Source organism: Carcharhinus amblyrhynchos, chromosome 10 (assembly GCF_965287045.1).
Source record: "Carcharhinus amblyrhynchos chromosome 10, sCarAmb.v2.hapA, whole genome shotgun sequence".
Taxonomy (NCBI): Eukaryota; Metazoa; Chordata; class Chondrichthyes; order Carcharhiniformes; family Carcharhinidae; genus Carcharhinus; species Carcharhinus amblyrhynchos.
This window is the reverse complement of record NC_137333.1, coordinates 87,204,559-87,781,274: the sequence shown is the minus strand read 5'-3', so window position 1 is coordinate 87,781,274 and position 576,716 is coordinate 87,204,559. Positions and strand designations below refer to the sequence as shown.

General features: G+C 43.5%; 4 protein-coding genes and 2 non-coding genes across 7 annotated transcripts in view; all 6 read right to left on the bottom strand.

The window, feature by feature from the left end:
- Window positions 1-224,349, bottom strand: part of arhgef17 (Rho guanine nucleotide exchange factor (GEF) 17) — a 458,392-nt gene extending 234,043 nt beyond the window's left edge. The window contains 1 exon segment of the mRNA XM_080197536.1: window positions 218,948-224,349. Within this exon segment, the coding sequence (XP_080053662.1) occupies window positions 218,948-223,174 (4,227 nt within the window). The 5' untranslated portion in view covers window positions 223,175-224,349.
- A 16,924-nt stretch (window positions 224,350-241,273) lies between these two features.
- Window positions 241,274-247,977, bottom strand: rps3 (ribosomal protein S3). Its single transcript, XM_080197535.1, has 7 exons — window positions 247,892-247,977; window positions 247,548-247,678; window positions 245,046-245,139; window positions 244,317-244,411; window positions 243,066-243,253; window positions 242,173-242,375; window positions 241,274-241,335 (listed from the first exon to the last, which is right to left on the bottom strand). Exons 1-6 carry the CDS (start codon window positions 247,919-247,921, stop codon window positions 242,176-242,178), a joined length of 738 nt encoding a protein of 245 aa, XP_080053661.1. The 5' UTR covers window positions 247,922-247,977; the 3' UTR covers window positions 241,274-241,335; window positions 242,173-242,175.
- Window positions 241,408-241,556, bottom strand: LOC145349576 (small nucleolar RNA SNORD15). The gene has a single exon (XR_013888099.1). It is a non-coding gene; the product is annotated as a small nucleolar RNA SNORD15 (small nucleolar RNA).
- LOC145349575 (small nucleolar RNA SNORD15) lies at window positions 244,791-244,939 on the bottom strand. Its single transcript, XR_013888098.1, has one exon. It is a non-coding gene; the product is annotated as a small nucleolar RNA SNORD15 (small nucleolar RNA).
- Window positions 247,978-254,506: 6,529 nt separating the features above from the next.
- Window positions 254,507-293,244, bottom strand: LOC145349312 (NACHT and WD repeat domain-containing protein 2). The gene is made up of 7 exons (XM_080197812.1): window positions 293,115-293,244; window positions 288,047-288,135; window positions 281,728-281,844; window positions 277,305-277,508; window positions 269,683-269,827; window positions 264,203-264,783; window positions 254,507-258,906 (listed from the first exon to the last, which is right to left on the bottom strand). Exons 1-7 carry the CDS (start codon window positions 293,242-293,244, stop codon window positions 255,142-255,144), a joined length of 5,031 nt encoding a protein of 1,676 aa, XP_080053938.1. The 3' UTR covers window positions 254,507-255,141.
- Window positions 293,245-309,111: 15,867 nt separating this feature from the next.
- On the bottom strand, window positions 309,112-553,473 carry fchsd2 (FCH and double SH3 domains 2). Of its 2 annotated transcripts, XM_080197533.1 has the most exons (21): window positions 553,006-553,473; window positions 552,014-552,111; window positions 526,877-526,922; window positions 465,222-465,301; window positions 445,206-445,350; window positions 438,669-438,802; window positions 430,909-430,963; window positions 426,573-426,701; window positions 384,314-384,436; window positions 376,695-376,790; window positions 372,334-372,405; window positions 367,750-367,866; window positions 367,217-367,321; window positions 356,000-356,161; window positions 335,188-335,322; window positions 332,313-332,396; window positions 331,146-331,323; window positions 329,050-329,270; window positions 317,758-317,887; window positions 316,584-316,669; window positions 309,112-313,932 (listed from the first exon to the last, which is right to left on the bottom strand). In XM_080197533.1, the coding sequence occupies exons 1-21, from the start codon at window positions 553,024-553,026 to the stop codon at window positions 313,849-313,851; spliced, it is 2,301 nt and encodes a 766-aa protein (XP_080053659.1). In that variant the 5' UTR covers window positions 553,027-553,473; the 3' UTR covers window positions 309,112-313,848. The 2 variants fall into 2 exon arrangements, with proteins under 2 accessions (XP_080053659.1, XP_080053660.1); XM_080197534.1 differs by lacking the exon at window positions 372,334-372,405.
- Window positions 553,474-576,716: the final 23,243 nt, after the last annotated feature.

Below are 576,716 nucleotides of genomic sequence, written 5' to 3'. Positions count from 1 at the left end.
TATTCGGATTGGCGGATGGTGACTAGTGGAGTGCCCCAGGGGTCGGTGCTGGGGCCTCAGCTATTTACCATTTATATAGATGATCTGGAGGAGGGAACCGAGTGTAGGGTGTCGAAATTTGCTGATGACACCAAAATTGGTGGAAAGGCAAATTGTGCGGAGGGTGGGGAGAGTCTGCAGAAGGATCTAGATAGGCTGGGCGAATGGGCCAGGAAATGGCAAATGGAATTTAATGTTGGCAAGTGTGAGGTGGTCCACTTTGGTAGGAATAATGGTAGGAAGGATTATTACTTACGTGGAGAAAAACTGCAGCAGGCGACGGTGCAGAGGGACCTCGGGGTCCTTGTGCATGAGTCACAAAAACCCAGCTTGCAGGTGCAGCAGGTGGTCAGGAAGGCGAATGGGATGCTGGCCTTCATCGCGAGGGGGATTGAATATAAAAGTAGGGAGGTCTTGCTGCGGCTGTATAGGGCATTGGTGAGGCCGCAGCTGGAGTACTGTGTGCAGTTTTGGGCGCCGTACTTACGCAAGGATATTTTGGCCTTGGAGGGAGTGCAGAGGAGGTTTACTAGGCTGATGCCGGAGTTGAGGGGGTTGAGCTATGAGGAGAGGCTGAATAAACTGGGCTTGTACTTGTTAGAGTTTAGAAGAATGAGGGGAGATCTCATTGAGACGTATAAGATGATGAATGGGATGGATAGGATAGAGGTGGAGAGACTCTTCCTGCTCAGAAAGGATAGTAGGACTAGGGGGCATAGCCTCAAGATAAAGGGGGGGGCGGTTTAGAACGGAGTTGAGGAGGAACTTCTTCACTCAAAGGGTGGTGAATCTCTGGAATTCTCTGCCCGTTGAAGTGGCGGAGGCTACCTCGCTAAATATTTTTAAGACGCGGGTTGATGGGTTTTTGATAAGAGAGGGGATTAAGGGTTATGGGGAGAGGGCGGGAATGTGGAACTGAGCCACGACAGATCAGCCATGATCTTATTGAATGGCAGGGCAGGCTCGAAGGGCTAGTTGGCCTACTCCTGCTCCTATTTCTTATGTTCTTATGTTCTTATGACCACAATCCCACTCAGGCCCTACCCATATAATCCCATGCGTTTACCCTAGCTAGTCCCCCTGACATTAAGGGGCAATTTAACATGGACAATCCACCTAATCCACACATCTTCCGACTGTGGAAGGAAACCGGAGCACCCAAAGGAAACCCACGCAGACACGGGGAGAATGTGCAAACTCCACACAGTCAGTGACCCAAGCAGGAATCGAACCCAGGTCCCTGGCGCTGCGAGGCAGCAGTGCTAACCACTGTGCCATCCGTGCCACCCTGTCATTTCTTCTGAGGGTCCTGGAATCCCATTTGTGGACACAGGAATGTGAGGAGAGAGAGGGCACACTGTGACAATCTGCATGGATTGCAATGGGAATCTTGAATTGATCTGTCTGTGGGGCTCCCTTGGTAATAGGTAATGGCCTCGCAGGTGAAACTGGTCACCTGAGCCCTTTATAAGGCAGACACCAGGAAGGGTCAGTGGAACTCGCTGTAACTACCAGAAGGATGTGCAGGCTTTGAAGAGGGTACAGAAAAGATTTACCAGGATGTTGCCTGGTATGAAAGGCATTAGCTACGAGGAGACGTTGGAGAAACTTGGTTTGTTCTCATCGGAGGTTGAGGGGCGACCTGATAGAAGTCTACAAGATTATGAGGGACATGGGCAGAGTGGATAGTCAGAAGCTTTTTCCCAGGTTGGAAGAGTCAATTACTAGGGGCATGGGTTTAAGGTGCAAGGGGAAATGTTTAAAAGAGACGTACGAGGCAAGTTTTTTACACAGAGGGTGTTGGGTGCCTGGAACTCGCTGCTGGGCGAGGTAGTGAAAGCAGATACAATAGTGACTTTTAAGGGGCGTCTGCATAAATACATGAATAAGATGGGAATAGAGGGATATGGTCCCCGGAAGGTTTCAGTTAAGTCAGGCAGCATCATTGGTGCAGGCTTGGAGGGCCGAAGGACCTGTTCCTGTGCTATAATTTTCTTTGTTCTTTGAACTGTTGTCCCAGATTGGGACTTGTATGAGAATCACTGTTTCAGTTGGCTAGAAGTTGAAACCTTAGAAGGTGACACCGTGGGCAGCAAAACCCCCCGGGATGTGATGGAGAACTTAACTTACAATGGACTCCATATTGATTGGAAGGGAGGTTGTTTTCTTGCTGTATTATGGCTGGTTTAATTGCTCCTGACATTTTATCAATGTGCTTTATAATAAGTTATCATTCTGAAATTATAATGTATTTGGATTGTAACGTATTTGGATGAATTGTTTGAATAAAAGGAAAGCTGAGACTTGTGTACTTACATCATGAAGTGGCGGATTAATTTTGTGTTTAGCCATAAATGCCGTTCCTTTACCAGCCTCATTAGCAGAGCGGGTGCAATGGAAGGAGGGAGAGAGACACAGAGGGAGAGACAGAGAGGGAGCAAACTGTCCAAACCTCCTTTCACAATATCTCAAAGCACCCCAAATTAATGAAGTACTTTTGAAATCAAGGCTGGAATTCTCCAGCTGTTCACGCCCTGCCGCCAATGCCAAAAAGGCCGGAGAATTTGACACTCAGCCAAATCTCTGTTGACTGCAGCAGGACAGGAGAATCCTATTGGCGTGAATGGTGGGAGAATCCCGCCCATCATCATGCAGTGAAACTCAGAAGCCAATTTGTGCACATCAACAGAAATTAGATCGGCAAACGGGTCTGTTCATTGAAGCAAAAACAGAAAATGTTGGATAAATTCAGCAGGTCTCCCAGCCTCTGTGGAGAGAGAAACAGAATTAACATTGAGTCTAACATGAGCCTTCTACCAAACTGTTTAAGGTCATATGGATTTAGAAAGTTCATTCTTGTTTCTTTCTCCACTGATGCCTCCAGACCTGCTGAATTTATCCAGCCTTTTCTGTTTTTGATTCAGATTTCCACCATCTGCAGTTTTTTGCTTTGAATCTGTTTTTTGATATTGAGTGAGGAATGAACATTCGCCAAGGCTATGAGGAAAACTTCCCTGCTCTTTTTCCAAAAGTATAATGGGATATTTTACATTCACCTGGGTGAGCTGATGAGGCCTTAGTTTAGTGCCTCTCCCCAGAGATGGCTCCAGCGATGGCGCAGCAGTCCCTCCATACAGCACTGAAGCATCAGCCTAGGTTATACGCTCAAATTCCAACCTTCTGATTTAGAGACAAGAGTGCTGCCACATGCTGAGGCCGACATCTAAACTAACTACTTACTGTAACGATGCATACTCATGGAAGGCAATCTTACCATTCCGCTCCCCCCAGCACCAGCTATCTGGATAGATCAACCTCACACTTGGCAGGGGGGAGAGGGGGAGTTCAGTCATGAGCCCCGCAGTGGTGGGGTAGTTCCGGTGATGGGCCATGAAAGCCAGCTGGCTAGAACTGAAGGAGGCAGTGACAGATTTCTATGCTGTCAGAGCACAGAAATCCACACATGTGCAATTGCGCCCTCTACTGCTATCAACCTGCTTTTAGGCACTTTAGGCCTCAACCAGGTCCCCTGTTGTTGACAGATTTCAAGTTTAGCAAGATTTTTTTGACTAAGTCAGGTCAGATTTGATTTTTAAGCGGCCCAAAAAAAGCACGAATTTCTCTTGTTTTCATGTTTGTTTAGGACTAAGAATTCTTTCAGTAAGATCACCCCCACAGACTTAATCAGGAACATAAAAGGTATTTATTAACAAGGAAAAAACTGTAGACACCAGCAGCCCAATGGCTGCCCCAGTCCCTACATGTCTTCTAAATGCCTTCTGCCTAATATAGGTCTCCACCCCCTGGGATGATTACCCACTCAGTTTCAATTGGTCTCTCTCAAGCCAGTGACCTTCACCTGCCTTTAAAGGGACAGTCACCACATCTCTCCCCCTCTAATTCGTTTATACAATCTTCAATAACCAAGTTACTCAGTCCTAAATCTACTTAAACAAGTTGGACAATTAGGAATGAGGGTTTTTCCTGTTTGTCGTAGAACGGTCTAATTCTGTAGTCGGAGATGTTTCCACAGGATTGACATTAACAGGTACCTCCTCTGGCACGGCCAGTTCATTACTACTTGCTTCCACCGAGACATCAGTTATGGCCATAACAGGTCAACCAGGATACTCACACATGTCGAGCCACAAGCAGTGTTCTTGTAATCCATCCTGCTGTTGTCACCAATGTGATGATGCACACTCACAGACATCATCAGGAACACAAAGAACATAGAACATAGAACACTACAGCGCAGTACAGGCCCTTCGGCCCTTGATGTTGCGCCGACCAGTAGAACCAATCTAATGACCCTCTAACCTAAACTATTCCAATGTTATTCATATGCCTATCCACAGACCATTTGAACGCCCTTAAAGTTGGCGAGTCCACAACTGCTGCAGGCAGGGCATTCCACGTCCTTACTACCCTCTGAGTAAAGAACCTACCTCTGACATCCGTCCTATAATTACCACCATAAAGCTATGTCCCCTTGTGTTAGCCATCACCATCCGAGGTAAAAGGCTCTCACTGTCCACCCTATCCAATCCTTTGACCATCTTGTATGCCTCAATCAGGTCACCTTGTAACCTTCTTCTCTCCAATGAAAATAACCTCAAGTCCCTCAGCCTTTCCTCATAAGACCTTCCTACCATACCAGGCAACATCCTGGTAAACCTCCTCTGCACCCTTTCCAATGTCTCCACATCTTTCTTATAATGCGGCGACCAGAACTGTACACAATACTCCAAGTGCGGCCGCACCAGAGTTTTGTACAGTTGTAACATGACCTCACGGCTCTGAAATTTAATCCCTCTACCAATAAAAGCTAACACACCATACGCCTTCTTAACAACCTTATCAACCTGGGTGCCAACTTTCAGGGAGCTATGCACATGTACCCCGAGATCTCTCTGCTTGTCAACACTACTAAGAGTCCTTCCATTAGCCCTATATTCTGTACTCCTGTTATTCTTACCAAAGTGAATCACCTCACACTTTTCCGTATTAAACTCCATCTGCCACCTCTCGGCCCAGCTCAGCAGCTTATCTATGTCCCTCTGCAAACTGTAACACCCATCCTCACTGTCTACAACTCCTCCGACTTTGGTGTCATCAGCAAATTTACTAATCCATCCTTCTTCACCCTCATCTAGGTTATTTATAAAAATGACAAACAGCAGTGGCCCCAAAGCAGATCCTTGAGGTACACCACTTGTAACTGCACTCCAGGTTGAATAGTTCCCATCAACTACCATGTTATTCTTACCATTCTTACCATGTCATGTTATTCTTGACATACCTGTAGAAAGCTTTAGGATTTTCCTTGATCCTATCCGCCAAAGTCTTCTCATGTCCTCTTCTAGCTCTCCTTAACTCTCTCTTTAGCTCCTTCCTGGCTAATTTATAACACTCCAGTGCCCTAACTGAGTCTTCATGTCTCATCTTTACATAAGCCTCCTTCTTCCTCTTCACCAGAGATTCAACTTCCTTAGTATACTACGGCTCCCTCGCTCGACCACTTCCTCCCTGCCTAACAGGTACATATTTATCAAGGACTCGCAGTAGCTGCTCCTTGAATAAGCTCCACATTTCAGATGTTCCCAGCCTCTGCAATTTCCTACTCCACCCTATGTATCCTAAATCTCGCCTAATAGCCTCATAATTACCTTTCCCCCAGCTATAACTTCTGCCCTTCGGTATATGCCTATCCCTTTCCATCACTAAGGTAAACGTAACCGAACTGTGGTCACTATCACCAAAGTGCACACCTACCTTCAAGTCTAACACCTGGTCTGGTTCATTACCCAGTACCAAATGCAATGTAGCCTCACCTCTAGTTGGCCTATCTACATACTGTGTCATGAAACCTTCCTGCACACATTGGACAAAAACTGACCCCTCTAACGTGCTTGAACTATAGCTTTTCCAATCGATATTTGTAAAGTTAAAGTCCCCCATAACAACTACCCTGTTACTTTCGCACCTATCCAGGATCATCTTTGCAATCCCTTCCTCTACATCTCTGGAACCTTTTGGAGGCCTATAAAAAACTCCCAAAAGTGTGATCTCTCCTTTCCTGTTTCTAATCTCAGCCCACACTACCTCAATAGACAGGTCCATATCAAGCGTCCTTTCTGCCACCGTAATACTGTCCTTGACTAACAATGCCACGCCTCCCCCTCTTCTACCACCTTCTCTGCTCTGACTGAAACATCTGAACCCCGGAACCTGCAACAACCATTCCTGTCCCTGCTCTATCCATGTCTCTGAAATGGCCACAATGTCAAAGTCCCAGGCACCAATCCAGGCTGCAAGTTTGTCCACCTTATTGCGTATGCTCCTCGCATTAAAGTATACGCACTTCAAACCACCCTCCTGCCTGCCAATACACTGCTGTAACCTAGAAACGTTATCTATGACCTCCCTATTCTCATCCTCCTGTACATTGGAGCTACAGTTCAGGTTCCCATCCCCCCTCAGAATCAGTTTAAACCCCCCTGAATAGCATTGGCAAATTCTCCCCCCAAGATATTACTTCCCCTCTGGTTCAGGTGCAGACCATCCCTCTTGTAGAGGTCCCACCTACCCCAGAATGAGCCCCAATTGTCCAAGTATCTGAACCCTTCCCTCCTGTACCATCCCTTTAGCCACGAGTTCAAATGTTCTCTCTCTCTATTCTTCTCCATGCTATCCCACGGCACAGGTAACAAACCAAAGATAACCATTCTGTTTGTTTTAGCCCTAAGCTTCCACCCTAACTCTCTGAATTTCTGTTTTATATCCCCGTCCCTTTTCCTACCTATGTCATGGGTGCCTACATGAACCACAAAGGGTATTTATTAACAAGGAAAAACCATACAGAAGCAAGTTGCCCCCTGACTGCCCTGGACTAGCCCACTGACAACCCCATTCCTTACATGTCTTCTACTTGTCTTCAGATTGACTTCTGCCCAAGATAGGAACACACCTCCTGGGGTGATTACCCATTCTCAGTCTCAATTGGTCCCTCAAGCCAGGTGACCCTCTTCTTCTATGTTGCCCTTAATGCAACAATCACCGCACTTACGATGGGCTTGTGCCTACTGCTGATCCAGACCTAGTAAATCAGTTAAGGAATCCCTCAGATTGGTGAGGCAACAGTTTGGGTGCAGACATTTGACGCGACTAATTCCACCCTTCTCCATTTTACTTTCACTGAGCTTAAGAACTTGAGCATCTCCCAGACAGGATAAGAAATCTGTTCATAACTTCATCTAGAAGACCCTGGGATGAACCAGAGGCCGTTAGTACGGTGCTGGGCAGCACGGTGGTACAGTGGTTGGCACTGATGCTTCACAGCACCAGGAACCTGACTTGGGTCACTATCTGTGTGGAGTTTATACATTCTCCCCGTGTCTGTGTGGGTTTCCCCCGGGTGCTCCAGTTTCCCCCCACATTCTGAAAGATGTGCTGGTTAGTTAGGTGACCCGAATCAGGCGCCGGAGTGTGGCAACGAGAGGAATTTCACAGTAACTTCACTGCAGTGTTAACGCAAGCCTTACTTGTGACTAATAAATAGACTTTACTTTAGTAGAAATGGCGCTCATTGCATTACACATTTACCAACTCTACCAACCCCACAATAACCTCTAAACCATGAAGAAAATAAAGTGCTACACAATGCAACAACAAATGGATGGAGTGGATTTCTTGAAATGTTGCAGGACAGCTTTTTAGGCCAATATGTAAAGTACGGCAAAGGATGCATGACCTAATTCTGGGGAATGAAGCTGGACAGGTGGTTGAGGTGGTGGTGGGGGAGCATTTCAGCGATAGCGATCACAACATGGTAAAATTTAAGCTTGTTATGGACATGGAAATAGATTAGCTGCAAAAAAAAATTGGATTGGAGGGGAGCAAATTTTAGCAAAATAAACTGGGAACAGCTACTTGTAGGCAAAGTGGCAGGAGAGCAGTGGTGGGGGGGGGGGAGGTGTGTGGAGGGGGTGCATTCAAATAGAAAATGGGTAAGGTACAGATCCAACATCTTCCCTCTAGGAAGGATTAACAGACCCAGAGAACATGGATGACCAGATATATTCTATGACAAGGAGAAGAAAGGTTTTTAGCAGGTACAAGCGGAGTCATCAGTGGAGTACAGAAAGTGCAGGGTGGAGGTTAAGAAAGTAATTAGGAGAGCAGAGGGAATATGAGAAAACACTGGCTGGTAAAAGTAGGGAAAATCCCAAGATATTCTATCAATATATTGATTGGAAGAGGATAACCAGGGAAAATGTAAGGCCCATTCAGGTCCAAGTGGGCAATCTGTGGGTGCAGCCAGAGGACCCCAATTGAGTGTTGAATAAATACTTCACATCCACCTTCACCCAAGAGAATGAAGATGAAGATACAAAAATCAGGGAGAGTGAGACTACAAGTTCTTGACATAGAGAGTGACAAGGTATGGGAGGCATTGGCAGCCTTAAAAGTGGATGAATCTCCAGGTCCAGATGAGCTATGCCCTAGGCTGCTTTAGGAGGCAAGGGAGGAGTTTGCAGGGGCTCTGACCCAATTTTTTTATTGCTTTCTGGCCATGGGGGAGGGGCCAGAAAACTGGAGAACAGCTAATGAGGGTCTGCTTTTTAAGAAAGGTGGTAAAGCTAAGCCAGGGAACTACAGACCAATGAGTGGTAGGGAAATTATTGAATACAATTCTGAAGGACAGCATCTATCACTACTTGGACAGGCAAAGCTTGATCAGGGATAGTCAGCATGGCTTTGTCAGAGGGAGGTCATGCCTAACAAATCTGATTAAATTTTTTGAGGAGTTGACCAGGTTTGTAGATGAGGGCAGTACAGTTGTTGTAGCTTATATGGATTTCTGCAAAGCCTTTGACAAGGTCCCACATGGTAGACTTATAAAGAAGGCAAATGCATACGGGATAAAAGATAATTTGATAAGATGGATTCAAATTTAGCTTAGTTGACAGAGGGTGATGACAGAACACTGTTATAGTAACCTTAAGCCGCCGTTCAATGGCGTACCACAGATCTGTGCTGGGTCCACTATTATTCATTATTTCTATAAATGACAGAGATGACTATGGGTAAGTTTGTGGATGACATGAAGATTGGCAAGGTGGTTTACAGAGAGGTTGTGTGTCTTGGGCTACAAGTTAGAGACGGGATGATCAAATGGACAGATAAGTGGCAGATGGAGTTTAACCCTGAAAAACACTTTGCAAGGAGTAATTTGACAAGGAAGCATTTAACAAACAGCATAACATGAGGAAGTTCTGAGGAACAAAGGAATCTTGTTTCTCTACAGATCTCTCAAGGCAGAAGGGCATGTTAGTAGGGTAGTGAAAAAGGACACTTGCCTTTATCAATTGAGGTACAGATTACAAAAGCAGAGAGATTGTGAATGGAGTTGTATAGAACTTTGGTGAGACCACAGCTGGAGTACTGTGGGCAGTTCTAGTTGATACATTATAGGAAGAATGTGAATGCACTGGAGGGGGTGCAGAGGAGATTCACCAGGATGCTGCCTGGGATGGAACATTTAAGCTATAAAGAGAGATTAGATAGGCCTGGGTTGTTTTTGTAGGAGCAGAGAAAACTGAGGAGCGACCAGATCGAGGTGTTCATGATTATGAGAGACATTGATAGAGTGGATAAGGAGGAACTTCTTAATTGAAGGGTCAGTCATGAGGGGACACAGGTTCAAGGTGAGGGCAGGAGGCTTGGAGGTGGTGAGGATCTGGAATGTGCTGCCTAGGAGGGTGGTGGAGGCGAATTGCCTCATATCCTTTTAAAAGTGTCTGGATGAGCACTTGGCACTCATAACATTCAGGGCTTTGGGCCAAATGCTGGTAAATAGGATTAGATAGGTCAGATATTTCTCACGTATCAGTGCAGACTCGATGGGCTGAAGGGCCTTGGCTGCACTCTGTGATTCTGTGAAATGCCTGTGCACTTTCTCTAGCTGGGAACATTGATCTTTGTAGCTAAATGAAGCCTGTCAGCTCATAATGAATGGAGGCAGCAGAGGGATCTGCTGAATCACAAATGTGTCACAGGGAACAGGATAGATACTTCTCCACTGACACACAAATCTGACCATGTTTTTAAATAAGGGAAAGCACCCAATAAAGGGAGACATAAGGTGAGCAAAATAATATTATAAAGTGGAGACAAGACCAAGAAACCTACAGGACACCAGTCACGCATATTAAGTGAAAGTAAAACTGTCTGAAATTTGGAAAAGACTTGCGATAAATGGCCTTGTAAACATTTACAGCAATGGCTCCGTACCAAAGTAATAGAATCACAGACTCCCTACAGTGCAGAAAGAGGCCACTGAGCCCATCGAGTCTGCACTGAACACAATCCCACCCAGGCCTTATCCATACATCCTCACACATTTACCCTGCTAATCCCCCTAACACCGAGAGAACCTTTAGCATGGCCAATCAGCCTAACCCACACATCTTTGGACTGTGGGAAGAAACGGGATTACCCAAAGGAATGAAGACAGTACCATAAAATGGTGAGAGAAATGTCGTTCATTAGTTTTACTGAGTAGCTGAGAATGGGCCTGTTTTCTCTGAGACCTATACTAATATGCTGTAATGCTGCACTGTTCTGTGCTGGCTTTGGCTTCTGTCTCATGTCAAGGAGCCTCAAGGTGAAAGGTATTAACCGTACTCATGCCATGATTACACTCAGTTCTATATGACCTAGAAACAATTGGCACCACTTACGTTCCAAATGAGGATTTAGTGTGTGGACGCCCACATTGCAGATACAACTTCTCCTCCAGTCTTTCTGGTAATTTTACCACTTTCACGAGTATTGCTCCTTGGCCGACTTTCATATTTGTGTGTGATTACAGTGTAAAATTTACTATAAGTGATCTGTTTGATTGTTTAGTTTTTTTTTAGGGACTGTTGCCTTGGTAATGGTCTTCATGCTTGCTATTTACACAGCAGGGACTTTATTTAATTTTGCTGTTAAGTAGTCTGTGATTGAAATATCTTCTTCCTAACCAGACACTGAATCTCAACAAGCTAATAACCTGCAAATTCATGAGTAAATTGGACCAGAAAATATCACTGGTGCCCAGTTATCAATAACTATATATTCTCCCACTTTTGGATCTGGAATACAATTTGCACTTATCACAAAATTCAAGGATAAGGGGGTGCCATGGTGGCACAATGGTTAGCACTGCTGCTTCAAGGTGCCAGGGACCCAGATTCAATTCCTGGCTTGGGTCACTATCTGGGTGAAGTTTGCACATTCTCCCTGTGTCTGCGTGGGTGTGCTCTGGATTCCTCCCACAGTCCAAAGATGTGCAGGTTAGGTGCATTGGACATGCTAAATTGCCCCTTAGTGTCCCAGAATGTGTGGGTTAGAAGAGTAAATAATCGGGGTTACAGAGATAGGGCCTGGGTGGGATTGTTGTTGGTACAGATTCGATGGACTAAATGGCCTCCTTCTTCACTTAGGGATTCTATGAAGTAAGTTGTATGTTAATGAATAAAAGTTAGTATGAAGATTATTTTAAGTTTATTTATTAGTGTCACAAGTAGGCTTACATTAACACTGCAATGATGTTACTGTGAAAATCCCCTAGTTGCCACAGTCTGACGCCTGTTTGGTACACTGAGAGACATTCCTCCCACATTCTGCTGGTTATGTGCATTGACCTGAACAGGCGCCGGAGTGTGGCGACTAAGGGAATTTCACAGTAATGTCATTGCAGTGTTAATGTAAGCTTTACTTGTGACAGATCAATAACGTTTCGAGTCTGGATGACCCTTTGTCAGAACTGAAGGGAAGTTAGACAAAATTTATCCTACGAGGGTGAGCAGGGGGTAGGTGGGTTAGAGCTGCTGTAGACTGATCTCAGTCAGGGTGACAATAGGGAAGCTACAGACTGCCAGTAAACCCTTCGGCCAGAGATATTAAAAAAAATCAGCAAATATCTGTTAACATCTTATGGTTTTATTGTTCTGGAATGAAAACTAGTTACAGAATCACAGAATTATTATAGAACGGAAGGAGGCCATTTGGCCCATATTGCCTACACCAGCTTGCTGAGCAATAAAGTTGATTTATTGTCACAAGTAAGGCTTACATTAACACTGCAACAAAGTTACTGTGAAATTCCCCGACTCGCCGCACACCGGCACCTAAACAGCACGTCTTTCAGAATGTGGGAGGAAACCGGAGCACTTGGAGGAAACCCATGCAGACACGGGGAGAACGTGCAAACTCCTCACATAGATGGTGACCCAAGCCAGGAATCGAACCAGGGTCCCCAGCGCTGTGAAACAGCAGTGTTAACCACTGTGCCACCCATTCAGGAAGTGCCATTACCCTGCCCCCCGCCCCACCAAACCCCACAACCTTGCACGTTTCCTTTTCATGTAACAGTCGAACTCCCTTCAGAAAGCCTCTAATCCTCCACTAAAATATGTGTGTGCGTGTGACAGCATGTGAAAAGAAGGTAGTGTATATCCAACTGAGACTTTTCGGCTAGGCTTTGGAGCAAGGTGGTGAAAAGTAAAGGAGGCAAAATAGAATTAGTCTTGTAAAGAAAGACTAAAATTACTGTTCATATTGCAGTTGCTTTGCAAAGTAATGCTGTGGCTATTCAGGGGGCTTTAAGAGTAGATTCTGAGAGGATGCTTCCCCTCGTAAGATAGTCGAGCACCAGGGGACATAATCTCAGAGTGAGGAGGTCACTAATTTAAGACAGGGATGAGGAGGAATTTCTTCTCTCAAAGGGTAGTGAACCTGTGCAACTCTTTACCACAAAGGGCTGCCATTAATAATGCTCAAGGCTGAGATAAACAGATTCTAAATCAATAAGGGAATCAAGGATTTTGGGGATAAGGCGGGAAAGTGGAGTTGAGGATTATATCAAATCAGTCATGATCTCACTGAATGGCAGAGCAGATTCGATGGGCTGAATGGCCTACTTCTGCTCTTTTATCTTATGGTTTTATTGTTCTGGAATGAAAATATGTACCTCTAATAACCAATAAGGAATTACTTTATTATGCCTCAGGACAGAAGTCCAGAGAAAGAAAAGGCTAACTGACTCATCAAGCCCGCTTGAGAACTGAGGATAATTTTCACTTCCATCCCTCGGAACAGTAGATTATTGTAGCAGACCTGCTACCTGTTAGACAACCTGTTAGGCTGCCCTCACCTGTTAGGGCAGCTTCTACAATGAGAAACATCCCTGTTTGATGCCGGGGGCGGTAAGTTAAAAGAGCCACCATCATGTGTGTCTATCCCACCATGGACTCTGATTCCTTCCCTCCCCTACTACTCTTGAAAACAAATATCCCCAAGCTCTCAATAACATTGGGCTGATAATAAGGGTAAGATTGAGGGTCAGTTCAGAGTAGGTATCTCCATTGCTTCAGTATTAGAGTTCTCAACTTGGAGTCAAAAGGCTACCAGTTTACAACCCCACCCCGAAGACCTAAGCGCATAATCTAGGCTGATGCTTCAGCTCAGTACTAAGGAAATGTGCATGGATGAGGCATTAAAATGAGAACCTCCTGGACTCCCTCAGGTGGATGTAAAAGGCACTATTCTAAAGAACAATCTAGACAGAATTTAATGCCCTTTTGGAGGAAGGTGTGAGCCATGTAATCGGGCGGGAGGGTGATGGAGATTCCACTGCCCTCCTGCCTCCCACCAATTAAATCCAGGATTAGAAAGCTTTGGGGTGGCCTTCTCACCAGGAAGCCAATTGAGACATTTTACTTGCCACCTGAGGGCCTGATCTTGCTGCCACTGATATTCAACCAGCCACTGGCAGGGCCTTGCTCTCTTGCAAAGTGACAATCATGTTTCCTTATCTTATAGCAAAGGCAATTTGTGAAAGAAAGCTCATTAGTCGCAAATAAAGGCTTGTTTCCGTGTCATATATCCATGATAATGTGTGTAAAACACATTGAGACAATCTGAGAGGCTCCACATAAATACAGGTCCACTCTTTCTTTTAATACTTAATAAACTGCTCTGACCAAGACCGCAAGAAGCTACAAAGAGTTGTGAACGTAACCCAATCCATCACGCAAACCAGCCTCCCATCCATTGGCCGGTATCTTATAATCTTGCTCGGGCAAGGCTCGTCAAATCCTGCCCGAAGCCAATGGAGAATTCTGTTCTGCGACCAGCGCCAGTCCTGGTTCTGGGGCTGGTGTGGCGATAAAATTCTGGCCATTGCCTCCGTCTATACCTCCCGCTGTCTCAGAAAAGCAGCCAGCATAACCAGTGATCCCATATGCCCCGGACAAACTCTCTACCAACTTCTTCCAATGGGAAAAAGATATAAAAGATCACATACCAATCGACTGAAGAACAGCTTCTTCCCTGATGCCGTCAGACTTTTGAATGACCCTATCTTATATTAAGCTGATCTTTCGCTACACCCTAGCTATGACTATAACAATATACTCTCTACCTTCTCCTTTCCTCCCCCATGTACTCTATGAACAGTATGTTTTGTCTTTGTGGCATGGAAGAAACAATACTTTTCACTGTACCCCAATACATATAACAATAATAAATCAAATCTTTATTTATTAGTGTCACAAATAGGCTTACATTAACACTGCAATGAACTTACTGTGAAAATCTGGTTGCCACCTGTTCAGGTACACTGAGGGAGAATTTAGTGTGGCCAATGAACCTAACCAGCACATCTTTTGGACTGTGGGAGGAAACCGATGCAGACATAGGGAGAAAGTGCAGATTCTGCACAGTCACCCGAGCCAGGAATTGAACCTGGGTCCCTGGAGCTGTGAGGCAGCCACCATGCTGCCCCCAACCAAATCAAACTAGAAAATGCGTAATGAAAATATAACCTAACCCATATGCGCAAAAGAGGGGAGCTGAGTGAGCTTTAAAAATAATGAATTAATTCAAATGAGCTTACTGAAAGTTCAGAAATACAATTCTTACTTGATTCTTTATTTTTCAATAACTTATGAATGGGCAACTTATGCTTCTTAAAAATATAAATAAGTCCATTAATTCTCACAGTGTTTATGCTTCCCCATTAACACAAACTGTGAAATGTTCTCCTTTGCTGGAGCAGATGGAAATCCAAATTCACAAACACTTTTCCCATTCAGTGTTGACTGATGGTAATTTTTAAGCTTAACTTTTCTGTGTGTCAAAATAACTAGCAATTTAACACACAGGAAGACACTTGGCTGAAATAAGTCACAATTAGCTGTGTGTATTTCCAATTGAACGCTCATCAGACTATAGTCTTCCTCCTGTTTTTGTTTTCTCGGTTCTCCTCAAACTTTACAGCTTGTCCTGCCCTTTCTCACAAACACTCCCCCATTATGGTTCTGGGCAAAGAAGGCAAGGTAAGGTCAGTTCTTAAGGGTTCATAAACCCGCACAGTAAAATGACAATCTGGCAAATATGAACTTCTAATCTCACTTGGACAGGACAGAAAGAGATACAAAAGATCACGTACCAACCAACTCAAGAACAGCTTCTTCCCATCAGACTTTTGAATGGACCCATCATATATTAAGCTAATCTTTCTCTACACCCTAGCTATGACTGTAACACTACATTCTGTGCCCTCTCCTTTCCTTCTCTATGTACCCAGTGAACAGTATGTTTTGTCTGTATAGCAAGTGGAAAGGTTCACACTAGCACAGCAGGACATGCTCTTCTTCAGCTGCATTGTTACATAAGAACATAAGAAATAGGAGCAGGAGTAGGCCATCTAGCCCTTTCAGCCTGTCCCGCCATTCAATAAGATCATGGCTGATCTGAAGTGGATCAGTTCCACTTTCCTGCTTTCTCCCCATAACCCTTAATTCCCCTGTCTGTCAAAAACCTATCTACCCGTGACTTAAATATATTTAGCGAGGTAGTCTCCACCACTTCAACGGGCACAGAATTCCAGAGATTCACCACCTTTGAGTGAAGAAGTTCCTCCTCAACTCCGATTTAAACTGCTCCCCCCTCCCCCTTATCTTGAGGCTGTGCCCTCTAGTCCTGCTATCCTTTCTAAGCGGGAAGAATCTCTCTACCTCTACCCTATCCATCCCTTTCATTATCTTATACGTCTCTATAAGATTCCCCCTCATCCTTCTAAACTCCAGCAAGTACAGACCCAGTCTATTTAGTCTCTCTTCATAGTCCAACCCCCTCATCTCCAGTATCAGCCTAGTGAACCTCCTCTGCATTCCCTCCAAGGCCAAAATGTCCTTGCGCAAGTGCGGCAACCAAAACTGCACACAGTACTCCAGCTGCAGCCTCACCAGTACCCTGTACAGTTGCAGCAAGACCTCCCTGCTTTTATATTCTATCCCCCTCGCTATAATGGCCAGCATCCCATTCGCCTTCTTGATCACCTGCTGCACCTGCAGACTGGGTTTTTGCGACTCATGCACAAGGACCCCCAGGTCCCTCTGCACCGTAGCATGCTGCAGCTTTTCGCCCTTTAAATAGTAATCCGTCCTACTATTATTTCTGCCGAAGTGGATGACCTCACACTTGCTAACATTATACCCCATCTGCCAGGTCCTCGCCCACTCGCTCAGCCTATCCAGATCCCTCTGCTGACTTTCCACACCCTCCGCACAATTTGCTTTTCCACTCATCTTTGAGTCATCAGCAAATTTCGTCACCCTACACTAAGCCCCCTCCTCCAGATCATCTACATAAATGGTAAATAACTGAGGCCCCAGCACCGATCCCTGCAGCACTCCACTAGTCACCAATCGCCAATCAAAATAGCACCCATTGATACCAACTCTCTGCCTCTTATTAGACAACCAATCCTCTATCCACACTAACACTTTACCCCCAACTCTGTGCACCCTAACCTTCTGTAGCAACCTTTTATGAGGCACCTTATCAAAGGCCTTTTGAAAATCTAGAAACACCACATCCACCAGTTCCCCTCTGTCTACCATACTAGTCACATCTTCATAGAACTCCAATAAATTCGTCAAACACGACTTCCCCTTAACGAATCCATGCTGCGTCTGCTCTATCAAACCATTCCTTTCTAGGTGCCTCGCTATTTCTTCTTTGAAGACAGATTCAAGCATTTTTCCAACTACAGACGTTAAACTAACCAGCCTATAATTCCCTGCCTTTTGTCTGCTACCTTTTTTAAACAGCAGCGTAACATTAGCCGTTTTCCAATCTTCCGGCACTTCCCCAGAATCCAGTGAATTTTGGTAAATAATCACTAAGGCATCCACTATCACCTCTGCCATTTCCTTCAGAACCCTGGGATGCATTCCATCCGGTCCTGGGGACCTGTCCACCTTCAGTCCCATTAGTCTATCAAGCACTACCTCTCTAGTGACAGTAATCGCATTCAGGCCCTCAACTCCTACCATCCTTCTATCTTTAATATCTGGCAAACTATTTGCGTCCTCCTCCGTGAAGACCGAGGCAAAAAACTTATTTAAGGCCTCAGCCATTTCTTCATCTCCCACCACTAAATCCCCCCTTTCATCCTCTAAGGGTCCAACATTCACTGTAGCCAGCCTCCTTTTCTTTATATATTTGTAAAAACTCTTACTGTCCTTTTTTATATTTAGTGCCAGTTTAGCTTCAAAGTCTATCCTTCCTTTCTTTATCAACTTTAGTCATTCTTTGTTGATTTTTAAACCTCTCCCAATCTTCTAATCACCCACTGCTTTTAGCCACTCTGAATGCATCAGCTTTTAATTTAATATTCTCCTTCATTTATTCAGCAGATAAGAGGGAGCAGCAGATTAGGGGGAGATTTGGCCTGGATTTTCATGGAATCAGGGAGGCTTTAAGGGGGTGCGAAAATAACAGCCAGGGGCTAATTCCAGGTTTCCCGACCCCAGTCCCAGGCTTCCCGATTTTCATCTGTGTGGGATAAGAGAGAGGGGCTGCTGCAGATTGTGAGCCCGCACCCTGCACTCCCAACCTGGCCAGTTCGTTTGCAGGAATGGGAATTTCCATGTCCTCTGGAATTTTCATGGAGTTGCGCCAGCCTTTCAAAGGTGCCACAAACAAGAATCTGAATGAGGGAACCTTTTGAAAGGTAAGTTCAAAAGGTCTTATTCACACTCCTCCAAGCCCCCCTCCCCACCCCACAATTCCTTTCAGTACAGCTCAACAAAATTGAGCACCCAGACATTACTCTCAAGTGTTGAAACAGCTTTGCCCCACGGTCAACAGTGCTTAATTAAGAACATAAGAAATAGGAGCAGGGGTAGGCTATCTAACCCTTCGAGCCTGCCCCGCCATTCAATAAGATCACGGCTGATCTGAAGTGGATCAGTTCCACTTTCCCGCTTTCTCCCCATAACCCTTAATTTCCCTGTCTATCAGAAATCTATCTACCCGTGACTTAAATATATTTAGCAAGGTAGCTCCACCACTTCAACGGGCAGAGAATTCCAGAGATTCACCACCTTTTGAGTGAAGAAGTTCCTCCTCAACTCTGATCTAAACTGCTCCCCCCCCCCCCTTATCTTGAGGCAGTGCCCTCTAGACCTGCTACCCTTTCTAAGCGGGAAGAATCTCTCTATGTGTTCCCTATCTATCCCCTTCATTATCTTATACGTCTCTATAAGATCCCCCCTCAGCCTTCTAAACTCCAACGAGTATAGACCCAGTCTATTTAGTCTCTCTTCATAGGCTAACCCCCTCATCTCTGGTATCAGCCTAGTGAACCTTAATTTATAGCTCTAAGACCTATTCTGTCAATTGCACAATGTGTATTTATAGAAGATGAAGAAGTTTCAAGTGCTTGCAGTTTCTGCTGTTGATATTTTAAATGATCTGGATGGTTGACAGTTTTATTGGGCTAAAGAGAAAGGAGATTTGTTTTTAAGTAATTGGGAAGTTATGAACGAATTACGTTTTTCCCTAAAGGTTTTTTTTAACATATCCTATTGTCAGCATAGAGTTCATTGGTTTTAAACACAGTACGTAGTGGGTGCCACAGAATGGGTATGCAGGAAATGAGGGGCCATGGGAGAGTTAGGTGATGGGGACACAGCCTGAAATGGTAGGTATGAGGGAGTATGGGAGATGAGCAGGAGGCATGAGTCCATGAGCTGAGTCCAGGTAAAGATCAGCCATGATGTTACTGAACGGCAGAGCACGCTCAAGGGGCCAGATGGCCTACTCCTGTTCCGAGTTCTTAAGATCTTATGTTCATAAGGCGGCCTGGCTGAGGCATTGACAGGTGAGGGAGCATGAGGGTAGGCCTGATTCTAGTTAGCACCCACTATCTCCAGCTCCCAGAACGAGGATCCCTTCTTTACTTCCATTTCTCCTGAGGCCAGTACGCCGCGTCAGGAAGTTTCCCAAATTACACCACCTGTCTTGAAAATCTAGCCTGTTAAACCTAACGTGAGTATGACAAAAAAAATTCTGCACTTATCCACGCTGGTTGTTAAATTATCGAGCACAATTTAATAAAAAAAAATCTTCTTTTACTTATTTTGATATCTCCCTTCCTTTGGCCTCATCAGCTCCTGAGATAATGCAGCATAAATGATGACTTCTTCCTTGGAAAGCGTCAATTATAAGAGATTGGAGAAACAAGCTCTTACCGAGACATTCAAATGAGCTGATGGAGCTGTTTAAAATTTTGAAGGGTTTTGACAAGGTAAATGGGGAAAAACTGTTTCCACCAGGCAGTGAGTCAGTAACTAGGGGACATAAATTTAAGATAATTGCTGAAAGAATGAAAGAAGAAGTTGGAAATAACATTTTTATGCAGAGGCTTGTTACCAGCCTCTTACCAGAAGCAATGATTGCGGGTACCCGTAATAATTCTTAACAAGCGCAGAAATAATTGATAAAGAATACACGAAGAAAACAATTGGGCAGCACGGTGGCACAGTGGTTAGCACTCCTACCTCACAGCGCCCAGAGACCCAGGTTCAATTCTGGCCTTGGGTCACTGCCTGCGTGGAGTTTGCACATTCTCCTGGAGTGGGTTTCCTCCGGGTGCTCCGGTTTCCTCCCACACTCCAAAATGTACGGATTAGGTTGACTGACCACGCTAAATTGCCCCTTAGTGTTAGGCGGATTAGCAGGGTAGATAGGTGGGGTTGTGGGGATAAGGCCTGGATGGGATTGCTAATTGATAATAAGGAAATTGAATGGAATGTTGGCATTTATAGCTGAAAGAATAGAATATAAAGGTGAGGGAGTATTGTCGCAACTATACAAGGCATTGGTGAGACCACACCTGGAGTATCGTGCGCAATTTTGGTCCCCTTATTTGAAGAAAGATGCAGTGGCATTGGAGGAAGTTCAGAGAAGATTCACCAGATTGATTCCAGAGATGAGGGGTTTGTCGTATGAAGAGAGATTGAACAGTTTAGGCCGATACTCTCTGGAATTTAGAAGAATGAGGGGAGATCAAACAGATATTTGAGATGATAAAAGCAATGGATAAAGTAGACGTGGAGTTCTAGGACGAGAGGTCATAGTTTTAGGATGAGGGGTAGCAAATTTAAAACACAGTTGAGGAGAAACTTTAAAACAGAGATGAGGTTGTGAATCTGTGGTATTCGCTACCCCAAAGTGGGGTGGATGTTGGGACTACCTTCCGCTACCTCCCCCAGCAACAAGTTCCAGGCACCCACTACTCTCTGTGTATAAAATCTGCCTTGTACATCTGCTTTAAACCTTGCCCCTCACACCTTAAACAGATGCCCCCTAGTAATTGACTCTTCCATCCTGGGAAAAAGGGTGACTTTTGACTATCCACTTTGTCCATGCTTCTCATAATCTTATAGACCACCTGACTCTTTAAACAGAGCAATAAAGCTGGCAGGCAGAACATGGTACACACAGTGCAGTCACCCTAACATAGCACTTGCCTTATCAAAAAGGTGAAGCGATGTTTTTGTTGACTAGCTTCTGCTAACACCAAATCTGACCTGTTTTTAGCCCACCCGGAACCACTTCCTATAGACGGGTGGAAGCGACAGATGAAATCAGAGTTTAGAAGTGTGATCTCATAGAAACTTACAAAATTCTAACAGGGTTAGACGGGAGGGATTCAGAAAGAATGTTCCCAATGGTGGAGAGCCCAGAGCGAGGGGACATAAATTGAAGATAAGGGGTAAACCTTTTAGAATTGAGGTGAGGAGGCATTTCTTCACCCAGAGAGTGGTGAATGTGTGGAATTCACTCCCACAGAAAGTAGCTGAGACCAAAATGTTGTCTGATTTCAAGAATAAATTAGATTTAGCTCTGGGGACTAAAGGAATCTAGGGGTATAGAGGGAAGGGAGGAATCAGGATATTGAATTCGATGATCAGCCATGATCAAGATGAATGTGGAGCAGGCTCAATGAGCTGATTGGCCCACTCCTGCTTCTAGATTGTATGTTTCAATGTTAAATCAGTGTGTTACCAGTCCATGGGTGCCTTGTTAACCAGTGCAGGGTGTTGGGAGATGGGGATGTTTCGCTGCTTACTCTGCCCATACTGGAACCTTGGCTTGAAATTTTATTTCAAACTTGCAGCAATTTTATTGATGTATTTGGCCAATCGTTCCTTCAAATTCTAGCAATGGAAATGGAGAAGTGTGCTCTGTTAGTAAGTAAAGGGCGGTGGAATTAATTTATAAGTACATGTGTAATATGACAGAATTTCTCATCAGTGTGGAAGTTAGCATCAGGCTACAATGGCTCATTCCATCCAGCCTTGTGAGGAGGATTGAGTGATCTGTCCTAATTGTTAGTGAGGATCACTTAAAGAGCTCGGCCTTTTGGCTAAGATCAAGTGCTGTGCTTGGTTGAAGTCATTGGGTTACATTTAGCTTCATTTGAAGCAATTTTTAAAAGCCGCATCTCGGCATTTTGGCTAAGATGCAAATGAGATCAACCCTTGGAGGAGGAGCTATGCCTACTCCAATCAGTTTGGATCATATAGATCAAGCCCAGGACAGGAAGTGAGAGCCCTGTCTTGTCAGCTTGGATCAGGAATGTCTCAACTTGTTGGGACTCTGAAGTGGACTTGATTGGATTGAATTGGAATAAAAACAAAAAATCACTTAAACAGCTTCCTTAATGAAATGAAAAATGATGTTAAGAAACGTGTTGTATAGAGTTAAGAGCATGGGGTGCCCTTCCGAAAACTGGTGGAATCAGCTTCCTTACTAGCTCTAAAAAGGCAAGTTGTGAAGAATTCTGGATAAAAGCAAACTACTTCAGATGCTGAAATCTGAAAGCAAGAGAGAAAATGCTGGAAAATCTGAGCTATGACAAAGGGTCATCTGGACTCGAAATGTCAGCTCGTTTCTCTCCTTACAGTTGTTGCCACCTGCTGAGATTTTCCAGCATTTTCTCTTTTGGTGAAGTATTCCGTATAGGTTAAGATTTGATTTGATTTATTATTGTCACGTGTTGCGATACAGTGAAAAGTATTGATTCTCACACTCTATACTGACAATATTGTTCATACAGTGTATAGGGGAGAAGGAAAGGAGAGTGCAGAATGTAGTGTTACAGTCACAGCTAGGGTGTAGAGAAAGATCAACTCAATATAAGTCCATTCAAAAGTCTAATGGCAGCAGGGAAGAAACTGTTCTGGCGTCAGTTGGAATGTGACCTCAGGTTTTTGTATCTTTTTTCCAACAGAAGACGGTGGAAGAGAGTATGTCTGGGGTGTGTGGGGTCCTTGATTATGCTGGCTGCTTTATCGAGGCAGCGGGAAGTGTAGATGGAGTCAATGGATGGAAAATAAAATGGACAGGGGATGAGAGCAAACGGATAGCTCTTAAAAAGAGCTGGCACGGGCTTAATGTGTCCAGTGGCACCTTGATGACCCATGAAACCTCATGTTTCACTAACCTTTTATCATGATCTCTGTTCACTAGATTATTCACTTTGCTGCTCCACGATATAAATGACTTTCTCGCATCCTGATGACCAGAGCTGGATACAACATTCGCAGTGCAGTCTGATCATGGTGCTGTAAAACATGATATTGTCTGGCTTGTTCTTTACTGCTTTGGCAATGTAGTTCAGCTTGCTTCTGGCTTGGTTGTTCGCTGCTCAGCAGTCACTGCACTTGCTGAAGGCCAAATTTGCCAGAAGCCTTAGATCTCTTTCAACTTAATAAAAACATAAGAACTAGGAGCAGGAGTAGACCATCTGGCCCCTTGAACCTGCTCCGCCATTCAATAAAATCATGGCTGATTGTTTCGTGGACTCAGCTCCACTTACCCTCCTGCTCACCATAGCCCTTAATTCCTTTACTGGTCAAAAATGTATCTATCTTTGCCTTAAAAACATTCAATGAGGTAGCCTCAACTGCTTCACTGGGCAGGGAATTCCACAGATTCACAATCCTTGGGTGAAGAAGTTCCTCCTCAACTCAGTCCTAAATCTGCTCTGGACTTGTTAATGGATACGGGCACAGTGATTTTGTCTACCGCAGCCATTTCCTGTGGTTGTTCATTTGCTAAGTCATTACTGCACAAAAATAGACTCGGCCACCAGCAAAAGAAAGTTTACTGTGGCCTGGAGGAATGTTCCTTGCCTAAATATAAATTCTGTGCACGGTGATTAAATTGGAATTTTTATGATCACGTGGTATGGTCCGCAATTACTTCTAAGCCTACAGAATGTACAGCGGACAATTTTGCGGGAGATAATATGTAATTAGCACATTGAATTATAATAGCAGTGGCCTGAAGTGCTGCTCATGTTGAAGGCCAACAGGAATGATCCGCCCTTCTCACCACTGAGAGCAATAGCCCATTCTGTTCCCATTCCCTGCCTGCCACTCCTTCAGGGCTGAATGGCCTCCTCCTGCTACTCCATAATGGAGAATAACAAAGCTCGCTTCTCACATTCCATAGTTCATATCCTTTACAGGATTTAACATTTGCCCAGTCCTCAGTCACCAGTATATCATTTTATATTCCTTTCTGATGGCCCCCACAATCTCTTGCAGGTCACAGAATCCAGCTACAATTCTCACTACGTTAAAGAGCTGTTGAAGGCTGCAAGTTATCCAATTCTTTTGAACCAGTTCAGTTTTTCAGTTGGTCATTCAGGAGATTCTGAAGTTAAGCTGGGTAACACAAGTTGTATTTCCCACTACATTGGTCTTCTCTTGTTTAATGTGGAGATGCCGGCATTAGACTGGGGTGGGCACAGTGAGAAATCTCACAACAGCAGGTTAAAGTCCAACAGGTTTTTCTGGAATCACGAGCTTTTGGAGCACTGCTACTTCACCAGGTGAGTGTGCACTCACTTGATGAAGGAGCAGTGCTCCGAAAGCTCGTGATTCCAAATAAACCTGATGGGACTTTAAACCTGGTGTTGTGAGATTTCTTATGTTCTCACTTTAAGATGAGGACTGCCTTAGTGGGGTGTGGTTCGCCTCCTCAAATGTGAATAAACTCCCTTTGGCCTCCAAGTTGTCTTGTTTAATTGTTCCTTCCCCTCTGTGGTCAACGTCCTTGTTCCCAGGAGGTCAACCTCTGTCTCCCACTCCTGTTGATCCCCAGTATAGCCACTATCTCTCAAATCAGAGGAGTACAGAGTGAAGCATAATTAATACACAACTATTACTCTTGCACTCTTTGATGTTTCTGGAACATTTTAAAAGCTCAATCGCACTATCCCCTTTCACTGCCCCGTCTCCGTTGTCCAACTCTATTGGACTGGTCTTGCACAGTTCTACTCATACCTTCCCAAATGCAGTCACTTCTCTTCCATTCCCTGCACATTCCACCAAGGATATATCTTTGGCTCCATCCTCTTATCTATATGTGCCCCTTGGTAACAATACCCACAGGTGTTCCATCTTCTGCATTTACGCTGATCGTAGAATCCTACAGTGCAGAAGGAGGCCATTCAGCCCATCAAGTCTGCAGTGCCCACAACCCCACCTAGGCCCTATCCCCATAACCCTATGCATTTACCCTAGCTAGTCTCCTGATAATTTAGAAAGACTAATCCATCTAATCTGCAAATTTTTGGAGTGTGGGAAGAAACTGGAGCAACCAGAGGAAACCCATGCAGACATGGGGAGAACGTGTAAACTCCACACAGACACTGACCCAAGACAGAAATCGAACCTAGGCCCCTGGTAGTGTGAGGCTACAGTGCGAACCACTGTGCCGTCCTGAAGTGATAGCACTGACTCTACCTCTCCAACACTTCTTCTAATCTCTGATCCGCCTCTGTATATCAGACAGCTTCACAATCTTGGATGACTCACAATTTCTAATAGTCCTCCTCTTCCCACCCATCACAAACCTCAATCTCTTAACCTTTACTCAGTATTCTTCTCCAGGTCCCAATGCAGATCCATCATAAACCTAGGGCCATAATCAATCCTCAACTGAGTTTTTGAACAGTCTACATTCTACTGTTCTCTCTGAGAACTAACACCAAAACACCCAAAGAGGAATACCTCACTTTATAATCTGTAAAAAGTGTGTGTGAATGAGTGACCTGCATTTCAGCAACTTCTAGTGGTTAAGTACAAAATAAATCCCTGACACTCATTCTAAAATCAACGTGTAACAATTTATTTATCCAAACAATTGTGAACAAATTAGTTAAGCTATTAACAAACTGAATAAATCCCTTCTAAATATTAACTATTCTCAAATAAAACAAGAATCGAATGAATGCTTTCAGGTAAATACAATTCCCACTCATTAACAAAATAGAATTTAGTCACTCTCTAAATCACAACCAGGTTTTGTGTCTTCTGGAATATTCTGGCCTCCTGTGTAGATTCTTTTGTCTGGGACTTCTTTCTTCTATGGTACTTTTGTTATCTAGATGGTGCTTTCTCTAACATATAGATGAAGCTATGAGAGCCAGCGATTCTCTCTCTCTCAGAGCTGTGAGCAGTTATCTTTGACAGGTGGCAGCTGCACTCTCTTTTTGTCCCACTGGCCCCCTTCCTTTATACCCATGATGACATATCAATATTTCCCACAATAGGATTGGTCCTAGGTTGCCAAAGCCGTCAGATTTAAATTTAATAGGTTTTTGGTATCTAAGTGCCTGTCTCAAATTGATTGGTTAAATTCAAAAGTCTTGGTAAAAATTGTTGCTTGGCTTTTTGATACAAATGTTTCAGTTTGGGCTCTCTATGTACTTGCATTTTTTTAACTAACACAGAAAAAGCACCACTTTTAAAGGGACTATGCAATGCTTCCTCCCTAGCATTTACAATTTTACAAACACCAATCTACAATTACTCTACTGAACTCTGCAACACCATTAACTGTCATGTGAGAGTACCTTTAAGAATTTTTTAAAAAATCATGCAGTTTACAGGTTCAGCAATGTCATTGGGAGTGGAGCTAACTGTGGCAGTCAACTGATAGAGGCTTTTTCCTTTGGGTTTTCAGTTTTATTTTGGGGCGTTTTGTTGGAAGCAGTTTAGCAGCAAGCTCAGAAGCAGTCTCTCTCTCTCTCCCTGTTCTCTGTCTTTGATTCTGAAGCTACTATCAGTAAGCTGAAGGGGAGGCCTATTGCCTTCCTGCCTGAAAGAAGCTGTGTTTTGGGAAACAGCTTCGACTGCAACCTCTTCTGAGTTTCTTCACAAGAGATTTTCAGCATTCAACCCAGCAGGCCGGATACCTGTAACAAGTGGGCATTAACCAATGCTGTATTGTGTTTATTTGGAGGGTTTTATGTTTTGGATGTTGGCTTTGGTTGGAACACATTAGAAATATTTCCTTAAGAGTTATATATTATCGTGATTCTTGTGTTTCTTGTTTGTAATTGTTAAAAGTTCTTACCAATTTATCTTGCTACACACGGCAACAATATACTTAATCAAACTTTATTTTTGATAAACGCTCCTCATGGGTCAGTCCAATCACACGTGGAGTGAAACCTCTCAGCCAAATTCAACGTAAAATATTATAGATCAGGCGAACTTCATAGAACTCCTTGGAGTATCCAACCTGACTTGTAACACCACAGACAAAGACCACTTAGTTCCATCTCTTCAACATCATGTACCTGTGCTCACACTTTCGCCACTGTGCTGCTATAACCGTTGCCCTGCCTTTATCATCAACACACCTCACTACTCCAACATTCACCTTACCAGCTCCATGGTATTTTTGCTGACAAAGGTAAAGTTAACCATTGAACTTACGCACCTCAGGGCAGGTATGTTTTCACCCATCACCCCAATCCTGGCGTGAAACTGAACAAAAGTCGTATGCATGGCACAACCTCCAGCAGAAAGTGTTTGATTTGTGGAAGACAGCGCCTCTTTAGTATTATCAGGTATCCCTGAGGTGCTATGATAACCAGATATTCAACATAAACCTCCTAGATCTCACACAGATGTGCTGTTTCCCTGCAGTGCAAGGCACAAATTCAAATTTGCATAAATTACCACTGAACACAGATGAGAGATTTTTAACGTCATTGTCTGAAATAATAAGTGCCTATTTTGAGGGATAATTGGGGATCAACTTGAGAGGTGCCATTCCCAAGTAATGACATTCCTTCCCACTCACCAGCACTGAGTAGCAGCAGCTTAGATATCAGCATGGATTGGAATCAGAGGAAGTTTTCATTTCACTGTTCCATTAAACCTTTCCGACTTAAGTTTAAAACTAGCAACATGCAAATTATAGCTGCCTCTTCTTAACTCCTGCAATGTTTAAATTTCTCCCAGCCATTGGGAAACAGCAAAATGTCCTCTGTTTGTGAGTCATTATTGATTACCAAGGAACTACAGCAGGTTTCAGCTTTATGACACCAAATTTCCCAACTAGAAACAGGCGTCTGGGCCTCCCTGGGTGTCTCCTCTACATTAGCCTCTTCCTGCCGCTGGGAGTTGGGAGGGGATTTTAAAGAGTATACAGGAACAGGAAGTATGGCGTATCAAAGAATCCCTATAGCACAGAATGAGGCCATTCGGCTCATCAGGTCTGCACCGACCGCAGTCCTATCCAGTAACTGCACATATTTACCCTGCTAATCCCCTGACACTAGGGTCAATTTAGCATGGCCAATCAACCCAACCAGTACATCTTTATACTGTGGGAGGAAACAGGAGTACCCAGAGGAAACCCATGAAGACATGAGGAGAACGTGCAAACTCCACACAGTCACCTGAGGCTGGAATTGACCCCAGGTCCTTGGTGCTTTGAGCCAGTAGTGCTAACCACTGTGCCACCGTGCTGCTCAAGTATGGAATGACTAAATTGGCGGGATGGAAATTTTCCATTTCTGCACAGTGAGGTGAAGTGCAGAGGTGAGGTCAGCGACATGTTGGTGGCATCAGGCCTAATGCCAGCCTGTGGCAGTTTTGTACCTGCAAAACATTTGTATATCAGGAATATCCATTACTATAAAACTTTTATTTTTAATAATCCTCACCTTTAAGATGAAGCACGGGAATCTCGAGGCACCAGGTACACGTTTACATAGGAACATAGAACTAGGAAGATTGGAATATTTGGCTCGTCAAGCCTGCTCCACCATTCAGTGCAGTAAGGCTGATCATCCATTTCAATGCCTTTCTCCCCACACTATCGCCATCCCTCTTTATGTCATTGGCATTTAGAACTCTATCAATCTCTGCTTTCAACACACTCAATAACTGAGCCCTTTGGGCTCGAGAGTTCCTGAGATTCACAATGCCCAAAGTAAAAGTACCTCTCCTCATCTTGGTCCTAAGTAGGTTGCCCCCTTATTCTGAAATTGTGCCCCCTGGTTCTAGACTCCCCAGCCAGGGGCGATATCTCACCTGTGTCTACCCTGTCTATTCTTTTTAAGTATTCTGTCGCTTCCATTGAGGTCACCTCTCATTCTTCAAAACTCGAGAGAATACAGGGCCAGTTTCCCCAGTCTCTCTTCACAGAACAATCGCACATCCAAATGGCATTCTCCGGTCAGCTAGTGGAGTTGTGTCTGAGCTCAACGGTTTATTCAACTCTGCGGCATGAGGAAGAAGAGCAGATGAATGGACACTGTATGGAGGCTGTCAAGATGAAGGGGAGGGATGGGAGAGGGGGCGGGAGAGGGAATGCGTAGTGAGAACAGGACCATAGCAGAGTGGAAGCAGGATGCAAGGGAGAACAGAGGGTGGGGTTGGGAGTATCGAGGAGTGAATTCCACATTCCAGCATCCGCAGTATTTTGCTTTTATCTTAGTGGGGCTCTACTCATTGGTATTTAGAAGTATGAGAGATGAACTCATTGAAACATAAAGGATTCTTAAGGAGCTTGACAGGGTAAATGCTGAGAGAATGTTTCCCCTCATGGGAGAGTCTAGGACCAGGGGGCATGGACACAGAATAAAGAGATGCCAACTTAAGACTGAGATGAGGGAGAATTTCTTCTCCCAGAGGGTTGCGAGTCTTTGGAACTCTGCCACAGAGAGCTGTGGGGAAAATCCTTGTGTATATTTAAGGCTGAGATAGATTTTTGATCAGTGAGGGAATCAAGGGTTATGGGAAAAAAACAAGAAAGTGGACTTTGTTGATTCAGAAGGAACTCTTCCAGTGTGGACAATAAATACATAACAAAACTTACTCCAACTCATACATCAAATAAAGGGTTTAATAAAGAAACTTCATTACTCCAAACTTGAGGCCGCACCCTGGGCCATTCCAAGTCCCTACAATTCCCAACACGTTCTAATTTATACCGAGTCAGCTGGTCATCACATCATTTTGTCATTGGTTACATGGTTTACTGGGTCAGCTGACCCTTACAGCTTAATGCCATTGGTCACATTACAACAGATCCAATGTTATCACTGGTTACATTCAAACGGACTTGAGAAATGTCCAATCAGCCATGATCACGTTGAATGGTGGAATTGGCTCAAGGGGCGAAACGGGGGTGGGCGTGGGGGTGACCTGAGCATTTAGTGGTGCAGGGGAGGTTGCCCCTTCAGTGGTTGGAGGGTGGCTTCCCTTGCCTGCGGGATGTCTGGGGGGAGGAGGGAGCGCTGTCACTTAAAGGGCACGCTGATCTCTGTGAAGTTGGTCTTCCCAGGTCTGAGATTCCACCCCCTCACCCCCACCCACACCCCCACCCCCATCCCCATCAGAACACACCCTCCTGCTTTTTCTTTGACAAAGTATCAGAAGATCTGGGGTGAAAACCTGACTGTTTTCCTGAGGAAAAGGATGCCAGTTTTCAGCCAGAAACTGATGCTTTGCCATCTTTTCTTTGGAAAATTCTGCCAGTGAGGTACGAGGAGGTGCTGGAGAGTTTAAGTTTATTTATTAGTGTCACAAGTAGGCTTACATTAACACTGCAGCAAAGTTATTATAAAAAATCCCCCAGTCACCACATTCCAGTGCCTGTTCGGGTACACTGAGGGAGAATTTAGCGTGGTCAATGCACCTAACCCGCACATCTCTCGGACTGTGGGAGGAAACCGGAGCACCCAGAGGAAACCCATGCAGACACAGGGAGAACGTGCAGTCTCCACACAGGCAGCAATCCAAGCCGGGAATCGAACCCAGGCCCCTGGCGCTGTGGGGCAGCAATCCTAACCACTGTGCCAGCGTGCTGACACTGCTGGAGTTAGCACATTCAACCGAGGAGGTGAATTTTACCTTGAGTTTTCATTATGGGCTGAGCGTGAACAAGCCTGTGTCAGAGAAACACGGTGGTGGGAAAGAAAAATTCACTTGGAATGACAAGTGCATTTTTGTCCTAAGTCCTTGAATTTCGAAGCCACTAAAAACCCCCGAGGAGCACACGCAGAACTGGCACGCCAAGTCATTCATAAAGTTTGAGACACCATTTCTTTTACAAGCTGAAGATTTATAGAAAGCCAATTTGAAAATATTTGTATCACGTCCAATTTGATCATCTGTACAGTAATGCAATCTGAACCAAATAAATGTAACACTTATAAAACCTAACTAGTTACAGGACCCCCCAAAAAAAATTGTCAGCCTTCCAGCACGTGCCATCGATTGTGCAGCTGTCTGCTACATGTTCTCTCCACTGGATGAGACTTTCCAGATTGTCAGCAGGGTTTGAGTGAATCTCGTGGGCAGTGTGCGCCTGTCACAATGGGAAGACCCAAATATGGGTCTGCATGGGCAATCCTGGATCTTTTTAACCTACCTCCTAGTGCCCCACAAACAGCAAAACAATTTCCCCCCTCTTCCCCGCCGATAGTTTTACAACTCATCAACGTAAGTGCTCCAAGGAATCTCCGAACAATGGCCAGATTCCTATCACCGTTCGCGCCAGGGGGATTTTCCCATCCTGCCGCAGTAAACGGAGATTCAGCTGGCCGCCAAATTCTCCGACCTCACCTCAGCGGGAGTGTGGGGTGAACAGCTGGTAAGATTGAGCCCTACTGTTGAGGGGGAGGTGGTTTCAAGACAAGCAGTGTTGAGCGAGGTCAGGCCAAGACCCATGAGGCGGCTCACCAATTTGGCATTAATTTGACCGTTCTGCACAAAAAGGCCACTAATGTGACCGTTGGCGTAAAACAGAACAAATTCACACTAACACAGCGTAGGCACTGCATTGGGTCACGGCAGCAGGAGTCTCCTCCCAGCTCCCCCAAATTTGCCCCAATCTTTATTGGTTTTCTTCAGTCCAAATGGATAAAACCTTCCTGCTGCCAAGAGAGAGCCCACCAGGATGGGGACAATGCTTTCGGCAGTGAAGTATTTCCAGCTATTGGTGAAGAAGAGGCCACAAATGGCCTCTCACTTCACACAGAGGACTTTACAACCCTTCCTTCTGTTTCTTTGGCATCACCCCAATATCCCAATGTCAGGCCCAGAAAGCAGAGGTTTAACTGGACAGACTGGAATAACTTTCACATTCAATGTCATTACCGTCACTGTATCCCCCCACTATCATTATCCTGGAGATTACCATTGACCAGAAACTAAATTGGAACAGCCATATAAATACTGTGGCTACCAGAACAGGTCAAAAGCTAGGACTACTGCAGTGAGTAACTCATCTCCTGACTCCCCAAAGCCTGCCTATCATCTACAAGGCACAAGTCAGGAGTGTGATGTAACACTCACCACTTGTCTGCAGCTCCAACATTACTCAAGAAGCTCGACACCATCCAGGACAAAGCAACCCATTTCCCTACCTACCACCTTCAACATTCACTGCCTCCAACATCAATGCACAGTGGCAGCAGTGTGTACCAGCTACAAAATGCACAGCAGCAACTCACCAATGCTCCTTAGGCAGCACCTCCCAATCCACGACCTCTACCATCCACAAGAACGAGGGCAGCAGATGCATGGGAACACCACCGTCTGTAAGTTTCTCTCCAAATCACTCACCATTCTTACTTGGAAATATATCGCCATTCCTTCACTGTCGCTGGGTCAAAATCCTGGACTTTCCTCTCTGACTGTGGGTTTAGCCTCACCATATGGGCTGTAACGATTCAAGAAGGCAGCTTGTCACCAACTTCTCCAGGTTACTAAGGGATGGGCAATAAATACTGGCCTAGCTAGTGATCTCATGAATGAGTAAATTCAGAGAACGACAGGAATAAAACTCTTCATACCCAGACACCGTCTGGGTATTTCCCTTAACCATTTCCAAGTAAGGATGTTGAGTGGCTTAGAGGGGAACTTAAAAATGGTGGTGTTCCCATGCATCTGCTGCCCTTGTCCTTGTGGGTGGTAGAGGTCATGGGATCATAAGATGAGGAAGAAAAGGTTAATGGTTGTCCTGACAGGTCAAGGAAGAATGGACATCGGTGCCTGTATTTTCTTTCCATTTTCCACTGTGACACTGCCTGATTTTGGAAGGAATAACAGATTAGAACTCCAGTCATTGCTGACCCATCTTTATTGTAAGATTTCGGGATGCTAGCGTTGAGTATCAAAGTCACTCAGTGCCCAATCATGGCCTTTGTCACTTCAGCAAGCACAAATTAAGTCAGGTAAAAATGAGTAAGAAAATGTTACTGTTAATTAAGATCTATCACCGCCCCCCACAATGCAGAACCTAAATATTGATTTGCAAATACTGCAGTCCAAAGCCAATTCTCAGCAGAACTTGAGTGATACAATTCTAAAGAACCTTGATTAAGTCAAACAGTGACCATTTTTTAAAAAGCAGGTGGCAATTCCTCAGTCCTGAACTCTGTTACTAGAAAATAGCAAATATTAAAGAAGACTTTCACAACTTAGCATTTGCACTGCATCAGAGAGTATGTGCTCCCTCTAAAGGTGCATCCACTGCTGTCAATTTTTCTCAAGACTGCAACAACAACAGTATTTACAAGTTACTCATGCTCCCCATATAATACAAAATGCTTCAGTGCAATTTTTTTTATTTGTTCATGGAAAGTGGGTGTTGCTGGTTGGGCCAGCATTTATTGCACATTCCCAAGGGCAACTAAGAGTCAACAACACTGCTGTGGGTCTGGGGTCACATGTGGGCCAGATCAGGTAAGGGCATCAGATTTCCTTCCCTAAAGGGCATTACTGAATCTGCTGAAATTTTACAACAATGGCTTCATGATCATCATTAGATTTTTAGTTGAATTCAAATTTTGCCATCCACCGAGGTGGGATTCGAACCCAGGTCCCCAAAATATTACTCTGGAGGCTTTGGATTACTACTCCAGTGACAATACCACTATGCCACCACCTCTCCTCACAAGGCCGGAAGTGAGAGGGAAATAGAATGATGGCCCAATCAATGAAATTCTCGCTGTTACTCCAAAAGGCAGCCAGTGTGAAACAGAAGGGAAAGTTAGGCACTGCGGGGGCATGAGGCTGAAAATAAAAATGCTATCAATTGTAACCGCACTGCAAATTCAAGCACCTGAGAGCAGACCACACAGCACCTCAGCTCCTGAACGTCTTTCATTTAAAATCACCCCGGATATTTTATCCTGTCCAGGGACGTGCTTGTTGCAAAAATGTGAATGCTGAGTGAGGCCTGTCCGCCAGTTGTAAAAGCAGATGGGACACTTTGCAGACGCACTCAAGAAAGAATCCCTTGCGGATGTATCACAGCTTGGTATGGCTCCTGCTCTGACCAAGACCCCAATAAACTACAAAGGGGCCATGAACGAAGCCCAGTCCATCACTCAAACCACCTTCCACTGACTCTGTCTACACTTCCCGCTGCCTCGGCAAAGCAGCCAGCATGACCAAGGACCGCACGCACCCCCGACATTCTCTCTTCCACCTTCTTGTTAGCGTGGATAGAGGATTGGTTGTCAAATAGGAGGCAGAGAGTGGGGGTCAACGGGTGCTATTCGGATTGGCGGTTGGTGACTAGTGGGGTGCCCCAGGGGTCGGTGCTGGGGCCTCAGCTATTTACCATTTATATAAATGATCTGGAGGAGGGAACCGAGTGTAGGGTGTCAAAATTTGCTGATGACACCAAGATTGGGGGAAAGGCAAATTGTGCGGAGGGTGTGGAGAGTCTGCAGAAGGATCTAGATAGGCTGGGCGAATGGGCCAGGAAATGGCAAATGGAATTTAATGTTGGCAAGTGTGAGGTGGTCCACTTTGGTAGGAAGAATGGTAGGAAGGACTATTACTTACGTGGCGAAAAACTGCAGCAGGCGACGGTGCAGAGGGACCTCGGGGTCCTTGTGCATGAGTCGCAAAAACCCAGCTTGCAGGTGCAGCAGGTGGTCAGGAAGGCGAATGGGATGCTGGCCTTCATAGCGAGGGGGATTGAATATAAAAGTAGGGAGGTCTTGCTGCAGCTGTATAGGGCATTGGTGAGGCCGCAGCTGGAGTACTGTGTGCAGTTTTGGGCGCCGCACCTGCGCAAGGATATTTTGGCCTTGGAGGGAGTGCAGAGGAGGTTTACTAGGCTGATACCGGAGTTGAGGGGGTTGAGCTATGAGGAGAGGCTGAATAGACTGGGCTTGTACTCGTTGGAGTTTAGAAGAATGAGGGGAGATCTCATTGAGACGTATAAGATGATGAATGGGATGGATAGGATAGAGGTGGAGAGACTCTTCCCGCTCAAAAAAGACAGTAGGACTAGGGGGCACAGCCTCAAGATAAAGGGGGAGCGGTTTAGAACGGAGTTGAGGAGGAACTTCTTCACTCAAAGGGTGGTGAATATCTGGAATTCTCTGCCCGTTGAAGTGGTGGAGGCTGCCTCGCTAAATATTTTTAAGAAGCGGGTTGATGGGTTTTTGATAAGCGAGGGGATTAAGGGTTATGGGGAGAGGGCGGGAAAGTGGAACTGAGCCACGACAGATCAGCCATGATCTTATTGAATGGCGGGGCAGGCTCGAAGGGCCAGATGGCCTACTCCTGCTCCTATTTCTTATGTTCTTATGTTCTTCTGTCAGGAAAAAGATACAAAAGTCTGAGGTCACATACCAACTGACTCAAGAACAGCTTTTTCCCTGCTGCTGTCAGGCTTTTGAATGGACCTACCTTGCATTAAGTTGCTCTTTCTCTACACCCAAGCTATATCACTACACTCTGCACTCTCTCCTTTCCTTCTCTATGAACGGTATGCTTTGTTTGTAGAGCACACAAGAAACAATACTTTTCACTGTATATTAATACATGTGACAATAATAAATCAAGTTAAATCAAAAAGTAACACTGCCTCCTTTACGGGCTTAATTGTCTGTGGGCTTGTTGTAGGCTTCCAAACACGCCTGTCAACTGTGATATGACCTTGTATGAGTTCATGTGCTTCTGGGTCAGGAAACTGTCCGTTTGATCGACGTAAAATTCTGCCCTCAGTGACTGTTACAAAAGGAAAGGCAATACAGATGGCCAAATATGAATGATAATAACTGTGTCAGGTTTGACTAACTAAAATCTAACAGTAAATGAGGAGCTACAGCACTGAGCGCTGTGGTAATTATCATTAAACATGAAAGACACACAGCGAAGAGGAGAGTCTTTCTGCCACAAGGGACGGATATTCCATCAGAATTCTGATGTTGAGTTTATTCCAATCAACTGGCTTCTAGACAGATTCTGTCACATTTCCCGGAGATACAGCAGGGCCTACACAACCCTAATTAAACTGGAGCCAGACATCTCAGTCTCGTTTTGCCGCTTACTTTAATTAACCTAACCCTAGGCTAGGGATTGACTCATTGCAATAAAAGATGGGTTGCCAGCAGTGGCATGGTAATAATGACACTGACTGAGTAATATTTCTGGGGACATGGTTTCGAATCCCACTGTGGCAGCCAGTGGAATTTGAATTCAACTGATTAATATTTTATAAAATCTGGAATATAGAGCTAGTCACGGCTATGGTAACCATGAACCTATCATCAATTGATGTAAAAGTCCATCTGATTCACTAATGTGCTTTAGGGAAGTGAAATCTGTTGTTCCATGCAATGTGCTTAACTTTCAACTGCCCTCTGAAATGGTCGAGCAAGCCCATCAGTTCAGGGGCAATTAGGGACAGGCAACAAATGCTAGCCTTGCCAGCAATGTGCCATAAAGGATTTTAAAAAATAACACGGGTAAGTGCGCTGACACTTGACCTCTTACTTTGTGCCTGGGGCTGCAGCTCCCCAAACTTCAGATATGGGGGAGCCCTGAACCTAAACATGTACTGGAGAGCCCCCCCTCAGATCTTCCCAGGCAAGCATCTGCACCGCAATTGCTCCAGAAGCACTAACTCCTCCTGGGCAATTGCGTTGGGCTGTGAACCGTCTGAAATAGCAATTGAAAGCCAACTTCAGACAGTTCTGCCAGGGTTACACTAACAGTTGCCCTGAAAAAGTCAGGACTACTCCCAGCCATGGTATTCCCAACCATCCATGGGGCTCCCCGACCCCATCCTCATGGGATTTCCTCTCCTGGTCTGACCGTCCGGCTGGACCTCCATCAACTCCTGTCCCGCCTGGGCCATAACCCTTCCCTCCCTCCAGCCCACCTGAGGGCATTACGGCCCCACGATGAACATTAGTTTGCAGGATGTACGGTGGGGAAGGGTGGTTCACTTCCTTTGTTTAAGTGCAACACGTGACATCTTCTTTCTTTGATATTCTTTCCAAAGGCAATAGTTATCACCAATACTTTCCCAATCTCCACACCAGAGAATGACTGTAAAAGCGATGCAAAATATGGGGAAATGCAGCTGCTCACCATGCCTAAGCCCTCTCTTCCTATCCCTGTCCAAGTGCCAACCCTTCCCTTCCTTCTGGGATTATCAAAAACACAGAACCACATGCAGATTCTGTCTATTGGAAACAGGTGCTGCGTTCAAATATTTTATCTCCTTTCCTTCCAAAGGTGGGTCCATCATCTGTTCTGGCCTTCCTCCTTCATTCCCATCTATTCCCAACAATTGGAATCCCTACAGTGCCATTTGGTCCATCAAGCCTGCACCAACAATGACCCACCCATGCCATATCCTGGTAACGTTACATATTTACCCAACCAATCCCCCCACATCCCCCTAACACTAAGGAGCAATGTAGCATGGCCAGTCAACCTAACCCGTACATTTTTGGACTGTGGGAGGAAATTGGAGCACCCGGAGGAACCCCACGCAGATACAGGGGAGAATGTACTGACTCTGCATAGACAGTGACTCAAGCCGGGAATCGAACCCAGGTTCCTGACGCTGTGAGACAGCAGTGCTAACCACTGTGCTACTGTTCTCCCCTTCATTCCCATCCCTTCTCCCTGAGGAATCCTCTCTTTACACTGCCTTCTCCCTCACCCCGCCTCCCTCAGCCTCTTACTGAGCGTGCCGTTTAATGGGGGAAATCTCTGTGCCCCCGCTCTCGCTCAGAGGCGTTGAAAATTTGGGATGTTCATAATGCAAATAGGGAGAAACTTCTTCCACGCAACTGGCAGGAGGGGCGACAGCCAGAGATCACAGATTTAAGGTAACTAGGATAAGCACCAGTGGGGAGATGAAGAGAATTGGTATATTCTTCTAAAAAAGTGAGGGAAGCAAGTTCAACAGTAATTTTCAAGAGGAAATTTGAAGGTGGGGGGAGGTTGGAGGAAAGAATTGCAGGGGTATAAGTAATGGACAAGAGAGCGGAGACTTATTGGGTAGTTTTTTCAATGAGCCGGTACAGGCACAGTGAGCCAAATGGCCTCCCTCTACGCTGCATGATTCAGTGCATGGAGAAGGGTTTGGTCACATGCCATGCTGTTCCAGTTAATAAAGAGTGCCACTCATGGCCACACAGCACTGCTGTGAGTATGCAGCACTGACGCCTGTTAGATGTAATAAATTGTCATTGAATCACAGCAACGGTAGCCTGCAGCGAGGCCATACAGCTCACTGTGTCCCCATTATTGTCTGTGGGGACACAAAACATTTCATAACTCAATGTGAATGTACACAGCTTACTGCAGAGATGCTTTATTCCACCTACCGAGTTCCCCATGTTCAATGATTCGGTTTTGTGGGTAGTTTTCCCTTCTTTCTGACACGGGGAAGTAAAGAGGGAAGAGCAAGAAAAGTGTGCCTGCTGTGGAGGAATTGTGGCAGCAGTTTGTGACAGTGGTGCCGGGCAATTTGTACGATAATACGGTGGCACAGTGGTTAGCATTGCTGCCTCACGGCGCCAGGGACCCGGGTTCGATTCCCGCCTTGGGTCACTGTCTGTGCGGAGCCTGCATGGGTTTCCTCCCGGTGCTCCGGTTTCCTCCCACAGTCCAGCTAGGTGCACTGGCCATGCTAAATTCTCCCTCAGTGTACCCGAACAGGCGCCAAAGGGTGACCACTAGGGGATTTTCACAGTAACTTCACTGCGGTGTTAACGTAAGCCTACTTGTGACTAGTAAATAAGTAGTATAAATGGGACCACAAAGGAAGTGAGTGAGGCTGCTTGCAGCTAATGGTTCATCACACATGTGGCCTGTGGCACAGATCCAACGCAGACCCCACTGCCAACCTACACGGAGCGAACAAAGACACTCAACAAAGTGCCTGGGTCAACGGGTTCCGCGGATAATCCTATGTAAAGCTGATGCAGGGACAATAGGTAGACAAATGGTTCATTATGGCACTTGGCCCTGACTCTGCAACAGACTTTGGGGACAGTGCTTCCAGCTCCTCTCGAGAGTTTCGGCGCAAAACGCAATGTGGACACTAATTCCCCAGCAAGAATCTCAATCGGGAAAGTAACAGATGATCTTTTCCATTGCCAATTTTTGCTGATCACTCTCTCCCCACCCACCCAGACCACCCCCCCCACTCACTCTCTCCCCGCCTTCGCCAACTCCAACCAACAACCTGAAAACAAATCGTAAGTGGCAGGCAGTCGACAACATCACATCTCCTGCCAAACCTTCCAGGGCAGTGCCCTGGTCCTCTGTTTTCCCATTGTGACAGGCATTCGCAGCATGTTAACACATAAGGGGCTGTTGACAGCCACTGCAGAGACAGATAGCAGCAGTGTAGTCAAAGGCTAGTTTTTAAAGCCGGAGGGACCTTTTTGTCCTGATTCCCCACGAAATTCTAGCTGATCTCCTGGGGCTCGGACCACGGTGCTGGGCCAGAAATACATACAATCACTGGCCGGAATTCCCGGCGAGAACAGGAGATCTCGATGACGACAGGAGAATCCCAACCAAGGGCGAGGTCGGAGAATTCCAGCCCATAGAATGGTGGCAGCACGGGGGTAGAGGGAGGGGAGGGTGCCATTTGACTGGCATACCCTCACTGGATCTTTTTGGAACAGCAAGCCACCTAGTCACACTCTGCTGCCTTTTCCCTGTGACCCTGGAGTTTATTTTCTCCTCAGGTAATGACCCAATTCTCATGTTGAAAACTATGATTGAATCTGCCTCCGTCACCCCCCCACCAGGCAGTGCATTCTGGATCCTCACTCACTGCGTTCAAACGTTTTTCCCCATGTTGCCTTCAAAGCCTTGTGCCAGTCACATTAAATCCCACCTTTCCACCCAGTGGGAATAATTTCTTTCGATCTACACCGTCCAGACCCCTCACTACATTGGGTTTTTATTGGTGGGGAGTTGGGTGGTTTGACGGAGGTGTTCAAATTTGTTTGTTTGTTTGGGGGTGCCTCATTGGGAACAAGGTGGACAGCCAGCAGGTAAAATGTGCCTAATCTCCCTGATTATAGTGTGGACACAATGTGACCCCCGCACTTTGCACCTGTCTCCATTGCACTGTGTGCACCCACTGCACACAACAGGGGGCCCAGCCCCGATGCTCCAGGCAGCCTTCCCTTTTAAAAGGAGCAGTCCCTTTAAAAGGAAAGGTGCGGCAGAGCACTTCAAGCTACTGGATAATCACGCTGGGACACTGAGAGAGATGCAGAATGGCACACCACGTACTGGAACTTGTACGATGCCAGCCTGGAGGGAGGTGATGGCCTAGTGGTATTATCACAAGACTATTAATCCAGAAGCTCAGCTAATGTTGTGGGGATCCGGGTTCGAATCCTGCCAAGACGGATGGTGGAATTTGAATTCAATCAAAAATATCTGGAATTAAGAATCTACTGATGACCATGAAACCATTGTTGGAAAAACCCATTTGGTTCACGAATGTCCTTTAGGGAAGGAAATCTGCTGTCCTTATCTGGTCTGGCCAACATGTGACTCCAGAGCCACAGTGACGTGGTTAACTCTAAACGCCCTCCAATGGCAACCAGCAATGCCCATGTCTCATGAATTAATAAAAAATAACTCTCCTTTTCCTCCCTCCTGGCAGGCACCCGAAATTAGTCTCCCCTCAATCTGGTTTCCAATGTGGAGTGCCGTAAGCATAGACAAGGGTGATGGGTGGAGAGGAGACTCACAATGTTGAAATGGCGGCGTGGGCTTGTTGGGCCGAAGGGCCTGTTTCCCGTGCTGTGTCGTTCTTTGTTCATTCCCGCCTCTGTACGTCCCACCCCTGGCATGTAGAGGAGGCTGCAACTATTGCCCACACCCCACCATACCGATGAAGGGCAATATTAATTTCTGTCTTCCAATGATCAGCAAACTGCTTCGATAAGCTTTGCCTCAGCACAAGTCAAAAGCACTTCAGCTGTACCTTGTTTGGTGGTTGGTCCTTTAAACAGTCCCGTAACCAGGGCTCAATGTGCTTCAGAATGTTTCAGGGCTGAACAAGGAAATTGTTGCCAGGACATTGATTGGTCAAGTTTGGTGCCTGAGCTTTCCATCAGTCCCCGTTCCCCGTCAATGAGGTCACGCTTTTGCTCTGACAATATTTTCAGCTGCCCCGGGGGAAGCAGCAAGCCTAAGCGACCCTGTGGTCTCAAAACGCTTTGCGGACTAGGCCGAGAAGCAGCCAAGGAACAGTTCACACATAGGAGAACATCAGATAAGCCTACATGGTTTACTTAAAGTTATTTTATTAGTGTCACCATGGGCTTACATTAACACTGCAATGAAGTTACTGTGAAAGTTCCCTAGTCGCCACACTCTGTTTGGGTACATTGACACTGGTGCAAAGGAACTTCAGGCCCCCAGCCTATCAGCAGAAGACATACAGACATATGTGATAGGGGCAAAAGCAGGCCATTTGGCCCATCGTGCGAAGCAGGCCTGCTTTCTAACAGGCCATCTCCTTCACACTCTGCTCCCTATAACTTTAGCCTGGTATCCAGTCCAAAGTCTTCCTCTCTGCATCCCGACTCGCTACTGTCGTACGGTTACTCGTTCCACGTCGAGGGGAAAAGACACCCAAGAAGTAGACACCAAGACAATTTATTCAAGTCTAACACATTATTTTAACATGTGACGGCTCAGTGGTGAGCACTGCTGCCTCAAAGCGCTGGATCTGGGTTTGATTCCCGGCTTGGGTCACTCTCTGTGCAGAGTCTGCACATTGTCTGCATGGGTTTCCTCCGGGTGCTCCGGTTTCCTCTCTCAGACATGCTGGTTAGGTGGATTGGCCATGTTAAATTCTCCCTCAGCGTACCCGAACAGGGGCCGGAGTGCAGGGATTTTCACAGTAACTTCATTGCAGCATTAATGTAAGCCTCCCTGTGACTAATAAATTTTAACAGCCCATCTTAAAAACACTTGTATTTTCTAAAACAAAGACAAAAGCTATCTCAATTTTTTAAATTAAGACATACATTCCCCTCCACAACCATCTCAATGCCAACTTTCTCTGGCACTCCCCTTCTGTGTTCAGTCCCTTTTAGATGTCGACGTCAGGAGAGGTGCCACAGTTTAATAGATGTGGGGGCATCACATCATGAGCTTCATCTGTTCTCACTTCACACATGCACAGGCACATTTTTTCAGCAGGAGTTACTGGGTGATGATCGGGATAGGAACTCTGCAATCGTTACTTTGTTCCCCTCATCGCCCAGTGGCACTTTGACCAACATAGATTGCTCCAGCTCAGGTCAACCCACTCAGCACAGTTCAGAACAAAACCGTGAATCCCCACAAGTGTCGGGCTTGACAAGACACTCAACTTGCTTGGCCCTTGGTGGAGTTAACTGTGTGGGTTGGCTCTTTTAGTGTCTTCTGAAATGGCCCAGCAAACCACTCAAGGGCCATTAGGAGCGGGCGACAAATGCTGTCCTTGCCAGTGGCGCCCACATCTCATGAATGAATTTAAAAATTGTGACGACTTTAATCGGACAATCGAGGTGGGCCTGTTAGAATATGAACTCCCTGACTAAGGGTCAAATTGCTGGGCCTATCAGGGAGCCTCTTGCTTTCTACTTGACCAGGCGTGTCAGTTCCTCTGGGACTCCTAGTGTGGATTGCTAACTAAAAGCACTCTGTATGCTGTTGTCAGACTTGTAAATGAAGGGATTTTGGTGAAGGGACTTCTGCCTCTGAGATCTTATTACAAAAATATAGGACTCATAGTGAATCATTCCATAAATCACCAGTGAAACTCGTCTCCAAGTCAGGCAGGCCCGAGGCCTGAATAAAGGAGGCGAGGGGAGCTTTTACGGATCAAATGGCCTGTTTCCATAGCTGACATTTCCTCTGTTTTTAAAGTCTTGCAACCTGTAACATACCCTAGCTGGCAACCAAGCACACTGTGAATGCACGAAGAATATTTACTATACAATCCACACCGAGATTTGAACATGAATTAAAATATTTACTTGAGAGGAAAATGAATGGGACACAGTAATTAAACTTTATAACGGAGTGCCCCGAATCTCTCCATTCAAGGACAGCAATCTATTTATACAGCACTGCACAACTACATTCAAATTAAAATCTCTCCACCCAGGCTCAAATCAGACAAAAAGTAGGCCTCAAAGTAAAATGGCCGAAGTTTCCCTATTCCCAAAATATCCCTGTTCCACCACATTTCCTGAAACTAATATAAACAGCCCAGCATGAACAGAATGTCCCTGGAAGGCAAAGAGCATTTCCCAATTTGGAAGTCAGTCTGGGGGAGAGCACTCACTGTGAGCCACATCTGCCTCGAAGCAGCAAGGAGCTTTAACAATTGATCTGTTGCCAGCTTTATTTTTAAAACTTGAGTTTGCTCCCTTCTCCACGTTCAAGTTACCCAGCGTACTAATGATCTGGGCCTGGGTTTAAAGGGTTTAAAATCTGGCAGAGGGTGTGAAATTTAGCAGCGCCCGTGACAGAATCCTGGAGGAGCTGGACGGGTGAAATGGGCAGAGACCCGGAGGATGGAGTTTAATTCAGAGAGGCGCGGAGTCACACATTTCGGTGTAGCATTTTGGGGTGGCACAGTGGTCAGCACTGCTGCCTCACAGTGCCAGGGACCCAGGTTCGATTCTGGCCTCGGGTCACTGTCTGCGTGGAGTTTGCACATTCTCCCCATGTCTGTGTGAGTTCCCTCTGGGTGCCCCGGTTTCCTCCCACACTCCAAAGGTGTGCAGGTTAGTGGATTGGCCGTGCTAAATCACCTCTTAGTGTCAGGGTGATCAGTGGGGTGAGTGCGCGGGGTGACGCGGATAGGATCAGGATGGGATCGCTGTCAGTGCAGGCTCAATTGGGCAGAATGGCCTCCTTCTACACTGTAGGAATTCTGTGACTCTCTGAAGATTGGAATGGGACAGGATGGATAACGTGATGCAATATTAAAGGAGTTGTAGGAGCTGAGGGAGCTCAGGGTTGTGAATATAGACACACAGATGTTTGAAGTTGGGAGAACAAAGTTGCTAAAAGCTGCATGGGAACCGCAGGTTCGTTATGGAGAATGTTTCCAGTCAAGTGGAAACATGTTTGTGTGCGGGCGGCAAGTTAAATCCTGAGATTGATGTCGGGTCAGAATTCCGATGGCATCCTGCCCCCTTCCGGCTTTTCCCTGGGCAAGTCTGAAGGCAAGTGGGGAACTCCCTTGAGTCTGTCTAGTAATTGGAGTTAAGAAGCCAATCAAACACTGTTTTAACTCTCCTTGCATTTCCCAGGCAGGAGACCTGTTTTCCTGACCCGTCAGCAGCTCACCAGGCTCGCTGAGGTGAGTGTTCGGTGGGAAAAGCTTCTTCGATGAAACTGACAAGCTGAGAAGGCTTTGATGGGTTACGCTGAAGAGCTCCAGCCATGGTCACTGAGTGACCATTGTTCAAAGCCTTTATTCTCTCAGAGAATGCAACCATTGAGTGTGAGAACGCGCTCAGGTGAGATGGGAGGTGAGCAGAGAGAGGAACGAGTTGAGTTCACTGCCTTGTGGAGGACTACGCAGAGAATGCAGTGAAAGTCAGAGTGTGGGGCTTGGTACCTGACTACGTTCTATTCTTTGGAAGCCTTGGCACTGTGGCTAGATTTGAGGGATCGCACTTCATTCCTCACTCCATGAGAAATTTCCATCCATGCCTGCTTGGCAGTAGAAGATGTTCTCTTCCTCTTATCCTTGGAAGATCTCACCTGCCTCAGACCTGCAGATCCTGCAGTACAGCCTTCAGATAAGAGTAAGTGACGAAGAGAAGGGGAAAAGCCTGCTCCTTCCTATGCTGCTACAGCCTCAAAAATCCAAGTGCTGATGAACACTTCGTAACCCACGTGGTCATGCCTTTAGTTACAGATTTAAGGAGGGCTTGTGGCACAGTGGTAGTGCCCCTAACCCAAGCTCTGGACCAGAAGCTCCGGGTTCAAGTCCAATGCCAGCAGTGGAATTTCCCCGTCCTGCCCGCCACAGCAATGGTAGCGAGTGGGGGCGGACCACGCAGAGGGCCGTTGACCTTGAACGAGACTTTCCAGCCTTGGGGTGAGCGCCGGCGGCAAATCCCGCCCCAAGACCTGATAGCCATGGAAGGAGTATTTATAACATGGCTCAACAGACTAATAATCAGCTCAGGAATCCTTCCTCCGTGACCCCCGCTGTTCCCCAAAAGGAAAAAAGTGTGAGCATAAAGATACGCTAAAAAGCAAGAGAGCTTCACTTTGACAGAATGAACTTTCTATACCATTCATCCTGCTTCCCTGAACAGGAAGTTCATTTCATTGCTCTGGGAAAGAATGAGAAATGGCCCCATCAATCCGCAGAAACACAGTGGGTTAGCGTTAGGGTTAATGTTAGGGTGAGGGTGAGGGTTAGGGTTAGGTTTAGGGATTAAGGTTAGGGTTAGAGTTAGGGTTGAGATTAGGGTTAGAAATTATGGTTAGGGTTAGGGATTAGGGTTAGGGTTAGGGTTAGGGTTAGGGCCAGGATCAGGATCAGGATCAGGGTCAGGGTTAGTGTTAAGGTCAGGGTCAGGGTCAGGGTCATGGGTTAGGGTTAGTGGGTTTCACCCATAGAGTAAGGCAGGAAGCACAGACATTATACTAAAACCTTTATAAAACACTAGTTGTGTCTCAGAACATAAGAACATAAGAAATAGGAGCAGGAGTAGGCCATCTAGCCCTTCGAGCCTGCCCCGCCATTCAATAAGATCATGGCTGATCTGTTGTGGCTCAGTTCCACTTTCCCGCCCTCTCCCCATAACCCTTAATCCCCTCTCTTATCAAGAACCCATCTCAGCCAAGGGGAGCTGCCTTCATTTCTGGGCACCACACTTTGGGAAGGATGCCAAGGCTTCAGAGAGGGTTCGGAAGTGATTTACGAGAGTAGCAACAGGAATTGGCTCTCTGGGCGCAATCTTCCCCCCTGTTCACACCACACTCCCACTGCAGCAAAGATGGAAAATTTGGAGGCCAGCTCAATCTCCAATCACTGTGACGGGATGGGAAAATCCCGCCAACTTGAATGGTGTTAAGATTCCGGTTCCTGTGGAGAGACTGGAGAAGTTCTCCTTAAGAGCAAAGAAAGTTCAGAGAAGATTTCCAGATGTTCGAGATCAGGAATGATTCTGGTAAATTAAATAAGTGGCTGCATTTTCTGTGCCGCCCAGTGGAAAGCCCAATGTTTTAACTACATTCATCAAAGGGTGGGGAGGGAGGGAGAACTTCGCAAGCTTAAACCCTTCCCCACCCCAAACCCTCCCTGACCTGCCAAAACCAACCCCCACCCTGCTTCAGAGTTCCATTGGGCCTCTTTCCACATCTTGTTGCAGTTGAGACAGCAGCCATTAACATGATCTTGGCACTGCCAGGATTAACAGCGCTGCAAAGGGTGGGACCTACCCCCTAGTGAGGGTTGGAAGTCTCACTTGGCCCTTGCTGTACATTCTGGCTTTGAGGTGGGCCGGCTTAGAGCAGGTCAGCTGAACCTCCATAGAGGTTACGGATTAAAGGAGATTGGCAACAGGTACAAAAGTGACATGAGGAACCATTTCCAGTTGTTGCAATCTGGAATGCGTAGCTACTGCCCGCTGCCTCGGAAAAGTAACCAGCATAATTAAGGACCCTACGCACCCCAGACATACTCTCTTCCACCTTCCGCCGTCTGGACAACGGTACAAAATTCTGAGGTCACGTGCCAACTGACTTCAGAACAACATCTTCCCTGCTGCCATCAGACTTTTGAATGGAACTTGTCTTGCATTAAGCTGATCTTTCTCTACACCCTAGCTATGACTGTAACACTACATTCTGCACTCTTTCATTTCCTTTTCTATGAATGGTATGTTTTGCCTGTATAGCGCGCAAGAAACAATACTTTTCACTGTGTGACAATACTTCTACATGTGACAATAATAAATCAAATCAAATCAAATCAAACCAAAGGAAGCAGATTCAACAGTAACACGTAAAAGAGAATTGGATCAGTACTTGCTGGGCTATGGGGAGAGAGGAGGACAAAGGGATTAATTGGAAAGCTCTATGTAAGTACCAGCATGGCTCTGATGGGCTGAACAGCCTCCTTTTCTGTTGTACCACTGTAGGATTCCATGAATATACTTTCATTTAAATACTTTGATCAAGAAACGTTCTTCCTCCTTTGCAAGTATTCACAAGTATAATGATTATTGTTAAAATTACCTTGCCAGCAAATATAGCTAGTTGCTATGTACTCACTCTCACAATAAAAAAGGTCATTAAACAAAATAAAGGTTCTGTTTGTTAGCAGAAACACTTGGCTTGTACACCAGATTTTGCTTTAATTGATTTGATTCGATTTATTATTGTCACATACATTAGAGTACAATGAAAAGTATTGTTTCTTGCACGCTATACAGACAAAGCATACCGTTCATAGAGCTGGAAAGAAGACAGTCCAGAATGTAGTGTTACAGTCGTAGCCAGGGTATAAAGGAAAATCAACTTAATGCAAGGCAAGTCCATTCAGAAGTCTGACAGCAGCAGGAAAGAAGCTGCTCTTGAGTTGGTCAGTACGCAACCAGACTTTTGTTTCTTTTTGCCGACAGAAGACAATGGAAGAGAGAATGTCTGGGGTACGTGAGGTTCCTAATGATGCCGGCTGCTTTGCAGAGGCAGCAGGAAGTGTAGACAGAGCCAATGGATGGGAGGCTGGTTTGTCTGATGGATTGGGCTACATTCGTGGCCTTTTCTAGTTTCTTACGGTTTTAGGCAGAGCAGGAGCCATATCATGCTCAAGAAGGTGAGGAAAGTTAGTGTTGGGAATGATTCTGTTGCAATGGGATGCTGTCTAACTTGTAGGCCCCAAGTGTCCACTTTCTGTGTGCACCAGTGAGTCTAGATTTGAGAATGCCAGATGGAAGTACTTTACTGAACTAGCAGCCAGCCAGTTCCTATCAGATACACGGCTGCCTGAGGAGTCTGGAAAATGCCATCTATGCTAAAGCCATGGAATGATAACCGTCTGATATGGGTTCACTGTTTCTCGGCCTTGGACCTTGAGGCTGGAATTGTCTGGCCCCATTGAGGTAGGTACACCCATGGTGAAATCGGCAAGCTATTAGGGCAGCACAGTGGTACAGTGGTCAGCACTGCTGCCTCACAGTGCCAGGAGTGCTCCTTTGGAGAGTCAGTGCAGACCGGGTGGGCTATCACTATAGAAAGGATGTGATAGCACTAGGAGGGATGCAGAAGAGGTTCAGCAGGATGCTGCCTGGGATGGAGCACTTTAGCTATAAGGAGAGACTGGGTAGACTTGGATTGTTTTCTCTAGAGCAGGGAAGACTGAGGGGGGGACATGATTGAGGTGTGTAAGATTACAAGGGGCATAGTCAGGGTGAATAGGAAGCAGCTGTTCCCCTTGGTTGAGGGGTCAATCACGAGGCAGCATAGTCTTAGCGTAAGGGGCAGTAGATTCAGAGGGGATTTGAGAAGAAACCTTTTCACTCAGAAGGAGGTGGAAATCTGGAATGCGCTGCCTGGGAAGGTAGTGGAGGCTGGAAACCTCACAAGCTTTAAAAAATACTTGGATGAGTACTTGAACTATCATAACATTCAAGGATATGGAACAAGTGCAGGGATTAGCGCATGTTTAGTGGTAGATATTGTTTGTGCAGACACTCGTGGGTCAAAGAGCCTTTTCTGCCCTGTATGACTGTTACTCTAAATGGCCTCCTTCTGCACATTTGGGATTCCATGCTGTGGTTCTAAATGTCCACTTATTTCAGCGGAGCGAGAGGGTTCCGCCAGTGGGAGGAAGCAGAAAGTTGCGACATTATTTCGGTGGCATGATAAGCAATGTGGATGGGAGCAATGTGGTCGGGAGCAATAGAGGGACATTGAAGGGTTAAGTGAGAGGGCATCACAGTGGTACATGGGAGTCAATATGGGTAAGTGTGAGGTCATCCATTTTGGAATGAAGCAAGACAGGTCAGAGTCCAGGGAACGACGTTCCATGGCTGACTGTCCAAAAACAAAGAGAATTGTTCTAAAACCAGACACCTTCCTCTTGGGAGATCTTAATGCCATCCTCGGAATAGAGCAGGCGCGGGAATGATGAGGCTATTCTCACTTGGACTGGTCCCAGAGGAAGGAATCAGCAAGAGTTGTGCACAGGCAGGACAGTGTGGTTCAAACGGCTATGCAGAGCTCGTACTGTGTAGGGTGCGGCTTATACAAAGCAGCCAGTATAAGAAAGAGAAACGGCAGAATCATGATCGACACAAGAACCAAAAGAGTGTTGTTTTCTCTGTTGGTGCTGTAAGATGTTTTGGCACACTGTTGGCAAAGGCTGGGCCTTCAGTGACACTAACATCACACCATTGGGAAAGAGCAGGAATGATCTGCAGAGGGCAAATTGTGCTTTTACATTTGGGTGGTGGCACTGTTTCACTGCCATGAGCTGTGAAGTCAATGTCCATTTCTCTGTTTTAAGAAGAGGGGCTTTACCCACAGCGCAGGAGCTGAATTCACTGTAGCCACTCTGCCCTGGCCCTCACTAATCCAGGGAAGTCCATAGCCTGGATTTGGACATTGTACCTGTATTTTCTAATCCATGAGGAATTACAAACTGTGAAGATCAAAGGGATTTCAGGTATCCACATACAGAAACTAGGCACAAAAATTCACTGAAAGGACAAATGGAGTGTTAGCCGTCACTTTCAAGGCACTGGAATACAAAGGTTTGAGGTCGTGCTGCAGTTGTACAAAGCTCCAGCTAGACGGTATTTGGGCTAACTGTTCTGGGAATCACACTTCAGGAAGCATTCACTGACCTTGGAGGGAGTGCGGGATGTATTCATCGGAATGGTATCCAGGGCTAAAATGCTTGAATCACGAGGGACACACTGCGTAGAGGACTTTTATTTCCCTGAGCACGGATGATCGGTGGATGATCTAAATGAGGTTTTGAATATAACTGAAGGGGTTTACTGGCTAGATAGAGAGAAACTATTTCCTATGGTGGTGGGTTGCGGGGGGGAGGGGGGGTGGCGTTGGGAGGTCCACCCTTGCCCCAATTAAGACACTTAAATGGGCACTTAATGCCCTTTCCCTACCCAGACTCAATTTTTAGGCCTGCGGATAGATGATAGTTTGTGGGGGATATGCACAAATAATCATAACAATCTCGGAGGGGAAGGGGGGTGTTGAGGGGGGGGCCACCTGTATCAGAAGTCCCCTGCTTACTAAGGCCACCCTCTTCTTAAGGCCCAGTGACCTCCGCACCTCTCTCCCCACTTTGCCTATTTCCCGAGACTCAAATTGCTCCCTTACAGCCTTGCCAGGCATTCCTTACCCTCCATGCCTGCTGGCTCCTGCTACTTACCTGTCCTCTCGTTCCCAGGGCGTTAGTGCCAGGTAGATCCCTGCAGTGCCTCTTCCGGCCACTGCAGCGCTGTGCCCGGAGGGACCATGGGGAGCTGCCAGCTAATCTGATTGGCCAGCAGCTCTCCAAGGCGGGACTAACTCCCACACAATGGGCGGCACTCGCACCTTATGCCAAACAAAGGACATTAAAGCATCAGGTGGCATTGGGGATATTGGGAGGCTGCGGGAGTGTGTTTCCCGCCTACCCTTCCGAAAATTCAGGCTTCCGTCACCCAAATGTTGCTGACGCTGGTGAATTTAAAATGTCATGGCTGAGTGATAGGTTTTTATTTGGTAAGGATACTAAGACTTAAGGGACCACAGCTGATAGATGGGATTAGAAATACAGATCAGCCATGGTCTCACTGAATAGCAGAATAGGCTGAATGGCCTACTCCTGTTCCTGTGTTACTGGGACAACTGCTGTCCCATTCCTTTTCTTTCAATATTTCTCTCCTCAGCTAAGCAGGTCTGAGGCAACATTTTTATGCGGTATGGTTTGGCAGGTGAAGAGGACAGGATCAAAAACATTTCTTGCTTGTCCCTCATCTGCTTCCTAAACCGGCATCACAAGGGTAACCTTCACCAGCTCAACAGCAACCACTGGAGGGGACAGCTCTGTGCACCCTCTGCTTTACATGTCTGACATGAGGCTATGCTCCAGAGATTAGATCAGCATCTTGCACTCCACTTAAGACACGGTGGCACAGTGGTTAGCACTGCTGCTTCACAGCGCCAGGAACCCAGATTCCATTCCCAGCCTGGGTCACTGTCTGTGTGGAGTTTGCACATTCTCCTTGTGTCTGTGTAGGTTTCCTCCGGGTACTCTGGTTTCCTCCTACAGTCTGAAAACATTGCTGATTAGGTGCACTGGCCATGCTAAATTCTCCCTCGGTGTACCTAAACAGGCACCGAAGTGTGGCGACGAGAGCATTTTCACACTAACTTCATTGGAGTGTTAATGTCAGCCCACTTGTGACGGTAATAAATGAACAAATCTGTCTAGGAAAAATTCTGAAGCTGGGTTTTTGGACTGTGATTTCATTTATATCTGCCCATTTTTTTCTAAAGAAACATGCAATTTTGGGGCAGTTACCTCAAGAAGCACGGCGGCAGTGTTAGCACAGCACCAGGGACCCAGGTTCAATTCCAGCCTCTGCGTGGGTATCCTCTGGGTGCTCCAGCTTCCTCCCACAGTCCACAGATGTATGGGTTAGATTGATTGGCCATGTTAAATTGATCCTTAGTGACAGGGGGATTAGTAGGGCAAATATCTGGGTTACGGGGATAGGACAGGACGTGGGTGGGGTTGTGGTTGGTGCAGGTTTGATGAACCAAATGGTTTCCTTCTGCACTGTAGAATCCTGACAGTACAGAAGGAGGCCATTCAGCCCATCAAGTTGGCACCGACCACATCCCACCCAGGCCCTATACCCATAACCCCACGTATTTACCCTATTATTCCCCCAACACGAAGCGGCAATGTATCACGGCCAATCAACCTAACCTGCACATCTTTGGACTGTGGGAGAAAACCGGAGGACCTGAAGGAAACCCACGCAGACACAGGGAGAATGTGCAAACTCCACACAGACGGTGACCCGAGACCGGAATTGAACCCAGGTCCCTGGGGCTGTGAGGCAACAGTGCTGACCACTGTGCCACCGCGCCGCCCTGTAGATTCTATGATTCTGAGCAACACCCCACCCCCCACCCCCAACACCCAAAACTAGGGGCTGATGTCACAACCAGGATTGGTCGAATAGTCCAAAATGTAGCTGCAAAATGAGGCAGTGGCAAAGTCTAACTTTGAATTCCATACTGCTTATTAAAGTCTTATTCTGAGCAGTGTCAGGGGCTGTCTGCAGAATCAGCTGGAGACAAGCAGACAAGTTCTCCAGCTGAAAAGTTCGCAGTCCTTGGTGATTCATCCGGAGGCCTAAAGTTCAGTAATTACCAGCTAACGCACACCTTGTCACTCAAGAGCACTCTCATGCAATGCTGAGAAATCCTCCGACATCCATTTATGGGCACATTCCTGCTGCCAGGGTTGTGGAATGCAATCGAACACAACTCTCCCTTTTTCCAAGCTGATCATGCGATTAAGGAAATCATTCGGAGCCTTTTAAGAGGGATCACACAGTCACGGAAGAAAGGCTGTAACCAACGGGGGTGGGGGGGTGGGGTGGGGGGGGGGGGGGGCTGAACAGACGGGGCTCTTGTCCCGCGGAAAGCCAGCAGATGGCACCAGTGGGAGAACGGAACAAAGGCCTGCCAGGAAATTTCAATTCACTTCCTTGGCTGTGGAGAGCGTTGTGTTTTCACAGTCTGCTGGTCTGTTATCATCAGGCAACTACCTGTAAACGTGATCTCCTTGACTCACCCAGCCAGCAATCACAGCACAGCATTGTTCAAAGGCCCTTACTGTGCACGGGGCGGGGGTTAGAAAATTACATTATTAAAGAGGCTACAGCGAATGGCATGAGGAGTTCATGTCAGGATGCGCTCGCTGCCTGAGAATCTGACGGAGACCAGCTTCATGGTGACTTTCTGAAGGGAATTGGTTCATTACCTGAAGGGGGATCTTTTGAAAAGCCCCAGGGAAAGGCTGGGGCAGAGGGATCACATCACTGGTTCGTGCAAAGGAGACAAATGGCCTCCCGCGCTATAAATATAGTCAGTCTATCAGCAGGCAGGGCACTGAGGAGCCAGCTTCTGACTGGACAAGCTGGAAACAGTGGGAAAGGAGCAAGGGAGAGAGGTTAAAATAGAGAGAGGGAGAGAGGTTAAAGGAGAGAGGGGGAGAGGTTAAAGGAGAGAGGGGGAGAGGTTAAAGGAGAGAGGGGGAGAGGTTAAAGGAGAGAGGGGGAGAGGTTAAAGGAAAGAGGGAGAGAGGTTAAAGGAGAGAGGTTAAAGGAGAGAAGGAGAGAGGTTAAAGGAGAGAAGGAGAGAGGTTAAAGGAGAGAGGGGGAGAGGTTAAAGGAGAGAGGGAGAGAGGTTAAAGGAGGAGAGGGAGAGAGGTTAAAGGAGAGAGGGGGAGAGGTTAAAGGAGAGAGGGGGAGAGGTTAAAGGAAGAGGGAGAGAGGTAAAGGAGAGAGGTTAAAGGAGAGAAGGAGAGAGGTTAAAGGAGAGAAGGAGAGAGTTAAAGGAGAGAGGGGGAGAGGTTAAAGGAGAGAGAGGGAGAGAGGTTAAAGGAGAGGGAGAAAGGTTAAAGGAGAGAGGGAGAGAGGTTAAAGGAGAGAGGGGGAGAGGTTAAAGGAGAGAGGGAGAGAGGTTAAAGGAGAGAGGGAGAGAGGTTAAAAGAGAGAGGGAGAGAGGTTAAAGGAGAGAGGTTAAAGGAGAGAGGTTAAAGAGAGAAGGGGGAGAGAGGTTAAAGGAGAGAGGGAGAGGTTAAAGGAGGGAGAGAGGGTTAAAGGAGAGAGGGAGAGAGGTTAAAGGAGAGAGGTTAAAGGAGAGAGGGGGAAGAGGTTAAAGGAGAGAGGGAGAGAGGTTAAAGGAGAGAGGGGGAGGTTAAAGGAGAGAGGGAGAGAGGTTAAAGGAGAGAGGGAGAGAGGTTAAAGGAGAGAGGGGAGAGGTTAAAGGAGAGAGGGGGAGAGGTTAAAGGAGAGAGGGAGAGAGGTTAAAGGAGAGAGGGGGAGGTTAAAGGAGGGAGGGAGAGAGGTTAAAGGAGAGAGGGAGAGAGGTTAAAGGAGAGAGGGGAGAGGTTAAAGGAGAGAGGGGGAGAGGTTAAAGGAGAGAGGGAGAGAGGTTAAAGGAGAGAGGGAGAGAGGTTAAAGGAGAGAGGGGAGAGGTTAAAGGAGAGAGGGGGAGGAGGTTAAAGGAGAGAGGGAGAGAGGTTAAAGGAGAGAGGGGGAGGTTAAAGGAGGGAGAGGTTAAAGGAGAGAAGGAGAGAGGTTAAAGGAGAGAGGGAGAGAGGTTAAAGGAGAGAGGGGGAGAGGTTAAAGGAGAGAGGGAGAGAGGTTAAAGGAGAGAGGGGGAGAGGTTAAAGGAGAGAGGGAGAGAGGTTAAAAGGAGAGAGGGGGAGAGGTTAAAGGAGAGAGGGGGAGAGGTTAAAGGAGAGAGGGGAGAGGTTAAAGGAGAGAGGGAGAGAGGTTAAAGGAGAGAGGGGGAGAGGTTAAAGGAGAGAGGGGGAGAGGGTTAAAGGAGAGAGGGAGAGAGGTTAAAGGAGAGAGGGGGAGAGGTTAAAGGAGAGAGGGAGAGAGGTTAAAGGAGAGAGGGGGAGAGGTTAAAGGTGAGAGGGAGAGAGGTTAAAGGTGAGAGGGAGAGAGGTTAAAGGAGAGAGGGGGAGGAGGTTAAAGGAGAGAGGGAGAGAGGTTAAAGGGAGAGAGGGGGAGAGGTTAAAGGAGAGAGGGGAGAGGTTAAAGGAGAGAGGGAGAGAGGTTAAAGGAGAGAGGGGGAGAGGTTAAAGGTGAGAGGGAGAGAGGTTAAAGGAGAGAGGGAGAGAGGTTAAAGGAGAGAGGGAGAGTCAGACAGATCAGATAGAAATTACAATTGAGAACCAATGAGGCTGTGTATAGAAGGTTCAGAGAGGAAGTGAAAAGACTGTTAAGAGAATCAGAAAGGGAATATGAAAAGACAGAAAAGACAATCTCAAAGCCTTCTACAGGCAGATAAATAGCAGAGGCTGCGAGAAGGAGGGTCAAATAGGGATCAAAAAGGGGCATTTACACATGGAGACAGAGGGCATGGCTGAGGTGTGAAACAAATACTGTATGTCCATCTTTACCAAGAAAGAAGGTGCTATCCAGACCTTGGTGAAAGAGTAGGGAATTTAAACACTAAAAGGGTTTAAAATTAATAAGCAGGAGTTATTGGAGAGGCTGTCTGTATGTATATGATAAAGGACTAGGACTGGATGAGACACATCCAAAGATAGTGAGGCAAGTGAGAGTGGAAATCGCAGAGATAATTTTTTTTATCTTCCTTAAACTCAGGAGTCACAGAACTGGAGAATTCTAAACATAGAACATTACAGCGCGGAACAGGCCCTTCGGCCCACAATGTTGCGCCGACCAGTCTTATTTTTAAAAAAAAACATTGACCCACTAATCTAAACCAATCCCTTTTCGTCCATAAACCTATCCACCAATCTCTTAAACGCCCCCAAACTAGGCGCATTTACAACTGCAGCAGGCAGGGCATTCCAGTCCCTCACCACCCTCTGGGTAAAGAACCTGCCCCTGACATCCGTCCTATAACTACCCCCCCTTAATTTAAAGCCATGCCCCCTCGTGCTAGATTTCTCCATCCGAGGAAACAGGCTATCACCATCCACCCTATCTAAACCCCTAATCATCTTATATGTTTCTATAAGATCCCCTCTTAGCCGCCTTCTTTCCAGTGAAAACAACCCCAAATCCCTCAGTCTCTCCTCATAGGACCTCCCCTGCATACCAGGCAACATCCTGGTAAACCTCCTCTGCACCCTCTCCAAAGCCTCCACATCCTTCCTGTAATGTGGGGACCAGAACTGCACACAGTACTCCAAGTGCGGCCGCACCAGAGTTGTGTACAGTTGCAACATGACGCTGCGACTCCTAAATTCAATCCCCCTACCAATAAACGCCAAGACACCGTACGCCTTCTTAACAACCTTATCTACTTGATTCCCAACTTTCAAACGGTACATCATGGTTTAAAAACAGTGTAAAGCTCAGCAACTACTGGCTAGTCCATTTGACTTAGATTGTGGGAAACTTCTAGAAACAATAATCCGGGACAAAATTGTCCTATTGGCAGAATGTTGTCGGTGCCCACGGCCTTCACAGTATCCAGTGCCTTCAGCCATTTCTCGATATCACGTGGAGTGAATCACATTGGCTAGAGACTGAATCTGTGATGCTGGGGGCCTCCAGAGGAGGTCAATATGGATCAGTCACTCCACACTTCTGGCTGAAGATAGCTGCAAATGCTTCAGCCTTATCTTTTGCTCTGGTGTGCAACACAGGGTGGCACGGTGGTTAGCACTGCTGCCTTACAGCACTAGGAATCCTGGTTCAATTCCCCCCTCTGGTCATTGTCTGTGTGGAGTTTGCATTTTCTCCCTGTGTCTGCATGGGTTTCCTCTGGCTGCTCCGGTTTCCTCCCACAGTCTGAAAGATGTGGGGGTTAGGTGGATTGGCCATGATAAATTGACCTTAGTGTCAGGGGGATTAGCAGGTTAAATGTGGGTTACAGGAAAAGGGCCTGGGTGGAATTATGACCAGTACAGACACAGTGGGCCGAATGGCCTTTTTCTGTACTGTAGGGGTTCTATTTGATGGGGTCCCACTTAATGAGTTGTTTAATTGTCCACTACCATTCACACACGTAGCAGAATTTAGATCTGATCTATTGGCTATGGAATTGCTTAGTTCTGTCTGTCACTTGCTGCTTGACGTGTAAGCAGTCCTGTGTTATAGCTTCACCAGGTTGAAACCTCACTTTTAGGTATGACCGGGAGTGCTCCTGGCATACCCTCCTGCATTCTTCACTCTGAGATGTAACAATTCTGTGATTCCCTGTGACCAGATCCACTATGTACCTCCGAAGAGGAACAGACTTGTATTGCTCAGTAACAAAGACTGGAGCACACCCAGCTGGCACCCAAAAAAGCAGGCAAGCCTAAAGATCCGAAGAGACAGGACAGGTCACCAGCACTCTGCCTGGCCACACTGATTCCTCCCTCCATCTTAATGCCGTACCTCCCTATTATGTAAGAAAGAACTTTGATATAAGATTCATTGAACAAATGTGTGTTCCTGTAAAGATATGGAAGCAGGTGGCATTTAGGTGGTCCTGAACTGATCCTATTTACTGCTAACACATGCATGTGTGTGCGTGTGCATGTGTCGCAACCCAACTCTTCCCCGACTGGAACCTTCCCTGGAGCCAGTTGTCCTTGATGCAAGCATTCCCCAATGCGAGATCCATCCAGCAGCCCAAGCCTGCTATGGGAGAAGTCTTAGGGTTCAGTGAAGCAGGCCTTGTGAAGGCCTGAACAATGAGGTGCTTCTTAGCACGACAGAGAGAAGATCCTGGGTGACACCACAGTTCATTGGCGACTCCTTGTATGTTGTCCTCTGGGCTACATGGGCAAGACCGGAGATCCTGTTCCCTAGGTACATAAGGAGGAGACCTCCCCGCCTACCATCCCCAGGCCCGAGGTGGTGGAGGAGCTGAGAGGGGCCCTTTGGAGAACCTGCAGTGCTCAAAGCGCAGGAATGATCTTCCCTGTTCCGCTAAGGTGAGAGGATGCTACACCTGGGTCCCGTCAGGGGTTATCAAATGGATAAGTGCCAGAGGAAGAGAGCGTGCTGGTGGCATTGGGGTCAGGCTTGAGTAGTTCCTGTGAAAGGAAGGGATACAGCTGGCTAAACTGGTACTTGCCTGTGGATGGTGACCCTTACAAGGTCACTCAGAGAGGCAGAGTGCCCCGAAAAGGAACGTTCATTTCACAGTTGCATTGATGTTGTGTCTGCTATCATAGACCAACTCACATCCCATTACTAGCCATTCCCACTCAGTACAAAGCAAAAACGTCACAGTTGAGTACAATCAACATTCCTGCAAATTTCCTGCAGCCAGTTGGAAACAGCCCAGGATGCAGGGTGGATGGGGGGAATTATTCTGGCTGCCTCTCCTCCACAATCTTTGATTTTGATTTGATTTGATTTATTACTGTCACATCTATATGTTAGTATACAGTGAAAGGTGTTGTTTCTTGCATGCTAGAGTCAAAGCATACAGTTCATAGAGAAGGAAACGATAGAATGCAGTGTTACAGTCATAGCTAGGGCGTAAAGAAAGATCAACTTAGTGTGAGGTAGGTCCATTCTAAAGTCTGATGACAGCAGGGAAGAAGCTGTTCTTGAGTCGGTTGGTACGTGACCTCAGACTTTTGTATCTTTGTCCCGGCGGGAGACGATGGAAGAGGGAATGTCTGAGGTGCGTGGGGTCTTTAATTATGCTGTCTGCTTTGCTGAGGTAGCGGGAAGTTTAGGTAGTCAATGGCTGGTCTTGACCATACTCGGGTGGTCCTGGAGAAGAACACTCCTTCAGGCTTTGTTCGGCTGGTGAGCACTATATGGGCTGGAGCCTTTTGTAGACCCAGGAAGGGTAATACAAATCAGTTTATGTTCCCTTATGTTTCGTTCAAATATATGAAAGTCAAGAAGGGAGAAAGTCTGCTAAAGATCAAAATTTTGATGCCCAACATTTTGTCCCATTTAAGATTAAATTCCCACATTTTTGTCATCATTCCCATAACCACAGCTTGTTCATCTTATCAACAAGTAACTGAGGACATTGTGGCATCAAATGCAAACTTGGAATACTTGTTAATTGTTCACATTCGCGCAGTGAGGAATCACAGCTTATAGATCTGCCAGTGCTAATCAATGCTTTCACAATGCAAATCTCTGATTTTCAAATATGAGTATCGCATCCAAGATCCTCACAGCCCCAATCCCCCACCAGATCAGGCAGTACAGCAGGGAGAGCCAAGCACACTTCCTCACAGAGAGCAAAACCACAATCAGAGATTGTGACGGAGAGCAAGATCGAGACAGAGGGAGAGAAACGGAAGGGAAGGGTGCAGAAACATCAGAGAATCTTTGCAGCATTGTAGCGTAGTGGTATTGTCACTATTTAATTATTTATTATTGCCACACGTAGGCTTGCATTAACATTGCAATGAAGTAACTGTGAAAATCCCCCTAGTCGCCGCACTCCAGCGCCTGTTCGGGGTCACTGAGGGAGAATTTAACATGGCCAATGCATCTAACCAGCACATCTTTCAGAGGGAGGAAACCGGAGCCCGTGGAGGAAATCCAAGCAGACACGGGGAGAATGTGCAGACTCTGCACAGACAGTGGTCCAAGCTGAAATCGAATACGTGTTCCTGGTACTGTGAGGTGCCACTGAGTAATCAAGGGCAATGCTCTGGACAGCCGGGTTCGAATCCCACAGCAACAAAAATCTGGAGTTAAAAGTGAACCGTGAAATCATTGTCAATTGTCATAAAAACCCATCTGGTTCACTTGCCTTTAGGGAAGGAAATCTAGCGTCCTTACCTGGCCTGAGTTATATGTGGCTCCAGATCCACAGCAATGTGGTTGTCTTCTTAACTGTTTTCTGAAATGACCAGGCAAGCCACTCAACTGGAGGGCAATTAGGGATGGGCAATAAATGCTGGCCTTGCCAGCGATGCCCAGATCCCACTAAATAAACTAAAAAGCAAGATCAGGACAACATTGGCAAAGACTTGGCTGTGGGTCATTTACCAAGTGGGTACAAAGAGACAATGGAGAAAAATGATTGAAAATTAAACAGCGTTGACCTACTGAAAAAAACTGATGTCAAGAGCAGCAGTTGCTATTAGATTGCTTTAGCACACTTTCAAAACATTGCACATTTTAATATTTGGGGAAAATCAAAAGGAAAGGTATGGAAGGATAACAAGAAACAGTGATGCTAGGGTGAAAATACATCACAAGGTAGAGAAGGCAATATAAAAGGCTGATAGTATCATAAGAAGTAAGTGCAGGAGTAGGCCGGAGGAGCCTGCTACACTATTCAGTAAGATCATGGATGATCTGATTATGGCCTTAGCCCCACTTACCAAATTGTCCCCCATAATCTTTGACTCCCTTGTTGATCCAAAATCTAGCTCAGCTTTGAATATATCAATGACCCAGCCCTCACTGCTCTCGGTGGAAAAGAATTCCAAAGTCTAACAACCCACTTTGGGAGAATAAATTCTTCAACTCAGTCTTAAATGGCAGCCTCCTTATTTTTAAACTGTACGTTCCCATTCTAACTTCCCCCATCAGGGAAAGCTTCCTCTCAGCATGTGCCCTGTCACCAACCCCCTCAGAATCTCATGCTCCAATAAGATCACCTTTACTTCTTCTAAATTCGAGAAGATATAAGCCCAACTTGCTCCACCTCTCCTTCAACCTTTCCATTCCAGGAATCATCTGAGTGCACATTCTCTGAACTGCTTCCAAAGTAAGACACCAAAACTGTACACAGTACCCTAGCGCTGCGGTGGTACAGTGCCAGTTTGCACATTCTCCCGTGTCTGCATGGGTTTCCTCTGGGTGCTCCGGTTTCCTCCCACAGTCCAAAGATGTGCAGGTAAGATGCATTGGCCATGCTAAATTCTGCCTCAGTGTACCCGAACAGGAGCCGGAGTGTGGCGACTAGGGGATTCTCACAATAGCTTCATTACAGTGTGAATGTAACCCTACTTGTAACTAATAAATAAACTTTAACAGTTAACATTGCTGTCCCACAGCACCAGGGACCCAGGTTCAATTCCCAATTTGGGCCACTATCTGTACGGAGTTAACATGCTCTCCCTGTGTCTGCATGGGTTTCCTTTGGGTGCTCCAGTTTCCTCCCATAGTCCAAAGATGTGCAGGTTAAGTGGATTGGCCATGCTAATTTCTCCCTCAGCATACCCGAACAGGTGCCAGGATTTGGCGACTAGGGGATTTTCACAGTAACTTCATTGCAATGTTAATGTAAGTCTGCTTGTGACACTAATAAATAAACTTAAACTTAGCTGGGGCCCCACTAATGTCCTTTACTGTTGCAGCAGGGCTGCTTTTATTCTCCAGCACCCTTGCAATCGAGGTCGAAATTCTATTTGCCTTCCTAATTTGCTTGCTACACCTGCATGCTGACATCTTGTGACTTACATGCAAAAATTGCCAGATTCTCTCTTGTAGAGCAGTGGTCTCTCACCATTTAAATTATATCTGGCTTTTCTATTCTTCCTGCCAAAAAAGACAAACTCACATTTTCCTGCATTATACTCCATCTACCAATCTTTGGGCCACTCATTTAACCTGCTTTTATCCTACTGCAGCTGCTTTGGATCCTCCTCACAGTAGCATTTTGGTTTCATTATGTTGGGGAGGTGGTAGCATAGTGGAATTATCACTGGACTTGCAATCCAGCAAACCCCAAGGACCTGGGTTCAAATCCATAGCAGGTGGTGGAATTTCAATTCCCAAACAATTTTTTCTTAATATGGAATTAAAAGTCTAATGGTGACCATGAAACCATTGTTGATTGTTGTAAAAACCCATCTGGTTCACCAGAATCATAGAATCCTTATAGTACAGAAGAGGCCATTCGATCCATCAAGTCTGTACCGACCACAATCCCATCCAGAGCCGATTCCCATAACCCCACACATTTGCCCTGCTAATCCCCCTGACAGTGGGGTCAATTTAGCATGGCCAATCAACCTAACCCACATATCTTTGGTCTGTGGGAGGAAACTGGACCCTCGCAGACATGAGGAGAAAGTGCAAACTCCACACAGACAGTGACCCAAGGCTTGAACTGAACGGGTGTACAATCCAACATTATCAGATTTATTTGTTTTCAAGGCCCAGGTTGTAACAATGCATCTGACCCAACCTGTCACGACCGCACTGCTGTTTGCAAAACTGAATCGAGAGCAAATGCCATTTTAAGCATCTTCAAAAGACTTGCCCTCCAGGCATTGGAGGAAGGGGATTATCCAATTACACCACATAGCTTCCCCATTATGTAAAAGATTGGTTGAAGTGGGCACGACGCAATGAGTGACTTCTTTTCACACTATAACCTTTAATTTAATTTTGATTTGATTTGTTATTGTCACATGTATCGGGATACAGCGAAAAGTATTATTTCTTACACACTATATAGATAAAGCATACCGTTTATATAGTACACGGGGAGAAGGAGAGGGTGCAGAATGTAGTGTCACAGTACAGATAGGGTGTAGAGAAAGGTCAACTTCTAACCTCGATATTGCGACAATGGCATTTGCACCAACCCTTCCCTTTGCCTTTTCCAATTCACATAACAAATAGCTACAAATCTCTGTTCATTTCCCAACTGCTAAACAATCAATTGTGAAATCAGGATAACCAAAGCAACACAATCAGCTTTAAAGTGAGAGTTCCAAACAAAGAACTGCCTTACTGTAGTATCTTTCACGGCCTTGGGACAGACCAAATGCTCCTTATAGCCAACATAGTCCTTTTCGAGGTGAAGTCTCTGCTGGAATGCGGGAAACATTGCAGCCAATTTTCACACAGCAAGATCCCACAGACAGCAAGAAGATCAATGACCAGATAAGCTATTTATGGTGATGTGGCCGAGATGGATGTAGCCCGGGACCACAGAGTACCCTGCCACCCTTCTCCATAATGGCATCATGGCGTTAAGAAGTCTCACAAACACCAGATTAAAGTCCAACAGGTTTATTTGGTAGCAAAAGCCACTAGCTTTCGGGGTGCTGCTCCTTCATCAGGTTAAGTGGGAGTCTTGTATAAAGACACAAACTTAATTTACAAAATAATGTTTAGAATGCGAGTCTTTACAGGTAATCAAGTCTTAAAGGTACAGACAATGTGAGAGAAGAGAGGGTTAAGTACAGGTTAAAGAGATGTGTATTGTCTCCAGACAGGACAGTTAGTGAGATTTTGCAAACCCAGGCAAGTCGTGGGGGTTACAGATAGTGTGACATGAACCCAAGATCCCGATAGGGCACAAGGCCTAAAGAGTCAACACTATCAGATTTATTTGTTTTAAAGGTCCAGGTAGTAACAATGCTCCTGACCCAACATGTCAACTACCGCACTACAGTTTGCAAAGATGTCACTTGCAGCAGCTTCAGAAGACTTACCCTCCAGGCAATGGAGGGAGAGATTATTCTGTTCACTTCCCCATGGTGTTCCACGGTGGGCTGGCCTGACAAACAAGGAAATTAGTTCAATTTCCAATTTGTTGTGAACTTGGTGCATCATCAAAGTAGATCTATTGTTTGTAAACATTTTGACAAGGTCAGTGATTTCCTGTGAATGTCCAGAGTGAGGAATACGGCTGCATTACTGCACTTTCCTTTCTGGCTTGCTACACTTGCTCTGACTCCTGAGGCCAGCAGCATTTTAAATGTCACCAGCGCTGCGCGAGATCTGTCCTGTACATTAAACTGCACCAACATCCAAATCTGCTCTTTCCAAATTGGTCACAGCCCGTACCTTATGCACCTTAAGCTTCACCATCAATGTCTAAACCTATTCACAAACTGGGTCGTATTAAACTGGAGTTACCTTTATCTAAGCGGTTAACATATGAGCAAGATTAAATCACACAATTAAATTTGCCTACAGACTGATACTAAACCAGCCCAGAACTGCCCAAATCTGTCCATGTGCTGGACGATACAAAGATTCACCACCACTGCTCAAAGCTGTCCATATACAGGGCACACTCACTATCAATAACAACATTGTCCCATACACTAACTGGCGCTGAACCATATTAACCATCGTCCCACACAACTTATATCCTGGACAATACTATAGTCACAGGGAGGGATTTTCCAGCTGCGCTCGCCCCCAAGGACAAAAATTACCCCCCACCCCTGTTGTCGAGGTCAATGGACCTTTGCACGGTCCTGTCCCGCCTGCTATAATTCCCATGGCGGGTGGGACAGGAAAATTCTGCCCATAGTGTTTTACAGCTCATGAAGAGGCCCTTCGGCCCATTGTATCCATGCTAGCCATCAAGCACCTGTCGATTTGAATCCCATTTTCCAGCACTTGGTACGTAGCCTTGCATGCTATGATGCTTCAATTCTGTATTAAAGTAAATTATTACGCAGCTATCCATGTCAAATCCATCCCTACACCAGATGATACTGAACTGCAGAGCACCGGTACAACGTGAGGGACACAGGTTCCAAAACTAACGGCCAGAGTATGGACAACTGCTGAGTAGATGGTAGATCTCAGAGAGAAAACGGGAGACAGCATTATCCCCTGGTGGGCGGGCATTAGAGGATTGTTTTGGGGCAAGACACCATCCATCTTGGCAGGAGAGAAAATCCTGTAAAATTTACAGCAACTTTACCTCAGTATCAGCCACCACAGGAAAGTCCACAACTGTGTTGCTGCCAGCTATGTAAAGTGCGCAGAGTTTAGGGCGCATTAGTCTAGCACCAGGCACAGCACAAGAGCAGCAAAAGCTAAACCATAAAGTCATTTCCAAACCAACAACAATTGAGCTGTGAAGAAGGGTCACCCAGACTCGAAACACTAACTCTTGTTTCTCTCTCCACAGATGCTGCCAGATTGGCTGAGTTTTTCCAGCATTTTCTGTTTTTATTTCAGCAATTCAACATTACTGCGATTTACTACCCACCTTAACTTAGAATCATTAAACATGGATAGAAGTAGCATGGTTCGCCCTGCTGCTTCACTGCGTCAGGGACAAGGGTTCAATTCTGGCCTCAGGTGATTGTTTGCACATTCTCCCTGTGTCTGCATGGGTTTCCTGCAGGTGTTCTGGTTTCCTCCCACAGTCCAAAGATGAAAAGGTTAGGTTGATTGGTCAGGATAAATTGCCCCTTAGTGTCCAAAGATGCGTAGATTAGGGGGATTAGTGGGCTTATTGGGATAGTGCCTGGGTAAGATGCTCTGTCAGAGAGTCAGTGCAAACCCGATGGGCTGAATGGCCTCCTTCTGCACAGTAAGGATTCTGTGATCTGTGAGGTAAGCCATTCAGCCCATCACGCTTATGTCAACTCTTTGAATGAGCTTCCAATTCGTCCCACTTTTTCTCCACAGTTCAGCAAATGTTCGGGCAACACAGCAGCGCAGTGCTTAGCTCTGCTGTCTCACAGCGCCAGGGACCCAGGTTCGATTCCTGGCGTAGGTCTCTGTCTATGTGGAGTCTGCGCATTCTCCTCACGTCTACATGGGTTTCCTCCGGTTTCCTCCCACAGTTTGAAAGATGCGCTGGATAGGTGGATTGGCTATGCTAAATTCTCCCTCAGTGTACCTGAACAGGCGCTGGAGTGTGGCAACTAGGGTGATTTTCATAGTAACTTAATTGCAGTGTTACTATTAGCCTACTTGTGACACTAATAAATAAACTTAAAAGTTGATTTTTCCAATATTTATTCAATCCTTGCAGGTCACTATCGCATCCAACTATCTTTCAGGCAATGTATTCCAGATCACGATAAGCTGCAGCAAATTTGAAGATGATTTGCGTCACATCCTCACTGGGAAGTGTAAGTGTTGTGCCACTGACAAGTTTGTACTTTAACTGAGATGAACATGCTGATGGATTTTGGTGTTGTGCTGTCACATTGCAACATCAGCTTCATATCTTGGCTCGTACACAGGAATGACATTTAACACACAAATAAAATACTGCAGATGCCGGCAATCTGAAATGGGAACAGAAAACGATGGAAGTAGCCAGCAGGTCAGGCAGCATCTGTGGATAGGGAAGCAGAGTCAAAGAGCAAAGTTTTCCAGCCTCCCCCCATCACATGTTTTCCAGCGGCTTACCCTTGGCCATCAGCTGGATCTTCCAGTCCCGCCGATCATTAAGGCTTTTTACATGGTTTGTCTGTCCCACCACCAGGGAACCCGCCACACAGGGGGTCACCTTTGGCAGGACTGGAAGATCCCACTGGCTGGAAGGGCTGGAAAATTCTGTCCAACGTTTCAGTTTCTCTCATCAGAGTTAGGAAAAGGCAGAAGTGGTTCAAAGCAAGTGGAAGGGGGCAGAGTGGAATAAGAATGAAAAAGGAAGCTCTATGACAGAGTGGAGGACGGGAGAGATTAAGTGATGGACAAGAGGTGCAAGGACAAAGAGAGTGGTAATGGCACAAGTAAAGAACCAAAAGATGTGACGAGAGGAGGTGTGAATGGCAGAATGATCGACAGCTGTCATAAGCAAAACAAGAGAAAATTGCAAATAAAAATAAAAGCTGCAAAGGAAAAGGAAACAAAGTGGGGGCAGAAATTGCAAGCTGGAATGATTAAACTCAACATTGGGTGAGATTTTCCAGCCATGCTTCCCCAAGGCAAGGACCATTACATGGTCTGTGTCCCGCCTGCTCCAATTCCCATCGCGGGCAGTATGGGAAAAGGCTGCCTGTTGAGTTTGGAAAGCTGTAAAGCGTAAACTGTTTTGGGGCATGAACCAGCAATCTTTCTTAGAAAAAGTTACTGTTGAGGATGCCTGGCGGAAGATCAAAAGTGCGCTAGTATACTTCCATTTTCCACCACTCCTCATGTGGAAAGCACCTCGTTTCCACTTCATACCTTAACCCCTCACCCCCGAACACACACTGAGACAGCCCATCCCACTGACCGGGAGAGTCAGGTGAGGAATTGGGAATATTTGCTTGTTGATACAGAACTTGAATATTGCCGAGGAGACCTGCTGCCGAAGCTTTTCATCTTGCACTCACCAGGACAAAAGCAAGAATGCCAAATTTCAACCACAGGAGAAAAGGATGGAGAATGGTTGGAAAGTTGGTTCTGAAATTTGGTGTTCTTCCACTTTTCTGATGAGTGTCAGACAAAAAGCTTCAGCAAAATGTCCCTCTTTTCAGCAAAATAGTGAATATGAACTTGCAGCATAATTCAAACAGGGTATTACGTAACCTTTAGTCAACACTCTATATAAAAATATATGATGCCTGACACAACAGATACCAGTCCAATGCTGATTGCTGGTCTGAATCCCCCTAAACAATGTCATGGCCAATATAAATGAAGCATGTATTGCTTCCTCAGTGCACAACGGTGGAAGCTGGCAACTGACAGTGGTCACATACATTTCCAAATTGTTAAATCAGCTTGACACTATAAGAAAAGCTGAACTGGATGGCACTGGTCTTGGTGCCCTTTCACATCAATCTCCATAGTAACGTCTCTGCCCCTACACAATGGGGTATTACTCAGCAAAACCACTGGGTAACAAGATTAATGAAGTCTTTAATAAGGTGGCTACTGTTACCGAGGCCATTTTTACGAGACACTGTCCATCTTTGTTAAACTGCTTGGAATGTTCTTAAAAGTTATCTCACGCTGCCCAGAGATTTCCTTTTTCCAGAGCAAAGTGTTTCAGCTCCATTGCCCAGTTATTACACCCATGTTCCTTACGTCGTGTTTTGTCCCTCGTGTTTTGTTTACTTCAGTTGTCCCGCTCGGGTCAGTACACTAGGAGCCCCATTACCTTTTTTGGGGCTCCTGGCATTGGAAGCTGGATCCTAAGGAAAGATAATGGTGCTGTTATGTTATTGTGCCAGCATTCCCACAGTGTAATTATATCCACTGCTTTCCTTTACATCGGCAAGAGCTGAGTCAGCACTTTGGCCCATTCCCAGTGTCAACGTGGATTAGCCCGAGAATGGTCAAGCGAAAATACAGCCCAACTTTAACAGCATGAGGCAGTGTATCTCAGGGTGTGTAGACACCCTGTTCTGCTACTACACTCCTTCCATTCATCAACATATAGGAATAGTGGGGGGGGGGAACGGCCTAGTGATATTATCACCAGAATATTAGTGCAGAAACTCATGATGTGGAGACACCAGCATTGGACTGCAGCAGGCAAAGTAAGAAGTCTCACAACACCAGGTTAATGACTCAACTGATGAAGGGGTAGAGCTCCGAAAGCTCATGCTACCAAGTAAACCTGTTGGATTTTAACCTCATCCAGAAACTCAGCTAATGTTCTGGAGACCTGGGTTCAAATCCTGCCTAGGCACATAGTGGAATTTGAATTCAATAAAAAATATCTGGAATTAGGAATCCACTGATGAGCATGAAATCATTGTCAATTATCGGAAAACCTCATCTGGTTCGTCAAGGTCCTTTAGGGAAGGAAATCTGCCATTCTTACTTGGTCTGGTCTATATGTGACTCCAGAGCCACAGCAATGTGGTTGACTCTCAATTGCCTTCATCTAGGGATTGGCAATAAATGCTGGCCAGCCAACGATGCCCATGTCCCACAAATGGTTAATTAAAAAAAATTCCGGATCTGTGGGATACTTCCTTACAAATGTGAGTGATCCATCAACGTTTACCATTTAATGATCACCAAGACAACATTTGGTCAATTCTGGTTGGTGAAGGATTATACCAGAGCGAACTTTACTCAGCTTTACATTTATTTACGGAATTAAACATTGCAAGCGTACGCCTCCTGACTCAACCTCACCAGTTTCATTGGAAACAAAATACTGCGAGATGCTGGAAATCTGAAACAAAAACAGAAAATGCTGGAAAAACCCAGCAGGTCTGGCAGCACCTGAGGAAGCACAGATCCTTTTTAAAATTCCTTTGTGGGTCATGGGCGTTGATGGTTGGCCAGCATTTATTGCCCATCCCTAACTACCCTTGAACTGAGTGGTTTGCTAGGCTATTTTAGAGGGCAGTTGAGGGTCAACCACATTGCTGTGGCTCTGGAGACACATGTAGACCAGACTGGGTAAGGATGGCAGATTTCCTTCCCTCAGGACATTATTGAACCAGATGGGTTTTTCCGACAATGGTTTTGTGGACATCAGTAGATTCCTAATTTCAGATTTTTTTATTGAATTCAAATTCCACCATCTGCTGTGGCGGGATTTGAACCTGGGTCCCCAGAACAGTACTGAGTTTCTGGATTAATAGTTTAGTGATAATACCACTAGGCCATCACCTCTATTTTGCTGTCCAGGCCTGCTGAGTTTTTCCAGCGTGTTCAGTTTTAGTTTTGTTAAGTATCTCTCTACATGTACTCAAGTGAAATTGTAATTCCTGCCCTCAAGCTGCATAGCATTAAACACAAACCATATACAATTAGCATTTGTCACTGGCAGGAAAGATGTATTTTCATTTTTTCATTCACCAGTTCCCCCTCCAAATTCCTTTGATGATCTAAGACTTTTTTTTGCAAGATCTGTCTGCGACAAGCCACGGGGAAGTATTTCTCAAATTTTAACCTGCCGGCTTCTAGGGGCATAGAGAAATTTACACTTCTTCAGAAACCATTTCACCAGGGAGACAGGTACCTGGACACTTTGTTCTACAGGCAGTCACGTCCCCAGGGTGGGTAGAATTTTCAGAGCTGGTCAATGGCCAGGGACAAGGGGTTGCGATTGTAAGTCAGGCTGGTATGGGGATCCAGCTAATAGCGAAGGAGGCGTCTTGGCCCTTGACTTTGACCAATGGGTGCAAGATGCTATCTACCTCTGAGGATGAGGTGGATGGGCAAACTGCACAGTGGATGAGCAGATTGGCCATGGCACCATTAAAGTGAGGAGGGTGAAAAAGAATGTGATGGTGATAGTGGCTGGCTATTGCTCTCTGTACAGTTGCAACCAGGAGCCCCAAAGGTTGTGCTGCCTGCCCAGTGTTAGGGTTCAGGACATCTCCTCACAGCTTCACAGAAACCTGGAGTGGGGAGAGAAGGATTCAGTTGTTGTGGTCCATATAGGAACCAACGATAAAGATGGAAGTAGGCCACACTTGCTGAAAAATTCTGAGTGTGCTAACAGCTACATTAACAATCAATTTAAAGTAATCAATCAAGCTTGTAAAGTAGCTCAATCATGCTTGACAGAAGCAACATATATTCATATGCAGGGACTCAGTCTCTGCAAAGATCCTTAGACAGCATCTTCCAAACCCATGACCATTCCGATCTAGAAGGACAAGGGCAGCAGATACATGGGAATGCCAACATCTGCAAGTTCCCCACTAAGCAACCCACCAGCCTAACTTGGAAAAATAATCGTCATTCCTTCGCAATTGCTGGGTCAAAATCCTGGAATTCCCTCCTTAACTGCATTGTGGGTCAGCCCACAGAACATGGACTGCAGCGATTCAAGAAGGCAGCTCACCACCACCTTCTCAAGGACAACTAGGGATGGGCAATAAATGCTGGCCAGCCAGCAATGCCCATGTCCCACGAATGAATAAAAAAAGGAAGGAATTTAAGCCGTGCGTCTTTTTTAAATTAACCGTTAGCTTATAGGCTCCTGTTGCTTCCTCCATGGCAATGCCTTAGCCAATAAGAGTTGACTTGCAATCCAATCAACATCTCTTTCTCCTGCAGTATAAATTGTGATTGTTTGAAATTGGGCATTCTTGCATTTGTCCTGATGATGCAAAATGTCAAGCTTCAACAATATATCTCTCTTTTCAACAACATTTCAGATGATTAAACAAATTGAAAGATTGGATAGAGAGAACCTATTTGTTCTACTGGGGGTGTTCCAGAATAATCTTGGCGATTCAGATGTCAAGCATCCAATAAGACCATGGGTTGTAGAAATATAGCTCAGTGTACACAAAAAAGCCACTGAGATTAAGCCAAGTAAGAATTTCAGAACTCAGATTAACAGATTTCTAATACGCAAAGGTTATGAAACCAGGGCAGTTAGATGGAGTTAGGGTATAATTAGCCATGATCCAGCTGAACAGAAGAACAGGGTTGGGGAGAAAATGTTCCACTTATTTTTTAACGTTCCAGAGAAAATTCATGAGAAAACATAATCAGGCTTTTTTTTAAATATAGTGCACAATAAATAATGTCTCAGATCCATGCATCATGCAACTGAAATAACTCCATGTAGGCCAGTGTCCCTTCACTAGATTCCCTTTATTTGCAAACTTCTATTCCACTCCTTGAGTGATTCAGGTGTACAGTCAGGATCAGGAGTGCCAGTGGACCTGACACTCACATATTTATATACAGGTGAGGCTCCCTAATTGGACAGGCAATTATGGCCTCAATCAAGGAGCTCGTACTCCACCTCAATGGCCTTGTTGAAGTCATTACGGCAAGTACTAAGATGATAGAGGGCCAACCAGATGAACTCTTAGGGCCCGATTCACACAGTCAGCAAAACGCTTCCCCAAGGGCTATACTCATGTTGTTTTGAAATCTTGGTTGAGTTTTGAACATAAGAAATAGGAACAGGAGTAGGCCATCTAGCCCCTCGAGCCTGCCCCGCTATTCAATAAGATCATGGCTGATCTGATAGTGGTTTAGTTCCACTTACCCGCCTGCTCCCCATTACCCTTAATTCCCTTATTGATCAGAAATCTATCTACCTGTGACTTAAACATATTTAACTGCTTCAATGGGCAGAGAAAGCTACAATTATTGCTGCAGGAGGTCTGACTTCAGTTTGACTGGTAGTTCAAAGAGGCTATTAATGTATTGGCTACCTGAATAGAAGTTTACTGGTTTTTACAAGAGATGACCACTTGAGATTTAAAAGCTTTAAGTGGAGTGCATGAAACAGTTCTTTCATTATCAAGTATGTATAAATGCGAGCCATATGAAATTGTTACAAGTTTATTTTTTTCATCTCCATAAGGCTGCCGAGGTCTTCCCATGATGGATACTGGGCAATTCATGGCCCTGCCTTCTCAACATTGCCCCTTGCCTGAGGTTAAATCACCACCAATCATAGTCTACAGTCATCTGAGACAATGAGAGAGATTTTCTGCCCCAAGACCAGAGAATCCCGCCCAAGGTCAACGAACCTTTGATAGTCCGTGTCCCACGTGCTACAATTCCCATGGCGGGCATGACGGTAAAATTCCGCCCAATGGCGGAATTATCTTTGCTGGGTGAGTGACTATTGAGGAGGCATGGGGTGCGATGAGGGGACATAGGGGTTGGGTAGAGGCATCAATTGGCATTAAGTTGGCATGGGAGTGATGAAGGGGCATGGTGGATGGTTAGGGTGGCACTGTGAGGACAAGGGCTGGGGGGGGATCTAATTACTTGCAAAAACAACTGTGGTTAAGTCCCTGTGAACTCTGCTTCTGGTGGCCACATTCTACCGGCCCCTGTTCCCCACAGCGAAAAGTGCACATGCTGGGGTGCACGTACCTAGGGTGTGAACTGGTCCAGGTTACCCAAATTACCCAATGCCAGTTACCCTCCTTATACAGTAAAAATCCAGCCTTTGGTCTTTGTTCAGCTCACATAAGTTCTCACAGCGTCTAAGTTAGCAGTACGGGCGGCACGGTGGCTAGCACTGCTGACTCTCAGCGCCAAGGGTCTGCGTTCAATTCCGTATCTGTGCGGAGTCCGCACGTTCTCCCTGTGTCTGCGTGGGTTTCTTCTGCGTGCTCCGGTTTCCTCCTCCAGGGAGGAAGGCGCATGGGCCAGGTTGATTGGCTATGCTGAATTGACCCTACTGTTAGGAGATTAGCAGGGCAAATATGTGAGGTTACGGGGATGGGGCCTGGGTGGGATTGCTATTGGTGCAGACTCAATAGGCCAAATGGTCTCCTTTTGCACAAACACAGGGATTCTATGTTTCTATGACTCACAAGTTATAAATGGCCTTGCAATGTCATGGGACATCCAATGATGAATGTGTGGTCTTTAGAATCAGAACATTTTCACTTCTAACTTTAAGCTGTCGCCGTACCTTCTCCCAGTGCATACCATTTCCATCCATTCCATTAGTAAAGGCATCACATCTTGGCAACGGTCTCGAATTTCCTTTTGCTTTTTTTCCAAACTCCTGGTAGCAATGTATTATTAGAAGGCAAAGGCACCAAAATAGCTGCTGTTATTTAAAACAGTTGTCAAGCTCCCAGACCAGCAGAGACAGGTTATCATTCATAAGACCAAAAATGGAGGCAACTGCTGCAATTCTAAAACTTTCAGAATTTTCACAGGTCTGGGGCCATGGCCGGCTCCTTTCTGGAAAATTCCATCATCTATTCCTCAGTGAAATCATAACAGGCTTACCCTGTTTGCTATCATAGTGTGCAATGGGCAGCCTTAAACGCATAGAAACCTCAGGCCTGTGGAGAGGTTGTCAAGGCTCGGACTTTGAACCATCCTTTCTATCTGCTCCCTTCCCACCCCAGTACAGCTATGTTTGTGCTCTGAGACCTAATGGCCACGCAACAAGATGTGAGAAAGCAGTGTGTTTATGCCATGGGTCACTTCTGAAGCCAATTTCCAAATAGTTTTGCTTCCCTTTGTAAATTCGACCTAACTGGAAGTGGCCGAAACCACGCCCAATCACATCATACAGTGCAACTTCTGTGGCACTTACACATTCCTTGAAGAATAAATCAGAAATTTAGAAATACTCAAATTGGGAATTAGTGCTGAATATTTTTACACTGACCTAATGACTGCGCAATCAATCATTGGAGCCCGATTGCGGAGCAGTTAACGTACGTTCTCGGCCTACATTATACATAATGGGTTTTTTCTCTCAAAAATTAACCAGCAATTGCAGTATAATTGGGCTACATCTCAACAACAGGCTGGAAAATAAACAAACTGCTCCAACAGAAACATCAGCGACTATAAATACCTCCAAGTTACAGCATGTAAGCTGACAGGCCTGCTGACCCCACTCGCGAGGGGAACAATGTTTCCCGATCAGTTTGCAGGTAGGCTGAGGAAGGGCACAAGGAGGATTCATTTTGGAAACTACAGGGGAAATCGAGATAGCTCAGCAGCTCGGAGACCTACTCAAGAGTGATCGATCCACAAACTGAGCATACATTTTATGGGCAGCACGGTGGCATAGTGGTTAGCACTGCTGCCTCACAGCATCTGGGACCCGGGTTCGATTCCGGCCTCGGATCGGTGTGGAGTCTGCACATTCTCCTCGTGTCTGCGCGGGTTCCCTTCCGGGGCTCCGGTTTCTTTCCACACTCCAAAGATGTGCGGGTTAGTTTGATTGGCCAGGCTCAATTGGCCCTTAAGTGTCAGGGGGATTAGCAGGGTAAATGTGTGGGGTTACAGGGATAGGGCCTGGGTGGGATTGTGGTCGGTGCAGACTCAATGGGCCGAACGGCCTCCTTCTGCACCGTAGGGATTGTCTGATTGTATGTATAATTTCTGGCTGCTCTCCTGTCTTTTTACAAAGGGACAGACGCAGACACTGACTGGGACAGATGCAGCCAGACGGAGAATCGGAGAGCTAAGGAGATTTTATTCAGGTTGACGGATTTGTCTTTCGGAGATGATCACCATCTTGTTCTTCCTAAGGACCTTGGTTTCGCTAGGAAACCATAGCTGTTTTCTGTTCTGAGGTCCAGGTTGTTCCTGCGGATCTTACCAATTTTCCATCATGAACTGAAAGGAAAGCTTGCTGAATGTTCTTTTGGCAGCGTGTTCCGCTAAGCTCCTGGCAATGCCTGAACTGCGATGATAACTTGTCTACAAAATGCATTGTCCTGACACATTTATGATTTTTCTTTTATTGCATTATTTTATTACATTTATTCATTTATTGCATAAATGTAGAGGTTGCCACGCACTGTTCTATTATCTTCCGGGCTGTGTGCACTCCCATCCTCACTGAAGTCAAATCAGAATGATCCATTTTGTAGGAGTCTCACCTTGCTGCAGCACTGAGACATTATCTTCACAATGTGGTACAACCTTGTAGGAAGGCTTTCCGAAAGGATACATCAAGGATGCTTAACTGCACAGAGCACATATACCAAAACTGGATTCCCTATAGACCGAGAGCATGTGTGGCTTCATGAATGTAGCAAGAAGTCGCACAACACCAAGTTAAAGTCCAACACGTTTATTTGGTAGCAAAAGCCACTCGCTTTCGGAGCAGCGAGAGCTCCGAAAGGTAGTGGCTTTTGCTACCAAATAGATCTGTTGGACTTTAAGCTGGTGTCGTGAGACTTCTTACTGTGTTTACCCCAGTCCAACACCGGCATCTCCACTTCATGAATGTAACCAGTAGCAAGCAATGCCAAGAACAGGTAGGAGCCACTAGCTTCTCGAAAGGCATTTCACAGAATGTGACTCTCCCTATAACAAGATTAACAGGCTTTAGACACACCTGAGGAATACATTGTCATGCTAATAGGAAACACGTTAGTTCAGTTCTTGAACTATTAAGGGGAGGCATATATATGTTCATTTCTAGAGCCACAGAGGCGAAGGGGACAGACAGCAAATAAGGGGACAGACAGAGAACAATCAAAGGGAAAAAAATAGTATAATTGCCAACACTCAGGAAAGTAGGCAGGCAGATTCCACAATTCACTCGCCAGTTCTAGCGAGCTGGCAAGAAGCAAGCGCGCAGAAACCTTCGTGGAGACAGTTTAAACTATATCGTTGCTGAACCGAAAAGAGACATTTCACAGAATAACTCCTCAATTGTATTCAGTGGGGTAACTATAAGTTGATCTTTTCTCAAGTTGGGCCGAAGCACCTGTTTCCATGCTGTAAACTTGTATGACGATAGATCTATGAAAGTGGACATAGTTTGGGAAGAGGAAAGTCCTGAAAGAGTTCAGATCGATTGAATATACTTTGGATCTAAAAGGGTAATTTCTACATAAGCTGTGTGGGTGTGTTTAGTACTTCCTAGGCTGTAACTGTCTTGGATCATTATTGTCCTGTTTATGTATGTGCACATTTTCTTTCTTGCAATAAATAGTCTTTAGTAAGTGTTATATTACGACTGGGCTGGTTACTTTCTCTCTGGGTCTTCCATGTGACTTTGCATACCATTCCCGTAAACAAAATGAGACACTACTACGTTCCAAGTTGGGACAAATTCGCAGATAACATCAGTCGGGGTTCATGACAGTGACAAATAAAACCATGTATTTCTTTCATCTATAACCTGCACCTTCCACTGGAATTAGAGGAGGGCCTGTAACAGTGAAAGAATTCCTGGCATAGGCTACTATTTTGACCGTAAAGAAATTTGCTTATTGAAGCTTTCCCAATTGCCTAATTCCTGTTTTGTACTGCAATATTCACAACCAATGTTTCGTCAGTGCAATTGATCACAATATCTCATGTTTTGTGAAACAACTACATAATATTATGAAAATTAACGCCTTGCCAAAGTAATATGGAGGCGAAAGAAGCATGTGAACATAACAGCAGGATACGAAGCCATTCAGCCCATTAAGCCTGCTCCGCCATTCAAACAGATCATGGTGGAGCAGTTACCTCTGCCATTTTCCGCACCATCCCCATATCCCTTGATGCTGTTGGTATCCTGAAATCTGTCAATTTCTACCATGAACATGCTCAGGGATTGAGTTTCCATAGCCCTCTGGGGCAGAGAATCCCAAAACTCCGACTTTATTAACTCTACACAACATTTTGAGGTGAAAGTTGATTTTTATTAGCGTCACAAGTGGGCTTACATTAACATGGCAATGAAAATCCCCTAGTCGCCCTATTCCTGTTCGGGTACACTGAGGGAGAATTTAGCACAGCCAATGCACCTAACCTCCCTAACTCCATAACCCCACGTATTTACCCTACTAATCCCTACGCATCCTGGGATACTAAGGGGTAATTTAGCATGACCATTTACCTAACCTGCACATCCTTGGACTGTGGGAGGAACCTGGAGCACTCAGAGGAAATCTACACAGACATGGGGAGAATGTGCAAACATTGTTTGCGCATTCTGTGGTGAGACAGTCACCCAAACCAGGAATCGAACCTGGGTCCCTCGTGCTGTGAGGCAGCAGGGGAGTTATGGTCCGTGGGAGGAAACTGGAGCACAGAGGAAACCCACGCAGACACAGGGGAGAATGTGCAGACTCCACAAAGACAGTGACCCAAGCTCGGAATTAAACCTGGGTCCCTGGCGCTGTGAGGTGGCAGTGCTAACCATTACACCACCAAGTCGCAAGGTTTTGGACACTTTACAGGTGACTAGAACAAACATAAATAAATTAATTTCTAAATGATCGATCTGTGTTAAAAATGAGTGCATCCATTTTTGTACCATGTTATTTGTTCTTGTACCTCTGTTTCTCATTCCGTGCACTGCACGCAACCCCCAAGCAGAGGATGTTGTGGCCCTGTTGTACAAGTAGCAGCTGGGAAAAGAGACAGATTAGCAGAGGATCATTCGCATATAGACACAGTAGCATTCATACTCGTTACTGTCTGCATTGGGACAAGGATGTCTTGTAACCGGGGCAATTAGCTCAAATGGTAGAGCAGTCGCTTTGCATGTGGGAGGTAGTGCCCACTTTGGTTTTAGGGTAAAGGGCAGCAGAGTAGTTAGCACTGCTGCTTCACAGCTCCAGGGACCCGGGTTCGATTCCTGGCTTGGGTCACTGTCTGTGAGGAGTTTGCACATTCTCCCTGTGTCTGCGTGGGTTTCCTCCGGGTGCTCCGGTTTCCTCCCACGATCCAAAGATGTGCAGGTTAGGTAAATGGCTATGGTTATGGATTAGTAGGGTAAATACGTGGGGTTACGAGGCTAGGGCGGGGGGAGAGGAGTGGTGGGCCTGGGTAAAATGCTCTGTCGAAGAGTCAGTGCAGACTCGATGAGCTAAATGGCCTTCTTCTGCACTGTAGGGATTCTATGATTCTAACCAGCTATTCGCATTTGGAGCGATTTTCTAACTATAGGGATCACAGCCCCAACCCCATCCCCAGCATTGTTCTGCAAAAAGGTTAAATTGTTAAAGGCAAACAAGGAACCAGCTGAAGTTAGTCTGCACTGATTCACAACCATCACTCACTTTACTTAGTGAGATACATTCAGCCCCTCTCTGAAATTTGCAATTTGTTTCCACTGAGGGCTGCATTAAGCAGCTCACCTTACAGACAAGCATGGGCAGTAAAACATGGATCTTCCAGCTGACTTTATAGTTTAATGATGATCAGGGAATCTGGGCCTTTCGAGGGAGGAGCTGCTTTTCAACTCTAGAACCAATCACAGCATCCAACTGGAATTAAACAACATCCAGTACATTCCTTACTCGACAATGAAACACATTCCCAGCAGAGATCACTCGCTAATTTTGTTTTATTTCTTCACAGGGTGTGAACATCAGCGGCAATTACAGCAGTTAATTATCCAGCCCCAATTGCCCTTGAGCAGGTGAAGGAGATCCGCCTTCTTAAACCACTGGAGTCCGTGTGCTGTGGGTACGCCCGCAGTGCACTAAGGAGGAGTTCCAGGATTTTGACCCAGTGACAGGGAAGGAGCAGCAACAGTCCATTCCAGGTGGCATGATGGCACAGTGGTTAGCACTGCTGCCTCACAGCGCCAGGAACCGGGGTTCGATTCCCGGCCTCGGGTCACTGTCTGGGTGAAGTTTACACATTCTCCCCGTGCCTGCGTGGGTTTCCTCCGATTTCCTCCCGCTGTCCAAAGATGTGCGAGTTAGGTTGATTGACAATGCTAAATTGCCCCATTCTGTCAGGGGGATTAGCAGGGTAAGTATGTGGGGTTAGGGTTAAGGTTAGAGACCCAGGTTCAATTCCCAGCTTACCTGTGCAGCATCTTTCCGTTCAGCATGGGTTTCCTCTGGGCGCCCCGGTTCTCTCCCACAGTCTGAAAGTCGTGCTGGTTAGGTGCACTGGCGGTGCTAAATTCTCTCTCAGTGTACCCGAACAGGCGCTGGAGTGTGGCAACTAGGGGATTTTCACGGTAACTTCATTGCAGTGTTAATGTAAGCCTACTTGTGACACTAATAAATAAACTTTAAACTTAACCTATGACGGTAGCACCAATGCATTGAGGGAGGGGGAAGCAAGAAAGTGCTCTTAAGATCCTCAGGGTGGTATAAATGTAGCATTTAGCAAACATATCATTGCTGACAGTGAATCAGGGATAACCTAAGCTGGTCTGTCACCTTGGGAGGTACTAACCCTTTGACACCGCTGTGTCAATGCATTGCAAGGTCTGGATTTCTGGCACCGATGTTCACTGAGGTTAATCAGGCAATGATAAAGTACTTATGGTACTGCACCAAAGTCCCTCAGGCTAGACAACTGTATATGGAGGAGCAAGGTTTAACGTTTATTTATTAGCATCACAAGTAGGCTTATATTAACACTGCAATGAAGTTACTGGCCACACTCCGGCACCTGTTCGGGTACACTGAGGGAGAATTCGGCACAACCAAAGCACCTAACCAGCACGCCTTTCAGACTGTGGAAGGAAACCGGAGCACCCGGAGGAAACCCACACAAACACGGGGAGAACATGCAGACCACTTTGGAGGAATTAAATAGAGCAACCCACTCCCTAAGACTCCCCAGAGATGAGCTACTTCACAGCTGAAGCCTCTCTTCCCAACTGAATTCATGAGCTTTCAGGAAAAAGCTGCCTACAACTGTGAACCGTAAGTAAAATGGAGCCATAAAAAGAGATTTTGCCTGCTGCATGTGTCAAACTATGACAAATGTACTGACAATCTCACATTCCTAAATTCCTTTAGGTAGAAAGCTTGAATCATGTGTCTACATTTCTGGCATAAATCACTGTTAGGACAGAACAGTCAGAAGTGAATCACTTTGTTTTTTATATAAATGTGAAAATACTGGAAATTCCAAACATTCCTGTGTCCTATTTATAGAAATACCAGGATATGAAAAATATGTCAGTCTCAATCACATCTTAACTTATTATGTTTTTTCACTCACAAGCAAGTTGCATTATTATTGCGCTCAAAGGAAGGTCTAGGACTATAAATCCAATCACCTCCGGATGTTACTATTTGTTCAGGCAGCATTTAAACAGCCCTCAGCATTCCAAAATGGATCCCACAAGAAGCACTGATCAATAGTATAAATAAAACATTCTTCTTTTTAAAATAATTCAGATTCTCACTCCTAACCCACAGTCCATCCACCTCCTGCAACATGGTGGGGAGCTGAAAATGTACTTCCTGTCAGCCATATTGGGAACTCAGCCATCCAGTTGGCCATCGATAAAGAGGTGATGGCTGGTTGAATTTCTGGGACAGGTCTTTCACACCCACAGTAATTCCATTTCCAGCTGTGCGCAATGGTCAGCTTTCAGGTATTGTTTAAATGTCAGGTGAGGAGTGTGAAAGCCGGCTCTAAACCTCATCATTAGGCAAAAGTGGCGCATTAAAGGAAAATAAGCAAATCTGATACTCCAGCGTCCGAGAGTAAAGCAGCCAGGATAGAGTTCACAAGGACCCAGTTCAAAAGTGTGTTACAAACCCCTGAGAGGGTGGAGAAAGCTTTAGCAACCTTTATTTCCATAGCCAAGAAATTGCCTTGCTCTGAATTGTATGATGTTGTGGATGGATACATAAAGATTTCTGTACATGCAGCTGAAATTTTTAAGCTTCTTGATGGAGAGAAACAGACAGAAAATCAGATGATTCTGATTTTCCAAGCCTTGGAGGCCATTTTGCTGAGGACTGCCAGTGACCTTACACATTTCAGGCATTTAGGCCAGAAAAGCTTAAATTTTAGTGTCACAAGTAGGCTTACATTGCAATGAAGTTACTGTGAAAATCCCCTAGTTGCCACATTCCAGCACCTGTCTGGGTACACTGAGTGAGAATTTAGCATGGCCAGTGCATCTAACCAGTGCATCTTTTGGACTGTGGAAGGAAACCAGAGCACCTGGAGGAAACCCACGCAGACACAAGGGGAATGTGCAAACTCCACACAAACAATGACCCAAGCCAAGAATCGAATCCAGGTCCCTGGCACTGCCAGGCAGCAATGCTAACCACTGTGCACTGTGCCACCCCTGAATAGCAAGAATCCTGAATGTTAGTGTTTGGATTTACAGCTAATGCAACCACACAATTCAGTTTTTTTTTAAATCCCAGAAGCATTCTGGAAATTCTGCCAACTTCACATGCTCAGATACATGGTTAAAAGTTCTGATCGTTGAGGTGAAAATCTCCAATAAAGTTCAGGATGTTGAACTACAATAAGGCGTGGAAGTAAAAACCTCAATGAAGAAATTAGAAAGCACCAAAGACATTGCAATAGGTAAGTTCGATTATACATTTCATTGTAGGGTGATGGACAGCATTTGGTAGCCTGAAGAAGTCTCTGTAGTCACTCAGATTAACTGTAAGACTTTATTGACTTTTCAAACTATTTACAAGTACACATTATAAAATCTAGGGGCCGTCTCCATGCTTGCTGCTACACATGGCTCTGTCCAGCACACAACTGACCCCTGGATGCAGGTCATGTGCTGTCTTACATCACTATATGGGCATTACTTTACTCAGTCACACATTAACCCTACAAGTGTCAGGTCCTTATACTACACTTCTATGGAATATGACTTTTTTTTAACATTTTGTGTTTAAAGCTTGATTTTCGACATTAGAAATATCAACCATTGAAAGGGGAAAAAATGGTTTGATTAATTATCAACAAGTTATGATGGTGAAATGTTTACATGGTTCATCCACTTTGAATTGTTGACATGTTTTGCTAAGAGTTTTCTCCCTCCCTCTCCTGAATGCCTCGACTCTTTGTTGGGGTAAACTATTATGTGGCTACAGTTAGCTACTTTTCAGTACCTTGCTTGTCAATGATCCACCTCACTGGCCATCATAAAGTCTTCAACTGGAAGAGATTTCGAGCTGAACCAAATCCTGTATTAACCTGACATTCACATGTTGGCTATGTGCTTAATACTGTGGAAATCACAGTAAGTAGTCTCACAACACCAGGTTAAAGTCCAACAGGTTTATTTGGTAGCATGAGCTTTCGGAGCGCTGCCCCTTCATCAGACTCACCACATCCAGGTAGTCACACTGCCTGTGAGGGACTTTCATGAGCTTCACCATTGATATTGGGTGTGGACACTTTTGGGATTGATAAAAAAAGCTGAGGTGCAAGTGGACCAGCTCTCAAGGACAAACAGTCCAGATACATCCCACTGCTACTGTAGAGGATTAACTCTAGACAAGAGTTTAAAGTTTATTTATCAGTGTCACAAGTAGGCTTACATTAACACTGCAATGTGCTGTGAAAATCCCTTAGTTGCCACACTCCTGTTCGGGTACACTGAGGGAATACTTAGCATGGCCAATGCACCTAACCAGCACGTCATTTGGACCGTGAGAGGAAACCAGAGCACCTGGAGGAAACCCACGCAGACATTGGGAGAATGTACAGACTCTGCATAGACAGTGATCCAAGCCAGGAACCGAACCAGATCTCTGGCGCTGTGAGGCCGCAGTGGAAACCACTGTGCCAAGACATAGGAGCAGGATGAGGCCATTCAGCCCTCAAGCAATACGAAAATGGGAGATGAAACACTGCAACGCCTTTTACCCACACTATCCCTCGCTTTCAGGTCCAATCCATTAACCTGCACAGAATTGGACTATACTGAGTTCAGCTCCAAGAACAGAGTTTCCTCTGTGACCCGCCAAACACCCAAACTGCAACACCCAAAACTCCCACATTGTTATAGCTGCTTATTTTCAATCATCAAACAGTCGTGTGTTTGAAAAGAAATTCGAGAATACAGCGATAAAGGCAAAATACTGTGGATGCTGGAATCTGTAACAAAATGCTGGAAATCCTCAGCAGGTCTGACAGCATCTGTGGACAGAGAATAGAGTTTTGAGTCTGGATGACCCAGGAAACGTTGACTCTATTCTCTCTCCACAGATGCTGTCAAACCTGCTGAGATTTTCCAGCATTTTCTGTTGTTACAGAATATAGTGCATCAGCCACATTGTTAACTACACCCACATCAAGGATGGAATTTAATCCAGCTGAGGCATAGAATGTAGGGGGTCCTTGCTCTTCCAGCTTCCAGCGTGGCAACTCTCCCATCCACCACAGGTTCAATATCAGTGGAGATGGGAAAAGGCCCATGAGTGGGCATTAATGACCCTGTCAATGGCCTCAATTGGAGTTGGGGGCGGTAAGGTCGCCCACAAGTCTTCCCGCTCTGGACTTAATTGGGCAGCAATGGGCAAGCGGCAGAAAGCCCACCCAGCATCCTCCCACCCAATTAACTACTCCTCAACCCCAAACGTGCCGAGGACATTAAATTCTTCCCCAAGCTTTCGCCAAGTAGTTATGCCAAGTTCAAACAACTTTTCCTCTAAAAAAGCCATCAACTGCAGTTAGGGGATTACGACAGCCACCCTTTGCTGTTGCCCTCCTTCCCCCTCACACACAAGGTGACGTCTCTGCTCTTAGTCATATTCTCCTCATCCTGACAATTCAGATGTCGCAGAGAGATTAATCGTGATGGATGAGGAGTTCAGCAGCGAGGATGCGTCCCGCAACCTCTGCTGTTCAGGGTCTTTCAATCAGGTAGGAGATTGAGAGTGAAAGATTGGTGTATGCACAAATAATTAAACGCACCATAAAACTGCAAGGAAAAGTGAGCAGCCAAATGTTGCTACTGAGCGAGAAACTTTGCGGAGATTTCCATGGGTAGCACGATGGCACAGTGGTTAGCACTGCAGCCTCACAACACAGGAACCTGGGTTCGATTCCCAGCTTGGACCACTGTCTGTGGCTGCACATTCTCCCTGTATCTGTGTGAGTTTCCTCCGGGTGCTCCGGTTTCCTCCCACAGTGCAAAGATGTATGGGTTAGGTGGATTGGCCGTGCTAAATTCTCCCTCAGTCTACCCAAACAGAATGTGGCGACTAGGGGATTTTCACAGTAACTTCATTGCAGCATTAATATATGCCTACTTGTGACACTAATAAGTAAAGTTTAAACAGAAAACTTTAAACTCAGCAAGTTTCAGATTGGGGTGGATGATAATCACGGCAGTGGAATGATTGGGATTGATGGCCAAATGACCTGCTTCCTTTCCTAATACAAACCAATTCTGTTGGTTGCTTTGCATCTCAAAATATTGGGACAGTCCATCATGAATCCAAACGCAAAAATATCTTTCCTTTATTAAAAGCAGAAGGGTTCATTTTCACCATCGCTGCTTGGATTGTTATTTAACTAGGTGGATTGTGTGCCAGCGTAGAACCCAACTTATTCCAGGTGGGTTCTAGAACAGCCGGCTGATGGCACCACCAGCTTGCTGCCCAGGAGGTAGAGACATAAAATCAACTGGGACAAATATTCTAGAGAAGGACAGACATCTGAAGCACGACCTCACCTTTTTGCATTCAAAAACTGACAACTACTTTTGACATTTTGTTATAGAAACCCTACAGTACAGAAGGGGGCCATTCAGCCCATCAAGTCTACACTAACTCTCCAATAGAACATCTTATCCAGATCCTATCCCTGCAACCCCACACATTCATCATGGCTAATCCATCTAACCTACATCTCTTGGGGCACGAAGGGGCAGGCTGGCATGGCCAATCCACCTAACCCGCACATCTTTGGGAGGAAAACAGCAGCACTCAGAGGAAGCCCGCGCAGACACGGGGGAATGTGCAGACCCCACACAGGCAGTGACCCAAGGCTGGAATTGAACGCGGGTCCCTGGCACTGTGAGCCAGCAGTGCTAACCACTGTGCCACCGTGCTTTTCTTCCAATTTGTTAACTCGGACAAATGAGATACACATTACCGAGGAGACAACATTTGGAAAACAGGCTGCGGTTAAGCCAGGTGACTGTAATAGTTTACTGTGTTACTCACTGAACAGACATATAATGATAGACTGTGTCACTTTTATGAGGCTTTATTCAGTATGCCCAAATATTTAACTGCCTGAGCTAACAACTGATAAAATACCTAAATTAAGCAAATGAATCATTTAGTATTCCAGACTATTTTGACTTTTAAAAGGTATTATTTTTACACCAATGGCCTATGAAAGAGGCTATTTTTCTTTGTGTGGATGATAATCTTTCCTTTTATTGGACCATAACTAATAATAATCAAGAGTACAGATAACAGGGTACCCTAGCTCACCAGTGACTCAGCTGCCAAAGGCGGCAACTGTGGAACTCAGCCGTAACCTAAGGACACTTTTCCTTTCACGACATCAGACAATGCTGGAAAATCTCAGCAGGTTTGATAGATCTGTAGAGAGAGAATAGAGCCAATTCCAATCCTGAAACCTTGGCTCAATTCTGTCTCCACAGATGCTGCCAGACCTGCTGAGATTTTCCAGCATTTTCCGATTTTGTTTCAGATTCCAGCATCCGCAGTATTCTGCTTTTATCTACTTTTTCCTTGTGGGTGGGGGATATCATTGAATCACAGAACCCGACAGTGCAGAAAGAGGCTCTTCGGCCCATTGAGTCTGCACCAAACACAATCCCACCCAGGCCCTACCCCCATATCCCCAAATATTTTACCCACTAATCCCTCTAACCTAAGCATCCTACTACACTAAGGGACAATTTCTTAGCATGGCCAATCAACGTAATCCGCACATCTTTGGACTGTGTGAGGAAACCGGAGTACCCGGAGGAAACCCACACAGACACGAGAACATGCAAACTCCACACAGACAGTGACCCGAGCAGGAATCGAACCCAGGTCCCTGGAGCTGTGAAGCAGCAGTGCTAACCACTGTGCTACCGTGCCGCCCTACAATTGCCCCCAGCACTCAAAACAGGGAGAAGCAAAGGAACTTGTTTGGCTCACACATTCATCGTAGCTAATCCATCTAACCCAAAACTTTAGTATCTTGGGACACTAAGGGATAAACTGGCATGGCTAATCCACCTAATCTGTGCATCTTTGCAGTGTGGGAGGAAACCGGAGCACTCGGAAGAATCCCATGCAGACACGGGGAGAATGTGCAGACTCTGCACAGATAGTGCCCCATCCAGCAATCCCTGCTGGAAAGTGTACAGTTGTAGACATTGGCTGGGGACATCCCATGCCTCCCCGCACCTCCATTCAAGGATCACTACACAATAACGACACCTGCCCGCCATACTAGATCATTGTGTCTGCTTGTGAGACTATACCCACGGACGAAGCAGCAACTTCAGAAAAGCAAAAGTGAGAAAATCAGAAAACGAGAAAGAAAAATCAATGACCAATTCAGGAAAAAGTTAGAGGATGCAACGTTACCGCCCGCTCACGCCACGCTCCTGCTGCAGCAGGATTGGTGACAAGCCAAATCTCCGTTCCCTGCAGCAGGATGGGAAAAGCATGCTGGTGTCAACGGTCAGGAAACCCTGAGCAAAAAGTTCCCCAAATCTCTGGTTTAGTTCACTTGAAGCTGGCTTCTGTTTTGCCAGAGTTAAAATGATGTGGAGTTGCCAGCGTTGGACTGGGGTAGGCACAGTAAGTAGTCTCATGCTACCAAATAAACCTATCGGACTTTAACCTGCTGTTGCGAGCCTATTTACTAGAGTTAAAATGATATTCTAGAGCAATAGCGTTAAAAGACATATAGCTCACTCAGATAACACTCTCCCAACCCCCACGTCCGAGCTCTGTAGTTGTAACCACAAGAAGTTAATGTGTATGGTGTATGGAGTTAAATCTTTTTTAGGCTGATGGATCAAGATGAATTATACACCATATAATCCCCATTTGATGCAGCAAGAGATGGGACATGTAATCCATCAGGCAGTTTGTATTGCAGCTCCAAAATACAGCATAGGCAGAGCTATTAACAGCTGCTTCCACGTGTCGGACTCCGCTGCTTAATCAGAGCTGGGATTGAGTCAAGGATCTGGGAATTCTCTGACAAACAACCTACCTCCTGACTCCCCAAAGCCTGTCCCCCATCTACAAAGCACAAGTCAGGAGTGTGATGGAATATTCTCCACTTGCCTGTATGAGTGCAGCTCCATCCACACTCAAGGAACTCAACACCACCCAGGATAAAGCAACATGTTTAATTCACACCCCATTCACCACCCTAAATATTCAGTTTATTTAGATATTCAAATTGGTATCCTGGAACGTCAGTTGGATCCGGGTGCTAATCCCGTCCCCACAATCATTTCTCCAGCAGTTCAAGGAACCAAATGTAAGTGTTCCTTTGTTTTTGTGAATCGCTCATCCAAAGCTCCACAGACCAGCCTGACGTATGGGTTCCCCTACTGCACAGAGATTGGGTAATTGCACCCACCCCAATGGAGCCACCATTTTCTGACCTCAGAGTTTGGATAGGAGAACTGATAATGCGGGTTAAATTCCGGCCTTGGGTCACTGTCTGTGTGGTGTTTGCAAGTTCTCCCCTGGTGAGTTTCCTCCGGGTGATCCGGTTTCCTCCCACAGTCCAAGTATATGAAGGTTAGGTGGAGTGGCCATGCTAAATTGCCCCTTCGTGTCCCGAGATGTGTAGATTTGGTGTATTGACCGTGGAAAATGTATGGAGTTACTGGGATAGGTCGGGGAGGGGGCCTGGATAAGACATTCTGTCAGAGAGTCAGTGCAGACTCGATGGGCCGAATGGCCTCTTTTGCACTGTAGGGATTCTATGATTCTGGGAAGCAATGTGCTGCTCGAAGGTGGATAATCTCAGGTAGGCGCCTCGTCAGTGGGAAACCTGGCCCTCAATATGTATTGAGTCTTCCACCAGAGCCATTGGGCAACTAATCCGCATGTTCGTCCGCGCAGCCAGCCACGTGGAATAGGAGTAGGAATGTGGCACGAATAGAACCCAGCTGAGTATCTCTTCATCTTTGAAGTAAGTACGTTTTTCTTTCTTTAAATTCATTACTGGGATGTGAGTATTGCTGGCAAGGGCAGCTTTTTATTTGTCCCACCCACCTCGCTAATTACCCTAAGGAAGATGACAGTGAGCCACTTTCTTGAACCACTGCAGTCCACCCAGTGCAAGTTCATGACAGGACTGTTAGGAAGGAAGGACACTCAATGAAAGAATGGCAATATAGTTCCAAGTCAAGATTATTTGGAACTTGGAGGGAAACTTGCAAGTGTTGGCGTTCCCATGAATCCACAATCCTTATTCTTCTCACTGGTAAAGTTCTCGGGTTTAGGAGGTGCTGTTAAAGGAGGCTTGACGATTTACTGAAGGTGCAACTTCCATATGGTACATACTGCTGCTACTGTGCACCGGTGGTGGAGGGAGTGCATGTTGAAGGTGGTGAATGGGGTGTTAATCAAGCAGCTCCTTTGTCCTGGATATTTTTGAGCTTCTTTAATGTTGTCGAAGCTACACTAATCCAGACCAGTAGAGAGTAATCCATCACACTCCCAACTGTGCCTTGTTGATGGCAGACAGGCTTCGGGGAGTCAGGAGGTGAATTACTCTCTATTCCCAGCCTCTTATCAGCTCTTGTAGCCACAGTATTTAAATAGCTAGTCCAGTTCAGTTTCTAGTCAATGGTAACCCCAGGATTTTGAGAGTGGAGGATTCAGTGTTGGAAAGGCCATTGAATGTCGAAGGGAGATGGTTAGATTCTCTCTTGTTGGAGATGGTCAATGCCTAGCACTAGTGTGGTGCGAATGTTACCTGCCACGTATTAACCAAAGCCTGAATATAGTCCAGATCTTGCTGCATATGGACATAAACTGCTGCGGCTGCTGGATGCTGCTGAACATTGTGCAATCATCAGCAAACATCCATACCTTATTTTGGAGAAAATAACATGAATGAAGATGGCTGGGAGTAGGCCACTCCCTAGAGAAACTCTTGCAGTGATATCCTGGGAATGAGATGCTTGATCTCCAACAATCACAACCAAGTTCTTTTATGTGAGATGTAACTCCAAGCACTGGAGTCTTTTCCCCAGTTCCTGCTGACTTCCATTTTGCCAAGAAGCCTTTGTGCTGATTGGTCAAATGTGGCCTTGATGTCAAGGACAGTGACTTAACTGGGCATTCTAAAAAGTAGAATTGGTGAGGAAGGTCAGGGAAAAAGCATTAACCCACTGCCGCATTTCAAAGACAGATTTATGAAAGATGAAGATATGGGAAGTCACCTTTAGCCATCTGCGGTAATGCAGCACTCAGGCCCATCACTAAACCAACATGAAGAAAAGATTGCTGAGCCTAGCCTACTGTTAATGGTTTAATGTGCTACAGAGGGTCTGCGTTCGTTATACACGCTGGCTGTTATGCATTGAGGGAATTTTCTTTTGTTGTGTGGTTAAATTATCTTCTGAAAAAGGAGGGCAGTAAAGTTTGTGTTGCGATCCCTGGCTATCAAAACTAAGTCATAGAATCATCGAGCCCATTCGGCCCATTGAGTCTGCACCGGTCACGGTCCTATCCCCATAACCCCATGCGTTTACTCTAGCTAGTCCGCCTGACACTAAGAGGCAATTTAGCATGGCCAATGAACTTAATCCACACATCTTTGGACTGTGGGAGGAAACTGGAGCAAACCCACACAGACATGGGGAGAATGTGCAAACTCCACACAGACAGTGATCCAAGCCGGGAATTGAACCCGGGTCCCTAGCGTTGTGAGGCAGCAGTACTAACCACCGTGCCACCAAGTATTGGACAATATGCAGTTTCATTCAAATTGTGTTCGGCTCTGTCTTTTTCATTGGATCTATACGTTCAACATTGAAAGGAAATGGGACCCAAATCACTTAATATGTGTTTTGCCCCCTCATTGGTGGTTCAGTGGCTAAAAATACCATGTAGTGTGGTGAACCTGTACATGACAGGAGGGGGCCATTTTTGACCAGACTGCAATTTGTCTCACCGTTTCATGAAAGGGGGAAATGTGGTCAGTTCCAATTTCCAATGCCTTCTGGGAATGCAGGCTGCAAATGTTTGTGGGCAGCATAGGAGCGATCAGCAACACCCCTCCATCAGCCCCAGGTCAAATACCCTCCTCACGCTCACTGTCTGGACATATCGGTGAATGTACTACCAGCTACTGCAGAATTATACCACAGCGTTATTCATGATCTTCAGAGAGAAGGAAAAATTCAAAGGAAAAATGTATCGGATGGAAGTTTGGATAAAGCAAACTAATTGCTCGTTATTGCAACACTTTGGCATTCACTTTGGGATGTTTTCACAGATGCACCATTTAAAGCATTCTTCCTGATCGTATCACAGCTTGGTATGGCTCCTGCTCTGACCAAGAACACAAGAAACTACAAAGAATTATGAACGTAGCCCAGTCCATCACACGAACCAGCCTCCCATCTATTGAAACTGTCTACAGTTCCCACTGCCTCAGAAAAGCAGCCAGTATAATCAAGCACCCCACGCACCCCGGACATTCTCTCTTCCACCTTCTTCCGTCAGGGAAATGATACAAAATTCTGAGAACGCGTACCAACCGACTCAAGAACAGCTTCTTCCCTGCTGCCATCAGACTTTTGAATAGACTGATCTTGCATTAAGTTGATCTTTCGCTACACCCTAGCTATGACTGTAACACTACATTCTACACTTTTCTTCTCCCCTATATACTCTATGAACGGTATGCTTTGTTTGTACAGCATGCAAGAAACAATACTTTTCACTGTATCCCAATGCATGTCACGATAAATCAAATCATATCATCACTTGCATTTCGTGCCACTAGACAGTCCTGCCCCAGTTTACGACCAAGCAAGATATAGATATTGCAGGGAGCACTGAGACAGACAAAAGCTTCACAAACAAACCAGGAATCTGATGCAAGAAGCCACGTGGAAAAATCGGCAACTCCTAATCAGTTTTCTCTCCCCCTCCTACATTTAAGTAATGGCGTTACAAGCCTTCGAAATTGAATGGTTACACTTGCATGTTGGCTTTCGAGAACATGGTAAGCTAATATAGACAGTAATCTGACACCAAAAGAACTCCTCCAACTTCTGTAACAGCAATCGGCCTTTTCAGCCAGACAGGGAGGGGGCGAACCCAGCTCCAGCAGGTTTTGTTTGGATGTTGTGAATACATCTCAATCTGTCCTCTATGTCCCACCCCCCTCACCCCACTCCAGATTACTCCTCATCTCACAGCCTCCCTCTTCCCCCACTGGAGGTCCCCTTCCTTTTGGGGAGCTGCCCCTTTAACTTTGTCCTAATGTAATTTGAGTTTGTCTACTTGGTTTGACCCGAAAGATCCCCCCCCCCCCCCCACCCCCAGCACTGGAGGTCAGTCTTTCAGCTGGCACCTGCCTCCCCACCCTCTTACACCCCCTTCCAAAGATCACACCGCCCCAGTATCTGTCTCCCTACTCCCTGTCTCCTTAAGAAAGAAATGGAGAGTCTGACAATGTCATCAGTTCATCCACTGAATCCCACTTCTTCCTGCTTTGCATCCATCACATTCCACCCTCCCCTCTCCCCTGCCCACCCTCCCCTCTCCCCTGCCCACCCTCACTCCCCTTTGTACAGCTTTGAGATATTCTCCAGCCTAAGAATCACGAGTTGAGTGAAGATTCCACCCCATCCCACGAAACAAAGGAGCAAAATAAAAAGAAGGAAGGTTTAATTCAGAACGAGTGTTGCTTTGGAACACTGAGAAAGGGAGATTAGTCGGCAAAGACTGAACAAAAGCATCACATGCTGAAAGGTACTGGCTCATGGAGCTGTCCGTCATTCTCACAGCCACCAAGATCCTGCTCCAGTCATCCCCCAGATGGAAATGCCACACATGCCGTTAACATGATTTTCCGTCTTGTCATGTTAGTGCTGCTTACTTTGTGTGCAGACCACATCAAAGACATCTGCTTTTTCATAGATTCACACAGCAAGCAAAAATGCTGTACGCCACCAGGATTTCTTACAGCCTGTTGCAAGGACTGCAGAATCAGTATCTATCCTCTTTTGAACTTCCTTTGAACCAGTACTATTGAATTACTTTTAGCACTTTAACTAGTAACTGAAAATCTCACTTGGCATGACGCCCAGGGCCAGAGTTTGTTACGGCTGGGTATAACCGGTGGTGTCGAGATTTGACAGGGCCCACTTAAACTTTTATATGTTCACTGCATCTCTGGTAGTGGTATAACCATTCTGACGGTCTGTGAGAAGCTATTGCTATGCACGGTTCGCAAGATCAGGCCAGTGGCTGGTCCCTATTCTCTCAGCACATTTGGCCTTTGGCCTACGGTGGCACAGTGATACTGCCTCACAGCACCAGGGACCCAGGTTCAATTCCAACCTTGTCTGTGCGGAGTTTGCACATTCTGTGTCTGCGTGGGTTTCCTCCGGGTGCTCCAGTTTCCTCCCACGGTCCTAAGATGTGCGGGCTAGGTGGCTTGGTCATGCTAAATTGCTGTTTAGTGTCCCAAGATGTGTAGGTTAGGTGGATTAGCCATGGTAACGCACAGGGTTACGGGTTAGGGCTGGGGCGGTCGTGGGGTGGAACTGGATAAGATGCTCTTTTGGCGTGTCAGTGCAGACTCGAAGGGCTGAATGGCCTCCTTCTGCGCTGTGTGGATTTTATTGTTCATCAATATCTTGAGGGAAGGAAATCTACCATCTTTACCTGGTCTGGCCTACATGTGGCTCATAGCGCCATGGTTGATTCTTAACCATCTGAAATGGGCCATTCAACTCAAAGGCGATTAGGGATGGGCAACTAATGCTGCCCTTGCCAACGGTGCCCATCTCCACTGAAAGTATACAGTTTGTAACAATGTATTGCATGTGAATGCAGAGGCATCCAGCAAGCTGGTGTTTTCCCAAAGATCAGAGCAGAGTGGTGCAATCCAAACAGGAACTCATGGATTCCCACATTTAAGCACATATCTGGACTTGCTGTGCCAATCAAACAAATAGCGGGGAATGGCAGTCGCCTTTTACAACTGCAAGTCACATACCAGCTGGGAGTTTTATTTATCCTCTCTTCTTCATCCCTCCTCTCCTGCAGGGAGCGACTCATTGTCATTGCTGACTTCCCAATCACTTAAACAACGCCAGTGGGCAATTCACCTGGCAAGGTAGCCCAGTCCTCGCTCAATGTCCGTACACACAGATGCTTCAGCAGACGTCTTGGCAGTAGAAGGGCAGCACAGTGTTATAGTGGTAAGCAGTGCTGTTTCACAGCACCAGGGACCTGGGTTCAATTCCCAGCTTGGGAGTGTGTGGAGCCTGCACGTTCTCCCCATGTCTGCGTGGGTTTCCTCCGGGTGTTCCGGTTTCCCCCCACAGTCTGAAAGACGTGCTGGTTAGGTGCATTGGCCATGCTAAATTCTCCCTCAGTGTACCCGAACAGGCGCCGGAGTGTGGCTACTAGGGGATTTTCACAGTAACTTCACTGCGGTGTTCATGTAAGTGGACTTGTGACAAATAAATAAATAAACTTTTACCTTGAATTGGCCTGCTAAATTCTCTTTCAGTGTACCCAAACTGGCACCGGAGCATTGCGACTAGGGGATTTTCATAGTCATTTTGTTGCAGTGTTAATGTAAGCCTACTTGTGACAAATAAGTAAACTTTTAATTTACTTTAGTAGTTCGGAGGGCCTATGGGACTTTGGTCTTCCTAAATAGAAGAATGGAGTACAAAAGCAAGGAGGTTACACTGAGAACTGGCCGCTGCACTGTAAGAATGATTTCAGGGTTGTTGAGAGGGTGCAAGAGGAGATTTACCAAATGGTTGCAGGGTGAGGGATTTTAGCGACAAGGTTAGGTTGGAGAAGCTATGGTTGTTCTTCTTGGAGCAGAGGAAATTGAGGGGAGTTTTCAATGCCTTTCTGGTGGCACGGTGGTTAGCATTATAACTGGATGGATCCAGCATTGAAATCCAAAGCATCATGAACACAATCACTGTGTCGCAGCGGTAACATTGACAGATTTACATAAAATGCATAAATAACTAAATAAGCAACACTCCTTTTGTCACTCCAAAACTACCAGGAATGGTTGTGACAACCTGGTGCATTCCTGCACCCAAATTAGACCACCATCCCCGGCCCCCACTGATACCTGTGACTCCAGCCAGAAAATGTGAGAAGGGTCATCAGTAGGGGTGGCGCGGTGGCACAGTAGTTGGCACTGCTGCCTCACAGCTTCAGGGGCAATTCTGGCCTTGTGTGGAGTTTGCACGTTCTCCCCCGTGACTGCGTGGGTTTCCTCCAGCTGCCCCAGTTTCCTCCCACAATCCCAAGATGTATAGGTTGGGTGGATTGGCCAGACTACATTTCCCCTTAGTGTCCCAAGATATGTAGGTTAGGTGGATTAGCCAAGCTAAATTGCCCCGCACGTGTCCAAAGATGTGGAGGTTCGATGGAATTAGCTGTGGTAACTCTGTGGGGTTGCAGGAATAAGGTGGGGGAGAGGGCCTAGGTTCGATATTCTGTCAGCGAGTCAGTGCAGACTTGATGGGCCGAATGGCCTCTTTCTGCACTGAAGGGATTCCATAATTCAAATCACCCTGATGTAGCACAGAAAGGCCAAGACCCTCAAGAATGACTGCATCCACTTTACATCATGATTCCTCAGAGCTGTAAGTCAGGTTCATACACTTGAGTTTCAATGATCTCCAGACCAGGCAGCTCAGGCAGTGTTAACTTGCTCTTGACACCAATCTACTGATTTTCTGTAGCACTCAGGTAGGTAAGCGCTCAGGAAGAAGAGTGCAGGTTGATATTAACTGCTCAAATCATCAATGTCAAGAAAGGGCCTTGGTAAATCCCTTTACTCATATTTGTCAACCCAGTGACCAATTATGTAAAGCAATGCCCTCATTTAAAACAGACAGCATCACCTCTGAATTGGCAGAGTTTCCCTCTGCGGGTTGCAGACCCAGGAAGCAAAAGGGAGTCATTTGGAGTATAGTTGGGTAGAGTGGCTAGAGGAAGTTGGGAAAGCACTGAAGTACAAGATCCATTCTCCTGGGATATCCAGAACATTGCAAACACGTTCAAACTAACGCCAAGGCGCATCTCAACCTAGTGGAGACACAGCCATGTAAACTGTCATCGACTTCAGCCAGACCAAGAGATCCCGCTGGCGGCCAATGGCAAGCCATCTCTGCTGCAGGAAATCCCACCCAACAGAAACCACGTTTTGAGACTCCTGCAAGGATTTCCTGCTCCCATCCCCCACCCCCACCACTGTCTTTACGAAGTGAGGAGCAGAAAATCTATCGTTAGAAAGTCATTGCTAACAGCCAGCCATTATCCTACACAGAGGAAACCAGTCAGCACCCACAATGATGTGCGGGTCAGATGCATTAGCCACGCTCAATTGCCCTTAGTGTCCCCAGATACATAGATTAGAGGGATTAGTGGGGTAAATATGTGTCGTTATGGGGATAGCGCCTGGGTGGGATTGTTGTCAGTGCAGACTCAATGGGCCGAATGGCCTCCTTCTCCACTGTAGTGTTTCTATGACAATGTCCTCACATACAGGGGCCGATAGCCAAGGCCATCAGCACGTCCTCAGAACATCAACTCTTAGACACCAAACACAGGATTGTGTAAAAACACTCTCCTACAGTCATCCAATTAATTACTGCGTATCCCAGAATGCCATCCCTGACACCGCTCAACCTGACATTTTCCAAGTTCACACTGGAGCATTTTGCCAGGCCTGATCCAAAATGACCTGAGACCCCCAGCAAGTTAAATATTTGCTGGGGAATTATCTGCGCTACCCAACCCCGGGAATCACAACAGGCTGAGAAAGAGCCAGTGTACCAGGTTCCTCCAGCAGCACCCTTTCTGAAAAGAAGGGGGAGCAAGGAGAAAATTAAAGCACGATCCATGTCATACTTTGCCTCAAAAGCAGCACTCAGGGCCAGACTCTTAAAGGAACTTCGTTACTGCAAAATCGAAACACTCGCCAAGGTCAAGGTTCATAGTACTTCATTTCACCAACTCCTGCATTCCAGAGAGCTTCTGCCCAGCAGGTTCCCTTCCCCTCACTCTCTACAAGACAAATTGAAGTTATTGGTAGACACGTTGCTAGGCGATCCCAGCTGCTATGGTAACAGTCTTCGTGGAATTCGATCCTCGCACAGCCAAGCAAAAATGGGCTGGACTTGAACTTTTTCTCAAAAAAAAGTACACTGAACGAGTGATCTGGAGCCAACTTAAATGAAATGATCTCTTAAAGGGACCTTTTCCATTTTTTGCTAAAACATTTGCAGTCTGGTACGCCCAAAGAAAATCAAACACATCGGACTGAATTCTCCCATTTTCTGACAATCTCTACAATACAGAAGGAAGCCATTCAGCCCATTGAGTCTGTACCAACCACAATCCCACTCAAGTCCTATCCCCGTAACCCCACACATCTACCCTGCTAATCCCCCTGACACTAAGGGACAATTTAGCATGGCCATTCAACCTAATCTTTGGAGTGTGGGAGGAAACCGGAGCACCCGGAGGAAACCCACGCAGATACAGGGAGAAAGTGCAAACTCCACACAGACAGTGACCTGAGGTCGGAATTGAACCTGAGTCCGTGATGCTGTGGGATAGCAATGCTAATCATTAAGGGGAAGATCTTACTGGCTCGTCATGCCAGTTGATCAGAGTGGCAAGCTAATAAGACTGGACGAGAGGCGAAAAATCAGGCTCGCACTCAGTTTCTCGCCTCTCGCGATGTTACTGGCCCCTGTTCTGCCTGCAATCAGAAGGGCACAAGACTAAATTAAATATCCATAAAGTATTTTAAATCTAATTAGTACATCCCGGACGCAATCGCCTGAGGCTCACTTTTCCTCATCTGCTCACCAGCAGATGTCCTCACAAGTAAGGATCACTATGGTCCAGCGATGAGGTGAGGCCCTCCAAATGGTCGGCAGCAAGGATGGGCAGTCTCCCTTAGACAGTGGGAGCCTGGCACTGCCAGCCTGGCACTGCCCACTGGGCACCTTGGCACTGCCCACCAGTAACGGGGCTGTACCAAGGGGTAGGGCCTTAGAGGATGGGCAGGGCCTTAAGGGAATGGAAGCCTGAAGGGAATGTGGGCCCATGACAGGGGGCCAGAACCATGACAGGATGTTGGGGAGGCAGGGGGTGGCTCCATGGGGGGATTGGTACTCTGCACTGGGGGTGGAGATCAGGATGTGGGTATGCCGGCGTTGGACTGGCGTAAACACAGTAAAAAGTCTGACAACACCAGGTTTTAGTCCAACCTATTTATTTGATAATATTCTCACAAGCTTTCGAGGGGTTACCCTCTTCGTCAGGTGAATGGAGAGTTCTGGCCTCAGACAGAGCATATAAAGCACAGACAGTTTAGAGATTACTGATTAAAATGTGAATCCTTACACCTAACCTGCTGTTCAAGACCTGAAGTGGCTGACAATGTGAGTGGTAGTGATCAGTGATCTGTGATCAGTGCTCCTACCACTCACATTGTCAGCCACTTCAGGTCTTGAACAGCAGGTTAGGTGTAAGGATTCACATTTTAATCAGTAATCTCTAAACTGTCTGTGCTTTATATGCTCTGTCTGAGGCCAGAACTCTCCATTCACCTGACGAAGAGGGTAACCCCTCGAAAGCTTGTGAGAATATTATCAAATAAATAGGTTGGACTAAAACCTGGTGTTGTCAGACTTTTTACGGTGGAGATCAGGGCAGCAATCAGCCAGGGAGGGGGAGGCCAGTGTGGTATCCAAGGTGGGTGGGGGGATTACACAATTGCAATGTGCCAGGGAGCTAACCTGGTACAACCTTTAAAATTTCCCCATGGACCCACTTCCCAAGCTGCCTCTGTGGGGCTGGTGATATTCTTCCCCTGGAGTGCAACCCCTCACACGTAAGCTGGGAGTTATGAATAAAAATGAAATCATGTACAGAAAGCAAAATAAAGATTGGGAAAACAGATGGAATTGATCAGGATAAAAGGAATGGAATAAACGTAAACTTTACTGGACTAATACCTGGAATTGGTGGGTTTGTTTTATGAGGAAAAGTTGTGCAGATTAGGCCTGTGGCTGCCGGAGTTTGGAAGACTAAGAGTCAACTTGAAAGAAACATACAAGATCCTGAGGGGTCGTGAGGGGATGTGAAGTGAATGTTTCCTCTTGTGGGAGAGTTTAGAACCAAGGGTCACTATTGAAAAATAAGGGGTCGCCCATTTAAAACAGAGGTGAGAATTTCTCAGCGAGTCTCTGGTAGTCTCTTCCTCAAAAGGCTGTGACTCTGAAGCAGTGACTCTGAGTATTTTTAAGGCAGAGCTAGATAGATTTTTGATTAACAAGGGGGTAGGCAGGAATGTGGAATTGAGATGATGATAAGATCAACTATGAATTTACTGAATGGGAGAGCAGGTTCAAGGGGCCAAGTGCCCGAATGCTCCTAATTCATACACTCGCACGTCAAAAAAAAGTGAAATCTCTAACATTAACTAAATTCTAAAGGAAATAGCATCCACACTTGAAAAGTTTAGGGCCAGGCCAGTTGTTTGGTAGTAATTATATATGATCACACTGTTAAAAAATTCACTCACATTTGAATACACCAACTTCACCTTTTTTGAGATGGTTACTGAGTAACCGGTGGGTACGGTTCACAACTGCATGTTCTAACATTGATTTCAATGCTCAGTCTATTGGTAAGTTATTGCCAAAGAACAGCCTGCAGGTAAGCAAGGTAGCTGGGATCACAGCTTCTAGATCTCAATGTTTAACTAGGCATGTGTGACGATACTGTGCCCTTGAAAAATGTATTTTAGTCACGTTTCTCTGCAAGATGTTTTAGCAGTCCTGGGATTTTGGTCGGCACCGTGTTGTCTGTAGCTGGTGTCCTTTATTGTTAGTGTAATGGTTGTTTAGTCTGAACTAATGCAGCGTTCCCTTGGGATTGCAAGGTAGGGCTTGATTAGGGGTGATCGACAAGTCAGGTCGTGTGGCTAGGGACAACTGTCTTTCACAGCATTCCAATTTTAGTTTTGGTTTTCAGAAGCTGCTTGAAGCTGAGAGAAACAGCGGTGTCTTTCCTCCTCTTTGGAGTTGGCGTTTTATGCTGTGTAAGCGTTAGTGTGTTGGAAGCTACCAGGGACTGGGTTTACTTCTCTGAGGTTTTGTTGTTTGGAGCATATACACTTCCGAAAACTGCTGGCTTGGATTTCTATCCAGAAAGTGTTAAATAGCTGGAGATCCAGCATCACGTTTTTGCACTAAGTCTAAAGATGGGTGTATATCTGTGGGATATTGCTTTACATTGGAACAACAGAGATAGCTAGCTGTTAAAAATTATACTTTCAAGTCTTGTAATTGATAAAAGTTATGCCAATTCTCTTTTGTTATCATAGAATCTTAGAATCCCTAGTGCAGAAGGAGGCCATTCCGCCCATTGAGCTTGCACCAACAACTATCCCAGCAGGGATCTATTCCCGCAACCCCACATATTTACCCTTCCAATCCCCCTGCCACTAAGGGGCAATATTTAGCGTGGCCAATCCATCTAACCTGCATATCTCTGGACTGTAGAAGGAACACAGCTGACGAAGGGTCAAACCTCAAAAGCTAGTGGTGTTTACTAACAAGTAAAGCTGTTGGACTTTAACCTGGTGTTGCAAGACTTCTCACTGTGTTTACCCCAGTCCAACGCCGGCATCTCCACTGTAGGAGGAAACCAGAGCACCCAGAGGAAAGCCATGCAGACACGGAGAGAATTTGCAAATTCTGCACAGACAGTGACCCAAGCCGGGAATCAAACCCGAAAACCTGGTGCAGTGAGGCAGCAGTGCTAACCACTATGTCAATGTGCTGCCCGTATTATATACAATACAGCACAGTAATTACATTATGTGGTCTTAAATAAACTTTGTTTAATAAAAGCTCTCTAGTGGGTCATTTGAGTTAGGATCTCGCCTAACTTCATAAAGCGCCTTGGGGTTTTTGGCCTGGGCCTTCATACATGTTGAGGTCCCATTTACTCCAGAAGAACCTGATCAACTGTTAGCCTCAGCACTCTGCTCAAAGCAAAATCCAGGCCATTGAAATGCCAAGAAAAATCATTCAATTCTCTTTTCCATAGTTAATAAATTACTAACAGAATTAATAGCAAAAAAACCCACTAAACGTAGTCTTTACCTGCTCCCTGGGACACGTGACAGAACTCAGCTTTTAATATAAGCCCAATGGGATTCTGTTTGTTTTTGCAAGCACAGGTAGAAGTTTAGATTCTGCAAATGTGTTCCAAGGAATCCCAAATGGTACAAAATTCTTGATTAAGTGTTTGCCACATGCAATGGCATTACATCACAATGACCAACAGTAAGGAAGCAGTGATGAGGTTTCAAGTAGGGGACGGAAGCATACTGGCATCTAGCATTGCCAACGTAACCCATCCAAACCATGAGATAGGAATTTAAAACATTCCAGGTTCATGCAATGCCAACACTGCTGAGTAACAAGAACTCAGATGTAATAAGTTACTGGCATCTTTTCATTTATTTGTCTGCAGGTACAAGGTCAATTAGGGAAGAGGGTCATTATGAAATTGCAGTCAGCTCATAAGTAGCAGTTGTCCACAGAATTGTGGGATTTGGATTAACCACTCACAATTCTCATCATGGCAAGCTCCCAATCGTGGCCACAGTAATAGGATAAGTACAAGCTGGAGACATCACCAGTGTACAGCAACCATCAGAGGGAAAGTTGTTTCAGGTGCTCTTGTGCTCCCCTATTGGGTAGCTGCAGAACTACATCAGGAGACAACAAGCACACTCTCATAGTTAAGATGTGACATAGGCCTTGGACACATGGCTATGTACTCTGTGAATGGTATGTTTTGCCTGTATAATATGCAAGAAACAATACTTTTCACTGTACGCAATACGTGACAATAAAATCAAATAAGAGTTAATTACTGAATATCAATCAAAAAGAAAAGCTTAATCAAAGAACAGGCAGGTAAGTGTCACAGCGGTTAGCATTGCTGCTTCACAGCGCCAGGGAATCGGGTTCGATTCCTGGCTTGGGTCACTGTCTGTGCATTGTCTGCACGTTCTCCCCGTGTCTGCGTGGGTTTCCTCCAGGTGTTCCAATTTCCTCCTACAGTCCGAAAGATGTGCTGGTTAGGTACACTGGCCATGCTAAATTCTCCCTCAGTGTACCCAAGCAGGTGCTAAAGTGTGGCGACTAGGGGATTTTCACAGTAACTTCATTGCGGTGTTAATGTAAGCCTACTTGTGATACTAATAAACAGACTTTAAGCTTTCAAGTCGCACTGCTGCTTGCATACTGTACTGTGAAAAATGGTGGCATTTGCTTTTGAAGAATTTTGCAATATGTTTATCCCCAACCAAAAGCTTCAATAATTTTCTCCTCCAGTTAGGCTACAGGCAAAGGCTAACAGTTTGGCTGTTTGATTATCCAGTTGTCTTTGGTAAAGGGATAATGAGTAAAAGGGAAATGCCAGGACTTTTATCGAGGTCTCTTATCTGACAGATCAACATTCATTTACCAGCACAATATTTTCCATTAAGACAAAAGAGATTTACTGTTTACTTCTTGAGGAAATAGATTCTTTTTTGGAATAAGTAATGCCCTCTTAGCAGGTCTGACAGGACAAACACAGATGATAAAGACTGTTCAGCTCACCTTCTGTCATTCAGCTGGGAATCACTGTCGCTGCTCAGTGTCACTCAACTGGCTGTTGAACAGGCAGAATTTTCACTCACATAAGGGGCAGCACAGTGATCCAGCAGCAGGCAAGAAGCTGTTCTTGGTACATAACCTCAGACTTCTGTATTTTTTTCCCGACGGAAGATGAAAGGTAGAATGTCCGGTGCATGGGCTGGCTGCTTTGCCAAGGCAGCAGGAAGTATAGACAGTCAATGGATGGGAGGCTGGTTTGTGTAATGGATTGGGCTACATTCATGACCTTTTGTAGTTCCTTGCGGTCTTCGGTAGAGCAGGAACCGTACCAAACTGTGATCCAGCCAGAAAGAATGCTCTCTATGGTGTATCTGTAAAGTTGATGAGAGTCATAGCTGACATGCCAAACTTCCTTCACCTTCTGAGGAAGTAGAGGCGTTGGTGAGCTTTCATAACTATAGTGTTGGCCTGGGAGGACCAGGACAGGTTGTTGGTGATCTGGACACCTAAAAACTTTGAAGCTCTCGACCCTTTCTACTTCATCCCTGTTGATGTGGACAGGGGTATGTTCTCCTTTACGTTTCCTGAAGTCGATGACAATCTCTTTCGTTTTGTTGACATTGAGGGAGAGATTATTGTTGCCGCACCAGCTCACCAGATTCTCTATCTCATTCCTGTACTCTGTCTTGTCGTTGTTTGAGATCCGACCCACTATGGTGGTGTCATCAGCAAACTTGAAAATCTAACTGGAGGGGAATTTGGCCACACAATCATAGGTAAATAAGGAGTATAGTAGGGGCTGAGAACTCAGTCTTGTGGGGCACCGGTGTTTAGGAAGATCGTGGAGGGGGTGTTGTTGCCTCTCCTTACTGATTGTGCTCTGTGAGTGAGGAAGTTCAGGATCCAGTCGCAGAGGGAGGTGCCGAGGCCCAGGCCACGGAGTTTGGAGATGAGTTTTGTGGGAATAATGGTGTTGAAGACTGAGGTGTAGTCAATAAACAGGAGTCTGATATAGGTGTCCTTGTTATCTAGGTGTTTCAGAGTGCAGGGCCAGGGAGATGGCATCTGCTGTGGACCTGTTGCTGTGATAGGCAAACTGTAGTGGAAGTCCGGGAGGCTGAAATTGATTCATGCCATGACTAACCTTTCAAAGCACTTCATAATGATGAATGTCAGAGCCACTGGCTGATAGTCATTAAGGCATGCTGATTTTTCTTAGGTACTGGGATGATGGTCGTCTTCTTGAAGCCAATAGAGACCTCAGATTGTTGCAAAGAGAGGTTGAAGATGTCTGCAAATACCCCCACCAGCTGATCTGCGCAGGATCTGAGTGCCCATCCGGGTACCTTACCCGGGCCAGTTGCTTTCCGTGGGTTGACCTTCAAGAAAGCTGCTCTGACATCTGCAATGGTGACCCCAGATACAGTTTCATCCAGGGCTTTCAGAGTGGAGGACATGCTCTCACTGATCTCTTGCTCAAAATAGGCATTGAGTACAGAGAATACATGGAGCTCATCAGGGAGGGGTGCATTGGAGCCGGCGATTTTACATGACTTCATCTTGTAGCCTGTTATGTCTTGCAGACCTTGCCACAGCCTGGGACTCTAGCTTGATCTGGTACTGTCTTTTGGCATCTTTGATGGATCTCCTTAGATTGTAGGCTTTTTCGACAGGCATTGTGATGGGCTCAGGCTTGGAGGGCCGAAGGGCCTGTTCCTCTGCTGTACTTTGATCTTTATACTCTCCACTTGCCTGGATGATTGCAGCTCCAACAACACTGAAGAGTCTCGACACCATCCAGGACAAAGCGGCCCGTTCGACTGGCACCCTATCCACCACTTTCAACATCCACTCCCTCCATCACTGATAGTGTGGAAGCAGCCTCACATCCTTTAATAAGTCCTTGGATTAGCACTTAGCATGATAACATTCGAGGGTATAGGCCAAATGCTGGTAAATGGGGTTAGGCGGGTAGGTTAGGTGGTTCTCGCGCGTTGGTGCAGACACAATGGGCCAAAGGATTCTTCTGCACTGTATGACTCTGTTAACAGCAGTGACCTCCATTTTACACTCTAGAACAATGCATTGTAAATAAGAATTATTTAGGTATCCTGCCCCACTGCACTGATCCTTTCCTAAATAATTTCTCCATGACCATGTGGGAAAAGATATCTCCTTGACTTGAATTCAATAGCTTAGGTCACGTTTGTCATCTTATGATGGCCACTGCATCATACCCAGCTCGTTTTAAAGTGGATTCTGTAAAAAAAAAAGCCCACAGCCATGCTTCCTAAAACGAAAACACATGATCTGGCATTCCTAAGTCGCATTGCTATTTATCTCCGAGGCAACAGATTCTTTTAGCGTATTTTATGTAACTTTCTATTCATGTAACAAGAAACACTCAATGTGGCCTGAAGCCATGTGGATCATTTATGAACTTTACAAAGAAGTTTTTACTGAACCCGTTTCCCTGGTTACAATACGTTAAACATCAGTCTTTGTAATTGTGCGTGAATGTCTTTTTTTGAACACAGGGATAAAAGCGTTTCTCCTGTAGACACTCCTGCTACTGTCTGTGGGACAAAATCAGTCACTCTGAAGCTCGGATCTTCTTTCCTGTCTGTCCCTTAATGTGCCATTGTAATATGCCCATTATCTCAGTATAGCAACCTGACAGGATGCAACTACAAGGCAGGGAGTGTGTGCTAACCCTTCTGCGCCCAGAAGCAGCACACTAAATCCCAATCTATTCACTGTGCTGAAGAGGACATTTGTGAGCATTTGGAAAAGTAGCAAAGCAAAGGGAGCAGGGAGGTCCTGAGTAAGAATGGGTGGCACGATGGCACAGTGGTTAGCACTGCCGCCTCGCAGCACCAGGGACCCGGGTTCAATTCTAGCCTTGTGTGTGGAGTTTGCACGTTCTCCCCGTCTCTGCGTGGGTTTCTTCCGGATGCTCCAGTTTCCTCCCACAATCCAAAGATGTGCAGGCTGGGTTGACTGGCCATGCTAAATTGGGTAAACACAGTTTACCCCAGTCCAACGCTGGCACATTCACATCATGCTAAATTGCCCCTAGTGTCAGGGGGATTAGCAGGGTAAATGTGTGGAGTTACAGGAATAGGGCTTGGGTGGGATTGTGATCGGTACAGACCCCATTGGCTGAACAGCCTCCTTCTATACTGTAGGGATTCTAAACCTGTTTGAAGTCCAATAGGTTTATTTGGAAGTTTTCAGAGCGCCGCTCCTTCATCAGGTGACTCAGGTGTTGTGAGACTTCTTATTGTGCCCTCCCCAGTCTAACACCAGCATCTCCACTTCATGGCTACCAGTGGTGGGGTTAAGGGTTAGATAGCATTGGCGTATTCACAAAAGGTCTGGTTCAAGTCAAAGGAAAAGGGTTTGTTGGAAGAGGTGAATGGGCTGGAGGAAACTGCAGTGAAAGGCTGGAGCAAGTCAACAGTCAAGGCCAAACAAAGATAGAGGGTGATTTTACTCAGCTGTTCATGATACATTACTCTTGATTTTCAAATCCATTAAATGGAAGCCAGCGATTGTGAAGCTGTGATTTCATCAATACTGCATCACTATCTGGGAGTTTTCTGCCTTGTAACCATTGTAGGGACTCCGTCACCACAAGAAGCACAGGTCATAGAATCATAGAGTCCCTCCAGCGCAAACGGAGGTCATTCAGCCCATCGAGCCTACACCAACAACAATCCCGCCTGGGCCCTATCCTCGTAATCCCATGTGTTTACCCTGCTAATCTCCTGCTGCTAAGGGGCAATCTAGCATGGCCAATCCACCTAATCTGCACATCTTTGGAGTGTGGGAGGAAACCGGAGCACCCGGAGGAAACCCACACAGACACGGGGACAATGTACAGACTCCGCAAAGGCAGTCATCCAAGGTCAGAATTGAACCCGGGTCCCTGTGAGGCGGCAGTGCCAATGACCGTGCACCGTGCCTCCGCGCTGCCATTTGAAAAGGCAGCTCACCACCATCGTCTCAGGGGCAAGTTTTGCACTGCAGTTCCACCAACTATAGGAGACCGATCTCAGGGAATCAACACAGCCACAATAACAGAGGAATATCACCCAAACACTTTCAAAATTAAAGCAATTAGCACTGACTATCTGCAACTTTACTTTCTTCGAGAAAAATGAACCAAGTCTGCCCAACCTGGAGTGGGGGTTTTGGCCATGGCTTTACAAAACCACACAAAAAAAGCAATTGGTTTAAGCTGACTGCCGTGCCTGAGACTGTGTGCGAGAGGAACAGCGAGTGTGAGAGAATGTCTCACTCTCACTTAAAGGGCCGCAGAAACAAAGTGCAAGACAGTGGCCTTGCGTCCACTGCGCAATGTGAAAATGGAAGTAGTGTTCCCCCTGCCTCACCCATCTCCCCAGGATAGTGGCATGGAAGGAGTTAACCCTTTCAAAAAGCAAAATGAGAGCAAAGTGTAAACACAGCTTCAAGCAGCCCTTTAAAATGAATGCTTTGTGCATTTAGCTTTGATTTTTTTTTGTTTTAAACAAATACAGCCCCTGGATATGCTTTCTTCCCTTGCTGATTAACAGTACTGCTGTGTGTGAACTCACATTTCACTTACATTTCCTCTCTCAGTAATGGGCTTGTTTCTAAAAGAAAGCCAATTGTTAGCCTAAACACTGATCATATACAAAGATGGTGCAGGTCAGACAAGTTGCATAATCGTACAGGGTCAACAGAGTTCAAATACTCAACTTTCACCCACATTCAGCGATCCACTCTGTACGCGCAGTGATGACTGCACCTCTAACAGTGGACTACGCACATGCCTATATAGGTCTGGTAAATGAGAGTTTACCTTTAACGTGCCAGCTAGTGTTCCAACTGTTCCAGTTCATTCAACAGAACAAAGAGTCATCTGTAAGCTTGGAGCCATCTCAACAATGACTGAGAACAGAGCAGGTTTCTGGGGTCGGACAGAGAAAGGACGTGTCACCTTTTTCCTCAGGCTCTGCCACTTTTCATTCGGCTCACATCCCACCCTTGTGATGGGACGGAGGGCACTATTCAAAGTTTTACTACACCACTGAAGCGCTGCATGTGGTTCTTATTCTCAGCTCTCCTACAGTGAGGGGTCGCAATGGCTTCGAATACTGACAGTCGCTAAATAGCCAGTCTTCAGTACGCAGGGCAAATCAGAAAGGTGAAATAATCTCTCGCCAGTTAACAATCTCTTCACTAATGAAAGAGTTAAACAATTATCGCAAAGAAAATGAGATTTGACAGCTCCATTAAAAGATGGATTGAATATACTGCCTTGTATTGTTTTACTGGCCTGTTGATCAAATGAGGTGGAGATGCCGGCATTGGACAGGGGTAATCACAGTAAGATGTCTCACAACACCAGGTTAAAGTCCAACAAGTTTATTTGATAGCAAATGCCACTAGCTTTCAGAGCGCTTTTCCTTCGTTAGGTGAGTCTCGCCTGATGAAGGAGCAGTGCTCCGAAAGCTAGTGGCATTTGCTACCAAATAAACCTGTTGGACTTTAACCTGGTGTTGTGAGACTTCTTACTGTTGACCGAATGCCAGCTCTCCCAGAATGCATCTCGCAGATCCATTGACTAAAAATATACTTAAAAATATAAAAATAGTGGGGTGCCCCAGGGGTCGGTGCTGGGGCCTCAGCTATTTACCATTTATATAGATGATCTGGAGGAGGGAACCGAGTGTAGGGTGTCGAAATTTGCTGATGACACCAAGATTGGGGGAAAGGCAAATTGTGCGGAGGGTGTGGAGAGTCTGCAGAAGGATCTAGATAGGCTGGGCGAATGGGCCAGGAACTGGCAAATGGAATTTAATGTTGGCAAGTGTGAGGTGGTCCACTTTGGTAGGAAGGACTATTACTTATGTGGCGAAAAACTGCAGCAGGCGACGGTGCAGAGGGACCTCGGGGTCCTTGTGCATGAGTCGCAAAAACCCAGCTTGCAGGTGCAGCAGGTGGTCAGGAAGGCGAATGGGATGCTGGCCTTCATAGCGAGGGGGATTGAATATAAAAGTAGGGAGGTCTTGCTGCAGCTGTATAGGGCATTGGTGAGGCTGCAGCTGGAGTACTGTGTGCAGTTTTGGGCGCCGCACCTGCGCAAGGATATTTTGGCCTTGGAGGGAGTGCAGAGGAGGTTTACTAGACTGATACCGGAGTTGAGGGGGTTGAGCTATGAGGAGAGGCTGAATAAACTATGCTTGTACTCGTTAGAGTTTAGAAGAATGAGGGGAGATCTCATTGAGACGTATAAGATGATGAATGGGATGGATAGGATAGAGGTGGAGAGACTCTTCCCGCTCAAAAAAGACAGTAGGACTAGGGGGCACAGCCTCAAGATAAAGGGGAGGCGGTTTAGAACGGAGTTGAGGAGGAACTTCTTCACTCAAAGGGTGGTGAATCTCTGGAATTCTCTGCCCGTTGAAGTGGTGGAGGCTGCCTCGCTAAATATTTTTAAGAAGCGGGTTGATGGGTTCTTGATAAGAGAGGGGATTAAGGGTTATGGGGAGAGGGCGGGAATGTGGAACTGAGCCACGACAGATCAGCCATGATCTTATTGAATGGCGGGGCAGGCTTGAAGGGCTAGATGGCCTACTCCTGCTCCTATTTCTTATGTTCTTATGTACTTGTGCACCTTCCTGACCACAACGCCTTCTGTGCAACAGGGGTTCCACAGCCAACGTGTGTCCCTGCTGTCTGTCCATTTTCAGAATTTTGGCAGTTAACTGGGCGTGTGATCTAGTCTGTCGCACCAAGGCGTTACTGAAGAACTGCTGCATTTTGAAGAGGTTCCACTCTTTGCAAAAAAATGTCAAAGCATGGTCCCATCTGATTCAATGTTAAAGATCCCCATCACAAGCTTTCAAACCAATGCTCTCTCCTGCTACCCTGGATCAGGATACAAATAGATTAACTGGTCATAGTCGCATTGTTGCTTGTGGGATCTTGCTGTGTACAAAATGACTGCCTTAGAATCGTAGAATCTCTACAGTGAAGAAGGAGACCATTCAACCCATTGGGTCTGCACTGACTCTCTGACAGACTCTCTCACAGGCTGGATAGGGAGCAGCCATTTCTCATAGTTGGAGGGTCAGTTACGAGGGGACACAAGTTAAAAAAGTGAGGGGTGGGAGGTTTAGGGGGCAGTTTGAGGAAAACCTTTTTTTTAAACCCAGAGGGTGGTGACGGTCTGGAATGCACTGCCTGGGAGGGTGGTGGAGGTGGGTTGCCTCACATCCTTTAAAAAGAATCTGGATGAATGTTTGGAATGTCGTAACATTCAAGGCTATGGGCCAAGTGCTGGCAAGTGGGACTCGGTGGCCAGGTTAAGACCTTTCATGCGTCGGTGCAGACTCGATGGGCTGAAGGGCCTCTTCTATACTGTGACTTCAAAATCCCACCTAGGGCTACCCTTGTCCCATTCCTTTAACCGCACACATTTTCACCCTGCTAATCCACCTAACCCACACATCTTGGGACACTAAGGGGCAATTTAGCATGGCCAATCCACCTAACCTGCACATGTGTGGACTGTTTGCCTTCATGGCGACAGTCACTGCACATCAATGTAATTAATTGAATGGAAAGCACTTTGCAATACTTCTGGGCTTTCAGTTCTTTTCCTGGTCGGTGCTATGGTTCATCGGGGCAGTGATTTAAGCCAACGCTGACTGCAAACTAACCAAAACAGGTGCAATGAATTCCGATGGGTCAATTATATTTCCCCTTCCAGAACGTACACAGAAAGCTGAATGGAATCAGCAATGTTTAGATAATCCAGAGAACAAAAGCACTTAGGAGGCTGGGCAAGATCACATCGAAGCTCTGTTCAGAAATAATTAAAACATTTATTTTCTTCCCCTTTTTCACTGGTGTCACTCTGTCAAGAAGGTTTTGATTAATGCCAACCCGTCATTGGCTGGAAAGTGCTCCTGGTCTTTGATGAAAGGGGCCTATTGGTGGGGTTTTGGCAACATCACAACAAAATGGCCGTCAGTCTCGTGGAGCAGCTTAAAGTGGCCCCTTTCCAATACATCAATGTCTTCGAAAACAAACAGCGAACACTGGCCCAGCATCCACCACAGCTCGCTATTAAGCACATTGGCGCTTACTTAAAAACAGTTCAAACTGAGATACAATTGCCACAGTGCATTCGCGGTTGATGCTAAGTTAAAAACACTTCACTGCCCAATGTCATTTACACTTGCAAATGCCCTTTGGGAAGCAGTTCATCCAATTTGATGAGAAGAGTTTTTACCCCCTGAATCGCTTTCATATGAGCGGGGAGGCACGATGGCCAGCACTGCTGCATCAGAGCTCCAGGGACCCAGGTTCGATTTCTGGCCTCAGGTGACTGCATAGAGTATGCACATTCTGCCCGTGTCTGTGTGGGTTTCCTTTGGGTGCTCCGGTTTCCTCCCACACTCCAAAGATGTGGATTTGAGGGGTAAATATATGGGGTTATGGGATCTGTGGAATTCTCTGCCCAGTGAAGCAGTTGAGGCTACTTCACTGAATGTTTCTAAGGCAAGGATAGATAAATTTTTGAACAGTAATGGAATTAAGGGTTATGGTGAGCGGGCGAGTAAATGGAGCTGAGTCCATGAAAAGATCAGCCATGATTTTATTGAATGGCCAAGCAGGCTCAATGGACCAGATGGCCTACTCCTGCTCCTAGTTCTTATGAATAGTACCTGGGTAAAGTACTCTGTCAGAGAGTCAGTGCAGACCCAATGGGCTGAATGGCCTCTTTCAGCAGTGTAGAGATTCTAGGACCCCATTATTTCTAGCCCAGCTTCCGCATTAGCTGCACTCCCACCACCTGGAGACTAAATGTTGCATTCAACCAGACAAAAGAAAGCATAAAAACTGAAATCAAAAATGGAGATTGCTGAAAGCAAAACAGCGATCAGACCCAACTCAACTCACTGGTAACAGTGCTGTTCCAGTTCACGCTCGAATCAGCTTAAAACAGAAATGAGACCCTCTCGTCTTAGCTAAAAAAAAAACAGGCTTAGCTGCTGGATAGAAACTGTTCCCAGGCAGAAACTTCAATCAAGCCAACATGAATTCAACACAAGCGGGCCTTGGACCATGTCTCTCTCTCTCTCTTCCTAACAAGCGCCATGCAACACTGACAAGCTGGATTTACGTATTTAATGGACTATTCATCTGGAACATAGTTTGTACCAATTTTTCATTAATGGCCCGATTGCAGCTCATTATGTTGTCATCTTTTTGATGTTAATCTTCCAGCCCCAGGCAGTTACCCAAAAGAAAAACACCACTGCCACACAGCATTGTGGAATCTCTGCCTCTGCGCTGGAATGATAAAAGCCTTATTGTCCAAATACGAGCTGAATGACAGGCGTTAAACAAACTCCCGAGACCGAGGGGTCAGGTTTCAGATCGGCTGTCTTGACAGAGAGGGCAGTATATGCTTGGAATTGTGCTTCACTGCGACTCTGGGTGTGAGGCTGAAACTGGGTCCCTGGGGTCCAGCATTTCCACATCACCCTCGACAACAGCAACACTCTGAACAAGAGCAGCATCACTCCAAATACACGTGCGAGTTTGCTGAGCGGGTGCCAAATTCAGTGAAGTATAATCAACGCAACAAATGCATCCGATTTCGTTCCTGTCATGAAATTCATAATTAAATTCTTGGGAGTGCACTTCTGCACTGATTCCGTGATAGGCTGTTAGTCAGTGGTTGGCACTGCTGCCTCTCAGCGCCAGGGACCCAGGTTCGATTCCAGCCTCGGGTCAGTGCCTGTGTGGAGGTTGTACCTTCTCCCTGTGTCTGCTCCAGTTTCCTCCCAAAGATGTGCGAGTTGGGTTGGATTGGCCATGCTAAATTGCCCCTTAGTGTCAGGGGGTCGGGCTAGGGTAAATACATTGGATTATGTGGACAGGGCCTGGGTGGGACTGTGGTCGGTGCTGACTCAATGGGCTGAATGGCCCCCTTCTGCACTATAGGGTTTTATGATTCTGTGTGTCGGAGGGTTTAGAAGGGTAAATACATAGGGTTACAGGGATGGGGCCTGGGTGGAATTGTTGTCAGTACAGGCTAGATGGGCCAACTGGCCTCTTTCTGCACTGTAGAGATTCTATGATCATGGTGGTTGATAATGCAGTGGGTGACTGGAGTGTCAGTAAGCCATGCAGACACGGAAAACGCCAGCTTTAATCCCTGGTCAAGAGTCAAATTTAATTTGGCACATTCAGAGTGAGCCAGCAGAATCCCGTGTCTAATTTCCCTGAGGCAGATAAAAGCAAAATGTTTTAACGCGTCTCAGACACACAAACTGACGCTAATGACTAGTTCAGGCACATCAGCAAATTTTTGGAGACTATTCAGAGGAGGATTCAATTAATTATTTGCGTTACCACAAAAAGGGCCCACAAAGATACTGCCTGAGATGTAGGATATATAAATGATCTTGTCACCTCTACAGTGGGAGGAACTGTGAAAGTATGTGCTGTACGTTAAACCTCAGACCATCGCGCAAATTCTCTGATCTCGCACACTGGGATTATCCAGTCCCGCTGCTGTGAATGGAGATTTGGCCAGGTTCTCCCTTCTCGCTGGCACCGGGGTGAACAAGACTGGAAAATTCCATATTACCAATTCTATACGATATATCTTCGCTTTCCACATTTTGCACACCTCCTGTAAACAGTCGCTGACTTCCTTCGGCACTGCTGGTCATTTTCTAGATAAGTTTATTTATTAGTGTCACAAGTAGGCTTACATTAACAGTGCAATGAAGTTATTGTGAAAATCCCCTCGTCACCACACCCCGGCGCCTGTTCGGGTACACTAAGGGAGAATTTAGCATGGCCAATGCACCTATCTAGCACGTCTTTTGGACTGTGGGAGAAAACCGGAGCATGCAGAAGAAACCCACGCAGACACGGGGAGAACATGCAGACTCTGCACAGACGGTGACCCAAGTCAGGAATTGTAACTCGGTCCCTGGCGCTGTGAGGCAGCAATGCTAACCACTGAGCCACCATGATCTTACTGAAACATGTACTGTTCTGAACAGGCTTGACAGTATAGATGCTGGTGAAAGAATCTAGAACTGGGGGGGGCAGGGGGGGTGGGGGGGACACAGTTTCAGAATAAGAGTTTTCCTATTCAGGATGGATTTGAGGAGGAATTTCTCCCCTCAGAGGGTCATTAGTGTCTGGAGTTCTCTCCCTTGGCTAGCAGTGGAGGCTGGGTCATTGAGTATATTCAAGGCTGACTTAGGCAGATTTTGACTGATAAGGAAGTCAAGAGTTAATGGAGAAGGGTAGACAAAAATGTGGAGTTCAGGCCTGATCAAGTCAGCCAAGATCTTACTGAATAGCAGATAGGCTTGAGGGGCTGAATGGCCTACTCCTGGTCCCACTTCATAGAACCCCTACAGTGCAGGAGGAGGCAATATGGCCCATCGCATCTACACCAACCACAATCCCACCCAGGCCTGATTCCCGTAACCCCACACAATCCCCCGGACACTAGGGTCAGTTTAGCATGGCCAATCAACCGAACTCACACATCTCTGGATTGTGGGGGAAAGCCGGAGCAGTCGGAGGAAACCCACCCAGACACAGGGAGCAAGTGCAGACTCCACACAGACAGTGACCCTAGGCCGGAATCGAACCTGGGTCCCCAGCGCTGAGGCAGCAGTGCTAACCACTGTGCCACCGTGCTGCCCATTCTCATGGTTTTTGTGTCAGCAACTGTAAAATGCTTGTTTCTGCATGTTTACAAAATAATCAAGAGTCATTGTCAGGAAATCAAATCCAGAAAAATAAATGGTGATGAACATCACCACATATATTTGGAAACATCTGTCAACATACCAGTGGTAGCTGCTTCAAAAGGAACTGCTCCACTTGCTGCTCTGGGCAAACACTGACAAACTGAACTACAAAATGATCCCAAGATGATTTCAGCATCGATAAATGGTGGTCCCTCCACATGGAAGATCACTTTGACTGGAAACTTATCTGATTATACAGGGAGTTCCGAATGCCAGCAAGTGACTTCATCGTGAAATAGAATGGTATCTGCACCAGATTTTCCAAAGCAAAGCCATTTTATAACAGCCTCTCCATTTCCACGTCCAGGCCATGGGCACAATACTCACCTGGTGGTGAAGTTACCTGCAGGCTCAGGCCCATCGCTGTGTGTTAATGTGAAAGGCTTTGGGATGACTATATGGTTGGCAAGTCGTGAACCCGTTGGCTAGGAGGGAACCCAGTTCGCTGTTGCTATTTAGAGTGTGAACCAGGTGCTCAAGGAGGGAGGGTAAGAAAGGAAGGGGGGAATGAGCAAGGGAATGGCGGGGGAGAATGCGGAGGTTGTCCAAAGTCCAACAGCAGGCAAAATTACTTTCATGGAGACACAGGAGTCTCCTGCTAATCCTCAGGGAATCCAGAAAAAAAAAGTTTCTTATGGCAGTTTAGATCAAGCCATCATTTTAAAGACCGTTAAGCTTGGACATTTTAGTTATTGCTCCACATTGCACTGAAATTTACCAGCCCGCTAGGGATGGGCTGGGAACCATGGGGGTTGCTGTAAAATGGCGGGGGACGGCAGGGCGTGGAGTGCCACTTGAGCATGCTCCAACACTTGAGTGCCAAGTGTTGCCTTCTCAATATCATGCCATTTTACCAGTGGTAGGGGAGATGGAGGACTGCCCTCCTGCGCAGAGGCTTGCTGAGCCACCCAGATAATTAAGGGCCTCTTCCCACCACCACTGGCATTTTATCAGTGGATCCTCTGCTGCCTGCTGAACCCTAGTGTCATCCTGAGGGACTGGGGGGGGAGGGGTGGCACAGGTTCCTCCCTGTAATTATTCATTCATGAGAAATGGGTATCTTTGGCTGGCCAGCACTTATTGCCCATCACTGGCTGCCCTCAATCAGAAGGCCATCAAGAGTCAACAACATTGCTGTGGCTCTGGAGTCACATGTAGGCCAGACCAGGTAAGGACAGCAGATTTCCTTCCCTAAAGGAACTCAGTGAACCAGACGGCTTTTTCCGACGATCGGCAATGGTTTCATAGTCATCAGTAGGTTATTAATTCCAGATTTTTTTTATTGCATTCAAATCCCATCATCTGCTGTGGCAGGATTCGAACCTGGGTCCCCAGAACATTAGCTGAGTTTCTGGATTAATAGTAGGATTAACAGTAGGCCACTGCCTCCCCCTGATCACTGGAGCGAAACCCCTTCAGCAAGGGCAGGCCCTGAGGAAACCACAACCCTGCTCCTTCCAACCCACCTCTCCACCCCACCATTCGCTGTGCCTACCTGATTGGGGTCAGTAGTCACTGAGCCACTTACCTTGTGGATGACTCAGCGCCCCATGATTCTCAGTACATTTTCCCCCGCTGCAGTTCCAACAGCGGCCATCACTGTTGATGGTGCTGCTGAGACCTAAAAGTGACCAGCCCTTCAAGTGTCCAGAGTCCCTTGTAGAGGAGAGCCCCGGCATTAGTTGCCTCAGCACCGAAAAAATTCAGCTGGGGTCCCCCGGACAGCCAAGACGGGGTTGCCTCCAGCTTTCCGGCCCTGCTTTGGGACACCTGCCCAGCAAATAGGAGCTTTCAACCATCTTAAACCCAAAGTCATTCCCTGGTCATACATGAATAGTGTCAGTCAGAGACTCCTCCCTGTGGGAGTCCAATTATTGGTGGGCATAGGGAGCTCCTTGAAGATAGGTTGAGTTGCCCCCTGGAGGATTCCTTTGAGCAGATGGTTGGATGAGAAGAAAACGTTTCTGACCCTTGCTTCCTTCAACTTGTTGTTCACAGAACACAAACACAAATAAATCATCATCAATCCGCAGTTACTTAAACCAACCCTCATACACTGTGTCCCACTGACACATTCATTGGAGAAAGGGAAGAGAAAGGAGGTGAAGGAAACAAAAGTTTTGATTAAATTACCAGTACGGATTTGGCCAAGAATCCATTGATCTCAATTAGTTCCAGCTGTGAAGCATACGGTACCATTTACACACAGGAGTCAACTAGAGTGGGAACAGCATCAACAATTCAAACAGCAGAGCTGGCCCATGCGCACACTGCAAACATTGTGTCATCCACATGCATCCTGAACTTAAGAAAATCATTATAAAATTCCAAAAATCAAGGCATTCTTTGCCTTCCTAAATTTCGTCAATGGAGGATGCTGATTCACGATTGGGGTTGAGCCATGAGGCAATGACCCTTGACCTGAACCAAGAACAAACAGGTCAATCGTAGGTCAGCCTGATAAGGAATATTGACAATCTCTAAGCATTTCGCAGCACAGCGGCAATCTTCTTACCATCAGTAAGGGTGGCACAGTGGTTAGCACTGTTGCCTCACAGCGCCAGGGACCCAGGTTCAGTTCCAGGTTTGAGTCATTTTCTGTGCGGAGTCTGCACTTTCTTCCCCTGTCTGTGCAGGTTTCCTCCGGGTGCTCCGGTTTCCTCCCACGTTCCAAAGATGTGCAGGTTAATTGGATCGGCCATGCTAAATTGCCACTTGTGGGTAGGGGGACTGGCAGGGTAAATACATAGGATTACAGGGATAAGGCCTGGTGGGATACTCTGTTGGACAGTCAGTGCACGCTCGATGGGCCGAATGGCATCCTGTTGCACCGGAGGGATCTTAAGATCACTGGCTCAGCCAATTGCAACTTCCCTCTAACACATTTAAGATGGAAAATCAAATCTCATGAATTTGAGTTTATTGAAAGGGTAACCAAGAAGGTAGATGAGGGCAACGCAGTTGATGTTGTCTACATGGACTTTAGCAAGGCCTTTGACAAGGTACCGCATGGTAGGTTGTTGCACCAGGTTAAATCTCATGGCATCCAGGATGAGGTAGCCAATTGGATACAAAATTGCCTGGATGACAATTAACGAAGGGTGGTTACAGAGGGTAACTGGAGGCCTGTGATCAGCGGTGTGCCTCAGGGATCGGTGCTGGGTCCACTGTTATTTGTTATTTATATTAATAATTTGATGAGAATTTAGGAGGCATGGTCAATAAGTTTGCAGATGACACCAAGATTGGTGGCACAGTGGCCAGTGAAGAAGGTTATTTAGGATGGCAATCAATTGGGCCCATGCGCGGATAAATGGCAGATGGAGTTTAATTTAGGTAAATGCAAGGTGATGCATTTGGGTAAATTGAACCAGGGCAGGACTTACTCAGTTAATGGTAAGACGTTGGGGAGAGTTACAGAACAAAGAAATCTAGAGGTACAGGTGCATAACTCTTTGGAAGTGGAATCACAGGTGACAGGGTGGTGAAGAAGGCATTCAGCATGCTTGGTTTCATTGGGATGTCTTGTTGAAGTTGTACAAAGAAGAAAGGACAGTACAGGAACACATCCTTGAGCCTCCAATCTAATATTTTCTTGCCTCTATGTGGTCCATATACCTCTATTCCCCGCCTATTCATATATCTATCCAGATGTCTCTTGCTATAGAATACGCTTCCACTACCTCCTCCAGCAGCGCGTTCCAAGCATTCACCATCATCTGTGAAAAACTTTCCCCTGACACCTCTTTTAAACTTTTCCACTCTCACTTTCAACCTATGTCTCCGAGTAATTGACCATTTGACCCTGGGAAAAGGACTCTGACTATCCACTCTATCCAAGCTTGTCATGATCTTGTAAACCTCTATCAGGTCCCCCTTCATCCTCCAACACTCCAATGAAAACAATCCAAGATTGATCAACCTTTCTTCATGGTCCATATCCTCCAAACCAGGCAACATCCTGGTAAATCTCTTCTGCTTTCCAATGCATCAATATCCTTCCTATAATGTGGTGACCAGAATTGTACACAATATTCCAAATGCGGCCAAACATAAGAAATAGGAGCAGGAGTAGGCCATCTAGCCCTTCGAGCCTGACCCGCCATTCAATAAGATCATGGCTGACCTGAAGTGGATCAGTTCCACTTTCCCGCTTTCTCCCCATAACCCTTAATTCCCCTGCCTATCAGAAACCTATCTACCCGTGACTTAAATATATTTAGCGAGGCAGCCTCCACCACTTCAATGGGCAGAGAATTCCAGAGATTCACCACCCTTTCAGTGAAGAAGTTCCTCCTCAACTCTGATCTAAACTGCCCCCCCCCCCCCCCACCCTTATCTTGAGGCTGTGCCCTCTAGTCCTGCTATCCTTTCTAACCAAAGTCTAAAGTCTTATGCAGCTGCTACAAGACATCAATGAGGCCACATTTGGAATACGATGTACTTTATAGGACCCTTGTCAGGCCCCACTTGGAGTAGTGCACAGTTCTGGTCGCCTCACTACAAGAAAGATGTGGAAGCTATTGGTACAGAGGAGATTTACAAGGATGTTGCCTGGATTGGGAGGCATGCCTTATGAAGATAGGTTGAGGGAGCTAGGTCTCTTCTCCCTGGAGAGACGAAGGTTGAGAGGCGACCTGACAGAGGTTTATAAAACGTTGAGAGGAATAGATAGGGTGGATTCTTGGAGGCCATTTCCCAGGGCTGAAATAGTCACTACAAGAGGACACAGATTTAAGGTGCTGGGAAACAAGTAGAGGAGATGTTAGGGGTAAGTTTTTCACTCAGAGGGTGGTGAGTGAGTGGAATCGGCTGCCGTCAGTGGTGGTAGAGGCAAACTCGCTGGGGTCTTTTAAAAGACTTCTGGATGAGTACATGGGATCTAATGGCATTGGAAGTTACAGATAGTTCTATGGCTTGGTAGAATAGATGTAATCGGCACAACTTGTGGGCCAAAGGGCCTGTTTGTGCTGTAATGTTCTATGTTCAGTTCTGGTCACCTTATTATAGAAAGGATATTATTCAATTACAAAGAGTGCAGAAAAGCATTACTCGAATGCTACCGGAACTTGATGGTTTGAGTTATAAGGAGAGGCAGGATAGTCTGGGACATTTTTCCCCTGGAGCATAGGAGACTTACAGGTGATCTTACAAAGCTCTATAAAATAATGAGGGACATAGATCAGCTAGACTGTCAACATCTTTTCCCAAAGGTAGGGTAGTCTAAAACTAGAGGGCATAGGTTTAGGGTGAGAGGGGAGAGATACAAAAGTGTCCAGAGGGGCATTCTTTTCACACAGAGAGTGGTGAGTGTCAGGAACAAGTTGCCAGAAGTAGTAGTAGTGGCGGGTACAATTTTGTCTTTTAAGAAGCATTTACACAGTTACATGAAATACACGAAGCCGGTGTATTTCAACATCTGTAATATCTGCCCATTTTATCCCTGCCCCAACACATCTGCTCCTGAAACCCTCATACCTCTGTTACCTTGAGATCCGGCTAGTCCAACGCACTCCTGGCTGGTCTCCCACATTCTACTGTCCATAAACTGGAGATTATCCAAAACCTCTGCTGCACACGTCCTATCTCATTTCAGGTCCTGTTCATCTATTACCCCTGTGCTTCACAATTTACATTGGCTCCCAGTTAAGTAACTTCTCGATTTTAAATTCCTCGCTCTTCCTCTCAAATCCTTCCATGATCTGACCCCTCCTTTATTCTGTAATCTCCACTGGCCTATGACCCTCAGGAGTCTGCGGTTCTCTAAGTCTGGCCTTGGCTATCCCCAATTTGAGCTGTTCTGCCATTGGTGGCTGTGTCTTCACTGCCAAGGCCCAGAGCTCTGGAATTCCCTCCCAACCTGTCCTTCCTCCTTTAAACCTACCTCTTTGACCAAGCTTTTGGCATCTGATCTAATATCTTCCCATGTGGATGGTGTCAAATTTTGTTTTATAACATTCCTGTGAAGTGCCATGGGACTTCATTTTACATTAACATTTAGTATTATTACTGTACAAGTAGGGTCACATTAACACTGCAATTAAGTTACTGTGAAAATCCCCTAGTCGCCACACTCCGACACCTGTTTGGATACAATGAGGGAGAATTTAGCATGGCCAATGCACCTAACCAGCACGTCTTTTGGAAACCAGAGCACCCGGGGGAAACCCACGCAGACATGGGGGAGAACATGCCAACTCTGCATAGAAGAGACTCAAACCGGGAAATCGGACCCAGGTCCCTGGTGCTGTGAGGCAGCAGTGCTAACCACTGTGCCACCGTGCGGGCACCAGAAGTTGCAATTCTAATGGTGTAAATTTGAAGAAAAAAAACCAGAAAAGAGAGGGACTGAGTGAGTAGTGTTAAGTGAATTGTGAAGTAGCCGCCTTCTCTTTTAAATGGCCATCCACTGGAACCCACCAGTACAGTCTTTACTCATTCAACTGTGGCAATGTCAGACACATTCACTCCTCCCAGTGATAAAATCAGTACTCCTACCAACCTAAAAGTTAAAGTTAATTTATTAGTCACAAGTAAGGTTTACATTAACACTGCAGTGAAGTTACTGTGAAATTCCCTAGTTGCTGCACTTCGGGGCCTGTTCAGGTCAATGCACCTAACCATCACATCTTTCAGAGTGTAGGAGGAAACCGGAGCACTCCGAGGAAACCTACGGAGACACAGGGAGAGCGTGCAAACTCCACACAGACAGTGATCCAAGTCAGGAACCAAACCCGGGTCCCTGGCACTGTGAGACAGCAGTGCTAATCACTGCACCACCATGCTGTAACTTGTAACTGGTATAATGTGCATGTGTGTGTGATTTTCCAAATGAATCAGTCCTGCACTATGTAGAAACAAATCATTTCACACGCACAAAAACATTTAGAAACAAGATTATTTCAATCTGTCCTCTGCACTCACCAAAGGCGCAGTGCAGTCTTGAACAAAATTTCAGTGTGGGCTGTCCTTAGATATGTATAAAATTCAAAGTGGCCAAAGTGCCATCATGGAACATTTGCAGATCCTTTAAAGTTTATTCATTAGTATCACTAGTAGCTTACATTAACAGTGCAATGAAATTACTGTGACAATCCGCTAGTCACTACACTCCAGCCAGCGCCTGTTTGGGTTAATGCACCTAACCAGCACATCTTTCAAGCTGTGGGAGGAAACCCAGGTAGACACAGGGAGAACGTGCAAACTTCACACAGACAGTAACCCAAGCGCAGGAATCGAACCCGAGTCCCTGGTGCAGTGAGGCAGCAGTGCTAACCATGCTGCAGCAGCTAAGAGTCAGTCACATTGCTGTGCCTCTGGAGTCACATGTCGGCCAGACCAGGTAAAGATGGCAGATTTCCTTCCCTAAAGGGCATAAGTGAACTAGATGGGTTTTTCTCACAATCAACAATGGTTTCATCAGTGGATTCTTAATTCCAGATTTTTTTTATTGAATTCAAGTTGCACCAATTGTCATGGTGGGATTCGAACCCAGGTCCCAAGAACATTAGCTGAGTTTCTGGATTAATAGTCTACCTATCAGGCCAATTAAGACCATTAGGCCATCTCCTCCCATAACTTGACTCAATCTTACGACTTATCTATCTGGCAAACAACACTCAATGGTCATTCGATATACGAAGTGATCTGAGACACATCAACCAGAAAAATCTACTCTTAATTCAGAATCACAGATTATCTAATCATTGAAAAGATATTTGAACTGAATTCACAATTTGCCATTATTTTGTTATTTAACTATTGGGCAATTCAGTTGATTTTACTTCAATAAACATCTCTTGTTCAGGCGGCACGGTGGCACAGTGGATATCATTGCTGCCTCACAGCGCCAGGGACCCGGGTTTGATTCCTGGCTTGGGTCTTTGCATGTTCTCCCCGTATCTGCGTGGGTTTTCTTCGGGTGCTCCAGTTTCCTCCCACATTCCAAAGATGTGCAGGTTAGGTGGATTGGCCACTCAGTGTCAGGAGCTCTAGCAGGGTAAAAACGTGGGGTAACGGGGATAGGGGTGTGATCCCTGTGGGTGGGATTGTGGTTGGTGCAGACTTGATGGACAGATGGGTTCTTTATGCACTGTAGGGATTGTATGATTCAGTGAACTTTGAATGATTGGGATGTGTTGCAACTATGATGCTCTGCAGAGCTGGTTAAACGGTTAATCTGAGGCGTTACTGCTCCAGCTATTCTGGGGCTGTTCATTAAATATTGCTCATGTGGAAGCTGCCACTTAGTGAGGGAAAAAAACCCCGACAGAAAGCATCAATTATAGGTCAGAAACAGTGTATGAATCACACCCCCCCCAAATGCTAACAACTGCTTAACTTACAGTTTTATTTATGGCCCACTTAACAGCAAAGAAGCTTTCCAATCCACACAGTGCACACCCTCCCCCAACACTTGTTACCTGCCTGGGAAAGTCCCACAGCAACTTTTCAAGCCCAGGGCACTTTAGCCACAGGGAGATGGAGGTTCACTGAACACTGAGATTACTTCACAATTGACAAAACACTGGGTGGTCCAAGCAACTTGAATACGATATCATAAATGCTGTTTTGAAGATCTAACCGGAGCCCCAAGCAAAGCAACACAAGATTGATCTAACAAAGCATTTGAACTCCAACAATGCTGAAAGTTGGATGCTGGAAGTTCCTGCAGGTCAGCTTTTATAGTCCAGCACAGAAAAGGCACTCCATTGCAAATAATAAACCAGTTAAAAACACCTGAGAGTGTGAAACAGAGTCATATAGACCAGTCCAAACCCAATCCCATCCTAACACTTTCCAACGGGGCCCCTGCTGGCAAGTGATTAGAGATACTAAGTTCCTGATCTCAGGACAACACCTTCTCAAGGGCAATTAGGGATGGGCAATAAATAGTGGCCTGACAACGATGCCCCCATCCAGTACATCAATATAAAAAATGACAAGTTGTCTCAGACAAAGTGAGAGGAAACCTGTGAAGGCTCACTCCTGATCACCACCCAGTGATCCCTGGTGATCGGTTCAACAAAGTACAGCACAGGAACAGGATCTTTGGCCCTCCAAGCCCGTACCGATTATGATGCCCTAACTAAACTAAACAAAAACCTTCTGCCCTTACTCGGACAGTATCCGTCTATTCCCTCCCTATTCATGTACCCATCCAGATGCCTCTTAAATGTTGTTAATGTGCCTGCTTCCACCACCTCCTCAGGCAGCGTTTCCAGGCACCCACCAGTCTTTGCATGAGAAACTTCCCTTGCACATCTCCCTTAAACTTTCCCCCTCTCATCTTGAACCTCTGCCCTCTTGCAATTGACATTTCCACCCTGGGAAAAAGCCTCTGGCTATCCACCCTTTCTATGTCTCTCATAATTTTGTAGACCTCTGTCAGTCTCCCCTCAGCCTCCGTCTTTCCAGTGAAAATAATCCTAGTTTATTCAACCTCTCCTCATTGTCAACATCCTCAAGACCAGGCAACATCCTGGTAAACCTTCTTTACACTCTCTCCAAGCTTCCATGTCCTTCTGGTGGTGACTAGAACTGCACGCAACACTCAAAATGCAGCCTAACAAAGGTTTTATATAGCTGCAACATGACTTGCCAACTCTTTTTTTAAGTTTATTAGTGTCACAAGTATGCTTACATTAACACTGCAATGAAATTACTGTGAAAATCCCCGAGTCGCCAGCGCCTGTTCATGTACACTGAGGGGGAATTTAACATGGCCCATGCACCTAACCAGCACATCTCTGGACCGTGGGAGAAAACCAGAGCACCCAGAGAAAACCCACGCAGACATGGGGAGAATATGCAGACTCTGCACAGACAGTTACCCAAGCTGGGAATTGAAGCAGGGTCACTAGAGCTGTGAGGCAGCAGTGCTAATCACTGTGCCACCGTGCTGCCCTTGGTCTCTTGTGGAGTAATCTCTTAAGTGGCACCTTATTAAATGCCTTTGAAAATACAAATACACTACAAATTCTCTAACCTCGCAGCCACTATCTCTTCAAGCAACTGACAACACAGCCCATTAGGTCCAGGAGATTTGTCAGCCTTATTAGTTTTTTTCAATACTTTTTCTCTGGTGATTATGATTTTTTTAAGTTCCTCCCTTTTGCCTCTTGATTTCCTATTCTTCTCAGGATGCCTTTCATGTCTCTCACTGTACAGTGGAAAAACGTGTTCAAAGTCTCTGTCATTTCCTTGTTTCCCATTATTAATTCCACAATCTCACCATCTAAGGCTCATTACTCTTTACCTGTTTATGTACTTGAAGCTTTTTATATTTCTTGCTAGTTTTTTCTCATACTCTCCCTCTTCGTTATCTTTTTAGTCATCCTTTGTTGGATTTTTAAATTTTCCCAATTTTCTGGGCTTTCACTAACATTTACAGCATCGCAAATTTATTTTTATAATTGGGTGTCATCCTTAAAGTCCTTAGTTAGCCACTCGTGGTGTATCCTTTTTGTCGAGTCTTGTTAGTGTTTACCACTGCACAGGAGCTCTTGCACTCTCACCTACTCCTCAGCAGACAGACACTCCTGATCTGAACTAGCGTGGTACTATGCGCCTCTAATTTCTATCTGGGAGGGGGGTTGGTTTAGCTCAGTTGGCTGGACAGGTGGTTTGTGATGCAGAGCAATGCTAACAGCGTGGGTTCAATTCCCATGTTATCCATGAAGGCTCAGCCTTCTCAACCTTGCCCGAGATGTGATGATCCTCAGGTTAAAATTACCACCAGTCAGTTCTCTCCTTCAAAGGAGAAAGCCGCCTATGATCATCTGGGACTATGACAACTTTACCTTTATCTGAGGCCATCTCACCTTTCTCAAGATAGTCCCAAGTAAAGAAGTCCATTGTACAGCATATTGGTTTTTCCCGTTAGCAAATATTGACATTAGATAACGTGACCAAAAGATCTCAAATACATTGTTACCTCAGATGGGAAGGTAACTGGGAATGAAAGATCTGAGATTTATTTTCTCTGCGTTCGGTAACAAATGGGTTTACAATCGAAAAACTCATTCCATTCTTATTCCAGCTCTAGTTACTAGTATAGTTGCAACTTTTCAGTAAAAGCTCGACAAAAAAAATGCTCTGGTTCTATCGTTTTTATAAAGGCTTGCCATTATGTAGCTTACTTCACGACCTCAGTGCATCGAACACTGCTTATAGTTAATGAAGTGCTTCTGAAGTGAAGTCACCTTTTGTAACATAGGAACCTTCGAAAGCTGTCATGCAGCATGAACTGCAATGTATTGCAAAGCACCGAATGTTAGTGAGGAGGGCCCCACAAATCCAGAACTGTTTAATAATTTCTTGGTAATGAAACTCAAGTTTCAATGTGCTTAACTTTGGATGAGATCATTTGAAAACAATGCTGCTTTAATCAGACTGTGTGCTGTAATCATTAAAGAATGCCTTAAGCAAGAATCACCTAGATCAAAGGTTCTCTATGGGGAAAAAGTTCAAATTTTTCACAATATTCCTTTTGACAACCTATACAAGCTCAAGTATCCTGTTCCACACTCTGTCCCACCAGCCTATCCTCACTCCCCTGCCCCTCACTGATTGACAATGGCTCAGTGAAATCAAATAAAATTTGGGGCGCGGAATTCTCCCATTTTGAGGTTGAATGCGGTGGCAGGAGATTCTGGTGGCGCCATTCCCACTGAGCGGAATGGCAGGATCCCATTCCAGATTCTGCGCTTGGAACTTCACTAATGATGCCTAGGCAAGTTCCCTTCCGAGTCACCTAGTGGGCCAGCGGCTGATTCATCCGCCCACCGTCAGCTGACCAGTTCAAAGGTCCCGGTCCATCAGTGCTAGTCCAGCACTGTCATATCACTCTCGCCAGGCCAACCGTCTTCACCAGAGAGTGCAGGATGTCAGCAACCCGGAGGCAAACTGCCTCAAGAAGAGGGCTGTTCCTCGATTCAACCACTCCCTCCCTCCCGCTTTCCCACCCAAACCCATCACCTGTGAGGTGCCCATGCTCCATTTGGACCTGTACCCATCACATCTGGAGTCTCTGTGCATCCCCTGCCAGTAAATGATGTGGTATCCCTTTAACCTGCTCCCCCCCAACCTTGTTTGTGAGATTTTCATGTAGGCTAGTCAGGGTGCAGTTTCCCTCCCCTCAGCACAGTGGCACAGTTGGGTGGCACGGTGGCACAGTGGTTAGCACTGCTACTACACAGGGACCCAGGTTCAATTCTGGCCTTGGGTCATTGTCTGTGTGGAGTTTACACATTCTACCTGTGTCTGAATGGGTTTCCTCCGGGTGCTCCGGTTTCCTCCCATAGACCAAAGATGTGCGGGTTAGGTTGATTGGCCATGCTAAATTAATCCTCTTGTCAGGGGATTAGCAGGTTACAGGAATAGGGCCTGGGTGGGATTGTGGTCAGTGCAGACTCAATGGACCAAATGACCTCCTTCTGCACTGTAGGGATTCTATGGCTTCTCTCTGCCTTCCATGGTTCATGGTTCAATTTCCTTGCCCCTCTGCCTGCCATCATGAGCCCTCACCCTCCCCCAACCCCTCCTTCCACATTGTCCTCTTTGTCTTCATCAATCCACCTCCCTTCATGAACTCCAGATCTTTGTTACAGTGGTTGCAGGAGTCTCGCAACACAATGATGTCCAAATAGGCACTGGTACATTGCACCAGGGGCAAGGAGACTCCTGAACCCCAGGTACAGCCTTGATCTGAGCTGGTGACACAGGCAGGTCCGTGGGTTCAGCAGCAAGGTGCTGTTCATGAAGACCAGATTGGCATGGAGATGGAGGGCAGGAATTGGCCTGCCCAGGCAGAGTGGTGTACACCTTATCAGGAGCAGCACAGCACCGTGGCAGTGTTGCACTCACCTCAAAGTCTCTAGCAGACGGAGGATCACCTTGTGCACCCCACACTTTAACAATCAGGTTTAGACCGATGTAATTACCCGCTGGTGTAACACAAGATGGAAAGGCCAAACAAAATGTTGGCAAGCAACTGTTCTCATGAGTATTCATGAGATGCAAATTCATGCAAATAGAATTTGCACCATCAACCAATGAAAAGAGTAACCCACCACTGGGAGGATTACCATGTAATTTTACACTGGTGGGTTTCAAAATTTTGGCTCCTGCCAAATTCTCTGTTCAAACCCACCACCAAACCAGCCGCAGGTGGAATGGGAAAATTTCCACCCGTAATCTTTGCCCTCAACCTCATATCCCCCTCATCCCACCTTATTTCATTAAGATGCCCCAGCACCACATTCCCTCCCACACTTCACTGCCACCTTCTCAAGAGCAGTTAGGGATGGGCAATATAGCCAGTGACTCCCACATCTCTTTCAGTGCTCCAGTTATGACCATTGTATATCCCATCTTCACTTCAGGGTAAGCAATGGCCAAGTGGTATTATCGCTGCATGATTAATCCAGAAACACAGCTAATGTTCTGGGGACCAGGGTTCGAATCCCGCCATGGCAGATGGTAGAATCTGAATTCAATAGCTGGAATTAAGAATGTACTGATGACCGTGAAACCATTGTCGATTGTCGGAAAAACCTATCTGGTTCACTAATGTACCTTAGGGAAGGAAATCTGCCAGCTTTACCTGGTCTGGGCTACATGTGGCTCCAGTGATATAACAACATGGTTGACTCTCACCTGCCCTTGGGCAACTAGGAATGGGCAACAAATGCTGGCCAGCCAGCGATGCCCATGTCCCACGAATGAATAAAAGAAAACTTCAACGCATTGTTTACAGCAGTCGTTAATCTTGATTTTACTTCTGGATCACCCTCCCTAAATCCCTTCTTTCTCCAGCTACACAAACCTCCAGATTCATCAGTTTGACCAGGTTTTCAGATACCTTTCCCCGCCTACAGCTCAAAGTCAGATAATTAATCAATTGTGCCAGCAATTCAGGTGGCACCCAAATTCAAAGTTGAACGTTATAATCCATGGAATGTGAGTGCCGCAACTTATTCTCACTGGCTGCTGCTGTCTGGACCATCAGTGGTCCTCAGGGAGATGTGGAGACCTGACCTCACGATTACACATCGATGGAGGGCACAGAGTCTCACTTCGCAGGATGGCCAGGAAAGAAAAACCCTTATTTTGTGCAGAATCCTCCCCGCTCAGGGATGCTGCATGTGCCCATACCAAACAGCGACTATACTTCAAAGTAGGTCATTGACTGTAAAATGCTTTGAGATGGCCTCAGTTTCCAAAGGGCACTATACAAATTAAACTGTTTGTTCTCAAAGTCAGGGTGAGCCCTATTTAATAGGTCTGCAAGTTTGGAAAGGCCTGTTCTTGGCACAGTTGTTTAACTTGATTGAAGTCTATAAAATTATCAGGCTATGGACAGGGTAATCATAGAAGCATAGAAACCCTATAGTGCAGAAAGAGGCTATCTGACCCATCCAGTCTGCACCGACCACAATCCCACCCAGGCCCTACCCCCATATCCCTACACAATTACCCGCGAATTCGTCTAACCTACGCATTGCAGGACACTAACGGGCAATTTTAGAACGAGCAATCAACTCAACCCACACGTCTTTGGACTGTGGGTGGAAACCGGAGGAAACCCACGCAGACATGAGGAGAATGTGCAAACTCCACCCAGACAGTGACCCAAGCGGGGAATCGAGCCCAGGTCCCTGGAGCGGTGAAGCAGCAGTGCTAAGCACTGTGCCACCCAAAGCAGGTCAGCAGGGAGCAACTGTTCCCTTTGGTTGAGGAGTCAGAGATGAGGGGGCGTAGTTTTAGGGTTAAGGGGCAGAAGATTCAGAGGGGATTTGAGAATCGCCTTATTCACTCAGAGGATGGTGGGAATCTGGATTAGCGCCTGCCCTTCCCCAGGTCATTCCCTCTCCTGGGGGCACACGGATAAATCACTCAAGAAGCTCTGCCCGTTGTACACTTACTGCAGTGACTGTGGCGAGATGCGGACACAGCTTGGAAGTGGTACACTTATGGGGAAGAAGGGGCTGATGGTTAAAGAGGCTCTCATTTGTCTTTTTAATCTTCTCGATTGCTTTCCCATCAGCCCTGAGAGGCCAGGAAGAGATGGAAGTGGATGGGATGACAGCGGGATCCCAACCTAATGTCAAATTCCGTACTTTTCCACCCGGCATGCACCAGAATCCACCTGTCTGGGAAAACTCCACTTCTAGACTGTCAAACCTGCACGACTTGTCTCTGGGAGTTGAGGGGTGGGGAGGAGGGAGGTGGGTGGATGTGGAGAAAATACATGGCATAAATCAAAATAACTGGTTAATAAAGGGAGGCAGCAGTGGCCAAGTGGTATTATTACCAGACTATTAATCCAGAAACTCAGCTCATATTCTGAGGGCCTGGGTTTGAATCCCACAGATGATGGAATTTGAATTCAATAAAAAATGTCTAGAATTAAAAATTTTTGGAATTAATGACCATGTCGCTTGTTGGAAAACCCCATCTGGGGTTCACCAATGTCCTTTAGGGAAGGAAATCTGCCACCCTTACCCGGTCTGGCCTGCATGTGACTCCAGAGCCACAGCCACATGGCTGACTCAACTGCCCCCTGAAATGGCCAAGAGAGCCACTCAGTTCGAGGGCAATTAGGGATGGGCAATAAATGCCAGCCAGCCAGCAACACCCACATGTCACGAATGAATAAAGAAAAAGCTCAGTTAAAGTAACTGGCAAAATAAGAGAGGTGATGAGGAGAAATTTCTTAACACCCACAAGTTGTTTAAATCTGGAGTTCACTGCCTGAAAGGGAACAGATTTACCAGTAAAGCTTCAGAGACGGAATTGGATACTTGAAAGGAAGGAACTTTCTGGGATGTACAGGAAACTGCAGCGCCGTGGGATAGCTCTCTCAAACGGCCACCCAGGAACAATGGGCTGAGTGGCCTCCTCCTGTATTCTTTGATGATTCTGAACTCGGTGCTGGGAAATCAAAGCATCCCTGATCCTGCTCAAGATGGCCGCTTGTCCCCTGATGTAAACAAGGAGCTCTTGGAAACAGTCAGTGCTCACCAAAAACATCAAAACAGCTCAAATCTGTTTGGATTTCTGGAATTCTCCTTCTCCTGCAGTATAGAAAATCTGGTGTCCCAAAAGAATAAAGCTTCCATTCCTAGCCTGGCAGTTGGCAGTACTGTAGCATGCACTGACCGCTACATCTGTCATGTCTTATTAACTTTGCCAGGCTGATCTAAGTTGGGGATGGATCTGTGTTTTGTCATATTAACATGCACTTTTTTTAAAGACCATAAAATCGTGACAGGGCCGAAGGAGGCGGCCATTCAGTCCATCGAGTCTGCACCAACTCTCCGAAAGAGCATCTTTACCCAGGCTCTCCCCTCCGCCCTATCCCCGTACATGGCTGATCCACCTAATCCACACACCTTTGGCCACTCGGGGACAATCTAGCATGGCCAGTCCCCCGCTGACTTGGAGTATGGGAGGAAACTGGAACACCTGGAGGAAACCCACGCAGACACGGGAAGAACATGTAAACTCCGCACAGTGACCCGAGGCTGGAATTGAACCTGGGTCCCTGGTGTTGTGAGGCAGCAGTGCTAACCACTATGCCCAATGAGATTTTACTCAGAGCTGCGTGCTACCGCTCTGCTAACATAACCTCTCTGGAGACGCAGTGGGGAATTCCCTTTTCTGTGGAGAAAATAGGATTTTTGATGCATTTTTGGGAAAGTTCCAGTGGTAGGAGGTGGTAATAGCTCTAACGAAAGTCCTGACTGATAATTATTATTGCCTCTGTATTGCACTGTAATCTCTCAATATGCCCTACTCTCCCTTAGGAAAAGAGCCACTGACAATAAACATGTAACTTGTGGGAAACATTGATTAAAAGGGTTGTCATTTTTTCCTGCAAAGGTGCCATCTTCAAAGTTACCTTTAAGCATTTCAAAAATGTAATTCTTTCATCCAACTGCAAGAATAAAGAGCAAAGAAAATTACAGCACAGGAACAGGCCCTTCGGCCCTCCAAGCCTGCACCGACCATGCTGCCCGATTGAACTAAAACCCCCTACCCTTCCGGAGACCAAAGGGTTCGAGCTTTAATGTCACTATGGACAATGTGGACACTCCAGGCAGATGATGTAGGTGTACGTATGTTGATGGTAGATGTGTCTCAGCTGCCCAATTAGATTTACACCATGCATGAGACATTTCCATGCAATCAACGGAGGTGAAAATCATACAGCTTTTATAATGGAAGGCTGGTTTTCTCTGTGTTATAGCGTTCAATCCGGAGACCATATCCCTTTATTCCCATCCTATTCATGTATTTGTCTAGATGCCCCTTAAAACTCACCATTGTATCTGCTTCCACCACATCCCCCGGCAGCGAGCTCCAGGCACCCGCCTCCCTCTGTGTTAAAAACTTGCCTTGTACGTCGCATTTAAACCTCGTCCATCGCACCTTAAACCTATGCCCCCTAGTAACTGACTCTTCCACCCAGGGAAAAAGCTTCTAACTATCCACTCTGTCCATGCCCCTCAATCTTATAGACTTCAATCAGGTCGCCCCTCAACCTCTGTCATTTCAGTGAGAACAAACCAAGTTGGATCCACTACAGTTCTCCTACCACTGTGACAGGTCCACAGCAGGCAACATCCTGATAAATCTTTTCTGAACTCTCTCCACAGCCTTCTGGTAGTGTGGCGATCAGAATTGAACACTATATTCCAAGTGCGACCTAACTAGGGTTCTATAAAGCTTCACATAATTAAGTTGCAACAGTGATAAAAGGTCAGTTGCTACAAGGCCACTGAACTAATTAACCTGGGGTGGGGGTTGGAGGTGGGGTGGGGCTTGGAGGTAGGGTGGAGGGTTGGAGGTAGGGTGGAGGGTTGGAGGTAGGGTGGAGGGTTTGTTCGTGGGTGGTTAGACTTTAACTTACCGGCCAGGGAAAATCAGCCTTCCATTATAAAAGCTGCATGATTTTCACCTCCATTGATTGCATAGAAATGTCTCATGCATGGTGTAAATCTAATTGGGCTGAGGCACATCTACCATCAACGTATGTATAGCTACAACATCTGCCTGAAGTGTCCACATTGTCCACAGTGACATTAAAGCTCGAACCCTTTGGCATGCTTTATCAGAGTGTGCTGGAGAAGGAAGATGGCTGGGGGCCTGGGAGTTTGCTTTTATTCATTTGTGGGACATAAACATGGCTGGCTGGCCAGCATTTATTGCCCATCCCTAGTTGCCCTTGGAAGGCAGTTGAGAGTCAATCACATTGCTGTGGCTCTGGAGTCACATGTAGGCCAGACCAGGTAAGGATGGCAGATTTCCATTCCTGAAGAACATTAGTGAACCAGATGGGTTTTTCCTCACAATTGACAATGGTTTCACGGTCAGCAGTAGATTCTTAGTTTCAGATTTTTTTATTGAATTCAAGTTCCAAAATCTGCCATGGCAGGATTCGAACCCAGGTCCACAGAATATTAGCTGAATTTTTGGATTAACAATCTAGTGATGATACCACTGGGCTATCTTGTTGAGCACGTTAAGTTTTGCCCTGGATATATTTTGACATGACTAAGAAATCCCCAAAATGCTGTGCCTTTAAAGACAACACAGCAGAGTAAGAGTCCCTTAAAGGGACATTCATCGTATCTAAGGAAGGTCGTGCTGGCCTTGCTTGTCATATGAGGAACAGCTGAGGACTCTGGGTCTGCACTCGTTGGAATTTAGAAGGATGAAGGGGGATCTTATTGAAACTTCCAGGATGCTGTGAGGCTTTGATAGAGTGGACATGGAGACGATGTTTCCACGAGTAGGAAAAGTTAGAACCAGAGGGGCACAACCTCAGGCCAAAGGGAAGATCCTTTAAAACAGAGATGAGGAGGAATTTCTTCAGCCAGAGAGTGGGGAATCTACATAAGAACATAAGAAATAGGAGCAGGAGTAGGCCATCCAGCCCCTCGAGCCTGCCCCGCCATTCAATAAGATCATGGCTGATCTGTTGTGGCTCAGTTCCACTTTCCCGCCCTCTCCCCATAACCCTTAATCCCCTCTCTTATCAAGAACCCATCAACCCGCTTCTTAAAAATATTTAGCGAGGCAGCCTCCACCACTTCAACGGGCAGAGAATTCCAGAGATTCACCACCCTTTGAGTGAAGAAGTTCCTCCTCAACTCCGTTCTAAACCGCCTCCCCTTTATCTTGAGGCTGTGCCCCCTAGTCCTACTGTCTTTTTTGAGCGGGAAGAGTCTCTCCACCTCTATCCTATCCATCCCATTCATCATCTTATACGTCTCAATGAGATCTCCCCTCATTCTTCTAAACTCTAACGAGTACAAGCCTAGTTTATTCAGCCTCTCCTCATAGCTCAATCCCCTCAACTCCGGTATCAGCCTAGTAAACCTCCTCTGCACTCCCTCCAGGGCCAAAATATCCTTGCGCAGGTGCGGCGCCCAAAACTGCACACAGTACTCCAGCTGCGGCCTCACCAATGCCCTATACAGCTGCAGCAAGACCTCCCTACTTTTATATTCAATCCCCCTCGCTATGAAGGCCAGCATCCCATTCGCCTTCCTGACCACCTGCTGCACCTGCAAGCTGGGTTTTTGCGACTCATGCACAAGGACCCCGAGGTCCCTCCGCACCGTCGCCTGCTGCAGTTTTTCGCCACGTAAGTAATAGTCCTTCCTACCATTCTTCCTACCAAAGTGGACCACCTCACACTTGCCAACATTAAATTCCATTTGCCATTTCCTGGCCCATTCGCCCAGCCTATCTAGATCCTTCTGCAGACTCTCCACACCCTCCGCACAATTTGCCTTTCCCCCAATCTTGGTGTCATCAGCAAATTTCGACACCCTGCACTCGGTTCCCTCCTCCAGATCATCTATATAAATGGTAAATAACTGAGGCCCCAGCACCGACCCCTGGGGCACCCCACTAGTCACCAACCGCCAATCCGAATAGCACCCATTGACCCCCACTCTCTGCCTCCTATTTGACAACCAATCCTCTATCCACGCTAACACCCTACCCCCAACTCCATGTCCCCTGACCTTCTGCAATAACCTCTTGTGAGGTACCTTGTCAAACGCCTTCTGAAAATCCAGAAAGACCACATCCACCGGCTCTCCTCTATCCACCGCCCTAGACACATCCTCATCTGTGGAACTCTTTGCTGCAGGAGGCTGTGGAGACCAGGTCATTGAGTGTCTTTAAGACAGAGATAGATAGATTCTTGATTAGGGGATCAGGGGTTATGGGGAAAAAGGCAGGAGAATGGGGATGAGAAAAATATCAGCCATGACTGAATGGCAGAGCGGACTTGATGGGCCAAGTGGCCTAATTCTGCTCCTATGTCTTATGTTGTTACTGTAAAGGTGAGGATATCTGAGAATGAAGAAGATGTATGGTTCCTTGCTCTGCATTAAGTAACTATCTAAAATAAAATTACAAACCATTATTTTATCTATAAAAGCTCGGCAAATAACACCATTCCTTTAACTTGGAGTTCTGTCACTTTGGTGCAACCTGCTAAAACAGGTCCTTAAAGCCACTAAGTGTTGGTAAGTAGGAGCCCATGAATCTAAAAATATTTAATCATTTCTGCATTAAGCAAAACATGTAAATTTGAGGACAGCAGTGCCAGCTCCTTAAGTCATTGCTTCACAGCATGGAACGCTTGCTCCAACTGGAAAACAAATAATTTCCTCCTCAGGTACGGGTGACTTGACTCCCGGCGATGACGTCGGACCAAGAAAATGCATTACAGGAAAAAGTCATTTACTAGTCAAAGTTCCAACGTGATGACTCTCACCAAACTTTGCTTGCAAGATTAATCTCACACATTATCAGATAGCAGACAATTAAAGAGGCACCATCTCTTACTGCCAGACTGAGTTGGCAGAATTTCAAAACTTCCGCACATAACAAAAACACTCATGCACTTCCAAAACTTTTCAAACAATTTTGATTTTGTTCTTTCCCGATGCGCACTAGTGCATAGTGAGCAGTTTGTTAAAAAGGGCTAAATGACCTTTTCCTCATTCCATATTTACTTTCCTAATAATATATTTTGGCTTTGGCTTATAATGTCCAAGTTAAATTTGAAAACAAGATGCTGTCTAATGGTAAGTGCACTCTGGTATAGACATAAATATTTGATAAAATCGGGTAATATTTGAGTAAAATAAAAGCAAATATTTGATAAACATCTTGCTCTGAAATACAGCTTAGTTCTAAAGTTGAATAGATATGGGCGATTTGAGTATCTCCAGCAGTCCAACAATGGATCTGATGGATCTTAGTTCCTTCAATGGAGATTAGACAAGGTCACCTCAGGGTGGGAAGAGCTACTGAAGGCTGGCTTTTGTGGACTGGACAATTATAAAGTGCCACCAATGGTACTGCGGTATTCTAGATCACCGACTAACAAGGCAAGGTTTCAGACAATAATTTGCTCAGTTAGGCAGAAAATGAGCTAAGGAGAGTGGGAAGGTCTGACCATCACTCCCCAGGCTATTTCAAAACACACAGCGCAGTGTCCATTCATTAAAGGCATCACACAAAAGGTCAACAGGCAAGATACGGCCTCATGGAGTTAAGGGATTGGTTAATGTGTAGGAAGCAGAGAATAGGAATAAATGCAGCATTTTCATGCTGGCAGATTGCAAATAGTGGATATGCCCCAAATATCAGCTCTGGGCCCTCAGTTATTTACAATTTATATTAATAACCAGATCAAAAAGATCAGGAGGTTAGGTAGATTGGACATGCTAAGTTGCCCCCATAGTGTCCCAGGGGGCAGCAGAGTGGCACAGTCATTAGCACTGCTGCCTCACAGCGCAATTCCGGTTCAATTTCCGGCTTGGGTCACTGTCTGTGAGATGTCTGGATGTTCTTCCCGTGTCTGCTCCCCTTGGGTTTCCTCTGAGTGCTCTGGTTTCCTCACACAGTCCAAAGATGCATGGGTTAGGTAGATTGGCCTTGCTACGTTGCCTGTAGTGTCCCAAGATGTGGAGGTTAGGTGGACTGGCCATGATAAGTGTGCGGATTTACAGGGATAAGGCAGGGAGTGAGGTGGAGGAGGTGGGAGCTGAGTGTCAGAGAGTTGGTGCAGACTCGATGGGCCAAATGGCCTCTTCTGCACTTGTAGGGATTGTATGATTCTAATCTATTCAAGCACAGGTGGGGATGTAAGTTGTGAGAACACAAGGTATGTAACCCGCTTAAACAAGTGGCCAGCAAGGTGGCAGAGGTTTATGCGGTGGAGAAATGTGAAGTTATTCACTTTAGCAGTAATCATACAGAAACAGAATTGTTATTTTTAAAAGGCACGAAACTTGTAAACATTTACATTCGGAGTGACTTGGATTTACTTGTGTCGGGAACACACAAAGTTAGCATGCACCCACAGAAAACAATTAAGAAGGCAATTGGTATGTTAGCCTTTATTGAAAGGCTAATTTGGGGGCAGTTTAGAACGGAGTCGAGGAGGAACTTCTTCACTCAAAGGGTAGTGAATCTCTGGAATTCTCTGCCCGTTGAAGTGGTGGAGGCTACCTCGCTAAATATATTTAAGTCACGGGTAGATAGGTATTTGACAGACAAGGGGATTAAGGGTTATGGGGAGAAAGCAGGAAAGTGGAACTGAGCCACTTCAGATCAGCCATGATCTTATTGAATGGCGGGGCAGGCTCGAAGGGCTAGATGGCCTACTCCTGCTCCTATTTCTTATGTTATGAAAGGGGATTGGAGTACAAGAGTAAGGAAGTCTGACTACAAATGGTGAAACCACACTTCAAATCGTGTGCTTTGGTCTCACATTTAGGAAAGGAAATACTTGCCTTGGAGGCAATACATTTCACAGAACCCCTACAGTGAAAAAGGAGGCCATTTAGCTCATTGAGTCTGCACCAACCACAGTCCTACACAGCCCCTATCTCTATAACTCCATGCATTTACCCTAACTAGTCCCTCTGAGGGGCAATTTAGCATGACCAATCTACCTAACCCGTGCATCTTTGGACTGTGGGAAGAAACCGCAACACCCGGAGGAAACCCACACAGACATGGGGAGAACATGCAAACTCCACACAGAGAATGACCCGAGGCTGGAATCAAACCCAGGTCCCTGGCGCTGTGAGGTAGCAGTGCTAACCACTGTGCTACCATACCACCCTGGTACACCAGCCTGGTTGCTAGTCTGAGAAGCTGTCCTATGATAGGAGGCTGAGTAAGATTGACCTACATTCTCTTTGGTTTTGAAGAATGACAGGTGATCTCATGGAAATAGCGAAGATTGTGAAGAAGCAGGCTGACCAAGTAGAGGTTGTTTTCAGTGGCTGCGAGAACACTAGGCATTTTCTCAGGACAAGGGGGTGATTATTTAGGATGGAATGAGAAGTCACTCCTTCACTCGGTGTGTTGTGTCCTTTGGAATCCTCTGCCCTGGCATGCTGCTTTTTTGAATATATTTAAAGCTGAGATAGTTCGGCAGACTTTCGGTGTCTCAGTGAATCAAGTGATATGGGGAATGAATGAGGAAATGAAATAAAGGCAGAAAATCAGCTATGAGCACATTGAAAAGTGGAGCAGGTGCAAGGGGTCATTTGGTCTATTCCAGCTCCTAATCCTTACATTCCGACAAGGTATTTCCACCTTCCCAGCACAGTGGCTAATGTTCATCATCTACTGCTGCCAGACAGAGCTTGAATCTTCTCCAAACAACTTCATGCAAATGTCTAACCTACTAGGCCCACCAAGGCAGGGTTGGGCTACCCATCCCTATGTCAGTGCTCAAAAGATATTCGGACACAGTGTTCGTGAATGATGGATCCTTTACTGCCTTCTTAACGATAAGGAGAGAACTGGAGAATACCTAAGCTTCAGTCTGCCCTGCTCAATTGTCAGCCTTTTTTATAGGGCAGTTACAACTTCTACTAACAATAATTGTTTCTAGTCACGCACACCAGTAAATTATTTGCTTATGATACAAAGAGGTAGGCCTGAGACAATAGCTGTTTAATTGCATCCCACTGGTAATGTCATAATCTTTAGTGTAGACAGATAGAATGCCCAGTCAGATAATGGTCACTTAATCATATCTTTATTACAGTTTCAGTGCTGTTAGTAAGGACATTCAACTGTGCCCTGTTGATTTATGTAGTGAAACATCCACCATTGTCTGTGTTGTCTATTTTGTGTACATGCAGAGACAGTCAGTCTCAGTGAGGCTGCTGCTGATGTGCTAATTTTCCTGATCCATGGCTGAGTTCAATCTCCCCTCCCACACTTACAATAACGTTCCATTAACACACAGCTGAGAGGTCTTGTGGCGCAGTGGGTAGCACCCCTGCCTCTGAGCTGGATCTGGGTTGAGTCCCACCCCAGGATTTAATGGTCAAGGAAGATGCATTCATAACGCGGTCAAACAGGTTGACTGCATCAACTTGTAAATCCTTCCAAACAGGCCAATGGCTGGCAGTCAGAGCGGGAGAGACTCCTGGTCAGCCATGTTTAATGTGGAGTGGTGGCTCGCAAGCTATAAGGTCCTGGTGACTGACTAATGACCTGTTCCAGCAATTATCAGCTGGAAACAGACACAAGTCTACCTTAGTCGTCCACTAGATGTGGGTGGGAAGAGGAATGGAATTGGAGTACCCAGCCCTCTGCTGAAACTGATAATGTTCTAGAGTTGACACTGGCATTATTTCATCGCTAACTTTCATTAGCAGCTAAGCAGGCAGGCATCAAATAGTTGAAACTTAAGCCGCCATCTCTTTGTCTGTTTATGTTTAATTTAAGGGGCAGTAACGCTGAAGAAAGGCTCAAAAATAGGCATATTTCCCTGGCATGTTCCTTCAGCGCTACATTCTCTAAAAGATGGACTACGATTACTAACCAAGTTGAGTTGGGGAGTGCACAATGTTCATGGATCTTCCGCGATAAAGCGATAAGATATGCTTGAACAGCTCAATGTTCTTAGTTATCTAATTTATTGTTTTAATTAAAGTCAAAATTTCTGGATCAACACAAAACAACAGCAATCATACTTGCAATTTTCTCCTAGGAAAAAAAGATGAGAGGCACAATACAAAATCTCAAACATTTAAATTAATCCACGAATAAAAACCATCAATATTTCCAGTACAGGGGAAATTTATATGATATCGCATATCAGTGTAGCACTATTAATATTAAGGGGCAGGGTTCTCCAGTCTCATCCATTTCTACCCTGCTGCCAGCGAGAATGGAGAATTTGGCACTCAGCCAAAACTTCATTCACTGCAGCAGCACCGGAGAATCCCAGCCACTCACATGGTCGGAGGCTCCCGGTGCAATCTTGATATTAACAGTACCATTCTTATGTTGTGCTGCTGAGTTTGTAAAGATGCAAAGAATGCTTATAAAGATGTAAAAGAATTGTAAAAACTGCTGGAAGGGCAAGAAAACAGTGCATGGTCCCTTTAAAAGCTAGTTTTGTGTTTAATGCTGTGATGTTTAAGTTGTAGGCACACATGGTACATAGATTGCAATTTGTAACAGAAAAACTCCAAAAGCTCCTGAAGCCATCATATCTAGTTGTATATATATATTTTGAGATTGACTTAAATTCTGTTATTAGTGTTTTGGTACTGAATGGTCTTTGTATTTATTTGAACAGCATTACAGTTGAACCTTTCTTTAATAAATATGTTACTTGTTTAGTTAAAGTTCCAATTGATTAAATAAAATACCTTGTAACCAGGACCAAGCATCAGGGTTGCCTTGGTAACAGGCACTAGGTTTTTGCATTTTTGACAGCCTATCCATTTAAAGAAAACACTCAGCTAATAGGAACCTATCAAATTTGAATTTGCTATTGTTGTCAATCTCGGACCAATCCTGGTACATAGAATGGATAGATCATCAGGACTATAAACAGGAACTCAACTGCCAACCTGCAGTTCATTCGAGTTCAACTGAAAGTTAGCCAGAGCAGAGCAACATCTCCAGAGCGGTTCTCCATTCTGCCAGCTAAAGAACTATCCTGAAGAGAATTCTCCATCTACTTAACAAAAGGGTATCAAATCAGAAAGGCCTTACAGACAGAGAAATCAACAGAAAAACTCCAAAAACTTCTGAAAGCCATCAGGCCTGGTTGTATATATATTTTTTGAGAGTGACTAAAATTCTGTTATTACTGTTTTGGTACTGAACGGTCTTTGTATTTATTTGAACAGCATTACAGTCAAACCTTCCTTTAATTAATATGTTATTCGTTTAGTTAAAGTTCCAGTTGGTTAAATAAAATAACTTGTTAATCAGTCACTTAAAGTGAGTATCAGGTCTTTATATTAAGAACCTCTAAGTGTTAATGTAGAACAGGTAACATCTTCCCAAACATTTTTACTAGATTACGAAGTGAGGTAAAGTGGACTAACCCCTGCATCGTAACACTTAATACGACCATCATTACTTACAGCAAACCTGCTCCTGCTTCTAGTCACTCTCTTCAATGTTTGACCAACATTCGTCCCTCAAATAACATCACAGATTATCTGCTCATTTATTTCATTGCTGTTTGTGGGGCCTTGCAATAAGATGCTGCAGGTTTCGATGTCACAACAGTGACCATACGTCCGAAGCGCTTCATTGGTAGTAAACCACCTTGGAACTGCATGAGGTGGTAAACGGTACAATATATGTAAATGTAAATTCTTTCTTTATTTTGTTTACTGCACTTTGCCGACTCCCGATGTTACAGCAACAATTGCAATGATGACTATCTGCAATTCCACAACAGTGTGGAGGAATCATTTTCAGATTGGGTTTTAGTGCAGACAGCCAAGTTGAGAGAGAGAGACGGCCACCTTTTCTGCTTTAGCTAATCAAAGACCCTTCAAATACAAAGATAAATGAATGAACTAATTAAAGTGAGAAAATGAGAAATCAGAGCAATATTCCCTAACAGCAGTGACAAATTAATCCATTAATCTTGTGTAGCTGAATGTGGCTTGACTGCTACCCCTTCCACAAGCATTCAATTCCTCCACCATCAACACGCAGTAGCAGCAGTGTGTACCATCTACAAGATGCACTGCAGCAACTCACCAAGCTTCCTTAAACAGCACCTCCAAACTCACGACCACTGCCATCTGGAAGCTCAAGGGCAGTAGATATCTGGGAACACCACCACCTGGAGGTTCCCGTCCAAGTCACTCACCATCCTGATATGGAAGTATATCGCTGTTCCTTCACTGTCACTGGGTCAAAATCCTGGAACTGTCTCCCTAACAGTACCTACACCTCAAGGGCTGCAGTGGTACAGGAAGGCAGATCACCACCACCCCCTCAAGGGCGACTAGGGATGGGCAATTAATCCTGATCCAGCTATCGGCACCCACATCCCGTAAATGAATTTTTAAAAGGTGTCATTGCTGTCATGGGGCAGGTTTTTGCATGATTGAGTTTAGCTTGAGCAACACATGCTGAGCTCTGATCTCCAAGACTCATCTAGTCAGAGGGAAAGGGTAAATCTCAATGAGAAGCTGCCCACTCTACCCATCTTAGAAGGTGCATGCTTGAGACATTCAATGGCGATTGCATTAATCTCTATACAGTAGAAAACGTGAGCAATTCACGTATTCTACCTGGACATCACCAGTGCAATATTCACATGTATTGGGCTCCAGAAATCATGTTTCACAGTTAATTATTTTCCTGTTGAATATAATTAATTAACTTCTCCATGGCAATCCATCTGACAATCATGTGCAAACAAGTGACAGGAAGGTCTGAAACAAACCAAGGCCTTAATGTAAGAAAATTACTGACATAGCAATTAAATTTCAAATGTCAAAGTTGGGAACTTTTGCTTTGGGAGCAAGGATTTCCTTTCAATGATTTTACAAAGGTATATAAATTTTTTCAACAGGTTAGTGAGGGAATGCATCACCCAGTGCGATATTGAACCATATATATCATGGATTTATTTGCCCACTGACCCAGTTAGCTGCTGTAAGATGGAGGCTCAGCAGGACGTCAGTTGGCCTCAGTATCTCTGGGCAAGGGAGTGGGCAAGAAACAACGATCCTCCATAGAATCCCTACAGCACAGAAGAAAGCCATTCGGCCCATCACGTCTATGCTGACCACATCCCACTCTACTCCCATAAAGCCACACATTTACCCTGCTAATCTCCTGACACAAGGGTCAATTTAGCATGGCCAATCCACAAAACCTGCACATCTTTGGAGTGAGGGAGGAAACCGGAGCGTCTGGTCGAAACCCACACAAACATGGGGAGAATATGCACACTCTACATAGACAGTGATCCGAGGCCAGTATTGAGCCTGGATCCCTGGCGCTGTGAGACAGCAGTGCCAATCACTGTGTCACTGTGCCCAAGATAAGGATTCTGATTGTAACTGCTCTCTGTTGATTTCTGGAATGCGTGGAAGTGCTTGGTGGTTTCAGTTTTGCACATCCCAAACTGTTACAAAAGAAATTCAATCCGAATTTCACTGAACTTAGTCAAATAAAGAGTTGTTGATGGAGACAATCTCATGATTGCAGATAAATGTTTCTAAGAGCTTAACTCTGTACTCTGCAATGGCCTGCTCCTTTAAATGTCAAGCAATGGGAAACTTAAGACAGAAAATGAGCTAGTAATCTTCTAAATATAACATTCCAAGTGGATTCTACATAAACTGGTTTCGGGAATAAAGCCTACAGACGGCTGGTTCTCTTTTTTCCAAATATGGAGAGCTTTTCCTCTCAGTTCATCTGCGTGGACCTCGGGCCAAAGCACAAGCCTCTTAGGTCACATAACAGCCTCCTTCAGTCTTCCGTTATCAAGCCATGTGTGACGCAGAAGTGCGGTACAGTCACTCACTGTGTGACCCTCGCCAATCCACTCAAAGAAATGGAACGTTCTGGAACAACCCAATCAACAGCGAACAAAAACTGCAAACACACAGGCTAAGTGGAAAGTTTCGAGACCCAAACAGAATTATCACCAACACGCCCACCTCCTCTCCCCCGGCTGACGGAGCACAGATACTGAAACGTTTTCTGAATCATTTTTCAGAAGCAGCTCAAGCACGGTTAGGATTGAATCAGCACACGTGGTAATCCCACTCAAGCAGGCAAGGTTAATGAGCAGATTATTATATTTTAATCATCAATGAAACTTGGGGTTGTGAAACCACCACACAATATGCCAAGGTAAAACATTTTTGTTAGATCTCAAGATCATTGTTCCCAGTGATTCAATAAGGCACTTCTCACATCCCCACAGCGCTTCCCTGTTATCGCGCCCACCCCCCTCCCCCACACCCCCATTGTCCAAGGTGCAATTCCAAAAACGTTAGCCATAAAACCATAAGGTATAGGAGCAGAATTAGGCCATTCGGTCCATCGAGTCTGCTCCACCCTTCAGTGATATGATTCTCATCCCCATTCTCCTGCCTTCTCCTCCATAACCCTTACTGATCAAGAATCTATCTATCTCTGTCTTAAAGACACTCGATGACCTGGCCTCCCCAGCCCTCTGTGGCAATGAGTTCCACAGATTCACCACCCTCTGGCTGATGAATTTCCTAGTGGAAACATCCTTTCCACATCCACTCCATCTAGGCCTTTCAGTATTCTGTAAGTTTCAATTAGGTCTCCCCTCATCTTTCTAAACTTCGTCAAGTATAGACCCAGACTTCTCAACTGCTCCTCAGATGACAAACCCTTCATTCCTGCAATCATTTTTGTGGATCTCCTCTGGACCCCCTCCAAGGCCAGCACAGCCTTCCTTAGTTAGCCCAAACCACCAATCTACATTTAGGGATTATAAATGAGCATCTACAGTTATCCCATCCCAGGAGGTAACACAAAGCTAATACTGTCCTTATCTGAACTCATACGCCTTATCAGCAGCGATAGTGCTTCGAAATTATTTTGCCGCTGCGCGAAATAATTGCCGTTACCTGGCTCTTTATCACATTGGAATATCTCGAAGTATTATCTGTTGGCTGATTATTGGGCAGCATGGTGGCACAGTGGTTAGTTAGCACTACTGCCTTGCAGCACCAGGGCCCCAGGTTCAATTCCTGGCTTAGGTCACTGTCTATGTGGAGCTTGCACGTTCTCCCTGTGCCTGCGTGTGTTTCCTCCGGGTGCTCCATTTCCTCCCACAGTCTGAAAGGCCTGCTGGTTAGATACATTGGCTATGCTGAATTCTCCCTCACAGTACCCGAACAGGTGCCGGAGTGTGGCGACTAGGGAATTTTCACAGTAATTTCATTGCAGTGTTAATGTAAGCCTGCTTGTGACGCCAATAAATAAACTTCATTGCTTTCCCTCAAAATTAGCCATCTTAGTCCAGGGCCAACCACATTATTGTGGATGTGGGGAGTCACATGTAGGCCAGACCAGGTAAGGACGGCAGATTTCCCTCCCTAAAGGTTTTTATGACAATAGTTTTATGGTCATCATTGGACTTTTTAAATTCCAGATTTTTATTGAATTCAAATTTCATCATCTGCCATGCTGGGATTCGAACGCAAGTCCCCAGAGCATTACCCTGGGTCCCTGGATTACTAGACCAACGACAATACCACTATGCCTTCAACTTCTCTTGAAGATTGTCAACTCATAATTTCAAGCCTCAACTCGTTAACAGGAACTGCTTCATTAAACTGGGCGAGATTCTCCGGCCTCCCAACCATCTCTTTCCTGTCATCGGGAGGTGGCGCGTTGTTTGCTAGCAGCGGAATTCCCATTGATGTCACCCCATGCCGGTGGGAAACCTCCGGGTGGGGGTGCGCTGCTGGCTGGAACTGAGAAACCCGTGGGTGTGAATGGCCAGAGAATTCCGGCCACTATCTTTGCCAACAACAAGCTATCACGTGTCCATTTGATTCTGCTGGTTAATTCATTCATCTCTGGGCTACAAGGCTGTAAGCTTGAGCTCCTGATCTGGGCTGACATTCTGATCCAGTACTGGGGAAAGTTATGCATCATTAAAGATCTTGGAGGCGATTCTTTCAGCTCACTGCATTGCTTTAGCTCCCAGCCTGGCACACTCACTGTCCAAGGAGCAAACTGCCAATGCTGGGGGGGCACCTTGGCACAGCCCGTTGGGCATCAGACAGTGCCAAAGGGGCAGGACCAGAGCAGGGGGGGGCTCTAATGGGGCCAGGGGCTCAGAGAGAGAGAGATCGGTAGGGCTGGGGGGGGGAACCTGCTGCCACTCTGTATTCAGTGATGACAGAGAGAGGGAGGCCAGTGATCAGGGCTGACCATCGGGGGTGGGGGAAGGGGGGTGCCGGGGCTGCAGGAGATGGTGGGGTGTTGGGGTTTGGGGCTGGCCCAGACACAGCTGGAAGCCCAGCAACTGGGGAGAATCAGAGGAACAGCAGGGCTGACCAGCGATTGGGTGGCTGGCAATGCAGGTCTACTGTGCATGTGCCAATCTCAGCATTGGCAGCGCGTGCGCAGTGGCCCACTCAGTGCTATGCTGCCTGCCTCTCCCCGCTCCCTGATTTTTAATGAGATTCACGCTAGTGCACTCTGCAGTGCACAGAGTGTGGGAGGTTCAGTTTGAAAATCCCACTGAGAAAAACAGCGTGATTTAATCCAGAATTTACGCCAGTTCGACACTTAGAATTTTTTGGGGGGGAATTCCATCCTTGTTCTTTGAATGATATAAACAAAAAACAAAGAACAGTACAGGACAGGAACAGGCCCTTCAGCCCATCAAGTCTGTGCCAACACAGATGCCTCTCTAATCTAATATTTTCTTGTTTCTTTGTGGTCCAAATCCCTCTATTTCCTGCTTATTCATGTGTCTAGTAGTCATGATGTGGAGATGCCGGCGTTGGACTGGGGTAAACACAGTAAGAAGTTTGACAACACCAGGTTCTTCAGAGCTCTTCATTCACCTGACGAAGAGGGGAACCTCGAAAGCTTGTGAGTTTACTAACAAATAAATTGGTTGGACTTAAACCTGGTGTTGTCAGACTTCTTACTATATTCATGTGTCTATCCAGACCCCTCTTGAACGCTGTTGGCCTTGGAGGGAGTGCAGAGGAGGTTTACTAGGCTGATACCGGAGTTGAGGGGGTTGAGCTATGAGGAGAGGCTGAATAAACTAGGCTTGTACTCGTTAGAGTTTAGAAGAATGAGGGGAGATCTCATTGAGACGTATAAGATGATGAATGGGATGGATAGGATTGAGGTGGAGAGACTCTTCCCGCTCAAAAAAGACAGTAGGACTAGGGGGCACAGCCTCAAGATAAAGGGGAGGCGGTTTAGAACGGAGTTGAGGAGGAACTTCTTCACTCAAAGGGTGGTGAATCTCTGGAATTCTCTGCCCGTTGAGGTGGTGGAGGCTACCTCGCTAAATATTTTTAAGAAGCGGGTTGATGGGTTCTTGATAAGAGAGGGGATTAAGGGTTATGGGGAGAAAGCGGGAAAGTGGAACTGAGCCACGACAGATCAGCCATGATCTTATTGAATGGCGGGGCAGGCTCGAGGGGCTGGATGGCCTACTCCTGCTCCTATTTCTTATGTTCTTATGTTCTTATGTAGAATCTGCTTCCACCACCTCCTCCGGCAGTACGTTCCACACATTCACCACCCTCTGTGTGAAAACTTACCACTTACATCTCTTATAAACTTTCCCCCTCTCATTCTCAACCTATGCCCCTGAGTAATTGACCCTTTGGCCCTGGGAAAAAGACTAACTATCCACTCTATCCAAACATGTCATAATCTTGTAAACCTGTCAGGTCCCACTCCCCTCATCCTCCGACACTCCAATGAAAATAATCTAAATTTGTTCAACCTTTCTTCATGGTCCATATCCTTCAAACCAGGCAACATCCTGGTAAATCTCTTCTGCACCCTTTCCAATGCATCAACATCCTTCCGGTGGCGACGGGAATTGTACACAGTATTCCAAATATGGCCTAACCAAAGTCTTATACAGTTGCAGCGTGATTTTCCAATTCTTATACTCAATGCCCTGACCCCATGCCATATGCCTTCTTGACCACCTTATCCACCTATGACTGTGACAGTACATTCTGCCCTCTCTCCTCTCCTTCTCTATGAACAGTTTGCTTTGTCTGTATAGCGTGCAAGAAACAATACTTTTCACTGTAAACTAATATATGTAACAATAATAAATTAAATCAAATCAAAACTTAGTTGCCCACCTTCAGAGAACTGTGGATCTGCACACCTAGATCCTGCTGTATTCTAATATTTCTGAGGGCTCTATCATTTACTATATACCTTCCTTCTGCAGTAGATATTCCAAATCGCATCATGTTTGTCCGGGTTTAATCTATCTGCCATCTTTCAGTCCAGACCTCCAGCCAATTTATATCCTGCTGCATCCTTTTGCCAATCCTCCTGACTATCCGATGCTCCCCCAATTTTTGTACCATCTGCAAATTTACTAATCAAACCACCTACATTTTTCTCCAAATCATTTATACATATTACAAACAACAGAGGCATCAGCACTGATCCTTGTGGAACATCACTTGTCACATACCTCCAGTTAGAAAAGTAGCCTTCTAATGTGACTCTCTGCCTTCTATGGCTAAGCCAATTTTGTATCCATCTTCCGGCTCACCTTGGATCCCATATGACCTCATCTCCTGTATCAAGTCCTATACCAAGTACTACCTGACGAGGGATCTGATGGCACTATTCAAAGAAAAGCCTACTTTTTTTCCATTATCCCATGCACCAAAAGGATTGATTAACCAGCCATTCCTTTGTGGGACATTGTTTCTGTAGAAACATTGCCATGTTTTACTAATATAAGCAACCCCTGTACTAAAAATCAATCCAGGTATGACACTTGGAGATATTTGAAGGTGATAAGGTGTAAGAATGCTGTTACCAGGTTACCGGGTTTACTCAGGAGCTAAATGTGCAGTACTTGGCTCCTACTCGAGTTGACAAACCGCAAGTAATTTTTGGTTTTGAACTGAACCTTCAAGCTGTGGACGGACTTAACAATGCGAGACCAGCTGGCGTTAAGATTCAGGGACCAAATAGCATATTCCTTATTTGCTCAAGAGAAAGCAAAAGTACTATTGCTTTTTGCATCAGTAAGAGCATTATTTTCACCACTGTTATTCAGCATTTTTAATAACAAATTCTAACAAGGCAAATATTATTGCAAAGCAGTTTGCTGGTGGTTCTCAAACTGAAGTTAAAGAAGCCCAATGCAGTAATTGTCATAAAACCCATCAGGTTCACTAATGTCCTTTAGGGAAGAAAATTTGCAGTTTCTACTAATTCCACTGTCCATGTATTGTGATATTATCTGGAAATTTGATAATTCTCCGTACAAGTCTTTTTCACCATCATTTAACCATTATTGTTTTGAGTCAGTGTATCAATGCTAATACCTTTTCAATTAATGTTGTTTTCATATATAATTGTAATCTAAATCCACACAGGTCTGTGATATAGCAACACAGAAGGTGGCCATTCGGCCCACTGAGATTGTGAAGTTTTTTTTTTAAATATACATTCCAAGGGTGTGGGTGATGCTGGCTGGGCCAGAAATCATTTTTGCCCTTGAGGGGGTGATGGTAAATCTTCATGAACTTTATGGGTCAGATCCACCCTGAACAGGGCAATTAGCAACTGAGCCACCAGGGGATATTATCCAAAGGCATGGACCTGGTCTGGCCTACATGTGACTCCAGAGCCACAGCAATGTGGTTGATTCTTAAATGCCCTGGACTGAGGTATTTGGTTTTCAGAGAATCCCTACAGTACGGAAGGAGGCCATTCAGCCCAATGAGTCTGCACCTACAATAACTCCACCCAGGCCTTGTCCCTGTAACTCCGCATATTTACTCTGCTAATCCCCCTGAAACTGGAAACAATTTAGCACGGCCAATCAACCTAATCAGCACATCTTCGGGCTGTGGGAGGAAACCGGAGTATTCGGAGGAAACCCATGTACACATGGGGAGAACGTGCGAACTCCAGTGACCCAAGCCAGAATGCAAACCTGGGTCCCTGGGCTACGAGGGCAGCAGTGCTAACCACTGTGCCACTGTGCTGGGGAGTGGGTAATGTGCCTGTGGGGCACATTTTACACACACATTGGCATAGTAGCACAGTAGTTAGCACTGCTACTTCACAGCACCAGCGACCCGGGTTTGATATCCGGCTTGGGTCACTGTCTGTGAGTTTGAACAGTCTCCCCAGGTCTGCATGGGTTTCCTCTGGGTGCTCCAGTTCCCTCCCACATTCTGAAAGACGTGCTGGTTAGGTGCATTGACCCAAACAGGCACTGGACTGTGGTGACTAGGGAATTTCACAGTAACTTCATTGCAGTGTTAATGTAAGCTTTACTTGTGACTAATAAATAAACTATGCTTTACTTTCACGCCTTTGGATAATATCCCCTGGCGGCTCAGTTGCTAATTGCCCTGTTCAGGGTGGATCTGAACCATAAAGTTTACAAAGATTTACCACTACCTTCTTGACGGCAAAAATGATTTCTGGCCCAGCCAGCATCACCTACACCCCTGGAATGTATATTTAAAAAAAACTTCATAATCTCAGTGGGCCGAATGGCCACCTTCTGTGTTTCTATATCACAGACCTGTGTGGGTTTAGATTACAATTATATATGAAAACAACATTAATTGAAAAGGTATTAGCATTGATACACTGAGTCAAAACAATAATGGGTATATGATGGTGAAAAAGACTGCTACAGAGAATGATCAAATTTCCAGATAATATCACAATACATGGGCAATGGAATTAGTAGAAATTGCAGACTTAGTTAGACGCTGTATGCACAGTACGGGTGGCACAGTGGTTAGCACCGCTGCCTCACAGCGCCAAAGACCCAGGTTCAATTCTGGCCTCAGACCACCCTCTGTGTGGAGTTTGTACGTTGTCTGCGTGGGTTTCCTCCCGGTGCTCCGGTTTCCTCCCACGCTCCAAAGATGCGCAGGCTAGGTGGATTGGCCGTGGTAAGTTGTCCCTTAGTGTCAAGGGTAAATCCATGAGGTGAGTGGGATAGGGCCTGGGTGGGATTGTTGTTGGTGCAGGCTCAAGGGGCTGAATGGCCTCTTTCTACACTGTAGGGATTCTAAAAGGACAAAACCTTAGTAGATGAAATTTAAGGCAGACAACTATAAAATGCTTCAGAGAGAGAGGGAAAATAGATGACATGGATTTTATGAATGAGGTTAAAGTAGTCAACGCTCAGCTGAAAGTCACCTCGGAGTCTAAGTAGTGTCTAACATTGTAGAGCCAACAGGATGTGGAACTACACGGCTAAGATTGTGGACAAGTCCCCAGGACCGGATGGAATGCATCCGAGGGTTCTGAAAGAAATGGCGGAGGTGATAGTGGACGCCTTGGTGGTTATTTTCCAGATGTCGCTGGATTCCGGGGAAGTGCCGGATGATTGGAAAACGGCTAATGTTACGCCGTTGTTTAAGAAGGGTGCCAGGCAAAAGGCAGGGAATTATAGGCCGGTTAGTTTAACGTCTGTTGTAGGTAAAATGTTAGAATCTGTCATTAAGGAGGAAATTGCGAGGCATCTTGAAGGGAATTGCTTGATAGAGCAGACGCAGTACGGTTTCATTAAAGGGAAGTCATGTCTGACAAATTTACTGGAGTTCTATGAGGATGTGTCTAGGGCGGTGGATAGAGGAGAGCCGGTGGATGTGGTCTTTCTAGATTTTCAGAAGGCGTTTGACAAAGTACCTCACAAGAGGTTATTGCAGAAGGTCGAGGGACATGGAGTTGGGGGTAGGGTGTTAGCGTGGATAGAGGATTGGCTGTCGAATAGGAGGCAGAGAGTGGGGGTCAACGGGTGCTATTCGGATGGCGGATGGTGACTAGTGGAGTGCCCCAGGGGTCGGTGCTGGGGCCTCAGCTTTTTACCATTTATATAGATGATCTGGAGGAGGGAACCGAGTGTAGGGTGTCGAAATTTGCTGATGACACCAAGATTGGGGGAACGGCAAATTGTGCGGAGGGTGTGGACAGTCTGCAGAAGGATCTAGATAGGCTGGGCGAATGGGCCACGAAATGGCAAATGGAATTTAATGTTGGCAAGTGTGAGGTGGTCCACTTTGGTAGGAAGAATGGTAGGAAGGACTATTACTTACGGGGCGAAAAACTGCAGCAGGCGACGGTGCAGAGGGACCTCGGGGTCCTTGTGCATGAGTCGCAAAAACCCAGCTTGCAGGTGCAGCAGGTGGTCAGGAAGGCGAATGGGATGCTGGCCTTCATAGCGAGGGGGATTGAATATAAAAGTAGGGAGGTCTTGCTGCAGCTGTATAGGGCATTGGTGAGGCCGCAGCTGGAGTACTGTGTGCAGTTTTGGGCGCCGCACCTGCGCAAAGATATTTTGGCCTTGGAGGGAGTGCAGAGGAGGTTTACTAGGCTGATACCGGAGTTGAGGGGGTTGAGCTATGAGGAGAGGCTGAATAAACTAGGCTTGTACTCGTTAGAGTTTAGAAGAATGAGGGGAGATCTCATTGAGACGTATAAGATGATGAATGGGATGGATAGGATAGAGGTGGAGAGACTCTTCCCGCTCAAAAAAGACAGTAGGACTAGGGGGCACAGCCTCAAGATAAAAGGGGGGCGGTTTAGAACGGAGTTGAGGAGGAACTTCTTCACTCAAAGGGTGGTGAATCTCTGGAATTCTCTGCCCGTTGAAGTGGTGGAGGCTGCCTCGCTAAACATTTTTAAGACGCGGGTTGATGGGTTTTTGATAAGAGAGGGGATTAAGGGTTATGGGGAGAAAGCAGGAAAGTGGAACTGAGCAGCGACAGATCAGCCATGATCTTATTGAATGGCGGGGCAGGCTCAAAGGGCTAGATGGCCTACTCCTGCTCCTATTTCTTATGTTCTTATGTTCTTATGAACTGTAGACTATATGCAGGAGGTTGTGATCAAACTCTATCATGCCTGATCAAGGCACAACTTCAATAATGCACTCAGTTCTAATTGCCAAGAAACATGAGCGCATTACTGCACTGCCTCCAGTCCTGAAAAGAACTACCATTCTGATCACTAGTGTCAGGCTTCTGAATGATGTGGGAAGATTAGAGAAACTGGATGTCCAATCAATAAACGAGACAAATGTTTAGAGCCCTAGAGGAAAAAGATAATTGTTGAAAAAAAATGTTCCAACCTTCAACTAAGCTGCAGGAGCAGAACAATGGGATACAGGTTAAAAAGAAACATAAAGAGTCACTCCAGGGCTGGTGTCAAGAAATTCTTCACCACACAGAATGGGACATTTGACTTCAGCCAATGTGTAACCCCTGCGATAAAGGCAAAATTACTGCCAACGCTGGAATCTGAAACAAAGAACAGAAAATGCTGGAAAAGCTCAGCAGCTCTGGCAGCATCGTTTGAGCTCTGACAAAGGGTCATCCTGACTCGAAGTGTTGGCTCTATTCTCTCCCGACAGATGCTGTCAGACCAGCTGAGATTTTCCAGCATTTTCTGTTTTTGTAACCCATGCGTCATCAGGTCAGTTGTCCATTCAACATTTCAGCGCACTAAAAGACAGTATCATGTGTTTTACAATTTGGGCAGGTGTTCTCTCCGGTGAGTGATCAATGTGCAGAATAAAGTTGCAGATAGAGGAGTGAAGGCGAAACGATTTCACCACTTCCTCCACTATCCTGGGCTTAACTGAGTTCCGCTAGGCCAGCCCATGGACCACCCAATCTCAACTCCCCAACAGCCACCCGCCTGTGTTTTTAGTGTCAACGGTTGCTCAGTGGATAGCACAGCCGCCTCTGAGTCACAAAGCTTCTAGTTCAATACCCTCTCCAGGACCAGAGAACAAAAATCAAGGCTGGCACTTCAGTGGAGTACTGAGGATGGGCTGCACTGTCAGAGGTACCATCATTTTGGTGGGCCTTAAGCCAGGGCCCTATCTGCCTGCTTGGCCAGAATTGAAAGAAGAGCGAGGAGTTCTCCCCCATGTGTGTGTAGTGTTTATCCCCCATTCAACATCACAAAAACAGATTAGCTGGCCGTTATCACATTGCTGCTTTTGGAGTTTGAGTTCCATGAACTGGATGTTGCATTTCCTGCATTACAACAGACATACACTTCAAAACATTCTTCACCGGCTGTAAACTCCTATGAGGTGCCTGACGGTCTTGACAAGTGTGATATAAATGCAACTCCTTCTTTTTCTTTCCTTCTAAAGCCAGGGAAATGTCAATCGGAACAGGAGATTAATTTTGGCTGAGTCTCAGCAGAGACCCCCTGGCAGCCAATGCACTGGCTCTCCCACCTGCGTTAAAACCACAACCTGACGCCGCTGACATGTCAGTGATTAAAGGAATACCTCGTGACTTAACCCTCTCTACCACTAATTCCACGGGAGCTATTGTGGTGCAGTGAGTAGCATCACTGCCTCTGTGGCTGGAAACTCCAGGTTCGAATCCCACCCCAGGATCTAATTGTCATGTATGTCCATGAGGTGGAGATGCTGGGGTGGGCACAGTAAGAAGTCTCACAACACCAGATTAAAATCCAACAGATTTATTTGGAATCCCAATTTTTCAGAGCGCTGCTCCTTCATCGGGTGAGTGGAGAGGTAGGTACGCAAACAGGGTCTCAGCTGGGATCTTGGGAACAATAACCTGCATTTGTATAGCACCTCTAACATGGGAAATTATCCTGAAGCACTTCACAGGAGTGTAATTAGAGAAAAATTGGCAAAGGAGTTCACACTAGGAGTACAAAAGATTGATCAGTGTGGATGGCAAGACACTGTAAATGATACTGTGTTTTGCCAATTAATTCCTATGACGGGCAAACCTATTTCATGACTTACTGAAATGTAACAAAGCAAATTGTACAATTAGCACAGTTTATCCTGACTAGTATACGGAGTCTATCTTCAAGGTTTCTAAAGCACTGACTGCGGCCGTGATTGTAATTGTGGAAACAGAATCATTGATGTGATTCCAGCCCCTACTCTCACTTGTTTATACAATGATTCGTTTATACAAACAAATGGTCCCGTTGGGTGCATGAGCGGTGCAGGTTTGGAGGGCCGAAGGGCCTGTTCCTGTGCTGTACTGTTCTTTGGAACACAACCTAAGCAAAACTGTAAACATACTGGAACTATAAGCACTCTCAGTCCATACACCTACTGCAACGGGGCACAGCTTCAGCTATCTGTAGAGCAGTCACTGTGCAAAAAACACCATCACTCTGGCTATCCAGTATCATCTGCTCGAACTGTATATGTACAGGACTCATTGTGCAAACCGCAACAATATCCCAGCCACCTCGAGCCCACAGACAGAGCTCCAGTAATCAATGAGGAACTCAGTGTGCAAGTACTTGCCACCTACAGAGAGTTCCAGTGACAACTCTGACTGCATCAATGCAAGACTCACTCCAAAGGCAGGACTTTCACCCCTCGTTCCTCACCATGTCTTTGATCACTGATGTACAAAGTACTTGTACTGCTATGTAAATTTCACATCCCATCAATGCTCCATGACTCACCACCATGTCGCACTTGACAATAATTTTCTTTCACAATGTACAGAAGGCAAATATTTCCAAAACTATTAATTCTGCAGGCCGAACCAACAATTTACATTTATTTTACTTCAGTTTGATGTAACCCAACTAATATACTAACGTACACTAGACAGGAATCCAACCCATGCCACCCTATCCCCCCAACCCCCTACACACCCTCCAACTCCTGTTCCCAGGGAAGACCTGTTGAAACAGCTGTCATAGAACCATCAATTCCGTAGAATGTTGAAAGAGGCCATCCGGCCCATCAAGTCTGCACCAGATCTTCAAAAGAGCGTCTTACCCAGGCACCCCTCCCCATAACCCCATTTACCATGTATTAACCATCACAAATCCCCCTAAACTACACATCTTGGGACATTAAGGGGCAATTTAGCATGGCCAATCCACCTAACCTGCACATCTTTGGACTGTGGGAGGAAACCAGAGCACCTGGAGGAAACCCACGCAGATACGGGGAGAATGAGCAAACTCCACACAGACAGTGATCCAAAGCTGGAATCGATCCTGATTCTCTGGCGCTGTGAGGCCGATAGTAGTCATGATGTGGATATGCCAGCGTTGGACTGGGGTAAACACAGTAAAAAGTCTGTCTGAGGCCAGAACTCTCCATTCACCTGACAAAGGGACTAACCCTGAAAGCTTGTGAGTTTACTATCAAATAAATCGGTTGGACTTAAACCTGGTGTTGTCAGACTTATTGCTGTGAGGCAGCAGTGTTAACCACTGTGCCACCATGCTTTCTTTTGGCTCAGTTCTGCACTATTCCTGGTGGCGGCTAATTTCTGCTTGGATGAGGATTGAATTGAGAGGGAGGAGGAGGAGGTGGGGGGGGTGGGTGTGTGTGTGTGTGTGTGTGTGTGTGTGTGTGTGTGTGTGTGTGTGTGTGTGTGTGTGTGGAAGATACAGTAGTCCAGTGTGTGGGCAGCACGGTGGCACAGCGGTTAGCACTTCTGCTTCACAACGCCAGGGACCCGAGTTCGCTTCTGGCCTCGGGTGACTGGGTGGAGTTTGCACATTCTCCCCATGTTGGTGTGGGTCCCCTCTGGGTGCTCTGCTTTCCTCCCACACTCCAAAGATACGCGGGTCAGACTGAATGGCCTTGCTAAACTGGTCCTCAATGTCAGCAAGATTAGCAGGCTAAGTATGTGAGATTATGGGAATAGGCCTTGGGTAGGATTGTGGTTGGCACAGAAGACTCGATAGGCCGAATGGCACCCTTTTGCACTGTAGGGATTCTATGGAACTTAGCAGACAAAGCCTACAGTTGCTGTACAACTGTTAACATGGCAATACTGAATGGAAACTGATAACACAGTGATCTCCAATGGTAAATGGCAGAGAAAAAGTATAGCCAAAGCTTGCAACAACAAGTAGAAAGGCCATGTGGTTGGAAAGTTTGCCCGTATAAAAGTTTTATTAAAATAACTCACATAAATATTATACACAACATGTAATATTTTACGAGTCATCAGTCACCAAAACCTGGCCACCAGAATTTTGTCTCAGAGACCAAACAATCCCAATGGATGAGCATTCCAAATTATTTCAAAATTAAATCTGGGTTTCTGGACTGAAAACGAAGGTTAGGTCCTCTTAATAATGTGCTATATTTTCCAGAAGCATTATCAGAACATGATTGTGGAATATCTGGAATTCAATTTTTGACAATGGATGTTAAGATACTGAGCTGATATCACAAAACCAAATCATATTACTTTTTAAACTGAAGAGAAATCTATTCCCAAAGAAATGAGTCATTGCAGCAATTCCGCGTGGGAACCAGAACATCCCTAAAGTTTACAGTTTATTTATTAGTGTCACAAGTGCGCTTACATTAACACTGCAATGAAGTTACTGTGAATATCCCCTTGTCGCCACACTCTGGCATACGTTTGAAAGATAGACTCCCACACTGCAGAAGGAGGCCATTTGGCCCATCAAATCTATACTGACCACAATCCCACCCAAGCCCTATCTCCATAATCCCATGTATTTACCATAGCCAGTCCCCCTGACACTAAGGGGCAATTTAGCACGGCCAATCCACCTAACCCGCACATCTTTGGAATACGGGAGGAAACCGGAGCACCTGGAGGGAACCCACTCAGACACAGGAAGAACATGCAAACTCCACACAGACAGTGACCTAAGCCGGGAATCGAACTCGAGTCCCTGACGCTGTGAAGCAGCAGTGCTAACCACTGTGCCATCCAGTTTGGATGCAGGAATCAAGAAAAATCCACTTATTAACTATTGTATCTCCAACCATTCTTCCAGAGTGTGCAGAAAGGGTACGCTTTTGGGTTTACTCAATGCACGGTTGAGTATTATTTATTATTCGAGACATAGGCTAGTCATGGATGACTTTGAAAGGAAAGTTTTTTTTGCAAAGCACTTGCATTCCTGCATGCACGCAACAATCCAGAGAGCAGGTAGAACATCTTCAACCCAGTGTATTTGTTGTAGCAATGGGGACACTCAGACTGTGATTCTGGAATGTTTCTGCTATAGTGTAATACCTGCCCTCGTACAAGCCATATTATACTGACTCACCTTTAACCACATCTAACACCTATCAGTAGAATCAGGTCCTGATCTGGTTGTGTATCGTTCCTAACTCACATCATTAATACAACCTAAATTACGTAGAAACGTTGAGGAATTTGTCTTGTTCTATTTGGAAACTGTGATGTGGAGATGCCGGCGTTAGACTGGGGTGGGCTCAGTAAGAAGTCTCACAACACCCAGGTTAAAGTCCACCAAGTTTATTTGATATCATGAGCTTTTGGAGCACTGCTACTTCATCAGGGGAGTAATGCTGCTCCTCACTCATCTGATGAAGGAGCAGTGTTCCGAAAGCTTGTGATTCCAAATAAACCTGTCGGACATTAATCTGGTGTTGTGAGACTTCTTACTCTTTGAAAACTGAGACTTTAGACGCGACGTACCAGATGTTTCTGAGATTACACGGTAGACTGGCAAAGCTGAGCCAGAGAAGGCAAGATCTCAAATACCACTGGACACGAGTTAGAAATGAGGAAACTCAGAAGCATTTTGGCTGAAAGTGAGATTTTGTTTTACACAACAGAAAGGATAACTGATTTTTTCCCACAGTTTGGTTGGAAAGGGCAACATGTAGCTGACCCCCGGTTTTAATTCTTGTTGTTTGATCAGTTAGCTGATCTTGACTGGAAGGTAGGAATGGCACTGCACAGAACAGAACTCCTACAGTGCAGAAAGAGGCCATTCAGCCCACTGAGTCTGCACCAAGTCTCTGAAAGAACATCCCATCCATTTCCACTCCCTATCCCCCCCAACCCCAAGCATTTACCACGGCTAATCTGCCTAACCTAGATATCTTTGGACATCGAGAGGCAATTAGCCAGGTTTCTCAATCCACGCGTCAAAGCTAGTTAGCCCAGCTCCAAAGTGGGCAGAACAGGCCAGAATTCAAGTTCAGTTTTGATTCTCCATTCGTTTGAACGCTTTGCCAACACACGCCACCTGCACTCGCATAGGAATGGCCACTTGGCAGAAATGGTTAGAAGTGGCTCAGGAGCTATTTAGGAGAGTAATCAGAGAACAAATCACCCCAGGATCCTCCACACATCAAAACTGAGCATTAACAGAGAGGCCTGGGAGCTTCCTTCACCCAACAGCACCTGCGATGGAGGAATTAAACAGCCGGAACACCAAACCAAAGCTTGACTCTGACGGTAAGAGTTACTGAATTGTACAGAATGAGACATGCAAGTTTCATTTCTTGGCACATAACTGAAGCTTAGAAAACCTTAGTTTCTGAAACAAGGTCATACAAAAAAGCAAAAGGCATCTTTGATAACTTTATGCTGTACATTTGTACTTCCAGCATACAACTCAAGAATGCAGCCCAAATAAGGCGACCATCTTTTTTTAAAAAAAAGTTGCAGGACAAATTCTCCCAGAAACACCTCTCATGGACCCAGTTTGTTTCTTGGACAATGTTCGTTTCCCAGGGACACAACCCAAAACACACTATTTATAGAGCCCATTACCAGCCACAATTTAGTTACAGTTTCCCAAATTCCTCATCCATCTTTCACCATGGTTACCAGAACACCTACAAATACCCAGAACACCCAATGCTTTATAAGGAATATTTGGGAAGAGCCAATAAGGTCTTGGGTAGCAGCTGGCTGGCAGATCAGAACTGCAATTATCAAAAGGAAAAAACAAATTTGCAATCATTCAGGAATCTCATTCAAATTATTTACTGTAACAAGCTGTGCATCAGTTTTGCTGTCATAGAAACCACTTACCAATTCCAAGGTATCTAAAACACATATTTCGCTGTCAGCTACCTACCTTCCCAACCCTACCACTTTTTTTAAAAAGTGGTTCTACCGTAGTGTTTACTGAGGAGAACCATAACTGGCGATTTGCACAGTGGCACAGTGGTTAGCACTGCTGTTTCACAGCATCAGGGACCTGGGTTTGGTTCCTGGTTTGGGTCACTGTCTATGCAAAGTTTGCATGTTCTCCTCATGTATATGTGGGTTTCCTCCAGGTGCTCCGGTTTCCTCCCACAGTGCCAGTTAGGTGCAATGGCCATGCTAAATTCTCCCTCAGTGTACCCGAACAGGCGCCAGAGTGTGGCGACTAGGGGATTTTCACAGTAACTTTATTGCAGTAAGCCTACTTGTGACAATAATAAATAAACTTCAAACGTTGAATTTAATTTGTGCTCACAACTCTCAACCACAAGGAGAAGTTCTGTTTCAGCTTCTGAGGCAAGGAAAAGTTATAGATAGAAAAGAGCAGGGTTGGAGAAATTTGAAGACAAAGAAGAATTTTACATTTGGGGGGGACTGAGGTATCAGAAGACAATGTAGGTCAGCAGAGTTGGAACTCGCCTGAAATGGAGGGCAACAAAGGTCCACCAAATTGATTCCAGGGATAGGATTGCCCTCCTAAGATTGAATAGAATGCACTGATATTCTACAATTTGGAAGAATGAGACACAACCTCATTAAAATTCATAAAAATCTTAAGAGCACTTGACAGGCCAAAGGCTCTTTCCCCTGGCTTGAGAGACCAGAGCTTTGCCCCGGGGCAAAGAAGCTGAAATACAGAGAAATCTTTTCACTTAGACTTGTGACTCTTTGGGGTTCTCCATCCCAGAGAGCTGTGGATGTTCAGTCATTGAGTATTTCCAAGACCAAGATCAACAGATGCTTGGACGCTCAAGGAATCAAGGAAGACAGAATAAAATGAAATGTGGAGTTGAGATGAAGGATCTTATCAAATGGCAGAGGAGGTTGCGCAGTCTACTCCTGTATCTATTTCTTTTGTCCTTACAGCAATAACTTCACAAACTACATTGCTGAGGAAATAGTGGATATTCAGAGTCAAGAGTCTTGATTTGATTTATTATTGTCACACGTATTAGTATACAGTGAAAAGTACTGTTCCTTGTGCATTATATAGTAAAAGCATACCATTCATAGAGAAGGAAATGAGAGAGTGCAGAATGTAGTGCTATAGTCACAGCTAGGGTATAGCAAAAGATCAACTTAATATATGGTAAGCCCATTCAAAATGTATTGGGATACAATGAAAAGTATTATTTCTTGCGTGCTATACAGACAAAAATACCTTTCATAGAGAACATAGAGGAGAGGGTGCAGAACGTTGTGTTACAGTCATAGCTAGTAAAAGATCAACACAATATGTGGTAGGCCCATTCAAAAGTTTGATGGCAGCAGGGAAGAAGCTGTTCTTGAGTCGGTTGATACGTGACCTCAGACTTTGGTGGAAGAGATCCTTGATTATGCTGGCTGCTTTGCCGAGGCACTGAGAAGTGTAGACAGAGTCAATGGTTGGGAGGCTGGTTAGTGTGAAGAATTGGACTACATTCATGGCCCTTTGTAGTTTCTTGTGGTCTTGAGTCATTTTTGAGTCATTTCAATATAGGATTCAGATATGACACACGGTGATGGATGTACTGTCCCACCTCTGCTAACTATCTGCGACCTCCCTGGTTGTTATTTCCCAAGGTCTTCCTGAACTACATCAACTGTGTGTGAGAGTGAATGGGCCAGACCTTCTCCAGTGTCAGTCTGAGAAGGCCATTTAAAAAGAAACTGTGGTACATGCTTTAGCTCCATATCAGGCATCGCACTGACCTACTGAGCTGACGGGATGACATACAGTTCAGTTGTACAACAAAATGAGAGATGGTATGGAGAAGCGGGGGAGGCAGTTTAACTTTGGGATCACTTTTAAAATCACAAATTTTCCTAATCTTTCAGGATGTTATCTGAATTTTTTCAAACTTGCAGCCTCAATACTCACTCCCCTCACTGCCACCCACAATGCTGTCCTCTGAATAAATCAAAAATAATTGCTGTGCTACAGGTAATTTATTCTGGGGCAGAGAAAAGAAACAGTTCCAGTTGTCTAACTGGCTTAGCAAAAAGTACTCAAAGGTTTGAAGATTTTAATCACAGATAGTCTTGTCTTGCATTCAATTGGTCAAAATTTGGTTCAGTTCCTGTTCTGCCCAGTCCAAATAAACAAGAGCATGACCCTCTCTTTTCCTCTGTCTAGGTCTTCTCTATCTATTCCAACTAAGGTGCATTCTAGACAGTGCATTCAGGCATTAATCACTGCTGTTTGTTTGGCCACTAAACCCATGTTTTCTTCTGGTCTTTTTCAGGGTGCAGGTGATTGGAGCTATGTAACAGAGAGGATTCTTGCAGCTGTATGATCAAGAGTTCTGGCTTACAAACATGTAACTTCTACATGCTATTCGCATTCGAGCTGTAAGAGGAGACTAGTCAGGCTTGGACTGTTCTCTTTAGAGCAGAGAAGGCTAAGGGGGGACATGACTGAGGTGTATGGGGTATGGACAGGGTGAGTAGGGAGCAGCTGTTCACCTTGGGTGAGGGGTCAACCATGAGGGGGCCTTAGTTTTAGGGTAAGGGACAGGAGATTCAGAAGGGATTTGAGAAAACATTTCTCCACTCAGAGGGTGGTGGTAATCTGGAATGCGCTGCCTGGGAAGGTAGTGGAGGCCGGAAACCTCACAACCTTGAACAAATATTTGGATAAGCACTCGAGTTCCACAGATTCACCACTCTGGCTGAAGAAATTCCTCCTCATCTCTGTTTTAAAGGATTGTCCATTTAGCCTGAGGGTTGTACCCTCTGGTTCTAGTTTTTCCAACTCGTGGAAATATCCTCTCCACGTTCAGTCTATCCAGGTCTCACAGTATCCTGTAAGTTTCAATAAGATCCCCGCTCATCCTTCTAAACTCCAATGAGTACAGTCCCAGAGTCCTCAACCGTTCCTCATACGACATGAATGTTCCTCAAAAGATATGAATACGACAGTGTGAATGAATGAGACTTCTTTCTGTGCCCCCCCCATCCAACGCTGGCATGTGCACCTCATAACGTTCAAGGATATGTGACAAGCGCAGGAAAATGGGATTAGTGCACCTTTAGCAGTAGCTATTATCAGTGCAGACCCAATGGGCTGAGGGCCTTTTCTATGATTCACAAAATTGTGGCTTTGAAGACAAATCTCTGGCACTGCATGTCACTAATATGATAGGTCAACAGATACAAGTGATGGTCAGCTGGCAATTTAAGTATGAAAATAAAGGATAGAATATTTCCACTTTGGCCGCAAGTGGAACATTGTACCCAGAATGCACTTGAAAATGTGCTGTTTCGGACAGTGACAAGGTTTCTGCCAAAATCCAGTTACCTCATCGGAAATCTTCCAGGGTGTAATAACTCCATGGAGGTGAAAGTCCCATCACAAAGTTACCTTATTTACACTGCCAGCTCTCCAGTTGCTCATTCTGAATGTAGGCTGAGAGTCTGACACACCTGCTTTAAATAGGAAGCATGAGGCTCCCTGATTTAACTATCAATTAGGACTCATCAGGTAGTTCTTATGAGCTAAACGAGTAAAAACCAACTCAAATTAACTTAGGGACAAATTAAGAGGGGCAGCCCCCCAAAAAGGGGGGAACGGCCCAAACAAAAATCAAAGTCAAAGGGAAACTTACAACATCAAATTAAAATGTGATTGTTGGGGTCCCCAGCCCCTGCGGTGCCCAGCGGGCGCGGAAGGCGTCAACTGTGCCCGTGGACACCGCATGCTCCCTCTCCAGGGACACCTGGCCACGAATGTAGAGGGGCAGTAGTTCATACTTGAGCAAGTCAACCTCATTAGCTTGGCTGCAGTCAACACACAGGGCAATTGGGCATCACCGTAGAATACTGTTATTCCGGTTTCTAAGGCTGGGATTTTCTGGCTACGCTTACCCCAAGGCCAGAAATTCCCACCCAAGGCCACCAGACCTTTGCATGGTTCACCCCTGCCCGCTACAATTCCCGTGTTAGGCAGGACGGACTGGGAACATTCTGTCCTAAGTCCCAATAAAAGTATTCCTTGATATGTTTGAGAGTGATAACGCTGGCGTAGTTTTAATAATGTGGTGCAAAAGGCGTTTAATCACCGTTTTAACCAGTGAATCACCGGATTTAAAACGGCTTAAAATAATCTACACTGAGCCATTTAATAATTCATTGGTGGACGCCAGCCAGTTCCTCATAAATTAAATATTTTCTGAAATGTAAAAAGCATTTAAAGTAGGCCGCCAATGCAGCAGGAAATTTGAAAAACCTTCTAAATCCAATGCAACCAATATCATCTGACAATTTCAGCCTCAGAGCTTGGTCAGTTATGTAGCTGAGGGCTCATCTGGGCACGTTAAAACTTCATCCAGCCGAAAAGATCATGAAGAAAAAAAAACGTGAGTGGTTTTGGGTGCTGCTCTGGATGGGAGATGGTGGTGTAGTGATTATGTCACTGGACTGGCAGTCCAGAGGTCGAGACTCGAGGGGGAATCCTCATAGAATCCCTGCAGAGCAGAAGGAGGCCTTTCGGCCCATTGAGTCTGCACCCACCTTCTAGAAGTGCATTGCATCTAGGCCCACTCCCCCCGCCCTATCCCCATGGCCAATCCACCTAACCTGCACATCTTTGGACTCTGGGAGGAAACCGGAGCACCAGGAGGAAACCCATGCAGACACAGGGAGAATGTGCAAACTCCACACAGACAGTGACCCGAGGCCAGGATTGAACCTGGGTCCTTGGCGCTGTGAGGCAGCAGTGCTAACCACTGTGCCATCGTGGGTTGATTCCTAAAATGGCAACTGTTGGGATCTGAATTCAACTGAATTTAGTGTGGCTGGTGCAGATACAATGGGCTGAATGGCCTCTCACTGAGCTGTACCTTTTCTATAATGGAGTAATAAATGGAGTAATAAAAAATCTGGAAAGAAAAGCTAGTGCCAATAACATACCTATGGAACTATCATCGACTGTCGTAACATGCTCACTGGTTCACAGAATCATAGAGATGGGGTCTGGATGGAATTGTGGTTGGTGTAGACTCGATGGACCAAATGGCCTCCTTCTGCATTGTATGATTCTATAAATTCTATGAATGATTGAAGAGAATCCCTACAGTGCAGAAAGAGACCATTCAGCCCATTGCGCCTGCACCTACAACAATCCCACCCAGGCCCTATCCCTGTAACTTCACGTATTTACCCTGCTAACTCCCCTGACACTAGGGTCAATTCAGCATGGCCAATCCACCTAATCCGCGTTTCTTTGGAGTGAAGGGGGAAACCAATGCACCTGGAGGAAACCCACACAGACAGATGGAGAACGTGCAAACTCCACACAGACAGCCACCTCAGGCCGGAATTGAACCTGTGTCTCTGGCTCTGTGAGGCAGCAGTGCTAACCACTGCACCACCCTGCCACCCTCAATGTCCTTTAAGAAAGGAAATCTGCCATCCTGACCTGGTCTGGCCTGTATGTGACTCCAGGCCCACAACAATGTGGTTGACTCTTGCACATGCCTCTGAAATGGCTGAATAAACTACTCAGCTCCAAAGGTAATTCGGGTGATGAATGCCAACCTTGCCAGCGAACACCCACATTCAGTGAAATAATTTTTAAAAACCCACTTTTGTTTAAAATTTCCCAATGTTTTGCGCTAGTCTGGGTCAGACAGAGAAAGATATTTACGGTGTGGCACAGCGGCACAATGGTTAGCACTGCTACCTCACAGCGCCAGGCTGTCTAAGCAGGGTCTGCACATTCTCCCTGTGTCTGCGTGGATTTCCTCCCATAGGGTTAGGTGGACTGGCCGTGCTAAATTGCCCCTTTGTGTCAGGGGGACTAGCTAGGGTAGACGCATGGCGTTATGAGGATGAGGCCAAGGGTGCGATTGTAGTCAATGCAGACTCGATGGGCTGAATGGCCTCCTTCTGCACTATGATTGTAAACAAGCAGGACTCGTCCCCAAGGGGTTCCTAGTGGCAATGTCCTTTAACATTGAAGAGAAAGGTGAGGCTTATTACAAACTATAACTCTTGCATACCTAACTCCACAGAGAATAAAGTATGCGAGTGCGCATGCTTTAAAACAATGTTGCTAACCTTTGCTCTTTGACCTTGGTTTTCAGGGTGAAGTGCAAAGATCAGTGTCATTTGGTAAACAAATCTCAATTGCAGCAACAGAATGTAAAATTTTCTGCGTTTTTAACAATGATTCAAACGCATCTTTTTTTAAAAGGAAAAGTTCTTGACCTTTAACTTGACGGGAGATAACAACATAAAGCTGCTGCGTGCCCACATCATCGTATTACAATAAAGATGTGGCTTGTTTGCTTACCAGACCATTTACTTTAAAGGGCTGGAACCTCATAGACTAGGGAGCAGAAAATCCTGCCTTATCACTCTATTGGTTTGAGTGCTACACATGACGAGGCTCACATACGCATCACCAGCATGGACAGAACCTTACCATATTTTTGTCATAGTTGTCAGGCTCAGACTGAAACCCAGCAAGCTCTCCAGCTGCAAGGTCCAGCTTTCTCTCCAGATGTTAAGCCTCTCTGAGTAAAGAAATTGAGTGGGCAGTGTTCACAGCATCCCTCGGACGGCAGCAGGGCCTGACAGAAACGGCAAGACTGGCTCCCCGGTGGTCAGGCCGCCATCTTTAAAGGGCGCCTCCATCAGCACTGAAGTGGAACTCTTCCCCCTGCCCTCCACAGGGATATCAGGGGCCCCTCCCATCCCCAAACTGACACAATCATCACAATTTTTAGCAGCTCTTCCCCCCTTCCTTCCCTCACTACCCACTCCCCCCATACCTGCAAGTTCCCCCCTCACTGCCCATTCTCCCACACCTCCCCTCACGATACATGACTTGAAACTAGCTCTCCATCAGCCCCCCCCATGTGTCTCCTACAAGGGCCCTTCCTGGCACTACGCTCTGTGAATGCCAACCTGGACCAGGTCTGGCATGTCCATCTCCCTCACAGGTGACACTGATCTTTGTGCCGAAGTGCGGCGACTAAGTTTATTTATTAGTGTCACAAGTAGGCTTACACTGCAATGAAGTTACTTTGAAAATCCTTTAGTTGCTACACTCTGGCGCCTGTTCGGGTAAACTAAGGGAGAAATTAGCACAGCCACTCCGCCTAACCAGCACATCTTTCAAACTGTGGGAGGAAACCCATGCAGACACGTGCAAACTCTGCACAGACAATGACCCAAGCCAGAGTCTCTGCTGCTGTGAGGAAGCAGAGCTAACCACTATGCCACCATATCACCCCACTAGTAGATTGTAGTGTTAACGTAAGCCTACTTGTTACACTAATAAATAAACTTTAAATCTTTAAAATAGAGTTTTACAGTGTTCTGTGTTGAAGCCTTATGTAGACACATATTTAATAAACACACACCATCATTACAAACACCATCATTACACATATCATCATTACACATATCATCATTATCCCATCATTACATTTAACTCGCATTTGCCATGTGCTTCTAGATTAACGATGGAGAGCTGACAGCTCAACAACCTCTGCAGCGTCATCAGTAGTGGAGACCACTTCTGAGGCTGCAGGAGGAATTAGGTGTCTCCATGCTGAGCTACAAGGTGGATTTTTGTTACTAGCCATGCCAAGGTCAGGTCAGGAGACCCTGGACAGGGGTGTGTGGTTGCACCCTCCGTTGGTGATACCTGAGCCACAGGGATCCCTCTGCAGGCCACGGGGCAACCACCGTGGAGGGCCCACTCACCAGGAAACTGCTGGGAGGCAGCGAGGTTTACCCAGTGATTTTGCAGTGTCTCCTTCCAGTTAATTGCTGCCAAGGGCAGGATAAATGGTCTCTTATTGGACGCCCACCTCCAATCAACAGTGCTGGTAATATCCATGGTAACAGGAAGACATTGGGCTTCCCTCCTGCTTCCATTCCACAAGGCCTCTCGCCTCCCATCCTGCCCCCTGTGGGGCTTGTAAAATCCAGCAAAATATACTTCTGTGTATTTATATAAATCACTGTTCCATATGACAATCCTACCAGTCAATCTTATTTTTGGAGTGTGTAAACATTGGGTTTCAACCCGGTGATTAGCCTATGGGCTATGATGAGAATGTTCCGCTGGAATTGTCTGCTCAAGCAATACATAACCATATACTTGTTAACCCTGTTAATCGGGAAAATGATTTAAATAATAAGCATTTGTCTGAGTAAACTTTAAAGATGCTCAGAGGAAAATGTAAAGCAATCAGGCAGTGGATATCTTTTAGAGTCAGCAATGACTTTTGCAGATAGAGATGTGAGTTTTCTATCCAGCCACATCTGTAAAACCCATCTCTGGTTCATCTGCAAAACTGGGTAAAACAAACTTGCAGCAGAAAGCAGAGGGTGGAGGATTCATGTCAGTCCTCCATACGTGGAGATCCTAATCTTGCTTCTTGGTCGTGTCTCAGAAGGACGAGGGAAGTGGCGGATGCCAAATCGTGTGCAATCCTGTTTGATTGGAGGTGAAGGAGGTGTGTGGAGGGCGATAGGGGGGTTGTCAGGAGTCGCTGAGGATTAGAACATCTTTAAAGTTTATTTATTAGTCGCAAGTAGGCTTACATTAACACTGCAATGAAGTTACTGTGAAAGTCCCCCAGTTGCCACACTCTGGCGCCTGCTCGGGTACACTGAGGGAGAATTTAGCATGGTCAATGCACCTAACCAGCACGTCTTTGGGGAGTCAATGGAAGGTGTCTAAGTTTCAAGTTTGTCCATTTATTATTGCCACATGTAGGCTTGCAATAACACTGCAATGAAGTTACTGTGAAAATCTCCCAGTCGCCACACTCCGGCGCCTGTTCGGGTACACTGAGGGAGAATTTAGCATAACCAATGCACCTAACCAGCATGTCTTTCAGACCATGGGAAGTAACCAGAGCACCCAGAGGAAAGTCACATAGGCACAGGAAGAATATGCAGACTCTGCACAGATAGCGACCCGAAACCCTTGGTGCTGTGAGGCAGCAGTGCTAACCACTATGGCACGACGCCGCCAAGGAATTCAATAAATCAACTGCCTATTCCTCCCACACTTAGCAGCTGGATCAAGTGTCAGCAGCGGTCAGAGTATGTTGCTTCCCAAGCTCTTGGCAATGAAGCAATTCATACCAAGCCACAAAGATGATAAAAATGTTGTAAATCTGGTCACTGGACAGACCTTCCCCCATTCGTCCTTGGATAGCATCATGGGGTCATTTATGTCCAACTGAGAGGAACAATGGGATCTGGGCTAGATGGCCTACTCCTGCTCCTATTTCTTATGTTCTTATCTCATTTCAGCATCTCCTTCAAAAGATGGCACTTCTGACAGTGCAGCACTCCCTTGATACTCCATTGGAGTGTGAGCCTAGCTTTTGTGTTCCACCTTTGCAGTGCTATCAGAATGATAGCGATGTGGGATAGCTTGAGCTTGAGTTTGGACATAGTTCGGCACAACATCGAGGGCTGAAGGGCCTGTACTGTGCTGTACTGTCCTATGTTTCTATGTTTAACCCACGGCGTTCTGGCTTGTAAGTGAGAATATTATCTTAGAATCATAGAATCCCTACAGCGCAGAAAGAGGCCATTTGGCCCATTGAGCCAGCACTGACATCAATCCCACCCAGGGTCTACCCCTGTAAGCCCACGTATTTACCTTGCTAGTCCCCCTGACACTAGGGTCAATTTACCATGGCCATCAACCTAACCCACACATCTTTGGAGTGTGGGAAGAAACCGGAGCACGCGGAGGAAACCCATGCAGACATGGGGAGAACATGCAAACTCCACACAGACAGTGACCCAAGGATAGAATGGAACCCTGGTCATGGTGTGCAGCAGCAATGGTAACCACTGTGCCACTGTGTCACCTCACTGAGTCATTGCCGCTAACGCCATGTCAATGTGGAAGGGGGTGAATACATCATGGTGTGGAGACAGAGAGGTCATTGCTGAAGATGCTCTAGCTATGACTGGATAGGTAAAAGTGTCAAGTGAGCACAATTCCATACAGAAGTTAGTCTGAATGGGTATCTGAAGGACATTCTATTGTATTGAACTTATACTTGAAATAGAATAAGATTCCCCACTCAGACTATTGTGCCTGTACTTATGCCTGTAATTCTTTTAAAGATCTATCCAATTAGTCCCATTCCCATGCAATGCCAATTCCTTGAACTTCCCGTCACACCAGCAGGAATGGTCTTTCCTCATAGCCCTGCAATTTTCCCCTCTTTAAGTGCTATTCCAATGACAATATCACTGCGCCACTGTCTTCCTGTGAATATCCCTCAAAAGGAGTGGTGCCGCAGTCCTGGTGGATCCCTATCAATCACAGATCGTGCACCCTGGAACTCTGAGGAAATTGCAGAGTATCTGACATCACGTGCAAGTGGTGTTAGAGGAAGTGAGCCCAGACCTCCAGGAATTTGCACTGATTCAGATGGAGGGACGATGGTGGTACAGTGGTTAGTGCTGCTGCCTCTCTGTGCCAGAGACCTGGGTTCAATTCCGGCCTCGGGTCATTGCTTGTGCAGAGGCTGCACATTCTCCCACGTCCGCGATGGGTTTCCTCCGGGTGCTCCGGTTTCCTCTAAATATGTAGGGTTATGAGCCCGGGTGGGATTGTGGTCAGCGCAGCCTTGAGGGGCCAAATGGCCTCCTTCTGCTCTAGAGGATTCTATGATTCTATGACACAAACCATTCTGACAGGAACATTTTCCAAAGCATCTAGGTCAGGAAGGTATCTTCATTTGTTTCCACATTGGTCATGTGGAACCCACAGAAGGCCAGTCAAATCAGCTTGAATTGGATCCAGTGTACATCTTAAAACATGTTTCACATGGGAATGGACAAATAAGTAATGTTATCATCCTCTGATGTTGTAGTTCTGTACAATGATAAGTATTTACAAGAGTCTTGGGTCACCACAGTAACTCCAACACACTCGGACATTCAGGCAATGGCATTGCACTGAACTGCAATTTAGAAAAGGACCTATCTGAACCATGATCTGAAATCATGTATGCTCCTGTTATTCATTGGTACTGGGACGATGGAAAGGATTCCTCATATCTGGGGTGCACTGAGCTCAAGAGGACATAAGAACCAGAAATAATTTGTTCTCCAACATAACTACAATCTAATCATCGATAAGTGAATGATAATATGCAAAACAAGAGGTTCTGATGTTGGAGACACTGCTTATTTTGTAACAGATGTAGAAGTTCAGTAGCTTCTTCATCCAGCGTCTTGAAGAGGGACTGAAGTCTCTCTGTCTCCGGACTCCAAATATCTCGTCCATAACAATCTCAGAACATCAGCATTGCTCCAGCAGAGAATGCCAAACTCAACATCCTTACTTATACAACTCATTTAGACAGATGGCACACCTCTGCACCTCACTCCTTGAAATTCAGTTCCTCGTGGTCTCTGGCAGTTGGAGTGTCATGGTCTGCAAATACATTGACAGCTAAGCATGCCTTGCCAGCTACTGGTCACCTTGGGATAACCTCTTTCCTGCAGCGATGCAGAGATGCCGGCATTGGACTGGGGTGGGCACAGTAAGAAGTCTCACAATACCAGGTTAAAATCCAACGATTTTATCTGGAATCCCAGCTTTCGGAGCACTGCTCCTTCATCAGGTGAGTCTCATCTGATGAAGGAGCAATGCTCCGAAAGCTCGTGATTCCAAATAAACCTGTTGCTCTTCCTGCAGTGTGACTGAAAGCACGACGCATGATGGTTGGATAACGGAATAAACGCTCCCCAATTTAGTTGAGATCAAAATATTGTCTGATTGCAAGAAGGAACTATGTATCACTCTTGGGGCTAAAGGGATCAAAGAATAGAGGGAAGGGGGCATCAGGATATTGAATTCAACGATCAGCCATGATCAAATTGAATGGTTCGAAGGGCCAAATAGAACATAGAACATTACAGCGCAGAACAGGCCCTTCGGCCCACGATGTTGCGCCGACCAGTTAAAAAAAAACAATGACCCACTAACCTAAACCAATCCCTTTTCGTCCATAAACCTGTCCACAGACCTCTTAAACGCCCCCAAACTAGGCGCATTTACAACTGCAGCAGGCAGGGCATTCCAATCCCTCACCACCCTCTGGGTAAAGAACCTACCCCTGACATCTGTCCTATAACTACCCCCCCTTAGTTTAAAGCCATGCCCCCTCGTGCTAGATTTTTCCATCAGAGGAAAAAGGCTATCACTATCCACCCTATCTAAACCTCTAATCATCTTATATGTTTCAATAAGATCCCCTCTTAGCCGCCTTCTTTCCAGCGAAAACAACCCCAAATCCCTCAGCCTCTCCTCATAGGATCTCCCCTCCATACGAGGCAACATCCTGGTAAACCTCCTCTGCACCCTCTCCAAAGCCTCCACATCCTTCCTGTAATGTGGGGACCAGAACTGCACACAATACTCCAAGTGCGGCCGCACCAGAGTTGTGTACAGTTGCAACATAACGCTACGACTCCTAAATTCAATCCCCCTACCAATAAACACCAAGACACTGTATGCCTTCTTAACAACCTTATCTACTTGATTCCCAACTTTCAGGGATCTATGTACACATACACCTAGATCCCTCTGCTCCTCCACACTATTCAAAGTCTTCCCGTTAGCCCTATACTCAACACATCTGTTATTCCTACCAAAGTGAATTACCTCACATTTCTCTGCATTAAACTCCATCCGCCACCTCTCGGCCCAGCTCTGCAACCTGTCTAAGTCTTAAATGGTCTTCTCCCGCTTCTAGTATCTATGCTTCTAAATGTGGATTGCCCTGGTATCCATAAGGTAAATTTAAAACAATCTCCTCACATGAACTGTTACAAATCCCATTTCCACTACCCAGGGGAACTTTACCCATTCATCCTATGAATGGATGGAAGGCAACACAGAATCCATAATAAAATTCACTGAGTGTTGATTCAGGTTTCTGAGCTTCTGCACACACACTTTCCAAAAAGGGACCCTCCCTCCCATCCCCCAAAACGTGTCAACTTTTAAACTGTAGGAAAGACAAAAAAAACAAATCAATTGCACTCTTCATTCTAAAATCTGAAACAAAACCCAGAATTAAATCAAATTCATGTAAAACAGGAGAAATATGCCTCTCATTTGCACACTTTTTAGAAAAAAAAAGTTCCATAGTACTTGTTGTACACGACAGAAATCCATAAAGTCGACAGATTACAATGTATCACTTTCTTACTGAAGTTACCATTTAAAATGATACACTCACCAGTAATATGATAGAAAGGCTATAAGCACACAGGGTAGATGGAGCTTTGATTGAACCATACCATACAATTACAAGGGGTGTATTCAATGGAAGTGGTTTCAGACACAGAGCAGTGTGCAATTAAATGGGCGAGATGAAATTAAGTAAGGAATGGAGTGAACTCTGCAACGAAATCCGAAACCGCCAGTCAGCGAGATGAAGGATGTTGACGGAACAGTGCCTTTGAACAGCACCGCTGTCCTCCAGTTAAAACCGGCTGTTTCCATAAACATCTACCACATGAAGACGTGCTCACTACAAGTATGAACTAGAAGTACAGTCACTGTACTTTAATCCGAAGGAGGAACTAAAATAAAACATTATTTTCTAATCTTGCATATTGCAGGGCAATAACTGTAAAGAGCTTAGATCCCTCCCAGGGATCACACTCCTCCCTATCTCTATAACCTTCACCAGCCCGACAACCCTTTGGTAACTCTCTAACTCAAACTAAGTGTGCACCCCCTATTCCCTGCTTTTTTTTTAATTCATTTCGCGGACATGGGTGTCGCTGGCTGGGAAAAGGACCTGGGTGGGATGCTTTCCGGGAAATTCGGTGCAGACCCATAAGACCATAAGATATAGGAACAGAATTAGGCCATTTGGCCCATCGAGTCTGCTCCGCCATTCTATTATGGCTGATATTTTTCTCATCCCCCTTCTGCCTTTTTGCCATAACTCTGATCCCCTTATTAATCATGAACCTATCTGTCTTAAAGACACTCAATGACCTAGCCTCCACAGCCTTCTACGGCAAAAAGTTCCACAAATTCACCATTCTTTGGCTGAAGAAATTCCTCCTCATCTCTGTTTTAAAGGATCATCCCTTTAGCCTGAGGTTGTACTCTCTGGTTCTTCCTACTAGTGGAAACATCCTCTCCACATCCACTCTATCCAGGCCTCGCAGTATCCTGTAAGTTTCAATAAGATCCCCCCTCATCTTTCTAATCTCCAATGAGTACAGATCCAGACTCCTCAACTGTTCTTCATATGACAAGCTCTTCATTCCAGGGATCATTCTCGTGAACCTCCTCTGGATCCTTTCCAAGACCAGCGAATCCTTCCTTAGAAATGGTGCCTAAAAACTGTTCATAATACTCCAAATGGGGCCTGACCAGAACCTAATACAGCCTCAGAGGTATATCCCTGCTCTTGTATTCTAGCCCTCTCCACAGGAATGTTGTCCCAATGGGTCAAATGGCCTCCTTCTGCACTGTAGGGATTCTATGCATCTCTGAACCAATGATTGATCTAGGAAATGAAAAGTGGACCTTTGTGAGGTATAGACTGGGATCAAGATAAACAAATTTGATTAAAACTGATGATGAGATAGTGTCGGATGGGAGAACAAGGGGAACAAAAGCTCACCTCACAATACCGTCAGCTTATCAGAATAAAACAAAAATTCTGCAGGCGCTGGAAATCTGAAACCCATTCTGACAAAGAGTCGTTCGACTCTGAACGATACCTCTTGTTTTTCTCTCTCCACAGATACTGCCAGATTGGTGAGTTTTTCCAGCACTTTCTGTTTTTATGTCATATTATCAGATCTTTACTTAAACAGGATGGAAATCCACAAGTTCTGGCCTAAATAGAAGGAAGCCTGTTGGTATTATCACTGCACTATTAATCCAGAAACTCAGCTAATGTTCTGGGGACCTGGGTTCAAATCCTGCCATGGCAGATGGTGTAAGTTGAATTCAATAAAAAAATCTGGATTTAAGAATCTTCTAATGAGTGTGAAACCATTGTCAATTGTCGGAAAACCCCATCTGGTTCACTTATGTCCTTTAGGGAAGGAAATTTGCTGTCCTTACCTGGTCTGGCCTACATGTGACTCCAGAGCCACAGCGACTTGGTTGACTCTCAGCTACCCACTGAAATGGTCCAGCAAGCCACTCAATTTCAAGGGCAACTGAGGATGGGCAATAAACGCTGGCCAGCCATTGACGCCCATGTCCCACAAATGAATTGAAAAACTGCCACAACTATGCTGGAGGTGGCAGAGTGACATAGTGGTTAGCACTGCTGCCTCACAGCGCCAGGGGCCTGGATTCAATTCCCAGCTCGGCTCGCTGTCTGTGTGGAGTTTGCACATTCTGCCCATTTTTGCGTGAGTTTCCTCCGGGTGCTCCAGTTTCCTCCCACAGTCCGAAAGACACGCTGGTTAGGTGCATTGGCCATGCTAAATTCTCCCTCAGTGTACCTGAGCAGGTGCCCGAGTGTGGTGACTAGGGGATTTCCACAGTAACTTCATTGCAGTATTAACGTAAGACCACATGACACAAATAAATAAATATTAAAAGGCAGCTACCTTATCTCCCAACCCAACCCCATCAAAGAAAACAGAAGGTTTTGACAAATAAAGAAATAAATGGCCAATTAAGCTGTTGCAGTGGTGTTGGATGAAGGATGAATAATGGACCGAATGCCAGAAGAACTTCCTGCACTTTTTTCAACAGTGCCATGGGCTATTCCACATCTACTTAAAGAGGATAGGTGAGTGCTGATTCCTCAGTCCTCCAGGGCACTGTTAGAAAGGAGATAGGGAGCTAATAGTGTTGAGCGCCACTGAGCCAAGGTTGACATTTGTGGATGCACAGTGTCTGCTTTGTCACCCTTCTTTAAAGCTCTATGTTAGTCCTGTCAGCTCTCTCACCGCAGTACTGGGATCAGGTTAGATATAAAATACGAGCTTCCCATTGGATTGCAATTTTTTTTTAAGTATTTCTGGAAGCATTCCTGAAGCACATCTGTTTTCATTATTCTTCAATCAAGTGCAGCAGACCAGTGTGATTTTTTTATTATCTGTGGGGGAAAAGAAAACTTAATTCTTGGATACGACTGACATTATCCTGGAGACTTTTGATCACCTCATAAGTGAGGTCAAATCCCAGTTAGAATTATCGTCTTGCTTTGTGCCAGTTCCTCGGTTCCACTGAAAATTTACCGTAAGATTTTACATCCCTGGACTATATGGTGAATGAAACCACAGGAATGGAATCAGACATGGCAGCCCTATTGTTCCACATATCAAACGGCAAACTCTTAAAAATCAAGGGATTTTGGCGTGAGAATCGTGAGTTGCTTAATCCCCCCCATCCCCCACCGCAACATAAACCAATAAACCAGCTCTGACGAAGGGTCAGCTAGACGCGAAACATTGGCTCTATTCTCTTCCCCACAGATGCTGAGATTTTCCAGCATTTTCTGTTTTGATTCATAAACCAATAAAGATTGACAGTTGGTTCATAAACCTCACTGAAGACGTATTTAGTCAAACAAGCCAAAGTTCTTTACAAGAATGTTTTTTTCTATTGCTACATGGGACTTGGGCGTCAATGGCTGGCCAGCATTTATCGTCCATCCCTAGTTGTCGTTGAACTGAGTGGCTCACAATGACAGTTCAGAGGGTAGTTGAGAGTCAACCACATTGCTGTGGCTCTGGAGTCACACGAAGGCCCGACCAGGTAAGGACGGCAAATTTCATTCCCTAAACGGCATGAGTGAATTGGATAGGTTTTTCTGACATGGTTTCATGGTCACCAGTAGATTCGTAATTCTGAATTTGTTTTTATTGAATTCAAATTCCACCATCTGCCGTGGCAGGATTTGAACCCGGGTTCCCAGAACATTAGCTGAGTTTCTGGATTAATAGTCTAACAATAATACCACTAGGCCACCGCTTCCCCATAAATATATTAAAATTATAATTATATTTATATCAAAATGATATCATTGCATTTGAAAATGGTGTACAAAAACTCTTTCCAGTCTGTCCCTGTTGTCAATCACTCATTCTCTTTCAAAAGATAGGGGATCATATTTATTAGCCTCATGTCTCTGATTTTTGGTTTTGGGGATAGGGAGTCAGGGTGAGGGATATGCTTTTTTTTGTTAGTTCAGTGGCAAAAAAACCTTAACATTTGGTCAGATCTGCTTTTGCTAATTCACCAAATCTTTTCCCATAGTCCTCCTCTGGGTTCATCAAAGTCCACCAATCAGGCTACAAGCAAAGGGGCAGATCTGTTCTGACCATACATTACAGTCCAGAATTTCAAATGATCTGAAATCCCCAACTCTTGTGGAGTAGTCTGCAGATAATACTCAAATTGGCATAGCATCCCCTCGGGCAGTACGGGCACAGGTGGTTCGCACTGCTGCCTCTCAGCGCCAAGGACCTGGGTTTGATTCCGGCCTTGGGTGACTGTTTGTGCGGGGTTTGCATGCTCTCCCCGTGTCTGCGTGGATCTCCTCCGGATGCTCCAGTTTCCTCCTAGAGTCATAGAGCAATACAGCGCGCGCCAACCGGTCCATGCCAACCATGGGGACCTCCCAGCTCATTCCAATTGCCCACATTTGGCCCATATCCCTCTAATCCTTTGCCATCCATGTACTTTTCCAAATGCTTTTTAAATGTTGCCATTCTACCTGCCACAACCACTTTCTCTGGCAGCTCATTCCATATACACATGCATATGCATGAAGAAGTTAGTTGCCCCTCAGTTCCCTTTTAAATCTTCCCCTTTTCACCATAAACATATACCCTCTAGTATTCAATTCCCCTTGGTTAGATGCATTGGCCATACTAAATTGCCCCTTAGCATCCAAAGATGTGTCCACGCAACCACTTGGAATATAGTGATTCACCTGTCCACACTCTAGCCTCAGTTAGAGCCAGAAATGAATGCGGTTTGGCTCTGGAAACAGATTGCTCAGACTTTAAACAACTCACCTGACACAAAATCCACCCTCACCGCCACCCCTCCCCCATGTAAAACATAAGGTATTGATGCGACCATAAAGGAATACTTCATCGTAGGAATCATTGAAACAATGGAGCAATATCCTGTATGTTCACTCGTTTATAACATAGCGACAGATGAGGAAGGCATCTGACCCATTTTTAACTCATCCATACAGAGAAATCTAACACTCTGCCTAATTAGTGGCAGTTCTTTCTCAATTGTTTCTGAGGTTTTGTCCCCACTACTCTTTCTGAAGTTGTTTTTCTATACACTAGATATTCTTTGTGTGAAGAGGCATTTCCTGATAAACTACTCTTCAAGTTACCTTTGGTGCGTTAGAATCTGTGTCCCCTTGTTTTGCAGCTACTGTTTAATGCACAGCAATATTCCGGGAGAGCTTCTCTGTGCCTTTAACAATGTGACATACCTTGACGCAATCATGATTCAGGTGCCTGCTTCCTGCGCTGAAAATCCTAAATTTCTCCAGTCTTTCCTCCCAATTCAAGATCATTGAAACTGGGGATTATCCTTGAGGCTCTTCTCTTCTGGCATCCAGCACTTCACTGTCTCTCCTGGTTGTTCAAGATGCGGTCTAACCAAAGCACTGTAAATTCTTATCACCTCTCACTTCTACGACTTTAATTAAGCAGTTTAATATCCCATTGTTTTTGCTAATTGCCACTTGGACATGTTTGACATTAAATCTCGTTCTCAGCTTCCTTCTGGCTTTATCCACAGCGATTTTCAACACCATTCAGGAATTAAGTGTTACAGATTTATCCGACCCACTTACACACGTCTGCAATAAATCTGCTATTGCTCTGATCATTTACATAGCGCGTCCAATTCATTCTGCAATTTATAAGCTGCCTCTCTTGATTCTGCTGCCTGTCTAATTTAGTATCAACCATTTTATATTAAGTTTCTGATTCATCTGGGTGGCACAGTGGTTAGCACTGCTACCTCGCAGCGCCAGGGACCCGAATTTGATTCCTGGCTTGGATCACTGTGTGGAGACTGCATATTCTCCCTGTGTCTGTATGGGTTTCCTCCGGGTTCTCCAGTTTCATTCCACAGTCTGAAAGACGTGCTGGTTAGGTGCACTGGCCACGCTAAATTCTCCCTCAACATATCCGAACGAGTGTGGCAACTAGGGGATTTTCACAGTAACATCATTGCAGTGTTAATGTAAGCCTGCTGTGACACTAATAAACAGACTTAAACGTAGCTGCGGCTACACCAATGCCCTTTAAATGATCCCACACTGTGTCTTAACCTTCAATCAGTTCCTTATTCATTCCAAGGATTTACCCTCATTCCTCACACTTCTTGTGCAAACCATGCGACCCAAAATGTGACTGGCATTTTTTTAAAATATATTAGCTACCTACACTTCCAAGGAAACATGTTCATCCACAATTCCCCCTTAAGCATGAAGGGGAAGGTTAGAAGAATTGTCTTCACATCGAGGGTGACCAGGATGTGAAGGTACCAAATGTGACATTTAAGAGGAATTCAACAACTAAAAATCTAAAAGAAGAAAGGGAAGGGGAATAATGATTGGAAAGCTCCAATACGGAGCTAGCCACAGAACAGCTGCTTTGGGTCAACTTCTGTCTACATTTATGTGATGGTTCACTTAAAACAAATAAAGAAATTATAAGCTGCTGGGGGCAGGGTGGGGGCATTCTCTGGTCTCTCAGTCCGTTTTCTCGGCAGTGAGAGGCAGCGTCTCGCTCACCGGCGACGGAATCTTCTGATCCTGTTGCCATCAATGGGATTTCACATTGATTCCACCCCACCCCAACAGTAAACCAACCAACTCTCACCAACGTGTACAGATGCATCATAGAAAGCATTCTTTCTGGTTGTATCACAGCTTGGTATGGCTCCTGCTCTGCCCAAGATTGCAAGGAGCCATAAAAGGTCATGAATGTAGCCCAATCCATCATGCAAACCAGCCTCCCAGCTACTGGCCCCATCTACACTTCCCATTGCCTCAGGAAGCAGCCAGCATAATTAAAGGCCCCACACACCCTGGACATTCTCTCTTGCACCCTCTTCCATTGGGAAAAAGACACAAAAGTCTGAGGTCAAGTCCCAACTGACTCAAGAACAGCTTCTTCCCTGCTGCTGTCAGACTTTTGAATGGACCTACCTCACATTAAGTTGACCTTTCCTTACACCGTAGCTATGACGGTAACACTACATTCTGCACTCTCTCCTTTCCTTCCCTACGAACAGTATGTTTTGTCTGTATAGCGCGCAAGAAACAATACTTTTCACTGTATACCAATACATGTGACAATAATAAATCAAAATCAAAAAACCAAACCCACAGCGGAGGTGCGGCGTCAACGGAACCGGAAGATTCCGGAAGGAGTAGGTACAGAGGAAATGTCAGGGGTAAGTTTTTCACTCAGAGGGTGGTGGGTGCGTGGAATCGGCTGCCGGCAGTGGTGGTGGAGGTGGATTCGATAGGACCTTTTAAGAAACTTTTGGATAAGTACACGGAACTTAGTAAGATGGAGGGTTATAGGTAAGCCTAGTAGGTAGGGACACGGTTGGCGCAACTTGTGGGCCGAAGGGCTTATTTGTGCTGTAATTTTTCTATGTTTCTATCCCACCGGCGTCAACCGCCGGAGAATTCCAGCCGATATGATTTTTAATTGAGAATTAAATCAGTAAATAGGAAAACAAATTCTATCCGTGAAAAAATGCCTTACAGTAGTCAAAATCCCAATAGTTTGTTATGTGCTTTTGCACAGCTGCAATGAATTTACAGACACTGCTGCCTTGATGTGAGAAGGTTCGGACCATTTGGTTGGAGTGCACCATAACAATGTAATTTATTCCAGTAAAAGCAAGTCCTGGCGTTCTGTGCAGTAAGTCACTCTTCTCAGGAGCAGAATTTTTTCTAACCTGGTGTCCAACAATCTCCCAGATTAATCACCCATGCAAGAGAAATCCATAACCTAACTTACATCCGACTTGGATTGGTGAGTGACGTTTGTCCTGCACTTCTGATGCACTGGATAGAACTCAATGTGATCTCAAGCCATGAATGACTTTTACTCAGAGCTTCCACAGAAGTACAGTTCCAATAAAAACTCAACTATGAGAGGTGCTCTTTCAGTAAGAATCTCAAATACTTCAGTCACTGACAGTCTGGAATACACAGCCTGGGAGGGTGCTACAAAGGATCGTGAACAAAGGCCAGTCCATCATGCAAGCCAGCCTCCCATCCTTTGACTCTGTCTACACTTCCCGCTGCCTCGGCAAAGCAGTCAGCATAATCAAAGTCCCCACGCACCCCAGACATACTCTCTTCCACCACCTTCTGCCAGCGTACAAAAGTCAAGTACCAACCATCTCAAGAACAGCATTTTCCCTGCTGCCATCACACTTTTAAATGGACCCACCTCGCCCTAAGTTGATCTTTCTCTGCACCCTAGCTATAACACTACATTCCACACTGTCTCCTCTCCTTCTCTATGAACAGTATGCTTTGTCTGTATAGCATGCAATTTTCACTGTATACGAATAGATGTGACAATCGTAAATCAAATCAAGGTAGGGGCAGGTTGTCTCACATCCTTTTAAAAAGTATCTGGAGGAGCACTTGGCACATCATAATATTCAGGGCTATGGGCCAAGAGATTTCAATGATTTCAAGCAAGTGTCAGGCTGTCAAGGTGCTGTCAACATGTCAAGCAAGTGCCAAGTTGTCCAGGAAACATCCAGCTGTCAAGGAACTGTCAAGCTGTTCAGAAACCATCAAGCTACCTTCGAACTGTCAATCTGCCAAGGAAGTTTCAAACTGTCTAGGAACTGTCAAGCTGTGAAGGAACTGTCAAGCTGTGAAGGAAGTGCTAAGTTGTCCATGAAGTGTCTAGTTGTTGAGGAACTGTCATGCTGTCAGGGTACTATCAAGTTTTGAGGAACCGACAAGCTAGCCAGGAAGTATCAAATATTACAATGTTGGTTGCCACGGAGAAGTCAAGGTGGGTGGGGATATGGGGTAGCATGAGTTAGCACAAAGTTGGCATGGGCATATGAGGGGCCATGAGGGGTGAGTGGGTTTTTGGGATGTCATAGGTCAGCACAGATGTGGAACAGGGAATGTCTGAGAGTTAGGGCTGGAGGAATATTTTTTGTTTTATTTCTGATTAAAATTTAAACAGGGTGCTAGGGAACAGAGGCAGGACTTCCACCCACGTGGGTGATGATAATGTGCATTTAGGAAATGTATTTTAATCATGTTCTCTGCAGTTTTTTAAGCAGGCCTGGCCTTTTTGTATTTTGCTACCATACTGTCTGTACCGGCATCCTCTAATTGTTGCTGAAGCAATATAATGGGTATCTTGTTTATTTTTAATCTGGGTTAACGCAGTGTCCTGGAGTTTTATCACCATTTTGTAACTGAAGAATGATCAAAATGTCAGTTGCTTTTGAACAATGTTCACGTCCACAGAGAAATACAAGGTTTTAGTGTCAGTTTGGTTAGAAGTTGTTTGGACCGCAGGCTGAAAGCAGTGTTCGCTGTCTCTCTCTGGAGTGAAAATTTTGCAGTCTGTGAGATGTAGCTAGAAACTAGAGGCAAGCAGTATCCCCGGGTCTCTCAAGGTGTGCTAGAAGTTCCAGGGCTGGGAATCTCAGCTGTGATCCAACATTTCAAAGGACCAATTCATAGCAGGTGTTCCAAGCTGCAAAATCCAACATCACTTGAGCACACTTGCTTTCCGTGCCAAGCCTAGAACTGGGTGTATGCTTGTTTGATTTGGAACAGCATACCTAGCTATTAGCGTCTATACAATATCATCGTTGTTCTTTTTTGTAATTGGTAACGGTTATGCTAATTTTCTTATTGTATGTGAATGTTGTTCTGAAGTAAATCTTGTTTGATTAAAGTTCCCCAGTGGGTCACTTGAATCAAACCTGGAGTGAGCCATCATATGCTTACCCCTGCCAAATCCAAAGTGCAAAACTAATGGTCTCGGCTGACTTCATAAAACACGTTGGAGGTCCTGAGGCTGGGTCATAACGGCGACCAGGAGCTTCTGCACTTGCTATGAGGTCACCCACTTAAACTCCTAATTCAGCTCACCCCTGAAATACAACCCGCGGGCAGCCATTTGTAAAGGTCAGGTTTGCCTAGCTGGGAAACCTCCCGACTCAGGGACACAATTCTGGGCTACTGTGGGCTTCCTGAAGGGAAAAGTCTGCTCTTGGGTTCAATTTAAGGGCCAGGTGGTTGTTGCAAACATGTTTCTTTTTTACACAAAAAAGGCCCTGTTCTGCAAAGAGGATGATTCACTTGAAAGATCCCACAAATTTATGTGGCTGTCTCTTTCGCACTCATTCTCACTGTTTTCCATAAACTCCTTCTTTCGCTGCTTCTCTTTTTCATGGCAAGTTGCCAGCAATACCATGGGAAAACTCAAACATTCCAAGTTCTGCTGCCTCTTCACAACCCCAGTCTGCCCACAACAGAAGCAGAGAATCCTTTTTAAAAAAAAAATTCTCCATGGCAATATGATCATTCTGAGCAATATCTGTGAATCACATTGGCAGCTGGATGACATGAGATTAGATTGAGCTATTTATAGTTAGACAAAATAAGTAGCTACTTTGGTGCAGATGTACTAACATAGTTATCGGAATAATACAACTACAATCCTTTCCTTTTTAAGTGTCCCAAATGATCACTACCCATGAAAAGCGGGTGAAGTAATTGTGCCACCAGTACGCCCAATGTCCAATTTGTTGCATCAAGCCTGCTTGAAATCCTTTGTATATGGACTCCTTCCATGTACTGCCAGTTACTGATCTTTGTTTACAGTTGAAAAGAGCTCCAGCATGTTAACACCAGACATCTTTAATGTAAACCTAGAGATTCAAGCACTTAGTTCAGCTCCAAACAGGGTGACAACTGCCTAATCAATCCACGAGACTAGAAAAATCATTATCACATACATCCTTACCACAGGTCTCAGTCCTTTCATGAACATATGGAATTCAAGAATGCCTGGAAAAATTGCAGCGATTACTCACAGACTGCAATCCTTCTGAACTTCAAACAATGCAAACAGAAGCCGTTTTGTCCAATTGATTAAGAGCACAGGCTTCGGGCAAGAGTAGTAGAAGTTAAAACCTTAATAATTAATGTGTCTATTTTATGAGAGAACAGAAGACTGCAGGCTTTACCTCTCAAATGAATGTCCGTGTGGGAAGGGCTGGCTAAATCGCAAGATACCGGCATTCACGTGGAAATGATAAGTTATCAGTCTCATACATGACGGGCTCTGATTGGAATATGAACAGATCCAGTCTTTAATTCTTCGATTCTAGTTAAGGCCTGCTTTTCAAATGGCAACTTGTTTTCCATTATACCAGCAGAAAGGACAGCTAGCACCCAACTTCTCATCCTTTATTTAGTGGTATTGTCAGTCTGCTTATGGTTGTTGTACTTAAACTGCTGAATCCTAATTTTTCATGACCAATTCCAGGCTGTGTTGGGAAATTGAAAGTTACAATACATACTTTATAAGACCCTTGTCAGGCCTCATTTAGAGTATTGTGCGCAGTTCTGGTCGCCTCACTATAGGAAAGATGTAGAAGCTATTGAGAGGGTACAGAGGGGATTTACAAGGATGTTGCCTGGACTGGGAGGCATGCCTTATGAAGTTAGGTTGAGGGAGCTGGGACTCTTTTCCCTGGAGAGACGAAGGTTGAGAGGCGACCTGATAGAAGTTTACAAAATGTTGACAGGAATAGATAGGGTGGACTCTCAGAGGCTATTTCCCCGGGTTGAAATGGTTGCTACGAGAGGACACAGATTTAAGGTGCAGGGAGGGAAGTTCAGAAGTGATGTTAGGGGTAAGTTTTTCACTCAGAGGGTGGTGAGTGAATGGAATCGGCTGCCGTCAGTGGTGGTGGAGGCGAACTCGCTGGGGTCTTTTAAAAGACTTCTGGATGAGTATATGGGGTTTAATGAGATTGAGGGTTATAGATAGGTCTGTAGGTTGGTAGGTGTTGATGTGATCGGTGCAACTCGTGGGCTGAAGGGCCTGTTTGTGCTGTAGTGTTCTATGTTCTATATGTCAAAAGAACCAGACAGTCAAATGATGTCCATCCACCAATTTTTATTTGTTCTTTCATAGGACATGGGCGTTGCTGGCTAGGCCAGCATTTATTGCCCATCCCTAATTGCCCTTGAGAAGGTGATGTTGAGCCGCCTTCCTGAACCGCTGCAATCCATGTGGTGTAGGTACACCCTGGAAGGGTAAGGTATCTCAGATATTTGAGCAACAGGTGAAGATAGCTGTTTCACGTTGCTACCATGCAGTAGCAACACGATTGGGGTCCACTACTAATGGGATGCTTCCATCAAGCCAAAAGGGCATTCTGCCTATCACACAAATGAGTTATGCATATATGAATTTCAGTGCCAAGACTGACAGGTCATTTCAAACAGCATGTCCCATCAACTGCTTGCAACAGGCAAGGTACTAACTGTACCCACCTAGTCTGTAGTTGCTAATCTCAAAGTACAGTGTCCAACATTGGATGTGATTTCACAATCGAATAAACTGCTTTTTCCAACAATCCTGAGTATGCTAAGAATTACACTGACAACCAATTGTTCACAGTGTGACTCACTTACACATGCTAGAAACTACATACCTTAATACTTTGCAGACAGAAAAAACATGTCCACACATTGCATCTGTTTCAGCTAAACAAAACAGCTATTCTCTAAGGCAATGACATGATAAATCAAAGTCAATCAGCCAGGTTTAAATTTAAGCAAGGTTTGGCAGTTAACTAGCAGTCATCAGTCAACTAGAGCACTGTCTATGGTAATGCCTCTACCAATCAAAGTCCACTTGCAAAATATTTAAAGTTTAAAACTTTTTTAAAAGTTTATTTATAAGTGTTACAAATACGCTCATATTAACACTGCAATGAAGTTACTGTGAAAATCACACTCTGGCACTGTTCTAGTGGATTTTTATAGTAATGTTCTTGCAGCATTAATGTAAGCTACTTGTGACATTAATAAATGAGCTTAATAAGCTGTCCGGGTACACCGAGGGAGAATTTCGCACACTCAATGCCCCTAACTAGCATGTCCTTTGGACTGTAGGAGGAAACTGGAACACCCGGAAGAAACCCACGCAGACATGGAGAGAACATGCCGACTCTACACAGACATTGTGTAGAAAGCTAGCACGAGGGGGCATAGCTTTAAATTAAGGGGTGGTAGTTATAGGACGGATATCAGGGGTAGGTTCTTTACCCAGAGGGTGGTGAGGGATTGGAATGCCCTGCCTGCTGCAGTTGTGGATGTGTCCAGTTTGGGGGCGTTTAAGAGATCCGTGGATAGGTTTATGGATGGAAAGGGTTTGGTTTAGGTTAGAGGGTCATTGTTTTTTTAACTGGTCGGCGCAACATCGTGGGCCGAGGGGCCTGTTCTGCGCTGTAATGTTCTATGTTCTATGTTCTATTGACCCAAGCCATAACATTTGTGGTTCCCTTCATACTGGGGCATTCTTGCTAATGTCCTGATTAGTATAAGATGAAAGCTTCAACATGTATCTTTTTCAGCAATACTCAAGTTCTTACTACCAAACAATTTCTCCATCTCTGATGAATTGCGAATGCACTGAACATTGCGCAGTCATCAGCAAAAAGCCCCGCTTCTGACCTCATTGATGAAGCAGCTGAAGATGGTTGGGCCTAGGACATTACCCTGAGGAACTCCTGCAGTGATGTTGTGGGGTTGAGATGATTGACCAATAACACAACATAGAATCTCTACAGTGCAGAAGGGAACCATTCGGCCAATCAACTCTGCACCGACCAATATCCCACCCAGGCCCTATCCCCGTAATCCCACATATATATCCTGCTAATCCCCTGACACTAAGGGACAATTCAGCCGGACCAATCCACCTAATCTTTGGACTGTGTGAGGAAACCGGAGCACGCAGAGAAAACCCACACAGACACAGGGAGAATGTGCAAACTCCACACAGACAGTGACCCGAGGCCAGAATTGAACCCGGGTCCCTGGCGCTGTGAGGCAGCAGTTTTAACCACTGTATCAGCGCACTGCCCCCATCTTCCTTTGCACTAGATATGACTCCAAACAAGCACGGTGACTACCAAATTCCCACTGGCTTCAATTATTACTATTCTAATATTACATACCACAAGGTGCTCACATCAAAATACGGAAGGATAAAAGGAGTACCTCTACTGCCAAGTGGACACCTGCTTTAGGAAGGTGTTACCCTCCAACAACCATAATTCTTTTCTGCCAAAGAAACCAAAGCGTTGGTTTCTGGGAAACTATGGAAAACTGATCTGACGCTGGAATTCTCCAGCCATTCACACAGGTGTGTTTCTCTGCTCCCGCCAGCAGTGCACTCCCGATCGCGGGTTTCCCGCCAGCACACAGTGACATCAATGGGAATACCCAGTGACGGCAGCAGGACCAGAGAATCCTGCCACTAGCAAACATCGGGCCACCTCCCTCCAGCGGGAGGCTGGCGAATCTCACCCATGGTGCTTGCAGGTTTCTCTAATGAGCAGGGTAAATGTTCTAAAAAGAATTTGCATTTATACAGTGCCTTTAATAACATTAGGACATCCCAAACTGCTTTACATTCAATAAAGCACTCATCACTGCTGTAACATGTGGCAAGCAAGATGTGCAAAGCAACTCCCTCAAACAGCAATGTATAATGAACAGATAAAGGGAGCTCTTGTGGCGCAGCAGGTAATATCTGTACCTCTAAGCCAGAAGCTCTGGGCATGAGTCCCACACAAAGAAGTCTCACAACACCAGGATAAAGTCCAACAGGTTTATTTGGTAGCAAATGCCACCAGCTTTCAGAGCTTTGCCCCTTTGTCAGGTGAGTGGGGAGTTCTAATCACAAACAGAGCACATAAAGGCACACATTCAGTTTACAGAATAGAGTCTTTACAGCTAATCAAGTCTTAAAGGTGCAATGTGAGTGGAGATAGCATTAAGCATAGGTTAAAGAGATGTGTATTGTCTCCAGGCAGGACAGTAAGTGAGATGTTGCAAGCCCAGGCAAGTCATGGGGGTTACAAATAGTGTGACATGAACCCTTGTCACACTATTTGGCATCTCGTCGCACACTATTTGGCATCATGTTGGCATCTCCACATCATTTCGAATCCCACCCCAGGACTAGATAGCCAAGGAGGGTGCAATCATAATTCAGCCAATACAGCTTGAGCACCAACCTGCAAAATCCCTCCAACACGCCAATGGCTGGTGGTAAAGGCAACAGAGACTCCTTGTTAGACAGGCTTGACCTGGAGTGGAGCCTCTCAAGCTATAAGTCTCTAGTGGCAGGCGAGTAACCTGTTCCAGGTAAAACTTGCTCTGGGGGTCAGATGAAAGTCTGCCTGACTTGTGAACCACCTGGTTCGAGGAAGAGAAACAACAGCAATAATGATCAGAAAATATGTTTCACTGATGTTGATAGAGGGATACATAGTGATCAAGGCACCCTAGCCAGTGACACCCACATCCCATGTAGAATGTGTGTGTGTTAGGTGGATTGGCCATGCTAAATTGCCCCTTGGGGAGATTAGCAGGGTAAATATATGGGGTTACAGGGATAGGGCCTGGGTGGGATTGTGATCAGTGCAGGCCAAATGGCCTCCTTCTGCACCATAAGGTTTCTATGATTCTGTGAAAAAGGCTCAAAAGCAATCCAAAATAGCATCACACAAACTGCACTGCAGTCACTCTCTCCACATTGGAGCTCACACTATTTAACTTCACTGACATCTTTCCAAAACTGCCAAATAAGTTTAGATTCATGCTGTGGTCATACAGACTGGAATCCTTCCCAGTCCTGGATATTAATATAGTACTGGGTTACAAGGAATTTAAAAATTTAGATCCAGCCAAGTCCTAGACTGTGCGGTCCAAGGATTTTTCTCCCGCCCCAACTTATTAAAGAACAAATTTAAGGCTCTTTCCTTCGATTATTTTGCTGTAGGGGCTGTACACACGGTGAGAAGGTCTGTCTGCTCCTGAGGGCGATGGTGGGCAGAGGTACCACTGCCCCAGTAGGGCCACTGAGGCCTGGCAGATTGAAATATAGGAGCCAAACTGAAAGCAGTGCACTGGGTCTTCCTGGCACAGAGCTGGGAGACAGTCTGACTATCTGTGCATAGAAATGTCTTCCATTACGGCACAACCCAGTGATAAGGCTAGTTTGTCAGAGTTGCAAGTACAAACGTCAACTGTGAGGAACCATCATCTGTAGGATAAAATACCTGGCAATCTGCAAAATCAGCCAAATTGGCCAAGACCCCCACAAACTACAAAGGTTTGTGAACGAAGCCCAGTCTATCACTCAGAATCACAGAATCCTACAGTGCAGAAGGAGACCATTTGGCCCATCGAGTCTGCACCGACCACAATCCCGCCCAGCCCTATCCCCATAACCCTATGTATTCACCGTGCTAGCCCTCCTGATGCTAAGGGTCAATTTTAGCATGGCCAATCCACCTAACCCACCCATCTTTGGGCTGTAGGAGGAAACTGGGGCACCCGGAGAAAACCCATGCAGACACAGGGAGAACGTGCAAGCTCCACACAGACAGTGACCCGAGGCTGGAATTGAACCTGGGTTCCTGGCGCTGTGAGGCAGCAGTGCTAACCACTGAGCCACTGTGCTGCCCTTTATTTTTCAAACCAGCCTACCATCCATTGCTTTCCCGTTGCCTCGGAAAAGCAGCAAGCATAATCAAGGACCCTACGCTTCCTGGACTTACTTTCTTCCATCTTCTCCCATCGGGAAAAAGATACAAAAATCTGAGGTCATGTACCAACTGACTCAAGAACAGCTTCTTCCCTGCTACTGTCAGACTTTTGAATGGACCAACCTTGCAGTAAATTGACTTTTCTCTACACCCTAACTACGACTGTGACACTACATTCTGCACTCTCTCCTTCCCTTCTCTATGAACAGTATGTTTTGTCTGTATAGCAAGTAAGAAGCAATGCTTTTCACTGTATACTAATACATGTGACAATAATAAATCAAATCAAATTAATTCATCCATTCAGGCAAAGTCTTGGAACACACTCACACACTTAATGATTGCATTACCGAGCTTCCACAACAAAGCATTAACTAAATAAAAGATTTACTAGTCAAGACTAGGAAATGAAAGGTAATTATCTTAGAATTATATATAACATATATATTACCCTCAGACTGAGCCACACAGTATAATTCAATGAGGCTCAGAGCTAAAGATAGAATGCATTTGTAATGAAAACTTTGCATCACCACTACACCTGCGATAGCAATGCATTAAGAACTGAGTTCCCACTCACACTGAGTAATATAGAACAGTGTTACATGCAATGCAAGAAAATGCTCATGTTGGCCAATGCAACAAGTGTTATCTGTGATGGGTGCCAGTGAACGAACTGTTGAGAAAAACAGTCCCAAAGCAGCATCTTATCTCAAACTCTTACTTTCAGTGAGTCACAAAGCTCTCTGGAGCTTCCCCTTATCAGCGGAGCGGCAGACACAGAGCTCCCAGACCTCATCCACACTCGGAAGAAGTGCAATCATTCACAAGTCAACAGTTGGTACAAATAAAAGAAAAACACTTTCCAGCTGCATTTGGCAGGAGCCGAGATAAAGCGGCGCTGAAAATCAGGACAATGTTCCAGAGCCCGAAACACTGGACCCTGCTCAACACAAAGGTCAGCTCTTTTCTTCATTCCAACCAGACGGCAGGCTGCACAATAGTCGGACAGAGTTTGGAAGCAAAAATCAGGAAAAGTGAAGGGATTAGGTGCATTATCACTAACAAGACTGATTGAACTGGCAAAGGCCCACTATAGCACCTCAGAACTGTTACTCTGAACTCACAAATACCTCCGTGAATTCGAACAAGCTTTTAATAGAATTACAGAATCCTACAGTGCAGAAGGAGGCCATTCAGCCCACCGAGTCTGCACCGACCACAATCCCACCCTGACCCTATCCCCACTAGCCCATGCATTTACCCTAGCTAGTCCCCCTGACATTAAGCACGGCCAATCCACCTAACCCGCACATCTTTCTGTACTGGAAGGACACACACATTAAAGCACATTCCGTTTCTGTTAATATGGTCTTTCTGAATGATACAGCAGCGCATCCAGCCCTCCAGAAAATCCTGCCTGTTTCAGGATTTTGACTTGAGTTAAAGGAAGAAAATGAAGGAGGCAAGAAGTGGGAGTCTGCCGAATTCCCATTCCTCTCGACTCCAGTTGTTTTCAATGCTTCTCTCTTACTCTGCCTCTTCTTTGCAAACTATGAGGTGGTGAGCCCTAGAGGAAAGTGTGCAGGTCTAAGCTACCTTCCTCTCTCTGTGCTGTGTGAAAGCAGTGGATTCTCTGTGCTATAACAGACCAGTTTTACAGTTCACATGAAGCTGGTATCGCTTCACCTGCCAATAGTTGTGAGAAGAGGAGCAGCAGCTACAAGACCTTATGGAAACAGATTCAGTCAAGAGCAATGGAAGACTGGCATTGGGTATAAATTAAAGGTTCAAATCCAACTAACAGCAGTAAATGAGGAGGCGATGGAATTGTTGTTAAACTGGTAATCCAGAAACCCAGGGTAATGCTCGGTTCAAATCCCACCACAACAGATGGTGGAATTTGAATTTAATTTTAAAAAATCTGGAATTTAAAAGTCTGATCATAGAATAGAATCCCAACAGTGCAGAAGGAGGCCATTCAGCCCATCAAGGCTGCACTGTCAACAATCCCGCCCAGGCTGTATCCTATAACCACATATATTTACCCTGCTAATCAACCCTGACACTAATGGGCAATTTAGTGTGGCCAATCCACCTGACCTGCACATCTTTTAGACTGTGGGAGGAAACTGGAGAACCCAGAGGAAACCCACGAAGACTCAGGGAGAATGTGCGAACGCCACAGTGATCCAAGCCAGGAATCAAACCCAGGTCCCTAGCACTATGAGGCAGCAGTGCTAACCATTCTGCCACCATGCCATCTTACACCTAAAGATGATTATGAAACTGTTGTTGATGTAAAAACCCAACTGGTTCACTAATATCCTTTCGGGAAGGAAATCTGCCATCATTACCAGGGATGGCCGACAGACTCCAGAGCCACAGCAATGTGGTTGACTCTTAAATGTGCCGAGGGATGGGCAATAAAAGATGGCCCAGCAGCGACGCCCATGTCCCAGGATTGACTTAAAAACATGGATGATGCCTGAGCGTAAAGTGTTAAAAAGTATCAGTCAGTATTTTCACTGATGACTTCAGAACACATCTTGGCACATATTAAAATATAAATAAAGCAATGCATTAATTCTCACAGTATTCTAAGTTCACACCCCAGGATCTGCATGTCCTATCCCATGCAAGTAGAACCTTCTGGAATGGGATCACTGTTGTCTTCCAGTCAGCCCACATATTCAAAACTGGTGAAGTCAGTTACCCTCACACAGTTCAATGCACCTGCTAAGTGTGTTTGGCTCTGCAAACGGCTTAAGGGACTAATGTAGCGAGAACAAAGAGAAAAATGCAGCCTGTGAGTTACCGTTGTCCCGTGACAAGTGAGAAAGGTCCACAAGTCACAAGCTCAAGAACACCTGTAACCCATAGTTACCAGAAAAGGCGTCCAGGACCTTCTACAGGATAGGTCATCCTTGGACTCTTTAAGCAAGCTCTTTATCAACTCAGGAGTGCCCTGTAGAGTTGCCAGACACTGAGTTTACCTGCGCTGTTCACTGCTGTGAACAATATCCCCAGGAACAAGACACTGCCCATCTTCACAGGACGATGGAGATGTTATACTTAAGAACAGGACATTTTAAACTCAGTCTAAACTTTCAGGAATGGGCAAAATGCTGTTCAAAAAGAAATGAGCAAAGCTCCAATCATCAGCCTGCTACCAATAAAAATGCATACATAATTAGGGGTTCCTTTCTATACTCCCTAGGCTTTATCATGGATTTAAAAATAACTAGCAGGAGCTCAAAGTTTTGGGAACCCTTCTCCAATTCAGAATGTGCACATTCACTACTGACATGGAAGAGAGGTTTTACGCTGTCTGGTCTCAGCCCGGAGAGGAAGATAGAATTGACCTCAGCACTCTCCTCAGTCAAGGTTGGTGTGCTGTGGGTGTGGGGAGGCAGTAATCTTGCCCTGTTATGATTTCACTGCAAGGTGCATCTCAACCATGGTCCATGGTGCATGTCAACCATGGTGGACACTCATGGTTCAGGCGCGTAACTGAAAGGAATGGTTAAATGGCTACGTTAATGGTGGGGGTGAGGTTGGAAGGGTTGCAAATGCCCGTGGAACTATACCCTGGCAACCACTGATTGGGTGGCAGAGTGGCACAGTGGTTAGCAGTGCTGCCTCACAGTGCAAGGGACCTGTGTTCGATTCTGGCCTTGGATAGAATCACAGGAGGTCATTCGGCCCATTGAGCTTACACCGACAACAATCCCACCCTATCCCCATAAGCCCACATATTTACTCTGCTAATTCCCCAAAACAAGGGTCAATTTAGCATGGCCAATCAACCTAACCTGCACATCTTTGGGCTGTGAGAGAAAACCGGAGCACCCGGAGGAAACCCAAGCAGACAAGGAGAGAACATGCAAACTCCACACAGGCAGTGACCACGGTGAGAATCGAACCCAGGACCTTGGCACTGTGAGACAGCAATGCTAATCACTTGTGCCACTGTGCCGTCCTCCGGGAGTTTGCACATTCTCCCTCCCACAGTCCCAAGATGTGTAGGTTAGGTGGATTAGCCAACGTGGACGTGCTGGGCTATTGCGATGGGAGAGACGGGAATGGGCCCGAGTGGGATGCTCTTATATGGGTCTGTACAGACTCGACGGGCCAAATGGCCTCCTTCTGCATTGTAGGGATTCTATGAACTGTTACTTCTAGAGAAGAGAAGAGTAAATGAGCATAGATGCCAAACTAGAAGGCAGTAGAGGCTAAACTGATAATAATTTAGAGATTTAAATTAAAATTGTACGGAACAAAGATTCCCCAAACTCAAACGGTTCCAAAAGATAACTCAATCGAAAATACCGTTTTCAGCCGTGGGCTTCGGAAGCTAAAGACGGCAGCTGTAGAATAAAATGCATTTGAGTATCTCATAGGTAAATGTGCTATATTTAAGTATAATTGTAACACAATTCCAGATAATGAATAAAAAGGAGTATGTTGACATTCTTTGTGCATTAATGGAGCGCTGATATAACCAGCAAACTAAATTTACATTCCAAGAAACAAAGTCAGCTTGTCAAGGCAAGTCAATTTGTTTCATGTAGTGATACATAGCCCAAATGTAGACTCGGCCTTGTTCAAACGTCCTCGCTCGTCTCCATCCTTTGGCTCAGTCGTGATATTTTTTGCGCTAAGTGCATTAATCTGCAGCTATTATTACTTTCTGTCAAAAAGGATATTTTCTGGCAAGTCTGGTATGTCATGATCTCACATTTTACCAATACATCACAATTCCAAGAAAAAAAACCAGAATCTTCAAACTGCACAAAAGCCATTATGCTCTTACCTCGCTCCAGTCCCAAAGAGGAGTCGCAATGGACTCGAAATCTTAACTCTGTTTACATAGGAACATAGGAATGAGGGCCAGAAGTAGGCAAATTCAGCCTTCTGAGGCTGCTCCGCCATTCAATCAGATTATGGCTGATCGATACATGGATAAGATCGGTATAGAGGGATATGGACCAAATGCAGGCAATTGGGACTACTTAGTATCATAGACTCATAGAGGTTTACAGCATGGAAACATGCCCTACCGCCCAGCTTGTCCATGTTGCCCTTTTCTTTTAAATCCCAAAGCTAGTCTCAATTGCCCGCATTTGGCCCACATCCCTCTACACCCATCTTACCCATGTAACTGTCTAAATGCTTTTCAAAATCGCACCCACCTTTATTACTACTTCTGGCAGCTTGTTCCAGACACTCACCACCCTCTGTGTGAAAAAATTGCCCCTCTGGACACTTTTGTATCTCTCCCCTCTCACCTTAAACCTATGCCCTCTAGTTTTAGACTCCCCTACCTTTGGGAAAAGATATTGACTATCTAGCTGATTTGTGCCCCTCATTATTAATTAGTGGTTAAAAAAATTGGCAGCATGAACAAGTTGGGTCAAAGGACCTATTTCCATGCTCTAAACCTCTATGATTCCATGACTATGACTCTCCCTGGTCTCAAATCCACCTCCCCATCTGTTCCCCATATCCCCCATCCCTTTTTTTATTAGAAATATATCTATCTCCTTCTTGAAACCATTCAATGATTCAGACTCTACCACGCTATGGAGAGCGAGTTCCACAAATTCACCACCCTCTGTGAGAAGTAGTTCCTCCTCATCTCAACTTCAAATCTACCGCCTCTCAGCTTATACCTGTGACCTCTTGTTCTAGACTGCCCCACTGGGGGAAACATTTTGTCTCCATTTACTTTATCAATCTCTTTTAAAATTTTATGTACCTCGATCAGATCCTCTTTCATCCTTCCAAACTTCAGCGAGTACAAACCCAAACTGTTCAATCTCTCCTCGTATGCCAGCGTTTCTGCACATTTTCATTAAGCTGCACTTTATTCCTGATCACACCACTTGTACATGGAATAACTGCAACAATCAGGGCAAACTTGACCACTGACTGGTCCTCTCCCTCAGGGAATGCAGAGCTGCAAGACTATTCAGCTTGATGGGGTGAACACTTTGACATCTCTGCAAGATCCCAGATCGGTGCTTGAGTTATTGATCAAGATTGACACAAGTGCACAGTCACAGCACAGGTCGAAGTTTATTTATTAGTCTCACAAGTAGGCTCACACTAACATTGCAATGAAGTTACTGTGAAAATCCCCTAGTTGCCACGCTCTGGCGCCTGTTCAGGTACAGTGAGGGAGAACTTAGCATGGCCAATCCACCTAACCAGCACATCTTTAAGACATGAGGTGAACGTACAAACTCCACACAGACAGTGATCCAAGCTGGGAATCAAACCCGCGTCCCTGACGCTGTGAGGCAGCAGTGCTACCCACCGTGCCACCATGTTCCCCTATAAATGGTGAATATTGACAGGACAGTGTCAGGGAGAATCATGCTTATGGGAAATAAGCTGTGTGCATGGGAAATTAAGATTTATAATATTCTGTGCAATGCCACTCACAGTATCTAGGAATGCAATGTAAAATATCAGAGAATGTGGTGTTTTGCTGCTAAAGGGTAGGCACCTGTCATTTCAAGGTCAGAAGAAGCGATGTCTATATCAGCATAATGAATGCTTATGTGGGTTACAGGTCAAGTTGCAAATTGGAAGCTTGAGTTTGCTTTGAGAGGTTAATTAAGAAGCTGCAGACATTCTGTCTCCAGAATTAAGTTATACATAAGCAGCATTAGCTACGTGTGACATTTGGAGTGTGGCATCTCAATCTCTTCGGGCACTGCTAACATCAGCTGAGAGGATGTAATGTTTTAAATGGGCAGGAACATTACATCATGTAAAACATAATAGGGAAGTGTGATAACCCCCATGACTTGCACGGGGAAATCACTGAGTGACTTCCCTGTAGGACCCATTAAATAGGAGCTTCATGGATTGGTAATCAACTAACCAGGTGGAGCTTGTTTACCAATCTCTGTATAAAGCAGGCCTGCGAGTGGATCCATTATTCCTTTTGTCCCGGTTGGGACCAATGGTGTTCACCACAGGCTGGTGGTCATTGCTTTACTTTGTTTTGCGCAATGAAAGCAATATTCCTTTACAGCTGACTCCCTGAGTTATTATAGATAGTAATTCCACAGGGACTCAACTGGTCTTCACTATTTCTCCAATGCCCATCTGTAGAACGCCCTCTGAAACTGTGAACCCCCAGTTTTGTTGTGGATCTCAACTGGTCCCCAGAATTTCTGGCTTGATTTTAAAGGGCTTTCCAACAAGGGAATCCCGAGAATGGGAGCTCCTTCTCCACCGTCTCATCTGTAGAAGCCAGTTGAATGAGTGAGTCAAGCCAAAGTATCTTCAAAAGAGTTCCACTCGTGAGGCATGTGGCCTTGGACAACCTCCCCTGTCCCTCCCTCCAATTTCCCAAACTTATGCCCTTAAAAAGGCAAAATCCCTGCCTTTGCTGTTATACAGGACATTGAGGAGGTCATGGTTGGGGATGGTGATGGGAAATCTCTTCCCACAAAAGACAGTTTCAGATAAGGAGATGGGGCGGGAGGAAGAGGAGGAGGAGGAGGAGGAGGAGGAGGAGGAGGTGGTGGTGCACAGGCAGGCTGGATTAGGAGTCAGGCCCATGGCCCTAGACCAGTGTTCAAGGTGCCGGGTGCGGTGGTGGACAGGGTAGAAGTCTATGCTCTGGCACTTCATTGAAATAAAAAGAGAAAATGAAAAACAGCCCTCAAATCAACCTCCTTGCTCCCTAAACACGTCCTATGCACTGTCCATGGCCTCTATGTCAAACTATGCCCCCACCCACCACCCTTTTCTCTTCACCCCTCCTTCACAACACTGACTATTGTTTGATTCTTCCTTGGCAGATTTGAGATCTCCTTGACACTGCTTTGATAATTGGGACAGTTCCAATGAGTTTGTGTGTAAAAAGTGTTTAATCATGTTTAATTTTAACAATTCAAAAAGGGGCTGTCTCTCTCTCAAAGTGCCTTTGGACCTCATCAAAAGAGCTTTCTTACTTCTCCAACAGTATACCTTAACTTTCCAACATTATCCGCCAACTTCAGGCCTCTTTTTACCCAGTCTAATCTGCACATTCCAGGTTTCACATGCCTAGCCTTAAAATATCAATGTATTGCTTTGACGTTGATTGTTTTTTGCTCAGTAAGTTGTCCATGTTTTCTTCGTGCCTCAACACTATGTTTGGAATTCAAGTTTAATTTTGTGCCAACCCAGATCCCAGGGGCTCACTACCGGATTACTTGCTGAATGGGAGCGAGGGGCTCAAAAGAACTGCGTTTGTCAGTCTGGCCGGCTGCCAAATGGGGTTACTTTTTGGCCCAGTGGAAACATGAAATGTTGGAGATGCTCAGCACACCTGGCGGCTTCTGTACAGAAAGTAAGCGGTCAGTGATCCTTCTTGGGAACTAGTGCAGGTCGTGGACCTGAAGGCTTGACTCTGCTTCTCTCTCCACAGATGCTGCCTGGCCTGTTGAGTATTTCCAGCATTTTCTGCTTTTGTTTCAGATTTCCAGCAGTACTTTGCTCTTCTATTACATACTCCATGCTGGACATTTGTAAGTGTGGTTGGTTTTAATTTAAAATGAGAAATTATTCATCACTCAATGCAAAGTGTAACTTTTCTATGAAGACTCACTGTGTAAATAGAGAAAGGATATTCTTGTGGGTGAATTGGCTGGTGATAATTTACTGGAAACTTGGAAATTAACCTATGACTGTGCGGCCAAATTCTCCTCCAACTCAATTTTCAAGTTTGCAGATGGCATCATCATTGTGGTCAGATGGCAAACAATAAAACGGAGTAATTGAATGAGATAGAGAACCTCATGAACTGGTGCAACGACAGTATTTCTCCCTCAATGTCAGTAAAATGAAGGAGATAGTCATCAACTTCAGGAAGGGTAGTGGAGGACATGCCCCTGTCTACATCAGCAGGGACAAAGTGTAAATGGCCGAGAGCTTCAAGTTTCTAGGTATTCAGATCAACAACAACCTGTCCTGGTTCCTCCACACCGATCCTTTGGTTAAGAAAGCCTCCTCTTTCTCGGGCACCTAAGGAAATTTGGCATGTCTGCTACAACTCTCACCAACTCTTACAGGTTGGTATTGGCTCCTGCTCTGCCTAAGACAGAAAGAAACTACAAAGCGTCGTGAACGAAGTCCAGTCCATCACTCAAGCCAGCCTTAATATCACAAGATCATGGCAGTGCAGAAGGAGGCCATTTGGTCCATCGTGTCTGCACTGGCTCTCCAAACAAGCAGCATGACTTAGTGTCATTCCCCTGCCACTCCCCGTGTCCCTGAATGATCAAGTTGTGGTATTGCCTGAAGAAATTGCAATATGCTGAACCCTAAGCTTTCTGTGGGATTTGAAAATCGAGACATGGGGGTAAATTTTCCTGCAACGGGAATCCGGGGGGGGGGGACACCATGTAACGGTCCATGAACCTCAGGTGGGATTTTCCGATGTTGGGGCAAGTAGGCTGGAAAATCCCACCCGTACAGCACAGCAGCAACATTTTGCTGAACCTACGAAACCATTCAACTCAACTGTTGAGAGTGCGATGCCCAATTCTGGGCGCCGGAAGGATGAGAAGGCTCTGGACAGGAGGCAGAGGAGATGACTGCAGGGATGAGGGATTACAGAAAAGCTGGGGGTTGCTCTCCCTGGTGCCAAGAAGCCTGGGGGGATTTGATGGAGGCGTATAAAATGATGAAGGGCAGTCACTCTCACCTCACCTCACCCCTGGAGTTCAGCCCTTTTGTTCATGTTTGGACCAGGGCTGTAATGAGATACTAAAGAAAATATAAAAGCTATCATACTGAATGTACCACTGCAAGGAGACTGCAGCAGTAAAGCAAAGAGATAAGAGTACAAAAAAAAATTTAATCGTTAAGAAACACAATATTCGGGAATGTACAAGACTGCAACACAAGAATTTATTCTCCACATAATTCAAGAAAGACAGGATAATCAAGAGAGCTTTACAGGGAACTGTTAATAAAAATAGTACGACTGCAGCTCCCATGCACTGGGAGGTTTTTTTCAGTTCCTTTCCATCAGATTATTAAATGCATCTAGGAAGAAAAAAGTCAAACCACTACCACTTAAGGAAAAATATGTCTGAGAAAATGCAAGAAAAATGTTTGAAGAGTGAAGTGCCAGCTATTTCCCTTGCTAAACTGTGACAGGCTGCTTATGGGTATAATTAATTAGTTTGCAAAAGCAAAGTCTCTGCACTGAAATGGTTCCTCGAGTACTGTTGTTTTATGGAGCGCTCTTAGGGGGCGGTCAATCACGCTGGCACAAAGCCAGGAAGGGCCTCTTAACAATGAAACTACTGCAACGCTTGGAGCATTTAACTCTTCAACTAGGTACATGGTACAGTAGTTCCCCTGCACCAAATACCAGTGAGTGAAACATTCAATGGGGGGGGGGGGGGGGGGGTTGCAAAAATGCACATGCATTCACTATTTGACGGATTCCACTTGGCATTTGTCCATTATGGCTTCCTCTGCACAAGCACAACCTTTGTTCTTCTAGCCATGAATGTGGTGTCTGCACTGCAGGGGGGAGGGGAGAGGGGGGCAGAGAGAGAAATAATGGTGCACGCTTGAAAAGTGCCTCAAATTTGTGTTCCCACCAAATGATCACCCCATAAGAAGACAATACCACCATCCACTTTTAAAACAACTGTTCAATTGGAAGGCATTCCCTCGTTAACTGGCTGGATGGCCCCCTGCCTGCACTGAATCAGTCAACTTGGCAATATGCAGCCAGCAGAATGACGCACAGATTGTGAATGCAGTTTAACCAAAATGAAGCAAAGTACTGGCTCTCGTTGGAATTAATAGGAGGTCTCCAGCTATAGAATCCATAGAACCCCTACAGTTCAGAAGGAGGTCATTCGGCCCACTGAGTCAGTACCATCCACAATCCCACCCAGGCCCCATCCCCATAACCCCACACATTTACCCTGCTAAGCCCCAGGGTAACTAGGGTCAACCTATCATTGCCAATCACTCTAACCCGCGCATCTTTAGACTGTGGAAGGAAACCGGAGTACCCAGAGAAAACCCAAGCAGACACGGAGAGAATGTGCAAGCTCCACACAGACAGTGAGCCAAGGCCGGAATTGAGCCCTCTTCCCTGGCGCTGTGAGACAGCAGTGCTAACCACTCTGCCACCGTGCCGCTAATACATCGATCCCTCCACTCCAGACCCTATCACCAGAGAAGCCCAAATGGTGAGTCGCCCTAAGACAGAAAGTATTCTCCAGGAGCAATGCTTTTGATTGAAAAGGTTAATATTGTCAGACATGTATACATTTTTTAACAAAGATATATATTTTTGAGAGATGGGGGTTTGATTCTGCTCTAGCAACCCGGGTTGGAGAACCAGCGGAAACCCTGTGTTGAGTCTGAGGGGAAGGCCTGAAGGCCTCAGTGTGTGCGAGGGTTGGGGGTGTTTTTATTGCCCACCAGGTGTCCTGATGTTCGTGGAATGGGGAGGGAGGGTATCGATTTCTGTGGGGAGGGTGGAAGGGAGGGCCTTTAACCTTACTTAGAAATCAAGGTGCCCTTGAACAAGTGCCTCCTGAGCTTTGAACCCCAGCTTTGTCGCTGGGTTTAGGCCCTGCCCCTCCAGCTGGCTGTGTAATCCACGCCCGCACAGAGTTGCAAGTAGCGCTGTTAAATCAAACAAGAAAAAATGTCTATGAAAGTGACAAGTTTCTCACAGCTTTTCTCGCCTGATCCAGCACTCTGTACAATTTTGGGAAAATCCCCCCAAAGTTAACGCTTCAAGTCCGTCTGACTTTCCTTCAGAGCTCTTCCAAGTGTTTTCTGTTTTTATTGAGGATTTCCAGCATCCATAGTTTTGTTCCTTTGATTTGTATGTATCAGATTGGTGGCTTTTCTTCAGAATTGGGAAAGTTAAAATAATAAACAGCTTTAAGTAAGTGCGTCGGCAGGGTGGGGACACACACACACACACACAAAGACAAAGTGAAGCTCTGTGATAGAGTGAAAGACAAAAGGGATTAAATGACTAAAGGGGGTGAGGGTGTAAGGCAAACATTTCCTTTTGCCTTTCATGATCATTGCCGTTTATCATTTAACTTATATCCCTCACAAACTTTCCTTTTCACTCTTGTCCCCTACCATCTTTCCCTCCCAAAAGACTCGCTGCTAACTGGTCGCACCGGTAAATTGTTGCAGTTCTGATGGGCGATCGTCAACCTAAAACACTGACGTGCTCTCTCGCTCTACAGGTGCTACCAGACCTGCTGAGTGGCCCTGGCAATATCTCACACACAAGTACACATACATGCATGCACATACACAAACGCACACACACATTTTTGCTCTTGTGTAGAACCATGAAGTTCACTTGTGAATGGGCAATACACAATCTAATCATAGAATCCCTACTGTGCAAAAGGAGGCCACTCAGCCCATCGAGTCTGCACCAACTATTCGACAGAGCATCTCAGCCAGGCCCCATCCCCGTAACCCCACATATTTACTGCGCTAATCCCCCTAACCTAAACATCTTGGGACACTAAGGGAGCAATTTATCATGGCCAATCTACCTAACCTGCACATCCTGGGAGGAAACCAGAGCACCCAGAGGAAACCCATGCAGACACACAGAGACTGTGCAAACTCCACACAGACAATAACCCAAGCCGAGAATCGAACCCTGGTCCCTGGTGCTGTGAGGCAGCTATGCTAACCACTGTGCCACCGTGCCACCCAATTAAATGAAGACCAAATATCATCCATGTAATCATCTGAGAAAAGCAAAGTTGATGCATAATAACAGACTGGTCTTCAAAAGGTAATCGAACAAGATTCCAGAGAAATATTATTTCCACTATTAAACCTGGCACAGGCCGTTTGTGCCCTTTCCAACCTCACTGATAGACAACATATTGACTCAATGACTAGTCTATTCATTTTGGTCTGTACCTGAAATAGTGAGGAGTTGACGAAACCCGCCAGTTTATTTAAAAAAGACAATTTGCCCCATTAGTGGTAGAAATAACAATAGTTCTTCCTGTTTCAATTTGGTCCACCCTTCAGACATGCTGTTGAGTTACAGCTCCAGTTAATTCAGCAAGTTAAAAGGACCAAGGGTTAATGAATTTTGTATTCTGCTCTCTCTCGTTTCCATTGGTTCAATCTGTCAAAAGGAAGAAAGATTTGCTTTGTCCAATCTTAATCATGGGCTGCAATCAGAGAAAACATCAGCACTTGCATGTCTTTCCATTTGATTGCCCTCAGATACTCCAAATGCACACAGCTCTGCTTCCATTCCATCCATTCTTTCCACGACTCACTTTATGCTCAATACGCACTAAATCGTCACTTTGCAACTTCCCCAACGCCAGTGTTCTGCACTCACAGGACATGACTTTCTGCAATGTTCCGAATGAAATAATTAAGCCTCTGAGGGGTTTCCTTTTTTAAATTCTCCTGTGTCAGAATTCTGTACAACTTCCACGTGTAATACCAGAAAGCTTTAATCTGGCTGTGTTACCTTTCCTGGATCGCCCACAGGGCCTGGGTTGGAATGAATTACCAGATCGGCAAAATACTGCAGCTGCAGGAAACTGAAATAAATACAGAAAAGGCTTGAAAGACTCAGCGGGTTGGACGGCCCGCAAGTGTGGTCCCACTCCCATGCTTACATCTCTGTCCTCGGTCTGCTACGCTGTTCTAATGAAGCTCAATGGGATCTCGAAGACCAGCAACTCCTTTCTCCTTTCTAATCTTCAACACTCAACAATTTCAGAACCAGAATTCCCATCTTTTTCAGACAGTGGGCTGTTGGTGATGATTCTGCTCTTCACAGGAATATAAGAACCCAGGAACAGAAGTCGGCAAATTCAGCCCTTGGAGCCTAGTCCGCCATTCAATCAGATCATGACTGATCGCTCCCTCAAATCCACCTCCCTACGTGTTCCCCATATCCCTTTATCTTTATTAGAAATATATCTATTTCCTTCTTGAAACTATTCAACAATTCAGACATCCCCATTCAATCCTCCTCTAGAACCACCTTTCGCTTCTAATAGAATCTTTGAAATGCAGAAGGAGGCCATTTGGCCCATCGAAACTGCACCAGGACCTGTCCCTGTAACCCCACATATTTACCCTACCAACCCCCCTGACACTAAGGGAGAATTTAGCATGGCCAATCCACCTAACCTGCACATCTTTGGACTGTGGAAAGAAACCGGAGCACCCAGGGGAAACCCATGCAGACACAGGGAGAACATGCAAACTCCACACAGGCAGTGACCCAAGCCTGGAATCGAACACGGGTCCCTGGCATTGTGAGGCAGCAGCACTAATCACTGTGCTGCACTATTCTTTCCTTGCCCCATTGCCATACCCGTGTCTTACACTATCAGTCCTCTGTTACTTAATCACACCTATCACAGAACTTTGCTCTTATTCTTTCATCAGCTTCACTTGCCCAGTCTTTGTAAAACCCATTACATCCCTTATCTTTTCCCAGTTCTGGTGAAAAGTTATCAACCTAAAGCATTAAGATAAAAGCAAAATACTGCAGATGCTGGAATCTGAAACAAAAACAGAAAATGCTGGAAAATCTCAGCAGGTTTGACAACATCTGTGGAGAGAGAATAGAGCCAATGTTTCGCGTCTGGATGACCCTTCGTCAGCTCTGATGAAGGATCATCTAGACTCGAAATTTTGTGCATGGAGGAGGTTGTGTGTCCCAACGGGTAGCGTCTCTGAGCCAGAAGCTCTAGGTTCAAGTCCCACTCCAGGAGGCCAAGGAAGATGTATTCATAACGTGGTCAGATCGATTAACTATCATCTGTAAATCCTTTTAATGTACACCAATGACAGACTGTAAAAGCAGGAGGGATTTCATGGAAACCACAGAAATCCTACAGTGCAGAAGGTGGCCAATCAACCCATTGAGTCTGCACCAACAACAATCCCACCTAGGCCCTATCCCTGTAACCCCACATATTTATCCCACTAATCCCGCTAACCTATGCATCCTGGAACACTAAGGGACAATTTAGCATGGCCAATGGACCAACACCGCACATGTTGGGGGAAGCCAGCAATATGCTAATTTACGCTCTATACATTTTATGCAAAAATTTATATATATGGTAATCTTCAATTTAGCAAAACATGCTTTGGCACTGAGTGACATATCAGCTGGGATTTTCCAGCTGAGCCCACCCCGAAACTGGAAAATCACGCCCGAGCTCAAAAGACCTTTCCACGTTCTGCCACTCGCCTGTTACAGTTCCCTTGGCAGGCGGAACGGTAAAATTTGCTCCAAGGAGATATTGGGACTGGCAACTAAAAGCATGGTCTTGGTCAAAGAGGCAGATATTTAAGGATCATTTTAAAGTAGGATGAAAAGGTGGAGAGGCAGAATGGTTTGGGGAGGTAATGTCAGAGCTTGAGGACGAGGGGGCAGGCACCGCCACCAGTGGGTGGGTAAAGGAGACTGGGGATGCACAAGAAATGGGTGGATGGGAAACCCAAATCATCTGAACTTGAGGTCATCACTCTTTTGGTCCAAAGAAAGGCAGGCAAACAAATGTGAACAATATTCAAATTACTAAAGATGAATTAACTCTGTTACTGGTTTGTGTTATGGTTCACTTAAAAACTCCAAAGTGTTTTATGAAGACTGCCTGAATCATAAGTTTTGCATCTTAAATTTGGCTAGGATAAGCATGAGATGCTTCACTTCAGATATGATTCAAATGACCCAGTGGGGAGCTTTTGTTAAACAAAGCTTATTTAAAACTATTGTTAACATGTATAGTGAGAAAATTAGCAAGACCTTTTATCAATAACAAACAAGAAACAAACAATTATAATCATGCATAATGCTTAACAAAGAGAGGTTTACAACATGGAAACAGCCCCTTCAGCTCAAATTGCCCATGCCGTCAGCTTTTACTGCTAAGCTAGTCCCAATTACCCGCATTTGGTCCAAGTCCCTCTATCTTATCCCTGTAACTGACTAATTGCTTTTTAAAAAACAAAATTGTATCCACCTCTATTACACCTCTGGCAACTCGTTCCAGACACTCATCACCTTCTGAGTGAAAGAACTGCCCCTCCGGACCCTTTTGTATCTCTCTCCTTTCACCTTAAATTTATGCCCTCGAGTTTTAGACTCCCCTACCTTTGGGAAAAGAAATGGTTTAAATGGGGTCGTTTGTGTTTAAATATTGACAATGTTCCAATCAAATCAGTCCCATAGACAAAAGACCCTTTTCACAGGTTTAACACAGCAGAGACTAACGCTCATGTGACACTGGGATTGAGGTCGTTAGTTGTATTCTGCAGTCAAATGCTTTTGAGACTCTGAATTGATGGAAAACAAGGCAGCTTCCCAAAGCACCAGACAGACTCTGGTTCAGCTCCCAACAACAGCAGATTTTCACCCTTCAGGAAAGCAAGTTCTTGTCTTCAGCTTATCGACAGAATTTCCAAAACAAGAGGGAGAGAGGGAAAACACTTCTTTTTAGCTTGCTGTCCCTTCTGAATCTCACCTTTAACTTCACTCAGAACTGTAAATTAAAAACAACTGTCCAAAAACGCATGACTGTCCTCCTAACAATGCAGGATCGTAAAACCAATCCCAGAATAAACACAAAAAATGCAATTTAAACCACTTCAGTAGCAATAAAAGGACTCGTCGTAGTCAACCCGGCAACAATGGCATCACTGAAGCTGTGAGCTGCAGAAGTCATGTTTAAAAAAACTTTTCTTAAAGGGACACTGATGTCACATTTGACATCTCACCTAGAGGTGGAAAAAATATTCACTTTTTTCACACATCCCACACTCTGATAGCTGTACAGACAGATCCATTGCGGAAACATACAGACCAAGATAGTGCCAACACTGACCTCTGGGGCATATTGAATTACTTGATCCTCAGAACATTAGCTGAGTTCCTGGATTAATAGTCTAGTGATAATATCACTTGGCCATTGCTTTCCCTTTGCTGAATCACAGACAGATGATTCCCACACTCGTATAAGATTTGATGAAGTAACTGAGAGAACTGGTGCCCTTAGAATTGTGGTCCAGAGAGAGCCAACATCATCTGGAATAGATACAAGGCAAAGGGGAGAGTCCTTTCACGTATAAAGGGATGACCTCTTTTGCATTGCCACTTGGCCAGATGTCCGCTCCACCAAGTTCCCTTTAGTATTAAGTCTAACATGGTGCTTGGAGCTAGAAGGAAATTCACTGTTTAAAAATAAAACCAAACAGCTTCCACTTTGTGACACTTTGAGTTATAGCAGAGCCAAACATAACGTAATGTGGGATTCTATTCTACTTAGGCAACATAAAATATGGTCTCTTTATGGGATCGGAAGGCATCATAGCTTTATATGAAAGATCTGATTCACCAAAAAGGTGCCGGCCGATATTGCCATCAATAATCCTAACATCCCAGGAATTGATGTCATTCTCTCCACTGAATCCAGCTGACAATCCGACATCTGTTTCATGCTTTTATAATCTATGTAATGGATAAACAGTGAGCATCTAAAAATAATATCCCTCTGACAACTGACCTGGCATCAAGGTAAGTATGCCATTAGCAAGATATTTTTATAAGCCGGTAATCACTGACGTCTACTCTGTTTATGCTGCAGTCCAAATTCATGTGGATTGGAGGTAGCACGTTACCATGGAGAAATGTACACCAACAACCATGATGGTACACATACAAAGTGTTTTTGTTTGGTAAATTCTGGCTCAGGGTGTTAGTGGATAGAATACTTTCCATTTCAGACACCCCGTGTCAGCGTTAGGCTCTCCCAGGTCAGACATACAGAAAACCTCCTCGTGCTCTGCCCAGTAACCTTCCTTTAAAAGGTAGCCCACTTTATCAATAATATTTCTCGCTGCCTTCTGTTGGGATCCAACTGCTACTCATAGAACACAAATCGGGACATCTCGCTGCACAGGAGATAAGGGGTAACACTGCAATCCTGTTGCCCCGACTGACGGTTCCCTGAATGGACTGGTACAGTTTGATTTTTGCCTGCAATCTGCCCCACTTCTCTGGTAGTGTACAGTCCAACAGACAGTAGCAGACCCATCTTCACGTCAACAAGTGGTTCCAAACCATTGCACAATACAACGAAGGGTGGGGTCAGATCCATTTCCCATGCCAACATGTGGTGCAGCAACAGCTCAATTAGACTTACCCTTCAGTTTGCTCATTTTAATGAGCAACTTGGGTGGCACAAGTGCATAAAACAAAATTAAGTTTAAAAAGTAGAGCAGCTTTAGACACTCATTCTAGGTTCAAGGTTAAAACCTGCCTCGCTCACTCTGAAACTGAAGAGTTTTTGAAACAAAGTAATAACAAGACAGCGTCTGCAGTTAGCGGGTAACATGTTGAGCCTATCACAACAGGCCGCACCCACTCATATTTGCGCAGGTTAGTGTCAATCAATGTAAAATCTAACATGTTACTCACAGCTGCAAAAGAACTGTCCAACTTCTGTGCAAAAGTTGCACTCCCAACTTTGCTGATTGTAAAAATGCACCCAGAAAGGGTGCGAGCTGTACATTGGATTTTACTGTACATCTTGATAGTCGGGGTAAAGTGACAGTTCCACAATTTGCACGGTGCTCAGGCTCACACCAATCACAAGCGTTGATTCAAGATGATTGAAAGAAATCTTATCCAATTGGTGCACACAAATTGGAGAAGGCGTAAGGGAAGAAAACACTCAAGAACGGGCGTCTTGACAAGTACGAGAATAGGATGGGGATTGAGGGATACGGTCCCTGGAAGGGCAGGGGGTTTTAATTCAGTCGGGCAGCATGGTCAGTGCAGGCTTGGAGGGTCGAAGGGCCTGTTTCTGTGCTGAAATTCTCTTTGTTCTTTATATTATTTACGTAATATAGTAACTGACAATAATTGATATGATATCAACAGGTTAGGCTGAAACATAAACAAAGCAATAACTATCCCAGTATCTCAGTTTTGTTGATGTTTGTGATCGCTCCGTGATATCATCCTTTCTGACATGGAATGTAGTGATAGATTCGATTTAAGCTAAGCTGGATCATATTCAGCACAATTTATCAAAGTAACTGGTTATATTTTAAACTGAAAGGCGCGAAATACACAAAACCACAATTCTGAAGTGAAATCATTCATGTTATATTGGCTTCAATGGGTGGCATGGTGGCACAGTTGTTGGCATTGCTGCCTCACAGTTTCAGGGATCTGGGATCGATTCCAGCCTTGGGTGATTCTCTGGGTGGAATTTACACGTTCTCCCCATGTCTGCATGGGTTTCCTCCAGGTGCTCCAGTTTCCTCCCACAGTCCAACAATGTGTAGATTAGATGGATTGGCCATGCTAAATTGTCCCTTAGTGTCAGGGGGATTAGCAGGGTAATCTGTGAGGTTATGGAGATGGAGCCTGGGTGGGATTGTTGGTGCAGGCCCAGTGGGTCGAATGGCCTCCTTCTGCACTGTAGGATTCTATGATTCAATCTCAGATTCAATTTCAGAAACTCCTGGCCATGAATTCTCAAGGCTTCGCTCAGCTTTGTTAAGAAGGGATTGAATGTTGGGCTTGAGTCTAACTGCCAGACGGTGGTACAGTGGTTAGCACTGCTGCCTCACAGCGCCAGGGACCGGGGTTCAATTCCCAGCTTGGGTCACTGTCTGTGCAGAGTCTGCACCTTCTCCCCATGTCTGCGTGGGTTTCCTCCGGGTGCTCCGGTTTCCTCCCATAGACCAAAAGACATGCTGGTTAGGTGCACTGGCCATGCTAAATTCTCCCTCAGTGTACCAAGGCGCCAGAGTGGGGCAACTAGAGGATTTTTACAGTAACTTCATTGCAGTATTAATGTAAGCCTACTTGTGCCTACTAAATACACTTTTATTGTGTACCAAAACCAAGACTGTTAGGATGGTTGGGTTTGTGTTCCTGCCATCTGAGCAGTTGGTGATGGTAATACTGGTTGCCCAGCAGCCTGCTGGAACTCCCAGCACCGACCCACAAGTGACTGGACTTGGGATGTCCAACTCTCAGACAGGAGGAAGTCTCGCCTCAGACAGCTGCTGGCAAATCTGATAGGTTGGCAGCTCTCGAACCCAGCAGCCACAGAGGCGATACTGAACAGAACAGAAGTGACAAGCAGACCCTAGGATCTAGGTTCCAAGGCTCCAGGGCCATTTGGGAGTATTGTGACCATGAAGGGAGATGAGACCTGGAATTGGGCAGAAGGAGTGTCAAGGGTGCACCCACAGGGGTCAGATCTTCCGTGGGAGAAAAGAGGTTGTCGTTGGAGGTGCCCTTCCTCCACTGCCATCCCAAAGCCAGATTAGGGTCACTTTCCAGCCTTCCCTCCTCCCCCTGAACCCTTCCCACTAGCATGAGAACTAAAGTGGGGTGGGAAATGGCCCTTAAGTGGTCATTAATTGGTGACTTAAGTGGGGGGGTGGACAGTTCAGCTTAGGTCCCATCTGCCCCACTCGAAAATTGTGGAAAGATTGAGGCAGGCATAGCCCAGTCAGAAGGCTATCCAAGGAATTTTACCGGCCCACCCCTAGCTGCAAGCCCTTTGGAGGGGCAACGTAAAATTCTGCACCAAGCTCTTGAGAACAGAAAATCTAGAATGTCCAACAACTGTACAGGGACACACAAATCGGAGAACGCAAGTGTGTTCATGAAAAATTACTTTCGAAGAGAACAAAATACCTGTTCTTCAGTTGAATGGCATCTAAGTGGCTAACAGTAAAGGAGGACAGCATTCAAATGAGGTAAGTATTGGACTATTAATGGTAGTCATAATATGGAGATGTTGGCGTTGGACTCGGGTGGGAACAGTGAGAAATCTCACAGCACCAGGTTAAAGTCTCACAGGTTTATTTGGAACCACAAGCTTTCGGAGCGCTGCTCACTCACCAGATGAAGGAGCAGTGCTCTGAAAGCTCGTAACTCCAAATAAATCTGTTGGTGTTGTGAAACTTCTTACTATTAATGGCAGCACAGATTGGATAGGCCGAATGTTTTTCTTGTATGCTATACTATTCAATGAATCTAAGAGTTCTATGCCTTCTGCAAACTTTGAAATTATGCCCTTTATACCCAAGTCCGATCCATTAATAAGGCCGGAATTTTACCACCCCGTCCACCACTGGAATCGGAGCGGGTGAGGCGCGGACAATGGGAAGGTCTGTTGGCTTTGGGCAGGATTTTACGGTTTCGGGATGAGCGAGGCTATAAAATCCCATCTGAGGTAACCATATGATAGATTCCAGTAATTTCCCACAACTGATATTAAACTGACAGATCTTCACTTTTCTGATTCCTCCGTCCTTATGTAATGAAGTGACATGTGCAATTCTTTTAAATCCAAAAAGACGCAATTCTCAAATCTAAAGAGTTTTGGGAAATTATGACTATCGCGTTTGTAATTTCCTCACCCATTTCTTTTAATCTCCTGGAGTGGGAGCCACCAGGTGATTCATCCATCTTAAGTCTCATTGTTTTCTCCATTACTTTTTCTTTCAAATAATTTAAATCCACTGACGTTCTCCCTTAAGTTCTCCTGTGTTGCTGGTGTTTAGTCCCCTTCATCCACTTTGAAAGCTCATACACGTATGGTATACTCATTTAACAAGTTCACTATTTCCTTACTGTTCATTATAGTTCCTCTATTTCTATTGAGTTCCAAAAATGTGTTCCGCTTGCTTTGATATTCCTTGCAAGCTTTTTGTCCCCAGGTTACATTTTCATATCAATTGTATCTTTCAATCCTCTTGTTGCTTTTTGTAGGTCTCCCTTCTTTTGGATTTCCACTATTTCTGATATTTATTGTAAGCCTTTTCTTTGCCCTTGTTACACTTTGGGTTTATAATTTGCAGAGGATACAAAGTTGGGTGGGAGGGTGAGCTGTGAGGACGATGCAGAGATTCTTCAGCATGATTTGTCAGGGTGAGTGAGTAGACATATACAGTATAATGTGAATAAATGTGAGGTTATCCACTTTGGTAGCAATAGTGAGAAGGCAGATTATTACTTGAATGGGTGTAAATTGAGAGGGGGGGGATACTCAGCAAGATCTTGGGTGTCCTCGTGCATCAGTCACTGAAAGTAAGCGTTGGTACAACAGGCATTAAAGGAGGCAAATGGTATGTTGGCCTTCATAGCGAGAGGATTTGAGCATTGGAATCGGAATGTTTTCCTGCAATTGTATCAGGCTTTAGTGAGGCCACATGTGGTGTATTGTGAGCAGTTCTGTATCCCTGTCTGTGGAAGGATGTCCTTGCTATAGAGGAAGTACAGCAAACGTTTACCGGCGGATTCCTGGCATGGCAGATCTGTCATATGAGGAGATACTAAGTTGGTTAGGATTATATTTATTGGTGTTTACAAGAAAGTGAGGGGATCTCGTAGAAACTTATAACATTCGAATAGAATTAAACAGGGTAGATTCAGAAAGAATGTTCCCAATGGTGAGGGAGTCCAGAACGAGGGTCATAGTTCAAGAAAAAGGGATAATCCTTTAGGGTTGAGGTAAGGACAAATTTCTTCACCCGGAGGGTGGTGAATGTGTGGAATTCACTGCCACAGACTGTAGTTGAGGGCAAAACATGATGTGAAGTCAGGAAGAAATTAGATATAACTCTTGGGGCTAAAGAGATCAAAGAATATAGGGGGGATGGGGGGATCAGGATATTGAACTTGGTGATCAGTCATGATTGTAATCAATGGCGGAGCAGGATCGAAGGGCCGAATGGCCTACTCCTGCTTCTAGGTTCTATGTTTCTAGAACTTTGCACACAAGGGAATCATTCCCTATTTGCTGGCCGCTCTGCTGGCTCTCCCCTCTGCCCAGCATAGTCATATCAGAAGTATAATGGTATGGTGGAGAACTACCAGGGTCATATCCAGAGACATTTTGACCCGGATTCCCTGATTTCTTTCACCCCGCTGCTGCTGTCACTGAGAACATAAGAACATAAGAACATAAGAAATAGGAGCAGGAGTAGGCCATCTGGCCCTTCGAGCCTGCCCCGCCATTCAATAAGATCATGGCTGATCTGTCGTGGCTCAGTTCCACTTTCCCGCCCTCTCCCCATAACCCTTAATCCCCTCTCTTATCAAAAACCCATCAACCCGCTTCTTAAAAATATTTAGCGAGGCAGCCTCCACCACTTCAACGGGCAGAGAATTCCAGAGATTCACCACCCTTTGAGTGAAGAAGTTCCTCCTCAACTCCGTTCTGAACCGCCCCCCCTTTATCTTGAGGCTGTGCCCCCTAGTCCTACTGTCTTTTTTGAGCGGGAAGAGTCTTTCCACCTCTATCCTATCCATCCCATTCATCATCTTATACGTCTCAATGAGATCTCCCCTCATTCTTCTAAACTCTAACGAGTACAAGCCTAGTTTATTCAGCCTCTCCTCATAGCTCAACCCCCTCAACTCCGGTATCAGCCTAGTAAACCTCCTCTGCACTCCCTCCAAGGCCAAAATATCCTTGCGCAGGTGCGGCGCCCAAAACTGCACACAGTACTCCAGCTGCGGCCTCACCAATGCCCTATACAGCTGCAGCAAGACCTCCCTACTTTTATATTCAATCCCCCTCGCTATGAAGGCCAGCATCCCATTCGCCTTCCTGACCACCTGCTGCACCTGCAGGCTGGGTTTTTGCGACTCATGCACAAGGACCCCGAGGTCCCTCTGCACCGTCGCCTGCTGCAGTTTTTCGCCCCGTAAGTAATAGTCCTTCCTACCATTCTTCCTACCAAAGTGGACCACCTCACACTTGCCAACATTAAATTCCATTTGCCATTTCCTGGCCCATTCGCCCAGCCTATCTAGATCCTTCTGCAGACTCTCCACACCCTCCGCACAATTTGCCTTTCCCCCAATCTTGGTGTCATCAGCAAATTTCGACACCCTACACTCGGTTCCCTCCTCCAGATCATCTATATAAATGGTAAATAGCTGAGGCCCCAGCACCGACCCCTGGGGCACCCCACTAGTCACCAACCGCCAATCCGAATAGCACCCATTGACCCCCACTCTCTGCCTCCTATTTGACAACCAATCCTCTATCCACGCTAACACCCTACCCCCAACTCCATGTCCTCTGACCTTCTGCAGTAACCTCTTGTGAGGTACCTTATCAAACGCCTTCTGAAAATCCAGAAAGACCACATCCACCGGCTCTCCTCTATCCACCGCCCTAGACACATCCATCCTCATAGAACTCCAGTAAATTTGTCAGACACGACTTCCCTTTAATGAAACCGTGTTGCGTCTGCCCTATCAAGCAATTCCCTTCAAGATGCCTCGCAATTTCCTCCTTAATGACGGATTCTAACATTTTACCTACCACAGACGTTAAACTAACCGGCCTGTAATTCCCCGCCTTTTGCCTGGCACCCTTCTTAAACAACGGCGTAACATTAGCCGTTTTCCAATCCTCCGGCACTTCCCCGGAATCCAGCGACGTCTGGAAAATAACCACCAAGGCACTGAGAACAGAGTATTTGGCACTCAGCCAAATGTTCATTTACAACAGTGGGAGCTGAGAATCCCAGCTGCGGATGAAGTCGGAGAATCCCACCTGACATGCTGGCACAGTGGTTAGCACTGCTGCAACGTGGCAACATGAACCCGGGTTCAATTCCCAGCTTGGGTCACTGCCTGTGTGGAGTCTGCACATTGTCTGATTAGGTTTCCTCCAGTTTCCTCCCACAGTCCGAAGGCGCATCGGCCACGCTAAATTCTCCCTCGGTTTAACCGAACAGGTGCGGGAGTGTGGCCACTCGGGGGATTTTCACACTAACTTCACTGCAGTGTTAATGCGAGCCTACCTGTTACGCCAAAAAATAAGTAAACATTAACTTTACATTTGGCTGTGGTTGTGACCTCTGCCGTTACTAGATTATTTTTCAGAGCCATGTAGAGGATGATCCTACCGACCTCCCTGAAAAAGGTAGGACATCTCAGAGGGAAGAAATAGAGTTAGCAAAAATACACAGAGTGCATGACAAGCTAAACATCTCAGGACAACTGCAGCAGCGCTTTTATCAGATCCAAGAATAACATCAGTCCAAAATGTTCCTTTTCTTCAGTGTACGAGGCGTGTTCCATGCATTTGATATATTTTTCTCCTGTCATCTTAGGTGGAGGGAATGACTAATCAAAAATAGATTTACAAATTAAAAATTAATAATTCTCTCAGCGACAAAGAAATTGAAGAGAGTTGAGACAAAATGTTCTCCACAATCAGGCCTCAGCATTGCCTCACACTAATAGCCAGGGTGAGTTTAACCCTTTCACTTTCGAATGCTTGACCAGATGGTCTGGTTGGACTATATTCTTTTATGATTGATCAGTCATAAGCTGTTGTGGCACTGTTTGCAGCATAGAGGTTTACAGCATGGAAACAGGCCCTTCGGCCCAACTTGACCATGCCACCCCTTTTCTTAAACTTCTAAGCTAGTCCCAATTGCCCGCGTTTGGCCCATATCCCTCTATACCCGTCGTACCCATGTAATTGTCTAAATGCTTTTTAAAAGGCAAAGTTGTACCCGCTTCTACTACTACCTCTTGGCAGTTTGCCAAGGAATACTCCGGGGAATGCAAACTATTGGGTGGGGGGGGCGGGGAGGGAGGGAGGTGGTGGTGGTGGTGCGTTGGGGGGGCAGGATTTATGGCCGGTGTTCACCGCCGGTGAAAATGGCAATGCCGGTGGAAAATCCTGCCAGACCACGGGATTGAGAATCTCGGCAGCGAGGTCTCGTTCTCTGATTTTCCTTGTCCCTCACTGGTGACTTAACAAAGCTCCCGCTGTTGTTCAACAGATTAACATATCCTTAAAGGTCTTCCCTGCCATATGTTCCCTCCCCAACCTCAGATCAGGAAATCGCCTCTCACTGCCAAAACGTCACATCGGCCAGGTTTACAACAGGTATTTAAAAACTTGAAGCAGTCACGGTGAAGCGAACAGGGGTGCAAAGGTAAACATAGTTTATTTATTAGTGTTACCAGTAGGCTCACATTAACACCACAATGAAGTTACTGTGGAAGTCCCCTAGTCACCACACTCCAGCACCTGTCTGGGTACACTGAGGAAGAATTTAACATGGCCAATCACCTAACCCACACATCTTTGGACAGTGGGAAGAAACTGCAGCACCCAGAGGAAACCCACTCTGACACAGGGAGAACGTGCAAACTCAACACAAACAGTGACCCAAGCTGGGAATTGAACCCGGGTCCCTGGTGGTGTGAGGCAGCAGTGTTAACCACAGTGCCACTGTGACACCTCACCCCCAGAATGTTGTGATTTCAAGGAGAAATTAGAGACAGCTTTTGGGGCCAAAGGGATTAAGGGGTAGGGGGGGGAAAAGTGGGATCAGGATATTGAATTGATCAACCATGATCAAAATGAATTGAAAGGCAAATGGCCTTCGCCTGCTTCTATTTTCTACATTTCTACGTTTACCTTTGCTCCAGATCCTTTAGTTCCCTTGGGTAGCAAGAATCTATCAATCAATCTCAGATGTTAAGTTATGAATGGAGTTAGAATCCTCCTGTGGAGAAAGTTCCACACTCTTAGCACTCTCTGTGTGGATCTGATCTTTAAAGTTATGCCCCCTTGTCCGAGTTTCTTCAATCAGAGGACAAGCTGTACCTCTGTCTACCTCTATCAACACCTTTCAACATTCAAAAAGCTCAATCAAACTATAGATTAACCCTCCATATTCCTAAATAATGCAACCTGACTCTAAATAATACAAAAACAGAAAATGCTGGAAAAACTCAACAGGACTGGCAGAATCTATGGAAAAAGAAACAGAGTTAATGCTTGGAGTCTGTATAACTCTTCTTCAGAGGGGGAAATGTGATGGATTTTATACTGTAAAAAAGAAGGTGGAGCAGGGTAGCAGATCAGTGACAGGTGGAAGGTAGGACAGACTGCAACAAAGATGTGTAAGGCACAAGGTACAGGAAGTGTTAATGGCAGTGTGAAAGACTCTAGAAGGTGCTGATTGTGGTATAAAGGTAAACTATTACTTTATATGATCCCACCACCTAATTTAACCGTTGGAACCCTAGTAGCATTCTGTCAAATCTGTTCAGTACTTCTTCCAAGACCTGCAGCAGATCTTTCTCCCCTATCTATTCTAGCCCTCACATTGTAAAGACTAACATTCTATCAGTCTTTTTGATTCCTTTTACTATATTTTAGTGATGTGTACACATGGAATCCTAAATCTATTAGTAACTCCATTGTTCCTAGCTTTTCACCATTTAAAATATTACCCGTAACTATTCTTTTTTGGTACAAGAAGAATAATTTAATACTTTCAAAATCTTGGAACTCCCTCCCTAACTGCACGGTGGGTGTACCTACACCACACAACTGCAGCGATTCAAGATGGCAGCTCAGCACCATCCACCTCAAGAGCAAAGAGGGATGGGCCATGAATAGCCAGTGATTCCCACATCTGGTACATAAACAAGAAAATTCACCGTGAGTTGAGATCCATCTACCACTGTTTCATCGACACATTATCCTATCAACACCTCTTTGCAACTTCATGCTCCCACCAGTTACAGTCCACCGATCTCTGTTATGGGAAACTTGGGTAAATGGCTTTCCGATCTGTTATTTAAATCATTGACAAATATAATGAACAATCAATAACCCAACACAGATCTTCATAGTACACTATGGCCTGAATTTTACTGGCACACCCACCCCGATTCTGGGGGCGGGTGAGGCTCGGAGAACGGCATTCTCCGTTGGCCTCGAGCGGGATTGTACGGACCTCAGGCAGACTTGCTGGTGAAATTCTGCCCTATTAGTTATTTCTAATTTGGGTACACATTCATTATCCCCAGTGTCTACTGGCTAACCAATGTATGATTGAGGTCAATAGTTTGCCTTCAATTCCATGAGCTTAAATTTTAGCTCACAGTCTCTTTATGTGTCAAATGTCTGCCGAAAGTCCATATAAACTACATCCAGACATTCCCTCATCCAGTACTTCGGGAATCTGCCCAAAACATTCCGTTCAGTGTGTTGGACATGAGCGACTCTTTACAAATCCATGCTGGCTCTCTCCAATCAGCTCAAATTTCTCTTAAGTGCTCAGTCACCCATTCCTTAATTACAGATTTCATAACTTCCCCACAACAGATGTTAGACTCACAATCTACGATTTCCTGATTCCTCTCTTTAGCCCAGCTTAAATAATGGAGTTACAGTGACAAGATTCCAATGCAAAAAGGGTCAATTCCCAAATCAAAATCTTCGGAAGGTTATGGCTAAACCATCTGCAGTGACAATTTTACTGCAGCAGATTTTCAAAGAGTCACTTCTAAATGAAGCCTATAGAATAGGAACTCAGTAAAGGTTACCAGATATTGGACTTACTTCAAATGATAGATGTTCCCTTAAAAGGTAACTCATTCAAAACCTGACTCAAATGCATGCCAATAGAGGGATATGCTGATAATGCCCTTCTTAATGGCACACAGCCCATTAACAGATCAATCTATATACAACAGATTTGTGCCAGCAGCAAAGTGGAATAAGAGTTTCTTCCATCTTGCATCGTTTTTCCTGCCCAGGTCAAAGGTCATTACGACAATTGACTGCATAAATTCAGCATGACACAGAAGTCTTTTCATAAAAAACATATCGCCAGTCACACTGTTTTTCCTTGAGAAACAGTAACTTTGTATGGTATTAACTGCAGCGCACAGGGCTACCCCACTCTGTACTGACAACCTCAAACTGAACTTTGCTGCTTATTCCTGAACCAACATCAGAAAGGAAACAGGACTGCAGTTGGCTAATTAACCTGGAAAGATCCCTTCGCAGTCAAGTGCTTTTGTGGTCACCCAAGTGAAAAACGCAATGTTCTCAATGCACACTAGCACCGTTTGAAAGCATGATACATGATGCCACCCTCTCCAAAAGGAGTGGCATAAAAGCTCTGCACTTTATATTTACCAACTTGTAAAAATAGAGGCAGATCTGTTCCAAACTGCGGTCACTCTTTGCCTCATCCTATTAGGTTCAGATTCAGTCTGGCTGCGTTAGTGAATTCGGCTGTTACATTACATTCTAAAATGCACCTCGACAAATATAATCAAATGATAAGTTGAAATTCTTCATTTGAATCCTCTTTCCGCTTGAACAGCTTCTTATTAGAATGTTATGTCAGCATAATTATTGGCATTCTGTGGCATTTTATTTTAATCTGATTGTAGAATTTAAAATGTCAGGCCATGACACAACGCAATGCACCACATGCAGCCTTAGAAGGGAGACTTTTTCCACCATGGATGGTTCATTTACTGCTACAGTTTACCAACCCAAAGTGTTTTACATTAACCTGCTATTTCTTGTCACATGTACTGACTATGGTCCTGTGTTTTTTGATTTGAGATTCCAAACAGCCAGAGTTTTGTTCACTATATTTCTTTTGATATGATTATCCTCCTTTTTTAATTCAAGGCAACTCCTTGCAAGCTGTACCCAGCATACCTTCTAATTCTATCTTTTACTCTCGTCCAATGCTTCTAAAACTTCATTCTAACTCTTTTAAACTCTCGAACAACGCTCTAATTCAATTTTTTATTCCCTGGCTATGAATGCAACACTACATTCTGCACTCTCTTGCTTCCTTCTCTATGAACAGTATGCTTTGTCTGTATAGCGCACAAGAAACAATATTTTTCACTGTATGCTAGGCAGTAATAAATCAAATCAAATCAAATCTCCGGAATCTAGCCTAAAGCAAGGGTATTCATTCGCCTCCCAATGCAGTCCAAGTGGCTACATGCATACTTCACCCAAGGACCTGCCTACCTTCCTCTCAATTCCTTCTCTTCCCAGCAACATTTCTTATATTGAATCTTCTAAGTCCCTCCATCTCACATCACCACCAAATACGCAGGCCACATGATGTGCAGAGCTTTTCGTAACCTTGTTTCTAGCTCTGTGACAGAACATTTCTATCTGTGCAGCACAAACATTTAATGTACAAATGCTTCTTCCTTTTACATTTCAGCCTCCTCAACCCACGATGACTCAAAGGAAACACCATGCTCCCAACTTAGGAGAAGCCGCTTGCTTTGCTGGCTCACGACTGTACAGTCCAAACGTCAATGCTTAATTTCTAGGAAAATGCCTCAACCTTGCTCAACTTCTACAAGTCATCCCTGTGTGCGATAGCTTTAGAAGAATGTCAGTGGGTTGTATGTACACAGTCTTGATAATATCCTGCTGTTATGGACCATAAAGGAAATGACGAACTCTGAAGATTTAAGTACTGTGAAGATTGTACAATTTATGTAGCTTGTACTAAGGAGTCTATAATTGTCTTCATTAGTCACTCGATCGGATACAGCCCTGACAAGCCTGCCTCTTGCATCAATTGTATTATTTTGTTTCCTGCTGGTAAAATCTTTTTCACTTTGAACAAAAATACTGCAGCACAAACTCTGTTGCGGAAAACTAATTTTGGCATTTAGACACTTGTCAAGGGGTGGCTGAATTTTAAAAGGGGAAATAAAACATTGTAAGTATAATGGATCCTGTTGAGATAATCAGTTTCCCCTTTGCGGTAATGCAAAAACACTGTTTGAATGAAGAATGTGATCCGTGCATAAATCCAAAAACTGTGCCTGAAAGTAAAAACGTCCCATTTAGGTTTCTGCTTCTGCATGAAAAGGCATTTTTAAACACGGCAGGAGGTTCAAATAAAATCTTATTTCAAGGTGTGACATTTTCGGTACTACCAAAGATCAAACTGATACAGAAAGAAATATCTTAAAAATGATCTGAAGGCCAGTTCACTTACCACTTGGGGTTTGCCTTTGTTGACGCTTGTTCCCAGTTCCTCGTTGGGTTTCGATAGGGAGGGAATTCGGGGTTCGGTGCTAGTTGGTGTCCCAGGAGCCGAGACGGACAAATCCATTGGTGGCTGAAGGGATGAGTCACTTTTCAAAATGTACTGCTTGGTGACATCTTCCAAGGACGGAGTTTGTGCCAGGGGTAATTGCTTTCTAGACTGTCTCGTGGGTTCGGGGGTAGCCACGTGAACTGGCTGGCTACAAGATAAATGGGTTTCTGGGGCAATGACTTTGGAGGCAATGGGAACAAAATTGGCGGGCTCGCTCGTGTGCCTTACGTGCTTGGTTGAAGGCCGCGTCTTGAGAGGTGGCGGCTGGTCCAACTCCCCCAACATCTCATACTTCCTACCCTCCTGCTGCGTGACCCTGTTATTGCGTTTCTTGGAGCTGCGTCTCATTGTCCGGGGAGAAAGAACCTCTGCTAGCTTTGGGTGCAAGCTGAAGTTCTGCAAGTTAGCTTTATCCTGTTCCTCAATGACCTGCAGGGGCAGTGTGCGTTCAGACTGCGAACGGGGCTTCCTGACCTGCTTAGAAAACTCCTCCAGGTCCCCTACTTCATCTCTCTGCTCAGAAAGGATGGGCTCGCTGCTGGAAGTCGGAATCGCCTGCTCCATCTCGGTTATGGGCTCACTTGGACCCGTGAACCCCGGGGTACTCAAGTCTCCTCTGCGACTAGGGTCGCTGAGCGATTTCTTTTTCACCAGCTTCCCGTTACCTTTCTCGTCGATCACTTTGTCCATCGTTCCGGGCTCTCTAACTATGCGCTGGATCACCGTGTTGTAGTCCTTCAAGCCGTCGCTGCAAACTGACAGGTCACTGGCTGCGCTCCCGGTACATTCTGATAAGGCCGAGGTCGAACATTCGAGGATTCCCCCTTTGACCGAGTTTAACGAGCCCAACAGGTTGCTGTCGACGGAAAAGTTTTCCGTTTCTTCTGGGCACTTCCTGTGTGGCATCGGGTCACTGAACGACCGGAAGGTGTCACCGCTGGACTCCCCGTTGCTCCCGTTGCTGGAATCAGACCCATTGCCACCGCCGGGGGGGAATTTCCGCCTGCGCCGAATGGAGCTGGGGGTTGAAGGAGGATCTAGGGTGACCGAGGCAGCAGTTTTATTGTACACCACGTCCCCTCCCACCGCCACGCTCTCGTAGCCAGTCCTCACTGCCGCCATTGCCGGAGAGGCGCCCGGGCTGACCAGCAGTTCCTTTTTCTCCTCCTTACCGCTGGCCGGCGTTCGCACCGACACGTGACCGGGAATTTCCCTGTACAGGGTGCTGCTGGATCCCGTCTCGGGCTCAGTGACGATTCCCTCGTCCGTCATGCTGGACTCGGGTCCCGATAGGTCGTCGGCCGATTTCCCGCCCGATAAGTTCTCCTCGGACTCTCCCCGCCTCACGCCCCCCATCTCTTCGTCCGGGACGGCGGGTGGCGTCCGGGGGTCTTCCTGAAACCGCGCCTCCTCCTCCGCGCGGTTGTGACAGTCCGCGTCCCTCTGGGCGACCTTGTGAGCCGGCTCCTTCTGCGACCACATGCTGTTGATTTTCTCAAAGAGCTGCCCGGCTTCCTGGATGTACTGGACCTGCACGTCGAGGGGCAGCAAGTCCTCGCTTCTCTGCTGGACCGTGTCTTGGCTCTCTCCCTCGGAATCGCAGCGTCCGATGTTTGCCAGCATGGCCTCCGAGTTACAGGGCTTCATGAGGGTGCGGGCTGCAGGCCTGCGCGCCACGGGCTTGTCGGAATACGTGAAAGACTTGGCCCTCCGCAGAGTGGCGGTGAGGTCTTTGAGAGTGGGACGTCCAGCTGAAGGCTGCTGGTTTAGAGAATGGAGAGAGCCTCTGCCTTTTCCCACTGAGGAGAGCTGGTGTTGCCGCTTTGTGTTCTGCCAGTGAGCGTCTCCAGTGCGATCATGGTTAACCCCCTCACTGTCAAACTCATCCTTTTCTTTCCTCCTCACTCTCAACCCTGAGAAGTCCGATTTAAGAAAGTTAAACAAAGTCAGTGCCTCGGACGCAATATCGGGATTGGACACTGATTTTCTGTTCTTGGATTTATCACTGCTACACTCGTACTGCGGACTCACGCTACCTGTGGAACCGTCTGTCATCACCTTTACGATCCCGAACGGCAGCTTGGGCCGCGAGCGCACCAACGGTTTCAAATGCTTCGCCGCCTCATCTCCGTGGCCTAAACTGGGGGTCCGGTGCATGCTGGAAATCCCTTGGAAGTTCCTGCTTAATCCCGGGTGGTGGTCTTCCTCCTTCAGGGTCTCGGTGCTGGAGTACCTGCTGCTGCTGCGGGAGCTGCCCGGGCTCTGGAGGAAGGACTGGATGTTGACTTTCGCCACCCGGGAGACGGTGGGTATGGGGGACCCCGCTGCGCCGTGAGGCTGACTCACAGGGCTGGCTGCTACGCTCTCTCCCAGCAGCCCGGGAGACCTTTTATGGCTCTGTTCGGCTCTGCTCGCTTGGCAGGCTGCTGAGACACAATGTTTCCTCTCGCGGGGGAGCGGTGCCAAGCCACAGAGGGTGGGGGGGGGAGAGCAGCCCGGTGCCAGGGGCTCGGGGGTGGCTGCCTGCTGCGGCTTCGGGGCTTCCTCGCCCTTGCCCGGGTGGTGGTGGTGCGGCGGCTCGTGGCGTGCCAGGTGTTCGGCTAAGGGGCTGTCGCTGTCCGAGTCATCTTTACTCCCCAGCGAGAGGCTGGCTTTCTTCTTCCTCAGTGACCTCCTCTTGACATCCCTGTGGACCATGGGCTGCTCTTCCTCGCTGCCTGAAGACTGCTCCTGCTGGGACCTGCTGATCTTGGCAGCCTGGCTGAGCTGCTCCTCGTCGCTGGAGCTCTGCTGGAAGGCGCTGCTGGTGGGGACAGAGTGTGGTTTGGAGCAGTTATGTGCGGAATGTAAACTATCTGATTCCTGCCTCCCCTCTTGCCTGTGCGGAGCGGAGCAGCGCCAGGGCAGCCTGAGCGCCAGCGGGAGGGGGCTGCGGGGCGGCGGGGCGGGGGGAGCCCCCCGGCCGCCGGGCGCCGCCTTCTCCGGGGAGGGGGCCGCCCTGGGCAGGGGGTCGCTGCTGACCCGGCCGGCCGGCTCACCCTCGGCAGCCTCCCCCCAGCCCGGGGGCTCCGGGGCCAGCCGGGGGGGCTTCCTGCAGCCCGGCTCCCCAAACAGCCGCAGCATCTGGGTGACGCTGGGCCAGTGGGCAGCCTCGGCCGGGCTGGAGGGGGCACCGCGCTGCTCCGGCTGCCAGCTCATCCTCTGGGCCCCCGGAGCCCTCTGCCCGGCCTCATCCCCCCACGCCTGGCACCCCTCAGCCAGCCCGTCCAGCCCCGGGGGCTCCCCCTCTCCCCTGCCCCCTCTCAGCCCTGCCCCGCTGCCCTGAGGCGGGGGGGCGCTGGCAGCATCGGGGGGCGGGCAGTCCCCCTCCCCGCTGTCAAACAGCTCCCAGAGCTGGCGGATGGAGGGCGAGATCTGCTGCTGGAGTTGCTGCTGGAATTGCTGCTCCTTCTGCTGGAGCTGCTGCTGGAGTTGCTGCTCCTTCTGCTGGAGCTGCTGCTGGAGTTGCTGCTCCTTCTGCTGGAGTTGCTGCTGGTGTTGCTGCTCCTTCTGCTGGAGTTGTTGCTGGTGTTGCTGCTCCTGCTGCTGGTATTGCTGTACGTTCTGCTGGTGATGCTGCTCCGGGTGTTGCTGCTCCTTCTGCTGGAGTAGCTGCTCCTGCTGCTGGTGCCGCTGCTCCTGATGCTGCTGCTGGTATTGCTGTACGTTCTGCTGGTGATGCTGCTCCGGTTGTTGTTCCTTCTGCTGGTGTTGCTGCTCCTTCTGCTGGAGTAGCTGCTCCTCCTGATGTTGCTGCTGGTATTGCTGTACCTTCTGCTGGTGATGCTGTTCCTGCTGCTGGTGTTGGCTCCTCTGCAGCCCCGGGTTGGGGGCACTGGCAGACAGCAGTCGGCACACCGAGCGGATCCTGTTGGCACCGGCGGCACTGGGCTGCTCCAGCCGCTGGCTCCTGTCTCCCGCACAAAGGCGATCCGATGGGGGCTGGGCGCAACTTGCTGCAGAAACTTTGGATCTGTGCTGCTGGCTCTCGCCATCAGCCGGCCTCCTGCCTCTCCACTCACTCAAATACTGGAACGAAACACTCCTGTAAACACTGACTTTTCTCCCCTGCTCCTTTTCCGCCATCGTATCCCCTTCTTCTTTTAAAATATCCTTTTTCTCTCTCTCTCCTCTCTGCCCCAGAGACCCCCCTCCCACCCCCCTAACCCAGTCTTCACATCCACTTACTGCCCAAGTCGTTCCTTGCAAACCAGTCAGCGCATTGTTGACCTATCTGTTCTCCCACCCTCAGCTCGTCCTCCCTCCCCAAAGTTAATAAATACTCACAAAACTAGTAAATAAAAGCAATCCAAGCGAGGAGGGAACAAGCAGTGACCTTCCCAACACTTGCCTGGGTCCCTGATGCCAGCCATCCACTGCAAACAAGGCACACACACCGACAAGAGAAAAAAAACTTTCTGCCAAAGAAATATAAACTTCAAGCTCCCAACTTTTGTCGCTGCGGCTTCCCTCTCCCGAGCTCAGTGTTCGCCCCAAATTCCAGTCCATTTCCACGCGGAAATCACCAGCATTTTTTTTGTTCAGGTCCCTTTGTTGTTACTCCCATCGATTTGCCTCTTTCCTCTCTCTCTTTCTCAATCAGTCCACTTTTGCGTGACTTTTGCGATTTTCCTTTTTTTTGACCCCCCCCCCACCCCTAAAAAAGAAACATTTAAAAAAACAAAACATGCAAATAAACTTCTCTGAAGGGGGCGGAGAAAATCAACGGGGGACGTCCTATGGGTGAAAATTTAGCGGAGTGGTAGTGGGGGGAGAGAGAGAGAGACAGGAAAGTTCCCCCTCGGTTTATATTTTTAAGAAACTTTTCCAATGGTGATAAAGCTCCCATTGCTTTTGTGTTTTGTTTTAGCGTTGTCTCGTATGTTCACATCGATATGTTAACGGGATTTGAACCCACCGCTCTTGTTCCTTATCCTTGTACATGTCTTAAGAGTTTTATTGGCTTCTTTGTGTCTGAGTATATCTCCCCCCCCCACCCCCCAGTAGAATAGTTTGCATGATCACTCTCATCATTTAGCCTGCACGAAATCTCACTTTCTTTCCTTTAACCCAGGCTTCGCTCCCGACCTCTGAAAACGTGCTTTTTTTATATATATCACATCAATTATTGCCAAGTGACACGCTCCAGTGATAATCGGCGAATATGGTCTTACAAGTGGCGTTCACTGTTCAAAGATCGCCCCCAAGCGATCAGTTGTAACCCAGGGATTGTGCCATCACTGTTAACATTTCCAGATAAACCTGTGGCCACTTCTTTCTACCAAATAAACCTGTTGGACCTTAACCTGGTGTTGTGAGACTTCTTACTGTGTTTACCCCAGTCCAACGCTGGCATCTCCATCTCATTCTTTCACACAGTGCCTGAGATTTGGACTTCACGTCTGTGATACCTGACGAAGGGGCTAACCCGAAAGCTTGCGAGTATATTATCAAATAAATAGGTTGGACTAAAACCTGGTGTTGTCAGACTTTTTACTGTGTTTACGCCAGTCCAACGCCGGCATACCCACATCATAAAAGCAAAATACAGTGGATGCTGGAATCTGAAACAAAAGCAGAAAATGCTGGAAGGTCTCAGCAGGTCTGATAGCGTCTGTTAAAGTTAATTTATTAGCCACAAGTAAGGCTTATATTAACGCTGCAATGAAGTTGCTGTGAAATTCCCCTAGTCGTCATGCTCAGGCACCTGTTCAGGTCAATGCACCTAACCAGCTTGTCTTTCAGATTGTGGGAAGAAGCTGAAGCACCCAGAGGAAACCCACACAGACATGGGGAGAACGCACAAAGACAGTGACCCAAGCCAGGAATTGAACCTAGGTCCCTGGTACTGTGTGCTAACCACTGTGCCATTCTCTCTGTGGACAGAGGATAGAACCAACGGGAGGAATTTTCCCAAGATGCTCACCCAATATTGGAAATTCCCATTTGAGGTCTACGGACCTTTGTATGATCCATCGAATTTTCTGTCCTGCCCACTAATGATTCCCATGGTGGGCGGGTTGGGAAAATTCCATCCACCGTTTCGGATCTGATGACCCTTCGCCTGCAGACTGGGCAAACCTCCAGGGCAAAACAACTGCTTGGTTGGCCTCCAATTCACAAAGAATCACTCCCCCCCACCACCGATGCACAGTCACAGCAGTGTGTACCATCTACAAGATGCACTGTAGGAATTCACCAAGGCTCCTTAAATAACACCTTCAAAACCCACAACTTTTACAATCTAGAAGGAGAAAGGTAGCTACTACCTGGGTACACCACCACCTGGAAATCCTCTTCCAAGCCACTCACCATCCTGACTTGGAAATATATAATCATTCTTCCACCATCACCATCCTGGAACTTCTTCCCTAACTGTGGGTATACCTGCACCAGATGGATTTCAGCAGTTCAAGAAGGCAGTTACCCACCACCTTTTTGTGGCATTTAGGGATGGACAATAAATGCTGGCATGGCGATGACTACATCCCATGAATGTATACAAAAATAGATTGTGAACAACCTTCCTATCTGAATTGAGCCAGTCACAATGCAGAAGAGGCCCTTTGGCCCATCAAGTCTGCACTGACACATGAAAGGCCCTGGCCTGCCACCTGCCAGCACTTGGCCCACAGCTGTGAATGTTATAGCATGCCAACTACTCATCCAGATACTTTTTAAAGGATGTGAGGCAATCCACCTCCATCACTTTCCTAGGAAATTTATTCCAGAATGTCGCCACTCTCAGGGTTATAAAGCTTTTCCTCAAATCCCCCTTAAACCTCCCACCCCCCCCACTTTCAACTTGTGCTCCCTCATAACTGAGCCTTCAACTAAGGGAAACAGCTGCTCCCTATCCGCTGTCTTCCTACTCCTCATAACCTTGAATACCTCAATCAGGTTGCCCCTCAGTCTTCTCTGCTCCAGGGAAAACAACCCAAGTGTATCCAACCTCTCCTTGTAACTTAAATGTTCCTGCCCAGGCAGCATCCTGGTGAATAGCCTCTGCACCCCTTCCAGCACAATCACATCCTTCCGATAATGTGGCGACCAGAATTGTAACCAGTCCATTCTGTCTGTTGGGGAGGATGAGGAAGGTTAGGTGGACGTGTATTATAGCTTTCCCCAATAATGTCTTCATCCAGCACCACGTGCACATACACTATCTGGTGAGAGATAGGAATGAGAACTGGATTCGAATCTGATTCTGTACCCACCACATTTCCTAATCAAAGAGAACAATAAAGTCAATTGCAATATCTTGGTGGCTTGTCAAAGTCTGAATGAAGTTTATTCTTTAAGAAAATATCAGACCACATGTGTTACTTGTTTTTAACTAACAGATTCCTGCAATCACATTTATTGTTCATTTATTGTGCACCTCGGTCTCCAGGCTTCTAATTGCTCTGAAAGCAGGGTGCCTTTGCCTGTTGACAGTTACTTGGTTGAATTCATTGTATTTGGGCTAGTGAGAAAAACACAGGTTCTCACTGATAGTCACAACCCTGTCATCATTTTGATTTGATTTGATTTATTATTGTCACATGTATGAGTATGTAGTGAAAAGTATTGTTTCTTATGTAATATACAGGCAAAGCATACCATTTATAAAGAAGGAAAGGTGAGAGTGCAGGACGTAGTGTTATGGTCATAGCTAAGGTGTAGAGAAAGATCAACTTAATGTGAGGTAGGTCCACTCAAAAGTCCGATGGCAGCAGGGAAGAGGCTGTTCTTGAGTTGGTTGGTACGTGACATCAGACTTTTGTATCCCTTTCCTGATGGAAGAAAGTAAAAGAGATTATGTCTGGATGTGTGTGGTCCTTAATTTTGCTGGCTACTTTTCCAAGACAGCGGGAAGTGTAGACAGAATCAATGGAAGAGAGGTGAGTTTGCATGATGGATTGGGCTACATTTATGACTTTTTCTAGTTTCTTGTCATACATTACCCTAAAGAAGAGAGCTGGAATAGGAATAAACAATAAATCCTGGTCTAGCCAACGACACCCACATCCCATCAATTAATTTTTTAAAAAATCACCTCATTTATTTACAGCAAAGGATTTTAGGGCTGACACAACATACTTCTGTTCAGAATGAGCAAACTCAACAGTAGATATCCAGAGGTGTTAAAGGGCTTGAGGACGGGCAACTCACGGAAGCAGGTATGAAGACTGCTTACTGAACATGCTTTGACTTTAAAGACAGCAGTAGAAATCACAGTGTCTATGGAACTGGCTGCTGAAGAGGCTTCACAATTTGGCACAGGAATAAAGATCCACAAGTTGGGAAATGTCCATCAGAAATCAAAACACAGCAACAGGCATGTCACAGATGTGCCAAAATGGGACATTCAACAAGTTAATGTTGGAGCAAGAATAGTCGATGCAAGAATTGTGGTAAAATGGGTCACACTGCAAAAACTTGCTGGGATAGACCAGCTTCCCCTGAGAAGAATATTCACAAGAAGAATCTGGATACCTTCAAGAAGAATACCAAGTGGCATTCTACAGAAAAAATTTATAACTGGAAGAAAAGAATTACAACTGTGAAGAAGAGAACTTGCAGAAATATGAAGAGCTCCAACTGAACGTCTTATCCATACAGGGTGAATCACATAGATTCTGGGTGATTCCAAGTTTAAGTTATTAGGATGGAGGTTGACCCTGGTGCTGTTGTATCTTTAATTCCTGAAAATACATAACAGCAAAAGCTGAAGCATCTTCCTTTAAAACCAGCTGATATAGCTGATATAAGGACATAGTAAGAAATCTCACAACACCAGGTTAAAGTCCAACATGTTTGTTTGGTAGCAAAAGCCACTTGGCACTGTGTTTACCCCAGTCCAACGCCAGCATCTCCATATCATTTAAGGACATACACAGAAGAGAGCGTGCAGTTAAAAAGTTACATCATGGTCAAGGTAGAGTTATGTGGACAAACAGTGGAGTTGCCTCTCCATGTGGTCCGTGGTAATTTTCCAGCTCTATTTGGGAAATCATTGCCGGAGAAGATAGATCTTAAACTTCAGTACTATCAACAGAATGATATTGCCAAAACAGATTTACAGCGCCTTCTGGATAAATACAAGAGTGTACTCAAAGAGCAATTTGGTTCAATGAAGGGAGTTCAAGTGAAACTCAAGATCAAGCCGAGTAGTCACTCAAAAAGTGTCAAAGCAAGGGTGGTGCCATATGCAGTTTGTTTCAAGATTGAGGAAGAATTAGTACATCTTGATAGCACTGGCATGTTAAGAGCCAGTTACAATGAATGACTGGGTTACCTCCATTATACCTGTCATGAAATCAGATGGTTCAGTTCATATTTGTGGTGATTTTAAAACAACCATAAATCCAGTGTTGTGTGCTGATCAATAACCACTTCCTTTAACTGAAAGTGTGTTTGCTTGGTTATCAAGTAGGCAGAAATTAAGCAAGATCGATTTTTCACAAACATGTTTACAGATGAACATAATCACTGAATCAAAACTATTGCTTGCCACGTTTACTCAGAAAGTTATTTTTCATTAAAAAAGATTGCCTTTTGGGATAACATCTGCACCAGTCCCGTTCCAAAGATCGATGGATCAGATTTTAAGTGGTCTCTCTGGTGTACAATGTTATCTGAATGATATTATAATTACAGGGTCGAGTGAACAAGAGTAATTGAATAATTTAGAAGCAATATTGGAATGTCTTCAAGCACATGGTCTGCATATCAAGAAAGAACTTGTGCCACTTTCCAGATGACAGTCAGCATTTGGGTCACATTATTGATAGTAAAGTCCTACACAAAGCGCCTAAAAAAATGAAAATTATTTTCAAAGTGCCATGTCTGATGAACGTGATGCAATTGGGATCCTTTCTAGGATTAGTAAACTATATTGGCAAATTTGTTCCTATCTTAGCTGTATTATTAAAACCATTGCATAATTTCCTATGTTACAGACAGTTGTGGGACTAAACAACAGAGTGCGAAAAAGCATACAACGATGCTTTGCAGAAGCCTGAAGTATTCGTTCTTTTTAATCTGAAGCTACTATTACTGCTTGCTTGCAATGTTTTACCTTACGGAGTAGGAGCAATAGTTCCATATATTTTGCCTTCAGGAGAAGAACAGCAAATAACTTGCTTCACATACTATGATTAGTGCTGAATCTAACTATGGTCAGCTAGAAAAGAAGTATTGAGTATAATTTGTGATGTACACAGGTTTCATTATTATTTAAATGGTTGTGATTTCACATTATTGACTGAATTTGAATCAACCCTTAACTACCACTTTTGGGCTATATAAAGGCATACCATCATTAGCTGCTAGCTGATTGCAAAGATGGTCATTTATTTTACCTGTACACTCCTACGATATAAAATATCGTCAACATAAGAACATAAGAAATAGGAGCAGGAGTGGGCCATCTAGCCCTTCGAGCCTGCCCCGCCATTCAATAACATCATGGCTGATCTGAAGTGGATCAGTTCCATTTTCCCACTTTCTCCCCATAACCCTTAATTCCCTTGTCTATCAGAAACCTATCTACCCGTGACTTAAATATATTCAGCGAGGTAGCCTCCACCACTTCAACGGGCAGAGAATTCCAGAGATTCACCACCCTTTGGGTGAAGAAGTTCCTCCTCAACTCCGATCTAAACTGCACCCCCCCCTCCCCATATTTTGAGGCTGTGCTCTCTAGTCTTGCTATCCTTTCTAGGCGGGAAGAATCTCTCTACCTCTACCCTATCTATCCCCTTCATTATCTTATATGTCTCTATAAGATCCCCCCTCAGCCTTCTAAACTCCAACAAGTACAGACCCAGTCTATTCAATCTCTCTTCATAGTCCAACCCCCTCATCTCCAGTATCAGCCTAGTGAACCTTCTCTGCACTCCCTCCAAGGCCAATATATCCTTCTGTAAGTGCGGCGACCAAAACTGCACACAGTACTCCAGCTGCAGCCTCACCTAAATAAATAAAAACTTATATAAAGCCTCAGCCATTTCGTCATCACCCACCGCTAAATCCCCCCTCTCGTCCTCCAAGGGACATTCACTCTAGCCAGTCTCTTCATCTTTATATATTTGTGCAATCTGTGTGCAAGGCTATTGCATTATCATGATTACTTTTGCCTATTGAGCAGATACCACCAACTAATTTTGCGAACATTCTTTATTTTTTGCCAGTAAATCATTTGCCTGTGACAGCATCTCAAGTACAGAGACATATCAGAAACGATCACGTGATGGGGAAGGTGATGGATATATTACTAAAAGAATTGATGTATTGAGAATTGAGTGTAAATCTGCCTGTTTTATCCCCATCCCCTCTTGTTTTGCTTGTCAAAACACAACTGTTTATAATCCTTAAGGCCTCAGATCAAGCCAGCTGCAAGCTTTCTTAGATTTAGTGAAACTCCTGTTTATTTGCATGACTAACTCATGAGTTGCCAGTCCAATCTGCACCTTTTCCATCGTCCTTACATCTTTCCTATGTCAAAAAAAACTGTACAATATTTCAACATTCACTTTATATCATGAAGCATCAGACATAATGGAAATGTTAGCTAACAGTGTTGTGACTTTTGCAACCCAGGGTTCATTTGCCTGGATATGTAAACCTTGCACCTAATTTACCCAAGAATGGCGGCATGGTGGCACAGGGGAGGTGATGGCCTGGTGGTATTATCGCTAGACTATTAATCCAATGTTCTGGGGACCCAGCTTCATATCCCACCATGGCGGATAGTGGAATTTGAATTCAATAAAAAAAAATCTGGAATTAAGAATCTACTGATGACCATGAAACCATTGTCAATTGTCAGAAAAACCCATCTGGTTCATTAATGTCCTTTAGGAAAGGAAATTTGCCGTCCTTACCTAGTCTGGTCTACATGTGACTCTAGAGCCACAGCAATGTGGTTGACTCTCCAACTGCACTAGTGAAAAAGGCAACTGGGATGGGCAATGCCAGTTCACTCTCCACTCACCTGACGAAGGAACAGCATTCCGAAGACTAGTGGCGTTTACTACCAAATAAACCTGTTGGACTTTAACCTAATGTTGTGAGACTTTTTACTGTGTTCACCCCAGTCCAACACCGGCATCTCCACATCATGGCTTTCTCTGCTGCCAGACTTAGGCATAGGATTCACGACTGTCACGACATCCATTTTTATCACTAGACCTCTGTGTGCTAACTCGGCAGGCCTTGGAGATTGTAAATTTAAGGCGCAGGATGTTCCTATGGTTGTTACATTGGTTCCTGTCTAGTAACGTAGGTGGGATCTTCTTGGAGTATTGTGATCAGTCACTACGTTAGTGAACTTTGGTTCAGGGGCAATCAGTCTCAGGAAGTCGGCTAGTAAGTGTGCCAGAGACAAGAGCAGACAGAGATCCAGGGAGAAGACTTTAAGTAAAGAGGGCCTTTGAGGCAAAGGTGCCCCTTTGGGGGCAGAGGTGTAATGCTTAGCACAGCCAAAGATCCGTTTTTAAGTTTAGTTTATTTAGTAGTGTCATTAGTAGGCAAGTGTGCTTGGAAGACGAAGCTTGCATGTACTCAGAGGTCCAAAGAAAGAGGAATTGCAGAATATGAGATTGAAACACTGTGTGGTGGTCCATTGTTGAAGATGTCTGAGTGTTCCCCAGACTGTGTGCTTTTACATTGCAAGTCAACCACTGCAGCAGTTCCTGCTATTTAATATTCAGGGACAGTGGGGACCCTTTGGATTTTTATTCAATTCTGATAGATTCTGCAAGATACACCAAAGAGAAGTTCCTTCTGAATGAAAAATGAAAGAAAAGCCACAACAACAACATATCCAAGGTAAGTTCACCAGTTATCACCCAGGCTGAGTTTTAAATGCATAAATTCATCTGTTGGGTAAGAGTTGATGCAGAACCAAGCTCCACTTTGTGCAGCCAAATAGCCATTCTGACCAAACTATTAACATTCAGATGGGAATTGGATGTGTAGGTGAAAATAAAATGGTTGCAGGTCTGTGGGGAAAAGGTAGGGAGGGCTAACTATCCAGATTTCCCCAGTGAGAGATTATTAAAGTGAAAATTAATTATGACTGGGGGTAGATTTAAACAATGGAAGATTAGCAGCAGACTGGATGTTAAGTGATTCCTTTCCTCAATATTGAGCCTTAGAAATGCCTTTCCTCTGGGTCTTTCCATCAAGGGGCTGAACCAGTTGGTTAGAGAAGAGTCCACATCTTAAAGAGTGCTTCATAGATCGCCTGGGATAGACTTCATAGAATCACTACAGTGCAGAAAGAGGCCATTCAGCCCATCGAGCCTGCACAATTCCACCCAGGTCCTATCTCCGTAACCCCATGTATTTACCCTGCTAATCTCCCTGATACTAAGGGGCAATTTAATATGGGCGTATCAACCTAAAGCATACATCTTTGAACTGTGGGAGGAAACCGAGGCACCTGGAGGAAACCCATGCAGACGGGGGCGGGGAGAATGTGCAAACTGCACACAGACAGTGACCCCCAGGCAGGAATTGTACCTGGCGCTGTGCCACTGTGCCAGGCTAGATTGTCTGAAGGGATCAAAAAGGAACTTTCAATTGTATGTTTTTTCCATAATTGACCATGGTCACATTTGGCCTCTCCCAGATAACAGGATACAGGGAATAGTAGGGGGAGAAGAGATGTCCTGGCAATGAGATATGGGAGAGGCTGGCAGACCAGATGCTGCAATCATGCACGAGCAACTGTGCAAAAGGAAAAGAATATCAGCATTCAGACACACAAACGCATTGCTACAAAAAAGTTAATGAGATATTAGGTTTATCTCAAGGGGTAGAATTATGTTTCAATTGTAATCCTTTCATCAAACCCCATCTGCAATCCTGCATTCAGCTAGGGCACTAACAAGCCTCGAGGGGGGTTGATGTATTCACCAGAATACCAGAGTACATGGGGATAAATCACAAGCACATGTTTCACAAAGTTGGCTTGTATTGCCTCGAGTTTAGAAGCAGATCTAATTAAGGCATAGCTGCCTTGTTTCCTTTGGTGAGTGAATCCAGAATAGGGGGTACAAATTTAAAATCGGAGCTAGAAGTTAAATCGAGAAACACTTCTTCCTCCTCCTCTCCGGGGAGCGCAGTGTAGAGTCCTCCCCAAAAGGCGAAGGATGAATAGAAATTCAAGAATGAGATCAACAATTTATTCGTGAGGAGGCATAAATCCATAGCAATGGAGTTGAAGTATGAACCAGCCTTGATGGATAGGAATGCCTCAACAGGCTCAAGGGCCCAAATGGCCTGCTCGTGTTTTGAACCACAGAGGCAATTTTGAACTCCTGAGTGCTTCAGACACTCAGAAATTTTATTCTCTCATACAAAAGCGGGGAGGGTCCGAAGTTTGTTGACAAGACACAATATAGAACATGCATCCGGGCAAATACAATAGTGATGGAAGTCAAACAGCCCACTATCACTGGTCTGCGCACACTTAAATGAGATAGCAGTACTGGGTGTGGAACCACAGTTAAATATCAAGGTTTCTATGACTGCATATAAAATCTGGATAGTTTATTAAAAGTTCCCAAATCCAAATGAAAGGTATCAGATTGTAAGGGAAGTGATGTTGCAGTGCAGACTAGAATTCCAGTGATCCAGGGTAATGCTCTGGGGACCAGGGTTCAAATCCCACCACGGTAGATGACAGAATTTGAATTCAATAAAAATCTAGAGTTAAAAGTCTGATGATGAACGTTAGCAGAAGAATATGCATATACAGGAGCAACAATGTCCTGCTGCAATTATATAGAGCCTTGGCGAGATCGCACCTGGAATATTTTGTGCAGTTTTGGTCTCCTTATCTGAGAAAGGATGTTCTTGCTCTAGAAGGGAGCACAGCGAAAATTTACCACACTAACTCCTGGGATGGCGGTTCTGACATACGAGAGATTGAGTCAATTAGGATTATATTCACTGGAGTTCAGAAGAATGAGGGGGTGATCTCTTAGAAACTTATATAATTCTAACAGATTAGATACAGGAAGGTTGTTACCAATGGTAGGACAGTCCTGAACCAGAGGTCCTAAGGATAGGGGGTAAACATTTAAGGCTGGAATGGGGAGAAATTTCTTCACCCAGAGCGGTGAGCTGGTGGAATTCACTACTACATGAAGCAGTTGAGACCAAAACGTTGTACGTTTTCAAGAAGGAGTTAGATATATCTCCTAGGGTGAAAGGTAGTAAAGAGTATTGGGGAGAAGGTGGAATTAGGCTAGTGACTTGGATAACTGTCCATGCTCTGGTTACTGTTTTGATTTGATTTGATTTATTATTGTCAAATATATTAGCATACAGTGAAAAGTATTGTTTTTTGCACAGTGTACAAAGCATACTGTTCATAGAGAAGGAAACAAGATAGTACAGAATGCAGTGTTACAGTCATTCTTAGGATGTAGAGAAAGATCAACTTAATGCAAGGTACATCCATTCAAAAGTCTGATGGTAGCAGGAAGAAGTTGTTCTTAGCACATAACCTCAGACTTTTGTATCTTTATCCCAACGGAAGAAAGCGGAAGAGAGAATATCTGGAATGCATGGGGTCCTTAATTATGCTAGCTAGCGGGAAGTGTAGATAGAGACAAGGGAGGCTGGTTTGCATGATGGATTGAGCTAATTCATGATCTTTTGTAGTTTCTTGCAGTCTTGGACAGAGCATGAGCCATACCAAGCTATGATGCAACCAGAAAGAATGCTTTCTAGGGTGTACCCTATAAAAAATGAGAGCCATAGCTGACATGCCAAATTTCCTTAGTCTTCTGAGAAAATAGAGGCATTGGTGGGCTTTCTTCAGTATAACATTGGCATGGGTAGACCAGGACAGATTGTTGGTGATCTGGACACCTAAAAGCTTGAAGCTCTCGACCCTTTCTACTTTGTCCCTGTTGGTGTAGACAGTAAGAAGTCTTATAATACCAGGTTAAAGTCCAACAGATTTATTTGGTAGCCAAATAAACCTGTTGGACTTTAACATGGTGTTGTGAGACTTCTTATTGTGTTTACCCCAGCCCAACACCACCATCTCCACATCATGACTACGATGTGGACAGTGGCACGTTCTCCTCCATGCTATCTGAAGTCGATGAAAATCTCCTTTGTTTTGTTGATATTGAGGGACAGATTATTGTTGCCGCACCAGTTCACCAGATTCTCTATCTCGTCATTGTTTGAGATCTGACCCACTAGGGTGGGGTCATCAGCAAACTTGAAAATCCAGTTGGAGGGGAATTTGGCCACACAGTCATAGGTGAATAAGGAGTATAGTAGGGGACTGAGCCTTGTGGGGCATTGGCGTTGAGGATGATCTTGGAGGGGGTGCTGTTGCCCGTCCTTACTGATTGTGGTCTGTCAGGATCTAGTTGCAGAGGGAGGTGCTGAGGCCCAGGCTATGGAGCTTGGAGATGAGTTTCATAAGAATAATGATGTTGAAGGCTGAGTTGTAGTCAGTGTTGCCGAGGGTAGGGGAATCCTTAACCAAAGATCTTAAGGGTAAGTGGTAAACATTTGAGGCTGAAATGGAGAGAAATTTCTTCACGCAGTATGGTGAGCCATTAGCTTTCAGTTTTGTATTCTGGGCAGAGCAAGGAACAGATCTTCAATAAAACCCGCTGTGTGCCTGTTTGAATCTACGTGTGCAAACCAAATCTTTCCTTTTTCTGTTAAAACCCACAACTCTGCAAATAGTTGGGACATTACACATAGCTGACAAAGAGAAAGCTAGACAATTGCATGAAATAGTTGCTCAGATGAAAAAAAACAAAGTTTTTTAACCAGATTACAAGTGGAATGAGCAGGGTGAGTGACGTACTTACACACAGAATTGCCAAAAACAGCACACCAATTTTGGAGGGAGAATGAATCTAAGAATGTTTGATTCTGCTATAAGATAGTACCCAGAGAAGAAAATGCAGTTTGAAAAGGTTCCACTATCCAGGCAAACTGAGACGTGAAGTGTGGAAGGAAGCTCAGAGAAACTAGACCTATAGTTGAAAAGCAAAGTAAACAATTATTCTTTCTCACTGAGAGCTGTGACGTAAAAGATTGCTGGTTTTCCTGCAAGGCATTACCACAAATTCTGAGTTCACTGAAGAACTGGCTTCAACACAAATCAATGAAAGATACAACTACTGGAAAAGATTTATTGGAAGCAATGAAATAACTGTCTCAAAATATGCTCTGAATTGGAAGAGGTTGATGATGGGTGACCGCTGATCGAAGCCCCAACTTGATCAGCAAAAATGTTGGATAGAAACATAGAAGGAAGGAGCAGGAGACCATTTAGCCCTTAGTTCCTGCTCTGCTATTCATCACAATGACAGCTGATCATCCAACTCAATAGCCTAATTCTGCTTTCTCCTCATAACCTTTTATCCCATTCACCCCAAGTGCTATATCTAGCTGCCTAGAACCAGAGAAAAGAACCATAGAAAATTACAGCTCAGAAACAGGCCTTTTTGGCCCTTCTTGTCTATGCCAAACCATTTTTTGCCAAGTCCCACTGACCTGCACTTGGACCATATCCCCCCATACCCCTCATCCACAAACCCATCCAAGATTTTCTTAAATGTTAAAAGTGACCCTGCATTTACCACTTTATCCGGCAGCTCATTCCACACTCCCGCCACTCTGTGCATGAAGCCCCCCCCAACATTCCCTTTAAACTTTTCTCCTTTCATCCTTAACCCATGCCCTCTGGTTTTTTTTTCCTCCTCTAGCCTCAGTGGAAAAAGCCTGCTTACATTCATGCTATCTATACCCATCAAAATCTTATACATCTCTCTCAAATCTCCTCTCATTCTTCTACGCTCCAGGGAATAAAGTCCTAACCTATTCCATCTCTCTAACTCAGCTTCAAGTCCTGGCAACATCCTTGTGAACCTTCTCTGCACTCTTTCAACCTTATTTACATCCTTCCTGTAACTAGGTGATCAAAACTGTACACAATACTCTAAATTTGACCTCACCAATGCCTTATACAACCTTACCATAACACTCCAACTTTTATACTGGGTACTCCGATTTATAAAGGCTAATGTACCAAAAGCACTCTTTACGACCCTATCCACCTGTGATGTCACTTAGAGAATTCTGTACCTACATTCCCAGATCCCTCTGTTCAACTGCAGAGTCCTAGCATTTACCCTGTACGTTCTACTTTGGTTTGTCCTTCCAAAGTGCAATACCTCACACTCATCTGCATTAAATTCCATTTGCCTTTTTCAGCCTATTTTTCTAGTTGGTCCAAATCCCTCTGCAAGCTTTGAAAACCTTCCTCACTGTCCACTATACCTCCAAGCTTTGTATCATCAGCAAATTTGCTGATCCAATTTACCACATTAATGATCTGGATGATAAACAACAATGGACCCAATACTGATCCCTGCAGCACACCACTAGTCACAGGCCTCCACTCAGAAGCAATCCTCCACAATCACTCTGGCTTCTTCCATTGAGCCAGTGTCTAATCCAATTTACTATCTCCCCATCTACACCTAGCGACTGGACCTTCTTAACTAACCTCCCATGAGGGACCTTGTCAAAGGTGTTGCTGAAATCCAGGTAGACAACATCCACCACCTTCCCTTCATCCACTTTCCTGGTAACCTCCTCAAAAAACTAATAGATTGGTCAAACATGACCTACCACACACAAAGCCATGTTGACTCTCCCTAATAAGTCCCTGTCTATCCAAGTATTTGTAGATCCTATCTCTTACTATTAATTCCAATTTATCTACTACTGATGTCAAATTTACCGGCCTATAATTTCCTGGATTACTTTGAGCCTTTAAGCAACGGAACAACATGAGCCACCCTCCAATTATCCGGCACCTCCCCTGTGAATACTGACATTTTAAATATGTCTGCCAGAGCTCCTGCAAGTTCAATACTAGCCTTCCTCAAGTTCTGTGGGAATACCCTGTCCGGTCCTGGGGATTTATCCACTCTGATTTGCCTCAAGACAGCAAGTACCTCCTCCCCTTTAATATGTAAAGGTTCCATGATCTCCCTACCTGTTTGCCCTATTTCCATAGACTCCATGTCTGTTTCCTCAGTAAATACAGATGCAAAAAACACATCTAGTATCTCCCCCATCTCTTTTGGTTCCATTACACAGACCACCACGCTGGTCTTCAAGAGGACCAATTTTATCCCTCACTATCCTTTTGCTCCTTACGTACCTGTAGAAGCTCTTTGGATTTTCCTTCACCGTCTACCAAAGCAACCTCATGTCTTCTTTTAGCCCTCCTGATTTCCCTCTTAAGTAGCTTCTTGCACTTTTTATATTCCGAGCATCTGATCTGTTCCTTGCTGCCTGTATATTTCATACTACTCTCTCCTCCTCTTAATCAGTGTTACAATCTCCTTCAAGAACCAAGATTCCTTATTCCTATTTACTTTGCCTTTAATCCTGACAGGAACATACAAACTCTGCACACTCAAAATTTCTCCTTTGAAGGCCTCCCGCTTTCCATTTACATCCTTACCAGAGAACAACCTATGCCAATCCACACTTCCCAGATCCCTTCTCATTTCATCAAATTTGGCCTTTTTCCAGATCAGAACTTCAACCTGAGGACCAGATCTATCCTTATCCACGATCAGGTTGAAACTAATGGCATTATGATCACTGGACCCAAAGAGTTCCCTCACACTCACATCCATCACCTGCCCTAACTCATTTCCCAATAGGAGATCCAATATTGCATCCTCTCTAGCTGGCAAATATATTCAATGCTTTGGCATCAACTCTTTCCTGGTGATAAACAAAGAACAAAGAACAACACAGCACGGGAAACAGGCCCTTCGGCCCAACGAGCCCACGCCGCCGTCCTACTATCTCAGTGACCTATTCATGATTTTAGTCTACACCTAACGTGCGAGGATCAGGGAGGTCCAGGGAGGTTTGCTTACCCAAAGGTCAGAGGCTGAATGCCCGTGACCACTGAAGTGTTCGCCAACAGGAAGGGAACAGTCTTGCCTGGTGATTGTCGAGCGATGTTCATTCATCCGTTGTCGTAGTGTCTGCATGGTCTCCCCAATATACCATGCTCCGGGACATCCCGAAGGATTCTCCAAGGATTCCTCAATGCATTCTCCAAGTCGGCCTTCACGACACACGACAGCGCAGAGTCGCTGAACAGAGACTGATAGCCAAGTTCCGCACACGTGAGGATGGTCTCAACAGGGATCTTGGGTTCATGTCGCACTATCTGTAATCCCCGTGACTTGCCTGGGTTTGCAAAACTTCACTTACTGTACTGTCTGGAGACAATACACATCTCTAACCTGTGATCAGTGCTCCTTCCACTCACATTGTCAGCCACTTCAGGTCTTGAACAGCAGGTTGGTGTAAGGATTTGCATTTTAATCAGTAATCTCTAAACTGTCTGTGCTTTATATGCTCTGTCTGAGGCCAGAACTCTCCATTCACCTGACGAAGAGGCAGTCCCCTCGAAAGCTTGTATTATCAAATAAATAGGTTGGACTAAAACCTGGTGTTGTCAGACTTTTTACTGTGTTTACGCCAGTCCAACGCCAGCATTCCCACATCATTCATCCGTTGTCATAGCATCTGCACGGTCTCACCTTTGGATCAAAGTTATAACATCACCACTTAGGACGGACATGAGAAAACATTTCTTCACTCAGTGGTGAGCCTGTGGAATTCATTACCACAGGAAGTAGATGATGCCAAGACATCAAATGTATTCAAGAGGCAGCTAGATATAGCATTTGGGGCAAATGGGATCAAAAGTTATGGAGAAATCAGGATTAAGCTACTGAATTGGATGATCTGCCATGATGCTCATGAATGGTGAAGCAGACCTGAAGGGCTAAATGGTCTCTTCTACTCCTATTTATGTTTCTATGAAAGGTGCACTTATGAATTCCTGCCAACATAGTCACCAAAGAAATCAATGCAACATTCCCCTTCTTGTGCAAATACTATTATAAATTTGATGAACAATGCAATAGCTTGCATCAGCTCCCTCTACTCCAAATCCCAGGTACACTATTGCAATGGGGGATAATTTGGTTGCTCCTGATAGATGTAGCTAACACATGCCTTCGCTTCACCAGTAATGATCAACTACCAAACGTTACTGCAATTACTGAGCTTCCATTCAACCTGTACATTGAGTTTACTCTTAAATCATTAAACAAAAAAAAAGATAGGTGACAGCCAGCTAAATAGAACGTCACATTAAACCTTGCATGTAGTTTTTTGTGACTACCTGACATTTTGGTGCTTAATAGCCAATGAAGTACTTGGTGTAGTCACTGTCTTGTCAATTATACACACAGCAAACTGTATTTGATAAAGCACATAGGATTGCAGGTAATGTCTTGAGATTGACGGAGATTGGCTAGCAAATAGATTCATCTAGTTTAGGCCGAGTCTCATGATACTCAGGTCCTGGTCTTTTGCTTGGTAATTGAGTAGATTGGTGTTTATAAAAAAGTGAGAAGGGATCTCAAACTTAAAATTCTTACAACGTTAGACAGTAGATTCAGAAGGAATGTTCCCAATGATGGGGAGTCCAGAACTAGGGGCCATAGTTTGAAGATAGGGGTGAACCTTTTTAGAACTGAGATGAGGAGGAATTATGTAGAGAATGGTGAATATGCAGAATTCACAACCAGAGGCTGTCCAATTTCAAAATATTAGATTACCTCTAGAGGCTTAAGGGATCAATGGATATGGAAGGGGCAATCTGGATATTGAATTCAATCAGTCATGGTCATAATGAATGGTAGAACAGGCTTAAAGGACCTACTCCTGCTTCTAGTTTCTATGTGGATTCACACTGGCAATAATGCTCCAGCTCCTCAATAATGCACCAAGATCTTTGACACCCACCCAAACTGAGATGAGCCCCAAAGTTTACCATCACATCAGAAGATTGGCAGCCCCAACAGTAAAGGGTTCCCTCACTACTGCACTGGAATGCTCAAGCCCTGAAGTGACTTGAACCTGGAACTTCTAATGCCAAGGCAAGTGCTACCTGCTGAGCCACAACTGAGCATGGAAATCACAGGTCAACCTTGATGTGACATTCAACAGCACAACACAACTTTGAAGTACAGCACTGGTATTTGCAAGTTGGGGACTGGCAACATGTGACACAAATGCAACTGAAATAAACAGCAATTGTTTTTCTTGTTTTATTCAAACAAATACAGAAAATTAAGTTTCTTTAGACACTGGCATACCTGTGGAGACAGAAAAAGCACAAATTAGATGTAATTGAGCTTAAGCTAGGAAACTACACATTTGCTATTAACCCTTCTCAGACAAATGCCTCTAAGTCATCAGTAGAAGAGACGCTGCAACCAGGAATCCAGATTCAGAAGCATAGAACATGCCAACTGCATCTAGAAACTTAAGGCAAGCTAGGTCCCATCGGACTCGTCATCAAGCATCATCACTGAAGGAATCAATTTAAAACCCTGTAATATACTGATTAAAATTGTTACCTCACCGCAATCTCGGGCTATAGCCAAAGATCAACCTTCAGATGCGTGAAAATCACCAAGAACCAAAACTACCATTTTTAAAAACCACGCTTACAACATATCTGTACTGCAAAATCATATTTATTCCTCATCTCCCACCCCAAGAAGGTAGTATAAAACTACTTTACGATGCATTGGGTTATGTCCACTCAGAGGGAATTACATAGTGGGAGGCTAGAGTCTTAAGTGGGTTGGACCACAGAGGGGTGTCTGCCCCCTCACTGAAGGGCATCAGAACTATAATCAGTATTCTGGCCATTTTACAGCAAATGCCAAACCCACAAATGACCTGAACGAGTGAAGCCAACTCTCAACCAAAATTGATAGCCCCAGTACTGTAATGCTGTTGATTAGCATACAACTGGGAAGCACATCCTTACACTGAAACTATTAAAGATCAAAATTAAAGCAAAGCCAAGTTAAATCAAGATGCCAAGATTTGATATAGTGGGAAGCAATAGACTGGATTTTTCTGTAGCTGCATAGATTGCTAAAGATGTTAATAGGTGCCATTAGAGGAAAAGAATACTGTACCAACTATGCAGTTGGAACTGGTCCAGGCTGCTGAATCACAGGCTGCTCTGGTTTGCCTCCCTTCTGTTCTGAAATGGGTGTAGTTGGCAAGATCTCATCCTTGGGCTCAACAATGCTGACATGATCAGGCAAAGGTTTCTTGGGTCCAATTTTACCACTTGGGTCCCATGGAAGCATGATCTTAACTTTAATTCCCAACACACCTGCAAAAGAATAAATCAGATTCAGAACAATAAACGTGAAATCACCAACTACATTGTTAACATGTCTGACTATATTCTATAAGATTAATAAAGGTGTACCCCTTTTTCAAATGCTGCAGCAAATTAAAAATAAACTCAACTTTAACAATTGGACAGTTGATTGCAGTTGTCCTCAATTGGGAAGGAGATCCAGAAAGTTCAGTTGAAACAAGTTCAAATGACAGTAACCACCGGTTTTACAGAAAATCACCTCTAATGTGCCACTCTCTTAGCACAGGCGGAAACAGATTTGGTTTGCTAAAATGCAAAGCTGGAAGGGCCGGATACTTTATTCTGTGCAAATCTGAAACAGCTCAATGTTCAGCAAAACAGGAACAAGCTGTGTTCTTGAGTCACCAGCAGAGGAACAAATCTGACATTCCTGTCGTGATGTGGATGTGCCAGCGTTGGACTAGGGTAAACACAGTAAACCTGGTGTTGTCAGACTTTTTACTGTATTCCTGTCATGATACAGTAATGTATATTGGAAGCAGGATACAGATTCAAGCTTCACACATTCCTGGTGTCAAAAGGCCTAATTATGTGCACTAGTCACTGAAAAAAATGAAACACGCAGGAAAGGTATCAGAGATGCTAGCTCTAACATCTTCAGGAAAGCATTCTGTCCAGCTGTGCAAGCACCTCACTCACCTTGCCTTAGCAGTACGTGACGCACAGCTGTATCAACATAGTAGTTCACCGGATCACCACTGTGGATCATCAGACCATCAACAAATTTCATGGACTTGGCTCTCTGGCCTCGAAGTTTTCCAGAAACTACCACCTCGCAGCCCTTGGCTCCACTTTCCATAATGAAGCGGAGAACACCATAGCAGGCTCTGGGTTGGGAGAAGGTGGTCAAATTTAATTTCTTCAGTTTATCAGCAACCCAAACATTATAAAAAACCCTCTGCACCAACTATAACACAGGTGTGTGTGCACGTGTGTGTGTGTGTGTGGGGGGGGGGTGGCAGAAAGGAGGAAGGGCTTAAATACAGAGTAATTCACTGGAATAAATACAGAGAATACCTTGTGTTTATCTTAAATGCGTCTGCCCCCCTTTCTTCACTGCCAATAGCAATTCATAAATTAGTTCCTTTTGCGCCACCAGCACTTGGTTACACCATCAAAATGGCCATTCTTCACAAGGTATACAGGAAATCACAGCCAGGTTCCATACTGGCTGCTCACAGCACTAATTTGCGTATACTTTACTACAGCTAATAAGTCAGGGATAAGGATTCATCCAGCCCCGAAGGGCCCATTCAGCATCACTCCCAGCCCAGAAACATCAAGGTCAATTGTGTCAACCCAATCATTATCTTGCAGAAATGATGTGAATCAAGAAAGCATTCAAAGTGTGGGATCTGGCATCACAAGCTAAAGTGGACTCTCAACCATCAAGTAGAACCATCTCAATCAATTAAAAGAAGGGAATTCAATAAGCCAGAGTCCTTTTGTTTGCTTTAGCTGGTTAAGAAATACTACTGATGCTGGAGGTTTTAAATTCAGTAGGACATCAATTGGCCCACAAAACAAAGTGTAAACTGGTTAGTGATACAAAGAAGCTTTCACTCAGAATGAGGCTACAATTTAATGTATATCAGTGTAAAAACGCAGGGTAAATTCAGAAGCTGGGTCTGACCCTACCAGAACAAATCCTCCAGAAGCTGTACTACATTTTGGTACGAATCAGAAATGATTTGCATTTAAATTAAACTTGTATCAAATACATGTATTCTCAGACAAATGCTTCAGTAAAAATAGCACAGTAACTATACGGCTTTAGAATTAGTTCCATTTGAGTAGATATGCTTTCCGCTTTACAAGCCCCTAAATCCTCATTCCACTCAGTTTTAATAGGAAATAATGTACAAGTAAACAAATCCTTTGCCATCTTACCTACGTACAGCCAGACCTCCAAGCAACTTGTAACGCAGGGACTCTGCCTGAGCAATAGCACAAAGCCCTCGAGTGGCAACCTTTTCAGCATAGAGCTGTGGAACAAGAAAAATCCAGGACAAAGTGAAAACCCATCACATTATGAAATAACATGGATCCACATAAAGGCCATAATTTCTGTTTAGATCAGCCCAGTTTCTTTATACTACAATTCAACTTTGCTTAAAGTCATAAAGCAAGTTGTTGCTAGTTCAGAGAACTTTGCAAATTGAAACCTGGTCAGTTACTTGTTCCAGTTTAAACCATAGCACTTTAAAAGAATATTTTGTACTTGTAATATATTGGATGACCAAAACACCCAATAAGGGAAGACACTCAGGAAAACTTAATTTCATTTAGGGGATTACTATTCAAATGGTGGCACTAAACGTGTGAGCCTTTCTCAAAAGTTTTTGCTTGTTATGCCCATCAACGCCTCCTCAGACAAATGCCTCTAAGTCATCAAAAGAGTAGATGTACTGTTCAGGACCCTGAAAGCAGCAGCACAGAACATGCCAACTGCATCAGGAATTCACATACAGATCACATCCCATCAGACTCGTCATCAAGCATCATCACTGAAGGTAGCAGCAAGGGAGAGCCATTGCTCCAGCCTGAGCGCAATCTTTGTGCTGCCAGAAAAAGGGACCAATGAGTATTAAGTGAAAGGTCACCGTCCTGTTAACTTACCTCAACACTTCCCTCTGGGAAACCAAACCGTTTCTGAACAACAGCAGTCAGCTCACGGATTCGGCGTCCTTTCTCTCCCAGCACATTCTGAGTCCTGTTAAAGAATTTTACAAGTTACTTCTATTCTAAGCAAACTGTCCATGCAACACAAAAAGGCGGGTTTTCTAAAACAGTGTCTAAAAGAAATTATTTCACCAAGGACTACAGATTTCTACCATTCACAAATTTTTAAAAAGTCAATTTGTTGTCATATGAAGTAGAACTTACAAACATTAGAACTGGATATTACAGCTGGCCTCAAATCTATTCTCAATAATTTCCTCAGTTTACTTAAGGGCTGCTGGAGAATGTACTGCAGTATTAATACGTGGAATTGCAGATGAGAGTTTAAACTAGGCCACAAATTCCAACCTTTGCCACAGTTTAACTGCAGACTTGGGAGATTTTTTTCAGGGCGGGGGCACACACTGTATAACACAGGGTAAGGTGACAGTAACTCAAAGCTACTGTGAAAATCAGCTGGTTACCACAATCTGGCCCTGTTTGGGTGCAGAGGGAGAATTTAGAATGGTCACCACACTGAACCAGCATGTCTTTCGGACAGTGGGAGGAAACTGGAGCACCTGGAGGAAACCCACACAGGTGTGGGGAAAACATGTAAGCTCCACACAGACAGTGACCCAAGCCAGTAAATGTGGGATCGCAGGCCAGGACCCTACCAAGCTGCCTTTTCGCTTCAGTGGGGATGTGCAGAATTTCTATGGTCAGATGCTGGTTAAGTAGATTGGGATCTCAATGTGCAGAATTAGATAAGACTTGATGCCATTTTAAAACAGCTTTTGAGCTACAAAAACCAACAGTGCACACAGACCTATTTCAAGTCTGGATGACCCTTCAGCAGAGCTCTGATGGCAAGGGGCAGAATAGAACACAGAACACCACAGCACAAACAAGCCCTTCAGCCCACAAGTTGCACCGATCATATCCATATCTACCAGGCGTTTCTATAACTCTCAATCCCACTAAATCCCATGTACTCATCCAGAAGTCTCTTAAAAGACCCCGAGTTCACCTCTACCACCGACGGCAGCCGATTCCACTCACTCACCACCCTGAGTGAAAAACTTACCCCTGACATCTCCTCTGTATTTGCTCCCCAGCATCTTAAACCTGTGTCCTCTCGTAGCGACCATTTCAGCCCTGGGAAATAACCTCCGAGAATCCACCCTAAAACAGTGGCATAGCAGTTAGCATAGCTGCCTCTCAGTAGGGTTGATTCCTGCTTGAATGACTGTGGTGTTTGCACGTTCTCCCCATGTCTGCATGGGTTTCCACCCACAGTCCAAAGATGGGTGGGTTGACCCTTTGTGCCCAAAGATGTGATATGGGGTTGGGGTTGGGGCAGGGATGAGAGTGAGAGAACCTGGGTGATATGCTGTCAGAGTTGGTGCAGACTTGATAGGCCAAGTGGCCTCTTCTGCGCTGTAGGCATTCAAATGATTCACATGACAGCCAACTTACACAGCAACTCCCATAAAGAGCAGGGAAGTAACAAATAACTGTTTTAAGAATGACAATAAGATGCATAAAACCATGCAGGGCCATGAGAAGGTAGACAGAACGACCCATTTCCCCTAGCTGAAGGGTCAATTCCAGAAGGCTAGATTGAAAGTGAGTGGTTGATGGATTACAGAGGTCTGAGGAAAAGCTTTTGCACCCAGAAGATGGCAGACACCTGGTATTCACCACTCAAGATGATGGTGAGGCTGAAACACTCAGCCCATTTAAAAAGGCTCTTGGCCTACACCTGAACTACAGTAACCTGTAAAGCTATGGACCCAGCGCTGGAAAACATGAGCAGCCAATTTCTTTTTCCTATTCAACACAGACACGGTGAGACAAACAGCGTACTTCAGCTTCATAACATTTCTATGGTCAGATGCTAATCAAGGAATGAAGCTTACATCCCATGATGGCGATCTTTACATCCAGGCTTAGAGGTCCATATCTCAACGGTGTTTGCAACTCCAATAAAGCGCGATACTACACCAGACCAAACTTTGCTCAGAAACAGAATGCAACCTGCCAATTCCAGAAGCCGCAATGAAGCCCAGATCACCTTATGTTAACAAATCCCGAGTTGCACATCTCTATTAGAGAGGCTGGCTTGCTGCACATTTCCACTGGAGATATAAAACAGCTTGACAGGGTCCTGGCTTGCAATTCCATGTTTACTGGCTTGGGTCACTGCCTGTGCGGAGCTTGCATGTTCTCCCTGTATCTGCATGGGTTTCCACCAGATACTCCAATATCTTCCACAGTCCAAAAGACGTGCTAATTAGGTGCACTGGCTATGCTAAGTTCTCCCTCAGTGTACCCGAACAGGCGCCGGGGTATGGCAACTAGGAAATTTTCACAGTATCATTACAGTGTTAATGTAAACCTACTTGTGACACCAATAAATACAATTTCCCCGCGGAGGCTGGCTCTCTGGCTCTTTACCTGGTGGCCAAGATGATGATCTCGGTCCTAGTGGGTGTGACTCGCACCTCCACACCGCTGTAGCCATCCTCGGCCAGCTCGCGGGTCAGGAACTCGTTGAGCTCGGCCTTGAAGATGCCGTCCGCCACGAACTGTAAGAGAGGAGCGGAGAGGCGGGCGCCATGTTAGTGACAGGGGACCAAGACCGGGCGGGGGTGGGGGAAGAAGCACCATCCGTATCCATCCTCCTCTAACGACGACCGCCGCCCCGCCATCCGGCCTCCCTCACACTCGGAGCCGTCCCCCGGTCTCGCCCGCGGCCTTATTTCCCCGGTCCCTGGCTATCTTCCCCCTGTCCTGCTCACCTTTCGCTTCTTGGAGATCTGCGCCGCCATTTGCCAACACGGAGCCGCGGCCGGCGAAAAGGAAGTCGATCCCTCGGCGGAAGTGATTTAACAGCACGACTGCTTCCGGTGTGACACCCTTCGCCAATGGGATTTAGGGTTGTCCGCACATGTGACCGGATGGACACGCCAGGGATTGTGGGTTATGTAGTTTTATTTAGTTAAGTTAGGCTGGAGTTGAGATTGCTGAAAAACCCCCGCCTGCTCTTGACAGAAGATTAAATATGCTGGAAATCTGAAGTAAAAACAGAAAATGCTGGAAATACTTAGTGGGTCGGGCAGTAAAAATCCAGTCTGACTTTTTTTCAGAAAGCTTCCACAATGTAATGGCAAAAGCCAAAAACATTAACTCTTAGAATCCCTATCGTGTAGAAGGAGGCCATTTGGCCCGTTGCATCTGCACTGACTTTGCAAAAGAGCATCTTACCCAGGCCTACCCCACCTCCATAAACCCTCACGTTCACCATGGCTAATCAACCTAACTTGCACATCTTTGGACACAAAGGGGCTTGTATGTTGCTTCTGTCACTGTGCTGCCTATTCATTGGTGGGCACAATTGAGATTTAATCAGGGTTTGAAATTACTTGAAGCTGCAGCACTTCTACTCTGCTCTGCAATGGCAAAATGCTGCAGTTTTATGGAAGAAAATTGCTACCAGTGCTGTCATTAACATGCGGGATTATGATGAAATCACCACTTTTGGAGAATATGGATACTTCCAGATGTTTATCTTCTTCCTTTTAAGTCTTGGCGTCTTATCCAATGGCTTTGGCCATATGTCCATAGTTTTTGTTGGGGATATTTCAGAGCATAGCTGCTTAATTCCCAGGAATCCCAAACTGAGTGAAGAGTGGATGAATTAGATTATCCCTCTGGAACGAGGGAGAGACAAATTCCAGGTCTCCAGTCCAGCAAAAGGTGTGCAGAACAAAGAAAGAATATGCTAAATGATTTATCAGAGCCAGAGCAGTCGGCCGAACGAGAAGGATAGAAACCAAAACATTCATACCCTGAATGACAATGACTTTGCAATAGGAACTAAAAAAATTGCATGAAATGGCTGAACATTATATTTACTAGAAAAAAGAAAATTGTAATGTTCCCTGTAAGCTGCAGACACAAGTAGCCACACAACAGCACGAAAGGTACCGCACATTCAAACGAACAGACCGTGGACAATGAATAAAATTTTGAGGGGATATACTGGCAGTGGAGGTTAATAAACTTAACTGGTTTATGGAGTAGAGAAAATACATTAGGAATCAAAGGTTATTCTTCCTGGAACATAGGCGCATGTGGATATTAGACTTAATAGTGATGACCCCCAAGGCTGATGTGCATTATTCACTCTATGGTCTGTAAGATTTAAGGTTTTGAGGTATAAGTCCCAATTTAAAAAAACTTGGTCAGAATTCTTAATTTTGAACACCAGGGTTCTCAGTTCTGTTTGTCCTACAAGGTAAGAATAACTAGTATTTATGAATAAAGTAGAATTTATTAAGCAAAATTTTACATATACTTAACAAGAAGCAGTGAAGACAACATAACTTTTTTCATCTCTCAGCTCCCAAGATCCTAGAAGTTCTTGTTGCTGCCAGCCCAGCCAATGTCCTTTCCCTTTTTCTCTTCGAAGTGATGTTGAACTGTGTCCAGAAGAAACATACTTCATCATCATGTCAACGTGGACTACAAAAGTTATGCCAACTTCTTTTCCTCAGTCTTATTATTCCTCTTTCCATTTTTGGAGATGGTCCTCTTCTATTGGCCAAGGGTGCAAATCATTTTGTGTCACCCCCACCTCAGTAACTAGAGCCATATTGACTAAAGACCAGTATTCATCCCTTGTCCCCAGGGGCCTCTCAAAGTTTACATGCTATGACAAACAAATCCTCCCCTGAATATAGAGAAACCGTTAATAAAGTCACATTCTCTTGTCAACATTTTTTAACCCAAGCCCCACTGCTATCAGAAAACAGTACAGATCAATTAAAGCAATACACGGTTTGTTTAAAACTATAGTGTCATCCTAATTTCAGACTGCTTTTACCATTCCTTTGAACTGATTTTGAAAAACATCTAGGGTGGAATTTTATAGCCCTGTCTGCCCTGGGAATCAGAGCAAGTGAGGGGCTGACAAAAGGAAGGTCTGTTGACCTCAGTGGGATTTTACTATTTCGGGATGAGCGAGGCCGTAAAAAATCCCGTCCCTAATTGCACTGTGGGCCATTCAGGCAGCATACAGTTCAAGATTAAATGGCAATTAGTCATAAAACAATTGTGTTTCTCACCAACAACAGTCCTCTTGTAACTAATTCCAGTGAGCAGAAATTCATACTGAACCATTTAATTTAAACTGTGGTTAGGGTATAAATTCAAGATATGTTACAGATTGCAAATACCATCCTTTACCATCTTGCCCAACATGGGAATTGGAGCATGTGGGGGGGGGGGGGGGGGGGGGGGGGTGGTGGTGGGGGGTGGGGGGTGGGAACCATGGAAAGGTCCATTGACTTTGGGCAGGATTTTACAGTTTCAGGACAAGTGAGGCCATAAAATCCCATCCTAAAATTTCTATTAAAATCTTACAGGCCTCATATAGAAGGAAGACCACCTAAAGGGCAAATGTTGGTACCTATGGAATCCAACATGAGTCACTACTTTCATGTAAGAAGAATAGAACATTTTAAAAATATAATTACATTTTTATCTATTTGAAAGGAAAAAATATTAAAGGCCACATAAAGCTAAACTGAGGAACGCCCACCCACTATATCATATGACTATAAAAATATCTGCATAAGAATCTAACAGTGTGAATACAAAACATACTGACATTCATTTATCACACTCAACTCTGAGCTGCCAACTTACAACAGATGCATTAAAATATATAAATCGAAAATAGGGAACTTAGTCATACAATACATTTCGAGCCCCAAATGTCTTTCTGACAGTTGAATACTCTGAATGTAGTTAACAGTTGCAAAAGCAATAGCCAGTTTTCTAACAACCATATTCTACAAATGTCAGAGATAAATAACCAAATAATATTTTTAACTGATATTAGTTGATGATTAAATATTAGTCAAGACCCTCGAAGAACTTCCCTGCTCTCCTTCAAATAGTGCCATGAGGCCTCTTATATCTATTGGAAAGGCAGCTCTTGCTCCCTTGGCTCAGTAAAACAGTGAAGTGATGCCTCCCAGGCGTCAAAGACCAGGAACTAGGATCATAGAGTGGGGCGGGGGGGGTCATCTGGCCCAGTTTGTCTGCAAAGATAAAGTCCTTCTTCCCACCCTTTGCCCTGTATCTTCACATTTTATTTTTGTCTTTAGGTGCTCCTAACAATCCTCTTTTGAAGCCCCCAATCGAATCTGCCTCCTCTCAGACACATATTCCAAATCTAAACCACTCGACAACATTATCCCTCACGTTGCCATTGGTTATTTTGTTAACCATTTAAAATTGGCGTCCCCAGTTCTTGACTCTCCCGCTAATGGGAATAATTTTTCTCTGTCTACTCCTGCCTATATCCCTGATGATTTTAAATACCTGTATAAAATCTCTCAAGCTCCTCTTCTCCAAAGAGAAGAATACCTCTGCTTTTCCAATCAATCCATGCAAGTGAAGTCCCTCATCCCTGGAAACATTTTCTTTTATCTTTTTTGCACTCCTTTTCCAAATCACTTTTGGAGGATTTGTCTCCTTAGGTACAGGGAGCTGCAGAGACCATGACCAGAGGTGGAGAATGAACATGGGCAATAACCATCCCCAAGGATGTGGGGGTCATGGACGTTACATGTCATCATGGGCTGGAAGGCATTAGTGATGTATCCAAAATGGTGTTTCTACCTGTTTGTCCCATGCTAATGAGGTGATCTGCTAACTTGCAGACCCTGGGAACATAACCTTTAGCTCAACTACACAGACTAGTAAGGCCCCAGGTTTAATTCCAGGCTTGTATTAACTGATGTTAAGTCAGTACTGTGGTAGCAACACTGCAAGTGTCTACAACAAAGCTGTATAAGGATCAGCAAATCAATTACTCCTAATCCTATTCCAGCATGTGCTGCTGGAATTGAAACTGTTTGGATGTCAGATGAAGATAGGATTACAATTGGTTGTGATTTTTTTCCGTTGAATTGCTTGTTGGCAATCAAGGCTCACGTTAAGGTAAAGGGGGGAAAGGATGAGAACTGTATCCCAGTGAAGGAATCAATGCCTTCAGGGAAAGGGAAGAAGAGGGGTTACATAGGATTTAGCCTAGAATGCCTATACATGCTTGTTTGGAAAGGCTAAAGTCAGTATGCTTTCTCAGCAGGCCAAGAGGTTCTTGATTTGTTCCCGCAAGCTGTCAATCTCCCGTAAATTGCAACCATTGATCACTGAAAATAATTAGACTAGAAGGAATATGAAGATAAAGTCTAAGACAATACAAGATCATTCACATGGGGAAGCAGAGATAGAAACTGCTGACATCAATACCTCGCTCGCTCTGTTTTATTAATTGGTAGACTGTTCTTGAGCACCAAAGTTGTGCCTTGCTCCTGCATCAGCTTGTTAATTCTGTGACTGCAATGTGTTCTTTTAGACCTATTAATAAGATTTACTCGTTATATTGGTTCGGAGTCTTCACAGTTTCAAATGCAAAACCTTTTGATTTCATTGTTGTCATAGCAGAAACAATGATAATCTGACTCAGAATTCAGATAAGAACATAAGAACATAAGAAATAGGAGCAGGAGTAGGCCATCTAGCCCTTCGAGCCTGCCCCGCCATTCAATAAGATCATGGCTGATCTGTTGTGGCTCAGTTCCACTTTCCCGCCCTCTCCCCATAACCCTTAATCCCCTCTCTTATCAAGAACCCATCAACCCGCTTCTTAAAAATATTTAGCGAGGCAGCCTCCACCACTTCAACGGGCAGAGAATTCCAGAGATTCACCACCCTTTGAGTGAAGAAGTTCCTCCTCAACTCCGTTCTAAACCGCCTCCCCTTTATCTTGAGGCTGTGCCCCCTAGTCCTACTGTCTTTTTTGAGCGGCAAGAGTCTCTCCACCTCTATCCTATCCATCCCATTCATCATCTTATACGTCTCAATGAGATCTCCCCTCATTCTTCTAAACTCTAACGAGTACAAGCCTAGTTTATTCAGCCTCTCCTCATAGCTCAATCCCCTCAACTCCGGTATCAGCCTAGTAAACCTCCTCTGCACTCCCTCCAGGGCCAAAATATCCTTGCGCAGGTGCGGCGCCCAAAACTGCACACAGTACTCCAGCTGCGGCCTCACCAATGCCCTATACAGCTGCAGCAAGACCTCCCTACTTTTATATTCAATCCCCCTCGCTATGAAGGCCAGCATCCCATTCGCCTTCCTGACCACCTGCTGCACCTGCAAGCTGGGTTTTTGCGACTCATGCACAAGGACCCCGAGGTCCCTCTGCACCGTCGCCTGCTGCAGTTTTTCGCCACGTAAGTAATAGTCCTTCCTACCATTCTTCCTACCAAAGTGGACCACCTCACACTTGCCAACATTAAATTCCATTTGCCATTTCCTGGCCCATTCGCCCAGCCTATCTAGATCCTTCTGCAGACTCTCCACACCCTCCGCACAATTTGCCTTTCCCCCAATCTTGGTGTCATCAGCAAATTTCGACACCCTGCACTCGGTTCCCTCCTCCAGATCATCTATATAAATGGTAAATAGCTGAGGCCCCAGCACCGACCCCTGGGGCACCCCACTAGTCACCAACCGCCAATCCGAATAGCACCCATTGACCCCCACTCTCTGCCTCCTATTTGACAACCAATCCTCTATCCACGCTAACACCCTACCCCCAACTCCATGTCCCCTGACCTTCTGCAATAACCTCTTGTGAGGTACCTTGTCAAACGCCTTCTGAAAATCCAGAAAGACCACATCCACCGGCTCTCCTCTATCCACTGCCCTAGACACATCCTCATAGAACTCCAACCAGCCTCTTCCTTTTTATATATTTATAAAAACTCTTGCTATCCTTTTTTATATTAAGTGCTAGCCCAGCCTCATAGCTTCTCCTACCCTCCTTTATCAACTTCTTTGTCAATCTTTGTTGACATTTAAACCTTTCCCAATCCTCTTCTCGCCCACTACTCTTAGCTACTCTAAATTCCTCCGCTTTTAATTTAACACTTTCCTTCACCTCCTTCGTTATCCACGGCTTATTACCTCTCTTCCTACTGTCCTTTTTAACCATCGGAATAAATTTCTGCTGAGCACCAAGAAAGATCTCCTTAAAGATCCTCCACTGCTCCTCAGCAGACCTACCTTCCAACGCACTCCCCCAGTCCACATTCGCCAATTCTTCTCTCATCCTACCATACTCCCCTCTATTCAAACAAAGGACACGTGTCCGGGAACCCACTTTCTCCTCCTCCATCTGCAACAGAAACTCCACCATACAATGATCACTCTCTCCAAGAGGATCCTTCACTGCAAGGTCCCTAATTCTACCCGCCTCATTACATAGCACCAGATCCAAGATAGCTCGCTCCCTCGTCGGCTCCAACACACACTGTTCAAGGAAATTATCCAATCAAAACCACCTCTTAGAATGTGATTGACATCAATTATAACATTAAGAAAGTCCATGTGCTCAGTACTATGTAGTGAGTTTACACGCTGGGGTGGCATGGTGGCACGTGATTAGCACTGCTGCCTCACAGCACCATGGACCCGGGTTCAATTCAGCCTTGGGTCACTATCTGTGGAGTTTGCACAATCTCCCTGTGTCTGCGTGGATTTCCTCCGGATGCTCTGGTTTCTTCCCACAGTGTAAAGATATGCGGGTTAGGTAGATTGGCCATGGCAAATTGCCCTTTAGCATCAGGGGGTTTAGCAGGGTGAATACTTGGGGTTACAGCAATAGGGCCTGGGTGGGATTGATGTTAGTGCAGGCTCGATGGCTAAATGGCCTCCTTCTGCATTGTAGGGATTCTATACCTGATGTCACCGCTCATTCTTCCATGCATTCTCGTTTTTGGGAGCATAATTGATCCATCTAGTTGAAACCAATTCTAGGCTGTGCCCATATTTACCAGGAAGGAACTTCGATGTTGTAAATTTCCCACATTGCCCCCCAGTTATAAAACAATTTTGGGGGAATGGTTTAGTACTGTGTGTTCACATTCATTGATCACCCGGCTGCATACCAGAGTGAAATGCAAAGCCGTTACTGTGAATACTCATTGTTGGAATCCACCCAAAAAGTATCGGGTATATTTTTACACAAGTGGACTTTCTTTCTGGGAGGGTAGTCACCAGTAGACACCCTGCTTAGTCGGTTTTTAACTTTGTCCTCAGTATCAGATTGGTCAACAATTGTGTACATTCCAACAGTCCCGTCATCAAATCCCACAAAAATATTGAAATCATTTTCAGACACAGCAATACACGAGGGGATTTTGCATAAGTAACAGCTTCCAATATTTTTCCCATCAGTCGTCTGAACAATATTAAGTTTTGCACTTGAATGGAGGTCACAACTACAGTGGTGTCTGTAACATACATAAACAACATATTGACCATCTCGAGTCAACTGTTGATTAAAGATAGCTCCTTCTGACCTAACAACACTCAGTTTTCCATGGAGAATGTCCAAAACATTGATATTCTCACTGGTGACTGAAATGATTGCAGTCCTCCCATTGTCAGAAACCTGAAAGACATCTAATTCTCTGGAGAATTTGACAGGGATTTGGATCTGTCGGTAAAGAGATTCTTCTGCTACGTTCCAGGTATAAATACTTCCTGAGGATGAGACTAGCATGACGTAGTCTGGGTAGCCTCGGAGTGTCTGAAAGGCAACAATGTCTGCTCTATCACTGCATTCAAATCTCTTGACTATGTCTCCCGACCACAAGCTAACAGCAAGAAGACGATGCTGGTGAAGACCCAGGATGAAGGTACTTTCTGGTGATATCATTGCTTTCTTTAAATGTATGTGAATGTTGCAGACAATATGTCCTGTCGATAGTTTCCAGACCTTTGATACGAGGTCTTCGCATAGCGACACGACAAAGTGGTCATTTGGTGTAATTAGTAATTGTGCCACGTCGCCACATCTGATGCAGTGTAGGTTCTGACCAGTCTCTGTGTCCCAAATGTAAAGATCGCCACTAACATCTGTAGTTACAAGAGATGCACCCGTTCTTGTCAGAGCACAATGTTTTACAAGGTCAGCATGTGTAAAGGTAGCTTCTATTTGATAGAAAATCAGGCTCCATTTGAATACAACACTGGTGCCATCAGAGGTATAGAAATGCTTCCCATGTGTTAAAAGGAGAACTTGTATGGTGCTTTCTGTTCTTGCTATAGCTGAGGCTGTATCTATGCAGTCTAGGTCCCAGGACTTCAAAAAACCCTTTGAGGTAAATGCGACCAAAGCCTTTTGCTTGTAGCATTTGGAGAGTTTCAATGGACTACCAAGACTGTTCTCAAGTATTAGAACACATTGCCCAGTCTCTCTCCTCCATACAAACAAGGCCTGGGGACCGCTAATGACAGCTATAATGGAATCACAATCTTGTGACAATATAGCTTGGATGAAGCATTCACTTTTAGGTGGTTTGAACTTGTTTGACATGCTCCAATTCAATGTGTCCCACAGTTCAATGCAAGATGCCTTGCACAATAACAATGAACGCGAAGCAAGTTCAACACACAGAACTTCATTTTCATCTCCTTTACAAACAATCTCTTCCAAAAGATGTGGCTCATTCATGTCTTGTGTACCCCAAACACATATGTTCCCAATCTTGTCTACAACGTACATTTCTTCATTGGACTCAGGCAGGAAAATAGAATAGATGCACGCTTCAGGAAATTCAGAAAAGACTACGGCTATCTGGAGAGCAGTATGAATATTAAATATTGTCACTGTGCTCTTCAATTGCCCACACAATGCATATGTTCCATCAGCAGAAAATGATACACATTGAACCTCATGTTGGCAGTTTAATTGTTTGACTGTGTGACAAGAGTTGAGGTCAAGGAGCCTCACCTCTGTGCTGTTCTCGAACCACATGACTACATTTGTGTTGCACACAGCAAAACCGCGGATTGGCTGATGAATTTCTGCCGTGTTGCTGTCAAGACTTCTTCTCACATCAGCTTCGTAAAGCAGGGATAGCTGGGCAAAGTCATACACTAATATAGTGCTGTGGGCAGTCGCAAGTACAAGGAATCGGTCACCCTCTGACATTCGAGCTCCTAAAACTTTAACTCCTTTAGTGTTGATTTGTTCCCAAGGGGTTTGGATCTCTAGGTTCCAAGCATACACGGAACCACTTTCCAGTGTCACCAGAACAAGAGACTGTGACTGAATCTCTATGATATCGGTTGCTACAGACAGTTCAGAAGTACACAAAGCAGCGGACACCTCGGGCACAGTTATTACTGAACTCTGCATCACAGCAATGACATTAGACCTGAGCCCTTTTTGATAAGCTTGTTTCAAAAATTTGAACAGATGAGGGAAGCACTCTATAAATGGTAGGAGTTTCATCTGAATAACTGTTGATAGATGATCAGGGGATTTTTGTAATAAGCACCACGCACTTTTCAGAACTGCTGCCAAAAATCTAATCTCCCTTCGATTTATCATGTGAATATTTTCCTCCAGTTCAGCTATGAGCTCAGTCAAGTGGCCAGCTTTAATCATTGCTTGGTGGGATATAAATGAAGACAGCACGTCAAGGTATAGTTCACCCAGTCTTCCAGTCTTTTTCAAATGATAAGCTAGTTCATTAACCTTTCTGTGATTTGGAAAGACTTGGCAGGGGTCATGAGAATGAAACTGAAAAAGCCATGGCTGTGAAGGCTGCTGTCTATCAACATATATCTTCATTAAAGGATTACGTTCTGATATCTGACAATGTATTGGTTGGTCCTCAATTGGTTTCTGATGCAACAGAGTAACAAGAAGTGGTTTCCCTCTTCCATTGGACCATCGCCCATTGAAGTATTCCACCATGATGCTGTGCATTCGTTGCACAGTTTCCACGTTGCCGAGGTAACGCCTGTTGACAACCACTGGAAAATGCCGGCTTGCCCAGAAAAGTAACTTCATGCCATTATGTAGCCTTGCTACCAATAACCCACTCAAGTCCTGCCGCAGCCTTGCTAATGAATAATATGGCACTTTCACCATGTCCGGCATGCCATTTTGAGGCCAAAAATATTCTATAACATTGTTGTCAAGTGACAAAATGTCCAGCAGCTCAACCTCACCGAGTCCTGAAGTTGCAAGTGTTATGTAGCCTAAAGCGCTGGAAACCAAACTCTCTCCATGTCTCCTTTCAAGCCTTTCGAATAGTCGCTTGATACTGACATGGACACTCCTTCCCAAAGTCTGGTCATCAACATTCTCATGAGATCTCCAACACACTGCTTCACTATAAAGCAAGTTAACAAAAAGTGGGAGGGCGCACTGCCCCAGGGCTGCATTTACGTATGCCTGCTGCCCAGAGGTAATTCTTCTGTTGGAGGCTAGCAGGCGTTGGGTAAGAATTTTATTGCATTCCTTTCTCTCTCTTGGCTTTAATTCAAGAAAGACTGATTCAGGGTTCAATGACGGCATGCATTTTTGTGCAATTCCATACTTCTTCAGAGTAGTAGAAATAATTAACTTGGTAAAAGGTGGCAGAGACTTTGGAAGCCACCACAGGGCTTGGGTACTATGAGTCCCTGAGACCTGGTCAACAGCATCTATCATTATAATCAAGGGTTGCTGTTCAGATGATTCGTCTAAAAGACTGAGAAAGCAGTTCATCAGTTCCGCATTACTGTTGGAATATATTTGGATCGATTTGTGGTAGCTGATTGCAATTTGCTGACAGATTCCAGTCAGTTCGTTTCTAAAGGAAGCACTGTTGCTTATGGAAGAGAGAAAGCGGTTGACCGTCACAGGGTTACAGTTATTCAGCCATGAACTTATCTGAAAGCAAACATACAGAAAAAAAATTATATATTTATGTTTTATTGTTCCCCAAACCAACATACTAGTCAGTCTACAAAAGCAGAGCCACCTTTGGTTACGAGTAAAGAAATCAGGCGGAATAGCTAATTAACAGTGAACATCATCTGCACAAAAACCAGAACAATATCAGGGGTCAAGTTAGAAAGATGAGGGGTAAGCCAGCTAATGTGAGATAAAAGAAGAAATTATCACATGGACAGTAAGCCACCATAGAAGAGGATCATAGAAGTTTCTACGTTGCCAAGGTAACGCCTGTTGACAACCACTGGAAAATGCCGGATTGCCCAGAAAAGTAACTTCATGCCATTATGTAGCCTTGCTACCAAAAATCCACTCAGGTCCTGCCGCAGCCTTGATAATGAATAATATGGCACTTTCATCACACCATTTTGTGGCCAAAAATATTCTATAACATTGTCGTCAAGTGGGGTGGCACGGTGACACAGGGCTTACACTGCTGCCTCACAGTGCCAGGTATCTGGGTTCGATTCCCGGCTTGGGTCACTGTCCGTGTGGAGTCTGCACATTCTCTTTGTGTCTGCATGGGTTTCCTACGGGTGCTCCAGTTTTCTCCCACACTCCGAAAGACATGCTGGTTAGGTGCATTGGTCATGCTAAATTCTCCCTCAGTGTATCTGAACAGGTGTCAGAGTGTGGCGACTAGGGCATTTTCACATTAGCTTCATTGCAGTATTAATGTAAGCCTACTTTTGATGCTATTAAATAAACTTTAAACTGGTGACAATAAATTGGAGTGGGAATAGACCATTTGTGTTCATCATTTCTGCTCCACCATTCAATATAATCATGGCTGACCTTGGGTTTCAACTCCATTTTTGCCTCTGCTCCCCATATCCCATAATTCCCCTCAAGACCAAACATCTGCCTATCCCAGTCTTAAATGTATTCAATGATGGAGCACCCACAATTCTGTGGTTCAGAGAATTCCAAATATTCCCAATCCTTTGAGTGAAATACTTTCTCCTCATTCTAACAGATTGGCTCCTTATCCTGAGACTTTGCCCGTGTTTTAGATTCCCCATCCAGCTAAAAAATTTTCATAACACCCACCTTATCAAGTGCTTTCAAAGTTCTGTAGGTTTCAATGAGATCACCTTTCATTCTTCTAAACTCCAGAGAATATCAGCCCAATTTACTCAGTTTCTCATCTTAGGTAAACCCCTCAACCCAGGGACCAATTTAGTGAACCTTCACTATGCTGCTTCCAATGCAGTAAAACTTTTTCTTAAACGTGGAGGCCAAAACTGCACACAATACTGTAGGCGGCACAGTAGCACAGTGGTTAGCACTGCTGTCTCACTGCACCAGAGGCCCGAGTTCGATTCCGGGCTTGAGTCACTCTCTGTATGGAGTTTGTATGTTCTCCCAGTGTCTATGTGGGTTTCCTCTAGGTGCTCCGGTTTTTGGGGCAGCACAGTGGAAAGCAGCGCCAGGGTCCCAAGGTCAATTCTGGCTTCAGGTCACTGTTTGTATGGAGTTTGCACACTTTCCCCATGTCTGCGTGGGTTTCCTCTGGGTGCTCCGGTTTCCTCCCACAGTCCAAAGGTGTGCCGATTAGATTGATTAGCCATGCTAAATTGTCCATGAGTGTCTGGGGAATTAGGACGGTAAAATGCAGGGGGTTGCGGGAATAGAGCTGGGGTGGGATTGTGGTCAGTGGGCTGACTGGCCTCCTTCTGTACTGTAGGGATTCTATGAGGTGTGGTCTCACCTATACATCTGTAGTAAGAGTCTGTACTGTTGAACTCCAATCCCTTAGTAATAAAGGCCATAGACACAAGATTAAATGCTGTGTGAATTCAAACAGAAGGTAATGGAATTATGTTCATATAAGATATTGAGGCTGTGAAATTCACTTCCAGGGTTAATTATTGAAGCAGGAACTAGATCAATGTTAAAGGTTAAATTGTATAAGGTGGATGAAGATAAATTAACTGAAGGATTTTGAAAGAAAGATGAGCAAATACGGTCAGAACCATTTATTGGAATGGACAAGGAATGGTTGTTCTTGTAATCTTTAGAGACCTATGACTTTCAATGCAGACAGAATAAAGTCAGTCTTTGCCAGCACAAGTATGTTCTTCCCACAGCTTCTTCAGTGTGTCTCTTCATAATGGCCATCATCCCTGTACAAAGAAAAGCCAAGCAGCGTGCCTTAATGACTCCCACCTGGTGGCTCTGATATCCATCATTATGAAGTACTTCGAAACCTTAGTCATGGCACAGATCTATTCCAGCCTTCCACATTGCCTGGATTCATTACAGTTCACCTATCACCGCAACAGGTCCATAGCAGACACCATCACCTTGGCCCTACACTCAACCCTGGAACAACTGGATAACAAGAACAATTTTGTCAGAATCCTACTAATCGGGTATTGGGGGAGTTATATGATAAAGGGTAAGCCTATAAAGAGTATAGAAACGCAGTGAGACCTGGGGGTGCAAGTGCACAAGTCTTTGAAGGTGGCAGTACAAGTGGAGAAGGTTGTGAAGAAAGCCTATGGTATGTTAGCCTTTATAGGAAGGAGTATAGAATATAAGAGCTGGAGTGTAATGTTGCAGTTGTATAGAACGTTGGTTAGGCCGCATTTAGAGTACTGTGTCCAGTTCTGGTCACCTTACTACCGGAAGGACGTGGAGACTCTGGAGAGAGTGCAGAGGAGGTTTACCAGGATGTTGCCTGGTATGGAAGGACTGGGTTATGAGGAAAGATTGAGCAAATTGGGGCTGTTTTCCCTTGAAAGACGGCGACTGAGGGGGGATCTAATAGAGGTATATAAGTTTGTGAAGGGTATAGATAAACTAAACACAGGTAAGCTATTTCCTATGTTAGAGACACACAGTACGAGGGGCCACGGGCTTCAGGTGAGGGGGGAGAGGTATAACACAGATATTAGAGGGAGTTTTTTCACACAGAGGGTAGTGGGGGTATGGAATGCTCTGCCAAGTAAGGTGGTGGAGGCAGGCACGCTGGAGTTGTTTAAGAGTAACTTAGACAGGCACATGAGTGGGTTGGAGATAGGAGGATATAGGAGATTGTTTTAAATAAGGTTTATTAGCATTGGGACATCCCTGGTAATGTAAAAGGATGTGGTATGATAATAACGTTTTTCTCTTTTAATTCACAGGTTTTAAGTCGGTCCACCTTGTTGTCCAACGAGGGGCATACACGCAATGTGTCATACTTGGGCTGCTCTTGAATGTTTGAGAGTAGCCTAGTGCTTCACGTCGTTAGTGTGTGCTTAAACTGGACCAGATGCTGGGCAACACGACAGCTCAGTGACTATCACTGTTTGCTGTGCAGACACATGGATTTGGGCCAGTGTCTGTAGGAGTTTGTGCATTCTCCCCGTGCTTGCATGGGTCTTCTCCAGGTGCTCCGGTTTCCTCCCACACCCCAAAGATGTGCTATTAGGCTGACAGGAGGTAATAAATTGTCCCTAAATCAGTTTCCCTCAATGTGGAATGCCATAAACAATAGATAAGGGTCATGGGTGGAAGGGGGGACTGGTAATGTTAAAATGGCGGTGCGGGCTCGTTGGGCCGAAGGGCCTGTTTCCCGGGCTGTTTTTGTTCTTTGAGTACAGCTCAGCCTTCAACACCATTATTCCAACAAAACTAATCTCCAAACTCCATGGCCTAGGACTCAGCTCCTCCCTCTGTGACTGGATCCTGGACTGATCCACAGACCACAATCAGTAAGGATAGGCAATGACACCTCCTCCTCAATTATCCACAACACTGGTGCCCCACAAGGCTGCATCCTCAGACCCTTACTACACTCCTTATAGACTCATGAATGCATTGCCAAATTCTGCTCCAACTCCACTTTCAAGTTTGCTGATGACACCACTGTTGTGACACAAGGTAGCTGTAGCATCATCTTGGAGGGACTAGGACAGGTTGTTGGTGATTTGGACACCTAGAAACTTGAAGCTCTCGACCATTTCCACTTCATTCCCCTTGATGTAAACAGGGACATGTCCTTCACTACGCTTCCTAAAGTCGATGACTATCTCCTTTGTTGTACTGACATTGAAGGAGAGATTACTGTCCCTGCACCATTCCATCAGATTCTCTATCTCTTTCCTGTACTCCACCTTGTCATTGTTTGAGATCTGACTCACATTAATGAATTGCCATGCATCTATTGCATCGTGGAAACCATCTCTAATAGAAAAGTGAATTATCTGGAATCAGTTTTCAGCCTGCTGATGTTTGTGAAGGGATACACTTTGGAGCTTTGATTTTACATTCAGTGAAACAATAGTTCTTTACTCTCTGGCCTTTGCCCTGCAAATATTCCTTTCTGTGTCCCCCCTCTTATCGTATGAATAAAAAAGGTGCAACAATGATACTCTCCTCCTGCATTGGAGTGTGTGCGAATAAACTAATCCTGAGTTCACCCTGTCTCGATTTGCTGTGGGATTAATAGAAATTAGATCTCACCAACATCGAGGGTTTTGGAAATATATTTATAAAGTCCTACAGGTTTATTTGGAATCACAAGCTTTCGGAGTGCTGCTCCTTCAGGTTAAAGAGGCGTGAGTTGTCTCAAACCAAGACAGTTAGTAGGATTTTGCAGTATGGGGGGTGCGGTTACAAATAGTGTGACATGAACTCAAGATCCCGGTTGAGGCCATCCACATGCGTGCGGAACTTGATAGGCAAGTAGCCACACTTCCTTAGCCTATGATTATCCCTCTCGCCACACACACTGTTTGTGCTTGTAAAGACTTGATTACCTGTAAAGACCATTCCAACCATTTTTCATATTCCAATCTGTAATTATCTTGCAATTGTGTCTTTGCCTATGTAAGCTGTGTTTATGAACCTACCTCTCCGCTCACCTGACGAAGGAGCAATGCTCCAAAAGCTCGTGATTCCAAATAAACCTGTTGGACTTTAACCTGGTGTCGTGAAACTTCTTACGATGCCCATCCCAGTCCAACACTGACTTCTCCACATCACGGCTTTCATTAATAAAGGGGAAATCAAAATCCAAACACCTTTCTGCTTTTGGACATGTGCCAGAGGAGAAATTAGAGCAGTTTAGATGAAATCCCACTCCTTTCTGTAACAGGTTACTATGAGCTTTGAGACACACTGGAGCTATGAAAGGCACTACAGAAGCACAAGTCCTTTCTTTATTTGGGAAGCAGTCAATCACCAAATCTGGGGGGGTGGGGGATTGGTGTAACAGGACTAAGTCAAAGATAAAATTCTGTACCTGTTTGGCACATGTTGCCATGAGAAGTGTTTTCCCACTGCAAGGCCCTCCCACAATAATGAAGGGCAAATTGGATTGCTTCCCAAGGACGTATTCTTTAATCCGGTCCATTTCTTTCCACTCAAAGTCAGAGAGGGATGCGTATAAATTGCACAGGGATGCGTGCTTCATCATTTCCTCCGTCCCGCCACCCAGCTCATCGGGCGGTCTTCCTGCATTGCTGCTGTCAAGCAGCCGAATCACGTCAGCGTAGAACTGCTGGCAAAGGCCCTTGGTGTACTCTTGTCTCACCTGCTCTGTACAGTTCAGTTGCTGGTTGTCCAGCAGCGTAGAGGTGTAGACCTGTAAGTTAGAGGAGACCACCAGTGTCGGGAGGATCTCGTCGCGCAGTCTGAGGAGTTGGGCATACGCCAGGGCATCCTGCAGCAGCTGCCTGTCTGAGCCTGTTTGTCCTGTCTGGTCTAAGAGAATCCTCTTCAGGTGGCGGGTGAGATGTGGAACTTTACAGATGTAGCAAATGCAGTTTTGGAGAACACTTGCTTGTTGATTTACGACAGCGTGCAGTAACTCATCTTCAAGAGCTAAACAACAAAGGAAGATATTATAGCACTTAGGCTTTTAAATGGACGTTCATTTGTTAGTCTGGCTGGTTTTTAGTTCTGTCTTCATGACAGAATTTCAGGCTTGCAATGTTGATGTTGATTGTTTTCCATAGCTACTAACCCCAGGAACCCGCTTGCAGACTCCTGCTGCCTGTCAGCACATCTGCTCAGTAGACAGCTTGTCAACTGGGCCAACTATCATAGAATCCCTACTGTGCAGGAGGCCATTCAGCCCATCGAGTCTGCATGACCACAATCCCACCCGAGCCCTATTCCCGCAACCCCACACTCTGGCAATTCCCTGACATTAGGGTCAATTTAGTATGGCCAATCAACCTAGCCCGCATACCTTTGAACTGTGGGAGAAAACCGGAGCACCAGAGGAAACCCATGCAGACACAGGAAGAATGAGCGGGAATGAGAGTGACTATCAGCGGGAATCTGTGGCAACTTATTAAAATGAGGTGCTCCTGTTCAGATCAGCAAGGCCTCCACACCCCCAGTCTTATCCCTGCGCTCCACCACTCTCTCCCCAGCTCTTTTTTGGGACCCAGAACTCATATTAGAATCTATTCCAATTAAACGTGGAGAAATAGGAATCCTCCTGGAGTCGATCTCCGGCAGAACAGTTCCCAGTCTTCTGCCGATTTGATTCAAAGTGACATCAAGAAACTGTTGAAGGCACTGGACACACCTAAGACTTTGATAGCCCTACTGGCTGTAGGTATGGACGGCACGGTAGCACAGTGGTTAGCACTGCTGCCTCACAGTGCCAGGGACCTGGGTTCAATTCCAGCCTCGGGTCACGTCTGTGTGGAATCTGCACGTTCTCCCTGTGTCTGTGTGGGTTTCCTCCCACAGCCCAAAGATGTGTGGTTTAGGTTGATTGACCATTTTAAATAGCCTCTTGGTGTTAGGACGATTAGGAGGGTAAATATGTGGGGTTACGGGGATAGAACCTGGGTGGGATTGTTGTCGGTGCAGGCTCCATGGGCCAAATGGCCTCCTTCTGCACTGTAGATTCTATGATTCTACTGATGACTGGTGCTCCAGAGATAGCCACACCCTGAGCCAAGATGTGCCAGTTCAGATACAATACAGGTATCTACCTGACAATGTGGAAAATTGCCCCACTGTCCAAAAAAAGCAAGGCAAACGCAATTCAAATACCACATCCATCAATCGACTCTTAACCAGCATTAGAAGGAGTCATATGTCAGTAGTGTTATTAAGCAGCACTTGCTAACTGATGCTCAGTTTGGGTTCAATCCTGGCCATTTAGCTACCCACCTTACAACAACGTTGATCCAAACATGGGTAAAAGAGCTGAACTCAATGGACGAGGTGAGAGTGACTGCCCTTGATATCAAGGCAGCATTTGACCAGTGTGACATTATGGAGCCCTCGCAAAATTAAAATCAATGGGAACTGGGGGAAAATCTCCACTGATTTGAACAAAAGAATATGGCTGTGATAGTTGGAGGTCAATTATCTCTGTCCCTGACATCACTGCAGGGACTTCTCAGGGTCGTGTTCAAGGCCCAACCATCTTCAGCTGCTTCATCAATGACTTTCCCTCCAATCGTTTGGTGATGGGGAAGGGGGAGTAATTTCGCTGGGGGTGCGCAGGTGACTGACCACATGCAATCTTGCGCTGTTAACTCATCAAATATGTTTCTACCAGGAGCTCACTAATTCTTATGGGTGGGGTCAGGCAGGAAGTTGCTGACCCTGCCATTACCTCCTGAGGTCAAAGGTCAGGGTGCCACGTTTAAAGGGGTCTAGGCCAGCCTGCACTGTCTCTTCCACCGTTGCCTGATCACTGCTCCACCCCTTCCCATTAACCCCTCCTCCCTTTCTTGGTCATCTCCCAACTTACACTGTCACTATCCAGCCTCAAACACAAGGTGACAATTCCGGACATTCCCCACAGTGGACAACGCAGCGGCAACTCACCGATAATCATGGAAGAAGTTTACCTCACCAAGTACACGCTAATTAGTGTGCAGCGATAAAAGTGAACATTCTAATTTCTCGTGGGGGGGGTGGAATTAATTTGGGAGGCAACATAATTCCAGCAAGCTGGCCTTCAGTGTGTATGCATGATATGCTAATCCATAAAAAAAGGGCTTCCTGACATTGCTCGTTGAGAAGCTTAACTCACCTATAACATATCTTTAAAGCCCAGAGAAAATAATTCCAAAGTTCACCCTGCCATCAGCAAACTCACTTTTGGCCTCTTGCCAAATTAAGTTCCATCGCCTGCCAAGCTTTCCGCGACTGGTGGGACCAGAAGATTCTACCCAGTCTTTTCCCCAGGAAGTGGGGAGGTGTGGAGTCCATAAACATTAGGTCAATGTGAGTAAATGTAACAAACATTACTACTCCTACTCAGGGGCTGGTCGGAAAAATTTGTTAAAAACCCCATTAGTGGGATGTGGCAGCACAGTGGTTAGCGCTGCTGTCTCACAGCGCCAGGGGCTCAGGTTCGACTCCCGGCTTGGGTCACTGTCTGTGTGGAGTTTACACATTCTCCCCATGTCTGCGTGGGTTTCCTCTGGATGCTCAGGTCTCCTCCCACAGTCCAAAAGATGTGCTGGTTAGGTGCATTAGCCATGCTAAATTCTCCCTCAGTGTTCTCGAACAGGCACCAGAGTGTGGTGGCTACGGGAACTTTCACAGTAACTTCATTGCAGTGTTAATGTAAGCCTACTTGTGACACTAATAAATAAACATTAAACTTTTAAACAAATCAGTTTCACATCAGTCTCCAGCGGGGTTCTTGATCCGCTGCGACAGGCAACAGCAGAAGATCCCATGGAGAATTTAGGTTGCTTTATAGCCAGTTTTTGGACTCCCATCGAATTCTGCCCCCACCCGCTGGCCCCACCATTGAATCCACCTGATGGGGACACAGGGGAATTCTGCCCCGGTTGGAAGCTCAAAATGCATTTCATATGCTGTCCACCAGGTGGTGCAGTATCACCTGCTACTCAGCAATGATGCATTTTGAATAGCACTGCTGCTTCACAGCTCCAGGATCCTGGGTTTGATTCCCGCTGGGGTCACTGTCTGTGTGGAGTTTGCACATTCTCCTCGTGTCTGTTACTGATCGTGTCTGATACAGGGTCAGTTGATGATAAACTGCATGTATTTACCAAGGAATCAATGTGCAAGGCAGGGTAACAGTGTAAATTTTATCTGACACCCCAATTTTGAACGTATTCGATTTTCACCGCTTCTAGTTAGTTTCTCTGTTCAACACATCATTAACTAAGGATGAAAAAGCAAAGCTTCTTTGTTTAATGTTTATTTATTAGTGTCACGAGTAGGCTTACATTAACACTGCAATGAAGTTATTGTGAAAGTCCTCTAGCCACCACATTCCTGTGCCTGTTCGGATACACCGAGGGACAATTTAGCATGGCTAATGCACCTAACCAGCACATCTTTCGGACTGTAGGAGGAAACTGGAGCACCTGGAGGAAACCCACGCAGACGCGGGGGGAACATGCAGAATCCGCACAGGCGGTCACCCAAGCCAGGAATCGAACCCAGGTCCTTGGCGCTGTGACGCAGCAGTGCTAACCGCTGTGCCACCATGTGGCTGTCCCATTCCATTGCTCAGAGGCATACGACAGCAGCCTGGCAACATTCTCCCATCAGACTTTTCCCGCTTTTCTGTGGCGAACCATCTTAGCCCCGTTCACCAACTATCTACAAGTTGGCAGAGATCATAAACTTGACAGAATAGGATGGAATTTGAAAGAGGTAGATATAGAACCATAGAACCCTACAGTGCAGAAAGAGGCCCTTCGGCCCATCGAGCCTGCACCGAACACAATCCCACCCAGGCCCCACCCCCACCCCCACATATTATACCCAATAATCCCTCTAACCTATGCATCCCTGGACACTAAGGGGCAATTTCTTAGCATGGCCAATCAACCTAACCCGCACATCTTTGGATTGTGGGAGGAAACCGGAGCACCCAGAGGATACCCATGTAGACACGAGGAGAATTTGCAAACTCCATACAGACAGTGACCCCAGCGGGAATCGAACCCAGGACCCTGGAGCTGTGAAGCAGCAGTGCTATTCAAAATTATCACGGGTTTTGTTAATAAGGGATTTAATAATTATTCTCATAGTCACTGAGTGTAGAAGTTTAAGATGGCAATCATTGTCAGCAAGTGTGTGGTGAATGTATGTGGTGTGTATTTGTGGTGTGCATATGCATGCTTGTGTGTAGTGTGCATGTGTGTGAGTAAGTCTTTGCACTGTACATCTGTGGTTTGTGTGTGTGCATGTATGTGGTTGCATGTGCGTTTGAGTGAGTCTTTGTGGTGTGGCATGTGTGGTATATATTGTGGTATGTATTTTTAAAGAAAAGTCAGCCAGATCTTCAATTCTTGTGTGTGTGTGTGTGTGTGTGTGTGTGCATGTGTGGTGTGCGTGTATGTGCAGCATGTGTGTGCGTGTGGCGTGCGTGTGTGTGGTAGCATGTGGCATGAGTGAGATGTGTGTATGTTTGATGCATGTGTGCTGTGTGTGTGGCACGTGTACATGTGTGGTGTGTGTGTGGCATGTGTGCGAGTGTGTGTGGTGTGTGTGTGCGTGTGGTGTGTATGTGTGTGATGTGTGAGGCATGTGTGTGAGCAGTACTCAACTGTGACAGTCTGCTAACACTTTCTGTCTGGGGGCACCGATTGAAAGCAGCCTCTGACGCACATCAAATCGTACTTCAATATGAATGGGCACTTCAGTGGTGGTGAGAGAAGCAGATGGGGAAATAAGTACATGTGCCAGCCAATGCAAATAACAAAAGCAGCTATCACCGTACAGCATTCATCACCGCCAGGAACAGCCAGCACTTACCCGAGGTGAAATATTTCTGAGCTTGCTCTGGTTTCAGGGTTCCTTCCTGAAGGCACAGCTTCACCGTCTCCCTGAAGGTCATTTTCATTTCTGTGAAGCTGTTACGCCACGCTGTACGAGCAGCTTCCCTCACCCTGTCTGCATTCTGCAACAACGGATTTATTTAAAATGGAACTTAAAGACTGACATCAATGTCCAGCAGTTAGTAGATATACTGATCTGGTAAATTTTCTGACGATAAAAATTCACAAACAACTTGAGTAATTAATAATGCCTTTGCATCATGGAGCAAAGAGGCAAGTTGGAAACTGCTGGAAATACTCAGCAGGTCAGGCAGCATCTGCAGAGAGAGAAACAGAGCTAACATTTCAGGTTGATGATCTTTTTCGCCAGTAACACAAACTGATGTCTTCATGTTTGGGAGTCGGAAAGGGGAGTCGAGTGACTAATGTCTAAGCTGTGTGATTGTACAGCAATTTGAAAGTTCCCACACAGGTTATGCCCATTTAGATTATCATTGTGGCCGGAATTTTACCGGCACGCCCGGCCCGATTCCGGGAGTGGGCGAGGCTCAGAGAACGGCATTCTCCCTTGGCCTCCATGGGATTGTACGGACCTCGGGCAGACGTTGCTGGTAAAATTCCACTCTGTGCTCCTTGCCAGTTCATGTCCATGCATAAGTAGAAAACCAATGTCATCATTTTCAGGGGATGCAGTGCAGATTCCTAGTTCGACACTAAAACCATTCACTCCGTTTCCGGCGGGGGAGCAGTGTGGGCTTGGCATTCCCATCGGGATCGGGATCGGGAGGGAGGAGGAGCTTTTCATCCACCCAATGAAGGCCACAATTCCGGATTACAACCTCCATATCCCGCATTTGCAGCTCCCAGTGCTTTCTCCCGGTGCCAGACCTGCGTTCCAGAGTGGGAGATTCAGAAACTGCCCAACCCACTGCAGCCTCACAAACCCACATCAACAGCTTCAGGATTTGACTAAGATCCAACCAGCAGTTCCCGAGCTCCAGCGGTAGGATATGGAGGTTGTAATCTGGAAGTGCAGTCATCATCGCGTGGTTTGGAAGTCTCCCTCCCCAGAGTGGCACGGTGGCGCAGTGGTGTTCACAGCGCCAGGGACCCAGGTTCAATTCCTGGCTTGAGTCACTGTCAGTGCAGAGTCTGCGCATTCTCCCCGTGTCTGCGTGGGTTTCCTCCAAGTGCTCCTGTTTCCTGACACAGTCCAAAAGACGTACTGGTTAGGTGCACTGGCTGTGCTAAATTCCCCCTCAGTGTACCCGAACAGGTGCCAGACTATGGCAACTGGGGGATTTTCACAGTAACTTAGTTGCAGTGTTAATGTAAGCCCATTTGTGACAATAAATAAACGAACTTTCAATAAACTAAACTTCAAACAATCCCTACCCTATCACCTCCCCCCAAACCCTACCCTCCAACCCACCGACTCAGAGAAGGTGTGGGCTGTTTTAATCATTGCCATGAATAGATATCCGATTTTTATCTCTGCTGCTGGCCGCAGAATAAAACAGTACCACTGATCATGCACTATTTTGGCAGCAAAGGCAGCCCTATGTTAACGCAGGTGGGGTTTGTTTAAAGGAGCCACGCACTTGAAAGAAACCGTCGTGATACCCTGGAAAAATATTAAAGGGAATGTTACTGGCAGTGAATAGTTGGGAATGAGTTCAGGAGTGATTTTGTCTCTGATTTCACAGTTCTCCAAGATTGGAAAACATGCCTATTGCTGCTCATTGGTTTAGTTGTTCGGTGGACAATGGATAGAAATTTGTAAAAGGTCAGATCGTTTTGACTCTGCAAGTATTACCTTCAAAACAAGACAAGGCAAGTGACTTCTGAAGTAGCAGTAAAGGGGATCAAAGGAGAAGCAATCAGACTGCTTTCACTTGCTTTAATTTGTACAGGAGCTGAGTTGGGGGCAGGAGCCCTTTGAACCACTTGAATGATGAATATCGTGCAGTAACATGTAAAAACCAGGGGAAAAAGTATCTAAAAAATTAGATTAACATAGTATTTAATATAACACATTGATACTTTTTAGGGTAAAGGTACAATACTGTGGATGTTGGCATCTGAAACAAAAACAGAAATTGGTGGAAATTTTCACCATGTCTGACAGCATCTGTGGAGAGGGAATAGAGCCAATGTTTTGAGTCTAGATGACATAGAAACATAGAAGATAGCAGCAGGAGGAGGCCATTTGGCCCTTTGAGCCCGCTCCACCATTCATCACGATCATGGCTGATTGTCCAACTCAATAGTCTAACCCTGCTTTTTCCCCCTAACATTTCATCCCATTCACCCCAAGTGCTATATCCAGCTCACTCGTGAATTCCTTCAACGTTCCTGTCGTAATGAATTCCACAGGCCCACCACTCTTTGGATGAAGGAATGTCTCCTCATCTCCATCCTAAATGGTCTACCCTGAATCCTCAGACTGTGACCCCTGGTTCCGGACACTTCCACCATTGGGAACATGCTTCCTGCATCTATCCTGTCCAGTCCTGTTAGAATTTTATAAGTCTCTATGAGATTCCCCCCTCATTCATTTGAACTCCAGCAAAAACAATCCTAACCTGGTCAATCTCTCCTCATACATCAGTCCTGCCATCCCCAGAATCAGCCTGGTAAACCTTTGCTGTACTCTCGAGAGCAAGAACATCCTTCCTCAGAAAAGGAGATCAAAACTGCACACAATACTCTAGGTGTGGCCTCACTGAGGCCCCGTATAATTGTAACAACACATCCCTGCTTCTCTACTCGAAACCTTTTGTCAGAACTGAGAGCAAAGAAAATCAGACAAGATTTATATTATGAGGGTGGGGGTTGGGTGGGATGTAATTGGACAAAAGAAATGTAAATGGTGGTGGTGAAGACTGAGAGAGGTGCTAAAAATGATCAGAATGTGCAACTGGCAGAGCAGAGGTACAGACTGTTAAGAGACTGGAGCAAAGTGCAGCAAGTTCGGAAGGAGACAAGTTAAGAGTGGCTGAGAGGAGCAGAGAAATTGTGACAGCCCATGTCACGCCAACAGTTCTCAATGAAAAGATCAAGAGCAGGACAGAGGCCAGAGAGAGGGGTCCAGGTGGAGGGAGAATGCTGGGGTAGGTGAAAGGAGCTGCTGAACGGGGGAATTTTTAGGGTGTTCAGATTCACTCTTTTTGTGACAAGAACACAATGAAAGTGTTGGCCACTGTTGCAGATCTCCTCTTTGCTGACACATGACACAAAGAATACAGTTGGGACTTTAGGACTGGTTCTGTATTTGCATATATTGACACTGCTATTACTGGAGTAATTGAGTTGTACAGGATTAGAAATCAAATTAATGAATGCAGCTTTTGCATTAGAAACACGGTGATCAGCAACATTTGCAATTAAAAAGGATCTTTAACAAAGTAAAACAGAGATGCTCTGGAGATAGGGAGGGATCAGGACATGGAGGGAATTGAATTCATTCATCAAAAGCCGCCTGAGTATATGAATACATTCATTCATTGACTTGAAATTTTTCCAGCTGCTACTGTAAACAGAGTAATCCCTTTGTTAAAGTAGATGTCAAAGGGATGCATTAACACATAGCTCAAGTACACTCATTAACTGCTTACAGTGTATTCATGCACTTCACAGATGGGAGACTGAAGTGAAAACTCATAAGATCCAAGATAAATGAACTTACTGGAGTTTTTTTGCTGAGGTAACAGAGACGGTTGATGAGGGTAATGCTGTTGATGTGGTGTACACGGACCTGCAAAAGGCATTTGGCAAAGTGCCACATGACAAGCTTGTCAGCCAAGTTAGAGCACATGGAATAAAAGGGAGAGTAGCGACATGGATATGAAATAGGCAGAGTCAGAGGAAGAAAGAGTGGTGGTGAATGGTTGCTTTGCAGACTGGAGAAAGGTTTAGGGTCGAGTTCCCAAGGAGTTGGTGTTAGGAGCCCTGTCAGGAAGGTCATGTGTAACGTGAGGGCAATGTTAAAGTTCAAAAAGATAGAGGGGCTGATGGGATGGCTGGGCAAGTGCCAGATGAGATTTAATGTTGAAAAGTATGAAGCGATTTGTATTGTTTGGAAGAATGAGCAGAGGCAATATAACATAAAGGGCACAATTCTAACAGAGAAATGGGGCCTGGGTTTACAAAGAACAAAGAACAACCCAGCACGGGAAACAGGCCCTTCGGCCCAACGAGCCCGCGCCGCCACATCGCCCTACACCTATTCTACCCTGCATGTCTACGAATGGGACCCTACTCAGTCAGATTCAGGGAAGAAATAGTGTCAATTTGGTGGAAACCAATTAGCCTAAGAGCACATCTTTGGGGTGTGGGAGGAAACCGGAGCGCCCGGAGGAAACCCACGCAACCACAGGGAGAATGCGCAAACTCCCACAGACACAGGCCCAAATCCATGTATCTGCACAGCTAGCAGTGCTAGTCACTGAGCTGTTGTGGAGCCCGTCTATCGGTCCAGGATCAAGCACAAGTCATTGAAGGTGGCTGACAGGGTGACTAACTATCCTGGATTTTCTGGCATTGACCTGTGATGATTGTCCTGTGTTCTGGATTGTATGTTGCTGGGACACGTTTTTCCCATAATTTATTTATTAGTGTCACAAGTCGGCTTACGTTAACACTGCAATGAAGTTACTGTGAAAATCCCCTAGTCACCACACTCCGACGGCTGTTCAGGTACACTGGAAGAGAATTTCGCATGGCCAATGCACCTAACCAACATGTCTTTCAGACTGTGGGAGAACAGAGCACCGGGAGGAAACCCATGCAGATACAGGGAGAACGTGCAGACTCCGCACAGACAGTGATCCAAGCCAGGGATTGAACCCAGGTTCCTGGTGTTGTGAGGCAGCAGTGCTAACCACTGTGCCACTGTGCCGCTTGTTAATTCAGACCTTAAAATTTTGCACACATGCAGTTTGTACCCATGCATTCGCAATTCCACCCCCCTCTCACAGATTACTAACAGCCCCCATTTGTATCGTTCCCCACACCCATATGTCCCTTCTCCTTAAGACATGGTCACCCTGGCGTCAGTAGGTTGAGAATATAGTAATAAGGGGTGCAGGATCTTGGGTTTTATAAATAGGGGCATAGAGTACAACAGCAAGGAAGTTATAAAGTTTTTAAAGTTTATTTATTAGTGTCACAAGCAGGCTTACATTAACAGAGCAATGAAGTTACTGTGAAAATCCCCTGTTCCCATTGATGGAGGGATTGAGAACCAAAGGGCACAGATTTAAGGTGATTGGGAATCAAAACAACAGCGACATGAGGATAAAGCTTTCTGCGCAGAGAATGGTTAGGATCTGGAATGTACTGCCTAACTTCACAGCAGGGGAGGATTTAATCACAGCTTTCAGTAGAGAATTGGATAATTACCTCAAGAGAAAACAAATTGCCAGGAAAAGGTGGGAGAGTGGAACTCGGTGTAGCCCTCGGAGAGACACAATGGGCAGAATGGTCTCTTTCTGTGAGGCCTCTGTGACATTCCAAACTATGTACATGGTAACAGGAGAGAAGAGGCAGTCTATAAGTAGGCCGCTCCGCCCCTCGAGCCTGCTCCACCATTCAATAAGATCATGGCTGAACTGATTGTAACTTCAACCCCACATTCTTGCCTACCCCCGATAACCTTACACACCCTTGTTAACCAACAATCTATAGAGACACTTTCAGGTCTGGATCTTAACAACTTTCCGTGTGAAACAATTTCTCCTCATTTTCCCTTCAGTTTCTGGGCCAATAATTTAAAGCTTTGACCTCTGCTTGCTCACCCAATTACCCGAGGAACTAATTCCTTTCTACTCACTCACAGTTTTCAATACCTCCACTAGGTTTCCCCATACTAAACAGTACATCATGATATATCTGTGAATCTTTCACATCTCTACTGTTAAATACAAGGCTAACCTGAAAGCCAGAAGTGTAACTTGGAACACCGGTTCTTAGTGGAGTATATTTTCACTTTGGCATAATGTGAGGAAAGATATGCAAACCAGTGAGGAAAGGCAGAGTCTTGTTTTAATCAATCATAAATGAGTATTTATTAATTTAAAAGAAACAGGCAACAGGAAAAACTTCAGTAGAAGACAACAGTACACTTCATAACACACACACACACACACACACACACACACACACACACACACACACACACACACACACACACACACACACACGTGCGCGTGAGTACCTCATGAAATTAACTCCATTCCTGTCTATCTACCATCCAGAACTCTGAGAAATATCCTTTGTCCCAAAATAAAATCCCATTCACTACAACTGTGAGCTAAAACTAGCCAATAGTAACCATCTATGAGTTATCGTTAGGTTTGGGAAGAATCTTCCTTCCACTTAGCATTATCATTCTCTGAGGCTATTATACTGGAGTTCTGTATCATTGGGGAGAGTTCTGCTTACTAGTTGTATCTCTCTCTCTCTTTCACTCTCTTTGCCTCTCCCATGGACAGCAATTAACCCTGTTGTGGATATATTGTATTTTTCCCTTTGATGTTTTTCTAATTTGGACCAGGCTTTTAACATATTGGTGTAAATTATATTCTTAACTTCCCATTTTGAATTCACATCTTCTACCATTCTTCAGCTCCTCATCACTTAGGTAAACACCTGATTTCCTGCTGTCAAGCTAATTAACATATCAACATGCGTTATCAATTCCAGAGCACCCGGAGGAAACCCACACAGACACAGGGAGGACGTGTAAACGCCACACAGACAGTCACCAAAGGTTGGAATCGAACCCAGATCCCTGGCGCTGTGAGGCAGCAGTTCATAGAATCATAGAACCCCTACAGTGCAGAAGGAGGCCATTTGACCCATTGAGTCTGCAGTGACAACAATCCCATCCAGGCCGTAACCGCACATATTTAACCTTGCTACTTCCCCAAATGATTAAGTGGCAATTTAGCATGGCCGATCAACCTAACCTGCATATCTTTGGACTGTGGGAGGAAACCAGAGCACCCAGAGGTTTCACTTTATTTCACTTTTTCACTTTATTTCATCCAAATCTTATTTTTTAATATTTTTATTTCGCTCAATTCTTAAATCTTCCTTTTGTACCAGGAGCTTGACACTGCTCCAAAGAGAATAATTCCAGCTACGGCAAGCTCTTCATATCCCTTATTCCCAGTATCATCCCAGTAAACCTCCATTTCTACCCTCTTGATTGCCTTCCTAATGTGTGGCACCCACAATACTCCAACTGATACCTAGCCAAGGATTTGTAACAGTTTACATGACCTCTTTGTTTTGTATTCAATGCGCCATTTACAAGTAACCCATACACTTTCTGAACCACCTTCTCAATTTTCCCTGCCCCCTTCAAAGATTGTGCATCCTCAGTTCCCTCCTGCACATTCTCAAAATACTCTCATGCAGATTAAACCGCCTGTCCCAAAGTGCACCAGTTCAACATTTACCCAAATTAAAATGTATCTGCCAGATGTTTGTCCATTTCACCTACCTTTAATGGTAGAGAACTAATGTCGGGTGCCTTACTGTAAATAACCAAAGAGCTGGAATCCACCCCCTGTGCAGTCCATGGAAACTCACCTTGTTGTAATAGTCAGGGAGGACATCGGTTTTCGATTTGAGGTAGTAAACAGGTGGAACAGAATTCTCATCCCTCTGGTACCAGTTCTCCAGTAGCCTGGTGCTGAGGCCTTCATTTTCTGATCTGCAGAGTATGGCCTCAAATTCACTGGCCTCAATTTCCGCTGGTAAGCTGACACTTCCATATTGCTCCCCTATTAATGCCTAAAAAAAGAGTCACAGTGCATGGTGGGGTGTTACAAGATTTCTTACGGTAAAGTATCAATGATGAATACTGCATGCCGAAGGTTCAGAGTGGGCATGTCTGGCGGCTGGTCTGGAAAATATCATGAGAAGACTTTGCTTTTTATCCTTCTGTCTTGTTACCTTTCTAATAGTTAGTAAACTTTCTGAAATCACCATTTAAAGTGTTCTTTCTGGATTAAGTCTCTAAAACCTGCTGTAAGTTATGATTGTGGAGGTTATTGCATACAAGTGAACCACAGATCTTAATTCAAATAAATCAAATTTCCAATAAAGCCCTGGACTACAAAATCCTGCCCAAATCACGTCTGCAGTTCAGACTGACAGGAACACTGCTCAACCTAACAAAAAGCCAGAGAAAGGGTGAAATGACTGGAAGTTGATTTGCACTAATGAACTTTATACACAAGTAATTAATACCTGTGCCCATACTGTGCAACTACAACTTTTAGACCTTGGCACGATGTTATAAAGGTTAGCACTGCTTCTTCACAGCACCAGTGACCTGGGTTCAATTCCCAGCCGAAGTCATTGTTTGTGTGGAGTCTGCACGTTCTCCCCGTGTCTGTGTGGGTTTCCTCTGGGTGCTCCGGTTTCCTCCCATAGTCCGAAAGACATGCTGGTTCGGTGCATTGGCCATGCTAAATTCTCCTTCAGTGTACCTGAACAGTCACTGGAGTGTGGTGGCTAAGGGACTTTCACAGTAACTTCATTGCAGTGTTAATGTAAGCCTACTTGTGACACTAATGAATAAACTAAAAAAAAGAGTTAGAGCTCACTCTTGAGGCTTCAGTGTAGACTTGCAAATATAAAACAGAAAATGCTGGAAATAATCAGCAGGTCAGACAGGACACGTTTCATCATAAGAGGGAATGAAAGTTTGTGGTCCTCACAAACTGCTCTGTTTCTCTCCACAGACACTACCTGGCCTGCTGAGTTATTCAAGTATTTTCTCTGAATATTTCAGATTTCCAACATCTGTATTTTGCTTTTCTGCTTATTAATTTATTCATGTATGTTTGACTCAAACATATAGCACCTTAATAAGATTGTGCATTAAGCTGTAAAGGAAAAAAATTATTATAAGGGAAATTAAATCACTGGCCTCATGCACAAACTCATCTACTGGGAGACAAGCTCCCCAATTAATGTCAGTACAATAGATGTTAAGGAATGGTGTTGATGCTCTGACTAGGGTGTCAACTGATGTAGTGGTCAAAGAAACATTTACACCGATTTACAGTAACATTTATACCAATGGACAGTATGGTGGCACAGTGGTTAGCACTGCTGCCTCACAGTGTCAAGGACCTGGGTTTGATTCCCAGCTTGGGGTCACTGTCTGTGTGGAGTCTGCATGTTTTCCCAGTATTTGCATGGGTTTCCTCCCACACTCCAAAGATGTGTGAGTTAGGTTGATTGGCCATGCTAAGTTGACACTTAGTGTCAGTGGGACTAGAGGGTAAACACGTAGGGTTATGAGGATAGAGCCTGTGTGGCATTATGGTCAGTGCAGACTTGATGGGCCAAATGGCCTCCTTCTGCACTATAGGGATTCTATAATTCTATTTGGTACAACTGATTCCTTACTAATGTTTAAACACTAGATGAACACTGAACTGTTCTTTATTTCATTTGTTAGAATGGACCACAAGACTCAGGGCCTGGACTTAAAATACTACCTGTAGCAAGGTGAGGTGATCAGTCACCCTTTGACAAACAAACAAAGAACAAAGAACAACCCAGCACGGGAAATGATGGGTTGCCTTCTTCTCTGAGTCCAGAACCCAGAGCTTCCTTACTCGATGGTTATTCCTGCAGGTCTTCTCAGTGGAGGTGGGTAGCCTCCCCTCTTTATCCAGTTTCTCCCAGCATCGAGAATGTTCTTAGTCAGATACACCCATGGGTCACCGGTCTGCTCCCTATCAGTTGCAAAACAGGATACATCTGCTGTTCTCGTTCTTCTTATTTGCCCTTGCCTAGCAGCTCTGTGTTGAGTACATCTTATCACACACTGCTTATTCAACGGGCTGGTTCATTAGACGGCAACTACTTGTACTTAGGTAAGGTTGGCTACTTTTCCCAGCATGCTTTGTGGACGTTTAGCCGTTTGCCACCTGGTTGCAATGGGACTTGAGTGCAACTTATCGTTAAACATCACTTCATTGCAAAATGATCACATTCTGATCGTTGCTTAAAATGAAAGGAAATTATTATTTATGTAAAACTTGGGCTTAAAAAAAAATTGACGTTCTTCTGGAATGTCGAGCTGCTTGCCATGTCTGGCATGCAGGTCACACCACTGACTTCACTGACAGGGAGGCACCCATCTGCCTCAGGGAAAATCTATCAATCCTGACTCCAGCCCTGACTGAGATCTGAGAGGAGACTGCTGTCAGCTGAGCATCAAGAAAGACTTCTGAAGTATTGTGCTTTATTAAAGCACATCAATGGAAAATGAACCACAAACTTTTCCTCCCCTTTAATTGGAAAGAACATAATAATCAAGGGCAGAGGAAGAACAAGGCAGAATATAGGGCCTTTCCTTCGTATCATTGAAGAACTATCCTTTACTATCCACTATGTTTTGTGGATATTTAGCTGTTTGCCACCTGGTTGCAATGGGACTTGAGTTCAACTTATCGTTAAACATCACATTCTGATCGTTGCTTGAAATGAAAGATTATTATTTATGTAAAAATTTATTGCACTAGGTGTCTGTTGTTGATATCTGGATCCTATAGTCAAATGCCAATCAGATCCCATAGAACACAATCACAGAATTCCTACAGTGCAGAAGGAGGCCATTCGGTCCATTGAACCTGCACCAACTCTTTAACAGAGCATCTTATTCAGCCCCCCCTTACCCATTCCCGCCCACCCTATCCCTGTAATCCCACACATTTACCATCTCCCTAATCTACACATCTTTGGATACTAAAGGGCAATTTAGCATGGCCAATATACCTAACCCACATACCTTTGGACTGTAGGAGGAAACTGGAGCACCCGGAGGAAACCCACGCAGACACAGGGAGAACATACAAACTCTACACAGACAGTGAGCTGAGGCTGGAATTGAATCCGGATCCTTGGTGTTGGGGGACCGCATTGTTAACCACTGCGCCACGGTGCCGCCCTACTATGCCACCAGTCTCATTGAGACTGACTGATGGGGGGATCTAAGCTCTGGGATTCCCTCCCAAAAGCTCTCCATCTCTTTACTGTCCTTATAAGATGCTCCTTAAAACCCATTTCTTTGAGCAAGCTTTTGATCATTCGCTCTAATCTGTGAGGAAGTTAATTTTTTTATTTCATTAATGTTGCTGCGAGGTGCGTTGGGATGGGTTACTGTGCATTTACACAGCAAGATTTCTTTCTTTCACATCCGGCGTGTCTATAGTGCGGGTCATGGGATAATGACGTCGGTGCAAAAATCTGTGTTACATTTATGGGAAAAGACTGACTTAGCCTAATGGCAGAACGGTGAACATGTGTTTTCACGTGTTTTACAATTCTGCTAACAGGATAGGGGAGCCAGTTTAACAATGAAGGCAATGGGGATCCAGCACGTGGACCCACCAGTAACCTGGCCTTTATTGTTCGTGAAAGGAATCCCCATTTCTTTCTCCCAAGGGTTGCAATAATCTTTCAGCCAGGCTTTGTCTGATCACACGAACACAATGCAGAAGAAGGCCATTCGAGCCTATACCGACAAACTATCCCACCCAGCCCCTATTGCCGTGTATTTACCCTGCTAACCTCGCCTCCCCGACACTAATAGTTATTTTAGCATGGCCAATCAACCTAATCTGCACATCTCTGAAATGTAGGAGGAAACCGGAGCACCCGGAAGAAACCCATACAGACACGGGGAGAATGTGCAAACTCCACACAGACAGGACTGGGTGTAAATTTCTGGTGTGCATTCATTATAGGGAAAAAAAATGCCTGTAGGTTAGCCGAGTGACTGCACTGCAGTACAGATATATTATTGCCAGCAATGACTAAGCACATGCATGTCCTGCTAAATAAAAATGACAACACTACAGCTGCAGGAGCAGCAAGCAGTGTTGCAGCACATTTATAAATACAAAAAGATATAACCTTAGCAATCATATTCCACTGCTGGGCTGCACCGTCACTGTCTGATTTTGATTTATTTATTCCAATTACTCACCACAAAACATGGGCCAGCGGAAAACTTTAAACATTCATCCAACAGCTTCATCCGGAGTTTCCGGACATCAGAATCGTGGATATCATCTGGATCCACTCCCACATAAGCGTCGATTGCCTGTGAATTGGACACGTTCGGGCATGTTATTCACTTGCTGTCAGCCACACAACGCTGAGACGCCAGGCACCTCCCAGGGAAGGTGGCACATGCAAGCGTACCAACATGGCACGGACACGGGAATTCTGCTCCTCCCGAGCTTTCATCTTCCTCAAGGCAGCAACTTAAACTAGGGCATTGTTCCAAAGATATCTGCAGTGCTTTTCTACCCAACCAAGTGTATCCCTACATGTGAAAGCCTGAACAGTAAGAGCCCTGGGTATTAACAGGAGGTGATTGTGTCGGATGGGTTGGGGGGGAGGTAATGATGTGTTCCCTTTCAGAGAGTCAGCCTGATTGACAGGCTTAGCTTCTAGTTCGACAAGAAAGGTTCAAGAGCAAATCAAGCAAAGACAATGGATAGGAGTCAGGCTCTGATCCCCGGTCAGGGGAGGGCCGGCAATTCTTTACCATGGGGGAGAGGGGGGTATTTAAAATCTTTTCATGGGATGTTGACATCACAGGCAAGGCCAGCCTTATTTTGTTCACCCCTAACTGAACTGAGTGTCTTGCTAGGCAATTTCAGAGGGCAGTTAAAGTTAGAGGACATTGTTGTGGGTCACATGTTCATAGAATCCTGGAATCTACGGCACGGGGCAGACCCTTTGGCCCAAACAGGTCCATGCTGACCAAAAAGCCCATCTAAGCTAACCCCATTTGCCTGCATTTGGCCTATTTCCCTCTAAATCTTTCCTTTCCATATATCTTTAAAAGTTGTCAATGTCCTTGCCTCAACCACTTCCTCCTTGCCAGACCAGGTAAGAAAGGACATTATTGAACCAGATGGTAGTTTTGCAGTCACCATCACTGGCAATATCTCTCAATTCCAGAATTAATAATTGAATTTAAATTTCCCTAGCTACTCTGGTAGGATTTGAACCCATGGGCCCAGAGGAGCTGAGAGGGAGCAACCTGCCCTGGTTCCGCTCTCTTCCTGGCCCCCAAGCAATGCTATAAAGGGGAATGTTACCTTTTCCCTGACACTGTTCCTTTGGCTACCAGGATTCAAAATTGGCCCCAAAGCAGCTTAAATCAGAGACCAGCAACCCCGCTAAAATAATTAAATTGTCAACCCGTGTCCTTGGAGTGGATTGGCTGGCCATCCCTTGTCCCACCTCCATTAACACTGGATGGGTGGTGGGATTTCAGGTCTTTAAAATTGTAACATCTGGCATGACCCCAATCTCAGGGGTTCCAATTTATCCCAAGTGTTGGTCAACAATTTTATTATGAAGTTTATCATTATCAAAGCTGACTCTCTCCTCCAAGATATAAAAATAGCACAGTGCCAGATGCCCAGAGGTTTGCAGTATGTGAAGCTTTCCAGGATAGCATGTGGTGGAGGTGCTGGTATTGCACTGGGGTGGGCACAGTAAGAAGTCTCACAACACCTCTTACTGTACCCTCCCCAGTCCAACACTGGCATCTCCACATCATGGCTACCATCAACACCGCAAACCACTGGCTCAAAGTGCAGCGGATCGCCAAGAGGATCGCACACATCAACACAGACGTCAAGTTTCTATAAAGATGCAAGAAAGCAGACAAGATCCCAAAAGAACTACAGATCACGAACCCACTCAAGTTGACCAACAATGCAGACTGAGCCAGTCTGTAATTATTTTGTGTCTTTATATATGCCGTGTCTGTGAACTAATCTTCACTCACCTGATGAAGGAGCAGCGCTCTGAAAGCTCGTGATTTCAAATAAACCTGTTGGACTTTAACCTGGTGTTGTGAGACTGCTTACAAGACATCACAGGAATAGTAAGATCTGGAGATGGCAGCATCATGGATGAGAGTTACAGCAGCAACTGAGGCAGGGGGTGGATGCAGCTGATGTTGTTGAAGTGGAAATAGTCTTTCTGACGGAGAAGAAATGGATTTGAAGAAGGAGAAATCATTTGGCAACATCGAACTTGAGTATTGTTGAAGCGGGTACTCAGGTTGGATAAAGAATTTATGGAATCATTGCCAGTACATGTTGGTACTGAAGCAGGTAGGATGTTTGGTCATCTAGTGGTTAACAGAGGATATCACTCCTAAGGTGAAACTGAATATCAGACAAGCAGTAAGACAGCAATAGGCAATGAAGGAGTTGAGAGAGTCAGAGAGCCGAGATGTTGTCGATGTTATCTCCATGACATTACCCAGCCTTGCTTGCCCGAGTCAGCCCATCTGCTGCAACCAAGCCCTTGATATCACTACACTCAACTATTCCAATGCACTCCTGGCCGGTCTCCCACATCCTATCCTCTGTGAATTAGAGGTCATCCAAAGGTCTGCTGCCTATATTTGAACTCACTCACACCTATCGTCTCTGTACTCACTGATCCACATTGACGCCAAGTCAAGCAATGTCTTGGCTTTAAAATTCTCATCCTTGTTTTCAAATTCCTCTATAGCCTTGCCTCTTCCCCCATCTGGCACCACAACCCTCAAGATATCTGCGTTCCTCTAAATCTGGCTCCTTGAGCATTTACTCCCCCCACTATCGGCGCACAGTGTGTACCGACTCCATGATACACTCAGAAACTCACCAAGGCTCCTCAGGCAGCACCTTCCAAACCCATGACAGCAGACAAATGGGAACACCACCACCTAGAAGCTCCCCTCCAAGCTACTCACGTCCTGACTTGAAAATATAGCATCATTGCTACACTTCGTCTGGGTCAAAATCCTGTAACTCCCTCCCGACAGTTTCGTGCATGTACCTGGACCACAAGGATTGTAATGGTTCAAGCAGAAAGCTCACCACCACTTTCTCAAGAACAATTACGGATGGGTAATAAGTTGCTGGCCTATCCAACAAAACCCACACCTCATAAATGAACAAAAAGAAAATATCTACCTCCAACATTTTGGAATTCCCTCCCTAACTTTCTCCATCTTTCTATCCCACTTTCCTCCTTTAAGTCACTGCTTAAAACCTCCTTCTTTGACCAAGGTTTTGGTTATTTGTTCTAATAATTCCTGATGTGATTTGGGTGGCACCATTTGATTTTGTAATGCTCCTGAGAAGCCTTTGAACCTTTCATTAAATGGAAAGTGCTACATTAATTTAAGTTGTTGTTGAAATTCTGGTGGGCAGGTTTGTATTGGCAGAGATTCAGAGCTAAGGGGTAGTGGATTGAGACAGTGATCTGGGGGTAACTACTGATGCACAAGCAACGCGGGGTGACAATATGGGAGGAAATAGAGTTTTAGGTTATATTGTTGGGGGCACGGCAGTGTAAAATAGATAGAGAGGTTTAGATCATCCAAGTATTGCTTCTAGTTTTAGACCCAGTAGACAGAGAAGCTGCAGAAAATCAGCAGGATAAGTTGGAGCAATATACTTTAAAGAATCATTGATTAGATGGATATTAGACAGATATCAGAATGAAAGATTGGAATCAATTTGGTTGGATGTGTTTTTTTATTCATTCATGGGAAATGGGTGTTGCTAGCCAGACAGCATTTATTGCCCATCCCTAGTTGTCCTTGAACTGAGTGGCTTGCTAGGCCATTTCAGAGGGCAGTTGAGAGTCAACCACATTGCTGTGGCTCTGGAGTCACATGTAGGGTAAGGGCAGCAGATTTCCTTCCCTGCAGGACATTAGTGACACTCACATTGTCTGCACCTATAAAGACTTGATTACCTGTTAAGACTCGCATTCCAACCATTATCTTGAAATTGAGTTTGTGTCTGTATATGCTCTGCTTGTGAAACAAATCCTGCACTTACCTGATGTGATGTGCTCTGAAAGCTCAAGCTACCATATAAATATGTTGGATTTAATCTGGTGTTGTGAGACTATTTACCGTGCCCACCCCAGTCCAGCGCTGGCAACTCCACACATCATTAATAAATCAGACAATTGACAATGGTTTCATGGTCATCAGTAGATTCTTAATTCCAGATATTTTTCACTGAATTCAAATTCCACCATCTGCCATGGCAGGATTCGAACCCAAGTCTTCAGAACATTAGCTGAATTTCTGAATTAATAGTCTAGTGATAATACCACTAGGCCACTGGCTCACCCCCGCCCCCGCCCCACCTCATTACTTGAAATGAGCAGGGAGGTTTAATAGAACTAGGAGGCTTGCATTTAAGATCCTTAGAATTGAGTTAGATGTCAGCAAATATTTTTTCCCCTACAAAAAGCCACTGGTTTCAGGAACGAACTACCAAAATACGCAATGGGTATAGATTTGCTATCGTTATTTATATGGGAATATAAGCTCTCAGTGGAAAACATTTTCAGTTACAAGGTATTGCTGCAATTAAGGAGGGTTATGGGTTAACCAATTCTTTGTCTTAGTGAATTATTTTGCCTCTCTCTCAGTGATCAGGTTGAGATGGTGCAAGGTTGACAATTCTTTTGTTGAAAATTTACTTTGCTTGTTTGTGTATGGTCAGCAGAATCACATGGTTTCTCCCAAGAGGCAGTGACTTTGTGTTTCCTTGTTCCACAAAGTCATCCCTGGGAGCAGGAATCCTGGCTGCTTTCACACCTGCCTAGAGTTGGCTAATTCTCCTCCCCCACCCGCCCTCTAAATTATTTGTTACTGTTGTTGAACTTGACGGGCATCAGGCAAACATGCTGAAGAATGTCACCATGTGAATGCCTCATTTCTGCTGAAAGCTGGGAGTAAACCGGAACAAAGCCCCACCAGGTCCACGGACTTTGGTAGAAGGTTCACCTGAATCTCTGGCTGTTGGTATAGAGAGCCCTGCCCTCTACTCATGCACACGCACACACACCCCAAAGGTAGCAATACCCACTTACCCTGTTAATACTCTTTCATTCATCATTTCTGCAACTTGCAACAAAACTTCTTATTGTCTGTTGGTTGGCTCTCCTAACCCATGGCGTGGCATGGTGACACTGTGGTTAGCACTGCTGCATCACAGCGCCAGTGTTCGATTCCCAGTTTGGGTCACTGTCTATGTGGAGTCTGTACATTCTCCCCATGTCTGCGCGGGTTTCCTCCGGATGCTCCGGTTTCCTCCCACAGTCCAATGACATGCTGGTTAGGTGCATTGGCCATGCTAAGTTCTCTCTCGGTGTACCCAAACAGGTGCCGGAGTGTGGCAACTAGGGGATTTTCACAATACCTTCATTGCAGTGTTAATGTTAGCTGAGTTGTAACACTAACAAATAAACTTAAGCCTAAAACACATTAATCCCTCAGCCAACATCACTAAAATCAGACTGTTTGGTTGCTTAGTTCTTTGCTAGTTTTTTTGGGAGCTTGCTGAATACAAATTGGCTGCCATGTTTCTGACTTTACAACAGAGGGAGATTCCACTTCAAAAATACTTCATTGGCTGTAAAGCTCTTTGGGATGTCCTGAGGTCATAGAATCATAGAATCCCCACAGTGCAGAAGGAGGCCATTTGGCCCATCGAGTCTGCACCAACCACAATCCCACCTAACACCCTAATTTACTCTGCTAGTCCCCCTGACACTAAGGGGCAATTGAGCATGGCTAATCCATCTAACCCACACATCTTTGGCGTGTGGGAGGAAACCCACGCAGACACGGGGAAGAATGCGCAAACTCCACACAGACAGTCACCCGAGGCCAAAATTGAACCTGGGTCCCTGGCGCTGTGAGACACAGTAAAAAGTCTGACAACACCAGGTTTAAGTCCAACCGATTTATTTGATAGTAAACTCACTAGCTTTCGAGGTTACCCCCTTCGTCAGGTGAATGGAGAGTTCTGGCCTCAGAGCATATAAAGCACAGAAAGTTTATAGATTACTGATTAGAATGCAAATCTTTACACCTAACCTGCTGTTCAAGTCTTAAAGTGGCTAACAATGTGACTGGAAGGAGCACTGATCACAGGTTAAAGAGATGTGTATTGTCTCCAGACAGTACAGTAAGTGAGGTTTTGCAAACCCAGGCAAGTCACGGGGGTTACAGATAGTGCGACATGAACCCAAGATCCCTGTTGAGACCGTTCTCGTGTGCGGAACTTGGCTATCAGTCTCTGCTCAGTGACTCTGCGCTGTCGTGTGTCGTGAAGGCCGCCTTGGAGAATGCTTACCTGAAGGTCACTGTGAGACAGCAGTGTTAACCACTGTGCCACCGTGACGTCAAGAAAGGTGCTGTTCAAATGCCAGTCTTTCTGTCTCCTTCCTTTATTAAACCTATTTTTGGTCGTTACCTGGAACTCCAGTCCGTGCTTGTGTCTGCAGTATTCTCGCAGTTTTGGATAAACATGTTCCCTCAAGGCCTTTCTCTCCACTTCTGTATCTGAGGAAAGGTAGGTTCGGTAAATCAGCAGCAAAGCGAGGGTGGGTGTCAGCAACAGTGACATTTGGAACGTTGTTTATTTATGAAGTGTGATGGTACTGGTATATTAACGCATGCAACTGGTGAGAAAACGGGAAGTTCTGGGTCCTGTCGAGATGAGAAAGAAGGAAGCAGGAAGGAGATTAGGACTGACTTGATTTTCTTTAAAGAAAGAAAATTACCCTCAGCAGGAATGAAATGTGGGGCTTTGTGTAATGCAGTGCACTGTGAGCCACAGGGAAGGGAAAGAATGGAAGTGTCCATCTCTTCTCCTGTTGGAAAATGCACATTTCTGGATGCAGTGTGAAAATGGAATCAGGCTGGGTTCTGATTTCCCCCACAGTATATGAACAGTTCCCAAATGAGTGAGTTTCCTTTGGGTGCTCCGGTTTCCTCCCATGCTCCAAAGACATGCGGGTTAGGTTGATTGGCCATGCTAAATTGCCCCTTAGTGTCGGGATTTAGCACAGTAAATACATGGGGTTACAGGGATAGGATCTGGGTGAGATTGTTGTCAGCACTGGCCAAATGGCCTCCTTCTGCACTATAGATTCTCTGAGTCTATGTTCACCTTCCTGCTTCACCCATGAAGAGATTGGCCACCAGGGGGAGACAATAAGTGAAAAGTCTGACAACACCAGGTTTTAGTCCAACCTATTTATTTGATAATATACTCACAAGCTTTCGGGGTTAGCCCCTTCGTCAGGTGAATGGAGAGTTCTGGCCTCAGACAGAGCATATAAAGCACAGACAGTTTAGAGATTACTGATTAGAATGCGAATCCTAATTCTAATCAGAATTCTAATCAGTAATCTCTAAACTGTCTGTGCTTTATATGCTCTGTCTGAGGCCAGAACTCTCCATTCACCTGACGAAGGGGCTAACCCCGAAAGCTTGTGAGTATATTATCAAATAAATAGGTTGGACTAAAACCTAGTGTTGTCAGACTTTTCACTGTGTTTACGCCAGTCCAACGCCGGCATACCCACATCGAGACAATAAGTGCCAGTGTGAGTCAGCACCATCAGAGCAGAGAATTGGAGAAGGAAAGAGTGTGTGTGAAAACAGACGGGATGTCAGCAGAGGGGCATAATTCTCACAATATCACCCAGTATCAGAGCCTGAGGATTGGTCATTCTGGTGAAGGTGATATGAAATAGGTCAGAACTCCAAGTACTGCGCAATAAGACTGTTTAATTACTGTCTCCACAAGTTCAGAAGGTATAGGAGCAGAATTAGGCCCATTAAGTCCGCTCTGCCATTCGATCATAGCTGAAATGCCCCTCATCCCCATTTTCCTGCCTTCCCCATAATCCTTCAACCCATTACCACTTAAAAATCTGTCTAACTCCTCCTTAAATTCACTTACTGACCCAGCATCCACCGCACTTCAGGATAGCGAATTCCACAGATTCACAATTCTTTGGGAGGAGTAGGTTCTCCTCAACTCTATTTTAAATTTGCTACCCCTTGTCCTAAGACTGTGACCTCTCGTCCTAGAATGCCCCAAAAGAGGAAGCATCCGCTCCACGTCTACTTTATCCATTCCTTTTATCATCTCAAATACCTCAATTTGATCTCCCCTCATTCTTCTAAATTCCAGATAGAATAGGCCTAAGCTGTTCAATCTCTCTTCATACGACAAACCCCTCATCTCTGGAATCAATCTAATGGACCTCCTCTGAACTGTCTCCAATGCCACTGCATCTTTCCTCAAATCAGGGGACCAAAACTGTGTACAATGCTCCAGGTACAGCCTCACTAATGCCTTGTACAGTTGCAACAATACTTAATTATCTTTCACCAGATACTCGTTCTCATGTCCTGTACAAAGCCTTGTATCCTGAAGGTCAGGTAGCCTACTTGACAATGTCTTCACCAATCTACCCCTTGCGTTCACTGGGGCAGAATTTTACAATTCCCATGCTGAGGCTGATCTAAAGGCAGGATTGAAAGAAAATAGTGCCTTGGGTCACTGTCTGTGTGGAGTTTGCATGTCCTCCCCGTGTCTGTGTGGGTTTCCTCTGGGTGCTCAAGTTTCCTCCCACAGTCCAAAGATGTGCAGTTAAGTTGATTTGCCATGATAAATTGACCCTAGTGTCAGGGGGACTAGCAGGGTAAATTAATGGGGTTACAGGAATAGGGCCTGGGTGGGATTGTGGTCAGTGCAGACTCGATGGGCCAAATGGCCTCCTACACTGTAAGGAATCAATGATTCTATTACCTTCTATGAAATACCAGTAATTAGGGAGGCTGGGAGGATTGCATTGGCATCTTCCAGGTGGCAGAGAGGCTGGGCTGGGTGCTGAGCCAAGCAGCTCCATGGGGGCAGCCGTGTAGCAATCAGAGATGGAGGGTCCATGTCCCAAAGAAGGAGCCAGAGAAGCAAGGATCTGGGGAGGGAAGGCTACATCTATACCCAAACAGACCCACTGGAGGGCTTTCCTCCTCTCCCTGATCCAAGGAACCTACCAGTTCTGGCTCTCAGGGTGTGGTAATTTTGTTGTATGTTTTCGAAGATGCCTTCACCCTTTCCTTCCTGCCCTGGCAGCAGCTGCCTCTGCTGGTGAGGCTGTCAGCCATCTGAAGCTGCAGTCTGTTTGGGCAGGAACCTACCCAACATCCTTAACTGGATAGGGCTCGAGGGGCTGACCCATTAACAAGCTGCCTTACCTGCCTCACACAGAGATGAGTGTCTGGAATAAGCTGCCAGAGGTAGTAGTAGAGGCGAGTACCATTTTGTCCATGAAAAAGCATTTAGACAGTTACATGGATAAGATGGGTACCAAGGGGTATGGGCCAAACGTGGGCAACTGGGACTAGCTTAGTAGTTAAAAAAATGGCGGCATGGACAAGTTGGGCTGAAGTGCTTGTTCCCATGCTGTGAACTCTATGACTCTATGAGTCTGGGGAGATCTCACAGGCAGTCAGGACTCATACATCATTAGGAACAAGCTCACATAGGGCGGTGCCACACTGGTTAGCACTGCTGCCTCACAGCGCTAGAGACCCGGGATCAATTCCCAGCTTGGGTCACTGTCTGTGTGGAGTCTGCACATTCTCCCCATGTCTGTGTGGGTTTCCTCCAGATGCTCTGGTTTCCTCCTACAGACGGAAAGACCTGGTCAGGTACATTGGCCATGCTAAATTCACCCTCAGTGTACCCGAACAGGCACCAGAGTGTGGCGACTAGGAGATTTTCACAGTAACTTCATTGCAGTGTTAATGTAAGCCTACTTGTGACACTAATAAATAATAGTTGTCTCACTTTCCTTCATTACCATCTGCCTCCTGAACCAAACTTGTGTTCATCTGACCTGGTATCTCTCTAAGTGGCTTGGGGTATTACTTTGCGTCTTACTGCTCCCGTGAAGCCCCTTGGAATATCTCATAGTGTTAGATGTGCTGTGTAAATACTACTTTTAGTGGAATGTCCTAATGTAACTGTCACATTTCCTACATGACAATAAAAGTGACAATTTAAATGGTTTCCTTTGGCGGTTGGTGACTAGTGGGGTGCCCCAGGGGTCGGTGCTGGGGCCTCAGCTATTTACCATTTATATAGATGATCTGGAGGAGGGAACCGAGTGCAGGGTGTCGAAATTTGCTGATGACACCAAGATTGGGGGAAAGGCAAATTGTGCGGAGGGTGTGGAGAGTCTGCAGAAGGATCTAGATAGGCTGGGCGAATGGGCCAGGAAATGGCAAATGGAATTTAATGTTGGCAAGTGTGAGGTGGTCCACTTTGGTAGGAAGAATGGTAGGAAGGACTATTACTTACGTGGCGAAAAACTGCAGCAGGCGACGGTGCAGAGGGACCTCGGGGTCCTTGTGCATGAGTCGCAAAAACCCAGCTTGCAGGTGCAGCAGGTGGTCAGGAAGGCGAATGGGATGCTGGCCTTCATAGCGAGGGGGATTGAATATAAAAGTAGGGAGGTCTTGCTGCAGCTGTATAGGGCATTGGTGAGGCCGCAGCTGGAGTACTGTGTGCAGTTTTGGGCGCCGCACCTGCGCAAGGATATTTTGGCCCTGGAGGGAGTGCAGAGGAGGTTTACTAGGCTGATACCGGAGTTGAGGGGATTGAGCTATGAGGAGAGGCTGAATAAACTAGGCTTGTACTCGTTAGAGTTTAGAAGAATGAGGGGAGATCTCATTGAGACGTATAAGATGATGAATGGGATGGATAGGATAGAGGTGGAGAGACTCTTCCCGCTCAAAAAAGACAGTAGGACTAGGGGGCACAGCCTCAAGATAAAGGGGAGGCAGTTTAGAACGGAGTTGAGGAGGAACTTCTTCACTCAAAGGGTGGTGAATCTCTGGAATTCTCTGCCCGTTGAAGTGGTGGAGGCTGCCTCGCTAAATATTTTTAAGAAGCGGGTTGATGGGTTCTTGATAAGAGAGGGGATTAAGGGTTATGGGGAGAGGGCCGGAAAGTGGAACTGAGCCACAACAGATCAGCCATGATCTTATTGAATGGCGGGGCAGGCTCGAAGGGCTAGATGGCCTACTCCTGCTCCTATTTCTTATGTTCTTATGTTCTTATGTCTGAATGACATGCTGGTTAGGTGCATTGACCCGACCAGGTGCCAGACTGTGGTGACATGGGGAATTTCACAGTAACTTCATTGCAGTGTTAATGTAAACCTGACTTGTGACTAATAAATAAACCTTACATTGATTTTGTACTCCACTGACTGTAATTGACTGGGGCGTTGTGAAAGGCGCTATGTCAATCCTGCTGTATCAAACAGGTCCTGTTTCTGTTGACAAGTCACCCTGCTGGCCATATCCTCCGGGCAAGTCTGGAGGGAAGTTAACACAAGCCCTTTGCAAAAGAATCAATAGGAGCCAACAGGCACACACTGGGAAGCCTGATACATTTCCACTTAAAACAACAGCAAATCCAAGTGATTCAGACAGAAATGCCTCAGATTATTTACCTTCTGGGTTGCAGCAAATGAATATCTGGACACATCTGGATGCTCGGGTTGTTGAGGTGCGAGAGGAATTAGCAGCCGCCTTGTTCTTGGCCACTGGATCACCGTCAGTCTCCAGAGGAACGTGCAACATCTGGAAGGGGAAAATTCCACGCGGGGTTCACCCAAATAAACCGCTTCAAGCAGCCTCCCCCCTCCCTGCTTTGACTGTGGCGAAATTAGCAGCCACGAAATTGCATCTCTTTTCCTGCTCCCTCCGGGATTTGGGATCAATCCGGTGGAATGGCACTGCCCCTTTTGGTAACAGCGAGTCGCAACACTCACGGGACATCCCAGTGTGACTGCGAGGGAGGTTAAACAGCAAATGAGTAGTTGCACCGACTTCCCCAAACTTTGCCACACAAGCTCTCTATTTTGTTCATTTGGATCTTTAGGAGTGGTTACACTTAAAACAAATTGTTCCATTTGCTGTTAATGGCTTTGGCATGTCCTGGTGTCTGGACGCTGAAATGTAAATCTTGTGTCATTTCTTTTTTAAAATTTTTTTACTCCATCCTTAAAGTTACGAAGCCAATGCTCAGAGTGGACCAGGCAAACCCAAATCCATTTCCATTTACTCCAAAAAGCAAATTCTTTGATTTGATTTTGATTTATTATTGTCACAGGTATTACTACACAGTGAAAAATATTGTTTCTTGCACACTATACAGACAAAGCATACTGTTCATAGAGAAGGAGAGAGTGCAGAATGTAGTGTTACAGTCATAGCTAGGGTGTAGAGAAAGATCAACTTAATATGAGGTAGGTCCATTCAAATGCCTGATGGCAGCAGGGAAGAAGCTGTTCTTGAGTCAGTTGGTATGTGACCTCAGACTTTTGTGTCTTTTTCCCAATGGAAGAAGGTGGAAGGAAGGATGTCTGGGGTGCATGGGGTCCTTAATTAAGCTGGCTGTTTTGCAGAGGCAGTGGAAAGTGTAGACAGAGTCAATGGATGGGAGGCTGGTTTACATGATGGATTGGTTTACATTCACGACCCTTCATAGTTTCTTGCCATCTTGGGCAGAGCAGGAGCCATACCAAGCTGTGATACAATCAGAAAGAATGCTTTCCATGGTGTATCTGTAAAAGTTGGTGACATTAATAGTGGATATGCCAAACTCCAAATCCAATTGAATCAAATTCATGGTGGCTGGCCCTGCTGCCCGACAGTGTCAGGGATCCACGTTCGATTCTGGGCTTGGGTGACTGTGTGAAGTTTGGACGTTCTCCCCAAAGATGTGTAGGGTAGGGGGGATTAGCAGGGAAAATACATGGGACTATGGCGATAGGACCTGGATGAGATTGTCGATGGTACAGGCTCAGTGAGCTGAATGGTCTCTTTCTGCACTGTAGGGATTCTACAATCCCCTACAGGAAAGACAAACAAGTTCCAAACTGACGAGATGAGGCTTTGCTTGTCTTGGGCTTGACCTTAGCCAAAACATCGAGAGACAAGAATCATTTCAATTATGCAATTAGCAACGATCTACTTGCCCACTCGAAAAATTAGTTGTTGACTGTTGTTTTGCAGCCCACACCCCCAGCTTTAATGTTTATTTACAATTTAAATCCAACTAAAAATTAAGCATAGTAACAGTGGGACCTCCTGTGATTCGAATATATTTATGTTTTGGAACAAAAAAGAATGCAGTCATTCCCCCCCAGGGCACAGATTTAAAGTGAAATAAAAGCAAATGACTGCGGATATTGGAATCTGAAACAAGAACAGAAAATACTGGAAAATCTCAGCAGGTCTGACAGCACTTGCTTAGGTTAGGTGGATTGGCCATGCTAAATTCTCCTTCAGTGTACCCAAACAGGTGCCGGAGTGTAGGGACTAGGGGATTGTCACAGTAACTTCATTGCAGTGTTAATGTAAGCCTACTTGTGATACTAATAATAAAAAATAAATAAAAGCTTCTGTAGAGAGAGAATAAAGCCAATGTTTCGAGTCTGGAGTCAGTTCTGACAAAGGATCATCTAGACTCAAAACATTTGCTCTATCCTCTTTACAGATGCTACGGGAGCGATTTCCCCACCCCGCTATGTTGGTCATGTAGCGCAGTGGGACGGGAAATATAAGAGGGAGTCAAAAAATCCAATTCCCGACTATGGCTGGGAGTTCGGAAATCTGGGCCACTTTGTTTTGCGTAATCAGCCTTGTACTAGGGAATGGCACGAGGCTGATTTAAATATTCATTTCCTAATTTAAATCCTTTTGGCGAGCTCCGGACAGTATTCTCCGGGTTCACTTGTATTTCCGACCTCGACGGTGAAGGTTCTCACCAGCAGGGAATCACAGATGTCATGATGGCCTCACTTGTAGAACTGGAGTCCATTGAGGTCCCCCAGGATATTGGGGGTGTATGGGTTGGGAGGGAGAGGGTCCAAGTTCCTTGGACAGTGCCAGCCTGGGCCAACCCCTGCTTCTATCTTATAAGTTTCTATATAAGATCTGAAATGTCTCGATTAAGTTGCCTCTTACTCATCTAAACCTAGTGGATACAAACGTGACCTCTCCAACCTTTCCTCAAGATAGTCCAGCCCCATTGCTGGAATTAGTCCAGTAAACCTTCTCTGAACTGCTTATTTAAGGAAGGATATAACTGCATTATGAGATAAATACTGTACACAATATTCTAGGTGTGATCCAATACACTAATGACTGCAGAGTCAGCTCGTTTGAATGGGCAGAGTAACCAGTTGGGCTTTTACTCAGGAAGAAGGCTGCGATTGAGAGGGCTCTCTTGATTGTATGTTTTTCAGTCCCTAGCCAAGGGGTGAAGGCTACAAAGTATTGAGGCAGGTGAAGATTGTGGTCTCAGTTGGAGACACAACCCTCCAGATGCGGTGGGGAGAAGGGTTAGGAGACAATGTGGACACAGGAAAGCTCATGAAGGGCACCAGACCCCCAAAGGTCAGGAGGAAGCCAAAAACCTTCATCAGGTTCAGATACAAATTTATGCAACCACAAGGATACACAGGCAATGAGTTAGTCTCCTGCAACTAAGTGAGACTTGGCGCAGAAGACAACTCAGTCTCTCCAGGTTGATGTTGACATCACTTTGTGAGATGCTTGTGGGGTAAATATCACCCAACTGCCTTGGGAAGAGATCTAGAGCTAAACCACAGGAGGAGTTTAGTAAAATCTCATCCCAGTTGCAATGCTAAAATCCTGTAGTCCCTGCTTCCAAATGTTGTCTCGTCACCTCACACAAGAATACAATTCCTCCTGCCCTCCCTCAACCTTTTATTTCTTCCCTCAACCATCAGACTCATATCATAAAGCCATAAGGTAAGACGATGGCCTAGTGGTATTATCACTAGACTATTAATCCAGAAACTCAACTCTTGGGGAGCTGGGTTCAAATCCTGCCATGGCAGATGGTGAAATTTGAACTCAATAAAAAATCTGGGATTAAGAATCTACTGATGACCATAAAACCTTTGTCGATTGTTGGAAAAACCCATCTGATTCCCTAATATCCTTTAGGGAAGGAAATCTGCTGTCCTTACCTGGTTTGGCCTACATGCAACTCCAGAGCCACAGCAATGTGGTTGACTCTCAACTGACTCCAGGCAACTAGGAATGGGCTATAAGTGCTGGCCAACCAATGACACCCATGTTCCATGAATGAATAGAAGAAAATGGTGCCTGCAATGCATTCAGTTTGCCTCTTCAGGACAGTCAATCTGTCCGTGCTGGAAGCTTAATGCTTTGAAGAGAGGGGGTGATCACAGTGAACATGGCCTGGATGGACAGCACCATATTCCAATTAAGAGCATGCAACTCCCCGGTATACCTGCCAAATCTTCAGAGACCTCGCAATGAACATCCAGCACCCCACCACCCAGTGGGTGACTCCAGAGGCTCAGGAAGGCAAAAGGCTGCAGCTGGTGTGGTCAGCAGTGAGAAGGTGACTCTGCAAGTTCTCTGTGAGCTACCGGGCAGAATACAGGGGGAAGGACACTCTCTGGTCACTCTCTGGATACATTCTGTGGTTAGCTATTCTAAAGACTCTAAAAGATTATCCCTGGGCTGAGAATTGGCTGGAGTACATCTTATTGCTGGTAGCCAGATTGGAAATTCCCCAAAAACTGATGCAATTGTCCTTTGATGGTCACTCAAGATTACAGCTGAGCAATGTGGGGGAATGTGAACCCACTGGAACCTGGGAGGGGCTTTTCTTTGGAGTAATCCTGCGGTGAGCACTTACGTGTATCCTGTGTGGCATATCAGTTGCATTAAAGTATTAATAAAGATTCTTTTTCCTGTAGCTTATGGAGGACATAGTTTTGCAGTAAAGTTATGAAGGACAAAAGACTCCCACATAGTTACCAAATGTTCCTAATTAGGTTTGGTACCCATGTTGTGATAATTTTGTCAAGATTTCAAGGTTAATGGTTGAGTCTTAATAGCTGAGTAAACAACCAGGATGTTAGAAAGTGGATATATCATCGCTAGGTGATTTTCCTGAGGGTGATGGAAGCAATAGCTGAACTTTGAAAAATATTGTACATACTCGTGTGAAAGTCAAATTTCGAGACCAATTTCTTCAGGCCAAAGGTCATGAGGTTGACTCTTTCCTGGGCAATGTTTCTGAGGGGCTGACTCTGATGCTTGACTAGGGCTCAAATTAAATCTGAAAGACACCGTCACATTGCAAAAGTATTGCACAATAATAATTTTCACAGTATACTAATACATGTGAGAATAAATCAAAAAAATCAAATCAACAATGGAATAAAGTAAAAACCAACAACGCTTAAAAAATTTAACATTTACTTATTTCATAACAACACAAACTACGTACATTTCATCCAGTGCTACATTGAAATGCTTCAAAATCACTCTGAATCACCTCCTGAATCACTGAATGTTTTGTCTCAATTGCCTGCAATTTAGCAATTGTCTGGTTTCACCTCATCATCATCCCACAAGTAATCATCCTCTCCAGTGTCCAACAAATTCAATATTCCGCATCTCAGAAATTATTTTTTGACCATTTTGGGATCTATTTCATTTTACACATCTATTGTGATGATACGTGCCTGGCATGCATTATAATGTAAAGGTACTCAGCATATTTGAAATTTCTGCTCTTAGCGAATATATTTTCACCTTCTGACACCCAATTGTTCCACGTCTTTTGGATACTGTTGTTGAGAGGTTTATTTATGGAAAGACTGAACAATAATTGTAAGACCAAAGGGAATATTAGCCACGGTTGACCTGTCTCGCATCACTGACTACATCTCGATCGAGGTGGGATGTGAACATGTCTCAGATGAGCAAAGTCTTCTCCAGGTCTCAAGTTCTGCACTACTTTGATTTATTATTGCAACTGCTTTGATCCATTCATTCAGCCTTTCTTCTGAACATGGAGAACAAACAGCAAAGCACAGCACAGGAACAGGCCCTTCAGCCCTCCAAGCCTGCACCGATCATGATGCCTGCCTAAACTAAAACCATGTGCACTTACGGAGTCCGTATCCTTCTATTCTCATCCTGTTCATGTATTTGTTCAGTTGCCCCTTAAATGTCATTATTGTACCTGCTCCCACCACCTCCCCAGGCAGCGCGTTCCAGTTATTATTCCTCTCTGGGGAGAATCTTTCACTTGAGTTGGACCATCAGTTTTAATGTGTGCTCGCCTCCATCCAAGGGGAACTGTGAACCGTGACTTCTCATGGTCAGGCTTCTTTACAAGGACGTTTGTTTCCCACCAATCTTGGTCATGGATCTTGTTTGCTTACATGTCAAAGTTCATACTGCATCCACATTTCTAATGCAGATGTACATTCATTTCTCAAAGACAGATGACGAAACAGTGGAATTTGATGATTTAATTGTCCAGATCAGTTTACTGCACTGTGAACATTTTAGGTGCTAAGCCATGCATTTTCATGAATCTAATGCACTGCCTGGCATGGATCCTAAACTCTGGAATACCATCCAAGGGCATAGAATCAGGTGTCTCCATGGGTGATGATGTTACCATTTTGCTGATGTTTGCTAACCTATTTCACTGTTTTCTTCTCTAGTTTAAACTGAGCCCGTGTACTTGGATTTAGATTTTGTGGTACACATTAGATTTGGTAACTGACTGGGAGATTATTGCCACTGGAATTGGAGAGAAAAGCTGAATGCCATTAAATTAATGAAACATGGCAATAACCAGTGAGTAATTAATAATCACAATGTCATCTGATCCCTGGCACACTAAGGTAGACTTTGACACATGGTGCAGGAAAAGATATGGGTTTCTTTAGGCCAGAGTTAAAGGAGTCAACATTTACATAAGATTGACTTTTACACGAGTGTGTAGGGTACTTGGAAAAAAAACTTAGTTCCAAATTTCACAGTGTCAGATACGATGAGGACAGACTTTTGGCCGGTAATTTGAATATGTAAAGCCAAGGCCTGTTTCAGTTTGGAGCCCGGACATCTTTTTTTCCTCCACTTACACCCATATAGTGCAATGCACTCTTACAGCTAAAGAGAACATGTGTTTCCTGCCCATCACATTACAGATTTTAGCAACCAAAATTCAGACACAGTGCCACCTAATAGCTAGGCCAATAACTTTAGCAATTTGAGGGTAAAAATAGCACATCTCACTTTTATTCTCATGATTCTGTTCATGGAACATAGGAAATAGGAATGGCCATTTGATCCATCAAACCTGCTCCACCATTCAATTAGACTATGGCTAACCTTCAACATCAATGCTATTTACCCACACTATCCCCATATTCCTTGATGTCTTTACTATCCAGAAATTTATTTATCTCTGTCTTGAACATCTTCAAATGACTGTCTCCATAGCACTGTGTAGTAGAGAATGCCAAAGATTTACCCCCCTCTAAATGAAAACAATCCCTCCTCATCTTGGACTGAAATGACCTATTCCCTGGTTCCAGGGCCCCCAGCCAGGGAAAAATTCCTTCCTCCATCTACCTTGTCGAGCCCTGTAAAAATGGTGTGTTTCAGTGGGATTGCTTCACGTTCTTCTAAACTCTAGAGAATACAGACTTAGTTTCTGCAATCTTTCCTCATTCCTTCAACTGGTACAATTTCCATAGAATCATAGAATCTCTACAGTGCAGAAGGAGGCCATTTGGCCCATCGAGTCTGCACCAACCACAGTTCCACCCAGGCCCTATCCCTGTAACCCCATGTATTGCTAATCTCCCTGATACTAAGGGGTCATTTAGCATGGCCAATCTACCTAACCTACACATCTTTGGACACCAAGGGGCAATTTAGCCTGGCCAATCAAACTAACTTACACATCTTTGGGCACTAAGGGGCAAATTAACCTGGCCAATCCACCTAACCCATACATCTTTGGACACTAAGGGGTCATTTAGCATGGCCAATCTACCTAACCTACACATCTTTGGACACCAAGGGGCAATTTAGCCTGGCCAATCCATCTAACCCATACATCTTTGGATATCAAAGGGTAATTTAAATGGCCAATCCATCTAACTTGCGCACCTTTGGACTGTGGAAGGAAATCAGAGTATCCAGAGAATATGCAGACTTGGGGAGAACATGCAAACTCCACACAGACAGTGACCTGAAGCTGGATATGCTCAAATTTTAATATGCTTCACTGCCTAATATCTGTATTAGTTTATTCAAGTTGAATAAAAAATCAGTGGTCCAGCATACGTTTTCCCTATACTTGGCTGCAGCTCCAGCGGCTGCTTACTGGACTTCATTCAATTGCAAGCCCCAAATGATCAGGAGGACCAGATTTGTGCCGACAGGGATTTTACGGTCTCATCTGAGGCCAGAATCATTGCAGGCAGGGTGGAAAATTTGATGGACTAGCCAGAGATCCGGTGACTTCAGGTGGAAAATCCTAGCCTGTGTGCTGATTTACAGAGCAACGACAAACTCATTCTAAAACATTCCTAATTATATAATCTGAGTTGGGATGAACTGGCAACGAGTATAAAATTAGTGTCTCAAAGCAACATGAAAGATTAGAAGTTTTCCTCCCTCTGCCCCAAAGATTAATGGATATACTTAGCAAAAGCTACACTGTGTCAATTAGCTCCCTGAAGTTACAAAGGATAAATGGAAACAGAGACAATGATTTATGATGGCTTACAAAGAATCCTGTACAACTGGAATTATAGAAGGGTCAACTGCAGAAAGCAACCTGCCAGATACTAATAATGAACATCTAAGTCCAGAATGATTTGTGGGATTAATCCAGGGCCCTAGGAAGAATATTTAACACCACATTTATGTGTTATACAAATAGGATATGAACCACAAAGAGCTAGATAGTTTATGGAACGATCAGGCTGAGACCCAGACAGCCTTGATTCCTTTTATGCTTCAACATGTTGGCCAAAGCAGCTAAAAGATGCAATGCCTCAGGTTTTTACTTTTAATTCTAAGGTGGTTCTTCAAATATTCCCTAGAGAACAAATATCTCTATAATCCACTTTAATTATTGCAATGTGGTCAAAAAAAGATTGTATGCTTACTGTGACTGAGCTGCCAGTAATGAAGGCATGAATAGGAGATTCAACTATACAGCTCAATGCTCAAGTCAAGACAAAAACAAACCCAGCAGAACTCCATCATTGCAAATGTGTGAATTAAAAAGTTAAAGAATTCTTGAGAAACCTTAGCTGTTGCCAACAAACGTGCAAGTGCTTGTGTTGTAGTAAAAGCTGTTTATTTAAATTGGTTTTAAAGAACATCTTCGTGCCTGGTTAAAAAAAATCTTCCTGTAGATTCTAGCCGTAGCACTGACTTTGGTTTCAGGTCCGCTTATCCTCTTGTAAGCTTAGAACAATTATTACTATAGTTTAGTGAAAAGGTATAATTAGCACATTGCAATCATAGTAAAATGAGCAGACATATTAATTATTCACAGCTTGCCACCTATCAAACCTCTTCTGCACAGAATCCCTGAGTGGAACTCCAGAGGCCCAGACACTGCAGACAACGGCTAATGTTACCAATTTAAAGAGAAGCCTGCAGTTCATTAAAGGAATGATCAAGCACCTCAAGCAAGTATTTCTGATTGTGGCATTATGGAGATTTTCTAGAAATGCTCATGGTGGTTAGATTAGGATAAAAGAAAATAATCAAAATAGACAAACTTGCCCCTCCAACATTGATTCAGGGAGATGTTACTATTTAAGTATTAGTACCAGAGAGGGGAGTACATTTCCATTAGTACTTGTTCTGTACTACCTACCATAGGTTCATAAGGAGGAGGTGTTAGCAATTCTGGAAAGTGTGAAAATAGTTAAGTCTTCTGGGCCGGATGGGATTTATCCTAGGATTCTCTGGGAAGCCAGGGAGGAGATTGCAGAGTCTCTGCTTTGAACTTTAGATTATCATTGCCTCCAGGCCAGAAGACTGAAGGATAGCAAATGTTGTCCCTTTGTTCAAGAAGGGGAGTAGAGATAACCCTGATACTTCTGTTGTGGGCAAAGTTTTGGAAAGGATTATAAGAGATAGGATTTATAATCATCTAGAAAGGAATAATTTGATTAGGGATAGTCAACACGGTTTTGTGAAGGGTAGGTCGTGCCTCACAAACCTTATTGAGTTTTTTGAAAAGGTGACCAAAGAGGTGGATGAGGGTAAAGCAGTTGATGTGGTGTATATGGATTTTAGTAAAGTGTTTGATAAGGTTCCCCATGGTAAGCTATTGCAGAAAATATGGAAGCATGGGATTGAGGGTGATTTAGCGGTTTGGATCAGAAATTGGCTAGCTGTAAGAAGACAGAGTTGGTGGTTAATGGGAAATGTTCATCCTGGAGTTCGGTTACTAGTGGTGTACCGCAAGGATCTGTTTTGGGGCCACTGCTGTTTGTCATTTTTATAAATGACCTGGATGAGGGCGTAGAGGATGAGTTAGTAAATTTGCGGATGACACTAAAGTCGGTGGAGTTGTGGACAGTGGAAGAAGGATGTTGCAGGTTACTGACAGACATAGATAAGCTGCAGAGCTGGGCTGAGAGGTGGCAAATGGAGAAAAGTTTGAAGTGATTCACTTTGAAAGGAGTAACAGGAATACACAGTGTTTGGGCTAATGGTAACTTACTTGGTAGTGTGGATGAGCAGAGAGATCTTGGTATCCACGTGCATAGATCCCTGAAAGTTGGCACCCAGGTTGATAAGGTTGTTAAGAAGGTATACAGTGTGTTAGCTTTTATTGGTAGAGGGATTGAGTTTCATGAGGTCATGTTGCAACTGTACAAAACTCTGGTGTGGCTGCACTTGGAGTATTGCGTACAGTTCGGGTTGCTGCATTATAGGAAGGACGTGGAAGCATCGGAAAGGGTGCAGAGGAGGTTTACCAGGATGTTGCCTGTTATGGTGGGAAGGTCTTATGAGGAAAGGCTGAGGGACTTGTGGCTGTTTTTGTTAGAGAGAAGAAGGTTAAGAGGTGACTTAATAGAGGTATATAAGATGCTCAGAGGATTAGATAGGGTGGACAGTGAGAACCTTTTTCCTCGGATGGCTAGCATGAAGGGACATAGCTTTAAATTGAGGGGTCATAGATATAGGACAGATGTCAGAGGTAGGTTCTCTACTCAGAGAGTAGTAAGGGTGTGGAATGCTCTGCCTACAACAGTAATGGATTTGCCAACATTAAGGGCATTTAAATTGCCATTGGATAAACATATGGATGATATTGGAATAGTGTAGGTTAGATGGGCTTCAGATTAGTTTCACAGGTTGGTGCAACATTGAGGGCCGAAGGGCCTGTACTGCGCTGTAATGTTCAATGTTCTATATATTAAGCTGATCTTTCTCCACACCATCGCTATGACTGTAACACCACATCCTACACCCTCTCCTTTCCTTCTCCCCTATGTACTCTATGAACGGTATGTCTTGTCTGTATAGCATGCAAGAAGCAATATTTTTCACTGTATCCCAATACATGTGACAATAATAATCAAATCGAATGAATCCTGAACTGCCAACTTCAATTTTAAATGTGGATAGATTTCTCAGTAACACATGGAGCTCTTTCAACTGATCTGTGTAGGTCTGCAAATTTCAACTGGCAATTCATCTATCTTCATATCTGTAAAATTTAATCCTAGCCTGCTAATGTTTTGACACAAATGCTTTGCCGTACTCTGAGGAGTACATCACAGACATGCATTACATGATCATCTCAATCTATACTCCCCTCTCCAATAAGGCTACTCAAATGTCAAGGCAATAGGGCAGCACTTTCTGTATCCTGGGAACAAAATATACTCATTTCCAATGAAGTAAATCTCTAATCGTTCAGCATTAACTGTGTTTGCTGGGATTGTGTTCGATATTTCTGCTTGGGGGTTGACATCCATGATGTATACATGCTGCACATTATTCCCCTTGTTGAGGAATGATCTCTGGCAATGTCACAATGGGCCCAATTTTACCATTTTCATTCTAAGCGCTGAATCTGGGCTTAGATCTGCTTTCAGACACCCCCATACACACTCAGCCTGAAAAAAAATTGTGAATCCCATTTGCCCTGTGGGCGGGGCTTAGTGCACCCAAAATGGTCAGAACTCTGAACAGCACATGCGCAGTTGGAAAAGAAAATTTGAAAAAAATACGCCCATGTCAATCGTTCCCGAGCCGTGGAAAGCGGAGAAAGCGGCTCGGGAGCAAAAAGCGGGAGTGATGGCCACACACACACACACACACACACATATCACTGTCCCTCTCATCCACTGCCCCGCTACCCATACACATCACTGTCCCTCTTATCAACCCCCCACCCCTGCTACCCAGACCGATCACCACCCTCGCCCCCTGCCTCCCCACCGATCGGTCGCAGAGTGGCAACAGACCCCCTGTAACCCCACTAGAGATTCACCTGACCCCCCCACCACCAGAGATCCATCTGCCACCCTCACCAGTGAGTGATCAGGCCTCCCCCCTGCCCCCCTCAAAGATGCATCTGACACGCCTCCTCCTCCTCCCCACCCCCAACCAGACCACAGTCTAGCGTCACTCCCCCCCTCCCCAACCAGAGAATGATCTGACCCGCCTCCCTCCTCTTCCCCCCCCCGCCCCACCTGCGCTGATCTGAGTCAGAGAGCTGTCGGAAGCTCGGAACGTGCTTTTCAGCAGCTGGAGCACCTGATTCAGACATTTATTTAAAAGGTCCGTTACGGTGCAAATTGGCAAACATGGTAGTAAAGGGGTAAATGCTGATAAAGTTGAACGGGCAGTTCATTAAATCAATTTAAATGCATGCAAATACATTTAAATCACCGTTGAGCCTGTTTTGGGCATGAAGCAGATCGCTGCCATTCCTGGGTTTTGGTAAAGTGACAATCTTCACGAGTGCGGATCATGATAATGACCTTTCACTTGACTTTACCACATTTTCGTGCCCGAAAATGGGCGTGATGCAATGGTAAAATCGGGCCCATGATATGGAGATGCCGGCGTTGGACTAGGGTAAATACAGTAAGGAGGTTAAAGTCCAACAGGCTTATTTGGTAGCACAAGCCACTAGCTTCATCAGGTGAGTGGGATTTCAGTTCACAAACAGGGCATATAAAGATACAAACTCACCGCAAGCCCACGGATAACCTCATGATGCTCCACTTCTCCAGCTTCCACCCTAAACACGTTAAAGAAGCCCTTCCCTATGGACAAGCCCTCCGTATACATAGGATCTGCTCAGATGAGGAGGATCGTAACAGACAACTCCAGATGCTGAAAGATGCCCTCATAAGAACAGGATATGGCGCACGACTCATCAATTAACAGTTCCGATGCGCTACAGTGAAAAACAGCACCAACCTCCTCAGAAGACAAACACGGACACGGCGGACAGAGTACCCTTCGTTGACCAGTATTTTCCTGGAGCAGAGAAGCTATGACATCTTCTCCGGAGCCTTCAACATGTCATTGAAGAAGATGAACATCTTGCCAAGGCCATCCCCACACCCCCACTTCTTGCCTTCAAACAACCACACAACCTCAAACAGACCATCGTCTGATGCAAACTACCCAGCCTTCAGGAGAACAGTGACCACGACACCACACAACCCTACCACAGCAACCTCTGCAAGACTTGCTGGATCATCGACACAGATACCATCATCTCATATGAGAACACCACCCACCAGGTACATGGTACATACTCTTGCAACTCGACCAACATTGTCTACCTGATATGCTGCAGGAAAGGATGTCCTGAGGCATGGTACGTTGGGGAGATCATGCAGACACTATCACAACGGATGAATGAACACCACTCGACAATTACTAGGCAAGAGTGTTCTCTTCCTGTTGGGGAACACTTCAGCGGTCATGGGCATTCGGCCTCTGATCTTCAGGTAAGCGTTCTCCAAAGCGGCCTTCATGACACATGACAGCGCAGAGTCGCTGAGCAGAGACTGATAGCAAAGTTCTGCACACATGAGGATGGTCTCAACTGGGATCTTGGGTTCATGTCACACAATTTGTAACTCCCATGATTTGCCTGGGCTTGAAAAATCTCACTAACTGTCCTGGCTGGAGACAATGCACATCTCTAACCTGTGCTTAGCCCTCTCTCTACTCATATTGTCTGTATCTTTAAGACTTGATTACCTATAAAGACTCACTTTCCAACCATTATTTTGTAAGTTGAATGTGTCCTCACATGCCCTATTTGTGAACTGAAATCTCACTCACCTGATAAAGGAGCAGCGCTTCGAAAGCTAGTGGCTTGTGCTTCCAAATAATCCTGTTGGACTTTAAGCTAGTGTTGTGAGACTTCTTACAATGTCACATTAATCAGTCAATATGGTGTCCATGGCATATTTCCCCCTCAGAATCTTTTGGAAATGCCTTACTTCTTCTTCAGTTCAACTAAAGCCATAAGAGCTACAACTTATGATTTTCTTAGACATAGTCCTCTGCATTCCTTGTTTAAAGTTTATTTGTGTCACAAGTAGGCAATGAAGTTACTGTGAAAATCTCTTAGTTACCACGCTCCGGCGCCTGTTTGGGAACTCTGAGGAAGAATTTAGCATAGCCAATTTACCTAACCAGCACATCTTTCAGACTGTGGAAGGAAAGTGGAGCACCTGGAGGAAACCCATGCAGACACGGGGAGAACTTGCAGACTCTGCAGAGTGACCAAGCCAGGCATTGAAGGCAGCTCCCTGGCACTGTGAGGCAGCAGTGCTAACCTCTGCCACCATGCTTGCTACTTTCTGGATCAGAAGCTCCTGCAGCCTTCAAAACTGTATTTTTTTTAAAAAAAACCATATTGAATAATGATACAGTGACCACAGATGCATGGGGTGAAAACAGCAGTCATTCATGTGCCAGTATGAAGGGTAAACAGGCTGTGTTGAAAACTGAAAAAAAAAATACTTGGTCTTCCTTCTCTAGGGTCATTTCACCCAACTCTCAGCTGCAAAGATCAAGAATCAGAATCGTTACTCATATGAGCATGGCAGCTTAGTGGTTAGCATGGCTGCCTCACAACGCCAGGGACACAAGTTTAATTCTGGCTTTGGGTCACCGTCTGTATGAAGTTTGCACATTCTCCCCGTATCTGCGGGGTTTTTCTCCAGGTGCTCCGGATTCCTCCCACAGTTCAAAGATGTGCAGATTATGTTGATTGGACTTGTTAAATTAACCCTAGTGTCAGGGCGGATTGGGAATGTAAATATGTGGGGTTATGGGGATAGGACTTGGGTGGGAATGTGGTTGGTGCAGACTCGATGGGCCAAATGGCCTCTTTGTGCACTGAGGATTCTATGGTACAACAGTCTCTGACTCCTTCTGTAGGTAAAAGGTCAACATTAATGCAATAATACCTTTCCAGATGACAGCTCTGTAGTATATTCTAGAGTCCTATTATTTCAGATTTTCATACTGATGACACAATCACTCGGTGGGAATGTGAATTGTGAGGATGCAAAAAGGCTTCAAAGGAATTTAGATAAGTAAACATGGCAGATGGAATATAATGTAGGAAAATGTGAAGTTACACATTTTAGTAGAAAAACAGAAGTGCAGCACATTTCTTAAATGGTAAGAGATTGGGAAGTGTTGATATCCAAAGGTGCCTGGATGTCCTCGTTCATAAGTCACCGAGTGCTAACATGTAGGTGCAGCAGGAAATTAGTAAAGTAAGTGACATGGTGGCCTTGATTGCAAGAGGATTTGAGAGCAGGAGCAAATAGATCTTGTTGCAATTGGAGAGTCTTTATGAGACAATATCTGGAATATTGTGTACAGTTTTGACCTCCTTACCTGAAGGTTACACTTGCCATAGGAGTGTAACAAGGGTTCACCAGACTGATTCCCAGGATGGCTGAATTGTACAAAATTCTTACAGCCCTTGACAGGCTAGATGCAGGAAGGATGTTTGCCCCAGTGTGTGTGTGTGGGGGGGAGAAGGGCAGGGGATGGAGAGGCAGAGGGAGACAGAGAGACCAGAAAACCTTTCTCACAATAAGGCCATAGACCATATTTAGGACTGAGATGAGGAAGCATTTCTTTCCTCAGAGGATGGTGGAGCTTTGGGATTCTCTATCTCTACAGGACTGCGGAAGCTCAGTTATTGAATGTAATCAAGACAGAGATCAGTAGATTTCTGGCTAGTAAAGATATCAGGGGATATAGAGATAGCGCAGGAAAATGATGTTGAAGCAGATGATCAGTCATGATCTAGTTGAATGGTGGAGCAGACTCAAAGGGGCCGAATGGCTCTGACTTCATGTGTTCTAATACCACACACCTGGGACTAGATAGGGAGGCGAATTTGAGACCAGGAAGCGATCAGCCTGGATCTGATTGAATGGCGGAGTGAGCTTGAAGGGCTGAATTGCCTACTTCTGCTCCAAATTCCTATGTTCCTGTACTGAAGAGGACTGTGTGGCTTTGTACATCCCATGACTATGGCTGAAATGTGAAAATTTCAGATAAGACGTAAAAAAAGTTAATCTTGCATAAAGTTTCAAATTTTTATTTAACATTTGTACATAATAAATACAAGTTTTAACAGCCAATACACTGCAGAAAACATTTTGCACATTTGCTTTCTCTGCTTGAAGTGCTGACACTGTACAATGTATAATATGGATAATTAGCCCCATGTATCGACAATTAAAAGGGAACATATAGTTTGAAAACTCTTGGTTCTTAATTTAGAGCAATAATACGTGAGAAAAATATAAAACATGGGCAAACTTGCAAATAATCAATAGGCAACTGAAGGGGGCAGAGGAAGTCAATGAAGTTTGGATGAATTGGCAACAGCAATATTGTCAGGTTATAAAAATATGGTCTGTAAACATCATAAAAGTAAACAAAAGAACTTCAGAATACAAAAGAATTTAAAACGGTGCTAACAATATCTGAGTGCAGTTTTAAAGAAACAATAACCTTTTTATTGTAATGTAACTCAATGTGTACTTTATTTATGTCCCTGCTTTTATTCCTTTCCTGTTACAATAACTATTTGTGCTTTCTTCTTGTAAATGCCATTACAAAGGGTCATGTTTCTTCAAGGTAACAGTTCTTGGCTTGGCGATTAAACTCAGTCATTGAATATTACTAAGTAGGTTTGGACAGTGGGTTTTTAACCAGGATTTTAATTTACAGCTCACGAGGTATGTAGCAGGTAGCATCACCACCAAGGTGATGGAACTCAGGATTAGTTGTTGGCAGTATATGTATGTCTGAAGCTGCAAAACATAACTAAAATATGTGGCCTCCAGTTCAAAGGCTCTCAACATGACTTCAGTAGCTTCAACTAAGCCACATGTACACACAAACACGTATTTCACAACCTTTCTAGAATTATACTTAACCTCTTCAAGCCAAACATTTAAAACATAAGCAGATAAAACATTTATGGATAGGGTATTCTTTAAATGACAATCTATCAGAAATTTTCTGTGTGGTATACTATTTAACGAGGGTTTACAGAATTACTCAAAGAATGCACACAGTTATCTGCTCACACTAAGCATTATTTGTTCAGTGACTTGCCATGACTTCACTTAATCTACACAAAACAGATTAAGAAGTCAGATCCATGCCTTTGGGGCTAATTTCTAAACTATTATACAGCTTCCAGAAGTTGTATGATAGCAGCCTTAGAAGTAATTGTCTAGTTTCAGATAGTCATAGATCAAAGATGGGTCAAATCACACAGGAACAGTGAGTTATTAACTCATTTATAAAGCTGCATCACTCTCCTTCCTCAAACTATCTGGTTAATCAGGTGATCATTAAAACTTTATATTCATCCATTGGGGGGGGCTTAATCATTCTTTGCAACTTTAATAAACTGGTGCTTCAAAACCATGTATAATGAACGAAAACATTGACCAATTAGTACCTTGGAGTACTTTTACGGCAGATATTCTCATTAACAATCCTTTCCAATATGGTGGATTGAACAGAGATCAGCCACTTCCAATCTTATTTGAGCGTTTTCCCTTTCTTGATCAACAGAAGTACTCCCATGCCATGGTGAGGCAAAAACACAAGATTCACCTGGTTAACACCTAAAGACTTTAGCTGATAGCTGGCAAAACGCAGCACATTTTGGTTGTTGTGACCGCGGCCACAGCTGAAATCAAAAGCTGTCTTGAATCAGTTACACAAGCATGTCAATTTTCCGGATCAGAGTTTGCGTAAGGTTTGCACAATTGCAATTATTTTGTAATCACAAATCAATTTTAGGAGATCAAACTGATGCATGTAAAATCTATGCTACCCTCAAAGCTTTTATACAAAGCTTACTTCTTCCTTGATTAACCATGACAAGCATTTAGAAATTCTACCATATACCTGATGCAAGCATACAAATCACACATTTTACTTTCACTCTTTAAGCAGAAATTCTGATTCAATCATAATTCTCAACCAACTTGTGTAGTCATTAAGATTCAACTCTAACAACAATAATTTACACTTGTCTTATTTTTGGAATTTTACATATTTTACTGCTTTCTTTGCTTTTCTGATTTGACACCATTCTTCAGCTGGAAAGGCACCACACATCAGTAATGAGCATCTTCAGGATCATCACCATCAGATTACATTGGTTGCTAGAGAGCAAAACTTTCAAGACAAGAAATATTTCCCAGTAAATTCTACCGCCTTCCCCAATGAATAGTGAACTCATCAATGAGAGTTTAGCCCCAATCAGACTTGGTTTGGAGGTTGGGGGGGGGGAAGAGGAGAAGGGATGTTGAGGCAGAAGGCATTCAAACTCTAGCCCTTTAATGCCAGTTCTCTGCTTGCCACTACAAGCCTGTCCTGCAGATTTTAGTTTTCTGATGATTTACCATGTACACGATGATCATTTGGAACATCATACTTTTACATGTAGTGTTGTAAGCGAACAGTGATATGATTGATTGCATTTCAGCGTACTTTACAATGCTTTTACTACATGGTTATGTTGATGTGTGCATATATTGTATATACATGTACTACAGAAATTAATCAGTTTGAAAAGAAAAGCACAAGTTGAACAGGCTGCTAAGTCCAAGCTAGGGGTTTATGCAATGACAAACTAAAGAGAGATAGTTAAAAATGAATTGCCAGGACTTTTATTGGTTGAAACAACACAAATCAAGCTCGGATAAAGGAAAGTAGGCTTCGAGGTTTGAAAAGATAGTGTTGAATATCAAAATGGATCATAAGTGACAGTCTCTTTCCAATGTCTACATAACCTTTGAAAGAGTAATACAAGGCTAGGTCAAAATGCAGAATCTGAACACTGTAGTTTTGCTTGGAGGTTATAAATCAGCTGCAGGACTCAAATCTAATTCCCAGTGGAGATAATTTGAAGTGGTTTCGAAGTTCTTACTATGAGGTCAAATAACCAAATCTGCAGTTGAATTCAAAAATGCAATTGCCAACCTCAGTTTTTTCTCTAACAGTATTGGAATATATGTATTAACACTGACAAATAGCACTCTTATTGTAAAAGGAGAAAGACAAGAGAGAGAGCAAAGATTTTGAACAAGTGGCAGTCATCAGATTTGAAGTCTAAAACTAATAAATTGGATCATTCAAGAACAGACTATGTGAAGAGTTAATTTCTGAACTGTGTCGTCTCTGTCACTCAAATTTAGCAGTCTTTATGAAATCACTTGGAAGTTATTTATTTAGGTGTTTATAGTTTGCAGCAATTGAAATGTTATTCTTAGCTTCTTGTCCTGTTTCTCCAGTTTTCTAACCCTTTAGTACATTCAGTATAGTAAATCTGAAACCCCCTGACTGTGAAATAAAAGCTGAAGTGTGCATAAAATTCAGAAATCTGAAGTGCACTAGAGCACAAGGCAATTTAAACATTCGTTCTCACTGTAACAGTGGAGATATTTTTAAACTTATAAACTTCAAACCTGCCAGCCCCATTTAAATGTGGCAATTAAATATTTAATTAACTCACCCAAGAAACAAGTCAAATGGCTTACTGCGATCATAAAGCTGCATTACTCAGCAATCAATATAAAGCCTCTCTTCCAGCTTAATACTGTCATTAATATTTCAGGGAGCACAACATCATTTTTTTTGAATTAAAGAATAATTAGCCTGTCAAGAGTTAACAAATATATGCAATTTAAAAGATACTGATCTTAAAGGGTTTGTTTTAAACTAAAAGGAAAGAAAATGTCACCCCAGAAATCAAGCAGATCCTTTTCTCTTATTCGAAGACGATTCATGCTCGCTGGAAACATGTGTATGAAGTTTTCCATTTTAGCATGGCCTTAATGTCTTTTCTTTCTTGACTGGAAACATTGCATAAATATTAGTCATACACAATTATGGAAAACTAAGACTCTTTTGAGTTAAGATAGAGGCATTTCTTTGTATTTATTCCCTTATTTATCTGATTTGTTTTCTTTGCACCAGAACTACTGAGAGGAACCAGCCCCTCTTAAAATAATTTCTGCCTATCCCCACAATTTTTCTAGTCCATTTCACACTACTGCACATTACAGCTGGATATATGTATACAGACTGGATTAATACTAAAGGGAGATATGTTCAACCTTGAGGCTACAGTAATGTGCTAATGAATGTACGATATAAATTGTATGAAGTACATGCCTTGTGCCTTTTTTTCAAAAGAAACTTTGCTTCTATCTATATTCTTCAGCCTCAAAGCAATGATGAGTGATTGACTGATTATAACAATCGTATCTGTATCTGGCACTATAGGCACTGGTACAGAAATCAGCAGCTACGTACTGGAATTGTACCAGAGAAACATATGTTTCTGATCCAAAACTGTGCCCTGCACAGCACCTTAGGCATATAATTACAGAAGTACCAGACTCTGCTGCATTGGGGACAGAGGAAGCAGTGTGCTAAATGTCTTTTAAATGGAGGACTGAAACAGGATTGGACCCATCCAAAGTCAGATTGGCCAAGCAGTATTCCCCTCATTGAACTGAAAAAAGGCAAAAAAAACATATGGTCCAATTTAAATGACCAGAAAAATATAGTGGCTACAAAGGCACAAGATTTTGTAAATCAAAGAAGGAACGCCGACTTTCCTCATGATCCGCACACTTCATAATTGCCTTTTTCTGTTGTCTTCCACTGCTCCTTGACTGCAGATTCCTTTGCACTGATGGGGCAGAGAACGTAAAGGAATCCAACATTGAAAATGCTGAATAATTCAGTCTCAAGTCTGATTAGACAAGGGTGATCTGTAGGTTACACCAGAGTTATTTCTACTTCCTCTGTCTTTTCTGCTTTTCGGCGATGGTGCTGGGTAGGCGGAGGTGGAGCAGCCCGTACCTGCAAAAACAGTCATCTCTGAAATTAATCCTTTGCTTTAATTTTCGGACAGATTATGTTAAAGTCTTAAGTCTCTGTAAAAGTGTCATGTAGTGCTGTTGGGTCCCTTTGATTAATTGGATAGTAGAACCAGAATAATCCAGATCCCAGAGCTTTGTTCAAACCCGTTATCAGAAACATACTGACTGTCATTTCTGAATGGTTGTTGCTCTGTGGTGGAATAAAATGAATAGTTCTGTGAGATACAGCCACCATGAAAGTTGTCACCTCTCCCATTATTCTGAAATATTACAATGACAAGACCACATTAAAAAAAAGCCAACATACGCACCCCATCTTCCAATCACTCATGCATCTAATGTGCTCTACCAGGCATAAAGTACCCATCCCCGATACATCCTTTCTTCCAGGTTTTGCTGCATACGGACATGAACTGCTTCAGGATGAAGAGCCATGAATGCTACTGACAATTGTGCAATCATCAGCCAACATCCCCACCTTACGTAACAGACCTTTTGTAAGGAGGAAAGTAGCTGAAGCAGCTGAACATAGTTGAATCTTGGACACCCTGAGGAAGTCCTGCTATGATATCACAGGACTGAAGATTGACCTCCAACAACTACGTTCCTTTATGCCAGGTATAATTCCCACTAGAAGGGATTTCTGTGTATTCCAATTTACTCCAGTTTTGCCAGGGCTCCTTGATGCCACACTTGGACAAATGTTACCTTGATATCAAGGGCAGTCACTTTCATCTCACCTCCCAGGATTGGTTCTTTTGTCCATTTGGATCAAGGCTGCAATGAGGTTAGGAGTGGAATGACCCTGCCAGAATCCAAACTGTTCAGGTTATTGCTGAGTAAGCACCGCTTGACAATGCAATCAGTGACTCCTTCACTATGCTGATGACTGAGTGTTGACTGATGGGGAAGGTTGGATTTGGCCTCTTTTTTGAGAGAGCGCAGATCTGGACAATTTTCCACAGTGCTGGATAGATGCCAGTGTTGCAGTTGAATTGGAACAGCTTGGCTATGAGCACAGTTAGTTCTGGCGCACAAGTCTTCAGTACTATTGCCAGAATGTTGTCAGGATCCATAGCCTTTGTTTTATCTAAGACCTTCAGCCATTTTGTGAAATCATGAACTGAATCAAATTGGCTGAGGATGGGCATTGTTGATGCTGTTGACCTTAGGAGGAGATTGAGATGGATTATCTAACTTGCACTTCTGGCTGAAGATGGTTACAAATGATTCAGCCTCGTCTTTTGCAATTAAGTGTTGGACTCCGCCATTATTGAGAATAGGGATATTTGCAGAGTCGCCTACTTATGTTAGTTGTTTAATGATCCACCATCATTCACGACTGAATGTGTGGCAAGATTGCAAAGTTTAGGTTAGATCTGTTGGTTGTTGTGAGATCTCTCAGTTCTGTCTATCACTTGCTGCTTATGCTGTTTAGCATGCAAACAATCCTGCGTTGCAGCTTCACCAAGTTGACACCTCATTTTTAGGCATATTCTCCTGCATTCCACCCTTGTTCTCTATCCTAGAACCAAGGATGACTCCTGGCTTGATGGCAATGGGAGAGTGGGGGGAATATGCCGATCCATGAGGTTACAGATTATGGGTGAGTACAACTCTGCTGCCACTGATGGCCCATAGTGCCTCATGGATGTCCAATTCTGAGTTGTTAGATCTGTTGGAAGTGTATCCCATTTAGCAAGGTGGTAGTCCCACGCAACATCCTCAATGTGAAAATGGGACTTTGGCTTCACAAGGATTGTGCTGTAGACACTCTGACCAATGCTGGCATGGACAGATGCAGCTGCGACAGGTAGATTGGTGAGGACAAGATCAAGTAGGTTTCTCCCACTTGTTAGCTCCCTCGCTATCTTCTGCAATGTCCTCAGCAGTTAAATCCTTTAGAACTCGGCCAGTTCGATCAATAGTGGTGCCACTGAGCAAGCCACTCTTGGTGATGGGTATTGATAGTCTCCCATCCAGACTCCTTTCTGTGCCCTTGCAACCTCAGTGTTTCTTCCACTTTTTAAAAATACATTTACAGGATTTGGGTAATGCTAGCTCGACCAGCATTCAATGCCCATCCCTAGTTGCCCTTGAGAAGGTGGTGGTGAACTGCCTTCTTATACCACTACAATTCCTGAGGTGTAGGTAAATCCACAGTACTGCTAAGGAGGGAGTTCCAGGTACTTGACCCAGCAACAGTGAAGGAATGGTGATATACTTCCAAGTCAGGATAGTGAGTGACTTGGAGGGAAACCTCCAGGTGTGGTGTTTCCATGTATCTAATGTTGGTGTTCAACACGGAGCAGCACTGACTCCCCAGCTGAGGGGTAGTTAGGTTGGGAGGCAGTAGAATCAGCAAGATGTTTCCATGTTTATGTTTGACCTCTTGTCCTGACTCTCAAGGCAATTCCCTCCCAATTGGATACCACTGTCGCTGATGAGACTGTCTGTGCCTGTGAGACAGGATTCTCAATTGAACAGTTGTGAACACTTTATGGAATTATACATCAATATGAACCAATGTCTTTAAAAGAGACCTGGAGGATGAGGCAGTAACATTGCTTAAGCTTAAAAACAATGTTACTTGCAGCAAGGCAAGATTGAGAATCAACATGTAGAACTTACCGGTCGGATCTTTCCAACTGAAGTTTCTGGAGTGTCTCTCTGCGGTTGTGAATTTGTAGATGCTTCTACAAATAAGCTTTCATGATCTGAAAATCGAACGCAAGTAGTACATTCTGATAATGTCATCAATAACAACATATTTTCTGATAAGATAAAATGACAATTTTATACTCCATTTGTACTATTTTAACTCCAGAAAGAACTCAAAATATTATATTTACAGAACAGACACATGGTTATCAACACATAGGGCTAGGTTTTATGTACGCACCACCCACCTCTTCCCCAACCAGCATATTGGAAGGTTGGAGACAGCTTGCAAAATATAACATGAAGCCTTCCCACCCACTCCTGACTTGTTTCTCATTTTATGGCGGGCTCCGAGGTGTTAGGTACCCTGGTTAATGGCCACTTCAGTGCCTCATTCTGCCTCTGCCACTATTTTAGGCAGGGGGTGAGCCTATGCCAGGTGGGGAGCCCAATGACCTTTACTGCTCAGGTTGGTGTTGGGCAAAGTGGGGGGAAAATGTTCCTGAGGATCCCCTGTACCCATTGGAAGCACATAGTTGCCCCCCCACATCATTCCTTTCATTTAACTCAAGCCTCTCAAACTTGTCTCCCCACCCCTCTCACGCCACCGTGCTGGTGTCTGCTAGCCAGACACTGCCAATAGCCCAGTCCCATAACCTTTTCTTCTTCAGGGACTGCCGGTGGTGCCAAGGGCAACGACTGCTCAATATGGCAGTGTTTGACCTTCTAGGTGGGGGTGGAAGTCTCAACAATTAACACTGCTTTCAACATAAAATGGCTGCATGCGTCCCTCCAAATCTTTCAGTCTGGACGGGCAAGGAATATGGCACCCCTATAACGTCCAGCCCAGAAGCTGAAGGTGGTGTTCTGAGTGCATGTATTGGTGTAGCTGGAAGGAGCCTGTCATGGTAAACAGCTCAAAGTTTATTTTATTATTATTTATTATAATAAATAAACTTCAAGCTGTTTACTCTGACAGGTTCCTTCCAGCTATACCAACACATGCACTTACAACACCACCTTCAGCTTTTGAGTAGGACTTTTTGGGTGGGTCATATTCCCTGCCCCTCCAGACTGAAAGGTTTGGAGCACCAGTTATCCTAAAATCTAGCTAGTATGCTTTAGTATAGCTGCCATACTTTACCTGTTACTGATGGTGATCTGGGGAAGGACTGCAATCCGGTCTTGTCTGGACTGCTGAAAGGACTGCAAGGTGGCTGATCATACAATGGTAATGAAGGAAGACTGGCTTGTGGTCTTGAGGATGGAGATACCTGCACATCAGATTCAACAAACAGAAACTGACAGTGTCCAAATATTACTCAGGTATTATTATATACATGATTATGTAGATTAGTCCAAAACATTTTTATAATGAATAATGTCTATTTATTCCTCTGTTGTAATAAATTGCTAAGTCCAAATTGTCCAGTTCAACAGCAGCCTGTCATTGCATCATTTTCTCAAGCAGGACACAAAATGCAACAGCTTTTTCATGGTTATACGTGAGGCTAAACAGGTAATGAAAGCCAGAAAAGCAGCTGCTGTTATGGATAAAGGAGTCTGATTCAGAGAATTGGGAATACTATTTTAATGATGCTGAAAGATTCAAGCTGTGCTTTGGTTGAGTGGAACATAATGGCTCCTCAGAAAACTGATTTTATCAGTTCATGAATGAGGCAAACCTCAAACTCACCTGTGAAATTGTTTATCATTCATTCTATTCAAACAACATGTACTATTAAAAGCTTTTTAATTTTTTAATAAAATTAGTTCATAGTTGACAAATAAATCTATAAATTTATGAGAATAACACCAGCCATTGTCACAGCAAATGATAACATCAAGACAACAATAATGGGATAAATAATATTGCATCTTATTTTGATTACATTTACCTTTTGTTAAAATATTTTAATATGGTTTACAATGGTCGAAGTATCCCAGCATGCTTTGCTTTGACGTTTTAGGTAGAGTGAATGTAAAGCAACGGAGACATGTATGAACAAAGACAGTTCGGAAACTTAAAGCAGAGAGTGATAAACACCTACTTCAAAATGTTGGTGTACATAAGGGGGGGCGCGGTGGTGGGAGTGTAATTGCTAAAACACCACAGGGGCGATTCTTCCAAAAGAACTGTAAGTGCCAAATTCATTTGAAAACTGGAGTAACTTCTGATTTTTTAAGCAGGATTTTCAGATTGAATCTCCCGCATTCTGAGCCAGTCCCAATCTCCTCCTGGCAGACTGTCCCCACCCCACCTCCCCGTTTGGCCCGCTTTGATCACCCGCTTCCCTCCCTCTGCGACTGATTCCTATGCAGAGTGGCACAGCGGGTGCCCCAACCCCTGCTGATCAGCCCGTTATGGTCCCGCACCCTCACCCTCACCACTGCCTGATGCCTAGTGGGCAGTGCCAAGATGCCCTTGGGCATTGCCAGTTTGCCCCTTAGACAGTGTCAGTGCCATGGGCTCTGTACCCTCCAGCGGGGAAGCGGCTGCCTGCTCCCAGTTAGTGCGGAGCAGTTGTAAACCCCGCTGGAGTGCTGGGTGAACCACTCCTGGCTAAGACGAGGATTTCTGGAGGGGGAGAAACACTAGCAAGCCTCAACCCTGGAGACTTTAGTCCTGGGCCTGCTAACAAAATTTAAATGATAATTTAAGTATTTAAATCATCTCCGCGCTGATTTCTGGCATGGTACTGATGACTCCAAAAATCTTGGAGCTGGAGACAGTGGGCTGGGAGACTTGCCCCCCCCACAAATGAAAAAGCCTGCAAGAACACTCTGCCTACTCATGTTACGTACGATACACAAAGCTTGTGGAATGGAAACGTAGGCTGAAAGGTTAGAAGCTCGGTAAAAATCTCAGTATGTAGCCTCAGCAACCCTACATCTATGCACACTGCTATGCTTGGGTATAGCCCAAGGTACCCCCATAGACTATCAGGTCTTCAACAGTCTTCCTCACTGATTACTAAAGCGTCTACACTTCTGTCATCAACACATGTCAAGATCGTTGCCTTTTGCAGCTGAATTTTTATAAGAAACCAGCCACGACCATTGTTTAAAAGCAAAATGCTGTGGATACTTCAACAATTATATGGACTTAAAACATTAACACTTTTTCTCTTTCCACAGATGCTGGGTGTTTCCACAATTTTCTGTTTGCATTTCAGATAACCAGCATTCATTTTGTATAAAGGCTAAAAGTAGAATTGATAGAGGTGTTTGAAATCATAAAGGATTTAGAAAGATTATATAAAGAGAAACTGCTCCAAAGGTCAACAACTAAGATACACGATTTAAGGTGACTGACAGAAGAACCGTGTGAAACATAGATCGCGCAACAAGTAGTTAAGATTTGGAGCACAGTGCTTAGCAGGGTGACAGGTACAGATTCAATAGTAGCTTTTAAAGTTGAAATTCAATAAATATTGATGGATTGTGGGGGGGAAGAAAAACAAGTGAGTGGGGCTAACTGGATTGCTCTTCAAAGCTGCTGGCACAGACAATGGGCTGAATGGTCTCCTTTTGTTCTGTACCATTCTATGGTGTCCATTATCTTGTGGTCTATAATGTACATCATTATACCATTTCCCCTATTATTTCTTAAATCTATTCATACAGAATCTATTTTAAAGTGATCCCTGAGGGTTATATTCTAATGCTGGAAAGGAATCCTTTATAAATACTGCCACCTAGTCTCCTGTTTCACTCTTCTGAAATGCTGTAACCAGTATTATTATGGGTTCATGCTTGTCTAATTCTGAAGTGAGAAACTAAAAACTGCAGATGAGCAGAAGAAATTTAGTGGTTCAAGCAAAGAAATCACTGAAAATAATATAAAGGCTAATGAAATGTTGGCCTGTACCTTCAACAGCAATGGTGAAAAATATGTCACAGATGGAGTACTGCATTCAATTCTGGGCAATTCTGCACCTCAGGAAGGAAATGTTGACCTTGGAAGGGTGGAGTGCAGATTCACCAGAATGATACCAGAGCTAAGCGGGTCAGATTAGGACAGGTTGCATAAACTAGATTTGTATTCCCCTGAGCGTAGAAGATTAAAGGGTGATCTAATAGAGATGTTTGAGATGATTAAAGGATTTGATTGGCTAGATAGAAACTATTTCCTTTGGTGGGTGGATCCAGAACAAGGGCTGCAACCTTCAAATAAAGTTTGGCCTTAGTGGAAAAATCTGCAAGTTCCTCCCCCAAAAGGTTGCTAACACTAGGTCCATTGAAAATTTCAAAACTTAGATCAATAGATGCTATTAGGTAAGGATATTGTGGGTTAGAGAACAAAGACAGATAGATGAAGGTAGATAAGTCATTATCAACACCAGAAAATGCTGGAAAATCTCAGCAGGTCACACAGCATCTGTGCAAAGAGAATAGAGCCAATGTTTCGAGTCAGGATGACCCACCAACCTTAAAACTGAATGGCCTTCTTCTATTCCTATTTTTCTATCACCTGTAATAGCTACTGTTACTAAATGCCTCCATATCGATGGAGGAATTTTAGCATTACAGTTTCAATTTAAATATTTTATGAATTGACATACCAAAGAGTTTCGTTTTTTTTGGACTCATTCTTTTTCATAGTTTACTCAACTTTTTGGCACCATTGTCCCTTCTATAAAGTCTTTTTTTTAAGTCATTACTTCAAAATCTTTCTCCCTCCAATAATATTTACATTTTCTTTCTCTATTCAGTTTTGTGCTTCTATTCCACCATCTGCATTGAATTTGTTCAACTTCTTGAGCAATAAGAACTTAAGAAATAGGAGCAGGAGTAGGCCATCTAGCCCTTCGAGCCTGCCCCGCCATTCAACGAGATCATGGCTGATCTGAAGTGGCTCAGTTCCACTTTCCCGCTTTCTCCCCATAACCCTTAATCCCCTTGCCTACCAAAAACCTATCTACCCGCGTCTTAAATATATTTAGCGAGGTAGCCTCCACTACTTCAACGGGCAGAGAATTCCAGAGATTCACCACCCTTTGAGTGAAAAAGTTCCTCCTCAACTCTGTTCTAAACTGCTCCCCTCACCCCCTTATCTTGAGGCTGTGCCCTCTAGTCCTGCTGTCCTTTCTGAGCGGGAAGAACCTCTCCACCTCTACCCTATCCATCCCTTTCATCATCTTATATGTCTCAATGAGATCTCCCCTCATCCTTCTAAACTCTAACGAGTACAAGCCCAGTCTACTCAGCCTCTCCTCATAGCTCAACCCCCTCAACTCCGGTATCAGCCTAGTGAACCTCCTCTGCACCCCCTCCAAGGCCAAAATATCCTTGCACAGGTGCGGTGACCAAAACTGCACACAGTACTCCAGCTGTGGCCTCACCAGTGCCCTGTACAGTTGCAGCAAGACATCCCTACTTTTTTATTCAATCCCCCTCGCTATGAAGGCCAGCATCCCATTTGCCTTCCTGACCACCTGCTGCACCTGTAGGCTGGGTTTTTGCGACTCATGCACAAGGACCCCCAGGTCCCTCGGCACCGTAGCATGCTGCAGCTTTTCACCCTGTAAGTAGTAGTCCTTCCTACCAAAGTGGATAACCTCACACTTGCCAACATTGTATTCCATCTGCCAGGTCCTCGCCCACTCGCTCAGCCTATCTCGATCCCTCTGCAGACTTAGATCGAATGTCAAGACTTACATCGAATGTCAAGGGCGATGGTTAGATTGTCTTATTGATGATGGTCATTGTTTGGCATTTTTGTGGCGCAAGCGCTACTTGTCAGCCCAAGCCTGGATATTATTCACACCTTGCTGCATTTGAACATGGACTGCTTCACTATTGGAGGAGCCTCGAATAGTGATGAACATTGTGTGATCATCGGTGAACATCCCCACTTCTGACCTTATGACAGAGGGAAGGTCATTGATGAAGCAACTGAAGATGGTTCGGCCTAGGACATTATCCTGAGAGACTCCTGCAAGAATGTCCTGGAGCTGAGATGACCACAACCATCTTTCTAAGTGCCAGGTATGACTCCAACCAGAGGAGTTTGCGCCCTGATGCTCAACAATTCCAACTTTGCTAGGGCTCCTTGATGCCACACTTGGTTGAACGTGGCCTTGATGTCAAGACTGTCACTCTCACCTCACCTCTGAAATTCCGTTGTTTTGTCCATGTTTGAACCAAGGCTGTAATGAGGTCAGGAGCTGAATGACTCTGGCGAAATGCAAACTGGGTGTCACTGAGCAGGTTATTGCTGACCTAGTCACCCTAGACTTAGTCTAGGGTGCTGTGACTAGATTAACTATTATGCTAAAGCTCGACAAAAATGCTGAACTTTTGGTGCTGCTTGATGGCACTGTCGATGACCCACCCCTTCCACCACTTTACTGATGATCGAGAGTAGGCTGAGGGGCAGTAATTGGCAGAGTTGGATTTGTCCTGATTTTTATGTACAGGACATACCTGGGCAATTTTCCACATTGTAGGGTAGATAACAGTGTTGCAACTGTACTGGAAGAGCTTGGCTAGAGAAGTGGCAGGTTCTGGAGCACAAGTCTTCAGTACTATTGCCAGAATGTTATCAGGGCCCACTGCCTTTGCAGTATTCATATCATGTGGACTGAATCGAATTGGCTGGAGACTGGCATCTGCGATACAGGGGACCATTGGAGACTATGATGAATCATCCACTCGGCACCTTTTGTACTGATGTGCTGGACTCCTCCATCACTGAGAACAGGGATGTTTGTGGAGCTTCCTCCTCCAGTGAGTTGTTTCATTGTCCACCACCTGCCACATCCAGTTGTGAATGGTCTACAGAGCTTGGGTCTGATCTGTTACTGGTGGGGTCGCTTAGCTCTGTTTATCACTTGCTGTTTATGTTGTGTGGCTTGCACGCAGTCCTGTTTGGTAGCTTCACTCATTTTTAGTTATATCTGGTACTGCTCCTGGCAAGCCCTCCTGCACTCTCCATTGCGTGAATACGTGTTGCAATTTGCTGAGGGAATATCAATGTTTGTTCACATTCTGCTTCAAATAGACAATATGCTGTAAAGTTTGCATCTGCTTCAGCGTCTATAAATGATGAACCAAATGGTTTGCATTGTGCAATTCTGTACAAGGCCAGTGTTGACACAATTTGTTTTACCAAACACAGATCTGAGAAGAACAACTAGTCAGTCAGAACTTATTGGAAAAGAACCAATCATACAAAAGCCAATCTTTAATGCTAACTCTGCTTGAAAGTGAGCACAAAACAAAAACATTAGCATTCTGCTCCATTGTAAGATTGTTTCTTGACTGAGACAGAGACTGCACCATATAAAAAAAAGTGAATTAGTAGTTAATAAATATGTGGTCAATTTATTATCCTGGGCTGGTTTTGATCCCCTAAGCTGATTGGGAAACTTCCCTCATTCTATCTTCACTTCAGGGCCCTTTGCTCCTTTTGCCTATCCAAGGAGATTAAATGGTTGGTGGAGAGCCGGGGGGCAGGGGAGTAGAATAAACAGTGCGAGAAGGAAACTCCTAGCCATGATGTTCCAGCAATCAAGTGTAGGATAGGTATTTTTTAGCTTTTCATTTTCATTTCTTTATACATGTTTAGGTGAAGGGCATGATTTAGTCAATGACTGTTCTTGTTCAACACTTGGGTACTGTGACTAGATTAACTATCATTATGCTAAAACTAAATAAAAACGCTGAACTTTAGGTAGAATGGACTTAAACAGAAGAATAAAATTGCAGCACACTGCCAACTATATTTTAGGCTGTTTCAAAACATGTTTAATAAACTATTTTGTCACCAAATCCTGTAATTCGAGGTTCATGTCTGAGACGTTACTGGCATTTGTGTCCATGTGATACATGGTCACAAAAAATGATGCTCCCACACCACTGCAGTTCACCCCTCAGTTAGCTAAAGAAAGTAATGCTGGCATTAATAAGCACAAAGCACTTCAAAGCTTCATTTGCCCTCTCATGTTGGCTGTAAAGGCTTTAAGCACTGCATTACATTGCTTTATAAGAAATGCATGTAATTGTATTGAAATTTTCAGCATGATGACATTCTAAGTGATCAGCTGACGTTTCAGTAGGATCAGCTATATATGTCAGAATACTCTTTCTGAATACTGCATTGTTCCATAAACAAGTTAATGGAGAGGAAGGAAGGATTATGTTATTTCCTTCTATTCTGCATTTCCGCAGCTTTTTAGGCCGTCCTTGTGCAAAGCTCACTTAAAAAACAAATAATTAAAACTGCTGTGACTGTACTTTTGGAAGACTTTGTTGCTTACAATACAAGATTTTTATCACCATAATGAAATAAGGCGTCAATCTACACTTCAAGTCTGGGCACTAAACGGCACACCCATAATTCTAACTAGGCATTTTAGTTTTGTGCTGAGAAATATAAAAATGGAACATTACCTAGAAAAGAAAAACAAGGGTAAATAATCAGTGATAAATGAAACTAATTTGTATTTGAAAACAGACCTGTTTGCATGATAAAGCACATATACAAAAGAGAAAGATTAACTTGCCATTTTTGGTTCCTTTGGCAGAGGGGGAATATGCAAAACATATTTGTGATATGCAAGAAATGCATGACCATGGGAATAGAAAAATTTATATCGTCATTTTCTATTCCAAACATATAAAACTATATCATTGTCACATATCCACACTAAAATGTCACAATTTTTTGTGTTTACTTTATAAACTGGATGACTGAACTAAAAATGCACCCATTCTTGCAGCAAAAAGTTGCACACAGCAAGCTGTTTTGTATGGGTTCCTCTATAACTTGGGAGTCCTTGTTCAAGATTCTCTTAAAGGTTAACTTGCAGATTCAGTTAGAAAAGGAAATGCAATGTTAGCATTCATGTGAAGAGGCTAGAATACAAAAGCAGGGATATACTTCTGAAGCTGTACAAGGCTCTGGTCAGACCTCATCTGAAATACTGAGAGTAGTTTTGGGCCCCATATCTAAGGAGGGATGTGCTGAAGAGGAGGTCCACAAGAATGATCCCTGGAATGAAGAGCTTGTCATATGAGGAATGGTTGAGGACTGAGTCTGTACTTGTTGGAGTTTAGAAGCATGAGGGGGGATCTCATTGAAACTTACAGGATACTGCAAGGCCTGGATAGAGTGGCCATGGAGAGGAAGTTTCCACTATTAGGAAAAACTAAAACCTGAGGGTTGATAAGTCCTCTGGGCCAGAGGGATACATCCTAGGATACTTTGGGAGGCAAGGGATGAGATTGCGGATCCTTTAACTTTGATCTTTGGGTCCTCACTGTCCACTGGTATTGTGATGTGGATATGCCGGCGTTGGACTGGGGTAAACACAGTAAAAAGTCTGACAACACCATGTTTTAGTCCAACTGATTTATTTGATAGTAAACTCACTAGCTTTTGAGGGGAATTCCCTCTTCTTCACCATTCACCTGAAGAAGAGGGAATCCCCTCGAAAGCTAGTGAGTTTACTATCAAATAAATCGTTTGGACTTAAACCTGGTGTTGTCAGACTTTTTACTGTGTTTACCCCAGTCCAATGCCAGCATATCCACATCATGTCTCATAGAAGACAGAGGGTGGTGGTGGAAGGAAAATTTTCAGACTGGAGGCCAGTTACCAGCGGTGTACCACGGGGTCAGTGCTGGGTCATCTGCTATTTGTGATTTTTATCAATGACTTGGGAGAGGAGGCTGAAGGGTGGATTAGTAAATTTGCTGATGACACCAAGATTGGCGGAGTAGCGGATGAGGTGGAGGGCTCTTGCAGGCTGCAAAGAGACATTGATAGGATGCAGAGCTGAGCCGAAAAGTGGCAGATGGACTTTAACCCCGATAAGTGCGAGGTGATTCATTTTGGTAGGACAAACTTGAATGCGGATTACAGGGTCAATGGCAGGGTTCTAAGGAATGTGGAGGAACAGAGAGATCTTGGGGTTCATAGCCACAGATCTCTGACGGTCGCCACTCAAGTGGATAGAGCCGTGAAGAAGGCTTATTGTGTGTTAGTGTTTATTAACAGGAGGTTTGAGTTTAAGAGCCGGGGGGTTATGCTGCAACCGTACCAGACATTGGTGAGACCACGTTTGGAATACTGTGTTCCGTTTTGGTCACCTCACTATAAGAAGGATGTGGAAGCACTGGAGAGAGTGCAGAGGAGATTTACCAGGATGCTGCCTGGTTTGGAGGGCTGGTCGTATGAGGAAAGGATGAGGGAGCTGGGGCTTTTCTCTTTAGAGCGGAGGAGGATGAGAGGCGACTTAATAGAGGTTTATAAGATGATGAGGGGGATCGATAGAGTGGATGTGCAGAGACTACTTCCTTGGGTGGATGTAGCTGTTACTAGGGGGCATAATTATAAGGTTCATGGTGGCAGATATAGGAGGGATGTCCGAGGTAGATTCTTCACTCAGAGTGTGGTTGGGGTGTGAAATACATTGCCTGCTGTGATATTGGAGTTGGACACGTTAGGAACTTTTACGCAGTTATTGGATAGGCATGTGGAGTACACCAAATGATAGGGAGTGGGATAGCTTGATCTTGGGTTTGGACATAGCTTGGCACAACATTGAGGGCTGAAGGGCCTGTACTGTGCTGTACTGTTCTATGTTCTAACCTCAGGCTAAAGGGAGGAACTTCTTCGACAGAGAGAGGTGAATCTGTGGAACTCTTTGTCACAGATGGCTGTGGAGGCCAGGTCATTGAGCGTCTTTATGACAGAGGTAGATAGGTTCTTGATTAATAAGGAGATCAGGAGTTATGGGGAAAAGGCAGGAGAGTGGGGATGAGAAAAATATCAACCATGATTGAATGGCACAGCAGACTCGATGGGCTGAGCAGCCGCATTCTGCTTCTATGTCTTATGGTCTTATAACTGTTGACTCATCCTTCATTCCAATCTAATCTTGAAAGTTACAACTCCTGCCTCAACAATCAGCACGAGAAGTGAATTCTCCAACTCACGACTGCACGTAAAAAAAAATCTCCTCCACAGTAGTTAACACTGCTGCCTCACAGCACCAGGGACCCAAGTTCGATTCCCGGCTTGGGTCACTATCTGTGCGGAGTCTGCACAATCTCCCCATGTCTGCATGACTTTCCTCCAGGTGCTCCGGTTTCTTCCCACACTCCAAAGATGTGTGGGTCAGGCCATGCTGAATTGCTCCTTAGGGTCCCAAAATGCGTAAATTAGGGGGGATCAGCGGGATAAATACCTGGGGTTAGAGGGGTGGTGTCTGGGTGGGATTGTTGTCAGTGCAGGCTCGATGGGCTGAATGGCCTCCTTCTGCACTGTAGGGATTCTATGATTCGTATTTTACAACTAATGCTCAACATTCTCCTCCCTTCATTAAGCACCTTGGAATGTTTACCATGTCAAAGATTTATGTTTTTTTGACAGTTAAATTGAAGTGTGTACACATGCATGTTGATCAAACAGAAGATTTATTGACAGGCATTTCATGTTAGCTCATTTTATTGGACAGTATGAAATACAAGTGAACAAACTCCATGCTTGACAGAAATGATGTGGAGATGCCGGCATTGGACTGGGGTAAGCACAGTAAGAAGTCTCAAAGCACCAGGTTAAAGTCCAACAGCTTTATCTGGTAGCACAAGCTTTCGCAGTGTCGCTCCTTCCTCAGGTGAGTTGGAGTTGTGTTCACAAACAGAGCATATGTAGACACAAACTCAATTTACAAGATAATCATTGGAATGTGAGCCTTTACAGGTAATCAAGTATTAAAGATACAGTGAGTGGAGAGAGGGTTAAGCACAGGTTGAAGAGATGTGTATTATCTCCAGCCAGGACAGTTAGTGAGATTTTGCAAGCCCAGGCAAATAGTGGGGAGTTACAGATAGTGTGACATGGCCCAAGATCCCGGTTGAGGCCGTCCTCATGTGTGTGGAACTTGGCTATCAGTTTCTGCAAAATCTCACTAACTGTCCTGGCTGGAGAAAATTCACATCTCTTTAACCAGTGCTTAATGCTCTCTCCACTCACATTGTCTGTACCTTTAAGACTTGATTACCTGTGAAGACTCACATTCCAACCATTATCTTGTAAACTGAGTTTGTGTCTATATATGTCCTGTTTGTGAACACAACTCCTCACTCACCTGAAGAAGGAGTGACACTCCGAAAGCTTGCGCTACCAAATAAACCTGTTGGACTTTAACCTGGTGTTGTGAGACTTATTACTCGGCAGAAAACTAGATAATCAAAAAAATTCCACTATGTAAAAATTTGGTCAACTATATTTGGTGGCATTAGATTTGTGAAAATAAAATGGCAGCTAACCTAAAACGGGCATGCCAAATATTGCTGCTCATTCAAAATGATAACAACTCATTTTCCTATGGTTCCATTTATTTCAACATTGTTGGCAACTTTTTCCCACTGGCAATGCCACTAACACAAATGCAATGCATGTGGGCATTAAATTCTCACATACCTGTGAATCTCCAATCCACTGAGCATCACCATTCTCAGATCCTGCCAGTTCTTCTACTAACACGGAAGGAAAGACGCCAATGCAGCCATTAAGCTCGCCCTCCCAGAAGCCATCATCCTCTTGGTTTTCCTTGTTTAATATCCTAATGATAGCTCCCTCTGGGAACGAAAGTTCATCTGCCGTCTGCCCCTCATAATCGTAAAGTGCCTTCACAAAACAAACTGAATGGGAAACAAATGTTCTTTTTACTACTGAGAATTTTACAGAAGAGAAGCCAAAATGAACTTGCATGCAATTTTTATTTGTGTCCCATGGCAAAATCAAGAAAACAGTAATTGGTCAGCAGGCAAGACATAGAATAGGGATGAAGGGAATGGACTTAGTTGGCAGAATGTGCCAAACGGTGTTTCCCAAGGATTTATACTAGGGTTTCAGCTTTTCACTATATAACTGATATGAAAAATAAGATTAATTTGGTGGGCAAAACTGCCATATAGAGTTCAATCTGTGGGAGATACTAAATCCAATAAAGACAAATTAGAAATTATTTTTCATGGCAAATGACTGAGAACTATGGAGGAGCAAAGGTATTTGGGATGTACATATACACAAATCACCAAAACCTGGTGTACTGTTCCAAAGGTTAAATCAAACTATCCAATGGAATGCTGTCACTGACCAGGTTAGCCCTTCTTGCCCATTCTTTCTTGAATTGAGAAGGTGCTGTTGGACCTTCGACTGGAACTGCTGGTAGTAGTTCTGACACAATCTTGCAGAAGTCAATCAATTTTGCCTGGGTCTAGTATGGCAGGTTTCCTTTTGGTACCAGTTGAGCTTTTACAATCTGAGAGCTTCATGGGCACTTTTAAGTTCCAGATTCAAATTCTCAAACCATTATGGTGGGATGTGAACCCCCATTCTTTGGGCTGTAAACACAATCCTCTGGATTATTACTTCATACACTATACTACCTTACCCCTAATCATACAGGGCTTTATTTTAAAGGGACTACAGAGCCTTGGTCAGATCCCATCTGGCAGTGCACCTCAGGAAGGATTTACTAGCCTTGGAGGTGATACAAATTCACCAGAATGACACTGGCATTTCAAACGTTAAAGGATGAGGGCAAGTTGTATATACATAATTTGCATTCTTTTGAGGTCAGCAAAGTCAAAGGATGGTCGAATTTAGTTTTAACATCAATGGCAAAAGGATTTGGTAGAGATAAGTTATGTGCTCTCATGGAACATCCAAACCAAAAGGGCATAATAATAATATTAGGATTAACCATTCAGGAGTGAAACCATGAAGTACTTTTACAAAGAAAAGGTAGTGGAAATGTGAATTCTTTCTCCCACCTCACCCCACCCTCAGCCCCCAAAAAGCTGCGCATGCTGGTTAAATGAAGTGCTCAAGGCTGAGATCGCCAATTGTTTGGTTTAGCTCAGTTGGCTGGACAGCTGCTTAGTGAACACAGAGCAACGCCAACAGCGCGCGTTCAATTCCCGGAGCAACTGAGGTTATTCATGAAGATCCCCCTCCCCACTCTTTTAACTTTGTCCCTCACCACCGGCCAGCTCTCCTCCTCAAAGGGGAGAGCAGCCTATGGTCATCTGGGACTATGGCAACCTTACCTTTTACCATTGCAGCAAAGTTACCCACTTAATTTCTACAAAGAGCAATATATCAATATGATAAAAATATAAAATGCCCAAAGCCTGAGTTATATAATGACATTGCTCTAAGGTCTGCTAGAACAGACTCTATTTATCGTCTTATGGTTGGTGATCCAAAATCAAGTTGCTCTTCAGATTTGCTCTGTCAGCGTTCTAACCAGAGATGTAATTGTGACAGTATCTTATTACAACAAGACTACTTTGCCAGGCTTCTTCTATATTACTATGCAGCAAAGTATATTAGTCTGATATGATCAGATACTAAATTTGCACTTTAAAACATTATTCATTTTAACCATACACACATTAATTGAACAATTTTTATTTTGAAATCCAGCTGGACAGACATTCAGAAAGCTGACCAATGCTGCTTCCATATATTTTTCTAGAAAGGATGAAAATTAAAAAGAAGAAACCTACCACTAGAATCTCCATTAATGCCACCAGTTACCAGCTCAGGCTCTGTAGAATTGCTCGAGGAATGAGACCGTGCATCCAAAGAACCCAGAGTTTGAAGCATACTGATCAGGCTGTTGGAGGTCGGAAATCGTAGGTACTTCTCTGGTACATATCCCACTTGAGCTGCCTTATTCCTCGCCTTTAAATCATGGAAAGTATCCGAATAGTTTACCAGCAAGAAAAGGAAATGCCACACCCAACCATTCACCCCTCCCAAAAGTGGGAAGGTTCGAAACCACATCCAAAGCATGTCAAGAAAAATGTACAATGAATTTTAAGTGACATTTATCTCAAACGATTAGCCATATGCCATTTTCAACAGAAAAGCAAGAGCCCACTGGTATGAAATGATTAAAATCAAAAGAGTAAAAAGTAAGTTGACAAGAGAAACAAAATGTTACTCATATGTAACTATTCAAATGTAGATACAGATAATTTCACCTTTCAGTCACTTTCAAAAAAAGAAAAAAGTGAATTACTAGATATTTTAAAGTTAAAATGTACTTGGTTCAAAGTGCCAATGTGCTGGTCAACTTTAGTTGTCCAGAATACCTCGCTTAACAAAAATGCATACCAGCAGATAATGAAGTTACACTTGAAAATAACTGATCATTTAGTAAAATGCTGTTACATAGCTGAAAGACAAATGACAATTGCAATGCTGATTTTTTTTTTATGTGCTGTGTTTCACAAACTCAGGGCATCCCTCAAAGTGCTTTATAACCAATGGGGGGTTTTTTAAAAATGTAGTCACCGTCATAATGCAGAAAATGTGGCAACCAATTTGTACATCACAAGCTCCCATATCAGTAGTGTAATAATGGCCAGATAATCAGTTTGAGGGATACATTTTGGCCTGGACACCAGGGATAACGCTCCTGCTCTTCAAAATAGTGCCTCGAGATCTTCTATGTCCACCTGAGAAAGCAGATGGGACCTCAGTTTAACATCACAACAAAAGGATGGCACCTCTGACAGTGCAGCACTTCCTCGGTGCTGTAGTAAAACGTCAGCACAGATTTTTTTGCTCAAATCTTTGGAGTGAAACTTCAACCCGCAAGTTCTGACTCATGGTTGACACTTGCGGTTAATAATAGAGACTAGCTTAACATGAAATACAACACAAACCTTCACCCAGTCTTCCATGTCGCCATCTTCAATTACTTCCAAGAGTTCATGTTCTTCAATAGTGAGTTCATCTGGTTGGTTAGCCTACAGGAGGCAAACAGAATAGATGGTAATCATATCTGCAGATTTGCAGTGACTTTACACCAAATTAAAAGTTGGGCTTCGCTGGTATGTCTTCCTTGAGTTCATTACCTTTTTGTACATTTCTTCTCAATTCAGTTCCAAAAACGCAATTTCATTAAAATATAAACAAATAACTTGGCATGCAATGAAGGTTAATAAATGTATTGATGTGCTGATCAAAAGTATTTAGCATGCAACAATGCTTAGCCACATACAAATGAAAGTTTGATATTAACCGTATCTTGGCATTTCTCAAATAAATAGTAATTAGTTATTTAGCTGGAAGTAATATCTTTTACCTTGCTCAAGTAAAATGACTGATATTACAAAAGAGACAGCATTATTGCATGATCATTTTAAGACTTCATGTTAGTACCAAAACCAAACATCAAACAAATAAAATTGAAAAATTATTTCAGGAAAAAGCAACTGAAGAGATCTGAACAAAATAGATTGTATTTATACCTTGATTATACAGTTGATATAAAATAGTTTGCTTTGAACTGATGCTAATGTAGAATCCAGAAATAGGGCCAGCACAAAACAAAGTACTCTATGAAGTTAGGATGACCTTGTCCATGATTTTTTTTACACACTGGTGTTAAGTAAAACTGTTTTGCATCAGTGCTGTGGTTGTAATGTAAATGATGTCCGTAAGTGGTGCAGAGACAGAAAATTTTCAAGTATTTTCTGCATTGTTCTTGTGAAATTACAAAGACAAAATTTCTGCAAATTTGCAGCACCGTTCTGTGCAGTGATGGGGAAGGATGAACATAATTCACTTTGTGAAATCCTTAATATTTATTGGGTCCAACCTGCTTTTCTTGTGTTTTGCTCTAGTCAAGACAAGGCAGATCATTAAGGCTGATAAATAAATAAAAGCCACTATGGCAAGATATTATAATTGCACCTACTGTCTGTGGATGATACCTTTGTAAGCAATTAATGGCTGCAGGAAAGGAGTGGGTAAAATTGCTGAGAGTTTTTCTTAACTGATTTTATCTGGAACATACATCCTGACCAGAAGTTTTTTTTTAATCACGTGTTCAGTTCTAACTGATGAGAAGTAATTCACTTTTGCTTTTCTGTATCACACAGCCACCAAAGGATTTAGGGGAGTCAATAGGCTCTTTATCAATGGAACTGTTTTTCTGTTTCTACTACTCAATACTGGCCTTTTCTTTACCTATAATACCTAGTTTTATTAAGCTCACTATCCGTGGCTTATTTGACACACTTCTGTTGAAATTTACACAACTGCAAGAATTCAGCAAATGCCTTGAATTTTTGTTGATTGTCTAGGATTCCACAATCGTGAAACTATTTTCCTACATTAACCATAGAATTCCTAATCCTATGCAGATTTGTGTCATCCTTTGCTTCTTTATTGCTCTTCATGCTATTTCAGGCAAATCTTAAAGGCAACAAATTTGGTTTGTCTTCAGGCCAGAGAGAAATCAAAAAGGTGCCAGGGTTGGTCCCTGGCCTGCCCTGGGTTTTTGGTCAGAGCAGCTGTTGAGTCACTGTAGTTGGCATCAGCAACCCACACAAGAGAGAATAAAAATACTAGTAACCAACAATTCTCTTTGTTTCCTTTCTACATCAAGGCTTTTTGTTCAGCTATAACAACGTAACAGCCTGAACTGTTAATATTTAGTGACCTGCTTGGTCAGTCTGATGCCTTTTCTTGGGCGTCTCTCTCTCTCTCTCTCGAGCTTTTCTGTCCCAAGACAAGGTGGCAGAAAAACCCATTACATAATAGATAGCAAATTAATGTTAAGACTGAAATTCAAGATCTGCGTAAGGTCACTCTACTAAAGTTATTGAGCATACCTGGCCATTTTAACCACAAAAGTTGTATATTGAATTAGGAACAGTAAAGATTTTGTATAATGTTTCAGAATGTAAATTGAGATAACTCGTGAATATTTCTCTTGGTATAATGTAAGAATGAGCGAGTAATTTCATAAACTGTTGTGGACGTTTACGACTGGACTGTCCTGGTTGAGTCGTGGTCCTGACATCAGGCTTATTGCCGGATCAGGCACCTGGAAGTGACCATGGCTGTACATCGTGTGATCTTTTTGGAAGTGGACAGTCAATTAACACAATGCTTCCAGAATCCCTGTCCAATTAAGGACAGTGGACAGATCAGGCAAGCAGCAACTCCACAAAGCCCGCAGTGTGTTCAGCCATAAGCTCCACCAGGAGAGGTGGTGCTGCTGTGACAGGTAGGGAAGCACGAGAGTGCATCCGATGCCTTTTGCAAAAGTTAGATTGCAGAGGGCCACAGGTGGTAGGGCCATTGGTATGGAGGGGAAACTCTTCCACAAAATCTGTTTTTGCTTCAGTGGTGAACTTTTGTTTTAGTAGTGCCTTTACTCAGGCACGGAACCTTCGACTTTGATGGCCCCAACCCAGCTAGCTTCACATGCGGAAGGGGCTACTCTAATGGCAGTAAGGTTGCATCTCCATCTACGACCATGAAAACATTGTTGATTGTTGTAAAAACTCATCTGGTTCACTAATGTCCTTTAGAGAAGAATATCTGCTGTCCTTATCTGGTCTGGCTTACATGTGACTCCAGGGCCCCAGCAATGTGGTTGACTCTTAACTTGGGCAATTAGGGATGAGCAACACATGTGGGCCAGATAGTGATGCCCATGTCCCAGGAATGAATAAAAAAATGTAGAGGAGACAACAAAACCACATTTCACATAATTCTCAAAAAGTCTCTTTCCAATTTACTAACCTTATATGAATAGAGCACCTTACAGGTTAGGGGATACATGCGCAGTGTGCCAGAAGGACTTGAGCTGCTGTCATCAAATACATCCATGTTGTCTTCAAATTCTTCACCATCAACCTTCTCAAGATCCAGACTTCCCTGCATTGAGCATTAAAAAGGCGCAACTTTGTCAGCAACTGCACCAATTCACTGATATATCTCATCATACAAAGTGTGACAACTGAAAATTGACAGGAATGTTAAGAGGTTGAGCAATTTTAATATTCACCTATCTAGGAAAATAAATAAGATTTTCAAGCCAATGAGCTTGTGTTAACTTGACAATTTTGTATTGATGTTGCTTCCCAAATGCTGTATCTTTTTTAGTACCGCCACATCCCCAGTATCTCAATTAACACCTCAATTATTTTAAACTATGTCTTTTTTGGGACAGTAATTCACATGTAAATCTTATTAACTATGAATGTTAAAGTCTAAGGATGATATTGCAAATTGTTTTATCTTTCTTACCTAGTAAAGTTTATTTTTGTTTGTTTAAAACCGATGGAATCTTGTTAGCAAGTGCCTTCAAAATCCAAATTTCTCTCAAGTCACTGGTCACTAATCAGATTGTACCAAGAATTTGGGGTGCAGTCCAGGATCAGAACATCATGACCTGGTTTGCTCTTCCTCCTTTCATGATTAAAAATTCTGTGGTTTTTTTTCCAAACCAGCCAATCTCTGCCACATGTTCCCCAAGTTTGGCTTCTTGCTTCGAGTATAAGAGTAGTGAATTTGTCCAACTGCAGCCAATCCATACTGAGTTGCCTTTTAACATGCTCAAACAGAAAAATAGAAACTGGCTCCAGTGCAACTTATCATGGCTTGGAGAGCTTTTAGGAGTTAATCTAGTTACTTCATCCATAAAATCTTTTTGGTTATGTTAATGCCTGCAATACTGCCTTTCACTGATTTTTCATCTTCAATCTCTGGCATCATATCCATCTTCACTTAAAAACAGATGGTAATATTAACTTAGCAATTCTGCACATCTTTATCCTTGACTACTGCCACACCTTCATTTTTAACTGACAATTTATATTTTAATGAGCATACCTTGATAATTATGACCATAAAGTGTAAAATGTGAGTTGATTTGACCACAATCCGATTAATATGATTGCACATTTTATCCAACTGGAAGGTCAAAATTATCCTCACCTCAACCTGTTTTCTTTGAAAATTATTCTTTTTATCTTGATGTATTACCCTTGATTGAATGCCCAAGCATTTTCCCTAAATAATTTTTCAATTTCACTTTCTTTCAATAGAATGAATGAATTTCTGATATAACATGTCTTGGCCCTCCTTTTTGGAGGTTACAATCTTCCATTTTCACACATTACAGCATGGTAATGCAGATTTTTTGAGATATCCGGTGTCCAGAGACACCCTTATAGCCGTCCTTCATACGTGGGCATTGACCATGAGGTCCACTGCTATAGAGTCTAATCCTGCCCTCCTCATCCACACATGTACAGTACCCAGTGGGGATAGTGATTAGGAATGCAAACTCTTGCAATCTGGGAAAGGGATTGAGGTCATGTTCAACTGTTGCTGTCTGGATCTTGCTGTGTTACATTTGCATGCAAAAAAGTGACTTCACGTTAAAAGTAGCTAATTAAATTAGGAAGTACTTTGAGATGTCTTGAGATTATGACAAGTGCAATGTGAATGGAAATTAGCTTATTTTCTGCGACGAGATATTTAATTGTGTCATCATGTCGTGGGCTTTCCACCTCACCACATTCTGTCCTCATAGCTTGCGCTGGAAATCATAATGAATATTCTGAGACTAAACCATTCACAAGCTACAATAATTTTAAATGACATTCTATACAATGCATACGGTGATTAGAATGCTTTTTAAAATGATCTGTATTGTACATGATGTAAAACTTTAAACATCACAATTAAACATATGGGTTGAAAGATGAATCTTTAATGGCAGGTTGACAATAGAATTACTGAAAAGGTGCTTACATTGAAGTTCTTTGTGAAAACTATTTTTAATCAAGTAAGTGCGTCAGTTTAGGCTAGTTCTTCCATAAACACGGCTTAGAATAACGGAACCATTACAGCTCGCCCATCGTGTCTGTATTGGCTCTCCTAACGAGCAATTCCTGTACCCCCACTTCCCTGCCCTCTCCCCGCATCCCCTCATGTTCCTTCTTTTCAGGTATTTAGAAAAGTTAGAAAAATATGGAAAGATTTGCCACACAGTAGATCATTCCCCTTGGCCTCCTCTGTTTCAAGAGAAATAATCCCAGCCTATCCAATCTTTCCCAAGTGCAATTTTCCAGTCTTGGCAAAATCCTTGTAATTCTCTCTTGTATATTCTCTTTCTGTAATGAAGTGACGAGAATGGCACACAGCATTCAAGTTGTGGCCAAACTAGTGTTTGACACAGCTCCTGTATAACCTCCCCACTCTTGTATTCTGTGCCTCGGCTAACAAAGGAACATATTCTGTGTGCTTTCTTAACTACCTTACTGACCTGTAACAGCACTTTCCACAAATCATATAAAAAAGTTCAGGAAAATACAATATATTTTGCCTTTATTACTGCAAATGGAAAAGTATGCTGCATATTTTCAATCTTTATTAGAAACTTGTAGATGTCTACATATTGTATATAGTTAGTATCATTGAGAAATACAACAAATAAAGCAACAATGGCCTTCCAAATAACCAATTAGCATTTACTTTCCTGGAACTCCAATACGAAAACTTGAAGTAGACTAAAATCCATTCAAAATTATTTTCACTATATATAAACTTTTGTTGAGAATATTCTGCATCAATAACAATTTATATTTAGATTGCGCCTTTAATGCTATGTAACACCCTAATGTATATCATTGGAGCATTATAAAGCAAAGTTAGACACCACGCCACGTAAGGCAATAATAGTACGGCACATGGCCAAACGCTTGGGCAAGAATTAGATTTTAAGGAGCATCTGAAGAAGAGAAAAATAAGAGGGCTTCATGGAAGGAATTACAGAGTTTAGGACTTATGGCATGACTGCCAATGGTGGAATAATTAAAATTGGCGGTAGTCACTTGCAGTATTGAATTTAAACATTGCTGAAAATAAGAGACACGCTGTTGAAACTTTCCGTCTTGTACTATCCAGGACAGAATCTCGAAGAATAATAAATCTCAATGAGAAAAACAATTTATACAGCACAAGGAGAGAGTGCTTACTGGTTGACAAATGGACTGATTGTTGATTGGCGGACACCTTGCAGTAAACTGCCAAATTTTTGTTTAAATTAAAACCAGGAAAAAAAATTAAAAACGAAAACTGTGGTCAAGGTATTGCCAGTTTTGATGAAACAAGACAAAAGGATCAACAGCATGTCTCTTTGTTCAGCAATACTCAAAATTAGGAATGCTCATGAGGCCAGAATTAGATGAATGAAGATACCTTGGTAGGTTTTTAGGGTGGATGGGATGACAGTTTTAGGGAGGAGTGAGATCATAAGAGGACTTGAGAATAAAGGATGAAGGATGAGAAATTTAAAATCAAGATGCTGCTTGACCAGAAGTCAGTGTAGGTCAATAAGCACAGCATTTACGATTGAACATGACTTTGCGCAAAGGACATAGGTAGCAGAGTTTGAATAACATCATGTTTGTAGACAGCAGTGGGGTGGCACAGTGGTTAGCACTGCTGCCTCACAGTGCCAGAGACCCAGGTTGGGTCTGTATGTATGTGTTGTTTGCACATTCTCCCTGTGTCAGCGTGGGTTTCCTCCCACAGTTCAAAGATGTACATGTTAGGTGGATTGGCCATGCTAAATTCTTCCTCAGTGTATCCATACAGTCACCAGAGTGTGGCGACTAGGGGATTTTCACAGTAACTTCATTGCAGTGTTAACGTAAGCCTACTTGTGACCAATAAATAAACTTTACATTATGCACGAAGTCAGCCTCCCTGCAAGTAAAATTAAAATTCAACCATTCAAATTTTTTTTAACCTGCTTCAAGGTTTGCTTGTACTGATATGGCTCAGGTTAAACTCCTGCTAATTGCCAGACAAGTTTTAACTAGATGATTTTATTCATTTAATTAAGAAAGTACATTAGAAATACATATTATATTGGTCCAGTCTGTGTCAGTACATTAAGGTGAATGGCATAAACTGGGAGATACCTTGCTCAGAAACTTCATCAGGGTTCAGTTTATTTTTAAAGCTCTTTAAAATAACCTTTAGTTCTATCTGGACCATATACTCAGAATCATCCTATTTTCATAGTTTCCCTTGCACTCAGTGAGCCATATTTAATGGAGGTGATGAGGTATTGCCCATCAGCAAGAGCCCCACGTCACCGCTTTTTGAGAAGGCCTGCTATGTTAAGTACTAATCAGACCCGTAACTGAGCAGCGGTCGGCCTTCCCTGAGTTCAAGGACACAGAGGAGGAAGTCCTGCCTGTCGAGAGCTGCTGGCCAATCGGCGCCCAGCAGCCCTTTATTGTTTGGCTGTGTCACTGAGGTCACGGTAATTGCTGCTGATATTACACCTTCTCAAGGCCTTGGATTGGCATGAACCCAGGCACAAAAGAGGGGGTTGCAGATCATGGGGGGGTGGGGGGAGAGATTCAGCAGCAAGGGTAGGGTGGTGGATCTCAACAGCACCCCCACCCCACCTGATGCTGGATCCTTTGATAAGGCACAGAATGCTTTTGAACAAGGTACCCCCTGCCCACAAGAAGCCCATAAGGAAAATACAGCAAGAACGAGGACCTTCAGTGGGCACTAGTTGCACACTTAAGAACATCAATTGGCAGCATTATGGCAAAACCATCCCCACAGGCCCTCCTGCCACAGACTAAATCCATGGACAGATTAATAGCAGGGAGGAAGCTTCTGCCACTCTCCCACCTGATTAAATGCCCCTTGCCACCAAACTCATTCGCCACTGGGGAGGGCATATTAACCACCCAGGGTCCATGAGCTAATTAACTGTTCCTCTAACTCAGAACATAAATTTTGCATATGGAACTACTAGATAGTCTCAGGACATTCTCTTGGCAAGCATTCCTTACTAAAACCTAAAGTTGACAATAATAAAACAAGACTTTTTGTTTATTTTCAAGAAAGTAAATTCCAGACAACTATTGCCTTAGTTTTGATATGTGAAAAATTATATTTGAAGTGCACAATTTTTTAATGACCCATTTATATTAAATATTTAATGATTTTCTGGTATCTATCAATTTCAGAGTTGATGTGCAGCTGGTTTGCTGTGGGCTAAATATACAAAATGTAGTGAAATAATTATAAAGCAAATTTATGTAAACATAGACTTCTAACGAGTACTTGTTAAGTACATATTACAGAGCCCAATTTTAATGAAACAATTGGAGAGAAGATTAGAGAGGCATCAGTGTTGGCACAGACTTGGTCAGCTGAAGGGCCTGTTCCTGTGATGTACTGTTCTTTGTTCTCTAAAGTGACACATCATACCAGGAGGTAACAAGCAAAATTGTTCAATTTTTTTTACAGTTGAATGTATATTTTGCATATATAATGAATAGAAATATTGAATTTTTGTATCAATAGCAAAAAAATTAAAATAGCCCAAATTTTGAATTGTATTTATTTACATAGAAAAATGATAATTTTGTCAGTAAAATTAGGTGGTTAGCACTGGGTTCGATTCCTGGCTTGAATCACTGTCTCTGTGGCATTTGCACATTCTCCGTGTCTGCGTGGGTTTCCTCCAGATGCTCCTGTTTCCTCCCACAATCCAAAGATGCGTGGGTTAGGTGGATTGGCCATGCTAAATTGCCCTTTGGTGTCAGGGAATTAGCATGGGGCTAAGGGGATAGGGCCAGTGTGGGATTGTGGTCGGTGCAGACTCAATGGGCCAAATGGCCTCCTTCTGCACTGCTGCACTGTAGGATTCTATTCTATCACCTTTAAAAATAAATGTTAATTTAAGATTCGTCTGATTCTTGCGAATAACAATATTTTCCAGGTAACCTTGTGTTAAAAAAATCTTCTAATAAAACATTCAAGACTCATTACTGAATCTTTATTAGAGACAATAATGGTTGCAACCACAAAACTTGTTCCTTGAACAAGAAACAACCTTTTAACATGGTGCAACTGGTAACATCTAACATGTTTATTTAGAGCAGTGTTGTTTTTCATTAAAATAATCATTTGAAACTGTGAAGCACCATGTAATGATTAGCCTTTTATTCTTACAATAAAAACACAGCTCCTACTTTTCACGACATGATTTTTCAGGACTTTTTTCACGTTAATACAATTGAAATGGAAAAAATTGGAAGCTACAAATGAGATGAAGAGTTGCTTGTAGATCCAGAGCTGCAGCTTCAGATCCCTGACCCAGAACAACCAGGGCAATGGACGCATGTTCCCCTGCAAGTCATGCACAATCCTTGTTTGTAACTTTAGTGTTACTCGTTCACTACGTTAGACCTTAATTCTGGAACTCCCGCTCTAACATCATTATGGCCAATTTAAGTCACGTAGACTGCAGTGCTTCAAAGCTCCAGCTCACTCCACATCTTATGGGGTGAATTTCCTCCGGGTACTCCGGTTTCCTGCCACAGTCCAAAGATGTGCGGGTGAGGTTGATTGGCCATGCTAAATTGGCCCTTAGTGTCGGGGGTTAGTAGGGTAAATAAGTAGGGTTGTGTGGTTAGGGCCAGGGTGGGATGGTCCAAATGGCCTTCTTCTGCACTGTAGGGATTCTATGATTCTATACTACGATAAGATCCAATCAGAAGTAACCTTGGAGCTTCAAAGGTGGACATGAATATTGCAGCTGTCACTGTGTAGATCAGAAGCCTGCCCCTCTCTTATCCCCATCCCCAGCTTCGTTCCTCCCCTCTGACACACTGATTCGGAGAAGGTGTAGATTTCTTAATCACTGCTTTAACAACCGTCTGAATAGTATCTCTGCTCCTGGCTGCTGCCTACTCCATCACTCAATGATGTCATGGAGTAAAACAATATATGGCATTGGCAGCAAATATAGCCAAAATAAAATATATTTTTGTCGAGCTTGCTGATAGTAATTTATAACAGCAAAAAATCCATGGATAATAATTATTACTCCTCAGGGAACATGTACTGTGGATTTATAGGTCTTCACGAAGTAGCCTTGCATTCATTTTGAGCTGTGGGATAGCAATTCCTACTGAAGGAAGAAGATTTTGTATTGTAGGCAATGGCTTGATCATTTTCCACCATAATATAATTTCTTCTTTATAATTAAGTATTTTTATTTACGACTGCAAAACCATAGTCAAAACCATAGGTTTGTGCTGCATTACTAAACAAATCCAAATTTCTGACATTATCGCTCCCTTCAACTTGTCCCATTTCCCGTAATATGATGTATTGAAGGCAAAGTGGTAACAATTTTAAATAATCAAAATTAGTCAAACTTGCTCAAGTTGAGAGTCAGAAAACTGGCAAACAACACTATTGAGTCAGAGAGCTAGCAAATAAAACTGAGTCAGCGTAAACATGAAAGATTTCAGAGTTGCAGAAAGAACAAGGCAGTCATGATCACTAGATTGTTTTTGTAGACAGATGTCTTTTAGCTGGTCATTAAATATACATAAATGTTTCATCAAAACAAGCATAAAGGTCACATTAGATATAATACAAGGGCAAATTCATTGAGTGACACTGCTAAATGTTACTAAATTATTCAGCTTACAATATCTTTCTCTGTGTCCCTGCCAAGCTAATTTCGGCTCTCATTACTGTATGCTGCTGCAACATGTGTGAAGAATGGTTTCAGCACAGAACAGGATCATTTGGCTCATTGTGTCTGTTGGCCCTGCAAGAGCAACTCAAATAGTCCCGTCTCTGTTTTTCCCTCATAGCCCTGCAGATTTTGATACAAACAATTAAACAATTTCCTTTTGAAAGCCACAAGTGAATCAGCTTTCACAATACTGAGGCAGTGCATTCAGATCCTAACCATTTGCTGCATTAAAAAATTGTCCTCCTGTCACCTGTGGTTCTTTTGCCTTTCAAAAACCTCTTGTTCTTGACTCTTCTCCCACTGGGAACAGTTTCTCTCAATCTACTTTGTACAGGTTTCTCACTATTTTGAACTCAGCCATCCAAAACATATCACTTCATACCTCTATATTAAATTTCAGATGCCATGCATCCAATCATTCAACTGTTATATCTGTGTCCTCTTTGGAGCCTCTCACTGTACTTACAGTTCACAATACTCCTAAATTCTGTCCTAGCTGCAAATTTTGAAATTATATTCTGCACACACAAGCTAAGTCATTAATATTAATCAAGAAAAGCAGTGCTCCTAATAACTGATCCCTGGGATACACCACTATGCACGGTTCCCCAGTCCAAAAAACTGTTACTCACTACAACACAAAATCAAAAGTAAATACTCTGGATGCTGGAAATTTGAAATAAGAACAGAAACTGGAAATACTCAGCAGGTCCTGTGGCATTTCTGGAAAGAAAGAGTTAAAATTTCAGGTCGATGACGTTTCATCAGAACTCAACATGTTCACTATTACTCTGTTCCCTGCAACTCAGCTAATCTTGTATCCATGCTGCCACTGTCCCTTTTATTCTGTGGACTTCAACTTGGCTGACAAGCCTCCTGTGTTATGTTATTTAGGAAGTCCATGTACAGCATTTCAACCACGCTTTTTAACCTAATCAGAATGCTCAATCAATAATTTGCCTTCAACAAATAATGCTGACATTGCTTAATTAATCCACAATTCTTTGAGTGACTGTTAATTGACTCAACTGATCACTTTGATAAACTCTCTCACTGAGGTTAAACTGACTTCTGTTTGAACATAAGAACCTAAGAAATAGGAGCAGGAGTAGGCCATCTAGCCCGCCCCGCCATTCAATAAGATCATGGCTGATCTGTCGTGTCTCAGTTCCATATTCCCGCCCTCTCCCATAACCCCTAATCCCCTTGCCTATCAACCCGCGTCTTAAATATATTTAGCGAGGCAGCCTCCACCACTTCAACGGGCAGAGAATTCCAGAGATTCACCACCCTTTGAGTGAAGAAGTTCCTCCTCAACTCTGTTCTAAACCGCCCCCCTCTATCTTGAGGCTGTGCCCTCTGGTCCTACTGTCCTTTCTGAGCGGGAAGAGCCTCATCCTATCCATCCCATTCATCATCTTATACGCCTCAATGAGATCTCCCCATATTCTTCTAAACTTTAACGAGTACAAGCCTAGTTTATTCAGACTCTCCTCATAGTTCAACCCCCTCAACTCCGGTATCAGCCTAGTAAAGCTCTGCACTCCCTCCAAGGCCAAAATATCCTTGCGTAAGTGCGGCGACCAAAACTGCACATAGTACTCCAGCTGCGGCCTCACCAGTGCCCTGTACAGTTGCAGCAAGACCTCCCTACTTTTATATTCAATCCCCCTCGCTATGAAGGCCAGCATCCCATTCGCCTTCCTGACCACCTGCTGCACCTGCAGGCTGGGTTTTTGTGACTCATGCACAAGGACCCCGAGGTCCCTCTGCACCATCGCATGCTGAAGTTTTTCACCATGTAAGTAATAGTCCTTCCTACCATTATTCCTACCAAAGTGGACAAATTCACACTTGCCAACATTAAATTCCATTTGCCAGTTCCTGGCCCTTTCGCCCAGCCTATCTAGATCCTTCTGCAGACTTTCCACATCCTCCGCACAATTTGCTGTTCCACCAATCTTGGTGTCATCAGCAAATTTCGACACCATACACTCGGTTCCCTCCTCCAGATCATCTATATAAATGGTAAACAGCTGAGGCCCCAGCACCGACCCCTGGGGCACTCCACTAGTCACCAACCACCAATCCGAATAGCACCCATTGACCCCCACACTCTGCCTCCTATTTGACAGCCAATCCCCTATCCACGCTAACACCCTACCCCCAACTCCATGCCCCCTGACCTTCTGTAATAACCTCTTGTGCGGCACCTTATCAAACGCCTTCTGAAAATCAAGAAAGACCACATCCACCGGTTCTCCTCTATCCACCGCCCTAGGCACATCCTCATAGAACTCCAATAAATTCGTCAGACACGACTTCCCCTTAACGAAACCTGCTGCGTCTGCTTTATCAAACAATTCTCCTCAAGATGCCTTGCTATTTTCTCCTTGATCACGGATTCTAACATTTTACCTACAACAGACGTTAAACTAACCGGCCTATAATTCCCTGCCTTTTGCCTGCCACCCTTCTTAAACAACGGCGTAACATTAGCTGTTTTCCAATCTTCCGGTACTTCCCCGGAATCCAGCGACGTTTGGAAAATAATCACCAAGGCATCCACTATCACCTCCGCCAAATGTGAGGTTGTCCACTTTGGCAGGAACGACTATTACTTACGTAGCGAAAAACTGCAGCAGGCGACGGTGCAGAGGGACCTCGGGGTCCTTGTGCATGAGTCGCAAAAACCCAGCCTGCAGGTGCAGCAGGTGGTCAGGAAGGCGAATGTGATGCTGGCCTTCATAGCGAAGGGGATTGAATATAAAAGTAGGGAGGTCTTGCTGCAGCTGTATAGGGCACTGGTGAGGCCGCAGCTGGAGTACTATGTGCAGTTTTGGTCGCCGCACTTACGCAAGGATATTTTGGCCTTGGAGGGAGTGCAGAGGAGGTTTACTAGGCTGATTCCAGAGTTGGGGGGGTTGAATTATGAGGAAAGGCTGAATAAACTAGGCTTGTACTCGTTAGAGTTTAGAAGAATGAGGGGAGATCTCATTGAGACATATAAGATGATAGAGGTGGAGAGGCTCTTCCCGCTCAGAAAGGACAGTAGGACTAGAGCGCACAGCCTCAGGATAAAGGGGGGGTGGTTTAGAACGGAGTTGAGGAGGAACTTCTTCACTCAAAGGGTGGTGAATCTCTGGGATTCTCTGCCCGTTGAAGTGGTGGAGGCTGCCTCGCTCAATATTTTTAAGAAGCGGGTTGATAGGTTTTTGATAGGCAAAGGGATTAAAGGGTATGGGGAGAGGGCGGGAATGTGGAACTGAGCCACGACAGATCAGCCATGATCTTACTGAATGGCGGGGCAGGCTCGAGGGGCTAGATGGCCTACTCCTGCTCCTATTTCTTATGTTCTTATGTTTTCTCATATTATCTCTTTCCCTCTGAATTTTTAATATTCAGCCTGGGTGTCACTTGTATTCCCAACCTGACATTCTTTTCTTGTTTCATCTTACTCGCTTTTATCATCCAAGGAGCATTGGCTTAGTTTGCACATTCTTTCCCCATTGACAAGAAAAAAAACCTGTTTTGATACACTGCCTTTGACCATCTCAAGAAGCATTTTTGAAGCATTTTAAAGATTTGTAATGTAGGAAATGTAGCAGCTAATTTGCACAGAAGTTCCCACAATTAACGATGTGATATGATGTCATGGGAATTTGTTTTAGTCATGTTGGTTAAGGGATATTGTTGAGGAAATTTGGAAAAACTTTCCTATTCAGTGCCATAGCATTTTTAGGACGACCAGAGAAGGAAGACAGTTTTGGTTCAATGGCTCTTCCAAAAGTCAGCACTCTCTGACAGAACAGTGCTGCCTCAGTGCTTTAATGGAGTAAAAACCCTGATTTTGAACACTGGAATGGAACTCGAGCGCACAACTTCCTGACTTGGCAGTGAGAGTCACTGGCCCTCACAATGTCCCTAATAACTATAAATGAATCACAATTATGATAGCTGAAGGCATCGACAACAAAGTTTATGAAGTTGCAAGCTAAGGATGGATTAGGAGGCCAGTCAGCCAATGTTAAATCATCCATCCAGAGTTCCCAATCTCCTTTTCACCAATTAAAATCAATGGCAGCATCTCTGATCTGCACAGGGCTCTTCCAAATTCTCACCATCTAATCCTATCACCAAAGTATAAAATCATTTCTGTTTCATGTGCATATTGAGCTTCTCCTGAAATGCATATCTGTTATTAGCCTCAATTATTTAATGTAGCATGTTCCATATTCTTGCCAATTTTTGGGTAAAAATGTTTCTCTTGAATTCCCTATTGGAGTGATTAGTGACTATCTTGTCATTATAGTCCTTTATATTTTGACTTCCATTGACTTTCTATTTCTAACCCCTTATTTTAAAGACCTTCATCAGTCCATCCCTCAGCCTCCTTTTTCTTATATAGACAAAATGATCTCCTGTTCATTCTTTTCTGATGATGAGAACCTCTCAATTTTGATATTTTTAAAATTTATTTTTGCATTGCATCTAATGTCTCTATATTCACTTTTCAACAAAGCTAAACTTGTACAGTGTACTCCAAGCATGGCCTAACCAATATACAATAAAGATAACCTTCCTGCTTTTAGAAATGTACCCCAGCTCTTGCTTTACTTTTTCCTTAGAAACAGAAATGGTTTTAATAGACTGTGTTGTTCCTTCGAGTGATTCACGTATTTGTATCCCTAGGTGCCTTTTTCCTTTAGGCACTAATTATCCAAGAAGTCCCCGGCCTCATTTTTCCTACTAAAATGTACCACTTCACTGTTATGTTCATATAGATCGACACATTTCTCAAGTTTATGGAAGCCTTCCAGTATTCCATTAGTCAAAGAGAAAAATGGATTATCTGAAAAGGAAAAAAATTGCAGGGTTTCAGGTAAAAGGCAAGGGAGTGCCTAGGTGAATTGCTCTTGCAAAGAGTCTGCACAAAAATGACATGCCAAATTGCTTTCTGCTGTACCTGATCCATTGTGTGATATTGTCACAGGCTTCCTTTTCAGTAAATACACCCCCCAATTGATTTGTTTTTGAATTATCACGTTTTGATATATAGTGAAAAGTATTAGAATCTCTACAGCGCAGAAGGAGCCCATTCAGCCCATCAAGCCTGCATTAACAACAGTCCCACCTAAACCCTAACCCCATGTATTTAGCATGCCAATGTCCCTAACATTAAGAGGCAATTTAGGAAGCCCAACCAACCTAACCCACACATTATGGGACTGTGTGGGAGGAAACTGGAGCACCTGGAGGAAATCCACAGAGACACGGGGAGAACGTGCAAACGCTACAGAGTCACCCAAGGCCGGAATTGAACCATGGTCCCTGCCGCTGTGATATGGCAGTGATAACCTCTATGCCTCCCTTGCGTGCTATGCAGACAAAACATACCGTTTATAGAGTGCACAGGGAAGGAGGAAAGGATAGGCTGCAGAATGTAGTGTTACAGTTATAGCTTTGGTGTACAGAAAGATCAATTTAATACAAGCTGAGTCCATTCATAAGACTGATGGCAGAAGGGAAGAAGCTGTTCTTGAGTCAGTTGGTACGTGATCTCAAACTTTTGCATCTTCTTCCAGAAAAAAGGTTGTGGAAGAGAGCATATCCAGGGTGCATGGGATCCTTGATTTGCTGGCTACTTTTCTGAGGCAGTGGGAAGTATAAATGGAGTCAATGGATGGGAGGTTGGTTTACATGATGGACTGGGCTATATTCACAATCCTTAGTAATTTCTTGCAGTCTTGGTCACAGCTAGGGCCATACCAAACTGTGATATATCCCGAAAGGATGTCTTCTATGGTGCACCTGTAAATATTGGTGAGAGTTGTAGCAGACATGCTAAATTTCCTTAGCCTCTGAGAAAGCAGAGGGTAAGTGGGCTTTTTTTTAACTATAGCATCAGTGTAGAGGGACCAGGACAAGTTGTTGGTGATGTGGACACCTAGAAACTTGAAGTTCTTGATCATTTCCATTTCACCCCCATTGATGTAGACACGGGCATACCCTCCATTACCCTTCCTGAAGTCTATGACTACCTCCATTGTTTTACTGACATTGATGGAGAGATTATTATTGTCACACCATTTCACCAGATTCTCTTATCTCTTTCCTGTAATCGGGCTCATCATTGTTTAAGGCCCAATGGTGTCATCAGCAAACTTGAAAATGGAGCTGGAGCGGAATTCAGCCACACAGTCATAAGTTTATAAGGAGTATAGTAAAGGGCTGAGGACAGAGGCTTGTGGGGCACCTGACCATGAACAAATTTAAAAATGGAACTCAAATTCCAGAGTAAAAATCATCAAGGTTGCAGCAACTCAGCCTGGCCAACTTGAATCAAACTTTGCTGAACCGCTCAGTAGAGTGCAGGAGTTGTCTGATTGCTGCTGATTCAAAGACCAAATACTGCAGATGCTGGGAATTGGACATAGGAATACAAAATTTCAGAAGAATTCTAAGTGTCGAATTCATGCAAGAACTGGAGTAAATCCCGCATTTTTTTCCAGTGGGGTTTTCAAAATGAAGCTCCCACACTCTATGCACTGCAGAGTTCACTAGTATGAATCATACTGCTGCCTCTCCAGTGGGCCATTCCTGCTGAAGACGTGGCAGCAGAGCACTGAGCAGGGCACTCAGCAGGCCCTGTGCATGCGCCGATCTGTCAGTGTCGATATTGGCACTTGCACAGTGGTCCACACTGCCAGCCTCCTGATCACTGGCCAGTTCCGTGACACCACATCGCTGGCTACGCGAGGCTCCCCCCCCCCCCCCCCCCCCCCCACCCCACCCCATCCCCCCCGATCGCTGGGCTCCCGGGCTAGCTTCGATTCCCAACCTAGCTTTGATCTTCCCAATCCTTCAACCTCCATCGATCTTCCCCCCCACTCTGGCAGCCCTGATCCCGTTCCCCTCCAATCCAAATGGCCAGCCTTAGTCACTGGCCTCCCTCCCGCGCTCTGTCAACGATCCCTAAGCACAGTGGCTGCAGGACCCCCCCCATTTCTCCCTCCCTCAAGCCCTGCTCCCATTAGATCCTGCCCCATTGGCACAGCCCAGTGGGCAGAGCCAAGGTGTCCACGGGCATTGGCACTCTGCCCCTTTGGCAGTGCCAAAGGGCTCGGCTAGCACTGCCTCACCCCCAACCCTTGGGTGATCTCCATTGGCCCTCTTTGCTCCAGCAGGGTCAGGCTGCCAACTCCCCATTTACGGGGAACTGTTGTAAATCTCGCTGGAGTCAAACACTCCCGGTGGGAGTGGAGGCACTAGTAGGGATTTCAGTCCTGAGCCTGCTAATTAGATTCAAACACCCATCTATATAATTTACACAGCTCCACGCCAATCTGTGGAGCAGAGTTGATGGTGCTGGAAATCTGGTTCTTGGAGACCCATGGACGCCGTGGCGCCCAGTGGGAAACCCTCTAAATGGCATCCGCTTGAGTCTCCCATCCCGCAGCGGTGCTGGGAGAATCGTTCCCATGGTATTTAGATGGTCTCTTAAAAATTTCAAATGTTTGCACAATGTCTATTATTCTGGAAGTCTGCACCAATCTGTTGTGTGAAGAATAACTCTTACTTGTTCTAAATATACCTTTCACTAGTTTGAACATATACACATACCCTGGCTAACACTGAAAAAGTAGGTAGATGTTGGGTGATTGTCTCCTCCTCAAACTTATTTTGAGCAGTGCAGTGCCAATTTAATATTTACATATTATCTAACCTGTCTGTTCAGATATGCTTACCTCCAGAGTCATGATGATTGTGTTTTTGTTAAATTTGCTTATAGAGTTGTGTGTTTTGCTGGTAAGACCGGCATCATCTTGCCCATACCTAATTGCCCTTGAGAAACTGGTGGTGGGCTGCTTTGTGGAATCAGTGCAGTCCATGTGGTTTAGGTCCATCCACAGTGATGCTAAGGAGGCACTTTCAGGATTTTGATCCGATATGGCTTTATATCAACTTCCTTAGCTCCACATAACATTTTATAATGGCAAAACATTAAAGTCGACATTCTGCGATGGAAAAAAAACAAGCTGCTAGTCACACAGTTGTATTTTCACTGTCACTAGATGGTGCTGTGCTGCAAATTGATGAGGTCAGCCAATTTGCTCACTCTTATTTCTAGGTTTTTTTTGCCTCCTTATTGGGTGCTTAAAGTCTAATTTTGTTTCCTTCACTCCTCCTTCTGCAGGATTATTTTTTTCCAAGCGTCTAAGCTTAAGTATGAGTAATCAAAAAGAATTGTTTACAAACAAATTGTGCATGAAGATATAGTATTCATTGTTCAAATGCCTTAATAAATGCTATTTCTATAGCTTAAGTATTAAAGTGGTTCCCTTCTTAAAACTGACAATGCATTCAAAACTTGCCTGTAGGCTTTCAGAGAATTTCTGCTCAAATTGGTCCATTGCTTAAGAATCGGTGACAGTGGTGTAGTAAACGCAGTTGGTTCTGCTTCTAGTAGAACAAATTTACTGTATTTAAAAAAAGTTGGCAATGGTTCTGGTTTTAAATGCAGGCACTTTGCATGAGTCACTATTTTCAACACCCATCGCGGTGATTTCTCTGCCTTGTAATGATAATGCGTTGGTCAAAATAAGAAAGCCATTTGTCAAAAAGAGGGACCTCGCATGCTATTTTGTTGTTTCCATAGGCAGAGCAACATCAACTCAAGACAGAGTGCGGGGGAGGGATGTTGCAGGGTGAAGGTTTCCACTGATACCACAAACCACAATAATCATTCGCTTCTTAGCATCATCTTGATATGAACATTTATCATTGGTGAAAGTTCATTCTGTTATGGTGCAGGTAGCGAAAAAAGGAATTCTATTGTAAATCTGTTGTTAAGACTTTTCCTGGCAATATCACTTCTCTGCCTGTGTGTGGAACTGCACTTGATTGCTGGTATTTTTTTGATGTGCAGTAATAATTTCTATCATCCATCCATCAAATTAAGAAAATTTGAATCAAGAAATTTTGATAGAAGTATTAACTATAAATGTAGTAGCAAACTAATAACCTCTTTCTTGGCTCAAATGTTTATAATCAAATATTTTAAAAAACTTGCTTTTCAAGCAAGTCTGGGTGGCATGGGGGATCATATACAAAGCACTTCTTTAATTTACTGACCACATAAACATGAACGCTACAAAAAGATTTATCCACTGGGAGGATTATTTCCACGTTGATGAATTGGTTGGCTGGTTTGTGATGCAGGATGATGCCAACAGTGTGGGTTCAATTCCCATACCAGCTGAGGTTATTCATGAAGGCCTACCTTCTCAACCCTGCCTCTTGCCTGAGGTGTGATGATCCTCAGGGTAAAATCAACACCACTCAGCTCTCTCCCTCAAAAGGCAGCTTATGGTTATCTGGCACTCTAGCGACTTTACTGTACTTTATTCCCACAGTGGCGCAGAAAGCAAAACAACATATCCTCTGACTCAGAGAAGCAACACAAAGGATAAACAGATCCCTACCTCAGTGAATAAAAGTGTTGTATCTAAAACTGTATTTTAAATTGTTGAGAGAAAAATAATTTTTTGCTAGCCTTTCTGACTTTGATAACCTAATCCTATCTCCAAGTGAGACATAACCAGCTATGAACCTAGAGAAACTTGGCTCAAAATTAACCAAAAGATGTTTCTTTATATGCATCTCATGAATAGCTGAACTGTGGCCTTAAAGGCACAAGCTATCTAACCAAGCTCCATCTGAGCAACTAAAAGAATGAAACTACACTCTATACTCAATAATACAAGAGATTAATGCTATAATTATTACTTTTACCAGTTATACTAACTAATCTGAAAGGAATTTTCTGAAATTAAGTAATTCTTTGATTTAGTTTGGCCTTGTAACATTCCTGACAGGAAGAGGTAATTTGTGAATGAAATCAAATAAAATGAAAATCACCATTAGGATCCTGGAGGGGTCACTGCTGACAAGAAGCTGAACTGAAGCATCCATAAAAATATTATGGTGACAAGAGCATGTCAGAGGCTGGGAATTCTTCGGTGAGTAATTCGCATTCTGACTCCTCAAAGCCTGCCCAACATCTACAAGGCATAGGTCAAGAGTGTGATAGAACACTTGGCATTTTGTCTGGGTGACTCTACTAAGTAAGAAGTCTGACAACACCAGGTTTCAGTCCAACCGATTTATTTGATAGTAAACTCACTAGCTTTCGGGTTAGCCCCTTCGTCAGGTGAATGGAGAGTTCTTAGAACAGCAATTATTCCCCATCCTGAATCACTGCAATCCATGTGGTTTAGGTATATCCGTAGTGCTATTAGGGAGAGAGTTCCAGGAATTTGTCCTGGCTACAGTGAATAAATGGCAATATAGTTACAAGTTAGAATGGTGATTTTGGAGGTAGTCCTGCGGGATGGAGTTCTCAATGCATCTGCTGCTCTGCTCTTTCTATGCAGTAGAGGTTTGGGTTTGGAAGGACTGTCAAAGAAGCTTTGTCAAGTTGTCAGTGCATACCATATACAAAATCTTGTATATGGTATGCACTGTTGCTACTGTGCACAGATAGAGGCGGCAATAAATGTTTAGGTGGTAGTTGGGGTGCCATTCGAACAAGCTGCTTTATGCTGGATGGTATTGTGCTTTTTCAGTGTTAGTAGAGTCATGATGTGGATATGCTGGCGTTGGACTGGGGTAAACACAGTAAAAAGTGATGTGCACATCCCACGAAGTAATTAAGTAGATTACATGTAACCACACCTCTTCCAATAAATTAAAATACATAGATGCCATCCGATTGCAACTGCACATGAAACGCTGTATGCATAAACCTAAAGTTGCCTAAGGTAAGCCTAATGTTGTGATTTTTTATAAAAAGTATGTATTTGATATATAAGTAGGATAACTATGTAATGAGTACAGCATTTGTGAAAGGGAACAGGAGAAAGCCAATCAGCCCCTCAAGCCTTTTCTGCCATTCGAACAGTTCATATTGATCTTTACCTCAATTCCATTTACCCACCTTTTACCCAAATCCTTGGATAAGTTTATCAATCAATTCTGTCATAATCTTACAAAATTTCAATTGATCCAGCATCTATAACTTGTTGTGGAAAAGAACTGCAAATTTCCATTAACCTTTAGGTGAAAGGTGATTTCATTCTAACTTGGACATTGAGTCCTTTGGTCCAGGTGTCCCCATGAGAGGAAATAACTTCTAACTAGCCTATAAAAGTTTTATAAAAATAATATTAAACGCAATTATATCAATACCAAAACTTCTAAACTCAAGGATTAAAAGCCAATGTTATGTTAACTATCATAATTGAAATTCTATTATCATTCTGATGAATAATTTTCCCAGATGTTTCTTCCGCACTACTTATTAGGTATACATATAAAATTCAGTTATTTATATAAATACTTCACTATACAAAAAGTTCTCCTTGCACAACATTATCGATCATCACGCACAGTAGTTGTCATGAATAGCGGTAACATTAAACATTGAATAAAATCCAATCTCTCTGAAAACATCAACAATTTTATATAGCACCTCAACAGAGAAAAACATTTCAAGATGCTTCTCAAGAACACTAGAAAGGGTGTCACATACGGAGATATGAGGATGGATGATCAAAAGTTTGGTAAAGGAGTTAGTTTTTAAGAAGTGTCAAAAAAAAGAGGTAGAGAGAAAAAAAGTTTAGGGAAGGAATTCTATAGTTAAGGGCACAGTCAACTGAAAGCACTGCCACCAATGTTGAAGCAATTAAAATGGGGGACATACAACGTGGCAGAACTAGTGCATCACAGAAATCATGAGAGTTACAGGACTGAACGTTGCAGAAGGAGAAAGGGTGAGGCTACGGAAGTATTTGAAAATGTGGCCGACAGTTTTAAAACTGAAGCCTTATCCAACTCCAGGGACCTGGGTTCAATTTCTGGCCTTGGGTGACTGTGTGGAGTTTACACATCCTCCCTGTGACTGTGTGGGTTTCCTCCAGATGCTCCTGTTTCCTCCCACAGTCCAAAGATGTGTGGGCAAAGCCCTGAAAGTTAGTGGCGTCTGTTACCAAATAAACCTGTTGGACTTTAACCTGGTGTTGCGAGGCTTCTTACTAGGTTGATTGGCCATGCTAAATTGCCTCTTAGTATCTAGATTACAGGGATTAGCAGGATAGATGTGTGGAGTTGTGGGGAAAAGGCTTAGGGTGGGACTGTTGTCGGTGCAGAATTGCTGGGCGAATGGCCTCCTTCTGCACTGTAGGTCTTCTGTGATTCTACAACCAGGAGCCAATGCGAGCACAGAAGTGGCAGGTGATGATGATTTGGATTCAGACAGTGGCTTTGGATGAGCTTGAGTTTATGGAGGATAGAAGATTGGGCAAGAGAGCATGTGAATAGTCAAGTCTGGAGGTAACAAGGATGGGGCTTTCAGCAGGAGATGAACTGACAGTGGGACAGAATCAAGCACTGTTACTGAGGTGGAGTTAGTCGATCATGATGATGGTGGGAAGTGTTGTCTAAGGCACATCTCGAGGTAAAATACAAAAATTAAATTGGAGGTGATGTGTTTCAGCCTCAGGCAGTTACCAGAGGGACTGACGGAGTCAATAGCCAGGGAATGAAACTGTTTCAAGGACCACAGACAATGACTTTAGCTTCCCCAATACTTAGTTGGAGGAAATTTCTGCTCAGCCAATATTTCTCCAAATTATCCTCCAAGTCTCTCAACCACTTTGGCTTGGAAAAATATTGCCATCTCTTCACATCTCTTGTCAATGCCCAGAACTCCTTTCCAAACAGCTGTGTGTGTGTGTGTGTGTGTGTGTGTTGGGGGTGGTACCGAAACCACATTGTACTGCAGTGGTTCAAGAAGACAGTTTATAACCATCCTCTTAAGAACTATTAGGGATGGGCAAATGTTGGATTTGGCAGAAAAGCTCGAATCTCAGTAGCAAATAAAAAAGGGACTGACAGTTTATAGACAATAGTTTTCAAGAGAGGTGGCATTCAGCAAACATGTCAATGTCTTACCAAGTGCACAGTTTCACTGTTGGAGAGTGGTGGCAGGCTTGCCCAACGCTCATTTTCTAATTCCTCCATTACTTGATTCATGGCACTTTTTAACCAAGTATCCACAGCAACCCCAATCTGCCTCAGTAACTCCAATCGTGCTTCTGCCTTTAGCTTAACTGTCTGCAAAAAAAAATTGACAATTTTTAAAAAAACTTTAATTTGAACTGAGGAAATGCTGCATAATCATATATGTTTCAGTTCCTTTATCTAACTTGCTGTTTGTAATTTTTATAAATGATCTGGTTGAGGGTATAGTTGGGTGGATTAGTAAATTTGCTGACGACACCAAAGTCGGAGGTGTGGTAGATAGTGAGGAGGGGTGTCATAGTTTACAGAGAGACTTGGACAAGTTGCAGAGCTGGGCCGAGAGGTGGTGGATGGAGTTTAATACGGAAAAGTGTGAGGTAATTCACTTTGGCAGGAATAACAGATATGTGGAGTATAGGGCTAACGGGAGGACTCTGAATAGTGTTGATGAACAGAGGGATCTAGGTGTATGTGTACATAGATCCCTGAAAGTTGGGAATCAAGTAGATAAGGTTGTTAGGAAGGCATACGGTGTCTTGGCGTTTATTGGTAGGGGGATTGAATTTAGGAGCCACAGCGTCATGTTGCAACTGTACAAAACTCTGGTGCGGCCGCACTTGGAGTATTGTGTGCAGTTCTGGTCCCCACATTATAGGAAGGATGTGGAGGCATTGGAGAGGGTGCAGAGGAGGTTTACCAGGATGTTGCCTGGTACGGAGGGGAGGTCCTATGAGGAGAGACTGAGGGATTTGAGGTTGTTTTCGTTAGAAAGAAGGCAGCTAAGAGGGGACCTTATTGAAACATATAAGATGATTAGAGGTTTAGATAGGGTGGACAGTGATACCCTTTTTCCTCGGATGGAGAAAGCTAGCACGAGGGGGCATAGCTTTAAATTAAGGGGTGGTAGTTATAGGACGGATGTCAGAGGTAGGTTCTTTACCCAGAGGGTGGTGAGGGATTGGAATGCTTTTGCTTTTTAATTGGTCGGCGCAACATCGTGGGCCGAGGGGCCTGTTCTGCGCTGTAATGTTCTATGCACTCTCTAAACTCTTTTAGTTCAATCGCTAAATTATAGTTATTTTATAAAAAATAGACCATTAGCATAAAAATAAATTTGACAAAGATTAAGAACATCTTTTTATGGCATTAATGTTTTAGAATTTGTAAGCAATCTCCTATTTTTAATTTGCAATCTTGTGCTGAAATCTGCACTTTATCAACTACGCTTCTTGAACAATAGTGACAGAAAAGCTTTAGATGAGTTATATTTGATTTGTTAAATATTAGAAATAAGATGTAGATTTAAGGAGGTTTAATTTAGTGGTTCTGCGTAATGGGAGTAAAGCTCTGGTTAAATTCATGCTAGACAAAAGGTTTGCATGTGTGGATATTGGTCAGTTCAAACTGTGCTTCTTTGGCGTTAGACAGGGTTATGACATGAAAGTAAACAAGCTTGAGAAGTAATTTTTCTTCAGGAAAATTCTGTGGTCTATTCTTAAGAAAGTATTAACAATGTACTTGGAAAATCATAGTATGGTCAGACTGGGTTAATCTGATTTTATGTAAGGGAAATTGCGTTTGACAAATTTATTGGAGTTTTCGGAGGATGTAACTATTAGGGTAGATAAAGATGAGGCAGCAGACATAATATATTCAGACTGCCAAAGCCAACTGATAAGATGCCATAATTGGAGAAATTTGTTAACATGGATTGAGTTTAGGAATAAATGGAGCACTTTCAAGTTGGTAGGCTGCAACTAGTGGAGTGCTACAAGGATTAGTGCTCGGACCCCAACTATTTACAATCTACTAGACAAAGCGACCAAGAGTAATAAGGTATCCAAGTCTGTTGATGATACAAAGCTAGAGGGAATGTAATCTGCGAGGAAGACACAAAGACAGCATAGGGATATAGACAGATTAAGTAAATGGACAACAAGATGGCAGTGGAGTATTACATGGGAAGTGTTGAGGTTATTCACTTCGGTAATATAGGAAAACAGAATAATCTTTAAAAGGTATGAAACTTAATGTTGGGTGTACTCATACAAGGAACACAAAAGGTTAGCATGCAAATACAGCAACTGATTAGAAAGGCAAACAACATGCTGGCCTTTCCTGCAAGTGAACAGGAGAACAAGATAAGGAAGTCTTGCTACAATCATACAGTGCTTTGGTGAACCCACATCTGGAATACTGTGCGCAGTTTTGATCTCCTTATCTAAGGATACACTTGCTTTTGAGGAGGTACAGTTAAGGTTCACCAGACTGATTCCTGGGATGAGAGGGGGAGTGCTCTGATGAAAGATGGGCCCTTAAGGAATTTAGAACAATGAGAAGTGATCTCACTGAAACACACAAGTTTCTGAAGGGGCTTTACAGGGTGGGAGAGATCGTTATCCCCTAACTGGGGAAGCCGGATATGGGGGTTCAGCTTAGGTTAAAGGGTTGGTCATTTTGGATTGAGATGAGGAGAAATGTCTTCATTTGGAGAGTTTGATCTTTGAAATGTTTACTCCAGAAGATTTTGGATACCCCATCATTGAATATATTCAAGGCCGAGACAGATTTTTGACTACTGAGGGAATCAAGAGATAACGGGGTAAGCGAAAAGTGGAGTGAGGCTGAAGATCAAGAATGATTGTTTAGAGAGCTGGAGCAGGTCTACTGCTCTTGCATCTCTTTCTTAAGTTATGTAAATTAATTTAATTTGCATACTTTCAAGATCTCACATTGTCCATTGGCTGGAAGAGATAGCAAAGGTGGTACAGACATAATCTCCCCATGTTGTTATCTAATATCCAACACATTTTCCCTCTGTTTTAGTTCCTAAGAAGAATTCAATAGACTCAAAATGCTAACTTTGTTTTTTCTCCCTATAGATGCCGCCAGATCTGCTGAGTTTTACTAGCATTCCCTGCTTTTGTTTCAGATTCCAGAATCTGTAGTGTTTTGCTTACCCTGGAAAACGAAACATAGAAAAGAGGAGCAGGCCATTTGGCTCTGCCAGCTGCTTCACTATTCATCATGCTCATGGCAGATCATCCAACTCAATAGCCTGATCCCACCTTCCCTCCATATCCTTTGATCTTCTTTGCCCCAAAAGCTATATCTATCACCTTCTTGAAAATATACAATGATTTGACCTCAACTGCTTTCTGTAGTAGCAAATTCCACAGGCTTACACTTCCTGGCTCCTACTGGGATCCCAATGTTATTCCACCCTGCTCTAATTTTCCTTGGGGTGGCTCAGAACTTAGTGGATTCAGTGATAAAGCAATTGAAGTTGGGAGAAAAATAGGTAAACGCCGATATGTCAAACACGTTATGTTCTACCCATAAGCAGATATTCTCCCTAAGTCAAGGTTTATGGGGAACAGGTAGAAAAATCAGATCAGCCATTATCTTATTAAATGCCGGAGCAAACCCAGAGATCCAATGGCCTACTTTCGGCTCCTACCTCTTATAACCTCTTTTGCCATTGCTTTGATGGTTGCATTGGTGAAGTTTTTTGCTTTTACTGACCTCCACATGACCTGTTAAAATTCCACGAGTGTCTACCACCTATTAACCAACCCTCAACTTGTCCTATGGAGGGGTGAACGAGGCAAGGTCCAAGGTGGCATCACTATGCTTGTCGCAATTAAGGTCTTGCTTGGCTGGCCCAAGGTTTAGAAGATGGGAAGAATTTTCTTACACCTCTCTTACATAACTTCTTCCAAAATCTGTCATCACAGCTTGCAAAATATCTAATTTACGAAATAGAACTTTTGTGTTTATGATATTCCCATTTGTTCCTGATGCATGTGATCAAGCACTGATGCCAAATGCAGCGGCTATCTATAACAATCACCATTCATTACAGCTTCAAATTACGCTGATGCAAATTAGAAAGCAGCCTTATAGATTGTGATAAAATATCAGATAAAACAAACTAAGGCCACATGGACAGATGGTAGACGTAAGAGTGCAACATATTTAAACAAATTATTGATCAACAAACATAGCTTCAGAACAGATGAAAGCAATTTAACCAACCAGTTATTTCTTTGATTAATATAATTGTTGCCAGCTAAGTAATTTAGGTGATATGAATACATTTCCTGGCAGCATTCTACAAACCAGTTAATTGGTGTGGTGTAGCTGTGGTTCTCAGTCTGTTTATTGATCTTCTCAGATAATGACTTTACAAAAGAAATTGCCACCTGGTACAAGCTCTGCCCTTTATTCTATGCTATAGATTATGCAATATTTTAAACTAAAGGAGGATTAAAGACAAATGCTTTAAATGAGTACATGAATAATGTCACAGCATTTACCACACCTTCTTTCTTAAGAGTTTTCTGGAAAATATAAACTCAATTTTATTTTCTCTACCACTCCCATAAATTTGACCATGATCAAATGGAGAAAGTACGAGCCGATTTACAACAATGTTGCCTGTACTTAAAAATTACAGCTCTGAGAAAGACTGGATAGGCTGGGGTTGTTCACCTTGAAACTGTGGAGGCTAAGAGGTGACCTGATTGAGGTGTACAGGATCACGAGAGGACACGGATATAAGATAATTGGTAGATGGATTAGAGAAGACGGGAGGAAAAACTTCCTTCACCCAGTGGATGGTAGATGTGGAAACCTTCAACTCATTTAAAAGTTACCTGGATCTGTACTTAAAGTGCCATAACCTGCAAGGTTATGGACTGGGCGATGGAAGGTGGGATTAGAATGGATAGCTAGCTTTTTACATTTTCTTTCTCAACTGACGCAGACACATTGGCCTCTTTCCATAAGATTTTCTATGGGCACCACACATAAATTGAATCGTACTATTAAAAATGATACAATTTTAAAATTGGGTATTATAATAGCACTATTGTAAGACCATAAGACATAGGAGCAGAAGTAGGCCATTTGGCCCATTAAGTCTGCTTCACCATTCAATGAAATCATGATCGATCTAATAATCCTCAATTCCACTTCCCCGCCTTATCCCTGTAAGTCTTGATTTCCTTATTGATGAAAAATTTGTCTATCTCAGCCTTGAACATACTTAACGACCTAGCTTCTACAGCACTTTGCAGTAAAGAATTCCAGATTCACCATCCTCAAGAGAAGAAATTTCTCCTCATCTCTGTCTTAAATCACTCAGATATGCTCTCTGGTCCTAGACTCTCCCACAAGGGGAAACAACATCTCAGCATCTATCCTGTCAAGCCCCCCAAGAATCCTATTTGTCTCAATAAAGTCACCTCTCGTTCATCTAAACTCCAGTAAGTACAAGTCCTTCTTAACCTCTCCTGATAAGAAAATCCCTCCATATGCGGGATCAAACTAGTGAACCTTCTCTGGACTGCCTCCAATGCCTTATCTAAGAAAATACCTTTCCTTAGATAAGGAGACCGAAACTGCAGTATTCCAGGTGCGGCCTATAATGCCTTGTATAGATTGAGCAAAACTCCCCAATTTTTATGTCACTCTCTTTGAAATAAAGGACAATATTCCATTTGCCTTTCCACTTGCCTGCTAAATTTGCATGCTAGTTTTTTGTGATTTATGTATGAGGACTCCCAAAACCCTCTCTGCTGTAGTATTCTGCAGTCTTTCTCCATTTAAACAATATTCAACTCCATTATTCTTCTACCAAAGTGCATAATTTCACATTTCCCTACATTATCAGGCAGATAACAATAAATATTTGAATGCTGCCAATTAAAGACAATCTCTCGGACTGCTACTACCCTGTTCACAAAGCTATTAATGCTTCTCAACAGTCAACCACTAGAATGTAAGATTTTCTATGGTGCTATAGAGATTGGTGTAGGGCGATCTGTTATTTTCTTCACCTGTTAATAAGAAATAATTCCTCTCTTCAATAGCTTGAGTCTATAGCTCATTAACAAGGACCTTCTTTAATGGTTTCTTCACCTTCCAAAATCATGACTCATTCTTTTCAATTAGCCACTTAGCTGGCATAATCAGTGAGGCATCCCCAAATTACATCATTGGATACTATGCTAAATGACATCTTTTCCCGTCAGGGAGATCTCATAGAGGTCTATAAGATTACAAAGGGTATAGATAAACAGTGGTAAGCTTTTTCCTAGATTGGAAACAAATATTACGAGGGGCCACAGGGTTAGGGCGAGGTATAATTCGGATGTTAGAGGGAGGTTTTTCACACAGAGGGTTGTGGGGGTGTGGAATGCACTGCCAAGTAAGGTGGTGGAGGCAGGCATGCTGGAGTTGTTTAAGGGATACTTAGATAGGCACATGAGCGGAATAGAGGTGGAGGGATATAGGAGACTGTTTTAAATAAGGATCAAGAGCCTTGGGACGTTCCTGGGAATCAACTGATTCCTATGGACCTTCCAATATATTTTCTGGCTCACTTGTTTTACTTTTGAGCTTCTGGGGATTCCCTTGAATGTTTGCATAAGATGTGCATGTTATTGATGTTTTTCTCTTTTAATCCACAGGTGCTTCGGTCCGCTTTGTTGTCCTACAAGGGGCATACACGCAGTGGGTCGTGCGAGGGCTGGTCTTGGATGTTTCGAGAGTAGCCTAGTGCTTCACATCGTTAGTGTACACTTAAACTGGACCAGCTGATGGGAAACACGACAGCTCAGTGACTATCACTGTTTGCTGTGCAGATACATGGATTTGGGCCAGCATCTGTGGGAGTTTGCGCATTCTCCCTGTGCTTGCGTGGGTTTTCTCCGGTTTCCTCCCATACCCCAAAGATGCGCTCTTAGGCCGATTGGTGTAACAAATTGTCCCTAAATTAGTCTCCCATCAATCTGGTTTCCAATGTGGAGTGCCATAAGTGTAGACAAAGGTCATGGGTGAAAGAGGGAACTCAATGTTAAAATGGTGGTGCGGGCTTGTTGGGCTGAAGGGCCTGTTTCCCGTGCTGTGTTGTTCTTTGAGTGCATGTACCGAGAAAAATCTGTACCATCTCAACTGGTATCAATCATTTCAAACTGCAGATCTTAATTATAAATGAAAATCCTTAGGTGGGATGGTAGTTGAGACTAAAAATACTTACTTTTCCTAATGAAAGTAGCAAAGTATTTAAGTATTTAAAAGGGTTCTGAAAGAAATGGCGGAGGTGATAGTGGATGCCTTGGTGGTTATTTTCCAAACGTCGCTGGATTCCGGGGAAGTGCCGGAAGATTGGAAAACGGCTAATGTTACGCCATTGTTTAAGAAGGGTGGCAGGGAATTATAGGCCGGTTAGTTTAACGTCTGTTGTAGGTAAAATGTTAGAATCCGTGATCAAGGAGAAAATAGCGAGGCATCTTGAGGAGAATTGTTTGATGGGGCAGATGCAGCATGGTTTCGTTAAGGGGAAGTCGTGTCTGACAAATTTATTGGAGTTCTATGAGGATGTGTCTAGGGCGGTGGATAGAGGAGAACCGGTGGATGTGGTGTTTCTTGATTTTCAGAAGGCGTTTGATAAGGTGCCTCACAAGAGGTTATTACAGAAGGCATGGAGTTGGGGGTAGGGTGTTAGCGTGGATAGAGGATTGGCTGTCAAATAGGAGGCAGAGAGTGGGGGTCAATGGGTGCTATTCGGATTGGCGGTTGGTGACTAGTGGAGTGCCCCAAGGGTTGGTGCTGGGGCCTCAGCTATTTACCATTTATATAGATGATCTGGAGGAGGGAACCGAGTGTATGGTGTCGAAATTTGCTGATGAGCAAATCTTTCACCAAGATTGGTGGAACGGCAAATTGTGCAGAGGGTGTGGAGAGTCTGCAGAAGGATCTAGATAGGCTGGGCGAATGGGCCAGGAACTGGCAAATGGAATTTAATGTTGGCAAATGTGAGGTTGTCCACTTTGGTAGGAATAATGGTAGGAAGGACTATTACTTACATGGTGAAAAACTGCAGCATGCGACGGTGCAGAGGGACCTCGGGGTCCTTGTGCATGAGTCGCAAAAACCCAGCCTACAGGTGCAGCAGGTGGTCAGGAAGGCAAATGGGATGCTGGCCTTCATAGCGAGGGGGGTTGAATGTAAAAGTAGGGACGTCTTGCTGTGGCTGTATAGGGCACTGGTGAGGCTGCAGCTGGAGTACTGTGTGCAGTTTTGGTAGCCGCACTTACGCAAGGATATTTTGGCCTTGGAGGGAGTGCAGAGGAGGTTTACTAGGCTGATACCGGAGTTGAGGGGGTTGAGCTATGAGGAGAGTCTGAATAAACTAGGCTTGTACTCGTTAGAGTTTAGAAGAATGAGGGGAGATCTCATTGAGACATATAAGATGATGAATGGGATGGATAGGATAGAGGTGGAGAGGCTCTTCCCGCTCAGAAAGGATAGTAGGACTAGGGGGCACAGCCTCAAGATAAAGGGGGGGCGGTTTAGAATGGAGTTGAGGAGGAACTTCTTCACTCAAAGGGTGGTGAATCTCTGGAATTCTCTGCTCGTTGAAGTGGTGGAGGCTGCCTCGCTAAATATTTTTATGACGTGGGTTGATAGGTTTTTGATAGGCAAGGGGATTAAGGGTTATGGGGAGAGGGCGGGGATGTGGAATTGAGACACGACAGATCAGCCATGATCTTATTGAACGGCGGGGCAGGCTCGAGGGGCTAGATGGCCTACTCCTGCTCCTATTTCTTATGTTATGTTCTTATGGCAAAACTTTTTTTTTAAAACATTTATCAAATAACATTTAAGCATTGTCAAATCAAAGAAAATAAGCTTCTTGGAGTTAAATTATCATTAGTTATACAGTACAATCCTTTACTTATACCCCTCTTTGGTCATTCTGTAGCTACGTGCAGTGAAGCCATTCCTTAATATTAGTCCTTATTCTTCATTGCACAGTTGGATATTTTGCCTTATTATTTGTTGGAAAAGTATACTTCAGCATTTATTTCATAATGTCAATTTCCATAAGGTTGTCAAAGTAAAACTTAATTTGGCTTAAACCAAAACTAATTTAATATATCTCCTTATGGTTCAGTGATAAAGTTAGTCAGTAATATGAGCCATATGACACAGATTCAATGCCTAGCCTTTTCTGAGTTTGATCAGTGAGGGTGTTCCACAGGTTTAAGCATCAGTTGGTTCTGAAGACAAACATCAGCCAGTGTTTCAGAGACCACTAAATGAGTAGTGCTTGAAGGTGTGTGGGAGGACATAGGGCAACATCAAAATTGGATTAATCTATAGTACGTTCCACCATGTCCACTGTGCTAGCTTCTAAACAAGCATTTATTCCGTTTTTTTTGTTCAGAGTCTCTTCCATTGACTGCTATGCTGGTTAAGGGAAGGAAGGATCTGGAGGAGGGAACCGAGTGCAGGGTGTCGAAATTTGCTGATGACACCAAGATTGGGGGAAAGGCAAATTGTGCGGAGGGTGTGGAGAGTCTGCAGAAGGATCTAGATAGGCTGGGCGAATGGGCCAGGAAATGGCAAATGGAATTTAATGTTGGCAAGTGTGAGGTGGTCCACTTTGGTAGGAAGAATGGTAGGAAGGACTATTACTTACGGGGCGAAAAACTGCAGCAGGCAACGGTGCAGAGGGACCTCGGGGTCCTTGTGCATGAGTCGCAAAAACCCAGCTTGCAGGTGCAGCAGGTGGTCAGGAAGGCGAATGGGATGCTGGCCTTCATAGCGAGGGGGATTGAATATAAAAGTAGGGAGGTCTTGCTGCAGCTGTATAGGGCATTGGTGAGGCCGCAGCTGGAGTACTGTGTGCAGTTTTGGGCGCCGCACCTGCGCAAGGATATTTTGGCCTTGGAGGGAGTGCAGAGGAGGTTTACTAGGCTGATACCGGAGTTGAGGGGATTGAGCTATGAGGAGAGGCTGAATAAACTGGGCTTGTACTCGTTAGAGTTTAGAAGAATGAGGGGAGATCTCATTGAGACGTATAAGATGATGAATGGGATGGATAGGATAGAGGTGGAGAGACTCCTCCCGCTCAAAAAAGACAGTAGGACTAGGGGGCACAGCCTCAAGATAAAGGGGAGGCGGTTTAGAACGGAGTTGAGGAGGAACTTCTTCACTCAAAGGGTGGTGAATCTCTGGAATTCTCTGCCCGTTGAAGTGGTGGAGGCTGCCTCGCTAAATATTTTTAAGAAGCGGGTTGATGGGTTCTTGATAAGAGAGGGGATTAAGGGTTATGGAGAGAGGGCGGGAAAGTGGAACTGAGCCACGACAGATCAGCCATGATCTTATTGAATGGCGGGGCAGGCTCGAAGGGCTAGATGGCCTACTCCTGCTCCTATTTCTTATGTTCTTATGTTTATCAACTTTTGTGACGCTGACTAATTTGGTATCATTATCATCTTTGGTTTCATAGTTGCAGCTTAATTTGGACACGTGGGTTCTAATGTATGATTTGTAAATTTTAAACAATAAAATAAATTCTTGCTTCAATATGCCTTTTTCCCAAGAAAAGAGGTTCAGTTTTTTGGGTTTTCTTCCATAACTTGGATCCACAAATCTAAGAATCACCTGCAATTTCATATGTATTCATGTTCCTTTAACGAGACTATCTGTTCCCGAGAGCTCGTGTACAAGTTAATCATTTTCATAAGATTTAATTGCTGGCATCATGCTCCATCAATTTTAAGAACTGGTGCTTTGGTTTCTTTTTGCTTAGTGGCTACTAACTGTTCCTTGGGACTGTCCAAAGCACAGGTTCCTGCTGAAACCAATAGAGCAAATCCAGAATAATCACAAAATGATACATTTCTACAAGCGAAAACAAAAATTTCTCAGTTAAAAGGTTAGAGTTAGATTTATATTTGCTAAGTTGCAATTATTTATTACCTGCTAAAGTATGCACACTTATCGCCTCTATTTACAAACCCAGAGCTTAAAAAGGTCTTTTTGGTGAAGTTTGGTATACTCATTAGCACAGCTGTGCATTATGGTAATAGTCAAGATAATAACCAAATCTAATACAGTATGTATTTCTATTTTGATAACTAAAGTATCCTTGATGGTAACTGCAAGGAGTATAAACATACGCACATGTACACAAACACACATAGCAAAAATAACATGACTTACATTTTCCACTCATTGTGTTTATACATTTTGCAAAGGAACAAGCAAATAAAATTACCAGGTGTGTTAATTAATTTGTTCTTTCTTTTTGAAAGTTTCTGTTGTATTTTGCTCTCAGAAATCCCTTACCTCTGCCTTCCGGATAGCTTCTCTAGCCTCTTCTAATTTTTGTTCCAATTCAATTCGCCCTTGTTCTGAGACGACAGTTCCATGAGCCTTTAGATCTTCCAGGGTCTGTACATTCAAACAACAGGTCAAATAATTAACATATAAATGAATGAGGTCAAACATGCGATTGTGCTTATGTAATATGTCAAAAGTTGAAAGGAAAACAAATACAGGACTAAGCATGATGAGCCACCATGTCAATTATGTGACTTGGATATTTCATATGGGAATACGCTTTAAAAGATAACAAAAACCTTGTTGGTGTAATGTAAATAACCTGATCCAGTGTTGAGGTCAATGGACATACAGTGCATATACAAGAGCTTGTATCACAGATTAAATTCTTAAGTGAACTTAAAAACATTTTTCTCAACAGAATATCAACTAGAGCAAGTCAGTTTTTGGTCAGTTGCTCTGGGCTGGTACATTCAATCTAGAGTACAGACAAGCTCATTTAATTAAAATACAGTGGAATATTTACATTTTTCTCTTACCCTCTGACCATGGATGATTGTTTTATGCTCTCGTGCTACACGGGTTGCCCACTTACGAGCTTCCTTGTTAAGACTGTGCTCCTCAGTGGTCCCAGATTCATATTCTAATTGCCGACTCTGTAACATTTAATGATACTTGTTAACAGGGTGATAGAAACGATGATGACCATGGATACACACTTCATGGTACCATTGGGAAATGTGATCGCATCCAATAAACCCTTTAATACCTAGTAGTATTAGCTAATAGTGTGCTGTATTATCTCTATCTTACTCATCAAGAAATATTAGAATTTCTTTTGCTAAATTTAAGAGAATATGCAGAAGAGCACATGCGATTTCTAGAATTGTAGTGGGGAAATGGATTCACAAGTATTGAGTTATGAAAGGGCAAAACTATTATGTTTCAAGAAATATATTGCATTTCAGACATGAATGCTTTTGAGACGAGCACAATTTGGTGTTTTCTTTTAGGTGAATCACCAAGCATCAAAATAGATCCTCTATTTATTGCAGTGGAAAGCAAGAATAAAGAATAGGATGGCTAAGGTGAGATGGGACATTTTATAAATACAATTTACAGCCTCCTTTTGTTATGTAATTGACATAAGGAGTGCAAATCCAGCCACATAATAAGATTTTTTCATGTGTAAAATTTGATTCCGGTTAGAAGTTACAATGTAATACAAAGCAAGAATATAAACAAAACTGCAAATCAAAGCTCTTCTGCTTACTCTCCTGAACTTCAATACTAAATCCACTAATTAAAGCAAATAGGAAAATAGCAAGCTTTACGGTACACCAGCAGCATGCAAAGCACCAGGCTCTGTCACCATTTATCTTCAATAATCCAGGATCAGATTCTTTGATAGAAAACAGGCAGAATCATTAATGGTATTTGCTATTTCAGTTCTTTGGGCTTTCTAATATTCTGGTCCTTTGGTCAAAGAATAACATTCCTGTGCATACTTCCTTAATGGTGGCTGCAAGAGGTATCTTTAAGAGCAAGGTTTTGAAAAATTGGTTTTATGTAATAACGGTCCGGCATCCAGTAGGTGTTTGTCACAATTCAAACACCATACAAATTTCTGTCACATTCACAAAAAAATTCACATTCAATTAAAAAGTATTTGTGCCCTCCTCACATCAGCTATCTGCTTTAGAGGTCAGGATTACCCCTTTTAAGGGCATGTAATTGACTTGAGGAAGCCACAAATTTCTTTTAATTGACTTTGAGTCACACCTTGCATTTTAAAATTAGTTAACAGCATTTTAATAGATTAGTTAATGTAATATGCTACATTTATGGCTACCACACATACAAGGAATATTAGAATGTATTTTATTAAATTTGTGAAGAGAATATGTAAAAGAGGAAATATTTGTGAGAACATATTTTTTAAAAAGTTATTCTGACTTCTAATTGATTTGCTCTAGCTGATCTAATCGAAGTACCAAATTGCATCTTTAGTTGTCTTCAAAATAACACAGTAATTTTACACAGCTAAGCTTCACCAATAGATTAATATGTGGCTTGTAAAATGCACCTGGCCTTATAAATAGCATGTCCTCTCATCTATAATCAATAGCATCACAGCAGACTACAAATGTGGACAAAATTCACAATTTAAGGAAGGAGAAAGAAAGTCAATAAGTTAGTCAGAAATTTCTCAGTAATTTACTTATTTTTAAATTGACTCCAGTGACAATTACCAGGGGAATTTTCACAGATTCCTACAGTCAAAATATTTACTCTGCTCTTCAATACTAACAATATTCAATAATCCTAACTTTAATTGAATCAAAAGATTTACTGATATGGTATGATTCTAAGCAACAAATTGAATTTCCATACCTTTAATGCAGTAAAACATCCTGAAGTGCTTCACTGGAATGTAGTCAAATCAAAATTGATACTGAACCAAAGGAGACAGGAGAGGTGACCAAGTACTTGGTGAAAAGAGATACGTTTTAAGCAAAGTTTCAGAAGGAAGAGAGAGAGAGAGAGAGGGGCGGAGAGATGAAGGAATTGATGGATGCAAAGGAGCAGAGCATCGAAGAATTCTTGGAAGAACGTACAGCTGGAGGAAATTGCAGGAATAAGAAGGGGTGAGGCAATGGAGGAGTTTGAACACATGGTTGAGAATTTTAAAATTGATGAACCAGAGCCAATGTGAGTTTGTGGACACAGACAGTGGGTGAATAGAACTTAGTCACAGTTAGAACATGGAGAGCAAAACTCTGGCCAAAGTGGAGTTTATGAGACAGAAGGCAGCCAATCAGGACAGCATTGATTAGTAGGTAATAAAAGCATGACAAAATATTTTAAATAAAATGTAATGAATGAATAACAATGTAGCTTAGCTCCTAAAACAAAAATCATTGCTCTCCCCACCCATTGATCCTCCTCAAAATTAAACCACTGAAATCTTTCATTAGAATTAGATATCACTTCATTTGGGATTTGGGGAGCTGCAAACTTATTGAGATTCTTCAATGAAAAATAACAAAAAGTTCCAGTTAACCACCAGTCATTGAAGTAAAAGGTGTGGGAATCATTTTTAATCCTGAGTAGTATAATGACATTTCAGCTTTATTACAAATGTTTAATAAATAAATGTCTACATTTTGTCTGTGGTCTTCTGGGGGAAGTTACTGGATTCAAGGTTTAGACATGTATCTCTAGCATTTTTCATAGCACTTAAAATAAATTAAAGGATTTACACACATCACGTTATTAGTCAGATTAGTTACTAACGAAAGTGACATCTGAATGCCAAGTGATACCCAGAAAAATAAAGGAACAGAAGCTGTCATACTAATACTTCATCAACCCCAGTCAAGTGTAAAAATATGCAAGAACTTGTGTTAACTATCTCAACTTTAGGCTGATGAGTCTCTAAGCTTTGCATTAATTTAGCAGAAGTCAAGTTGGCAAAAGGAAGGAGTTCATTTCAGTTTGTGACGCTTGGTTCTTCGTGATTAAGGAAACAATTTCAACCTTTTACCAAGAAAACTCAGATTTCTAAAGATGACTATTTATTAAGGTAGTTAAGAAACTGCACAATATTTCTTTCAGCAATTCAACATAGAAATTTTGGTCAATTTAATAGTTTTGTTTATTATTTAAACTAACTTTCACAAAAAAAGGTGCAATCTTTGACATGTCATCCAGCAGTAAGTTAGAAATATCAAGCAATAAGTCAGTGAAGTTAAACTGTGCATTTTTGTCAATTATATCCCTGATCCTTGGCACTGGTCCAGACATAATAGGTATTAAATTGTAAGCTTTAAGGATGTAGTGGAAATCTGTATCTATACTATTTATCTAAATAATTTCTAATCATACCTTTGTGTATTTTTTGGTGTTCTCAAAAAGTTAGCATGAAATTACTGGAGCTACAGACCAGGTTGCTCCCAAGTTTCATCACCAATTATTTGCCACGTGTCAAATGGTCTGACAAATATCTAATGGGATGCTTTGCATGAACAGGGCTTCAACACTGAACCTTGCATGATAAACTGATAGGATAGATTGGGACTCAAAATATGAAAAAGGTTTTCTAAAAATGAAGAAAAACTAAGCAAGCTATCAAAGAAAGCAGTTTCAGACAGGTATCATTGTTACTAGAAACAAAGGGGCAATATTTAATCCTTTAAGAGTTCGCTGATAATCTTTCCAATTGGGAAACCAATTAAAAAAAAGAAACATTTTAAATCAATTTCAGCTAAAACTGCGTCACCAATAGATTAGAAAACAAGGTGCTTGACCAGTTGGCAGAAAAGTCCAATTCCATTGAACATCTTGCTAGGTAATGGATCCATGCAAGTAACATAGGTACAACATCATATAATTCTTATAGTGCAGAAGGAGGCCATTCAGCCTATCAAGTCTGCGCCACTTCTTTGATAGGGTATCGTACCCAGTCCTTCTCCCCACCCTATCCCCTTAACCCCATGCATTTCCCATGGTTAATCCCCCTAACCTACACATCTTGGGACACTAAGGGGCGATTTAGCATGGCCAATCCACCTAATCTGCACATTTTTGGAATGTGGAAGGAAACCAGAGCACCCAGAGGAAACCCCTGTAGATACAGGGAGAATGTGTAAGCTGTACAGTTACCCAAGGTCAAAATTGACCCGAGTCCCTGGTGCTCTGAGGCAGCAGTGTTAACGGCTGTGTGGCCGTTATGACTTATCGTATGCTGCAAGATTGTGATAAAGATCAGAATATAAATAAATTATGACTGAATAGTGGCTCTTAACATGGAACAATCTCATGACATACTTATAGAATATCCCAAACAGTGCCAAATTTATTAAAGCAATTGATCAATTCAAGCTTTCAAGCAAGAAATGTTTTACAGATTGATTTTAAGGGCCCGATTTTAATGTGGTGGGAGCAAAAACCATTTTGAATGGGTCAAAATCAGGCCCCAAAATCAACTCACAAAATGTCATTTGTCAAGGTAGCACAACTGTCAGGAGCTGTCATTGTCATCAATCAAAAGATGCAGTTTTTTTAATACATGCACACCAAACCACACCACATAACACCAAGTACACAAAGATTGTGTGTACCTCTGCTAAAGTCATTCGCAAAGTGCTGACGGGTGAGAGATCAATGTCCACAAGCTGCACTGTATTAAAACTCTGAGCAATGAAAACATTAATAGGACAAAATGAACAAGTTAGCTTTGACATACAGTGGTTAGGGAAAAAAAACAGCTCATCCACATGTACCTGCTGGATTATTCAAGTAGCTTTAAACGTTTATCAGCACACATGCAAAGCATCCACAAAACAATACAACATTATCACTAACTAAATGTTAACAAAGGAAAAAAAGCTTCTAAAGCTAAAGAGATTAAGGATACATCTACAATAAACATCAACTGAGCAACCTGACATAACATTCATTGTTGTAGCCCAACATAAAATCATAAATTAAGGGAACACATTTTTCCACACATCCTGACATTCTGAGAATGTAAAGGTATTCAGCGAATGGTTTAAAGTAGATGTAGATCAATATATTTGAAAGTAATCATTTAATACACCTTTGATGTATGTGCATGGTATAGCTTTGGGAAGATCTAATAAAGGAGCATAACATAAAATAACAAGTGTGCCATACATTTTCTAGAAAGTTAATTATTGATGTATTTTCTCACAATTAGTTTGAGTTGATATAGAAAGTGAGACTGCTAGAATGAAAAACTTTCCTCCAAAAGCCACAAGTCAAACAACAGTGCATTAATTTGACACAAAGACAACATTCTGCAGATGGATGAAGTTTAAAAAAAACTTAACAAATCAGGCAGCATCTGTGAAGGGAGAAATGAGGTTAGGCCTGCAACCTTTCACCAGAACTGGAGAAATGGAATAGGTTTTGAGCAAGTGAAGGTCCTTGACAGTGTGGGGAGCCGGAAAAATTAAATTCTAAACATTACCACACTGTTTGGCCTTGCACCATAAAATCTATTGTCATTTAATCTATTCTGTCCTTCACCTCAACTCCCATGTTTCACGTTTGCTCAAAAAAGTATTACATTTCTTAACTTTACCTCACTCTGAAAGGTCACAGACCTGTTTTGCTCTGAAGAGGTGCTAACTGATCTATATTTCCACATTTTTAAGTCTTTACTACATTAATTAAGATAATCTCAGAGTGAAAAAAGCATAATTCACATTAATTGCTATGAAATTGGCGCACTCAATTTTTTAAAAACTTTATTCCAATCCAATCAAGTCAAATTAAAGCCAATTCAGAGTCCCAACAAGTTGGGACATTCCCGATCCAAGCTGACAAGACAGGGCTCTCACCTCCTGTCTTGGGCTAGACCTACATGATCCAAGCCGATTGGAGTAGGTGTAGCTCCACCTCCAAGGCTTGATCTAATTTGCCAAAAGGCCCAGATGCCGCTTTAAAAAATTGCTTCAAATGAAGCTGAAATGTAACCTAATGACCTCAATGAGAAGGCTATTGGTATAGGATTTAGAAAAACTCTCATGTGTAGCAGAATTCCTATGGAAGATGGAGCTGAGTAGCAGGAACTTCACACTCCACCTTGCAGATGCTAAGTCTGAATTGTTGATGTAACTTCTTCTCGGCCTTTTGGCTAAGTTCAAGTGTAGTATGGACATGCTGTACTCGGTTGAAATCATTAGGTTATGTTTTAGCTTCATTTGAAGCAATTTTTAAAAACGGCATCTCGGCCTTTTGGCTAAGCTGCAAATGAGATCAAGCCACAGAGGAGGTGCAATGCCTGCTCCAATCAGCTTGGATCATGTAAATCAAGCCCAAGACAGGAGGTGAGAGCCCTGTCTTGTCAGCTTGGATTGGGAATGTTTCACCTGTTGAGACTCCGAATTGGACTTGATTTGATTGAATTGGATTAAAAAAAAGTATCAAAAACAGACGGAATAAAAGGCAGTGATCGTGAACATACCTAAAAGAACCTGGACAGCTTCAAGCAGATATCATTATGGCAAAACTACTTAATTTGCACAATGAATATAGAACTTCAGGGCATTAGCACAAAATTCACATCAAAATTAGAAATTAGAATAAAACTTTGCTTCTGCAGGACAGAAGGTATGTTGAACAGACAACCACAGAAGCCATTCATTTAGGATCAACTTAAATTTGAAAGGAAGCTTGACAAGGTAGTTGAGAATTGGAGATAACAATAATAGCACCACAATTTGATTTGCTTTTTTACGAGGATACAGTAAGAAATTCAGTGCTTCTTAAATTGGGCCAATATATGATGAGTAAAGTGGCAGTAAAGATATAAAAGTGACAGCAAGCAAAGGAGCAAATGGGTGCATGTTTTTCAAAACGGGAGCTAGTGTGCAGAATTTTCCCCAAGGATCAATTTTGGGTCCAGTACGTATAAATGACTAGACCTGGGTATACGTTGAAGCATTATAAAGTTTGTGGAAGATACAATGTTTGACAACCTGGTAGTGATATGGATAGTTGCAGACGTGGGTAAATGTACAAAAGCATGCCAAATGGACATGGAGAGGTGTGGAGTGCTGCAACTTGGGAGGGTCTAACATGGAAGACAGTATACTTTAAATTGCAAGAATTTGAATGTGCGGATGAACAGGGAGACCCCTGTTGTTGATACACAAACATCCTGAAAAGTGGCAAAGCAAGTTGATAAGGCGGTTTAAAATCATGTGGATTAATAAATAGATACATTGAACATAAAAGCAAAATAATCACGATAGAACATTAAACATCACTGACTAGGCCCCAGGTGGAGTATTGTGGACAATTCTGAGCAGCATACTTCAGGAAAGACATAAAGGCATTAGAAAGGGTTCAAAGGAGCTTTATCAGAGACAAGAGACTTCAGGAAATGAAGAGAAGTTAGGGCTGTTCTCTATGGAGGTGACCTAATATGTGTTTCCAAGATGATGGGAGGTTTGAAGAGAGTCAATAAAGGAAAACTATTCCCTCTGGCAGGTCAATCAATAACCAGAGTTCAGATTTAAAATCATTGGCTGAAGATCTAATAGCACGATGAGAGTTCTCTTTAAATCAAAGAGTCAGCAGGATCTAGAATGTTCTTCCCGAAAAAGTGGTGGAAGTCGATTCCATAAATAATTTTAAAGTGTTAATTATATAAATACATGACAAATACCTGAGGTTATGGACAAAAACATGGGTGTGTGGCTAAGTATGACTGTACTTTCAGTCAGCAAAGGCACAATAGATACTAAGTTTCTGTGACTAAGCAAACAAAAGAGATAATTGCTAAAATCAAGTTATTAGTTGAATATTGGTCATGAAGAATTGGACACTTACGCAATGTAAAAATAGCAAAATAAAGTGATTTTGTTCTGTAGCCAGAGGACTTGATATCATCATGAGCTATTCTGATTTTTCCTCCAAATATGAATCTTCTCAAACTTGCTTGTAAAATACCATAAATAAATTTCAGTGTTTTTCAGTTTATTTAGAAATAACTATTTTACCTGCTACCTCCAAGTATTCCAGGGGTCAAATGTCAATTTCATCAATGTAAGTTTAAAGGCTTCATGAAATGAATTCTGGTCACTTGTGCCAAAACTTACTGACTTCAGAGATCTCTTAGCGTTTGACGACCAAGGGCAGGACTTTCGCATAGGCTTCTGAACTCCATTTTCAGGCTGAAACGTGGATCCAAAATCTGTACTGTGTGGGTAACAGTCACTCGTGGGTAACTGATTAATGTTTAGAAAGTGGGTTTCCCACCTAATCAAGGGGAGTGGGCAAGCTGTCAAAGTTGGATGGCCATTCAGAGGTCTTCTACCTTGAAACAAGCAGCAAACTGCATTGGAAGATCTATATGGAAGAGGTTGCTTCAACATGGAAGCTCTTTCCAGCCTTCTAACATTTATATTAAGAATGGCTTTTGCAGTCGGGCCAAAAGACTGCATAGGGAGAGAGCTCCTCTATAGGATGGACGACTGTAGCACCAGGGAGGGCCTCTGGACTTGACAGAAGTATTGCCTGACATCCACTCTCCCCCTCAATCTGGCGCCGGGAAGCTGCGTGAAACAATTAAACTGACTCATACTGTCTGTGAGGACTTGGGAGGCTGATAGGAAAAGCCCAGCTGTTCTCCTTTAATTGCCCTTAACGAGTCATGTTGCCAACCTGCTGCAGATGACAAGCGTTTAATCTTACTCTGTACATTATACAAAGAACAAACTTATCAATAATTTAAAATTCAAAATCAGCTTCAGGACTCAGGTTCATTCCCAGCCATGATGTCAGAAGCTCCATTACTGAAATCTTCTCTGTTAGACTTCTAAGTACACATGCCTTTCTGTTTGGAGAACATGATAGAATTGCAAAAATATATCTTTCTGTTTCGCACATGTTCCTATCAGATTATCTTTGTTATTGTAAATAAATACCTGTGAATAAACCAACCACGTACCATGTCATTGTCGCTAGGCTGGAACTGGAATGACTGAGGTTTTTGAAATATTGGATTTTCTTGAAGAAAAAGCTGCAGATTGTAATCTCGCAATCCCTAAAATAAAGTTACAAAGTAGCATGATAAATAGATCAAAAGAACTTGCATACACGATTTAATACGTCAGTATTAGAACTACTTGCCACTGATGGCATGATAGACAAATGTATGGTGTATCTAACTTATGGCAGCCAAAACTTTCAAATGCCCATTATCTCTGTTTGGCAACATGTTTATACCTTTTCTTTCCCCCAAAAATTCAACCAGACACGTTAACCAAGATGTACAACAACAATTTATATTGATATAGCACCTAAAACGTCCCCAAAGCACTTCACAGACAGATAACAAACAAAATGACTCCAAGCCACTCAGGGTCATATTAGGTCACCTGACCAAAAGTTTGGTTAAAGGCATAGATTTTAAGGAGTGTCTCAAAGGAGGAAAGTAAGAGAGAGAGGAGGAGAGGGGCAGGGAGGGAATTCCAGAGCCTGGGGCCTAAAAGTTTGAAGAGAGCCACCAACAGTGCTGCAATTGAAACTGGGGTGCTCATGAGACCACTGGCAGGTGGTGAGAGCAGGAGAGACTCCTGGTCAGCCATGTTTGATGTGGAGTGGCAGCCCTCAAGCAGCTATAAACCTGTTGTGCATCACTAGATTAGGAAGAGAATGAACAACAAGGATGGATCCTTGGGGAATACAGTAAAAAGTCTGACAACACCAGGTTTTAGTAAATCTAGTAAACTTCCTCTAAATTGCCTCCAATGCATTTACGTCCTTACTTGAGGCAAAAACTGCACACTAATCAAGATGTGGTCTCATCGATGTCCTGTATAACTGAAACACAACATCCTTACTTTTATGTTTAATTCCTCTCATAGTAAAATATAGCATTCCATTAGCCTTCTTAATTATTTACTGTACCTGCTGTGAAGAAAGAGAGTATTATGTTTTAATATTTTTGGAGTTTATTATGTAATCCTTTGATACAGACTTGCGATTGTAGCCCTATGCTTGTGGCTGTGGTTCTCTGTCTGTGTGTGACTAATGAAGCTGGGGATAGGATATCCATGTTTCGGGACATAAAACGTGTCTAAGTGTGAAAGGCACTCACCATCCTCACTTGGAATTAAGTTGCTGTTCCTTCGCTATCGCTGGTCAAGTTTGTGAAACTTCCTCCCTAACAACACTATGGGTGGGCCTACACCTCAGACTGCAGCAGTTCAAGAAGGCAGCTCACCACATTGACCATGCTGAATTCTCTTTCAGTGTACCCAAATAGATACCGGAGTGTGGCAACTAGGGGATTTTCACAGTAACTTCATTACGTTGCTCACTTGTGACACATTTTCTCAAGGGCAACTATGGATGAGCAATAAATACAGGTCTAGCCAGCGACAACCACATCCCATCAATGAATTTTAAAAAAGGTATACCATCCCTTCTCACCCTTCTCCTGTCTGTAGATGTGATAGAGTTGACCACGCCACCCTCCAACCTCTCCTCATTGTTGGGCAGCTGCTGTCAGATGGGGCCACTGTTACCTATTTAATTGTAGCTCATGTCTCAGTGGCAATGGCTTCTCTTCCTCTGAAGTACCATTACCTCTGGTATTCCCCAAGGATGTGGGTATGCCGGCGTTGGACTGGCGTAAACACAGTAAAAAGTCTGACAACACCAGGTTTTAGTCCAACCGATTTATTTGATAATAGACTCACAAGCTTTCGGGGTTAGCCCCTTCGTCAGATGAATGGAGGGTTCTGGCCTCAGACAGAGCATATAAAGCACAGACAGTTTAGAGATTGCTGATTAGAATGCGAATCCTTACACCTAACCTGCTGTTCAAGACCTGAAGTGGCTGACAATGTGAGTGGAAGGAGCACTGATCACAGGTTACAGAGATGTGTATTGTCTCCAGACAGTACAGTAAGTGAGGTTTTGCAAACCCAGGCAAGTCACGGGGGTTACAGATAGTGCGACATGAACCCAAGATCCCTGTTGAGACCGTCCTCATGTGTGCGGAACTTGGCTATCAGTCTCTGTTCAGCGACTCTGCACTGTCGTGTGTCGTGAAGGCCGCCTTGGAGAACACTTACCCGAAGGTCAGAGGCTAAATGCCTGTGACCACTGAAGTGTTCGCCAACAGGAAGGGAACAGTCTTGCCTGGTGATTGTCGAGCGATGTTCATTCGTCCGTTGTCGTAGCATCTGCATGGTCTCCCCAATGTACCATGCTTCGGGACATCCTTTCTTGCAACGTATCAGGTAGACAATGTTGGCCGAGTTGTAAGTGTATTTACCATGTACCTGGTGGATGGTATTCTCACGTGTGATGATGGTATCCATGTTGATGATCCGGCATGTCTTGCAGAGGTTGCTGTGGCAGGGTTGTGTGGTATTGTGGTCACTGTTCTCCTGAAGGCTGGGTAGTTTGCTGCGAACAATGGTCTGTTTGAAGTTGTGTGGTTGTCTGAAGGCAAGAAGTGGGGGTGTGGGGATAGCCCTGGTGAGATGTTCGTCTTCATCAATGATATGTTGAAGACTCCGGAGAAGATGTCGTAGCTTCTCCGCTCCGGGGAAGTACTGGACGATGAAGGGTACTCTGTCCACTGTGTCCCGTGTTTGCCTTCTGAGAAGATCGGTGCGGTTTTTCGCTGTGGCGCATTGGAACTGTCGATCTATGAGTCGAGCACCATATCCTGTTCTTATGAGGGCATTTTTCAGGGTCTGGAGGTGTCTGTCATGATCCTCCTCATCTGAGCAAATCCTGTGTATACGGAGGGCTTGTCCATAGGGAATGGCTTCTTTAACATGTTTAGGGTGGAAACTGGAGAAGAAGTGGAGCATTGTGAGATTGTCTGTGGGCTTGCGGTACAGTGAGGTGCTGAGGTGACCGTCCTTAATGGAGATGCGTGTGTCCAAGAATGCAACTGATTCTGGGGAATAGTCCATGGTGAGTCTGATGGTGGGGTGGAATTTGTTGATATTATCATACAGTTGTTTCAGTGATTGTTCACCATGAGGCCAAAGGAAGAAAATGTCATCGATGTATCTAGTGTATAGCATTGGTTGAAGATTCTGTGCAGTGAAGAAGTCTTGTTCAAACCTGTGCATGAAGATGTTGGCATATTGAGGTGCAAATTTGGTCCCCATGGCTGTTCCATGTGTCTGGATGAAAAACTGGTTGTTGAAGGTGAAGACATTGTAGTCCAGGATAAAGCGGATGAGTTGTAAAATTGCATCTGAAAACGGGCAGTTGTCAGCATTGAGTACTGAGGCAGTCGCAGCAATGCCATCGTTGTGGGGGATGTTGGTGTAGAGCACCGAGACATCCATTGTGACGAGGAGTGTCCCTGGTTCAACTGCTCCACGTGTACTGAGTTTCAGTAGGAAGTCCGTAGTGTCGCGACAAAAGCTGGGGGTTCTTTGTACAATGGGTTTCAGGATGCCCTCGACGTAGCTGGAGAGGTTCTCACACAGAGTCCCATTGCCCAATACGATGGGACGGCCAGGTGTGTTTGCCTTGTGTATCTTTGGGAGGCAGTAGAGATCTCCAACGCGGGCAGTACGTGGAATGAGAGCACGGAGGGTGCTCTGAAGGTCCGGATCAAAGGTCTTGATCAGATTGTTGAGTTGACGAGTGTGTTCTTTGGTCGGATCTGTGGGTAACTGTCTGTAGTGTTCCTCATTGTTTAGTTGTCGGTACACTTCTTTACAGTAATCCGTTCTGTTCAGTATGACGATGGCCCCTCCTTTGTCTGCTGGTTTGATGACAATGTTGCGGTTTGTCTTGAGAGCGTGGATGGCGTTGCGTTGTGCTTGGGTGATGTTCGGGGCTGTCTTGTGAGTGTGGTTGATGAATCTGGTGTTAACGCACCTCCTGATGGTTTGGGCATACAAGTCCAGTCGAGGGCAGCGGCCTTCCGGAGGAGTCCAATTGGATTCCTTCCTCTTAGGTTGTTGCACTGTGGATCTCTCTGTCGGTTGTTCTGGTTCATCGGCTGTCTCATTGTGTTCGCTGTAGGCCTCTTGGGGTTTGTGGAAAAACTCCCGCAGCCTCATTCGCCTTCAAGACACACGACAGCGCAGAGTCGCTGAACAGAGACTGATAGCCAAGTTCCGCACACATGAGGACGGTCTCAACAGGGATCTTGGGTTCATGTCGCACTATCTGTAACCCCCGTGACTTGCCTGGGTTTGCAAAACCTCACTTACTGTACTGTCTGGAGACAATACACATCTCTGTAACCTGTGATCAGTGCTCCTTCCACTCACATTGTCAGCCACTTCAGGTCTTGAACAGCAGGTTAGGTGTAAGGATTCGCATTCTAATCAGTAATCTCTAAACTGTCTGTGCTTTATATGCTCTGTCTGAGGCCAGAGCTCTCCATTCACCTGACGAAGGGGCTAACCCCGAAAGCTTGTGAGTCTATTATCAAATAAATCGGTTGGACTAAAACCTGGTGTTGTCAGACTTTTTACTGTGTTTACGCCAGTCCAACGCCGGCATACCCACATCCTTGGGGAATACCAGAGGTAATGGTACTTCAGAGGAAGAGAAGCCATTGCCACTGAGACATGAGCTACAATTAAATAGGTAACAGTGGCCCCATCTGACAGCAGCTGCCCAACAATGAGGAGAGGTTGGAGGGTGGCGTGGTCAACTCTATCACATCTACAGACAGGAGAAGGGTGAGAAGGGATGGTATACCTTTTTTAAAATTCATTGATGGGATGTGGTTGTCGCTGGCTAGACCTGTATTTATTGCTCATCCATAGTTGCCCTTGAGAAAATGTGTCACAAGTGAGCAACGTAATGAAGTTACTGTGAAAATCCCCTAGTTGCCACACTCCGGTATCTATTTGGGTACACTGAAAGAGAATTCAGCATGGTCAATGTGGTGAGCTGCCTTCTTGAACTGCTGCAGTCTGAGGTGTAGGCCCACCCATAGTGTTGTTAGGGAGGAAGTTTCACAAACTTGACCAGCGATAGCGAAGGAACAGCAACTTAATTCCAAGTGAGGATGGTGAGTGCCTTTCACACTTAGACACGTTTTATGTCCCGAAACATGGATATCCTATCCCCAGCTTCATTAGTCACACACAGACAGAGAACCACAGCCACAAGCATAGGGCTACAATCGCAAGTCTGTATCAAAGGATTACATAATAAACTCCAAAAATATTAAAACATAATACTCTCTTTCTTCACAGCAGGTACAGTAAATAATTAAGAAGGCTAATGGAATGCTATATTTTACTATGAGAGGAATTAAACATAAAAGTAAGGATGTTATGTTTCAGTTATACAGGACATCGATGAGACCACATCTTGAATAGTGTGCAGTTTTTGCCTCAAGTAAGGACGTAAATGCATTGGAGGCAATTTAGAGGAAGTTTACTAGATTGATACCTGTTCTCGTCTCTTTATTTAAGGAAGGATGTAAACACATTGGAGGTGGCTCAAAGGAGGTTTACGAGTTTGATACTTGGAATGACTATCTTGTGAAGAAAGTTTGGACAGACTGGGCTTGTTTCCATTGGGATTTAGAAGAGTGAGGGGTGACTTTAAAAGAATGAAATTTAAAAGCTTCTGGACAGTCTAGACAAACTGGATATGTAAAGTACGTCTCCTTTTTGTGAGCAAGTACAGAACAGGAGGCACTGTTTTAAAATTAGGGGTCACCCTTTTAAGACAGAACTGGGGAGAACATCTTTCTCTCAGACAGTTGTGCAACTTTGAAACCTTCTGCCTCAGAAGATGGTGGAGGTGGAGTCTTGTTAAGACAGAGGTAGATAGATTCTTATTGGGCAAGGAAATCAAAGATTATTGGGGATACATAGGAATGTGGAATTCAAAACACCAAACCGATCAGCCATCAGTCTTATCGAATGGCTTTCAAGTGATCTACTTTAAAATCAAAGACAAGACTTTTGCAGTTATTCCTTGATTCAACAAGATGTTTTAGTGTTGCCCTTATTAATTCTCTTAGCTTACACACACCACATGTTACTATTAAGTTAGGATGTTTTACGTGGGTTACGGTAGTGTACACAAATTCAACTTGCGCCACAACTGTTACTGAAACAATTTAAATTTAATTTACAAGCATTCATAGAACTACAACTGATTCATTTATACCTTTCAGGAAAGAGAATCCATCATTTTCATGTTCTGGCCAAAAACTGATTGCAATCTCCCGCTACATGTGACTCAACGTCTTCTGAATCAAGACTAGAAAGGCAATCGGTTGTAGAACTAATCATGATTGGACAAAATCTGCCAGAATGGTTAGGATTGACAATAAATGCAGCATTGCCAACACTGCTCAAAACCTGCACACTTAAAAAGACTGCTTAGTTATCTACTCTCACGCCTATGCTGCTCCAATCAACTTCTAGGAAGTACACAGCTTCCCAAAATGACCTCTGCACCCCACCCTGCTTCCTTATGTGTAAAATCAAAGTTAATTTTGTGAATTCCTTGGATGCAATAACAATCATCCATTTTCCTTCATTGATCCCAAGGCACAAATGTTTGTCCTGCCAACACAGCAGACAACCACACCCACTTGTCTTTCTGGAGGACTAAAGGCTTTGAAATGTCCTTATAAGTGCTCTTTTGTTTGCGCTTCCTTTCCAATACGGCTATTGACAGAAACTTTGGTATGAAGCGAAAGCAATCTTAATCCAGTTTTCTGTTTACAGGAAATACAACATCTTAATTTTTACAAAATAAAACTTCTGGCAGGTTCAATTCACCGGATGTAGTTCAAGGATTTCGTAGAACATAGAACACTACAGCACAAACAGGCCCTTCGGCCCACTAGTTGCGCTGATCACTTCTATACCTACTAAGCCATAGACCTATCTAAAACCTCTAATACCATTAGATCCCATATACTCATCCAGAAGTCTTTTTAAAGGACCCCAGCGAGCTCGCCTCCACCACCACCGACGGCAGCCGATTCCATTCACTCACCACCCTCTGAGTGAAAAACTTACCCCTAACATCTCCTCTGTAGTTGCTTCCCTGCACCTTAAATCTGTGTCCTCTCGTAGCGACCATTTCAACCCTGGGAAATAGCCTCTGAGAATCCACCCTACCTATTCCTCTCAACATCTTATAAACCTCTGTCAGGTTGCTTCTCAACCTTCGTCTCCCCAGGGAGAAGAGTCCCAGCTCCCTCAACCTATCTTCATAAGGCACGACTCCCAATCCAGGCAACATCCTTGTAAATCGCCTCTGCACCCTTTCAAGAGCTTCCACATCCTTCCGATAGTGAGGCGACCAGAACTGCGCACAGTACTCCAAGTGGGGTCTGACAAGTGTCTTATAAAGTTGCAGCATTACCTCCCGACTCCTAAACTCAATCCCTTGATTAATGAAGGCCAGTACACCATACGCCTTCTTGACCACATCCTCCACCTGCGAGGCCGATTTAAGAGTCCTATGGACCCGGACCCCAGCATTTTTCATTGTTGAAAAAGACTCCTGAGCCCCAGCATTGTTTGAAATAAGTAATGAGGGACAATTTTATTGAACACTGTTAAACCCATTGTTTCAATGCCAGAGACTTACCATGCTGGAAGCTTCTACTAGCAACTGGAATGTATTCTGTACAGATTGACAGGCTTCAAGCTCTGTTCTGTTGAACACCATCAAGTATTCTTTAAGGTGGTCATAGAAATTTCCATCCAGAGCCTGTATGAGTATAAAAAATACAAAATCTTATTATCCTAAAGACACAATGAATCATTTACTTGCAAATGGATTTAAAAACTGCTTCAACTTTTTGAGCTGTGATTTCTCGGAGTTAAAACATCATATCAATTTATTTCAGTGATATTATTATTGCAGTTAGTTAACACTTTTCACTGATGTCACAAAATGTTTTGCAGCCAATGCGGTACTTTTGAAGGCATTATTGTTATGCAGGAAATGTGACTGGCAATTTGCAAGTAGCAACGTGATCATTACCAGAACACATTATCTGTCTTTTTAATGACATTGCTTGAAAAGAAACACTGGGAATAACTCCATCTTTTAGATCATCCAAGCAGAGGGGTTTACCACTTCATCTGAAGGATAGCACCTTTGTCTGTGCAGTGCTCCCCTTGATGCTACAATGGAGTGTCAGCCTTGTTCTGAAGTGGACTTGCACCCGGAGCCACGTGACTTGGGGACGAGAGTGTTACCATCAGAGCTACGGCTGACAAAGTGGTAGATAGACAAAACTGATTACTGGTAGTTACAAAGTAGTGGGCAGCTATGTTTCAAAACTATGTCTGAGTAAGAAGTCTCACAACATCAGATTAAAGTCCAACAGGTTTATTTGGTAGCAAAATCCATTAGCTTTCGGAGTGCTGCCCTTCGTCAGATGAGTGGGAGTTCTATTCACAAACAGGGCATATAAAGACACAAACTCAATTTACAAAATAATGATTGGAATGCGAGTCTTTACAGGTAATCACGTCTTAAAAGTACAGACAATGTGAGCGGAGAGAGCATTAAGCACAGGTTAAAGAGACGTGTATTGATGTGGAAATTCTTTTGCATGAAGTTAGTGAGGTTTTGCAAATCCAGGAAAGTTGTTATGGCGGTTACAGATAGTGTGACATGAACCCAAGATCCCGGTTGAGGCCGTCCTCATGTGCGTGGAACTTGGCTACCAGTCTCTGCGCTGTCGTGTGTCATGAAGACTGCCTTGGAGAACGCTTATCCGAAGATCAGAGGCTGAACGCCCGTGACTGCTGAAGTCTTCCCAACAGGAAGAGAACAGTCTCGTCAGGTGATAGTTGAGCAGTGTTCATTCATCCGTTGTCGAAGCATCTGCATGGTCTCCCCAACGTACCCGAGGTATGTACTTTGGGGAGACCATGCAGATGCTAAGACAACAGATGAATGAACACCATTTGACAATCATCAGGCAAGATTATTCCCTTCCTGTTGGGGAACACTTCAGCGGTCACGGGCATATGACCTCTGATCTTCGGATAAGCTTTCTCCAAGGCGGTCTTCACGACAGCGCAGAATCACTGAGCAGAGACCGACAGCCAAGTTCCGCGCACAGGAGGACGGCCTCAACCGGGATCTTGGGTTCATGTCACACTATCTGTAACCCCCATAGCGACTTGCCTGGGCTTGCAAAATCTCACTAACTGTCCTGTCTGGAGACAATATACGTCTCTTTAACCTGTGCTTAATGTTCTCTCCACTCACATTGTATGTGCCTTTAAGACTTGATTACCTGTAAAGACTTGCATTCCAATTATTATTTTGTAAATTGAGTTTGTGTCTTTATATGCCCTGTTTGTGAATAGAACTCCCACTCAGCTGACGAAGGGGCAACGCTCCAAAAGCTAGTGGCTTTTGCTACTAAATAAACCTGTTGGACTTTAACCTGGCGTTATGAGACTTCTTACTGTGTTTACCCCAGTCCAATGCTGGCATCTCCACATCATGTTTATTTGAGACCAGCACTTTATAAATGAATGTTGTCAAATCCAGATTCAACCAATATGTGCCTACTCAGGCTCTGCTTTAAGCTGTACTCCCTCTTGGCTGCTATATCCCCTTTTGACAGTATGACGCAATCATTCAACTTTGCATCAAAGTTCCTAGTTTACTGAATTCAGTATTTTCCCATTATCTTAAATCAAATCCCAAAATACTGAAAGCTAACTAAGAACAACAGAAGTGGATAATAAATAAGTGAGTGAATCCAAAGAGCTCCTTAGTTAATGCAAGAAGCTGACAAGAATGTTCAAGGGAAAAACATAGGAGTCAGGCCTCTAGAAGATTCTCGTTCTTCTGGACAGCCCCAATACCATGCCATGAGCTAACAATACATGGATTTTCATGTCAACAATGACAGGAATACAAGTCTGCGACTGCCAAATAAAGCACATGGAATGTTATACTCCCCCTGGGTTGGAGATGGGAGCCAGAGGGCCTAACACTGGCACTGGAAGACTTGGGGTGAAGAGTTGTCACACTCTCAAATTCCCAAGATTAAGTCAGGTCGAGAACAGCCGTCCTTTCTGGAGGCTAACTGAGGCTCTCAAGTGGCCACTCTAAAGCCTCCTCCAGCAATGGGCAAGCTGCCAGGGAAACACAGGGTAGTGGAGTCCTTCCTTCTTGGTAACTTTGTGCTCGATTTCTCGGTGATTCTACTCAGTCGTTTATATTTTCTGATGTTTCTCAACAAGTGTTATTTTGTTGTTCGCATAAGGAGGACATCCAGTGGGTCAGAAAATTATAAGAATGGCATGGGCAATTTTCAGTTGCACAGATACAACAGAAAAAACAATGGTGACTTAAATCTTTGCCATTATTCAGCTAATTACAGTGATGAATACAGCTTTTAGCTCTTGGCGATCTGACTCAACAGTATTTGAAAACAGATCATGACTCGAAGAGCTTCCCTTTCCTGGTTTTGTGGTCTAGCAACTGACATTTCCTGCTTTTGTTTTGTTTCATGATAATCCCGCAATCACCATTAACCCAATTTAGATCTGATGTTAAACTCTTCCAGACAGTATTAAGAATGAGAACACTTGATGTGGAAATTCTTTTGCATGAAGTCAGTTTTATGCAATCAGTCGGTAGCTGCTTTAAAAACTCATACTGGCAGCAATGCTTTGCCCCATTTCAAATAAAGTGGAGAGTGAAATTCAAACTGCATTCATACATCATAAACAAAGTGGTTCCGGAACATATCCAAAGGCTGCTGGCATTGGAGAAGCCAAACAACTTGTGTGGCAGTAAAGTGAAAGCGAAGGACTGCAAATGTTAGAAATACTTAATGGGCCTGACAAGTCATACATGCCTTGAAATGCTATCTTTGTTCCTCTCTCTCCACAGATGCTGTGGAGCCTGCTGAGCATTTTCAGCTTGCGAGGTAAGGCGGGTTTCACAGCATTCAAGTAACAGACTAAACAACTGCGCATGCACATTCTGGAATTTCCTGAGGAAGTTCTACTTGAACTAACAATCAGATAAACACCGACCTGGTATGGAAAGTAGCTGGAAAGCAAGCAGCTTGAAATCTTGGAGCAGTGTTTATATCTAATGACAGTAAACACCAGCAAAAACCAATTCTTTATGAGGATCCTATCATCTCTGGAGCCATTAAAACATTTCGTTTTCTTCAAAGCAACACTATCATGAAATTGGGGTTTCACTGGACAGCAGCACAATCAAATAAATGCATACAGTCACGAATTCCACAGCCTCTGACTAACATCTGCTGAAAGCTGCACTCTCTAACACATCAAGACAGTAATGGTAATTGTTTAAACACAGATTCAAGGCATCAGCTCACTACCACCTTTTCAAGGGCAGTTGTGAATAGGCAATAAATGCAGACCTTGCCAAATGGTGCTCACATGCCATGAATGAACAAAATAACTGCTTCAACTGGGATAAAGTTTGAAACATCTCATGGCTTAGTATATCATCAGTGGTACAAATAGTCATGAGATAAGCACTTAAAAGACCACAAGACATAGGAACATTCGGCCTCTCAAGTCTGCTCCCCCATCAATGAGATCATGCTGATTTGATATAATCCTCATTAGCTGACTTCCCTTCCCAAAATAACGATTCGTTCTGACTGAAACAACTGATTTAACCTCCCCAGCCAGTGCTTGAGCACTTCAGCAACAAACCACAATTATGCAGTTAAATTAACTGGGATGACATTTGAACCATCTCATGGCTAAGTATATCAACAGTGGTGCGAAGTCACTGAATCATGAGGTGAGAACTTAAAGACCATGAGCTGTAGCAGCAGAAGTAGGCCATTTGCCCCATCAAGGATGGGAGGGTCCAAGGCATTGACAGGAGGTTCTGTGGGCAGAGGTGTGACTCCAGGATGGTGGTCTGCCTCCCTAGAGCAGGGGTACAGGACGTAACAGAAAGGGTAGAGGGAATTTTGAAAGGGGAGGGGACCCAGGCAGAGGTAATAATACACATAGGGGAGGGGGACATAGGAAGGAGGGGTAGGGTAGATGTCCGTAGGCAATTTAGGGAGTTGGGGTCCAAACTGAAGAGCAGGACCTCCAGGGTGGCATTCTCTGGGTTGCTGCCTAGTACCAGCAGGGCTAGAAATGACGAGATCATGCAGCTGAATGCATGGTTGAGGGATTGGTGTAGGGTAGAGGGCTTTACTTTTGTAGATCACTGGGAGGTATTTATAAGAGAAGGGCAACTGTACAGGAGGGGTGGAGAGAATTTGAATGGGAGGGGAACTAGTGTCTTAGCAGGGAGGTTAGCTGGTGTGTTTAGGAATGGTTTAAACTAATAGGGAGGGGGGGTGGGGATGTGGCTGGGAGAGAGTTGGGTGAAAGGAAAATTATCAGGGAGAAGGAGGTTCCGAGGGACACTGGTGGGTTGAACTGTGTCTGTTTCAATGCAAGGAGTGTGACAGGAAAAATGGATGAGCTTAGGGCCTTGACGTTTGTGAGGAAGTTAGATGTGGTGGCTGTAACGGAGACGTGGTTATGTGAAGGGCAGGACTGGCAGCTGAATGTTCCTGGGTATAAGTGTTTTAGGTGTGACAGAGGAGGGTTGAAGAGAGGTGGAGGGGTGGCACTGTTAGTAAAGGAAAGCATCACAGTAGTGCAGAGGGAGGACAATATGGAAGAGTTAGGGATTGAGTCGCTGTGGGTGGAGTTGAGGAATAAAAAGGGAGAGATTACGATGCTAGGGGTATACTATAGGCCACCTAACAGCCCGAGGTCAGTGGAGGAAGGCATTTGCAGGGGCATTTTGGATAGGTGCAGGAAGAATGGGTGGTTGTACTGGGTGACTTTAATCTTCCTGGAGTAGATTGGAAGGGGCCTAGAGCTGGGGGTATGGAGGGTGAGGAGTTTGTAAAATGTGTTTTGGAAAGGTCCCTAGAGCAGTATGTAACTAGCCCGACAAGGGAAGGGGCTATACTGGATTTAGTGTTGGGTAATGAGCCTGGGCAGGTGGTTGAGGTTGAGGTAGGCGAACATGTGGCTAACAGTGACCACAAGTCCGTCTACTTTAGGATAAAAATGGAAAGGGATGAGTGCCGGCCAAACGGGAGGGTGCTGAACTGGGGTAAGGCGAGCTATAGCCGGATTAGGAGGGAGCTGAAGGACACTGATTGGGAGGGACTGTTAGCTGGCAAGTCCACGGTTGGCAAGTGGGAGGCTTTTAAGGGCAAACTGAAAATGTTGCAGGAGAGGCATGTTCTGGTTAAGCGGAAGGATGGGAAAGGTAGGATAAGAGAGCCGTGGATTACAGGGGGTATCGAAGACTTGGTGAGGAAGAAGAGGGATGCGTATGTTAGGGAAACAACTGGGTACGGAGAGTGCGCTGGGGGAATATAGAGAGAGTAGGAGGGAGCTAAAAAGGGGAGTTAGAAGGGCAAAGAGAGGGCATGAAATGGCTTTGGCTGATAGGATTAAGGAAAATCCAAAGGCATTTTATTCCTATATTAGGAGCAAGAGAGTAGATAGAGGGAAAATTGGTCCTCTTAGGGGCAAAAGTGGGGAGTTAGGAATTGAGTCGGAGGGAATGGGGGAGATCCTGAATGAATACTTTGCGTCGGTATTCACGAAGGAGAGGGGTTCGGTGTCGTGCAGTGTCTTGGAGGGTGCTGTGGATCAGTGGCAGGAAATATCTATTACGAGGGAGGAAGTGCTAGGGCTTTTAGGGAGCGTAAGGACGGATAAAGCTCCGGGGCCTGATGGTATTTATCCCAGGATGCTTAGGGAGGTGAAAGATGAAATTGCTGGGCCTCTGGTGCAAATCTTTGTCTCTTCTTTGGACACAGGTGAGGTCCCAGAAGACTGGAGGGTAGCAAATGTGGTACCGCTGTTTAAAAAAGGTAGTAGGGATAACCCTGGAAATTATAGACCGGTGAGTTTGACATCGGTGGTAGGGAAATTAATGGAAAAACTACTTAGGGGTAGGATGTATGAGCATTTGGAGCGTTGCGATCTGATTAGGGATACGCAACATGGCTTTGTTAGAGGGAGGTCTTGCCTTACGAATCTGGTAGAATTCTTTGAGGAGGTGACAAAAACGGTTGACGATGGGAGAGCCGTTGATGTCATCTATATGGATTTCAGTAAGGCGTTTGACAAAGCCCCTCATGGTAGGCTGGTAGAAAAGGTTAAGGCGCATGGGATACAAGGACAGGTAGCTAGGTGGATTGAGAACTGGCTGGGCAATAGGAGACAGAGGGTAGTTGTTGAGGGGACCTTTTTGGGCTGGAGGCCAGTGACCAGTGGTGTGCCGCAGGGCTCAGTACTGGGACCTCTCCTCTTTGTAGTATACATAAACGATTTGGAAGAGAGCGTACATGGTGTGATCAGCAAGTTTGCAGATGACACCAAGGTGGCAGGGTTGGCGGATACTGAGGTGGAATGTCAGGTGATACAACAGGATATAGATAGGTTGGTACATTGGGCAGATAGGTGGCAGATGGAATTTAATCCTGACAAATGTGAGGTGATGCATTTTGGAAGGAATAATGCAGAGAGGAGCTACGTGATAAAGGGTAGACCGATTAGGAGTATAGAAATTCAGAGGGACCTGGGAGTGCAGGTTCACAAGTCTATGAAGGTTGTGACACAAGTGGAGAATGTTGTGAGGAAAGCTTATGGAATGCTAGCCTTTATAGGAAGGGGTGTAGAGTATAGCAGCTGCTGTCTAATGCTTCAGTTGTACAGAACGTTGGTTAGGCCGCATTTGGAGTACTGCGTCCAGTTCTGGTCGCCTTACTACCAGAAGGACATGGAGACTCTGGAGAGGGTGCAGAGGAGGTTTACCAGGATGTTGCCTGGCATGGAAGGACTGAGTTACGGGGAAAGGTTGGAGAAACTGGGACTTTTCTCCTTGGAAAGACGGAGATTGAGGGGAGACATGATAGAGGTATATAAGATACTGAAGGGAATAGATAGAGTCAATAGTGAGAGGCTGCTCCCTAGACTGGGTACAATTACGAGAGGTCATGATCTAAGGGTGAGGGGGGAGAGGTATAATTTGGATGTGAGAGGAAGATTCTTCACGCAGAGGGTCGTGGGGGTATGGAACGCGCTACCGAGTAGGGTGGTGGAGGCAGGAACGTTGGACTCGTTTAAGGTTTACTTAGATAGACACATGAGCGAAACAAGGATGGAGGGTTATAGTAGGGGGTATTAAATAGGGTCAGAGCCTCGGGAGACACCGGAAATGCAGACTTATATGTTAACGTTTTTGTCTTTTTATTCCGCAGATAGAGGTCCACCTTGTTGTCAAACGAGGAGCACGCACACGGTGGGTCGTGCGTGGGCTGCTCTTGGAGGTTCCGGGAGTGGCCTAGTACTTCGTGTCGGTGTGTGTGCTTGATCCTGGACCGGTAGACGGGCGCCGCAACAGCTCAGAGACTAGCACTGCTAGCTGTACAGATACATGGATTTGGGCCTGTGTCTGTGGGAGTTTGCGCATTCTCCCTGTGGTTGCGTGAGTTTCCTCCGGGCGCTCCGGTTTCCTCCCACACCCCAAAGATGTGCTCTTAGGCTGATTGGTTTACCAAACTGACACTATTCTCCCCTGAATCTGGCTAAGTTGGGGGTTCCACTCGCAGACATGCAGGGCAGGGTAGGTGTAGGAGGATGTGGTGGCGCGGGCTCATTGGGCCAAAGGGCCTGTTTCCCATGCTGGATTGTTCTTTGTAAATCTGCTCTGCCATTCAATAAAGCCATGGCTGATCTGATAGAATCATCAACTCCACTTTCCTGACTTAACCCTCGATTCCTTTACTGATCAAAATTCGGTCTGTCTCAGCCTTGCGCATACTTAACCCAGCTGCCATAACTCTCAGCGGTAAAGAACTCCACAGATTAACTATCCTCTGAGTGAAGAAATTCCTCCTCATCCCTGTTTTAAATGGGCAACCCCTATTTTGAGATTATGCCCTCTGGTCCGAGGCTCCAGCACAAGAGGAAACCACCTCTCAGCTCTATCCTATCAAACCCCCTGAGAATCCTACATGTCTCAATAAGGTTGCCTCTCATTTTTCCAAAATGCAAGCACAGGTCCACCCTATTTACCCTCTCCTCATAAGAAAATCCCTCCATACTTGAGATCAACGTAGCGAGCCTTCTTTAAACTGCCTCTAGTATGAACATAAGAACCAGGAGCAGGAGTAGACCATCTGGCTCCTCAATCCTGTTCCGCCCTTCAATAAGATCATGGCTGATCTTTTCGTGACTCAGCTCCACTTACCTGCCTGCTCACCATAACCCTCAATTCCTTTGCTGTTCAAAAATTCATCTATCCTTGCTTTAAAAACATTCAATGAGGTAGCCTCAACTGCTTCACTGGGCAGGGAATTCCACAGATTCACAAGCCTTTGTGTGAAGAAGTTCCTCCTCAACTCAGTCCTAAATCTGCTTTCACTTATTTTGAGGCTATGCCCCCTAGTTCTGGTTTCACCCGCCAGTGGAAACAACTTCCCTATTTCTATCTTATCTATTCCCTTCATAATCTTGTATGTTTCTATAAGATCTCCCCTCATTCTTCTGAATTCCAATAAGTATTACCCCAATCTATTCAATCTCTCCTCATAAGCCAACCCTCTCACCTCCAGAATCAACCTAGTGAATCTCCTCTGCACCCCTCCAGTGTCCGTATGTCCTTTCTCAAGTAAGGAGACCAAAACTGTACACAGTACTCCAGGTGTGGCCTCACCAGCACCTTTATATAGCTGCAACATAACCTTGCTATTTTAAACTCCATCCCTCTAGCAATAAAGGACAAAATTCCATTTGTCTTCTTAATTACCTGCTGCACCTGCAAACCAACTCTTTGAGATTCCTGCACAAGGACATCCAGGTCCCTCTGCACAGCAGCATGCTGCAATTTTTTACCATTTAAATAAGAGTTCATTTTGCTGTTATTCCTCCCAAAATGGATGACCTCACATTTACCAACATTGTACTCCATCTGCCAGACCCTCGCACACTCACTCAGACTATATCCCTTTGCAAACTTTCAGCATCCTCTGCACACTTTGCTCTGCCACCCATCTTAGTGTCATCTGTGAATTTTGACACACCACACTTGGTCCCCAACTCCAAATCATCTATGTAAGTCGTAAACAATTGTGGTCCCAACACTGATCCCTGAGGCACACCACTAGTCACTGATCGCCAACCAAAAAAACACCTATTTATCCCCACTATGTTTTCTGTTAGTTAACCAATCGTCTATCCATGCTGATACATTACCTGTAATACTGTGCACTTTTATCTTAGGTAGCAGTCTTTGGTGTGGCAGCTTGCCAAATGCCTTCTGGAAATCCAGATACACCCAATCCACAGGTTCTCCATTGTCCACTGCACATGTAATATTCTCAAAGAATTCCACCAAATTAGTCAAACATGACCTTCCCGTCCTGAACCCATGCTGCATCTTACCAATGAGACAGATGTCTCGCTATTTCTTCTTTGATGATAGATTCAAGCATTTTCCCTACTACAGAAGTTAAGTTAACCAGCCTACGGTTACCTACCTTTGGTCTCCCTCCTTTTTAAACAGTAACACACATTTGCTGTTTTCCATGCCAGTATGTCTTTCCTTTGATAAGAGGACCAAAATAATTCATAGTATTCCAGGTGCGGTCTAATTAGTGCTAATTTTTAGCAAGACTTTCCTATTGTTATACTCCATTCCCTTTGAAATAAAGATCAACATTGCAAGTGGCAAGGTGGAACAGTGGTTAGCATTGCTACCTCCCAGCGCCAGGGACCCGGGTTTGATTCTACCTTCAGGTGACTATCTGTGTGGAGTTTGTATGTTCTTCCAGTGCCTGTGAGTTTCTTCTGGATGCTCCAGTTTCCTCCCACAGTCCAAAGATGTGCAGGTTAGGTGGATTTGCCATACCAAATTGGCCCTTAGTGTCCCAAGGTATGTAGGTTAGGCGGATTAGCAGGGTAAATATGTGGAGTTATGGGGATAGGTTGGGCCTGGGTAAGATGCTCCGTCGGAGAGTCGGTGCAGTCTTAATGGCCTGAATGGCCTCCTTCAGTACTGTAGGAGCTGCATGATTTGCCTTTCCAATTATCTGCTGAGCTTGCAAACTAGTTTGTGATTTATGCATGAGGATCTTCAAATCCCTCTGTGCTACAGTTTCTTGCAGTGTTTCTCCATTTAAATAATACTCGGTTCTTTTATTCCTCCTATCAAAGTGCATAACTTCACATTTTCCTACATTATATTCCGTCTTTCACATTTTTGCCCACTCACCTAACCTATCTATTGTGTGGAACCGGAGGAGATTGGAGAAGCATTGAACCAATATTTCTCTTCGGTGTTCACGCAGGGGGACATGAATATAGCTGAGGAGGACACTGGGTTGCAGGGGTGTAAAATAGACAGTATTACGGTTGATAAGGGGGATGTGCTGGATATTCTTGAGGGGGCTGAAAATAGATAAGTCCCCTGGTCCGGATGGGATCTACCCTAGGATTCTCTGGGAGGCTAGAGAGGTGATTGCAGAGCCTCTGGCTCTGATCTTCAGGTCGTCATTGGTCTCTGGTGTAGTCCCGGAGGATTGGAGGATAGCGAATGTTGTCTCATTGTTTAAGAAGGGGAACAGAGACTTTGCCGGGAATTATAGACCGGTGAGTCTTACTTCTGTTGTGGGCAAGGTTTTAGAAAAAATTATTAGGGATAGGATTTATAGTTATTTGGAGTGTAATGAATTGATTAGAAATAGTCAGCATGGTTTTGTAGCGGGTAGGTCGTGCCTTACTAACCTTATTGAGTTTTTTGAGAAGGTGACCAAAGAGGTGGATGGGGGCAAGGCAGTTGACGTGGTATATATGGATTTTAGTAAGGCGTTCGATAAGGTTCACCATGGTAGGCTTCTGCAGAAAATGCAGATGTATGGGATTGTGGGTAATCTAAGAAGTTGGATCAGGAATTGGCTATCAGATAGGAGACAGAGGGTGGTGGTTGATGGTAAATATTCATCATGGAGTTCGGTTACGAGTGGTGTGCCTCAGGGATCTGTTTTGGGGCCACTGTTGTTTGTAATCTTTATTAATGATCTGGATGAGGGTATAGTTGGGTGGATTAGTAAATTTGCTGATGACACCAAAGTCGGAGGTGTGGTAGATTGTGAGGAAGGGTGTCATAGTCTGCAGGGAGACTTAGATAGGTTGCAGAGCTGGGCCGAGAGGTGGCGGATGGAATTTAATGCGGAGAAGTGTGAGGTAATTCACTTTGGTAGGAGCAACAGATGTGTCGAGTATAGGGCTAACGGGAGGACTTTGAATAGTGTGGATGAACAGAGGGATCTAGGTGTATGTGTACATAGATCCCTGAAAGTTGGGAATCAAGTAGATAAGGTTGTCAAGAAGGCGTACGGTGTCTTGGCGTTTATTGGTAGGGGGATTGAATTTAGGAGTCGCAGCGTCATGTTGCAACTGTACACTACTCTGGTGCGGCCGCACTTGGAGTACTGTGTGCAGTTCTGGTCCCCACATTACAAGAAGGATGTGGAGGCTTTGGAGAGGGTGCAGAGGAGGTTTACTAGGATGTTGCCTGGTATGGTGGGGAGGTCCTATGAGGAGAGACTGAGGTATTTAGGGTTGTTTTCGTTGGAAAGAAGGCGGCTAAGAGGGGATCTTATTGAAACATATAAGATGATTAGAGGTTTAGATAGGGTGGATAGTGATAGCCTTTTTCCTCGGATGGAGAAAGCTAGCACGAGGGGGCATGGCTTTAAATTAAGGGGGGGTAGCTACAGGACGGATGTCAGGGGTAGGTTCTTTACCCAGCGGGTGGTGAGGGATTGGAATGCCCTGCCCGCTGCAGTTGTAAATGCGCCTAGTTTGGGGGCGTTTAAGAGATCTGTGGATAGGTTTATGGACGAAAAGGGATTGGTATAGGCTAGTGGGTCATTGTTTTTGTAACTGGTCGGCGCAACATTGTGGGCCGAAGGGCTTGTTCTGCGCTGTAATGTTCTATGTTCTATGTTCTATATCCCTCTGTAGACTGTCATCCTCACCACTTGCTTTCACAACTATTTTTGTATCATCTATAAACTTTGCAACAGCACATTTTCTTCCCTTATCAAAGTCATTAATGTATACTGTAAATAGTTGTGGCATCAGCACAGATCCCTGTAGCATTTCCAATAGTTTCAGATTAGTGGAAAATGCACCTCTTATTCCAATTCTCTGTCTTCTATTAGTTGCTAATCCAATACCAATGTTTATATACTGTCCCCAACACCATGGGCTCTTAGTTTTATTGCTATTCACCTTCTACGCATTTGCTATGCAATTGTTATTAACCTTTTAGACATTTTTTCCGCACCACTATTGCAGTTGATACATTTCTGCAATTTTTCAATATCTCCAAAAAAACTGAACTACTCACTTCACTGCCTACATTGATTCTAATGTTTTTTTTATTAGTCACAAGTAGGCTTACATTAACACTGCAATGAAGTTACTGTGAAAAGCCCCTAGAAGCCACACTCTGGCATCCGTTTGGGTACACTGAAGGAGATTAGCACGGCCACTGCACCTAACCAGTATGTCTTTTGGATTGTGGGACGAAACAAGAGCACCTGGAGGAAACCCATGGAGACACAGGGAGAACGTGCAGACTCCACAAAGGCAGTGACCTAGGCTGGGAATCAAACCCAGTTCCCTGGTGCTGTGAGGCAGGAGTGCGAACCACTGTGCCACCATGCTGGTTCTTTCTGCTCTGATGTTTCCAATGGAAACAGTTAAAGTATTGGCCAATCATTCAGTTTTGTTGCATAAGATCAAAGAGAATATCAACAAGTGTTTAACTACAGGGAAACAAATAATCAAGATACAAGATATTCAATTTTAACAAAGATAATTTTATAATTTGCTCCCTGGTTGAAACTTGAACAGCCAGTGTGTCAAACAATTTCAAGGGCTTATGTTAGTTAGATTCACCCAATTGTGAAAATTTAAATACTGCAATCTTTCTAACTGAACAGCTTGCCTTAGTTACAATAAAACATGACAACACATTTTATGTTTTCATTATTAAATGACCAGACAAAGTTGGATTAGTATGTAGGTTGAAGGATAACTTTTGGCCAGGGCATTGAGTAATCTATTTACCTCATCTTCTTGAGCTGACATTATGTGCTCAAGTCTCTAAGGAGGGACTTGAACTCATAATCCTCTGACTCAGAGACAACTTATACCATGTGAGAATGATGTCATTTTTAAAAGATTTTTGAAGAATATTGTATTATTATGTGAAAAAAATTGCACTATTCTGTGAAGAAGGGTGTGCGTGTATGTGTATATATGTGTGTATAAGTATATGTACACATGTAAATTATGTAATTAAGCTGCAAAAGGTTATCAGAGACATTGGGAGGTTTAAGTCATGCAAGGATCGAAGTTTGCACATTTGTAAGGTCATATTATGGAAGGTTTGAGGTGCAAGTAAATAGGTTGGATTTAACATTTACATTTTTGGAAAAGTTGAGAGTTTGCTTGAATATCAAAGTGAAGTCAGTTAGAGGTGACAAGAAACATTTTGCATCTTACTGAGGTTCTGGGGTAAACAGAACGGCCCATTGGGTTTTACAGACCCAAAAGTGGAGACAAAATAGAAACAGGAAGGATTTTATATTTGAAAGGATTAGACTTCGAAAGAGATGTGAGAATAATGGAACTCGAGATAGAAGATATTTTAGGGCTACCGTGGAGGGTTTAGGGCTTAGTTGAGCAAGGAAAATCTCACAGAAACAGCTTTGGGCTGGCAGAAAGTGCAGTTTGAATTGATCATCCAGTCAAACTAGAAAACTCCTGGGCTACAAAACGGAGTCTAATTTCTGAAGGTTTCTTTGATTTCCACAGCAGAGTGGTAATGAATTGGAGAACTCATGATATACCTTATTAAAGGAACAGCAGCTTTGCCTTGGGTAATATTACTGGATTTTTATTGCTAAACATCGAAAGGAAGTGTTGATCGGAAGATATTTACTTGTGCATCTGACCAAGTAAGGAGTCTTGAGCGGGAATATCTTGTAAGAATAATTTTAACTCTAACTGTAATCTTATATTTTCTTTTTTTCTTGTTAGTTAACCTTTTACTTTTTAAAATTTCAAGTGTCATTGAACTTCTCTGCTGAGATCAGTACTTCCCATTTTCAGGAGACAAAAAATTATATAGCCCAAAAGCCAAGTTTTGCACTGGGAATTGATTTGCTCAAGAATTAACAACTGCTGAGGTCATACCAACTGGGCTAAGACGTGCCTAAGAGATCTTTTCAGAAGTTACACTCAATGTGAACAAATGGAGCTCTCAAGTTAAATTGGGCATATTTCTTAAATCTGGACAGACCGTCTAAGGTGATGTCACTTTATGTCATTACCCCAACATACACTGAGCAATTAATGCTTGTGAAACATTACAAGATTCAACATTCTGGCCAATTTGAAGGGAAATATTTGATGCAGTTATTCTGAATATCATCCAAGGAGCTATCTGCAGTTCTCTCCTCTTCATCAACTACATGCTGCCCCTTGGCAACATCTGAAGACATAACACCACGTGTCCAAGTAGGCAAATTATACCCAGCTCTACCATATGTTAACTCCTCTTAATTTAAATGTTATCAGATAGCTTCCCCAACATATGAGTCTTGGATGAGTAACAATTTCCTCCACTCAAACAGTGGAAGTAACAACGTCATTGTCTCTCACAAATTCTTTATCCTTGCAGCAATCAGATTTCCCTTTCAACTACGATTTCAGGTTACACCAGACTGTTTGCAACCCTGGTGTCCTGTCTGACTCGGGGCTACATTTCCAAACCTCATCTTCTCCACCAAAGATTGCCTCCTTCCACTCTAACATTTCCCATCTCAAAACTTGCTCAGTCCAGTTGTTGCTGAAACCTTCATATTGCTTTGCAATAGATTTATCTATTTCAACGGTCTCCTGGCAGGACCCCATCCACTGAATCCCACAGATTCCATAGTATCCCTGCAGTGCAAAAGGAACCCATTTGGCCTGTTGAGTCAGCACCAACTCTCCGAAAGACCATCTTACCCAGGCCCATCTCCCCTCGCCCGATCCCTGCAACCCCATGCATTTATGATGGATACTTCAGATTCATATAAATTTCCCCTCTGCTGTCTGTATCATATGTGGAACCAAATCCTGTTTGCCCATTATTCATGTGATCTACACTCTCCCCGTTTCCAACACCTCAAATTTAAAAATTCCTTTCCTGTCTTAAATCCCTTCAATGAACATGCCCATATCCCATCTCAAACCTTTTTTTCAGCCTTGCAACTCCAAGAAGTCTCTGTTCCTATGGAGCTGGACTCCATTTCCCTCACACCACTAATGGAAAGTATGCCTTCAAAGGACTGTGTTGGACTCTGGGGTTGTCCCCTTAAAATTCTACTCAAACCAAGCTTTTGGTCATCCTTCCTAAAATCCCCTCCATTAGTATGGTGCCCATTTTTGTACCATTCTACCTCTGCAAAGTGCCTTGAGGTATTTTTATTTGTGACACATTCATTCATTTAAATGGCAGTCGCTGAAACAAAATAAGGAAAAGTAAAAGATTTACTGCTATGTTACTTTGGATGAGTACATCTGACCCAGTACAAATACAGCAGAAGGAAATTTGCAGCAAGTTTAGTGAGAAAGTATAACATTTTTTGTATGAATAGTGCTAATTTAGGGCCTGATTTTACCATTGTGTCACGCCCGTTTTCGGGAATGAAAACTTGGTAAAGTTGAGCATTAGGCCATTAATGCGATCCGCGGCCACACAGATGCCCATTTTACCAAGGCCCGAAAATGGACACAATCCAAACAGTGCCCGAAACGGGTGCAACAGCAATTTAAATGCATTTGCATGTTTTTAAATTGAATGGGCTGCCCGTCCAACTTTACCAGCATTTCCCCTTATACCATCACGTTCATGCATCCAGATTCGGCGCGAAACAGAGGTTTGCAAAGGTCTGTTTCTGGCGCTCCAGCTTCCAAAGAGCTAAGTTCAGAGCGCCCAACGGCTCTCTGACTCAGATCGGTCATGGAGGGGAAGGGAGGCGGACAGATCATTCTCTGGTGAAGTGGGTGGTGCCACTCTGCGGGCGATCGGTGGGGGGAAGTGGAGCGGGGGGCGGGCGTGGTTCTGGGTAGCCCCACCCACTGCACAATTCAGACCTGCGCTTTGTTTTTCAGGCGAAGTGCATATGGGGGTGCCTGGGAACAGTTTTACAAGTTGGATCTGAATTGCACCCAGATTCAGCACTTAGAATCGAAATGGTAAAATCGGGCCCATAGTCTCAAAATGAGTAAAAGAAATTGTTATTTAAAAGAAAATGCACCCACACTTTATACACAATTTGTTCTGCTCAAATAAGAAAAATGCTGATCTCCACATATTACACAGCATATTGATGCTGTTGCTACTCAAAGCAACAGAGGGCACTGTTGAACATTGCACTACCTTGGGGCGAGTATGGATTGTTTTGAATGTTTCACAGTAATTGGCAAAGAATCAATTATTCAGCAGCCATAGCAGACTTCTGCTAATCCCCACTGACCAAAAGCAATTCCATGCTTTTAACCACTGGACAATTCTGCAATCTTGCATTGTACATTATCTTTAGAAGCAGCAGTGAAAATCATTTATTGATAATTCATAACCCTGTTACAAGTTCTTTACCCATTCAAAAGTTTGAACATTATGGCCCATAACTCCCACAAACTGGCAATCTCCATCAGATTTCGACTCTTGACAGTCTTACCCATGCTGGTATACTGAAGCCGCTGCCTTGCCCAACCACTTTTTAAAAATAATTTTTTTACTCCATCTTTAAAGTTACAAGCCAATGCTCAGAATGGACCGAGCAAACCGAGATCAATTCCTTGCTTGCTCCAAAAACCAAATTCAAAATCTAACTGAATCCAATTCAAGGGCCCGAGGAGAGGGACAAACAAAATTCAAGCTGACAGAATAAGGCATTGAACCCCATCTTGGGCTTGATCTTCGCCAAAATATCCATCTCATCCAATATTCCTCACTCAGGCTAGATGAGACAGGAGTGGCGTAGGTTTGGTGTGGCGTATCTGGGGCATAGACTGATAAGCCATTCTCCCTTTTTGCAGTTAGAGCTGGTAAGTGGTTTACCGGAGGTGGGGGGAATCGATTGCAGCTGAAGTTAGCGATTTAAATCGCTTCTGTCAAATGGTTCCCAGCCCAGTGCAGTTGCCCAAAGGAAATTTGCATTTTTGGGCAATTGCCAGGCAAACTCTTATGTGGGAATATCCTAGAGCGATTCCCCAGTGCATTATTGGGGTACCACCACTCCCCCAAATGTGACGTGTTGGGCCTATATTTTTAATTTGGATACTTCAATATGGGGTGTAACTAATTAGTTATTAGGCATGAATTCGAAATCGGTATTAATGAAAGTTTAGAGGCTTTTCACCAAACTAAAATTAAAGGAAAATGAACAATGCACAATTAGACAACCATAATCTTCAACAATGTTATGAATGGTACCAGATGAAGTGGTTTTCAGTGTATTGACTAGTTGTCAGTATTAGTTTTATACATAGAGGCTGAGCAATTATAATTGACTTACAAGCCAGGGTTTTCCATCTGCACTGTTTCCAGCCTTCCACGTGCCCTATATTTAGCTCAAAGAGCAAAATCGCAGGCTACCAAATGCAAGTGGAAAACTCCAGTCAAGGTCAAAATGCTGCATGTACAAATTGCACTGATTGAGATTAGACTTTTCATCTGATACATGTTATATGCCCAGCTAATGGCTGGAAATTAAAAATACATTTTACTATTTGTTTTATTATCACCATCTCAGTGGTGTTCTGTACACAAGTAATCACGTGTGCACACAATGCAACATTATGCCCAGATCACCAATGGCTTGCTGATTTTTTTTGTGGCAAAGCTGTGAGAGCTACAATTGATTTTTCTATTTGTTAAATAAATAGGAAAAAAATCATTTATTTAAGTAATGATAGACAGATTTTAAATGACGTATTGTATTAGTGGATATGAATCAAATAAAAGCACTACAATCAAAAGAATGCTTAGTAGCAGCTTTTTTTGATTGAAGTTCAGCTTTTCCGTGCCCCATCATTACAATCTGTGTCAAGGGCAAACATGGACCCTATATCAGCTTAATAAATTCTTCCCAATTGCACACCATGCATACAGCATTAGTCACTGGGCAGCCATTCGGAAAAGGCACTCTGACTGAGTATCATTCCACAGAGCATCACATAAAAACTGCAAAACTGTGGGTTGCTTATGAATTATTGAATAACAGATCATTTAGCTCATTATACATCAGGCATCAAAACTGGAACTTCTTACATTTGTGTCAATAAATTCCAGCTGTAAACCGGATTGGAGATTAAAAAGGTGAAGCAGATCTATAAAAAACAAATGCAGTGAGAATAATGAAGATTCCTTAGAGAGAAAGGCCAGGAGCAAAAAGGGACATATCATGCAAAGGGAGGCAACAAGTCTAGTGGGTATAATGGAGGACGACAAGTTAAACAAGTATGATGTAATATAGCTTGAATGCCTTTTTTTTTGCCAGCTTTCGCTCCTTCTGAAGTGCACATGCTCAAACAGAAGCCACCCTCTGACACCTTGTCCAAGTAGCTAGAAAGCAACAGTATGAAAAATGATTGCCCAAAGGATACTTTACTGCAGTGGGCATCATACCCCAGAGCTTTCCCCACCCATCATCCACTCTGCAGGAGGAGTCATTGGCAAACAATCAGAAGTTTAGATGCTGGTCAATGTTTCCTTCTCTTGCAAAGGGGCCAATTAGCATTGTGACTGGTAACCTGATTGCATAGATCAGAGACCGAAAGCAAAACCTTTCTAATCTATATTGCTGTTAATCACTGGATAGACTTGGGATGGCAGGGTAGCGCAGTGGTTAGCAATGCTGGTTCCCAGCTTGGGTCACTGTCTGTGTGGAGTTTGCACTTTCTCCCCATATCTGTGTGTGTTTCCTCCGGGTGCTCTGGTTTCCTCCCACATTCTGAAAGATGTGCTGGTTAGGTGCATTGACCCAAACAGGCGCTGGACTGTGGTGACTAGGGGAATTTCACAGTGTTAATGTAAGCCTTACTTGTGACTAATAAATAAACTTTAGCTTTAAGCCTCTTGGCAACCTTACTTGATGGTGTGGGAGGAGAGGAAGAGATAAAATCATAGAAAAACTACAGCACGAACAGGCCCTTCGGCCCACAAGTTACGCTGATCATATCTCTACCTAGTAGGCTTACCTATAACTGTCAATCCTATTAAGTCCCATGTACTCATCCAGAAGTCTCTTGAAAGACCCTACTGAATTTGCCTCCACCACCACCGATGGCAGCCGATTCCACTCACCCACCACCCTCTGAGTGAAAAACTTACCCCGACATCTCCTCTGTACCTACTCCCCAGCACCTTAAACCTACATCCTCTTGTGGCAGCCATTTCAGCCCTGGGGAAAAGCTTCTGAGAGTCCACCTGATCAATACCTCTAATCATTTTATACACCTCTATCAGGTCCTCTCTCATCTTTTGTCTCTGTAAGGAGAAAAGATCGAGCTCTCTCAATCTATCCTCATAAGGCACGCCACCCAATCCAGGTAACATTCTTGTAAATCTCCTCTGCACCCTTTCAATGGCTTCCACATCCTTCCTGTAATGAGGCGACCAGAACTGAGCACAGTAGTCCAAGTGGGGTCTGGCCAGGGTCTTATACAACTGCAGCATTATCTCCCGACTCCTAAACTTAGTTCCTCGATTGATGATAGCAGTGAGAATTTGTGCAGAACCTCACTTCCGATAATTCAATTAAATGATAAAGAGTACTTGACAGAGTTGACTAAATTTTGCTAAATTTGCACAAGCAATCAAGTAATGTGTCATATATTTAGAATTTTCATTCAGTGCAAATATTTATTTTAGGTTCCTGAATCAACTAAGTGCAATCACTGTGCATACAAGCATGAGTTTAAACAGTGTTATTTTCATGCTTCAAAACAAATGATTAAGACTTGAATGATCTCGTTCTTTGGCAAAATAAACCAACCAAAACATAAAAAAACTCCCAAGCCATTGTTCATGGCAATTCAAAGGGAATGCTAGTCTATAATAATAGGACTACATTCCCATGTAATGGTGAATAACATAAGGCAATTCCTCCCTTGTTGCATTGCTCGTGATTCATGAACAAAAACAAATTATTTTCTTTCATCCGTCTGTTTCTTTTCCACTCTTTCATCTCATTCTTCAATGTGCCTGTGAAAACTTTTCTCACTGATATCTATCACTTATACGCTTTTTGAATTGTTTCTGTTAAGTCTCTCATCCTCTGTGTTTGTCACCATTGTCTCTAATATGTTCCTTCACTTGCAGCTCAAAAGCTGCAAGCTCGGGGGTACATAGGCAAGCAATGGATGATGAAACGGAAATGGAGGCAGGGAAAGGCCATGAAGAGAAATTCATATAGTGGTGTGGGAAACATTCAGGTTTTCCCCAAATGGAATGAACTAAGAGACAGAATAGCTTCCCTCAGCCATAGTTACCTTGTGATCATTGTGAATATATATTGAAGTTTGCCACTGAATGGGAATAAATTGAATGAAATGAATGAACTGTTTGTAATATATATAAATGATCTGGAGGAAAACGTAACTGGTTTGATTAGTAAGTTTGTGGGCGACACAAAGGTTGGTGTATTTGCGGACAGCAATGAGAACCATCAGAGGATACAGCAGACACAGATCAGTTGGAGACTTGGTGGAGAGATGGCAGATGGAGTTTAATCTGGACAAATGTGAGGTCATGCATTCTGGAAGGTCTAATACAGATAGGAAATCTACAGTAAATGGCAGAACCCCTAAGAGGCATGGACATGGATATCAGAAGCTTTTTTCCCAGGGTGGAAGAGTCAATTACTAGGGGGCATAGGTTTAAGATGCGAGGGGCAAGGTTTAAAGGAGATGTATGAGGCACGTTTTTTTTTCTGCAGTGTGGTGGGTGCTTGGAACTTGCTGCCGGGGGAGGTAGTGGAAGTGGATACGGTAGTGATTTTTAAGGGGCTTCTTGACAAATACATGAATAGAATGGGAATAGATGGATATGGTCCCTGAAGGGTAGAGGGTTTTAGTTAAATTGGGCAGCATGGTCAACACAGGCTTAGAGGGCTGAAGGGCCTGTTTCTGTGCTGTAATTTTCTTTGTTCTTTGAATTCAAATGCCCACCCCAATCCTGTATGATGGTGATGGCATTTATTTGTTAAAACTGTTGGTATATGGCTCAGTATGGCATCCCTTCATAAAATCTTTGCTCAATAAAGGAAATTGATGGAAAAATGAAGTTCTATGCAATCATATTGACAAGTGAGATGAACCTGAATTTCTCAATTATAATCAGACTCCTATTGTGGAAATAATGAATTAACTGAAATCTATATTCACGAGACATTTAATAGTAGTGGGGATTGATATCGAATTCTATCTAAGAGTAAACTAAGCAAGTATTTTCTGAATTTGAGCTTGCTATCTTTGATAAGCAGCACGTATTAAAAGCCAACTATCATAGTGCTGTGGTTACTTGGCTAACAAATAGTAGGCATTGGTGACAGAATTTTGGCCATCTACGATGTCTGATGAAGTGAATGAAGCATTGTTTTATATGCAGGTCAGTGATCCATACAGGTCGACTTCAGGTCTTTTTTAATTGTTTCAATATTTGATGAAAATTTTGCTGATCCCATTCCTGTAAACAAGGAACTTCAAGTTCAGCTGCTCTGACAGGCAAAACATTTAGTAACTTGAACTGTGAAGACTTTATTTTTGTCATATTTGCTTGGTTTATGTTGAAAGATTATTTTCAAAGATGAAGTGGGGAAAAGTAGCGCAAGAATATTCAAGGTAGCATAAACTGAATACTTGGATTCATTTCGAGAGGTATAGGTAGCCCTTATTAATAAAATTGAATACAGTTAATGCTGCACTTACAAGTTAAAATTTTAAAAAGTAATGTAAGTTATGAAATAAAAATTAATATAAAAGGAATCACTAAACAAACACTAAAGCCATAAGAAAATGAACACTAAAGCCTCTAAAGATACTACTTGCTTAACATGCAGTAACATAGGGTTAAATTAACCTAGAAGTTTTGATGTAGCAGTGCATGAACATCTGTTAGAAATTGTGCAATTATTGCCACTTGTGTCAGCTGTAGTTGAGTGAATAGCACTTGCCTCTGAATCACAAAGTTCTGACCACTTCATTACACATCGTATAAATAAACTGGGGTGATAGTGATGTCATGATAATGTCACTGGGCAAGTAACCCAAGGGCCCAGACGAATGCGCTGAAGACATGGGTTCAAATCCAACTGTGGCAGCTGGGGGAATTTAAACAAATTCATAAAAATTTGGAATCGAAAGCTTGTCTCAGTAACGGTGAAATTATGAAACCATTATTGTAAAAACCAATCTGGTTCACAAATTTCTTTTTGGAAAGGAAATCTGCTATCTTTACCTGGTCTGGCCTACATATGACTCACAGTAATGTGGTCGACTCTTAACTGCCCTCTGAAATGCTGGCAAATGGCAAACCACTCAGTTCAAGGGGAAGAGACGTAGAACAAATGTTCACCATACCAGCAACATTCAGATCCCATGAAAGAATAGGAAAAAACCCTTAAAATTATACACGCATCAGTATCATAAAATTCAAGCCTTAGTCAGACTTTGAGACTACGTCCGTTGGAGCTTGGTTGTAAACATTTGCTATTTCTCAGGAATAACTTGATTGTGGTTTTGTGCATGTCTGCCATTTGATAACTCACCAATTAAGAGACTTTATGCCTCATTGTTGATTGCAGGTCCCGGGCAGGACAAATAGAACATTTTCTACTGTGCTGGCAGATTGGCAAATTCAGATGGCAGTATGTGACTAATCCCCTATAGGAAAACGTTACACTACACTTAAGAAAAACATCTACTTTAAAATACTTCCTTTTTTTAAATCAAAAAGACTAGAAACAGACTGCAGAAATTATCTCTGCCGTGCATCAGCAGGTAATTAGTTTAATGACATCATACTATCCAAAATGGAGCCGGAAGGGGGAAGTATTTTCATGAAAAAGTATGCAGTGATACTTTTGATTTTGTACAACATTTGAATTGCATTTGACATCATGGTGACAAAGGTGGTGCATGACTCAAATAATTTTACAGGAAGACATCTTTAAAGCATTTTCCCCCTAATCTGCTCCCAACATCTAGGTGTATAAATAAATCTCTGCCATTTAAAACCAAGCCCAGTTATTTATCCATCCACATTGATCTATATCCATAGACCAAAGAAAAATGCAGAGAAATGGAATTAAACTGGAAAGATTTAAATCTCTCTCTCTCTCTCCCTGCTGGGTTGACATTTCTTGAAAATTCTTTGGGGTCCCAAACTAACTGAAAATGTGAAAAGGTTCAGCATGAATAAAATCATAAAAACTGAAAAATTACAACTTAGGTCATTAAGAATGAGAGCATGGAATGATGGGAGTGCTTTTGCAAAGATGGAAATTGAAATAGGCAATCTTTTTGAATAAAATTTGGCAGTTTTTTTTGAGTGTTAAACTCTCATTCCACTACAAAATCAGGGATCTTTGAAGTTAATACCTCAAATAATAGGGCTCAAGCCCACTGATTTAAGGCCACATCACTTAACAGAAGACCAAAGAAGGTTACAAAAACCTCATTCAACTCTTGGAACTAAACCTTCAAAGCAGGACAACAACGGCACTGTCAGTGGTTGTCAAGATAATTGTGGCCCTGAGTCATTTTGCTAGCAAATCTTTCCAGACTGGAACAGGCAGTAGCTAACACCTTGCCGTTTGCCATGCATCAATGCATCTGTGAGGGGGCAGAAACACTGTATGCCAAGAAGGGACTTCATTACCTTCTTTCTAAACAAAAGAAGAGAGATGATGCATAGGTCTTTGACACGATAGCAGCTTTCTCAAGGTGCAGGGCACCACTGGCTGCGAAAATACTGCTGCATGAATGGTACATCTCTGTAGTAAAATGTACTGAAATTGCAAAGGTAACCAGTCATTCAAAGTGTATCTTGCATGGAGCCACCTACGGTATACATTGCTGGTCAATGTTCACCATCATGGCAGTAATCATGATTCATTTATGTTGCACCAGTCCACTGCTCCAGCAATCTTTCACCCACCAGACTGGTACAGAAGGTGAAGTCGCACAGGATCAGAGGTAAGCTGGCAAGATGAATACGGAACTGTCTCGGTCATAGAAGACAGAGAGTAGCAGTGGAAGGGTGTGTTTCTGAGTGGAGGGCTGTGACAAATGGCATTCCTCAGGGATCAGTGCTGGGACCATTGCTGTTTGTAAGTGATTTGGAAGAAAATGTAACTGGTTTGATTAGTAAGTTTGCAGACAACACAAAGGTTGGTGGATTTGCAGATAGTAATGAGGACTGTCAGAGGATGCAGCAGGATATAGACTGGAACAACAGAGGTTAAGGGGCGACCTAACAGAAGTCTACAAAATTATGAGGGGCTTGGACAGAATGGATGGTCAGAAGCTTTTTCCCAGGATGGAAGAGTCAATTACTAGGGAGCAATAGTTTAAGGTGCAATGGGCAAGATTTAAAGGAGATGTACAAAGCAAGTTTTATTTTACACAGAGGATGGTGGGTGCCTGGAACTTGCTGCCAGGGGAGACAGTGGAAGCAGATATGATAGTGACTTTCAAGGGGCAAATACATGAATAAGATGGGAATAGAGGGATATATTCCCCAGAAGGGTAGGGGGCTTTAGTTCAGTCAGGCAGCATGGTCGGTGCAGGCTCGGAGGACAGCCTGTTCCTGTGCTGCAATTTTCTTTGTTCTTTGGTCATGTTGAGCCACAGAACAGTTGTGTAGCAAGAAAGACAAATGCTCTTGGCTGGTGATGTCACATTGCAACCCAACCAGCCAAGTTATCATGTCAAATGTCATCAAGCAAGTGCTGGGCTGCTGAAGCAACAGTCCATTGCTTTGAAGGAGATTCCCAGATTTCCCACTTTGTGGTGGTCTGTTGCCTCCTCTGCCATTTGGTCATCATGAGGGCACAGTTTGTGCCACCATGGCAAACACTTCAGGAGGAAATCAGAAGTACACCTAGATTCCAGATGGACAATCCAAGACTGCATCATTTGATAGCAGTTCCCCTGAATAAAACCCCAGATCCCCACAGTTCAACAGATCCACAGCCTCGTATCTTTCTGTTACCGCCTACTAAGACTTTCTGCCACCCATCTCTGTGCAATGACAGCTTTTCCTTTCAGTTTAGTTTTTTTTAACTTTCTTAGTTAACCACAGACGGTGGGTCCTCGCCTTGGAAATTTTCTTTCTGGTTGGGATATATTCATTGTGTATTCTAAAATATTCCTTTAGATGTCTGCCACTGCATCTCTTTGAACCTATCCCTTAATCACATTTCATTCCCTCATAATTTCCCTTATTTAAGTTCAATAGACTAATCTTGGACCCACTCATCTCTCTCCTTCAAATTGAATGCAAAATTCAATCATATTCTTGTTGCAGCTACCTAGGATTGCCTTCACAATGAGGTTATCAATTAATCCTATTTTATTGAACAATACCAGGTCCAGTAAAGCCTGCATTCTGGTTGGCTATAGAATGTGCTGTTCTAAAGAAACTATTTTAAAAATATTTCATGAACACCTCATCAGTGCTAACTTTGCCCATCTGATTTCTCCAGTTTACATGTGGATTAAAATCTACAAAGAAAAATGCAGGCTACCTTTAAGTGGTTTTGCTGTAGCCAACGCATGTTCAGTCTGGACTGCTTATCACAAACTTTATAATTTGCAGGCAACATGAAGTTTGCAATACTTTGAACAGGTGCAGAATTATCATGTTTCCAATTTTGGGGGCTATCCAATTTACCATGGAACTGAACAGGAAAACACCTTTAAGCGACTCTTAAAATTACTGTATAACATCTCTAAAACACAGCAACAGTTCCTGTCTTAATCCCACTTCAGTTTACCGGAATCATGTGTCTCGGTTTCATTTCTATTGCTTTTCCATTTGCACCTCTGTGAGGTATAGGTTCTCTTTTCAATCTAGGTCTCATTTACAAGGACAAACTGAACTGAAGGGAACACAAAACCACACCTCAAAAACTTAAGTGCAAGTATATTTGTTTTAACTTGCATCAATGCATTGTAATTACTGCACCAAAAGCAGGCTCAGTCTAAATAATCTTGTTTTTTGATTTGAAAACAAACATGAAGATCAAAAAACCTGATGACTGTGATCTTGCTGAAGCTCAAGGTATGAAGATCATATCCTAGGACTTACAATGTAATATAAGAAATAGGAGCAGGAGTAGGCCATCTAGCCCTTCGAGCCTGCCCCGCCATTCAACGAGATCATGGCTGATCTGTCGCTGCTCAGTTCCACTTTTCCGCTTTCTCCCCATAACCCTTAATCCCCTCTCTTATCAAAAACCCATCAACCCGCTTCTTAAAGATATTTAGCGAGGCAGCCTCCACCACTTCAACAGGCAGAGAATTCCAGAGATTCACCACCCTTTGAGTGAAGAAGTTCCTCCTCAACTCCGTTCTAAACCGCCCCCCTTTTATCTTGAGGCTGTGCCCCCTAGTCCTACTGTCTTTTTTGAGCGGGAAGAGTCTCTCCACCTCTATCTTATCCATCCCATTCATCATCTTATACGTCTCAATGAGATCTCCCCTCATTCTTCTAAACTCTAACGAGTACAAGCCCAGTTTATTCAGCCTCTCCTCATAGCTCAACCCCCTCAACTCCGGTATCAGCCTAGTAAACCTCCTCTGCACTCCCTCCAAGGCTAAAATATCTTTGCGCAGGTGCGGCGCCCAAAACTGCACACAGTACTCCAGCTGCGGCCTCACCAATGCCCTATACAGCCGCAGCAAGACCTCCCTACTTTTATATTCAATCCCCCTCGCTATGAAGGCCAGCATCCCATTCGCCTTCCTGACCACCTGCTGCACCTGCAAGCTGGGTTTTTGCGACTCATGCACAAGGACCCCGAGGTCCCTCTGCACCGTCGCCTGCTGCAGTTTTTCGCCCCATAAGTAATAGTCCTTCCTACCATTCTTCCTACCAAAGTGGACCACCTCACACTTGCCAACATTAAATTCCATTTGCCATTTCCTGGCCCATTTGCCCAGCCTATCTAGATCCTTCTGCAGACTCTCCACACCCTCCGCACAATTTGCCGTTACCCCAATCTTGGTGTCATCCGCAAATTTCGACACCCTACACTCGGTTCCCTCCTCCAGATCATCTATATAAATGGTAAATAGCTGAGGCCCCAGCACCGACCCCTGGGGCACTCCACTAGTCACCATCCGCCAATCCGAATAGCACCCGTTGACCCCCACTCTCTGCCTCCTATTTGACAACCAATCCTCTATCCACGCTAACACCCTACCCCCAACTCCATGTCCCTCGACCTTCTGCAATAACCTCTTGTGAGGTACTTTGTCAAACTCCTTCTGAAAATCTAGAAAGACCACATCCACCGGCTCTCCTCTATCCACCGCCCTAGACACATCCTCATAGAATTCCAATAAATTTGTCAGACACGACTTCCCTTTAATGAAACCGTGCTGCGTCTGCTCTATCAAGCAATTCCCTTCAAGATGCCTCGCAATTTCCTCCTTAATGACAGATTCTAACATTTTACCCACCACAGACGTTAAACTAACCGGCCTATAATTCCCCGCCTTTTGCCTGGCACCCTTCTTAAACAACGGCGTAACATTAGCCGCTTTCCAATCATCCGGCACTTCCCCGGAATCCAGCGACGTCTGGAAAATAACCACCAAGGCATCCACTATCACCTCCGCCATTTCTTTCAGAACCCTCGGATGCATTCCATCCGGTCCTGGGGACTTGTCCACAATCAGCCCCTCCAGTCTGTCGCGCACCACCTCTCTAGTAACAGTAATGTCATTAAGACCCTCCAGTCCTACCACCTTTCCATTGCTAACACCCGGCAAATTATTCACGTCCTCCTCCGTGAAGACAGAAACAAAAAAGTTATTCAATACCTTAGCCATATCCTCATCCCCTACCACTAGGTTCCCCTTTCTCATCCTCTAAAGGACCAACATTCACCCTAGCCAGCCTCTTCCTTTTTATATATTTATAAAAACTCTTGCTATCCTTTTTTATATTAAGCGCTAGCCCAGCTTCATAGTTTCTCCTACCCTTCTTTATCAACTTCTTTGTCAATCTTTGTTGACATTTAAACCTCTCCCAATCCTCTTCTCGCCCACTACTCTTAGCTACTCTAAATTCCTCCGCTTTTAATTTAACACTTTCCTTCACCTCCTTCGTTATCCACGGCTTATTACCTCTCTTCCTACTATCCTTTTTGACCATCGGAATAAATTTCCGCTGAGCACCAAGAAAGATCTCCTTAAAGATCCTCCACTGCTCCTCAGCAGACCCTCCCTCCAACACGCTCCCCCAGTCCACATTCGCCAATTCTTCTCTCATCCTACTGTACTCCCCTCTATTCAAACAGAGGACGCGTGTCCGGGAACCCACTTTCTCCTCCTCCTCCATCTGCACCAGAAACTCCACCATACAATGATCACTCTCCCCAAGAGGATCCTTCACCACAAGGTCCCTAATTCTACCCGCCTCATTACATAGCACCAGATCCAAGATAGCTCGCTCCCTCGTCGGCTCCAACACACACTGTTCGAGGAAACTATCCCGGCAGCATTCCAAGAACTCTTCCTCGAGCCCCCCGCGTCCAACATGGGTCGACCAATCAATATGCAGATTGAAATCCCCCATAACTACGGCCGTCCCATTCCTGCACGCCGCACTTATTTGCGCGTTAACAGCCCGCCCCACCTCCAGATCATTATTCGGGGGCCTATAGACGACACCCACCAGCGTCTTCCTCCCTTTGCTGTTCCTAATCTCCACCCACAACGATTCCACCCTCTGCTCCTTGGCTCCAATATCATCCCTTGCTGCCACCGTGATGCTATCCTTAATCAGCAGAGCTACGCCCCCCCCTTTTCCCTCCTGCCTATCCTTCCTAAACACTTGATAGCCCTGTACATTCAGCTCCCAGTCCCTGTCACCCTGCAGCCACGTCTCTGTAATGGCCACCAGATCGTATCCATTTGTGTCGATCTGCGCCACCAGCTCATCCACTTTATTCCGAATGCTTCGTGCATTCAGATAGAGCGCCTTCATCCCAGCCTTCACCTGGACCCTATTTGCCGTAACGCCACCAACCATACTCACGCCCCCTACTCCCTCTATTACTGGGACATCCTCGGCCTCTTCCCTTACCTGTACCCTCTCCTTAACTTTAGACCTCGTAACATCACCTACCCTCGCACCCTCCCCCCCCCAATTAGTTTAAAGCCCTGTCTACAGTCCTCTTTACTCGATTCGCCAGCACTCTGGTCCCAGCACGGTTCAGACCAATCCCATCCCACCCGAACAGGTCCCACCTACCCCAATACTGGTGCCAATGCCCCATAAATTCAAACCCATTCCTCCCACACCAATCCCTGAGCCACCCATTCACTTCCTTAATCCTGTCAACCCTACACCCGTCTGCACTCGGTTCAGGTAGTAGCCCAGAGATGACCACCTTGTCGGTTCTACTTTTTAATTCCATTCCCAGCTTTTCATACTCCCTCCCCAGATCCTCAGTCTGCATTTTGCTTACGTCGCCGGCACCCACATGTACCACAACGACCGGATTCTCACCCTCCCACTCCAGGTTCCTCTGCAGCCCAGCTGCGACATCCCGTACCCGAGCACCAGGCAGACAACACACCCTTCTGTGCACTTTGTCACTGTGACAAAGGACAGTGTCAATACCCTTCACCCCACTATCCCCAATCACTACTACGTTCCTTTTCCCCCTCTCTTTGCCTATGTCCTGCTGCATCACTGTACCGTGTGCAGTTTGCTCACCAACCTCACCTGCCTCGTTGTCGTCCAGACTGGAAGCAAGAACCTCAAACCTGTTATGCAGATTAAGAGGCTGAGGCCTCCTCTCCCCACCCTCCTTCCTCCTCTCCCCACCCCCCTTCCTCCTCAGCAGCCCCCTCTTGTCCCTGACCTTTAGAGTTAGCCAGTCTAGGGGGGGTGGATGTCACTTGCACCCCATTGACAATGGCACCCTCTCTCCCCCGATGAGCCTCAGCGTCTGTAGCTCAGAGGCCAGCTCATTTACCTTGAGCTGGAGCTCCTCCAGCAACCTGCACTTACTACAGACATGGTCACTGGGAAGGACCCTGGGGTCCACCAGTTCCCACATCATACAGAAACCACACATCACATGCCCCTCCATTATTCACCGCAGTAGTTTCGAAAAACATTTTTTTTGTTTTTTTTTTCCTTGTTTTTCAAACGAACTCACCTGGCCTTTTTTCCTTCCAGCCCTTTTTGATATTAAGCCCTAATAGCTCACTCTGCTTCCCACTCACTCCGCTGCCCGCTGTCTACACCAGGCCTCCTTTTAAACCTGGTGCTGATTTAAAGCTGATGGCCCACAACTGCCTTCTAACCACTCCCTCAGAATTCTTAAAGCAGTAAGTACAATAAATAAATGCCTTAAACAGTTCTACAAAGAACAAAGTGCTTTAAACTTATTTTAAACAGGTTTTTAACAGGTAAAATCTTAGCTCTCTCTCTGCTCCTTCACTCGTCTGCTCCAGCAAACAATGGAAGGCTGCACCGTGTGGCCACTTGATAATTAAAGCTGATGGCCCACAACTGCCTTCTAACCACTCCCTCAGAGTTCTTAAAGCAGTAAATACAATAAATAAATGCTTTAAACAGTTCTACAAAGAACAAAGTGCTTTAAACTTATTTTAAACAGGTTTTTAACAGGTAAAATCTTAGCTCTCTCTCTGCTCCTTCACTCGAAGAATGTGGGTGTCACTGATAAGGCCAGCATTCATTAGCCATTCCTCAATTGTACAACATTCATCCATCCACTGTTTTAACTCAAACGAGTTAATAACAACATTATAATTAGAGGAATGGAATATAAATGTTTTAGTGTCTTTATGTTGGTAATGCAAACAGTAATTTCTTGGATAAGATCGTCATACCTTTAGCTTCAGAAATATCAGGTTTTGATCCTCCTGTTTAAATATAGCTGCAAAATCACCAGTTACAATATCTTCAGAAACTATACTGATAGCTCGAGATAACTCTGAGTTTCAAATAAATTTACAGACAATGGGAGTTAGGAGACCAGCCAGGATAATACTTAACAACTTAAGTCTGTAGGTAACAAATGAACAGAAGACAGTTTCAGCAACAGATGAACATATGAAATAGGAGCAAGAATAGGCCATTTGGCTCCTTGAGTTTGCTCCATCATTCAATAAGATGAGCAAGGCTGATATGACTGTGGCTTTAACAAAGAACAAAGAACAACCCAGCACGGGAAACAGGCCCTTCGGCCCAATGAGCCCGCGCCGCCGCATCCTCCTACACCTACTCTGCCCTGCCACCTTTCTGCCTGCCCCCACAACATTTGAAAATGGGTTATGACAGGGATGAAGATGTGCAAGGTGGAATGTCTTGGTGATGGCAAGACAATGGAACATTAATTCAGGCTCTAATAAAAACAATTTTTTGTCCTCTAATATTCTAGTGGCACAGCAGTTAGCACTGCTGCTTCACAATGTCAGGAGCCCAGGTTCTTTTCCAGCACCAGGTCACTGCCTGCACGTTCTCTGTATGGGTTTTGTCTGGGTGCCCTGGTTTCCTCCCATAGTCCGAAAGATGTACTGGTTAGGTGCATTGGCCATGCTACATTCTCCCTCAGTGTATCTGAACAGGTGCCGGAGTGTGGCGACTAGGGGATTTTCATAGTAACTTCATTACAATGTTAATGCAAGCCTACCTGTGACATTAATGAATAAACTTTTAACCAACCTTTTGGTTGTGATACTACCAGGAAAACCACTAACTAGTGTTAGTACATTTTATTGAAGCAAAAAAAAATATGGTGCAGCATAACTTTAAATAAACTGACTTTGTACATTCCATGCAGGGAATTCTAGAAAGTTTGGTTATATTTTGGTACTGATGCAATATTACAATGTAATGCAGCATTATATAAAGAATAAATCAGGTCTCTGTTGTAAATTAAGTATTAAGTTAATACTAATAATGAGTCTCACAGATCAAGATGTTCATGAAGTTCTTTTTCAATAAGAATGAAACTATTCAATGCCTTCCTGCCTGAGCAGCCAAACCTACATGAAGAGTGTTACGCAGGAGAATCCACCACCTACATGTTTTCTTCCAAGTCACACATCATCCTAACATGGAAATTTCACTATTTCTTCACTGTCACTGGGTCGAAATCCTCTCCAATAACATTGTGGGTGTACTGACACCAAAAGGTTCAAGGCAGTGGCTTGTCACCATTATCTCCAGGGCAATTAAGGATGTGCAGTGAATGCTAGTAATGTCCATATCACATGGACAAATAAAAAATAAGAACGTTGGAAAAGTCGGAGTATAGGGATTGGCACAAGCAGGTGTTGTGCCACTAATCTTGCTTTCCCTCCTGAGATCATGGATACTCCTGGTGCACTGTTGCCAAGGTTATAGAGACCACAATCCTGCTTTCTTTTTCGAAGTATGGCTGCTTTCTTTAGAGGCTGGCACCTTGCTCCTTCCCTTGGTAAACAACATCTCACTGCAGTCCCTCACTAAATTGGGGCTAGGGAGTGTGGGGGGGGCACCTTTGACTTGCCAGGTCTTTACCCTATTCCTGTGGTTGCTCAGCCTCAGAAATCCATGTCAGTTCAACCATTCCCAGCCATGCTGGGGCTGGCCTCCCTTTGTAGAGATCTTTCCTTTGATCTATTTGAAATGTAATCCTCCCTGCCTGCTCTGGTCAGGAAACCCAGGAAGTGGATGGTAATACCGTGGCTCAGTTAAAGAGCTACACCGGTCACTTCTTTAACACACAAGTTTTCCAAAGAGTAGTGTGCTTCCCACTGCGTGTGTGTCTGCAGCAATGAAATTTTGCCAGGAGTACAAACGCAAGGGAGTCTTTCTAACCTTTTTTAAAATATAGGTTAGGCCCTAGCTGGAATACTACGTCCCAAGTCTGAGCACCATAATTTAGGAAGCCTGTCAAAGCATTGGGAAAGGGTGCAGATGAGATTTTACTGCAATGGTATCTGGGACTAAAACCATCAATTACATGAAAAGATCAGAGGTCAGATTGTTTTCTTCCTTACAGCAAAGAAGCTAAAGAGGAGAATTGATCTCCAAATCATGAAGGGTTTTGATACAGAAGAAGAAACTGACTTGAGTGTTTGAAATGGTGGTAATTAAGAAAAAAAATTAAGATATTTTACAGAAGAACCAGAGACAATACAAGGGAAAAAATGCTCAGTGAGCTATGATTTGAAAGGTAATGCCTAATAGGTTGGGGAAAGTAGATTTCAATATAACTTTCAAAAGGGAATTAGGTAAATATGCAAAGTGAATTATTGTACGACCAATGAAGAAATAGTAGGGAAGTAGCACTGATTGGATAGCTGTGTGACAAGTCAAGTGACCCTCCTTCAGTCCCCATCATCTTACAATTATATGAAATAATTATATTTAGAAGCACTTAATTGGCTATGAAGCACTTTAGGACACTATGAGATCATGAAAGTCACTGCTTTTACACTAACTAAATCATATAAATAATATTACCAGCACAATTCAGTTGCTATCTCACTTGAAGTAATGTCATACTTAATGACATGTCTGTTTTACTCTGCTACATTAATTCTTTTACTTATTTAACTAGTTTCCAGATGATGTGGATGTCACCACAAGATTGGACACATTAAAAATGGTACAACACTGACTCTTAGTGTTAAAGGCTGAATTGAGGAAAGACAGGAGAGATTTAGACACCTCTGAAAGAGGATAACAGAGGTGATCTTTCAGGGATATGCATGATAGTGAATGAATACAAAAGATGGGTCCAGAACACTACAAGTAAAAGCTGAATTTAGGATTCTTTGTGGGAAGTGTGTGTGGAGGTTATAGTGGATGCCTTGGTGGTTATTTTCCAGACGTCGCTGGATTCCGGGGAAGTGCCGGAAGATTGGAAAACGGCTAATGTTACGCCGTTGTTTAAGAAGGGTGCCAGGCAAAAGGCGGGGAATTATAGGCCGGTTAGTTTAACGTCTGTGGTAGGTAAAATGTTAGAATCCGTCATTAAGGAGGAAATTGCGAGGCATCTTGAAGGGAATTGCTTGATAGGGCGGACGCAACACGGTTTCATTAAAGGGAAGTCGTGTCTGACAAATTTACTGGAGTTCTATGAGGATGTGTCTAGGGCAGTGGATAGAGGAGAGCCGGTGGATGTGGTCTTTCTGGATTTTCAGAAGGCGTTTGACAAGGTACCTCACAAGAGGTTATTGCAGAAGGTCAGGGGACATGGAGTTGGGGGTAGGGTGTTAGCGTGGATAGAGGATTGGTTGTCAAATAGGAGGCAGAGAGTGGGGGTCAATGGGTGCTATTCGGATTGGCGGTTGGTGACTAGTGGGGTGCCCCAGGGGTCGGTGCTGGGGCCTCAGCTATTTACCATTTATATAGATGATCTGGAGGAGGGAACCGAGTGCAGGGTGTCGAAATTTGCTGATGACACCAAGATTGGGGGAAAGGCAAATTGTGCGGAGGGTGTGGAGAGTCTGCAGAAGGATCTAGATAGGCTGGGCGAATGGGCCAGGAAATGGCAAATGGAATTTAATGTTGGCAAGTGTGAGGTGGTCCACTTTGGTAGGAAGAATGGTAGGAAGGACTATTACTTACGTGGCGAAAAACTGCAGCAGGTGACGGTGCAGAGGGACCTCGGGGTCCTTGTGCATGAGTCGCAAAAACCCAGCTTGCAGGTGCAGCAGGTGGTCAGGAAGGCAAATGGGATGCTGGCCTTCGTAGCGAGGGGGATTGAATATAAAAGTAGGGAGGTCTTGCTGCAGCTGTATAGGGCATTGGTGAGGCCGCAGCTGGAGTACTGTGTGCAGTTTTGGGCGCCGCACCTGCGCAAGGATATTTTGGCCCTGGAGGGAGTGCAGAGGAGGTTTACTAGGCTGATACCGGAGTTGAGGGGATTGAGCTATGAGGAGAGGCTGAATAAATTAGGCTTGTACTCGTTAGAGTTTAGAAGAATGAGGGGAGATCTCATTGAGACGTATAAGATGATGAATGGGATGGATAGGATAGAGGTGGAGAGACTCTTCCCGCTCAAAAAAGACAGTAGGACTAGGGGGCACAGCCTCAAGATAAGGGGGAGGCGGTTTAGAACGGAGTTGAGGAGGAACTTCTTCACTCAAAGGGTGGTGAATCTCTGGAATTCTCTGCCCGTTGAAGTGGTGGAGGCTGCCTCGCTAAATATTTTTAAGAAGCGGGTTGATGGGTTCTTGATAAGAGAGGGGATTAAGGGTTATGGGGAGAGGGCGGGAAAGTGGAACTGAGCCATGACAGATCAGCCATGATCTTATTGAATGGCGGGGCAGGCTCGAAGGGCTAGATGGCCTACTCCTGCTCCTATTTCTTATGTTCTTATGTTCTTAAGTTCTTCATCACACACAATAAATTTTCAGATAGATCAACTGAAGCAAAAAATTCTGCAATTTATGTAGATGATGACGAGTAGTATATAGGGTCTTCCTTGGCGGGTGACTGAAGAACTGAAAAGCCATCCATATCAAAAGCTCCTTCCAACCTTCAGCATAAAGGGTCATCATATGCATGCAGCTGCAAAAGAGTGATACCCATTCTAATCCCACCTTCCACATTTTGGTTTGTAGCCTCATCATTTATGCCACTGCAAGTGCATATGCAAGGTTTTGTAAGTAACACAAGAGTTTTGTGCCTCAACACAACATCCCGAGTGAAAAAATACTCTCCCTCTTATCGTCTAACAATTACTTAAACCTATGCCCCAGTGTTATCGATCACTCCAATTACAAGTTTAAAAGATTTTGCATTTCGGGGTTGTCTGCTTAACTTAAGGTAAAATAAATTAGTGAAGGGGGTCATGAGATCTACTCCAAATTCTATCCATCAACATGGCTGGATGGTTTGATGTATGTTCAAGAGAAATCAAGATTGTCTTACTGAGAAAGAGGTACAAAATGGCAAGAGTATCCATCCTAACTTTGATCCTGCTCTTTACTTTTGGCCTCGGCCAACAAAGGCGAGTGTTGCCGAAGTCTTCTAGACCACTGTTCAAAAATGTATCTATCCTTGCCTTAAAAACATTCAATGAAGTAACCTCAACTGCTTCACTGGGCAAGGAATTCCACAGATTCACAAACCTTTGTGGAAAAGAGGTTCCTCCTCAACTCAGTCCTAAATCTGCTCCCCCTTATTTTGAGGCCATGTCCCCTAGTTCTAGTTTCACCTGCAGTGGAAATAACTTCTCTGCTTCTATCTTATCTATTCCCTTCATAACTTTATATGTTTCTATAAGATCTCCCATCATTCTTCTTCTTAATTCCAATGAGTATAGCCCCAGTCTACTCAGTCTCTCCTCACAAGCCAACACTCTCAATCTGGAATCAACCTAGTGAATTGCCTCTGTACACCCTCCAGTGCCTGTATATCCTTTCTCAAGTAAGGAGACCCAGATTGTACACAGTACTCCAGGTGTGGCCTCACCAGCACATTATACAGCTGCAACATAACCACGCTGTTTTTAAACTCCATCCCTCTAGCAAAGAGGGACAAAATTCCATTTGTTGCATTATTCCCTTGTCTTGTTTGTTTTGCCCACATTGGCACAGTGGTTAGCACCGTGGCATCGGGTTCAATTCTCAGCTTGGGTCACTTTCTGTGTGGAGTCTGCATGTTCTCCCTGTGTCTACATGGGTTTCCTCTGGGTGCTCCGACAGTCTGCAAGACGTGCTTGTTAGGTGTATTGGCCATGCTAAATTCTGCCTCAGTGTACCCCGAACAGGCGCTGTAATTTTACTGTGAAAATCCCTAAGTCACCGAGTGTAGCAACTAGGGGATTTTCCCAGTAACTTCATTGCATTGTTAATGTAAGCCCACTTAGGACATTAATAAATAAACTTTTAAACTTGATTAGCCCATTGATATCTTCCTGCAGTCTCCAGTCTTGTTCCACAGTATCAAACCCAAGGCTAATTTTCGCATAGTATGAAAATTTATTAACCACGTCCTTTACAAATTCATGTTAACTGTCCTCAATTAATTTGTTTCTCTCAAAATGATTTATATTGTCTCTCAGAGTTTTTCAAAAATTTGTCCACCACCGAGGTTATCGATTGAATACTGCTTGGCCCACCTGTTTTAGCTCAGCTGGTTATTAATGCAGAGCAATGCCAACAGCATGAGCTCAATTCCCTGAAGACCTGCCTTCTCAACTTTGCTCCTTGCTATGAGATGTGGTGATCCTTAGGTTAAATCACCACCAGTCAGCTCTTCCCCCTCAAAGGGTTGAGCTGCCCATGGTCACCTGGAACTATGATGACTTTATATTCTGAACAGTATAATTGCCCCTTTTGCTTCCTTAGTTCAATCCATACAGTTTCATTTGATGTTCCTTCTAGTGTATCATCCCTCATCACAGCTGTAAATGCAACACTTTCTTATCTCTATCGATCTTGTATATAAATCTGGAATTGGGAGTTCCCATTCCTGCTTTAATTCTCAGCTTGACGTTAACAACTCTTCAGTTAGATAAACACTTAATAGACAATGAATAATCTACATAAGATTTAAGTTTTATGAAGAAAACTAACGAAGGTTTACTAAAAAAAGGCATATTTTACGACAACTTTATATTTACTCAACAGACACTTCAGGTTGGCTGGTCTGAATAGTTTGGGCAAATAAACCTCTGAATGGAAAAAAATATTTTTACGAAGTTTACAATTCATCCAATTTTCTCTTTCCTTTCATATTAATTATAATAATTTACAGATTCAATTTTTCCACACTTGTTCAACTTTGGCCATTGATTCAGTTCACATCAAAACATAATGCACAGGACAAAAAAAAAGAGCTCATCATGTCTGTTCCTTCTAGAACATATGTATGATTCAACCCCAACTACTTAATCACTTGAGCTTATGCATAAATACTCTGATATTCAAATACAATCAATGTAACCCAACACAAAGTCCTTTCAAAGCAGGATGCCCAAAATTGTATTTTGTGATCCAAATATGGCCTCAACAAAGTTAGAGATGCAAGGTTAGAATAACTTGTTCCAACTACCCTTGAGATGCAACCAACCATTTTATTAGCTTTGTTGCTAACAGCTGCACAATGACTAGAAACTTTCAGTAGATTATCAATAATTACATTCAAATGTTTTTCCATGTCTGCTGACAGACCCCACTTCTTCGCTTCAGAACAAAGTATTGCATTGTGCCTGCTCCAGCTATTCAATATTGCATATCTTTAAGGTTCAACTTGGAGTCATTTATAGAAAGCAAGGCAGTTATTTTCAAAAATATACATTTTGCTTTTAAATCTATTGACCAGCCTCCACCTGTGTCATGAACTGCTCTGAGACTGAGGGAGATGGGAAATTTTGGCATAAACTAGCAATCTTACCACTACTAATTTAACTGCACATTGCCATTACAAGACCTCAAATCCAGTGAATTGTTCTCAGATTTTTTCACTGCATCTCACCATCTGAATGAAGACTCTCCAAGGTTAATGGGAGTTTAATTTGTTCCTTTTAGCAAAAGTGGCTAAATAGCATAATCTATTTTAAAGAAGAAAGCATTGACATGGTACCTCACCCAAGATCTCACCCTGCCTTTTGTTTAGGGATACCAGTGTAAAATGCTGCACACAAATATAATTATTAACCATGTTAATACATATACAGAACAAAGGATCATTTATTGAAAGACAGACCATGCTCGTCTGATGTTGTTCAATGGTTTACTAAATCAAAGTCAAAAATTGTTTTATTTGCACGAGGTGCCACACTATGTTTTTCAAATTAAAAATATCACGCTCAAAATGCACACTGATTCAAAACACAAATACTGGAAAAATTACTAATGTCAATCTAGCTTATTTCATTTCCCAACTAGGCCATTGTTACAAGTGAGAATACATAATTCACAGCTGTATCACGTATGTCCATCTTTCTCAATCTTATTCCTAAAACGTATTCAACACATGGGTACTTGAGGAGAATAGTCAGTGTAACAGGAAGAAAAATAAATAAATTGCAGAAAGATTTAAAAAAACTTGTCAATTTTAATTTAGTCTTTAAGCTATCCATTACAAATTTCAAATTTTAGTAATCACCTACAAGCTGAAAACAACTATTTTCTTTTAAACATAATGTGCCATAATTATTCAATTAAAATAATTTATCTGCTCTAAATCCTCAAACCATGCAAGCAAACAGTTGCTCTATTTTGGAGACTTTAGTCTAAAGAAAAGCAATTGTATCCCACTGTTGTACTAATCCCAGAAGAGCTATGATTTATAATTGGAGAATATATTTTATAATTCATATAGAATTGACATCTCTCGAAATGTCTTTAGTATAAATTTATCTTATGAATGTTATGGGACGAATGCCAGCTCAGCAATACTTTAGGAGATGATAAACCCAGCAGAAATTTTACTCATAATGTTCAATGTCTTACTACTATTCTAACATTTTCTATTCTTTAGCTGTTTGTCATTATCACTGCTAACAAAATTTCCTCCAGGAAATCTGTGAAGAGGGGGCTTCTTCCAGAGTATTTTTTCTCCTTTTGGTTCTGGGACCTGGGACTTGATTGATGCATACTAATCATGGGATTCAAAGTGATGAAAAACACCATGAGCAGAATTTACGAGACCCCCCACCAATGGGTTTGCGGGTGAGGTGGGTGTAAAATACCCCGGATGGCTTTCCACTGGTTTTACTTGCCTGCCTTGACTTCTGGCCAGCCAGCCTGCGCTTGCCCCACTTCAAAATCTTAAGGAGCCAATTAATGATTATTTAAAGGCCATTTCCTGCCGTGTCTCAGAGCCATCAGGAACCACACAAAGTGCCCATGGTTGCCACTACCATTCCCGTCTGCTGCCTCAACACACTCTGCCATCTTAAAATTCCTGGCCAATATGTTTAGCGCAGAGCAATCAAAAATAGTTCTGTGGTATTGCTTCTGGACAGTTAAAAAATTAGTCAGTTCTGCTACAATTTTGTTCAAATTCTACTGGCTTTGTTTTATTTCTTTCCAAGTCTCAAAACGTCTTATTTCTATGACAGCCTACAAATCTCTAATTTTCTCTCTTTGTACAAGTCTTGAAACCTGCATCTTCTGCATGTCTTGCAAATATTTTCTAACTACGCATCTTTTTTTTGTCCTCAGCTCTACATTTTGAAACTTGCTGGCAATGGAAACCTGAAGGCAGACTTGGGGTGCCAAACCTCTGACATCAACAGAACTGATCTCATCTGAATGAGAGTGGGAGAACTGGAGACAGAGATGTAGCCTGACCTGGGAGGGAGTAAGAACAAGGAGGCAGAAAGTTAATAATTTGATATTTGGGCCACAAGAGGGAATTTATCTCTGATTACCATCTGAGCAGTAATATTTGCAGCATATAAGCACTGACAAATCAGAAATGGGAATATGAGACATTGTTTATTTAGATATATAATAGCTGAATTGCATTACAAGTTGTTAATTAAATGCCCATTAGATCAGCAATTAGAATACAAAGTACTAGTATTACTTAAGTTACACTCAGTTATGTTTGAGGATTGAATTGATTGGAATAGAGATAAAAATGGCAAATTTCAACTTCATTAGCAATGATTTCAATGTTTACTTTCCACCAAATTACTGAATTGGTTGGACCAAAGTAGATTAATAGGGGTCAGATCAAGCCCATCAGCAGCTGAATCATGCACTCAACATTAGGATGAAAGGAGAGGGGGATGTGAAGTATTTAAAATCAGACTACTTTGAAGATAGACAAAGAGATCAGAGTGGACAAAATATCTGGGTTGGAAAGGTGAATGAACTATAATGGCAGTTGTGAAATCTGACTTTTAAAATGTGACCTGTTCAAGTTTTAACATGGTAAACATGAACCAGTTACCTAGACACTTACTACAATAATACAATCATAGAGAAACAATCTTTTGATACTGCAAAAGCTCAATTTGCAGGCTGACCTCAAAAACAGAAAGAACTAATCATCACTCCATTACTATTGTAGGCACACTACGGATTTAATTTAGTCCTGAGGTCAAAATAAGTCATAGAGGAAAAGATGAAATGCAGTTATTACTTGTTTGGGATAATGTAAGATGACTCCCCTTTTTTGAAAATATGAAGAACAAAAAACAAAAACAAATCAGTTTACAATTATAGCTCAAATCATTGCTTTAGTGAATATTCAAGTATTTCACTGACATGAACTTAATTTAAGGTTTGATTTTAAAAAAATGCAATTTAAAAAGGTGCTTCCTCTGGAAATCATAAAACTACAACATTTCATTGTTTGAGCAACTGTTCCTTTGATGCAACCATGAAGGTAATGTCTGGAATGCAAAAACTTCACCCAACATGACTTGCAAGTCAGACTCCAGTGTCAAAAACTAAATGTCAAGTAAAGCATGGATGTGCTATTTATTTTTTTCAGTTAATTTTTAAATCACAAGAACACAAACATAGAAAGATTTGCTTACCATCATCATGTTTATTAGGTCTATTTGATAATAGCGGTCTTGATGTGCATTTGCAGCTGCCAGTGTAAGAAGATACTCATTTCTAGCATGGTTAGCTTTTGTATTGCATTCACTGCGTCGTGCTTTTAACTGGAATTCAAACAGAACATGTAATACTGGATGTCAAATAGGCTCATAAAATTTTCCGAATTGAGTTCAAGGCTTTTTAAATATGTTTTTCCCTCTATAGTTATGAATTACAAAGATAGAGACTGGAATTCTCCATTCTCACCCATGGCTGGGATTCTCCGGTCCTGCTGACCTAAATGGAGATTTGGTTGCGCACTAAATTGTCCATTTTCGCCAGCAATGATAACACGGTGTGCGAGATCAGAGAATTCTGGCCATAATCTATAAAATGGCTCTATTCTTGGCTTATTTATATCCCTCTCCACTATTTTTAAAACATTCTCTTATTTAGATTTCATCTTATTCTCCTTGCAATGTAAGCATGTAAAGGTATGGTAAGTTACGTGGAGCATTCACTGCTGAAGTGAGTGACAAAAGCATCTCACTTCCCTTCACCTGCTATGTGCCATTCAGCTAAAGGAGGTTATTGGATAATGTCAAAAGTTGAACTTTTCAACTAAATTTGGAAGAATGGGTGCTTCTGATAATGCATTCCTCTGCTGTGATATTTCAAGTTAGAGTTTTGTTTTTATTTTTTCCTGGTTTCTGAAAACAGCGACTTGTGAAATTCATGGACTTTATCGGATTTTGATATTTCAATCAAGTTCTCTTTACATATGCATCCAGATGTGAGAATTGGCTAAGTTCACGGTCTGGATTCATAATTGAACTAGGACATGGATGGTGGGGGAAATCACACTTGTAAAAGGTACAAGCTAGGACCTGTCTTCATGCTTAGGTCTACATACATCTCTGTACAACATCACACTGACGCCTGGCTCTGGGTCATGTGCCTTCTAACATCACTGAACTCTATCCCACACTAACTTGTATACATGTCAAACCTTATAATACACCTCCTTGCAAGTCTTTATCTAATGTATTTGAAGTTATACTTGTTAACTTCATGTCAGACATTATTATCACTCCCATACATTTATATTGTTGTAATGACCTTATCACTATTACTACATTATCACTATCACATCTTTCCCTTCAAGTCCTTGAATTTAAAGGTTCAGGTGGTGCATATCCAGTTGGCAGTCTTATCAGAGGGGTTTGAGGCTCTGTCATTACTGGTTGTTCCATGTGGTTTTGAGGTTAAGCTGGCAGCTGGGCATGCTTTCATTCTTTTCCTGTCATTCCTTTATGTTGAACTGGACCTGGCTGGTCTAGCTGTTGCGTTGATCAGTGGCTGCCGCTACTTTTGAACTTGTTTCTTGCAGGGTGGATGGATGGACATTGTACTCAGCTCCTTGTCCACTTCTCTCTCTTCTGTCATGTGGGTCATCTTGATGTCGTCTCTGGCTAAGGAATAGCATTCTGTGACCTGCTGAATCAGTCAAATCGGAACTTCTGCTCGTTTTTTTCTTTTAGAATGCTGGACAGTCACAACATTCTCTAAATATTTAATGATTTTTCTCTCTTTATTTGGATGAGCTCAGATATCAGGTTTAGGTACTTTTTTGTTTTGTTTTTGTTTCGGTCTTCACGGAGGAGGACGTGAATAATTTGCCGGGTGTTAGAGATGGAAAGGTGATAGGACTGGAGGGTCTCGATGACATTACTGTTACCAGAGAGGTGGTGCTCGACAGACTGGAGGGACTGATTGTGGACAAGTCCCCAGGACCGGATGGAATGCATCCAAGGGTCCTGAAAGAAATGGCGGAGGTGATAGTGGATGCCTTGGTGGTTATTTTCCAGACGTCGCTGGATTCCGGGGAAGTGCCAGAAGATTGGAAAGCGGCTAATGTTACGCCGTTGTTTAAGAAGGGTGCCAGGCAAAAGGCGGGGAATTATAGGCCTGTTAGTTTAACGTCTGTTGTAGGTAAAATGTTAGAATCCGTCATCAAGGAGGAAATAGCGAGGCATCTTGAGGGGAACTGCTTGATAGAGCAGACGCAGCACGGTTTCGTTAAAGGGAAGTCGTGTCTGACAAATTTACTGGAGTTCTATGAGGATGTCTCTAGGGCGGTGGATAGAGGAGAGCCGGTGGATGTGGTCTTTCTTGATTTTCAGAAGGCGTTTGACAAGGTACCTCACAAGAGGTTATTGTAGAAGGTCAGGGGGCATGGAGTTGGGGGTAGGGTGTTAGCGTGGATAGAGGAATGGTTGTCAAATAGGAGGCAGAGAGTGGGGGTCAATGGGTGCTATTCGGATTGGCGGATGGTGACTAGTGGAGTGCCCCAGGGGTCGGTGCTGGGGCCTCAGCTATTTACCATTTATATAGATGATCTGGAGGAGGGAACCGAGTGTAGGGTGTCAAAATTTGCTGATGACACCAAAATTGGTGGAAAGGCAAATTGTGCGGAGGGTGGGGAGAGTCTGCAGAAGGATCTAGATAGGCTGGGCGAATGGGCCAGGAAATGGCAAATGGAATTTAATGTTGGCAAGTGCAAGGTGGTCCACTTTGGTAGGAATAATGGTAGGAAGGATTATCACTTACGTGGAGAAAAACTGCAGCAGGCGACGGTGCAGAGGGACCTCGGGGTCCTTGTGCATGAGTCGCAAAAACCCAGCTTGCAGGTGCAGCAGGTGGTCAGGAAGGCGAATGAGATGCTGGCCTTCATCGCGAGGGGGATTGAATATAAAAGTAGGGAGGTCTTGCTGCGGCTGTATAGGGCATCGGTGAGGCCGCAGCTGGAGTACTGTGTGCAGTTTTGGGCGCCGTACTTACGCAAGGATATTTTGGCCTTGGAGGGAGTGCAGAGGAGGTTTACTAGGCTGATGCCGGAGTTGAGGGGGTTGAGCTATGAGGAGAGGCTGAATAAATTAGGCTTGTACTCGTTAGAGTTTAGAAGAATGAGGGGAGATCTCATTGAGCCGTATATGATGATGAATGGGATGGATAGGATAGAGGTGGAGAGACTCTTCCCGCTCAGAAAGGATAGTAGGACTAGGGGGCACAGCCTCAAGATAAAGGGGAGGCGGTTTAGAACGGAGTTGAGGAGGAACTTCTTCACTCAAAGGGTGGTGAATCTCTGGAATTCTCTGCCCGTTGAAGTGGTGGAGGCTACCTCGCTAAATATTTTTAAGACGCGGGTTGATGGGTTTTTGATAAGAGAGGGGATTAAGGGTGATGGGGAGAGGGCGGGAATGTGGAACTGAGCCACGACAGATCAGCCATGATCTTATTGAATGGCAGGGCAGGCTCGAAGGGCTAGTTGGCCCAGTCCTGCTCCTATTTCTTATGTTCTTATGTACTGACTTGGGGATCATGTTTCAGCTATGGGTCTCTTTCAAACATCGAACACTGAATTACTTAAAATATATATCTCAGGACTTGCTGCAGCCTGGGATTTTAAAAGATTTAGCTCATCCTTCGTGTTCTGTCGTCTGCACTATGAAGCTGGACTCTCAAAGGAGGTTCAATGGAGTCTTCTACTTCAGTAAGGAATTTTAAATCTTTGCCTCAGCTTCCAAGCCTTTCTTTGGAGCATTTCCTCAGTGCCTCTGCTTCTTCTGAAGCTTTTTTGAGGTCAGGATTCTTTGTTGAATTTTTCTCAGTTTTATAGCATTTCAGCTTATCCATTTTAGCAAGGTTCTGGGTTTTTATCCCGCATGTCTCAAATAAGTCTTTGTAATCTTCCGTAGGTTAATGCTAAATCTTTATAAACTACTAGAGCTAAATGTACAGTAAAGGTTACAAATTAAGAGCTGTCTCCATGCTTACGTCTACACACGTCTCTGTACAACACCCACACTGACGGCTGGGTCTGGGTCATGTGCCTTCTTAAATTATTTTGAACAGTCTTTCCCACATTAATCCTATTTATATCAGATCATAATTCTATGATGTTCAGAGGATTAGTGTACCCAAGTAATGTGCTCAATCCACCATTCAGAGATTGTGGGTTCAATTAATTAGGTGGTCGTGTGTTTTAATTCTCCAACTTCAATCTTGCTATTGCTTCAGAATTTCTTGGCAAAGTACTATTAACTGTGTACAATTAGTCCTTCTAGCCCAGTGTAGGAAAATAAACTGTTCTCATCTTGTTACAAATATGGTTAAGGAATGCCTCAACATCAAGTTGTTCAAAATTTCAGACAATTTCCATTTGGCTAAACTAAGCAGAACTGGGACAAATCGCAGAAATATTTCATGAAAATTAATTGCGCAAGAGTAAGATCACCAAGAAATAGTCATTTAAATTGTTGTACAACTCACCTTTACACTTGCTTTCTGTAAACTTATTCTTGATTGAAACAGACTAAGTTTTGACCTGAAAATAAAGAAAATCTTGGATTTAAACAGCGCACTTGATTTTATCGATTTAGTGCAAACCTGGTTTAGGGAAGCATCGGATGTCAAAGTAGAAATAATTCACTGTTACTATTTCCTTTGTCAAGCCAACTGACAATTTGTCAAGATTTAAAATGCATACTTACGTTTATATATGTTTTATACATAAATAAAGGAGGTCCTTTTGCTTAGTGAGTACCTCTAGGCCAGAACTGGATTCAAGTCCCACATTACAGCTTGATGGCCATGGGAGATGCGCACATTACATGGTCAAACAGGTTGATTATCAGCCTGTAAATCCTTCCAATATGCCTGGTGGCAGGCAATAAATTGTGGAGTTTCTTAGTCAGCCATACTGAAGAAGGCAAATAGCAAACCACTGCAGTACACTGCCAAGCATAACCATGGACCAAGCCAATGGAATTCCATGGTTGCCAGCGTCTCTTTAGATATGGTACCCGAAGGAGAAGGATACATAAATTGTTAAAAATTGGCCTTTTTGTGGCAATGTCCATCAGATGCAAGTAGGGTGGGTAGTTAAAATGGCAGTGTTTCAAGCTATATTTTCAGCCTGCTGCTTTTTCTGTGCTTTTCCAAGAGGTCTGGTGAATCTCCTGCAACAGGACCAGGAGGTCATTGTCTGGCCAACAGGCTCTCAAAGTCAGCAGAGCCCTCAACTTTTTCCATCATTAGCTTATTTCAATCTAGAGGACATCATTTGCATTGCCCAGTCTGCGGCAATTGGCAGCTATCAAGAGCAGAACAGCATATAAACTTCCACACTGATCTCAGGGACATCCTAGGGGTTTTTTTTAAGCATTAGTTGACTTTCCCAAAATGCAGAGTACCATCCGGATACCAGTCAGCAACATTGGCAATTAGAAAAGGCTGTTCCCCATTATTGTGCAGTACATGGTTGATCAGACAAGCAAGGTCAATTTTCTCATAATACAGTGTATATGATGAACCCAGGAAAATGATAAACCGACCCCCATGGGATTGACATGTATGAATCCCTCTGCAAACTAAAAATTACTCAGCAACAAAGGTATAATCAAAGCTTGGGTCTATCAGGATTATTAATGTGCACATCATTAGGATGCTGAACAAATGGCTCAGGTGTCTCGATAGGTCCAGGAGCTCCCAGCAGGATGTTGCATTTGGAGCCTTCCACACCAAACTGTCTTGTATACTTCACTGCATAACCAGACTGAGAGTTTTTAATTTGGAGAAGTCAAAGCAGTAGCTGTCATTACCGGCTAAGGAAACAGCAGAAATAGAAGGCCAGCTGAATGTCTTGCAGCAAGGAACTTGTGGGATCAGTTAATTGCTCAGTCATTCAGCCAAAGCTACACATTCTCTATGCTTAACAGTCTTTCATTTGTCCTTTGCCAAAAGAAAGAGCTCGTATTTGTAAAGTATATTTCAACATTCCAGGATTTTCCAAAGTATGTCATGGTTAATAAATTTCTTCTGAAGTGCAGGCAGTGCTGAAATATAGAAATTGGTTCCCTTCCTGGCAAGTCTTCCAACATTTCTTACGGTTGTTTGAAAATTGCACAAGTTTTCCTTTCATGGCCATCCTCATTTATGTTATCCTCAGCAGATCAGAGAGAGGATCTTGCACTCAATAAGCCATCTCCTACGTGCTCTTTGCCAGTAGTACGTGGTTCTGCTCGCTTATGCTAGGCGTTTTACCACTTGCAAGCCTCTCTGGTTCAAGATCTAATCCATATGGAATGCCAATCTCTGTTGGCGTTTGAGCAAATGGAGTGCCTGACAGAGTGCCTGCAGGATGATTGTCTTCCTCTTGTTTGGATACATCTTTTGGCAAAAAGGAATCAGAAAGGAAAGAAAAGTGATAAGATGGCAGAAGAAGAAGCTTGGTATTTACAGGTAAGAGCCTGGGAATGCATCTCAAATTTGTGGAACAGACTGCATAATTGTTTAGGGGTAAGAAGGGTTGCAAGCAATATGCAGACAGGTTGCTGAGCTTGTCCAACAAGCCTCACCTTCACTGATGCTGATGGCTTGTCTGAATCATTCCAGAGCATTCTACTCTGCTTTGTTGAAGGCAATGATGTTGTTGATGTCTTGTTCCTTTCCACCACATTATCCATGGAAAGTGAGTTAAAAATTGTCAGAGATTAATGGGGCTTGTTTAATCAGTGCATGTGTTGATAGATGGTGAAGAAGCAAGATGGAATGGTGCGCGGAGATGATGAATACAGAAAGTGCATATAACATGACACAGTAAGAAGTTTCACAACACCAGGTTGAAGTCCAACAGGTTTATTTGGAATCACGCGCTTTTGGAGCACTAGGATTCCAAATAAACCTGTTGTACTTTAACTTGGTGTTGTAAACTTCTTACTGTGCCCACACCAGTCCAACACTGACATCTCCACATCACATAACATGAAATAGAGCATGAGAAAAAGTTGCTTTTTGTGCAAATTATGGTATGTGAGAAGAGACTGTTGTTAGTGTGTGATCTAAAAAGAAGAAAGGAAGAAATGAATGATTGTTTACACGATTGTGCCCTGAAGGACATGATAGAGGGAAGGAAATTGTTCAGTGATAGAGAACGGAACGAACAGAGTATTGTCAGGTGCTGTTACGAAAGCTGGAGATGTGAAGAGGTGTACTCACTCTTGCTCTCGTGGGGTAATTGAAACCCATGCTGAGGGTTATGCTGACCCTTTCAACCATCTCTTGGTTGCCATCCGTCTTGGGAATATTCATGCAGCTCCTGGGGGGCAGTTGCTACCTCCTTGCTCTGACTTCGTCCACAAGGATCTCCAGGAGAGATTTGAAAAGCACAGGAGAACCTTCTCCACGTCGATGTAGCCTGGATGTCTTCCAGAGGTCAGAAATGAAAATGCAAGCAGAACTGCAGCCTTGCTTTAGGAAGTGCAACCACATTTTGAAGCATCATTGAGAATTTCACTGAAAATTGCATGCAGCATGCTGTGGCCTGCCTGACTCCAAATTCAATCAGTGGGGGCGGGTGTGTGTGTGTGTGTGTGTGTGTGTGTGTGTGTGTGTGTGTGTGTGGAGAAGGAAGGAGGAGAGGGGTGCAGTCACTTGGTCTAATGGAATTAAGGACCAACAGTTAAAATTGCTGGGTGATGTCATGGAGGCTTATGCTGTGTGTTCATGCCACTGCAGCACTTAAGCCCACAGCCTTCTGATTCAGAGACAGCAGCACTACCACTTAGCCAAGGTTCAGCAAAATTGCATCTGTTATTAGAAAACTAACTAAACAAGAAAAAACTGTGAAAAACATCTGAGGAAGAAGAAGGACAAAAGGAATAATTTTGGCTCATATAACAAAGAACCAGCATAGGAATAATGGACAGAACGCTCTCATCATGTGCTGTAAAGCTTTTTGCAACAAGTACAAAGTTAAAACAGTTAAATAAACAGATTCTGGAAAAATATCTAAGTGTAACAGATGACCAAACTCCGTTGCCTGGGCCTTGGCACTTCCCTCTGCATCTGGATCCTGAACTTCCTAATTCACAGACCATAATCAGTAAGGGTAGGCAATAGTGCCTCCTCCATGATCATCCCCAACACCAGTGCCCAACAAGGCTGTGTTCTCAGTCACTTACTATACTCCTTATAAACCTATGACTGTGTGGCCACATTTCCCTCCAATTCGATTTTCAAGTTTGCTGACGACACCACTGTAGTGGGTCGGATCTCAAACAATGATGATGCAGAGTACAAAAAATGATACAGAATCTGGTGAACTGGTGTGGCAACAATAATTTCTCCCTCAATCTCAACAAAACAAAGGAGATCGTCATCAACTTCAGGAAGCGTAAAGGAGAACATGCCTGTCTACATCGATAGGGACGAAGTAGAAAGGGTCGAGAGCTTCAAGTTTTTAGGCGTCCAAATCACCAACAACCTGTCCTATTCCTCCCATGCCGACAGTATAATTAAGAAAGCTCACCAATGCCTCTACTTCCTCAGAAAAATAAGGAAATTTGGCCTGTCAGCTCCGACTCTCACTAACTTTTACAGAAAGGAAGCATCCTTTCTGGTTGTATCACAGCTTGGTATGTTTCCTGCTCTGCCCAAGACTGCAAGGAACTATAAAAAGTCGTGACTGTAGCTATAAAAAGTCCCAAATGTAGCTCAATCCATATCAGTCACTTTAAGTCAGCTTATTAAAATATCCTCCTCCAAACCCAGGGACACAATAAAAACCTAGATTTACTATTTACCACAAATTTTATTTAATTACTTACACTGTATAAAAATTGAAAAATATCTTTTTGAAATCACAACCTGCATTTCATTCTGAATTGTAAGCCTGCGCACACATAGCTACGCTACATCACTTTCATAACTCCATACGAATAGGATAAAACAAAATATCCATGAAGTATCTCTCTCAAAATATATCAAAGTAAAGTTTATTAGTCACAAGCAGGCTTACATTCACACTGCAATGAAGTTACTGTGAAAATCCCCTAGTGACCACACTCCAGCGCCTGTTCAGATATACTGAAGGAAAATTTAGCACGGCCAATCCACCTAATCTGCTGTGGGAGGAAACAGGAGCACCCGGAGGAAACCCATGCAGCCACAGGGAGCATGTGCAAACTCCACACAGTGACCCAAGCTGGGAATCGAATTCCGGTCTCTGGTATTGAGAGGCAGCAGGGCTAACTACTGTGCCACCCCACTATCTACAAATGCCCAGGCACATAAAAGTCGGAATGAAATTCTCAAAACAAGTCAAGATACAAGACTGAAGAACAAGTCCCTGCAGTGGAAATTTCTTGTAGGTATTCCCAGTATTAAATAATCTATTTTATGGGCAAGTTCTACAAATTTAGGTTTGCTGCAAATCCCTTCTCAGATTTAGCCACTTGGCTAACTTGAACCTCATGTTTATTAGACTTACACTACCTGATATCTACGTGATAGCAAGAAATGTGTAATCTTCGTTTACATATTAAAATTGGTCACTAAGCATGCTGCAATCTGCAACAGATCCTCAAGTCTTTCTTCAATTTACTTGAAGATTAGCTGAGTTAACAGTAAATGAGGAAAAGCTTGTTTCGAATTGTTAATTAGGTTATTTTGAAGTCAGGTGTACTTACAGAGCATCAGTTAAATTCAATGATATAATTTAAACTCCATCTAATAATATAAAAATATTTAATATTTACCATTACATTACTTCAATAGTATATTGATTGATTTAAACAGTAACTCTTCTGCATTTTGTTTAATTGACTTCATCTACTCTGGGTCTTTTCTACATCATCTTTGTTGCCAAACTAGATGGTCCTTTAGGTATTTACAATTGCTTCATTGTTGGTACAGAATTTTAAAAATCTTTTCTGAGCATCAGAAGTTTTTACAATTAAAGAGATAACCTACCAAATTGCATATTATCTAGTCGATAAAGGAAACAAGATCTTAAATATGTTCTGTCTCAGACCCTTATTTAGTTGCAGCAAAACACCTTCGTTTTAAAATACATGTGACGTACCTTTCTTGTTCCAAATAATTTCTGCAAAAAAAAAGGTTACTAGATCCTAAACCCTGAGTGTAAGTTTAGTGTATTACTGGAAGGATAATTATGTGGGGGAAAGCCAAATTCAATGAAGAAAGAACATATCTGAGTGCAATAAATTGGAGTCAAAGGTTGGTAGAGAAAATAATAGCTGAACAAAGGCTACCTTCAAAAAGGAGATAGCTTAGGCACAGCCAAGACATATCCCCTCAAAAGTGAAAGATAGGGCAAACAAAACCAGAACTCCTGGGCTAACAAAGCAGTTAGATATTCAAAAGAAGAAGAAAAAGTGTGCTAGTGAGTAATGTCTGGCAGAAAATACAATTGAGAGGCAGGCTGAATAAAGAAGGTTAAAGTGAGGAGGCGAAAAAGCAAATAAGAGAAGCAGAGTATGAAAACGGAGTAATAACCACCTTAATGGGCAATCCCAAGTCTTCTATAGGTCTATGAATAGTAAAATGGTGGTAAAAGGGGCAGTAGGACCAAACAGTCACCAAAAAGGAGATTTACACAAGGAGGTAGAGGGCACAGCTGACATACACAAACATTTTTCATCTGTCTTTATGAAGGAAGAAGATGCTACCTAGGCCATGGTTAAATAGGAGGCAATTCACACTCTAGAACAGTTCAAAATTAGTAAGAAAGTCTGAGAGATGCTGCTTGAGCAGCACGGCACACAGTGGTTAGCACTGCTGCATCACAGCACCAGGGACCATGTTTCAGTTCCAGCTTTGGGTGATTCTTTGTGGAGTTTGTCCGTTCTCCCCGTGTCTGCACGGGTGCTCGTTTCCTTCCACAGTCCAAAGATGTGCAGGTTTGGTGTATTGGCCAGGGCCAATTGCCCCCTAGTGTCCCTATATAGTGTACAGGTTAGAGGGATAAGCGAGGTAAATGGATGGGGTTATGGGGATAGGGTGGTGGATGGGCCTGGGAAAATGCTCTGTCAGACAGTTGGTGCAGACTCGATGGACCAAATGGTCTCCTTCTGCACTGTAATGATTCAATGAGTCTGTAAATATATAAGGCATCAGGGCTGGATTTTCTAAAAATTCATTTATGGAAGCTGGGCATCGTTGATTTGGCTGCATGTGTTGTCCTTCCGAAGATACTGAGGAAAATGATAGTGTAACCCTTTATTCAGAGGCACTGGCCATAAATTTTCAGTTTTCCTTAGGCTCAGGAGTGATGCCAGAGGACTGAAGCATTGCAAATTTTACATCCTTGTTCAAAAAAAGGTGCAAGGATAACCAAGAACCACAGGCCAGTCTGTTTAACTTCAATGTTGGGGGAACTTCTAAAAACAATAATCAGACACAACTAACAGTCATTTGGACAAATATGGGTTAACAAAGGAAAGCCAACTTGGATTTCTTTAGGGAAAATTATGTTTAATTAATTTGTTAGAGTTTCTTGACGAGGCAGCAGAGTGTTGATGAGAGTGATGCTGTTGATATGGTTACATACAGTGCCACTCAGCAGACCTGAACAAAATTATGGCTCATGGAATACAAGGTACAGTAGCGAAGTGATTGATAACCTGTTATCAGAACATTCAATGCAAGGACGTTAATTTGAAACACCAACTTGGTTTCCCTCCACAGATGCTGTCTGATCTATTGAGTTTTGCAGCGCTTTTTATTATTTCAAAGCTTCATTACCATGTTTTTGCTTTTCTCATTTTTCAACTCATCTTAACATCTGTTGCAGTAATGCTTTTCATGATGCTAATCTAAAATTAAGCTAGGTGGTTTCTCATTACAATGTTACTCTTGTGATTGCAATTCTACATTTAAATAAAACACAGCAGATTCTATCAGCATTACTGATAGTGGCACTGTAACACAGCCTTTTACAAATTCCACAAATACATTTAAATTTCAGTAAACGTCAAACAGAATGACTTTCAGACATCAGCTTTCCGGTAGGCACGTATTTAGTCATTTCTATGAGCAGGAACAGAAGCGGCCAGGTAACACATTTTGTATCTGTGTGTTACATGAGAAATGTGTCTCAGCACACTGACTTATACAATTGAAGTATAAATATTTGAAGAACAAATTAAATGCTGAAACCATTTTGTCTTGAAGTAGCAGATGGCAAAATATCTCCCATTAATATAATATAGAAAAAAAAATTAACACACTTGGCCTCTATATCCGCTTTCTCCCGTGCTGCGTGAGCCATCTGTTCCAGCTCAAAATACTTCTTTTTAGACTTTGCCAGATCCTTCACAGTCTCCTGGAATTCAGCCTGAATCTTTGTCAGCTGATCAATGCACTGCAGAAACAAGATAACACTGTATATTAGATGCAACATAAGAGAAAAGTTTTTCTTGTTAATATGAACTGATAATCACGATCACAAAATGATGGAAGATGGCTGTTACTTTCAATATCCAGTAAATGTAACTTACATATTTTTAACTTGCATCTTCCTTAAAAAGTTGTTAAAACGCAGTTAAGATATTCAACTATTCCTAGATACTGAGAACAACACTCAATTGGCAGTTATCCTTCCAAGTCTGCTACCTCAAGAGAAAACGTATTGCAAACATAAAACCATGTATATGAACAAATGAAATAGGAGGAATGGGCGCCTCAAGCCTGCTCTGCCATTTACTAAGATCAGTGGTGGGTGCCTGCAGCTCAAGGACCACGAGAGGTACATCTGAGTTCTGAGTGCAGCCCAGGAGACACTTCGTTGACTGCTGCCCACTTGCAAGGTTGTAACATTCTGCTGATTTCTGTCCACATAGTTTCTTTCCTACTGGTACGACTGAAGTGATAAACAAGTGAAGCAAGAGTAGGTGAAGTGAGGAGCATGTTGATTGCACACAATATTGACTATGAGAGCCATGCTTTCCTTCTGTGTCCAAAGTGTAAATATTTCTTTTGTTTTTACTTTATTAAGTTGATGATAGTTGTATTAATATATATATAAATGATTAAGCATTATATATAACTCATTATGAAATATGCAACATATATTAAATGTATTTAATCTTATTCATGGGATAAGGGTAGTGAACAAGCCTGATTTCAATCTTGCAGCCCACTGAGAAGGAGGAGGGCCACTCACTAGCTGAGGTTGCCCATCACTGAATAAGATCATTGCTTATCTGACTGTAACTGTCACTCCTGCCTACCCCGAACAACCTTTCATCTCTTTGTTAATCAAGAATCTATTCAGCTTGGCCTTAAAAACATTCAACGACCCTGCTTTTACTGCCTTTTGAGGAAGACTTCCAAAGACTCTGAACCCTCAGAAAAGAAAATCTCCTATTGCTGTCTTATGTGAGTGATCTTGTTTTCAAACATTGGCCTCTAGTTCTAGATTCTCTCTTGAGGAAACATCCTCGCCACTTCTACTCTGTCAAGACCCCTCAAAATCTCAAAGGTTTCAATCAAGTTACCCCTTACTCTAAATTCCAATGGATATAAGCCAAACTATCCAACTTTTCCCCATTCCAATTCTTAATCTGGTAAACTTTCTCTGAACTGCTTCTAATACACTTGTATCTTAAAAATGGAGACCAATACTGTAAATATAATTCCAGATATAGTTCTACAGTGCCTTGTACAACTGAAGCAGAACCTCCTTTGTTGGGTAATTAATTTGCGGCATGCCAATCGTTACATTCTTCAATCCAATGTTGTTGCAGAGGAAATGAATTATTTGAGCTTGCGCTACTCTGGTGAAAGAGCCCTAACTTCGCAGTTAGGTTTCCATAAGAGTAATGACTCCTTGATAATTTCCCAGTGAATCTATACTGCACTTCCTCAATTTATTTCATATCCTTCCATTAATTCACTAGCCAAATGTAGGCAAGCACAATGGAGACACAATGTTGAAATTAAGACCAATTTATTGAAAAGCAAATCCTTCAGAAGGGTTTAACACAAAATGCTGTGAGAATGTGGAATGCACTGACCCAGAAGCAATAATGTAGCACTAACTGAGGGATTTAAAAAGGTAGACAATTATTTGGAAAGCAGTGACAAAAAGACGAGAATTTGGGACTGAAAGAATGGTGTGTCTAAAAATTTGCACAAAAAACAAGTTTTTTTTGTTTTCAGATAAATCACAAATGCTGAATTTTACTTCACATTGTTCACCCTTTATACAGTGTCTCATGACAGGAAATTGCATTATTCAGCAAAACAAAAAAAAGAGTGGAGTCCAGAAAGAATTTTTAAGAACATCCAAGAGAAGGCAAAAACAAAAATTCCCTTTTAAACGATCTTTATAATCCACAGCCAATTTATTTTTTTAGGAAAATGCAGGTAATATTGCAGAAATGAAGGTTCATTTTTAGGCCACGAAACTGAGTGATTCTAAATGTTTCTGGTGTTATTGCTTCCAAATGGATGAAATCTAGCCAAAGACCAACAAAAATGCAGGCGGGTTCCAAGTTTTCATTATCCTGGCGATACTGAGTAAAGGCAGCTTTCAGATGACAAGTTGCTTGTTTGGAAATACACTTGCAAAGTACTTTGTATTAGGCAGGCAAGCAAGCCCCCTCACTAATTAATTTTTTTTTGTTGCCATGCATGATCTCGAATCAAGCAGACTGCTTGATAATTAGATCATGCAAAAACATTTTGAAAAACTGGACTGCAACTTCCTCAATCCTTTCTCCAATGAAAACAAGTTATTTGAGTCCAATCACTCACAATGACGGTGACCACTTTAAAATGCAACTATCTGTACTATTACTATTCAACAGATTTAAAAATAAAAAAAAAACATTCATAAGAACATAAGAAATAGGAGCAGGAGTAGGCCATCTAGCCCTTCGAGCCTGCCCCGCCATTCAATAAGATCATGGCTGATCTGTCGTGGCTCAGTTCCACATTCCTGCCCTCTCCCCATAACCCTTAATCCCCTCTCTTATCAAAAACCCATCAACCCGCGTCTTAAAAATATTCAGCGAGGTAGCCTCCACCACTTCAACGGGCAGAGAATTCCAGAGATTCACCACCCTTTGAGTGAAGAAGTTCCTCCTCAACTCCGTTCTAAACCGCCTCCCCTTTATCTTGAGGCTGTGGCCCCTAGTCCTACTATCCTTTCTGAGCAGGAAGAGTCTCTCCACCTCTATCCTATCCATCCCATTCATCATCTTATACGGCTCAATGAGATCTCCCCTCATTCTTCTAAACTCTAACGAGTACAAGCCTAATTTATTCAGCCTCTCCTCATAGCTCAACCCCCTCAACTCCGGCATCAGCCTAGTAAACCTCCTCTGCACTCCCTCCAAGGCCAAAATATCCTTGCATAAGTACGGCACCCAAAACTGCACACAGTACTCCAGCTGCGGCCTCACCGATGCCCTATACAGCTGCAGCAAGACCTCCCTACTTTTATATTCAATCCCCCTCGCTATGAAGGCCAGCATCCCATTCGCCTTCCTGACCACCTGCTGCACCTGCAAGCCGGGTTTTTGCGACTCATGCACAAGGACCCCGAGGTCCCTCTGCACCGTCGCCTGCTGCAGTTTTTCGCCACTTAAGTAATAGTCCTTCCTACCATTATTCCTACCAAAATGGACCACCTCGCACTTGCCAACATTAAATTCCATTTGCTATTTCCTGGCCCATTCGCCCAGCCTATCTAGATCCTTCTGCAGACTCTCCACACCCTCCGCACAATTTGCCATTCCACCAATCTTGGTGTCATCAGCAAATTTCGACACCCTACACTCGGTTCCCTCCTCCAGATCATTTATATAAATGGTAAATAGCTGAGGCCCCAGCACCGACCCCTGGGGCACTCCACTAGTCACCATCCGCCAATCCGAATAGCACCCATTGACCCCCACTCTCTGCCTCCTATTTGACAAACAATCCTCTATCCACGTTAACACCCTACCCCCAACTCCATGTCCCCTGACCTTCTGCAATAACCTCTTGTGAGGTACCTTGTCAAACGCCTTCTGAAAATCAAGAAAGACCACATCCACCGGCTCTCCTCTATCCACCGCCCTAGACACATCCTCATAGAACTCCAGTAAATTTGTCAGACACGACTTCCCTTTAACGAAACCAAATTACAATTCACCAAATTACAAAGGAAGTTATTCTACAATTACAACAGGGATGTAAAAGTATTGCTTTAACCTGTACTAGGTTTTGGTAAGTGATCATCTCTGACAAGAAAGAAAATGCAAATAAATATTTGCATTGTGTTTTTTATATCTTCAGGACATTGCAAAATATTTGGTTCAATGAATTACTTTTGAAAAGGAGTCATTACTACATAGGCAAATATGGCAGCCAATTTTAAAATCACAAATTCACATTAAAAAAATTGATAGTGGGCTTTTCAACTTAATGGTGTTGATCAGGAAATAAATGTCAACTAGGTTACCTGGACAACTACCTTACTGTTCTTGATAAAATAATACCTTGTGGTCTTTTACAACCCTTATACACAATTGAATGGCTCTGGCTCAGTAGTTTATTTAATAGATGCCACCTCCAATAACACAACACACGGCGAACTTGAGCTTACTTGGAGTTGCAGTGCAGAGCCAGATTGCTTTTTTTTAAACGTTAAATGTTGTTGATCCTACCTCACCGGCCTTTCAACTCAGGTCAGCTGCGATCCGAGTAAAGAGGGAAAAGGTTTTCAGTAGAAGGAAGAACCTCGTGGGTTATCGTTTAGAGGTTTGCAGATGTGTGTGTGTGTGTATGTGTATGGCGTGGGATCAGTGTTGGTCTGTGCAATACACAGAATTTAAAAGATTTTCTTCCAACTTTTTTAGAACCATCTGAAGCTTCCAATTTAAAAATCACATTTTCAGATGGCTCCCAGTGCAGGGCAACTGCAGACCAGAACAGGCCATTTAGCTCCTTGAGCATGTCCAGCTAAATCATCATTGAACCAAAATCTCAACTTCATTTATCCCATCTTTGCTCTGTATTTTTTGATACATTTGCTTAACAAAAACAAATCTTGAAAATTCCAATTCACAAGCCAATTCTCCATTGGGAAAAAGAGTTCTGGACTTTGTGAGAAAAAGTGCTTCCTCATTTCACTCCTTAAGGACCTAACTCTAATTTTAACATTCTCCAAACAGAGAAAATAGTTCATCTGTATCTACCCTATGAAATCCCTCACCCAGCGCTCAAGTGATACTCTAGATTGTGTGCTTAGCAGAGCCTGAAATAAAGATTTTCTGATAAATGTGCTATCATTAAGGGAGAAACATTAAGAAAAGTGCTCATAGGTAACAAATAGCTGCAGTAAATTAGAGAAACAAGAAGTGGTCAGTTTGCTGCTGTTGTTGAGCATTTGATTTTTTTTCTCATTTCATTGCTTGTTCTGATTGATTTGTTGGAAATTCTGTTTTTGTGCTTTTACTTCCTATTTACATTTGAGATTTTTCTTGATGCCTACTTCTCTTTCAGAATTTTTTCGTCACTTATGACAAGGATACAGTCTGATAGTTTTTAAAAAATTCTTTCACAGGATGTGGTGTTGTTGGCTAGGCTAGCATTTATTGCTCATCCCCAATTGCCCTCAAGAAATTGATGGTGAGCTACCTTCTTGAACCCCTGCAAGTCCATTTGGTATACTTATGCCAGTGCTGACAGGGAGTTCCAGGATTTTGATCCAGCTTGGCTGGGTGTGGCTTGGAAGAGAATTTACAGGTTGTGGTGTTCCTGTGCACCTGCTGCCTTTGTCCTTCTAGGTGATAAGAGGTCACGGGTTTGGAAGGTACTATCAAAGGAGTCTTGGTGAGCTGTTGCAGTGCACGTTATAGATGGTACACACGGCTATCACTGTGCATCAGTGGTGGAGGGAGTGAATGCTGAAAGTGGTGGATGGGATGCCAGTCAAACAGACTGTTTTGTCCTGGATGTTGAGCTTCTTGAGTGCTGCTGGAGGTTCACTTATCCAGGCAAGAGAAAACATCCTATCATACTCCTGACATATGCTTTGCAGATAGTGGATGGGCTTTGTAGAGTCAGGAGGTGAATTACCCTCCACAGAATTCCTAACCACCGACTTGCTCTTGCAGTCATATTATTTATATGACTAGTCCAGTTCAATTTTGGGTCATGGTAATCCCCAGGATGTTGATAGTCGAGGATTCAGTGATGGTAATGCCATTGAGCGCTGCAGGGTGATGGTTAGATTCTGTGTTGCTGGAGATGGTCATTGCCTGGTGCTTGTGTGGTATGAATATTACTTGTCAGCCCAGGCCTGGATATTTTCCTGAACATGTTGCACTTGAGTATGGACTGCTTCAGTATCTGAGTTACGAATGGTGCTAAACATTGTGCAATCACCATCGAACATAGTTGGACCTAGAACACTACCCTGAATCCAGCCCCAAGATAAGATGCAGTATGCACAATATCAAATTGATCACTAAAGCTACATATATTGCCAGCCTTTTAAAAATCTAAATGTAGAAATTGGATTTACTTCTTGTACTGATCAATATTTCTTTAGATCAAGAAATTAGATATTTATGAGAATTGTCATAACAGCTTGAATGAAAGGAAAGCAACTTAAATTATTTTTTCTGGGATAACTGTTTAGTGAAAAGATGCAATGGAAAATGGAATTTTGAAATAAATATTTGTAATTTGCAAATATTATCCTGAAAAACTATGGTTTTAACTGATCCCAAATGAGAAGCCATTTCTCAATTAGACTAATTTCCAAATACCTTTTTCAGCTGTTGCTCTTTAATACTTTTTACAATTTTAGCAGGCTCCAAGATCTGATTCCTATAATTTTCAGATGCTATGATTCGAGATTGGGCCAAATGCAAGGTTCCTTCAAGATATGACTTCCAAACTGCCAGCACACTTCTGTAAAAACAAAACAAAAATATTTAAAATTTTGCACTGGCTACATAGCCAACAGAAACATCTGGTCATAGTTTTTAATCACCCTGCAGAGTTAGTGAGAAGTGATCAACTTTGGAAATGTCAGATTCTACAAGGCATTCATTTCTGGATTTGGGTCAATTTCAGTGAAGAAAACTAAAGTTCACAGTAGAATTAATTTTTATAGTCTTAAAATTATACACGAACATACATGCCAACATGTGAATGAGGAATATAGCATTCGGCCCCTTGAACCTGCTCCGCCGTTTGATAAAATCATGGCTGATGTGATCACCGTCCTCTTTACAGTGTATCACCTAAACCCTTTGATTCCCTTGTCAGCCAACAATCTATCTAATTCAGTCTTCAAAATATTCAATGACCCTGTCTCTACTGTTCTCTGGTGAAGAGAATTCCAGAGACTGGTGACCTTCTAAGAGAAAAGAAATCTCATCTCCATCTTAAATGAGAGATAGCTTATTGTTAAACTGTGCCTCCCTTTGTTCTCATCGCTCCCACAAGGGGAAACAACCTTTCAATGTCCACCCTATGGAGTCCTCAGGTTTTATATGTTTCAATAAGATTACCTCTCATTCTTCTAAATTTCAAATGATACAAGCCCAACCTATCCAAACCTTTTCGGTGGAATGAACCTTATCTGAACTGCTTTGAATGCAATTATATCCTTTCTCAAATAAGGAGAGCAAAACCATGCATAATATGTCAGAGGTGGGTTCACCAAGGCTCTGTGCAGCCATTGCAAGATTCCCTACTTTTATAATTAATTCCCCTTGCAATAAACATCAATAAAAACACAGTAGGAAGAATGACTAAACCAGGCTTTCTTTCAGCAGCTGAAGAAGTCTAAAGAGATTGAGAATATATCCTCCACCAAAATGACATTGATTTTCTGGGAAGGCGTCACTACATTAAATATAACATATTTGCAGGGCTGAGTGTGTCAAAGACGAAAAGGCATGGCAGGAATTCATGCAATTATGGCATTCTCTTTGATCTGTAATATATGTAAATACTTTTAGGTTCCTTCAAATAATTGGAATCATCTGATTTAGTGGGACGATGGGTCCATAAATGGCATAGGACAGAGGGTTGAGAGGGGATTCAAGAGGAAGTCTCTTTCCCGAGAAAATGGTGGGGGATCTGGAATTCATTGCCTAAAACAGGAATAGAAGCTGAAATCTTCATCACATGCTTGGATATGGTCTTGAGATGCCCTTGGCCGTAGACCAAGAGCTGGAAAGTGAGGTGAGGTTGGATGGCTACTTGTTGGTCGGCATGGTCGCGTTGTCTCCTCCCACGCTGTAAATCTATTATTCTATGGTAGAAATATTAGTTTCTTTTCTATTACAATTAGGACTGTGGACTAATGCATTTGTATCAAATCATGAAAGTGACCTCAGTATTCTGTGTAATACAGGATGAAGTCCATCCTGCACTAACAATAGGACATGGCCTTGCTAGAAGCGAAGCAAAGCAAAGGACTATGACAAGATTTTGCAAACTATTTACCAATATGACCCCTTCTTAACTCACCAAAAGTCTTTCTCAAAGGCAATTAGGGATGGGCAACAAATGCTGGAACTATCTGTAATGCTCATGTTGAATGAATATATAAAATATCTGTTGAAAATTATCACCTCCCCAGATGCCAGTAAGAATAAAACAGCAATAAGGCAGCACAGTAACATTAGAGTATAGAATCATTAAGGTTTGCATATTTTAGATCAATATGTGATAACAAACAAATACAAAAATTTGTGTTTTAATGTATGGTTTTAAAACATTATTTTGCCAAACGCTCCATATTCCCTGATGACAGAGGATTCAGTGAAGCCCCTTTCTCCCACACTTACACCCCATACAACACAATCAACCCCTCCAGCCCCACTACATATTCATACATGCCCCCCTCCCTTCACTCAATCAACAGCACCTCTTCCCAACACTCCTCAATTACTCACGCAGCAGTTCCTCTCCAACCCTACCCAGAACTCATTCTCTCAGCAACTTGGCCTTTTCAACAGTCATACGGCAACATAAAACTGCCAAGGGGCACAAATGTTGCTCACTGCTAGGTCAGTGTGACTGAACCTGCGCTGATTTACAATTGTCAGCTGAAAATCAAGCTCTATTGCTCATTCCTGGGTAGCTTGTTGCGCTGCGTCATATATATAATGTCCCTTAACACATCAGTTATATCCTATTGTGCATCCAGAAGAAATTCAGACATTAGGAGAACATGCAAACGCACACAGACAAACTCCACCCTAGCCAGGAATCGAACCCGGGTCCCTGGCATTATGAGGCAGCAGTGCTAACCATTGAACCCACAATAATTCTGTAATTTCTTTTGCTGGCTACAGGGCACCGTTTTAAACATCTCACAAATCAATTAATAACGCACAGCGCAGAATCGACCTCACTGACTTTGTGAATTTGCAGTTTTGACACATCTTCATTTAGATCCTCTGCAGTGACTGCTTCCAAGTCTTCCAGAGAAAAACAAACATCTGCATCAGGCTTTACTGTTCCCACACCCCTGCCTGCTGATTCTTGCAGCCCCACTCAGTGGCCAGCCTCAAAATGCACCATCCCAGTGGAATGAATGGCGACTTACCCAGGCCTGCTTCCAGTTGTTTATTGACAGAGATCTGCCATGCTTTGAGATCCTCTCCGCTAGCCTTTGGCCAGATGGACGAAGCTCGGCCAAGGGAAGGCAAAGGTAAGAAAAAAATTAAAAGGTTCACTTTTGGACAATAGGATTCCACCGAACTGCAGGAATGTTTCATCTCTGTATCAAAAATTAGCATGATGTGGCCTTTGGGTATAGAATGCATGAAGGTAATGAAGAAAATGCCGCTGAAAGTGCCATTCTGCTATCTGTCAAGGCATGTGGGCTTCACTAGCTAGGCCAACATTTATTGCCCATTCCTAATTGCCCTCAAGATGGTTATAGTGTGTCACTTTCTTGAATCACTGCAGTCCACGTATTGTAGGTCCACCCACATGGTATTAAGGAAGGGAATTTCAGGATTTGACCCACTGACAGTTAAGGAATGGCAATGTGATTCCAAGTCAGGATGGTGTGTGGCTTGGAAAGAAGCTTGCGTGTGGTGATATTCCCATGCATCTGCTGCCTGTGTTCTTCTAGCTGGTAGAGGTCACAGGTTTGGAAGACGTTGTCGAAAAAACTTTGGTGAGCTGCTGCAATGCATCTTGCAGACAGTACACACTGCTGCCACTGTGCATGCAATGGAGGGAATATTGGAGCATTAATCTGGGTCTCTGATGGAGTGCCAATTAAGTGGCCTGATAGTCTTGGATGGTTTTGAGTTTCTTCAGTGTTGCTGGAGCTAGACTCATCCAGGCAAGTGAAGATTATCCCATCACACACTTCAGACTTGTGCCTTCCACATAGGTGACAGACTTTGGGAAGACAGGTGGTGAGCTACTCACTGCAGAATTCCAAGACTCTCACTGCTCCTGTAGGTATAGTATTTATATGTTTCTTCAGATCAGTTTCTGGTCAATGACAACCAATGTTGGAGGATTCAGCAATTTTGAACATTACTGGGAGGTGGCTGCATTCTTTGTTGGAGTCATTGCCTAATTCTTCTGAGGCATGAACATTACTATCAGCCCAAGCCTAAATATTGTCCAGATCTTGTTGCATATGGGTACAGTGCTTCAGTATCTGAGGAGTTGCAAATGTTGCTAAACATTGTTCAATAAATCAGCAAACACCTCCACCTTTGACTTTATGATCAGCCAGCTGAAGATTGTTGTACAGCTCACTACCCTGAGGAACTCCTGCAATGATGTACTGGTACAAATATGACTGACCTCCAACAAACTTTCTTAGTGCTAGGTATGACTTCAACCAACCTCACCTTTTGTGATTCAATTCTTTTGTCCATGCTTGAACCAAGGCTGTAATAAGGTCAGCAGCCGGGTTATCCTGGTGGAACCCAAACAAAATGTCAGCGAGCAGGAAACTGCTGAGTATGCGCTGTTCGATAGTACTGTTAACACCGTCACCTATCACTTTGCTGATGATTGAGAATAGGCTGATGGGGCAGTAATTGGCTGGGTTGGACTTACCTTGCTTTTTGTGGACAGAACATACCTGGGCAATTTTCCAATTGCTGGGAAGACACCAGTGCTGGAGTTGTACTGGAATATCTTGACTAGTGACACAACTAGTTCTGGAGCACAGGTCCTCAGTAATAGTGCCAAAATGTTGTCAGGGCACACCATATTTTCAGTATCCAGTACCTTCATATGATCCATATAAAGAATGTAGGAAGGAACTTAAGGAAGAGTTAGGAGGGCTAAAAGAGATCATAAAAAGTCCTTGGCAAAAAGAACTAAGGAAAATCCTAAGGCATTTTTTATGTAAACTACATACATAAGCTAGAGGGTAGCCAGGGAAAGGGTCGGTCCACTCAAGGATAGTGAAGGGAATCTATGCATGGAACCAAAGGAAATGGGCGAGAGACTAAATGAATACTTTGCCACAGTATTCACCAAAGAGGGACTTGATGGATGAAGAGCCTAGGGTAGGGTGTGTAGATATCCTGGGTCATGTTGATATCAAAAAGAAGGTAATGGGCGTCTTAAAAAGCATTAAAGTAGATAAATCCCCAGGGCATGATGGGATCTACACCATAATACTAAGGGAGGTAAGGGTAGAAATTGCTGGGGCCTTGTCAGAAATCTTTGCATCCTCATCGGTTCCAGAAGTTCCAGAGGACTGGAGGATAGCCAATGTTGTTCCATTATTTAAGAAGGACAGCAAGGATAACCCAGGAAATTATAGGCCGGTAAGCCTTATGTCAGTGGTAGGGAAATTATTGGAAAAGATTCTTAGGGGCAGGATTTATTCACAGTTGGAAACAAATGGACTTGTTAATGATAGACAGCATGTTTTTGTGAAGGGGAAGTCTTGCCTCACCAACTTGATCGAGTTTCTTGAGGAAGTGATAAAGATTATAGATAAGGGAGAGGCAGTAGATATTGCAAACTTGGACTTCAGTGAAACCTTTGACAAGGTGCCTCATGGTAGACTGGTACGAGAGGTGAAGTCACACGGGATCAGAGGAGAGCTGGCAAGATGGATACAGAACTGGCTTGGCCATACAAGTGATGTGGCAATGCCAGTGTTGGACTGGGGTAAACACAGTAAGAAGTCTCACAACACCAGGTTAAAGTCCAGTAGGTTTATTTGATAGTAAACACCACAAGCTTTTGGAACATGCTGTTCCTTTGTCAGGTGAGTGGAGAGTTCTGTGAGTGGAGAGAACTCTCCGCTCACCTAACGAAGCATATTCTGAAAGCTTGTCGCGTTTACTATCAAATAAACCTGTTGGACTTTAATCTGGTGTTGTCAGACTCCTTACTGTGTTGGCCATAGAAGACAGAGGGCAGCAGTAGAGTGTTGCTTTTCTGACTGGAAGGTTGTGACTAGCAGTGTTCCACAGGGATCAGTTCTGGGGCCTTTATTGTTAGTAAATATAAATGACTTGAAGGATAACATAGCTGGTCTGATTAATAAGTTTGCAGATGACACAAAAATTGATGGAGTTGCGAATAGAGAAGAGGACTGTCAGAGGATACAAATATAGACCGGATGGAGACTTGGGCTGAGAAATGACATATGAAGTTCAATCTGGACAAATGAGATAACGCATTTTGGAAGGTCCAATGCATGTAGGAATTATACAGTAAAGGTGGAACCCTGAGGAGTATTGACAGAGAGAGAGAGATCTAGGTGTACATGTCCACAATCACTGAAAGTGGCAATGCAGGTGGATAAGGTAGTTAAGAAAGCATATGGCATGCTTGCCATCATTGTTCAGGGCATTGAGTATAAAACTTGGCAGGTCATGCTGCAGCTGTACAGAACCTTAGTTAGGCCCCATTTAGAATATTGCGTACAATTCTGGTTGCCATACTACCAGAGGATGTGGATGCTTTGGAAAAAGTACAGAAGAGGCTTACCAAGATGTCGTCTGCTCTGGAGGGTATTAGTTAAGAGGAGAAGTTGCATAAACTCGGTTTATTCTCACTGGAATGAGGAGGCTGAGGAGGTTTACAAGATTACGAGCAGTATGGACAGAGTGGAAAGTCAGATGCACTTTCCCACAATAGAAAAGTAAAGTACTAGGGGACACGGGTCTAAGGTTCATGGGGAAAAGTTTAGAGGAGATGTGCGAGAGGCAAATTTTTTATATTACACAAAAGGTGCTAAATGTCTGGAGCACACTGCCCGGGGAGCTGGGAGCAGGTACTATCGTGGCATTTAGCGGGCATCTAGATGAATGCATGAATGGGATGGGAATGGAAGGATACAGACTCCATAAGTGCATATGGTTTGAGTTTAGGCAGGCATCATGATCGGTCCAGGCCTGGGGGTCAAAGCAACTGTTCCTGTGCTGTACTTTTCTTCTTCAGCTGTTTCTTGATATTGCGTGGAGTGAAGGTGAGCAATGCTGAGCAAGTCATGGAAAGCATGTTTAGTGTGATGGTCAAACCACAGGTGAGGATTGCACAGACAGAAAGGGAATGGGTGACCAGCAGGAACAGTAAAATATTCAAGGTAGTGCAGGAGTCCCGAGGTTATCTCCCTCTCAAACATAGTGCTTTGGATACTGTTTTTGGCGGGGGGGGGCTTCTCAGGAGAAAGGGAAAGTACAGCAGCCAAGTTCACGATACCATGGGTGGCTCTGCTGCTCAGAGGGGCAGGAGGAAAATGAGTGGCAAGACTACAAGTGATAGGGGATTCAATAGCTGGAGGCACAGACAGATGCTTCTGTGGCCACAAACGTGAATTAAGGATGGTACGTTGCCTACCTGATGTCAGGGACCAGATGGTCAAAGAGTGGCTGCAGTGCATTCTGGGAGGGAAGGTGAACAGCCAGCAGTTGTGGTGCACGTTGGTACCAATGACATAGGTAAATTAAAGGATGAAGAGCTGCAAGATGAATACAGGAAATTAGGAAATAAATTAAAATGCAGGTCCTCAAATTTAGTAATCTCAGGATTACTTGCAGTTCCATGCACCAGTGAGAACAGGAGTAAGAGGATCAACCAAACGAACATGTGGCTGGAAGGATATTATAGCCGGGAAGGATTTAGATTCTTTAGGCTCTGGGACCAGTTCTGTGGAAGGTGTACAATCCAAATGGGCTGTGACCAGGCAGAGCTGGAACCAATGTCCTTGTGGGGGCATTTGCTAGTTCTGTTGGGGAATGTTTAAACTAGTGTGGCAGGGAGATAGAATCCCAGGAGTAGGATCAGATATGTCAAATTCAGATCAGGAAAATGGAGGCAGGACATCAGCTGGTGATGTAAAAGATGTAGTGATAGACTTGGAATTACAGGTGAAGCAAAGTTTAAAAGTATTCAGCAAGGGAAACTGACAGTTTATACCTCAATGCAGGGAGTAATTACAAAAGGTAGAGGAGTTAAGGGCACAACTAGACACATGGCAACAGGATGTCATTGCTTTCATGGAAACCTGGCTGGAGGGGCAAAATTGGTAGCTCATTATCTCTGGTTATAGAGTCTTCAGATCGTAGAGTGGAAGACAAAGGAGGAGGGGGAGTAGCACTAATGGTTAAAGAATCAATTTCAGTTGTGAGAAGGGATGACATTAAAACGGGCCAACAACAAGGCTTTAGCTTAGAAATGAAAAAGGAGAAAATACACTACTGGGAATGTACTATGGAAGAAGTACAGTGGACAGAATAAAATTGTTTCCTTGGTAGAGAACTCTAAAACCAAGAGACATGGATTCAAGATGAGTGGCAGAAGATGTAGGGGGGAACGTGACAAAGAACTTTTTTAATGTAGAGGGAAGTGGGTGTCTGGTATTCACTGCCCAAGTTGATGGTGGAGACAGAGCCCCTTACCTCTTAAAAAGTACCTGGATCTGCGCCTTTAGTGCTGTAAGCCAAACAGTTATGAGCCGAGTGCATGAAGGTGTGACCTGGGCGCCCTTGGGCAACATTGGTTGAACGGCCTCCTTTTGTACTGCAACTATCCCGTGGTTCTAACTGAATTGGCTGAAGACTGGCATCTGTGATCCTGGGGACCTCAGGAGGAAGCCATGATGGATCATTTCTGGGTTGAAGATAGCAACAAATTGACTTTTACACTGATGAGCTGGGCTCCCCCGTCATCGAGAGCGAGATATTTCTGGAGCCTGTTCCTCATTGGTTGTTCAATTATCCACTATCATTCATGATTGGATGTGGCAGGGCTGCAGGTTTTAAGATCTAATCCACTGATTGTGGGATTAAGCAATCCCACAATCTGTTGATCACACACTGCTTCGCTGTTTGGCATGCAAGTCGTCCTGTCTTGTAGCTTCACTTGGTTGATCCTTCATTTTTAAGGTATGCTTGGTGCTGTTCCTCGTACGCCCTCCTGCACTTTTCGTTGAACCAGGGTTGAATCCCTGGCTTGATGGTAATGTTAGAGTGGGGGAAATGCCGGGTCATGCGGTTACACATTAGTTTTCATTATTGTCACAAGTAGGCTTACGTTAACACTGCAATGAAGTTACTGTGAAAATCCCCTAGTCACTACACTTCAGGTATACTGAGGGAGAATTTAGCATGGCCAATACACCCAACGAGCACGTTTTTTGGACTGTGGGAGGAAACTGGAGCAACTGGAGGAAACCCACACAGACATGGGGAGGACATGCAGACTTCACACAGATAGTGACCCAAGCCGAGAATTGAACCCAGGTCCCTGGCACTGTGAGGCAGCAGTGCTAACCACTGTGCCACCATACTGCAATCCTGCTGCTGATGGCCACAGCACCTCATGGGTACCCAGTTTTGAGCTGCCATATCTGTTTGAAATCTATTGCATTTAGCTTGTGGTGGTTTCACACAACACGGTGGAAGGTATCCTCAATGTGAAGATTGGACTTTGTCTCTGTACAATGGCCACTTCTACCAGTACTGTCATGTACACATGCATCTGCAACATTGGCAAGAATGTGGTCAAGCAGGTTTTTCCCTTCTTGTTGGATCTCTCACCACCTGCTGAAAACCCAGTCTAGCTGCAACGACCTTTAGGATTCTGCCAACCCGATCGCTAGTGGTACTACTGAGCCACTCTTTGTGATGCACATTGAAATTCCCAGAGTACATTCTGTTCCCCCTTGCCACACTCAGATTGACCTCCAAATGGTGGTCAGATTCAACAATGGAGGGGGAATGGTATATAGTGATCAGCAAGAGCTTTCCTTTTGTTTGCCCTGATACCCATGAGGACTCCCAGAGAAATTCCCTCCTGACTGTATACCATTGTGCCACTGCCAGCTACAGTGGATGATCAAGTCTGGGATATTGTCTTTAAAATACGATTTGATGAGTATGATGTCAGGCCACTCTCTCGATTATGGCACAAGCATCAAGCCACATTCCCTCCCTAATGGCACTGCGGGTCAACCTACAGCGTGTGGACTGCAGCGATTCAAGAAGCAGTTCACGACCATGGTCTCAACTAGGGATGGGCAATAAATGCTGGCCAGCCATTGGCACCCATGTCCCACGAATGAATGAATAAAAAATAGATGTTAGTAGGGAGGAGTTTGTAGGGTGAATAAGGCTGTGTGTGACACTGCCATTTCTGGTGCCTGGACTAATGCTGGGTAATCCGTCTGGTTTAATTCCTTTTAGACTTTCAGTGTTTTGATACAACTGAATATCTAGCTGGGCTATTTCAGAGAGTATTTCAGATTTGATTTGTCACGTGAATTGGTGTACAGTGAAAAGTACTGTTTCTTGTACACTGTACAGACAAAGCATACCATTCACAGAATACATAAGGGAGAAGGAAAGGAGAGGGTGAAGAATATAGTGTTACAGTCATAGCTAGGCTGCAGAGAAAGATCATTTGAATATAGGGGAGGTTCATTCAAAAGTCTAATGGCAGCAGGGAAGAAGCTGTTCTTGAGTCAGTTGGTACGCAATCTCAGACTGTTAGATCTTATTCCTGACAGAAGGTGGTAGAAGAGAGAACGTCCGGGGTGTGTGAGGTTCTTGATTATGCCAGCTGCTTTTCCAAGGTAGTGGGAAGTGTAGACTGACAACGGATGGGAGGCTGGTTTGCGTGATAGATTGGACTAAATTCACAACCCTTTGTAATTCCTTGCTGTCTTGGTCAGAAGAGCCATAAAGAAGCTGTGATAATTCCGGAAAGGATGCTTTCTATGGTGCATCTGTAAAACTTGGTGAAAGTTGTAATGGACATGTTGAATTTCTTTAGCTTCCTGAGAAATTAGAGGCATCAGTGGGTTTTCTTAACTATAGCATCAGCGTAGAGGGACCAGGACAGGTTGTTTGTGATCTGGACACCGAGAAACTCGAAGCTCTTAACCACTTACACTTCAACCCTGTTGATGTGAGCAGATGCAAGTCCTCCACTAAGCTTCCTGAAGTCGATAACTATCTCCTTCATTTTACTAACATTGAGGGAGAGATTATTGTCATCACACCATTTCATCAGATTCTCTATCTCTTTCCTGTACTCCGTCACTATTTGAGATGTGACCCACAATGAATCGGCCACATTGCTGTAATCCACGAGGAATCGGCCACATTGCTGTGATAATGGTTTCATGGTAAAATCACATGTTAATTCCAGATTCAGTCACTTAGTTGGGTGGCATGGTAGCACAGTGGTTAGCACTACTGTTCCACAGCTCCAGGGACCTGGGTTCAATTCCTAGCTTGGGTCACAGTCTGTGTGGAGTTTGCACATTTTTCCTGTGTTTACGTGGTTTTCCCCCGGGTGCTCTGGTTTTCCCCCACAATCCAAAGGTGTGCAGATTAGGGTGACTGGCTATGCTAAAAATTGCCCTTAGTGTCCCTAAATGCGTAGGTTAGAGGGATTAGTGGGTAAAATATGCAGGGATATGGGGGTAAGGCCTAGGTGGGATTGTGATCGATGCAGACTTGATGGGCTGAATGGCCTCCTTCTGTACTGTAGGGTTTCTATATTTAAGTTCCATCAGCTGTCATAGTGAGATTTGAATTAGTCTCCCCAGAACATTTGCTTGAACTTCTGGATTGCTAATTATTGATATTACCACCATGCCATTACCTGCCCTATTTCACCGTGATACTTCTTGTAGAATATAAACAAGCAAATTTCAAAATAATCAGTTTTTAATTATTAAAGTTTCTGGAAAGAAAATACAAATAGAAGAATGAATTAATTGTTCCTGAAGGTACTCGCATTGAAATAGCTAGTAGGGCTTCTTCTCTGGTGTCAGTGCATAATGGCATTTCCACCATTAAAAACCTTTCAGACCAACAAGCATTAATTAAGTATTAAAAACTTTTCAGACCAACAAGTTCAAGGTCCATTTTCCACTCTGTATAAGTTAACTAATGCTTTGGATAACAACTAATTTTCCATTCAATGATCCTTGCTGGAAAGTGCATGTGCGTGCATATTAGATGATGCCTTCAGTGGTAAAATAATCAGTCAGGATCCATCATTCCATGGCAGCCATATGGAGGAATTTGAACACTAGACAGATTTTAAATTAGATGTTTTTTGCCAGACCGGGAGCCAATGTAAATTAGCAAGTACAGGATTGATGGGTGAAAGGGTCTTGCAGTGAGCAAGGTTTTTTGATTTCATTTATTATCATCACGTATTACCATACAGTGAAAAGTATTGTTGCTTGTTTGCTATACAGACAAAGCATACAGTTCATAGAGAAGAAGAGGAGAGGGTGCAGAATGTAGTGCTACAGTCATAGCTAGGGTGCAGAGGAAGATCAAATTAATACAAAGTAGGTCCATTCAAAAGTCTGATGGCAACAGGGAAAAAGCTGTTCTTGAGTCGGAGGATATTGAGTTGAGTTTACAGGCACCAGCGTTTTGGATGAGTTTTATTTTGCATAACCAGCCAGTAAATTGGCATCTGAAGAATAACATCATATTTCTTTTCTTCCTTCCCTCTTTGTACAGCCAAGCTTTTAGCTTTTATTGGTTACCTCCCCATGATGGTATAGGTCAAAATGGTTGAAATATTTTAACCAATCTGCAGTATTGAAAATGAAAACATTAATACAACCAATTATAATTGCACATTAGAAAGAAAGGTGCTGACATTTTAAAATATATTACCAATACATCGTACGAATACCAGAAATTCACTGGAACAGTTTAGTTGGAAACTTTGCTTTTGCAGGCAGCATCATTTAGATAATATAATTCTAAAAGGCAACTTCAGGCCACCATACAACTTTTGCAATATCTTGTAAGTTTACATTACATACTATTTGTCGCCTTCATTGTACCTCTTCCAATCTTTGCACAGCAGTTTTTTTTAATAAAATCAACTTTTTAAAATAGCATTTTCAAGAATGTGGTCAGGGGACATTTTTGCAGGTAGTGAATAAGTCTATAATTATCCATGGCTATGATCCCTTTCAGCAGTATTACATTTTGAACAGTGGTAGTCACACCCATGAAGTTGGATTTTACATTTCGTACCCACGAGTTGATGACGGAGGGGAAATGGTTGGCAGCTTATTTACTCCAACAGGCAGCCCGCTCCTTCCTCTAGTTCAATTTTACCAGTGGCAGAACAGATGCTGGGCAACCCACCCACCAGTGGCAAAATTGAGAACCTTTCAAGTAGCCAATTAATACCCACTTAAGGACCTCATCCAACCTCTGTTGCCAATTCCCACAATAAGCAGCCAGTCGGGCAGTTTTCGACGCATGGGCTGGTAGCAGGCCTCCTTAATGGGCCCCTTGAGTTCAAAGGTCCCCTGGCAGAAACCTACACCGACATAAATACCAATCTAGCGTCACATGCCTCTGTCCCTAAATGTTGGACAACTGATCTCTGAGGCCAAACTGCCTGCTTGATTCACGAGGGCAGAAATCCCATCTCCTGTCTGTCAGTTATGAACTGTCCCTTAAATGATTGCACGACAGCCAAAGTTCTCCCCGACAGGTTCCTCCACCTGACGTAAGCCTGGAGTTTGGACGGGTGGTGGGGGGGAAATGTGGAATCTGACACCTCATAATTTGGGCCTTTATTTCAAGCGTAGGTTGGGAATAAGGTTGTTTGGCACTTGAATCGACTTCAGGAAGGGTAAAGGAGAACATGCCTGTCTACGTCAATGGGGACGAAATAGAAAGGGTCAAGAGCTTCAAGTTTTTTGTTTAGGTGTCCAGATCACCAACAACCTGTCCTGGTTCCCCCTTGCTGACACAAAAAGAAAGCCCACTAATGTCTCTACTTTTTCAGATGAAGGAAATTTGGCTTGTCAGCTAAGACTCTCACCAACTTTTACAGAAAGAAAGCATCCTTTCTGGTTGTATTACAGCTTGGTATGGCTCCTGCTCTGCCCAAGACCGCAAGAAACTATAGGAAGTCGTGAATGTAGCTCAAACCATCACGCAAACCAGCCTCCCATCCATTGGCTCTGTCTACTCTTCCCGCTGCCTCTGCGAAGCAGCCAGCATAATTAAGGACTCCATGCACCCCGGACATTCTCCCTTTCACCTTCTTCCTTTAGGAAAAAAATATAAAAATCTGAGGTCACATACCAACCAACTCAAGAACAGCTTTTTTCCCTGCTGCTGTCAGATTTTTGAATGGACTTACCTTGCATTAAGTTGATCTTTCTCTACACTTTAGCTATGACTAACACTACATTCTGCACTCTCTCGTTTCCTTCTCTATGAATGGTATGTTTTGTTGGTATAGCACGCAAGAAACAATACTTTTCACTGTATATAAAGATATATGACAATAATAAATCAAATCAATACTAATCTAATGGAAGTACTAGAGAAAATTGCATAGGAATTTGTCATCAAATGCTAGGGAAATCATTTTTGCTTGTAAGATTTTAACAAAACATTATTGCCTAGTTTTAACTCAAATAGAAGTATTATTTAGAAGTGGGGTATACCAGCAATATAAAAAGGTGCAAAATACATTTATTTGGATGTTACCAGACATGAAAGGTTAAAGTTATAAAGGTTGGAGAAGTTGAGATTTTTTACCCCCACAGTTGACTTAACAGCGGTCTTGAATCTTTGGCTGTGAGACCAAAGCAATGTGAAAGGCTATAAGAGTTTAACTTCAGCAGGAGTTCAGAGTCAGGGGAAGTTCAACATCGTTGAATCGGACAGGAGTATTTTTTTCTCTATAATTAATCTCTCTTTTGTAAGAGCTTGGTGCTAGTGAAAAGCAACGCTGATGCTACATCCATTTACGTTAATCAATCTTAACATGAGATAGATGGAGCAGCACATTTGTACATAAGTAATAGAAAATTGAGCTTTCGGAGCAGAAGATAATTTATGCTTAAATTGCAATTGTTAGCACATGATAGGATACATGTCTGAAGTCAATAATTTCAGTGACTAAGAATTCCAAGAGGTTCTAGAGCAGTGGTGAGAAATCTGCGGCCCAGGGTCTCGTGTGGCCAGACTCATTTTGTTACCATTACCCACAGGCAAGGTTGCCACATTCTGTTAATTCCACTCTAGATTTTTTCCTACTGGTATGCCTTAAGTGGTATGTATGTTAAGGAAGGGCAAGCAAAGTGATTGCGAGAATTGTGCACTCCCTCTATGTCCAAAGTATAAATATTTATTTTCCCATTTGTAGTTGATGACAGTTCTATTAATATATAAATGATTAAGCATTTTCTATAACTTGTAATGAAATCTTAGGCATGTGTTAAATGTACTTAATTTTATTAGTGAGGTCATGATTCATGAACAAGCCTGATTGCAATCCTGAAGAAGGGCCACTCAATCTGCCCACTCACGAGCTTGTTGAATGGCAGGGCAGGCGCGAAGGGCTAGATGGCCTACTCCTGCTCCTATTTCTTATGTTCTTATGTTGCCCATCACTGTTCTGGAGTCAAGCGTATGGAAAGCTTTCTGCACAATCATGACTGAGCTTGGAACGATTATCATTTGAGTTTTTTTAATTCAATCTTGGGACATGGGTGTCACTGAAACATAGAAACATAGAACAGTACAGGCCCTTCAGCCCTCGATGTTGTGCCGAGCTTTGTCCGAAACCAAGATCAAGCTATCCCACTCCCTATCGTTCTGGTATGCTCCACGGACCTATCCAATAACCGCTTGAAAATTCCTAAGTGTCCGACTCCACTATCACAGCAGGCAGTCCATTCTACACCCCAACCACTCTGAGTAAAGAACCTGCCTCGGACATCCCTTCTATATATCGCACCATGAACCTATGCCCCCTAGTAACAGCTACATCCACCCGAGGAAATAGTCTCTGAATGTCCACTCTATCTGTCCCACTCATAGACCTTAATAAATTTGCCTCTCATCCTCCTCCGCTCGAAAGAGGAAAGTCCTAGCTCTCTCAAGCTTTCCTTATAAGACCTACCTCTAAACCAGGCAGCATCCTGGTAAATTTCCTCTGCACTCTCTCCAATGCTTCCACATCCTTCTTATAGTGAGGTGACCAGAACTGCACACAGTATTCCAAATGTGGTCTCACCAAGGCCCTGTACAGTTACAACATTACTCCACGGCTCTTAAACTCTAACCCCGTTAACAAACGCTAACACACTATAAGCCTTCTTCACGGCTTTATCCACTTGAGTGGCAACCTTCAGAGATCTGATATGAACCCCAAGATCTCTCTGCTGCTCCACGTTCCTCAGAACCCTGCCGTTGACCCTGTAATCCGCATTCAAATTTGTCCTACCAAAATGAACCACCTCACACTTATCAGGGTTAAACTCCATCTACCATTTTTCAGCCCAGCTCTGCACCCTATCAATGTCTCTTTGCAGCCTGCAAGAGCCCTCCAATAATCTTGGTGTCATCAGCAAATTTACTAACCCACCCTTCAGCCCCCTCCTCCAAGTCATTGATAAAAATCACAAACAGCAGAGGATCCAGCACTGATTCCTGTGGTACATCACTGGTAACTGGTCTCCAATCTGAAAATTTTCCATCCACCGCCACCCTCTGTCTTCTACGAGATAACCAGTTACTTATCCAATTGGCCAATTTCTCTCTATCCCACACCTCCTTACTTACTTCATGAGACCACAATGGGGAACCTTATCAAACGCCATACTAAAATCCATGTATACAACATCAATTGCTCTACCTTCATCCACACACTTCATTACCTCCTCAAAGAATTTAATCAAATTTGAGAGGCAAGACTTACCCTTCACAAATCCGTGTTGACTATCCCAGATTAAGCTGCATCTTTCCAAATGGTCATAAATCCTATCCGTCAGGACATTTTCCATTAACTTACCAACCACCGAAGAAAGACTGACCGGCCTATAATTACCAGGGTCATTCCTATTTCCTTTCTTGAACAGAGAAAGGACATTCGTCACTCTCCAGACCTATGGCACTATCCCCGTGGACAGTGAGGACCCAAAGATCAAAGCCTTTGGTTGGCTAGCATTTATTGTCCATCCCTAGTTGCCCTCGAGAGGATGGTGATAGGCTGCATTCTTAAAACGGTGCAAAGCACGCGCTGTGAGTTGACCCACAATGCTGTTAGGGAGGCAATTCTAGGATTTTGATGCAGCAACTGCGAAGGAACGGCCACGTCAGGACGGTGGCTGGTTGCAGGGGAACTTGCAGGTGGTGTTCCCATGTATCTGTTGCCCTTGTTCTTCTAGATATAAGTGGCCGTGGTTTAGAAGGTGCTGTCTAAGGATCTTTGGTGAATTTCTGCAGTGCATCTTGTAGATAGTACACACAGCTGCTACTGAGTGTTGCGGGTGGAAGGATTGGATGTAGTGTCAAGCAGATTGTCAGATTCATCAGAATGTCTCTTATTGGTAATGGTCATTGCATGGCATTGTGTGGCACAAATGTTACTTGCCATTTGTCAGCTCAAGCCTGGATATTGCCCAAACCTTGCTGTATTGGAACACAGACAGCTTCAATATCTGAAGATTTGCAAATACTGCAGAACAGTGTGTAATCATCGGTGAACATCCCCACTTCTGACCTTATGACAGAGAGAAGGTAATTAATGAAGCAGCTGAAGATAGTTGGGCCGAGGACATTGCCCTGAGGGACACCTGCAAAGATATCCTAATTGCAGTGGCTGACTGGAGCTGTTTAAAAGAGGTGGCTCTCTCTCTCTCTGAAAAGTCATGTGATTAACGGAAGGAGCTACACTTGCTGGAACAACAGTTTTCATTTCATTTTTAAAAATCAATAGCAGTTGCTAACTGGATCTGTTTAAAAGAGGTGGCTCTCTCTCTCTCTGAAAAGATCCCTCTCTCTCTCCAGGTGTTCAAAAAACTAGAACTGTTAACAACAAGTAAGCCTGTGTTATTTGTTAATTGATTTTGAAGAGGTCTTTTAAGTCTGTATGAGGAATATTGCTTGAATTGGAACCAATCAAGACAGATTAGAAGTTAAGAATTATGTCTTGTCATGTTTAAGTATTGTGCACATGTTAAACTGATTCATTTGTTACAGTTAAACTATCTTGTTGAAGTTAATTTTGATAAAAGCTTCCTGGAATGTCAACAGAATCACATCTGGAGTGACATGCCTTATTCCCACATTAATGACAAAATAGCAAATAATTGGAGTTGAATCAAACTTTGTAATATACCTTGGGGTCTCTGATCTGTATCCTAACAAAATACACATTCTTCATGTCGGGTCCAAATTCATGCTCACTGAGCATGACAGAACAGTTCTACTCAAAAGCAAGTTATAAAAATGCTTAATGGGCTGTTGCAAGATTAATGAACTACCAGATAATATATATGATTGAATTCATCTTCATGGCTCACTATATCAGCATATGTATTGGATGCCCCTTTATGCCTTATCTGGTTCTGCACAATACAAATTGACCCAACGGTTGTGAGAGTTGCTACAACCAGTTTTGAGCAAGTTTTCCACATACACAGTGAAGGATTTCTTCATCTATGTGAAAACCATACAGGACTTGCATATTAATAGTAATGCCATGTCTACCTGCTTGTTCAATATAGCTAGCCTATTCGCCAATGTACCACTCAAGGGAGCCATTGACATTTGCACTGTATCACTCTACCATAGTGATCTGGGCCTTAATTTGTCTGAATCCGCATTCATTGAATTGAGCAACTTATACAGTGGAGTTCAGTTTTAACAACAGCATGTATGCCCAAATGAATGGTATTGCCATGGGAGCTCTTCTAGGCCCTGCTTTCTCAAACATCTGTCGGCTTCCACAAGAGACATTCCTTTAATGGAATGGCATCTAACCTCCTAATTATTACTTATCTCCGATACGTAGATGACACATTTGCTACACTCGAATCCAAGGCTGCTTACAAGAACTTCCTTATTCACCTTAATGGGCTCCACCCTGCATTCAAATTCACTTTTGAAATGGAGCAGTCAAATGAATTCCTTTTCAATGACATGCAAGTTGAGAAATTTGCTAATGGGCTCTCTACTATTGTCTGCCATAATCCTGCTTTCATTGGTTAATATATGCTTTGGGATTCCTACAGTTCCACTCACTGTAAAATTGGCTTCATCAGCAACCTTATAAACAAGGCTCTAGCCATTTTCTGTCAGTGCAAGGTTGACATTGAAATTGGGTACAACAAAGCCATCCTGCAGCTTGATGGCTACCCTAATCAGATCATTGCAAACTGTATATCACGCAGACTCCTGAACGGACATCAAACTACCACTTTCGGGCTTAAAAAGTACTCAGTCTACCACAGATTATCCCAAAAGGGCACGGTGTCTCAAAAATTGAATGATAAATTAAGCTAGCCATTTTACAATGCTACTATGTAGAAACAACACAAATCATATTTTCCACCATCAGGCTGCTGCCAAAAAGCCAAAGGATATTTGGCCTATCATACAAATGAACAATATGGTGTATAGGTTTCAGTGCTCGTGAGATGCCAGGTATGTAAGTTGTACAACGAAATGACTGGTGGGTCATGTCAAACAGCCAAAGTACTAACTGGACCCAGCTAGCATATGCCTGCAAAACTCAAAAGTATCCAACATTAGATGTGATTCTGCAACTGGATAGCACTTGTTAAACAATCCTGACTGTACTAAGAATTACACTGACACTTTAAGGTTATCAGTCAGACTCGCAGTGTCTCTCATTTATACATGCCAGAAGCTACATATAGTCACACAGGGCTCTGTGCTTTGCAGACAGAAGGAGTATGTCTATGCATTGCATTTTTTTAACAAAACAAAAACTTGGAGAACAGCCATTCTTTGGTTCATTCCCCAAGGCATTGACCAGAGTTGATCTGTCTGATTTGGAATTAAACAAAACACAGCAGTTAACTGTCCCTGTTGCATTCTCAACGGCAGCACCCCTACAAGAGCTGACTTGCCAACCAATCAGCACTCTCTTGCGGCATAAATTGTCGTTCCCTTTACAAGTGGTATTCTTACACATCTGTCCCGATGAGTGCAAGATCCAAAGCTTTGACAGCGTCACTTTTTTATAGCAAAAATACCTGCACACTATGGGCAGGGTTTGTTCCATGTGAAATTGTTAGCTTAATAAATGACTGCAAAAGCACAAACAACTTCCAGCATCTTACTTAAGTTTTAGCTGCATGCATAACTATAGAATGAATGTTAACAGGATAGTTGATTGCAAGGTTTATCAATATGATTTTATCCTTAACTGATGTTCATGTACACATGCATGCATACATAGCAAAAATAAACTCTAAATTTTCCAGGAATGTTCAGAGAAAAAATATGCTAACTGGACTTCAGTTACTATAATCAACATTTTCCAGAAACATTTACCTGTTATGTTCACTTCTTTCATCAAGTTTTAACCCAACCCATTCCCTCTTGAGGTACTGTGCAGCCAGTTTCTGAAGAGCCTAAAATCAAGAAAAGTATGCAAGAGGTAGTAAATAATACAGTATAAAGTAATTTATCAAAGACAGTGAAAGAAATGTTCGCAAATAAATATTTGAATAATGAAACCTTGCATGAACTGAAATGCCGCAATTAGAGTTTAATACTAAAACTTAGGTATGCTAAGAAAGAATTAATAAGCGTTATTGTTCATTGTAAGAAGAATTGTTGTGGACAGACGCATACTATCAAAGAGCTTGCTTGGGGCCCTGGTGGCAAAAATGTCATATGTTATCAAGAAGGTCACAGGTTTGACCATTCGCCCGTACGGTTTTCACACAGGCCAGCAAGTAAGGAAGCATTATCAGACAGCCTAAAAGTTTGGCTGGAATGTGGAACAAGTTTTACAGATGCACCATAGAAAACATTCTTTCTGGTTGTATCACAGCTTTGTATGGCTCCTGCTCTGCCCAAGACCACAAGGAACTACAAAAGGTCGTGAATATAGCCCAATTCATTACGCAAACCAGCTTCCCGTCCATTGACTCCGTCTACACTTCCCGCTGCCTTGGCAAAGCAGCACTAATAAAGGACCCCATGCACCCTGGATATTCTTTTCTCCACCTTCTTCCATTGGGAAAAAGATACAAAAGTCTGAGGTCATATACCAACCGACTCAAGAACACCTTCCTCCCTGCTGCTGTCAGACTTTTGAATGGACTTACCTTGCATCAAGTTGATCTTTCTCTACACCCTAGCTATGACTGTAACACTACATTCTGCACTGTCTCGATTCCTTCTCTATGAACGGTATGCTTTGTCTGTATAGTGCGTGAGAAACAACACTTTTTACTATGTGAAAACATGTGACAATAAATCAAATCAAATCAATTCAATTCATGCTGATAAGGTATGGGGTTCTTGTCTGAGGTTACAGCGCTTAATGAAGTGGAGGAGGTTTCATTGGTTTCTCAGGCCAACATCCACTTGTCACATAAATTAATAAAACTATTCAAAATCATTTCCAGACACAGACGAAAAATTTTTTTTTGTCAAAAAATTATCCATATCAATGTGTCAAAAGAATATCGGGTGTATAAACTGTAATTCAGTTGGTAACACTCCCACCTCTAAATGTCAAAAGATTCTGGGTTAAAACAACCAAAAAAAAATCAATTCTGACATTGTCTAAACTCCAAAACAAAACAAAATTAATTGCAAAGTTCTTTGAGACATTCAGTGGTAACGAACAGCACAAAAATGCAAGTTATTCTTTTAATCACAAGTTGCCAGGGATGAATGCAGATGGTGCTTTTGTCACAGGAGTAGCCTTTGCCACCAAGGGACCGCACCATAGGCCAAAGGTGGGTCCTTCATGGACTCTGCTAGAGTTTACCAGCTGGTCTTCCCACACAGTTGTGGGACCTCTGATGTGGCTAAAATTCTAACGGAGATGGGTAGAGACCCTTACTTGACCATTTAAGTAGTTAAATTGGCCTCTAGTCAGAAAGATCATCTGCCACCTTCTCTGCTGCTGGTAACTTGACATGGTGGCAGGCCCACTTGCCCATCTCGAGAGCTGATAAAATCCAGCCGATCATGGTTCGCAGCAATGGAAAATCTATTATCGTTTCAAGCTTTTGAAGTGATGTTGCTGCTTAACACCACCAGAGATGCTGCTTAAAAAAAACACCAATTAAAAGTTCTGAGTGTTACTCTGGCAAACCTGATCCCATAATTCAATATGCGTATTTAATTTAAAGCATGATAGTTTAAAAGCAATATGACCTCGACAATAGTATATAAGCAGCAGCACACTTAGACTAATCACAGCAATGCCTGACTCTGTGCAATTAGACTTTACTTTCAGCAAACTTCTGCTTGCACTGTTTATTCTTATCACCTAAAAATTGCATCAATTTTTCATTGATTAAGCTTGCATGTGTAACAGTGTTAATAGCAAACTCTTTCCAATCAAATATTGCAGCCTTGAAGACAATAAATGCACTGCCTGCCATTCTTGCCATAACTTATTACTAATTATACTTTCTACCAGTATATAACACACTGCAAACGTTAACTCCAGTTGACTGGTTTACTTGCAATCCTCAACAAATTAAGCACTCTTGTTACATGACAAATATTTCCCAAACATCCATTACTGTGGGCAACATGGTGGCACAGTGGTTCGCACTGCTGCCTCAGACACCTGGGTTCGATTCCCGGCTTGGGTCACCGTCTGTGTGGAGTCTGCATGCTCTTCCCGAGTCTGTGTGGGTTTCCTCCGGGTGCTCCCACAGTCTGGAAGATCTGGTTAGGTGCATTGGCCATGCTAAATTCTCCCTCAGTGTACTCGAACAGGTGTGGGAATGTGGCAACTACGGGATTTTCACAGTAACTTCACTACAGCGTTAACGTAAGCCTACTTAGAAACCACAGAACCATAGAAAATTTACAGTTCAGAAACAGGCCTTTTGGCCCTTCTTGTCTGTGCCAAACCATATTTTGCCTTGTCCCACTGACCTGCACTTGGACCATATCCCTCCACATCCCTCTCATCTATGTACTGGTCCAAGTTTTTCTTAAATGTTTAAAGTGACCCCTCATTTACCACTTTATCCGCCAGCTCATTCCACACTCCCACCACACTCTGCATGAAGAAGCCACCCCCCCCCCCACCTAATAGTCCCTTTAAACTTTTCTCTTTTCATCCTTAACCCACGCCCTCTAGTTTTTTTTCTTCTCTAGCCTCAGTGGAAAAAGCCTGCTTGCATTCACTCTAACTATACCCATTAAAATCTTATACACCTCTATCAAATCTCCCCTCATTCTTCTACACTCCAGGGAATAAAGTCCTAACCTAACCTAACCTATTCAATCTCTCCCTGTAACTCAGCTTCTCAAGTCCCGGCAACATCCTCGTGAACCTTCTCTGCACTCTTTCAACCTTATTTACATCCTTCCTGTAACTAGGTCAGTCACTTCTGACACTAATAAACTTCACTAGTTAACAATTCCAAAAGCTACAATAAATTCTCTTTGTACTTTGTAAGGATAAAGAGACTTACGTGCAGGCTGCACATAATTACTGTTTCTACTATAAACATCAGGTATTCGGGTGAATTTTTTTAAAATCTCATGTACATGCTATAATCACACATGCTATAGTCACACAATGTACATAAATAGTTCAGTCCCATAAGCCACTTCACAATAAAAATCCATTAAAATCCTATGGCACTCAATGATGTATAGTCAAAAAACAGATGCAAAGCCAAAGCAGATATCAGGAGGAGTGACCAAAAGTCCTGTCAAAGAAGCGAATTCTGAGGTGACCTGAATCAAGAGATGTTTGGAAAGGCTGTAGGATTTTGGCTAAGGGGATAATTAGTAGTTTAAAGGAACAAACACTGAAGGTGGGATGCACAAGACTTAGTCACTAGTTATTAGTTACAAGACTTAGACTAACACTGCTATGAAGTTACTGTGAAATTCCCTCAGTCACCACACTCCGGCACTTAACCAGCACATCTTTCAGACTCTGCGAGGAAAACAGGCCACCCAGAGGAAACCCACGCAGACATGGGGAGAACATGCAAACTTCACCCAAGCCAGGAATCAAACCCAGGTCCCTGGCACTATGAGGCAGTAGCGCTAACCACTGTGCCACCGTGCAGAAACTACAGAATCAGAGGAGTGGAATGTTTCACGGGCTTAACTAATTTGGAGGATGCCTTCTTTCATAACAGGAAAAAAAGAGGCCATGAAACTCACAATGTATTATTCTGCTATGATATTGCTATGTGCAGTCCATTGTGTTCCTGTGATCAGGTCAAACCTGCAGGAAACAAACTTTCTGTCATTTGTGCAAGACATAGAAACAAAGACAGAACTGAAGTGTAAAGTGTGCACTCAGCACTCGTGAACTCAGCTGAACTTGACAAAATTTAATGTGCATGAGTCGCCAGTAAAAATATGCTCCAGTTTTTAAAACTGAAGCAAAATGCCAATGCATTGACATTTTCTTCCTTTTGCAAGAAACTACAGCATAAAGTATGAATCACTGTTAGGTTCAGTAAAAGTTACAGTCCAGAAAGAGGCTATTTGGCCTATTTGAATTTGTATTGATAATGTCTCCGTCTAACAAAAATCTAAGGGATTAAGGAGCAAAGACTCCTTATAGGGTTAGATTGCAGATCAGCCATGACTTCCACTGAACTGAGAAACAGGCTCAAGGGGCGAAGCAGCCTACTCCTATGTTGGCTATCTGAAAGAGTTACCTATCCACTTGGTGCATTTCTGACTTTTTCTCCAAAACCACTCATTTTCAAATATTTATCCACTTAACATCCAAAGCCATTTAAATTCTATTTCTACCACTGTTTCTGGAGGGCATTCCAAATCTGAACAATATGCTTGTATAAAGAAACTCTGCTTTCATTCTTCTGGTGACGATTTTCAATTTGTACTCTCATGTTACCAACTCATCAATCACTTGCTTCTTCCTATATACCTTATCATAATGCTTCTACAATGTTGAACACTTCTATTAGCTTTCCTGTAATCATTCTTTATTGCAAAGAATGCTGCCCCAATTTCTCTAATCTCTTGTTGCAACTCCAGCCACTCATTCCACATATTACTTAGCAAATTTTTCTCACACCAGTTCCTTGGCTTTACATCCTTATGCACAGGGCCCAAAACTAGATTTAATAGTTCAACTGTAGCCTAATTACTACTTTTATACTCTTCAGCACAATCTAACAACATATCATCCATGGTTCTTTACAGTTTTACCTTCTTCTACTTTCTGAACACAAGTTAAGAAATGGCATTCAAGAATGTCTAGTTTGTTGGATTAAAACTTGTGACTGGTGCACCACTTTTGACAGTACTGCTACTCTTAAACAATTTATACCTCACCTAAGCTTGCATAATATTTCATGAAACAACTTACCTAAACTGTTAGTGATTTAGTGACTAAAAATTCCTCAGCTATGTCAGGGCTCTGTATACCAATGCCACTATTCCATAATTTGAAACTCACCTACTTCAATGAAGTCAATTAAGAGATTAACTAGCATCAGATATTCATAAACACAACACAAAAATAGTCACAATTTTTCAAACAATTTTCTCAATACCCAAGTCTTTGTAAACTTTTCCTACACGCCAATCCCTTTATTCTTGCTGATCTACCAGGTAGGCCCAAGAAGGTTCTTACTACTTTGTGTTTGCTTAGCAAAGTTTTGTTTGCAAGTCTTTGTTTTGAAAAGCAAAATCAGTCTGGAAAATTAAAACAATTAAGTGCTACTCCTAACAACATGCATTTACAGAGCAGCTATAACATAACTTGTACCATGTTGCGTCAAAGCAGCATTAAGAAGCAAAATCTGACAACAAGCCATTTAAGGCAGTATGAGGGCAGATGTCCAAAAGCTTGGCCAAAGTAGTAGGCTTTAATAAATGCCTTAAAGGAAGAAGAGATAAATAGAACTCAAGGGCTTAAGACCTTATTGGCTGGAGATGCAGTCACCACTAGTGATGCAATTAACACCAGGGATGTTCAAGTGGTCAGAACTGAACATAAATATCTCGGAGAATTGTGGGGGAAAGGGGGTACTGTACAGGGCAATAGGCAGGGTGAGAAAGAATATGATCTTATTGGGAACTAAGGCATCAAAGATGGAGGTGAGTACGTGGTTGAATGAATGAAAGGCTGAAGAAATGTTATAGGGAAATGGAGGGCCAAAGACTAGACAGTTGGAATTTTGAAAGTGCAGTTGTAAATGAATTAGGCATTGCTAGTTTATTCTACAGGAAGACTGGATTGCGAAATAAGGTTGAGACCTAGGTGGAGATTAACAAAAGGAATTAGATCTGAGGAGACCCTACCTGTGATTGATAAGATAGGAGTAGCAAAGCCACATGAGATTGTGAGGTCAAGGGGTAGCCAGGAATATTGATGTACTTACATGGAGGAAGAATTTAAGGGAGACTAAGGAGAAAAGGAACTCAGGAGATATAGCTGCGTTTGAATGGATATTGAAAGCACCAAGGATGAGAAGTGATTTGATGGAGAGACTGAGGGTGGAAAACACTGAAGATCATTTGGTGAGAAAATATTAACTGTACTTGATACAGAATGAGGTTTTTAAATGATAATTGGTAGGGGTGGAACAAGACAAGATACTCAAAGGAGGAATATTGCTAGAGAAGTAAAGGATCAGGGCAAGGTATGATTTGGTGATAACAGCCATACTGCTACCATAACTATCTTGGCAGGGCAAGAGATAGAAAGTACAAAGAGGCAAGGTGGTTTCATTTAGGCAGTCAGTGCCATTACCCCTCAGCCAGATATCAGTCAATGCCACGATGTTTATGCAGTCATCCACAATAAATGTAAAGGCCTTGTTCACAAGTGAATGGACATACTGGAGGGAGATGGGGGATTTTAATCTGCATATTGATTGGATGACCCAAGTCGGACATGGTGGGCGTGAGGGAGAGTTCTTGGAATGCTGTCGGGATAGTTTCCTTGAACAGTATGTAACGGAACGAGGGAGCGAGTTATCTTAGATCTGGTACTGTGTAACGAGGCAGGTAGAATTAGGGATCTTCTTGGGACAAGTGATCATAGTATGGTTGAATTTCTGATGCAGATGGAGGATGAGAAAGTAGGGTCCCGAATCTGTGTCCTCTGTTTGAAGAGAGGGGAGTACGATAAGATGAGGGCAAAATTGGCGAATGTAGATTGGGGGGTGCAGATTGGTTGGTAGGATGGTTGAGGAACAGTGGAGGATTTTTAAGGAGATCTTTTTCGGTACTCAGCAGAAATATATTCCAATGGTAAAGGAGGACTGTAAGAGAAGAGATAGTAAAAAGTCTGACAACAACCAGCCGTGGTTATCAAAGGAAATAAAGGAGAGTATTAAATTAAAAGCTGATGCGTTCAGAACAGCTAAAATAGTGGGCAAGTAGAAAATTGGGAAAGATTTAAAAAACAACAAATAATGACTAAGAAAGTGACAAAGAAAGGAAAGATAGAGTATGAAGCTGAACTAGCCCTAAATATAAAAAAAGATAGTAAAAGTTTTTACAAATATATAAAGAGGAGGAGACTGGCTATAGTGAATGTTGGACCCTTGGAGGACGAGAGGGGGGATTTAGCGGTGGGTAACGAGGAAATGGTGTCAGTCTTCACGGAGGAGGACACAAATAGCTTGCCGAATATTAAAGATAGAAGGATGGTAGGAGATGAGGTCCTTAATGCAATTACTGTCACTAGAGAGGTAGTGCTTGATAGACTAACAGGACTGAAGGTAGACAAGTTCCTGCGACCAGATGGAACGCATCCCAGGGTTCTGAAAGGAATAGCAGAGGTGATAGTGGATGCCTTAGTAATTATTCATCAAAATTCGCTGGACTCTGGGGAAGTGCCGGAAGATTGGAAAACGACTAATGTTATGCCACTGTTTAAAAAAGATAGCAGACAAAAGGCAGGGAATTATAGGCCGGTTAGTTTAACGTCCATAGTTGGAAAAATGCTGGAATCCGTCATCAAACAAGAAATAGCGAGGCACCTAGAAAAGAACAGCCTGATCAAGCAGACGCAGCACGAATTCGTGAAGGGGACGTTGTGTTTAACGAATTTATTGGATTTCTATGAGGATGTGACTAGTGTGGTAGACAGAGGGGAACCAGCAGATGCGGTGTTTTTAGATTTCCAGAAGGCGTTTGATAAGGTGCCTCACAAAAGGTTGCTGCAAAAGGTTAGGGTGCATGGAGTTGGGGGTAAGGTGTTAGTGTGGATAGAAGATTGGTTGTCTAATAGGAAGCAGAGAGTCGGAGTCAATGGGTGCTATTCTGGTTGGCAGTTGGTGACTAGTGGGGTGCCGCAGGGATCGGTGCTGGGGACTCAACTGTTTACCATTTACATAGACGATCTGGAGGAAGGGCCTGAGTGTAGGGTAACGAAATTTGCTGATGATACAAAGATGAGTGGAAAAGCAAATTGCCTGGAAGGCGTGGAAAGTCTGCAGAGATCTGGATAGGCTGAGTGAGTGGGCGAGAACCTGGCAGATGGAGTATAATGTTAGCAAATGTGAGGTTATCCACTTTGGTAGAAATAATAGTAGGAGGGATTATTATTTAAAGGGCTAAAGGCTGCAGCATGCTACAGTGCAGAGGGACCTGGGGGTCCTTGTGCACGAATCGCAAAAACCCAGTCTGCAGGTGCAGCAAGTGATCAAGAAGGCGAATGGAATGTTGGCCTTTATAGCGAGGGGGATAGAATATAAATGCAGGGAGCTCTTGCTGCAACTGTACAGGGCACTGGTGAGGCCACAACTGGAGTACTGTGTGCAGTTTTGGTCGCCCCATTTGCGAAAGGATATATTGGCCTTGGAGGGAGTGCACAGAAGGTTCACTAGGCTGATACCGGAGATGAGGGGGCTAGCCTATGAGGAGAGATTGAATAGACTGGGTCTGTACTTGTTGGAGTTTAGAAGGCTGAAGGATCTTATAGAGACGTATAAAATAATGAAGGGGCTAGATAGGGTAGAGATAGAGATTTTTTTCCCCACTTAGAAAGGATAGCAGAACTAGAGGGCACAGCCTCAAAATAAGTGGGGGGCAGTTTAGATCGGAATTGAGGAGGAACTTCATTCAAAGGATGATGAGTCTCTGGAATTCTCTGCCCATTGAAGTGGTGGAGCCTTCGTCGCTGAATATATTTAAATCACGGGTTGTTAGGTTTCTGATAGACAAGGGAATCAAGGGTTATGGGGAGAAAGCGGGAAAGTGGAACTGATCCACTTCAGATCAGCCATGATCCCCTGTTGAATGGTGGGGCAGGCTTGAAGTGCTAGATGGCCTACTCCTGTTCCTATTTCTTATGTTCTTATGAGATGTGGTGGGGTTGGCGAGAGCTGATTTACTGGAAGAATCATCAAGATCAGCTGTGGGAGGGATGAGTTAGATGGGTTGATGATCAGCAAGATGACCCCCAGTGTGTGCGCAATGCAGGAAGTTTGGTAGAAGTACGTTGGAGCAATTCCAGCATATCATTTGCATAATGTTGTACTGATTTAGTGATATTGCCTAATCTTTAGATTCTTAAATGTTATAAGAACAATGCCTCACCCATTGGAGCCTGAATCTCAAAACAATAGCCGCGACTCCAACAATACGCCACTAAAAACATAACTTGCTTTACACTCAAAAATTAGTGACCTAAAAATAAATGACATAGTATTACAACTGCATAACCTTTGTTTTACCCGAAGGATGAGAAATGCATTAAAAAATGAAACTGAGTACATTATTTGTGGTAAGAGAAACATGAGCCAATAGCTCATCATGAATCACCCAATAACGTATGAATGCCATCATTCTTCATTCCTGAAGCTGCAGCAGGTTAGCCTAGTTTTTATTGAATGCAACCTACAAAAGCTACTGTGCTGCTGTAAAAAGTGATTTGCAGTCAGTGTTATGATTATAATGCCTTTCAGGAATAAACTCAGGACCAGGAAATTAAATTTCAATGATTTCCCTCAAATCTCTTTGTAGATGCTAAGTAACCTGTTGTGTATTTCGATCATTTCTTGATTTTATTCAATATTCCAGAAGTTGCTGTCTTCCACTTTTATTCATCTCCCATGAATCACAGATTGTTCAGCATGGTCCTGGTGACTTATCAATTTTTAGTACAGCCAGCCCTTCCTAACACTTCCTCTATCAATTTTTAGCCCATTTACCATCTCAACTATCGCTTCTTTCAATTTGACTTTGGCAGCATCATCTTCCTGGGCAAAGAACTCCCATAGAGCCTTCAATAACCCTCAATTCCCATGTCAATCAAATATCAGTTTAACTCGGTCTTTAATACATTCAATGGGCCAGCTTCCACTGCTCACTGGGGAAGAAAGTTCTAAACAGTAATGACCCTCAGAATAAATTTCTACCTTTCTTAATTGATTGACTCCTTATATTGAAATTGTGCTTCTTTGTACCAGGTTCCCCCATGAAGGGAAATATCCTCTCAGTATCTACCCTGTCAAACACCCTCAGAATCTTACACGTTTCAATGAGATCATCTCTCATTCTTCTCAATTCAAATGGGTATTGGATCAATCTTCTCAACCTTTCCTCATAAGTTACACCATTCACCCCAAGAATCACCCTAGTGAACCTTTTCTGAAATACTTCCAAAACAAGAAATCCCCTCTTAAGTAAGGAGAACAAAACTGTACACAGTTTGGGTATGGTCTTAATGCCCTGTGCAGCTGTAATAAGACTTTCCTACTCTTATACTCTAACTCCCTTGCAAGGCCAGCATTCTGTTTGCCGAATTACCTCCTGTACCTGCATGCTGCCTTTTTGAGATTCATGTACAAGAACATCCAGACACCTCTGCACTAGAGCATTCTTAGTCTCTCACTATTTAAATAATATTCTATTCTACTTTCCTGCCAAAGTGGACAATGCCACATTTTGCCACATTATACTCCATCTGCCAAACATTTGCCCACTCTCTTAACCTATCTACATTCCTTTGCACTCTATGTATCTTCTTCATAACTTTACTTTCCTTTGTATCGTCAACAATGATGGTCCAGTAATTTCCCTTTCCTCATTCGATGGAAACATACAGGCACAGAAAATTTTTCTGAACACGTTTTAGAAACATCAGTTAAAACTATTGCTAAGCAGTAACAACAATTATCAATATTTCTGTAGCAACATGTCACCAGAGAAATTTACAGCAATCTTGCAAAGTTAATCAAAACAATTAAGAGCACAAGTTTAGCTTTTTCCAAATATCCTCAGTATGCAGAAAGGGCACAAAACTCATTACTATAAGATTGCCTGGATTGCCACATAAATGTTGAATCCGGCACACCTGTTTCCCAGCTCACCAGCTAGATGTCACACTGGCAGTGGTGGAGACCAGGCAGCATGGCCATGCTGAGTGGATTGGAAGCCACTGTGGCCTCCAGGGGCTTTGGGGCATGGCCAGACAGTACCCATTGGGCAGGGCCTGCTTGACACTTTGGCTGTAAATGTGCCAGGGCAGTGCCAAAGGGGTGGGGCTCAAGGGGCTAGGCCTATGAACTCTGGAGGGGCAAATGTAATCAATGTCAGTTTAGAGGGTGGGGGGGGATCTCCCATTTCACTGACAGATTGGGACACCTGAGAGCTCTGAAGCTGGGTTCACTGGCATGATAAGAAGTCTCACAACACCAGGTTAAAGTCACAGGTTTATTTGGTAGCAAAAGCCACTAGGACTCACCTGACGAAGGAGCAGCAAGCGCTTCAAAAGCTAGTGGCTTTTGCTACCAAATAAACCTGTTGGACTTTAATCTGGTGTTGTGAGACTTCTTACTGTGTTTACCCCAGTCCAACGCTGGCATCTCCACATCTTCAGTGGCATGTGCAGGCTCCCGCACCTGTATCGACGCAAAGCTCCCAGCTGTCAAATTTTTTGACAGAGTGCTGGAAGACTACAGTACCAAGTTTGTTGAAAAGACCAGCACGGAGGACTCCCATTCTCTCGCCGTTGTAATACATAGGAGTCGTTTGGGGAAAATTCTGCCCCCAGCGTTCACTGTTACCAGGGACTGCTGCCAACATGTGCAAGCATAAATAACTCACATCTTCTTCCCAATAAAACAGTCTTTCTTTCATCTCCAACAATTAACCCATTCAGGTGTCAGAATAGGTCACACAATCTCCTTCATTTTACCTAAAATATAGTGTCAAAGCATAACAATCCAACAAACCTCATAACTGTAAAATCAAATGGCCCTGGGATAACTTGTTGCATCCGCTCTCCTTCCAGCTAATTTAACTTTGAACAATCATTCACCAAAACCTGCCACAATCTTATGACAAGGGGCTATAGGTCAAGGCTCTTTTAAAACAAAGGCTTAGGTTCCACACCCACGTGGAATCTTAATCTGAGAAAACCATTTCAAGGCATTTCCCGGTGCGGTGACTGGGGAGAGAAACTGGGGTAAGGAATGAATGCTTTGATTGGTTATAATCCTAACTCTTGGCAATATCTTCCCTTTGTGAAATCAGCCAAAATAAAACTACACTAAGTTGACTGACATGCATCTAAAAATGATTTCAAACATGTTCACAGCTCATGTGATATCTGGGTCTTCAATTTTTTTACATCTCTGTTAATCAGATGGGTTTATACAACATATTTAATAACAGCAGTTTCATTTAAGAACATAAGAAATAGGAGCAGGAGTAGGCCATCTAGCCCTTCGAGCCTGCCCCGCCATTCAATAAGATCATGGCTGATCTGTCGTGGCTCAGTTCCACTTTCCCGCCCTCTCCCCATAACCCTCAATCCCTTCTCTTATCAAAAACCCATCAACCCGCTTCTTAAAAATATTTAGCGAGGCAGCCTCCACCACTTCAACGGGCAGAGAATTCCAGAGATTCACCACCCTTTGAGTGAAGAAGTTCCTCCTCAACTCCGTTCTAAACCGCCTCCCCTTTATCTTGAGGCTGTGCCCCCTAGTCCTACTGTCTTTTTTGAGCGGGAAGAGTCTCTCCACCTCTATCCTATCCATCCCATTCATCATCTTATACGTCTCAATGAGATCTCCCCTCATTCTTCTAAACTCTAACGAGTACAAGCCTAGTTTATTCAGCCTCTCCTCATAGCTCAATCCCCTCAACTCCGGTATCAGCCTAGTAAACCTCCTCTGCACTCCCTCCAGGGCCAAAATTTAGATAGTATCTTTAATGCAGCAAAATATCTCAATAGGTGCTTCACAGGAACATAATCAAACAGATACTGAAACTGAACAACATGAGATGCTCAGAATTAAGGAAGGAACAGTAGCAGAGATTTGAGAGTTAGAATTCCAGAGCATAGCACTTACAGGCAAATCCCAATTCAGACTGACACGGTGACCAGGGTGTGGCTGGAATCAATAGCCAGCAAATGGAGTTGGTGACTAGGATTTAGTTAAGAGGAAGTTTTTGTCATAAATCAATTACCAATCACTTCTCATATTCAGTCTTTTCGTCCTTCAAAAAGCCTCATACTGCTGCTCTGAAGGACTGCTGGGCCTTCCATTTGGGTGTGTAGGGTCAGCCTGCTGGGGATGGGCGGCTTCGTTTTTGTCTTGATTTACTGAGTGATGAGAAAGGTATCTTAGCATGGTGGCCCAGATAGTCTTCTTCCTGGACTTGCTTCCTGTGATATGGTCATCTTAGTTCACCCAGTGAGAAAAGAACTCAAGTTCGGATGGAGAGTCAAACAGACTTGAAAAGTTAACTCTGTTTTCTCGCCCTACAGATGCTGTCAGACCTGCTGAGTTTTTTCAACATCCTCTGTTCTTGTTTCCGATTCTAACATCCGCAGTATTCTGCTTATTCAAGCAGTCAGGACTCTGTGCAAAATCTGCAATGATCATCAGCAAACCACACAGAGCAGAAAAGAGCTGTACCTCCTCCACTCTCAAACCGTCAACGTGAATGCTTACCATTAAGATTTTGCCAGGAGAGCCCATACAATGAAGATCTGTTCCAGATGGAAAGGTAGTGATTTTTATTGTGGAGGGAGGGAGGGAGGGAGGGAGCTTACTCTGAACCAGCTTCTCCTGTTGGGAGTGTCCAGGCAGTGTGAGAATGAAGAGTTTTTCACAGAACTGATGTGAATTTTTGTCTGCATATGTGCTTAATTTCTGATTTTGTGCAATTTAATTAGATTTCCCTCACATTAAACTCAATGATCCAATTAAAAAGTCACAGAGAATCTGGGAACACTGCAATGAAAAAAAGCCCATGCTTATCCATCTGGCTGATCTCTCATTTCAAATCCTTATCATGCATCTTTTTCCCAATATTCTAAACAACTTAAGACAATTGGCACTTTTTGGATCCAAATCTGTCATCAATCCTCTCCTCAAAGCGCCAACAATTGACCTCCGCCATCTGCACAAATATCTTTAACCTATTTCCTTTCCAAAATCCTGCCACTCAAATCAGGTCCCATCTTTCCCAGAACTCCATGTTTGAATTCCTCCAATTAGGTTTCAGCTCCTAGCACAAAACCTGACATGGTTCAGCTACACCGTACCTCTGCAACTTCCTCCCGAATTTTTCTTCTTCTTCAGTTCTTCTATCATTCTGTTCACCCCAGCATTTGTGGCATACCTTCACCTAGTTCAGCCCTATATCATCCCTTAATCCATACCATATAACTGTTTCTCCCCCATCTTTAAAAACCTACTCTAAATCTATCACTTAGGCTCATGTGGAATATAAACGTTGGTATGAATTGGTTGGTCTGCATGGCCTGTTTCTGTCATATCTTATGTAATCTCCAACTCAGCTCTCAGTTACCTTTCCTAACTTACCCAATATTGTATGAATAACACCCATCCCTTAATCATTTTAAATCTTCACCTATGGTCTGGCTAGAGCATTTTCGGCAAAGTTGCTTTGTAAGTGCAAGTTATCACAGAATCAATAAATAATAAAAAGAAAAAAATTGAATTAGAAAAGTAATGTCCTCAAAGAAATTCAACGTCTGGTCCTAGGCAGTCAAATATGACAATTTTCGAAGTCCTGATAGTCAGTGGATTCTTATTCAAAATCTATAATCTACGTTAAAGATTCAATTGCCAGGCAAAATCTTCCATAAACAATTTTTAGTTTTATTTTGCATACCTTGGTCCCTACTCAGTATTGCATAGTGTTAAAGCTATACAGCAAAATCAAGAAAGAAGAGACTAACTCATTTAGATAATTTGGTGAAAGCAGCAAATGGCATTCTTTTTATTCCTTTTCCAGCTTCTACTAAATATTCATGAGAAAAATTCACAAAGGCCACTTTAAAACGTATTGCAGCAGAGAAAAATGTTGCTGTGTGGCTAGCTGAAACGGAAATTTATTTCTGAAAGCATTCAGACACTATACAAACATTAACAGAATCATACATTTTCTAATATTAAATCAAGTTATTCATTATACACAAGGGCTGCTGTGAAAACAGATAATGTTACACAAAGGCTAAGTTCATTAGTTCTGGACAGGTGGCCATTCCAACGCTCTATGTAACACTGGGTATTGGCATCTAAAGCCCGCCCACAATAGCACTAAAGACGATTATGCAAATACTGGGTTTCCCACAATTTTCCCAGGAATAGAGAGAAATGTTCCGTGTGGAAGAGTTGATTGTTCCTCAGTCATGTGGAAAAACAAACCCGAAGAGAGGCTTTGTTGAAGATCCTTTGCTGATCTACCAGCTCACTGCTGTCTCATGACGACGAAGGTAATTTTCATCAGAGGGATAAATAACCAAGCAAACAAAATTGAAAGTTGCATTCATATTAGTAATATTAAACCAATACAAATCTTATTCAATTTTCCCAAGTCTCTAATGTAAATGCTATCGAAAACTAATTGATACAAAAGCAGCACAGTAAAAAGATTCTACTGGCATGAATCACATTATTGACTTTTTAAACATTCGCTGATGGCTTCATTACTGATGTTGCAGCATCAGTGAAATAAGTTTATCATTCAAACTTCTACTAATGCTTTTGAGGTACCAATACAGTTAAAGTTTATTTAGAGCATTTTGGCATCAAAGGTGCTATAAGTTACAGGTAGGAGTATATTAATACCACAAATACAAAACAAGATTACATTTTTTTTCCTTACATGACCAGCTTTATGAAGAAATCTGCAGATTTAAAACCTTAAAATATCAACCCCTTTACCAAGGCCACCAACTTCCATCTGTGTCTCCTGTCTCCATTCTGCCTCAATTCATTTGCTGTTGAAACCCTCATTCATACTTCTATTACCTCTAGAATTGACTGTTCCAGTACTACGATATTGGTACAATAGTGCAATGGTAATTTCACTGGACTACAATCCAGGGTCCCAGCTAATGCCATCCTTACTTGCTTTAGCCTACTTGTGATTCCAGTCTTCAAGAAACACACTCCTAAACGGCCTGTAAGCTACTCTCGGACTTTGCATCTTCTGTAAACTTGGGCTCATCAAAAACTCTTCCATTCATAGAAACATAGAAAATAGGAGTAGGCCATTCGGACCTTCGAGTTTGCTCCACCGTTCATTATGATCATGGCCAGTCAACCAACTCAACAGCCTGATCCTGTCTCTCTCCACCCCCCCTCCCAACATCCTCTTATCCCCTTTGCCACAAGAGCCATGTATATTGTTTCAAATTCTTCCCAAGATCCTGTAAGGTTCTCAAAAACTACCACCAACCCTCATCTACTCCCATAGATACATATCTTCAGTGGGGGAAACTGGTATTGATTATTTTAAATAATAATTTATAATTGCACATCAGACTCATCAGGCTTATTCCAGCTGTGCATAAACAAAGAGTGCAGTAGGAAGCCTGGAGGAGAAGATGAGCTGCAAGTATTACACTTTAGAAGTCACGACAATTGATAATGATGAGTGCAATGAGACTAAATATGTATTAAACAGCAAAGTAGACATGCAGACATTGGATCAGATGAAAGTGCTGCTTGCCCGTGACTTAGGATTGACAACTCAGGTTGGAGATATTCATCAAGGTTCCATCACATGATATTGTGACCAAGCAACATTGCAAATGTGACTGAATTTATCTAATAAAGGCTGGATCTTTATTGTGATATCTTTGCTTGTCACTTTGTGTCAGTGTCTTATGTGCAAGCAGTCTGAAGGATCCAGAAGCCACCATGAAGCAGGTAAATATGCAAAACTGATGGTGAAAAAGGGGAAAATAAAGTTGTGGAAACAGAGGGGAAAAACTTTGATTCCACCAGGAACAAATAATTTACTGAAACTACATATAATTGTTATGTATTATAAACCAATGCTTCTTGGTGCAATATGTTACATGATTATGTGCTGACATCAGCACAAAAAGTTGGATCCACTTGGGTGGAAATTAGAAATAGTAAGGAGGAAAAGTCACTGATAGGTGTAGTCTATAGCCACCAAATAATGACATCATGGTGGGGTGAGAAATAAACCAAGAAATAACAGATGCATGTAAAAATAGTACAGCAAATATTGGGTGATTTTAATCTATTTTTCAGGTGGTCCAATCAGGTTGGTTAAGGCAGCCTTGAGGAGGAAGGCTGCCTTAACCAACCTGGTTGGACCAACTGAAAAATAGATTAAAATCACCCGAGTTCATAAAATGTATCTGCGGTAGCTTCCTTGAAGAGTATGTAATGGAACCTTTAAGGGAACCTATGAGGGAGCAAGCCATCCTAGATCCAGTCCCGTGTAATGACAGTAAGAAGTCTCACAACACCAGGTTAAAGTCTAACAGGTTTATTTGGTAGAACAAGCCACAACTTTTGGAGCACTGCCAATTCATCAGGTGAACGGGAGTTCTGTTCACAAATAGGGCATATAAAGATACAAATTCAATTTACAAGATAATAGTTGGCATGCAAGTCTTTACAGGTAATCAAGTCTTAAAGGTACAGACAATGCGAATGGAGAGGGCAAAGCACAGGTTAAAGAGATGTGTATTGTCTCTAACCAGGACAGTTAGTGAGATTTCGCAAGCCCAGGCAAATTGTAGGAGTTACAGGTCGTGTGGCATGAACCCAAGATCCCGGCCGAGGCCGCTCTCCTCAGAAGACAAACAAGGGACACGGTGGACAGAGTACTCTTCGTTGACCAATACTTCCCCAGAGCGGAGAAGCTAAGACACCTACTCTGGAGCCTTCAACATGTCATCGATGAAGGTGAACATCTTGCCAAGGCCATCCGCACACCTCCAATTCTTGCCTTCAAACAACCACACAACCTCAAACAGACCACTGTCCGCAGCAAACTAACCAGCCTTCAGGAGAACAGTGTCCACAACACCACCCAACCCTGCCACAGCAATCTCTGCAAGACGTGCTGGATCAACATGGCTGTCATCATCTCACATGAGAACGCCATCCACCAGGTACACGGTACATACTCTTGCAACTTGGCCAACTTGTTTACCTGATACGCTGCAGGAAAGGATGTCCCAGGGCGTGATGCATTGGGGAGACCATGCGGATGCTACGACAATGAATGAAAGAACACCGCTCGACAATCAGGCAGAAGAGTTCTATTCCTGTTGGGGAACACTTCAGCGCTCACGGACATTCGGCCTCTGATCTCCAGATAAAGGTCCCTCATGGTAGGCTGATAGAAAAGGTGAAGGCTCATGGGATACAAGGCCAGGTATGTAGATGGGTGGAGAACTGGCTTGGGAGGAGGAGACAGCGGGTAGTAGTGGAAGGCTCCTTTTCCAATTGGAGGTCTGTCACCAGTGGTGTGCCGCAGGGCTCGGTACTAGGACCTCTTCTATTTGTAGTATATATTAATGACTTGGAAGAGGGGGTAGGTGGTGTGATCAGCAAATTTGCTGATGATACTAAGATGGTTGGATTGGTGGGTACTGAGGAGCAGTGCCTGGCAATGCAACAGGACATAGACAGGCTGGTAGATTGGGCAGATAGATGGCAAATGGAATTTAATCCGGAGAAATGCGAGGTGATGCACTTTGGCCGGAATAATGTGGAGGGGAGTTATACGATAAAAGGTAGAACTATCCGGAGTATAGATACGCAGAGAGACCTGGGGGTGCAAGTGCACAAGTCCCTGAAGGTGTCGGTGCAGGTGCAGAATGTGATGAGGAAAGCGTATGGTATGTTAGCCTTCATAGGAAGGGGTATAGAATATAAGAGTAGGAGTCTGATGTTGCAGTTGTATAGAACGTTGGTTAGGCCTCACTTGGAGTACTGCGTCCAGTTCTGGTCGCCGTACTACCGGAAGGATGTAGAGATCCTGGAGAGAGTGCAGAGGAGATTTACCAGGATGCTGCCTGGTATGGAAGGGCTGTCTTACGAGGAAAGATTGAACGAACTTGGGCTGTTTTCCCTTGAGAGACGTCGGCTGAGGGGGGATCTAATAGAGGTTTATAAGATTATGAAGGGATAGATAGAGTAAATGGTGGTAAGCTTTTTCCGCTATTAGAAATGGATAGAACGAGGGGTCACGGGCTTAGGGTGAGGGGGGCTAGGTATAAGACAAATATTAGAGGGCAGTTTTTCACGCAAAGGGTAGTGGGGGTGTGGAATGCACTGCCGAGTAAGGTGGTGGAAGCAGGCACGCCAGGGTTGTTTAAGAGTCACTTAGACAGCCACATGAGCGGTCTACATATAGGGGGATATAGCAGGCCTTACTAAACATTGTAGGCTTGGGAATTCCGTTTTTGCCTCAGGGATGTTACAGTCTTTGCCTGTTTAATAATGAATTTTTTGTCTCCACAGGCATTTAAGTCCACCTTGTTGACCAGCAAGGGGCATGCAGGCAGCAGGTTGTAGTGGGCTGCTCTTGGATGTTGCTTCGGGAGTTGCCTATTGCTTCATGTCGTTAGTGTGCTTAAACTGGACCATCTCGAGGGCAACATGACAGCTCAGAGACTATCTCTGTTGCTGTGCGGACACATGGATTTGGGCCTGTGTCTGTGGGAGTTTGCGCGTTCTCCCTGTGGTTGCGTGGGTTTCCTCCGGGTGCTCCGGTTTCCTCCCACATCCCAAAGATGCGCTTTTAGGCTGATTGATTGGGTAACAAATTGTCCCTATATTGGACCTCCCTGATCCTCGCACATTAGGCGTAGACTAAAATCATGAATAGGTCACTGAGACAATGGGACGGCGGCGCGGGCTCGTTGGGCCGAAGGGCCTGTTTCCCGTGCTGTGTTGTTGTTGTTCTTGTTGTTGTTGTTCTCCAAGGTGGCCTTCACGACACACGACGGCCCAGGATAGCGGAACAGAGACTGATAGCCAAGTTCCACACATGAGGGTGGCCTTGGCCAGGATTTTGGGTTCATGTCACAGCATCTGTAACCCTCACAACTTGCCTGGGCTTGCAAAATCTCAGTAACTGTCCTAGCTGGGGATAACACACATCTTTTTAACTTGTGCTTAACCCTCTCTCCACTCACATTGTCAGTGCCTTTAAGATTTGATTACCTGTAAAGGCTCACATTCCAACTATTATCTTGTAAATTGAGTTTGTGTCTATACATGCCCTGTTTGTGAACACAACTCCTCAATCACCTGAAGAAGGGGCAGTGTTCTGAAAGCTTGTGCTACCAAATAAACCTGTTGGACTTTAACCTGGTGTTGAGAGGCTCCTTATTTTGTTTATCCCAGTCCAATGCCAGCATCTCCACATCCTGTGTAATGAGACAGGAATAATTAATAATCTTGCAGTTAGGGACCTCTCAGAAAAAGTGATCACAGTATGGTTGAATTTAAAATACAGAAGGTGTGTGAGAAGGTAAAATCCAATACCAATCTTGTGCTTAAACAAAGGAGACTACAAAGGGATGAGGGAGAAGTTGGTTAAAGTAGACTGGGAACAAAAACTTTATGGTGGGACAATTGCGGAACAGTGGAGGACTTCAAAGCGATCTTTCAGAATGCTCAGCAAAAGTGTATACCAGTGATAAGGGAGGACTGTAGGAAAAGAGATAATCAGCCATGGATATCTAAGGAAATAAAGGAGGGTATCAAATTGAAAGAAAATGCATTCAAAGTGGCAAAGATTAGTGGGAACCTAGAGGATTGGGAAATCTTTAAAGCCAACAGAAAACCATGAAAAATGCTATAAAGAAAAGTAAGACAGATTATGAAAGCAAAGTAGCTCAGAATATAAAAACAGATAGCAAACGTTTCTATAAATATACAAAACGAAAAAGAATGGCTAAAGTAAACATTGGTCCTTTAGGGGATGAGAAGTGGGATATAATAACTGGAAATGAGAAAATGGCTGAGACATTGAACAGGTATTTTGTGTTGGTCTTCAGTGGAAGACACAAATAACATGCCAAAAATTGATGACAAGAAGGCTATGGTAGGTGAGGACCTAGAAACTATTATCACGAAAGAGGTAGTGTTGGGCAAGTTAATGGGGCCAAAGGTAGACAAGTCTCCTGGTGCTAATGGAATGCATCCCAGGTACTAAAAGAGATGGTGGGAGAAATAGCAAATGCACTACTGGTAATTTATCAAAATTCACTGGACTCTGGGTGTTTCCCACAAATCGCAAAACAGCAAATGTGATGCCACTGTTTAAAAAAGGAGATAGACAAAAGGCAGATAACTATAGACAGGTTAGCTTAACCTCTGTAGTAGAGAAAATGCTTGAATCTATCAAGGAAGAAATAGCGAGACACCTGGATATAAATTGTCCCACTGTAAGATGCAGCATGGGTTCATGAAAGGAAGGTCAAAGGGTTCTGAAAGAAATGGCGGAGGTGATAGTGGATGCCTTGGTGATTATTTTCCAAACCTCGCTGGATTCCGGGGAAGTGCCGGAAGATTGGAAAACGGCTAATGTTACGCCATTGTTTAAGAAGGGTGGGCAGGCAAAAGGCGGGGAATTATAGGCCGGTTAGTTTAATGTCTGTTGTAGGAAAAATGTTAGAATCCGTGATCAAGGAGAAAATAGCAAGGCATCTTGAGGAGAATTGTTTGGTAGAGCAGACGCAGCACAGTTTCGTTAAGGGGAAGTCGTGTCTGACGAATTTATTGGAGTTCTATGAGGATGTGTCTAGGGCGGTGGATAGAGGAGAACCGGTGGATTGGTGTTTCTTGATTTTCAGAAGGCGTTTGACAAGGTGCCTCACAAGAAGTTATTACAGAAGATCAGGGGGCATGGAGTTGGGGGTAGGGGGTTAGCGTGGATAGAGGATTGGCTGTCAAATAGGAGGCAGAGAGTGGGGGTCAATGGGTGCTATTCGGATTGGCGGTTGGTGACTAGTGGAGTGCCCCAGGGGTCGGTGCTGGGGCCTCAGCTATTTACCATTTATATAGATGATCTGGAGGAGGGAACTGAGTGTATGGTGTCGAAATTTGCTGATGACACCAAGATTGGTGGAATGGCAAATTGTGCGGAGGGTGTGGAGAGTCTGCAGAAGGATCTAGATAGGCTGGGCGAATGGGCCAGGAACTGGCAAATGGAATTTAATGTTGGCAAGTGTGAGGTTGTCCACTTTGGTAGGAATAATGGTAGGAAGGACTATTACTTACGGGGCGAAAAACTGCAGCAGGCGACGGTGCAGAGGGACCTCGGGGTCCTTGTGCATGAGTTGCAAAAACCCAGCCTGCAGGTGCAGCAGGTGGTCAGGAAGGCAAATGGGATGCTGGCCTTCATAGCGAGGGGGACTGAATATAAAAGTAGGGAGGTTTTGCTGCAGCTGTATAGGGCACTGGTGAGGCCGCAGCTGGAGTATTGTGTGCAGTTTTGGTTGCCGCACTTTTGCGAGGATATTTTGGCCTTGGAGGGAGTGCAGAGGAGGTTTACTAGGCTGATTCCGGAGTTGAGGGGGTTGAACTATGAGGAGAGGCTGAATAAACTGGGCTTGTACTCGTTGGAGTTTAGAAGAATGAGGGGAGATCTCATTGAGACATATAAGATGTTGAATGGGATGGATAGGATAGAGGTGGAGAGGCTCTTCCCGCTCAGAAAGGACAGTAGGACTAGAGGCCACAGCCTCAAGATAAAGGGGGGGGCGGTTTAGAACGGAGTTGAGGAGGAACTTCTTCACTCAAAGGGTGGTGAATCTCTGGAATTCTCTGCCTGTTGAAGTGGTGGAGGCTGCCTCGCTCAATATTTTTAAGACACGGGTTGATAGGTTTTTGATAGGCAAGGGGATTAAGGGTTATGGGGAGAGGGCGGGAATGTGGAACTGAGCCACGACAGATCAGCCATGATCTTATTGAATGGCGGGGCAGGCTCGAGGGGCTAGATGGCCTACTCCTGCTCCTATTTCTTACGTTCTTATGTTTGGCTAATTTGGTGGAATTCTTTGAGAACATTACATGTGTAGTGGACAATGGGGAACCTGTTGGTGTGGTGTATCTGGATTTCCAGAAGGCATTTGACAAGATGCTGCACTAAAGACTGCTAAATAAGATGAAGGTACGTGTTATTAGCAGTAATGTATTAGCATGGATAAAAGATTGGTTAACTAACAGAAAGCAAAGAGTGGGGGTAAATGGGCTTTTTCTGGTTGGCAATCAGTGATTAATGGTGTGCCTCAGGGATCAGTGTCAGGACAGCAATTGTTTACGATTTACAGATGATTTGGAGTTGGGAGCCAAGTGTAGTGTGTCAAAACTTGCAGATGACACTAAGATGAGTGGCAGAGCAAAGTGTGCAGAAGATGCTGAAAGTCTGCAAAGGGACATAGATAGCCTAAGTGAGTGGGCGAGGGTCTGGCAATGGAATACAATGTTGGTAAATGTGAGGTCATCCATTTTGGTAGGAACAACAGCAAAATGGACTATTATTTAAATGGTAAAAAATTGCAGCATGCAGCTGTGCAGAGGGACCTGACTGTCCTTGTGCAAGAATCATGAGTTGGTTTGCAGGTGCAGCAGATAATTAAGAAGGCAAATGAAATTTTATCCTTCATTGCTAAAGGGAATGCTCCAGTAAATACAGCGAGGTTATGTTGCAGCGTATAAGATGCTAGGGAGGCCACACTTGAAGTACTGTGTACGGTTTTGGTCTTCTGACTTGTGAAAGGATGTACTGGCACTGGAGGAAGTGCAGAGGAGATTCATTAGGTTGATTCCGAAGTTGAAAGGATTGGTTTATGAGAAGAGACTGAGTAGACTGGGGCTATACTCAATGGAATTAGAAGCATGAGGGGAGATCTTATAGAAACATACAAAATTATGAAGGGAATAGATAAGATAGAAGCAGGGAAGTTGTTTCTACTGGCAGGTGAAACTAGAGCTGGGGGCATAGCCTCAAAATAAGGGGAAGCAGATTTAGGACTGAGTTGAGGAGGAACTTCTTCACAAAGGGTTGTGAATCTGTGGAATTCCCTGCCCTGTGAAGCAGTTGAGGCTACCTCATTGAATGTTTTTAAGGCAAGGCTAGATACATTTTTGAACAGTAAAGGAATTAAGGGTTATGGTGAGTGGGCGAGTAAGTGAAGCTGAGTCCATGAAAAGATCAGCCATGGTCTTATCAAATGGCAGAGTAGGCTCGAAGGCCAGATGGCCTACTCCTGCTCCTAGTTTTTATGTTCTGGCTCAGAGGCATTGGGAAATTTTCTCTCTTCCATCCTGGACTGCAAGCAAGTAACAGACATCTAAAACTCCACCAACTGGTTAAGTAACACACTATTTGGTAACTTTTTGATTCTTTTATCTTTGGTGCATAGGTGATCTGACCACTTAAGTATACAAGATTAATAATAATGCTTCAGCTCAGAACCAACAGTAACATGACAATCTAATTTTTAGCAGTTAGTCATGGGGACAATGCCTTAAATCCTACTTATAACTGGAAGTAATCTTATAAACTATTATGATTCACGTGTACAGTACAAGACCGCAAGGAACTAAAAAAGGTCGTGAATGTAACCCAATCCAACACACAAACCAACCTCCCACCCACTGACTGTCTACACTTCCCGCCGCCTCGGCGAAACAACCAGCATAATTAAGGGTCCCACGCACCGTGGACATTCCCTCTTCCACCTTCTTCCTTCGGGAAAAGGATACAAAAGTCTGAGGCCACATACCAACCGATTCAAGAACAGCTTCTTTCCTGCTGTTACCAGACTTTTGAATGGACTTACCATGAATTAAGTTGACCTTTCTCCACAACCTAGCTATGACTGTAACACTACATTCTGCACTCTCTCGTTTCCTTCTCTATGAACGGCATGTTTGCCTGTATAGTGCGCAAGAAACAATACTTTTCACTGTATGTTAATACATATGACAACGATAAATCAAATCAAAGAGATATGGTTAGGCTCCTCAGTCAATGTTATTTTTAATAGGCCCAATGTCTTTCCTCATTTCTTTGGGCTAAGGTTCTATATAAAGATGACAGCTGTGAACTGGATCAGTCAGAGCTATTCTCTATTAAAGAATGATTCTACAATATGATTCAGAAACACAGGATGTCTTTAAAACAAAACAATAATGAACTTTTGAAGGATGATGCCCATCTCATGTTTCAGTGGTTATAAGGGATGGATATTGGAAGAATTAATTCAAATGCTGGAGAATTGTTTTTCTGAGTCAAATTTTGTTGATTTCCTATTTGAAGAAAGGATTGTTGTATTCTTTACTGTTTATCATTCAAAGGCTATTCTTGGTATTAAAAATGAACATTCACAAATTTGAATAAAAAGTGTGTTAATAAAGCTGTGAGATGAATTACAAGTGCGGGTTCACTGCACAAGCTTTAGACTCAAGGAAGAACAACTTATAATGATGCCTTGAAAATAGAACTAGATTGATAGTTAGGAAGATGGTTTATTCGATGACAGACGCTGAAATTATAACACACAGATTTCAAAGAAATAGTATTATTCATTAAATAAAATGAAGCCCATCAGATGTAGATCTGCATTTTCAATACTCAGGAGAACACAGTTCCCAGTTAGACTTTGACAATAAACAAATCAGAAGACAGATTTTGACAACATTTGTACTTGTATTCCAAGATGTATTTTTATACAAGGTCAACTTTATGAAGCTTTTTCCAAAATGGATTTTAGTTTTGTTGAAGTCTTTGTTGAAAGAACAATTAGAAATTCTGTTGCAATAAAGATATTAATTAGATTGCAAATGTTTTGCAATTCTCTGCTAACATTGAAGGGGACGCATGGAGTTGGCATTGGAGAGGGGGATGGAACGACATGTGAGAAGGAGAGGGTGTGGGAGTGGGCAAATGAGTGGCATAGGAAAGATGAAATGGAATGGTGGGAATTGAATGAGGTGGTGGCATTGAAAGACAGAACAGCATGAGGAGAATGGGGATGATTTGGGAGGGATGGTATGGGAGGCATAGAGCGGTGGATGGCATTCAAGGTGTGGCAAGGGAAGGATGGATCATCATCGGATTGTGTGGCTTGGGGACAGTATGAGAGAGCTATTGAAGGGGTGATAACAGGAAGAATAGAAAGGAGGGTTTGGCATTGAATGGGGATAACGTGACATGGGTGTGCTGTGGGATGGCTGGATGGATGAAATTGGTTAGGTAAACTTGTTTTGCAAGCCAATGATTGTTTAAACATAACTAAACATAGCATAATGGAGAACATGCCCCTGTCTACATCAGTGGAGACAAAATAGAAAGCATTGAGATTTTCAAGTTTTTAGATATCAATATCACCAACAACCTGTCCTGGTCTCCCCATGCCCACACAATAGTTAAGAAAGCCCACCAGCTTCTACTTTCTCAGAAGACTAAGGAAATTTGGCATATCATAAGAAATAAGAACATAAGAAAGTGGAGCAGGAGCAGGAGTAGGCCATCTAGCCCTTCGAGCCAGCCCCGCCATTCAATAAGATCATGGCTGATCTAAAGTGGATCAGTTCCACTTACCCGCTTACTCCCCATAACCCTTCATTCCCTTATCGATCAGAAATCTATCTACCCGTGACTTAAACATATTCAACGAAGTAGCCTCCATCACTTCAATGAGCAAAGAATTCCAGAGATTCATCACCCTCAGAGAGGGAGTTCCTACTCAACTCTGTTCTAAACTGCCCCTCCCCGCACCACCCATCCCCCCCCCCCCTTATTTTGCGGCTGTGCCCTCTAGTTGTGGTTTCCTTTCTAAGTGGAAAGAATCTCTCTACCTCTACCCTATCCAGTCCCTTCATTATCTTATATGTCTCTATAAGATCCCCCCTCAGCCTTCTAAACTCCAACGAGTACAGGCCCAATCTACTCAATCTCTCCTCATAAGCTAACCCCCTCATCTCCAGTATCAGCCTGGAGAACCTTCTCTGTACTCCCTCCAAGGCCAATATATCCTTTCGCAAATAAGGGGACCAAAATTGCACACAGTACTCCAGTTGCGGCCTCACCAGTGCCTTGTACAGGTGCAGCAAGACCTCCCTGCTTTTACATTCTATCCCCCTCACGATAAATGTCAACATTCCATTCGCCTTCTCGATCACCTGCAGACTGAGTTTTTGCGATTCGTGCACAAGGACCCCCAGGTCCCTCTACACAGTAGCATGCTGTAACTTTTTACCATTTAATATCCATCCTGCTATTATTACTTCCAAAGTGGATAACCTCACATTTGCCAAGGTTATACTCCATCTGCCAGGTCCTCTCCCACTCACTCAGCCTATCCAAATCTCTCTGCAGACTTTCTGCGTCCTCCATGCAATTCACTTTTCCACTCATCTTCGCATTATCAGCTATGACTCTCATCAACTTTTACAGATGCACCATAGAAAGCATTCTTTCTGGTCGTATTACAGCTTGGATGGTTCCTGCTCTGCCCATGACTGCAATGAACTACAAAAAGTTGTGAATGTAGCCCAATCCATCACGCAAACCAGCCTCCCACCCATTGACTCAGTCTAGACTTCCCACTGCCTCAGATAAACAGCCAGCATAATTAATGATCCCACGCACCCCGGACATTCTCTCTCCCTCCGTCTTCCTTCAGGAAAAAGAATACAAAAGTCTGAGGTCACAAACCAAACGATTCAAGAAACAGCTTCTTCCCTGTTGCTGTCAGACTTTTAAATGCATTAAATTGATCTTTCTCTACACCCTGGCTATGACAGCAATCTCCCTTTCCTTCTCTATGAACGGTATGTTTTGTCTGTATAACATGCAAGAAACAATTCTTTTCACTGTATGTTAATACAATAGTAAATCAAAATCCAAAAACTTAAACAGCATTGCATCAACAAGTTTTCATTAAGTTCATCTACATATTATGGGATAGAATTTCTGCCTTTGGCACAATTGGCAACCTCAGCACAAACTGCTCGTTTTCTAGGCTTCTGCCCAAACTAATTTGCATAAAATGGCAAACACAAAATCATCCTTGAATTTACAGAATCATGTAGTAGAAAGTAATTGTTTATTTCTACCCACATTTTACAGCGATAACCTAATGTAGTTTTATTAACACTGCTGCAAGTGACCTTATCACGCAAAAGAAGGTCTAGTTTATCTTCTGTGAGTAACCTGATTTTAAATGAATAAATACTGAATCATTAACTGGTCCATCTCAAAGCAGTAAATTTTAGCACATTAAATACTTTAAATATTTTAATAGCTTTGAATAGTACAAAAATAAAAGCTTAATCTGAAGGGCCTCGTCAACTGATTGCAAGCAGGCGCATCCAGTGGAAACTTGCCATGCTAATTATTGTGATCTGGGGACAAGGCCAACTTCCAGTACAACATTTCTAATCCAGTGGATAATGATGGAGGAAAACTCGATTTATGCTTGACATAAGTTGCATTCAAAATCCCTTTGACGTTTTGTGCTAGCTTAGTGAATTGTGTTTTTGAACCCTGTACAAACTGACAGAAACTCCAGGCTAATACAAAAATCCTGTCACTAATAACTATTTTAAAATAGTTGACTTTTTTTTTACAATTTACCCAGAACTGGCTTAACTTATCAAGTTACAAATGATCCAATGCTTGACGTCAATGTTGCTCCAGGAATACATTTGATACGTAATCTGGAAGGACAGGAAAGACATTCACTGCCATGTTTTGAAGTATAATTTTTGTTTTTACTGAAATTAGTATAAAACCAATCAATAAAGAATTACACCGATAAAGGCAAAGTTTGCTGCCATTTTTTCTACTCAATTTGCAAAAATATTCTATTATACCAAAAATCATGGAATAACAAAATTATGAAGGGGCTCTATAGAGTATATGCAACGAGAATATTTCCACTTGTAGTGAATGCAAAACTAAGAGTCATAAGCACTTTGTAACATCTCCATTCTGGAAATGTATCATTCAGAAACACAAGCAGTTTGGAATTTTTTTTGAGCAGACTCAAGTAAAGATGTCTCATTGCAATTGTATAGAGCCTTGGTAAAACCGCACCTGGAGTACGGTATACAGTTTTGGTCTCCTTACCCAAGGATGAACACAATTGCCTATGGAGGGAGTGCAATGAAGGTTCAACAGATTAATTCCTGAGTTGGCGGGATTGCCCTATAAATGCAGAAACTGGGCCTACCTCTGGGATTTAGGAGAATGATGTGGCCTCATTAAGACGTAGAAATTTCTTACGGGCTCAAAAGGGGAGAATCAAGACGGATGTTTTCCCTTGCTAGGGGCGTCTAAAACCAGGGGATACAGTTTCAGAACAAGCGTAGGCCATTTAGGATAGAGATAAGAAGAATTTTCTTCATTCAGAGGGTGGCAAAACTAAGGCAGTAGCTACCCCAAAAGGCTGCAGAGGCTCCATTATTGAGTATATTCAAGACAGAGATCAAAAGAAATCTGATGTTAAAGACCTCAAAAGGATGTGAGGATAGAGCAGGAAAATGGTAGATCAACTCTGATTTGTTGAATGCAAAGCAAGCTCAAGGACTGAAAACTCTACTCCTGCTCCTATTTTCCACACTCTGATGTTCAAGTAACTCCTGATTTCATTTCAAAGCAGTGCTTTAGGAGCAGAAACATAGAAGCTTGGATAAGTAAAACACTTTTAAATTATTGCTTTATACCTTTTAAGATCATTTTATGCTTCAGGCAAGTAACATTTGTGCCACATAAGTGTCAGACAATGACCACTTCCCACTGGCATTCAATGGTATTATCACTCCTGAATCCTCAACTATCACCATCCTAGCATTACAAGAAACTGAAGTAGCCACATAAACACTATGGCTACAACAGCATCTCAGTGGCTGTGAATTCTGCAGTAGCTCTCCTCCTGATTCCACAAAGTATGGCAACAATCTACAGGGTGCAGGTTAGGAGTGTAATGGAATACTCTCCACTTGTCTGAATGAGTACAGCAGCAACAACACTCAAGAGGCTCAATTTCATCCATGACCTACACACCATGATAGCAGTGTGTACCACGTGCAAGATGCATTGCAGCAATGTACCAAAGCTCCTTCAACAGCACTTTCCAAATCTGTGACTTTTACCACTTGGAAGGACAAGGGCAGTAGAAACAAGGGAACACCACAATCTTTAAATTACCTGCCAAATTACACACCATCCTGACTTGGAACAATATCACTGTCCCTTCACCATTACGGGATTAAAATCCTGGAACTTAACAGGACTGTAAATGTACCTGTATCATGTGCCACAGCAGTTCAAAGTAGTTGTTAGGCATACTAACGTCATTCTATAATGCAAAAAATTCAAAATCCAGAAATGACTGTTCCAAGCATTCCAAAATGGAAAGGTTACGATGCATAAGATTACTAGGTGGTGAGAATGTGGAACTTGCTACTATATAGAGCAGATGAGTTGATTAGAATTGATAAATTTGAGGAAGAAGCTTGATAATATACGAGGAATTGGTAGGGTGGGGTGAGTTCCTTTAGAGCATAAATCCCATTATGGATCTGGTGAGCCAATTGACCTGTATCTGTGCCATACACATCTAAGAACATAAGTATATAAGAAATAGGAGCAGGAGTAGGCCATCTAGCCCTTCGAGCCTGCCCCGCCATTCAATAAGATCATGGCTGATCTGTCGTGGCTCAGTTCCACATTCCTGCCCTCTCCCCATAACCCTTAATCCCCTTGCCTATCAAAAACCTATCAACCCGTGTCTTAAAAATATTGAGCGAGGCAGCCTCCACCACTTCAACGGGCAAAGAATTCCAGAGATTCACCACCCTTTGAGCGAAGAAGTTCCTCCTCAACTCCATTCTAAACCGCCCCCCCTTTATCTTGAGGCTGTGGCCTCTAGTCCTACTGTCCTTTCTGAGCGGGAAGAGCCTCTCCACCTCTATCCTATCCAACCCATTCAACATCTTATATGTCTCAATGAGATCTCCCCTCATTCTTCTAAACTCCAACAAGTACAAGCCCAGTTTATTCAGCCTCTCCTCATAGTTCAACCCCCTCAACTCCAGAATCAGCCTAGTAAACCTCCTCTGCACTCCCTCCAAGGCCATCTATGTAATTATTTGCAAAATATAACATTCAACATATTTGATAAGTTACATTTCATATTTTCACATTTAGATCAGTTCCTTATAGAAAACTGATTTTGCTTTGGGTGGGTACATATAAGACTTAGTCAGATTTCTGGAGTGTTAACATATTCTGTTTCCAACATGTTTCTTCATTAATACATCCCATCCAACAGGAAGCTAAACTGACAAAAATGAAAAAGACACTGACCATGTACAAACAAATTCCACCTTATTGCAATTAACTTTGACATAACCAGCTGGATGATCTACATTAATAGGTATGAATTTCTCATTATATAGTTTGGGCATAAATAGCCTCAATTTTAAAAAATGGTCTTGTGGTATATTCTGCTTAAATTATGTGCAAGCCTTCCTACCTTTTGTTCCACTATAAAATCTTAGTGATGAATATAAGACATTCTCTCCAGTATTCTACTTACTGGCTTAGCTTTTCAAATTGCTTATTATAGTTTCGCAGTTTGTAATGACATACATTTGACTTTGAGGGTGATTACGTAAACAAGTTTACCCTTCTTCTGTAAAGGTTCCCTGTCCACATTCCAGAAACAGCTTCCTCTAGGATATGATCACTGAGCTGTGGATGCAAACTTTGCCCAACTTAAAAAAGATGTAAAAGGTTGACTGCTTTGTTTAATAAAAATAAAATGTTTTGAGCAAAGGCCATATTATTTCTTTGAAAATGCAAAACTACCTTTGTATAAAATACAATTCATTACGTTCCGCTTTCCAGGAATTGTCCAACCAAAATAACAGCAAATAATTGTACACAAAAACAAGCCTTTAATGCTCGTACCATGCCTGCTTATACGCTCGACGCAAGCTGGTAGTTTGAGATCCCATTACCCAAGCTGTTACCATATCTCATCAAATCTATTCCTTCAAATAAATTTTTAAGAGAATCAAATTAACATGCAACATTAGATTTCTGAATAGATTAACATTTCAACGAGTGAAGAAATGTTCACCAGGACTAAAAGGTTTAGAAAACCATGGAATAAAAGTTGGATGCATTTGGTACATCACTAATGGGACATGAACACCACAAATAGGTTGACATGGAATGTTTCCCAATATCATTCCAGTTTAACAGACTAACTGACTAGGCCATTTAGCAATTAGTAGATTCTGATAGTACTTACCTTTCCCATCTGAACAAAATTCCAAAACAAGTGGACCACATTTTTATACAGTTCTAAACATTAATTAGGATATGAATTAGTCTCCCAATCCGGATTCCATTACCAAACATCACAGGCACACTTAGTCATTTGTGTTTTTGGGGCTAAGTGAAAGACTTGTTGTATATTCAAGGAATTACGGCAATACTTTCTGAGCTCCATTACCCTCTTTCCACTGGCAAGGCCAAGGAGCAGCAGTACTTTCTGTACATAGCACACTGTACACAGTACGTAACACACTGCATGAAGTTCAAGCATACCCTCTTGTAGAAGGGGCAGTAACTAAGACTGCTTCTCAAACCTACAGCTGTGTGTCAGCTCTCTAAAATGGGAACTTTACAACAGCTTACATTTATTTCGCACGTTTGATGGAGAAATGCAACGATCCATAAGGTTTGTCGGGCTGAAGAAGGCTAAAGAGAATGGAACACTTAGAAGTAGAGATGAGCATTCTATAAACAAGGTATCGCCGGTCTGGCAGCCACTGTAGGCAAGCAAACTTAGGTGATCATGGGTGGTCTGGACTTGGGGGAAGTCAGGAGACAAGCAGCAGAGTTTTCAATGCACTCACATTCATGTTGGGTGGTAGGCTGACTGGGAGAGCATCAAAATAGTCAATCTAGAACAAAAGCAAGGGAGGGTTTCAGCAGCAGATCAGCTGAAGTAGAGGTGGAGTCAGGTGATATTACGCAGAATAAAAGGTGGTTTTGGTAATGGAGCTGATGTGGTCAGAAGCACATCTTGGGGTCAAAGGTGACAGCCAGGTTGAAAACAGTGTAGTTCCATCTTAGTTGGTTATCAGGGAGATAGATTGGCTCGATGATGAGTAAATAGACATTTTGGCAGCGACAATCTGCTGGCTTTGGTCTACCCAACGTTTAGTTACAGAAAATTTCTGTTCACATGCACACAAACACTCACCCATTAAATTGCACCTATCCTCATCCGCTGCCAATGAGAACAGAGGAGACATCTGGAATATACCTGCAGTCTGTGTGGTGTAGATACACCCACAGTGCAGTGAGGGAAGGAGCTCCAGGATTTTGACCCAGCAAAAGTGAAAGAACAGCGATAGATTTCCATGTCAGGATGGTGCAAGGCCTGGCTGGGGTCTTGCAAGTCGTACGGATCTCATATCTGTTGACCTTATCAAATCTGAGACTGCTGAAATCTAGAAGAACAAATGCTGTCTAAGGAACCTTGTGGAGTTCCTGCAGTGCATCTTGTAGATGGGACACACTTTGTCACTGTGTATCAGTGATAAAAGGAGTAAATGTTTGTGGATGGGGCGCATCATGCTTTTTCCTGGATTGTGTTGATCTTCTTTAGTGCTGTTGGAGCCGCACTCATCCAAGTGCAGAGTATTCCATCACACTCCTGATAGGCTTTTGGGAGTCAGGAGATGAGTTTTCGCCGCAGGATTCCAAACCTCTGACCTGCACTTGTAGCTATAGCATTTACATGGCTAGTCCGGTTCAGTTTCTAATCAAAGGTATGTTGATATAGGGATTCAGAGATGGTAATGCCACTGAATATCATGGGGTGATGGTTAGATTCTCTCTTGTTCAGCATGGTCATTACCTGCCACTTGGATGGCATGAATGTTACGTGTCACTTGTCAGTCCTAGTCTGCATATTGTCCATGCCTTGCTGCCTTTGGATATGGACTGCTTCAGTATCTGAGGAGTTGCGAATGGGGATGAACATTGTACAAACATCAGTGAACATCCCTACTTCTAGCCTTATGATGGAAGGACGTATTTGATGAAGCAGCTGAAGATGGTTGAGCCTAGGAATACCACAACCACCATCCTTTGTACTGGATAGGATTCCAATAAAAGAGAGTTTTCCCCCGATTGTCACAGACTCCAATTTTGCTAAGGTTCCATCATGCTACACATTATCAAATGCTGTCATGGTGTCAAGGGCAGTCACTCTCATCTCACCTCTGGAGTTCAGCAATCTTGTTGATGTTTGGATCAAGGCTATAATGAAGTCAGGAGTTGAGTGACCTTGGTGGAAACCCAAACTGAGCACAAGTGAGCAGATTGTTGCCGTGCAAATGCCACTTAATAACTCTTGTTAATGACTTCTTGTATCTCTTAACTGATGATTGAGAGTAGACTGATGGGGCTGTAATTGGCCAGGTTGGATTTATCCTGCTTTTTGTGAACAGAACGTACCTAGACAATTTTCCACACTGCCAATGTTGTAGCTGTACTGAAACAGCTTGGTTAGGGGTGTGGCAAGTTCTGGAGCATAAGTCTTTAGGAATATTGCCAGACTCATAGCCTTTGGAGTATCCTGTACCTCAGCTGTTCCTGGATATCAGCTGGCTGAAGAATGGCATCTGAGGCACTGGGGGACCTCCAGAGGAGGCAGAAATGAATCATACACTTGGCACTTCTGGCCAAGAAGAATATTGCAAGTACTTTAGCCTTATATTTTCCACTGATGTTTTAGGCTACCCCATAATCAAAGGCAGGGAAATTTGGGGAGCCTCCTTCCACAGTCAGTTGTTTAATTGTTCATCACTATTTCATGACGCGAAGTGGCAGTACTGCAGAGCTTAAATCTGATCTGATGGGTTGTGGAACTGTTTAGCCCTATCACTTGCTGCTTATACTTGTTGGCATGCAAGTAGTCCTGTGTTGTAATTTCACTGGGTTGACGCCTAATTTTTAGGTATGCTTACTGTTGCGCATGGCAGGGCAGCACAGCACAGCGCAGCAGGGTGGCACAACGGTTAGTATTGTTGCCGCACAGTGCCAGGGACCTGGATTCGATTCCCAGCTCGAGTCACTGCCTGCGCAAAGTCTGCACGTTCTCCCCATGTTTGCATGAGTTTTCTCCGAATCCTCTGGTTTCCTCCAACAGTCCGAAAGAGATGCTGATTACGTTGATTGGCCATGCTAAATTCTCCCTCAGTGTACCCGAACAGGCGCTGGAGTGCGGCAACTAGAGGGATTTTCGTAGTAATTTCATTGCAGTGTTAACGCAAGCTTACTTGTGACATAAATAAATATATAGCGCTCTGCTCCACATGCAAGGAAGGAGGGCTTTGCAAGGGCAACAGGACTGCATTTGCCATTGTCGCTTCCACAGCCAGGTGGTTCACTCAGTTTTATTCCTTATTGACTTGTTTTCAGCAACTTGAAAGTACCAAGTGCCTTACTAGGCCATTTCAGAGCGTGTTAAGAGTCAACCACATTGCTGTGGTTCTGAATCACATGTAGGCTAGACCACGAAGGACATTAGTGAACCAGGTGGGTCTTTAAGACAGTTGACAGTAGTGTCATTAGAATTTTAATTCCAGATATTTATTAAATTCAAATTCCAGCTGCTGTGATTTGAACCTTGGTGCCCACAGTATTAGCCTGTGTCTCTGCATTACTCGTCCAGTGACATTACTACTACACTATTTCCTCCCCAACTTGGCCAACTAATGGCTAGTGTGAAGTCATGTGATGAAATCTCCAGGAATACATTTAAATAAAGAGGCACCCTGAAACAGTACCATAACTCCAACGTAAGCCTCAATAACTTTAATCCAAAAACGAAAGCTCAATTCCAACAACTCTACTTGTTCAAACAAAACAGCATTCGACTCGAATAAAAACAGAAAGCACTGGAAAAACTCAACAGGTCTGGCAGCATCTGTGGAGAGGGAAACAGTTAATGTTTTGAGTCCAATTTGGTTCCCCTTCAGAAGTCACTTTGGACTTGAAATTTGAACTCTTACTCTCTCCACAAATGCTGCCAAACAGCTGCATTTTTCCAGAACTTTGTTTTATTTCAGATCTTAGCAACTTAGCAGTACTTTGGTTTAATTTTAATCTATGACGGAGCCTCTCGACATCCTGAAATGCTTGGAATATTCCTCCTTTTTCCCTATCTCAAGCAAACAACCTAGAAACACTTGCTCTTCAGTGCTCAAAGGATGACAAATTCCAGGGGTCACCATGATAAGGGGAAGGGCAAATATCCATGACTCGCTTGGGAGCAACTCTTAGGAAGATGGAATAGGTTGGGTATGGAAATTAGCGATCCCAATACACTGCATCCTCTGAATCACCATTAAATGACAGGGTAGATAATAAACACACTTCACTCTTCCTTTAAATGTTACTAAAACTTTTATCTCCTCCAGTTACCTGGACTGATCAGATGCAGTCCTGTTTCTTGCATACTGGGTAAGAAAAAACACTCCAGTCTCCAGTGATGACACACACACTCAATTTCATCTTTGTTTTGGACTGAAGTTGCTGGGAAATCAGCAAGATCAATAGTCCCTAGTCTTTTTTGGGGCGCCAGGAGATGGGGCAGGATAGATAAGAGTAAATCAAACAAAGTAATTTGTATTAAATTGTAACAACACTTTTTAAAAAAAAATTCTCCATTCTTAAACTTACAAAGCCAATGCGCAGAAAGGACCAGGCTGACCCGAATCCATCTCCTTACTTACACCAAAAACCAAATTCAAATTGAACCTAATTTGTGGTGCCCAGAAGAGACATACAAAACCCCAAGCTGACAAAAAAAGGCATTGTACCCGACCCTGGGCTTGATCTGATGCTTGATCTTAGCTGAATCTAAGCAAATACTATATTTATCACGCAAAGAACTCACACAAAACCATTTTGTTGAAATGCCATTAAGTCTTTACAAAAATAAAAGGCTGTGCTGCTACTACTTTTGCTTTACTAAAACAGAATATTTTGTATTCAGAGTGTTGGTGCATTCCCAATCCAAATTCAGACGCGGAATGTTTTTTTCTATGCAATGCTGGTTAATTCATAGAATTATTACCAAAGAACAGTTTTGCTAAAAGGGAAGTATACTTGTACACAATTTACAATACACTAATTCCTTAAATTGTTAAGATCAGCACATGAATTTTCTTTGGTATTCATGCTATGTACAGACTACCAAATCAGAATACAGTGTTTCAAGAGCTGTTTCTCAATGTCAAAGTGGCTTTCACATGGGAAGTGAAAATGGTGAATGAAGGGAGAGAGAGTGGAGAGCAGAGGGAGAAAGAGCCAGATACAGATGTGGGTAGGAGTGGTATGTGAAAAGGAACCAAGGAATTTGCAGGTGTGACACAGGATCTGGGCTAGGATTTTTAATGTTTAAATTGAGGTTGCTGTGGAGTTGAAATGCTCTCCTATGTAACCTAATTTTTCATATTTTTCAAAATCTACTGAAACTATCTTAATGGGTAAGCTGGGTGCCTTTAGCGATTTCAGGCTCAACTCTAATTATAGATTATTGTTTCATTACTTTCTGCCTAAAGAGCTGTTAACAATTTTTTGTTACTTTTAAAAATAAAAACTGATAGTACAAGTTTAACATGTCAAGAGATAGTGATTAAAAGTAGCAAGCTCCAACAATGTTTCATAAATACTTCACTGAATAGAACTGTCCAGAAAAAAAAACACCTTGTTAAAAGACACTCAGGACCTTAACATTAGAATTGTTCATTTTCGTAACATTGGAAATACTTAATGGCACTTCAATTTCATTACACATACAAATTCTAAACAATCAAAATACACAAGAAAATGTAAACTGATAAAACTTTATTAAGCCCCGTCTCTACAAAAAAAGTCTCTATAAAACAGGGAATCCAACGGCAGTTTAGATCAGTCAACAACATGCAATTGAAGGCTGCCAGAATTTAAAGTAGGCTGGCATTCCCATGCAGTGCTGCACTGCTAGAGGTACTATCCCTGACACAGGATAGAATCATAGAATTCCTATAGTCATTTGGCCCAATGAATCTGCACCAACTCTCTGAAACAGCATCTTTGCACCCCCTCCCCATGCATTTACCATGGCAAATCCACTCAAACCACACATCCCAGGATAGTAAGGGGGAATTTAGCATGCCCATTATCTAGCCAACCTGCGCATCTCTGAACTGTAGGAGGAAATTGGAGCACCCAGAGGAAACACATGCAGATACAGGGAAAACATGCAAATTCCACACAAACAGTCTTTTAAGACTGGAATTGAACCTGGTCCCTGGCACTGTGAGGCAGTGATACTAACCACAAAAAACCACTTCCACCAATAATATTAATCCATGGTTTGCTTTACTCATTTGACTGGACGTTAGAGTTCCCAGGGAATTTTTTGAAGATCAAGATTTTAGAATCTGATCAACATGTCTCCCTCAAAAAGTAGACCTAAAAATTGCATTGGTATTTGTATTTTCACACAACATTATCTACACTGCAATTTCTTTTGAAACATTGGGATATTTTGATAATGTATAAGGTACAGGTAAATGCAAATAATCTTATCAGGGAATCCACAATTGTGTATGGCACACAAAGTAACCATATACTAAATGTGACCACTAATCAAAATCATTCAAACAGCTCAGCAGCAAACATCTTCTTCAGCAAACACCAATTAAAATAACTTGACATAACAGAGAATATGAGATTTAATCTGTAAAATTGCTAATCAACCTCCCAAATTTCAGACCAAATAATTTACTCAGGTTTTTCAAAATGTGAAACATATATTTTGCCATTTAAATTGAATTAAAAATACTTAAATTTCGACACATTAAAATGACTGGCTTCCTAACTGCAGCAGTGAAGCCCAGCCGTGTCAGAATAGCAGTAAATCCAAGTTGCTGTCTTGAATGTTTTTGTTTCACCGGTTTTGGGTCTTTGGCTCATGAAGTAAAATGCAAATTAACTTGGGACACTATAAGGAAGACACGCCTACATAAGCACCAGTGCCTTTTACAAACAGATTGACCTTTATGGAGCTCCCTGTTACTTATCTTCCTAGGTATAAAACAGTCACTTAAGGCTGTACTAAATAGTATCCAAAATCTGTGACAGTTCTGTAGCCATGAATGCACTCAACCAAAGGCTAATCATGCAACAACAAAGCTAACAGTAGCAGATGCCAGTGGGTCATTTCAATTCTATTGATACACACATGAATGAGGTTAACTTGGAAAGAGGTGCCTCAAAAGCATTTGGGACTTTTCCCATTTTATGCTGCATTTATTTTTCAGTACTATCATCAATAGTAGCCCCAAGTTAAGGAGCAAGGTTCAATGGGCATTCTTATCAAGAATTGTAACCGGAACAGAATATTTAAGAATAGGATAGATTTTTAATCTTACAGGGAATCAAGGGGTATGGGGAGCAAACAGGAGAGTGCAGTTGAGGCAGAAAATCAGCCAAAGTACTGAATGATGGAGCAGGTTCACGTGACCATATGGCCTAAGCCTGTTTCTACTTATGTTCTTAAAATAGAAAAAGTGTGTGGGGCAGGTGTTTCTTTTTGTTACATGTGCTTTACATCCTTGGTTACTGCTCATTGGTTGTTTTCTAAAATAATGTATAATAGGTGAAAACACAATGTCAGTGCCATCAAAACACCAGCAATATTTTATGGAGGGTCCAGAGCCATCATGATCAATGGGACCAAGAAGGATAGATAGGTTTGTATTTGTGTACTGCATTTCATAATCTCAGGACACCCCTAAGTGCTTCACAGCTAATTAAAATAATCCTGAAAAGTAGTTGCTGTTGTAATGGGTGTACAGGTAATAACAGCAATGAGATTACAGTAATTAGATTATAAATGGATGAATGTGATGCTGGTTGATGGGCAAACATTGGCTGGCAGAAAACCTCACTCACTTCCAAAATACTGCCATGGGAAGTTTCATGTCCACCTGAAAGGGATCTAAATAATTGCTTCAGGTCAGCAGAAGAAAGCAAAGTCAGCCAATAACAAGCAATTGCAATATGGTACACTATAGCAAGGGAAAAGTGTTATGCAATTGTTTTATAGGGGAAGAGCACGGGACGGTCTCGAAGTCTTGTTGTGCAACTCAATATTCTGGAAAATTATTCTGAAGAAGAGTCATATAGTAGTACAGAACTTGAGTATTGCAGGAAAAAAAGACGTTGAAGCTTTTCCTTTTGCACTCATCAGGACACTGCACAAATATCAAAGTAATGGCAGATGGAATACAATGTGGAAAAACGTGAAATTTAGCACTTTGGAAGAGGAACGAAGGCATGGATTATTTTCCAAACAGGAAAAAGCTTAGGAAATCAGAAACACAAAGGGGCTTGGGGGGGGGTCATTGTTCAAGACTCTCTTCAGGTTAACGTGCAGTTAGCAGTTAGGAAGGCAAATGCAACGTTAGCATTTGTGTCGAGGGGGCTAGAATACAAGAGCAGGGATGTACTTCTGAGGCTATATAAGGCTCTGGTCAGACCCCATTTGGAGTATTGAGAGCAGTTTTGGGCCCCATATCTAAGGACGTACGTGCTGGCCTTGGAAAAGATCCAGAGGAGGTTCACAAGAATGATCCCTGGAATTAAGAGCTTGTTGTATGAGGAATGGTTGACGGCTTTGGGTCTGTACTCGTTGGATTTTAGAAAGATTTTTCCTGTTTGGAAAATAATCCATGCCTTCGTTCCTCTTCCAAAGTGCTAAATTTCACGTTTTTCCACATTGTATTCCATCTGCCATTACTTTGATATTTGTGCAGTGTCCTGATGAGTGCAAAAGGAAAAGCTTCAACGTCTTTTTTTCCAGCAATACTCAAGTTCTGTACTACTATATGACTCTTCTTCAGAATAATTTTCAAAGTTCTTGCTTCCAGGCTGGACGAGAACGAGGCAGGTGAGGTTGGTGAGCAAGCTGCACACGGTACAGTGCTGCAGCAGGACATAGGCAAAGAGAAAGGGAAAAGGAACGTAGTAGTGATTGGGGATAGTGGGGTGAAGGGTATTGACACTGTCCTTTGTCACAATGACAAAGTGCACAGAAGGGTGTGTTGTCTGCCTGGTGCTCGGGTCCGGGATGTCGCAGCTGGGCTGCAGAGGAACCTGGAGTGGGAGGGTGAGAATCCGGTCGTTGTGGTTCATGTGGGTGCCGGCGACGTAAGCAAAATGCAGACTGAGGATCTGGGGAGGGAGTATGAAAAGCTGGGAATGGAATTAAAAAGTAGAACCGACAAGGTGGTCATCTCTGGGCTACTGCCTGAACCGTGTGCAGATGGGCGTAGGGTTGACAGGATTAAGGAAGTGAATGGGTGGCTCAGGGATTGGTGTGGGAGGAAGGGGTTTGAATTTATGGGGCATTGGCACCAGTATTGGGGTAGGTGGGACCTGTTCGGGCGGGATGGGGTTGGTCTGAACCGTGCTGGGACCAGAGTGCTGGCGAATCAAGTAAACAGGACTGTAGACAGGGCTTTAAACTAATTAAGGGGGGGGGAGGGTGCGAGGGTAGGTGACCTTACGAGGTCTAAAGTTAAGGAGAGTGTACATATAAGGGAAGAGGCCGAGGATATCCCAATAATAGAGGGAGTAGGGGGCGTGAGTATAGTTGGTGGCGTTGCGGCAAATAGGGTCCAGGTGAAGGCTGGGATGAAAGCACTTTATCTGAATGCACGAAGCATTCGGAATAAAGTGGATGAGCTGATGGCGCAGATCAACACAAATGGATACGATCTGGTGGCCATTACAGAGACGTGGCTGCAGGGTGACAGGGACTGGGAGCTGAATGTACAGGGCTATCAAGTGTTTAGGAAGGATAGGCAGGAGGGAAAAGGGGGGGGCGTAGCTCTGCTGATTAAGGATAGCATCACGGTGGTAACAAGGGTTGATATTGGAGCCAAGGAGCAGAGGGTGGAATCGTTGTGGGTGGAGATTAGGAACAGCAAAGGGAGGAAGACGCTGGTGGGTGTCGTCTACAGGCCCCCGAATAATGATCTGGAGGTGGGGCGGGCTGTTAACGTGCAAATAAGTGCGGCGTGCAGGAATGGGACGGCCGTAGTTATGGGGGATTTCAATCTGCATATTGATTGGTCGACCCATGTTGGACGCGGGGGGCTCGAGGAAGAGTTCTTGGAATGCTGCCGGGATAGTTTCCTCGAACAGTGTGTGTTGGAGCCGACGAGGGAGCGAGCTATCTTGGATCTGGTGCTATGTAATGAAGCGGATAGAATTAGGGACCTTGTGGTGAAGGATCCTCTTGGGGAGAGTGATCATTGTATGGTGGAGTTTCTGGTGCAGATGGAGGAGGAGAAAGTGGGTTCCCGGACACGCGTCCTTTGTCTGAATAGGGGGGAGTACGGTAGGATGAGAGAAGAATTGGCGAATGTGGACTGGGAGAGCGCGTTGGAGGGAGGGTCTGTTGAGGAGCAGTGGAGGATCTTTAAGGAGATCTTTCTTGGTGCTCAACGGAAATTTATTCCGATGGTCAAAAAGGATAGTAGGAGGAGAGGTAATAAGCCGTGGATAACGAAGGAGGTGAAGGAAAGTGTTAAACTAAAAGCGGAGGAATTTAAAGTAGCTAAGAGTAGTGGGCGAGAAGAGGATTGGGAGAGGTTTAAATGTCAACAAAGATTGACAAAGAAGTTGATAAGGAAGGGTAGGAGAAACTATGAAGCTGGGCTAGCGCTTAATATAAAAAAAAAGCAAGAGTTTTTATAAATATATAAAAAGGAAGAGGCTGGCTAGGGTGAATGTTGGTCCTTTAGAGGATGAGAAAGGGGACCTAGTGGTAGGGGATGGCGATATGGCTAAGGTATTGAATAACTTTTTTGTTTCTGTCTTCACGGAGGAGGACGTGAATAATTTGCCGGGTGTTAGCGATGGAAAGGTGGTAGGACTGGAGGGTCTTAATGACATTACTGTTACTAGAAAGGCGGTGCTCGACAGACTGGAGGGGCTGATTGTGGACAAGTCCCCAGGACCGGATGGAATGCATCCGAGGGTTCTGAAAGAAATGGCGGAGGTGATAGTGGATGCCTTGGTGGTTATTTTCCAAACGTCGCTGGATTCTGGGGAAGTGCCGGATGATTGGAAAACCGCTAATGTTACGCCGTTGTTTAAGAAGGGTGCCAGGCAAAAGGCGGGGAATTATAGGCCGGTTAGTTTAACGTCTGTGGTAGGTAAAATGTTAGAATCTGTCATTAAGGAGGAAATTGCGAGGCATCTTGAAGGGAATTGCTTGATAGAGCAGACGCAGCACGGTTTCATTAAAGGGAAGTCGTGTCTGACAAATTTACTGGAGTTCTATGAGGATGTGTCTAGGGCGGTGGATAGAGGAGAGCCGGTGGATGTGGTCTTTCTAGATTTTCAGAAGGCGTTTGACAAAGTGCCTTACAAAAGGTTATTGCAGAAGGTCGAGGGACATGGAGTTGGGGGTAGGGTGTTAGCGTGGATAGAGGATTGGTTGTCAAATAGGAGGCAGAGAGTGGGGGTCAACGGGTGCTATTCGGATTGGCGGATGGTGACTAGTGGAGTGCCCCAGGGGTCGGTGCTGGGGCCTCAGCTTTTTACCATTTATATAGATGATCTGGAGGAGGGAACCGAGTGTAGAGTGCTGAAATTTGCTGGTGACACCAAGATTGGGGGAACGGCAAATTGTGCGGAGGGTGTGGAGAGTCTGCAGAAGGATCTAGATAGGCTGGGCGAATGGGCCAGGAAATGGCAAATGGAATTTAATGTTGGCAAGTGTGAGGTGGTCCACTTTGGTAGGAAGAATGGTAGGAAGGACTATTACTTACGGGGCGAAAAACTGCAGCAGGCGACGGTGCAGAGGGACCTCGGGGTCCTTGTGCATGAGTCGCAAAAACCCAGCTTGCAGGTGCAACAGGTGGTCAGGAAGGCGAATGGGATGCTGGCCTTCATAGTGAAGGGGATTGAATATAAAAGTAGGGAGGTCTTGCTGCAGCTGTATAGGGCATTGGTGAGGCTGCAACTGGAGTAGTGTGTGCATTTTTGGGCGCCGCACCTGCGCAAAGATATTTTGGCCTTGGAGGGAGTGCAGAGGAGGTTTACTAGGCTGATACCGGAGTTGAGGGGGTTGAGCTATGAGGAGAGGCTGAATAAACTGGGCTTGTACTCGTTAGAGTTTAGAAGAATGAGAGGAGATCTCATTGAGACGTATAAGATGATGAATGGGATGGATAGGATAGAGGTGGAAAGACTCTTCCCGCTCAAAAAAGACAATAGGACTAGGGGGCACAGCCTCAAGATAAAAGGGGGGCGGTTTAGAACGGAGTTGAGGAGGAACTTCTTCACTCAAAGGGTGGTGAATCTTTGGAATTCTCTGCCCGTTGAAGTGGTAGAAGCTGCCTCGCTAAATATTTTTAAGATGCGGGTTGATGGGTTTTTGATAGGAGAGGGGATTAAGGGTTATGGGGAGAGGGCGGGAAAGTGGAACTGAGCAGCGACAGATCAGCCATGATCTTATTGAATGGCGGGGCAGGCTCGAAGGGCTGGATGGCCTACTCCTGCTCCTATTTCTTATGTTCTTATGTTCTTATATAAGATGAAGGGGGATTTTATTAAAACTTACAGGATACTATGAGGCTTGGATAGAGCGGACGAGGCGAGGATGTTTCCAATAGTAGGAAAAACTAGAACCAGGGGGCACAACTTCAGGCTAAAGGGAGATCCTTTAAAACAGAGATGAGGAGAAATTTCTTCAGCCAGGGAGTGGTGAATCTGTGGAACTCTTTGCCGCAGAAGGCTGCAGCGACTAGGTCATTGAGTGTCTTTAAGACAGAAATAGATAGGTTCTTGATTAATAAGGGGATCAGCGGTTATGGGGAAAAGTCAGGAGAATGGGGATGAGAAAATTATCAGCCATGATTGAATGGCGGAGCAGACTCGATGGGTTGAGTGGTCTAATTCTGCTCCTAAGTCTGATCAATATAAGAGGAAAACAACAATTTATACTCTATGAGAAGAGAATGTTGATTAGTTGGCAAACCACAGTTGGTCACTAACAGATAACTTTCAAGTATTGTTTAAAATTTAATGCTTGGCAGTTATCTGTCAGTCATCATCAACTGGTACATTCTCAATGGCAACTCCTCTACCAGAGTCCATTTGCCAACCAATCAGCATTCTCTTCTCATACAGTATAAATGTTTTCACCATACACTGGTATTCTTGCAGCATCCTGATAACAGCTTTGATATGTTTTTGTTTCAGCTAATATTCTGAAGAAGTTGAAGGACCTCTCAGACTAATTAAAGCATAGAAGCAGCATGAAAATGTGCCATCCTGATAACATTTGAAATTCTAGCATAAATTTAACAAAAGGTTGGTTAAGTAAGTATACACAAAGTACAGTTACCGAAGTAAATGTTGCTAAACTGGCAATATCATACCCGTGCTTGTGGGTGGTAATCAATTTCTACTGGGCAACATTGTTTTACTCCTCAAAGAATGGTGATTCAGTGATCTAAAAGTTGTACCAATTGCAATTTTTTCTGCATAAATCAGTTATGAAATTTAACTCAATTAATATATATGCATAATTCTGCTGTGCTGCAGTTCAGATGCCTGCAGAGTACTGACTGAATGCAGCCTTTTTTGACCTTCTGTAAATTGAAGCAGGATTTACTTCAGACTAGTGCTTTCCTGGTTAAGCCCACAGACGGAAGTTATAAAAACACTGTGTACCAGCACCACAGCCCTTAGTTCTCCAAACACTAATGGCATTTTATTATCCAGTATGCAGGAATGCTATTCTGGGAAATATGCCAAGTGACAAAATATACACAGCCTTCCTCTTATCCATGTGTAACCTAGTTACCACTGCACTGCAGCCATTAAAAGTCTGATTTAGGTAATGTGTCATATGACATATCAAACAAAAAGAATGTGAAACTACAACCACATGTTTCATAAGGAATATATCACTGCTCATCCTTTTTCTTTTTTAAAAGAAAGTTAGATAGAAAGGACAATAAATAAGTAATGAAAGGCAATTCTTTCTAATGAAAGCAATCAGCTTACAAGCTGTCGTCAAGTTTCCTCCAAGAACCACATGGTTTCTCTCACAAAGTAAAATTTAGTATCATTAAATAACTATAGACGTAAAACGACAAACATAGATCCTTTTGTGAGATATCCAGCTTGACCTAACCTCAAAAGAACAAGAACTTAGATTCAAGTTCTGTCAACTTGTTCAGTACCGTTGATTTATTCGTACCACTTGTCAAAGATCAGAATCAGAATTTTCTGAATCAACTCATTGTGCTGTAGGATCTTCCAAAGCTTTTGTCGGGTTGGGGTGAAGAACAGTGGGAAGGATAATGCTCCGAAAAAGAAAGCTCTTGCAATTATGCACCCGTTTAATAAGCTTTCCAAAGATGGATGTTCAGTTTTTAAACATGATTCATCAAAAAATACATATTTTTAAAAACATTTTATTTAATAATCATAATTCTCCAGTTAGCACATGCTCAGTTGAACAAGTAATTAGATCTGGTAGGCAAGGCAAACCTGTAAACTAACTGATATTTACAAACAGTCTCAAATACAAGTGGGGCAAATGTACACTGTTGTATCAATTATAACCTACTGACACTTACCAAATAGACTCAAAGATGAAGAATGGTCATTTAAGAGATTAGCTGTGTTAGCAAAATTGAACACCAGCTTTTGGAAGGGAGTGTGAAGTGGAGAAAATTGATAGAACATTCTAATAGGCATAATAAACACAACATAATATTGCTTTTGCGTATTAGCAAATAAATGGAACAGCTGTAACTGCATTATCTATAATAAACTGATATCTTACAGATCCTTCAAATGTGACAACATTGTAGAAACCTGTACAAAGGAGTGCAGGTTGAGTCATTGAATATATTTATGGTCAAATAAAAGATTTTAGATCTAAAGAGGAGTGTACAGTTATGGCAGAACAGACAAGAAAGTTAAGACAGTTCAGTCACAGAATCCTACAGTGCAGAAGGAAGCCATTCAGTCCATCCAGTCTGCACCGACCACAATCCCTCCCAGGCCGTATTCCCATAAATCCATGCACTCACCCTTGCTAGTCCTCCTGACACTAAAGGACAATTTAGCATGGCCATGCCACACATCTTGGACTGTGCGAGGAAACCGAAGCACCAGAGGAAACCAATGCAGACATGGGGAGAATGTGCAAACTCCACACAGACAGTGACCCAAGCTGGGAATCGAATCCAGGCCCCTGGCGCTGTGAGGCAGCAGTGCTAACCACTGTGCCATCATGCCGCCCCAAATGATCTTATTGATAGGAACAGCAGGTCCATGGGGCTAAATGGCATGCTCTTATTTCTTCCCCCCAAAAAATCTCTCTGGACTGCTTTGCAAGCAGTGTGGACATCACTCCTCCTGCTAAGGGGTCACTAAAAATGACCCCTTAGAATGTTACGAAAAATGAAGTATGTCACAGACACAACAGTAAGATTAGCTGGCACTGTTAAACTGATTAACCTGCTGATAGAGTCAGACGTTTATAGCATGGAAACAGGCCCTACGACCCAACTTGTCCACACTGCCCTGTTTTACCATTAAGCTAGTACCAATTGCCTGTGTTTGGTCCATATAACTCTATATCAATCTGAGTCATGGACATGTCTAAACGCTTTTTAAAAGTCAAAATTGTACTCACCTCTACTACCACCTCTGGCAGCTTGTTCAAAACACTCACCACCCTGTGTGAAAAAATTGCCCCTCTGGACTCTTTTGTATCTCTCCCCTCTTACTTTAAACTGATCCCCTCAAGTTTTAGACTCCCCTATCTTTGGGAAAAGATTTTGAGTATCTAACTTATCTATGCCTCTCATTACTTTACAGACTTCTATAAGATCACCCTTAAGCCTCCTGGAATAGACTTGAATAAAGTACCAGGCTATTCAGCCTCTCCTTATAACTCAAACCATCAAGTCCCGGTAGCATCCTAGTGAATCTTTTCTGCACTCTTTCTAGTTTAATAATACCCTTTCTAAAATAGAATGACCAGAACTGTAACAGTATTTCAAGTGTGGCCTTACCAATGTCTTGTACAACTTCAACAAGACATCCCAGTTCCGTATTCAACGTTCTGACCAATGAAACCAAGCATGCCAAATGCCTTTTTCACCACTATGTCCACCAGTGACTCCACTTTCAAGGAACTATGAACCTGCACCCCTAGATCTCTGTTCTATAACTCTCCCCAATGCCCTACCGTTAAATGACTAAGCCCTGCCCTGGTTTGATCTACCAAAATGCATCAACTTACTTTTATGCAGCACCTTAAATTAACTCCATTTGCCATTCATCAGTCCACTGGCCCAGTTGATCAAGATCCTGTTGCTGTTCTAGATAATCTTCTTCACTGTTCACTATCCACCAATCATGGTGTCATCTGCAAACTTACTAACCATGCCTCCTAAATTCTCATCAATATCATTAATATAAATGACAAATAACAGTGAACCCAGCACCAATCCCTGAGGCACATTACTGGTCACAGGCCTCTACCTGAAAAACAACCCTCTACAATTACCCTCTGTTTTCTGTCATTGAGCCAATTTTGTATCCAATTGGCTAGCTCACCCTGGATCCTGTGAGATTTAACCTCGGGCAACAACCTACCATGTGATACCTTGTCAAAGGTCTTGTTAATGTTCATGTATCCAACGTTGATCCGATAGCTTAATTATACCACATAGCTGGTTATAATTCCAATGACCCAACATGCATCTAAAATAATTCTCTCCTCTTCTATAAGTGCTCACCACCAGCAATCTCAGTGATAAACTACAGAATACTTCAGTGAACTGCCAACTTTGAAATGAGTAAAGCCTTCTAATTTCTTCAGGTTTCTCTCTCACATTTTCTGGCAGGAGTCACAAAGCGCGATGGCTGATTTTCATTCAGCCCAGGGGTCAAGAAGTTGCAAATTACCTTGAAGTAAGGCAACGCAATTTCAGTCATCTGTATTGGCTTGCTGACAGTCACCTCCTATTTTGTTTTTGTCTATGGCTCTTTATTTGATTTGTGATAGAAAGTAGGGATGAACGACACAACAGTAAAATTCAATAACTCAAAAGTGACTTCCTCCCCTGTACATCCTTGTTTGAGAACGTTTTGTTAATGGGAAATGTTGGTTATTTGTTCTGGCGACAATTGGATAGTCCAACTCCAATTTTATGCCTTGCAAACGTTGGCTGTGAATAGATCCGTACTGCTATGCAACATTGCCGCAGTAAACCACAGCTGTGATTGAAATATACAGGACACATTTATTACCAAAGTTTTTTCACTATTCAGTGCATATTCATTCAAAGGATGTGGGCATCGTTGGCTAGGTCAGCATTCATTGCCAATTACTTACTGCCCTCAAGTAGGTGATGGTAAATTGTCATCTTTAACCAATACAGTCCATGTACTATCGGTAAGTCCACATTATTGTAAGGAAGGGAGTTCCAGGATTTTGGCCCAGTGAAAGTGTTGAAACAACAATATACTTCCAAGTAAGTATAGTACTAGTGTGGCTTGGAGGGGAATTTTCAGGTGGTATTCCCATGTGTATACTGCCCTTGTTCTTCTAGATGGTCATTACAATCGTGGGTTTGAAAGGTGCTTTCTAAGAAGCCTGGATGAATTCTTGCAGTGCATCTTGTAGATGATACACACTGCTACCATTGTGTATCAGCAGTGGAGGAAGTAAATGTTTGTAGATGGGCTGCCAATCAAGCAGGCTGTTTTGTCCTGAATGTGTTGTTCGAGCTGCACTCATCCAGGCAAGTAAAGAATATTCCATCACATTCCTGACTTGAGCCTTGTAGATGGCGCACAGTCTTTGGGAAATCAGGTGGTGAGTTACTTGCCACAGGATTCCTGCTCTTGTAGACACATTTTTAATCTTGCTAGTCCAGTTCAATTCCTGATCAATGCTAACTCCGAGGATGTTGATAGTGGGGATTCAGCAATGGTAATGCTATTGAATGTCAAAGGGCAAGCCTAAAATACCATCTGTCTTTAAAGGACAAGTTGGGTAGGTAAAGAAATACAATTAAAAGCCTTAACAGAGATAGCAATGACAGATAACGCAACTTGTATTATATAGAGAGCCTTTAAACATAGAAAATCAAGTCACCACACAGGGGTTCCGAGAGAAGGCACTGGCTTTGAGGCGCATCTTAAAATGAAGAGGAGGAGGTTGATGAGTGGTGCGGGAGGGTATTACACAACAGTAGAACATTAGTTCCGAACCATTGATAGATTATAGAGAATGTAAAAATAAATTACTTACTGTTAGAACAAACAAATTAACAGCTGACGGCTACTCAGTTTCAAAACATGGACTTAAGAAAACGTTTTGCATTTAAAGCTCATTGAGTAACTTGACTGCCTTGCAATGGCCATGCTAATTTTCTTATTCATAAATTTCTCTCAATCCTTTTGCTGGCCTGCCTGGTGTTACTCTAATTACCCAATGAGATCATCACCAACAAAGCCTTCTGACGACTCCTACTCCTAATTAGGGTTTTGCAGCAACACAACACTTGGTCTGTCTTCTGCTATCACAATGTTCCACACTGTTGCAAGGTGGTACAATAACACACTTGAGACTCACAGTGCACTTTTCACTTCAGGAACTCAGCATTTAATACTCAAGCTAAACTGTCTGCTGAATAGGATTAAGCTGATTTCAATAATTAAATTCATTCCAACTACTTGGTATGTTACATTATGCACGTTTTGTGATACAAAGTGGAGGTTTTATGTAGCGGCATCTGAATTCTGAAGATGCATTCCCTCCCACCTCCCGTATCTTTTAAAGAAAAAATTATTTATAAATGCCAATATGCTTCCACCATTCTTTTATTTATATTGCTGTTTTACAGCTTTGTTGTGTGTCATGTAATCCCCTGGAGAACTTCAGATATCAAAGCTAAATGGAATCAAAACAAATAATTGCAGTTTTATGGGCCAAGGTGACAAGGAATCTCCTTGAGCTATAATGGAGTAGAATAAACAACCTGTCACCCTTTGAACAAGCAGATTTCAGCATTAGACTCCATCAACTGCAAAACTAAGACAACACAGCCTATACAATGTACTGATAAAAGTACCATTAGATGAATTAAATACTAAAAATGAAATCAATTCTTTATTGGCTTCCTAGTCAAATTGCTTGGCTAAAGCAAATACAATGGTCTTCAGAATACGCAAGATGTTTTCAACGCAGTATTAAAAACTTCACTGTTGGAAACTCATGAATCCACAACATTTGTTGAGTGAAAACAATTCATGTATCTTTACACAATTTTCATGAACTGAAGAGTGTATAAGGGCCGGAATTTGATAGAAGAGTGTGAAGTGCAACATATGCCATCAACTGAGCATTTGCACTCCCAGTCATTTGACACTATGCTTATACCAAAATCATCTGCAGAACAACAAAATCAATGTGGCAACATATTGAATGACTAACCGGGACCTTTTCCCTTGTGCAGTCAATCTCTTACCCCACGGACCAACCATGTGGCACTAGCAAAAGTTGAAAACAGATGCCATAACTCAACTTGTGATTCAGAACTGGGGGTAACTGAGCTACACATTCTGAAATCATCTTAAATCAATTGAGAAAGTTATTTTCAGTCAAAACAAAATTGTGCAACACTGTCGAAAATCATTTCCAACAACTGCCAATCTATTTTTTCGCAATGATGTCACATTGCATTTGAGGATGCAAAGAAATAGGTCCAAATGTTTTGATTTGATTTATTGTCACATGTATTAGCATACAGTGAAAAGTATCGTTTCTTGCATGTTGTACAGACAAAGCAAAAGTATCGTTTCTTGCATGTTGTACAGACAAAGAAGGAAAGGAGGGTGCAGAGTGTAGTGTTACAGTTATAGCTAGGATGTAAAGAAAGATCAAATTATATGGTAGCTTGTTTGTTTGGGACAAGGACTCTGTTCCGCAAAACCAGCTACTGGAAACACCAAAACCACGGTCAGCTCAGATTTGGAGTCACAGAGAGGATAGGCTGATGTCCTGAGTGCCATGTTGATAATTTTATGCTCAAACAACAAGTGCCAGAAATATAACCATGGCATGGAAGATAATAAGTCCCTAGGCTCCAATTCAGAATTCAGCATTTTATTAAAAGTAAAAGAGAAAAATAATCAAAAGTTGCCTCTGTGACAGTTTTTAAAGTTTTCCATCTGTTTGTAAATAGTGGAAGTGGAAGGGTGAATATTGGGGTTGAGGGAATACCTGCAGAGTCCAACTTCTCTTGTAGGACGTTTTGTGAATATTTGAAATTTAAATTGTTTTTGTAGTAGAAGTTACATTGTGACAGTTCTTATTGCAATAATTTAAACAGAAATTTGTTCAACATTATTGATGTTTTTCTTAGTGAAAAAATATTGTACTATTTTTAAAAACATCCATTACTTTTTAATTGTTTAACACAACTCATTGTTAAACTGAAGCTGCTTACTCGTGATGTAGAATAGTTATTACTGTGAAACACATTCGCACCTGAAATATCGCAACAGAAAAGCCTTGGCACAATTTCTAACACTTGTGCACTACTTTATAAACAATACCTCAAACAGTGTTACAACTACTCATATTTTATTACTTGGCTACCTTCCCTGCAACATCTGCTACATTGATACCTATCAATGCTGCTGTATTTTTCCAGTTTAGCTTATTGATATTGCTGTGTTGCCCAGCAAAGTTACGAAGCACTGAGAAACTTTGGGTCCTTGTGAAATCAAGTTTTACTTCTGCGCCTTTAACTCGGCAGTCACAGCATTAGCAGGCTTCCAGCTTCCATGACAATAGACAAATGCTACACGACAACCTAAGGGATTGAGACATGGCGGAAATTACAAATTACAAGTGATGGTCTCAGATTTAGAACCTTCACCATAACCACCACCTGCTGTGAAGTTCAACACTAGTGACTACTGCACAGTTTATTACCCTTGCTGCAAAGAAACTGAAATCTATGAACATTCCTATTATTACAAACACCTATTGCTCAGTCATTCAAAAGCATTTCTGTCGATCTAGCCGAATAAATCCTGCCAAACTCAGCCAATCCCAAGTGCTCCAAATACAGCAGAGAATGAATTAATAAACTTCAGGCAATGATACAAGTCAGTTTCATGTAATACACACATTATATATACAGTATTGAGCATCTCTTTTTCAACTTGCAGTAATTGCTGACAATTTAAATTCTGTTGATAGGATGGCATGATGGCAAGCACTACTGCCTCAGTGAGGGGTTCAATTTTGACCTTGGGTGACTGGCCATGTTAAATTGCCCCAAGACGTGTAGGTTAGATTCATTATCTATGGCAAATGAATTGGGTTACAGGGATAGAGAAGGGTGGTGGGCCTAGGTAAGATGCTCTTTTGAAGATTCGGTGTAAACTCAATGGGCTGAAGAGCCCCCTTCTGCACAGCGGGGATTTTATGGTTCTATTTACTTCCAATTTGCAAGTGTCAGAGAATTGATTTTCAATGATTAATTTTAGTTTTACTTACTCCAAGCTAAAACCTAACATGGTTTTATGCTGAATTTTGGGACACTAGCTCATGATCACACAGCTGGTTTTCAGCATTATATTCAAACTTGTTTTTTCATAGGTTTTTTTCCATTGGTCATAGGTTTTTCCACTTAAGGCAATGAAGCAAGCTATCAAGGTTGAACAATTACTGGTACCTCCTCCCTTCATCCACCTCCCTCCCAATTAAAATGATCAGTTCCAATGTATAAATTCAAAGTCCTATTTTTCAAAGAAAAACATGTATTAAAACATTCAGCCTTGTGCATTAAATTAGTGCAGTTTATCTTGTGATTTTTAAAGGATTTTAAAGAATCCCTGCAGTGCCGAAGGTGGCTATTCAGCCCACTGAGTTTACACCGAGTCTTTGAAAGAGCATCTTACCCAGGCCCATCACCCTTCTCTATCCCTGTAACTCTGCGCATTTACCATAGCTAATGAATCTAGCCTACATGTCTTGGGGCAATTTAGCCTGGCCAGTCACCCAAGGCCAGAATTGAACCCGGGCCTTTGGCAGTGAGGCAGCAGTGCTTGCCACCATGCCACCTTGTCAGCAGAATTTAAACTGCCAGTGCTTTTCACAGTACATAACCATCTTTTTGTAAATTTTGTAAGTTTAGAATGATATTTAATTAACTTTTGTAACTGCGCTTTTAATTTTAATACTAGTTGAATGTACTGCCACATTAAGCACACCAATCGCTTGAGCTTTGACTTTATATATATCTAACCTAAACTGTGTAATTGCTGTGACTTTTAAGTTTTGCAAAATTACTCTCAAGTTTAATTAACTGATATCAAGCACTGCCAGATACAAAAACATACTATAGCAAAGCAGTTGTCTTCAGCAAAAATACTGACAAACATCTGTTTAAATGAAGTTCCTTTTAGATCAATTAGACATCCAATTAACTTATGTTCTCAGATATCACATGCTGTCTTTATGCAAGTAAAAGCAGACATGAAAATTATTCTCACACTCTATACATAACACTATTGTAAATTTCTTTATCAGTTTTAATGTTATAAGCAATTTTCTAATTCTGTCCTTTGTTTCAAAAGTAATTCAATCCAAGTAACCAAACAGAAGTGACAACAGTCTATACAAAACACGGTGTCACTGACGAAGATCTGATTTAATGCCAATTACATTACATTTTGAGATGAGCTCAATATATCTATCATGGGGACATGGCAGCATATTTTCACCATTCTAAACAAATAGGCAGCACAGTGACACAGTGGTTAGCACTGCTGCGTCACAGCGCCAAGGACCTGGGTTCGATTCCTGGCTTGGATCACTGAATGTGTGGGGTTTGAACGTTCTCCTAGTGTCTGCATGGGTTTCCTTCAGGTGCTCCGGCTTCCTCCCACATTCTGAAAGATGCGCTGGTTAGGTGCATTGACCCAAACAGGTGCCAGACTGTGGCGGCTAACAGAATTTCACAGTAACTTCATTGCAGTGTTAATGTCAGCCTTACTTGTGACTAATAAATAAAAACCTTTTTAAAAAATGAACAAATAGGCAAGAGAGATATCATAAAACATACTTTACTTATTTTTTTTCAAGATAAAGAAACAAGGTTTAATGAGAAGGATGGTCCCAAAAGTAACTGATACTTTAAAAGGGCCAGACACAGGACAATGGAAAACAATATTAATAATTGATGACAATCACCCTTGAGAAACAAAAGAGGAACTGATCATGCCCACCTAGACCAATCACAGATTGATCACTCACCCATCAAGTCAATTAAGAATTAGCCTCACCCTAATTAGGCCAATTAGAATGCAAATCATTGATCCTGTTGTAGGCTGTGGTTTGGAATGAGTTAATAAACAGCAGCTTCCAGTCAACAAGTTGCGCAGCAAATAACTGCTGTCCAGTGGGAAGCAGAAGTTATGGAGAGAGAACAGAGACTGAGTGTCAAACTGCGCCCAAAGCTGAACTGGAAATCAAGAGCTGTAGTATGCTAGTCCAGTCCCACCCTGTCTTTAACAGGTATAAGTCTACATAAGTCTTATTGCAGATTTCCTGATTTATTTGACTAAACTGTCTTCTGTTTCCTAAATTGTTAAAGTCTCAAATGAACATGATTAGAATGCAAGTTAAAATACCTAGAATGTACTCAAGGGAGTCCCCAGACTGTCATTTAATTACAGTTCCTTCTCTGTCAGCCCTGGTGAAAAATTCTACTCCAAATAATTTTGAATTGCACTTTCTAAATCTCAATTGTCTAGTGGCTGTCATTTGCCACAAGACTTCTTTAGCCATTGCTGTGATTAGCCATCACTGAAACCTTTACCCTAACAGATTCTCTAACACTTGTGTATCCCAACAATCTATCTGGCACAGCCTCTATTTTTACACCGTCTAAGGGGCTCAGATTGGGGTGCATCTGGCTTATGCCATCCAAATAATGCTGAACCACGTCAAGACCCTACTTAACAAAAACACACAGAAAAGATAACCTATCACTTACCCGTGCCCCCACCCTCATCTCCAAATGCAGGGAGCTCAAGGACTTCATCACCAAAATTGAAACAATCCACTCTGCTGCCTCTAGCCGTCCTTCTTCTTGCATACCCCCTCCCCCTACTCTTGAAAGTCATTAGCCAAACTCCATCCCCTCTCCATTTTCCTTAAGTCTGTTGTCAGCTCTCAAATCTGTCCCCATCTTTCCTGAAACTTCATGTGTCAATGCCTTCATCAGTTCTTGGGTCCTTAACCACTGCTTTGTGTACAAAGTTAATGCCCTTGTCTCAGTACATCCTATAATTCTTCTCCAATGTCTTTCTCACATTATCCAGTTCAGTGGGGTTGCAGCGCCCAGCCAGTTAAAGTAGCACCCAGCAGAATTGCATCCCCTTCTTATAAAGATCACACGACAGGCCTGATCAGGCTGCTCCTGCACACCAGATGTTTGACATCCCTTGCACAGACTAACAATTTTTGCTACCTAATCGCCATCGGTGGGGAAACTAAAATGTCACTTTAGCTGACTGGCATTCTTTTTATTTTTCGTAATTATGTCAGTGCACTGCAGTGATTACACAATAGTATATTACCAATGAATTTTAGTTTTACTGTACTTCTGTTTAATTATGGGCACAATCAATTCCTATTAAAAGCTTGTCAGATAGAATTACAACATGAAATCTTGAGGCATCTTGAAGGGAATTGCTTGATAGGGCGGACGCAACACGGTTTCATTAAAGGGAAGTCGTGTCTGACAAATTTACTGGAGTTCTATGAGGATGTCTCTAGGGCAGTGGATAGAGGAGAGCCGGTGGATGTGGTCTTTCTGGATTTTCAGAAGGCGTTTGACAAGGTACCTCACAAGAGGTTATTGCAGAAGGTCAGGGGACATGGAGTTGGGGGTAGGGTGTTAGCGTGGATAGAGGATTGGTTGTCAAATAGGAGGCAGAGAGTGGGGGTCAATGGGTGCTATTCGGATTGGCGGTTGGTGACTAGTGGGGTGCCCCAGGGGTCGGTGCTGGGGCCTCAGCTATTTACCATTTATATAGATGATCTGGAGGAGGGAACCGAGTGCAGGGTGTCGAAATTTGCTGATGACACCAAGATTGGGGGAAAGGCAAATTGTGCGGAGGGTGTGGAGAGTCTGCAGAAGGATCTAGATAGGCTGGGCGAATGGGCCAGGAAATGGCAAATGGAATTTAATGTTGGCAAGTGTGAGGTGGTCCACTTTGGTAGGAAGAATGGTAGGAAGGACTATTACTTACGGGGCGAAAAACTGCAGCAGGCGACGGTGCAGAGGGACCTCGGGGTCCTTGTGCATGAGTTGCAAAAACCCAGCTTGCAGGTGCAGCAGGTGGTCAGGAAGGCGAATGGGATGCTGGCCTTCATAGCGAGGGGGATTGAATATAAAAGTAGGGAGGTCTTGCTGCAACTGTATAGGGCATTGGTGAGGCCGCAGCTGGAGTACTGTGTGCAGTTTTGGGCGCCGCACCTGCGCAAGGATATTTTGGCCCTGGAGGGAGTGCAGAGGAGGTTTACTAGGCTGATACCGGAGTTGAGGGGGTTGAGCTATGAGGAGAGGCTGAATAAACTAGGCTTGTACTCGCTAGAGTTTAGAAGAATGAGGGGAGATCTCATTGAGACGTATAAGATGATGAATGGGATGGATAGGATAGAGGTGGAGAGACTCTTCCCGCTCAAAAAAGACAGTAGGACTAGGGGGCACAGCCTCAAGATAAAGGGGAGGCGGTTTAGAACGGAGTTGAGGAGGAACTTCTTCACTCAAAGGGTGGTGAATCTCTGGAATTCTCTGCCCGTTGAAGTGGTGGAGGCTGCCTCGCTAAATATTTTTAAGAAGCAGGTTGATGGGTTTTTGATAAGAGAGGGGATTAAGGGTTATGGGGAGAGGGCGGGAAAGTGGAACTGAGCCACAACAGATCAGCCATGATCTTATTGAATGGCGGGGCAGGCTCGAAGGGCTAGATGGCCTACTCCTGCTCCTATTTCTTATGTTCTTATGAAATCACTCAACTAATCTTGCCAGCAGATAAATCTCAATATAAAGCACAAATTATACCTGCCAGGATCTAGATAGGAAGGAATGTGACAAACCTTGCACATAAGCAGACTTGGGAATAAATTCAAGACAAACGTGGATGAATCAGACAAAAAAAACTGGAAAAACAAAATCGAGAAATTTGCACTAACTCGCATTGGAAGCAGTTGTGAACAATATCTTGGTTAAATAGATTCATTTATTTTTTAAAGATGGATAGGGCAATAGAGCTAAGGGGATATAGGGAGAGGTTTCCAGAGAGCATTGAAGCAGCTGCATGAGTGATGGTAAAAAAGCAGAGAAAATCAGAACTGAGGATCAAAATGTGTAAAAAAAGGATTAGTTGGGAGTTTATGAAGGGTTGAATAATGGCAGGCAAGCAAGATAGGGGTTGGAGAAATCAAGTACTGAAGTGACAAAAATGTAGATAAGGGTTTCAGTGACAATAGTGGATGGGAGGGCAAGAAAGGTAGGGGTGAGAACTGGAGTTAACATTTTTTGGTGACTGCTGGGTTGTAAGATTTAACACCCAACCTCTAAATCATGCCAGAAAATATTTTGCAAAGTCTGATTTAGAATGAGAAGCAAGAGAGAGGAGACAAAGCTGGCCATAAAGAAGTTGATGATAGCATTGAAAGTCTTTGCCTTAATGTTCCCAAAGTTCAGCTAAAGGAAACATTAAATGAGTGGGCAAAACTGTTCTGAACAGAGTTTAACATGAGGTCATGCAAGACAGGTCCTAAAAGGTGAGAAGTTCGGAACTGTAAAGGCGCAGAGTGAAATGAAATCCCCGTACAGACATCATAAAAAGCTGATGTACAGGTACAAAATAAAATTAAAAAATCAAATGTTAGTCTATCTCAGGAGAGCTAGAATACAAATGTAAAAAAAAAGTTATTTTGCAGCTATTAAAAGCTCCAGTTAGTCCCCATCTGGATAACTATATTGAGTCTGAGAACCACATAATTGTAACAATGCATAAGTCTTAACATGGATGCAGCACAGATTCACCAGAAATGATATTGGAGCTTAAAAGATTAAATTATGAAAGCTATATAGAGTAGGCTTCTATTCCCTTCAGCAGAGATGATTGGGGTGGTCTAATTGAGGTGTTTAACTGTTACTCCCACACCAGCCCAGTTTCAACAAGGGGAGGAGGGGAAATTAAACCTTAGTCATAACTGATTCTGTCAATTTCATTTCCCAGTAATCCCCTTGGTTGATGAGAGCTAATCAGTATATTCATAATACTATTTGGTTTTCAGAAAGGAATGATTGTAATTCATGCAAAACTGGACTTCTGAAGAGTTAAAACCTTTGAAATGAATTAACTGAAAAAGCTATTTGAAAAGGGTGAGCAGTAATTGGCGACGTTGCCTGTTTAAACCAAACATGAGCATGAAGCAAAATTCCTCCTACTTCCAGCTCTACAACATTGTCAACTTGGAACTGTAAAATCCTTAATGCAGAAGGAGGCCATTCAGCCCAGAGTCTGCATTGACTCGTCAAAACAGCAACTCATCCAAGCTCACCCTCTGCCCTATCACTGTAACCCCGCAAATTTAACATGGCTAATCCACCTAACCTATACATCTTCGGGCTATGGGGGGAAACCAGACTACCCAGAGGAAACCTACACAGACATGGGGAGAACATATAAACTCCAAAGATAGTCACCCAAAGCTGGAATTGAACCCAGGTCCCTGGCAGTTGAGGCAGCAGTGCTAATCACTGTACCACCAGTTCACCCATTACCTCTGCCATATGAAACATGTTTAATGCATTTAACATTTCCACCACCCTTTTGCTCTTTCTACAAAATAGAAGGCCAGCAAACTCCAACTAGTTCAAACCACTGCCTTGTATAATGTCCCACATCAAATCGTACTCACCCATCACCTCCATAGAGTATCAATCCTTTTATGCATTAGATTTGAAACTTGTTCCGTAGTATCGCCATGATCTTATCTTCACCACTGCCACCCACCCACTTCCCTTACTAAGCAACCCCACACCCATTTTTGAAGATTCCATTTGTCTGACTTGGATCTCTTTCCTGCCATCACCACAATGGCCACTTCACACCTCTGAACCACACAACCCACAACTGGAATTTTTCATGCCACTACTGAAAGCAGAGTTAGCTACTGCTGGGAACTTGCTCACTTCTCCACTTTTGAACAGTTTCTTCCACCAAGCATTCAGCCACTACTGTTGATATTTCCCTTTCTGTATTCTGTAGCTATCTAGATACTATAATATGAATGGAAAGTGTTCTATGTTGCTCTATTCAGTTAGAATTTTAGTTTAGGTACTGAACATCATCCAGTCATCTTGCTGCGAAATATCTCTGAATCCCTACAATCTGATCTCCATTATGACTCTCAGTAAATAATTGAACTACTGTCACGATTTTTCAAATGCAGTTTCTTCACGTCTCTTGGAGGGTTACTGCTGCATATCTTTGCTTTTTCCAACTTCATTCTTCAACCGGCTCATTGAAAATTCCCACATTTTCTCTATCCTCCAAAAAGTTCCGCATTTTCCTTTGTACCAAATAATTATTTCCATCTCATTTCACCTACTTTCCTATGAAGCCGGCATCCATCCAAGATTTGGGCGTGAAGTTTTACTGAGTCAGCAAAATGGCACCAAAACCCTGATTCCAGAAGTCCTCCTCGCCCCCCCCCCCCCCCAGAGTTTTCAATGGGAGTGTGTGTGTGTGTATGTCAGGGTGTCTTGGTATGGAGAGCATGTGGGAGCTGATGGGATCAAGGGCTAGAGGGTTTTTTTTTCACTTTACTGTTTTTATTGCAACTAGAATGAAGTCCAGGGCACTGAGGTGAACCTTTTCACTAGCCCACCTCAGTACTCAGCAGCTCTGTGACTGCCTCTGCATTGTTCCCAGGGGCAGCAAAGTCAACTCTACATAGCACGTACTCCCCTCAATGGGACAAAAATCTGGCCATTTGCAGAAGTCAAGTTTAGGGAGTCAGGAATTTTTCTGGCTGTGCACCCAATTTGGGAATGAAAATTCGGCCCTTGGAATTCTGTCCCCATACCAGAGAGGCTTTTCTAGTACCTCTTACAAACACTTGTAAAGAATTCATGGAAAAGCTTAAGCCTCTACTCTTTCCTTTGTTCTAATCTCTTCTTTAATTTGACTACTCTATTAAAACTGTTATGATTCCTCTGAACTTTCCTCAAGTGCCAACACTACTCCCCCTATCTTGGTACCTTAATGAAATCAAAATTCATCACCTAGTCACATACTTTAAAATCAATTTTTTCTTGGGATTTCAAAACTCAAACATTTTTCCTCCTCCTACATATTGCAGGCCTTTATATTAGTTTGAATTAATTTCATCATCACTTACTGATTTACTTCGCCCTGTTTTACTCAAAGGTCCTTGGCAATGGGCATTAGTTTGTGAATTTAAAACATGGTTTCTGCTATAATGCAATATCTGAGCTATAAAAAAAAGGAATTCACTCACACCTTACCTGAGCATAGTCCTTCTCAATTGCAATTCTCTTCTGACTAAAAGTCCTAGAAGACAAGGAACAAAGCTAAGTTAATTGTGAAAAGAACTAAAATATAAGCAATTTATTTAATTACACACACAGATGTAAAGAATAACTATATGGATCATTAACTATCACTGTCATTTAATTTTAACATAGTCTTTCCAAGTTGTGTACGTTCCATTATAAAACCACAGATATTAAAACATAATTTGAAAAGTCAACTTTATAATGGGGTAAATAATGAAAATAAGAGACATATGGCAAGCAGGATGTCTCTAAGACCAAAGAATACAATATTAGAAGTCATCAAATGCAATGGGTTTTTTTTAGGGGAACTGGGAGTGGTGCTGAAATCTGCAGGTGAAATCTTCATTCTTGTCTTTATTACCTCCAAAGTATTCCAACAAAACTGGCTGGCATCTTGCATTCCACCTTCCATAAATTTGAGATCATCCTAAACTCTGTTGCCTGTGTCCTTAAGTTTCAATCATCTGTCACCTCTGTTCCCGCTGACTTACGTTGGCTTTGTGAAGCAACATCTTGAATTTAAAGTTCTCACCCTTGTTTTCAAATCCCTCCATGGCCTTGTCCCTCCCTATATCTGTAATCTCCTTCAGCCACATAACCCTCCTAGATATTTGCACTCTCACCAAATTTTGACCTCTTGAGAATCCCAATTTTAATTGCTCCATCACTGGCAGCCATGTTTTTATCTGCCGGGACCCTCAACTCTGCAACTCCCTCCTAAAACTTCTCCAATTCTCTATCTTGCTTTCTTCCTCTAAGATGCTCAAAATCTTTTTCTTCGGCCAAGTTTTTGTTTATCAGGGCTAATAAAGCCTAATGTGGCTTTGTGTCTCATTTTGCTTCATAATGTTGCTGTGTTGTGCTATACAAATATACATTTTTGCAACTGCATTACAAACATAAAAACGTGTGGGTCAATCATCACCTGGAAAGAGAAAAAGACAATTTATGATATTTCACCAGTGTACTTTTGATTAGAACTTTCCTGTTAAAGTCAATTATAAAATTGTTTTGGTGACAACCTATCATCACTATGACATAAATGCCAATACACAATATGAAGAGATGGAGAAGGAATTTGGAGGGCAGAAATGAGAAAATAATGAATGCAATAAAAAGTATAACTAACTTATCCAAGCATTTGTAACAGGTTTTTATGAACTTATTATTCCTATAAGGATACTTGAGTGTCACGTGGGAGAAAGTTATGTTCATTCCTGAGTAATCCAACTTGGTATATCTCATAGCTGCAATACTACACCAATTAAAAAGATGGCATTATTGTTCGTGCTTTGCATACAGTGGTTTGAAATATGTAAATGATTCATTATAGTAGTAGTGCAACTGTAGTTTTGTTTTCTCCAAATGTAAACAGCTTTCAGTTTGTGAAAATAAAATTTGCTCTATCCTTTAACTGTGTCTAATAAGCACAATCTTAAACAACCTTGGGTCTTCAATGATATTAATAAAATAATATGATTTACGATACAAGCTGAGTCTTTGCTTCTCAGCCCAATATGCCCTAAAAGCACAAAATCTGTGTTGAATTGACTTTTGTTTTTAAAAAAATTTACGAAATTACAGAACAATGGTTGGGATCCCCCCCTCACCTGCAAACGCACGGTGGACTTTCCAGCAACGGATCTCGCCAGCAATAAGGGCTGGCAAATCCTAGCCAACATATTTCTTAACATAAAGCAACACAGTTAAGCCAATTTTTAATAATTGGTTTTGAAAAACTGAGCATCAGTCCCACAATTCAAATTTACAAATATTGAATTATTTAGTCAATTACTGCAGAGGAATAAAAATTAAAGGAAAAGCTATGCCATTCTCACCAGCTATTCATATCAAAAGACTGTCTTTACTCAAATAACACTTTCTGCATATGAACAGAGCACAACAAAGATAACAATCTGACCAGTAAATTCCTGCCAATGACAGATCATAGGACAAGTCCTAAAGTGCAGCAAAGTACCACACATAGAGCTAGAAGGTGAATTAGAGTGGATGGCTTTGCGTCAGCTCTTAGTGATGATACGCAGTGCTGTACAAATTACTACAATTTGATGCAGTACCATGGTAACCATTTCAGAATTTCTGCATTCCCTTCAGTAAAGATCTCCAAGTAGATTTCATCCCCCAATACAATCATTCTCATCCTTTGCCAATATATCTCTTTTACTCCTAAAGGAGTTGTCTACTCATCAGGGTAGTTTTATGGATGTCAGCTACCTCTGGTATGCCTTTCAGGTCACACAATTCATGTGCTCAGACGTTCATTCCCAATGTCCTCACCTGACATTCAAATGCATGTATTTGGGATTAGGGACATGAGACTAGAATCACAAATAGAAACTTCATCAATTTTCCCCTCCTTAGTCAAAGGCTGCTTAACAGAATTGTAGGACCTAATGCCAACACATCTGAGTTGACTCTGCAGACCATATAGATTAAATCAGAAACTAAAGTAATTTAGTTATTCATTGAATTAATGTGGTGAGCCAAAGGATGGCATGTAAATAGCATTTTATAGTTCTAAATTTAGGTTAGATAACATAACTAGCATCTCATATTTCAGACTTCAGTATCCAATACTCCTGCAATATACAAGCTGAGTCTTTGCTTCTCAGCCCGATATGCCCTAAAAGCACAAAATCTGTGTTGAATTGACTTTTGTTTTTAAAAAAATTTACGAAATCACAGAACAATGGTTGGGATCCCCTCCTCACCTGCAAACGCACGGTGGACTTTCCAGCAACGGATCTCGCCAGCAATAGGGGCTGGAAAATCCTAGCCAACATATTTCTTAACATAAAGCAATTATAACCCAATCCCATAAAAACTGGAAAGAGAAAATGAATGCCAAAAATAAACCACACTGTATAATCAATCATTCGTTCCAAAACTACTTTGGTACTCAGCGCAATATTTCAGTGATGCCACTGTACAGAAATTACAGATCAAGGACTTGCCAGGCACTATTTCTCCTTCATGTGCAGTAAAATGAAATTGAAATTAAATAGTTAAATTTAAAAGTTCAGTTCCCATACTTGCTGTGGTTCATCATTCAGGCTTTCCCTCTTACCTTGCTACACACCTGATGCACAGACGTACCTCTCAAGCTGCACAAACAACTGTCTTGCTCTAATGGAAATATATCTATGGTCCTTTGTGAACTATAGCTACTTGCCTCCCTAAATCTTGTCCATCATCTCGGTTCTTTCTGAAACTAATTTTCAGGATATAGGACGTGACTGGCAAGGCCAGCAGTGCTTGTCCACCCTAGTTACGCTGAGAAGTTGGTGGTGAATCTTCTTATTGTACTGCTGCAGGTGCTATGAAGGTGCTGCAACAATACTGTGATCGGAAATGCTAAGATTTGACAATGAAGGAAAAAAATTCCCAAGATAAGATCCCATTTACGAAATTACAGAACAATGGTTGGGATCCCCCCATCACCTGCAAACAGACGGTGGACTTTCCAGCAACGGATCTCGCCAGCAATGTGGGCTGGAAAATCCTAGCCAACATATTTCTTAACATAAAGCAACACAGTTAAGCCAATTTTTAATAATTGGTTTTGAAAAACTGAGCGTCAGTCCCACAATTCAAATTTACAAATATTGAATTATTTAGTCAATTACGGGGTGACAAAAAAAAGGTTTCTAATGTATTTCATTTGTATAGCACTTTTAATGTAATGAAACATCCCAATGCACATCAGTGGAGCATTATAAAATAAAGATATACACTGAGCCACAAAGAAATATTAGATCAGATGACCAAACCAAAGAGGTAGATTTTAAGTGTCTTAAAGGAAGGAAGTGAGAGAGATGTAGGGAGGGGAGTCCACATCTTGGACCTAGGCAACTGAAGGCATGCTCATCAAGGATGGAGCAATTGAAATAGTTAATGCACAAGAGGCCAGAATTAAAGGTCTCTGGTGAACGTTACAGGGTCGGAGGAGTACATAGACAGGAAGGGACTTGACCATGAAGAGATTTGAAAACAACTTTGAGAATTTTAAAATCAAGACACTGCTTGGCTGGAAGCCAATACAGGTCATTGAGCATAGGGCTAACAAGGGAATTAAACTTGCTGGGAGTTATGACATGAGCAGCAGTGTCTGGGTGACCTAAAGTGTAGACAGTGTAGAATGTACAAGACCAGCCAGGAGTGCATTGGCACAGTCGAGTTTAGGGATAACAAAGGGACACATCATTGTTCTGGAAGGGTTGTGTGGCTGGAAGAGATTACAGAGAGAGGGAGGGGCAAAGCCACAGAGGAATTAGAAAATAAGGATGAGAATGTTAAATTCAAGATGTTGTTTAACCAGGAGGCAATGTAGGTCAGCGAGAACAGAAGTGATAGATGATTGGAACTTCATGTGAGAAAGGACTTGGGCAACAGAATTTAGGATGATCTCAAATTTATGGAGGGTAGAATGTGAGACACCAGCAGACAGTTTTTTTTGTTGAAATACTCTGGAGGTTGCAGATGAGCTGAGGCAGGGGAGAAGTCAACTGATGCAACGGAGATGGAAATGGGAGTTATAGTGATGGCAGAAATAGGAGATTGGAAGCTTTTTCAGGATCACCACAGTCGTGAACAAACTTGGCTTGATTGTAGGCTGTTACCAAGGAGAGAGATGGAATTAGTAGTTAAGAAACAACGTTTGGTGTGAAGAATCAAAACAATGGCTTCTGTCATCTCAATATTCATTGGAGGAAAAGCTCCTCGTCCAATGCTGGATGTCAAATTAGCAATCTTCTAACTTAGCAACACTGGAACAGTTGAGGAAGGTGGTGGTGAGATAGCCTTGGCTGGCACCAGTACACATAAGATGACAGACAAATTAGGGGAACCATCAAAATGACAAAGAATGAGGGCTGTAAAAAATTGAGAAATACAGCCAAAGAAAATTCATAAAATGAGAGAATTTTCAAATTAATACACTGAGGGCCAAGGAGCCAGATAGGGCAAGAGAGGACTAGAGTGGCACACAGACATAGTAAAGAATAGAATATGTACAGCAGAGTTAAGGATGGAACCACTTTGTATTATATGTAGCACAAGTGTGGAAAACTGGTAAAATTTGGACTTCTTACCCAAGGGTGATGGGAGCTGACAAATGCAGGCAGTGTTGTAGAAATAGTGGTTTTGCTGATGATAGGTTTAGTTGCTGTTAATATTAAAGCACATGGCATCAAAGCCAATGTGGCAGCATAGTTAGGAATTGATTTAAGGATAGAGAACAGCATTGTGGTTAATGTAAGTTTTTCATGACTGGAGCAGTGTAAATAGTGGTATCTTTCAGGGCCTAGCTCTGGACCCCAAATATGCATCATGTAAATATTTGTTATACAAATATCACATTTTTAAGGTGACAACTGGTAGGGAATGTAGTTAATTTTTGAGTGGATGTAAACAACATCAGACTAATACACAGGACAACAGATTGTACACACGATAGATAAAATTTACCTCAGGGAAATGTTAAATTATACACTTCAAAGAAGAATAAAGGGGATGTATAGAGTAAATCAAAAGCTGTTAAAAGCAAATAAGAGCAGATATGCTTGAAGGTGCAGCTACATAACTGCCAAAGTGGGAGTACAAGTTAAGAAAGTTTTCTTTAAAAAAACATTGGGATCAAAGTTTCATAAATGATAGGACACAGGAGTATCAAAGCAAAAAAAAACTAATGCCGAAACAGTTTAAATGATTACTTCAACCAAGGTAAAAGTGTATCCATTTTTGAATGTCTTACAACGATAAATGACTTTATTTATGAATAGGGATTAGTAAAACTGGGGCATATTTCATTGGAGCAGAGCAATAAAACAAAATATACAGCAGGTTCAACATGGGTAAAGATGGGCTATAGCAACAGCAAGGGCAAGGGCAGCTGGAATTTAAACAGGGCTGGGAGAAAGCATGTCTTTCCACTTGCACAGGCATCCCAAACTCCTCCTGAGTGATAATAATCTGCAAATCTCCAGGGCCCTGGATTCCAGTTGTCAAAGACCATAGGAAGACATGAAAGAGGTCAGAGATTGGGCAGATGCAATTCAATATAGATTGTGGCGCAAGAATAAAGTAATAGAGACCAGAAAATGCAAGACACAAAATGGGTCAGAGAAATCCTACTGCTTGAATATTCAAGTTCCTTAATAAATGGAGCACAAGTACACAGGACCATAAATATAGGTAAATGAGTCCTTGGTGTGTTTTACCATTTTTAAACTTGTAAGTGAAATCAGGAACAAAAAAGAAAGTGTTGGAAAATTCTCAGCAAATCTGAAAACATCTGGGGAGAGCGCACAGAGCTAATGTTTCAAGTCTAGAAGAGCTTTGACAAAGATTGTATAGTGATTGTATAATGTGAACGACCAAGTTGTATGTAATTGTCTGACAAACCCATGGTTTTAAAGTGCATCATACTGAAACCTGAGCTTTCAATTATCTTTGCAAATCAAGGTATAGATTTTGTTAAACTTACATCAAACAGTTCGGCCCCGTTGTGATTACATCTCCCAATTCTAGGAAACTGAAGGATATGGGGGGATAGTAAAGGGGGGAGAACAGGGGCCTGGCAATTGGAGAAGCACAGTAAGAAGTCTCACAACACCAAGTTAAAGTCTAACGGGTTTATTTGGCACTAGCTTTCAGAGTCTCAGGTTCCTTCATCAGGTGGGTAAGGACTTGTGTTCAAAGTTTCAACTGGTATGCATCTGCGGTCTGATACATTGGCTTACCATGCAATTATTTTTTAATTGTCCAATCCTTCGTTAAAAAATGGTCTACAATATTTATATGCTGCTGTTGAATGGCTTGCATTAAATTCAATATATTCCCTTAAATTGTTTATACTTATAGCAAACATCCATATACTCAAAAACTTCAACAAGCATTTGAAATATTTAGTGGAACATATGCTCTCCTTACTGGTATGGAGTCAGTGTGTTCAGTACAGTTACCAACAAGGATTGAATGTTTTGCACAAGTATCACTTCACACCCCAGACTTCTAGGTTGAGAACACACCACAGATCTTTTGTGGAAGAGTGATTTTCATTCAGGTACAAACTGAATTTTCAGACCTCATCTTCTGCATTTCTGAAACCATTTGAAACTGCTAACCACAGAAAAACTGAGGCCCTGTAATACTTGTTTCAGTTGAAACAATTTTGATTACTGCTCTCTTCTGCAGATATAAAAAACCTCAATTCAACATCCTTTAAAATAAAGGCATTCCTTTTAAATGTTTGTAAATATCATCAGGAGGCTGGATTGAAAAGGGAGAGAGAAAAGGCAACAGGTTACATTCTAAATTTGCCAACCTGCTGCCTTCATTGGAATGACATTGTGGTCAATAAATTAGTGCTGACTATTGATAATTAATTGATTTATTTATTTAAAAACAAATATTGATTTCTGATCATTTGCTACTGGAGAAAATAGTTCTAAAATGCAAGAATAATGGTTATTCCCTGAAATAACATCTTTTTATTTTTATATAAATTGTACAAACTCCTTTCATGCTTATATATGACAAAAATTCATCACAGTTTCCACAATATGGGAAAATGCACCAAATAAAGTGAGAAAAGCAAAGCCTTCTAGGCTAATCCAAGACCCTGGTGAAAATAAACTTTCAGATATTCAAAAAGAAACAACATGGGGTTTACCTGTGGCTTAAATTGTAAGCAACTATTATTTTCATGTCATGAGCTTTTATTCAGACTTGTCAGCTTTGGCTAGTTTTCATGATTGCCACGTTTGAAAAAATATTCTAGTGAAAAGTCATCATACTAAATGCTTATGTTATTTCTCTCTCTACTGATCCAGCTAGACGTGCTGAATGTTTACTGCATTTTCTGTTTTTATTCCAGATTTCTAATATCCACACTATTTTGTCCTTAGAATCTTGGTTGCAGCACAGCGTGATGATTGTAGATATGGACATACTTTTTTTGTGTTTAAGGGGAACGTCCAAAAATTCAGCTTAAAGTTACAGGCAGTCGGTGTGTCTGAAAAACATTTAACTCAGGTGCTAGGAGTGCAGGATAATTACTCATTTTAGCCATGCAGCATTTATTTAGATGGAGCTAATGGATTTTTGATTAGGTTAGTTTACAGAGTCATGTGATGTGGTTAATCAGGGGAGCTAAGTCTGTAAGAGGGAAAGCAGCTTTTCAGCTCTGGCTGGGTTTTGTTTAAAGACAGTTCTGCTCAAACTCATCTCTCTTGGAAAACTTCAATACTTCCTACACTCATTATAGAAAATATATTTATGGTTGCTAACTGCATTTAAAGTGGCATTTACTTAGGAGGAATGTTGCTTTTGAAGTAGAAACAAAGATAAAAGTTAGAAATTGTTTCCTTTGATATTTAAATAACGTTCAACTGTTAATAGTTAAGCTGCTTGATTTGTTAGTTATATTTAAACAGTTGTTATATACAGTTTGTTTTACTAGGAAAGATCCCTAATTTATCAGTGCAATTAGTCCTGGAGTGACACATCCCATCCTCATATTTATGTTTAAATAGAAAAATTGTTTGGGTTTAGTCCAGCTTCCAAATGTAACTTGGGATTCTGGTCCAGGATCCTAACAACAGGAAGAGGCCAATAGGCCCACTGTGTCCACTTGCAACAGCAAATCAGTTATCCCACTCCCCTACCATTTTTCCTTAGCCTTGTAATTTTTTTCTCTTTAGATAATTATCCCAATTCTTTTTTGAAAGCTGCAATTAAATCCGTCACTATCACATTGCAGGCAGTGGATTCAAAATTCTAACCAATCGCTGCAATAATAAAAGATCTTTCTCATGTCACCCCTTATCAATCACAATATGTCAGTGTCCTCTGGTTCTCTACTCTTCCAGCAGCGTGAACAGTTTCTCTTCATTTTAAATACTTTCAAATCATTTGAAGAACAGTCCAAGCTTCACCAATCTATACATGTAACAGATAGTCTTCAGGATGACGGCATTTCCTGCATTTTCCTCAATCTTTCACATTGTTCCTGAACTGTGCCCAAAATTGGACATCATACCAAGTTCTACCAATCCATTTTCTTGTCACAGATTTAATGAAACAGAAACAAAAAGTAACAGTTATAGTATTTTAATTCAGAAACTCAATATTGACAGCTAGTTGACAGTCACTGTCACAGCATAAGTTTATATTCTTCAATTTCAAGATTGGGTATATGGGCTTTCAGAAAGCATTAATTAGACCTGATAGCAAAACTGAAGTCCACAGTAAAAAGGCATCGTTTTAAAAATTGGATAAATCAAAAGAGGAAAAAATAGAGCAATGTGGAAACGAGGGATTGATACAATTGAATTATCCTTTGAAAGAACTGGTGCAAATACGGTGGGCCAAAAGGCATTCTTCTATACTGTGCTATCCTTTCTGATGCCATGAATACTAATCAAAAAGGCACATTTGAAAATTTAAAAACATATCAGTAAATAGACAAACCCCAGAGTTGTTTTCAACTTATAAAATTATTTAAAAATTGAAATGTTATTTTTAAATAACAGCAAACTGACCATTTTTTGAACCCACAATAAATATTTCTTACACTATTTTGAAAATTGTGATTAAGTTTTGCAAAATGTGTATTTTATGTCACTTCTACAATTTATTTAATTTTAAACATTGGGTTTCCATCATATGAGAATCAAAATTGATTCCTGCTTTTGGTTACAAATGCTGTTGAAGGCTGTGCTGTAGCCGATAAATAGGAGTCTGACATTAGTGTCTTTATTATCCAGATGTTCCAGGGTTGAGTGTAGGACCAGGGAGGTAGCATCTGCTGTGGACCTGTTGCAGCGATAGGCGAACTGTCGTAGAGTCAGGCAATTTGGGAGGCCGGAGTTGATCCATGCCATGACTAACCTTTCAAAGCACTTCATAATGATGGATATCAGAGCCACTGGGTGATCATCATTAAGGCACGTTGCTTGGCTTTTCTTTAGTACAGGGATGATGGTCACCCTCTTAAAGCAGGTAGGGACCTCAGATCATTACAAGGAGAGGTTAAAGAAGTCTGTGAATACCTCCGCCAGCTGGTCCATGCAGGATTTGAGTGCTTGTCTGGGTACCCCATCCAGGCCAGTCGCTTTCTGTGGATTGACTTTCAAGAAAGCTGATCCGACATCTGCAGTGGTGACCTCGGATACTGGTTCAGCTGAGGCTTCCAGGCGGAAGGTTTGCTCTCGCCTCTTGCTCAAAATGAGCTTGTTGCATTGCATGCGCATTGAGCTCAACGGGGAGGGATGTATTGTTGCCAGCAAATCTACGTGCCTTTAGCTTGTAGTCTGTTACATCTTGCAGACCTTGCCAGACTTGGTGGGAGTCTGTGTGGCTAGCCTGGGACTCTAGTTTAAATCGGTATTGGCTCCTGGTATCTTTATTGGTCCCCGTAGATTATAACTGGATTTCTTTTATAGGTCAGGGTCACCTAACTCAAACGCCTTAGAGCTGGATTTCAGCAAACAGTGGATTATCCCTGTTCATCCATGGTTCCTGGTTGGGGAACACACAGGATTTGCGTCTTTGACGTGCTGTTTTCTACGCACTTACTAATGAATTCTGTTACTGTAGTAGCATATTCATTCAGGTTGGCCACTCAGTTCTTAAATATTGACCAGTCTACTGACATGAAGCAGTCCCATAGGAGTTCATCCAATTCAATTAAGTCACTGTCTGAAACTTTTCTGCTTTGGATGATAACCCTTCACCCATGAAATTCATAAAAATTAAACACACTCAAACTTACCTTTGAGTACTCTTGCAATGTTTTGGTGCTAATTTGGCTTTCCTCCTTAGGTCAATTTGAAGAAGTGAAGGAATGATGAGGTGAAGGAGGAGTGGGCGCAAGGCTTGGATGGGAGGAGGGGTAGCAGATGGAGGGGTGTAATTTCTAATTACGTGAATACAAGTTATTGTGGCCGTTTGTAACTCCTGAAACCAGATAATAATAACAACTGCTTGCAATTTTCATGTTGGAAGGGGACACAAGTACTAAATTGCTGCTCTCAAAATTTTGCGGTGTATAAATATAGAACTCTTACAGGTAGATTTATGAAATGAGTATCCTCTGGTTGGCAAAACAAAACAGCTTCATAATCAATTAGTCCAATAGTTCACCAGTTAGAGCAGTTATTAATCTCCCATTTAATCACAAGTCACTAAAAAAAAACCATTTAAATATTTATCCTATTGCTAAAACATTTAACTTTTTCCAGTACTTTGCTGTACAAAATCAACTTAAATCTGCATTTAGATACCGGTGTAATTTTTTGATTTTTCACATGCATGTTAAACTGGCGTTGTGGACCAGCCAGACATTTTGAAAACTGGTTCTCCCTCTCATTCAAATCACTGAAATCAATGAAAGTGGAATGAGATTTTTCAATAACATGCTGTCAAATCACAACACCAGTTCTATAGCTAGATGACAAATTAAAAATTTACCCCGACACCTAAAGACCATCTGGAGTCAAGACAACTGACTGGTTTCACGATAACTGTCTTGTAGACTTTATAAACTGAATGATGTAAGTAGCTGCATAATTAATGCATACGTACTCTATACTTAATCCTGTTACTCCGATAGAAAGTTCCAAAAATAATTTAAAAGGAATGTGATTACATTGTTGAAACCTATGATAATTTACATGAATCGAGTTTGGCTGAGATATTGTGCTACAATCCTTAACTTTAGATGTACATATTGGAGAAAAGGAGAGCAGTTCACGTTGCACCAGGAAATTTTGAAATAATCCATTAAAATTGCATAACTGCCCATGAAATATACTTTTTATTAAAATGATACGACGTGATAGTTTTCAATTGGTCTGCCAAATTTTAGCAAAACGTGCTACACTGCAACTAACGAATAGAGCAAATATTACGTACGATTAGCTGACTAAGAACTCAGCATGAAATAGTATTAAAAGGAAAGAAAGCCCTACATTGGGAAGTATTCAGTCAGGTCAAGTATTTGGATTAATAACATAAATAATAAAGCAAGTCCAATTGGGAATTCAGGAGAAGCTTTTTTTTGTTACCCAGAGAATGGTTAGAACATGGAATTCATTATAAGTCATTGAGGCAATTAATACAGATGAATTTAAGGGGAAACTAGGTAAACATAAGGAAGAAAGGAACAGAAGGGTATTTTGGCAGGTTAGTTCAGATAATTAGAGTGTGTGTTAATAAAGTCAAGATTGTGGGTCTGATCCCTTACTGACCAGATGCAATTACCTATGCTTAAACAATCCTGGCTCCTGTTATCTCAGCTAATGCTTTAGAGACTTGGGCTCAAATCCCACCATGTAGATGGTGGAATTTGAACTCAATAAAGAAATCTGGAATTAAGAATCTACTGAAAACCATGAAACCACTGTCGATTGTTGGAAAAACCCATCTGTGTCACTAATGTCCTTTAGGGAAGGAAACCTGCCATCCTTACCTGGTCTGGCCTACTTGTGACTCCAGAGTCATAGCAACGTGGCTAACTCAACTGCCCTCTGAAATGCCCAAGCCACTCAGTTGTATACTGTAGCATTTCAAGAAGGCAGCTCACCCCCACCTTTTTGAGGGCAACCAGGGATCGGTAATAAATGCTGGCCAGCCAGCAATGCTCACATACCACAAATGAATTTTTAAAAAATGTTGGTGGGGTTAGAAGAATTTTGGAGAGTCAGTTCATACGAATACAAACATGGATCTACTGGGACCTACTGCACTGTAAATATTACGTAGTATTACTCATAGCATGTTACAAATGGAAGCAACATATTCAATTTTTAAAATTAGGTGCAGTATCTCATTACTAATTCTAGCAAACCATTGTGATCAGGAGACGTATGACCGCCGTAATACAAATAATATAATTGTTAAATAACTATTAATATTTTTTGTGAGCATGGATAAAAACTCAAAATATGGAAGCTAAGTTTAAACTTAGTCAGACTCTACAGTTTGTAACTGGCAGAGCTGGATGAGTTTTCATATAGCCAGGATTTGAAGGTCAACTTCCCACCAAAACCAGACTGGTGCTGACAGCTGCATTGTTTCAGAACAAACCATTACTTACACCTCTAGTGAACCTGACTTTGAGGGATACTACACAGACTTGGTGGCACCCAGCTCAGTAGAAGGTGAGAGGCGTAGAATAACAAGGCAAGCACTTGACAGTTTTTTTATTGATTCGTGGGAAATGGGTGTCGCTGGCTAGTCAGCATTTATTGTCCATCCCTAGTTATCCTTGAACCGAGCAGTTTGCCACGCCATTTCAGAGGGAAGTTGAGAGTCAACCACATTGCTGTGACTCTGGAGTCACATGTAGGCCAGACTGGGTAAGGACAGCCGATTTCCTTCCCTAAAGGACATGAACCAGATAGGTTTTTCCAATAATCAACAATGGTTTCACTGTCATCAGTAGATTCTTAATTCCAGTTTTTTTTAAATTGAATTCAAATTTCGCCATCTGCCACGGTCTCCAGAACAGTCCCCACCATCGAACTTGGGTCCCCAGAACAGTCCCCAGTTGAAGGTTCAAAAGTATGTTCTGCAACCTCCAAGTATGGAAAGTAGTCACCTTATTGGATCTTCCTGTCCTCGCCTGATGCTAGTATTGGACTCAGGCCATAGAATCTTTGAGAAGGGCATGAAGAGGAGCTCCAGCTCGCTCTGCTTTTTGTGCCTTCATTAACGGCATCTCCAGAGAACACCTTCGACTGGCAGCTAAGCAGCATCTCCAGCACCTTTAGCTCACGAGCAGCATCATCGGACTGACCAGGCCCAAACCGACCCAGTGAAACAACCCGAAGACCAGAACCAGCCCTAGACAAGAGGGGAAGCCCAGATCGATGACTGATATTTAAGGATATGCAGTCAATGTTCAAAGATTGAGGAACAGCCTGCCCCAGCCTTACACCGAGAACCAGTACTACTAGTCTTCTTCAGTTCGATGGCATCTGTAAATGTTGCCTTGTGTCTTTGGCATGTCAGCTATGACCCTCACCAACTTTTACAGATGCACCATAGAAAGCATTTTTTTTTTGGTTGTATCACAGCTTAGTATGGCTCCTGCTCTGCTCAAGACAGCAAGAAACTACGAAAGGTCGTGAATCCATTGCACAAACCAGCCTCCCATCCACTGACTCTGTCTACACTTCCTGCTGCCCAGGCAAAGCAGCCAGCATAATTAAGGACCCCACAGACTCCAGACATTCTCTCTTCCACTTCTTCCTTCAACAAAAAGATACAAAAGTCTGAGATCACATACCAAAGAATGATCCTGATGTTGGGGGGGTCAAGAACTAGGAGGGTCATAGTTTGACAATAAGGGGACTGAGGCAAGGAGAAATTTCTTAACCAGAGTATGGTGTATCTATAGAATTCACTACCACAGAAGGTAGCTGAGACTAAAACATTGCACAAATTTCAAGAAGAAATTCAATATAGCTTTTGGGGCTAAAGGGATCAGGATATTGAATTTGATGATCAACCAAGATCATAATGAATGGCGGAATAGGTTCAAAGGGTCAAATCGCCTACTCCTGCTTCTAATTTCTACGTTCCAATGTTAAAATATACTGATAGGAACCTGTAGATAGGATGGAATGAATCCTCAGAAGCACGAGTCACAAATAGATAACCAGTGTAGATTTTAGACTCTTTACTGAAGAGACCTATGAAAGGATTGAATACTGTTCTTCCTTGATCAAGAGTTCAATAAAGTTGTACTGGACTATCTGAGTCTTGTCCTCTTTGACTATCTCACCACGTAATGTACTTGAGTTAAAAAGGTTACTACAAACTGGTCAAGGTTAATCCGGGTACACCTACCCACCCTTCATTTCAACGTCATACCACTATTGGCAGCCCTCCAGACCACAATTCACAAGTACTTCCATAAAAACCTCAGATTCTCTATGACAACATCATACACCTAACATTTAAAATCTTCATTCTATCCATCAGCTCCAGTGACAGCTTTGAACAAAATAGAGGTGCAAATTGAGATGGTGTGATTCGTTTGACCATAATTCCAAAACATCATTGACGTAAAAGGTAATTCTATTTCTCCCTTCACTGATGCTGCCAAACCTACTGAGTACCTGCAGCGTTTTCCATTTTTATTTTATACGTTCAGCATCCACAGCATTTGGTTCTCGTGCCTTCAAGTTTTTGTTTGCCAACCATGATGGCCAATACTGGGAAAAGAACACTTACAATTCTGCCATCCAGTCACAGTGAGAAACACTTCAAGGACAGGGTGCAAAACATAAGTACATTCAATTCATCAAGTCTAACTCACAAAAAGCCATGCAACTGCAGAAACTTATGAACTCTCCCATACTTTAGGTTGAAAACTAAAGTTATGAAATTTCTCACCACGATAATCAAGTATACCAAGATGTCAATGTGATGTCACGATCAACAATAATTACGTGGTTCTACCCAGATGGAAACAGTGCTCAGCACAGTATATATGGCTACATTTTGTTTTCACAGATATCCAACTTCTTTTTAATTGGAGATAAATTAGCTGAGTGTGGTAAAAATCAGTGATAGTTAACTCATACTGATGAATTTTAACCTTTTCTGTTCTTGCAATGTTACTACCCAGACATATTTGGATATTAAACTCTCTTAAAACTTGTTGAGAAAGTAGATTGACAACTGCTTGCTAATCCTTGGTTTCTGCCCACAAAGAGAAACAAGGTTATCAAGATCAGGAGAGAAAAAAGCACAAAGTGTTTGTTTTAAAAAGACACAAAAATTTATCTCAAAAGAAGTCCTACTCAAACATTACAGCAAACTGATCATCATGGTCATAACATGTCAAGTTATGATGTTTACACATTAGGAATTTTCTGGGTTGCAAGCCAGAAATTCCTCAGTCGTTTTAAATATTTGAATTGCTTTCAATAATTTGTGTACCACTAAGTGCAGCATCAAGAGAGGTGTTATTATGTATAGTAACACCTAAGCAATTCTTCTGCATCGCAGGGCTCAAAATAATTCTCTGCATTGATCCAGAACAGACAAAAAACAAGCCAAGTCCAATACAGTTTTATAATACTGTTTTCTGGAACAAAATTATTGTGTTAAATAATGCAGAACCAGCATTCAACAAAAATAAACACAATTACAATTGCAGCCATGGGCTAAAATGGTACACTCAACGAAAACAGTGGAAAATGAAACCAAGAAGGATAAGGACAGCTGATGCATAGGAACACCATCATCTGTAAGTTCCTCTCCTAGCCACATGCCTTCCTGACTTAGAAATATATCACTGTTCATTCACTACTGTTGCATCAAAATCTTGAAACTGTCTTCCCAAAGCCGTCGGTGTAACTCCACCACTTGGACTGCAAAAGGTTTAATAGGGCAGCATGCTACCATCTTCCAAAGGGTAATTAGGGTTGAGCAGCAAATGTCAGCCAAGCCAATGACGCCCACACCCAGTGAAAGAATGAAAAACATTTCCTCGTTACTCAAGTTGACATCATGTCATTGCCTTTGTTGAGCGACATCACCAAGCAAAACCCACATTAAATGCGCCACAACATTTTTAGACACCAAATATAATGCACTACACAAATTGCAAGGCAATGTCTAATGACAGGATGCATAATATCACAGAAAGTTGAGGGAGAAGTACGATGGAACAGAAATCCTGCCTGCGCAATCCCTTATACCTGGCAGGCACCAACTGCACAATACTGGCAAATCATTGAGTTGAGGCAAGGCATTTTTCCACGGAAGGGACAAGTTTTAACACCTGTGTCAACTTCCCAACAGCACTGGTTAAAACCAAGACTTGCTTACATATGGTCAATTATTGGGTAAGCTGGGGGAAATAATGTCACTTGCAACCAATCTTTAACTATCCTTCGCAATACAATTCCCAAAAATACTTTTTCTTCAACCCACCTTTCTAAAAGTGTAATTACAAATTGTTCAGGCAAAGGGTCAAGGGAATCACTGATGCATGGAATGTATAGAACTACGATATAAAATGTGATCAGCAGGCAGGGAAAGACATCCTGAGGAGAAAAAAGTTAGAGGCAAGTCAGAACAGTAAAAATAATATAACAGTAAGAGCAGTCAGAGAAGGGATAATGACCATCACATCTGAAAATCACCTCAAAAAACCATTTTAGGTCATTATTTTCTCCAAGTAGTCACAGTGGAAGATGTAAGAAGCATGCCCTCACCCAGAGGGAATTCTGGTAAGAAACATCAATGTTAATGAGCTGAAAATCTTATAAGGCTTTAACTCAAATAAATCACCTAGAATTGAGAGCATTCATCCTAGAGTTTCAAGTGAAGATTATTTTGAGGCACTGACGTTCGTTGTAAGGGGTGGCTGGATGCTGGGAGGGCACCAGAAGATTGGAAACACATCGTAGTATCCGTAGTCAAAAATTCTAGCAGCAGATACTGCAGCTACAGACCAATTAGTCTTACTTAAATTCAACTCTAAATAATGGAATGATTGCCAACAATAAAGTTGATTATCTGAACATAATCTAAACAGCAGTCATTATGGATTCTGAAATGAGTGGGCTTATCTAGTTATCCTTCGTTGAGGAAATAAGAACTCAAGTTGCCCATGTCAAATCTCGGCAAGATTAAGATTAGCTGATTTGGAGGGAAGGCCAGGAAAGAATTCATCAGGACCCAGAGACATACAAGTATTTCTTCATTAGCATAAACATCATCTAATCAAAATTCTGTATACGTCATATCTTTTGTAGGAGCCACGTGTAAGACAACTGTCTGAATTCATTCCAGAACATATTACACCAATTGATAATTTACAGGTAAATAGCACTATAAAACTAGTATCACTTTTTAGATTTGTCAATACACATTCACTCAATAATCACCCTAGCAATAAAATACAGTTCATCACTGATAATAAATCTATAATTGTCAAAGTACACTATAATTATAAAACAGCTCAATTTAAGACACCATTCTCCTAGCCTTGGTATATTTTGGCATTTGCCATGCCAAACCACAGATCATTTGAGTCTTCAGATTCCCGATTAAATTGCAATTTATTACTGTGCTGGGTTCTAGGATAGCATGCAAAAAAAAAGAGATGGTTGGCTTTGAGGATCCCATCAATTTATTTTCCTTGTTCCAAACTATATTTGGTACAATGCATTGAGACCAGAAACCTGACCACCAGCCCTGGAGCACTGAAAAAGGGTCATCCAGATTCAAAATGCTAGTCCCATCCTTCCTCTACAGATGCTGTCAGACCTGCTGATATTTTCCAGCGTTTTCTGTTTTCATTTCAGATTCCAGCATCCACAGTAATTTGCTTCTATCTCAAATGCTTAATTCACTGTCACTTCTCTGCAGGAAAACCTTCCCTGAAGTAGTACTGTTTTTCTCTCTGATAGGATTTCCATTTGTCTCTTTCACCCTGCCCATCTTCCTTGCTTTCCATTTCCCTCCTGGTGTTCGACAAGTCACCAAAACTTGCTTTCATAGCTATGTTTCCTTCGTCAGTGACTGTCTCCATATCTAACTTACCCCACGTAGATTCCAACTGAAGTTCCACCTTTCACATTTCGAATCTACCCAAGACTACAGGCACCTTCTGGGCATACAATATTCCTCCTTAGGATGCAGCAAAAATAACAATCCAAGATCCACACTCAGTGCCATACACCACCATATGCACACACTCGGTATCTCTCTCCAGGAGCACCGACCCACCCTATCTCAAAACTGTCCTTATCCCCAGTCTCACCGCGTCACCTTAAGAATTTTTTTTCCTTTCAGGTGTTAAGCAACACAAACACCAACAACTCATCGATACCAATGCCCATTCAGGACATCCCTCCCCTTCCTATCCCTTGGACCCCATTCCTCCTAACCCCAACCCTTGCTGTGTATTCACAATACCCTCTGATCTTCACCTCTCCAAGACTAAATATGCTGTACTCAGCAAATGACTAGGCTTCATGCTCCTATGCCCCCACCTCAACAAATGTTTGGCTTGCTATGATACTGAACTCTCCCTTGTCTTCATACTTCATTCTACAACTCTCCGCATTCAAAGGATCTATCCTTCGCTATTTCTGCCAACTCCAGGATGATGCCACCACCAAATGTATCTTCCCTTCACTCCCCATCAGCAATCTTAAGGGACTGTTCTCTCCGGGATACTCTGGGCCACTTCATCACACCCAACACCTCACCCCGTGTCCACAGCACTTTCCCACGCAATCGCAGAAGATGGAATACCTGCCCGTTACCTCCTCCCTACTCACCACCCAAGGACCTAAACACTTTGTTCTGCCATGTACACAATCTGATCATTTAATATCCACTATCAGCGCCCTTCTTAGCCATGTTCACCATCATTTACATTCTCTTTGTCTTTTTGTCAATTTCCTCCGCCCCATCCAAACAATATAAATCTCCATTCTATTTTCTATTGTCTTTAGTTCTGGCGAAGGGCCATCCAGACACCAACAGTTGGTACTAATTCTCTCTCCACAGATGCTGTCAGATCACTTGAGATGTTCCAGCATTTTTTGGTTTTGCATCAGAACCACCTGCTCTGGAGCTCCAAATTTTGCTTTAGAATTAATCATATTAACTTTGATGGTTTCAATCTCAGAGCCCAGAGAAATACGCTTTCAATTCTGAGCACTTACTTAAAGCAGCACATTCTCAACGTTCTCTCATTTTTAAATATGGCAGGATAGTCAGCCTCATTGAGATGGCAGCATCCTGCAAACATCTTGCCTCAATCACTAGATCAAAAGCATAGCTGTGCACTGACAACACAGTGATGCTCAGTTTCATAATCAACTTCTCTGATAATGAAATATTCCTTGCCAGCCAGAACAGAATTTGGGTAAGATCCAGGCGCGTGCTGACAAGTGGCAGGAAACATTTAGGCAGGGCAGGTAGTGGGTAATAATAATCTTGAACAAGAGAAAGCCAAGCTGTCACGTCCTCATTTTTAATATATAAATTCCATGCAAATCAATGTCATAAGCATCACAAGACAAAATATACAATAATGCAGATGCTGAAAATCTGAAAAGTAATCAGAAAACGTGAGTAATATGCAGGAGGTCAAGCAGCATCCATAGGGACAGAGAAACAGAGTTACTGGTTCAGGTTGGTGATCTTTTGTAAGAAAACAAATCCAAAATATACTTCCCTGCCTAGGACATGACTGATTGAGTGAATTGTCAAACTATATATAAAGGATGCCTCTTGAATAAAAAAATTCAAGTATCTTGAACTGTTGCTTTATGTGAAGTTGCTTTCAAAAATTAACTTTCTTCATTTGTGCAGTAACACTCGACAATTAACTTTCATACAAAATGCCACAAAGCATGGTAAATTCCTGAGCTTAGCTGTGCTTAATGGGCACTTTTGAAGAGGAAGGAAAGAAAACACTTACTGGGTCCATGTTCATGATTTCTTGTAAACTGAACTGTCAAAATTGGGCACAGATAATGGGGAACACAATAGACACACATTTTCCACTGGAAAAGAGAAAAAGCCCAGGTTCTGAAAATCTTTTTCCTGATTTGAAAAATCCAGAATATTTAGAAAATACCAAATGAACGATGGATTTTATTAATAAAACGTCTCTCATAGAAATTACAACACAAACTGGCCATTCAGCCCAACCAGCCCATGCAGTTCTACCCTCTGCATGAACAAATATTTCTAATTGCACTTCTCCAATCAACTTCCTTATCCTTTCACTCACCTATTCAGTCCGTTGTTGAATGCTAATCTATTTTATGCCTCAATCATTAACTCTGAAGTGAATTCTATAGCTTCACAACTAAGGAATGTCCACAGCCTTCTGCGCTAAATCTCTTTACATTTAATTTCATATCTTTGGCCCTTGTTCTTGACCCCTCAGTTACTGAAAATGGTCTGCTTCGACAACAAAAATAGAAAACGTTGGAAAATCTCAGCAGGTCCGACAGCATTTGTGGACAGAGAATACAGCCAACATATCGAGTCTGGATGACCCTTTGTTTCAGATTCCAGCATCTGCAGTGTTTTGCTTTTATCTATGGTCTGCTTCTATCTCCCTTCTTTCATAATTTTAACAATTATATTACCTGGTAATGTTGAAATGGTGAATCTGTATTGCATCCTATCTAATATCTTTCAGTATTGTGAAATGCAATACTGCACACAGTACTTTGACCAAGTTGTTAAAAGTTCTTTTCAAACTCATCACTATCTCTTAGCATTTATATTATTTACAAGAAGATTTTAAAAGATGTAACAGTATTCTTGATTTTAGCAGCCTAACAATCTGAAGTTCTGCATTTAATGTTCCGTGAACATTTATGTTCTTCTGCTCTATGATACTGAAGCTACTTCCATTCAGACAGTAATTACTCCTATTAATAATTTTATTAAAATGCATCACTTTCCATATACTGGCACTGAATTCTAAGAAACACTTAAGCCCAAGAACATTGTTTGCAGTTCTTTACTGTCTTCCAAAGAATTAAACCTATTTCTAATTCTGCAATTCAGCAAATGTTGATACAAATTCCCCCTAGGTGTATATAGTGCCTGGTACAAGTGTGCAGATTTGCCACCAGCCAATGCTATCAAGGCTGCAAGGGCATACCCAAGTTGTGGACCTCCAGTGTCATTTCAGGTCCAGGGGAGGCCCATGTCTGGGATGGTTCCGGGGCAACAGGGTTTTCAGGGGAACGTCTCCAGCACTTTCTTTCTTTTGCCTGGCTTCTGAAGGGGCACAGGAATGTATGATCTTGAGATCCAAAGGCAAGGATCAAAATGGATGTCTGTGACCTGAGCCAACACAAAAATAGGCTCACATGGTAAGATTTTGTGCAAGAAGGTTTTGGCACGGTTGAAAAAAGGTGAACACACAAGTTGGACCTCAGAGCAGAAAGAAGGAAACGCAAGGTTACTGCCAATGTTACAACCATTTTTAAAGGAACTGATGATCCAAACCTGCACAGAGGGTTCAGCTAAAAGCAGTCCTGATGGATCCATACCATCAAGACTATTGGCAACGCTGAAGAGGTTCTAGGGTTAGTAAATTATTTTGGTACAGACAATGCCCATCAGACAACAGTTGGCTAGGAGCTATTGTTGAATGAGAATGGTGGATAAAGCTTTGAAGAAAAAGCATTCTACTCTACGGAATTCTACCAAGGTCAGAGTTGGGACTTTGTGGCTGAAATCACTACAGTGAATCTACGATACCCAACTTTGTTATATGTATTTGTGTAATTTACAGTTGATATTGAATGCAATTTGCCTGTTAGTTCATGTTTAAATTATGTTGATTTGGTTTTATTGAAGTAAAAGTTATAAAAATGATATCTTGTCCACTGATTTTCTCATTAGAATCATTGGGTAAATTTGGTTCCTGTGTTTTCTTGATCTCAAGGGAATAGTAACAATGCAAACAGTGAACATACTTAACTGTTTCTCAGAGTGTTAAGGGTCCCTAAAGCAGTACAGCCCCAAACAGGCACAGGGCTGTTTCAACAAAGGGAATTTCACAGTGACTTTATTACAGTGTTAATGTAAGCCTTACTTGTAACTAATAAATAAACTTTACTTTTTTTTACTTTACAGTAATCCAATAACATGTAGCAGATAAAGTGGTTCCACAAATACCACACAATAGATATAGCTACAAGAATGTTTTCCAGGTAGCAATAAATACAGATGGAATTTAATTCTATTCTAACCCGATCCTTCCAGCACCAATCAAAAAGTTTATCCACCGTAAAGTGGAAAGAGGAGATGCTGAAATTATCACATAATGGCAAGTACACAAGTCATTACGTTCAAACTTCAACACTATCGCAAAGACAGGTGTATTGTAACATAAGATCAAAAAATGAGGTGTGCCAGATTTTATGTCAGCATAGGAAAAGAAATGGGAAGCCGTTGTGAATATCAGAAATATTCTTGGAGAATGAACCAATAATGCTTTACAGTGAGACTCAAATTGATTAAATATTCTCTTTCATTATATTTCAAAAAAAGGTTTTAACAGGGACACAGATTCCTATTACTATCTTATGATTATGAGGCAACTATTTTGAAAACAATACTTTATCTAGAAAAGCATGTAGTCCCAATGACACCATACATAGATATGTGTTTTGTTTTGAAAAATACAATTTTACATTGTTGCTAAATTAACAGAAAACAACCCAAACCAAAATAAATACTAAGTCCACCATCTAATTATATTTCTACTACATTACATTAAAATTCAAAAGTAATTAATCCTGGGAACATAAAAACCGTGATAAGGGCAACACGATGGCACAGTGGTTAGCACTGCTGCCTTACAGCGCCAGGGACCCCAGTTCAATTCTGGGCCTGGGTCACCATCTGTGTGGAGTCTGCACGTTCTCTCGTGTCTGCACGGGTTTCCTCCCACAGTCAAAAAGACATGCTGGTTGGGTGCACTGGCCATGCTAAATTCTCCTTCATTGTATCCGAACAGGCGGCGGACTGTGGCGACTAGGAGATTTTCACCATAACTTCATTGCAATATTGATGTAAGCCTACTTGTAACAATAATAAATAAACTTATATGAATGTAAGTTCTTTCTTTTTAAAAGGAATCCATTTGTATGTCTTTTGCGTCAAAACTAAAATTTATATACGAAATATATCAACATTTTCTTTTAGTTTTATTAAATTTGTTGTCAACATATGATGAATGCATTAGAATATAAACTATTACGGCAAGGAGGAATCTTCAGATTGCTCATAAACGCAATGGTATTCAATAGTAGTTTTTGACAAAAAGAACCACGTGATGCTTTTCACAACCTTACTCTAACTGATCTTAAACATCATACAAGAGAAGATTTTCTCCAAGTCAAAGTGTACAGAAATCTGCAATGAAACATATCTTGGTAAACACCTCATTCCACTTCAAAAATATGAAGGTGGTCTTACTCAAACTGAGATAGAAGGTACTATATTTTTATTAAAAAGTTATGAATACGCTGAAAGGAATATCATATTCTTTGCATTTGCAAACAGGGAGAATTCCAGTCTCAAGTTTCTGCTAAAACTTAAACATGGTCTACTGCTTCATAATTTTCTAACCCACTTCCAGCTACCTTTTAATTCTCTCAAATGAAAAATTGTTCATTTCTACAATTTGAATGCGTCATTTGCAGGACCATAAATAGAATCCCAAATGCATAGCAATGATAGAAGAGCAGTGCCAAACTGACACAGCTTTTTAAGTTATTTGCTGCATGTTTGCATTTGAAAATGACAATGGCAAGTGCAGGTGTTTTTCTAGTAATCTACTATATAGTCTAAACTGCACTGTGATTTAAAGCAGACATTTTATTTATAAATAAGAGCTGTCAGATAACCCAATAAGAGGTGTCTCTACAGTCAGATGCAGAATTATAACTTGAAATAAAGATACCAACAAAAGAATTATTATTTCAAGATACATTGAAGTTTTAAATAGCTTAAATAGCAAATATACAACAAGTACTAAACAACAAGGAAAGCGAACTTATTTTGATTCTGCCACCCACATTCAGGGCAAAACTAGAATTGCAATGTTTGCTTTCCTGCTCATGTTTACAGTGCCTACATTAGTATCAATCATAGATTAGCAAAAGGAAACTTTAAATGCAGTTGGTCTCAAAAGTAAAGCGAGTGTCTATAAAATAGCCAAAAGTAATCTCACAAGATAAATATGAAAATATAAATAGGAAGCTTACTGAAAAGTATATGGAACTCTCAACACCTGTGAATATCCTCACATATTTAATGCAATTGAACACAAGTGCACTCTTTCCGATAAGGGAGAGGTGAATACATGCAACACAGATTTCAAACGTGTTTAATTGTGTAATGAGGATAACATACTTGAGGAATTTTTAGTTTGGCACATCTATGACAGTCACAGTTTGGCCAAAGAGGAAATCGTTTAATACTCCCACAATTTGGGATATTTTTGTTCTGTCCCAGTTAGAAAACAAACGTTGGAAACCTTACCTCAAATCTTCCAGTAAATCACATTCCCCCTGATGCTTCGCCTGAAGTTTAGTCATTTGCTCAGCATGGATGTTTTTTAGTTCTTGAGTAACTTTTACCTTTGAAAGAGGAGAAAGCCCATTGTTGGTTTAAAAGGTAGCAAAGCCAAACAAATAAAATTATGTACACCCAAACCCACCAACTTAATTTTAAAAAACGCGTAAAGCAAGCACACAAATCGTCGACATTTAGTACAATTTTATGCTAATTTACGAATTAGATTTCCCCAGCAGCATAGCACAAATGTTTGAGACCTAGCATAAAATACCACAAACTAGATAAATAGTGAGAAACATTTCATGTGGGAATTTCGAAGCAGCAATGGCCATTTAAAGCCTTTTCAATCAATTCCACCATCGTGACATTTCCGCCAAAAAGTCATCGATTGAAAAAAAGATAAATTTACGCCGAGCATTTCCCAGAAAGCGCCTTTCCTTGAAATGTCCACTCTGATTTGAAGCAATTTAAGAGGACTAAAATTGTGCACATTCTGTCCTGCAGTCCCATGCTTCCATGAAGAGCAATAACAAAAAAAAACGCAAGTTTGCAACCAAAAAAACCCTGCAGAGAGAGAGAAAAAAACAATAACATCCCCCACCTCCCCTCCTTTCACATGTAAATATCTCTACAATCAGTGGGGTTCGAGACCTCAACCACACTCTTGTAATTCTGGCACAAACACCTAAAAATCACGCTCACAAGGAACAAGGATCTATATATGTATTTTTTTTTTAAAAAAAATGCCTCACCACAGTAACCCGAAAGATAAGCATATGGACACTTTATTTAATTCAAAACATCAATCCGGAGGGTGCTTTTTAAATCTGAACACTAGGGACATTGTATGCCCCCACTCCCCACCAGCCACCCACCTTCTTGAATACGACATTTCTTCACACACACATACACAACACGGTCAGCGAATAAAGATGTCTGTTTTCGGGGAAGCTCACCTTTCTCGGAGGAGGCTGCATGTCGATGAAATGACGGGAATCATAAATCCGACGTTGGGAAGGTGGGGGGGGGGTGGAGGGGTGAGGGAATATGAAGCCGAGGAGATAAGAGAGCCGCCGCCGCTGGGGAGAGAGGGAATGAGATGGTGGTGGGGTTAGGAAAATAGAAAAGGGATGAAAAGGAAGGAAATTGCGGTAGGAGGGAGGGAAGGGAAGGGAGGGGGGTGTGCTGGTTTCAGAAAGGGAGGATAGAGAGAGAGAGAGAGAGGGAGGGGGGAAGGAAAAATAAAGATAAAAGGACACTTAAGCGTGGGTTTGACTGAGAGTCACTCCGGCACCGCCATGATATCCCCCCCTCATCTCCTCCTCTCACACTAACACTCCCACTCACTGAGAGAAAAATACCGGAGAAGGGGGGGGAATGGAGAGAGGCTCGCCAGCACTAACTCCCGAGGATCCGCTGCTCAATAGCGACTTGCAGCGGTTGCGCTCGGAATCAGACAGGGCTGGAGCGGGATGGGGGCGGGCCGGGGGGGGGGGTGGAACTGCCTTCGTGTCAGCGCCGATCGGGCAGCGCTAGGCCGCGGCCGTCGCTATAGGCAACCAGCGGCCCCCGGCCGCAGAGGGAGAGGGTGGAACAATCGAGTCGGCTCCTGTCAGTCGGTCGATTGATCGGTTCGCCGCTCGCCCTCACGGACTGGAGGTGGGAGGACTGACTGACCGGATGGCTCAAATCTCCCCGCTGAGACCAACTGCAAATCAGGCCGGAGTCTGCAGCCTTTTGGTGACACTCTGACTGGACTTTCCGTCGGAAAGATTCGCATTTATATGTACATACACAGAATTGGAGATTCGGTTCTGGATAATATTTAAAGTTATTAGCGTTACAACTAGGCTGACATTAACACTGCAATGAAGTTACTGTGAAAATTTCCCCCCCAGTTGCCACACTCCGGCACCTGTTCGGGTACACGGAGGGAGAATTTAGCACGGCCAATGCATCTAACCAGCGCGTCTTTCAGATTGGGAGGAAACCAGAGCACCCAGAGGAAACCCACACAGACACAGGGAGGACGAGCAACTTAGCACAGTGACCCCAAGCTGGGATTTGAACCCCTATGGCGCTGTGAAGCAGCAATGCTAACCACTGCACCACCATATTACCCTCAATATTTAGCCCTCAATTAACGTCACAAAAGAAAAAACAGATTATCTGGACTTAAAAAAACAAAAGTGTTAGGAAACCTGGCAGCATCTATGGTGAGAAATTGAGTTAATGTTTTGAGTCCAATATGCCTTCTGTAATAGAGATTCACACCACCACCAGATGTCTCAAAGTGCTTTACAGCCAACCTGGTACTTCTGAAGCGCAGCCACAGTTGTCGGAAACATGGTAGCCAATCTGCTCTTACCAGCAACAAGGTGATAATGATCAGACATTCTTTGAAAGTAAAATGCTGCAACACTGAAGATCTGAGATTGAAAACAAGAAGTGATGGGAAAAACTCAGCAAGTTTGTAGAGACAGTTCTGACAAAGGGCTATCCAGATTTGAAACGTTGACTCTATTCTCTCCCCACAGATGCTGTCAGACTGGCTGAGATTTTCCATTATGTTCTGTATTTTGCTTCATATTCCAGCATCCGCAGTATTTTGCCTTTAGCATAGAAGTCTATGTGCCAAAGAAGCAAATCCGTATGATTCCTAACCGGAAACCATGGATGAACAGGAATATCCACTGTTTGCTGATGCCAGGTCTGAGGCATTCGAGGAAGGTGACTCTGATCTATACAAGGAAACCAGATACGATCTAAAGAGAACTGTCAAAGATACCAAGAGACAGCACCGGACCAGGCTTAGTTCTGTCTTCACCCAAAAAAGTAATATTGCATTTTCTGTTGGCTGGATAACATTCAGAAATAACATTACTGGCAGATTATTGGAGTCATTGAAGCCAATTCCCATGCATTCATTAGAATCCAGACTGAGATCAGCATGCCCAACACAAATGAACAATTAATCTTGTAATTTTCTAAATTGTGTCACTACCAGACAACCCAACATGGAATGGGGCTGGATTTGGATCACTCTTAAAAATAAATACCGTTTCTTACATTTAAATGGGTTTACAATTCAAAGTCTCTGCCTTTCTGATTACAAACATTAATCATAACGCTTAACCCTATAATTTCCTGTATATTGACAACTCTGAAAGTATACAAACATTTGAAGCAGAGTTTATTTTTTACAGATAGATCCAAAGAGATTATTTTTCTGAAGCACAGTAATAGATTGCAGAGATGAATTTCAATTAGTTTATTAAGGACATTGAAATTGGTAGATGACAAAATGTCACAGTTTATCTTGTCACCTTCTGACATACTGGTTTTTGCAAGATGCATCGGTAATGAAGTTGTTGACTAACCATGGTAATCAACCTTGTGCAATTAATCTACAACCATATAGTGAAGAAACCCCCATTGGTAGAAAGCCTTGGGAACCATAAGTCCAAATAGCTGCAACACTATTCTGCATCCTGTCCTTCTCCCCTATGTATGATATGAACGGTATGTTTTGTCTGTATAGGGTGCAAGAAACAATACTTTTTACTGTATCCCAATAGAGGTAAAAGTTCAATCAGTTCAAATTCAGTGGGCTGAATTTTGCTGAATGAGCGGTCAGTCTGACATTGGCTGGGAAACACAGTACTGTGTTCACCCCAGTCTAATGCTGGCATCGCCACATCATTGGCTGGGAAAGCAGGTTGCTGGCACTCACAGGTGGCAGACACAACTTCTCCCTCAATTTTACAGGCAATTAAGTAGCTGCCAGTGGGGTTGCTGTCTACTTCAGGATGGTCATACACTTCTGAAAGCTGCCAGCCCAGTCAGAGGACCAGCAGCTCATGAGCCTCAACTGTGCCACCAGAAACAGTGACCATTGCTGAGGCAGGCTGGAGACCTGAATTCAACAGGTAAGGGAAGAAAAATTTAAAATATTTCAGTGGCCCATTGCAGGAGGGTGTCCCCTCCTGCAGTGGGCCATTGACGGGGTGCCCCCGTCCAGAGAAATTGCTGGAACACCAGGGTGCTTCCCTGCCCGCAGCTCCCTCAATGATTAAAAAAGAAATCCTCCTGCCTTCAGGCTGACACATGGAGACCACCTTGATTTATATGAGGAGCTCCCCACATGGCATTGGGGGGGAGGGGGAAATGGGGTCGATCTTCTGTTGTTGTATCAAATGGCCCCTAATAGGGCCTTTGAGTCTTCAAATTGGCTACCCTCTAACTTGGGGTCGGCAGCTTGAGCGATCACATGTCTGCCATCAGTAAAACTCGCCAACAGCGGAACATGTTCAGGGAGCCAATGCGACAATTTACTGCACCCCTCCCCCCATCTCATTTCCTGTCTCCTGGGGGCCAGTAAAATTCTGCCCATCTATTCCTTCCATGCATACTAACTTACCATGTAGTCTGCATCCCAAAACGGTGTCTTTTAAATTAAATTGATGTAATTCACAATTGAATTAATTAAAACTGTTTCAACCATCTCCTTTGGGAATCTGTACAATAAGCCATTGAAATACTGCTTTAATATTTCCACAGGAACCTGGGCGGAAGCCGAAAATGGCAGAAAAATCTGACAAGGCCAGTGACATGAAGGTGCTGCCAAACCCAATGGCAGATCTCATTATCATTTTTTTGTTCCTTTTCCTTGGTTGGACAATAGGAGAGAAAACGAGAGGCAGGCTGCCTGGGAAAGTGCGTAGCAACCAGGACTTCAGGGAGGCATTTGGGAAAGAAGAGCCAAAAAGGCAGGGAATGAAAGAGGCCATGATTAGCAATGGTGAGGCTAAAGGCTTCCTTGATGAACAGTGGGGAGTATTGGGAAAAAAACAATTATTTTTTGAAGCTGGCAGCTCCCACCTCCCTTCATTGCCATGTTTCCTGATTCCTAGGAGACCTGTACAGTTGGGCTCTAAATTACATTGTAAGGAGCTGATTTAAATATAGAGTTGCTGTATCACATGATGTGCATCATGTTAGGGACACATTCCCACCTCCCCCCCTCCAAAGATCGTATCCACTTAGCACTGGACACTGAAACACAGACTTGATGAGAGGCCAGGGCTAAGAACAAGGGGAACTGGACAACTGGACTGACAAGGGTGAGAGCAGAGGCCAGGGCAGGCCAGATAAAGCCAGCGGCATCAGCCAGCCAGGAGCACCTGTGGTCGTCGAGCTTTGGAGCCCAGCCATGTAAGTGAGAGGTGAGCAGTGGAACATGTGAGGGCTAGGCAAGTGTAGTTATTATGTAATTTCTCAAATAAAAATACTAAGACTATACAATATGCCAATGAGGTTGTACCAATACCCTCTACAATTGTAGCAAAACATTTCTATTTGAGGGGCAGCACTGTGGCACAGTGGTTAGCATTGCTGCCTCACAATGGCAGGGACCTAGATTCGATCCCTGGCTTAGGTCACTGCCTGTGTGGAGTCTGCACGTTCTTCCCATGTCTGCGTGGATTTCCTCCGGGTGCTTCGTTTTCCTCCCACAGTTTCAAAGACATGCTGCATTGACCCAAACAGGCACTGGAGTGTGGCAACTCGAGAAATTTCACAGTAACTTCATTGCAGTGTTGATGTCAGCCTTACTTGTGATTAATAATAAATAAACTTTAAACTTTCAGATTCCATTCCTCTTGCAATACATGACATCTTATCATTTATCTTCCTAATCATTTGCTGTACCTGCTTTCTAACTTTTTGTGATTCATGTACCAGAACACCCAAATCCCTCTGTACTTCAGAGTTTTGCAATCTCTCACTATTAAACATGCTGTTTTTTCCTTCTTCCTGCTAAAGTGAACAAATTCGTGTTTTCCCACATTATAATCATATTATAGTTTACTGCCTGTATGATTTTCCTGGGTTCCATGATTTGCACACATATCTAGAAAAGTGTTTGGTGCATCCAGTCCTGAAAATAAACTATCACAGAGTTGCACTATCTACAGAATAGTGACTTACAGGCAATATCTGAAATAGGAAATACATTCTTGAGAATTGAAAGGCCAGACCATAACACTACCAGATCATCCTTAGTCACCATGGCCAGATTTGACAGTCTGTATCCATATGCCGAATATCAGACTTGTGATTGGCACTACATTAATTTGTTTTCCTGTGGAAACAAGGCATCAGTTAGGCTTAACTTTCATTAGGTGACATGTTTTCCTCAATTTCAGGGCATCATAGATGACATCTCTATGGCATTAGGACTCATTATATGAGAACTGAGGCCTAAAGGGAGTTTGGACTCAATTAATACTAAACTTGTTAATTGATCACAAAAACATTATATTACCCATCAGTGAGTGCTATCCAGAAAGTAGACATAATATTTTCATTATGTGGCAGCCCGTGATGCCTGCATTATAAGAAGAAAGCATTGGAGCTGTTTAAGTTGCCTCACTAAATGTTATGATCCCACCAAAGATATTACGGATAAAATTTGTGAGGCATATGTTTTATTTGGATATGCTTATATAGATCGCAGGGAGGGGATCCTATCACAAGAAACAGCATAGCCCATCCTCTACCCAGACAGTGCAACTGGGCTTGTAGCATCAGTGAGCTCATTCTCATTGCTGTCTTCCATATAAAATGAGGCCTATAATCATGTATTTCGTTTGGGGAAATTCTAGATATTTATTCTGCATACAAAATGAGAAAAAGAAATGTTAACACTATTTGTGAGGGAGTTCTACTGCCAGAGTAGTGTTGTGTATTAATTCCCAATTGACATTCTGCAAACATTTTGGACTGAGAAATTTGAGCTGCTGCTGTGACCCTGCTGGTCTATGGATTATAACAGCAGCAAACTGCATTGCCTTAGGATGGTTACAAGAACAGAATATCCAAGAATGTTTCACAAACAGGTGCAATGCAAACAATACCATTCAGGAAGCAAAATGTGATGAGATTGGTTAATGGTAGTCCTACCAAGTACCCACCGAGAGCATGTCCTGTACCCATTACACATTGTGATGAGCTCCAGCAGAACTGTTTATTTACTAATACCATTTCTGGGAGCATGACCTCAGTCTTATGTTATTCAGACTTTAATGAGCTAAGTGCATGCCTCAATTCCCACTGTATTAGCCATGCACATGAAGTGGGTGAATAAAACTCCTCAGTACCCAAAAATACGGATTGCCTTCACCTAACGTGCACCACTCTTATGGATGCAAATCATTCATTATCAGCTGCATCATTTTGTGACAGAATTTCTGACTTTGTGTTTTGAACTCTAAAGCTAATATATGAAATTTGCCTGCTTATTGGGCCAGTCATGTCATTATTTCTTCACAGTTTGGTCATGACTTGTCTTTCAGAGAGCAAGTTAATTGCTCGACGGAGAGTGGAGTCATCAGCAAAGACAACAATATCACTGTTGAACACATACACAAGTAATTTGAGATGTATTTTCCACAGGGTCATTGAAGGATATTAGAACAGTTTGAGGCAAAACCTTTGACTGCCAAATCTCATCGTTTTTCCAAAGTGAATAACCTGTTTATGCTCACATTTTTTTCATGTTTTAGAAATTCCAAGTGAACCATTAGTTATAAAAAGCTGCTGCGTGAAATCCTTGATAGTTTATTGTTTATCACTGTTAATGTTATGGATTTTCTTTATGGAACATTTAGTGCTTGGGATGTTCAAATTTTATGTTTTAAAAGATGCTGCTGTGACTTATTCAAAAGATGGGCCAGGATTCTCCCAAAAAGATTCTAAGTGGCAAATTTGCGTAAAAACTGGAGTAAAAAAAATTGGAGTGGCAGCACAGTGACACAGTGGTTAGCATTGCTGCCTCACAGCTACAGGGACTTGGGTTCAATTCACGGCTCGGGTCACTGTCTGTGCGGAGTCTGCACGTTCTCCCCGTGTCCGTGTGGGTTTCCTCCGACTGCTCCAGTTTCCTTCCACAGTCTGAAAGACATGCTGGTTAGGTGCATTGACCTGAACAGGCTCTGTAGCGTAGCGACTAGGGGAATTTCATAGTAACTTCATTGCAGTGTTAATGTAAGCCTTACTTGTGAACAATAAACTTTAATAAATAAACTTTTAAATCCCACAGGCTTTTTAAGCAAGATTTTCAAAATGAATCTCCCACACTTTGTGCATCACAGAGAGCCCTAGCGTGAACCGTGGTAAGAATCTGTGGCCTATTCCTGCTGGAGAGGCCGGCAACATGGCACTGAGCGGGCCACTGTGCATGCACCGATGTGTCATAGCGAAGATTGATACATGAACAGTAGCCCACACTGCTGACCTGTCCCGCGACCCCACAATGCTGAAACTCCAATCCCCCCACGCCACGATCGCTGACCTTTCAGACGTCTCTGGACCAGCCCAGACCCCCTCCTCCCTGCAGCCTCCCCCCCACCCCAAGCAGGCCGACCCCACCCCAATGACCAACCCCAAATGCAGAATGGCAACAGGACCACCCCAACCAAACTCTCTCCAAAAGACCCTACCCCATCTGGCCTCATCCCTTTGCACTGCCTGATGCCTGGTGGGCAGTGCCAAGGTGCCCCCTTGGGTATTGCCATTTTGCCCCATGGGCAGTGCCAGGGACACCCCTCATCCCCTTACTCCTGACCTCCTGGGGGGGCTTCCATGGCCTCCCTTCACTCCAGCATGGTTGGGCTGCCAGCTGCCCATTAATGGGGAGCTGCTGTAAACCTTGTTGGAGTAAAATACTCCTGGCATGGGGGAGAAGCTTGTGAGCCCAGAGACTTCAGTTCTAGGCCTGCTAACCAGATGGAAATTTGAATTGAAATCAACTCCATGCCAATTTCCGGCGTGGAGCTGATGATGCCAGAAATTTGAGCCAGAGACACATGGAGGCCATGGTGCCCAGAAGGGAGCCTGTTAAATAGCCTCCGCTTACATTTCCCGGCCCTTTGTGCTGCTAGAGCAGCAATATTGGGCTGGGAGAATTGATCCTGTGCTGTTTCGATGATGTCAGGGTAAGAAACAATCAGTGCCAAATCATAGAAAATCTACAATGCAGAAAGAGGCCATTTGGCCCATCAAGCCTGCACCGACCACAATCCTACCCAGGCCCCATCCCTGTATCCCTACATATTTACCCGTTCATCCCTATAACCCACACATCCCGGGACACTAAGGGGCAATTTAGCCTGGCCAATCAACCTAACCTGCGTACCTTTGGACTGTGGGAGGAAACCGGAGCACCCTGAGCAAACCCACACAGACACAGGGAAAATGTGCAAACTCCACACAGACAGAAAATAAATAAAATTAGCAACAAGACTTAATTCCACAATTCTTAAAATGATTCAGTTGATCCCAGATCTATCCTGGCAAGTTTTAAGTATATAACGAATATTTTTCATATGGTAATTATTTTTCATTTTGAGGTCTTTTTTCAATCAACCTTTTCATTTATTTTGTGTTCAAAAAGTGACCTGTATAAAATAATCTGGAATTCATACAGAACTGCAAGTGAAGAAATATCCAATCAATGTCACTGGGTTCTGTGTAACAAATCATCCTATTTAACCATAAATCGATTGACATGCAAACAGGTCCAAACCTGGCCATAAATCAAGCACTTAAAATTTGTATATTTATCTAGATGGAGGAAAGTAAGTAACACTCTGATTTGGTTGCAATGTTGTATCATCCAGCAGAAGTTGATGTTAAATTACAACACATACATTGTAATTTTCCATAATAATTATGACCTTCTGTGATAATATTAATTTCAACACCAGCACTATAATCCTTAGACTGCTGAACCTGCAAACAGAGTGATAATAATTATTTTCAATTTCTCTGAATATTGTTTTCTCTCTTCGTGGGGATACTGGAGCCTGAGTTTTCTGCATCACATGGCTTGATTTAACAAGAAAGGAGGCCTTGTGTTGCAGTGACAGCATCATTACCACTGGACCAGAAGCTCCAGGTTCGGGTTCAATGCTAAAGTTTATTTATTTGTGTCACAGGTAGGTTTACATTAACACTGCAATGAAGTTACTGTGAAAATCCCTTAGTTGCCACACTCTGGTGCCTCTTTGGGCACAATGAAGGAGAATTTAGTCTGGCCAATGCATCTAACCAGCACGTCTCTCAGACTGTGGGAGGAAACTGGAGCACCCGGAGGAAACCCCACACAGACATGGGGGGAAATGTGCAGACCCAACAGTGACCCAAGCTGGGAAGCAAACCTGAGTCCCCAGTGCTGTGGTGCAGTAGTGCCGACCACTATGCCACCATGCTGCCCAGATCCCCAGAGCATTATCCTGGGTCTCTGGGCTAGTAGTCCAGTGGCAATACTACCCTGACACCCCCTCTGCTAAATGTGGTCATGGATCTCTTATATCAACCTGTGCACCAAACAGGGTCTTGGTTGGACCGCTGACAGTTCAGCACTCCGACAGTATTGTGCTGGGGCTTATTGGCCACAGAAGGAATGTTTAATGCCATTCAACTCATTGATAATCAGCTTGGGAGTTCTTCCACCATCTCCCCCCCCACTATTCCTCAAAGGAAATCACAATGTGAGTTCAAAGATACGCCAAAAATATTGACAAGGATTGAGTCAGTTATGTCAAATCTCTGTAATCTTTGCAGTGAATCAGTTTTCCACCAGCACTTCTAGTGGACAAGAAAAGGTGCTTGGTTACTTTTAGGAGGGATTTCGGCTTCACTCAAGGTGAGACTCAATAATGAAAGGATAAAATTGATCCCTAAGGGTTGAATTTTCTATGTATGTATCTATGTATGACAGCTCCAAAGGATCAGGACCTTTATAGTAAGAGAATTTGAGTATAGGAGTAGGGATGTTTTATTACAATTGCATGGGGTACTGGTGCGGAGTATCTGGAGTATTGTGTGGAGTTTTGGCATTCTTCTATGAGGACGGATGCCCTTGCTATAGAGGACGACTCTTAGCTGAAAATCGATGTCATACATAGAAATATGCATAGAAAATAAAAGTAGGGGTCAGCCATTCAGCCCTTTGAGCCTGCTCCACCATTCATTATGATAATGGCTGATCACCAAATTAATATCCTGATCTTGCCTTCTCCCCATATCCCTTGATCCCTTTTGGCCCAAGAGGTATACCTAATTTTTTCTTGAAATCACACAACATTTTGCCTCCAACTACTTCTGTGGTCGTGAATTTCACAGATTCACTTCTCTCTGGGTGAAGAAATTTTTCCTCACCTCAGTCCTGAAAGGTTTACCCCTTATCCTCAAACTATGACCCCTAGTTCTGGACTCCCCCATCATTGGGAACATTCTTATCTATCAAATCCTGTTAGGATTTTGTAAGTTTCTCAGATCCCCTCTCACTCTTCCAAACCCCAGTGAATATAATCCTACTCAACTTAGTCTCTCCTTCAGTGACAGTCCTGCCATCCCTGGTAAATCTTCTCTCTATGACAAGAACATCCTTCCTCAAATAAGGACACCAAATCTGCACTCAATACTCCAGGTGTGGCCTCACCAATGCTCTATACAATTGCAGGAAAACATTCCTGTCGCTGCACTCAAATCCTCTCGCTGTGAAGACTAACATACCATTTACCTTCTTTACTGCCTGCTGAACCTGCTCACTTACTTTCAGCAGAGGTCTGAGAGGGAGTCAGCGAGGGCAAGAACAAAGACCAGAGCAGACCAGATAAAACCAGCAGCAGCCAGCCAACCAGTCAGGAGCACACATGGTTATCAATGCTTGAGGCACGGTCTCTCAACAAGAGGTGAGCAGTCAGAAGGTGTGAGGGCCAGACAGGCACTGGTATGGTTTTCAGGAGTAGTGAGGCAACTTGACCGGAGGCCAAGACTGAGAGTGAGGAGGACTGGGCAACTGGACTGGCCAAGGTAAGAGCAGAGACCAGGCCAGATAGCCAGCAACAGCAGCCACGCAAACAGTGAGGCACCAGTACAGTTGCGAGCTTAGGTCATCATGTGGGGCAGCTTCAATGGTGACTCAACCCTCAGGCCAGAGTTGAGGAGGGCTGGGCAGGTGAGGGCAAGGCTAGGCAGTGAGGTGAGGTCGTTGAGGTGAGCAGGGGCAGCTTGAACCCCAGGGCTGAGGAGGACAGAGAAATTGATGGCATGATCTTATGTTGAAAACTTTGATCGAAGTGTACATCTAGTAGCCTAGTCCGTTCCCTTCAAACAAGTATCACCTGACCAGGACTTCTTTACATCTCTGCTTCTCATATGGTAAATATCCCAGTTTCTGTTATAAATTTCCTTGCTCCTTTGCTACCAAGTAAATTCCCCCTGTCAACCTTAGTTCAGAGGAGCCACCATGTCGTCATGGATTCAAGCCCCACTACTAAGATTTGAACACACATCTGAGCTAAATGTCAGTGGGTGCTGAAGGAGTGCTGGACAGTAAGGTGCTGTATGTCAGATGAGAAGTTAAGCCAAGGTCCCACTTCTTTCAGATGGATATTAAAGCTCGCATTGTGCTATTAAAATGTCAGGGCATTCTCCTCATGACTTGTCCAACCGACACTACCAAAGAAATATCATTGCTATTTTTATTAGACCCTGCTGTGTGAAAAAAATGGCTGCCCTGTGTCATTATAATAATGACTGCATTGGAAAAGCTCTTCCTTCAATGCAATGAGCCTTGGGATGTCTTTGAAGAATGCTGTAAAATGCAAATCCTTTTTCACCATTCATCACATTGCCAATTCTTCATTGGAACCTTTCCAACTATCACTGTATTCACACCAGTTCCAACTATTGTACAAACGCATAGGGTCCTGATTGAACTGAGAGAGCTGTAACAGACTCACGTAGTACACATAGTCACAGTACACTGACTCATCAATGCTTCATTGCATCACCTGTATCTTTACAAAAGACAGAGGTTTGGAGCAGTTTATGCCATGGTCATTTTTGCCATGTCTCATATGTCTCTGTCTTAACAATAGGCACTAGTGACCTATTTTGAGCAGATACTGTGAAGCGAAGTACAGAGACATATTATGCAATTCTTTAATTGAAATCAGATAGCTACATTCTTGTTGATCTCTGGAGTTAATTTATTCTGAGAAAAGGTTTAAGTGTTACATTATGTCAGTGCCTGAGGAAGAACAGAAAATCTATATTTGTGTAACATTTTAAAAACCTGCAACTTTATTAAAGTTAGGCATCAATATCATAGACCCAGTTCCATGCTAATTGTTTTTCTTTTATTATTTTAATTTAATTTGATCTCTCCTATTTTATACATTGCATTATCTTGTATTCCCCTTTCAATGCTTATCAATTCTAATGTAGAAAGCTAACTATCTGAGATTTTTCCTCCTCAATTAGTTGCAGCTGGTATCAAGGATGCACAGTACATGCAATAATCATAGCCAATCTTGACTGCACCTCTTCATGAAATAGTGTGCCAATGTATTGTTGCAACAACAAGGCTGGTAACATATATATTTAAGTGGTTGCAGATCGCTTTCAAAGCGGATCACATAATTTTATGGTGAAATCATTAGGGTGATGCAGAGGCTGCTATTTTACTTTCAGTTTGTATTCTGTACAGATAAGGGGTCCTAGAATAAATCTAGTATTGTTAGTTTGAATCTACATGTGCGAACCATATCTTTTTGTTTAAAACCCACAATCCCTAACAAAGTTAGGACATTGCAAAAATAAAACTGGCAATGAGGATGGGATTTTGATTAATGGATTATCCAAGGGGGATAATAGATTACAAGGAAGATTCAAACCTGAAAAACATATTCATGCCACAAGAAGTTAGGATCTGGAATTGTGATGGAAACTGATTCAGTTGTGGCTTTCAAAAGGGAATTGTATCATTACCTGAAAAGAAAAAAATGTGCAGGCCACAGCGAATAGGCTGGGGAATGGCAGTAGATCATTCATGCTCATGCAAAGAGCTAAGACTGTCATGATGGGTGAATAGCCTCTGCTGTGCTGTAAATATTCTACGATTCTATGAAATGGCAATAGGAGTGTAGGAAGACAGTGGAATGATGGAAGTTCGGAATAAGGATTGGATGAGGTAAAGTAGCCAAAAGAGAAGAAAAGAAAAATGACATCATTTGGTGACAGGAAGGGGCGGAGTGAGGAGAGAAGGCCCAAACAGAATAATAGCATGAAGGAGCAATCTCAGGTCAAGGATAGCAGCCAAAATGGTTACTGAATAGATCCAGATCCAGACCACCTATTCTGCTAATTCTGCTGTTGTTATTAATGTGACTAGGAAAACCTGACACAAAGATTCTCCTGTGATTATGGGAAAGCAGAATCATTGACTCACGTCAGCCTGTGTGTTTAATCTTTGTTAATACATCAGAGTGAAGCTTTCTTGTTTGCTTCAATGTGCTCACCCCATCCAACTTCGTTGGTAGAATCTGTCAGCCTTAAATATTCTTTCTTTATTAGTTGTTAAAATGGTGAATTAGCATAATTTCCTGTTTCCAGTGTTTGGCCCATATAATTGCAGGTGGTAAATTAACAAGTATGCAGGCAACAAAGAACTCAGCTGCAAACTTGGAGCTTCTGTCCCTGACAACAGTTACCACATACATAAATACCTATCTCTTTATCTTTCTCGCATATCAATCGTGAGTTCATCTATCAGCTCTCATCTACATTTTGTTGTTCTAAGACTAGGTGAAATTCTGTTTTATAAACATCAGATATTAGCTCCAGGAGATTATTGGGAAATTACATTGTGTAATGCTCAAAGTAAAACATCCTGTCAGTCTTTAGCTTTAATGATGATGGGCCGTTTACTATCAGCAGGTTGAGACAGATGAGAGTGAAGGGATATGGGTTTGTGGATACTACATCACAGCATAATTAGTGTCAGAAACGGGGTCATAAGACTAGATCATCCAAATAAACAGTATTTGCAACTCTGAGCCAAGGAGAAAGTAACACTGTGTGGAACAGTTCTAATAAATTTAGAAAACAATTTTGTTAACTGAGCAAGGAAAATTCCTTCTTGTCCACTTGAGATTCCAACACAAAGCAAGACCATTGCATTCAGCACCAGACAGCATCTGCAACGGTGAAAGGATTTGTTGCGTCTGGTTGCTGTTATGTTTCTGCACCAGACATATACCAGTGAGCTACGTACAAAACTACCTAGTGGTCTCTGTTTGAGGATAAGGGGTAAACCTTTTCGGACTGAAATGAGAAATTTCTTCACACAGAGGGTGGTGAATGTGTGGAATTCACTACTACGGAAAGTAGTTGAGGCCAAAACGTTGTGTGATTTCAAGAAGGATTAGATATAGCTCTTGGGACTAAAGGGATCAAGGGATATATTGGGCAGGGGAGATCAGGATGTTGAATGTGATGATCGGCCATGATCAAAATGAATGGGCGGAGCATTCTTGAAGGGCCAAATGGTCTACTGCTGCTTCTAGTTTCTATGTTTAAAAAACAAAACCAGGTTAAAAAAAATTGATGCAGATTAAAGATCTTTTCTGATCTGAGTTTGAGTTTATTTATTAGTGTTACACGTAGGCTTGCATGAACACTGAAATGAAGTTACTGTGAAAATCCCCTAATCGCCATACTCTGGCACCTGTTCAAGTACACTAAGGGAGAATTTAGCATGGCCAATGCACCTAACTGGCACGTCTTCTGGACAATGGGAGGAAACCGCACCACCTGGAGGAAACCCACATAGACACAGGGAGAGCGTGCAGGCTCTGCACAGATAGTGACCCAAGCCAGAAATTGAACCCAGGTCCCTGGCACTGTGAGGCAGCAGTGCTAACCAGTGTGCTACTGTGCTGCCCAAGCACGATCTCAATATTTCTTTTCTCCTTAAGCAGTAGAAATCTTGTTAGTTTAGATTAATTGTTGAAAATTAAATCATGCAATTTATTGAACTGCCACAATTGAATAAACCTATTGCAGATCAATAGGTGTTTCTGAAAATATTTCATCCAAAAGATATTTGATGACGTTCCACATACACTGTTAATAGTTAAGCTCAGGTCGAGGTACTTCTTGGAAGTATCAAGTACCCGTTCTAAACCGCCCCCCCTTTATCTTGAGGCTGTGCCCCCTAGTCCTACTATCCTTTCTGAGCGGGAAGAGTCTCTCCACCTCTATCCTATCCATCCCATTCATCATCTTATACGTCTCAATGAGATCTCCCCTCATTCTTCTAAACTCTTAACGAGTACAAGCCTAGTTTATTCAGCCTCTCCTCATAGCTCAACCCCCTCAACTCCGGCATCAGCCTAGTAAACCTCCTCTGCACTCCCTCCAAGGCCAAAATATCCTTGCGTAAGTACGGCGCCCAAAACTGCACACAGTACTCCAGCTGCGGCCTCACCAATGCCCTATACAGCCGCAGCAAGACCTCCCTACTTTTATATTCAATCCCCCTCGCTATGAAGGCCAGCATCCCATTAGCCTTCCTGACCACCTGCTGCACCTGCAAGCTGGGTTTTTGCGACTCATGCACAAGGACCCCGAGGTCCCTCTGCACCGTCGCCTGCTACAGTTTTTCGCCACGTAAGTAATAATACTTCCTAAAATTGTTCCTACCAAAGTGGACCACCTCGCACTTGCCAACATTAAATTCCATTTGCCAGTTCCTGGCCCATTCGCCCAGCCTATCTAGATCCTTCTGTAGACTCTCCACACCCTCCGCACAATTTGCTGTTCCACCAATCTTGGTGTCATCAGCAAATTTCGACACCATACACTCGGTTCCCTCCTCTAGATCATCTATATAAATGGTAAATAGCTGAGGCCCCAGCACCGACCCCTGGGGCACTCCACTAGTCACCATCCGCCAATCCGAATAGCACCCATTGACCCCCACTCTCTGCCTCCTATCTGACAACCAATCCTCTATCCACGCTAACACCCTACCCCCAACTCCATGTCCCCTGACCTTCTGCAATAACCTCTTGTGAGGTACCTTGTCAAACGCCTTCTGAAAATCAAGAAAGACTACATCCACCGGCTCTCCTCTATCCACCGCCCTAGAGACATCCTCATAGAACTCCAGTAAATTTGTCAGACACAACTTCCCTTTAACGAAACCGTGCTGCGTCTGCTCTATCAAGCAATTCCCCTCAAGATGTCACGCTATTTCCTCCTTGATGACGGATTCTAACATTTTACCTACAACAGACGTTAAACTAACCGGCCTATAATTTCCTGCCTTTTGCCTGGCACCCTTCTTAAACAACGGCGTAACATTAGCCGTTTTCCAATCTTCCGGCACTTCCCCGGAATCCAGCGACGTCTGGAAAATAACCACCAAGGCATCCACTATCACCTCCGCCATTTCTTTCAGAACCCTCGGATGCATTCCATCCGGTCCTGGGGACTTGTCCACAATCAGCCCCTCCAGTCTGTCGAGCACCGCCTCTCTAGTAACAGTAATGTCATTAAGACCCTCCAGTCCTACCACCTTTCCATCTCTAACACCCGGCAAATTATTCACATCCTCCTCCGTGAAGACAGAAACAAAAAAGTTATTCAAGACCTTAGCCATATCCCCATCCCCTACCACTAAGTCCCCCTTCTCATCCTCTAAGGGACCAACGTTCACCCTAGCCAGCCTCTTCCTTTTTATATATTTATAAAAACTCTTGCTATCCTTTTTTTATATTAAGCGCTAGCCCAGCTTCATAGTTTCTCCTACCCTTCTTTATCAACTTCTTTGTCAATCTTTGTTGACATTTAAACCTCTCCCAATCCTCTTCTCGCCCACTACTCTTAGCTACTCTAAATTCCTCCGCTTTTAATTTAACACTTTCCTTCACCTCCTTCGTTATCCACGGCTTATTACCCCTCCTCCTACTGTCCTTTTTGACCATCGGAATAAATTTCTGCTGAGCACCAAGAAAGATCTCCTTAAAGATCCTCCACTGCTCCTCAGCTGACCTACCTTCCAACGCGCTCCCCCAGTCCACATTCGCCAATTCTTCTCTCATCCTACCGTACTCCCCTCTGTTCAAACAAAGGACGCGCATCCGGGAACCCACTTTCTCCTCCTCCATCTGCACCAGAAACTCCACCATACAATGATCACTCTCCCCAAGAGGATCCTTCACCGCAAGGTCCCTAATTCTACCCGCCTCATTACATAACACCACATCCAAGGTAGCTCGCTCCCTCGTCGGCTCCAACACACACTGTTCAAGGAAACTATCCCGGCAGCATTCCAAGAACTCCTCCTCGAGCCCACCGCGTCCAACATGGGTCAACCAATCAATATGTAGATTGAAATCCCCCATAACTACGGCCGTCCCATTCCTGCACGCCGCACTTATTTGCGCGTTAACAGCCCGCCCCACCTCCAGATCATTATTCGGGGGCCTATAGACGACACCCACCAGCGTCTTCCTCCCTTTGCTGTTCCTAATCTCTACCCACACGATTCCACTTTCTGCTCCTTGGCTCCAATATCATCCCTTGCTACCACCCTGATGCTATCCTTAATCAGCAGAGCTACGCCCCCCCCTTTTTCCTCCCGCCTATCCTTCCTAAACACTTGATACCCCTGGACATTCAGCTCCCAGTCCCTGTCACCTTGCAGCCACGTCTCTGTAATGGCCACCAGATCATATCCATTTGTGCCGATCTGCGCCACCAGCTCATCCACTTTATTCCGAATGCTTCGTGCATTCAGACAAAGTGCCTTCATCCCAGCCTTCACCTGGACCTTATTTGCCGTAACGCCACCAACCATACTCACGCCCCCTACTGGGAGCACAGCCTCAAGATAAAGGGGGGCGGTTTAGAACGGAGTTGAGGAGGAACTTCTTCACTCAAAGGGTGGTGAATCTCTGGAATTCTCTGCCCGTTGAAGTGGTGGAGGCTACCTCGCTAAATATTTTTAAGACGCGGGTTGATGGGTTTTTGATAAGAGAGGGGATTAAGGGTTATGGGGAGAGGGCGGGAATGTGGAACTGAGCCACGACAGATCAGCCATGATCTTATTGAATGGCGGGGCAGGCTCGAAGGGCTAGGTGGCCTACTCCTGCTCCTATTTCTTATGTTCTTATGTTCTTATGTTAGGAGGGCAAATGGTGGTGGGGGATGTACTGAATAGATGCTTCAAGGCTGTATTGAGACCACAACTGTTTCTAATCTATGTCAATGACTTGGAGAGGAATTTTGACTGCAGACCTGTTCCAGTAGAGTGTGGAAAACCTAGAAATCTGAGATTTCCCACATACTGTGCAGTTTTAACTGACAGTTTTCCCACCAGAATCAAGCCGGATTGACAGGCAAAGCATCCATCAGGCAGGGAGCACATGGGGAAGGAGGATAAAGAACGAGGTCGAGCTGAATCCTGATCTGGGCAGGGCAGGATGGGTGAGATGGGGGTGGGGGGGGGGGTGGCCAGACCCTTGGTGTGTCTTATCTCAGAGGGATGCTTGTTGGAAGGGGACTTTGCGGGGCTTGGAGGAAGCACTAATGCTAGACATGCCCACAAGGACAACTATGAATACAACTATGAAAGTCTGAGTTGCCTTTTGATTGTATCTAACCCCAGACCATGTGAGAATGATGCATAATTATTTCCAAGAGAAAAAGTGTCTTCTGTAGCTCCAAATTGTGCTATTAGAGTCAAGGACAGCCAAATTCCAGAATGTTATATTCAACCAAAGAGGATAGATATCTTACTGAATGTCTTTTTTATTGACTGTGTATAATGATTAATAATGCATAGTACTATCTAGAGTATTATTGATCTTATGTATAGCATTGTAGTAATTTGTTGTCATGACCACAGAAGTAAAGGGGGAGGGATGTTATATATTTAAGTAGTTGCTTGATTGTTTTAAGAGCTGGTCACATAATTTGATTGGGATGTCATTGAGGTGTTTCACAGGCTCCTACTTAGTTTTAGTTTCTAATCTGCATAAGCAACAGCTCCACAATATAGCTTGTCGTTACCTTGTTGAAAACCATATTTTTTTTCTTTTTGTTTAAAACCCACAGCCCTTAACATAGTTAGGACATTACAAATTTAAACTCTAAATTAATCAAATTTGCAGATTGTACCAAGCTAACATCAGAAGGCTACTCAGAAGTTATAAAATGAATTGAACTAGTTATCTGGATAGCAGAATAATGGTGGATATTATATAATCTAGTCAAATGTAAAGTGTTTCTAAAAGGATGAGGGATTGGTGTATGAATGCTATTTAAAAAATTATGGAATTAGTGAAAGAAACTGAGGAGACTTGTAAACTAGATGCTCAACACATTCTTCCAATGCAGAGCAGCACTCAACAAAGTCAATAAAATATTTAACTATACTGCCATCAAATTCACTGCAGGTCTTTGGACCGACCATACCTTGTGTTCTGTATAGAATTCTGGGTGCTAAACATTGGGACCGGAGTAGGCCACCCAGCCCATTGTGCCAGGCTAGCCATTAAATGTGATCACAGCTGAACCCCTGTCTCAATGCCATTGATTCAAAGAAAACAATTGAGCATTGTAGAGGCAATGTAGATGGAAGCCACATGACTGTGCTAGTGTTAGATGTCTGAGCAATAAGGAAGTAATGGAAAAACTTGGGCTTTTCATCTTGGAACTGAGGAATCTGAGAGATGATCTTATCAAGGAATATATGATAGTTAAGGCAATAAGATTGACACCAAATTGCAAGAATAAGATAAAAGAATACAGGTTCAAACTTGTAGTAGATAAACTTAAGGAAGTTTTTCTTGATGATCAATATGCTTTCTAGGTCAAATAGTGGAGGCAAAGCCTCCAAGCAACAATAAGGTACTGCAATACTGGTTTGTTGGGCTTTTCTAGATGGTTAAGATAGTCTGATGGGATTTCCTCATGTAATACTCTTTGTCTCAATATTCATAACCTTACTTCAATCTATTTAGCGAGTCCGGGACGGTATTACCGGGCTCACTTACGTTTCTGATTCTGCCAGTGAAGGTCCACACCGGTGGGGATTACATATTGTCCCCAGCAATGGGTACCAAGCATGATGGCCTTGCTGAGGGGAATGGAGGCCATTGAGGCCCCTGGGAGGTCAATGTTTGGGGAGGCGGCAGCGCGGGTACTGAACTGTTTCAAAAATTCCCGTTTTTCCGTCTGTTGGGCACTTAGAATGTTTTTGGGAAAATCCTGCTCGTAAATTATGTTAGTATTCTTATAAAGGCAATGAAAAGTATCCAGAATCACTCCCTGCCAAGTGAAGAATCAAATGTGATCCCTTACAAGCTTGCACCAATTGAACGAAGTGCTTGTGCTCTCCACTCTACTCCATTCAAATTACTAACATCAACTGTAACAGTTTATATTTAATGTATAAATACATCCTTTATAACACATTATGTAGAAGTCTCTGTGTTGAAGGTTTGTGTAAGTCACTCAATGTGCGACGCAGTTCATCTATAAAGTGCACTGAGATAACTGATATTTCCAGCTGCTATTTCATCAAGAACTGTGCCATCATTAAGTATAAATAGATAATTGCTACCTTCTGACAAAGAAACAGTATCACATGACAGCTAATGATACATTATTCCAGCACTCAAAGGAACAAACGGTGCCAATCCTGTGAAAATAAGCAGCTACTGGAAAATCTCATTTACCTTCAAAGAACTTAATATGAAAACGGAGGAAGTTTGGGAAGGGTGGGATGGGGGGGTGATCCAATTTACATAAGAACATAAGAACATAAGAAATAGGAGCAGGAGTAGGCCATCTAGCCCTTCGAGCCTGCCCCGCCATTCAATAAGATCATGGCTGATCTGTTGTGGCTCAGTTCCACTTTCCCGCCCTCTCCCCATAACCCTTAATCCCCTCTCTTATCAAGAACCCATCAACCCGCTTCTTAAAAATATTTAGCGAGGCAGCCTCCACCACTTCAACGGGCAGAGAATTCCAGAGATTCACCACCCTTTGAGTGAAGAAGTTCCTCCTCAACTCCGTTCTAAACCGCCTCCCCTTTATCTTGAGGCTGTGCCCCCTAGTCCTACTGTCTTTTTTGAGCGTTTTAATTTTGAGTGTTTTAATTTCTGGAGTTTAACAAACTCTGAGGTTTGTTAAAAGAGGTGGCCTGTAATCAAAAACAAAGTTCATTACACATCTCGGTAAGCAAGACGTGGGGGTGAACTTTCCCATTCTGCCCGCCACAGGAATTGTAGCATCTCAGTAAGCAAGACATGGGGGTGAACTTTCCCACTCTGCCCGCCACAGGAATTGTAGCATCTCAGTAAGCAAGACATGGGGGTGAACTTTCCCATTCCACCAGCCACAGGAATTGTAGCAGGCAAGGGGTGGACCATGGAAAGGTCCATTGACCTTGGACAGAATTTTCCAGTTTAGGGGCAAGCGCGGCAGGAAAAACTCACCCATGAAGTAAGCACTAAGTTCCCTGAATTAGAGCAAACCTGTTTAAACACTCACATATCCAAACACTCAAACACCAACACTGGGGGAGCTCACAGGCTTCCTTACACTAGCTGCCAAGAATGGAACCTGTGGTGTTCATGGTCTATATGCACTGGAGAGGCTGCAGAAGACAATCACCAGGATGTTGCCCAGAATGGAACATTTAAGTTACGAAGAGAGGCTGGATAAGCCTAGGTTGTTTTCGCTGGAGCAGAGAAGACTGAAGGCGACCTGATCGAGGCGTGCAAGATTGAGGGGCTCGGACAGAATGGATAAGGAGCAGCTGTTCCCTTTAGTTGAAGGGTCAATCACAAAGAGGCATAAGCTCAAGATGGGGGGCAGGAAGTTTAGGGGCGATGTGAATAAAATCTTTTTTGCCCAGAGGGTGGTGATGGTCTGGAATGTGCTGCCTATGAGGGTGGTAGAGGCGAGTTGCCTCAAATCCTTTAAGTACCTGGATGAGCAGTTGGCATGTCATAACTTTCAAGATTATGGAGCAAGTGCTGGTAAATGGGATTCAGTGGAAGGTCAGGTGTTTCACATATGTCGGTGTTGGCTTGATGGGCTGAAAGGTCTCTTCTGCACTATATGTTTCTGTGATTCCATGTACATCTACAAATAACATTTTCAATTTCTTTTATCCAAATTAAGAATCATTACATATTTATTTTCTGTAAACTGTAAGAGAAAATCAAATTATAGATTGCATCAGGGGTCAGATTTTTAAAAATTACTTCAAGTTTATGAACATGGGACATCAGTGCATTAGAATAGGCAATCCAGAGGTAACAAAATTATGGATGAGGATTTCAGCTGGAGATGAGCTAACCGGATAGAGACAGAATCAGGCAATTGTACTTGCGTAACTCAAAAATATATAGATCAAAGCCATTTTGTAGAATTTGACAGAGTTGACTGTGCTATCCACTTCCAACACCTCTGTACTGTCTTCTAGTTGGATGGGACTGCAGTCACCAGGTTTCATTCTTTTCTATCTAATTTTAGCCATGGAATTGTCTGCAATTGCTCCTCATGTTACTGCTACACCATTACCTCTGGTCTCTCGCAAGGATCTATACACAGCTTCCTGTTTCTAATCTTTGTGCTGTTCCTCAGCAGCATTGGTTTTCATATGTGCATTGACAATATCCAACTCAAGCTTGCCGTGACCTCTCTTGACTTCTATAGTGTCTCTAAATTGTCAGACTGCTTGTCCAACATCCTTTTGATTTGATTTGATTTGCGTTATTATTGTCACATGTATTAACATACAGTGAAAAGTATTGTTTCTTGTGTGCTACGAACATACTGTTCATAGCGAAGGAAACGAGAGAGTGCAGAACGTAGTGTTACAGTCATAGCTAGGGTGTAGAGGAAGATCAACTTAATGCAAGGTAAGTCCATTTAAAAGTCTGATGGCAGCAGGGAAGAAGCTGTTCTTGAGTCAGTTGGTACGTGACCTCAGACTTTTGCATCCTTTTCCCGAAGGAAGATGGTGGAAGAGAGAATAGTCTGGGGTGTGTGGGGTCCTTAATTATGCTGGCTCTTTGTCAAGGCAGTGGGAAGTGTAGACAGAGTCAATGGATGGGAGGCTGGTATCCAGCACTCAATCAGCAGATATTTCCTCCAGTTAAAATCGGGTAAAATTAAGCCAACAGTCCCAATGACCATTTTTGTTCCCTATGACCATCTTTGTTCCCTAGCCACTGAGTCCATTCCTGACCCTGACAATTCTCTATGGTTAAACCGGACTGTTCACAACTTTGGTACATATTTGATGTTGGGATGAGCTTGAAGCCATGTATCCACATCAATATTTAGATCTTCTGCTTCCAGCTCTGTCACATTGCTTCACGTATTTACCCTGCTAACCCCTCTAACACTAGCCGGCAATTTAACATGGCCAATCTACCTAACCTGCACATCTTTGGACTGTGGGAGGAAACCGGAGCACCCGGAGAAAACCCACGCTGACACAGGGAGAATGTGCAAACTCCACACAATCACTCTAGGCTGGAAATAAATCGGGCTCTCTGGCAATGTGAGGCAGCAGTGGTAACCATTGTGCGACAGTGCCACAGTGCAGTCATTGTGGAAAACCTGGCCACTTTGCACAGAAATGTTCCATAAACTTCAATATGATAAATGATCAGTTAATCTCTTTTTTTTCAGTAATACTGAGTGAGCGATAACTATTATCAAGGACACCAGAAGGACTCTCCTTCTCTTTGAATAGAATAATGGGATGTTATATGTCCACTTG

Excerpts from the sequence above, each read along its gene's own strand:
- rps3 (XM_080197535.1), bottom strand. The coding sequence starts at position 247,921 with ATGGCGGCGCAGATCTCCAAGAAGCGAAAG. Across the intron at positions 245,140-247,547 it reads ATCATCATCTTGGCCACCAG|GACTCAGAATGTGCTGGGAG; the intron begins GTAAAGAGCCAG and ends ATTCTTTAACAG. Across the intron at positions 244,412-245,045 it reads TCCCAGAGGGAAGTGTTGAG|CTCTATGCTGAAAAGGTTGC; the intron begins GTAAGTTAACAG and ends CTTGTTCCACAG.
- LOC145349312 (XM_080197812.1), bottom strand. The coding sequence starts at position 293,244 with ATGTTGCACGTTCCTCTGGAGACTGACGGTGATCCAGTGGCCAAGAAC. Across the intron at positions 288,136-293,114 it reads CATTTGCTGCAACCCAGAAG|ATACAGAAGTGGAGAGAAAG; the intron begins GTAAATAATCTG and ends ACCTTTCCTCAG. Across the intron at positions 269,828-277,304 it reads TCCCTGACTATTACAACAAG|AATGCAGACAGGGTGAGGGA; the intron begins GTGAGTTTCCAT and ends CCGTTGTTGCAG.
- fchsd2 (XM_080197533.1), bottom strand. The coding sequence starts at position 553,026 with ATGCAGCCTCCTCCGAGAAAG. Across the intron at positions 438,803-445,205 it reads AAGAGCAACAGCTGAAAAAG|TGCATTGATCAGCTGACAAA; the intron begins GTATTTGGAAAT and ends TTGTTTCTGCAG. Across the intron at positions 313,933-316,583 it reads CAGTTGGAAAGATCCGACCG|GTACGGGCTGCTCCACCTCC; the intron begins GTAAGTTCTACA and ends CTGTTTTTGCAG.